Source organism: Schistocerca piceifrons, chromosome 1 (assembly GCF_021461385.2).
Source record: "Schistocerca piceifrons isolate TAMUIC-IGC-003096 chromosome 1, iqSchPice1.1, whole genome shotgun sequence".
In the NCBI taxonomy this organism is placed as follows: Eukaryota; Metazoa; Arthropoda; class Insecta; order Orthoptera; family Acrididae; genus Schistocerca; species Schistocerca piceifrons.
This window is the reverse complement of record NC_060138.1, coordinates 381,237,146-381,813,861: the sequence shown is the minus strand read 5'-3', so window position 1 is coordinate 381,813,861 and position 576,716 is coordinate 381,237,146. Positions and strand designations below refer to the sequence as shown.

Here is a 576,716-nt window from a genome sequence, read left to right as displayed (position 1 = left end):
ACTATTCTAGCCACAGTAAAAAAATACTACGTTTCATTGTACGAGAGAGGCATTTGAGAAACAACGGGAATCCTTATTTATCTCAGATAGTACTACATCTAAATCTACCTTCGATGGACTGACCGACGGCGTTGCCAAATACTTTTTCAAGAAAGGACATTCGTCTTGTTTCCTGAAATAAAGATATAACGAAGCTTAAGTCCTAAAGTGTCCTAGTACTTCATTCAATGTAACTTCATGTCGAGGGAAATTTTATTATTCCTTTGGATCGTTGCAGTATTTTGTGTTATTCATTTTCCTGTCTCATATTTCGTACTCTCCCGTTCTCTAGTTTCTTTCTTTTTGCGCGGTTGTAGAAATATACATATATTATACGTGGATGCGATAACTCTAATCACCTAACGACATGCAAGTAAATGATTTCTTTTATTTCACTTCCGTGTCTGGAATTCATTGCCTGATTTTAAATTTTATTGTACCTTGCGTTTTCTTCATGCTATACACTGAGTAATAGCTTAAAAGAAGTAACTGTAGACAGCGGTTCGTCAATAGATCTTCGCACTGCCAGGAAACAGGCTCTCCAGTGGTACTAATGGTAGATCCGTGGATACTTACCTGACCGCGTAAACGACTTATAAGACCATCGAAAATGACAAGCGGAAATACTTTGTTTTTTCTCAGATTGCACATGATCCCGTGGCGATAAGCGACGTATAACACGGAGGTTATGTACTTCAATTGAAAAACGAATCAGAGGAAACGAAAAATAATAAAAACGAGAAGACGTGTGTCTCCTTTTTTTCGCTTTTACTGCTCGAACTTGAAGGGACATTCAAAGTACAAACAACGTAAAATACAGTTCAAGAGAAAGCTGTCTCCAAATTTCAAAATAAAATTTAGAAGCAGAGACAATGAAACTTCAGTTTGTGTCACAGTTCTATACAAAACTCGCTACTTCAGTTCGTGTTCTCCTTCACTATGCAGGCAGTTGCCTGTAAGCTGATATTCAGTGGAGATTAAGTAAAACCGAACAAAGATAATTTACCATCCAAAGCCAAAACAACCTCTTCAGATATTTCGTGCGCAAAGACAATACTCTGAAATACATTAAAGTACGCGAATTTTAAAAATTAAGATAGTGATATGTGCTTCTGAACAGCTGACAGTATAATTATCAGGAAGGTGGACTGACGATAGACTAGGAGTATCCGAGTTTGCAGTCCTCTCATACTCCTCTCTTCAGTCATTGCAAACGGTTATAAAAAATTCTCTTCTTGCGCCACAGAAAAATGTGACGAAGCGCCGTAAAATTTTGTTAGACTGTGCTACAACTGGAAGAGAAAAGAGCACTATCAGCCATAATTAATATAAAAAATCCAAGAAAAGGGTTGTCGTTTCTGTAGTTTAAATAGTCTGTCACAGGATATTATGTGACTCGTAACTTGTCAATGGTATCCTTACAATTAGTGCGGCCATTTCCTCAATAGAGTTTTTCCTATCTGCAGATCGTCTTCATACTAATAAAAATGAAGATTATTCCAGAGAAACACCAAAAACCTGAATCTAGGTGCCTTAATATAACATGCAAATAATGATTAATCAATAACAACAAGAAATGTATGAAGTCATTTTTACGTCACTTCTAGTCAGGTTCTTCCATTTGAATTTTAATATCGATTTCTTTGTAGCAAGTACAGATTTCCGCACTTTGATAGATCGCGATATCATTTGATTAGTAAGATAATACGTAAAATAACTTAGAAATTTTTATTTGAATTTTAAAAAGACTGAATTTTACTAGCATTTGTATGGATTTAAAGCCGAAGAATGCATGGGAAATGAAATTTTTTTGGTTAACTTTTAACAAAGTAGTCAGAAGGAAAATGTCGTTGCTTGGATTCGTCTCGGTACACATGCCTACTTCAGGCGGATACTTCTGCACCATTTTTTGAATTCAGATTAAAGTACGGTATTTAGAAACTATCTCCTGAATCATATTTCTTTTGCGGTATCATCACAATTTGAAATTCATGTTTTGAAAAGTAACGTGGACTGCTTGATGGAAAGGAAACGGAAACACCTTATCGGCTACAGGAGGAGACAAAGGAGCATATCTCTTTTGTTTCTGATGAACACAGCGATTGCACACTTGCGCTTCATCCACACAGAAAGCTCTGTTTTAAAAACTCTGAGTTGACCAAAAGCATTCCAAGCAAATTTTACACTTATTTTCTGACGATGTCATTAACTGACTTAATCAAGCGAAGGAACAAGATGACTTCAGCAGTGGAAAAGCACCGTGGACAGTTTGCATGCCAAGAACGAAATTATAGAACTGAGCATTTTGCTGAAGATGTGTAATTTTTGAGAAAGCTTTCAGGCTAATTTCAGTAAAAACAATGGTCGGAAAAAAAGGCTTTGAAATGAAGTATATCAGTATACAAAACGGAAACACACATAACTGAGACAGATTTTGTTATACTACATCGGGATCGACGAAAATTCAGAATCGCCAGAAGTTAGGGAAGAAGATTCGATATACCAAAAGGACACTAAGAATGAAAACAAGGCTGCAAATCAGTTCTAAAGTGAATACTGAAATATTGTAAGATCCACACATAGAAAAGAAAATAGCAAGACACTGACAATGAAGTCACAGAACCAATTCGCGAGATTTTTATTTTTTAAAATACAGTTTCTCTAATAAGTGTTTGATAATGAATTGCGAGGAGGAGAATGATAGGTTAGTAATTTTCTGTCTTGTCCGTCTCCAGTTTTGCGAAGTAGAACAGTTACCACATTACTCCAGTTATCAGGAAATGTCTTTCTGTATTCTACGAAGAGATTTGAAAATATCCTTCTTGCGTTCATTTCGCTGTAACTTTAATGATTTCAGTTGAATCACTACCACCTCTTGGTTTCTTCAGTTTCATAATCTCTTGAATGGATTTATAGATTCCATCTACTTCCTGAGTGTTATTCTTTTCATCAATTAATCTCTAGAACTACAAAAATATTTAAAGAATTCTTAGAATGGTGCACAAATGTCCCTCTGTCGCTAGTTACTTTTACATTATCCATCTTAACTGAAAAAGTAACTTCAAATACTCTCATAGATTTTTTAGTACAGGATTGTTTTGTTCGGCAAAAACTATAAAGTCCAATAATTGTCTGCTTGGAACTTTCTGTTATTCCAGTTTAAATGTCCTTTGTTTTCGTTTTCTTATCTGTCTTTTTCTGTTTCAATAAACGGGCCGACCTCCGTTAAACAAGTGCTTCTTTCGTATATACTTCTATAATTTTTATTTCCTAAAATGCTAATTACTTGTTTAATTTGCTATGGTGTAACTCTATATTCTGTAATGAATTCTCGTCCTCCATATACTTGATTTTCTATCTGATGTTTTATTTTTAGATTTGTGTGTCTTTCATTTGTCCCACTGTTCACAGTTACTTGAAATTCTGAACTTTAAAACCTAAATAACGCTCTCATTGTTTCACAATATCGTCAGTTTCATTCGTCGTTTTGTGTGTCCACGCTAAGACCATTTTCTATTTTTTCCCGTTCGAGGAATGTGTTGACAAAAAACATACGCGTCTAAGACGTGACTTCCATAATTTCTAGTGACATACACGAAGTTCCTCACTGAATAATCGTTCTACAGTTTTGCCCAACTTTTACATTAAAATCTCTTGTTATCTGTCTGTCACTCCTCTTTTTAACCTTCGACCTCAACATCAGGGTGTGAGGGTACTTTTGCATAGATTTAAAAGAAAATCAATAGTAGATATTTTGTTCGTTTTTTAATCCATGTCTTGTTTTTTGGTTCTGATTTCCTCAGTGTCTGTAACACACTTTTCGATTTTCTTATTTGCTATGAAGCATCTTGATTTACCCTCTCTTCAAATACAAGAAAACGTATCTTGCTTTTAATTCCATTTTACGGTTGTATTTTCACTGTATTTCAGCCCCACAGTATCCAGTCTCATTCCCTCTCCAGTTCCACCAACCTATCTTATGATATTATGCTTCTTTAATTTATTTCCCCTGAATGTGAAAATAGTAGAAACAAGGTCTGTATTATTGTTTACTTAGTCAAACTTCATGTAGCAAAGTGCACCTCTTGAAAAAGGTTTAAATTTCTTTATTGCAATGAACGCCATATTTCAGTCTCCGATTCTACAGAACGACACGATTTCAACAGAGAGCCACTGTGACGTCTCATATTTTTCTGAAACTGATCGTAACTTTTTTTTTTACTGTCGTTGTTCCATATCTTTTCGGAGAAATTATGTGCTCCTTGTACAGTATTGTTCACGGATTTGTAGATATTGTGGTGGTATTTAATTGGTCAAAAACTCGATGACAGTCTGACGTTAAAGTACTAATTATTGTGCTAGAGTATGAACACGTCAAGGAAAAGGAGAATATTTGCATCCTCATTAACCACGAGTCGCAGATACAAGCTACCGGAAATCAGGAATATTATTCATAGTTACGAACGGCTCACTATTGCGAGATAGTATAGAAAGACGAACAACTGCGTTACGTGTTACCTATTGTGTCTCTAAGCTACGAAGCAGTAGCCATACAAGTCGGTTAGGCAAAGTCCGAACACTACTCGTCGTAATTATAGAAACGGGTATGCTAATGGCTAACAACTGAAGCACAAACGATCATCTGACCGGTAGGGGTTTCACTTTTGCGCTAGTTATTACGGTGACGTCACAGAAAGTGGACACTGTTGTTACATGAAAGATGTGTTCATTGTGGGTGATGAGAGATTTTACTCGTCTGATAATCTGTTAGTAAATGTCAGAGCATAGCGGTGAAAGCTCATTCCACCACAGAATTTTCCTATCACAACGCAGTTGGAAAGGACCAAGCGGTTCTCTTATCAATGTTCTCGTTAAGATTGACATGTTGCAAAATTTCCGTGTCATTCAAAACATCTGATAAGGATTCTTCGTAATGAGTTTTACTGTGTCCGAAAAACCGTACTCTTCTACAATGTTACAGAGCGTTTTAAGTAATTTATTCTGACTGTGTGAACGTCAAACACAATCAGTCACTGAATTTAGTTTTTCTTTTTCTTTTCTGACTGATGTAACACTTTTTACAGCGTCACCCAGACGCGAACACTTTCATATTTGTAGACGAGTTGACATATCACTGAAATTAGTTGTCCTTTTGCAAAATGGTTCAAGTGGCTCTGAGCACTATGGGACTTAACATCTATGGTCATCAGTTCCCTAGAACTTAGAACTACTTACACCTAACTAAGCTAAGGACATCACACAACACCCAGTCATCACGAGGCAGAGAAAATCCCTGACCCCGCCAGGAATCAAACCCGGGAACCCGGGCGCGGGAAGCGAGAACACTACCGCACGACCACGACGGACTGCCATTTGCAGACGCACAGACACAATTTTCTTGTGTGACTATTACTTGAGTTATCCATCATAAAATTAAATAATCGTTCAGATTCAAACCGCTCCTCCTTTTGTAGTTGAGGTGATTGTCTGACCTCTAGGATTATTATCAGCTATAACTGCAGTAACTGACACTTCAGCAAAAGGTCCCGGTTCGCAGCACACCGACCGTGTCGTTTTTCCTCGTGTTACATAGGCGTGTGGTGAAAAAGAGCAGTTAGCTGTATTCTTACTAGACATTAAACAGACAGGCCTTCAGTATCACACTAAAAGAATGTGAGTAAGATATCACTACAATAGTTTCGGAGAATGTTTAATGTTTTATACGCTTACTGTCACAATTTTGATTTCTTGTTTTTTTTTTGCCATTGATCATAATTTCAAATTTTTCCTAATTGCCGAAAATTGAGAAAGTGTACTCTGCGTAAGGTTTCCACTATCTGCAATTCTTATGGAGTGAATGGCAGTCTTGTCCACTTTTGTTCCAGTTTTTTTCGTTCGAAGATTCTCGTAGACTTTCCGACGAAAAAGTTAAGTTCGCCGATTTTCAAGTTGTGTTTTTACATTATTTTCATTAATATCTATCATCAACTTTAGTTTTCGTTCTATGTTTAATTTTGTTTTCATATCTTTACAGTCTAAGTGTTTATCTTTCAAGTCTTGAAGCATTCCTTTCCTGTAAGACTGTCAAATGCGTTTTCTGGATGAATAAACGCCATTTAAGTATCCCCCAATTCTAACGGTCTCGCTAGCACGTTTATTGTTTATCTAAAACCAAAGTGGTCGTCTTCGTTTCTACGTCTCCTTTTGGTCCCAAGGAAATCATGCATGTCGTTCTGTAACTGCAGCAATCTGTGGTATGCCCTTTCTTATGAATCTTATGAATCAGTGCTGTATTAATCTCTGTAACATTGTCTGGAGGAGATCCGTAATAATAACAACAGTTTACAAATTTGTAAAGCTCCTGTGTAATTCTTTCTCCACAGATTGACAGAGCTCATCTGGACGTGGTGTTTTCTTTACTTTTAGTTTTTTCAGTGCCACTTAAAATTCTGTTTTCATAATTGAAGGACTCACTTCATCTATTAGCACGTCTTCGTTCCTTCCATATATTCCTTTTCCTTGGTCGTGTCTATTTCTTTGTAAAGATCTTCACAGTATTCCTTCCATCTGCTCGCTATTCCGTCTGCTTTCAGTAGCAGGTTTCCTTGTGAATTTCTTACCACAAATGATCTAGTGTTTGTCCTGAATTGTAATTTCTTCATCTGTATACTCGCATTTCTCACTCATTCCATTTTTCACATCTGTTTCTGTATCCCTACGTACACTCATACATTGTTCCTCACCCTCTCTGCCGTAGTGCGTGATGGTGTTCTTAACACTCCGCGTCTTTTCCGAATTTATTGGTTTCCAGAATGAAGTTTACTGTCTTCTCTGCCAAACATGGTTTAATATGTTCCATTTCGTTTTTTTCTTAGTATTAAGTGTGCCGTATTTCCTACAATTGCTTTCCTTTTAATAGATTATGCTAAGTTATTACTTATACGAGTACTGTTAATGATGGTTTTTCTTGTAGCATACGGCGTTTTTATTGGAGGTTCTCACATATTGATAATATTCTATCTTTCTTCATTAGTTTTGTGGTCTCCTTTATTTCATAAGTTTCTGTTTGGTAAGATCGCTGATCACTGGATACATCTAATCTTGGATAATTAAGGCTAGTAAGCGGCAGAACAAAATCAAACGCAATAACTTTCTAAGTTTCAAGTAAGTAACTAATTCCACAGTGAGACTAGCACTGATGATGGCGAGAAGATTAAATATTTATTTACCAGTAAAGTTTTGTGTGTAAGTTGAGAATTTAGTTTTTGTTCGCAGTGTAGTTGATATAAAAATAATGTAGATATCAGTAGAGTAAATATACTGCACTAAAGGAACATTCGAAAGAAAAATGCTATATTTCTTTAACATACCTGCGACCATTCTGGAATCACATATAACACATATAATGTGCACCAATAGTCTTGGTTACCGGCTAGGCATTTTTAAATTAAATTGCACCGGTGATGATTCACGTATCTAAGACTCTTTTGAATAAAAGAATGAGAACTGTCTCGAATATTGGGGTCGGCGATGTTGGGAGGAACGATTTTCAGCGCAGTGTCTTGCTATCTAGACACCTTATCCTATATCGGTTGTGGCAAATGAATATGTCCCTATGTATGACTGCAGACTGAATATCACAATTTCATGATTTGGTAGAAAGTAAAAATTTTTGTTCTTTTCCTTTGGTGCTACTTATGTGTTATGTATGATCAGTTGATACAGTACGTATTACAGAACAGCTGCAGGTATTTAGCACATTTTAAATTTTTTAAAGTTATCTTAATTTTTATGTAGCTTTCCGTGTAAGAGCGTTGCATACCCGGTGAAAGAATACTGCGCGATTAACGCCGTAGGTCTGAAAAATGTTAATTTTTTCTTGCAGTGGTAAAAATAATGGGAAATATTAACAGATGACATTATCTGACATAGTGAAATAATATCATTATATTTATGTAATTAACCTCGAAACTAAAAAAAAATAGTACTATACACGACAAGAAATGATAACAAAGAAAACCGCCCGGTCTTAGGCGCTTTGTTACGGTCCGCGCGGCTCCCCCCCCCCCCCCCCCCCCCCGGCGGAGGTTCGAGTCCTCCCTCGGGCGTGGATGTGTATGTTGCCCGTAGTGTAAGTTAGTTTAAGTTATATTAAGTAGTTCGTAAGATTCGGGACCGATAACCTCAGCAGTTTGGTCCCATAAGACCGTACAACAAATTTTGAAATTTGCAATAACAAAGAAAATGTTAAATAGAGCAAAAATAGATTGAACTGTTCACACAGAAGGCAAATTAGCATAAAATTCCTTGTATTGTACATCAAGGTATTTGCAGAAATCCAACAGCTCCCTTATTTTCTCTTCCGACAGAGGAACGCCGGAGGACACCAAAAAAGTTAAAAGAAAAGCAGTTTGTTTTGTATTATTGTGAAATAGGGGGAGAGTGTAACGAATATGACACACGAGTTGGGGTGACAATTATTAAAGCAAAGGCACTTTCCATTGCGGAGAAATCTTTTCGCAATATCTCCAACGTTCTCCCCAGAGTGCGGAAATGTTTTGCTGGCACTCATCTGCATGGGAAGAAATGATAACTGTAACAAAATAAGAGAAATCAGAGCTTGTATGGAAAAATTTAACTGTTCGTTTTTCTCGAGCACTGTTAAAGCGAGGAGCGTCAGAGAAACAGTGTGAAAGTGGTTCGATGAACCATCTGGCAGGCACTTAAGTGTGAATTACACTGAAATCATGCACACGTAGTTGTAGGAAACCTCATAACGGGTATAATGATGTTAACTTGCGGTTGATTCTCTCTTTTGTTTTGAGCAGAGAATTATAGCTAAGACACAGACCAATGAATTTGGATCATCCACATACATATTCAACCACGTGACTAGTAATTTTCAAATTTGGGTCATACTGCCTAATTCCTTCAAGAATTTCGACAGCAATAAAGTTATTCTAGCCCATTTCCTTTATGCTGATAGAAGTACTTAAGTAAGCTTTAGATATTACATACTTACATTTACAGGTAATCATGATAGTAATTATTCTTCTTTTCATCTGATTAATAGAAACGTACGGTCCCTGGCAGGAAGCTATCTCCCAAAGCAATCAACTTTAGCTATACCGTTGTACAACAACGAGGTATTTGTACAAAAGTGTCATTGGCCTGTTGCTCTTTCTCCTTAACCAATGAGCAGTCAAAACAAATTATTCTAGTGTACAGTAGTTACGTTATAATGATATACAATGCTCATGCTCATACCATATTTGACGTAGGTTTTTCACGCTGTATTTACCAGTTGTAGAAATGTAAGAATTTGCACTGTTCCTCGTGTTTTTCTTGACATTCTGGTTCGAGTTTGTTTAATCAGTTTTCCTTTCTATACTTTTATTTAGCGATACAATATCCATTGGAGTGAAACTTGAATTCTTCCACATTCGCCGTTTCACTGATATACAGCGTTCCTCCAGGATGATCAACTTTACAGCTACGAATATCTCAACTAGTGAAGATTATTATAAAATATCTGATTCTAAGGTAGCATGTGTCATGTGATGTACTTGTTTACTACAGTAAAAACTCAGTATTGCCAAAAATGTTATATACAACACATTCTTTGAGGGAGATCTTAAAATATTCCAGTTGCTCTGGCAAACGAAGGAAAGTTCCTTCCTCAAAATATGTCCAGTTATGGCAGTTTTGAAGCTGAAGTGGTTTGGAGTTGTCCACCAGTGGCAAGTAACTCCCTTCACGCTATTCAAGATGAGTGGATTACTTTCGGCAATAAATTGTCTCTTTTGTCCTTCTTTCACTCTGGTGTTCTTTTTAGTGTAGACTTTATGCCGAACAATGGTTTCTAAGTAGCACTCCACTATAGCGTATCCTGTGTAAATCTCTTAATCTCTGCGTAACTGCTACAATCTGTATCCTCTTGAAATTGCTGACTGTTGACTGCACTTACCTTTGTTTCGAAACGTAATGTTCCTTGTGTCCGTGGATATATTCTACTTCATTTCACTTCTTTTACTCAAACTGCTGTAATATCCTTTACTCGTTTATCCAAAGCAAACAAATGGTATTTAGCATTTTTATATAACACTAGACTTCAAAAGCTTGTAGTACTTCCTTACCCCTGCTTTTAACCGTCAATGTTTCACTTTCAAACAACGTTACTCTCAAGAAATATACTGCCACAAAAGACCTCCTAAAATTTAAATTTATGTTGCATTTACAACATTTATCCATCCTTGCCGCTGACAGTCTGCATTTTATGCCCTCTTGACTTTCATTGCGGGTAGTGAGGCGGCTGAAAGGAGGCCACTCCACATATGTACAAAATAAATAAATGTATCTAGTGTGGTTTTTGTTAAGTTGTAGCAGACAGTGTAGGAAAATTTTCTGACTTAAGGAAGTAATATTACATTCTTATAACTGCCGAATTATGACATCGAACACCTTTTTTTAGTGTCTTAACGTACTTTGTACTGCAGCATTGGAAAGTGACTTTGAAAAGCACTTCAGTGACATAAAAAGTTTGAAAATTTGGTCAAATAGTACGAAGACACTAGCGTCGCGAATACTATCGAGTTATAAGGAGAAGGGATAGTTCTAGCGTCAGCTCCACTGTACCAGATGTCATCAACCACCTAACTCAGTTGCAGTTAGTGTGTTTACCTGTGTACCCGAAGTCTCTGCTTCTGCGCTCTGCCGACTTGGCGATCAGACAACTTGTTTTTAAATCTGTTAAGATTTCCAAATTTCATATGACGATCGAAAAAGTGGATATGGATTATGAGACTGTCGCTAAACAAGAGCACTTGAGCCGCGGCGCGGTTGTACGCAGAAGGGTGCTATGAGCATTACAAGCCTTACGATCTAATTTTGCAAACACCACAAGAATTTTTAAGTAATGTAGCTAACGAAGAGAAACTGACATATTAGCAGCGGTAAAACAAAATTCATATGTCACTACGAAGCAGCTTGAATGTGCGAGTGGGATGAGTCAGAGCAGTGTTCAGCGAATAACATATTCCAACGCGTTTCATCTTTTTCATATTTTGCCCCTTCAACAGCCCCATGGCAATGAATTTCAGAATCCGTTAAAATTCTTAGAATGACCTCTACGAAAACTCCCAAGTAATTCGGCGTTTCTATATAAGATTTTGTTCGCGGATGAAGCGTCGCTTATGAACCGTACTTGAGTTGCGTGTTTGTTTACATTTCATATTTACAAGTCAGACATTTGTGGAACCTCTTCTCCTGAAGGCGAGACTATAGTTTGCGGCGCTATTATCTTGATACTATTTGATCAAACCCCATACTTGTTATGTTGTTGTAGTTCTCTTGTAAGATTGTTTCAAATACCACATAAAAAGGTGCATAGTTCCATGAGAAAAAAGCAAAGTCAGTGTCGTAATTCGACGACTGTAAACGATAAAAATTACTTGTGAGCGTCAGTAAATTCGTCACATTCTCCGCTATAACTATACGAAAGAACCTCCTCTATACATTTCCTTGTTACGATTATTTTTGGAATGCCCTGTCTTAGCTGCCTCATCCTGTAAGCACTCAAAATTTAATGTTCTATAACAACAGAAGTAACCACAGCTGTCAAAACGTTACTGTATACACCTTGGACGCAACCAAAAACATGAAGGAGTATAGTAAAGTTAAACTGCCTCCACCAAGATCTTGTCATAAGCAAGACTCAGTTTCGTTTTCGTTCCATAGTTTATTTATGTGAATGAATAATAGAGAAAGGTCGTGTAGTACTGGACAGCGGATTGTATCGAAAAAGAGCTGTTTCTGAACTTTGCCACCACGGCAGTGTCAACTATGGAGGAAAACGACCACTCACACGATTCGGTGTCAAACCAAGTGCCAACAAGTTATCTGCTTCTAATTAGTTTTCCGAAGCACGAAATTAGTTTTAAAGTGTTGATTTTTGTTTCTAAGTGAATTATCTTACATTTTTATTCTATTCTTTTAACACCACTGTATTGCACTCTGTGACAATGTCTTCCCGAGTAATAAAATTGCGAAAGTTAAACTATCACAATGGTACGTCATATCGGACAAAACAGCTTCGGACTGTGCCGGAGAAACACGCAGCAAAAATTTTTGAATTTTTAATGTATTACTTCGTGAAGTATAGGTGGAGCAGCCAGACACTAATTGGCCGTGAACAACATAGGAAAAAAACGATTATTTCTTTTTTCTTCTTCTTTCGTTTCACCCTCTTTGGGGTACCCTGCATCCATCAATTCTTTGCGCGTTGTTCTTTTCTTAGGGCCCAGTATTTCTTCATTCTTTCTGATCTCCTTTTCCTCTCTTCTTCCGAGATGCAGGGTTTGGACTTTTGTGTAGATTTGTCTTCGAACGTTATGTTTTCAACTTCAGTAATTAATTTAGCTGTTCGACCAATAAGTGAATTTTCTGAAATCCTAATTCTACTAGGTCTTTCTTAGTTTCTTTAAACCACTTGGGTTTCGTTTTGCGGTTATGGAAAAAGTCAAAGATTTGTTTAGTTAATCTGTTGGAATTCATTCTGAGAAGATGACCACAAAAATTTATCCTCCTTTCTCGCATAGTATCTGAAGGTTTTTCAATTTTCTTGTAGAGAGTTTCATTTTTGATGTATATAATCTTACTGTCTTGAAATTTTCGTCCTACGATTTTTCTTAAAATTTTTCTTTCCTTTAGCTCAAGTTTCTCCATTTGGCCTTTGAAACTCATGTTAAGTGTTTCTGCTGCACACAGTGCTTCTGACTTAATCACTGTCTTGTAATGTGTAATTTTGGACCCCCATGAAAGAGATTTTTTGTTGTATGTATTTTTTTTTAATTGGAGGGCCAATTTTGGAGTCCATTGCTTTGCTTTCCCCAGCGTTCCAACTAATCCATTCTCCGAGATATTTGAATTCTTTTACTGTTTCAATCTTTTGTTCCTGAGCTTTGAGGTAATTACGTGAATGCTTGATGTTTGTCAATATCTTAGTTTTTTCGAAGGAGATGTGAAGACGCATTTTAACTGCTTGTTTCTTTAGTTCAAGAATTTGCTCCCATTCTTCTTCCATTGTTTCAGCAAACAGGGCAATATCATCTGCAAAAGCAATGCAATTTACTTTAAGGTTCTTCTTTTGCAACCCAGTCTTATACCACTCTCAATATTTGTGTTCCATTCTCTGACTACCTCCTCGGGAGCACAATTGAACAGCAACGGTGAGAGCCCATCCCCTTGTCGCACACCCGTTTTATTTCAAAGGGTTCCGATAATTCGTTCATAAATTTGACTTTCGAAAATGTATTTTTAAGGGTCGCTTTTATAATACTAGTTGTTTTTTTTATCCAAATCCATTTCCTCCAGGACTGATAATAGAGATTCTCTAGCAATCGAATCATATTCTTTTTTGAAGTGAATAAAGGAGATTACGTATGTCTTTGTCCTTGACTTTTGGAATGCCGTGATGTTTTTGAGGTTTAGTATTTGTTCCGAACATGATCTACCCTTTGTAAAACCTTCGTGGTATTGCCCGATTTGTGGTTCCAATTGCGGCTCTGCCCTGCTCAAAAGGACTTTAGAAAGAATCTTGTACGTTATATCCGGCAGTGATATTCCCCTGTAATTATTGGGGTCTGTCTTCAAACCTTTTATGTGGATAGGGTGGATGAGAGCCGTTCACCATTCTGTGGGGATCTCTTCTTTTTTCCAGATTCTATCACAAACACAGTGAAGGGATGTAACTGCATTTTTGTCAGTCTTTGTCCACAGTTCGGCCTCTATTTGGTTTTCTCCGGACGCTTTGTTGTTTTTAAGTTCTGAAATGACCTCCTGTAGTTCTTCGGTCGTAGGTGGTTCTGAATCCGATTTCTCACTGTTATCTGGGATAGATTCAATTTTTTCAAGGATGGGTTCAAAATCCAAGAGTTTCTCAAAGTAGCCTGCAAGTACTTTGCAGATTTTCGTGTTATTGTGAGCGATGGTCCCATTTACAGCTCGTAATTGGAGGGTGGGTGCTTTGAATCTTGAAAACCTTTGTTTGAAAGTTCTGTAAAAGCTTCTTGTGTTGTTTTTAGCAAATTATTCATTAGTTTGGAGGAGAGTTTTGTTCTCATGTGTCTTCTTAATCCTTTTTATATTTTTATCTACCAGTTTTCTGATTGTAATGAAATTCAATCTGCTTTCTTCTGTTTTCTTTGATTGCCAGTTTTTCCATACCTGTTTTCTTGTTTCAATGAGGGCATCACATTAGAGCGACCTCCAGGCATGTTCTGTTTGTTCTCTTGTGTGCAGAAAAGTCTCCAACTTTTTTCTTATATCTTTTTTTCTTTACCAATCTGTGCATTAAAGTCTCCAAGGAGATTGATGATGTTTTTATATGGAAATTTCTGAATAATGTCATCCAGATGATTCCCAAAGGCATCCACTCTTTCTTTGTTTTTCCTGTTATCCTCATTTATAGGGGCATGTGCCTTGATAATTGTGTACATTTTGTTTGTGCTTCTGAACGTAAGACTTTAGATTCTTTCTGATTGGGACTCAAAGTCAACTACTGAGTTCAAGATTCGTTTGTTGATTATAAAGGCTGTTCCAAAATGTGGTACATTTTTCATTTCATTACTCTCGGTCCCACTTTCCCTTTGTATATCCTAAAACCTTCGGAATCGAAGGTATCTGTATCCATGTATCGTGTTTCTTGAATAGCTGTTATGAGTATGTTGTGGTCCTTTAGCGTATCTGTTAGATGTTTTAGTTTTCCGGTTTTCAACAATGAGTTTGAATTGAAAGTTGCTTGGTACGTTGATTGCCTTTGTTGAAATTTGGATGGATTCCAAGACACTCCGACGTGTCTTTATGCAATGTTGTAGACTCCCCAGAATCCGAATGTCTGCTGGCGTTTATTACATTATATTTTACGGCTTTTTTTTACGGACAAACAAAGCAGGGCTCACGAAATAACAAGTTTTTTTTCTGATAACTTTCTTTGACCAACGGGAAACAGGGCTACACAATCACGTTAAACTTCTAAACAGCGAGCTTACTGCCTTTCAATAAGGATGAGTTCTTAATCTTTAATACAAACATGGAGAGCAACCCAAAATATATCATGGGTTCAGTAAGATTTTGATTTACGTATTATGAGAGGTGGTAGAACGGACAGCAATGAGAAATAAACATCGAGTAAACATGGGCTTTAAAATGCATACCTTAGGAGTTCTGAATACTTTTTCATCTTCGCTACTACGAAGCACTTCTGTTCTGCTCAAAAGGTGCTCATAGCTCTTACTGCAGAAATACTGCAACTCTCGCAGATTTCACATTCCGGAGCTGATTAGGCATGTTCCTAGCTGTGTGTGTGTATGTATGTATGTATGTATGTGTGTGTGTGTGTGTGTGTGTGTGTGTGTGTGTGTGGGCGCCGTCGAACTTTTTTTTAAATAAATGTGCGGTAAGAATGATGACGACTGAAAAACGTAGATGTCGCACTGCTGGTCGTAGGAATGGATAAGATATTCTTTACCTCCGAAGTGCTTTCCAAACAAACGAGTGACGTGGCACAGACACTTAACGACGTTCGCAAGTTATCAGTATGCGACAGGGAATACATCGATAGACATGTATGTTCGTTACTTGCACGAGAGTGGAAGCTTCGGCAACGAGTCCAATATTTTTGCTCTGTCGAGGCAATATTTCACGTCGCGGCGCAAAAAAGCACGGTATCGGCCGGCCGGGTGACAATTATATCAAAGAGAGCGGAGTGGCGCTGCTGCGGGACCTGAGGGAAGCGCGTGGGAAGCCCCGGCCGGCCTGTTGCCCGGCGGCTGCCGGCGCTGTCTGCGCGGAAACACGACGGCCCGCCTCGCCCGCCGACTCCGTGATGGATGGCTCCGCCGGCGGCGCGTGTCCGCAGACGCTGGTCAGTCTATGTTAAAAAGCTGGCGCAGGTGGAACAAACTGTGCGCAAAACCCTGTGTGTCACCTTTCGCCAGCCACACTAGCGAAAATCAAACCACCGAGACTCGTGCAACATGTATGAAGGGAAGAACCGTGCTAGTCGGCACCGTACCGAAGGCTGAAGAGAACTTGTTTCTCTAGTCTCCTTGCCATCGATGAATTACGAGTCGTCGACTGCCACGGTGATAGAAGTCTCTTCATGTGAACCACATAGTCAGATTAACGTGACCATCTGTCAAAAGTCCGAATTTTCTGCACCGTTCAAAAATGGCTCTGAGCACTATGGGACTCAACTGCTGAGGTCATTGGTCCCCTAGAACTTAGAACTAGTTAAACCTAACTAACCTAAGGACATCACAAACATCCATGCCCGAGGCAGGATTCGAACCTGCGACCGTAGCGGTCTTGCGGTTCCAGACTGCAACGCCTTTAGCCGCACGGCCACTTCGGCCGGCTTTCTGCACCGTGGACAGGTGCGAGCCAGTGAGTTTCTTGGAGGTACCGACAGAGATGTGGCGCCATGTCGTCTCCAGTGACGTGGCTAGCCGCGTTAAGTTTCTCAGTTGAGGACTAGTGCACGAGCCGCTCGATCGAATTGGTGCCAATATTCTCGATTCGGTTTAAATCTGGGGAATCTGTTGGCCGGAGGAGTACGGTAAACTCATTGTGTTGCTCTTAAGACCACACATGTACTCTGCGAGCTCTGGGACACGTCGCATTAGACTGCTGGCAGATTTCATTTTGCCGAGGAAGAAAAAACTGCGTATAAATGTTCAAATGTGTGTGAAATCTTATGGGACTTAACTGCTAAGGTCATCAGTCCCTAAGCTTACACACTACTTAACCTAAATTATCCTAAGGACAAACACACACACACTCATGCCCGAGGGAGGACTCGAACCTCCGCCGGAATTAGCCGCACAATCCATGACTGCAGCGCCATAGACCGCACGGCTAATCACGCACGGCAAACTGCGTATAACGGAGGGCACATTCCACAAGGATAGATGCATGGTTTTGCTGAGCCATGATGCCTTCCAGAACGAAGAGGCCACGCAGGGAATGCCATGAAACAGTCCTCACGCCATAACGCACCCTCCTGGCAAATAAATTTAAATGTCGTGTGACTAGGGCCTCCCGTAGGGTAGACCGGTCGCCGGCTGCAAGTCCTTCGATTTGACCCCACTTTGACGACTTGCAAGTCCATGGGCATGAAATGGTTATAATTAGGGCAACAGAACGCCCAGTCCCTGAGCAGAGAAAATTTCTGTCGCAGCCGGGAATCGAACTTGGGCCCTTAGCAGTGACATTCTGTAGCGCTCACCACTCTGCTTCCGAGGTCAGAAACCCTCCTGGAATCTTCCGACGTTTGTAGCAGGGTTTTTGCTTTCAGTCCGATGGAATATAAATCATGATTCATCTGAAAAGGCCATCTGTCGCCACTCAGTAGACGTCCAGATGTAGTAATGGCATGTGAATTCCATCCTTCGTCGCCAATGTACAAATATCAGCACGGGTGCATGAACCGGCACCTGCTGCGGAGGTCCGTACGTAGCGATGTTCGTTGAATGGTTACTGAAACACGCTGTTGGTAGCTTCTTGGTTCATCTGGGCAGCAATTGCTTAACAGTTGCACTTGTATTCGCTCGTACACATCTCTGCAGCCGTCGTTCATCCTTGCCATCTATGGCAGGTCGAGCCCCATAGCTACCTCGGCATCGGTTTTGGGTAGCGCTGTTTTGCCACGCACTTTAACCACTGCGGCACACATCAGTACACATCAGTTCACAAACGTAGCCGTTTCGGAAATACTTTGACCACTGATCTCAAATGCAATGATAACGCCGTTTCGAACATCACGGAAATCGCTCCGTTTCCGGATTACGACAACGGATTGTACTGTTTTATGCACCGCGACCCTCATGTTTTATATACCATCCGCTGCTACCGCTGTCCCAGTCTGTGAAAGGTTATATCACTTTGACAACGAACATAAGCGCTGGTCACATTAATGTGAGCGGACCAAATATCGTTCAGTTATTTCTTCCTCGCTCTGTGGATTGAAGAGATAAAGTCCACGTGAAATCCATTGTACTTCCAGTCTACCGGTTCCCATTAAGATTTCCACGAGGTTTCTCTTGGATACCAGGCGAGTGCTGGATCTGGAAATCTCTACCAAAATATTCCCACTTCTGCTGTATTCCTAGCATGCATGGAAGTTGTAATTGTTGTTGCGTTTACCAGTCTAAACACTACTCGTATGCACCAATCCACACTAGCGCAAGCTTTGCAAGTCTCTCATCTCCGAATAATTACTACAAACTACATACATTTCAAATGGCTTATAGCATATACAGTGAGGTGACAAAAATCATGGGATACCTCCTAATATCGTGTCAGACCTGCTTCGTAGTGCAGCAGCTCGACGTAGCGTGGACTCAACAAGTCGTTGGAAGTCCCCTGCAGAAATATTGAGACATGCTGCTTCTACAGCATAATTGCGAAAGTATTGCCGGTGCAGGATGTTCTGCACGAAATGACCTCGCTATTATGTTCCATAGACGATCACTGGGATTCATGTCGGGCGATCTAAATGACCAGATCCTTCACTCGAATTATCTAGAATGTTGTTCAAAGCAATCGCGAGCAATTGTGACCTGGCGAGATGGCGCATTGTCAAAATAAAAATTCCATTTTTATTTTTGTACATGAAGCCCATTAATGGCTGTAAATGGTTTCCAGGCAGGCGAACTTAATCGTATCCAGTCAATGTTCGGTTCAGTTGGACCAGACAATCCCGTCCACTCCATGTGAAGACTGCCCACACCATTATGGAGACATCATCAGCCTGCACAGTGACTTTGATGATTGGGGTCCTTGGCTTCGTGAGGTCTGGGCTATGCGAACTCTACCATCAGCAGTTACCAGCTGAAATCCGGACTCTTGTAACCTCCCACGAATTTCCACTTGTCTAGGATCCAACCGACATGGTTACTAGCCCAGGAGAGGCACTGCAGGCGATTTCGTGCTGTTACCAAAGGAACTCGCGTCGGTCGTCCCCAGTCATAGCCCATCAACGCCACATTTCGCCGCACTGTCCAAACAGATACGCTCTTCGTATGTCTCCAACTGATTTCTGCTGTTATTCGTCGCACTATTGCTTGTCCGTTAGCACTGACAACGACACACAAACGCCACTTTTCTCGGTCGTTAAGTCAAGGTTGTCACCGGCCTGTGTGGCCGAGGGATTTTAGGGACTTTAGTCTGGAACCGCGCGACCGCTACGGTCGCAGGTTCGAATCCTACCTCGGCATGGATGAGTGTGATGTCCTTAGGTTACTTAGATTTAAGTAGTTCTAAGTTCTAGGGGAATGATTACCTCAGATGCTAAGTCCCATAGTGCATAGAGCCATTTGATCCAATCAAGGTCGTTTACCATTGTGTTGTCAGTGGTGAGAGGTAAAGCCTTAAATTTGGTATTCTCAGCTCACTCTTGACACTATGGATCTCGGAATATAGAATTCCTTAATGATTTCCACAACTGAATATCCCATACGCCTAACTCCAACAATCATTCTGCGTTCAAGGCCTGTTAAGTCCCGTCGTGCAGCCATAATCACGTCGGCTACGTTTTCACATGGATCAATTGTGTACAAATGGTAGCTTTGCCAATATGCTGCCCTTTTATACATTCTATACACGATACTACCGCCATCTTTATCTGTGCATATCGTTATCCCATGATTTTTTGTCACCTGAGTGTATGTCTAGGTCTCTCTTTACAATTTTTACCTCCTACACTTCCCTCTAATACCAAACTGACAATTTCTTGATGTCTGAAGATCCCTTCATGTAGTAAAATTGTGCCATAATTTTTTTTATCTCCATGCAGTACCTCCTTATTATCTTTTTGGTCTACCCATCCGATCTTCAGCATTAACGTATAGAAGCACATTTCAGAAGTTTCTATCTCTTGTTTTCTTAACTATGTGTCGTCCGTGTTTCTCTTCTGCAGTAGCCTCGGCAACCAGTCAAGGGACTTGGAGGCCAGCCACAGACGTAATTCTCCGGCTGGGCGGTGCAATAATACCTGGTATTCCATTCAGGAATGCGGTATTCTACCGTCAGTAGTGGGCAGGATTACTACATGCTCTTAGACCAAGCAGCGTCTACAAAGCCGAGTACGAGCCGCTCTCATATCATTCCCGCCCAATAACAGCAGCATTCCATCGGCGCCGTGTATTCGACTGACACAGTCGCCTTGCCAGCCATCAACCGAATACGTGGCCTAGCAGCTGCGCTGTCGCCGAGTAGCTTCGTCAGCAAGGTGAACCTGCTAGTCTACAAGCAGTCGGTCAACACTGATGGTTCCCGACTTTGAACGGGGATCTGCCGAAGTGAGGCAGGCCAAGGAGAGCCAGCGTCTGACAGTCCAACCAGTCTCCGAGAGTTCTGGGTTCAACACGGTGTATCTACACATTCCAGACAGCAGCATTGTGTTGTGCGCAGTGCAGCTGACTCCATTGTCTAACAACGCTTGCTGCGGAACTCACACCCATCTTGCGTCATCCGCTGATACGCTACCCCTGCGTTCCCCTGCCTGAGCGTACTCACTCGCTGTCTGCTAGATACTGCTGGTCACTTAGCTGCAGTCATCGACCTACGCGTACGCTGTGGTATTGGAGATCCTATCACACAGCTCCCCGTATACGGTACTCAGGAGTCTGGAGTGGACATCCTCTATCATTGGCGTCAGCATACCGGTCTTAGTACAACACGACCACTGCATGTCCAAGGCTACACACCAGGCAAATAACTTGAGAGCCATCTCCCTAACACATAAATTTATATTCAAATGCAGCAAATTTATCTTTTTCAAGAAAACGTTTCTTGCCATTGTCAGTCTGCATTTTACATCCTCTCTGCTTCTAACAGCGGCAGTTATTTGCTGCCAATCTATCAAATGTCATCGACTACTTTTAGTATTTCATTTCTTAATTCTGTTCTATGACGATTATCCGACTTACTTCGACCACATTCCACTACCTTCGTTTTTCTGTCATTGCTGTTCATCTTGTAACTTCTTTTTTAAACACTATCCGTTCTTCTCATCTGCATTTCCAAATAATTTTCGGTTTATAACTCAATTACAATGACCTTTCTTCTCCCTGACCTTTTATTCCCTTTCCAAACTTTTCCTTGGTTTTCTTTACTCCTAGCTCAATGTACAGAGTGAATAATATCAGCGATAGACTAGAATCTCGTTTCTCTCCCTCGTCAACCACTGCTCCACTTTTATGTCTTTAGAGTCTTGTAACTGCAATCTGCTTTCTGGACAAATTGTGAATATCCTTTCGCTCCGTGTCTTTTACCCTTGCTACCTTCAGAACTGCAAAGCATGTATCACCGTGAGAATTTTAAAAAGAATTTTCTAAATCTACAGATGACATATATTTACATTTGCCTTTCTTTAAGGTCACTTGCTAGTGAACCTGCTTCAAAAATTCGAATTTTTTCCGTCTTAAATCAATATTTAAAGGTTTTTTGAACAATATCGTAGTTAAATTAATCGATTCGGACATCGGGAATATCTTTAAAACAAATTTAAATATATGTCGGTATGTGAAGTACCTTGAGACGGAGGTTCCAAAGGGTTTGCAAATGCGTTGGAAAATATGCATTATGGAAGAACTGTAAAAACTGAAAAGTTAGAGTGTGTTGGTCATGTCCAAAAGAGGATGGGCACATGTTTACGTAAGCTAATAAAAGATGTGAAAGGGAGAGAGCTCAGTGACGGCAAACCAATTGGTGGTCGGGGTCATCTTACTAAGGAAGAGGTGGACAAACTCCAGCTCTATTATAGTTTAGCCATAATGAGGAATCGAGACAATATTGAGGCCATGAGGAATGCAGTATGGGATACCTTTCTACATAAAGCTTCTAAGGATGACCATCCACAGCATTCTCTCTGTGTCAGTGGTATAGACACATGGTGTGGATATATAAAAGAAACAGCAAATGGTGAGACTTATGCACACCATCACTCCCTGCCATTTGAGGTATTGGAAGCAGTTAAGCTTATATACAGGGACCTAAGTGACTCTAAACTATATTGTCACGGTGCTTACACGGAAAGACACAAAATGTTAATGAATGTTTCAACCAAGTGATATGAGAACGCCTTCGTAAAACTGTGTTTGCTGGTTTCAATACCATGAGATTAGATGTATTAGATGCAGTTGTTTGCTTTAATGATGGGGCAGTTAGCAGATGTTATGTTTTAGAGTTGTTGTGACTAACTCCTGGTTTCAATATGAGACAAGCACTGATGGCAACTGATTTCTTGAGGGTGGCTTAAGGCGAAAAATGGGTTCTTGAGGCGAATAAAGAGGCCAGAATAGCAAAGAGGAGCAAGAAAAGGAAGAGAGAAGATGAGAAACACACAAACGAAGAATATTTTGCAACTGGAGTGTTTTAAGAACAACAGAGGTGAGTTACAGATGAAATGTACCGTTAAACTGAACTTCCCAAGAAGCAAATTTTCTGACATGTTTACTTAACGTAAAAAAAAAACCCTGTTTGAGCTAGAGGTATGAAACTTTTTGTGATATTTCAGGCTACCATTTGGAGAAAAGTAGACTACAGACACCAACATACTATCACCAGAAGGAAAAATATACCCTTATTAATTATAAAAAATTACCTTAATTTTGATTGTCTGATTTATGTATTTATAGTATGAAAACTATTGATTGAAATCATTTGATTGTAGTCTACCTTTTAGATCACGATGTCATAAATGTGTACACAAAGTTTTAAGCATCTAAGAAAAGGTAGTTAATAAGTCTATAGGCTTCAAAAGGACTGGCAGGAAAAAAATTAATTTACTGATCGACATAAATGTTTATGTAATAAAGCTTATATCAAAGCTATTCTGATTATTCTTATACCAAAATCTTCATCCATAACACACTTTCATTGTCCTAAAGTTTCTTTGTATTCAGAGTTCACATTTTGTGGGTAGATCCTGATAAACTATAAAAATTCTTACTGCTTTTCCAGCCGTTCGCTGGTAAATTACATTAACCAAACGTCTATCATAAATTGTAGGGTGATTACTGCATATAGAGCTCCTACATTTCTTCAGAAACAAAACTGATCTTCCCAGCAGTCAGCATACACCACTTTTTCCATTCTTCTGTAAATAATTTGTATCAGTATTTTACACCCACAACTTATTAAACAGGCAGTTTGGTAGTATTCATACCTTCTTTTGGAATTGAAATTATTATATTGTAATTCGCCAGCTCTAATTAGTTTTAATTAGCAGGGAACAAAAATGTAAAAGAAATAACCCAGTAATAAGACCCGATTTCGTCATGCAGCAAACAATACTTGCCAGTCGTTCACTCTCTCCATTCTGCTAGCGCCCCATTAGTCATTGTCATACGGTGATACGGTTTCTCTGCACAGATGCAATGATATCTGTTTCCTTTTGCTAACAACCAACGAAATGGCTACGATGGCCACCTTGTCAGTTTACACAAACGAGCACTAGATAGGGGCAATGAGATGTGGCATTCGTACTGTTTTAAAATCTGTCGTTGGTTATTATTAAAACAACGGCATCTCAGACACTGGCCTAATAGTTTGTTTACAGTGAGAATTTAACGAAACATTTCTGTGAAAAAACGGCTATTTTACGTGAAGGATTTCGTTAGATGAGAAACAATATAATATACCGAATGACTTTTTTTCCGATTGACTTTGTAAAACCAACATAGGTGACGGTGCTGATCTTTATCTTTCTGGATCCATGACTCGACCTTCTGCAATCTTGTTACGAACAGACCACTCTTTTGATAACAAAAAATAAAACTAATATTCAGTTGCATAGCATATTCCGTTAAGCCTGTAGATCGTTACATTTGTCCTTTAGGCACATCTTACCGAGTGGAAAACCTGTATCTTTTTTCCAGCAGCAGTCTGTCCTTCCCGCGTACTACAATATTGCTTTATGAAGACCGATTAAGCTGCTTATTATCCAAAAAATCTGATGGAATTTTCCTCTAAGGAATGTCTTCAGTTGTCTTTCAAATTTGTGTTTCTATCTCATTTACGCATACATGCTATGAACCGATTATCACTTTTATTCTAACATTATTCTGTGAAACAGACGCCGAAGACAGTCTTTAATACTGTAGTACGTATTGTATAATCTTCCATTATGGTGATATTGTCATCAGTTACAATCTATGGAGACAACTTTTATTCAGTAGGTGTTCTTTTGAGCATGATCAGTCTTTATCAAGGTTGTGTGGCAAGTTGTCAAGTTAAGAGTGACCTTTGTAGTTAATTGAATTCAGGGCAAAAATCTACGCTAAGTGGCTGTTTATTCTCATACGAAGGTTTCACAATCACTTGCTGGTCTTCTTCTGCACTCATTAGACGCTAAGTTAATGCTTGTTGTTAAATTATCTTCCCCCGTTTTTTGGGTTGTCCTACATGTCTCCAATAGCTAGCACTTTATAAATTAATGTTAACTTGTAAATTCGGTTGTTATCCAGACTGTGTACATGTCAGTAACAGGGGTAGCCGCACTTAAATATTCGGTGTTCAGTTCTTCTGCTTCCACAGCCTGTTACACCGTTCCATTTATTATGTGCTTTATCTTTCAGTAACCTGTGATACTTCCCAGAAACTTCATTTCCGCCGTTTGTATTAGTTATGCGGCTATTTTTGTAGTATTTCAGTATTTGCTACGATAACGAACCGTTAGAAGGGCCAAAGAGTGCAGCCCTTGAGTCTTTTTGCCAACTTTTGTGTGTATTACGAAAGATATTTTAATGTGAAGACCTGCGTCATTCCAAAATAATACGGAGCATTTCTTGCACTCAGACAGTCTTACTCTTAGTCTCAGTTTTATAGGTTGACATACGTATTGTTTACATCGATGATTCAAGTAGTAAAATTTTCTTAGCAACCTATTTTTTACGTCTGAAGGTCAGAGGCATCATCTAGGTCAAGTAAAATGAGGTAATGGAACTAAAACGTAGGTCTCATAGCATAAAACTATTGACTCGAGATAGGAAAGATTAGTGTGCATCGGTCAAAATTAAGTTGAGACAGAAGTTGTGTAGAATTACAAGACACATAATTGCCATCTTCACTGATTTCATTTGAGAAATTTTGGAACAATGTAATATACGAGGGGCAGTAGTGACATCAGGTCAGAAAGTATGAGCAAATGGTGACGGACTGTTCCTCTTAATCAGTCACTATAGTATCTTAGACACCATGTCGACAATTATTTCTTCTGCTATAAGATATACTGACTCAAAAGACCATCTCTTGATAAGCTACAGAGCTGGCTTATGGCTTTTCCAAATATTCCTAGCAAGGATCGACCTGTTCTAAAAGCAATTCAACAATACTCACAACTTTCAAGATTGAGATTGGAGCGAATGGTGGACCTAATAATCTCTACACGAGTGACTTCTTAAAGGTGACCGTCATTAATGATAGCATGGTGTATTTGTGACTTGGAGACAATGAACTTAAGCTTGGCTTCTGTCGTTGAGGTTTTCACGACTGTATGTTGAAATTTTGCCTGTTGGCTTCTCTCTCGAGATATTCCACCGATATTATTTAACGAATTTGCTGGCGTTTCATCAGAACGAGTGGCTGTCATTGTCAAAGGTTCACTGGCCTTTGTTGGTGACAGGCTGAAGTCGAGCAGAGACCCTGCATACCTGTCGCGCTAACGTCTCACAGCTCTTCTCTGATCAGTACCACCCTCCTAATACCCATGCAACCTGCAACGGTCGTTCGCAGTAGAAAGGGAATCCATGCTCTATTTACCGTGACTCTTTCTTCTGTCGTGTTGATATTTGCCATATTTGTGAACTTCTATAGCTTTATAGAGTAAACGCAAATAAGAGCTCTTCTTAAAAAGAGAACCTCCCTATGGTCCAGTTTTCTGTATGTTCGTCCTCAAAAATCACTGCACATTTTCAGTCGAACCACAGGCAGCATGCATCAAGAGGACTAGGGTAAGATCGACAGCACCTTTCAAAGGAGCGTGCAGGAGGAACTCGATCGCTTCACAGAGCGACAGAAGTCAGAGTTTAAAGATGCGGAAAGCAGATCGACAAGTCAATTACGGACATGTCACGCACATTGGTCAGCCTAAGTGAAAGACAACTTACCTCGAATGAACTATCCGTCTTTCAAAATGTCAGAAATTTCGCTATCATACGCCAGGATCTCATTGGTAATACTGAAGCGACCATCTGGACCATTCCACGTGAAAAGGATGAGGAACTAGGCATGGAAACAGGCAGGATATTGCCTTAACAAAAACTGCCAGTTTGCAATCTGATAAGGCAAGAGATACAGGCGATAAAGAACCTTAGCGTTCACAAGGATGTATTGGAAATGCGACCATTAAAATAAAGACTGAAGATTATACGTAGAAGATACGTGACCTGCTAGATGCGTCAACGTACCGAAAGCGAAAGGTAGATCCGTCGCGGCGGATCACACGGAATACGAGTAGATTATTAAAGACGTCTTCTCTCTCGGCGGAAATACAGGGGAAGCTGCGCAATACAGAAGCCCTTGTACCTCGGCGGTATAGGTTACCAAACAACCACAGAGATGATGTACTATCAACCGCGATGCGAAGTGCTCCTGGCTCATCAGAGAATAAACCGGTGAAACACTTGGCCTCTCTGGCACACGCGTGAAAGATCGACACATACATAAATAACTCTGGAAACTTCACTGTGAAGTCGAAAAAACTAAAACTTGGACCAAACGGCATCCTGATCGACTGTGATGTTATTTCTTTGTTTACTGAAATGCCACTCAGTGACTCTCTGGAGCATAATGATTCCATGTTCCGCAGTACATAACTATTTCACACAGATCTTACCACGAGCTAGTTTGTGTTTGGAAGGGCAATTTCTGCAAATAGCTGGAAGGTGTCGCCATGAATTGCCCGTTTAGTCCATTGGCTGTTACTTCGAGAGACAGCCACTTGACTTGGCAGCTTCCAAATGTAGGGTGTAGAACAGGTACTTCGACAATACCTCCATTGTTTGGAGCCATCGTGAGGAACAGCTCAGCTCGGTGACTTCCTAACACATCTGAACAATTTCCTTACCAATACAAAACCTACTATGGAGGTAGAAATGGACCATAGCTACCCGTTCTAGATGTGCTGCTTTCAAGGAATGGTGAGAACCTGGACCACATATGCGCCACCTACACACACTGACCGATAGCTGCATGAACTGTCAATTCATCAACCAAGCTAGAAAATAAGAATGATCAATATTTTCTAAATACGCGCAAGACGAATATGTGAGCTGCAGCACCATGGGAACGAAGTGCCCTGGAGTGCGCCCTGGGGAGTAATATATTTATATTTTTATTTATTAACATTACAGAGTAACCTCCGCCGTGGAAACTATGGTGGAAGGTTTGCTACTAAAAACTGGTAACAAAACTGGAGAGGTCGTTTCTTCGTCTTTTTTTACAGCTTCTCTCAGTACTGTTAATTACCCTCTCTATATTTAAATCTGTATCTACATACATACTTCAGAGCCACCTTACGGTGCATGGAGGAGGGTGCCACGTATCACTACTAGTCATTGCCTTTCCTCTTCCACTCGAGAATAGAGCGAAGAAAATACGACAATCTATGTGCCTCCGCAAGAGACCTAATTTCTCTCACCTAATTTCCGTGATCCTTAGGTTTAGGTGAAATATACGTTGTCGGTAGTAGTATCGATCTGCAGTAGGCCTCAAATGCTGGTTCTCTAAATTTTTGGAACTGCACCTCCCGAAAAGAGAATCGTCTTTCCTCAAGGGATTCCGTTTTGAGTTCACGAACCATCTCTGTAATAACTTCGAGCCTGCCGAAACTACCGTCAACAAGCCTAGCTGCAGCCCTCTGAATTGCTTCGATGTCTTTCTTTAATCCGACTTGATGGGGATCCCAAACACTAGAGCAGTATTCAAGAAGAATCGACGGAGCCTCTGGCTGAGACGCTCCACTCGACTCCAAACCATAGGACCCTGATCGGTTCTTGGTATGAAGTTACAAATTGTGACTTCTATATGCATCACGCTGTCGAGATCAGCAGTCTTCGCCAATTTCGCCAGCCGCCCATAAAAATGTGTATTCGCAACCAAAGCGACAGGCGTCAATGGTGCCGACATTAGCAACATCTTGCAAACTACTACACCTTGCAGCCTCGGATGAGGCCCTCCGGCAGACACACTGAGTGCACATTGGAATCCCTCCCAGCCCAGGCCCCTAAGGCACGCCATAACGCTCTTAACTTCGGAGCTCCCGGTAACTAGTAAACCTCTCCCTTCCCCCTTACCCCTGCCCCCACCCCTGTGCCTGCTCGGTCCCTGCTACAGGAGCGACCACCTGTCTGCTCACAGAGTGAATGGGCGGAGCAAAACGGCCAGACGGCCAGTCTCAACTCTCCAACTCGAGTGATGAGAAACTGACGCAACGCATGAGACATCTCAGGGTCAATTGTTTCGCCCACAGACTATGCTGTCATGGCACCTTCCAGCGTACCCGATACGGGGTATTCGCATGACGAGCGGCGGCTGTTACGCCGTCGCGCCGCTCAAGTATTATTTATAACAGCGATTACTTCCTCCATTTGCTCGCGCCATGAGCGTAAGAGGAGCCTTGATGACGTAAGGCGCTGATAACGCACTTAGACTCTGCAGGCCCCAGCCCCGTTCCCCGAAGGGCACTTATTACCTACGTTGTGAGTTAGCGTAGTTGTAGTTAAATATTACCCGCATTATTTCTAATGCCATATATGTATGACTTGCAACGTTGTTGCAGTTGTGTGATACTATGCCGCATAAATCTCTGTACCTTTGTGTGTGTGTGTGTGTGTGTGTGTGTGTGTGTGTGTGTGTGTGTGTATGTGTGTGTGATTGTGATACTGTGTGCGATCGTTCCTGCTTGTGAGTCTTGTATAGTGACTTGATATTTCATGAGTGATGCGGTTAAGTGTGCTCCTTTTACCTGAATCTCTTTAAGCCTTGCCCTGCGTCTTCGATATTTGTCACCAGTCTAACTTGAGTGAGCGTGTGACGTCATAGTGTTATGTGTTAGGAAGAGACAAACTCCACACACTTACATGTTTCAAATTAATTAAGTCCTAAGTGGTGCAAGTGTGTAGGGTAAGGGCCATTGCCCGTCAGCAAGTGTACCACAACGTGACCTGGAACAAACTGTCTCAGTCTCAAAAATGTTCAAATGTGTGTGAAATCTTATGGGACAACTGCTAAGGTCATCAGTCCCTAAGCTTACACACTACTTAACCTTAATTATCCTAAGGACTAATACACACACACCCATGCCCGAGGGAGGTTCAAATGGTTCAAATAGCTCTGAGCACTATGGGACTTAACTTCTGAGGTCATTAGTCCCCTAGAACTTGTAACTACTTAAACCTGACTAACCTAAGGACATCACACACATCCATCCCCGAGGCAGGATTCGAACCTGCCACCGTAGCAGTCATGCGGCTCCAGACTGAAGCGCCTAGAACCGCTCGGCCACACTGGCCGGCCCGAGGGAGGACTCGAACCTCCGCCACGACCAGCCGCACAGTCCATGACTCCAGCACCTAAGACCGCTCGGCTAAGCTCGCGCGACTGTCTCAGTCTCAACAATTTCCGGATGTTCGGGAAGATGGAGAAGACCAGACTGACATTATCAGATACTTCCCATTCTTTTTGCACAGCTGTCGACCTTCCAAAGATTTAACCAGCACTTTTCTGAAATAAGTGTAACGCCGGACGAGAAATCGCGCGAAACATACGCGTCGGCACTGTAGAGGGTCCTAACAAGTCTAGAATTACTTCTGGAGGGGGTCGTGCAGAAACTACGACACACACACAATATGAGATCACTTTACTTACATCTGAACAAGATAAAATGTATGTCTACAGAAATGACAACTTATTTCTTACTGTCGCTGAACACAATGACTTATCACTTAACACAATGCAGAATGAAAGTCATATCTGAGTGCACAATTGACTATAAACTTCGATGTACAGTTCTGACTTGTCATAACAGCTCGCGCTGCTGTGTCTGAAGTAAGACAATGCTGTCATCGTAAGCGATGGTTGCAGAGTGGATGTAAACGGCTCTGCGCTATGACCTAAGTAAACCTTCTGGCAGCAGCGGCCTGTGGAAACAATTGAGAGTGGTCTTCGCCGATGTCTCTCATTCATTACTGCGTCAGGCAGCGACTTATTACTTGGGAAGAAAGGAAGGATGATTGGGTTTAACGTCACGTCGACATCGAGGGCATTAGTGACGGAACACAAACTCGGATTGTCTGAAGTATGGGGAAGGAAATAGGCCGCGCCCTTTTCAAAGGAGCCATCCCGTCATTTGCCTGGAGCGATTAAGGAAACTCACGAAAAACCTCAATCTGGATGCCAGGACGCGGGTTTGAACCATCGTCCTCCCGAATTCGAGTCCATCGTGCTAACCACTGAGCCACCTCGCTCGGTGTTCTTGCTTCGGTTCCAGCATGAGATATCAACTTTATCATTAGACATCGTTCTTCGGATGACACCACAGTATGCTCTCTTGTTATCTCACGTACCTTGTTAAGTTTTCCTCTTTTCAGCCAATATGCCGCTACTCTGTGTCTGATAGTTAGGCTGTATCAGTAGGATATGTTTCAGGAACAATGCATAGGGCTTCCACTGATGTGGTGTCAAATATCCCTGACAACTTGAGCAATACATTTCTTTGTCAACGACTCAAAATAGTTTTGTGCACTGCAGCAGACAGTCGATGCGCCAAAAGCATACTGAAAAGCAGGTAAGAGACTTAAAAAGTGAGTTGAATTTAAGGTAGCAAGTTTGTGCATTAGTCAGTCGCTTTTTCAATTGTAAATCTTACGTGCTTGCTGAATGTCAATCGTTCGTCGATATGTCTCCCTAGATACATATCTTGTTACTTTCCTCTGAATAATAGGGTTGATCAGTTTAATGATAAGGTTTCTCTGCAGCTCCACTTTTATCAATAAATATGCTGTCTTTTTTACCGCAATCGTGAATTTTTTATGTTTGCACCAGTTACTTATTTTTAGAAGGAGTTATGCGGTATTGCTTTCCAGTTGCCTGAACTTTCGCAAAGTATAAAATGAGCCTCTTCTTTGGGAGACATAACTTCTTAATATTTTGTGGTAAAATTCACTTTAGGCAAGCCCATAACGATGGATCCAGTGGTAAATCTGTCATATTACCTCCAAAAATTTGAGATCCGTGAGAAATTAAATTACATCCAGATGCTGCAGTAAGAAAATTAGCAAAGAGATCTCAGAATCGAAAATTTGTTGTCTAGAAGGTTTCGCGAACTCGGTGCTGTCATAACATATTCTAGCTCTAGCCAGCTGACCAGCATTAAACCTTTTAGACAAATGTTTTGTGGAGTAATGAAAATCTTTTATGCTCTCATGCTCGTAGGTGACTTTTTAATTACTTTAGGCGCAGGATATGTACAAATATATGTATTTGCTTTAAAAATCTACTTAGTATACATGGCTGTTTTTATAGACTATAATAATTTTGAAATATTCATTGTTGCAAAATATAAAGTGATTATTCAATTATTACAGTACAAATTTACAATAATAACATTCAGTTATAGAACTGAATATAACTAAGCAACAACATCCATGTCTTCCGAAGGTCACAAGCTGCTGCACACTGGTACAATCACTCGTGGATACCTTTACAGTAGTGCGCTTTGGGCCGCAGCACTTGCGCTTGGTGAAAGATGCAATATTCACAAACGTGTACATGAGATTTCCAATAAGAAAAAGTATATCTTTCGCAGCTAAGAATTTGGAAATTTGTGGTAAGGTCTTATGGGACCAAACTGCTGAGGTCATCGGTCCCTAAGCCTACGCACTACTTAATCTAACTTAAACTAACTTACTCTAAGGACAACACTCACACACATGCCCGAGAGAGGACTCGAACCTCCGACGTGGGTAGCCGCTCGGACCGTGACAAGGTGACTAATCCCCTTATTAGCTGTAGAGGCTGGGTGTGATTTGACTCCATGGTGAGTTGTTTAACTGTGTTGTCAGAGGTTTGAACGCCAGTAGTTCACCATCCTGGACGAGGTAATGTTGGAGCGGCGAGTTGATGCTTGGTTGTCACGTGACGTTTTATCACGAAAATAGCGTTATAAAACATTTACTTATTGCTCAGAAAATTCTAACAGTCGTGACAGTGTCTAGAGGAGTCAACGGCCACCTCCCCCATGTTTAAGCTGTACACAGTCAGCAAGAAGGTGCTGCGGTCAGCGAGCGACTTATTTTCTCTGGCTGCCTTCTGTGTGGCTCGGCTAGTGAAGCTATGATGACAGTGACTTTGTGAGGACGCTGAATCCAACAATAGGCGGCATCCCCTTTGTTAGCTGCTCAGGTTAAAGCACTGGCTAGAAGCAGCCATGCGACTTGGGGCAGGACGTGCTGAGGTTCGCAGATTCACGCCGTGGACCCAATGTGGAAGAGGCAGCTCTCAGCAGCAGTGACTGCCAATACAAGCAAACCTGGACACTAAGGAATTTTGTTGGCATGGGCGATGGCAGCTGAGTGGCTACACAGCTCTGGTTCAAACTGCAGACCACTGGGGTAGGATGCCGGAACCAGCTGTTGTAGGCACGGAGTTGGCCCACTGTTTCGAGAACTAGGTCAGACCCATTGGACTAAATGCGAGTAGTAGCGCCACAACTACCAGTAGCTGTATCCGGCGGGAGTGCGTGGGGGGGAGCGGGGTGGGGTCACCTAGTTGATCCACAAAGACTCATAAACTGGTGTAAGTTCTCCTTTGGAGCTGGTGGCAGTCAGACGGTATATTTACTCCTAGAGACGAATAGCATTTATACAGACTTGACCCGTATTTTTTGTGCCAAGTCATCGATTTCCATCATACAAGCCACAACAATGAAACGGCTTAGAAGTGAAGAAACGGACGTTCATGTAAATAGCTCTGTCTTCATGTTCATAGGTGATGACATCTTATTGACTTGGTAAGGTCCTTAATATTGTGTAAGAAATGTTTATCTGCTGCCATTTTGTGAGTAGTGTTTTTCTACCATGACCAACTAACGAATATGGTATTCAGTCAGCTTAACAGTACATGGTCTCATTTATTCTTGGCTGTCAGGTACTTTTGTGTTTGCCTTCTTCACCCACTTCTATAAATCCTTTAACGTCTTTTGGCTACTTCATTGAGTCCCCACTTTTCTCAACATTAGGCTTACTCCTTTAAAAAAAAATGATGGCATCTTTCTACCGTATACCAACTAGTACAACAAGAGCCTAGCACATTGTCGTGCACTTTAGAACTGTATCCAGCCGTGCCACAGGTTAGGTTCCACTCAATGTGATGACTATTCACATAATAGCTTAAAATCTTGACGCTAGTGCTACCAATGGGTTCCATTCATCTGTTTAATTGAGGGTGAAATGATCTATTTATTGGTCTCCAGAGTCACAAAAAATGGCATAGCTGACTAATCACTCCGAGCTGAATTTAGTATCCTGATCTGTAATTATTGTTTCAGGAATGGCAGACTTCAATAACCAGTTGTTTATCGTAGCTTGAGCCTTTGGGCCCACTTGTTGATTTGGTATTGCAACCATCGTAAAGAAACATGAAAGTGGTCCATGGTGGTTAACACATCGTGGTTCCGACCATAGGTTAAAAAGAACAAAATGTTCACACCCATCTTTTCAAACTGCTTGGATGCCTCCAGCAATCCTTGAAGCTGTGATCTGCATGTCGTACAAATGAAGTGGAATTCCTTATACACTGGTCAGCATCCTGTCTGCTTGCATCAGTATTGTTCAGCTATTATGTAATCAGTCATTCTTTGCCCTCCACGATCCGCTAATACATCACTGTACACTACCTTCAACACTTTGTCTCTCTGAGCGACAGATACCACAATGCACGGATGCACTTCGCCATCCTACATTACAGCCGACATCATAATGAACTGTGCTTGTGTCCTTAATAACTTTCAGTCTGTGTCATTGGTCTGCACTTTTTGCCACTTTGCAAGGCTTCTGCCAAGTATGCATACAACTCCAATTTTTCTACTTAAACTGCCAGCATTTGACATTTCCAGATGGGTTTGTGTACCACCTCATAATCAAATTTGCTTAATTTTAATGCTCGTCGAGTTAATTTGCTCAAGGGGTCTTTTTAGCCCTAATAAGTACTTTAATTTCATATGATACATGTAACAATGGAATTTGCTAGCACTTTATAAAACAGTCAGTACTTATTCTCCATGGTTGAGTAATTTTGCTCAGCTTTATTTAGCTGCCTTGATATATATGCAACTGAAATTCCTTGTCATTCATATTCTGACTTCAAATGCATCTTATCACCTGGCTGCTTGAGTCACAAGACAAGTTCAACACTTGAAACTTCCTGGCAGATTAAAACTGTGTGCCGGTCGGAGACTCCAACTCGGGATCTTTGCCTTTCGCGGGCAAGTGCTCTACCTTCTGAGCTACCCAAGCACGACTCACGCCTCGTCCTCAAAACTTTACTTCTGCCAGTACCTCGTCTCCTACCTTCCACAGTGAGTGATAAATATTTAGGCCTAAAAATGATTAGAGTTGTTTTACAGTCCATGGCAGTAAGAAAGCATGGACAGCAAATATCAATATTGGGTCAGTTCCAATGCTGTCTTGGCTAATTACATGGCCTAAATAGTTCTTCTGACAGTGCACAGTGACGTTCTTCATTACCGTTACGTAAAAACTCTTGTAGCTTTTTAAATAATACAAACATTATTAACACCCTAACTCTTTATTCTTCATGTTTTCGTATTTATTTCCCAAATAAGCACCCTGGCAATGAATGCATTTCCAGTTTGTTGACAGCGTCATTGTAGAATGGTGATGGAGCGACGAAGTCATCTCTGCTTGGATCGCTTCATTTTTATCGAAGTGAAGTGCTCGAAAGTGTTCCTCAAGTCGTGGGAACAGATGAAAATTTGATGGGGTCAAATCAATAGATGATGATCAAAGACAGTGAACCCAAGGCGTTAGACTGTTGCATATGTTACAGCACTCATGTGTGTTCTGGGCCTGTCAAGCTGAAGGAGAGTGAGCTTCATGTGCAGACGAATTCCTTGAATTCATAACTCGCGTACAGCACACTGTTTCCCACACACAAACATACACTGGTGTCCAAAATTAAAGCAACAAACGATAATTTTGCACTGTTGCATTTGTTTTGGCACAAAACCATATAAACAGGCGATAATAGTTTAAAAACGGTGTAAAGAATAAATAACGTAATCATCTGCAACATGCATAACGGTAGATAAAAATGTTAATCTTTTCTTTTTTTCAAATTAACGAATTTCACACACATTCTGACAACTGGATAATGTGCTCAGTGTGGGGTGTGACCACCTCTGGCACCAATACAGGCCTGGCAACAACAGGGCACGCTGTGAATGATGCTATCAATCTCATGTTGAGGCAATGCGATCGTTCTTCCTGCAGAGCTGCTCGCAAGTCTTGTAGAGTGGTTGGTGGATGCTGATGTTATGCAATCCATCTGCTTAGTGCATCCCTGACAAGCTCTATGGGATCCTAATCGGGAGAGCTAGCTAGCAGGTCACTCCATGTGCGCAGTGTCTTCCAATTTAAAGAAAAAAAAAAAAGCCATCAACCACCACTGCTCCTTGAGGTCAGACATTATCGTCCATCAGTACGGAGTCTGGGCCCTCAGCACCTCGAAACAACCGCGCGTGAGATCCCAAGATCTCCTCACGGTACCTGACAGCAGTCAAATCTTTCTGATTCACCACACAATTTCATGAAGAGGTGTTCGAGTGGTCAAAACAATCCATGTCCACACTTTTAGGTATGCTCCTCGATATTAATCTCTTTCCACAATGTTTCGGTCCCGAAATAGTGTTCCAGATGCTCTCCAAATGTGCACCGGTCGAGAATCACTCTCCAGGTTCATCTGTGAAAAGAGCAATGGCCCACCATTCGAATGTCCAGGTGGCATGTTGACAGCTCCACTCTAGACGTTCCCTTCTGTGAAGACACGCCAGAGGCAAACAGACACCAGGTCTCCAGCAATAAAGGCCACACTGATAAAGTCTACTGTACACCGTTTGCCTCGATTCATCACATCTAGGGAATGCTGTGAGGTCAGATGCCAATTGCAGTGCAGTACTAAGGCGGTACTATCGTGCCCTTACAGCCAAATAACGGTACACTCTTTCTGAGGTCACACCTGATTGGACGTGCCCTGGTCTCTGGGATACAGTTCCGGTCTCTATAAACTGTCGCCTCATCTGAGAAACAACGGAACGAATCACATTATGCCATCAGGCCACATCAGTCCGCAGCTCGTGGTCTGAAAGAGTCCACTCATGAGTTGTTAGAAGGTATATGCTGTATTCGACTCCTCACAATACATGATGCATGTTTCTGCCGCACCATGTGCAAACATACTTCACCTGACCAGCCACACCGCCTGGCAGCAGCTTCAGGATTGTCGATAAGTCCTGAAACATCCTCAGTCTCTTCTCCTCAAAACAGGGATTACTAGGTCATTTTTCCTCAAAACAGGGATTACTAGACTTTATAAATTGATCCTACAGAAGGAGTGGATATTCAGAATGGAGCTTTTGTCTTTTCTGCCGTAGCTAGTTCACCCTGTCTGTGGACATCGTCTTCCAATAAAGTATTAACTGACCATTTCAAAGCGGTGTTACGTTCCATCAGCTCTGCTACTTTTTTACGAAGGATTCAATTATTTTCTGAGTCATCATCGTTCATGTTTGTGATCCTGGTATTTGTGCAAGTTCTGTCTACCAATACGTAACATACTTAAAGTGCACTACCAGTTAATAAAAGGAGGACAGTTACTACTAACAGTCAGGAATAATATCAAAAAGTCATGTTATTTATTACGACAGAATATTGCCCATATTGATTCTGAACAATGATGCGCCACATGCTCATAATTCTGGCAAGAACCACACTTGTTGAGTATTGATTGCCTACAGGGTAGTTTGTGTCCCGCCAAATTAGTGTTCATAAATAATACTCTCCACAGTTTCTCTAAAACAGCGAGAAATCCTAAGATCCCCCAGGTTTCACAAATTGTGCCTCCCTGTTTCTACGCATATCATATCTATCCACCATGTCCACATACAAAAGAAAAGAGAGGGGGGGCACGTAAACAAAAAATTCACCCACCACACTCATACCACTGAATCTGCACATTGTGGCTGGAGGTGTGGTCCTGGATCCAACTGCAGACGTCAGTAGTCACTTCTGACCAAATTTATTGGACAGTTGTGGTTCACCTCTACAGTGGATGGTGGAACTGGATTGTCAGAAGTCAGGAAGCCAGTAGTCCACCACCGAAGGTGAGGTAGAGGTGGAGCGACGGGTGGATATCGTATTGTCATCTGACATTTTGTCATGGAAACAACTCTGTTAAAACATTCATTTATTGCTCAGCAAACTAAGGTAGTTGTGATGATGCTCGGAGAATCCAACGTCCCCAGAGTGTAAATTGTACTACATTATCAGTGTGCTGCAGTCAGTCAGCAACATGTTGTCTCTTGCCGCCTATGGCGTTGCTCGTTCAGCGAAGTGATAGCAGCAAGGACTCGGCAAGGACACTGTCTCCAGCTGCCGGTGCCAGCCTCCCACAGAAGCCACACAGGCTAGAGGCAGCCGCGCGAGGCATGCTGGGGCACGCAGAATTATGCCGTGGACCCAGAGGAGGTGGCTCTCATTAATAGTGCCTCCCCACATAAGCGAAGGCAAACAGTTAGGGGTTTGTCCACACAGACTAATCGGCTGTACTGCCCGGGCTCAAACCGGGGTACGAAGCCAGAAGTAACTGAAGATGGTCTGCAGGTAGCTCACCTGTTCGAAGCCGATAAGTCAACAGCACTGGATTCAGCACGGAAAGGAGGACCGTACCGTGCAGCGGCAGAGTCCAGGGGTGGCGGCTAGTTGATCCATGCAGGCCTAGGTCCCCTTCAGAGCTGGTCGCTGTCAGACTACAGACTTCTGTCTTCCTTTTTCCACAAGACATCGATTCCCTTCATATAAGCCACAACAGAGCCATAATTCAAACGAGAAGCAATCAGGTCACATATGCCACAGTGTTTGGATGGGGCTATTTGGTAACTGCTCGACGCTATGGAGAGAGTACTCTATGGAGAGAATACTTGTTATATCAGCAGGTCGCTCCTGATGTCAGCGCCTGGTCAGCTCCAGTCTGACACGCTTCCATGAGCTCTTGTATTACCCATACTGGCGTCTTTATTTTACTCAGCCATGCCGATTAAATTAATATTGCCACAACGTAGCTGGGCTTAAAAATACTGTCTTAATGTTTTGGATGCAAAAACGTTTTTTCTGCTCTTTCACTTGACACTTTTGTTGAAGGTTCTACAATTCAATAACATAATTTTAAAACTACAAATTATCTTTTTGTTTACATACATGTACTATGAATACTTGCCTTGTAGTGGTAAGAATGGTATAAACAACAATGACTGTTGAGACTTCTAAACGGAAGGCCTTTTTAAAACAGTGGCTTAGGTGGGGAAATCATTATAGCCTTAGCTGTGCTCATTAAATTTCAAACAACACAATATGAGTCTGAATCACATAAAGTCTTCGTCAGGTCAATGCTGCTACCGTCACACAAATTATTTTCAAACAGGTAGGCAGTCGATAGAATGCTGAATGTCCGAGTGCCCGTCGACATGGACACCATTAAATACAATGCTGCAGCTTCAGCTATGGAAGGAAATTGGATGAAACAGGTGATAGTCTTGTCCGAGAAACCATTCGGGCATTTTCCGGAGGACAATTTACGAAACACCATTTAATACCTAAGTGAGAATAGCGAAATTAAAATCTCTACCAAAATTCTTCCCTAAGAGTCCAGTGCCTCAACCACGAACACATCATCTACTAAACTTTTCCGAAGTAGCATGTTTCGACTCAGCAAGAGTAATGCTACTTAATAGCTTTTCGTGTTGTTGTCAGTACGGTGTCATCATCTAGCAGAAAGAAATAAGACAGAAAATCGGTTAAAATATTTGTCATGCTCTTTTAATCTTCTCATACCTATCAATAACACAATAAATAATCTGGAATACGTTTAAAAAAGCTGAAAGCAGTCTACACACCATCAGGACTACAAAATACCAAATTGCTATAGTACCTCTAAACAAATATAGTCCTTAGAATAAACACAAAACAAGGCCAAAATGTGATGGAACAAAACCAAAAATGTGAAGTCATAATAGTAACGAGATAAAGTGGCAAAGAAGTTCGGAGCGCACTCACCTGATACAAGAAGAGCTTTTACATGCCCTGCTCGTTATTGTATTTTAGTTTTACCTGGTATCCCTAGTTCACTTCATGCAAATCAGAGGAAGGGGGTGAGAGGGATGTTCTTCAAAAATGTCATGTCTGGCTTCTTTAGTAGGTTATCTCTAAGAGTTCTCGATATCTAAAGGACGACGTACTGTAGCACTTGTATCACTCTCTCTAATAGGAAGACAGTCAAGTGTCGAAGTCTCAGGGTGAAATAAAATTCATTACATTCGCAGCTATCCAAAACGTTGACAAATGGGTAAGATATGCCTAGAATTCTTTAGCATAAGAGATTATTTGAGTGCTTCATTCACCTCCGTTCAACATCATGAAGGGAAATTAGAAGAGTTAACAAATAAGATTGATTACATGAGTCACTCAAAGAAGATCCTGCGTAAGACAGCACCGTGAACTGTGACTTAAGAGAAAACTTTCAGCTACTTATGTTTGTTTACATACAACGTAAGTCAAGACATTAAATTTTTTCATACTTGTAATCTACGAAATTAATCGGTGCTTGTATACCACCTTTGGTATGTTATCTACTTAATTATTCTGTAATGTCTAACCAAGGAAATCACATGTGCGATAATATGAAATTGAAAAAATAGTAAAAAAAATACTGCAGGAATTTATTCTTTCCCTCATTTCACAAACATTCTTCTATTTTCTAAAGATTCCATGATTTTGAGTAATGTCTGAGTTAACTGGTTACCGCAGTAGCCGTGTGTTTGTATCAGCTTGAGCAATGTCTTTTTCGTCCCAAGAATGCATGAATGGCAAAAACGTCTGGTGAGTCAGGGAAACAGAAAGGCAGTTCGAATATTCCACTAACTGTACTAGAAACCTCTATGGTTGTCTACCTTCAAAGATTTTATAGTACATTACGTATTTCCTGGATAACTGTTCTTCTTATCTCAGTAATAATGTTTGGTCTCCAAACCTACTGTTTTTATGTGGGCATTGTCAACGAATTTTTTCATCGATACCGGAACTCTATAACCTACCTCTTTGACCCAACAGTTTTTGTTACTTACTGGAAGGCACGCTTTTTCTATTCGGAGGCACCGGTTGACGCAACAGGGTCCTATTCCTGCAGGCAGTTCTTCTAACTTGCAAATGTCAGCAAAATTTCTCACTGTAATAAAAGCTGCAACTACTGGGAAAAGGAACAAGTGCAAGAAACACTAGGAAAACTTGTATAACAAATGAATCACAAATGAATAAAAGCCAATGATAGAATCTAACGAACTTGTTAGACATTTGGTGATGAGTTACGAGTGTAGAGCTCTGTTCTTGAAAAAAGTCAGGTATAAATCAAAAAGAAATATTTAGAAAGGAGACTTACAAAACAATCAACGACAGCTGTGTTGCAAAAAGCTATAGTGTAGTGTTACCTTTATCACGAATATCGGGAACATCCCATCACATTTTCAGCGTTAGCCGGAAGGCAAACTGTAATGAAAAATAAGTTACCTATATAAAGCCGGAAAATGGGTAAACAAGTAACACTTATCAATAAGTAATAGAAAGATAGCTTAAAGTAAGACGGCTGCTGAAGAAGAAGAAAGAGATATAATAACGCCAGAGCTTTTCTCGATACATAATCCCTAGAAAATGTATTCACTTAATAGTAATTGTTGTCGAGTCTTTAGTTGCCTCCGGAAGAGAACAACTACAATTCAGTAATTTTATACAAGGTGGTTATAAATGGTCTGAAAAGCTTGAAGGGATCTTGCAGGGGAGGTTATGCTGTGAGTTAGGTGTTGAAAAAGAAATTCGATGGGTTGTGCTGTTTCCGAATTATGTAGCACTGAAGTTAGCCAATCAAGCCACTCAAATTCAAAAAGCCTGCCAGAGACAGTGTTGCCGAACTTTTTCCTCGATTGGTTTCCTCAAACCGAACAGACGTAGCTTTTGCTCACCTAGTTTTAATTTATCACTTTCGAGAAAAAAGATACAGTTTAACTGGTAATGAGTATTTGATCAAGTCCTAAGTCACGGACCCACAGATATCTGTGCACTAATGCATTTTAGCGCATGCAAGTGTGTGTATCTGCTTGCTCAACGACTTAAGAGGCTAACTTTAATGCTAAATAATTCTGAGACGGCGCAGCATATAGAATTTTTTTTTAACAATTGCTTTCAAGCACAACTTCCCCTGGAGTACCCTTGCAAGCTTTTCCACTTCTTCTGTCCACCGTGCACAGAAACTTGATCTTATTAGTAGGCAGATTCCGTAAATTCCACAGAGATTGAATGAGTGCCTCGTAAATATTGTATGTTCAACCAACTGTGGGTTGAATCTTGCGTTAGACGGTGATTGCGAGCTTACAGGGTGATTCAAAAATTCATTTATAATCGTTGGGGACAGGTTCCTTACATAAAAACAAAAAACAAGTTGATATAGTCTTTGTCCGAAACTCTTTCGTTTTCGAATATATAATGAAAGTTTACGTTCAGCACCTTTCCACGTATAGCCCAACAACTTCACTGATTCATCAGAAGAAGCATTTAAACCATTGTATCATAAAGTAAAGTGTGGGTTCCAATTGCAGGTGACTGTCTATATGTTCTCACAGCATATTTCACAACCGCTGTGTTCAGGGACTTCAATCGGAAAACTCTCCAAGACTTACCAGAAAACGTACTTCCCGCAAAAAGGAAGAAAAATGTGATTTGTGTGCGATTGGGCTCTACTCAATTTAGCGTCATTTTTCTAAAGGCGATGGCAGGTATCCGCCTCGACAAATAAATAGGTATATGAGGGCCAGTTCATGGTTGTAGTACATCGGTTTTTTATCTCTGGAGGTGTCCTAGACTACTGGTTTACACAACAGTCTAACCGGATGCAGTAACTGTTAATCGACGTTTCAGGTAAGCCTGCGAAGGCTTTCAACACTCTCTTTGACTATTAGAAATTGTGTGCAACAGTCCGTGATTCCACGAGTTCAAACGTCTACGGAAGCAAAGATGCACATTTGGAACATTTATTACCAGTTGATTGTGCTTTCAGTCTGACGATATGCAACTGATGTATCGAACAAAAAGTTTCATTAACCCAGTGACAGCGTATTTAAATACCCTACTGGTTGATGTAAAATCAGATTTAATACATATCAGCTAGTATGACTTTTATGACTTTGGGAATGGGAGACAATAAAACAGTCTTCTAATAGCAGAGCAACACAACACTGTTATGTACTTTCCTTTCATGTTCCTTCTGGGCAGTACAAGGCTCATCTTATTTGCTACTTGTTTTCTTCCCAGGTGAGGCTATACGCATCGGGAAATGAAACCACGTTTTTGCCTAATGTCTCATAATGATGGTACTCGCTCAAAAAAGAAGCGAGATTATAGTTTAACGTCCCACGAGGTCTTTAGAGACGGAGTACAATATCGGGTTACGGAAGGATGAGGAAGAAAACAGGTTGCGCCATTTTGAAAGGAACCATCCTGCCGTTTCACTTAAGAGTTTTGGGACGTCACAGAAAAACTAAATCTGGGTGTCCGGAAGGGAATTTGAGTCGCCGTCCTCCCGTGCCCAGCGTTGGTATTGAAATAGGTGTAGCAGGTTTTTTTCCTGCTAAAGATCTTGTGATGTATGTTTTATAAAACATTTAAGAGTCATCTGTCAACTAGAAATTCAACTACATGTATTCACGTAATGAAGAGCGCTTTTGCTAAATTAGCTCTTCATACGACTTCACATGTCACATCGGTTTAACTCGGCTACAGCTCGTCATTTAATGCCATATAGTTACGCTACATAATCTTGTTTTCTTGTTTCCATGTAAGAAACGTGTACGTAGAATAAGTGAAAGTATTTTTGAATCACCTCCAAATGATTTATCAACAAAGGAAATGTTTGAAAGTGTAACACTTCCTGAAGGTTCAGTAAGCAGTACAGCCTCCTTCTTGAAAAAATGAAACAGAAAGAAAGTAGTGTTATAAATGGAGGATGCCGCAGAAACTGTCTTGATCAGTACTTTCGTAAGATCGACAGATTGTTGACACAGTATAAAAACACTATGTGCGCCTTTCGTCGAAGCCATTTCGACAAATCGGCAATAACAAACCACACGCAGGTCCTGTATCACTGTATAACACAGATGATGACCTCAAATTACATTCAAGTGCAACAGATCCGAATTACGATTAACTGGAGGAACTTATTTATACTTCCCAAATTCACTGAACGAAATGCTTACTACAAAAACTTATTTTAATCGTCACAATTGCTTTCGAATAATTTTATAGACGATTCTTTAGATACAACTAAACAAAACAAACAAAAGCATCATGAAATCTCTTGGTAATAGCTTCGTGAGAACATTGCGTATTGTTTCAGAAATCAAGAACACAAGGAACTTTGAGCACTAAGTTGTAGCATTGTACGATTTCGTCATGTTTACTTCAACTTAGTGGTAAATGAATACACTGTGCGTCCGGAGGTATAATGAATTAAAAGTTTGTACACAACGAAACGGGGTTGCAGACAGAAGCATGTTTTGGCGCAGATTCATATACCTTTTAAGTATCTTCAAAAGTCTTGTAACAAATAAAACTATTTTAGAATATTTTCGTAACAGGAATGGAGCTGATATAGATGCGACATAAAACTGCATGGCGCTTCTCAGCAACACCAGAAAATGTCCTCTCGCGACGGTAAATACATTAATCAATAATGAATAAAGACAGTAATTTGTGAGAGCAAGGTAAAAAAATTAATCACGGGCTTACACTAAAGAAGTCTGATGATGCAATACTGTATATTTACAAGTTCCAGTGGATTTACCGTATATGCTGTTCTCTTCATTCATATACACTGGCCATCCGTTCATCTTAATTCTTTCTTGGAAAAACAGTGCCAACTCATATGGTGAAATATATGAGCTCCACGAAGACTGTGCCCAAGTTTTGAAGTCAACTGAAACTAAATACTCAGTACATCAATTTTGATAACGTAATGCAACATTGTGTTGATTAAAGAGAGTAGCCGCGCAGGATTAGCCGAGCGGTCTACGGCGCTGCAGTCATGGACTGTGCAGCTGGTCCCGGCGGAGGTTCGAGCCCTTCCTCGGGCATGGGTGTGTGTGTTCGTCCTTAGGATAATTTAGGTTAAGTAGTGTCTAAGCTTAGGGACTGATGACCTTAGCAGTTAAGTCCCATAATATTTCACACACATTTGTACATTTTTTTAAAAGTGCGTACTGCCCAGTTTCCGTGTTAAACGGATGACTGTATGCATCTCTGTTTCAAATACGGCTTATTTCGTTTCTATCTCTCTCTCTCTCTCTCCATCAATTGTTTACAACGGTTGAGAACCACAGGCCTTAATTTTTCTTTTCTCCTTGGCAAACTTGGATTTTCACGGCGTGTTCAAACATCCACCACAGAGTTTGCAGCTTTGATGGAATAAACTCATAAGCTAAGCGCCGCCGCTAGCGTCAGTATTAGAGACGTAAATAGATCTTGCCCTTCCAGAATTTTTGAAGCATTTCCTTATATCATAAAACTTATGCAAGTCCTTCTTCACTGCTTTCTCTGCTGAAGAGAATAGTACTGACAAATAATTTTCATTCAATTGTGTTCTTGAAGAATGATGAGAATCACAGGTGGAGATAAATATGGTTCCTAACGTCTTCACCGAGATTTGTGATATGTCCTAAAGACTATATTTGGATGCAAGGGATCCCCATCGGGAATCCAGATACCTGAAATCATTTCAGTGGTAATTTCAGCAAAAATAAGCCACGCAGAATAATTATAGATTTTCTATTTGTATCTCAAGTGATCTGTAATAGTTTATGGAATTATATTAACGTAATTCTCTTAATTCGCGATATCGCGGTATATAGTCAATAAAAGATCCGCTTCCTCAAAAAGGTTCTCAGGCAATCGTTAATATCTTACGTATCGTATTATAATTCCAAGCTATTGACTTTGTATTTTGGTACTAGTATAGCAAAATTCAGAAATGATAAAGGCATCACTTCCGAAAAACGAGCGTAATTTGCTAACATACATGGCTTGTCAACTCCATTGTTCTTGTGACCAAAGATTTTTAGTTACTCCTAAATTGTGTTGACTATTATTTTTTCTGGAATGTAAATTCCTCGAAAATAACTATTTCCAGGAAAATTCTTAAACAAAAAATTAAATAATATCGCAGTGAAGCCAGTACTATGGTACATTATTAATCTGCTAGAGAAAGAAGACCTTTTGAAGCATTTTGATTATACGTAACATTAAAAAACTTTATTCTGTTGAGATTCAGACAGAAAGAGAAATGGCGATGTATTCTCAGAGTCAGCAAGCAGTAAATAAAAGAAAAATTAAACTGGTCATATTTCTTTAGTGATACTTGTTGCATAATCGTGTATGTACATAAGGTCTTTACCAAACGTGTATTCATTAATAATATTAAGGGTGTTAGACTGCATTGCTATTATTTGACCAATCTTTCATCTACACTAATAGCGAAACTCGTATCTTACTCATTCAGAGCTCAGTGCACAGAATAAGAAAGTAAGAATAAGGAATGAAATGAGTGACGCCATCACATCTTGTCATTATAGCCCTAATACTTTCGTAACGCTACTATCAAATGTGCGTAATAATTCATCTGGACCGTCAGAAAGTGATTCGACGTCAGCTATAGTAATTATACAAATTCTGAAGTTTTTTTATCGTTTTTAAGAACTGTTCTTGTATACTGCCACGTTATATATCATGCTTTAGAGCGGAAAGCTTTTAAGACTCTCTTTCTTTTTGGAGAAAGAGCTTTGCTTAATTTATTTGAGATCTTCGTCTGAAGATCGAGGCGTCGGTTTCCTTCGAATCGTTTGATCAGAGCTTGCTTAGTGACGGAAAATGAAAAATAAAACCGTGTAAAGGTATAAAGACTTGTCATTTTAATGTATATATACCGTCTCAACAAATGTGTCCAGACATCCCTATGAAATGCGGAATTGACCTGTGGATGTCACGAGATACGTCCTGCCAGCACGAAAGGAGCTGAGGTGTATTGTGTTGTCAGCAATAAAGCAGTAAGAGAAGAATGGGTCGCTCAGAAGAGCTTAGTGATTTCAAACCTGGACCTCTTATTGACTGCCATCTGAGTAAGAAATTCATCACGGGTATTTCAACCCTTCTAAATCTGCCCAAATCGACTATGGATGATGTGGTTCGGAAGTGAAAAATGAAGGAAAAACCATAGCTAAAATAAGAACAGGCAGATCTCTTGTACTGATGGATAGGGACGTTCGAGGACTGCCGAGGGAGGCTCCAGAAAATCTCATCAAATAAGCCAAAGGAACCACTTGTGAGTTCCAAAGTGTTACCGAGCCGTCCAGATGGTACAATTACTGTACTTCGTATTGAGCTACAGTGATTGAGGAGCTCCTCAAAAGCCACACATTTCTGTGGACATTACTAAGTGACGCTAGAAGTGATGTAAAAAGCGACGCCAGTGGACAATGGATGTTTGTAAAACGATTGGTTATTTGCTGTGAAACACGCTATACACTCTGGTAATGCAATGGAAGAATTTTGGTTTGGCGAATATCTGGAGAACATTACCTGTGGTGATGTAAAGGGTGAACCAGAGCTCCACCGACGAACTTTCAGAAGTGGTAGAAGGGACCAAAATAAGAAAAAAAGAGACGTGTTTCACAGTAGCGACGACAAACAAGTGCTCAGAGCTCTTGAAGTATGCACTTTAAAGGCCGTATTTATTGGACATCTTTTTCTCGTTTTGATTCATATTACCATCTCTCAGTGCACTGATTAAGGAGCCTTCAGTTGAAGAGATCTATTTCACTGCATTGAAGACGAACAAGTATTCATAGCACTTTAGGAATCCATTTTAGAGATCATGTTTACATTTTGTTTTGGTCAGTACTACTACATCTGGAAGTTTGTTGGTGGGGTTGCAATTCAACCTGTATAGAGCCGAAAGTGATGTTTAAGAAGTGCTGACAACTGGACCTGTATTATAATGCATAATTTTTTTTCAGTCATGAGGAAAAGCTATAGAAATATACAAGTAGGAATATATCCACTGGAGCGATACCTTTAGAAATTTCGAAATTTCAACATTGTCCAATACCAATTCCGCGAACCTACGCCGTATTTTGCACCCTTAGTCCTGTTCTGTAAAATACATTTCCTTTGTAAACTTGCACAGTTACCTCAGAATATTTTAACATTCAGTGTACTCTAGGCCTATATAAAAATGAATAAATAACAGTGAGCGTAGCAAATTCTGTGCCAGCTGATAGTAATTCAACTGTAAAGCCAATAGCACTTAGTTTCTGCAAAACGTCATGAACGTTAAACATTAAGGAAGTCTCTTATACAGCATCTATTCAAGAAATTCAAAGTATTAGATTGCTCTGATTAATCTCTCATTTACTGAATGTCTCACGTCCGAAACGGTATGCACTCCGGTTCGTTGGAATTGTGTAAAAAAAGTTTTTTCTAGGCTATGACATTGTCCTACATCATGTAACCTATACCATATTCCAGATTTTTACACTGATTTCTATGCCATGCAGAATTTGTTTGCACTAGCAATTAGAAGATTGCCACTGAAATTCAAGTAGTTCTCGAAATCTACAATGGAGACTGCTCATCAGCGACTATGTAACTTTTATATTTTATTATTATATTATTTTATATTATTGTTCATAATCTTTTTATCAGTTGTCAAAAAAAGACCTTCCTGAACAAACCACAAACGTTCTATGATCACGTATCGAAAGATACTTATAGAAAGAAGCTTGCAGTTTCTAGGATTAATAAGGATTTCTGACAGGAACATATAAGTTATGGTATTATTTAGGGTAATTTCGATTAATAAGTCATTATAGATTTATCATTCTGTACAAATTCATTATTAATCTTGTAACAAAGATAAATGGAAATAATAAAATTATATAATGTCGCACTCTGAAATTCCTTTATAAGCACTAATTTAACGCCGATACAATACCAAAAACATACAGAAACGAAAATACAGGTCTTTCTTGGACCTATATTATCAACGGTTTATGATGAAAATGTATCGTCACCATGCGAATTGGAGACTTGTAAGATAAAACCGTCTAATAACTTCTTAACAAAACAATCCGTCTTATTTTTGTGGCTGACAGTGATCTGTAATACAGCAGGTGTTCTTACGAAGACTTGTGTTTCAGCTGTTTATTCTTAGCTGCCTGCCATCGATGGGCAATTGGAAAGAGTACCGTCGAGAATGACTTACGACTTGTTCCACAGAAACCGTTTCGTTCTTACCCATTACCGTTCACTACTTTTACAGTGGCGTTATTACACACACACGTCAACGCAGAGTAACCAGTATTGCGTAATGCGTCAAATGAGTGAGTTTGTATCGACTAATACAGTGACTGTTAATATAACGAAACTGTCTACAGTGACCATTAAGCTAATCTAATAGTTGTATGCAGGACGTTTTCAGCAAATTGCGAATTTCTACACACGCTGTTTTTCACATTTTGACACTATTAAAAGTAACGTAGCCATTCTTCCTTTCACCGAAGAAAATAAATCAGTCACTGAAAGATAATGCAGATAATAACAGTTTCCAGCAGGCTGCTCGCACCGGCAAAGAATTGGCAAAACTAATGAATTATCGGTGTGAAACATGGCAATTACATGATAATGTCATGTAGCTGTACGTTATTCACAATATAGGTAAACTTTTTTTGCTTCAGAGAGTGTAATGGTGACAGAAATACAATTATGAATAACTCTTACTATTCGAAGTAAGAATAAGGAACGATTGCTATACTGAGGTGGGTGTTTGTAAACTGAGAGAGTGACTTTGTAAGTGGAAGGTGGAATAAGACGTTAGAAACCTTCATTAACATCTACAGCGACATATGTATTACTCAAGATATCTTAAGATGCATGACGGACGGTACCATGTACCACTATTAATTTTGTAATGCAGAAAGTGGCAAACGACCGTCTATATTCCTTCGTACGAGCCCAAATTCTCTTAACTTGTCTTCGCCATCCTTACACGAAATCTACATTGGCGGCAGTAGAATCGTTTTGCAGTGAGGAGCAAACGTCAGTTCACTAAGAGGTGTCCGTGTCTTTTTCTTATCAGATAGTGTGGATGAGTTACACATCACCAAAAATTCTCCAATATAACTTATGTCGATTTACCTTCCATGCTATCGATCGAGCGTGCTCGTTCCATTTTATATCCCTTTGCAACGTTACGGCTGAATAAATAATTTAAGTGACTTTGTTAAGCAGCAGACCGCTAATACTGTGCTCGAAAATTACAGGATTGTCTTTCCTACTCATCCGCATTAACATCAATTTTCTACATTTAACCCAAGCTGCCATCCACCACATTAATTAGAAATTCTGTCCCAGTCATCCTGTATCCTCCCCCATTGAGTCAAAGACGACACTTGCCCATATACCGCGTCATCAGCAAAATAGTCAAAGACGGTTCTTTGAGGTCTCGGACCTCTCCAGCAAGATTCCAGTGAACTGGGTCGGGGGAGCATCACTTGTGGCGCTGGTCTTACAACCATGGAAATCTCCCGAAAACCTTGTTTCTATCCGAGGAGTGAAGTTATTTTTAACTGGTATCTGGAACTGTGCGTCCCTCTCAAAAATAAGAACGTCTTTAGTGTCGTTGTTTTTGCTAGCCTACGGAACAGTGTAAGGACGACGAATTTCTCAACTTTTATAACAATGCACCTCTTTGTTCTAGTCTAGAAATGAAATGAAGAAAATCCATTTGGAAGTTAAGAATATTGATATCTTTTAGGAGTATGTTCTGAAAAGTAATGCTTCCGATTTTTTATGTGAAAACTCTTAAGGCTTTTTAAGTGTAAGTATTTATTTATCAAAAAGGTCACACTTGCAACGAGCACATTTCGGAGAAACCAGTTTGCTAATACCGTCACTGTAGAATGTTTTACCGCAACCTCACTTCAGCTTGCACAGTATCACTGTCAAAGTGAAGTCCTCGAAGGTGTTCTTTAAAACTGATGGGGAAAAGTTGGTATTGTATGAAGGATGATCGATGACAGCGAATCATGCTGAAGGACATGGTGTTCCATGTGTGAACGAACCCTTCGAATTCAAAACTCGATTACAGCACGCTGTTTGTCACGCACTGACATACACTCCTGGAAATGGAAAAAAGAACACATTGACACCGGTGTGTCAGACCCACCATACTTGCTCCGGACACTGCGAGAGGGCTGTACAAGCAATGATCACACGCACGGCACAGCGGACACACCAGGAACCGCGGTGTTGGCCGTCGAATGGCGCTAGCTGCGCAGCATTTGTGCACCGCCGACGTCAGTGTCAGCCAGTTTGCCGTGGCATACGGAGCTCCATCGCAGTCTTTAACACTGGTAGCATGCCGCGACAGCGTGGACGTGAACCGTATGTGCAGTTGACGGACTTTGAGCGAGGGCGTATAGTGGGCATGCGGGAGGCCGGGTGGACGTACCGCCGAATTGCTCAACACGTGGGGCGTGAGGTCTCCACAGTACATCGATGTTGTCGCCAGTGGTCGGCGGAAGGTGCACGTGCCCGTCGTGCTGGGACCGGACCGCAGCGACGCACGGATGCACGCCAAGACCGTAGGATCCTACGCAGTGCCGTAGGGGACCGCACCGCCACTTCCCAGCAAATTTGGGACACTGTTGCTCCTGGGGTATCGGCGAGGACCATTCGCAACCGTCTCCATGAAGCTGAGCTACGGTCCCGCACACCGTTAGGCCGTCTTCCGCTTACGCCCCAACATCGTGCAGCCCGCCTCCAGTGGTGTCGCGACAGGCGTGAATGGAGGGACAAATGGAGACGTGTCGTCTTCAGCGATGAGAGTCGCTTCTGCCTTGGTGCCAATGATGGTCGTATGCGTGTTTGGCGCCGTGCAGGTGAGCGCCACAGTCAGGACTGCATACGACCGAGGCACACAGGGCCAACACCCGGCATCATGGTGTGGGGAGCGATCTCCTACACTGGCCGTACACCACTGGTGATCGTCGAGGGGACACTGAATAGTGCACGGTACATCCAAACCGTCATCGAACCCATCGTTCTACCATTCCTAGACCGGCAAGGGAACTTGCTGTTCCAACAGGACAATGCACGTCCGCATGTATCCCGTGCCACCCAACGTGCTCTAGAAGGTGTAAGTCAACTACCCTGGCCAGCAAGATCTCCGGATCTGTCCCCCATTGAGCATGTTTGGGACTGGATGAAGCGTCGTCTCACGCGGTCTGCACGTCCAGCACGAACGCTGGTCCAACTGAGGCGCCAGGTGGAAATGGCATGGCAAGCCGTTCCACAGGACTACATCCAGCATCTCTACGAGCGTCTCCATGGGAGAATAGCAGCCTGCATTGCTGCGAAAGGTGGATATACACTGTACTAGTGCCGACATTGTGCATGCTCTGTTACCTGTGTCTATGTGCCTGTGGTTCTGTCAGTGTGATCATGTGATGTATCTGACCCCAGGAATGTGTCAATAAAGTTTCCCCTTCCTGGGACAATGAATTCACGGTGTTCTTATTTCAATTTCCAGGAGTGTAGATTCAATATGATTTCCAGGTGCCCATTTATTTAAATGTGCGAGTAGGCTGAAGATAAAGTGTAAAATGTGGTGAACTACAATCTATTTCTCTTTGTTAAAGGTGCTTTTGAGAAGGTACATAGACCTGATGATTATTTTTATTTTGGATTACAGACACATTCTCAAGGTTTTCATGAGTTTGCTGTCATGAGATTTCGTCTGTGGCACAAGAAAAATCCCTTTCATTTCCCAAAAAAACCACTGTTACAGTTTTCTCAGTAGACCTCTTCTAAATTTTTGGTGGAGTGTTACCCATTTAAACCGACGTTCTGCTTCTGGAGTACAGTGGTGCATCTACATTATTTACAGACACAAATTGCTAAATTAATCCAGTTACTATATTTTTAAAGGGAGAGGAGGTGGTTGGAAAATTACTTACAGCATTTTTGGTACCATCCAAAAACTGTGGTTCTTATCTTGCACTGAGCTTCCTTAGAATTACTTGATCTACGATAAATGTACTGTAATCTCTATTTTCATATGCATAGTATCAGATACTTCAGAAAACCTTAAGTACCTGAGGTCTAACGCCATATCGTGATCTTTATTTGTGTGTTTACCTTTGATTCCAGTTCTGGGATGTTGTCCGCGCGTATAATCTTCCGGAAAGGTCAGCACTTTCGGTCAGCCGTGTCTTAACTATTGTATTTATAGCAGCTGATCTCTTGTAGAGTTCCAATAACGTTAGAGTGAGTTCCGTTTTCCGACGAGGCGTCCAAATGAAAGTATTTAACAACCTCATAAACGAAACGCTAACATGATGGTCACTTTTGAGTACCACATAGTTGAATCTAATCTACAGACACACGACTTAGTTACTACACCTCATGTGTTACGAAAAGAAAAACAGTTATCGTTAATATGAAATTCATCTCTGTACCAAACCGACGAATCTTCCCTTCTCCCGATATTTAAATATGAAATTCCTTCAAGATGCTGTAATTTGTGATAATACAGTACACTGCAACAAAAGTATCTCTGACTCCGATATTTAAAAAACGTCTTTCACGATGCCTAATTTAGAAATGCTGTTGGATGTCGTCATACAATGAATTCATTATAAGTCATTTTTTCTAGCAGTGAGTCGTAACATAACCTTGTCTAGTGCAATTAATAACCTAGCATTCATCCTTTGCAAAATGTTATTAACCTAACTGGCGAAGTTTATTTTCAAAATAATATTTCTGACAGATGTCGGACGTCGGGAGAATTTCGGTAACAGAACATATGATTGTGCGAACACTGTTGTTAAACATATTGTTTACAGCTTAAGGTAAGTAGTGTAACATTAGAGTACTTGAAGTGAAGCAGATGTCATAAATAACTTGGGAAAGATGGATAGTATGAGACATACTGAGAGAAGAAAAATATTCAAATCTCTGCTGTCCTATATTAGACCTTTTCTAATAAATACATGAAAAGGGCAACAGGGATTTAGAATATGTGGTCCAAAAAAAGCAACATCACAGGATATTGTGTGAAGCAATAGTAAGTCTTGTGCTGCACGGATGATGTAGATACCATAGAAATTAGATTACTCACGAACTACTTGAAGAGCAAGAACAAATAGTAGTGATTGCAGCAGTATACAGAGTACGCACTGCATCGTCCCCGCGATTAATTACTGACAGACAATTTGGTAGAATCTTAATGCAGATGATGCTAACTTCATTCTGACTTGTGTATTCTGTTTAACGCTATCTACAGTCTTCCTAGTGCCATGTGGTGTCGCCCATCGTCTATCAAGGCTATAAAGTGACACTTCTCAATCTCAGTTATGGAATTTATTACTGTGGTTTGACACTCCGTTCATTTATATTCATTCTTTTAGAATTTCTCATTTCCAAAAATCATGTGTTTGTTACAATAAAATCAAAACAGATATTTTATCACTCAGGTCTTAATGACTTCCCTTCTATGAAGTCTTATGAAGTTTTGCTGGAAACGAAAGCGCTGAACATTGTCTAGGCAGTACGTTATACTGATTTACGGTTGCTCCGCGTGCAGCGCCATCTAAAGGCGTATTCGGAGAACCCAGAGATACACGCGCTATCCAGCGCTACGGAAAACAAGAACCAGACTGGTGAATCAACGGCTCGCTCCGAACACAGGCCGTTCAGACTCGACAGCGAAACAATGGCAGCGAAATGGCGCACTTTGCAGCGCGCACGGATTCGGAAAAGGCATTGGTCAGAGCGAGGAGACACCTGCATGAAAGGCTTGTCTCTCTGGCTGACGTTATCGGGCCGACACGCAGAGACGTGGGCCCATTGTGGCGAAAGACGAGCAAAGGCAGCGCGCGGCTCGCGAAACCTGCTCGCCGGGCCCGCCATCCAGTGACGTGGACCGCCGAAGTCGGAGGGGGATTTACCGGGCGTCGGCGTGAAAGAAATACTTTCTGCCGTCGCTGATATTCGGCCAAGCATCCGCAGTGACAGCTCGGAGTACTAATATGAGGAAGTTCTCCGTTATGAACGCTACACAGGAAATCGTATTTGACGCTTTGATTGAAAACGATTCTCGTGTTTACGGACTCGCGCACATTTTCTGTAGCATATTACCGCTTTATATTCATATTGTCATTTATCAATAAAGCAGAAGTTCCGATTACAACAGCGCAATCTTGCTGAAGTAAGGAAAGTTAGTTACAAAGATTTATTTGAAATTATTTAGCACCTGCTATACAATCTATGAAACAAAATAATGCTTCATTTGTATTAATGATAGTGTTATTAAATATTTTGCGTAGTGATAAGCTGTTACATGAGGAGGCATAATAATCTAGGTAGTAATTCCAAGTAATGACAACGAAATGGGCAAATAGACCACCTTCTCGCACAGTGTCTAACAGGATAAAAGTAAAAATGTTTACATCAAAAATATATTCGTGACTGGCAATAATCCTTAGCAAAGGCACTTTCATCTCCGGGCAGGAGAGAGTATAACTGACGACGAGGACTAATCTGGTGGTAACAAACCTTTCACTGCAAACAATCTCTGTTATTCCTCAATAGGTTATCTCTAAAATGTCTGAATCATCTACCAAATAGAAATAAAGTACACCGTTTGTGCACAAAATCCTCCATCGGGTGCAAAAATAATCATTAGTCGGTAGTTCCTAGTTCTTCAGGGATTTGCCGCCACCGTCTTCTCACACTGTGGCTTGTATTATTTCTCAGCTTCACATCTGAAAGACGTAAATTTTCTCTCTTTGTACGAGTACTTCTTAGTATTAGGTATTTTCGTATTTTTGTGATGAATCAGGCTAGACAAAAATTTGGTATATAAGTAATTTCGATAAATAACTCAACTAATAATGTTTATTTCACATCTTCATATAGTTCCGTTTTATTTTAAAAGAGTTAATCACTAGCCCAAAACTTTATCTTCAATGTTCTTCACAAACAAGTTGCTGAACATTGTACTTCGTTAATATACAAGATACTTCTTTTCTCAGAGGCCAGATTTCACCTCCCATTTTTGTCCTTATATTTTTACTTCGGTGATAGCTTTATACAAACTACTTTGCTTTCCTTACAACTCGTCCAACCGTATCTGATATCGTCCTCCTGCGACTTCAGAGAACCCCTAGTTTTCTTCATTCTTTCAAATATTCTTTAACATGTCTGTTTATTTAATTTTTCTGAAATTTCTAATCCTCTCAATTTTTTCCCTTTTTGCCGGAGATTGTTACCCATATGCAACTACAACCAACGTAAGGGTTTCCCATTGCTCTTATTCTCAGCAACTCTAGTACTTTTCTTAAGTCCTTCTGTCTGTACGTTATCTATTCATATTTCTGTGGTACAATTTCTGTTTGAAGTAAGCGTTCTTTCTAACTAAGCGAATGAGTTCCCTTGTTGAAGGTGTTTGTTTTTCGTCTTGTGCTGGTGTTTTTATCTTGAAAACTTGGTACACATTGCATATTTTTCTTCAAGCTTCGTATTATCTCCATCACTTACTGACAATCTTTCTTTGTTTCTGCTGGACACACTTGATCGTCTGCTCATCTTATAGTTTCAATCACTGTGCTCCAGCTTTGTCTCCACATAGATTATTAAAGGTGTTGTCCATAAATTTGTCAGCAAAGGTATTTAACAGGCCTGAAGACATACAACTACCTTATCTCACATCTTGCTTGATGACTATCTCATCCGTTTCTTCTTTCTGCTCTCTCACCACTGATTTTTGTCTTTCTCTGTGATTCTCAATATTTCAACTTCAGATTCCAGCTTACTCTATCGAAAGCGTTTCCGCAATTTATTAAAGATTCGTACATTTCTGTATTGACTTCAGACATTCTTCCCATCAACACCATCAACATTCACCCATATTCACAAGCATCTTACGCTCTCCTTAATGCCAAGAGACTCTCTATTTTGATACATTTCTTATTTTCCGAGGATTACCGAGTGCTGGTTTTGGAAGTATGATATACCAAACTAATACCTCCGAAATCAGTGCACTCCTGGCCATTTTCTTTCTTTGGTGTGAAACACATACCTGCCGTTAAAAGACCTTCAGGACATTTTCTTGTTGTGAATGAAGACTTAGAGGTACACAACTTTAGATTACTTTTCATTGCGCTTCAGTCAACCGTTTCTGATTCTCTATGGAAGGAGTTGTACCTCTTTATTTGTAGACGCGTTTATTCAACACAGTTTGCAAATAGTGGTAGCTATTTTACTGATTCCACATAAACTTATGGCGTTCTTTGTTAACGAAATTATTTGCTAATAATTGTAAACAGAAAAAAAATATTATCTGCGGTACGTGAACAAGGGCAATGGCACGTCCACTTATCCACAATTTTATATATTGTAGAAGAAAATCAGTTCTCGGAGTTTTAAGAAGTCCTTGTAAATTTTCTGTGTCTCTTTATTCAGTGACACAACTTGAATTTAATATTTTCACTCGCCATCAATTTTACAACGTTGTTTATTTCTCAATGGACTAAAAATGTAGAGGAATACTGTAATTTTGTTGACTTCTTCTTTGTTTTTCGTAATTTCGCTAGTTATTTAAGTAATGATTTGTATATAGCTACATCTAACGAATCTATTTCCAAATATCATGTAGAACATAATTGCTTGCTGCGTATCTTGTTCTATTCTAAATGAAGTAAAAAACTGAATTTTAGTATATTCACATAACTGAGTTTCTTAGATTTGCAAATACGACAGTTAAATGATACGATTCTCTTACATAAAATAATGTCTGTTGTCTTGTAAATTAGTCCAAAAGTACACAATTGTAAAAACACCTTATTTTACACACAGGCTTTCATCCTCTCAGTACAAAATAAGTAGCTCTTTTCGCGACGTTGGAAACTATACAACGACGATTCGAAGCCAGTGAAAATGAAATCGCTGTGAGAATGTCATTTCAAGAATAAGAAGTTTATTACATTTATCTGAATTTCTGATGAAATCAAATTAACAGCGAAAAAAATATGTTACCTGTAGGTTATTTGCTGACGTTGTAGAATACGGGTAAGTATCATCGTTAAGTGACTGCAGAACGAACTTAGAATTTATATTTGTTGTGATGAATAGTAGCTTACTGCAAATGTAGAAAAATGCAAGTTAATACTGATGTGTAGCAAAAATAATCCTATAATGTCCGAATACAGTAAGATTGGTGTGGTGCTTGACAAAGTAACGTTGCAAAACAACATGAAATGGAACGAGCTTGTGAGAACTGTGTTAGGGAAGGTGAATTGTCGACTTTGGTCTATGGTAGAATTTCAGGAAATTGTAGCTCATCCACAAAGGAGACCTTATATAAAAAATTTGGGCGACCCATTCATGAGTGCTGGACGAGTATTTGGGATACGAACCACGTCGGATAAAGGAAGACGTCGAAGCGTGAGGTTAGATTTGTTACCGACAGATTCAATCAACACTCAAGTGTTAAGGGAATACTTCGTTATCTCAAAAGGAGCAACATTATTTTCGCGAGAAACTATTGAGAAAATATGGAGAACGAGCATTTGCAGCTGACAGCGTAGGAAACGAACTAATTCTGAGTACTAATGTTATCAGGACAAAGAAAAAATAGTGATCGAAGTGCTAAGGCACAAGGTAGTATTTCCCTTAGTAACTTTGAGAGATTCCCGGAAGAGCGTTATGGAGGAAACATTGGGATAAATGTGAGAAAATCTCACGTGATTAGTATGGCACCAACAATAAAAAAACAGAAGGAAAGCGCTGAAGATATAAGTGATCAATAGACGTTTGGTTTCAAGAAGGGGAAAGGTACCATCGAAGCAATTCTGAAAATGCTATTAGAAATAGAAGGCAGACTGAAGAAAAATGGCGATACCTTCGTATCATTTGTGTGCCTGAATGAAGCCTCCGGGAACGTAAAGTGGTGTAGAATATATAATACAGAAGACAGACTAACGAATATTCTAAAACACCTACAAAATGGACATGGCACTATCTCATATAATAAAACAAGATAAATACGTTTTTACTAAGGAAGGTATAAAACAGTGTTCTTACTTATCATCATCGTTGCTTAACTTGTACATTGCAGTAGCAATGAAGTGGTAGTAGAATAATTCGGTCAGGGAAATAAAAATATAAGGTGACAGAGGCGAGGCCGGCCGGTTTGGCCGTGCGGTTCTAGGCGTTACAGTCTGGTACCGCGCGACCGCTACGGTCGCAGGTTCGAATCCTGCCTCGGGCATGGATGTGTGTGATGTCCTTAAGTTAGTTAGGTTTAAGTAGTTCTAAGTTCTAGGGGACTGATGACCTCAGCAGTTAAGTCCCATAGTGCTCAGAGCCATTTTGACAGAGTCGAGCGATGCAGATGACTTACCGTAATCCTTTCACAAGGTGTAAGGAAGGCTTAGAGCATCTGTACTTACTACATAATATAGTATATGGAAAACGATGAAAAGGTCGAAGTAATGAAAGCAGTAGAAAAAGGAGTACCTAATTGCTTAAAAAAAATTGGACGACATAGCAGTGGAACAAAATGAAAACAAGCCCTATCTAGGAAGCAAGGTAGGTGAGAAAATAATCCAAGTCTAAAGAGCTTATTTCAAAGAAATGTATCAGACACTGCTTTCAACTATGGATGACGTTTCTGAAAGCATAAGTCTGGAACACGTATTGAGCTGAAACTCGGAACAATGGGAATTCTTAGAGCAAGAAACTCAGAGGTCTGAAACATGGTGCCTGTAAAAGAATCTTAAAAATTTTGTGGGCAGATCTATAGCTGCATCTTCATAAATAATTCACAAGCAATCGATCGGTGTATGGTTGAGGGTAACTTGTACTCCTACTGTTTATTTCCTTTCCCTTTCCATTCGTAAATGGAGCGAGGGAAAGACGACATATATACGCTTACGTACCAGCCCTCCTGTCTCTTGTCTCCGCGGTTCCTACGCGAAATGTACGTTGGCGGCAGTAGAATCTTTCTGCAGTCAGCCGCAAATGCCGACCGTTTCTCTAAATTTCTCAGTAGTGTTTCACGTAAAGAACGACATCTTCCCTCCAGGGATTTCTATTTGAGTTCAAAGAGCATTTTCGTAATTTTCGTGTGCTGATCTAACGTACCGCTAACAAATCTAGCACTGAGCCTCTGAGTTGCTTCTGGTCTCCCTTCTGTCTTACCTCATGGGAATCCCAAACACTCGAGAAGAACTCAGGAATGGGTCGTAATAATGTTCTATATGCGGTCTACTTTACAGATAAAGTAGACTTTCCCAGAATGCTCCCAATAAAGTGAAGTCGATAAATTGCGTTCTCTATCGACGTCCTACTTCCATTACAAATCGCTTTGCAATTTACACCTTGGTATTTAATTTACCTGACGACTTCAATTTAGAAGATTGTTTCTCCTACTCATCGGCATTAACACGAATATTTGCACCTTAGAACAATCTGCCATTCATGACACCAAATGGTAACTCTGTCCAGGCCATCATGTTGTCCTGCTACAGACAACACGACACTTCCTCATACACCACAGTGTCATCAGTAAACTGTCGTAGATTGCTGTTCATCCTATCCGTCAGATAGTTTGTGTACATGGAAACCAATAGCGGTCCTATGAAACTTATCTGGGACTTTTCTGAGGACGCCCTCGTCTCCGAAGTGGTAAGAATACATGAGGAATGAAGTCTATGGAAGACAGTTAACGTAAGTGATAGTAGGAGTGATATCTTCTACGGCATGAGTAGATAAGAAAAACAGAAACGGTGCGTGGAACGAACTACAGAGGATGCCGAATGTACTTACTGCTTACAGGTTAGCACAAGAAATAAATAATCGTATAAGTAGCACAAAACACATTAGTCAAAATGGTGACCGTTCCAAGTAACGGTCAGTAAAGAATCAAAACCGTGTGGAAAAAGAGAAACAACAGGAGTATAACGACAAACATGAGGAAATATTATTATTTTATCAACACAGAAGGAATACACTCTAATGCAAAATATCTGGAAAGAAGTTACAATATTTTTCATGGTCGAGGTCTATAGTCCTGTGAAGGTCTTTGTTCAGAGACCGAAGGCACGATAATCGCATGGCGAGACATCAGGACTATAAGGCCGATGATCGAGTTCCTTCAACACGAGTTGGCGTAATGTCTGCGTTACACTTGCAATACTGGGACATACGTTACCATGAAGCAGTTTCCCGGGACATTAACCTTAACTGTACGCCGTAATGTCTCTATTCTTCAATCTTCTATGAATGCCCTCGGCAACCAAGGAAAGAATAACAGCAGGCTGGTCGTGTTTGGACCTGATTGGTAATGACGTTACCATAGTCCACGTATCCGCGTTTACCGCACGATCGTCGGGATGACACGAATGCCACGTTGATTCCTTGCTTACATGTCAGTGTTTATATACACGCGTAGGTGTAAATACACGTTGGGTATATGTGGCAGCAACGCCCTCAAACGGGAACTATTTGATCGCCCCTTACGCAAATACTCTTCAGTTTTTCTGTCCTCAACTCAAGTCACTTGCCAAAAGCTCTCTCTCTCCCTCTCTCTTTCGCTATCTGACTTCCTCTTTGTCCACAAATACCAACTGTTTTTATTACTCACTCGGCCCGATAGAGTATGATTGTGTTCTATTTTCAAGTCATTACTATAAGACACTCCGAAATGCGAGTAATTATTTCGTGAGATTAAGTTTATTTATTATAGTTCTCATAAAATTAATTTCGCTGGCAATGAGATCATTTTGATATTTGGAGGAGACCAACACTCTTAATATTTAAATAACGTGTCAAATTGAGGCTCTTTTGCTCACATTGTATTATATTTCGGCTTTACAGGCGTTACTAGATGTTTAGAAAGACAGTGGCACAGTACTATGTTGTCGTAAACTCTCAGTTTATTTATCCTCTTTGTCGCAGATTTTTTAAGATCTGGTGATGGTTGTAAGGACTAATCTGGTTACCTATTCAGAAACATTCAGTGTGGCCATGATTACAAATGTAACAGTTTAATTCCTCCTCTTATCGTCTGTTTAACTAACATTTCCCTTTACTAATACGCTCTAACACTATAATGATAGTTTTGATTTCTCCAATATGTGTTCATAAGATTTTTCCTAAGGCACATATCCACTGTCTCAAACAGGAATCACTCTAGCCGCCCTGCTGCCCAGAATTTGCAATTGAGTCACTCCATGAAAAGTGAAGGTTTTGTCTGTAACACTTCTTTCTCCTTTATTTAGTGGAAAATCAACACAGCTCGCATCATAAAACCTTCGCTGTATAGCCTATAGTGCCATATGCAGTTCTGGCTGTTCGTTTTTATTTAATTTTAATACTCAATGTACATTGGAAATCTTATCGGCGTAATCATGGAATGGTCCTATTATGTCATAATATTGGCCAGAAAGGAATTAACATTGTGTTTGTACTGTCACAGCATTGGTTCTAAATGTATTTATTTTTTTTCTTTTCCATGCTCTTCTCCAAACTTACAATTCTAGAAAATTCCACGTTTGTTCGGGTATCAGTTACTGAAGATATTTTATTACGTTTATGCCAACCTCTTTCTGACTTCTCCCTTCGTCAGTCGTCTTCAGCAGCAGCGTACCCTTTCTCGTAATTCACTGTGAATCCCCGAATTGTACTATTTATCAACTCAGTTTTTCTCTTTTGTATATTCTGTATAAACTATAGCATTTTTGATTAATCCTGCTGCACATCTATTTCCTTTAGTTTACTTCAGTATTTCCCCAAGAGCCGGGTAACACAACAGCAACGATAAACTGGAACCTTGCTAGCATTCTCCGCTGTACAAAAATGCATCCCAGAAAGACCATATTTTTTTTGTTTCTTCGCATCAGATTTGTTGGAAATAATATCTCTGTTCTTAAATTTTGTCGCTATTGACTTCTGCAATGTTTTTAGCAGGACGAGTCCAAAGGTGTTTAACATGTACATAATGAATATAAGAAACATAACAGAGGAAGACTCAAAGCAGGAATGATTCTGTGTGCAGATGACGTAGTCTTATCATCAGCAGTAAGAGAGGACATAGCGAAGCAACTACAACGACCTGAGACTTGAGCAAAAACAAATGACCCAAAAGTAAACCAAGAGTAAATAGTTCAAATGACTTTTAGGAAGGGAGGAAAATGATGACCCAAGGTTGATATAACTCTAGACGATGTACCACTGCAAATGGTATGAAAGTAATGTTAATATTTACATTACTGACATCTGAAACATCTTGCGGTACGTATATTCAGGAAAGAGCAGAAGCAGCTCCCAAAGCCTAATATCATACCCCAAACAAGCACAGCGATAACACTATTAAAAACGGCACTGGCTCCACGAAATGTATGGAATAGTGATCACGCCGGAGAAAACTTAAGATAAGCAACATGAAAAGAATAAAAAAAAAGGTAAGACGAGATTCACGTATCGGACACTACGAGTTGGGAAACCAGAGTCATCCAGACGCATGAATTCATGAAACAGACTTGCTGCATAGAGAACATCAGATTACAACAGTTGCTGCCTTCCAAGGACCAAACCAGGAAGTGGTTAACATTATGGACCGGAAGAAGAAGGAGGCAGACTTAGAGTTACACAATAAACCAGGCATTATAGATGACAGAGGGACCAAAGAATGTAGGAACCAGAGGCAAATGACAACAAGTCACGCAATACGCGGATTTCATCATTAAACATCTGTGAAAAGCAAGTTTCACTAACCGACAGAAGTACGTAAATGTGAGCTATGCAGACAAGATGTAACGCCACTAATCTGACAGTAGCCTCTCGTTCTTGGTAACACAAGTTTGTCGCCTCAGAACTGGAAGCTTTTTGGCTACTGAAATATGTTAAGTAATATAGGATGAAATCCCACTGTTTTCAGTTTCGTTTGTACATACATTTATAAAATTTAAATTACCTTTCTGAACAGTGACCAGCTTTTTAACTCTTTTATTAATGTAACGCAAAAACCAGGATAGCCCACATAATCAATGCCGGTTTAACAGCAACACATGCTTACATGCTTCCACTAATCACATTCCATTAAAATAGTGTATATACACAGCTGTCTAATAAAGTCATTATGATCATTCAGAGTGACACAGGTCAATAACGCATCCATTAAGCGCAAACTATTGTACACACTTCTTGTTCGTATTAACCGAAGGTGTTCACCGAGATACTGAATGACACAGGATGTTAATTTGACAGTTCTGACGGCAGACTGATTTTCATGCGTTCCACTACATAACGAAAACCGAGTGGCCGCGAACTCTCGCAGATAGTTAATCGTAAACTATGATACGCTGACCGTAACTTGAGCCGCTATCTTTCACTGATATGTTACCCGGGTGGTTACTTTCACGGATTCACGCGAGGTCCTGTAGCACGCTGCAAATAAGATTTCCAATCCCGGAATGAAGATTTTTGGAGAGGGGTCCTGGGGCGTTATTCACAGACATGCGAAAAGATATTTTACGACACCAGCAGATACATATTAATCTATTAAACTGTTACGTAGGAATTTGCCATTGCAGATGAGCTACGTGTTCCAGCAATAACGCTTTACATAATACATGGTTAGTTAATGAAATTAAAAAGATTGCAGAACTATTTAGTATGCTTCCGCTGTGAATCGTCTATTTACAAGTACAGCTGGCATAATTAAAATTGTGATAATTTACACAGATTCTTAAATATTGACTTAATGGAATACTGGTGGATGTCATTTGGTTCAGTAAAATTAAGACAATTAAGATATATTGTGAACTTCGAGAAATTAATAAGTATATTGGGTCGATCATAAAAAATTAATTAGGGTATGTGTGAACTTTAATTACAATTATCAGTGAAATTAATTAGTTTTGTGACATTGAAAAACATCGAGTGAATATTTTCTTTTAGGTGGTGCCAACCTTCTTAAAACTAATGATTATCTCATTCGAATATCACCATTTGATGCCATTATAGTAGTTTCAGCTACACATTACTTTTAATGAACATGGTTTTCAACAGCACTGGCAATATTGGTATTATCAGCAAGGTGAAAATTACCATTTGAATAATAAATTAATGAAAGATATTGCATGTTCAGTGTCATGGCCATTGTGAGTATATATTATATACACACAGCATACTTAGTCACGCAGAGTTGAAATATAAAAGGAAAATAAGAGTTGTTAATGGGAGTACACCAATAGGAGGGGAAGAGTTCCCAGTTTCCTTTGTCTCAAAGGGTGTAAAAAACACCACATTATAACGTGTAGTAAGGAAATAACACTCATAACATGCTATAGCAAAGAGTAAACAATGAACAAAATTAAAAACGCTTTTTAAAAGTTTGTATTGATGTGCTTGTTAATGAGCAGTGTGAGCGCACTATCCTCACTGATAAAAGAGGACGTAACTGTAACGATTTTTACGTTAGCAGCGAAACATTCTGCAGACAGATGCTGAAAATGTTTGGTAAATTATTACATACCAACGACGTTGAATCGACGACCTTGTGTTTAGCCTCTGAAGGATCACAGTTGATATATTCCACACTTTTGCATCTACATCTACATCCATATTCCGCAAGCCACCTGACGGTGTGTGGCGGAGGGTACCTGGAGAACCTCTATCGGTTCTCCCTTCTATTCCAGTCTCGTATTGTTCGTGGAAAGAAGGATTGTTGGTATGCCTCTGTGTGGGTTCTAACCTCTCTGATTATATCCTCATGGTCTCTTCGCGAGATATGTGTAGGAGGGAGCAATATACTGCTTGACTCTTCGGTGAAGGTATGTTCTCGAAACTTCAATAAAAGACCGTACCGAGCTACTTAACGCCTCCCCTGCAGAGTCTTCCAATGGAGTTTATCTAGCATCTCCGTAACGCTTTCGCGATTGCGAAATGATCCTGTAACAAAGCGCGCTGTTCTCCGTTGGATCTTCTCTATCTCTTCTATCAACCCTATCTGGTACGGATATTTACTGGTAACGCGAGCTCTCTGTTCCTACAAGACGGTATCTCTTATAATTAGTATATAAGACACTAAAAACACAACTACGTGAACAAGTACAGATAAAATTTATGACTTTTGTGTCTAGGCTGGACTCAGGCACCGCAGCTCAACAATATTTTCAGTTTTCAGTACTGTTGGAAATACTGGGATACAAAGCGGTTTACGAGCGTTCGTGCAGCCGCTTCTAATGTCAACAATTTGTATAAATAAGGTACGTGACAGTTCGCGGAGAGCGCTGTCGGCACGAAGAACGCGCTGTGTCCCTGGCGCCTGGAGGCTTCCAGAGGCTCGCTGGAGCGCCTCTCCTCTCCAGCGGCCCGGTCGCCATTGCAGGCGAGCCCGCTTCATCGGTAAACAGCCGGCGGAGTAGCGCAGCAAGATCGTCGCTCCAATTTAAACGAAAAAACACAGAAGGCTCGGGCGGGCGTTTGTGCGGTGCGCCCTGCGTGCGGAATGTCAGCCACTGCCGCCGCCACTGTTCGCTCACTCGTGCAACTCATTTAAACGGCGCGCCTCCGCAAGTTTTGACGTCATTATCTCGGAAATTCGTCGCTATACACGCGAAAAGCGCCGTCCTCCATTGGGGCCTCCTACAGGATTCCCATACGACGACCTAACTGACACACAGCGGTGCTGTGAGCGCCTACTAACAATTCATCCACACAACAAAATATTTGAAGCTGGTGCACTGTGCTACATTAATAACAGCTAAAGGAACTATACCACAAATAGACGTTAATGAAACCAACAGCGATCCTGTGTTTTCGATAAACTCGCTTCTTTGTGAGTATTTTAATTTTGCACACTTTTTTACTTCGTTCAACGAGTTACTGTTGCCCTGTTTTCCTTCTAACAACAAGAGTATGGTCTCGTAAGAAAACGTCAAATACCAGCATACACCTTATATCAGATATGACTTGGTATCTCGTCCTCCAGTGCATGTAAAATCCTTCGCATCGACGTACAATTCATAATATTAAAGAGAAGTTCAGAAAATTCTTAAGATCGTTATTGCCTCATTTTCCAAATGCGTTTATTGCCATTAGCTGCATGAACAAGCATTGTCTTGGGTTCTAGGTTAACCTCTTTTATCTACGGCTGTATGTTCACATCCTCGTCAGGAATGACTATTAGTAATATTCCGTGTCTCCATCTCATCCATTCTTTATTTTGGTATTCTTTTACTTTTTGTCTTAGGGAACGATGTATAATAACTTTTCGATTTGATCATTGTTCGTAGGCAGCAAACCTTCACTCGACATACGAATCTCGTGTTTCTAGGTTCGATCTGACAATCACCTTTGTGTTTCTCTGAGTTTACTTTCTATGTACAAGGTCAGTTGCATTTCCTTCATACGGTTACTTCAAATTTTCATACGCATTGGTCCAGAGTTTCTAGAAAAAAAATACTTTGCTTTAGTCTCAATCTCTCATCCTACTAGGAAGTGCAGTTATTTCATAGTCAAAATATTAAAGATCAACATGTTCGATCACTACACCGGTGAAACGTAAACGACTCGAAGACGTCTGTCTGTACGTTAGAATGCCACGGTGTTAATTACTTCTGTCAAGATTTGAGAATTATAGCTTACAGAAATTTCGTGTGGTAGTTGAACGTATTTCTGGAACTACGAGAGGACGGCCCCTGTGGTCGAGCGGTTCTAGGCGCTACAGTCTGTAACCGCGCGACCGCTACGGTCGCAGGTTCTAATCCTGCCTCGGGCTTGGATGTGTGTGATGACCTTAGGTTACTTAGGTTTAAGTAGTTTTAAGTTCTAGGGGGACAGATGACCTCAGATGTTAAGTCGCATAGTGCTCAGAGCCATTTGAATCATTTGGAACTACGAGAGGCCTTCATCAAACAATGCAAAACTTTTTTCTCTGCCAGTTTCGATCGGAAAAGAGCGGAATTTGTTGCGGTACATCTTTGAATATTTCAGCTGCAGCCCCGTTGTTTTATGGTGTCCCGATAGGTGATGGCGCTATACCAATCCTTCAAAATGCCGTCTGTTGTGGAGGTGCGTTCCAAGCAGAGAGCTGTCACTGCGTTCCCGTTGGCATCGTAGATATTCATAGGCGCCTGCAGAAAGTCAACGGCGACCTGCCAGTGAACAAATACACGGTGAGTCGTTGGGCGAGGCCCCTTAATGGTTATATCACATTACCTTGCTGCATTGTGTCATTGCATCACGAACATGTGTTTCCAAAGTGATTATTTATTAATCAGCATTTAATTTACAGGAAAATGATTTTTGCCAATGTCTCCCAAACGAATGTCAGTACCGTAGTCTGGAACATTACAAGTATAATAGGCTACGAACGGAAATATTACAGGATGATCCTATGTGAGATCAAGATATTCAAGGGAGGTTGTCTCCATCTCGAAGACCTATAGAATAATAATTCGTATGGTCGTGCGCGAAAAACCAACTCCAGGCACAAGAGATCCATTGAAAAATGTTCTCCTGTTGCTGGTACAAAGGATTTCATGTGATATGGAACTATAGAACATTTTAGATTTTTTTATAGAAGAAGATAATTTTAACGGTAACTGAGTGTTTACCTCACTTATAAACATCCTGCAACATCAAACAAATGTGAGACGTGGAAAGACAAAGTACTTTATGAATATGAAAGGGCACTGACAAGTCTTTTGAAGTAAGAAACCATTTCTGTTCTCCTGAGTAGATATCGGTGGACAAAAGCAATTCTTAACCTCAGTCACTGGTTACGGTCTGACCTGAACTTCTTACGACTGAGTCCGTGCTCCGAGGAAGGCTGATGTAGCACGGCCCAGAACGTCGTGCACTACAATATTTGAGCATTTAAACTATTTTATAAGATGATGATGCAGTATATCCAGAAGTATTGTAATGCTGTGGAATCCAGCGTATTTATAAAGAGAAAATGCAACATAGTTACAATATGAAAAAAGTAAAAAAATAACAGATATTACAAGACCAAATAACTTTCATCAAGACATAAGCTTTACGAAAAAATGTAACTTCTATATTGTGTGTATTAAAAGTACTCCATCTTTTTTAATCAATGGGTTTCCCTTTCATAGGACAAGCTTTTGCCTTCTAATCCTCTCAAATTCTTGTTTGTTTCGGATTGTTGCTTTTTTCGTTCACCTGCCTATTCCCAACACGTCTTCCTCTTAAATGCTTAATGAGTGTTGTTCCAGACTCTTCAGGTGATGTTAATTTCCTGTAAATCATATCAAATTTATATTGCTGCCCCACTTATTACTTTATCTTAATCGATACCTTTTATAAAACATTTCTCGAAATATTTCCTTTCATGAAGCCGCTTATTTGATTCCTTAATAGACTGCTGATGTCGTGACGGGAAGACCATTTCTTATTTTTACTATCATGGTAAGGGGGTTTAGATTTTTTGTTCCTTGAAGTTAACGAATTTTCCTTAGCTACAATCTCTGTTATACCAAAAGAATTTTTGTTGTTATTCGAAGTCTAGTTTGGTGCACCTCTGTTTACTTTGCAAACTTCTAAATCTCTGTGTTACTTCCATTAATTTACACGTGGTAAAGGCTTTAACAAGTCCACAACTCTCTTCCATTTCTTTGTGTCAGGTGCACTGTTTTGTCCATTCGCAGATGGTTTTCATTCTAATTGTGCACTCCTGGATGTTATCTTGCGAAATAATTCTGGGTCTTCCACTCCTCCTATCTAATGTCCTGCCGAATGCTATTGTAGGTTTTCTCTTGCCACTTAACTTTCTGCTCTTTAGCGCTTCGACGGTGTTTATATAGTTCTCTTAATTCTTCGTTAATCATATCGTCCATTTCTCGTTATTTTCATCATACACAGGTCTAAATATTAATGCTGCACAACCATAAAATGTTACTGGCTTTGTAGCCGATAAATAAAGGCAGATTTTGAAGTTAGTACTAAGTGTTTTTTTATAAGAGTTTGATAAGACTAAAATTGTTTTATTCACTGTTTCCAGACGGGCGTCTATTTATATATCCTTCATATTGTTGTTACTGAAAGAGCTTCCAAAGTAACTGAAGTGGTCAACTGTCTTGACAGTGAACTCACCTACAGCCGAAGGGGCATCATTTTGGATTTTCTTAAATTTCTTCGTTAACACCTAATTACGTTTTTTCATCGATTTTGTATTAATTTTGCATCACTCTGATCAATTTCTTTTTGGAATTATTGATTACTGATACATTATCTGCAAAGGGATATGTGGTAATATTCACCTTCTGCATTTGAATCCCTTGTTGAATAGTTTTACTAAATTCTCTATCGATCTTATCTACTACGAGGTAAAATGAAATACGTGAAATGGCGTCCCTCGTGTTAATGTAGCGTACATCTTAAAAATTTTTCAGTTTTTCCTGTGGGTGTCTTTATAATATATAAAACTTCGTCTATACATATTTAACTAACCTGAATAGCTTTGGGAATATTTCAGAATGCCTCACTATATTAACGAGTGAATGTCGGTGTATGATACCACAGGCCTTTTTGAAACCTACAAGTAGAAATAAAATATGGAAATGTACTCTGAACTCCCACACATTTCAGTTCTTTGTCTTAGGGTGAATAAATGGTCTAATATGGATCCATTTCTTCGAAAACCATTTTAGTAGTCCCCAACTAGCCCTTCATTTATGGTGATCAGGCTGCTTAACAGGCAAAGATCGGATTTCGTAAGTGGAAGCCGGTGAAGCAGTTCGTCTATGGTTGTCGCTCACAAGGGGATCGTTTTTCTTACACTTTGGGAGTATAATTTCGGTTTTCAGGCTTACACCGGATGACTGGAGTTAAACCGTAGTCTTCCACTGTCGTCTAAGCCCCCCACCACACACACACACACACACACACACACACACACACACACACACACACACACACACTGCGCACTGTTATCAAACTGACGAATCTCTGATGTCACAGGAATTCTGTCGTAGCTAAATATTTTCTCTCCACATAGCAAAACTCGTCCAGTACTTTCAGTACATTCTTTCCTAATCTGATTCCTTCAGCCTCGTCTGATTAATCAGACTACATTTTACCGCCCTCGTTTTACTTTTGTGGGAATTCATATCACTGTCGGTTGTCAAGACACTATCCCTTCAGTTCAATTATCTTCGACGCCATTTGTCGGCTCTTACAGAATTACTGTTTCATCGACGAACCTAATATTTTTTGTTTATTCTCCCTGAACTTTATTTACGCTTTGCATGTTTCTTTAACTGCTTGCTCTGTGTGCAGACTGAGTAGTAACGGGAACAAGCTACAGTCCTGTCTCAGTCCCTTCTCCAAGACTGCTTTCCTTTCATGTTCTTTGACATAAAACTGTGATTTCTGTACAAACGTACAATTGGCAGATATACTTTCCCTCCCTTCTTTCTATCCCTACTTCAGTCATAATTTTAAAGAATAAATTCCAGAACATTTACAAAGGCTCTCTTTAACTCTATAATTGCTGTAAACGAAGATTTACTTTTCTTAAGTCGTTCTCAGATAAGTCGTAGGGTCACTAGTGCCTAGTGGTTCCTACATTTCTCCGGAACACAAGCTGATCTTCCAAAAGGTCGGCTTCTACCATCTTTTCCAGTCTTCTGCACATAATATATGTTAGTATTTACTGATTATGATTTATTTAACTGATGATTCTGTGATTTTCGCCCCTGTCAGCACGTAACATCTTTGGAACTGGAGTGATTACATTCTTCGTGATTTATAAGGACATTTCGCCTGTCTTCCGTGTCTTCCGTGTATAGCTGAATAACTCTGTCAGGGTACGGTCCCAAGGATATAAGTAATACCCGAGGGAGCGTCTTCTAGTCCAGGTGTCGACTTAAGTATTTTACTGCTTCGTCGAATTCTTCTGTCAGTATCGTAACTGTCCATCTCATTTGAACTACATCCTCTTCGATTTTCATAAAAGTGTCTTCATATTTGCTTCGTTTGTATCGTTCTTCTGTAAATTCCTTCCACTTATCAGCCTTCCCTTTTATGTCTGGGACTGCTTTGGCATAACAGCTCTTAATATACTTCTATTTCCTCACGACTGTTGTGTATTTTTAAAATTGTGATTCGGTACTGGCTTATCGACGAATAAAAACGACTGCTCAAAACCGTACAGTAATATGGATATATGAGGAACATTCTAAGAATAGTGATGTCCTACTGTACTCTGAGTAAATACAAGAGCCTCAGAAGAATTGCATGCATACCTGATCTCGAGCATGGCAACGTGAAATTCAAGGTACACATTTCGGAATGCCTGGCTGATTTAGCCTGATGTACGCTATTTAAATGTTGCACTCCTTTAAATAGTATAGCGATACAGAAGCAAATATTTTGTTAAAACACATTGTTTCTTTCCCTACTCAATTGGCTCTAAATGGCGATACAATGAATGATGACAAAAAGACAAGTTTTATATTGTCAGATTGTAATTAAATATGAAGACAAATGTTGAAAAGCTGGCGCCAACGTATGATGTTTCTGTTCCAAAATACGTGGTTTTCTAACTTTGTATGAAGGAACGCACGTATTTACTACAATTTTTTTATTATTTTAGAACTGTTACCCGTATAGTGATAACCAATACTTATTTAGAAAATGTTTAAGAAATATACTAAAGGGAATGCTGCTGAAAAAAGCAGGGAAATGACAATAAAAGATGAGTTTTAGTGTCTAAGGTAGTTGAAAGACTTTATCGGATGGCTGGAAGTCAAAATATATAGTGTCCAAAATGAGTAATTTACATTCAGTGTGTATTAGCAGTTTTGACTTTATGACAGTGAGATACAGACTTTCAGTCAGAGAACTACTAAGAACGTGAGGATGAATTAGCGGTCAATACAATGATGTGTTCTCGGAACTGGCAGCAGAATATGATATGTGAGTGCTTAAGACACTGTCGAAGTTCATTTCAGCTTTCGGTAGCAACTTTAAACACGAGACACAAAATTCTATTCAGGTTACATGCAAAACATGGCACAAGAGAATTTCCCAAATCAGTTATTAAAAAAAGATTGCATTTGAAGGAAGAAGTAAAACATTTCAGTATTGTAAAACAGAGAAGACAGAAGTTTGACAGGAACTTTCCTCATGAAGCAACGGATTCTATTGTAGTTGCTGTGCGATGAACGGCTGAAGGAATCAAGCTAGAAATAATAGTTTAAATTCGGTCCTGATCTTCTCTGTAGAATGGATAAATCCTAGACATTCTGGACAGATGATCCAGAACGTCGAACATGGTTAGTACGAAGACTCATCCAGAATCTGACACATTGTACCTTCAGAAGCTTACATGAAGAAGAGAGGTACAGAGGGAAGAACGCAGTCAGCTAAGGAAATACTGTGGATAATCTGGACAGGAAAGAATGTGTCCAAAATTGTAAAAAAATTACACTTTTAGATTAACGTGACCTGTAATATAACAACAGAAAAGAAATTATTAATACGCGCAGAATAAGAGAAGTAAATAAGTTTAGTTTTGAAAGAACTTATCGAATATATGTCTTAATAACAACTGATCATTTTTACATGTATACGCTCAAACAACATCAAAAATAAGAAACGATACTATGGAAAGATCATGAGGTACTACAGGAAAGCGGAAGGCTTTTGTATTATTGTACTGAAACAATATGAAATCTCGATTATGAGCAGAAGATATCGAGACCTAACTAAACGAAAAAGTCCTTTACGAAACTTGCTTCCGGATTATAATTGCCTGCCGGCTGCTACTCGATCCTGGATACCGGTCTCGCGCGTAATGTGTACTCAGAGGCGGAATGAAAATTCCACACTGGAAAGTTATTTGTGTTGCATTAACTTTCAAGACGCCCGAAGTTATCTGTAATCATTTGATCAGAAGACGCTAAAACAATTGATTTATAAGCAGAGTGACCTGTACGTATCATCAGAAGTAGATTAAAGCCAAAGTGGGAGCATTTTATTTTAGCTGCAGGAAATTGGAAATTTGCCGTCACTTTGGGCAGTGTAATAACCAACGGCGAGGGATTGTGCGCTCTGCTGCCTTTTTAGATGACAGTCGCAAAAGCTGACAAGCTTTGTCTTTCAAACAAAGCGTTGCACTAAAACTCAATCTTTCTGCGGGAAATGCGCAACGAAACATTTTTGCGGGCATGGCATACGAAGCCGTAATACAAAGAAATCATTCGCATTTAACAAGTTGTTGCAAACTGTGACTTTTTGTAACCACGTGGAATGTTGTATCTGCGGCTGCACGAACATGTTTACTTCCTTACGAACAATCAGGAAATCACCGTACGTAGAACGCGCCCTAGACTACAACAGAGCTAGTTTCATACCAGTCTTTGTCCTTTATGGAAGTTATTGTTTCACAGATTAAAGCCATATGATAAAAGAGGAAACAGTTCTTATTGGATATTTTGTGGAGCAGGAAAAAGTTTTCGTCTCATTCTGTCTGTGGCGGAATGGAATCTACATGTAACTCGGGAGTTGACGAGCTACTTCCTTCGTTGTATAGGCCAACTGTACGTAATAGGAGTGTAAAATCCTCAAACATGGGCTACTATGACGTAACGCGTGACGTACCCATACTGATATTGGTTTAGTTGCATGTCAGAAAAGCGATGAAGTGGATGAAACAAAATTCGTTAAGAACATTTAAAATGTCAAGGGGAGTTTTTAAAAATGATTTGAGACTTTGAGCGAAACTAAGGAAAACGTAAAATATCTGCTGATGGGCAGTGGCAGTGGCAGTGGCAGTGGAGCAGTTTATATACACAATACACGTCTTAGATATCATCATCGTCATAATCATAATCAGAATCATCTTCATCGTTAGTCGGGTTACTCACTGCAGAGTGTCGTGACGTCATTTTTGCATTCATTTCTTAAGTAACTGAATCACCGACTACAGTCTGCATCCATAGCGACCTTCAACTCTTCTTAATACAGAGTTTCTCAAAAGGTACGCTACAACTTCTATGTATTGTAGCACCCAAACTGATTAAGGTAGTCACACCGTGTTTGGCTTAGGCGACAGATAAAGTCACAAAGATTTGTTTGTGTGAGTTCCAGGTTGCCGCGAGTGAAACGTAATGACAAACATTCAAGGGAAAGATCTATATATGGAATATTTTATACAGACCAAATCGGATAAGCAGGTTCAAAGGAGCTTCGAAACGCGCTGTAGGGAGCAACCATCCTGGCGGACAGAGTGTACTAAAAGTCTGACAATCGCATTCATGAGTTTAAAAAAAAACCGTTGCTGCCATTTCCACAGCTGACGAGGACATGTCGCACCGAGTGTAGATAGAGCCTGAGTAGATGCTGGGTGTTGGGCGTGCCATCACAGGCGTACATGTTGAAATTTATTGAGCTACATAAAAACTCCGTGAGTTTGTCTATCACGTAAGTCAAAGCTGGTGGGAATATCTTAATTATTTAGGGTGCTAGAAAACACTGAAATTGAAGCCTACATTTTGAGACATCACGTGGAAATACGTGGTGCGGTACTCTTCACTTGATCAGCCATCTACTGGCTGCTCTTCCTCATGGTCTACAGACTTCAGTTTTGGCCTCCCAGGATAGTCTTTTCCAAATTATTCCCTTATCTTCTCAAAGTGTTTCCAAGGAATTGGTAGTATTTTTAGCTAGCACGGGAAGACAAATTTCTTCTGTTACTAAGTTCTTCTTTAAGAGAAGCATGGTTATTCTTTCAGTCCATGATGCGCGTCACATTTTCCGCCAAACTTCAGCTCAAAGGTACCAATGAAGCTCTTGGCACTAGCGTCCACTGACCAGGACTCCAAACCGAATAAGAACACAGTGAACACCAGCGATTTCACCAAGTACATCTTCGCTGTTTTGGATACTACAAGCTCCGGCATATCGCATTGAGTTTAGCCACTGCTGGTCGACCAAAGACGATTCGTTGTTTTATTTCTTTATCAAACATTCCTCATCATTGGTCAGAGCCCCGGGTATACGCAGTTACCGACTACCTGCAGAACTTTTGGGCAACCTGTAATTTCGGTTTTACCTGAATTTTGACGATTATCGCCCATTAGTTTGGTCTTTTCCATATTTATCTCTAGGCCGAAATTTAAAGTAATAACCTTCACTCTGGAGAACACATTACTAAATTCTTCCCCACTTTTTGCAGTGAGTGTAGTGTCGGCAACAAAGCCTAGATTTTTGATGTTCCAGCCTTCATCATGCCAGCCACCCTGCGCTCCCCTGATGACGTACTCTGCGTAGTCGTTATAGGCACTGTTGTTAGACACGCCGAGGCTGACTCAAAGACGGTAAAGAATAGTAGATGGGAGAACAGCGACATACGAAACCGCAAAACTGCTGAGAGACAATAGTCTAAAAACTGAAAGATTTTCGTTCTGAATAACCAAATGGAAGAACTGTGCCTTTTCAACTCCATATTCTGCAAAACACAAAAAGTTTCCGTTTACAGTCTAGTCAATCACGTATCAGTGTCACGTATGTGTCATAATAAGTGGTGCTCGCCATTCTTCTTCAGTTTCGCACGTTGCTCTATATGTTAATACAATGACAGCATATTCTTTGCCGTATTCAATGTATGTTGTTCGATTGCACGTAAGATCCCTAAATGATGGCACATCGGCACTGAACCATTGCTGTGTAGAAAAGAGAAAACATTTAGTGTTTTGCAGAAAGTGAAATTCCAAACCCAAAGGATATGCAAACACTAATAAACTAAAGAGGAGTTTAGAAAAATGTTTGAGATGAAAGAATAAAATAAATTATATGTAGGAGATCGCTGCCGACGGAGAATCCTTTTTTAGACAAATCAAGAATAAGTTTCTAAAGATGTACGTGGAGCGCACCATAGAATATCACTAAAATGTACGAAATGAGAAAACTAAAAATGAGAAGTGACAAGCGCTTAAAAATGTTGAGCTGGAGTAGAAAGATAACGAAATGAAGAAGTTCTGGAAAGAACAGTACGGAAAACTTTCCTCGAGAAACCTCACCAGAAGGAAGAGTTTGAGAACGCGTTAAGGCGGTTAGAGAGAAAATCGTATTAAACAGATTAACGTAGATGTTTGATAGGAAACTGAGTAAAGTATTTAAAAATTTTGCAAGCCATAAGAAGGAATGCTAAATGATATTAAATCAGCTGAAAGAATGATTTTGGTTTGTGTACCTGTAATTATTACCAGATCTTCAGTCAGCGCTTAAGATTATTAAGACGTCACCTGATTCAAGGATATTTGTTTTTCGATTTTCCATGATGTAGTTCAGTTTTGTGAACACTTCCGCACATCGTCGTTTTACGTGTTGACACTATAGGCCTACATGCAGGCTAGCTGTAGTCCAGAATTCATAAACCGATGCCCAATGATCTCGGAATCACAGCGTGTGCAAACCAACAGCTCAAAAGTCAGTGACACAAAACTAAGAAATTTCGACAGGAGCATGAGGTAACTGAGTGTGACAGATGAATGCAACCTTGAAGCCAAAAATCAATACGATTGGCGATTCTGTTCGTTTTAAATGAGTACATTCGCAGACGTAATAAATTAAAAATATTACAACGTTCACAAAATCGAAGAAAAGGTTTTTGGTGATTTTACTGGTCTCGGTACTAAAATCTCAATTCACGACTTCGATGTTATTATACAGAGAATTTCAAGGAAGGTAAAGAGAATGGTTAACTTCCTATAGGTGTACCACATCCAAAAGAATCTTATTTAAGTAATCCAAATAGCACCTAGCTACTAGGAATACATTTTTCATTCATCTCGAATGAAAATATACGAAAAATGCATTAAAAATTAAGAATTCGGATTTATACGAAGTCTGTAACATTCTCATTGAAAGAAAAGGTGGCTTCATGGTAAAATGCAAAAATTTTGTTTTAGTTACTTATAATAAGCTGTCGCGCCTGCAGAAGAAATTCACTGTTGCCAGAAAGGCGTTTCTCTCTTTACACTCCTGCGAAACGTATTCATACCGTACATAATGAATTAAAATTGGTCTTTTCGATCTGTATTCCTTAGCAAATCTTGTAACAAATGTTCAGAATTATTACAGATACCCTTAAACTGTCACGTACATAAGCGTTTCAGACACGGAGTAAATGTTATTATTGCTTAGTTTTTTAACAGGAGTCCAATGTGTTACTATTTTTAGTACTAGCTCCTGATATTTCACACCAGTGTTACTTATTTAACGTTTGAGAAGCAGCCAGTACTCTCGCTCAAGCTAATAATATTTCTATATTTATATTTATTTCTCCATTTACACTTTCTATCTATGTTAAACCACTTGCAAGTTTCTTGTTTTACTTCCAGGCATAAAGACAAAGCCTTCGAGATACGCTACTAAAACTACGAGGAAGGGAATGATAACTAAGAATCTCTAAACGAATCTCAAATAATGCTGGTGACAGAAGTAAGAGTGAGGATGAAGAAATAACAATGGGGGAGAGTCTAGGGGTGGAATTTTCATACATCTTTCAGGGGTGACAACAATAAAACGCGTATAACAGTTGCCTCTTACCTGGTTTACCAATAGTTAATGTTTTACGAAACAAGGTGATTAAGTTTTCTCAGGACGATAAATCTTTGTGCGAAGTAAATGGATCGTTGAAAAACAATAATTGTATTAAGCTAAGAGTAAATTTTTGTAGAGAAAATCGTGGAGAAAGCAATAATTAAAGGATTTAAATAATTCCTCGAATTGGTTGCCAGCCTCGGAAATACGTTTTGAGGGCTGTGGCTCACTATTCAATGAAGCAAGGCTGTGGCGAGCGCTGCACGTATACGTAATCTAAGGGATAGTCGGGCGAATCCATCGTGCCAGAGGATGAGTTCCTAAATGATTACCGAGGAATTATGGGATGCTACAGCGATCCTAACTAGATCAGAGGAAGTACTCCCTCGAAATAACTGTATCGCTGTCGACGGGCCGCTAAACCGAAGTGGAAGAACGGAAATGCTAATGGAATAGTTCAATTTCCCTTTGAAAAAGGTTCCCTGGATAAAAACACTAGTATATCAAAACTTAGCGTATTATAGTTTTCCAAATAAGAGACAGTTAGCTTTATTACATTATGATCAACAATATAATGGTATAAACATAAGACAGGTACGGTAATATGAAGCAGATTAATACACACGTAAACTGCATTAATATTAGCATGACTTACATATAGCAGTAAATGTGAGACTGATAGCGTTGAATGTCAATATAATGATACCGTTAATTCCTTTGATGGAATTATAAAATATTTTTATGCGCTACCTCAAGGAAGTGTGTGTATATTCTCGACAGCTCATTTACATTTCAGTGCAACACATATTTATCATTTCGCAAATATACGCTGCATCTTTCAAGAGATAACGTGAGGCGATGAAAGATGACACACCGATAGCAAAAATGGAGCTGCGTATTACAAGTGTTAGAAGATAAAAGCTTAAAAGTAATTACGGCAATAATAATTTTGAAAGTTCGGCGGTCGTTATATACAGGTAGGGGAATGGATGGTAAACGAATAGAAGAAGTTATTTACTAAATTCCCAGAAAAGATCATTACGACGACCTAATGGGCGGTGGGTTTATGGCATTTACATGAAAGGAGGCGTATCATGCATGCAAGTAATAGAAAATAGTAATACGCTGATAAATGTAGAGAAGGATTTTATCCGACAGTGGATACCAAACAGGTAATGACGAAAAGGTAGGTGAAGGTCACTAAAAGACGACTTTCGGTCATTGAGAATGCCACACCGAAGCTCAAGGGCAGGTGAGTGTTAAATGACACGTAAGTGTTCTTTGCGAGAAAATTAATACTCTCGCTGTGCAAAAATATGTACAAAACCATTTTCTGATTCTCAAGAGGGCGATTAGTCGTCATAAAACGAGGAAAACCTCCACGTTCTTGGTTACGTATGAGTGAATTTGGTATTCTGTATATTTCACACTCATAAATAGGGCAAAAATGTCTTAGAATTATTCAGAAACGGGAAGGTGATTATACGAAAGCAAACGAAATATCTATACACTATTAGAGTTGAAAAAACTAAATCTGTGCCAAAATTCAGCACTAATTGTGACCGGAAACGGACAAAAATAAAAATAGCACGTTGAAATACACTTGTCAACATAATTTTTCTTCTCTGCTGTAATCTAAAGGGGCTAGATATCGTAAGCAGAGTAGTCATACATTTAGTTCCAGATGTCTGTTTTCCTACAGTTCCACTATCTTTTCGTTTAGCTATTCTGTATGTTTAACATAGGCCTTTTGCATTCGATAATATTCTCGTCAGAAATGAGTTCTGTCTTTCATCGTATCTTTTAAATAGTAGAAGCTGACCGATGATACGTTTCCAGCGAGGGAGGTAGTGGGGAGGGATCAGTCATAAATGGCGTCGCACTAGCGAAATAAATAAGTAAATAAATAAAGCAAGCATCACGACTGCAAGGAGCGAGCATAGACACAGTCCGGAGATCTGTTTTCGTAATCTTAGTGCTAAGTGACGTGCAGATAATAATGAGTGGACGCTTTGATTTCATACTGTATAAACTACTCTTTTTTAAAGTTATGATATATTAAACATTCATGTAAATAATTTATTATTATTATTATTAATATGAACCATTTTATATATTTCGTTGATATTATTATTATATCCTAGACAATTGCGGCACGTTACAAGTCGGCGTGACTGCAGACTGTATTAGGGGAGGGGGGGGGGGGGGGGGGGAGGTTGATGGAGGAGGATAAAGTAGGAAGGAAACTGACCTGCCTGCCCTTTCCAGATGCCAACCCTTGATCCGTGCCTGCATGAAAAACGTTTTAGTGTATCCGGGTACGAACAGCATTTCGCACCGACAAACCATATTTATGTGTTGTTATAGTATCAAAAAATCTTTTGTTGAGTGCTGCGAAGGCATCCTCTGTTACTAAATCGTAGTTCTCGTTACGCGCACCCAAAGTCCGTCTTTGCGTGTGCTTCCGTTACGGTTCTCTGTTGTCAGTGACGTTATTTCGAAACGTTACGCGGCGCCTACGCGGATCAGCTATACGTCAACTTCGATGGACGCTGTCACGGCTAATGGCGTGCTGACGAAGCCCAGAAGGGCTCTGAGCGATGAGGTAAACAAAGGACGGTGCAAACCAAAGGGACGAGGCGTGGAAGAGCTGGTTTTGCAAGTGACACGCCCACAAAGAACTCATGCGCTGAATCTTCCTCAGTAGTCGGCAGCGGTACGGCATTGCACTGTTATCCAAAAGAAACAAGCTAATAGGAGACACGGGAGTGAAGTACGTTGAGTGCGTGGCGCGTGGTAGAAATGCCTCAAAGCGTAGATAAGTGAGAAGTGACTTAGCTTTCACCTGTCACTGCTATCAGTGTCGAAACATCGCTGAGGAGTGTGCCGCGAGAGCAATTATGAACTCAAAATTTAGATGAAATGGACGAGGAACGATAGGTAAAATCTGAGATTACAGTTAGCAGACGAAGTACATAGAAAGGAATTAATACCTAAGTAAGCACATTCATTATCGATACATTATCTACATCAAAGAACCCTGAAAAATGGTTCACAGACAGGTAAGATACGGAAAGATTTAAGTACGAATTACTAACTGATGTATCGACATACGAATGACAACTGAGGAGCTACCTATATTTTACAAACCAACAACTGTCTCGTGGACCGTTTGCAGCCAAGTTTCGGATTCGGTAGGGGTCAAACCAGCCAAACAGAACTAAAGTATCTTACCTAGATTTAGCCAGTTTGTGAAGACGTTTAGAATCGGTATTTCTTGAGTAAGTTTAATAAATAGATCACTATGTTGCAAGTTTTTACTATCTGGAACGTAAACCCTTCATATTTTGAGAGAAAAAAAAACCAGGAGCTTGAAGCAATGTATGTGATGTCGATTGCTTACAAATGCTTATGCAATTCGTTTGTCGACATAGTTTCTGAGAGATAACTGTTGATACTTAGAATGGGTTATGTAATGTTCTGAGTCTGTGTATTCCTTGGATACCTGTTCATGCAATTTCTTTTCCTACCGAGTTCTTCGTTAAGTATGTGGCTTTTATGTTTCCAAGCTATGTGATGACCTGTGCTCCTGTGGAAGTATAGCTTAGTGCTATATAGATAAATCCTTACCTACTCTGACATCTCGTTACAAAAATAACGCTACGTTTTCGTTCCTGCATTTTCCACTCTTGATATGACGATGATGATATCTGATTCTGTGTTATAAATTACATGCATTACGGTACTGCCTTGCACTAGCGGCGTAACTATTTTAATCTGTGTACCACAGAATCAGAAGGATAATACTGCCATCATGTGTTTAGTATTATGATATTTGGAACATGCGAGTTTGTTTGAAGGCTGTCACTATGCCTTGGATCAAAAGTTCAAATGTTTTCTTAAAAAGTGTGATTTGTTGCCACGTATTGGTTAATGAAATATCTGATGTCAGATATTCCAGCGGATTTTAACATACTTGTTTCTCTTCATCTCTTTTACATCTCCGTGTTTTCTATTTTATGTTTCTGCTGTTTGAACTAAGAGTAATGTGGAATTTTAGAGCTTGCATTACAGTGGAACAGTATGGGATCCGAGGAAACAGTGAAAGACTGACATACTGAGTATATCGAAAGCAGTGGCTATTACTTGAGACTGATGACCGCGCTGTCTGGTCTCCTCCCCCAAACAACACAACCATTACTTAAGTTTCGGATATCTCATGTCGTAAGTAAATACATCTTGAGAGATGCGGTAATGTTGAGTTTGTAAGTAATGAGACAGTCAGATACGACCTGATTAAGAGGATATTCACTGTGCAAAATATTGCTTGATTATCTGGATAGCATTCCGGATGCTATTCGTCAGAATACTGCTTCACGGAAGATGCCTGTACTGTTCATTTCTTTGTGTGTGGTCGTGAGCATCTTCACACAGATTGCTCTGGTCAATGAACAGGTTATATTGACCAGTTCTTTAGCCAGCACGTAGACATGAATTAAATACGCTGAGTATCTTCTTGTGTGTTATGTCTAGTCTATTCACCGTATAAAATGCCTCAGTGAAAAGTCGATCCCTAGCCTACCATTTAGTTCCAAGAAGTCCGTGCCCAATCGGTTGGAGACGACGGGCGCTATGAGGGCCAGCGTGATGCGCGAGACAGTCTCAACTCAAGGCGACATGCTACGCAGCTATACGCTTACTGGCTTCAAGTACTACTGCTCTTGTAGACGTCAACACTAATTTAATAGTTGTCCCTTTTTTTGGGGTACATCAATCGGTAGGACTACTTTGTCGTCTGTCGGTCTGTCTGTGTGTATGTCTGCTTCTCAGGTACGGGTAGAAGTATCACTCAAAAGGTCTACTGTCCCTTGGCGGAGTAAAAAATTTAACCTTCCATGTCCATGCAATCAAACAATACGGCCATTTATGTCACATATTTTGATACTGACAAACTGACAGATCAGAACTTATAGGTTTCTTCCATTTAATCTAGAATCACGAAATTTGGCAAGAAGCGAAATTTCACAGCACAAGTAACGTAAAAAGACCCAATAATTGTTCATTTGCAATTACATCACTAAAAACATCTTTTTTGCAATTTTTATCCGAACGTCTGACTGTCCATTTGCTAAGATCCCTTTTTTTCTCTGCAATGGATAGGCGAATATCTTGCCTCTATTGTTACCGATAACATTGAAAAATCCTCGAGATTCTTGATTATCGCGATGGATATAACTGCATATATCTACACTAAGTGATCAATAGCATCCGGATACCTGGCTGATAATGACTTACAAGTTCTTGGCGCCCTCCTTCGGGAATGTTGGAATTCAATATGGTGTTGGCTCACCCTTAGCCTTGATGACTCCGAATGTTACTGTTGGCACTACACACGCTGGCAGATGACATTCACTGGGCATTCGCCATACCCACACCCTGCCGTCGGGCCGTCACACTGTGTACCCTGATTCGTCACTCCACACTACGTTTTCCCACTGTTCAATCGTCCATTGTTTACGCTCCTTACACGAAGTGAAGTGTCATTTGGCATTTACCGTCGTGAAGTGTGGCTTATGAGCAGTTTATCACCTCACGCCTGTCGTAATACATGCTGTGGATCCTGAGGCAGTCAGGAATTCCTGTGTGATTGTCTGGACAGATGTCTAAAGGTCATCAGTCCCTAAGCTTACACACTACTTAACCTAAATTATCCTAAGGACAAACACACACACACATATGCCCGAGGGAGGACTCGAACCTCCACCGGGACCAGCCGCACAGGCCATGACTGCAGCACCTCTGACCGCTCGGCTAATCCCGCGCGCCCGACACCCAATCAACTGACCACGTTGGAAGCCCGTGAGTTCCGCGGAGCTCCCCATTAGTCTTTCTCACGATGTCTAATGACTACTGCGGTCGCTGATATGGAGGACCTGGCAGCAGGTGGCAGCATAATGCACCTAATAAGAAAAACGTATGTCTTTGGGGGTGTCCGGATACTTTAGGTCACGTAATGTATCTATACACACAATTAAATTCGCACGTCACCCTAGGTGTGCGAGTCCTGCTAGCACTTATCCCAATTTTGTTTATTTATATGAACCATGGACCTTGCCGTTGGTGGGGAGGCTTGCGTGCCTCAGCGATACAGATGGCCGTACCGTAGGTGCAACGACAACGGAGGGGTATCTGTTGAGAGGCCAGACAAACATGTGGTTCCTGAAGAGGGGCAGCAGCCTTTTCAGTAGTTGCAGGGGAAACGGTCTGGATGATTGACTGATCTGGCCTTGTAACATTAACCAAAACGGTCTTGCTGTGCTGGTACTGCGAACGGCTGAAAGCAAGGGGAAACTATAGCCGTAATTTTTCCCGAGGACATGCAGCTTTACTGTATGATTAAATGATGATAGCGTCCTCTCGGGTAAAATATTCCGGAGGTAAAATAGTCCCCCATTCGGATCTCCGGACGGGGACTACTCAAGAGGACGTCGTTATCAGAAGAAAGAAAACTGGCGTTCTACGGATCGGAGCGTGGAATGTCAGATCCCTTAATCGGGCAGGTAGGTTAGAAAATTTAAAAATGGAAATGGATAGGTTAAAGTTAGACATAGTGGGAATTAGTGAAGTTCGGTGGCAGGAGGAACAAGACTTTTGGTCAGGTGATTACAGGGTTATAAATACAAAATCAAATAGAGGTAATGCAGGGGTAGGTTTAATAATGAATAAAAAAATAGGAGTGCGGGTTAGCTACTACAAACAGCATAGTGAACGCATTATTGTGGCCAAGATCGACACAAAGCCCATGCCTACTACAGTAGTACAAGTTTATATGCCAACTAGCTCTGCAGATGATGAGGAAATTGATGAAATGTATGAGGAGATAAAAGAAATTATTCAGGTAGTGAATGGAGACGAAAATTTAATAGTCATGGGTGACTGGAATTCGTCAATAGGAAAAGGGAGAGAAGGAAACATAGTAGGTGAATATGGATTGGGGGGAAGAAATGAAAGAGGAAGCCGCCTTATAGAATTTTGCACAGAGCATAACTTAATCATAGCTAACACTTGGTTCAAGAATCATAAAAGAAGGTTGTATACCTGGAAGAATCCTGGAGATACTAAAAGGTATCAGGTAGATTATATAATGGTAAGACAGAGATTTAGGAACCAGGTTTTAAATTGTAAGACATTTCCAGGGGCAGATGTGGATTCTGACCACAATCTATTGGTTATGACCTGCAGATTGAAACTGAAGAAACCGAAAAAAGGTAGGAATTTAATGAGATGGGACCTGGATAAACTGAAAGAACCAGAGGTTGTAGAGTGTTTCAGGGAGAGCGTAAGGGAACAATTGACAGGAATGGGGGAAAGAAATGCAGTAGAAGAAGAATGGGTAGCTCTGAGGGATGAAGTAGTGAAGGCAGCAGACGATCAAGTAGGTAAAAAGACGAGGGCTAATAGAAATCCTTGGGTAACAGAAGAAATATTGACCTTAACTGACGAAAGGAGAAAATATAAAAATGCAGGGAATGAAGCAGGCAAAAAGGAATACAAACGTCTCAAAAATGAGATCGACAGGAAGTGCAAAATGGCTAAGCAGGGATGGCTAGAGGACGAGAGGACAAATGTAAGGATGTAGAGACTTGTCTCACTAGGGGTAAGATAGATACTGCCTACAGGAAAATTAATGAGACCTTTGGAGAGAAGAGAACCACTTGTATGAATATCAAGAGCTCAGATGGCAACCCAGTTCTAAGCAAAGAAGGGAAGGCAGAAAGGTGGAAGGAGTATATAGAGGGTTTATACAAGGGCGATGTACTTGAGGACAATATTTTGGAAATGGAAGAGGATGTAGATGAAGATGAAATGGGAGATATGATACTGCGTGAAGAGTTTGACAGAGCAGTGAAAGACCTGAGTCGAAACAAGGCCCCGGGAGTTGACAACATTCCATTAGAACTACTGGTGGCCTTGGGAGAGCCAGTCATGACAAAACTCTACCATGTGGTGAGCAAGATGTATGAGACAGGCGAAATACCCTCAGACTTCAAGAAGAATATAGTAATTCCAATCCCAAAGAAAGCAGGTGTTGACAGATGTGAAAATTACCGAACTATCAGTTTAATAAGTCACAGCTGCAAAATACTAACGCGAATTCTGTACAGACGAATGGAAAAACTGGTAGAAGCGGACCTCGGGGAAGATCAGTTTGGATTCCGTAGAAATGTTGGAACACGTGAGGCAATACTAACCTTACGACTTATCTTAGAAGAAAGATTAAGAAAAGGCAAACCTACGTTTCTAGCATTTGTAGACTTAGAGAAAGCTTTTGACAATGTTAACTGGAATACTCTCTTTCAAATTCTGAAGGTGGCAGGGGTAAAATACAGGGAGCGAAAGGCTATTTACAATTTGCACAGAAACCAGATGGCAGTTATAAGAGTCGAGTGGCATGAAAGGGAATCAGTGGTTGGGAAAGGAGTGAGACAGGGTTGTAGCCTCTCCCCGGTGTTATTCAATCTGTATATTGAGCAAGCAGTAAAGGAAACAAAAGAAAAGTTCGGAGTAGGTATTAAAATTCATGGAGAAGAAATAAAAACTTTGAGGTTCGCCGATGACATTGTAATTCTGTCAGCAAAGGACTTGGAAGAACAGTTGAACGGAATGGACTGTGTCTTGAAAGGAGGATATAAGATGAACATCAACAAAAGCAAAACGAGGTTTATGGAATGTAGTCAAATTAAATCGGGTGATGCTGAGGGAATTAGATTAGGAAATGAGACACTTAAAGTAGTAAAGGAGTTTTGCTATTTAGGGAGTAAAATAACTGATGATGGTCGAAGTAGAGAGGATATAAAATGTAGACTGGCAATGGCAAGGAAATCGTTTCTGAAGAAGAGAAATTTGTTAACATCGAGTATAGATTTAAGTGTCAGGAAGTCGTTTCTGAAAGTATTTGTATGGAGTGTAGCCATGTATGGAAGTGAAACATGGACGATAACTAGTTTGGACAAGAAGAGAATAGAAGCTTTCGAAATGTGGTGCTACAGAAGAATGCTGAAGATAAGGTGGGTAGATCACCTAACTAATGAGGAGGTATTGAATAGGATTGGGGAGAAGAGATGGGATCGATTGTTAGGACATGTTTTGAGGCATCAAGAGATCACCAATTTAGTATTGGAGGGCAGCGTGGAGGGTAAAAATCGTAGAGGGAGACCAAGAGATGAATACACTAAGCAGATTCAGAAGGATGTAGGTTGCAGTAGGTACTGGGATATGAAGAAGCTTGCACAGGATAGAGTAGCATGGAGAGCTGCATCAAAGCAGTCTCAGGACTGAAGACCACAACAACAACAACAACAACAACAACAACAACATGTATTTAACACAATATTTCAAACAGTACTTCAAAACGTAATTAAAATTTTTTATACGTAAACAGTACTGTAATAGAAATTATAGTCTTCTTCGGTATTTTCAGGCTTGACTTGTTTAGGAGGAATGTAATAACATGAAGTCTAAATGTAGATATTATCAAGAAGAAATGCTCCCCTTGAACGAAATTCTAGTACCAAAATACCTAGAACACAAATAAATTAATAGTCATGCACGGCATGGTAGTTTCGAAAGTATTACCGTGGATGTAACTCCACTTTACGCTCTGTGTATTTCCGTGTCGTTTCGCACCCTATTTTGTGTTTTATGAAAACTTTGCATTAAAAAAAAAAGAAAGAAACAGATCGGATGCATATGCTTTGGGAAATGGGCCAAACATAGCGCTTAGAGTGGAACAGATGTTTCACCTAGTGAAGGTTTTCCACACTTTACGTACAGGACATTTTTTAAACTTACATCTACTATATTTATACGGCAGTCAACATAAACTTCCTGTCTTTGGACGTGTATTATATACTGAAGAGAGCCATATCCGACATACAAATTATGTTTTCCTGTTCTTTGACAATTCTTCTCATAATTGAGAAATAGGCCAACACCTGATCCTGATTATCAATTCCGCCCATTTCCTTATTGTGTTCGAGGATGTGCTTGGGTTTCATCATTTTTCTAAACTCTTAGTCTATGTGTTCAGCCAGTTCTACACTCTTGTGTCTCGTTAATAGGTATCACGCAAACCTCACGTTTGTCTGTCCAGCTCAGGGCCAACAAATCATTACACCTACTCCATAAACGGTCTCCTTTCTTCAAAATTTGTTTTTGATTATTTTTTGGCATATTTTGCCAATTGCTGAATGCTGTCCCGATAAAATTTGTGTTTTCTTTGTGTAATCTGAAAAAGAGGTTGCAGGAGAAATACCACTGATTAAGAAACAAAGTACATCCCTCAATCTTTGGATTTTTAAAAGCCCATGAGAACATTCTCTGATGCACCAATTTCGATCAGTTTTACACTGGTCACTATACATTTTGAATCGTAGCAAAAACTGATAATTACTTCACATAAGTTTTAAATGTTTAACGCGAATCTCGCCCTTTTCGATAGTTTAAATTGTCTATACACTAAAAGTCTTTTATATTTGATTAAGGATTCGTCTACATTTTCAACCGATGTGTAACTTTCTTTAGATTTGTCATTCCAAAGGCTGATGATAGCTATCTTTCAAAGCCGGTCAGTACTGTCAGCAATTTCTTTATTACAAAAAATTAACGAAATTGAAATTTGTTTCTATCCTTTAAAAGGCATTACTTTTTTAAAAATATTGGCGTTTCTACTACTGGTCTTTCAGACCAATACAATTATATATTTAGTTTTCTGATTTGAGCCACCAAATTGCACAATGCATAGTAGAACTTCATTTCGTCCAAGTAACGTTGTACCAAGTCGTCCACTTTCCGTTTTTACCACTCGTCGTCTAGTAATTGATATGCAAGGAAATTGGTTCCCGTAACAAAAGTTGCCCTAAATGTGTTATCAAACATAGTAGAAAATAGTACAAAAATCCTGGATATTACCTTAAATGATTTGAGCCAGAAGGTATTATACCACAGGTCTCAGAATCTTTCCAAACGATTTGTGTGTTTTTCGTTTCCTGCCATATCGATGATATACATGATTTCGCTATTTAATTGCATTTTACTCTTCGCTATCGTCATCTGTAATTAAACTTTTTCAATCTTTCGTTTTGTATAGTCTGTTCGCTATCACTGGATTCCTCATGACCACGTCTACGGTAATGTCCCTCTCTTAACATTACATAACTGTTTATTAAACTTTTTTTCACGAACGGAAATACAACCCACTCCACTCTTGCTTTGTTACATATATTCGGTGAAGTGTGGCCAATTCTCACAAGTAATAGTAGGTATTGAACTACAACTGCAACGGACAAGTGTTTGTTTCCTGAGTTAGACTCATATTGTTTACGTTTGGTCTGACGTTTCTACCCGCGAATGAGATTGGTGATGCTTAAGTTTGGCTCGCATTTGTTTCCGCGAGTCTGACTCGAGATATTTATGTTTGGACCGAAATTGTTGTCACGACTCAGACTCGTCAAATTACGGAAAGGGGTCGAAAATGCCTCCTGAAGTCTCTGCGGAAGCATTCGAGACGATGTCCCCTGCGTCAGATTTACTGAATTAAACGCGTATGCGAGTTAGGTCGCAAAACGAATATTATCGCTTAGAGGTGTGAAATAACGCTAAAATACTGTAACGGTTAACTGTAGTTAACAGTTATTTCATCTAGCGAGCTATCCAGAAGTGCCTCATATTTCACAAGCTAAGAATATCCCGATAAAGCCAAAATTGGTATAAACTTTTTTTATTGTCTAGAAACGAGGTATAAGTGCGTAAAACCTTTACTTGAACATTTGTATCGCTGTGAATGGTGGAAAAAAGACGTCTGACCAAAACAACATACAGAACAAAAGATTTTCTGAGGAAATTAGACATGTTGAGAAAGGTGTCGGTCAGTATGGGCCACAGAATGTGTTTAAATAAAAAAAAGGTGTTTTCTGGGTTCATAAGCAAAAATTAATCCATTTACATAAAAAAATGCACTAGATAATAAAAAATATTTGGTTTAAAATCATTTTAACTTGTGGTCGATAGAACCTGGCATAGCGTTTTACACTTGTGGATAGAGATTTTTCTGCAAGACGATTCTAGACGCTTCTTCACAAAGTTTTGACAGAAATCATTACGTACCAGTTTCTTCTCTCCGTTATCTGTGAGGCAGTTTTAAACTTTTTACCAAATCGTAAGCCAACTTTTGCAACTCGTTTGGAACGGCACTAACGTGTAATCTAAATCTGTCATGTGTGCTACAAGGATTCCTTCGTAATTTTCTTCAGCTGTTGGTTTGAAACACCCCTTCTGAAGTGTCATGGATGTCTACTGATTCGCTACAGCTGCTTTTAGTCTCCATTGTAGTTAAGTTATAGTAACATTAAAACTATCGGAAGCAGCCGTTTCGGGCATTTCGCCTTCCAAAACACATGAAACTGCTTACTTCACTGCAGTCTCGGACCAATTCCCACGACCCATAGCGGCGCCCTTGTTCTTGTTCCTGGCACCGAGCCTAAAAACAAACCAGATATCTTCTATGGCCTTTACCACACGGCTTTGGTACGGCCCATACTACCATTTGCACCTACTACACTGAACATTGAAAAATGACAGGGACAAAAAGCGGTTTGAGTTAGTGAAGTTTCGTTACTGCGATACAATCTGCATTAGTAGTTGAATATTACTGCTAGTATGTCAGTATTACTTCTTACTTTCAACTGCGTAAATCGATGCTGGAAATTACATCGTTCACCACCTTCGTCAAACAAAAACAAGTAAAATTTACTTATGACCCAACACCTATACCCACATCACTCAAGTTATCTTAAATAGTGGAATGATTTCTGAGCTTTATTCTAAGTACTGCGCGTGCCTGCTGTCTAGCTTCAAACCCTAGCAACACTAAACGGCCCATACTACCCTCCGGCCAACAGTAACGGCCGTGCCCCTAACAAAAATTTCTCATAATTACATGAGAAGTTTGAATATTACGTATTGCCTATTATTATTCACATACGCACACAGCACATATTACAAATGAGATCCCCTTCACATCTTGCCACGGGAATTTAATATCACATCTTACAATCATTCATTTTACATAAACCGAACAAAACCAAATTATTAGGGTGGAAGTTTTATATGCTGTCCGTGATTCGAATTATTAGGCCAAGGAAATATTTACCATTCCCACAATTTATTTCTCGCGATTCTTACAAAACTACCGTTGTAACATTAAATACGTTTTACTTTGTACAAGTGAACATTTCATTTGACAGATAAAATTTCAGATGGCTCTTAGCCTGAATATTTTAACAGATTTATTTATTCCCTTGTTTACCACGGCCACATTACTGCCTTCGTTCTCCCTCTTACATCGGAACAGGCACCTCACAGACACACTTATTTTAAGATGACTTATACACCACGAATGATAGTACATAAACAGCTTATATTACACCATCCTACTAATGTTATAATAAGTTGTTTTGAAAAACATTAAATTCTCAATTTACATTTTTTGTTGATAAATGTTTCCCAATGAAATGTGGTAATTATCCTATTGTAGCTCACAACTGTTTATACAGCGTCTGAGTTATGTTTCAATTTCTTTGCTGTTTACGCTAGTAAGCAGCTATCCCGTAAGTTCTTGGTCATAATTTAGTAAAATCTTTTTCATTGAATATCTGCTGACTCTAATTCCACTGCTGAGGAAAGGAGTCGCTGATGGTGACAATACTTTTTCTTATTCTCTAGATGATGCAGTGCCAGCTATGAGTCCGAAGGGAGAATGTTACAAGTGGAATGAGTTGCCATTACGTCATGCTATAAGTAAGTTCAATTTATTCAATTTGAAAATATATCTGAGTTATACATTTTAACCTATTAAAAAAAATTTTCTGGGGAATCTGAACGAACTACTGAAGGTGTATTTAAAGCCAGACTTGTAAGCTTATTCCTTAGTCCAATCTGCAAGAGGCAACTTGAGATGGCAGTTGCTACTTTCATACCTGAAGATACCTCCTATAGATTGAGACAAAACGTTAGTAAATAGTTTTATACCCTCACATTGGCTCTTAGCCTGAATATTTTAACAGATGTATTTATTCGCTCTCTTACCCTAGCTACATTATGGTCTTCGGAACAGATACGTCACAGATACACCTACTTTAAGATGACTTATACAATGAGAATGGTGGTACTGTATATAAAGAGTTTTTATTATGCCATCTTACTAATGGTACAATAAGTTAAATAAATCCAGGATTACAGAGGGAGGAAGAAAAGAGAACTGAAAAAAGGAACAAGAAAAGAAGTGAAAGTAAGTAAAACGAGTCTAAGCATTGGGCAGGAATACAGAGATTACAGATTAATGTGTACTTGCAGTCAGCGATAGCTGGAAAGTGCGACTGTTTCTTTAAGGTACTAGGTTAGTTTATATCATGGAACCTGGAAATCTCTTAAAAGGTATGGGGAAGTTTATTCTATAACAGAACGCTCGCAACAAAAAATGACTTGAGATAATCACTTATTGCAAAAATGGACATTGAAAGAATTTCAGAAATTGAAGTTTTGTGTCTCCTTAATGTTATGGAAAGAGGAGTGGCTTATTTGAGGAGAGCTCGTTAGGGTTTTACTATAAACAGATGAAGGAAACAAAGGATGTGTTTAAGAAGTCGCGACATCATCGTGAATATGAACAGTGACCCTACAAGCATAGAATTTGTTTCCTTTATTTCAGTCTATGATAAAAAAATGACGTAAGAGTATGGATATCAGGCTGTGATAGCCCTCTTCAGATCTATTTAAAACATATCCTAAAATAAAAAAGCCAGAGTGGTACAATCAAGAGAAATGATCAAAATCAGATAGTCGTCATCGAACAGAACTATGAACGATGTCTTGAAACGTCAGTCTGCCTTTATTATATTCGGATATGTTTTAAACACATGCCTCCAGAAGAAGACATTGATGTTCTATGTGAACTTTTGCAATTTCGTTGGGTCTTAATTTGCTGGAACGAAGAATTTCATTAATGGAGTTCATAGATGATGCTGAATATTCTAGGCTAGCGCTCAGGTACGTCTCAAGATCTTACAAATTTAGATCGTAGAACGGAAATTACATCACTAATACTTACGGACAATAACAGTGACTCTAATACTGATGTTAATGAAAGACTTACTATCTGACCTCTAAAGATATGACTCAAACCGTTCCAGAGCCGTGAAACGCTATCATCCGTTTTTTATTTATACAACTGGCTCATTCAACGTCAAGTGGACCAATGGTATCCGCTCGACCGTTTCAGAATCTAATGTAATTTTATGAGGAGGTTTCACTACCGTCGACTGATTTAAGACATGGTTGCACCGTGTTAAACATATCCAAAACTTTTGTATTTTTTGGAGGAGTATATATTTTCTTTGATCTGTAATTCATCTCTGGTGTTGATCTTCTGATTGCTTGCTCTTAGACAGTTTTATAACTGAACAAATTTATGTTTCAAGAATTTTGTGAAATGAAGTGCCTGATGGTAGTTTTTTTTTTCTTGAGATAAAGATGGCACACTGATTGTCATAACCCATCGACATTTTATTTCGGTAAAAGTCAGCTTAAGAGAGTGAAAGAAATTTCACTGCTGACTTTACATAAGATGCCCAAATATCTTCATACCGTAACACCTAACCGATGACAAAATTTCAGTTCCTGCAAAATTCCTGCCATTATCCATTTGTGAAAAGTTAAGAAGGGCTAACATCTATTTGACATTTCTCATACTGTCAGGCTGAAACTGTCGACTAATAAAGTTATCATGTTTGGTCAGAAACTTTGCACATAACTAATCACAGTCTCAGGATGAGCTAGAATTTATATTCACTAAACACATGGATGTAGTTGACGCTTGCTAGACGGTGAATATTCCACTGAGATTTGCGTTTAAAGCATCAACAAATTGACAAAACGGAGTCAATGATTACATAGCATTAAGAATGAATGGAACTTGGGAGAAATTTTAATGGCCTATTGTAAGCAATATATTAGTGACCTGGGCTTCTCAAAATTTTGCGAACACAGGCCAAACTGATGCATTGCAGTTCTACTGTTGGTAGACAATGAGTTCGTGTAGGCGTAGTAATCAAAACTGATGTATCAATGATGATGTCTATAGGAAACTGACTCGGAAACTATGTGCTGCTTGTAAGACTGCGTGCTGCAACCCTGTGGACAGTGTACTGTAAAACTTGAGCTTGAAGCTTATTTCGTAGATATTTTCAAAGAAAATGATCCAGAAGAAATGATAGGTTATAAATAGCTGGTTCACGTTGGCAAGGTTAGAGTAGAGACGTGACATCCAACTGTAGAACAGTTTATAGACGAACAGCGTCTAATAATTCATGGTCTGACAAGCCATCATTTCCTTTCAAAACGCCAAAGTTTATGTCTGAGAAATCTGACAAAAATCCTCTGTCGTTCAAGATTCCTTTCAAGGGTTTCTTTGGGAGACAAGTGTAGCCTCATTACATCAGTTTGTGGTTTATTTTGATGGTGAAAAACTACGCAATATGAGTATTTGTATTATTGGTCACTGCCTTCGTCATGATACCATCAGAGTTCATACGTTCATAATGAGGCGGATTAAATATTTGAGGGTAACGATATGTCAAATCAAGCACATTCACTACTTTAGTGATGGATCTGCTGCCCAGTAGAAGAATTTCATCAGTTTATGCCTGCATGGAAAGAACTGTATAATTTCTTTGGAACCAGCCTTGGAAAATCTACTCATGGTGGAACTGAAGGAAAAGATAACAAACAGGCAGCTCATGCTAGTATGCAGACGCCTTTAGATGAACAGGTATTGACGCCCCTTCATCTGTTTAAGTTCTGCAGTGACACTATTTCAAGGTATCATCTTCTTTTGTTACACAATAAGAAATAGAACAAATTCAGTTTGATGTGGAAAGAAGGTTTGTCAAAGGCAATATAAATGCTTGCACAAGAGAAAACTGTCAGTTCATGCCCATTGGTTGAAACAAGATCGGAGTAAGGAGAGTTTCCAATTAGCTGCCACATTCAAAGTTAACGCACTTCAAGTAGATGAGGAAATACCAGTTGTTTCAGTTACAACACTACAACTTGGCAGGAAGTTGCTTGTATTCATGAGAATGCTTCTGTGGTTGGGAAGTGCATATGAAGATTCGTTAGAACGAAATGATGCGTTGGTGAGCTTTGTGCATCCCATGGTCCTGCTCATTCCTTCCACTGACCATCTGCTAAAGGTACTCGCTGGGTCCCAGAACAACACATATTTAAAATCATAAAAGCACCATCAACGACATCGTTAATTATTTAGTGCCTATACTCAGAATGTTAACAACACAGTATTGGCAATTCGTTCAGTCTGCCGTGGAAAAGAATGTGTTGGAAGTTCTAATTTTCAGGATTTTCGTTAGTGATATTGCTGTTTATTGTTTGATGTTGATTGTGCACACCTGCTCGTTTATTTTTATTGACGTGAAGGCAGTTGATACTTATTTTATTTTATGCTGAACTGTTAATGACGCATCCCAGCATATGCAATGTGTGTGAGAAGCAATAACTTTGGGCCAACTTTCTCATCCACAAGCAGGCGTGGATTTGATATTGAACTATAACTTTCTGAAGCTTAAAGAATGCTCTTTCTCGATACTACCATACACAAATGATTAATGAACTTACTGTTGAGATATGATCCTCTAAAATCTGGCACCCGACGCGTTTTCATCTATTTTGCAAGTGGATATATAATTTGGTAGAGTATGCCAGCTGCTATTGCTCAAAAAACACGAGAAGATGGTATGCTTGTGTGTCATACAACCAATTCTTGGCCAAATGTTCTGATGAAATTATCTTTAATGGCTGGTAGAAAATGGAATCTCCAAAACACACCAGAATTTCCGCCATTATTAAAGAAGTATAGCTATCATCAGATGAATTAAACATTTAACTAGTAATCTATTCTCATTCGGCACAAAAAGTTGTTTAAGTATATAAAAGCAGAAAAGCAGGAGCTTGTAAGTTAAGAATATCTTTCATGAACCTTATCCAAAAGTAGCACTTTAGTACGCGTGTAGGTGGTGCAAATTTTGGACCCCCATGTCCGAGAGGCTGCAAAAATGGAACCAATGGAGATATCGAACCGAAACTTTGCACATATCCATCAAAGACATTGTTGAACCGACTAAAGAATTTCGTTGGATTCGGAAATGGAACTCCTCTACAACAGATCCACTTCATGTGGAATGATCCAATTAGCGTATCTTGTCTATGTACAGCATGTTTCACGTGAGCTGTCATTCTGACAAGAGTAGTTTTGGTTGTATTACGTTTGTTAAAACGCAGCTCATGTCTGCTAAATAATTAATTCATCTTTAAGTGGTGAGCTAAGTTCATGACTTTTTTTCCGGCAGTGGATATGTTAGAACACACTTACAAGTAGATGGGGACGTGTACTTCTTAAGGTTGCCATGCGGATGGCAATATCTTTGTGACCAGTCAATGACTGTGTTACGAATACTCTAAAATATATTACCATGGAAGTTATTGGACGCCATTACCGATTATGAAGCTTCACTGCTTTCCATGAGTCGGTGTGGTGCGAACATCGGATTCCCACTTCGTTAACTATTGGTGCTAATATAAACACAGACAGAGTGACATGGACCGGTCGCGTGGACCAGTGATTATCATATCTGAATCGTATTTAGGAAGAGAGAGGTTGAAATCTCACTCTGGGTACCGTAATACATGTTTACTCCGATTTCCTCAAGTCATTTTAGGCAAATGCTATAGTCGTTTATTCAAAAAGAGCTGAGACGCTTCCTTTCTCCTTACTTTTTCAATGGAACCAGTGACCGGTGGTAGTGCTTCGGTGTCGACGTGACTTCTGCCAACTTTTCTTTCAGTACTTCACAGTGAGACGCTGTTATAGAGGGTGTAACTAAACTCTCTTTGCAGATGTTGAGGACTTGCAGTGGGGATCAATGTATTCAAGTTTAGCATAGGAACTCATATCTGCTACTCCCATAATATCACAACACACATTGAAATCTGCCGCGATTTCGGTACCACTGACTAAGATGTTAAGTACGTCATTTACCGATCACGCGATGTCCCTTGCCCACCACATGTTTGTTTACATGCAACTCAGTTGAGTCAGTGATCCGCCCAGAGAGGTCTGTAAGTTTATAATCTGGACGAACGGTTCGGGCAACGGCGGACAGGTCTCGATGGCCCGACTGGGTCTGCACGTTCTCCTGACTATAACCCGTTCGATTGCTACTTGTGCAGTCACGTGAAGTTCTTGATTTGCTAGAACCTTGTGATATCCTAGGAGGACCTAATGGCGCGGTTTATAGCTGCAGTGGACGCTGGAAGACCATGGATTTGTGATCGCGTGTATTCGAACATGGTATGGAGGTACCATATCTGTGTTGACGTCGGTGGCCGTCTCTTAAAGCTTTCCTTGTATGTGGGCCCAGGCTACAAGAAGCAGGAGCCAGAGAGTCATGTTCGTTGTGATATTATGTGTGTAGCGGGAAAAACGGTTAGGTTTCCGGACACGAGTTGGCTGGCTCTGAGCACTATGCGACGTAACTTCTGAGGTCATCAGTCGCCTAGAACTTAGAACTAATTAAACCTAACTAACCTAAGGACATCACACACATCCATGACCGAGGCAGGATTCGAACCTGCGACCGTAGCGGTCGCTCAGTTCCAGACTGTAGCGCCCGGAACCGCACGGCCACTCCGGCCGGCGGACACGAGTTCCTACGCTAAACTTAACCGTATTGGTCCCGATATTGTAATAGTGGTCTTCAGTGCAAAGACTAGTTTGATGCAGCTCTCCATGCTACTCTATCCTCTGCAAACCTCTTCATCTCCAAATAACTACTGCAACTTACATCCTTGTGAATCTGCTTGCTATATTTATATCTTGGTCTCCTTCTATAACGTTTACCCATACACTTCCCTCCGATATTAATTTGTGATCACTTGATGCCTTACAATGTGTCCTGTCACCCGACTCCCTATTCCAGCCAGGTTGTGCCACAAATTTCTCTTCTCTCCAGTGCTATTCAGTATCTTCCCACTGATTACGTGATCTACCCATGTAATCTTCAGCATTCTTCTGTAACGCCACATTTCAAAAGTTTGTACTCTCTTCTTGTGTAAACTGTTTATTGTCTATGTTCCACTTCCATACGGGGCTACACTCCATACAAATACTTCCAGAGCAGGCTTCCTAACATTTAAACCTATATGCGATGTTAATAAATTTCTGAAATTTCTCTTCTTCAGAAACGCTTTCCTTGCCATTAACAGTCTAAATTCTATATCCTCTCAACTTTGGGCACCATTAATTATTTTATTACGCAAATAGCAAAACTCATCTAGCACTCTGAGAGTCGTTATCTAATCTAATTTTCTCAGCATCATCTGATTTAACTGTACTACATTACATTATTCTTCTCATTACAAATCCTCAAAACCTGTAAAGGGAGTTTAGCTACAGCCTGTATAGAGGGAAAAAGAAATTTATGGACCGTACAGAGACAGAAAAAGAGTATATCAAGCAAACATATTAAAAGTAAGTTGTAGGGACAGAATTGAAAATAAAGGTTTAAAGTACCAAGCCAAGGTAAGACGTGCTATGAGAAGAAAAAGTAGCGGAAGGGTGAAACTGATGAAAGGTACTTTGACAGAAGATGGAGAAAGGTACTGGGAACGTATATAAGACCGTCTGGATCAGTAAAGCCTAGAACAGGGACGAGTGAAAATAATGAAACAGGTCCTGGCCCAAATTTTACTAACGGATAAAGGAATAACGACAGAGAGAGAAAGACATGGCAATAGTATTTGTGAACAATAAAACCATTTTCCTATCTTTCGCCTTAGGTGTGTGGTCTGGAATGAATATGATTCTGTAGATATCGATATTTTATCGAAACTCTGTGGGACACGAGTAAGATCACAGCTTCAACAAAGTGAGAACCTCACAGAGAAATAGACCCGCAAGCCTTTTACCTTAGACGTTTACGGTGTGCGCAGTGCCTCCCTGCTGGGGTGTAGTTAAATGCGAATCCAAACGAGGACGCCGTGTTTGAGGACATCGAGAGACCGTCAGCGCCGAGTAGGCGACTAACGGGCTCAGTAGGCGCACTGCGTTAGGTTATGGATGTCCGGCAGCCGCGGCTGGCAGGTTGGTGTGGTCCAAAAGCGGTAGGACCGGTTGGGGACGGCTCGGAGGCCGTGGCGTCCCTCATTCTGGTTGGGAGTTCCAGCCACACCTTACGTGCACATGCCCCGCCCATACCACCCTGTGGCCACTCTCCGGCGTTCCAGTTTCACCTCGCAGTTTTATTTCCCGAGAACAATACGTACTCCTGTTGCTCGTAATCTTTACTTCTAAACGAAAACATCTGTATTTAGGGAATTTCGTTAAGAGTCGTAAGCCTTAGGTGAGCTGCTGTATTTTTGTTGCTGTATTCAGTTCGAGGAATGTTCTGATGCAGCTCTCCAAATATGGGCTAGGATAACGCGTCCATTGCGACGTTCGCAGTAATTTACTCGCCTCCTCATTTGCTCATTCATTATTAGATGTACTCCTACAGTATTTCTATCTTATTTTGTGCTGGCAATCCTGTATTCACCTGAGCAAAAGTATCGTGCCGGCGAACTTCTCTAATTCCCACCTGTGGAGGGGGGCCCAAAAATAACCGGAATTTTTGTTATTATGGATTGTTATTGAACTCTATATTCACAATAGTTTAGTCCTCTCCAAAGTATTGTCCATGTGTTCTTGTCCGAACTGTTTTTCCACTCTGAAAAAAGTACTGGAAATCTTGAGGCAGAATACTGTTCAAAGCCATTTGCGTGTTTTCTTTGAAGTTGTCCATATCGCTGAATCGCTTGCCTTTCAGACTTTACTTCATCCGTGGACACAAAAAATAGTCAGACAGAGCCATTTCGGGCGAGTAGGGTAGATGAGGCGGAAGCACCATGTTGTTTTTCGCCATGAACTGCCGGACTGTCGGAGGTGTGTGGGCTGGAGGACTGTTGTGGTGGAACAAGCAGTTCCCATTTCTCCACATTTCTGGCCGTTGTTGTCACATACACTCTCTTAATTTTCGTAACACATCCAGACAAAAAATGTTAGTTTACTATTTATCATGTAGGAACGAACTCCTAGTTGGTAATTCCACTGACATCAAAAAACATGTCAGCCAGGTGGTTCTTTCTTCCCGTTTTATTTCCAGCAGGATATAGGATTTTCACACCCTTTCTATTCAGAAGAAATATTCCTCAAGTCTTCCGAGAGGTCTTCAACCTTAACTGTGTTCTTGACATACTTGCCAAGTTTTCCTTTCTTCAGAGCTCAAACTTTGCCTCCAATCCATATAAGTCTCCTATCTTTAGTTTTCGACGTGATTAATGCACTACTTTTGTTAATTTTCTTCGTTTTGTTGTGGTTTCATCTTGGATTCCTCCAAGTACCTCGTTTAAATTTTTCTTTCAATGATTTTTAGTTAATGTGAAACTCTGACAATCATACTTTAGAACAACTATCAAGCGTTTTGTACGTGTGTATCTTTGAATTTCTTGAGATAACTTTGCTTTTGATTGCTTCCAGCGGTGGAAAATAACACCTGTTTCTCATTTTTTTATTCCACAATTTATTTCCTTCTTTAACATTATTGTATATATATATTATGGTTTCAAAGTTAAGTGAACTGATTCACTTTTTAAGTTTTTTCTGTTCCGATTTTTAAGACAGGCATTGTATCTGTACGCCTTGAAACAACGAATTATTGGGTTGTAGCAGCATAAATTTCCAGTGCTTTTTGAAGTAAGATATTATATAATATGGTGTTTTGACATATAAGATTGCTAAATGGTATAGAAATAAGTTAGCTCTTCTTCAATATATTCGTTACCACTGTGGATCGATGGAGCTCAGTTGAAAAGTTCCTCAGACTTGGTTTCTACCGCATGGCAAAACCCCGGTCACCCAACTCATTCCCATTAAATAAAATCCTAAAATCACTACGTTCAACTTTATTTTAAGATCGAAATTCAAGGGAATGGAGATAGCTGACGAATTAATGTTCCATCGAGATCACTGGAGGCGTATCATTATCTGATGTGGGCGAAGTGAGATAGATAACCGGTTGCTCACAGAACCATTCCGGCACTCGATTGAAAGAGCTTACGAAAGCTTCAGTGAACTAGATTATGGACTTAAGGAGGGGAATTTCAACCGAGTTCCTCCCAAAAAAGCGCATATTTCTTGAATCACTGCATCGCCGTTATACGACGGGAAGAAGCAAACCACCTAGTCAACTGAATCACTCTTTCTGCATTGACAAACACCTACATAAAGAAACTTTTAACCTTCTGACACGAACTTAATGTTGAGTGTTCGTCCGATACTAGAGATAAATACAGCAGTGTAAATCTGTATAAAGGCAGGGTAACCACGAAACTAATTCACAATGTCTGAAGCATATATGTTTCGAATTTACTCTGAAAGTAGTATTTATGCATATAAAATATAAATTATCATGACGGAGTTGCATAGTTTCTCTCGTAACATGATAAGGTATCTGCATTTCCTGGAAGGAAATTGGAGTTTTGTAGTTCTTTAAATGAATTTGTGGCCCACTCTTTTCGTGTCGCTCTTTTTGGCTCACAGGCCGTCATCTTCCCTTCTCTTACAATAAACACGCCTTGCAATAATTCCCCAAGGGTTTTCCCCTAGGTTAAAACCCTGGCTAGTGCAGGCCAGGGAAGACATTGATATCTTTATCTTCAAACCACTTTTATTTCGTGCAGAAAGCTGTTCAGATGCAATAAGTTATTGAAACATTAGAATTTCATTTCCTAGGAGTCTAATCCATTCTGTCTCTAGCGCCTCAGTGTAAATAGTTCAATCTAGTGTTCACTCAAGCAATGCGTGATTTACCTTTACTGCAGAATCCTGCCCAAATCATAACACTTCCACCATCAAAATTTCTGCTCATTCTTACCTGCTGCTCTATTCTCCGATCACCTAGGTCACATTGAAATTAATCCGGACTATCTAAACTAAATTCATTCTCGTCACTGAATATCAATTTAACCCGTTCTTAAGTCCACAACATACGTATTTCAGCAAACTGCCATCTAGCCTGTTTATGTTTAGGTGTTAGAGCAGGTTTCTGCAGTCGTTTCTTGAATACACGATGTTTTCGTTTGACAAATTACTCGTACACGTCTGGCAGTTACTGTCAACTGTAAATCAGCTATAATTAGGGAGGAACAACTGTTTGTGGCCCTTGCTTTGCGCAAAAGTAACCGTTTCGATACGTCAGATAATTTTCTACATTTCCCATATTTTTTGTCGCGTCCATATCGTGCTCCGAATGCAACGAAATTATAAACCCCTGTACTTCAACGGTTCAAGTACTTTGGCGATTTGACGATTACAAACATGATAGGTGAATTGGAGTGGCAATTATTAAAACAAAGGCGATTTTTGTTGCGACGGGATCTTCTCATGAAATTTCAATCAGCCGTTTTCTCCTCCGATTGCGAAAACATTCTGCTGGCACCCACCTAGAGAAATGATGATCACGATAAAATAAGAGAAATCAAGGCTCGCACGGAAAACTTTAAGTGCTCGTTTTTCCCGCGTGCCGTTCGAGAGTGGAACGGTAGAGAGACGGCATAAAGGTGGTTCATTGAACCCTCTGTCAGGCACTTTATTGTGAATAGCAGAGTAATCACGTAGATGTAGATGTAGAGAGTTCCATTTTTTATAGGTATCGATTTTTGCTTTTGCATCATATGATAAATGTTTTCCGTGTGACTGACTCGTAATCGTGGTCTACGTACACAATACGCACTGTTACTAATGGTGTCTGTTTACTATCAGCAGGAGAGCCACCGACACACACATTGACATCGCACAGAGCTAACTGCCTTTCCACTATGTACTCATTAACATCGCCCAGAAAATGGTTCAAATGGCTCGGAGCACTATGGGACGTAACTTCTGAGGTCATCAGTCGCCTAGAACTTAGAACTAATTAAACCTAACTAACCTAAGGACATCACACACATCCATGACCGAGGCAGGATTCGAACCTGCGACCGTAGCGGTCGCTCAGTTCCAGACTGTAGCGCCCGGAACCGCACGGCCACTCCGGCCGGCGGACACGAGTTCCTACGCTAAACTTAACCGTATTGGTCCCGATATTGTAATAGTGGTCTTCAGTGCAAAGACTAGTTTGATGCAGCTCTCCATGCTACTCTATCCTCTGCAAACCTCTTCATCTCCAAATAACTACTGCAACTTACATCCTTGTGAATCTGCTTGCTATATTTATATCTTGGTCTCCTTCTATAACGTTTACCCATACACTTCCCTCCGATATTAATTTGTGATCACTTGATGCCTTACAATGTGTCCTGTCACCCGACTCCCTATTCCAGCCAGGTTGTGCCACAAATTTCTCTTCTCTCCAGTGCTATTCAGTATCTTCCCACTGATTACGTGATCTACCCATGTAATCTTCAGCATTCTTCTGTAACGCCACATTTCAAAAGTTTGTACTCTCTTCTTGTGTAAACTGTTTATTGTCTATGTTCCACTTCCATACGGGGCTACACTCCATACAAATACTTCCAGAGCAGGCTTCCTAACATTTAAACCTATATGCGATGTTAATAAATTTCTGAAATTTCTCTTCTTCAGAAACGCTTTCCTTGCCATTAACAGTCAAAATTCTATATCCTCTCAACTTTGGGCACCATTAATTATTTTATTACGCAAATAGCAAAACTCATCTAGCACTCTGAGAGTCGTTATCTAATCTAATTTTCTCAGCATCATCTGATTTAACTGTACTACATTACATTATTCTTCTCATTACAAATCCTCAAAACCTGTAAAGGGAGTTTAGCTACAGCCTGTATAGAGGGAAAAAGAAATTTATGGACCGTACAGAGACAGAAAAAGAGTATATCAAGCAAACATATTAAAAGTAAGTTGTAGGGACAGAATTGAAAATAAAGGTTTAAAGTACCAAGCCAAGGTAAGACGTGCTATGAGAAGAAAAAGTAGCGGAAGGGTGAAACTGATGAAAGGTACTTTGACAGAAGATGGAGAAAGGTACTGGGAACGTATATAAGACCGTCTGGATCAGTAAAGCCTAGAACAGGGACGAGTGAAAATAATGAAACAGGTCCTGGCCCAAATTTTACTAACGGATAAAGGAATAACGACAGAGAGAGAAAGACATGGCAATAGTATTTGTGAACAATAAAACCATTTTCCTATCTTTCGCCTTAGGTGTGTGGTCTGGAATGAATATGATTCTGTAGATATCGATATCTTATCGAAACTCTGTGGGACACGAGTAAGATCACAGCTTCAACAAAGTGAGAACCTCACAGAGAAATAGACCCGCAAGCCTTTTACCTTAGACGTTTACGGTGTGCGCAGTGCCTCCCTGCTGGGGTGTAGTTAAATGCGAATCCAAACGAGGACGCCGTGTTTGAGGACATCGAGAGACCGTCAGCGCCGAGTAGGCGACTAACGGGCTCAGTAGGCGCACTGCGTTAGGTTATGGATGTCCGGCAGCCGCGGCTGGCAGGTTGGTGTGGTCCAAAAGCGGTAGGACCGGTTGGGGACGGCTCGGAGGCCGTGGCGTCCCTCATTCTGGTTGGGAGTTCCAGCCACACCTTACGTGCACATGCCCCGCCCATACCACCCTGTGGCCACTCTCCGGCGTTCCAGTTTCACCTCGCAGTTTTATTTCCCGAGAACAATACGTACTCCTGTTGCTCGTAATCTTTACTTCTAAACGAAAACATCTGTATTTAGGGAATTTCGTTAAGAGTCGTAAGCCTTAGGTGAGCTGCTGTATTTTTGTTGCTGTATTCAGTTCGAGGAATGTTCTGATGCAGCTCTCCAAATATGGGCTAGGATAACGCGTCCATTGCGACGTTCGCAGTAATTTACTCGCCTCCTCATTTGCTCATTCATTATTAGATGTACTCCTACAGTATTTCTATCTTATTTTGTGCTGGCAATCCTGTATTCACCTGAGCAAAAGTATCGTGCCGGCGAACTTCTCTAATTCCCACCTGTGGAGGGGGGCCCAAAAATAACCGGAATTTTTGTTATTATGGATTGTTATTGAACTCTATATTCACAATAGTTTAGTCCTCTCCAAAGTATTGTCCATGTGTTCTTGTCCGAACTGTTTTTCCACTCTGAAAAAAGTACTGGAAATCTTGAGGCAGAATACTGTTCAAAGCCATTTGCGTGTTTTCTTTGAAGTTGTCCATATCGCTGAATCGCTTGCCTTTCAGACTTTACTTCATCCGTGGACACAAAAAATAGTCAGACAGAGCCATTTCGGGCGAGTAGGGTAGATGAGGCGGAAGCACCATGTTGTTTTTCGCCATGAACTGCCGGACTGTCGGAGGTGTGTGGGCTGGAGGACTGTTGTGGTGGAACAAGCAGTTCCCATTTCTCCACATTTCTGGCCGTTGTTGTCACATACACTCTCTTAATTTTCGTAACACATCCAGACAAAAAATGTTAGTTTACTATTTATCATGTAGGAACGAACTCCTAGTTGGTAATTCCACTGACATCAAAAAACATGTCAGCCAGGTGGTTCTTTCTTCCCGTTTTATTTCCAGCAGGATATAGGATTTTCACACCCTTTCTATTCAGAAGAAATATTCCTCAAGTCTTCCGAGAGGTCTTCAACCTTAACTGTGTTCTTGACATACTTGCCAAGTTTTCCTTTCTTCAGAGCTCAAACTTTGCCTCCAATCCATATAAGTCTCCTATCTTTAGTTTTCGACGTGATTAATGCACTACTTTTGTTAATTTTCTTCGTTTTGTTGTGGTTTCATCTTGGATTCCTCCAAGTACCTCGTTTAAATTTTTCTTTCAATGATTTTTAGTTAATGTGAAACTCTGACAATCATACTTTAGAACAACTATCAAGCGTTTTGTACGTGTGTATCTTTGAATTTCTTGAGATAACTTTGCTTTTGATTGCTTCCAGCGGTGGAAAATAACACCTGTTTCTCATTTTTTTATTCCACAATTTATTTCCTTCTTTAACATTATTGTATATATATATTATGGTTTCAAAGTTAAGTGAACTGATTCACTTTTTAAGTTTTTTCTGTTCCGATTTTTAAGACAGGCATTGTATCTGTACGCCTTGAAACAACGAATTATTGGGTTGTAGCAGCATAAATTTCCAGTGCTTTTTGAAGTAAGATATTATATAATATGGTGTTTTGACATATAAGATTGCTAAATGGTATAGAAATAAGTTAGCTCTTCTTCAATATATTCGTTACCACTGTGGATCGATGGAGCTCAGTTGAAAAGTTCCTCAGACTTGGTTTCTACCGCATGGCAAAACCCCGGTCACCCAACTCATTCCCATTAAATAAAATCCTAAAATCACTACGTTCAACTTTATTTTAAGATCGAAATTCAAGGGAATGGAGATAGCTGACGAATTAATGTTCCATCGAGATCACTGGAGGCGTATCATTATCTGATGTGGGCGAAGTGAGATAGATAACCGGTTGCTCACAGAACCATTCCGGCACTCGATTGAAAGAGCTTACGAAAGCTTCAGTGAACTAGATTATGGACTTAAGGAGGGGAATTTCAACCGAGTTCCTCCCAAAAAAGCGCATATTTCTTGAATCACTGCATCGCCGTTATACGACGGGAAGAAGCAAACCACCTAGTCAACTGAATCACTCTTTCTGCATTGACAAACACCTACATAAAGAAACTTTTAACCTTCTGACACGAACTTAATGTTGAGTGTTCGTCCGATACTAGAGATAAATACAGCAGTGTAAATCTGTATAAAGGCAGGGTAACCACGAAACTAATTCACAATGTCTGAAGCATATATGTTTCGAATTTACTCTGAAAGTAGTATTTATGCATATAAAATATAAATTATCATGACGGAGTTGCATAGTTTCTCTCGTAACATGATAAGGTATCTGCATTTCCTGGAAGGAAATTGGAGTTTTGTAGTTCTTTAAATGAATTTGTGGCCCACTCTTTTCGTGTCGCTCTTTTTGGCTCACAGGCCGTCATCTTCCCTTCTCTTACAATAAACACGCCTTGCAATAATTCCCCAAGGGTTTTCCCCTAGGTTAAAACCCTGGCTAGTGCAGGCCAGGGAAGACATTGATATCTTTATCTTCAAACCACTTTTATTTCGTGCAGAAAGCTGTTCAGATGCAATAAGTTATTGAAACATTAGAATTTCATTTCCTAGGAGTCTAATCCATTCTGTCTCTAGCGCCTCAGTGTAAATAGTTCAATCTAGTGTTCACTCAAGCAATGCGTGATTTACCTTTACTGCAGAATCCTGCCCAAATCATAACACTTCCACCATCAAAATTTCTGCTCATTCTTACCTGCTGCTCTATTCTCCGATCACCTAGGTCACATTGAAATTAATCCGGACTATCTAAACTAAATTCATTCTCGTCACTGAATATCAATTTAACCCGTTCTTAAGTCCACAACATACGTATTTCAGCAAACTGCCATCTAGCCTGTTTATGTTTAGGTGTTAGAGCAGGTTTCTGCAGTCGTTTCTTGAATACACGATGTTTTCGTTTGACAAATTACTCGTACACGTCTGGCAGTTACTGTCAACTGTAAATCAGCTATAATTAGGGAGGAACAACTGTTTGTGGCCCTTGCTTTGCGCAAAAGTAACCGTTTCGATACGTCAGATAATTTTCTACATTTCCCATATTTTTTGTCGCGTCCATATCGTGCTCCGAATGCAACGAAATTATAAACCCCTGTACTTCAACGGTTCAAGTACTTTGGCGATTTGACGATTACAAACATGATAGGTGAATTGGAGTGGCAATTATTAAAACAAAGGCGATTTTTGTTGCGACGGGATCTTCTCATGAAATTTCAATCAGCCGTTTTCTCCTCCGATTGCGAAAACATTCTGCTGGCACCCACCTAGAGAAATGATGATCACGATAAAATAAGAGAAATCAAGGCTCGCACGGAAAACTTTAAGTGCTCGTTTTTCCCGCGTGCCGTTCGAGAGTGGAACGGTAGAGAGACGGCATAAAGGTGGTTCATTGAACCCTCTGTCAGGCACTTTATTGTGAATAGCAGAGTAATCACGTAGATGTAGATGTAGAGAGTTCCATTTTTTATAGGTATCGATTTTTGCTTTTGCATCATATGATAAATGTTTTCCGTGTGACTGACTCGTAATCGTGGTCTACGTACACAATACGCACTGTTACTAATGGTGTCTGTTTACTATCAGCAGGAGAGCCACCGACACACACATTGACATCGCACAGAGCTAACTGCCTTTCCACTATGTACTCATTAACATCGCCCAGAAAATGGTTCAAATGGCTCGGAGCACTATGGGACGTAACTTCTGAGGTCATCAGTCGCCTAGAACTTAGAACTAATTAAACCTAACTAACCTAAGGACATCACACACATCCATGACCGAGGCAGGATTCGAACCTGCGACCGTAGCGGTCGCTCAGTTCCAGACTGTAGCGCCCGGAACCGCACGGCCACTCCGGCCGGCGGACACGAGTTCCTACGCTAAACTTAACCGTATTGGTCCCGATATTGTAATAGTGGTCTTCAGTGCAAAGACTAGTTTGATGCAGCTCTCCATGCTACTCTATCCTCTGCAAACCTCTTCATCTCCAAATAACTACTGCAACTTACATCCTTGTGAATCTGCTTGCTATATTTATATCTTGGTCTCCTTCTATAACGTTTACCCATACACTTCCCTCCGATATTAATTTGTGATCACTTGATGCCTTACAATGTGTCCTGTCACCCGACTCCCTATTCCAGCCAGGTTGTGCCACAAATTTCTCTTCTCTCCAGTGCTATTCAGTATCTTCCCACTGATTACGTGATCTACCCATGTAATCTTCAGCATTCTTCTGTAACGCCACATTTCAAAAGTTTGTACTCTCTTCTTGTGTAAACTGTTTATTGTCTATGTTCCACTTCCATACGGGGCTACACTCCATACAAATACTTCCAGAGCAGGCTTCCTAACATTTAAACCTATATGCGATGTTAATAAATTTCTGAAATTTCTCTTCTTCAGAAACGCTTTCCTTGCCATTAACAGTCTAAATTCTATATCCTCTCAACTTTGGGCACCATTAATTATTTTATTACGCAAATAGCAAAACTCATCTAGCACTCTGAGAGTCGTTATCTAATCTAATTTTCTCAGCATCATCTGATTTAACTGTACTACATTACATTATTCTTCTCATTACAAATCCTCAAAACCTGTAAAGGGAATTTAGCTACAGCCTGTATAGAGGGAAAAAGAAATTTATGGACCGTACAGAGACAGAAAAAGAGTATATCAAGCAAACATATTAAAAGTAAGTTGTAGGGACAGAATTGAAAATAAAGGTTTAAAGTACCAAGCCAAGGTAAGACGTGCTATGAGAAGAAAAAGTAGCGGAAGGGTGAAACTGATGAAAGGTACTTTGACAGAAGATGGAGAAAGGTACTGGGAACGTAGATAAGACCGTCTGGATCAGTAAAGCCTAGAACAGGGACGAGTGAAAATAATGAAACAGGTCCTGGCCCAAATTTTACTAACGGATAAAGGAATAACGACAGAGAGAGAAAGACATGGCAATAGTATTTGTGAACAATAAAACCATTTTCCTATCTTTCGCCTTAGGTGTGTGGTCTGGAATGAATATGATTCTGTAGATATCGATATTTTATCGAAACTCTGTGGGACACGAGTAAGATCACAGCTTCAACAAAGTGAGAACCTCACAGAGAAATAGACCCGCAAGCCTTGTACCTTAGACGTTTACGGTGTGCGCAGTGCCTCCCTGCTGGGGTGTAGTTAAATACGAATCCAAACGAGGACGCCGTGTTTGAGGACATCGAGAGACCGTCAGCGCCGAGTAGGCGACTAACGGGCTCAGTAGGCGCACTGCGTTAGGTTATGGATGTCCGGCAGCCGCGGCTGGCAGGTTGGTGTGGTCCAAAAGCGGTAGGACCGGTTGGGGACGGCTCGGAGGCCGTGGCGTCCCTCATTCTGGTTGGGAGTTCCAGCCACACCTTACGTGCACATGCCCCGCCCATACCACCCTGTGGCCACTCTCCGGCGTTCCAGTTTCACCTCGCAGTTTTATTTCCCGAGAACAATACGTACTCCTGTTGCTCGTAATCTTTACTTCTAAACGAAAACATCTGTATTTAGGGAATTTCGTCAAGAGTCGTAAGCCTTAGGTGAGCTGCTGTATTTTTGTTGCTGTATTCAGTTCGAGGAATGTTCTGATGCAGCTCTCCAAATATGGGCTAGGATAACGCGTCCATTGCGACGTTCGCAGTAATTTACTCGCCTCCTCATTTGCTCATTCATTATTAGATGTACTCCTACAGTATTTCTATCTTATTTTGTGCTGGCAATCCTGTATTCACCTGAGCAAAAGTATCGTGCCGGCGAACTTCTCTAATTCCCACCTGTGGAGGGGGGCCCAAAAATAACCGGAATTTTTGTTATTATGGATTGTTATTGAACTCTATATTCACAATAGTTTAGTCCTCTCCAAAGTATTGTCCATGTGTTCTTGTCCGAACTGTTTTTCCACTCTGAAAAAAGTACTGGAAATCTTGAGGCAGAATACTGTTCAAAGCCATTTGCGTGTTTTCTTTGAAGTTGTCCATATCGCTGAATCGCTTGCCTTTCAGACTTTACTTCATCCGTGGACACAAAAAATAGTCAGACAGAGCCATTTCGGGCGAGTAGGGTAGATGAGGCGGAAGCACCATGTTGTTTTTCGCCATGAACTGCCGGACTGTCGGAGGTGTGTGGGCTGGAGGACTGTTGTGGTGGAACAAGCAGTTCCCATTTCTCCACATTTCTGGCCGTTGTTGTCACATACACTCTCTTAATTTTCGTAACACATCCAGACAAAAAATGTTAGTTTACTATTTATCATGTAGGAACGAACTCCTAGTTGGTAATTCCACTGACATCAAAAAACATGTCAGCCAGGTGGTTCTTTCTTCCCGTTTTATTTCCAGCAGGATATAGGATTTTCACACCCTTTCTATTCAGAAGAAATATTCCTCAAGTCTTCCGAGAGGTCTTCAACCTTAACTGTGTTCTTGACATACTTGCCAAGTTTTCCTTTCTTCAGAGCTCAAACTTTGCCTCCAATCCATATAAGTCTCCTATCTTTAGTTTTCGACGTGATTAATGCACTACTTTTGTTAATTTTCTTCGTTTTGTTGTGGTTTCATCTTGGATTCCTCCAAGTACCTCGTTTAAATTTTTCTTTCAATGATTTTTAGTTAATGTGAAACTCTGACAATCATACTTTAGAACAACTATCAAGCGTTTTGTACGTGTGTATCTTTGAATTTCTTGAGATAACTTTGCTTTTGATTGCTTCCAGCGGTGGAAAATAACACCTGTTTCTCATTTTTTTATTCCACAATTTATTTCCTTCTTTAACATTATTGTATATATATATTATGGTTTCAAAGTTAAGTGAACTGATTCACTTTTTAAGTTTTTTCTGTTCCGATTTTTAAGACAGGCATTGTATCTGTACGCCTTGAAACAACGAATTATTGGGTTGTAGCAGCATAAATTTCCAGTGCTTTTTGAAGTAAGATATTATATAATATGGTGTTTTGACATATAAGATTGCTAAATGGTATAGAAATAAGTTAGCTCTTCTTCAATATATTCGTTACCACTGTGGATCGATGGAGCTCAGTTGAAAAGTTCCTCAGACTTGGTTTCTACCGCATGGCAAAACCCCGGTCACCCAACTCATTCCCATTAAATAAAATCCTAAAATCACTACGTTCAACTTTATTTTAAGATCGAAATTCAAGGGAATGGAGATAGCTGAAGAATTAATGTTCAATCGAGATCACTGGAGGCGTATCATTATCTGATGTGGGCGAAGTGAGATAGATAACCGGTTGCTCACAGAACCATTCCGGCACTCGATTGAAAGAGCTTACGAAAGCTTCAGTGAACTAGATTATGGACTTAAGGAGGGGAATTTCAACCGAGTTCCTCCCAAAAAAGCGCATATTTCTTGAATCACTGCATCGCCGTTATACGACGGGAAGAAGCAAACCACCTAGTCAACTGAATCACTCTTTCTGCATTGACAAACACCTACATAAAGAAACTTTTATCCTTCTGACACGAACTTAATGTTGAGTGTTCGTCCGATACTAGAGATAAATACAGCAGTGTAAATCTGTATAAAGGCAGGGTAACCACGAAACTAATTCACAATGTCTGAAGCATATATGTTTCGAATTTACTCTGAAAGTAGTATTTATGCATATAAAATATAAATTATCATGACGGAGTTGCATAGTTTCTCTCGTAACATGATAAGGTATCTGCATTTCCTGGAAGGAAATTGGAGTTTTGTAGTTCTTTAAATGAATTTGTGGCCCACTCTTTTCGTGTCGCTCTTTTTGGCTCACAGGCCGTCATCTTCCCTTCTCTTACAATAAACACGCCTTGCAATAATTCCCCAAGGGTTTTCCCCTAGGTTAAAACCCTGGCTAGTGCAGGCCAGGGAAGACATTGATATCTTTATCTTCAAACCACTTTTATTTCGTGCAGAAAGCTGTTCAGATGCAATAAGTTATTGAAACATTAGAATTTCATTTCCTAGGAGTCTAATCCATTCTGTCTCTAGCGCCTCAGTGTAAATAGTTCAATCTAGTGTTCACTCAAGCAATGCGTGATTTACCTTTACTGCAGAATCCTGCCCAAATCATAACACTTCCACCATCAAAATTTCTGCTCATTCTTACCTGCTGCTCTATTCTCCGATCACCTAGGTCACATTGAAATTAATCCGGACTATCTAAACTAAATTCATTCTCGTCACTGAATATCAATTTAACCCGTTCTTAAGTCCACAACATACGTATTTCAGCAAACTGCCATCTAGCCTGTTTATGTTTAGGTGTTAGAGCAGGTTTCTGCAGTCGTTTCTTGAATACACGATGTTTTCGTTTGACAAATTACTCGTACACGTCTGGCAGTTACTGTCAACTGTAAATCAGCTATAATTAGGGAGGAACAACTGTTTGTGGCCCTTGCTTTGCGCAAAAGTAACCGTTTCGATACGTCAGATAATTTTCTACATTTCCCATATTTTTTGTCGCGTCCATATCGTGCTCCGAATGCAACGAAATTATAAACCCCTGTACTTCAACGGTTCAAGTACTTTGGCGATTTGACGATTACAAACATGATAGGTGAATTGGAGTGGCAATTATTAAAACAAAGGCGATTTTTGTTGCGACGGGATCTTCTCATGAAATTTCAATCAGCCGTTTTCTCCTCCGATTGCGAAAACATTCTGCTGGCACCCACCTAGAGAAATGATGATCACGATAAAATAAGAGAAATCAAGGCTCGCACGGAAAACTTTAAGTGCTCGTTTTTCCCGCGTGCCGTTCGAGAGTGGAACGGTAGAGAGACGGCATAAAGGTGGTTCATTGAACCCTCTGTCAGGCACTTTATTGTGAATAGCAGAGTAATCACGTAGATGTAGATGTAGAGAGTTCCATTTTTTATAGGTATCGATTTTTGCTTTTGCATCATATGATAAATGTTTTCCGTGTGACTGACTCGTAATCGTGGTCTACGTACACAATACGCACTGTTACTAATGGTGTCTGTTTACTATCAGCAGGAGAGCCACCGACACACACATTGACATCGCACAGAGCTAACTGCCTTTCCACTATGTACTCATTAACATCGCCCAGAAAATGGTTCAAATGGCTCGGAGCACTATGGGACTTAACTTCAGAGGTCATCAGTCCCCTAGAACTCAGAACTAATTAAAACTAACTAACCTAAGGACAGCACACACATCCATGACCGAGGCAGGATTCGAACCTGCGACCGTAGCAGTCCCATGATTCCAGACTGTAGCGCCTAGAACCGCTCGGCCACTGCGGCCGGCCATCGCACAGACCTGACTGACCTCCTACTGTGTTACACCCTCAAGCACCCGAATCGCTTATGCCGTGTTATACACTCCTGGAAATTGAAATAAGAACACCGTGAATTCATTGTCCCAGGAAGGGGAAACTTTATTGACACATTCCTGGGGTCAGATACATCACATGATCACACTGACAGAACCACAGGCACATAGACACAGGCAACAGAGCATGCACAATGTCGGCACTAGTACAGTGTATATCCACCTTTCGCAGAAATGCAGGCTGCTATTCTCCCATGGAGACGATCGTAGAGATGTTGAATGTAGTCCTGTGGAACGGCTTGCCATGCCATTTCCACCTGGCGCCTCAGTTGGACCAGCGTTCGTGCTGGACGTGCAGACCGCGTGAGACGACGCTTCATCCAGTCCCAAACATGCTCAATGGGGGACAGATCCGGAGATCTTGCTGGCCAGGGTAGTTGACTTACACCTTCTAGAGCACGTTGGGTGGCACGGGATACATGCGGACGTGCATTGTCCTGTTGGAACAGCAAGTTCCCTTGCCGGTCTAGGAATGGTAGAACGATGGGTTCGATGACGGTTTGGATGTACCGTGCACTATTCAGTGTCCCCTCGACGATCACCAGTGGTGTACGGCCAGTGTAGGAGATCGCTCCCCACACCATGATACCGGGTTTTGGCCCTGTGTGCCTCGGTCGTATGCAGTCCTGATTGTGGCGCTCACCTGCACGGCGCCAAACACGCATACGACCATCATTGGCACCAAGGCAGAAGCGACTCTCATCGCTGAAGACGACACGTCTCCTTTCGTCCCTCCATTCACGCCTGTCGCGACACCACTGGAGGCGGGCTGCACGATGTTGGGGCGTGAGCGGAAGACGGCCTAACGGTGTGCGGGACCGTAGCCCAGCTTCATGGAGACGGTTGCGAATGGTCCTCGCCGATACCCCAGGAGCAACAGTGTCCCTAATTTGCTGGGAAGTGGCGGTGCGGTCCCCTACGGCGCTGCGTAGGATCCTACGGTCTTGGCGTGCATCTGTGCGTCGCTGCCGTCCGGTCCCAGGTCGACGGGCACGTGCACCTTCCGCCGACCACTGGCGACAACATCGATGTACTGTGGAGACCTCACGCCCCACGTGTTGAGCAATTCGGCGGTATGTCCACCCGGCCTCCCGCATGCCCACTATACGCCCTCGCTCAAAGTCCGTCAACTGCACATACGGTTCACGTCCACGCTGTCGCGGCATGCTACCAGTGTTAAAGACTGCGATGGAGCTCCGTATGCCACGGCAAACTGGCTGACACTGACGTCGGCGGTGCACAAATGCTGCGCAGCTAGCGCCATTCGACGGCCAACACTGCGGTTCCTGGTGTGTCCGCTGTGCCGTGCGTGTGATCATTGCTTGTACAGCCCTCTCGCAGTGTCCGGAGCAAGTATGGTGGGTCTGACACACCGGTGTCAATGTGTTCTTTTTTCCATTTCCAGGAGTGTATAAGGTACTACTCATATCAAATTCGATACAATTTGACTTCATTTGTCAGGATACTGGGTCTCATATTACTGCATATACAACGTGAATTTTCCAACAAATATCCATGCCTTTATCCTGATTTCCACTAGTGTATTGCCCAAGACAGCGAGGCAATCTAAAAATGAACGCATGCATTCTCCGTGCATGACCACACTTTTTGAGATTGAATCGTTACTCCAAACTTTTACACATGCGGCCGGCGAAGTAGAGTAGAGTACTGAAGTGAAAACCACTCAAATCCATACCATTATCCACAACGGCGATGGAAGCCGCTTATAAAGGGCATATACGATGAGTCGTCAATCATTAATTTCGGCCGCGCCAGAAAGAGAGCGCAGAGGCACGGACTGCCGGAAAGGACGGCGAAAGGGCATTAGCGGGCGCCGCCGCCGCCGCCGGTGCCGCCTCTGCCCCCGCGAACCGAGCTAGCCGGAGGACGGGACGCGCGAGGCCAGATATTGACAACGCGTCTAGCCGGGACTTGTACAAGAGCGAAGGGGCGGGCCGCGCCTCGCCGGCGCAGCACTCGGGATAATATTTTAACCGTATCCTGCGCGCGTCGGCCGCTTCCTGGCCGCTACCGCTCTAATCGGATGTTACGTTTTAATCTGGCGCCCAGCTCGTGCGCTGCCGACGCCGACGTCGAGACGCCGCGCGTCCGAGTCCCCGCTGAATTATGCAGCGGCGCGCGAAGCCGGTGGGTTATGCATGCGCGATGCGCCGTGTTCCATGTGCGCGATGTGCGCCCCGCGCTGCTTCCGGTCCCACCAGATTACCGCTAATGGCCTGGCGCGCCCGTCTTAACAACTCCCGCCCGCCTCTCTGCCTTTTATGAGGAAAACAAAAACGTATCTAAACAAAAACACGTCGGGCGCGCACCGTACTGGCCATCTGTCAATCTCGCCTGACGTTTTCAAAATAGGAAACTTCATCCGCCGGAATTACCACGTTGATGATGGAAACTCTCACACTTAATTTCCAGATATCTCCCATTTTTACGTTTCTCTCCATCTTATTTATTTATTTATTTATTTTGTAGAGAGCGATGTAGCATCCTATGACTACAGTGTCAACGGTTAACAATTGCAATCGGTCGACTGATACAGCACATTTACTATGGTTTAACAGAATGAGATTTTCACTCTGCAGCGGAGTGTGCGCTGATATGAAACTTCCTGACAGATTAAAACTGTTTGCCGGACCGAGATTCGAACTCGGGACCTTTGCCTTTCGCGGGCAAGTGCTCTAGCAACTGAGCTCCGCTGCAGAGTGAAAATCTCATTCTGGAAACATCCCCCGGGCTGTGGCTAGCCATGTCTCCGCAGTATCCTTTCTTTCAGGAGTGCTAGTTCTGCAAGGTTCGCAGGAGAGCTTCTGAAAAGTTTGGAAGGTAGGAGACGAGGTACTGGCGGAATTAAAGCTGTGAGGACGGGGCGTGAGTCATGCTTGGGTAGCTCAGTCGGTAGAGCACTTGCCCGCGAAAGGCAGAGGTCCCGAGTTCGAGTCTCGGTCCGGCACACAGTTTTAATCTGTCAGGAAGTTTCATATCAGCGCACACTCCGCTGCAGAGTGAAAATTTCATTCTGGAAACATCCCCTAGACTGTGGCTAAGCCATGTCTCCGCAATATCCTTTCTTCCAGGAGTGCTAGTTCTGCTAAGTTCGCAGAACAGCTTCTGTGAAGTTTGGAAGGTAGGAGACGAGGTACTGGCAGAAGTAAAGTTGTGAGGACGCGGTGTGAGTCGTGCTTGGGTAGCTCAGTTGGTAGAGCACTTGCCCGCGAAAGCCAAAGGTCCCGAGTTCGAGTCTCGGTCCGGCACACAGTCTTAATCTGCCAGGAAGTTTGGTTTAACAGTTTGACAAAGCAGGTAGCAGACTCCGCTTCATTCGAACAACATTAGAGAAACCCAAACAATATACACAGGAAATTTACATAAAACAGTCGTGCGCCCAATCTCACAACATTACTGAAGTGTGTGGCACACGTACCAATAGTACTAACAGGGGATATTGAACCGATACATAAGAGAAGAGCACGAATGGCCATAGATTTGTTTGACCCGTGAGTGGCTGTCACGGAGATGCTCAAAGAATCGAACTGCCGGACTCTTGAAGATAGGTACAGACTTTCCTGTGAATGCCTATTTAGAAAGTTTCTAGGACCATCTTTAAGTGATATATCTAGGAATAAACTACAGCTCCAAAAAATGACTTTAAGCACTATGGGACTTAACATCTGAGGTCATCAGTCCCCTAGAACTTAGAACTACTCAAACCTAACTAACCTAAGGACACCACACACATCCATGCCCGAGGCAGGATTCGAACACCAATGACAAGCTACAAACTTGCTTACACACTGTGTGTAACCTTGTTACGTTATCTTCTTTAATTACAAGCCAGTTAAGCACTACATTTAAGCCACTAAGGTTGGTTTGTGTTTCCTATAATAATTTAGGACTTCTAATTGTACCTCGTTGTCGGTGGGATGTTAAGACACTAATCTCCTCCTCCATGACTTCTAATTTTCTTCTCGTATTTGTTTCAGCCTATTTTTTTTTGTTTCGAAAGAATATTGTGTTAACATCGATAGTTCGTGTTTCATACACTATGAAGAATGCATTCCTGTTGTTTGTGACTACTAAATAAAAATTGTGTACATTTCTATAGTGAAAGAAAACTATGACTCCATAGGCTAACTGTTTCATTTATTCAGAAAACTACAATAATTTGGAATGAATAAGAAAATAAAAGAACTTTTACAAGAATCACTGGCGAATACATGTTATATGGCGATACTGGAAAATATGAGATCAGTGTGATGTTAATACAGGAGCTGGACGAGGAAATGGATTATCTACCACCTCATATGTACCTGAAAAACTAATCAGAGAACGGCACAAGAAAGTAACTGAATCGAGACTCAAGAGCTGAAGAGAAATTAACTGAGAAGGTATTTTTGTGGTAAAGTCTTATGGGAGCAAACTGCTGAGGTCATTGGTCCCTAAGTTTGCATACTACTTAACCTCACTTAAACTGCCTTACGCTAAGGACAGCACATACACCCATGCTCGAGGGAGGACTCGAACCTCCGACGGGGGGAGCCGCACGGACCGTGAAATGGTGCCCGAGACCACGCGGCTAACCCGCGCTGCGAACTGAGAAAGGATAGACTCAGAATTTACTGCGAAATATTTTCCGAAGAATTACCAATTCTGGCAACCAGAAAGGAGATAGCACAGCTCTTGGTAGACGTATCTTCTTAACATCTGATTCTTCTTCGTAAAGACCTGTAAGATAGAGTTTCCTGCACAGTTTTTAAGTATTAGGTTGGTGCATAAGGTCGAAGTGATTTTAACTGTATGTTGGTATTTCCATTGCTCTGGGTTTATTTATCGATTGTCATTTTTATTTGTAGGTAACTGTTGCTGTTTGAGTTTTCATATTGTTATTTTTTTTTTTATTTGGAAGTAGTGAGTGGAGCTATGGATGCTAGAAAATGGAGTGTCAAGTGGAGAAATCGGAACATACCCGACATGTTGTTCTGTTTCAGTTCAGTAGAAGAGTAACAGCAGCGCAGGTAGCCAGAAGAATTTGGTCCACACAAGAGCGTAATGCCACTGGATGGATTACGGCAGGAAAATGGTTTCCTCGATTAAGGATGTTCGTTTTCCCATCAGTGTCTCTCTACGTTCAGGAAGACGTTCGGGTTCTGATGACGATGGTTTAAGCACATTTATCCACTATAATTAAAGCCAGCGTACCCGAGAAGTGACGATTGTGATGAACTGTAATGGTTCCACCATCGTGCGACGTTTGCATGCAAGGGGGAAGGTTCGAAATTCGGTTGTATGGGTACCGCATGCTGTAAGCTGAAATCACAAAAATCAGTGGGTATCGAGTATGCATCTCTACCTGCTCGTCATCATTTTGCTCATGAACAACACCGACTATTCCTATCCTGTATAGTTACTGGTGACTAGAAACGGTGTCTTTATATTGACGTAAGAAAAGAAACGAATGGACGAGCCCGAACATAGCAGCAACACCCCGTACAATGGCATGCACGCATCCACAAAATATAATTTTATGTATCTGGTGGAACAGCGACGATGTGGTGTACTGCGAAATGTCTCCCCGAATTGTAACCATCACTGATCACCTTTACTGTCAACAACTGTGACGTCTTGGAGACTCATTCCAAGAACAACGACCTGGAAGACCGCGGAAAGTGATGCTGCTCCACGATAACGACCGCCCGCATTCTGCAAGAATGACGAGAAATACTATACAGGAGATGGGTTCGGAAGTCATTCTGCACACACCTTAATAAACTGATCTTGTGTCCTCAGATTTTATCTTTTCCGCTCTCTGTCGAAAATATGCTCCAATCATGGCTCGACGAGCTCTTCGCCCCCAAACCGCGTTATTTTACACTACTAGACATTAAATATGCTACACCAAGAAGAAATGCAGATGATAAACGAGTATTCATTGGACAAATATATTATACTAGAACTGACATGTGAATACATTTTCACGCAGTTTGGGTGCATAGATCCTGAGAAATCAGTACCCAGAACAACCACCTCTGGCTGTAATGACCGCCTTGATACGCATGGGCATTGAGTCAATCAGAGCTTGGATGGCGTGTGCAGGTACAGCTGCCCATGCAGCTTCAGCACGATACCACAGATCATCAAGAGTAGTGACTGGTGTATTGTGACGAGCCAGTTGCTCGGCCACCATTGACCAGAAGTTTTCAGTTGGTGAGAGATCTGGAGAATGTGCTGGCCAGGGCAGCAGTCGATCATATTCTGTATCCAGAAAGGCCCGTACAGGGACTGCAACATGCGGTCGTGCATTATCCTGCTGAAATGTAGGGTTTCGCAGGGATCGAATGAAGGGTAGAGCCACGGGTCGTAACACATCTGAAATGTAACGTCCACTTTTCAAAGGGCCGTCAATGCGAAGGTGACCGAGACGTGTAACCAATGGCACCCCATACCATCACGCCGGGTGATACGCCAGTATGGCGATGACGAATACACGCTTCCAATGTGCGTTCACAGCGATGTCGCCAAACACGGATGCGTCCATCATGATGCTGCAAACAGAACCTGGATTCATCCAAAAATAACGTTTTGCCATTCGTGCATCCAGGTTCGCCGTTGAGTACACCATCGCGGGGGCTCCTGTCTGTGCACTGTTCGTGCAGATGGTTGTTGTCTTGCAAATGTCCCCATCTGTTGACTCAGGGATCAAGACGTGGCTGCACGATCCGTTACAGTCATGTGGATAAGATGCCTGTCATCTCGACTGCTAGTGATACGAGGCCATTGGGATCCAGCACGGTGTTCCGTATTACCCTTCTGAACCCAACAATTCAGTATTCTGCTACTATTCATAGGATCTCGAGAAACGCAAGCATAAATGTCGCGATACGATAAACCGCAATTGCGATAGGCTACAATCCGACATTTATCAAAGTCGAAAACGTGATGGTGCGCATTTCTCCTCCTTACACGAGGCATCACAACAACGTTTCACCAGGCAACGGCGGTCAACTGCTGTTTGTGTATGAGAAATCGGTTGGATACTTTCTTCATGTCAGCACGTTGCAGGTGTCGCCACTGGTGAATGCTCTGAAAAGCTAATCATTTGCATATCACAGCATCTTCTTGCTGTTAGTTAAATCTCGCGTCTGTAGCACGTCATCTTCGTGGTGTAGCAATTTTAATGGCCAGTAGTGTACCTACAGTCGCGGAATCGAAAAGTTACCCCAACGTTGGCAGACTGTTGTAAATAGTGAATGTGAATATATAGTCGTTGACTTAAGTCTCTATTGGGTGTATCCGTCGTGTTTATCAAAACGATTCATATGGCTCGGAGCACTATGGGAGTTAACATCTGAGGTCATCAGTCCCCTAGAACTTAGAACTACTTAAACCTAACTTACCTAAGGGCATCACACACAACCATACCCGAGGCAGGATTCGAACATACGACCGTAGCAGTCTCGCGGTTCTGGACTGAAGGGCCTAGAAGAACTCGGCCACAGCGACCGGCTCGTGTTTGTCAAACTTACGGAAAAACGCTACGAACTAGGCATCAACGTAATGTATAAATAAGTTTTGTGCTTCCTCGACGATGCGTACAAAAATTTCTAATTAAAAGAAAAAAGTTCAAATGTGTGTGAAATCTTATGGGACTTAACTGCTAAGGTCATCAGTCCCTAAGCATATACACTACTTAACCTAAATTAACCTAAGGACAAACACACGTACCCATGCCCGAGTGAGGACTCAAACCTCCGCCGGGGCCAGCCGCACAGTCCATGACTGCAACGCCTAAGACCGCTCGGCTAATCCCGGGCGGCGAAAATTTCTAATTCATCTACAAACAATCAACAGTGAAATCTAAGCCTAACCCTGCGATAATTTGTCTTCAACTTTTTATTCTTAGTTCTGTTACGTCATTCCTCCACACTCTGATTTCCTTTTTAGGTATACAGTGAAACAGATTGAATATTGTCCATTTCCTAGTTGACTTCCTTTCTTATTCTGAAATTCGTCTGACTTTTTCCCATATCGCCTTATTATATGTACTCGTTAGGGATTCTTGTAAAAGATACTGTACTTTCTTATCAATTCTAAATTATTGCAGTGTTTTAAATTTATGCAACCTACATACGGAGCCTAGATCTAGAAATGCACAGCAGTTTTCTTGAGCTTTCTTGGTCGTTTCTAGTACTATTAGCTTCAAATTATTCATTTGTTCTGCAGAAGACCTATCTGACCTAACCCTGTTCGACACAGACCCTAATTTCCATTTGGTTTTTGAATATGCTGAAGAAACCACTTTTCTCTGAATTGCTTATTACTTTAGACGCGTTCATGAACTTTCTGGCTGTTAACACACTCCGTTGGAATTTTGAAAAATATTTTTGGCGGTTCCCATCGTTTACCAAATTGTTGGTCTGTTCGAGAAGAGTGGCCGTCAGTACAGTCCTCCGAAATCCCTATTACTGTCATGAAACCTTCAATATTTAAGTAACTCATTCCCTTTCGTTGGGAGTAAAATCATTGCCGGTGCTCAAGCTTACGCAGAGCAGCAGCCGTAGTGTGATTTCTGAAGAAGACGATGAAGTAATTCTAGAAACGTTGACGCGCTGTTTCCCTCATCTTTCTTCAACTGTGACAACGCTCCTTCTTCCACGACGCTGCTCATCTTGCCATCGATTGTGCGACTTTTTAGAGAAAGCAAATAAAGAGCTATAAATTGTATATAATGTGATCTTCATGTGAGACATCGTCCTGCAAAAGGCAACACTTGTGATTCTGGAACAGTATTTTGGAAGAGAAGAGATCAATTCACTTTGGCCTTTATTAATTCATGAGTTCCGTGGTTTCCCAAAATATCCTCGGTCTATTCGTAGGATGGCGTCTTCAACGCGGCCGCTGCTATTGCTCCTCCATTTTCGGCATCCTCATTTGTTTATTTATATGCTCCATGCTTCATACATGAATCATTGATGAATCGTTTCTCTTAATAGTTTGTTCATTCTTCCAGGTCTTCTGCAGCTCTGTGTAGCTGAATCAGTGTTTGATTTCAATTCCTTTTTTATGTTCCATCCATCATCTCGGTGGTTTTCCTCGCAACCTCTTCACTTCAAACTTGCCTTAGATAATCATGTTTTCCAGGTTATCCTCCTGTCGTCAAAATATGTGACCAAAGAACTGCAGGATTCACTGGAAACAAATACTGGACGACTTCTCCTGACTGAGTTCTAGAAGGATTGGTTTTCTGATTCGTTTGTCCATCCCTGATAATCTCAGCAACTTTCTGTAAGTCGATTTCACAAAAGTATCAGTTTATTTGCGGTGCTCTTCACTTGTCCAAATTTCATCTCCATAAAGGAATACTGGAAATACCACTGAGTTCAGCACTATATACACAGTGTGTTTCTTATGTCTTGGAACAACTAAGTATCTCGAAAAATACGCATCGCTGTGAAAAAATATTACAGATGAAAAGTTCATAATTTCAAAGGGGAGATCCATCTGTACCAAAACTGGCCAATCCCTAACCCTTCCTAACTCTCGTGAAGAGACGTGTCAGCCTTTTATTATCAAACGGGAATTCCCCTTTTTTAATTGCAGATTCGGATACTATGCAAAAAAAGACCTAGGGCCTATCTGAAACAATTTTTTCTATTTTTGGTAGATGGCACTGTAATCGGCGCGAGCTTAGCGCTGTTTGGACAGAAGAACACATCGAAATCAGTCACGCTGATGGTGAGTTTCGAGAGGACTCTCCTAAATTTTCCTTAAATGGAGCCTATTTGATAGATTTGTAAATGTATAAATGTAAAAGTTTTAATGTAGAGTCACATTTGCTAAGCTTAATCACGAATGTAACAATAATGTCAAATGTTTACAAGAAAAAGTTTAAATTAATATAAAAAATGTAAAATAGAATCAAATTAGTCGATTTTTAATTGCAAAAATTTAAAAAAAGAGTTATGTTGATTACGGTATCATCTACCAAGGATGAAAAAAAAATGTTTCTGGTTAACCTTAGCTACATTCTGTAGTCGAATCCTAATCTGCAGTTTAAAAATAAAAAGTCGACCCTTAAATTGAGGAGGGGAGTTACGGAGCAGACAGTTTTAGCACAGACAGGTGTCGCCCTTGAAAATGGTAACTTTTCACCTCGAATAATTCTCTCGAGCGATGAGTACTTTTCAAGACATTTGGTTATCCTAAGTAAAATCTTACACCAATATGTAATGTGTCCACCTTAATAGACACCACGTGCAGTTTCTCTGGTGTTTTGGAAGATATTAGCAATTCCATTTTTGCAATGTGTAGCTAGTGTCGGCCCAAACAAATACTGTTCGCGACGTCTTTCATGCGTCACCCAGCGTCAACGGAGAGGTTGTTTCGGTTTCCGTTATAAAAAAAAAATAAAGTTTAAGGCGGAATTTTACATGACTCTTCGATAAAGCGGTCCTAAATTGGTCTAGTGGGATACTGATTTTTACCGATATATAGTAACAAAGACAGTAAAACACGAAGAATAATCAGTACTCCAACAACGACTGAGCAGTCTGTTGCAAGTCGGCAGCAGTTGGCGCGGGCCAAGGCGGTGCTGTCGCTCATGGACTTCTCGTTGTTATTCCAGTTTTACTTTACCTGTTACTACATATCGGGAAAACGAATAACCTAATAGACTAATTTATGCCGCTCTGTCGAATGGCCACGTAAAATCCTACTTAAAAAATCATTTTGTTTGTAACGGAAAACAAACAAATGGTGTCCGTCAACACTGGGCGTCACATGATAGACATCATGAACAGTTTTTGTTTGCGTCGGCTCTAGCTACATATTAAAAAATGGAATTGAAAATACCTGCGAAAACACCAGAGAAAATGCGCTTGACGGTTGTTAGGAGGGACAACTGTACACTGAAACACACTATATATGCTGGCTGTTTCAAATTCGTTGCACTAAACCTCTTAAGGTGATAGATCACATCGTGAGGAACAATTTTTTTAGCAGACAAAACGTTCGCTGACGCCTGTTGGTGAAGCTAAGTGACCTTCTGTGATGGTTATGCCCCTGACATGCGACGGGGCGTAGGCCCTCTGCACCTTGGGTATGCCTTATGTGTTACCTATAATCCAGTGATCAGCTCCGTACGAAAAGGGTAGTCCAGGTAGAACTAATGTTTCTAGTTAGCTTCTAAAATATGTTTCTGCACCTAGAGACTCTCATTTTTATTCTTATGGTTTTCTTGTTATCAGTCACCTTACCAATTTACTGGGATAGGCAGCATGCAGCACACCTCGTTAGCAGAACCTACTAGTTCGATGAAATCTCTTCGTCCAGTGGTCGGCGAATACCAAATGACGCCCAGCGTTACAGAAACGGGTCGGCAAACACTTCATCTCTAGCAAAAGTAGTTCCCCATGAAGTAACACGTATATTGTACTGGAAAAATAGCTATCAGTGCCTGTTCAAGAGACCAAGATTTGAAATAATATAATTGTAAAGCAGTGGGAGGTCAACAGTTTTCACACACTATCAGCAATCACGTATCTGCTAATAAGTTTTAATTTTTCTCTTCCATTTCTCTTTGTGGGTTTTTATTAAAATGGCTCATTGTCTGACGAAACTGCTTGTTCTTGAAGGAGCTTGTGCGCAAATACTGGCCACTCGTTTTTTTTTTTTTCAAAATAGCATAAGATTTACATTAAAGTGCCAGAGAAAATCTGACGAGGGCTTAAGACAGGATGAGAGGACGAGAATTTCCGAATTTCCGACCGGCTGCTTGCTTCTTAAGCAATATCATTATATCTCTGTAGCATTATGGAAATTTCCGTAGCTTTATATGTAATTAAATTAATATTGAAGTAAATTTGTGTGGCTCCTGTTAATTTTGTTCCAGTTGTTGGCATTCTTTTAGGTATCTTCTGTCTGTGGGACCAGCATTATAATCCTTAATATGGAAACGAAATGTAACAGTACGTGTCATATGCGTTTTCGTGAACATAAGCGGACAACTTCCACACAAGGAAGAAATGATATTTGGTAGAATATTACAGAGTAATGTGACAACGTTGGTAGGACGTTCTTCGGGAATCTTGATAATATGAATACTTAATACTGCAATATCACTAGCTCCGATACAATACCAGAAAATGATCACCACAAAATTATGTGTTAAGAGGAATTTACTGTATTGTTCGACTCATAATGCATCTGTGAACAATGTACACTGAAATTATATTGTTTGACATGCACATGGTAGATTCAGTTATTCCGTGTAGATAAACTCGTCGTTATCAGATGTGGCTCAGATCACAGTAGCAGAAGAAACATAAAAATTCTACCTATTAGGACTGTTCACATTTACCGACAGGCATGGCTTACCAGTGGAATACGCCAAGGACGCTACCGTGGCACGTGAATGATATTGAGCCTAAAACGCTAATTATAAGAGACTTTAGTTCAAGAATGTAAATTAGTCCTTGTAATAGTTACAAAACAGTCAGTCATTTGGAAAATAACGGGACTTGGATTTAGTTAGTGATGATTATAAAGACATTACAGCCTTTTAAGTCGTGATGCCTACTCAAAAACGTTTAACAACCTCTGAACAGTTACCGACAGAAATAGTTCCATACTTTTCACATTTGGTAGTAACTATGCAACATGGCAATCTGAGATGACTACTCTTCCTCCTTTTTATCCAAAGTTCACAATGGCTTTCTTACTTGTAAGAGAAAGGGATAAACGGAGATTACGAAAGCAAGTTTTCCGTATGTCGTTACGCTTTAACGTGTACAAGGAAAGGGATGAAGAGTGGCATCATCGAAAGAATCATCCGAGCTGTCACCTGAGCCATGAATAACATGTATAGGGATGACCAGACAGGCATCTGAAACTTTTTCCCATCACCACAACCACTGCGCCAGGCCGATTGACTACAACACTAACTTGCTGAGTATTTAACTATTTCAATAATCTTGCTTTTTAAGTGGTTAAACACGATGGAACAAGTGCCATCGTTGTAATACGGTACTTTCCCTTAAATGGGTTCTCAGTCTGCGAAGTTCCTTGTAACTTTTTTCAGGTATTTTGTACTTATTGTTCACGACATCTAGTCTGTTAACTTTAAATGCTGGCATTGCATTAAACCTCTGACTCTTTCAAAATTGCAACCATCCTCTCCTGGTGCAAATTTCCTGTAGTGGAACTCAGTCATGCACTCTACGAAGGACAGGCAATAGTGTCTTTCTATACTGAAAATTAAGAATATATCTGTCTAGAAATGATATAACCCGTCTTCTTCCAAAATTTCCGCCACATTTTACTCTTTACCGCCCCACTGCACGTATTTTACTATTTTAATTTCTCCTTTTCTCCTGTTACCTATAATTTTGTTCCACTTGTACCGTTCCATTCGATTCCATTTACCTTTCACTGTCTGTCTCTGTCTTCAGCCACATTTTCTTCATTAATATCTCCACTTTCACAGTTCAATTTTTCGACTTTTTTGATTATTGTAATGACTTAGAGAATAAACCTGTTATGACACATGATGTAAAATGGTGATAACTGCCTTTAGCCAAATGTTTCATTCAAGCTTTCCCGTTATCAGTATATCCTCACACATTTTTCAGGTATTAGGTCTCTTAGTTTTCCAGAAGAAAGAATAACTGATTGGTATACCGAGGAATATCTCCACAAAGTATCTTAGAAGGACAGGTAACAGTGTTTCACACCTGACTCAACACAAAGACTTAAACAGGCCTCTGCAGATGCGGCGTACTGAACACAGAAAGAAGAAGTATTCATACAGATGACACGTGAGGATGAAACGAATTATTTTTAGAGGTATTACCGAAACCTGTTATTAACAATTCTGTTGTTCTTGTCGTCACTTTTCTTGTACTTTCATAATTTAACTAGTATACTGACAGTCAACTACGTCTTATAACATAGCTATGAAAACATTACTAGATGTGAATGAGGAACCAAAGGTCCTAATGTTGTAAAGCTGAAGTAAATGAAGCGAAATACAGGGGACAAGACACGCATCGACGGAATTGACGCTTTAGTTTTCCGGTGTGCGTATTCCATACAGAGAAGTGTGTTTAATACAGTTCTTGTTTCACGTCTCCGATCTCCACCAAAGATCTGTAGCATTTTCATTGTTGGCAATATCTTGATACCCTAAATATATAATTCAACCCGAAAGACATTTGTCAACTAGGGTCATCAGTATAATAGCAGCACTGACCTACAACCAAAGACATACGACTTTTATGTTACTGAATTTTATTTCTGCAAAACACAATTTTTTTGGCGCGATGATGGACTTTTCTATTGCTATTCCAACGTATCAAACAAAAATGTCTCAGGGAGTTTGAGATGTTTGCTATCATCTTCAGTATAATTAGACCCGGTGTTCTATCCTTCCGTAAAACGATGAGACCGAGACCGATGACCTAGCAGTTTGGTCTCCTCCCCCAAATCAATCCTTTGCTCATTTGTGTGGCTCTAGTTTTGTAAGTTCGATACTTTTTTCGTGCTAGCCTCTAGTTTGGTTCCATTATACAAAGCACTAAGTTTTGTAAAATTTAGGGTCGGTAGGAACAGGAAAAGCTATGCCCCTAGGCACTTTCATTTGTGAAAAACTTAAAATTACACGAAAATCTACCTTTTGTCTAAAAAATGTAACTCTGAAGTAACTGATTAATCAGTTACTGTCAACATAATTATTAAATTTGTTGTATTACTTTCGATAATTGGTAACGCTGCTTTGTACACATTTTGCAAAGGAAACGGAAAATAAGAAATCAAATTTTATTTTATAAATTCTAATTCGTTGGTAATGTCACCTTTTTATGCCTGGAAACTTACGGCGATATTCTCATAAATCTCTAAATCCCATTTTTGTTTTTATAAATAGTGTATTGCAGTTCTCCACCACCCTGAAGCTTCTTTCCGCGGGATTATTTTCAATTTTCGCTTCATTCACACTGATAAAATATTCATTTTCATGCCACTGCAAACGATCTGTTTCAAGGAATTCGTCAATCAAGACCAATATCGTAAAAAATAGCTTCATTTTATTCGAAAGAAATTATTCGATGCCATTACAGATGAGATCCGTGCTTTTATCGATATCTGCTTCAACCGTCTTACGTTTTCGTCTGATTGTTCCGCCTCATGAATCAGTGAACTGACAACTTCATTTTTGGATAACAGAAAACCAAGTAGGTTAAACAAATACGAAGGCGTGCGCTTCAGGAGAAAGGAACGACAATTATGTTTCAGCTTGTGTAAATCCAGACGAGACATATCAGAATCGATAAGCTGATAGTTACTAAGTTAATCTGAACTAATGACGCACTATGTTTTGGCTACAAGTAGTGTTGAGACCACGCTTTCTCATGCATATTGGCAAGAGAAATACACAAATTACGAATTGCATTCACTTCTGGTGGTGATAATTGAAAATCATCGCACAACACATACATTTTCAGCGATAAGCAGCTTTCGCTACCCGTCTTCTCTGATGGAAACCCAATGGAACACGAAAAAATACAAGGGGGGTTATTGCTGAATTGTTGAATTTTATACTTGCCTCGCTCTCAACTCGTCCCAGTTGACTTTATGCGGTCAGATGGTCTTCTCTGTTTCTCAAGTAGCTGGTAGCCTACACCATGAGTGAACCCTGGCCGTCCCTTCAATCAATCGTGTTAATCTAAACTGTTTTCCTCTTCCAGTAGCAATGAAATCGAAAGCATTGTCAAAAATGTCATCCTTCCACTTATCAAGTTCCGTCACCATTGCAGCATGTTTTGTAGCTGTCTTCATTGCCGATGCGGAACATCTGATGTTGGTACCCATTTTCTCAGCTCCTGATTGTAATTCGTGGTTTTCGCCAGTAAATCATCACTTCCTGCACGTCTAGTATAGCACTTTGGCACATACACAATTTACATTTCCGTAAATCTTTAATGTTTCTTTGCTCCCACTTATTTCACGAGAGTGATACCCAAGTAAACAAATTTTCTTCTGTAAACGAACTGACAACTAAGAAATTGTACTTGCTACGACTGTTACTTCCTCTCGGAAGCGAGATTACTAAGGCAATCCGGGTTGTATCGTAAAAGGAACAGCTCGGCTCGCAATGCCCTTCTTATACCTTTCTTGTCGTCACCTTTCAGTCACGATACCCAGCCAATGCGACCTATGATACATTTGCTTTTCGATAAGGAGAAACGTAAACAAACAGCTTACATCTTGAAATGAATGGATCCATCATGTAGAATATTTAGAAGATATATTGTTGACATGGCTGAGTCTGATCAGCCAGTCTAAAGAAACGTTGAGGTAAATTGTCATTTTATACATTGCACAGTAGTTGAGTAACTGAGGCAAGTCTTTTGTCTTTAAAAATTGCCTGCACTGTTTCCCCTGGGAGAAGAATTTATTATGTACCATCAGTTGATGAAGGTATAGAAACCCTGTGCAGAGAGGACTGGCGGTTTCGTTCTAGTGCACTACAGTATAGTGATCGTGTTTACAATTTTTTATAATACTAAGCTCATCTAATGGAGCGTAATTAGATGAACACTGCACGTTGTATAGTTATACTTTATAATCCTGAACGTTTCTTGTGAATATAAATTTAGTTATCTTATTAGATAACTGTATGGTTTCTGATACATTATACGTCAGGTTTTAAACAAGCCTGGTTTCTTTCTGTCGAAAGAATTGTTCAACAACAGGGAATAACTCTGGTATTCAGGAAAGTATCTACCTTTCTTGATGTCTAGTGAAGATAGAGAACGATTGAAAGCAGAAAATCAAGTTTTTATAAAAACATTTATTTCCTGTGTGAGAAATTTAGAAGTTTTCAAGTTACTAACAAGGGAACCTCCCCATCGCACCCCCCTCAGATTTAGTTATAAGTTGGCACAGTGGATAGGCCTTGAAAAACTGAACACAGATCAATCGAGAAAACAGGAAGAAGTTGTGTGGAACTACGAAAAAAATTAGTAAAATATACAAACTGAGTAGTCCATGCGAAGAAAGGCAACATCAAGGAGAATGGGAGTCTAGGAGCGCCGTGGTCCTGTGGTTAGCGAGAGCAGCTACGGAACGAGAGGTCCTAGGTTCAAGTCTTCCCTCGAGTGAAAAGTTTAATTTTTTATTTTCAGTTTATGTGACAAACTCTTATGTTTTCATCACTTTTTTGCGAGTGATTATCACATCCACAAGAATACCTAAATGGGGCAAGGCAGAAGAATCTTTTTACCCATGTACAAGTTAGGTGGGTCGACAACATATTCCTGTCATGTGACGCACATGCCGTCACCAGTGTCGTATAGAATATATCAGACGTGTTTTCCTGTGGAGGAATCGGTTGACCTATGACCTTGCGATAAAATGTTTTCGGTTCCCATTGGAGAGGCACGTCCTTTCGTCTACTAATCGCACGGTTTTGCGGTGCTGTCGCAAAACACAGACACTAAACTTATTGCAGTAAACAGAGACGTCAATGAACGAACGGACAGATCATAACTTTGCGAAAATAAAGAAAGTAAAATTTTTGGTCGAGGCAAGACTTGAACCAAGGACCTCTCGTTCCGCAGCTACTCATCTTGCGCATGGACTACTCAATTTGTATATTTTACTAATTTTTTTCATAGTTCCACACAACTTCTTCCTGTTTTCTCGATTGATCTGTGTTCAGTTTTTCAAGGCCTATCCACTGTGCCAACTTATAACTAAATCTGAGGGGGGTGCGATGGGGAGGTTCCCTTGTAAGGAAAGAACAAACTGATGTGCAGTCACCGTCTGCTTGCGAGATGATGTGAATGAATTAGCTACTGACTTATTTCAGTCACATTTCAACTTTTGAAGCATATCTATTCGGGATCTTAATGCAGGGAAATGAACTTCCCTCTAAGTTAATTTTTCCTTTCTATCAGTCGAAGAACTGACACAGCGGAATACTGCAATTCTGCATGACGTTGACACATGCATCACAACATTCACGGTATTTACTAAATTTTCTATAGACATCACAATGAGTTAAAAGAAGCACAAAAGCATATTATTTGACTCTGTTTCGAGTCTAACACTCGAGAGGAATGCCAGTGGGAAATTTCGATGTGTGATTGGCTAGTATGTGTTTGGGCTAAGTTCACATCTTCTGCCTGGTACAATTTAAGACAGCTTTTCCGTCGGTCTATGACGCACACTTGAACTTATGACAGCGCGGTTCACAAATGTCGAACAAATGACAGTTAATCCATAAACACAACCCAAAACAAGTAGACAGAGAAGGATTTTGAGCATTGGGACATGAATTAGTGATGTGACTTTTTTCTTTTAATAGGGTATCGTTATTATTAGCATATTTCCTGATATAATACCACATTAAAAAATTAGCCGAATAAGAGTACAGTACGACTCGTTCCTGCAAAAGACTAGATGGCACTTATCTCCCGTAATAAGAATCATCCATGCCGTTCTGCCTTCTATTCTCAATGTGTAGCATTGTTTTAACATAAGAAGCAGTCAGTAGACTAACTAATGAGAAATGAGTTTCTTATGTAAGTCGTATTAAGGACAGGGGAAATAATACTGCCTTAGAAATCATTTAATGCCTCTTAACATAGGCAGCCCAGTTTACACCATCCATGCCAGTAGCAGATGATGTAAGTTGGGTTGTCTGCCTTAAGGTGAATTAAGTATTTTCTGAGCCAGTTTTATTTTGTCCGCCTTGTATTACATACAAATATTTGAAATCAAAATTAATACATAGTTTGAAACCCTTAATCACCTAGAAACCAGACGGTATGAGGAAAGGAGAAATTCCATCTTCACTTTGAAATAATCAAAGACAGAAGAGAATTATGAACAACCCTGAACATCAACTCAAACTCAACTCTCCCCGAACAGACTATTAATGCCCAACGGGTACCGACCGGCCACCGTGTCATCCTCAATCACAGGTGTCAATGGATGCGGATATGGAGAGGCATGTGGTCAACACACCGCTCTCAGTTTTCGAGACGGGAGCCGCTACTTCTCAGTGAAGTAGCTCCTTAGTTTGCCTCACAAGGGTTGAGTGCACCTCGCTTGCCAACAGTGGTCGGCAGATAGGATGGTTACCCATACGAGTTCTAGCCCAGTACGACGGTGCTTAACTTCGGTGATCTGACGGGAAGGCCGTTGGTAACACTGAACTTAGCTATCGAAATATGCCTTTGATAATGTCAATGGAGTCTTTGACAGGACCAAAAATGAATAGGATATCCACGTTACCGGTAGTAACGGTAAGATCTTCCTCCTGCAATCAAAACTGCGGATGCAGAAGTAAAATTAATCAAACTGTATCCTCCAAATAAGACTTTCAGTCAAGGATGATGCCTTTTTCAAATATTCTGGAGTATCTGTATTGAAAACATGGATTATGGAAATCGAAAGGGTTACCGACAAATGTTTGTAGAGAAACATATATGAATTAAGGCTCATGTTTTAGGCTTGTTCAGAATTAATTATGCGAGATAGTGAAGATGAAATACTGATTTTATACAATAGACAACATATCAATAGCATATCATTTTTAACAAGAGCAGTGACATAAAACGAAGTTTAGAGCAAATCAAATATTTTAAAATTTAAGCTTCTCTGTTGTATATGAGTATATACGTTTCGGTCTGCACTTGAATAAATTTAGAAGAACTGCTTCTACTCCTTCGTTTTGTTTTGTAGTCTTACTGCTTGTTCCATCTCCATTCAAGCCATCTGTTGCTAGATCGATGTATATCTGTTGTTACTGTCGGCTATTAATTAATTTCTTGTGTAACTATTCTGCCTTTCAGGTTTCTGTTGACATACGTTTTTCTGTTTTGTACGGGGCTTTGTTCTATTTTTGAATTCATACTGTATACAAAATGTTTTTCCTTGTAATTATTTCATCTTATAATAATGTGTTTGATATTTGAGGGTACGTTCTTTTACTTTCTGCAAAAATTTCATTTTAGACTATAGAATTCTCATTTCCAATCTTTAAGCAATGTATAAAACTAATTTCCGTTTGTCATAAGAGAGGTATAAATTATAAAGTTTTACCTTTGGTCCGTCCTTCTTCGCTTTCGTGACATATATTTAGTCACGTGTTGTTTGAAATTTAATTTTTTGATTACTTCCTTCGTATATGTATAGCTCATATAGCAGCTTAAAATTCGTAAAAGAGACACTAGTTCCAACGATTTTCCGTCTGTTACATGCAGAAAGTTCTTGAAATTTTTCCTTAAAGGCCATTACTTTAGTTGTTTTATTCAAACAGCTATATGATAGTTCTTACACGTATGATTAACGTGATGTATTGCAAACTGAAGCGTGCCTATTGTCTTTTGGTTAACTATTTGTTTTTCAGCCAAGATAACAATATTCGTATATGTGTCTTCTGGTATTACTCTGATATCGCTGTCAACTTCAGATTTCCAAGTTGTAATCATGTCGTCTTTGTGTATACTGAACAAATCACTTAATCTTTGTTGGTTCTTCTTTGTCTCTGTCTGGGTTTATAATTACTGTGTGACATTATAAAACAAGTATCTCGTCCAATAAATGTATGGGGTACCTTTAATTTCCATGATGTTTTAGTGCTTGCTTCTAGTCACTCAATCGGAAGCCTTTACAAAACTCTGTGAATGTGATTTGCGTTTCCAGGTCACATTCTCGTCGTTCCTTATCCAACTGCCGTATTACAGTGAAATAATTAGTAAGGGGTAGTCATGTTATAAAACGGTATTGTTCCTTCATTACGATGACGGCAGTTTTTTCATTATATTGTTATTAATCATTACAGAAAGTTTGTAGGAAGAACTGAGACGACTTATTCCTCTACTGTGTTCACAGGCTTTTCTTGCATTGCGTATTCATTTCGTCGCTGCAAAAGCTTCAGTTATAATAGTAATCCATATTTAAGAAACTCTGTTCTGGGATAAGGATGAAACAGTATACAATCACTTGCGACTATATTTTAAGTAAATTAGAGAAGATTGTCCAAACAGCTGTGAACGATGCCGAGATACAGATTACTAGAAGTAATCATTTGTTGTTATGCAAAGGGAAAAGCGCACTTACGGTGGCTGGTGAAGAAAACGACGATGGAACAGATGTTATTATGTCAAAATCTCTGAAGACGAAATAGGGAAGCAATGAAGAAAAGTCGTTCCTTCAATAAATTTTCATCTAGAGAGAGATATATTATTTAAGGTTCTGTCGAGAACCTTACAGTTTGCAGGTCATTCTTCATAACATTTGCGATGACTCTTGTAAAAATCAGAAATTTCTGTTTGGGATGAACACTCTATATAGCCAGGCTGCGACTAGAAAAGTGTCTTTACATCTATTTTTAACAAAGATATCAGACAATGCGAACAACAAAGTAAGCCTGAAAACTGCGCAGAATATTGTTAATGACAGTGTGATGCATTTTGTTTAATACTACAGCCACTGTCTGTGAAGAACGTGTTGCTTTTTTTGGAACAGTTTCTGAAGAGAAACGCAAGACTGTCTGCCAACAGCAGAAGTTTATCTCGAGTACAAAGTAATAATAAGATAAAAGAAGGCCTCTTCATGCTCTACCGCCAAACAGTGCTTCTCATTTGGGCTCAGTGCGTTCGGAAAACGTCTCTCGTTCTCATTCTTCTGCAAATCGTAAATTTGAAGCCCTAACCGATGACGGCCACGTCTCTGGTCAACGATTGGTAAACGTAGGAGATTAGGCAAATTTTTGTTTCTTGAACAAATGTCTGGCTTGAACCTGCAACCCCACATGAAACCTTACACTGATACTGCGTGAACGCGCAGAAGAGCAAACTAATTTTATCCGCCTCCCAACTCCCGTAAATACGTGCTGCATTTTTATGCCTTTCATCGATCGTGCATTACTGGTTTCTCCTTACAAGACACCGCCGTGTTTTTTCACGCCGATAACCAAGATGTAGAGGATAGAAGAAGTTGCATATGAAGAGAGCCGCAAGGTCTTCCAATACGCGTCGTCCTAGGTAAAATAACCGAATGAGATGGCACAGTAGTGAAGATAATTTTCTCGTGTATTTGTTTTAATTTTTATGGTTCCGTGCCTCAGTCCTTAAAAACCGAACCGTCGTAGCGTTGCTTTGTTGTCTGCCTGTCTGCCCGACTGTTCAGAACACACTTTCGCAAGAACTAGAAGACGAATCAGGTTCAAATTTGTGACAAACATTAAGGTCTATGATCGCTCGGCGATGTAGAAGTTGTAAGCTCCTAATTCGATTCATTCAAAAGATACGACTGTTTGTGTCACATATTTTGATGCTCGAAAACTCACCCATGAAAACCTATAGGGTGCTTCCCGTCGACATAAAATCATGAAATTTGTCAAGAAGCAAGGTTTCACAGTACAAACAAAAGCAAAAATTAAAAACTGTTGAACTGTCATTACATCACAATAGAGGAGTATTTCTTTTGTCATTTTTATCCGACTTAGAATTAGAAATTAAACATTCTCGTAGGCCTTGGAATACGTGGAATAGGTATCTCGCCAGTATCAATGTCGATAAAAGGAAAAAACCGTCAATATCCTCGATTCCTCGGAATGGATAAACTCTCAGTGCGTGAATCTTACACGCATCTCTCCAACTTTTTTTTTTTAATTTTCAGCATAAAATTATTTTAGATTCTTCTGAATAAAGTGGAGGCTAAAATAAATGCATCGCATGATGGAAGCTTGAAACCTGATTTAAAGTGTGTTTCACCATGGACGATCGTAACAGTGTCCCTCCTTTCAACCGTTGTGCGAACGTCGAAATGACAGATATTGAGATAACCGATCGCGGAATTGAAAAGCAGCTACAATCGCTTAGTAGTGTAAAAGGCTGCAGGACCAGATAAGATATCTATAAGATTGTATACAGATTATGCGAAAGAACTTGCTTCGCTTTTGGCAGAAATTTATCGTACATCGCTTGAGCAACGAAAGGTACCTAACGACTGGAAAAAAGCGCAGGTCATTCCTGTTTTTAAGAAAGGCCGTAAGACAGGTCAACACAATAACAGACCTATATCGTTGACGTCAGTCTCTTGTAGAATTATAGAACATGTTTTATGTTCAAGAATTATGACATTCTTGGAAAATGAACATCTCCTCTCTAAAATCAACCTGGTTTCCGCAAACAGATATCCTGCGAAACTCAGATCGGTCTGTTTCTCCATGAGATCCACAGCGCAGTGGACAATGGCGCTCAAGTTGATGCCGTGTTCCTTGATTTCCATAAGGCATTTGACACAGTCCCGCACTGCCGCTTAATGAAAAATATACGAGCTTACGGAGTATCGGAGCAGACCAGCGATTGGATACAAGACTTTCTTACAGTTAGAGCTCAACATGTCACTCTTAACAGAACTAAATCGACAGATGTAAAGGTAATATCCGGAATACCACAGGGAAGTATGACAGGACCGTTGCTGTTTACGATATGTATAAATGATATAGTAGAAAGCGACGGATGCTCTTTACGGCTATTTGCAGAGGACGCAGTTGTCTGTATCAAAGTAGCAACGCTAGAAGAAAGTAAGAATTCCAGAACGACCTGCAGAGAATTGATGAATGGTGCCGACTCTGGTAGTGGACGCTGAACGTAAATAAATGTAACATATTGCGCATACATAGAAAAAGAAGGCCACTACTGTACAGCTACACTACTGATGACAAACAGCTGGAGACAGCGTCTGTCGTAAAATATCTAGGAGTAAATATCCAGACCGACCTTAATTTGTATGACCATATAAAACAGATAGTGGGAAAAGCAGGCACCACACTCAGATTGAGGGGAAGAATCCTAAGGAAAAGTAACTCATCTACGAAAGTAGTGGCTTATAAGCCGCTTGTTCGCCTGATTCCTGAGTACTGTTCATCTGTCTGAGGTTGGACTGATAGAGTAGATAGAGAAGGTCCAACATAAAGCGGCGCGTTTCGTCACGGGATCGTTTAGCTGTAGGGAGAGCGTTACGGAGATGATAAAAAACCTCCAGTGGCAGACATTACAGGAGAGGCGTTGTGCATCACGGAGAAATTTACTATTGAGATTTCGGGACAGCACTTTTCAGGAGGAGTCGGACAACATATTACTTCGCCCCACATACATCTCGCGTATTGACCACTAGGAGAAAATTCGGGAAATTAGAGCCAATACAGAAGCTTGCCGACAATCATTCTTCCCACGCACTATTCGCTAGTGGAACAAGGTTGGAGGGATCAGATTGTGGTACCGAAAGTACCCTCCGCCACACTCTATTAGGTGACTTGCGTTGTATGATGTAGATGAAAGATATCTCATCGTACGGTTCCCTCATTTTCATCATCTTTTACAAGTTCCTAGTAGACTCAAAAGAGTCTGTGAATGAGTTACAAGGCGTGTATTATGAAAAGACTGTAAAAGGTGGCAAGCTAGAGTGTGTCTGATACGTTCACAAGACGCTGGTAGCATGTTTCTGTAAGGTGTCAAAACATTTGGTGTCAAAACATTTGGTGTCAAAACATTTGGTGCTCTCACTAAGGAAGAAGGGAACAACCAGCAGCTCTGTCATGTTTCAGCCTTAAGGAAGAACAACAACGGTGATACAGAGTGTTTGTGAAAAACCGTGTGGCCACCGTCCTTCCATGCAGCCTGTGCAGATGATAATCGACAGTTTGAGGTTGGTGATAAAGGATTAGACTCAGCGAGTATATGCAAAACAGCGCTAGCGAAGTGTTAGATTGTAGTACACCATACTGTTTCCCTTCCTAGAATAAATATACAGGGACGTAAGTAAGAACAAACTGTGATCACAGTGCATTCATGGGAAAGCACAAACTGAGAATAAATGTCTCTATACACACTTATTCCTGTGATATCGGCTGACATTTGCTTCAATGATGATTCTGTAAAAAGACGTGAAGTAGTATAGTTGCCAAGATGTTTTTATTCTATTTTCCAAGGAGTAGAGCGGCCTGTTTCAGATCCGTTCCATTATATATTTTCAGCCAATAACCAGATTTAACTGTTAATAGTGCAGAGGGGTTCCATATTGGGAATTGTTAGGAATATATATGAGGTAAAATATTGAAAAGTGTTGATGGAAATGATTGCAAGAGTATGACTAAAGCTCTAAAATGTTCCCTTGAAGTAACTGAAAAGGCCCATACAAGATGTGAAATGAGAATAGGAATAGAGAAGATGAGAAACATACAACACAAGAAAAGTAAGCATCTGAAGTGTATCAGTAGGTGAATCGAAACTCCCGACCTTTACATTTCCCAATATATTACGTTTATGCGCAAGAGAATTATTTGAGATAAGTAGACGCAGCTCAGTAATCCGCTTGCAACAGAGGGAAACATATCCAATGATGATTGACAAAAACTAATAAATAAAATCAGCATTTATTTTGTTTCTGAGACATAAATGGTTCTTGTGTAGAAACTTGTGGCTGAAGTGATAGATCTTTAAGGTGTATTTAAAGTTTCAAACATTTCAGTAAGATGGTGAATAAATAAATTACTCGGGGCATCAGCTTGCAGTATGGAACAGAGAACTATTTCATTTACTAACTACCACAAATAAATATTGTTAAAGAGGCAAAATAGTTATTAATGTAATTAGTTATATCTAAATATGTTTAAAATAATTTCTTCCACTGTCCTGTAATTTGCATCCTACGTGGAGTTCCTATTTTTGATTTACAAATGTATAAAGATTGAGAAAGTTGCTAGCTTTTTTCCAGACATGCACAGGCAAACAATAAGACATGCAAATGTTTTTTATTCCATTCGTTGATCACAATATGAATTCTTTAGACGATGACCGGTTTCAGTCGATAGTGACCATCCTCAGATCTTTTTTACACCATGTCCAAAAGTGATAAGGCCATAGTGTAAAAAAGATCTGAGGATGATCATTACGGACTGAAACCGGTCATCGTCTAAAGAACTGATATTGTGATCAAAGACTGGAATAAAAATCATTTGACAGTATTGGATCACTGTTTGTATACGCGACTATGTCGCAGTAGAAGAAAATAAGACATGCATTATGGAACACCTGAGCACAATTCCCGGCACAGCTACCCTGATTTCATTTTTCCGCTTTGCCGATTATTTCCCAGTTCTGATGGCACCTGAACTTCAGTTCGATTTGTGATGACTTCGCCGTCGACGCAACGTTAGACATACATCCTTCTTCGCGCAATAAGAGATTCCTTCCGTAATTATGCGTAAGTGCTACATACTTGTATAGTCAACACACACAGTTTGCTTTTTCTTAGCTGTATTCCTCTTTCAGAACTCATGATAAATTGTTGATTATCGTGAGTCGGTTTTAAAAGCTTCATAAAAATAGTATAAAACGACTAATTTGCACCAAATTAAAACTTCTCCAGAGGTCATGAACGTTAGCCAAATTTTAATGTTGCCTGGATCCTGAGCTGTTTCCATTCTTCCCATCGCATTCCGGAAATGTTGCCTGAATATGTTTACGGAACTTCCACTCTCTAGAGAAATAGACAAGCCAGCTAAAAAAACTTTTCTAATATTGGGAACATTTGCTTTGAGTCAGCTCTACAACTTCAGCTGAGCATTAGGACCTCTGAACGAATTCGTCTTTCCTTACCTTACCGTATATCAAAATCTGAAGTACTTACTTTCTTATTTCGTGAGAATCTGTGCTTCACTTTTTTATAAATATATATTGTCTATTCACCAGGGAGCGGAAGGTGGCACAACAAGGACAGCCTTTCGGCGGGGATTGTGCTCAGTGTACCACTGAAAATTTTCATGTGCTGTGCATCGAGAGTTTGTATGTGTGCATTATTAACTCATACTGGAGTATCATATTCCGCTTCAAACTGGAACAGTCAAAGTGATGAAGTGCGGAGAGTTTCAGCAACGGAACTCCATGTTGTTCCGCACAGCTTACGTAGGGCGTTGTTCCTAATCGTCTCTTCGCAGCGGTGTTTTCCTGATGCTTCTTGTAGAACAGTGTCCGGTCCAATTTAAACTCCAGATGTTTTGGATGCTCACTGTGTTGAAATAGTCTTCCGCCCAAATACTCGTGGAGCTGTCTATTTGGCGCGCTGTTGCATAAATGGAAGCATATCTTCTGGCTTGGTGACGTTAGGTTTCAGTCTCTATCTCCGAAAGTATGTTCCAATTATCGCCGCACCGGATTTTGAGATGGTTGGAGTTTCTTCAAAATTTCAATGCCCCACTGCAAGCACCCAGTTGAAACTTATGCATCATAATCATAACGAACTTATCGTCTACGATTTCACTTTATAACAAAACATTCACAAACCTTAATTTTATTGTATACATCATATGAATTCGCATCTATTTCGGTGGCGACGTCTGGTACATTATAAATATTCTACTAAGCCAGATAATCACTGACAGCAGAACTTAAACCTTGAACACAGACGCCTAACACACGACTGCCATGCTGATCCCCTACCACACATATTTTAATATCGTATATATTTATTTGCCTTGAAAATTTTATCACTTGTCATATATGGCCTGAACGCCTTGTAGTCAAAATTTTAAAGCTTTTTGCATACGCTCACTCTCTGTTTCGTTTTGGAAGACCCCATTTGGTCGTTTCAGACACTGTTTCCCTACTATAAACTTCATAAGCTGGAAGCATTCCTTTCGTTCGCCTGCATTCAAAGAACCTATTATATTTTGTTGCAAATTACTATTTATTCATTCTCTTTAACTCGCTGCTTTTTGCTACTTTTTTGCGATAAGTGTTGTCGAATTCTGCTTGTCAGATTTCCAAGGATCACTATATGTTTCTTTTGCAGGTACATTCGCTAAAATGTGTCATCATTACATGCGGAAGGTACCACTACTCTGGTCAAACATATGCCCATAATCTACCGTTCTCCACTTGCTTTTCCTGTATCGCAATAATTACCTGTGGACTGACACGCTATTTAAATAATAGATCAGAGTATATGGCGAGAGAAACTTGCCTAAGAAATATTTGAACGTTCTTCCTCAGCACCTTTCAGTAGATGCTGTTCTAGAATTTCCTCATGAATACAATACAAACTTCATTTTTAAATAGCAAGGCCACTGAGAGTTGCAGCTGCAGCGAAAAACAGCCATCTATTTTTAAGGTAATTCTGAAACAGCTCTGTATCAATAACGGGACTCTCTGACGCGTATAACACAGTGCAATGCAGTTAACGATGTCAGTCATTCCACTGAAAAAAAGGGCCATGCATTCAACGCTTCGCATTTTTACCGTAATTCCATCTCTAGGTAATAAGGACTGATATGGCGAGAGGTAATGTGGAAGTGTGCTACAATGGCGTCCGGTCGGCTGACATCTTTAGAGTCCCCATCTGTTACGTCAGTGCGTCAGGTGCGTCCTCAGTAGCGGCTGCGCAATCCTACAATCCACTCGTTCTTGTACAGAACTACTGTGCTCATTTTTGTGAAGAAAACTGTCAGCATCAGAAGACTTGACCGTGAAATAGAAACATAGAAGAAGATCATTTTTGTCTTTAACGGAAGAGAAAACATTTCCCTCATTCCCTTCGTTTTTCCTAACGTTATCAGAAGTGTCTCTTTTTTAAATGCCAACGTATATTTGCGACACAGTTAACTCGACTTCCATTCTACTGTACAGGCCAGTCAGTTACATCACATTGAGGGTGGTTATTGGAATCTACGAGAAATAAACCTACATGAGCTTCTGGATTTAATACCTGAAATTGAGTAACCGATTTATTCATGACAATTACGAAACAAAAGGTTAACTTGAAAACTAAATGCTCTGAACAGGCATTTCTTCTGTTTAATTTCTTTCGATAAGTTCAGCACGTGAAATAGGAAATTGATAATATTCGTATATATATGACTGTGATGCCTAGCATTTAGGTACTCTTGTTGCATTACTGTTCCCAAATAACTATAAACTTCGGGCCATCTAATTTTGGTTCTGTACTCCATTAAAAGACTGAAAATAAGATTTTCTAGAAGTGTATTGTAATATGAGAGTTTTTCAAGACGACTGACCTGATCGTTAAGTACTAAGACTCCCAAACAAATATACAGATCCGTGCGTGGGTCAGATCACTATTGGCACAGATAACAGATACAAGCACTAGCACTCCGTCTTCAGGCCACAAGTGGCCCATCGGGACCGTCTGACCGCCGTGTCATCCTCAGCGGAGGATGCTGATAGGAGGGGCGTGTGGTCAGCACACTGCTCTCCCGGTCGTTATGATGGTTTTCTTTGACCGGAGCCGCTATTATTCGGTCGAGTAGCTCCTCAATTGGCATCACGAGGCTGAGTGCACCACGAAAAATGGCAACAACGCATGGCAGCAGGATGGTCACCCATCCAAGTGCCGGCCACGCCCGACAGTGCTTAACTTCGGTGATCTCACGGGAACCGGTGCATCTACTGCGGCAAGGCCGTTGCCATGACAGATACAAGGCTTGGACAGAAATACGGAAATACCAAAAACACAGCACATTGCCATGCCGAATACGGTACAGGAAACCAGATGGCTTTCAAAACAGCTTCCAGTCGTCTCGGAAAGGATAAAAAAGGATAAATACAGGTCCTGTACGGTTTTCGATGGAATCTTACTGCAAAATAGTGCCAAGTTCAGATAACAAAGATTGAGGTGGGTGTACGATCAAGCACTCTTCTCTCCAAAGTAGATCAAAAGGCTTTCTAATATTCAGATCTGGTGATCGTGGTGACAAGGGACTGCGATAACTCATCCACGTACTCACAAAACCACTCCAAGGCGATGCGAGCTGTGTGAACAGTGCCACTGTCATCACGGAACACAGTGTGACCATTGGCGAACGAACATTGTACAATGGGAGGAACTGGTCAGCCAAAATGATCACATAAGCCATGGCAGTAATGCGACCTTGCAGAATAAACATTAGGTCCTTGGAATACCACGATGTGGTGCCCAAATCATCATCTAACCTCCGCTGTGTTTCAGTCTTAACTCGGCCACAAGTTGGAAACTTCTCCACAGTAAAGGTTTCATGACATGAGTACCGCGTTTTCACGTTATGGGGCCTTTGCATCAGTGATGTGTGGTTTAGAAATCACAGCCCACCCTGCAATTACAAGCCAATGGAATCGCTTCAATATCTTTTGTTACTGACATGGCTCGTGAGTGAGATGTTCACTTCTACAGCGACTTTCGCAGCTATCGGTCTCTTATTCGTTACAATCCTCCTCAATGACAGTTCGTAACAATCACTCAGTGCACACTTTCATTGGCTTTGTGACTTAGCGGGTGATAGAATGATGTTTTCCGCTTTCCTTTTTTCCTTTCATGCAGTATAAATCTTCGATACGGCGCCTCTTAACACACCAAACACTTCCGGATCCCATGGTTGCGGAGGGACCCTCTACATGAGCACCAACACTTTGCCTACGTTAGAATGCACTATTTTACGAAGTAGTCCATTCAGAACTATACAGAACATTGTTCTGACCACGACCGACACTAGCAACACGTTGACGACATTGCACTGACGTCGTTCGTGGGTAACAGTGCAACCTGCAGGCTTGGCTAACATCTGTATTTAACTACTGGCCATTAAAATTTCTACACCAAAAAGAAATGCAGTGATAAACAGGTATTCATTGGACAAATATATTATACTACAACTAACATGTAATTACGTTTTCAATCGAATTTGGGTGCATAGATCCTGAGAAATCAGTACCCAGAACAACCACCTTCGGCTGTAATAACAGCCTTAATACGCCTGGGCATTGAGTCAAAAAGAGCTTGGATGGCGTGTACAGGTACACGATACCACAGTTCATTAAGGGTAGTGACTGGCGTATTGTGACGAGCCAGTTGCTCGGCCACCATTGACCAGACGTTTTTAATTGGTGAGAGATCTGGAGAATGTGCTGGCCAGGGCAGCAGTCGCACATTTTCTGTATTCAGAAAGACCCGTACAGGACCTACAACATGCGGTCGTGCATTATCCTGCTGAAATGTAGGGTTTCTCAGGGATCGAATGAAGGGTAGAGTCACGGTCGTAACACATCCGAAATGTAACGTCCACTGTTCAAAGTGCCGTCAATGCGAACAAGAGGTGACCGAGACGTGTAACCAATGGCACCCCATACCATTACGCCGGGTGATACGCCAGTATGGCGATGATGAATATACGCTTCAATGTGCGTTCACCGGGATGTCGCCAAACACGGATGCGACCATCATGATGCTGTAAACAGAACCTGTATTCATCCGAAAAAATAACATTTTGCCATTCGTGCACCGAGGTTCGTCGTTGAGTCCACCATCGCAGGCGCTCCTGTCTGTGATACAGCGTCAAGGGTAACTGCAGCCATGGTCTCCGAGCTGATAGTCCATGCTTCTGCAAACGTCGTCGAACTGTTCGTGCAGATGGTTGTTGTCTTGCAAACGACCCCATCTGTTGACTCAGGAATCGAGGCGTGGCTGCACGATCCGTTACAGCCATGCGGATAAGATGCCTGGCAACTCGGCTGCTAGTGATACGAGGCCATTGGGATCCAGCACGGCGTTCCGTATTACCCTCCTGAATCCATCGATTCCATATTCTGCTAACAGTCATTGGATCTCGACCAACGCGAGCAGCAATGTCGCGATGCGATAAACCGCAGTCGCGATAGGTTACAATCCGACCTTTATCTAAGTCGGAAACGTGATGGTACGCATTTCTCCTCCTTACACGGGCCATCACAACAACGTTTCACCAGGCAACGCCGGTCAACTGCTGTTTGTGTATGAGAAATCGGTTGGAAACTTTCCTCAGGTCAGCGCATTGTAGGTGTCGCCACCAGCGCCAATCTTGTGTGAATGCTCTGAAAAGCTAATCATTTGCATATCACAGCATCTTCTTCCTGTCGGTTAAATTTCGCATCTGTAGCACGTCATCTTCGTGGTGTAGCCATTTTAATGGCCAGTAGTGTATATTCAGACATAAATTTCTCGCGGAGTTCTCATATATTTGTCCAATCCCTGTATATTGGGTATTATTCAATGAGACGCAGCCTCCACTGTGCTTATCGAAACGAACAATAATATCCACATAGAATTAGTGTTCCGGTGATGACGGTCCAAGGTGATCTTCTTCGAATATGAAACCCCATATCAGCGTAGTCATTTAAACCCTCCGAATATTCAAGAACTGGGGAAGTACACTTTTAGTATAGACTGTACGCACTAGAAAGCTTTACAGTGTTGAACACTTCAAATGGTTTTCTTCAGCAGATCCGAATTAACACATACAGAAAATTGTAGTAATGAGATCCTAGATCCTTCGTTTGCAGGTATTGCTGACAGATTTACTTTTGTATCGGCATTAACAACCACATGGAAAATGTTTGTCAGATCAGACAAACAGTCGTAATTCTGCGTGGAGAAGGAATGGCGGTGGAGTAGGTGATTTTGTCTCCAGTGGGATGGATATTGTATCTGTCCTTAGTTGATAAATACTGACCATCATCTTGTGCATAATACGGGAGGTAACTAATAAATGTGCGGACCAAACACTAATCTGAGGAAAAATAAGAAACGAGGAATTTGGGACAACATGTTTTCCTACAGTTCATTAACTATTGTCTAGTACACTTAGTGAATATAGATGTTCTCTCCATTGTCACCGACAACTTCTGAAAGAGTAAGAAGACCGCAACGTAGGATTAAGAAAGATCACTAGATATTTATAAACTGAAGCTTCTTGCTCCCATCCATCTGTATATACAGACTAATCTCAGGAACTGATGTAGAGATTTTGATCTGATTTTGACTGATAGATACGTTGATTCACGAGGAAGGCCTTTATATATAATTTACTAATACTTCATAGATTCTTTTTAAATTATGATGAATTAAAATCACATTGTGAAAACGATGCCACTGCTATCTAGCGATCAGCCGGTATAGCTCGAGAGAGCGACATTGGCTAGAGAACGCAGCAATCGTGATCTAATTTGCATCTAGTGTGGTGGTCTCGAGCGGTTCTAGGCGCTACAGTCTGGAACCGCGCGACCACTTCGGTCGCAGGTTCGAATCCTGCCTCGGGCATGGATATGTGTGATGTCCTTAGGTTAGTTAGGTTTAAGTAGTTCTAAGTTCTAGGGGACTGATGACCTCAGAAGTTAAGTCCCATAGTGCTCAGAGCCTTTTTTTTTGTGGTGGTCTAGCAGCAGTGCGTGTGGCTGGAAAGGCTGTCGGTCGAATCTGGGAAACTTTTGTTCACTCTTCATTTTAACCTAGATTTCACCTCTCAATGATGTGCAGATATGCATTTCAAAATATGATGACACTTTCAGCCTGCCAATTTCTGCTTCCTTCAGATTATCAATTACGTTTCACACATTAAATTCACTGCAGATTCCTTGAACAACGAACAGTGGGTTACTCAACTGTGAGGTCTCGCCGTAATTAGGACCAATAACGAAACATAATCACATCATCACAATGCTCTGATGTGAGACTTAAAATTTTAAATAATCAAATATTTTTAATGGATAATTTCCCAGCAAATGTTTTAAAACAGTTTCACCGTGAAAAAACATGCGAAGCCTAAACATTTTTTTTTTTATGCAGCAAGTAAAACTTTTTGCGAAAATTTACGTCAGCAACTTTAGTTCGTCTACTTTCAGCAGCGCAGCAGATGACTTAACCTCTTGTTTTCTCCATTCCTTGAATGAAAACTAGACGCGGTCACGACTCTTCTCGTGGCATGGCGAAGAATTCTGCCATATTCGGCCCATGATAAAGAACTGTAACAACGGGTCCCAACAATGCATAACAGCATACCTGCCACCTATAGGGACATTTTCCTATCTGCAGGGACTTCTGGCTCTTTCTTCCAAAATTTAGGGACGTAGGGAATGATTTCCGGGCTCTCTGTAAAATGTAGGAACTTTTTCTCCAATAAAGAAAAATTAGGAATTAAAAATTTGAAAAAGAAAAAATTGCCAAACTGTATAAATTTTTAAACGCTGTACACGTCTGTCACCATTCCGTACGAAAAGTTGGTCTGTATGGGCCTACCTCAGGGACGAAACGAAATGCAGAAGGAAGGTATTTTAGCCACTTTCTGTAGAGGATAGGCGACAGGCGAAATTCTAATGTCTTCGCTGCTTAGTACTCCTCGTGCCGATGAGTTGCTGCCTCCTAAGGTACAAATTTCACACGGAAGCAACATACGGAGTAGATTCGGGATTGTGCATTACGAGATAATCATTTTCAAATGCGGTACTTATTTCTGTCAAAGAACGTAAATTAAACTAAAGTTGTCTCAATACAACACAATGATTGGAAGGACAATGGCCACCGTTGAGGGAACTCTGACGCTAGCAGCAATCGTGAATAGAAAAAATCAACGTAAAGTACTCGAAATTGGCCAACATGCGACGACCGTAAAGAGCGGCCCATCAGGCAAATTTTTGCGTGTCTGCTCTAATGTCTGCGCCACTGTGCGTCATTTCAACCACAGCAAGTGTTCGGTAAGAGCAACGAGCAACGTGTGTTGTAAGAATTGTGGAACATCTCTAGAACCTTGGCAGTGGTACTGGATTCAGCTCTTATTCTGCACCATTATAAAAAATAGTCAGCTTTAACATGAAAACTTTCATCTCTTCTAATATGCGTTTTAGGGTTTCACAATATGATAATATGATGATTGGGACTTTGTGGTTCCCCAAAATTAGTCCTTTGAAGAAATAAAAATTTGCATCTCGGGGTTAACTTTCTTTCATTGCATAATGCAGACCATTGATTCCTCGGCGCACCCCCATCCGCGTCGTTACTCATTCCAAGTACCCCGTTGTTGACAGTCTTAGATAATGGGAGCAGACAATAAAATTTAAAAAATATATAAAAAATTAAAAATAAACTAAGAATGAATATTTTACTTTCTGACATATGCAGTGGACAATAACTGGAAATAGTGCGTTATTTCCAACAGAAAGACTCCACTTCGCCGCAACTGTTGGCAGCCTTAGTGAAAGAACAAAATGATGCACTGCGGTGCATGGCGTAGATACTAACAGCAGAAATCTTCTCAAATAATATTGTGAATACTTTGTTTGGAAACAGTGACCATGCAATGTGCAGAACTGTTAATAAAGAGGAAAGTTACTACAGAATAAATGATCAGCTTTTTCTTCCATTTTATTACGTCAGGCTAGAAGTCCTTGTGCCTGTAGCGACTTTCAAGATGGAAGCACGGACTTTTCACATGTAGTTGCCAAAAATGATTTGGCAACACTGCGTCACAGTACGTAATGCTGTAACACGATATCATGTGTGACTATTTTTATTTTTCTTTTATTTGTGCCACATCAGCCTGTCTCCAGTATATACTGGATCACTCACATACACCCATGATTCGCACACCATATTTTCATCGATTGTAAATATATTTGGTTACATGACGATATGCTCCCATTATTGTTATGAAATAGTAGGCCCTAATATTCATGCTTCCAGACAACTTTAATGTCGCACACTGCATCATCGCGTAATTTATATGACAGTGGTGATATTCAGTTACTTAACGGTGTACTCTGAAATTTGTTTATAACTCTATGAAGAGGCCCGCGAACAAAATACCTGCGCCACAAAAGTCATCTGGCCGTAGATCCTAAATGCTTGCCACCCGGGCCGGGTGGCAAGTTTCGGAATAAATATGATCATTAATTGCGTTTTAGAGGTGGAACAAGTGACACGTAGCCATAATGGAGCTATAAAATGGGAATTTCATTGTTCCAAAGTGTCACCGATCATTCATTAAAGTGATCAGCTAACTTCGCGGCAGTTCATACAGAAAACAGAAGATAGCACAAAAACATCTCAATTCGCTGACAAGTACCTACTGCAGACTTGCACACAATACCCAAATCCTTACGAAAGTAGTTTTACTAGGGAAAGTTGTTTAGTGAAGCATATGAGACGAACACACTTCTGTTTCGATTCGTGGAATTATTTAAGTATAGAAACGCTGACAAACGATTTAGACACGGTCGTAAGACGACAATCAGTGACAGTGGAAAACTTCTCTAAAACATTTAATACAATAAAGGAATTGCTTATTATCTTGACTATCGTCGTGGCGACATAGGAACAATTAACACTGCCAGAGGTGTCACAGAGGGTCGTCATACCGCTTTCAGTGTGGCTGGTCTGTGTAGAAAAGAGCATTTTTGAAGTATGCTAGATAATGATGTATATGAAAAACAAACGTTGCTGGAAAAATGTCAAGAAAAGCAAATTGACTGACAATAGTTTTCTTAAAGGTGGATGAACGGAAGTCAGTGCGCAATTCGGAAAACGCCACACTGAACACGCTCTGATCGACGGAATGGCTGTGCCTCCCCATGCAGACCCACATAAAACGAAATGAAAATATGCTTTATGGTTCACATCACAAAAAAATATCCCTGAGCGTAGCCTGTGGGCACAGGAGACAGCGTGAAAAATTATCTCGATTACTCGTATCACTGCTCAGTATTTGAAATTCGTATCAAATTTGGCTTGAAGGTGGAATGGAAATAGCCACGGGATGCTGTAGTAACTGCTTTCGTTGTCATTTTAAGAGGACCATGCATTTACTTCTATACTTTTAGTGACAAATACTTAAGAAATTTATCCCACGGTTACTCCTAGCTATCCTTCGTCTGTCAGGATTTTAAACAGGTTATCCCACTTATCAGCTTCCAAGATATAGAGGCGTAGGACTGTATTCAGACAGTTTGCTTGCTTCATTCAAGGATGGAAGGGACACTGGATAAGTACAAGCAGTAGTCATGGGGAGGTGGAGATGAATGCCATGGCGCTAATGTATGAAAAATAGAATCAAGTTAATAATCGCTTCCTCCAAACTGTCCCGAAAACTAAAACTAACCCAAATCTTCACCGAATTTTTATTTTTTGTTTTGTTTTGGAACATAACCACATATTTGCTATAAAATCCAAAGGCAAAACGCTTTGGAAACAATGTCGCAATATTTGCAACAACTACCAGGGTCTGAGTGCTCGATAGTCATCTTATCAAAAACATTTGAGACGTCAAAATCATAGATATAAAGTACTCATTCTCTTGTGCCTAGAACGATTACGTTTTATGGCTGTTTTTGTCTGAGTTCATGGATAGAGTTAAACATGTCCTGGATGGATATGTAAAAATGAAGCTTATTAAACACCGTACGTATCTACTAGTAGCAAATAAGAGCGTTATTTTGAATAGTTTATTTCACTCATAGAACAAGACAAACCAAGCCCGTAAATGATTTATAAATGATTCTCTAACATACGTAAGATACGTAGAATCACATGGAAAGTCAAGAGTTTCTTCCTAGCAGCTCATCGTTTGCTACTCATTCACATCGGAAGACTGTGATATTTTAGTAACTATAAAAATTCTTTTATGCACGAAGATCGCATTGTTATTGTGGCTTAAGCCTCCGTACAATGCGCATAAATAATACCGCTGGCTCTTGATGGGAGACAATACCTAATATAAATACGTCCATAAATGTCTCACGATCATAGCACAATAACAAAGAAAAGTTAAATATACTCCAGAAGTTTTAAAATAGAAGGATATATGCTGAGAAACAGTTGTGAAACATTTAAAACACTACAGAATAATCTAGAAATACTCGGAAGCAATTATGAATGACTAATTGAAAACACAGACACACCTCTATGGCTCATAAAAATAATAAAAAAATTACGGAGATTAATGAGAAAATATGTATCATTTCAGTGAATGACTGCCATATTAAAACTGGTAAAATGTGAAAGGTAACCCCAATAGCATTTCTCTAAGGAACTTGAGCAGCAAATGATGTAAAAGAGAGAAGCACATATTGAATTACAAGTAATTTAGAAAACAAATGTTGTAACTAAGAGATGATGCGGTGCGGAAGAAGACTAGATTTCAGATGGTGGGAAAAAAGGTAATATTCCGTCCGCAACATAGAGAATCACTCTAGCATGCGAACGAAAAAAGTATGTTAAGTAAAAAGATATTTGAGGAAAACTCAATACCTAACAGAAGCTTAAAAAACTAGGTCCTGCAGACCGAGTTTGTTGGATTTGTGAAGGAAGAAACATCCATTACTCCATATGGTATGCACTGACAAGTTTTATTGAAAGTTATTAAAAATCGGTGGAGGATGCTGAAACTGGAATTTTTCTCGGCATGATTATCAAGCTCAATGAAACATTTTTATAGAAAAGCATTGGCGGTGAGAGAAGGGCATATAATTAAAAGAAACAACATGAATTCAACGTAAGACTGTAAAGTCTGACTAGAACATGGTTCTGCTCTGGAGAAACTGGTGTTAAGCAATACTGTCAACTCACTTCCGAATGTGAGAAAAACGGCTTTCCACATTACAAAACAAAATGTATTTTCACAATCTTGATGACAATAATAATGCTATTCGTAGGAAAAGGGATGACATTGCGAAGTAGAATTTTAAAAACTGTAACATCGTTCTATGTTTTATCAGTAAAACGTCTACCAACTGTTAGTTCTAGTGACAGTTTTGCAGATATATTTGTTTAGTTTCAAAATATCTAGCTTACAGTTACTCTCTTCATCAAGTAAAACTAATATGGATTGCTTAAAAATTACGCACAGATTTAGGTTACAACTAGGAAAAGTGTGAAAGTCGAATTCAACAGATTCAGCATGTTGCTTGACAAAAATTGAGGATTGAAAAGAAATAAGAACAATTATTGAGGAAATGCAAAAACGATTTTAGCAATCACTTACGTAAAACAATGTACACATAAATAATCGCTCTGTTACAGAAGGAATAACGCTCACTCATCCAGAGATATTTTCCAGTAGCTTACCGAGTGGAATGAACATTGGGAAGGTCGAGGGAGAAAATACTGGAGGCAGTTGGAACATATCTCATGAGATTATCATTAACAACGATGGAAGCAGATGGATGTGCACAGGTGTAAGGTTGAGTTGGAGAAGAAAGAATCTGAATATGTGAAAAATACACCAAGATAACGAGAACTGGTTAACCTCTCGGTGAAAGGTACTGTAGATGGAAAGTTCTCAGGCAGGCAGAGATTAAATAATGTATCCCAAATTACTGAGAAAGTTTTGTATAACTAGTCTAGAGATGTAGTGATAGGCAAACGAGATAAAGAAGTGTAGCATGGCAGCTTCAATCCCGAAAAAGGAAGAAAATAAAAGGACGAAAACAGATACGCTGTGGATTGAATATGAAGTGAAACCATATTTTGCTCAAATTTTTCATAGCAGCTCCCTTGTTCGGTAATCCTCCCGTATGAATTATATCAATACAAAGTAGACTCGTTTCCGTTGACACGAAATGCAGAAGAATATCTGTGCGATACTATGGATCCATTTCACAATTTTCTGCGACAGAGCCACGTGATATATTCTTTTCATTATCTTCATGGCTTACAGAGAACAATAAACTTTTAGCCAAAAGTGGGATTAAAAGTTACAGAGCTAAGTACGCAAGATGTTGCTTTTAACGCAGAAGCTGAAGATCTATAGACAACAAGGTATGTAGTGTTTCCTGGCAACAGCACATACGCCGGAAAATCCTCCGATCAAATAACATTATACGTAATAAATCAAAAGATTGTAGACCATGATAAATGAAAATGTTATGCAATAGTACTTCTCATGAAGAACCTAAGTACTGCGTAATTCATAACGAAAGGACATAGTGAAACATAATCCAGAGAAGTGCCACTCCAAGATAAATACTAAAAATTTGTATTTAACTTTGACGAAAGAAAGATAACTTGCTTAAGGACCGTAAAGAAACCCAAAAGAACTGGAAAACTGTTTACAGAAAAATTCACTTTGTCGAAAAAGAGATGCATTGTTTACAGTGATTATCGCTAAGAGAATAAATCGTAATAATTTACAATCACAAGACAAAACGTACCTAGCCAAATGAAAACTTATCAGTTAAATACCTAGATCTTAGTACTGCACGGTATCCGCAGATTCGACGTCTTTTTGGGGTGAATTGTGGAAAAATTGGAACTGAAAAAAATTTTGGGGGTGTTTAACTAAAATTAGCATGGATGAGACATCGGATTTTAATGAAACAAAGAAACTAGATGGCATTATAAGCGAAAATAATTCAATGAATCGTAGTCACGTCATGAAAAACAAAATACAACGTAGCATTACGTTTCAGTTTGTCTCAGACTCATTGATTTTGCGTAAGATTTTCACTCAGTTTCAACAAAGCTTTACTAAAAGTCCTTGAGAAACATATCAATGATTTAAAGTATGTTACTATAATGAAAAATAAATACATTAGTACTAAATATGAAAGTGAATCTACACAAGAATGTTTCATTATCACCAAAGTTATTCTAAGCATCCCACAAGCCAATGTTTGAGAACCATAAACTGGGAGAAAGAGGAATGAACATTTTCTAATCGAACATATTTGAACCAGTTTCCTTTTATTGGCTCTTAGCTGTTTACTTCCGGTCTAGATAAACGTCAACCATTAACAGAATAACTGAATAGTACTTGAGAACAAGCAGCAACAACACTGAAGCAATATATCACACAACAGATAGAAAAGACAATACTACAAATCAACTGTGATACCATAGAATCAGACTATAGCTTTTATTTGTATAGACCGCTTGAAGACAAGAAACTGACTGACAGCGAAAGAAATAAGCAGAATAATAAAAATGGCCTGACATTCTGTGTTAAACTAAATATTGTTCTGAAAACTTACCTTTAAATATGCCTATAATGCAAAGTACACAATAGTTGTATCTTATCAGATCGGACTTCCGGGTAACGATATATGGACTTTTAAAGTTAAAAACATTCGCTATCTATGTGTTGCTCAACTTGCAATGTAAATATACTGCCTGGGAATTTCTAGAATAAACAGTGAAACAAATAAATGTGTGAGGGGAGAGACTGTTGTGGGAGAGTTAATTATGACTGTAATAAAAATGATATTCACATGAATGGGGCTAGTATCTATGCGAATGGATGGTAAAATGGCGAAGGAAAATTTTTTTTGGGGTTTCAAAACATGAGAAAGAACGGAGACGATGCTAAAATAGAACGTTGACAAAGGTCAACAGAAAACGTATTAGAATTTTATGGTAGAGTGTCGCTGAAAATTCAACGTTAAGTCCGTAGGAGGCATTAACCCGGCAATTGAGGCCAAGTGGCTGATGATGATGAAAGAGTTAATTATAAAAATTCTCGTTCAGACTTATACAGTCGTTTAGCTTGTGAAGGTACGAGGACTTGGATGTGAAAAACATCGAAGGAATTTTTTAATGTATCCCTAATATATTTTTAACTCTTATTTCTTCAATGCAAGGGTGTAACATAGACGCTCTGTGCTTTTTCCCAATTCCATAGAACATGATGCATTATAACTCTGAATCCTTGATACAAAACAATTCTGCTTACATCTCACAAAAAACGCAATATATATTGTCATTTGTAAAATCAAGGGAAAAGAAATTCAGTAACATTTTTACCAAATCAGCAAGAGCGAGAAATATATTAAGGTAAGTATCAAAGCACGTACGCATATGAAAAAAGAACGAAAGAATTTGCGTTCTACGAAGTCAGAGAGCAGAAAATATCCGGAGAGGGCCAGAAATGAAGCACAGAGTGAATTTTGAGAAAAAAAGCCATTATTCAATAAACGAAATCTTTTTATGTCAAATACTGCGGTGGAAAGTCAAGAAAGATATGAAAGGATTTCATATCGTGAAACGTAGATTTTGTGACACAAAACCAGATACTGGGAAGTGTTAGTAAAAATTATGAACGAAATTCAGGCAAAACTGTCATTCAGAAACGAAAATGGTTGCCTAAACATTTATTAGTTCTGAAAGACTCTAAAAGCCTGTAGGAAAGGAGTAGCAGGGTTCGATGTAGTAGGAAACGATAAAATGGCGTAATAAATGGAAGCATACAAAGGTTTACAAACATATTTTAAAACTTTTTTGTTATTAAGACCAATCAATTCCTCTGGCCGATCGTATGAGTAATGTCACCAAGGAGTTCACGCAGTTACCAAAATAATTTATAACACAGAGAGGACAGACCACCACAATAAATGCTCTGCAGCAGCCTATAGGCACAGAAATGTAGGTGATAGCAACTGTCAAGAAATCTGAAGTAAAAATAAATAAGTAAAAAGATGAGTGATCACTGACAAGAAAAATTTTCGTTATTTGTATTTTTATACCGCTCTGGAGCGATGAGACGTTACAACTACATTGGTCGGCTGATGCGTCGGTTCTTGGTAGAATATTTTAAATATTGTGCATGAAACTCACACGACACCGGTGTAATATTGTACAATATTTATTACTTTCGTTTACGAACTAGTTTTCAGCTGTTACTCCATCATTAGGTACAAAGATGAATTGGTGTAGTTGTGAAATTTTTAAAAGATGAAGATATTAACTAGTGCACTTACATAGTAACTCAGTTCGGTTCGAAAGATGGCAACTGTTAATCTTTGATTCATAATTAAAACAAGAAAAATTATTTCAATGAAAATGCGATGAAAAACTACTGAACTTAGATACAATATGTGAATCATTAAAGAATGAACTATATAGCAAATTGCAACGATTGTTCTGAGAAGAAAATAAATTGAACAATAGACTTTGATGATATGTTTAAGTGAGGGGTTGAACAAAATAATCTTCTCTTTAACACAGAATTCCCTGAAAAAATTATTTACGTTTCATAGATACACAAACAGCTGGTTGGTGAATCTATGGGATCTCCGTCAGTGTAGAACTTATTAAAATCTTCATCGACAAACTTTGAAACGCAGTTCTTGGAAAATAGCCCACTCTCTTCCAGGGTGGGATACAGCCTTAGGTATGTTGATAATGTTTTGCGATTATGGGCAGGTGCTACCAGACAACTTCATACATTCCTCAAGCAGCTAAATTCCAAAACCCAGCAATATCACTTTCGCAATAGAAAACGGAAATTTTATGTTAAAGCCTGTGGGTCCAAATTGCTGAGGTAATCGGTCCCTAGTCTTACGGACTACTTTATCTAACTTAAAATTACTTACGCTAAAGACAACACACACACACCCATGCCCGAGGGAGGACTCGAACTTAGCACGGGGGGAGCCGCTCGAACCGTGACACGGCAGCCGAGAACGTGCGGCATCACAATAGACCGCGCGGCTTCAAAATAGTGTTTTGGGGTAACTCCATAAATATTTAGATCTAACCATAGATAACAGTCATGACATTCATACTTTTAAGATCTGTAGGAAACCTACCACCACAGACACTGTAGTATTGGCAAATTCTTGTCAACCAGTATCTCAAGAATATGCTGCCTTTCATTCAATGATGCATCACCTAATATCCATCCACATGAGTGATGAAAACTTCCAAATTGAATTAAATCCAATCAAACAAATAGCATCGAAGTGTTGCTACAGTTCTGCCTTGGTGGACTCTGGACTGCATAAGGAACAAAAAACAACAGGTCTCGTCTCTTCTTTGTTCTGTTCACGACCCATCACCACAAGACTTCAATAAATGATGCACGATAAAGTTTTTAAGACATGTTTTTCTGAATGTGTCCAGAAAGCTTCAATCCAGGAACTTTAACACACCATTTTATGTACAGAACACGACTGGTCATTTATAGCACAGTGGTGAAACTAGCATTCAGCTGTAGAAAAGAGTGGAACATACAAAGTCACTTGTAACTGGGAAAAATTACAAAGATCAGCCAGTCAGGGCATGTGCATCCACTTGAAGAAATATCGTGGGAGAAATCTTACAAAAGGAGACTGTACTTTCGCATGACATCCGCTTATGCAAGGGAATAACCACACCTTAAGCTCTACATCGCGTCCATAAAGAGAAGAAGATGAATGATCTTGAAATAATGGATGTTAGACGTATATTTGCCCAAGCTTAGTACTAAATGATCAGAGACAGTTCCCTTACTTACTTTTATAACTGACTACTCATAATCCCACGTTGTAAATAACCCCTCTTACGCATAAGCCAACATCCTGTATTTCAGCTAATATGGTTTCACTTGCCCTGATAAGATTCTTGCTTTATATAAAGACAGCTGCTTCACTCAACGTCGGGCGCTGATAACCTCGCTGTTGTGCGCCCTAAAACACTAATCATCATCATCATCATTCACTCAACGTCACTAGTTTATCATGACTATATCTAATACTGGGCCTATTAAAGACTTTACTTTGTTCAGTCACTCATCTGAAACACGTCTCCAAAGTTTATTGTTCATTTTATTTTGTTCCCAGAGCAATTTTTGCACTTTGTTATGTTGTTCATTACTTAATGTGTCATACATTATGTCTATGTTCGATAGATCAAGAATAAGTATCTAAATGTCTAAAATAGCCTCGCCGTCGACTGATCGCTAAACACTACTATTCCTGGTTTATAACTGAAACAGCAATCAGCCACAAGTGTCGTTTAACAAGATTTGTTTGTATCAAACCTTAACTGGTTTCGGATTTTCTACAAATTCATCATCAAAGTACTGTGAACAGATTTTGTTATGTTTTCTTGCTCGGGTTTTGTTTTGTATCCTTCACTGGTTTGCTGCACTAGGATATAAAGTTTTCTGTTCACCATTTGTTACTGTTTACGATAGATTTATTTTTTATGACCTCTGTCAAAACATTTACGAAAGGGATTCAAAGTTATTAAAACGAAAAGTGTTGTGAAAAGTTACATGGCATATGCTTCTGGGTGAGGTAATCGCTCAGTTTTTTGTCGTTAATTTTCAAATTAACACGATCGTGGATGTGCGCTATCTGAGTGCTGCTCAATTCCTCGAAAATCGTCTTACACTACACCATTCTCCGTTTAACGGCAGAACACAGGGTAAACATTGACAAAGGTTGTCCAATTCCACAGGAGTAATATAAGTAATGTTTTAGATGAATTTAGAGTGGCAAAGATATTAGGTTACCTATGCTGTGAGAGTGTATGGGCTTAGTAAAATGTATATTTGTTAGTGCAATGGGATTAATTTAAAGCACAAGAAAGAAGTAAAATTATCTTTAATTCTTTCTAATATACTGAAAGGTTATGATAGTGCATAAAAAGGTTATATATAGACAGTATCAACCAATATGTACAATATATGAACCCAATAAGATACGTTTTGTTTTATAGTGATTAACATAAGTTTGAAACTGAAACTCTGGTTTCATTTTACATTATAAATAGTAGGCTATCGATATCATTTTATGAATTCAACAGTAAAGGTATAACTTTTAAAGTACTATGGCTATCTTGAACTATGGTAATATTACATTGGTTTCAACGATAAAAACTCTTAGAAATTATTTAGGAAGGAGGTGTTGGATGACTCTTTTTGTTTATTCAAAATGAGATTAGGAACAGTGTTGTTATGTATATGATTCTCTTCTTGCAGATTCGTTGTGCCACACTTATCTGCCTTCCTCAAAATGTGATCGGTATTCATGTGGCCATCACCATATGTCCTCTGTTGCCTTTTCGGATGATATCACCATTGCATACATTTACCCACTGCCATTAATAGAATAAAGTGTACTAAAGTGAGCAGAGTGACGTGTAAAGCGATTAACTGCCTTTTTACTTGTAGAAAGTGGTATTTCTCAGGTCCAAAAGCCTGCTTCTAAACAATACATTCTACATCAAATTAATTTAGGAAATTCCCTAAAATTTTCAGAAATTTCGAGGCGTTCCATCAACAGATTCCATCACAAAAATGATAAGTGATTGCTATGCAAACATTGTGCATATACGCACGTATAGTATAGCACTTAAAGGTCATACAATATGACGATCATTTTTTTTATTAATCACTAGGCCTCAATCCGAGAATGTACATTGCCTAGCAATGATGTCATATGCTTTTTGCACGGAGAGCATACTCCAATGATATGGCCAAAAACACACATTGTAGATAGTATATAGAATAATTGGTTACATAGCTGAAACATGTAAACAAAAGACACAAACGAGAAGTCACAATTCTGCAATGAATGAAGGATATACCACATATTCAATTGAGTTCAAGGAGGCTTCTACGAGTAATAGTATTTGTATCAACATGTACATCTACATCATACTCCACAAGCCACCTAATGGTGTTTGGCGGAGGGTACTTTTAGGACCACTAACTGAGTCTTCCAACCCTGTTCCATTCGTGAACATGGCGTGGGTATAATGATTGTCGGTAAGCGTCTGTGTTGGCTCTAATTTCTCGAATTTTCTCCAAACGGCCATCATGCGATACTACGTAGGGACAAGTAATTTGTTGTTCGACTCTTATCGGTAAGTGCTCTCGAAATTTCAACAGTAAATCTCTCTGTGATGTACAATGCCTCTCTTGTAACGTCTGCCAATGGAGCTTGTTGAGCATCTCCGTAACGCTCTCGTGCCGACTAAACAATCCCGTGACGAAACATGCCGGTCATTGTTGGGTCTCCTCTATGTCTTCTAAGTCGTATTTGGTAGGGATCCCAGATAGATGAACAATACTCAAGAATCGGGCGAACAAACTCCTTATATGCCACTTACTTCGTGGTTCAGCTAAATTTCCTTAAGATACTTCCTATGAATCTGAGTAGGGCATCTGCTTTTCCCACTATTTGTTTTATGTGGTCATTCTACTCAAGCTCGCTCCAGTAAGGTTAGACTTCTTTTTCCAGGTATGGAAGTACGAAACCGGAATTTCCCTGTAGATGGTGCTAGACGTCCATGTAGAGCCCGCGCCTGCAGCGCCATCTGCTTCCTGTAACGTCTGACGACGAATGTCAACACACAGTAACTGATGTTCCATACATCGATATCCCTTTGAAACCCTTAAAGATGTCGAGTTTTGTGCCTATGAACTACGATTTGCGGACATCATTGGTTTTCTGTTATCATTTGAAGAAAACTGCAGCAGAATCGCATCAAATGCTTGTCGAAGCTTTAGGCGAACATGCTCCTGGAAGACACAGTGTTTCGAGTGTCTGAAAAATTCAAAAGTGGTGATCTTGACGTGGCAACCGACGAGCGCGGGAGACCGCCGAAAAAATTCGAAGACAACTAATTGCAGGCCTTATTGGTTGAAGATATACCTAAACTCAACAGAAACTCGCGGAACAACTGAATGTGGCGCAGAAAGCCGTTCCTCCTCGGTAGGAGGCTACGGGAAAGGTGCAGAAAGTGGGAAAATGGGTTCCTCGTGAACTGAATGAAAGGCAGCAAGCAAATAGTAAGACCACTTGTGAAATGCTGCTCGCCAGATAAAAAATAAAGTCGTTTCTCCATCTTTTAGTGACAGGTGATGAAAAATGGATATCTTTTGGTGAAATGGATATGTTTTAGGTGACCCAGGTGAAACATCGACATCCACTGCAAGACCAAATCTCGTTGGAAAGAAGACAATGCTCTATGTTTGGTGGTATCAGAAGGATGTCATTTATTATGAGCTGCTAAAGCCTGCCGAAAACGTTAACACTGATCGCTACCAACAGCAAATGATCGATTTAAATCGATATTAGGTAAAAAACGACCGGAATGTATAAAAAGGCAACACAAAGTCTTAGTGCTCCATGATAACGCCAAGCACACACAGCAAAACGGGTCAGGGGACGATCTAGGCGTTCAGTTGGGAAATACTTGGGCATGTGGCTTATTCTCCAGACTTGGCTCCGTCCGATTATCATCTATTCGTATAAAATGTACGAAAATGGCTTGCTGACTAGTTAGCTTCAAAAGAAGAACTGTTTCCTGCGAGTGGCATTCATAGCCTGCCGGAGAGGTGGGAGAAATGTATAAATAGCGAGGGGAATTATTTTGAATAAAATATTGTTTATCAGTTCCAAACAACAGACGCGTCATTATTAGAACCAAAATCCGGTTTCATACTTCCACACCTGGTAAAAAGGAGATTAAGCTGTTTCCAGCATTTGTCTCTGTTAGAAATGGTACACATTCTTAAATGCAAAGACTTAAGACCAGTATTAGAACTCAGTCACAGATAGCTACGCAAGATTCCCAGTTTCTGCTGTGTAAAATTATTATGCATCGAAATGATCTAACTGAATCAAATGAACATTATGTAGTATACTCTTTTTGTACGTTCTGGGACAGAGCATCCTCCAGTGATGAGTGAATGTTTTTATGTATTCATAAAAAAGTTATATAGAAATACTTGTGTCCAATGAGCTATAATTAATATTCATCTTAGAACTATAACAATAACGATGTAGAAGTTGGTGGCCACACAAACATTTCACGTTTACGCTAATATTTAGTTAGAACCGATTAGAAAATGGAAGTTAATTTTGAATGAGACGTCTTTAATCTCAGATCAGAGGTTTTCACTGAAAACCATGCATTCTGGACACAACTTCCTATTCTGAGGGAGTTCTAAAGAGAGATACAGAACGTGTTCACGCCACCAGCGCTATCGGCTGAGCGATAGTGGGGGTCATTCGACATTGCGTGGTAAATACTAGCTGTTTCTAGTAGTCTTTTTCCCAGTTTCACATATTTCTTCGTTAATTTGAATCAAAGGCGGAAACTGAAAACTTTGAATGAACTGACCGAAAGAATATTTAAAATGCAGGATATGAACCACTGCTCTTCCACTATCTTACGACCAGGCGTGGTATAACAAGGAAAGAAGCTGGTGCAGTGTGATACTATATTTGTCCACTGAATAGTTTAGTTTCGGAATATAAACGATTCATCAACCGCAGTTCACAGTAAACTCAAGTGAAAATATCTAGCTCATTGTTACTCACTGTCATCATAGTATAAGTACAAGGAAAACAAAAGAAAAAAATCCTAAGCATTATGTACTGGATGTTGTAACAGGAAAAAAAGTTGTTGTTGTTGCATACCGCTGGCATCGAAAAGCAGTGTGGCAGATCATTGATGGGACAAAATTAAAATTCCAAATGTAATTATACTGACATTATTGTTGACGCGTGTTTACACAGCCTGAACTATACGACTTATGCATGAGTAGTAGGCATCTGGAGAAGAAATAAGCAGTGTAACATTAACTGTTTGATCGTGAGAGTGCGTCTTTGAGTAGATCATTGAACGGTTCATTACGTTTTGCATATCACCGCTGGTCTATCTTAGAACGAAAATCGCCATTATAGTCACGGTGATGTCAGAGTTAGCGGTCAATTTATGGTCGTGTAGGCCGACGGCTGAACGCAGGACTCGGCAGCTGCGCAATTGAAGGGTCGGCCAGGTGCCCGCATCCCGCGACTGTCACATATCGCTCTATGACGTGCATTGTGTTGGCGCAGCGCTGGAATGCAGTTAGAGGTGACAGCGTGTTTGCGTGTCACGCTCTGTGGCGGCTGCCATTGACCCTCGACCACCGACAACACAGACAGCAGTGGTGCCGGCGGCAGTAGAGAAGCTCATGTGCTGATCGGTAACACCTTGGTGAGTCATGAGCGTCTCATATGTGAGCAACACCTTCGTGGAGGATGAAGTTGGAAATCTCCTCTATCTTGATTCTGTTCACTACTTCGTAAGTTATCCGATCTGCCACTTAATTTTCTCTTCTCTGGCACAACCTTTCGAAAGTCTCTTCCTCTTTGTGTCTGCACTGCTTATCCTGCTTATCACAAAACATTGTATCTGTCTACATATATATTAAGGGTTATTTGCCAGTCAATGTGTTCGTTGCCTGAAGTTATGGTCCTGCGAGTCGCTCGCCGCATAATTCAGTCGATCATTAGGAAAATAAAGATGTAAGGTTGTAACATCCTGTACTGGAAGACAGTTACGGAAAATTCAGTACCGCTTTGGAGTGGTCAACAGTCTTTTAGATGCATTTGTATAGACTTTGACTCTGTGGAACCATATAACATTAGACTAACGATTATGCAGTGAGTATACAAAACACCTGCACCTCTAACACCGATTTTATAGCTGGGAATGGCCTATACACAGGTTAACAGGTTTTGAAAAGGCACTTAATTATTTTTAAGTAATTCGCATACTAACGGTGCATTAATGATTCTAACTGAATAATATAAGTGATTTTACAAGACATATCTTATTTATATCTACTTTCTAGTGGTTTGCAATGGACGCCAGAGTCTCCAGCAGCTAATGTACAAAATAAGAGTGATCATGTCACATAAAAGACGTGTAGCAGTAGTATACATATTTAATAAATTTTTAATGTTTGAGTCTGATAAGTGAATGGAGACACCCGTCAAAAGCTTTCTCAAAATGTTTAAGTTAGTAGTGTTTACGCTACCTTCATTCATCAATGCAGGCAATTCCGGTCTTGGTATGAGTTTCCTAGCACATAAAATACGAACATACGGAATATTTGAACATATATGTCAGCAGAGTGAATAGTTCTCAGCAAAATAAAGTCATCGTGCTCATTTTTAATGTATTGACATCGTCAGAAGCGAAGGGGTTAGCATTCGGCGTACATGATGTTCGTCTCGTATGGCCCCTACTGTTCACGACACATATACGTGAACTGACACGTAACACACCATTTTCGGTATTCGGCCTCGTTATTATGAAACACTAAAACAGCTAAAATGCCAGTGTTTCGACCGGCTTTCCAGCGGTTGTCTTCAGTGCAACGAACTGCGGGATTCTGCTGATGGGCCTTGGCTACCGACGTCGCATTCTAGGTTTCAATTAGACAATTCGAGGTAAAGCCTGGTACTGAGGGGTGACTGTAGGATACACTACTGCCTGTGCTACCTTGGGAGGAGATTGGCAGGAAGATCTTAAAATTAAGCAAATTTTGTTTTTAAATATTTTTGTAACTGTCTTGATCGCCTACTCATACAAAATTAAAATGTGATGTCTAGTTTCATTTGAATAAGCAACCATTTCAGATCACTCACTGTAAAATACATGCCAGCGTATAGATTATTTAAAACCATGCATCGTCTGTATAGATGGGAGCATGTCCATTTGTGGTGACACTTTCGGCAAAAAACTGAACACACATAGATTTCTCAGCTTTGACAAGTTACTCGATGTAATAGTGTCGTATATACATTTTACAGCAGCCTAAAACCTCATTCAGTATAGTTTCGAACGAGTCGATTCCACCTTGGCAATTTATTCAGTTTTTTATTGAAAGTGGTTTCATACATCTAGCCCCCAGCTACTGACATATGTTGTATCATGAGTGATCTGAAGATGATTGCTTAATGAAGTGAAAGTAGTCATCATACTTTAACCTTTTTAGAGTTTAAGTGATATAGTAAATAATATAAACACTTTTTTCAATAAAGTATTTTTTTAAATTTTAAGAAATTTATGTTTGATTGCCTTCTGCTTTTCTGCTAATGTCATATGTAACCAGAAGCGAGTCGGCAACCACATCACAATACACACCAATCTATACTCCGGAATGTCTAATAGAATTCCAGAATGTAAAGTCAGTAGTCATCTGACATCTGAAACAGGGCAGTATATAGTGGAAGATCATCACTAGAATCCAACAGTTAGTTGCTAAGAAGAGAACCGCTGGAAATTTGTTCGAAATGTTGGCATGATACTGGCTTTAGTGTTTCACAATGCGTGGACTAATACCCAGATGATATGATTCAAACTGACACTGGCCGTCGAAGCCTATGAACTTCTATCTGTGAGAATGCTCACAGACAATGTAGTTTTTTGCACTGAGGTAGCAACAAAAAAAACTTTTTATTAAAGGTAGTAATATTTGTATTCGTCTAGAGTGAGGTGAGGTGGTTTTCAGTTGGCTCTAAGCATAAATATATGATATTTAAAGTTGACTGTATGTGAGAACTCAAAGGTATGAATTGGGATTAGGGGTGAATTTGCTTCTGACTGCATAAATGATCTTCAGTTTCTTTTTATTGTGCATCTGAAGATGGGGTTGCAACCCCATGACACAACAACAAGTACGTGAAGATTATTTTTTCATTCAGAGGCAAATTTATTACTAATATTAGTGAAAGGAATGTAATGAAGGCATATAGTCTAAAAGTTCCGATAATGATTGAGTGCGCGACCAATGATCAATCGTTAGAATCTGTATTATCCTTAAGTGTCTGGGATATCTGTTCATAGTGATTCAAGGGAGAATGATCAAGTACATTTTGTCATGTTGTAGTATTATGACACGCTTAGATTTATGGAAAAAGTGGTAAAAAATTGTGATTCACTCATAATAGTCATCGGACATGAAACCCTTCGACCGTTTCAAATACTGTTCGTCGATCTAGGACCGTTACCAGGTAGGGTTAATAAAACAAACAGAAATGAATAAGATAATCTGAACTAATCTTGGCGGGTTTGTTCAATCGGCGTGAAAGAGTCACACAGATATTCCACAAAATGAATTAGGAGACGATACAACAAAGGCATTGTGGACCAGAAGGAACCTTACTCACAAAATTCAGAGAACTCATATGTCAAAAGAAGTTTGGAGACATACAAATTCGTCCAAAACATGTAACAGGACAATGAAAAATTCGGGCCCATGCAGTCTTATTCCTGAACACATCCACGAGCAAAATACAGTACAATCTTCGTCGTAGTACAGAAGACGAAATTGAGTTTCTGAACCAGTTGTTGGAACTCATAATGTACCATGAACTTCTGATTAACCATCAGATCTGAACCAAAGAACAAAAACAACAATTTTAGACATGGCTGTGAGACAACATCCGTACAAGAATATGATAGTACAAAACAGCCTACCAGTTGCAGCAAAGTATGATATATATGAAACGGGCAACCAGTTGGAACAAAATTTTACACCGGCTGCGGGTGTCTTCATCAGCACGTTCAAGACTACATGTTTCAAGTGACAAACAAACCGGCTGTTTGTTTTATACCAGCCACGAACAAAGTTAAACTTCAATAAGACACAGGAAAGTGCCAAGATTAGAAAAGCTGTTAGACAAGGATGTCCCCTCTCACAACACTTATGTACTTTATTCGTGGAGAAAGCTATGCAAATGGTGAAGGAGACGAAAAAATGAATAAAAACCAATAGCGAAAGGACAGATTTGACGGTGAGACCACACAATTTGCAGACTTATACAAAGAAACGAATAAAATGTGGCAAGTAACATCAGACATACTTAAAATATGGACATTAAAAGTGAACAAACGGAAAACGAAAATAATGATCGTACGGAACAATGTGGGAGAAGTTAAAAACGTTATACAAATGATGACGTCAGAGAACTTTGTTATCTGGGTAGTATGCTACCAAAGGAAAATGCATAGTTAAGCGAACTGAAGGACTGCACTGGTAAAACAGGTACACTACTCTATGGAAGAGAAAATTGGGCCCTGGGTAAATTGGAAAGCAATCGACTTGAAGCTGCTGAAATGTCAATATGGCGGAAATTGAAAAGAACGAGATGGACGGAAAGAAAAACCAACATGGAAGTCTCAAGGGAAGGCAATTAAGAGGAAAATTATTAAAGGCAACGAAAAGAGAAAAATAAAATTTATTGAACATGGCATCAGACACAATACTTTCACCATTAACATTCTTGAAGGGAAAATGCTGGGACAGAAAAGAAGCGGATGACAGCCAGTAACACGAGACAGTGGTTTCGTTGACAAGGCATTAACATTTAGGATATTTAAGTATGCGCCAGATTTCCACTGAATGTTATCTTTCGAGTGTACTAATTACTGTAAGGCAGTCCTTATCGTAGCAATTTTGCATCGAGAATGTCACTTTTTCCTGTTACACTTCCGAACGGTAATGTCTCTTTTTGTTTGAGTTACCTTTATTTTATTTGAATGCGGCTGCGTCCAGAGATTTTTAGCACATTAGTGGAATCCGCACATTACAGCGGAACGCAGGAAAATTTAGCACATCAACGACACGCCTGACTCGTGATTTAGGAATCTGTTGCTAACAACACAGATCGCAGATAAACAGAAAGCAGGAATATGGTATGCAGAGAATACGATTGATGCTTTTAGATGAATTCCATTAACTGCTTAGATCTAATAAAATGCAGTTACGATATAAAGGCAGTAAACAGGAAGATTAAACAAACAGTAGGTTTCTTAAATTCTCATCCATACTGAAGGGGCTCCCGGATTTCCTATACCTGAATATGTTGGATGTAAATCTGGTCAATGGCAGTTTGATTTTAAATACGTGAACCAGTAACGTTATGTGCAAACAACTGACCTTCCACATTTTCAACAAGTAAAAGATGTGAAGCGAAAAGCGCTGCTTCGAAATATGACATGGTAGGTATCGATCACAGGTTAGCTGCCTGTCCAAATTATTTACTCAGACAATTAAGTGAAGTTAAGGAAAGAGACAAGAACAGTTAGATGTATCTCTTTGAAAGCATTAATATTAATTAAGATCTCGATAAATATTAGAGAAAAGAGGAAATAACTTGACGTCGATTGATTTGGTACGTAATATAATAACTGGCTTAAGCTTTGAATAACATTCCAGTTTGTAAAATGTAACACTGTTTAGGATTCAATATCAACAGCAGCAGTGCATTGTATATTCAGTGATCGCAGAAAAGTCAGTAAAGGTTATAAAAATAAAAAGTCAGTAAAGGTTATAAAAATTTTGATAATGCTTTGTAATGAAATATCACAAGCGAAAACAATTCAGATACAAGAGACATGTATGCAGGAAATAAAAGGAAAGAACGTTACCGTAACACGTACAGCAGGACACAGGAGATACACATCTTTGAAGAAATAGAAACATCTAAAAAACAGTGTCATAACCAATACTTCTCCATAAACCATGAGAGTAGATAAACAGCTCACAAAATTGAAACAAAGATTCTGTGTTAATAGGAAAATGGTACGTTAATGCCAGAGGATGAAATCGGCCAGTTAGCAACAGAGACATCAAGACGCCACCTTGGAAGAGTATTCATCAACAGCGTACAATAAGGAAAATCCAAGACAAAAACAGAAGGTACAATAGTTTTATATTAAAAAGGTTATGGAGCAAAAACATCTTAGAACGAATATTTGAGTTTCCTTAAAGACACAACAGTTAGATAAATTTAACGGAAAGTACGGAAAAGAAAATAGTCACTGTTTAAACTGGCATGTATATCATTGGAGGGGAAGCTCTTGTATTATCAGTGCCCCAGATTACACATAAAATAAAGCCCTCTCACCATCAAACCACTATTAATGTACCAGTAATATAAACAGCTCTAATAAAAGTAACAATGCAGTCGGGTTACAACAAATAAATTTAGAGACAATAAGTTACTCAGTTGTGAAAGACAAGTGTGAGTGTATCTGCCTAAAAATGAGTGACATAAAGAAACGTGGAGCGCTGTGGTAAAACAATGTTTAATGCTTAAAGAGTTTCTCCTGTACAATAATTTTTGCGATTATTTGTTACGTAGTCAACTGCAGCCTTCACTTACAATAATGTGAGCGCAGGTATGTTTACATTGTAATAGACTCTGCATCATGTAATACACAGCTATACTTACTACTGAATTTTTTACTGTAGATTTCCGTCCAATACAGATAATCGTGGGATCATCTCTCCCAAAGGAGAACAACTCTACATAAAGGGCACGTAATAACTGTACATAATGCCCCTTAAAGCATTTTTCATCGAGTGACACTTAATTATACACAGGATGCGCTTTCGAAAAACTTATTCAACTGTGTGTCCCATAACTGGAATACAAACCATCCTTAGAATGTTCTGTTTAAGTACTAGATGTGCTGTAAGAAAAATGCACTGTCTTGCAACGTAAATAATAAATGCCTGGAACAATCTTACAACCTAATCTACAGTTGCAGCTGTCCTAAGATCATATGTCACAGGTTCCAAGTATTTGAAACAGTTTAAAACTTTAAAAATCATTTACTATCCAGTAAAGCTTCACTATAAATTAAAGAGAAGGAGCAATCACTTCTCTGTGTATTCGTAATAGGTGTATCTTAATTCACAGCTGAAACACATGTTCAAACACCTGATTCCTCAGTGCGGTTCTTTGCTACAGGCGTTCCACCGATGGTCAAAATTTGACCGAAATCAGGGCCAAGAAATAAAATAATAAGTACAGCTGTATACTACGTGAACAGTGCAAATGTGAAACTTTTTAAGTGCCAATTTTTCACAAAAGCCTTCTAATATATCTGAGTTTTCGATTCTCTGTTGCACTTAGACATGTCCCAAGTACCAAATCTTTGAAAAAATGTTTAAAACATTCATTACGGATGGCGCACAGCCTTTTAGGCAGTAAATGCTTCACAGTGGACTTCCAGGTGCCATGTGTCATGGCCTTCTCCATTTAGTTGATGCACAGTTTGTACGGTAAGCAGAGTGAATGTAAGCCTTTGTTTGTAACAGAGTTAGTCCATTCTCTGGAAGGGCACTTAGAAAGTTCTTAATAATTTATCTATTTTCTAACCTGTGTCATTACTTTTGGCAGTGACGCGTTGATCAGCAAAATTCTGTGTTATCAAAATACTTTCTCAGTTTTTTTGGATAAATATAATTTATATCAAAGAGACGCGTTTTTCTTTCTTCTGCTGACAAATGTGAGTTTTGGCACTTTAATATTTCCACTCGTAAGAAAGCTGTCTGACACGGCCTACACAAATTTTTCTAACGTATTCAAGTGTTTGTGTAGCAGTATGCTTCACTTTGTAATTTAGTTTCCATTTATGTTATAATCCATTAGTTTCTTTCTTCTTAAAGCGGTAATCTGAAGAAGGCCTGCTAAGTAGTTTAAACCGGTTATGATACTATTTGCATGATTATCTGATACTGCATTTCCCAGTAAAGGCATTATTCTAAGAAGGACAAAAATGTTTGCAGTAGAAGCTCTTTTCTATATTCTTATTGACCACATCAAATTAGCTAAAAAGTTTACGAGGCTACTGTGTATAACTAAAGTGTTCGTCTGCGTCAGTTTTGTAATTAATATGAAAAACGCATACTCTGTCGTCGGCGATATGGTCGATGAATCCTATCTCATACATATCTTACAAAAAAGGAAAATACAGTAATATTGTCTTTTCGAAACAAGTATTTTCCTCCTAACCTCCACCTCTCTGACTTCAAATACTGAATAACAACCTTCTTCAAATGGTTCAAATGGCTCTGAGCACTATGGGACTTAACTACTGTGGTCATCAGTCCCCTAGAACTTAGAACTACTTAAACCTAACTAACCTAAGGACATTACACACATCCATGCGAGAGGCAGGGTTCGAACCTGCGACCGTAGCAGTCGCGCGGTTCCGGACTGCGCGCCTAGAACCGCTAGACCACCGCAGCCGGCAACCTTCTTCAGACAGGATCGAAGAAGCTCCAGGCATTCGGTTTTATTTTATTAAAATTTAAGTAGCAAACAGTTGTTATTATTTAGTCTAATCATCATTTAAGAAAAAAGAGAGGTATAGTTGTTTTCTTATTTAATCTGTGAGGTTGACTTTCAGATGGCAGTATGTGTTTAATATGTTTTTCTATTCGTCATTGGCACTACAACGCTGTTTATTTTTGACAGTTTTATAGTTCCGCAGTCAAATATTTTCAAAGCAGTGGTGCCCTTCGTCGAGAAAACACACAGAAAATATTTTATATTTAACATAATAAAGGACTCTCGCAGCTTATTTCTGTAGTCAGAAGTTGCAACGAATTTCTGAAATATCGATAAGAATTCGCGGTTTGTCCTAAAGAAGGTGGAAAAGTTTCATCTGAATATACCAAACTGGTAGGACACACTCAAACAGAAACAAGCTTTACTCTAAGGGAATATTTCCTTTCCCTGAATTATTGTCATTTTTGCACAGTGCATGAAGCAACGCTATCATGCAGTTCTTCTGTGGCAAAATAGTTTAGTGGGAAAATAGTGAAGAAGTTGATGTTTCTCAATTTGCCACTATAGCTCCAAATGTGACACACATTACAAAAGTCGATTGGTAAAATAAACACACAACACTTGTAAGGTGAAAAAAAACAGCGAGTTCATAAATTTATGTATTTTCATAAACGCAGGAAGCAGCAGGACATAACCATAGTTTTACAGTAACTGTGCAACAATGGGTTATACGTCAAGTACGTTATGCTCTGGCGAAAATGTGGGAATAAAAGGTAGGAGTTGATGAGGAGGTGTCTCATGAAGAACGGCTTTCAATCATAATATCAAAAGACTCCAGAATATTATGACAATGCCAATAATAACTTGGAGAACAATAAAGACAAGTTAAGATATTTTCTTAGATTTTTTGATGCTCAAGATATGGATAGGCCAGGTTGGACAACAAGTTCTAAAATACACTCCTGGAAATGGAAAAAAGAACACATTGACACCGGTGTGTCAGACCCACCATACTTGCTCCGGACACTGCGAGAGGGCTGTACAAGCAATGATCACACGCACGGCACAGCGGACACACCAGGAACCGCGGTGTTGGCCGTCGAATGGCGATAGCTGCGCAGCATTTGTGCACCGCCGCCGTCAGTGTCAGCCAGTTTGCCGTGGCATACGGAGCTCCATCGCAGTCTTTAACACTGGTAGCATGCCGCGACAGCGTGGACGTGAACCGTATGTGCAGTTGACGGACTTTGAGCGAGGGCGTATAGTGGGCATGCGGGAGGCCGGGTGGACGTACCGCCGAATTGCTCAGCACGTGGGGCGTGAGGTCTCCACAGTACATCGATGTTGTCGCCAGTGGTCGGCGGAAGGTGCACGTGCCCGTCGACCTGGGACCGGACCGCAGCGACGCACGGATGCACGCCAAGACCGTAGGATCCTACGCAGTGCCGTAGGGGACCGCACCGCCACTTCCCAGCAAATTAGGGACACTGTTGCTCCTGGGGTATCGGCGAGGACCATTCGCAACCGTCTCCATGAAGCTGGGCTATGGTCCCGCACACCGTTAGGCCGTCTTCCGCTCACGCCCCAACATCGTGCAGCCCGCCTCCAGTGGTGTCGCGACAGGCGTGAATGGAGGGACGAATGGAGACGTGTCGTCTTCAGCGATGAGAGTCGCTTCTGCCTTGGTGCCAATGATGGTCGTATGCGTGTTTGGCGCCGTGCAGGTGAGCGCCACAATCAGGACTGCATACGACCGAGGCACACAGGGCCAACACCCGGCATCATGGTGTGGGGAGCGATCTCCTACACTGGCCGTACACCACTGGTGATCGTCGAGGGGACACTGAATAGTGCACGGTACATCCAAACCGTCATCGAACCCATCGTTCTACCATTCCTAGACCGGCAAGGGAACTTGCTGTTCCAACAGGACAATGCACGTCCGCATGTATCCCGTGCCACCCAACGTGCTCTAGAAGGTGTAAGTCAACTACCCTGGCCAGCAAGATCTCCGGATCTGTCCCCCATTGAGCATGTTTGGGACTGGATGAAGTGTCGTCTCACGCGGTCTGCACGTCCAGCACGAACGCTGGTCCAACTGAGGCGCCAGGTGGAAATGGCATGGCAAGCCGTTCCACAGGACTACATCCAGCATCTCTACGATCGTCTCCATGGGAGAATAGCAGCCTGCATTGCTGCGAAAGTTGGATATACACTGTACTAGTGCCGACATTGTGCATGCTCTGTTGCCTGTGTCTATGTGCCTGTGGTTCTGTCAGTGTGATCATGTGATGTATCTGACCCCAGGAATGTGTCAATAAAGTTTCCCCTTCCTGGGACAATGAATTCACGGTGTTCTTATTTCAATTTCCAGGAGTGTATTAGGAAACTGAGCATATGTAGGGAACAGTCATGAAACTGTACTAGCACAGTGGAAGTAATTGACGTGTAAAGGAATAGAGTTGGTTTAAGAACGTTGTGAGGGAAGAAAGCTTATAGTCGTCGTTGTTTAGTTCGTCTGACGAAGAAGCGATGAAGGGCGTGAAAGAAAATTTCGTGGAAGACTATGATTGAATGGAATAAGATGCTGACATCATGATTCGCAAATGACCTAACACTTCTTGTCGATAGTAAGGAATCGTCAAAGTATCTACTTAATGGAATGGACAGTACACTTAGCACAGTATTTCGTTTACATACAAGCAAACAGAAGACAAAAATCTTGGGAAGTAGTAGATATGAGAGATGTAATTTCACCAAACACCACAGTTGCCAACAGTTGCACTGTAAGAAAAAAAAAATTGAAGAAAGGAGATCTTGAAACTGTGTATAAGGAAATGGATGTAGATGTTAGTAAAAGGCTACAAGTTAAATCAGCCGGAATTTATAATATTATACTACAAAATATATTAACACTTCAATAGACAGTTAAAACACGAAATGAATATGAAAGAAATTTCAACAATAATGGACCAGTACCAAAATATCGACACTGATGCACACAGGAGGAATTAGGTGGGGCATAAAGTAACAGTAGGGAGGATGCACTGTGAGAGCAGGCAAAACACAGCTCAGATTGACTAACTGGACGATAGATATTATAGCTATACTTACGTAGAAGATTTATACAGGACAGGCATTGGAAGCATACTGCATCAAACCTGTGAAATAAGCAAAGATAATGACAGTAAGATCTTGGAAACAGTCAAAGTGAGTAAGCTTATGAAAAACTGTGAACTGTTCATTCATACTAGTAACAGCGTGGTTGTGACTAAGAAATAAGAAAACTCCATGAATATGATAAGCTTGAAAGATCCAATATGCTATTTACATTATCCGGGGTACAAATGTTTATGGGGCCTGCATTTTCAATGTTTTACTGAAAAATTAGTATATGCAGTCTCTTTTGCCTCCACTATAAGATTATATTCATACGATGGCCTCTAAAAATATTACTTACATGTACAAGATTATAAAACATTTCACTAGTGTGCTGAATGAAGAAATCATAAACGTACGCCATTGATATTTATTTATTTCACACTGGTTCCACTTGGAAGATGCTTCATTCCTGTCGACGCAGATACTTCATTTACTTTACGTAGATCGAAACGTTGTTATTGTAGCAATATTAGCAGTAAGAATATTATTTCGTAGAAGTTGTCAAAGATTACAACCTTTCCTCTTTTACACACAATGCCTCAGTACTAGCTACACTGCGTTTTATACTCAAGACCGAGGAAAAAGACTGTAACACAATGAAAAGTGATGGACGATGGATTTTGTCCCTATGCGTGCCAGTTCACATGAAGAGGTAAAGTTCAGTTAACGTTACTAATCATACTCTTTTGAGAGTAAGAGCTTCTCGGAAACGTGCCGCTTCAGCACGTAATTTGACGAAATACTTGTTCAGAATCGATACCGTTATCCACTTCAAGTTCACTAAAACCTTTACTACCAAAGTCTGAATTATTAACTACCAAAATCCACTCAAAAGATATGCATATCGTGCTACACCCGGAACATTGGCAATCAGGATGACATCGCCTAGTTATCTAAGACTTCGTTGGCCTTCTGCATATTAATCTGATATGCGTAGGAATGGACAATTTAAATAGTAGTGTACGTCGGTATTGTCTGTTTACTTTCCCGAGTTTATGTTATGCTGACGTCGATAATTTTCAAAGACATATCTTTGGCGAAGACGAAAAACACAACCAGGGGGCACTGGTTGGTTGAACAACTAAATAAGATATTCTCCAGAAGTTACACAGGAAAACATCTCACGTTGGTAGGCTGCCCAACACAGTCACAAATTTATTACACGTTTTAAGATACTGGCATACTGATTTTAACCACAACATGAGGCATGATGCATATCAGAGGCACATTTTGAACACAATTATGTCCCGGTACTATACTTAATTATTTTCCCTGCAGATATGGGCGTCCAGGCATTCTATATGATAGAAATTAGTGTTCTTGGAAATTATGTTTGCGTAAGTTGTGATGTCATATAATGGGTGTTACAATTCATGTAAATGACAAAAAAATTATTGGCAATAATGTCAAAAAACAAGAAATCTTAAGACTGCGTTGCATGGTGTTGCCATCTGGCTACAAACCGTAAATATAAGTATAAAGTTAAGGAAGCCACTCGTCTACGCATGATGCTGCCAACTGGCAACCTATTCAGTCTTGCTGCATCTATCTAGATTGTGCTTAGTGTCATTGTCTTGAGAGAAACATTGAAAATCGATAATTTTTGCTGAAAGTAGAGTGCATGTAAGCCAGCGCGATAGCAACTGAAAGATTGAATTATTTCTGCCACTTAGATCACCTCTAATTAGATTTCTAAATTATGTAAAATGACGATAATGATAGGACAGATTATGCTTCTATGTCTCTGTAAGTGGACGATTAATAACTAATCAGTATTTTCGGCTTTTTTATGTATGGTAACAAAATTGTGTTTTTTTTTGTATCAGATGCTACCCCAGATATTTTTCCACTGAAATTGGTTTCCTTATAAATGTCTTGCAATAGAGGGTCAATAATAAAATTGACAATTATACAAAAAATCTGTTCAAGTTATGTATGTGAAACAATATGATCCAGGCAACAGTACAGTAATAATGTGAATTGAATTTTAATGCAGAAGAAAATGTTGAAATTATGGGGAAAGTACTCGTATCACTGAAAACGAAAACTCCTTGAAAAAGAGATGTAACTTTGAAATACTTCAAGATGTAAAAAAAACTTAAGAAAATCAAGAAGATAGTGATATTTACAGTTCATTTGCATTTAATAGATTACAGCAGGTTAACCAGTCATTTATCAGATATCTTAGGAAAAAGAAGTCAAGAACAACATGGACTCCAAAGGGCATGGTTTATAAGTAATAATGTGCCTAAACACCAACAAAGAGACAGAAACAGTTTTAGAACGAAATCGTCATGCGTTATGCAGATGACACCTGCTCTCTAGATGTGTTTCACAAAGAAAGAATTCAGAAGACGACACAAAACGATAAGATATGACACATTAGAAATTGTATTGAATTGGGCATATAAACTGCGTGACAACGAGATGAAAATGTCCTTTATGTTACCTTTGGATAGATAAAACAAGAGATCCGTTTCCCGTTACGTCAAATTACTCCATTGCAACATAGTAATAACACCACATTTTAGTAATAATATCACAGTAGTTGTGAATACCCGAAGAAAAGCAACGAAAACGCGTAATAGACAGTTAAACACGAAACATACTCTTGAGGAAGCATTCGCTTCTCTAATCAACATTTCAAATACTTAAATTAAGAAAACAGTAGCCGGTCGAAGTGGCCGTGCGGTTAAAGGCGCTGCAGTCTGGAACCGCAAGACCGCTACGGTCGCAGGTTCGAATCCTGCCTCGGGCATGGATGTTTGTGATGTCCTTTGGTTACTTAGGTTTAACTTGTCCTTAGGATACTTAGGTTTAACTAGTTCTAAGTTCTAGGGGACTAATGACCTCAGCAATTGAGTCCCATAGTGCTCAGAGCTATTTGAAAAGTGTAGAAAAATGTTTGTAAAAGGGAATAAGAACAAAAGAAGTTGTGATAGAAATGCATAAATTACAAATTATTAGAAATGATCTTCAAGGTATTATGAAAAAGGACCAAAAACAAAAATATTTTTTAAAAGAAACATGTCAAATCTTTTCACAAAGCGAAACAAAAAAAACTCTATTGAAACAAACCTGAGCACATGACATAGTTAATGCTCAAAGTCTCATTAAGCCAGAATCGTGAGGAGAATAATAATAATAATATTGGGTCATGTCGTGTGTATCCGGAATCTATACTGTGACTGAAAGGAAAGTGAGGAATGCAACTAACGATGACAAACATCTTATTAATATTATCTCTCGAAGTGGCTTATTGCTTTCGTTGACATTTCTTACTTCCATCATTGCATGTATTCCAATATTCCTCTGAATACTGGCATATAAGTAACTACGGAAAAAGAAATATCGTTAAATACTGTAAAGAATTCTGAGGCAGGGCTATAAGGGTAAAACGATGAGAGAGAGAGACAGAGACAGATGGAAGAAAATAATACAATAATGAGAGAAGAAAAGACGTGCTTCAATGTTGGAGAATTAAAAAAAGTAAATTCCTATTATAGTTTCGACGTTACTGAGACGACAGCAAGTACAGTAAAATGTGGAGCAACTGTCGCTGTAAGAGAAAACCATACTGCAAAGAAATTCGTAAACGGTTTTGTTTTAAGGACATTTGAACTTATTTTACCAGAATGATCCGAACTTACATAACAATTGTGAACAGATGACTGGTGTTTGCTTTAGGGTGTGACAGACGGTAATCTGTTGCCAGAGGAGCTGGTGAAGGACACGGAGTGCGTCGTTCTCACGTTGCTGGCCCGGTAGCATTCTACACCACGTAGCAGCACACTTCTGGAACAGAACGTTATCACATGAGGAGCAACCAGTCATACATCTGGAGGAAAAGAAGAGAGGTTTGAATAATGAAAGATATCTTTTAAGCCACATGTATTGGAAATTAAAATGGTGGGTTTTATATTTGAAACAATGAGAGAAACTTGTCAATTATGTCGAAAGGAGTCTCTTTACTACACTGTTAAGTCCTGGAACATATAAACATGTTAAACCAATTATAGTATATTGGTAGTTTCTGAAAATATATTGCACAAACATTGAAAGCTGTATTGAAAATATTTTCCTATCATTATAAGAAACAGGGTCACGATCCACCACACATTATTACGAACAAACATTAAACTTATTAGACATGTTGTCGCAAATCAAGATAAGACATCACTTTTCATATTTTATTTTACTTCAAAATACTAAATGTTAACGGGAATCTACCAAAATTGCTAAATATTTCTTCTATAGTATGGTACCACAAATTGCCGGATTTTCCTGGTAGTTAAAAAAAAAAATACCCTCGCTATTATAATTAAAGCAAGCAGATCCGCGGTCTCATAGCGAATCTCAGATTCCACTGCATATTGTCAATGAAAGTAAACGAATACTAAGTTATCTGGAAAATGTACTGTAACAGTTTCTTGAAATAACAAACGCAACAACAGGTGAGTTTTATCTAATTTCAATACAGAAAACACTATTGCATTATCAGGACTTCTAGGTAGATAAAGCCTGAAGTAAACATTCCACTGCGGATTAAGGTTCGTGACTATATAGAAGTCACTAGAGTCAAGTAAGGTAGGAGAACAGTCTCAAAAAGCTGTCGCAATTATTGTGATTTGTGGTGCAAAAATTCCCTAATTTTGTGGCGATAAGTAAACGAGTATGTGTGAACTGGGCAATGATTATCCTTAAATAGTAATGAGAAAGAAAGTTATGAATACCAATAACCTTCACCAATGACTGCCATAACTTGAATTAGAACATGCTTTCGTTTCATTTTTTTTATTTTTTAAGTGGCCCCACAAATGTCTGAATTTGTAAGCTTTATTTTTGTTACCGCAGTTTTCGCTGTTAGGTCGTTGTCAAATATCAGGAATTACGCTCTAGAACAACACCACAGTTAAAATACTTACAAGGTTAGCTAACAATGGTATTAACAAATAGACGTGTTTAAATTTAAGTAAGTTCCGTCAACACACCGGTTCTGCAAATTACTCAGCGTCAAAAATAAGTAAATAAAACCTTAAACGAAGAAATTAATTTCAAGAAACACCATGAATTACGTTATTTTTTAAAAAAAAAGTCGGGGCACCTAACCGAATTTCCACATTGTAAGACCACAGTAATTTTTTATTTTAACATAAATATGGCCGTTTGATGGGATTTTACTGTTTACCTGCATACGGCTATACAGTCGAAGCTACGTTATGTTGAAGAGGACAATGTAAAACGATATTCTGAGCCAAGTTACAATAGCCAGAGCGAGAGGTTGTAACAAAAAAAGGAAAGCTTCTTAGCACTATTGACAGCATCACCATCTTTCACTGCGCGAAATATGAAGTTGATGCATGTAAACTTGAACCGGTTCTTGATACAAGTCTGAACTATAACGTTTATATGAAAAGTGAATGGCCTCAGAAAATAAAGGAAACCAGAGACACAAAGTACCTTTACTGGCCTTCAAAACGATCACCTTTGGCTTTAACAAATCGCTTGTAAAGGGGAAGTCGGCTTATAAAATTCAGTATTAAGACGATATTTATGGTGTTTTTCGACGGCAAGGACTTGATCCAGCATGAATTTCTTCCCAAGGGAGGTGCGGAAGGTGACGAACACTATGTCATTGTTGTTGGTCTCCAGATCGCACTGGTAGAACCAGGACCCATTTCCTGTAATGATGCGAATATCCAACAATGTGTGATCGTTGTGCTTCGAGTGTGTCAACAAGAAGCGTATGCTGACAGTTTCCAACAGCTTTACAACCAGTGACAGTATTGTACTGTAGCTAATGGTGATCTCCCGTAATGGCTGTCGAAACTTGTATTAGAATATCCTCTTACTTTGCATTCTTCAGTAGTGAATTTTTTCGACTGTGTAGCCATATCCAAGTGAAATGGAAAGAAGATAAGAATATCTAGGCAGACGAATATAGCTGTATATTTCAGTAGTGGATTGTTTCAGTTGTGTAGCCATATCCAAGTGAAATGGAAAGAAGATAAGGGTTTCTAGACAGAAGAATATAGCGTAATGTCAATAGCAGCAGAAAATGGTGTCACGGGAGTAGGATTCGTTATGAGGTGTAAGGTAGGATAGAGAATGAGCTACTGTTAACACTTCAGTGATAGTGTTGTTCTCAGCACATTCGACGCAAACCAACCCCGACAACGATAGTTCAGGTATACATTCCGACGTCTCAATCAGAAGACGAGGAGACAAATTATAGGATGACACTGAACAGGTATTAAAGTATGTGAAGGGAGACGATAATCAAATAATCATGGAGGATTGGACCGCGGAGAGAGAGAGAGAGAGAGAAAGAAAGAGTTACTATGGAATATTGGTCTGGCGGCAGGAAGGAGAAAAGAGAAAGGCTAATTGAGTTCTGCACTAAATTTCGGGAAGTGGATATTGTATTCAAGAATCACAAGAGGAGGTTTACTCGGAACGGACCCAGAGACACAGGAAGATTACATCATGGTCAGACAGACATACCGAAACCAGGGAGGATTGTTGTAAGGCGTATCCAGGAGCAGATATGGATTCAGATCACAATGTAATAATGATGAAGAATACACTGAAGTTTAAGACAATGATCCGGAAGAATCAGCATGAAAGGAAGTAGGATACAGATGTAATGAGAAATGAAGAGTTGCGTTTGAAGTTCTATAAGCATCTGGATACTGCAGTATAGAATCCCTTAGTAGACAGCTCAACTAAAGAGGACTGCACATGTCTTAAAAGGGAAGCTAGGAAGAAATATTGGGTAACCGATGAAATATTTCGATTTATCGACGAAAGAAGAAAGTACAGAAATGTTCAGGGAAAGACAAGGATACAGCAGTATAAATCACTTAGGGATGAAATAAACAGAATGTGCAGGACAGCCAAGACCAAATGGCTGCAGGAACAAATTGCTGCAGGAAAGATGTGAAGAAATCTCAAAAGAAATTATCGTCGGAAGGACTGCCTCATCGTACATAAAAGTGAAAACCACTTTCACTGAGATTAAAAGCAAGTGAGGTATCATAAAGAGTGCGATGTGTATTTCACTGTTAAACGCAGAAGAGAGAGTGAATATGTGGAAATAGTACACTGAAGGCCTCTATGAGGGGAAGACTTGTGTGATGAAGTGATATAAGAAGAAACAGGAGCCGACAGGGGAGATATAGGAGATCTAATTTATAATCAGAATTTAAAAGCGTTTTGTCAGTCTTAAGATCAGACAGCTCAGAAGGAATAGACAACATACCATCGTAATCTCTACTATAATTAAGGGATGCGTCACCAAAACGACTACCCACGTTGGTGTGTAGAAGGTATGAGTTTGGCGATATACCATCTGATTTTCGGAAGAACATCCTCTACACTATTTCTAAGAGTGCAAGAGTCAACAAGTTGCTGACAAGAATGATGTACGGAAAAGAAAATTTAGAATGTGTTCGTTGAGGATCAGTTTGGCTTTACCAGAAGGACAACTCTGACGTTGCTGTTAATAATGGAAAAGAGACTGACGAAAAATCAAGACACGTACATAGAATTTTTCGACCTGGAAAAACCGTTCTACAATATCAAATGGTGCAATGTGTTCTGAATTCTGAGAAAAATAGGAGAAAAGTGTTTGGAAAGACAGGTAATATACATTACGTACAAGAACCAAGGGGGAGCAAAAATACTGGAAGACTAAGAACCAAGTACTCTGATTAAAAATGGTGTAGGACAGGGATGTAGTCTTTCGCGCCGACTGTATTCGCTGAAGAATTGGTATCAAACTATTCCTCTCTGAGGCAACGGTTAACAGCATAAATACATTTGGAGTAACACATCAAAGAATCCTGTCTTCGTTTCTTACTTATTGCGGCTGGTTCGGATTCTGACCAACCTTGATGTAAGAAAGAACGCAGTCACACGTCACTCATGCCTTCACATGCGAAGAACAACTTAAACGCAGTCAGTCGACATACCTCTCATCCTGGTTCGTAGACACCGCGAAGTTACATTATTACTATTAATATAATGTTGCAGTCATTATTGTCATGCTGTATCCCTGTGTATAACAGGAAAAGGACCTAACATACAGCGCAACATAAATTACTCTGTGTTCTGCCTTTTCGCTGAAGTACTTAGCATAGAAAATGAGTAGCATTTTGGGAAAAAATCATAGCAGCTCTTGAATAATATGTGTACTTGCCGATCGGAACAATGATTAACAACTGTTCTTTTGGAATTCGGGAAAAATGTATTATCGTACTAAAATAGTGAGTTTCAAATATATGTGAATAAATAGTTGAGGAGTTGTTATTACATTTTATTAGACGTCGACTTGAGTACTAATCTCTTTGAGATGCCGCAAGATTAGTGCGAAATAAAATGTATACCTACTCCCGCTTCATAGATAATATAGTCGAGCTTAGCTATGAAATTGTTTCTAGAATGCTTTGGAACTGGTACCACGCAGCTTTCTTCTCTTGTATTTTGTAACTTGTAATTTTGGCATGATGCGAAGAAGTTTTCCTCGAATGAAAAATTTGTTTTCATTGTAAAATAATATGTTACCGTATTGGAAACTAATTGGTTTTAATGAATTCAACTATTCTGACTCTCGATAGACCGTGTAGGTACATTGCTTTCAATGAAGATTGTCTAGAGAATAATACATTTCCTACACACTACTGAGAAAAGGAAATATCTCTAGGTCAAACATATTGAAGGGAAAAATGTACTACCATACGACAATAGTGAGTTTCAAATACATTTGCTTAACACAAGGATATCTAATGCAGCGCGCACACAAGGCAATAATAAGTTACGTATGTGTCCTCGTTGTTAAAGAAATAAATGAAGAATTTGTAAAATAAAATGTGAAATAATCTGAGTGATAGAAAGATAAGGCTTTTGACAGAAATACCTGAAGATACGAGCGACTAATCAATGTAAGAATTCTGTATAGTAAGAAACGGTCTCTTTTCAGAAATTCAGCTTTGAATCAGTTGTGTTTTAGCAGCTTGAAAGATGAACTCTTTGGTGAACTTCTTTTTTACATTATTAGATTTTTACGTTATTTTACTTTCAATTGAGAAGCAAACATATATTTCATATATATAGATTACTGTCTGATACAAGTGCCCATTAATATGTAGATTACAGTAGTTTCAGATACTGCTGTAACTGTAGGAGAGCCACAAGCTATTCGTCATTACTTAGCCTATAAGAGTTATACGCTCTTTCTGTCTGAAAACAGTTTCGTTCCTCTAACTCGTTATTATTACTTTCTATTTGTCTAACAGTATTCAGCGGTGTGCCTACGTAGAATCCACTAAGAAATCAGAGCGAATGAAAAATGGGACAGTCCATGCAGACAAATGATTTCTTAGAAGCGAATCGGTGCTACACTAAAATAAACAGTACACTAATCAAAGTGCTAGGATACGTTTTGACTGGGTGAGAACCAGATTTCATACTTTTAAGTCTAGTTAGCACGCTGTTTCATTGCATCGTCAGTAGAAGCTATATTCTTGAGTGATCATTTTACAACGTTAAGGAAGGAGCTTCCGTTAGGGATGCTACACGCCTTATCAAAAGAGAAACGTACATATTTTACTCTAGACTCTTTTGTTGCTTCATCAGAGTCAACGTATCTCAGCATTACAGTCCACTCTGACTTTCTGCACCACCTTCTCTAGTTAGCTTCAGTTGTGTGCTGGAAGTTACTACACATATTCATCCACTCTTTCGTGGCTATTCTTATAAAGTGGATTCAAACATTGTAATCATTCCTGTATGTATTATTTAACATTTCTTCAGAATCGAAAATTGTATTGTCTACACGTCTACAAGATTCCTAGAGTTGAAAGAAATATAATTCCGCTAATTTCAATAAGATACCAATATAAAAGCGAGAGACATTTCTCAGCTTTAAAAAGTTTACTTCACGATAATGCTGTAAATAGTTTTCGATCTGGGAAATGATCAGGTGTTTAGTAATAGGTAAAAGTGAAGGTAAATACCGAATCATATGAACAATAATGCGAATAAATGTTGTGACTGCAAGAAAGAAAAGAGAGTGTAATTAGTACCATATGTATTTCAGCCACACAATCTCCTTACGCCCGGTAACACATTTTCTTTTGTAACCTGACACATTATTTCTAATCCGTGCTAAGAAAGTTATGACTCCTGTGTGAGGAGAGAGCATACGATTTGCCGCAGCTTTATTTGCCACTGTCAGACATCCAGATATAAAACTGCAATGGCATGTGTCTGACAATGTTTTCAACCATTACATTCATTGTCTTTCGCCAAGGGGAAATAAGCCGGAGTGCGAATATGACATTTCTTTCCTTGAGATTTCTTATTGGTGTGAGCGGGGAATTTTTAATTATTAAACAATGTCATAACATTCCAGAACCAGTTACTTCTGTTGTTAGAATCTTCGGAAGAAACTTCGTTCAAATGAAAAGTATTGGAAATAGCACAGAAAATTTGAATAGGCCTGTACTCAGCGTGACAAAAGCAAAGAAAAAAAATACATAATACAGTAACTTAAATGCAAGGTGTTAATAAGGAAATGTAGATACTTCAAGATGTTGTTCAGTGGAGAAAGTTTTCTACATACAGCACAAATTGTCGGGGATGTTTGTCACTGCACATGTATAAAAAGAGAAAATGAACAAAATGTTGAAACAGATGAAGGTGGTTTCAAAATAGATGAAAACGTACAACATCACCTAGGAAGAAAGTTTACAGACACACAGAAAGAAAGGAATAATGGTTTGAAAAGACGCGCTTCTGTGAACGTCTAATCTTCCTTGCAGAATGTTTAATGGAAGCACAATAATTTTCTAATGCATATCAAGCACTACCTCCATCAAAGTACTCTAGAGACCGTTCATCGTCTCAGAATAACCCCATTTGCAGGTCCCTTCTTAGTGACGACAGTCTTTTTTGCAGCTCTTGCGGCTAGCGCTTTAATTTCTTGTAATTTTTTTTTCCTTTAGCATTTACGCTGGGAACAGAAAGTAGTCGTGCTGGACCCAGAGGAAGGTCACGTACGCGTCTCACATGTGGTCATTTTGCAAACACATTTTGTGACACATTTTTCTATAATTATAATTTCCAAACTTTACCCATAATATCTTGAAGTGTTCCAACACGTTGTCTTGAAATGTTCCAACAAGTTACATTACTTCTTAGCGTAACGGTTACAAATTTAGTCAAAGTGATGGAATAGGACAGCCTTACTCTCTTTTGGTATCATTTCGTGGTAAGAACATGAATAGTGCTATCACCTTTCTCAGTAGACTCTTGATGGTATCTTCGTGTCTGATGTCTGCCATTTGTCAATCAAAAATTAATTCAGATACGTAATTCGGAAAATACTCGGTATCTTTGTTATGAATCATCACTTGCGTGCCATGAAGAGCTTCTTTCGGTTATAAAGGAAAGCAAAAGCTCCTTGTTCACCCCCCCCCCCCTCCCCCTCCGCCTCCTCCCACATTTGTGGGGTGTAGCGAATTTCAAATTCTTATATACGAGCGAGGAAGAAAGCTATTTCTTCCCCAGTGGTTGTCATTACATTAAAAACTTACGTCTTGGACGCTGCAAATATGACTTAATATTTTGCTCAATGCAAGTCGTAATTTTGGTATAATATCCTAGTTCTTCTTCTTTCGTATGCGCCGCTATGGACTATGGGTAAGAGTATTTCATCTGTTTATCCTTTATTTTCTTCCACACTTCGCTCATCATTTTTCGATGTTTCTCTCTTCGTTTTTCTCTTAGTGTCTCAAGTCTACCTCTTGAATTTTTCATGCAAATCTCAAGATTCCTGTAATTTCTTTCTGAGCCCTAGTCGTTCCTCAATACCATGTGGTAGGATATTATTATTATTATTATTATTATTATTATTTCTTTACTTTCTCAGACGTTAAGTCTGGCTAAAAATGGAAAGTGAAGCGGACCTTGATCAAGCGTCACTTCCTATTAACTGTACGGTATGTGTTATATTGCATTTAGGAACTTTCGGGTAATTGAACATGTCTCAATAATTACGGATTTCTGTAGTTGTATATATATGTTTGGATGTAGCTGTATTGCATTGATGTACTGGTGGATATTGTGTGGTATGACTCCTGTAGTTGATAGTATAATTGGTATGATGTCAACTTTACCCTGATGCCACATGTCTTTGACTTCCTCAGCCAGTTGGATGTATTTTTCAATTTTTTCTCCTTTTTTTTGTATATTTGTTGTATTGGGTATGGATATTTCGATTAGTTGTGTTAATTTCTTCTTTTTATTGGTGAGTATGATGTCAGGTTTGTTATGTGGCGTTGTTTTATCTGTTATAATGATTCTGTTCCAGTAAAATTTGTATTCATCATTCTCCAATACATTTTGTGGTGCATACTTGTATGCAGGAACGTGTTGTTTTAAAAGTTTATGTTGATGTATTATTTTTGCGACATTGTCATGTCTTCTGTGGTATTCTGTATTTGCTAGTATTGTACATCCGCTTGTGATGTGATCTACAGTTTCTATTTGTTGTTTACAAAGTCTGCATTTATCTGTTGTGGTATTGGGATCTTTAATAATATGCTTGCTGTAATACCTGGTGTTTATTGTTTGATCCTGTATTGCAATCATGAATCCTTCTGTCTCACTGTATATATTGCCTTTTCTTAGCCATGTGTTGGATGCGTCTTGATCGATGTGTGGCTGTGTTAGATGATACGAGTGCTTGCCATGAAGTGTTTTCTTTTTCCAATTTACTTTCTTCGTATCTGTTGATGTTGTGTGATCTAAAGGGTTGTAGAAGTGGTTATGAAATTGCAGTGGTGTAGCCGATGTATTTATATGAGTGATTGCCTTGTGTATTTTGCTAGTTTCTGCTCGTTCTAGAAAGAATTTTCTTAAATTGTCTACCTGTCCATAATGTAGGTTTTTTATGTCGATAAATCCCCTTCCTCCTTCCTTTCTGCTTAATGTGAATCTTTCTGTTGCTGAATGTATGTGATGTATTCTATATTTGTGGCATTGTGATCGTGTAAGTGTATTGAGTGCTTCTAGGTCTGTGTTACTCCATTTCACTACTCCAAATGAGTAGGTCAATATTGGTATGGCATAAGTATTTATAGCTTTTGTCTTGTTTCTTGCTGTCAGTTCTGTTTTCAGTATTTTTGTTAGTCTTTGTCTATATTTTTCTTTTAGTTCTTCTTTAATATTTGTATTATCTATTCCTATTTTTTGTCTGTATCCTAGATATTTATAGGCATCCGTTTTTTCCATCGCTTGTATGCAGTCGCTTTGGTTATCCAATATGTAATCTTCTTGTTTAGTGTGTTTTCCCTTGACTATGCTATTTTTCTTACATTTGTCTGTTCCAAAAGCCATACTTATATCATTGCTGAATCCTTCTGTTATCTTTAGTAATTGGTTGAGTTGTTGATTTGTTGCCGCCAGTAGTTTTAGATCATCCATGTATAGCAAATGTGTGATTCTGTGTGGGTATGTTCCAGTAATATTGTATCCATAATTTGTATTATTTAGCATGTTGGATAGTGGGTTCAGAGCAAGGCAGAACCAGAAAGGACTTAATGAGTCTCCTTGGTATATTCCACGCTTAATCTGTATTGGCTGTGATGTGATATTATTTAAATTTGTTTGGATATTAAGTGTGGTTTTCCCATTTTTCATTATTATGTTTAGGAACTGTATCAATTTAGGATCTACTTTGTATATTTCCAATATTTGTAGTAACCATGAGTGGGGTACACTATCAAAAGCTTTTTGGTAATCAATGTATGCGTAGTGTAGCGACCTTTGTTTAGTTTTAGCTTGATATGTCACCTCTGCATCTATTATCAGTTGCTCTTTACATCCTCGTGCTCCTTTGCAACAGCCTTTTTGTTCTTCATTTATAATTTTGTTCTATGTTGTATGTGTCATTAATTTCTGTTTAATGACTGAAGTTAATATTTTGTATATTGTTGGTAGGCATGTTATGGGGCGATATTTATCTGGGTTCGCTGTGTCTACTTGATCTTTATGTTTCAGATAAGTTATTCCATGTGTACGTGTATCAGGGAACGTGTATGGGTCTGCAACGTAACTGTTAAATAATTTAGTTAGATGTGAATGTGTTGAGGTGAAATTCTTTAACCAGAAATTTGCTATTTTATCATTTCCAGGGGCTTTCCAATTGTGAGTAGAATTAATTGCTTGGGTGACTTCATGTTACAAAATTATCACTTCAGGCATTTGTGGTATCATCTTGTATGTGTCTGTTTCTGCTTGTATCCACCGTGCATGCCTGTTATGTTGTACCGGGTTTGACCATATGTTGCTCCAGAAGTGTTCCATGTCTGTTATGTTTGGTGGATTGTTTATTTTAATGTGTGTGTTATCTATTGTCTGGTAAAATTTCTTTTGGTTTGTGTTGAATGTTTGGTTTTGTTTCCTTCTATTTTCACTTTTTTTGTATCTTCTGAGTCGTTTGGCTAATGCTTGTAATTTCTGCTTCTTTTCGTCTCTGTATTTGTGTCTTTGTATTCTATATATGTTAGCAGAAATTTTTCTTCTATATCTAACATCTGTGTCACTTCGTGTTCAATTTGTTATTATTATTATTATGTTCTTATTATTATTATTATTTTACGTCTTGTTCTTCTAAACGTCTTACGATCATTTTGTACAGATCATAGAGCAAATAATTGTAGAGTTTCGGTGATAAAATCGAAGACGAATGTTATTAATACTTGGAATTTTGGTCATTCTCAACAATTTGAACTCCATTACAACACTTAAGTTTTTTTATTTCTTATTTGTGACTATGTGACGATCAAATCGTGACAACAATTTTGAATTTGTGCACTTCGTCAGACTGATGGCTGATGGGATTGAGACTACTGATCCAATTTGTCATGCAAGAATTAATTAAGTACCTTCAAAGTTCTTTTGCACACACCTCATTCTGAGTTTATTTTAGGGGTAGCACATGGATCTTCCAATTAATATACATACAGTAAACAGTTTCTCGTCAACGATTTATGAAATTGTCATATGTTTTTGGACTCGCTTGTCGCCTTACATATGAAGTTTTTGTTGGGAGAGTGGTGAACTTAAACTCTGATTTCGATACCTCTACGTCAGTGGATTGCAAGCTAAACGCTCATATTCGTTTTTAATTAGGGACTGCTTACTTGCACCAGCTCGTAGAATGAAATTTTTGAGGTCAGTTAACAGAACCGCTTTCATTTAGCATTCATAAGAATTAAGAATTCGGCCAGTTACTCTTGTCGTCTCATAACACTAGGATTTAACGAGTTGCAACAAAAATAAAATTACCGATAAACATAATATGAAAATTGGGGACCGCAGTGTAGATAAAATGATGGAATTGTGATACCTTCGAAGCAAAATAACACACGACGGACGAACAAAGGATAACATAAAAAGGAGATTATGAAAGGTAAGGAGGACATTCCTGGCCAAAAGAAGCCTACAAATACCAAACATCCGTCTTAATTTGAGAAAGAAATTTCTGAGAGTGTACGTTTGGAGCAGCGTATGGGACTGAATTATGGTCTGTAAGAAAACCAGAAAGAAAGAATAGAAGCGTTGAAGATGTGGTGATGTAAAAGGATATTGAAAATTGGTCAAACTTATTGCGACAAGAAGTGAAGAGTAATCTGCAGAATCGGAGAGGGGAGGAACATGTAGAAAACACTGATAAGAGGAAAGGAAGGGTGACAGGAAGTGTGTCAAAACATCAGGGAACATCATACGTGGGGTAATTACCACATTCCTTCAGACAACAATAAAAAAAATCTGTTAGTAGAGCCAAGATGGCCAGTAAAATTAAAGCACAAGTTTGAACTTCTGTGCCAGTTGTTTGGGAGAGACAGTTTCCGGAAAATGTATTCAACAACACTTCAGATGTTACGCCATTGGAAAATGGATTGTTGTCGTTGTCCATACTCCGTAACAGAAAATCAGGACCTGCAACAATCACGTGATAGTGGTCTCCAACTGTTACTCTTAGCCTTGTTAGGATGTTTACCTGTCTAAAGAAATATGGCACATATTAAAATATGAAACAACATTTTTAGCGTTTCAACTTACGGTAAATAAGAATTTTTGAATGAAGTTTTTCTTTTGGGAACTGTAGGAATTAGTTTAGATGCACGTACCATGTTTCTTTAATGACTTAGTAGGTCAGTTCACGGACTCCTTCCCGTTAGCGTATATTGAATCAGTCACACAAATGGCTAGTAACAAACGGAAGAAACAACTTACTTTTAAGAGGATATCATTAATTATGAAGGAGTCTGTAAACAACAAACTAGAATAAATTGTTAGAATCAGCGAAGATTGAAATCAGTTCTTATAATTCTTCGATTTTAGCAACATCAGATCCTTGTTCACTCATTTCGTAAGTAAAATAGGTACACTAAATTTCAGTGTCATTTTATATCTGGAAGAGCGAGAGTAAGTTCAAATTCTCATATAGCGAGCGTGCGCTGTAGATTCGGTGGCTTTTGTAGGTGAATACGAGGTTATTTCCCTGCCTGATAGGCCACATCTGTCTTGTATCAAATCGTTCGTTTTTATTCCCACTACACCGCCGTGGTACGCTGAAAGCAGTTATCTTTGACTCCCTGTTTTTTATACTGAAAACACTAACAGTGGCCATTCTGCTAATGATCCGCATTTACTGTATTAAAAACAGAAGCATAGTTAGTCTTACTTTCTGCGTGAACACTTAAGCAGTTACAGATGTTTCTTCAAAAATAGTGACTTGTATGTTTAACTCATGAGGTACGCTTAGTTCCAAATATTTTTGATATATCCTTGACTACTAACTATATTTTTCATGTGATGTGACTTACTTTGCTTCTATCCCTCTTCCAGTGTAGATACATCGCCACGTATTACCTTCTTGGTTTAAGAGATAATGTTTCCACCAGTTCGCTTTTGCTTCTAATTACAGGTAGGCTGTGTGATGTTAAGTGGAAAATTTTGGTTGCAGGAGTGATTATGAATATTATTTTTTCTTCTACAAAATACTACTTTAGACTTACGCTAGACACATAATTGGTTTAGACCTAAAATTTGACGCCTCTCTGTGGTCACTTATAAAAGTAATTGTGCTAAAAGATCTTTCATTTCATAATACTAATTATTGTTTTTCACGAACTGATATTTTGGACTAACCTTACAAAAATTCTTTACTCTTTTAGGTTACTGCATTAGTGACTGTTAAATTAGGTATTAAAATATTTGTACGCTAGAAGGTATGTCAAATGATGGTTCCAGGTTTCCTTTTACTAACGTGTGTTTCAGTAAGGTATGAATAAATAAAAATTGTAGAAGATACTTCTGCCACATTCGGACGATTATGAAAAATAAACTGTACCTCCAACTATTTATTAAGATAATGTTTATTTGAAGTTAGACATTTTTATATTTTATACGACTCTAAGAAACGTGACTCCACGTGTCTATGATAGGATTAGTTACGATTAATGTTTCTTGTAACAATTGTTCTAATCAGACCTAGCCCAAGCTATTTGATCATTAGGAACCGCGTGTCGTATGAGACACAGAATGGAATTGTAAATGTCATATAAATTATAGATATAGAATATGTCAAGCGTTCTAAATTCTGTACTTCACACCAAAAAAAATGCAATGAGGGATGTAGTACTGATTCTTATCACGGAAACTACACAACATAAGAACTAGTGTAGAATAATGTCCTCTTTTGATCCTGCCATCCTGCTTGGATTTTCTATCAATTTCGCTGGCAGTTCCAGAAGATCACCGAGGCGATACGGATAAAATATAATAACGGATACCATCTCTTTCTCTATTCACTACAGAGAATTGTGTTTGAGAGAGAAGGATCCAAATAGTAAGAAATTAATTTGTTATAAAAATTTTGTTTATTATTTTTATCACTGGTTCTTTTGTTATTTGCAGTGGCATTTCTCTACTGTATGCCTTAGAGAAATTTATTTTGAACAATGTCATGTTTCTTGCTCCTGACACATAATGTCCAATGGACAAAAGACATTTTATGAGGAACTATTAATTCGTGTGAAAAAGTCTCAAACGACATTTTTCTATGTTACAGATGTTATCACATTTCAACGATTCCTCATTAGAAAATAAGAAACGCATACTGTGGTAACTACGAAAAATAATCCGAAAATCTGGAAGACCACTTGGCCACAAATCAATGATTTCAAGGTACGTTGTTTCTATCAGACAAAAATTTCTACATAGTAGCAGAATTTGTATTGAATCTATGCTTTCTTTCACCTTAGTCACATAGCGTGTTAATAGAACCCACTACAGTACTCCTTCCTCTTCGATTGCTGTTTTCAACGTAATGATGACAATGTTAAACCGGTAGTAAATATCAAATTTAAGCTGCTGTCTTAGAGTTACTTATTACAATAAAAGAAAGAATTTCGAGTATCATATATTGAGCTGTAATGTTAATATTTCGTAATATTTTCATTGTAATTCATGATGAGCGTAAGCATAAAAACTTAGATATTACATTAATCTGGAATCTATTCTTATCTCAATAGACACAAATGACTTCTGAAAAGCAAGTAAATAAATATAAAAGAGAATTATATACGAGGCAGTTTGAGGGTTCCAAATCAAGGAATTAACGATCTGAAACCGTTGATAGCCACATTTTAAGAGAACAGGACCATGTGGCATATTATATGTAATACATAATCGAATAAAAGAACAGTATTGTGAAAAAAGATAGTAATAATTCAGCTGAAACTATCCTGAGGAAGGCCGATACTGTCGTCGGAAAATGAAAAGTGAACACAAACATTGGAGCATAATACTACAACAGCAGAAAGTGAAATCAAAATCCATGCCTAAGGAAGAACATAGAATTATATTGATGTATCAGTGTAAGAGGCATCACTCTGAAAGACAAAAGTTTGCTTGAGTATGTTGTCTATGAGCTACATATTGCTATTTCATTCAATATACACAATAATGACTGTATCATCAGAAACCTGTGATAGTACACAAGCAGAAATAAACAATTGATATTACTCCAGTCTGTATTACATTTGTCCAACGTGACACAGCTCATGTTGTAAGTGTCTTGGATTTTACAGATAATGATTTACAAATCATTTCATCTATGTAGACATAAATACTGACTGTCGATTCTCTCTTCGTGTCTAAATGAGGTAACTTCCACATTAAGTTTCGAGTATAATGAACAGTTCAAAATGCACAGACCTTGATAATCTATTAATGTTATACCTAATGAATACGTCTATTAAATAATCTTGTCTTCATAATTTTTTGTAACATTATTCTCTTCTGTGACTTCTCGGTGTCTCAACTTTCTGTAAATGTTAACCGAAAAAGTTGTGATGCTGACAGTCTTCCTGATATAATTACCAAAGAAATGGAAATATATCCTTCAAGAACAAGCGACTTGAATTTAGTAACACTTGATCCCTAAGAATGTTTTCGTAATTTATGCTACTGAAGCAAATGTTTCCTACATAGTATTTTGAAGAACGTGTAATTATTATTACTTGGTGATAATATTTAGATGTAAACACGGGTCTTAAATAGTGTCTACAAAATTTCTGCTTGAAAAGAATTTCACAAATGTACGTTCGTGCAGTATAAACGTGAGTTGTGAAGACCAAAATAAAATCGAGAATAACGAGGAAACAATAATAAATACGAAGCATACCTTTTGTCCATGCGTAGACGATGCAGGCAGGACATGCAATGTTAATGCTTCCAAATGCAATATCTTAGAATGCAGTCAGATTGAAACTCAAGGAAAGTCTATTGTGCTCATATGTAGAAAGAAACATCGATAGTACACAAACGAACTGTCCATTTGTGTTTATTACTGCTTCTTACGTGCAGAAAAAAAGTGCTGAACTTTTATTGATGAAAGCGATACTCGTTTTTTTCATTATGCTAATTAATAATGAAATTAATGAGTATTTAGTATAGGTAACGGTTAAAAGACGTAACGCAAGAACGAATACAATTGAAACTGAGCGTTACCATATAATCTGTTCCGCTGACGGGCACTATAGTCATTATTACTACCCACTGTGCATATTGGCCTGCGCAGACAGTGTTTATTAATGTGAAGGGAAACATCATGGTGTGTAAGATCAGAGTGAATCTTAACTGTACATCGCCTTTTAAATGAGGTGCCCTTAACTTACAGAATTTAATGAATAAGTACTGTGTTACTTTACTGCAGGATGTAAAACAGCGAATTCCAGTTACGTTCAAGCCGCTTCCAGCGTAAAGTCTGATGCAAATCCACTGTGCACTTGATTTTTACCCTACAGTTAATTATTTAAACGTAAACATAAAGTGAAAATATAAGGAAATAAAATTACGTTAAATAATATCTTATATGATATTTCGATACATTGTTCTGTTAGTTGCATTTCATATCCAGATTCTAATTGGTTCATATTTGTTGGTGTTTCAGAATTAATGGAAGGCGAGGGACTACTTTCCTCTCACCGCGCACTGCATAGATCCGTCAAACAACGGTAGCAAATCAGCTGGTGCAAATTAGTTTTTGCTGCAAAGTATATCTCATTCTTTATAGATTTCACCTGCATTATATGATTATTTTGCCTGAGTTTACATGTCTCAAACCACACTGTGCACAGTAAATAAAGACTGGAAACCTGTATCAGGATCCAATAATCTTAATGTTCTGTGCACCAAATGCAATTGCCCCGCTGCTTTATTTCAACATTACGAATAGTTTCTTTTTGTAAACAATCAAGAAATAAACATTTTGCTTATACGCTTCATGTACCGTGTTTTACTCAAGTATTCTAGAGAACACGAATGCTTTAGTTGTTAAAAGTGTTGGGATAGAGATAATTTGCCAGTCTCTATTTTACACGCAGCATTATTTTACAAAAGTATTGTCTTCAGTGAATAAGAAAAATCCAGTAGCAATATTTCACACGTATTGCTTTTATTTCGCATGATAATTTCGAACTTTGATTTGAATGTGTAATATATTTCAGTCTACTTTATTTCACGGCAGTATTTAAATGACTCATGCTACCAGCAAACAAAATAGTAAAGTACAGAGGAGGACCCTATATCCAGTGAAGGAATAACCATGTTAATTGCCACGGTAATTCTTAAACATTCCAGCTAGAAATTAAGAGTAACCAGAGTTAAGTTTTCTCAGGAAATACGTTGTACAGCATCAAAATTCAAGAACAAAAATTTTACGAGGGACAGACATTGCTACTCAACTATTACATTCGTCAGTGATTCGTTCGATGACAAATGAAACTACCATTCAGAAATAGCAAGGAACCCATAAACAAAATTGAGGTTTCCAATACAGCTTTCGGAAATTTTCATCATTTGCCAGTAATATTGTCAGCAATGCAACATACACAAAGCGAAATTCGTTCTTTACAGTACGCTGATTTGCCATTAAGACGAAAGCAGCCGTTCTGTCTTTGTGTCCTCTCCGTGACAACACATCGACATTTTTTCTGCCAGTTCGGCTAGATGACCAGACTTTCCATTATATTAAAAGTTTTACTACACATCTATAGTGCTATATTAAAATTAACTTCCTAAATCGCGGACAGGAAAAAGAATTTAACAGCCGGGAAAATTACTTTCAAGAATATGAAGTGGACTAATATTTAACGTTAAAAATATGGTGTGAACATACAGGTGTGAAACTCAACACACGATTAACGTCACAAACATTACTAACAATAAACTGCAGTGTAATGGGTTCGCATTGCTAAAGTCCCACGCGGCGAACAATTAACAAATTTCGTCCTGTCTCCCTTATGCGTAGATAATGCGTAGGAACAGGCGGCATCCTTTTGGAAGGCAGTCTTTTGTTTTCCAGACTGACACCTATCTGCAAGTATAATTCCTCCGCTAATTGAGGAAGAATCACAAACGCCGCGCGCAGTTGTATTTACCGTGGCTGCGCGGGCACATTTGGGACCATTAGAGCGCGCTGTGAAGGCCGGAATTAATACGAAGCGGGCGTGACGGGCCGCATGTGTGCCCGTAGACTCTGCCGGCGAACCATGCCTCACGGGCCCGGGAAAATATAAAGCGCCACAATATTACAGCCAGAGTCAGCGTGATTTCTACGTGTGTAATTCTAATGAGCGGGCGTATGAATACTGTGCGTTAGTTCGTAGAATTCTGTAGGTCACAGCGGTCCTCCTCGTCTATGGACAGAGCTACTGCACTGAAGATCAAAGGTTTTGAGAAAAAAAAAGGTTTACAGTCCTACAATCTCTATTATCCATCAAGCGACCGGGAAATAGAAACTGGCGAAAAAATTACCAGTATGTTAAAGAAAAACGGAGGGCAAACACCGTAAATTTTACTTTGGCTAATGGAAACTGTAAAGAGAGTTAACTGCACAGAATCTTTAGAAGAGCAGTAACATGATTTACCCCAATTACTTACATTTGAGTACCAGATAAAAATTCCACAAAACTACAAATGTGTGCTGATGAAATCTTCTCAGGCTTCCATCCGGGTAGCTGCGTCGAGTATACGCAGCTACCCGGATGGAAGCCCGAGAAGATTTCATCAACAGTATACACCGGGAAGGCCTACATTCACATAAAAATGTCTGCTCTTCCATTGTTTAATTCTTTTTAACGAGTTACCGCATGGTGCCACTTACGTCACTGTTACAGGCTTTTGGTATTTTCGAGCGACCATAGCATCATGTCATATAACGATAGTAGTTGGAGGAAACAATAAAAAAAATACGGTAGGATCTCAATAAACTTAATGCACTGTTCTGTGCTACCATGCTTGGCGACAGTTTCGGAAATAATTGGAAATGATAAGATAGCGAACCGACCAAGCAAAGTATGTATTCAGAGTCGAGATCTAATAGTGAAAATTGGTTTAAAGTGGCAAAAGAAATCGTACATCAGTGTATTCGTGAGGAGAAGATTAAGTCGTGGTGTACTGTACTCCTCCTCACATCATTGTGGGAGAGTCTCTGTAGAATTTGGAAGGCTTGGAGAGGAAACTTAGCTAGCTGCAGCTTGAATTTGCTGTATTGAAGTAGCGTACTTGGAAATGCGAAAGCCAAGTATAGTAGTCGAACTTCTGGTACGATAAACAGTTTGAAATTGTCACAAATTTTAAACGCGTCACATACTTGCCAAAGACCAATAACATCTCATTTCAGTAGGATAAAAGTTTTCATTTATCTCTTGATTACAGTTTTGGAGTTCATGGTCAGTCTTAGTGTGCAGGGATGCTTCGCTCATCACATACTAGAGAAACTAGTTCGACAACTGCGGAAAATTTGAGACAGAATGTTAACCTCCGTCATGAAACAGTAATAAACATTTACAATCTAAGCTGATGATAAAAATCTAATAGAATGTACAAAGAATTATTTGTATCAAAGTACTATAGGCCAATTCATTCCTTCCACCCCTGATAATAGTCAACAGATACAGTATCAACATTGGACAAGGCACTGCCATACCAGTGAAGCACCTTCAACATTACATCTAATTTCCGTCATTTCATTTCACTTTAATTTTGAGTGAAACCACAGTGTATAAAATCAGTTAAACAGCACTAGCTTTATCAGCTGGAAAGGAAAACACTGTCGCGGCATGAAATCTAGCGCATTTCCATCGGAGCACATATCTGAGCAACGTACAATAGTTCTGTGTCATAACTAGCTCATTTCATATTGGCTCCCAATAATCCAGAATTCCGTGAAATATCAAATCGAGTCCCGAACTGAAATATGAGAACTTATTCTAAAAAGGATAAAAAATATTTAAACAATGAAACAGGTGAAGAGATGTTAGGCATGCAATGTCAGTCATCATTTGCAGCAGAAGGCAATAATTGTTAATAGTTACATTCTTGTGCTGGTTTCAGAGCAGTGATGAAGCACTTATCAACGGAACAGGGAGAAAATTTGGGGGTTCGTTTTCAGATGTAGCAAGTTGTAATGCTTTTGGTACCCCTACAATAGAGCGAATTTATTCATGCAGTAAAAGTGGTCTTGGAAGGTAGTACTTATTGAGGAAGGATTGGTTCCTCAGCGGTGCCGTTAGGAACAGTTTCTCTTGAATCTTTTATAGATTGGACGGTTTACAACGTCGCTAACGCACATACAGTGGAAACAGAGCAAACTATTTTGAATATACGATTTTAACCTTTTTTTTAAATTTCTGTCTGGTAGAACAGACGCAACTTTTTTTTCATTTCTAAACCTAGTCTACAGTGAATGGCGTTGTATTTACATTGCTTGCCTGTATTACATGTATACTCTGAGCAGTCGGACAAGTGCATAGTTTTCTGTCCATCATTGATACAAAATTTAGAAATTTGTAGAGGTGAAAAATATTAACGTCACAGTACTAATAATATACTGCTATCCAGAGAAAAAATTAAAGTGGGTATGACACGAATATGCATTCATACATACAAAGTTTGATGATTTCTTAAGGTGAAACGTTATAGACTGCTGCTGAAGACGCAAGGAAATCAAAATTAAGCATAGTTGATATGTGCTGGTGCTCATAAATTCCGTTCAAATTTATGAATTTTAGATGTATTACCCACATTTCAGTTGATTACAAGCAAATAATTTTTAAACTTAATTCTAACTTACGAATTGTCGGTATGAGTACAATTTTTTCCCTTGTTTCATGAATCCTGCAATAATATTGGATCAAAATTCACGTCATGCCCACTATGATTTCTGGTCTGGATAGCAGTATATTAGTAGTACTGTGACGTTAATATTTTTCACCTTTACAAGTTTCTAAATGATCTGTCAGCTATGGATATAAATTATGCACTAGTCCGAGTGCTCAGAGTATACATGCAATAGAGGCAAGCAATATAAATACAATGCCATTCACAGTACATTCAGCTGAGATAGAAAAAAAACTGCGACTGTTCTAACAGACAAAAATTCTAAAAAGTTTTGAAATCGTAAATTTTAAATCATTTGCCTGGTTGCCACTGTACGTGCGTTAGCGATGTTTTAAACTGTATAATGTACAAGAGATTCATGAGTTTTGGGAGAAACTATTCCCAACGGCCCCGCGGAGGAACCAACCAGTCACAACCACTTTTACGGCATGAATAAACTCGCTGTATTCTAGGGGGTACCAAAAGAATTACAGTTTACTGCATATCGGAAAACGAACCCTCAAATTTTCTCCCTATTTCGTTAATAAGTGCTTAATCACTACTCTGAAACCAGCACAGGAATGTAAGTATTAACAATTATTGCCTTCTGTTGCAAACGATGAATAACATGCTACACCTAACATGTGTTCGTATATAGCTGCCTGTTATATAACTTAGCTCGCCCATGAAATGCCCAACGAAATACGTTCATTGGTTCCACTGTGACTGAGGGTCACCTAGACGTATGCAGTATTCAGTTCAAGAAATCACGTGTTTTTTCAGGCCAATTTTCTTTCAACATTTCAAATATACAACGAGATAGTATAAAGATAACGCTGTGTTAAAATTTTTGCGGTGTCTACAAAAAGTCTACAAAAAATGAAGAAGTGTTTGCAAAGTGTCGCGAGGTATTTTGTTATTTTACTGGAATGACGTTATCATCCAAAACATCACATTTAGCCTGTAAAAGGACTAATTTTTTTATATTAAATTTTGCAAATAGTTGTCTGAAGTTGCCTGCTAAGTAGAGTGTATGTTAATACACAGACTCTGTTTGGTATTTGTTCTTGTATAGAACGTTTCATTCATGAAGCTAATACAAAAATCTTTATACTAAGATTATAGAAAGCTCAAACTACTGTGAACGTGTGACAAATGAATGACACGAATATTCACAAAACGCAGGGTAGATAGCAGGACCTGATTTATGAGTGTATTTAGTCATTACTTTCCGACTACTTCCTTCAGGTTGAGCGCACCCCTACAGTTCCAAATATTTGGCCACTAAACAACAACTACAGAAGGCATAATTTTTTTTTTTTTTTTTGCTTTACACGCTGCTTCGGAAGTATATACTCCCGGCAACGCCGCAGTTCTGTTTTCAAATTTCATGCTCCTAACACTCTGGGGCTGTTACAAATCTTGTTCATGCACGGCAAGAAATAACTGCGCTATTTCTAATTTTTATAATTTACTGGCATCTCAGTAGCAACATGCTGAGGAATTTCTAATTACAAGCCGAATGCAGATACACCTAAGTTTTCGTCACACGTAAGCCATCGTCTTCCTGAACACGAAAACATCACTCCGGTTGTGTTAAGAGCAATGGGGTATAATTCAGAAAGTGGTTCCTCTGCATATGGGAAGGTGACCACGTGTGACCTAAAGAAGGAAACAAAAAAAAAAAAAAGAAAACATTCACACACGATGAGATAGGTCTAAGGTACACACAGAAAGAAAAGCGCAGCTTTCGCTATGTACTCGGATTGCAACATAAGGTTAACGGAGTGTATAATATTGCGCAGGTCCCGTTTGACAAGACGAACAAAACAGGGTTATGTGGCAGGAACCGCGTCCATTACTTGATTGTTTGAAGAAGTACATGTAACGATTTTCGGCTGTGCAGCCCATGCCATAACAGTTATGAAACGGGCGTAATTTTAGTCGATGGCAAACTCGCGAGCCGATCGTATCTTGGTGCTATCGGTACGACAGCAATTTGCCGAGAGTCTCTGCGGGCCGCCGCTTCCCCGGTAAACACTCAATTTTTAGTGCATGCGCTCCGCGAGTTTTATGAGCGCGTCAAATGTAACGTACTTCCCGGCTAATGCGCCACCAAGACGCGCCGTCACGCTTAAAAATATAAAATCAATCTGCAGGATGGAGCGATACCATTACTGTAAGTGCCCCAGCGCGGTGGACTCCAGCTTTATCGCGGGAGCTGCGCTCAGCCAGCCTTCAATAGCGGGAAAAATGGGGAAAAGGGGACAAAAAATTTTGTATTATGGGGAAAGTCTCAAATATTTCAATCCATTTGCAGTCAGTAGTTCAACTTGATGGTCTTACGAATCTATACTCGCTTCTGTCGAGCGAGAGATATCTCCGTAGAAAATCTTTTCCTTATCGAAGTGGCTGAGGAAAGACATTTTAATTCTGAGAATCGCAGGTATGTGAGACTGAATACTACCTCTGCGCATTCGAGTCATGAGTCGTGCTGAAAACAGTGCCGAAGGAAATGGTCATATCCTTAATTCCTAAGTGCTTTTTGTGTCAGTGTATTTTTAATCTAAAATATTGGATTCCTCCGAAATCTGTGTTTTATGCGACGTGCAGATAGTTAATATAAGGGAAATCCCTATGTTCTCCATTATTTCCTACAATATTTGTACGATCGTTGTAACTACGAGGGGCCTGCATCTCGTGGTCGTGCGGTAGAGTTCTCGCTTCCCACGCCCTGGTTCTCGGGTTCGATTGCCGGCGGGGTCAGGGATTTTCTCTGCCTCGTGATGGCTGGGTGTTGTGTGATGTGCTTAGGTTAGTTAGGTTTAAGTAGTTCTAAGTTGTAGGGGACTGATGACCATAGATGTTAAGTCCCACAGTGCTCAGAGCCATTTGAAGCATTTTTTTAACTATTAGGAATCGTCTACGAAATAAATACTTGCAGAAAGAGCTTCCGTGTCGAATAAAACCCGTCGTTTCAACGGGAATATTATCTCATAAAACCATATCGTAACTGTATCTTTAATTTATACTAGTTAACACAAACATATTAAATACTCATTTGGTATTAGGTACTAAAGGAAGTATGTATTACATCTGCTTTTTATTCAAGTATTTTATGTTTTATATTATTGTTTCCAGACTTTATTACGGCGCAGAACCTGGGTACAGACCACCTCGAAAAATCTTCGTTCATAGCACTGAATACACAGTTATTAAAACACGTCGTTTCTTAAACGTATTTTAATGTGAACAAAATTTGCTGGTAGCTGCCGAATTATTTACTCAATAACATGTATCTCCAAGGGCTCTGCTTTCTCCTTACCGTTTCTTGGAACAAATACATGGGCACCCACTGAATATCTAATGTGAAGATAAAGAACCATTACTGAGAGTACAGGGCTGTTCGACATAGAATATTCTCGAAGATGGTGGTTAAGTTTTGAAAATGTGTAATTATTCGCATATTTACTGTATGAACAACAAAATGGTTCATATGGCTCCGAGCACTATGGGACTTAACATCTGTGGTCATCAGTCCCATAGAACTTAGACCTACTTAAGCCTAACTAACCTAAGGACATCACACACATCCATGCCCGAGGCAGGTTTCGAACCTGTGACTGAAGCGCCTAGAACCGCACGGCCACTGCGGCCGGCTATGAACAACATCAGAATAATTTGCATTGTTTCTTTACAGTCATCCTCATGACTGTAGGTGCCGCGACTTATGAAGATAGTGAAAAGTTATAGAAGAACATGAACCAACTCAGCCTGAATCTGGTTTGGTCAGAATAGTTAAGCAGAGACCACATATACAATTTTTTTTCAAGAACTTAACTATTAAATGATTCAATTACGTAGGAGCAAGGTAAAGTTTTTTTGTGGAAGTGGTGCAGTTAGGGATGTAAACTCTGTAATCCTCTGAGTAAGTTCCGTGTATTGTTCCTCACGCATGAGTCTACGTTCTTGATAGAAAATTTACTCTTACTTAAATATTTATGTTAACGTCCTACCTACGATATAAGCCGGCAGTATTTTTTCATGCACTACCATATCAATAATGGATGCAAAATGTTGGTGTCCTCGAAGGGTGACTTCGATAGTACACTCGGATTGTAGAAATCAGAGAAGCAAACTTGATGCACGTTATAGGGAAATTCTTGGTAATTCGCTAAGAATAATTAATCTCTTTCGTTTATACAACTGCGTTCCTGGCAAAAAGTACAGAACAAAAGAGAAAAGGAAGAACAAGCCCTGTCGTTACTATCGGAAGCAGCCGAAGATAGCGAGTAATTTTCCCACGCAAACAAAACTGAAACAGGGATGTGAACGTCAAAAGCACTATCACGGCCTCTCTCTTGATGAAACATTCCGAAATTACGTATTAAAAATTTTAATACCGCTATAGGGGCTCCGACGAGTCTCTTGTTGCGGACAGGGGGGGGACGGCCCGCGTGAACCCTCCCGTAAAAATGGTTGAGTAATGTCATTAAAAAATAACACAGCAAAGCACTGCGTCTGAAATTCATAAATTAGGAGCATTATTAAATTTCCGGAGCGTATTCCTTTGCGTTCTTAACTGGCCCTGCCGGTGGCGCGCGAATCGGCAGGGACGGGCAGAGGCGCGGAGCGCGCCAGGTCCTCGGATAGGCCCGGACAAAAACAATGCCGAGGCTTTACGTGCGATTGAAAAGATAAAAGTTTAATATGCGCTCCGACGTACGGAATATCAAACGCGGAGGCTGGAGCATGCAGGCCCGCACTCGCTTCGCTCTCTCTCTGTTTTTTTCTGTGCACGTCCTCCTCCACATCCTCCTCCTCGTTCTCATCACCCACCCACCCTTTTGTTTTGTTCGGGGGTAAAAAATTCCTCCCCGGTCGAGTGTGTCTCTCTACCTCCCCCTGATTTTTTCTTCCCCCCTTTTTTTTGATTTATGCTACTCAATTATCGCAGAATCTGACAGAGCCGGCAAGGAATTAAGCTCTGGGAGCGTCGGTTGCCAGGCGGCGTTATTTATTGGGACAGCGGGCGCAAGACGCGCCCGCTACGCTCTGGCTGCGCGCCGCTGCCCGCTACGTCACATTTTTCGGGGGCCCCGGTGGTGGGGGAAGGCACCATTTTTGTCTCCCACCTTTTTCTCCCCTCCTCCGCCGCGCCGGGCGCGCTCACTCACACACACGGGACTCGAGGGGGCGCTTACCTGAACAAGTGCGAGACACGGACGGACACGGACGCGCTCACACACACGCGCGCCGTCACCGAGGCCCGGGCAGCGGCGGAGCCGTCCGCCTGCGCGCGCAACGGCCTAGGCGCCCCGGCCAGGGCTAGCGGCCTCCGCCGTCGCCGCCGCCGCCGCCGCGTCAATTTTCTGCGCGCGCCACCCCCTCTCTTTCTCTTTCCGCACACTCACATACGCGGCGGCGTTGCCCGGGCTCCGGTTACTACGCAGCCATGATGGCTCCGCCAGAACGAGAGCGCAAAAAAGGAGCGGAAAAACCTCCCCCGGGGGGTGGTAGGGACGCGAGGCGCGGAGAGAGAGGAAGTGACGTGCGCGCGGGCACACACACACACACTCACACACACACACACTGGAGAGAAGCCGAGGCCTCTCTGCGAGCGCCGCCACCGAAAGAGACGGGGTAAAAGAGGAGGAAGAGGAGGAGGCAGCGGCGAACCCAAAAAAGAGTGGCGCTGGTGCCTCCGAGAGCTGAGCTGGGGGAGAACCTCCACCACCACCACTGATCTAATGGTCCACTGCGCCCTGCGGGCTGCCAGAATACCGCAAGCACGGAGCTGGGGCGCGGCATATCCTCCGGAGGCGGCGGCGGCGGCTGCGGCGACGACGTCCTGGTCTCCTCTGCTGCGGGACGCGGCGTCGGGCACGGGGCAGGCTCCTTGCACAGCGGCGCTGACTGAGCGCTGACGCCGCTGACGCGCGCCGGTCAGCCGGGCTCCCACTACTGGCGCGGCCACCCCTCGGTTACTAGCCTATCGCATAGCGCGCGCCGCGCCCGCTCTGCCACTGCCAAACATCACACGAGCACTATACAACCCAATAGGCTACCTGTTGTTAATATCATGTTGCTATGTATCGCATGGGTTAATTCACACGCTCAGATCAATGTCAATTCGAGGCTAATAAACAGGCGCGGCCGTTGGTGGTAGCGGTGGTGGTGGTGGTGGTGGCTGGCCGCGGCTGTCCTCCTCTCGCAGCCTGCTGTGCGCATAGCGCCGTCTCTGTCGGCTCGTGCCCGCTCTCTCCGTCCCGCTCTCCCCCTGCTCGTAGCCGCAGCGCTCTCTCTCCGCGTACCTAGCGCCCTCTCGCTCCCGCCGCGGTGCCTCTCGGTCGCTCCCGCTGGTCGCATTGGGCGTGGACCGGTTGGAGGGGATGGGAGGAGCCGCCGCCCGTACACAGTACTGGCGGTCCTGCGCTCCGACTCGCAATACCAAACTACCCGCAAAACAAGGTTAAAACATTAACCGCCGCGAAAACACAAACACGCAAAAATCACAACTTTCCCGTATACCTTTCGTACTACAGATTCAGAAGCGAGAGAAAGACAAAAATAATACACCTATATATATAAACCAGGAAATACAATAGGGGGGGAAAATTCTTTTCCACCGGAAGCGCTCGTATCAATCAAATATCGTAAATAATTTGGCAGCGCTGATGTAAGAACTGTACCATTAAACGAAAGGCCTTGGACGTCTGTCCTTTTTTTCGCTTTCATTGTTGAGGAAGGCAATGGACATATTCAGCTTCTTGTTTGCAAAACTAGTATAATGAAATATACCACAAATAACAAAAGTTACTGGCCATCCAAAGACACAAAACGTAAATATATAAAGCGGCTTCTCTCGTTCTTATACAGTCATTCACCTTCTGCTATTTCAAGATTTGTTCCTGAGATGTTTTTCACCCTGCGATTGGGTGTTGTCTTGTCCTTACGTTCGTCTACTCATAAATAACATTCCACTGTTGAGATGGTCCTACAGACTCGTCTCAAAAGCCAAGAAAGTAAAAAAAAAAAAAAAAAAAGAACAAAGGACGTTCTTTCCAACCTTTTCCATTCCACTACGTTCTGTGTCAGTTGGGACCAGTTTGTTTCAGTACTCTTTTCGATGACATGAAGAGACCTTTTCGAATGTCTTGCAGTTGTCTTCTGGTGTTCCAGTGTCCTGAACGAACCGTCCTATGCCCCTTCTTCTGTACAGTTCTTGCGTCAGCATATGATCAGCAGTCGGACTATACAATCAAACTGCAAGCAGTTCTACTACCTCTCCAGCACGTTCCGTTTCTCAGCAGTAATTGTGAGACGGAAAGAGAAAGGGGCCTCTTGTCGGAGAATTAAAATTTTCAGCTCAAGCAAAAGTGTTCCGTAATGTTTAAAATACATATTTTTCTGAGGTATATTATTTTTCATCGAGAATATCAGCCTACCTATGACGCAGAATATGGTGACCGTTTTATGGCATGCAGATGGTTCATAGAGCTACGCAGAAATTATGTACACAAAATGAAAATGCTACAGCCAACACGACTTAGAAAATTTGGTTTTGTAACCCTTAAAGACATGTGTATTACCTTTTAGTTTGGTATTTAATTTTTTATTTTATCGTAATGCTATCCTGCTTGTCTTACCTCCCATAGATGTCAACAAAATAATATAATCATTTTACATTTTTGATCGGTAAGAGCAACTACTTACATGTAGCCTGGTACCCCAATGTGATCATTGATCCTATCGGGACAGACTGCTGCATCTTATCTACAATTCGAATTCGTCTTTGTGTGAGTTTGGTGGTTACTAGGCACTTAACACGGCTGAAATGAAAGACTGAGTCAATGAGCCCTGGCCTTACTGAAAGAACCATCCCTGCATTCACCTAAAACAAAAGGAAAAAAAGCATCCCTGTTGTTTCTTGTTATTTCACGAATTAGGCCACTGATATTCTAGGGTTTCTGGTATAAGGTATGGTACCTCAATGAGCCACTGAAAACACATTCAACGAACTCTTTTGCATCATTCCGGCAAAGTCTTGTACACATTACACTCTACATAAATTAGAAAATCAGCAGTTCAGCTGTCTTAGAACAACACTGCTTCCAAAATGAAGTCGTTCCTCTTTTTTGAAAGTAAACATCTCTGCAGTAGCTAACTTGGAGAAGGTACGAGAACACTCGAAGTCTCTCCGATCTCTCCTTCTCGAAAAGCAGAAGTGACATACGGGAAAATCTGGTGTTATTTTTGTTATAAGGAATGAATAATATTGGATTTACTGAACGTACCAAACAACCGTGACAATATGGAACCAACAACGACTTGCTATATTAAGCATATTTCAATACAGCTCAAGAGTCTGGAGAAAATAAAAACTGGAACGTGTAAAAAAAATTTTCAGGTACTACCGATGACAAACAAACAGTATTTAATTTTATTGTCGCTGAACGAAGGAGAGTCAAAAGGAAGAGACAGATATATGAGTTTCCAAGATTTTCGAAAAAGGTACAACACAGTAGGGTCTGCTAACAGAGAATCTATATCGATATCTTGACGAGAGCACTATAAATAAGATATATGTTACTATTAAAAAAAAGCTTACGACGCTTTAAAGACATGAATTGAATAGGGAAAAGATATTTCCCGAAAGGAAATTTTCGGACAGGCCCTAGACAAGGGTTCTGTGTAGCGTATTGCGCCTATTCTGTTTAACTCTTATCTGAACGTAGGTCTTAAGGAATGGATTAAAATATGTGGAGGAATGGGCTTCTAAACAGATGGGGATTGCCCATAGACCTTACTACATGCTAACGATCAAATAATACTGGCTGCAGATGACTGTGATATAGAAGACATGACGAAGAAGCTCTTAGAAGCATACAGTAATGCCGGACAAACAATAAATTTTATAAACACTATATAGCTCTCTATTCGAAGCAAACAATATTACGCTATCACAGAACAATACACTCCTGAGATGTGTTAAAATATAAATATCTGGGAATCATAATCTCAGATTAGATTTGCAGTGAACAAGAAACAGGGTGGAGTACAATACAAACCAAACAAGTAATCGTAAGCTGAATTACATGTTTTGGACAGATAAAATTTAGGAAAACACATAAAATTGTTTCTAGAATCAGTAATACAAAACTTCTATTTATATGAAGCCAAATTATGGGAAATGAGAAAACAAGAAAGAAGAGGACTTGGAACAATGCAGATGGGTTTTTGAGAAGAAGTTGTTGAAGTTCAAGGTAAGAGACGACCCCAAGTAAAGCAACCAGGAAGGGAATGATCACTCCCGGGTTCATCATTAAAGATGTGTGAGGACGGTGTTTAAAGTAAATGGGCATATGATGAGATTAGGGGATGAACGATGGCCGAAAAAAGTGCTATGTTTGCAACCTCAATACAAGAGGAAGAAATGAAGACGCCGTGCACAACGGAAAAATCAAGTGGAGGAGGATTTGCAATGAATAAATTTGGAAGATCATTTATATAGAAGAATAGAGAGGCTTGGATAAGAGGTTGGGAGGAACGCCCCTTAATACAATAGCCTAAAGGCCCCTCAAAATGAAACGTTGCTCGAGGTGTGTCTACGTTTCGTACAAAAGTGGTATATGTTATTCCTTTACCAAAACAGAGACTATTTCTTGTGAAAATAAAATTGTATCCCGCCCTACAAAGCACTCATTTACAGCAAAAGATAATATCTATTCTTTGATATTTTCATTACAACACAACGAAATCACCATTTTACAATTCTACAAGTGGAATACATCCATTCGGCCTCCAGTTAATAAAACTGCCTCTCCTACATATACTGAACAAGTAACAAAAGAAAGACACCCTTTGTGTGCGATACCTCCCACAGTATTAGAAATAGTGTTAACATTGCACACGAAGTGGACACCGAAAACATTCACACAACGAATATTGAACGATCTATCTAATTATTACAGAAAATTTATTAACCAAAAAAACTTATGCGTTGCCAAGATCATTGATATCTTACGGTATGTTCCATCTTACCTCTTACGAAAAATAAATACTGTAGGCACAAAGTAAACAGGACAACGAGATGTTCAAATGAGTGTCTGATAATATATATATGAAAATGAAAAACACACTCAGTCTCCATGGACACTATGTAATTTTTTTCAAAGGCATTGTTTTTAATAAGATAGTGATTGCGAAGCACTGTGATGTTAACCTCTTACACTTTTGCAATCCCTATAGCTGCCGTGAGGCCAGGTGAGCAGTTTCAGCGCAACATTAATCTCCAGACCGTTTCTCCTTGTTACTTCAGCTGAAATTTTCCATTTGATAAGTCATCATAATTACACTCCAATTTTTTCGAACTTTTTTTTTGAATTATCCTTCTAATTATTATTTTATAGACAAATAGCGAGTCATCATTTACACATGTAGGATCTACTCTTTCAGATTATCAATATCAATGAAACTGACGACAACCAGTTCGGGTATTCCACTATGCCACCTTCAGAACCCTGCATAATGAAGGAGTATACACGTAGTGTATATCTGGGTGTGCAGAGGAAGCTTACAGAAAGTGGCGGGTGATCATAAAAGCGCTTAGAGCTACAAAATTAAAGTAGTGGCGTTAAACCAAATCTCTGTGTACATCAAGAACAATAGACTATAACATATGTACATATATGTTAGTCAGACAACTATTTAACAGCACCGAGTTACAAGAGAACATGTAAAAACATCAAAAAGATCAGAACTAGATAGCATATAGCCAGGCGCTCCGCCGAAACAAAACTTGATGTAGAGGAAGAAACCCCTTGTATATATGAGGACTTATCTGCATTTAAAGTAAAATTTCGTTCAGTAATCTATGAAGTACAATCATATAAATATTTACGGCCTAGATACTATCACACTTGGTGATATAATTAGTTGTCACAGCATCAAAACAAAACTTGACACAAAATCCAATGGCAGACGACATATTAAGAGAAAAACAGCATGAAAAGAGCACGCTAAGAATATTCACGAATACCTTGTGGGCTTGGGTTGTACAACAAATCGAAACAAAAAGGAGTTATATGGTATCCTTTATACCACTCAACAGATCGTCATTACCACATTGAAACAAAATGACAAGGATCTCAAATCCTATTTGACTAAGAGGAGTCCTCCAAGTTCTCAGACGACGATATCGAACTATTTCCTTGGGAGTGTAAGATATTATCCTAATGACCTATCTATAGATGACGAACTCGTCTAAATAAGAAGTCGTAGTAAGTTGCGTCGCGATAGGGAACGTGGGTATGGAAAAAGGTAAAAGGTAAGTGAGTGTGTTAAGACCTCCACATCATCAGAATTGAAACCCACTAAATGAGAAATGTGTATGCGTACCAAACAAGCACCGATTGTGCGCGAAAAAGAGTTTGTTAACTGGAACCATATTATAAAGTGCTCGTGGAGTGAACAATACTATTTAAAGCATAGCCAGTAACGCAGTAGCAAAAATCAATAAAAGAAAGTCTTAGTGATAGTCCAAACTAGCACAGAATCTCCAGCCGATTATGTCCTACATTTTTAACTAACATCTGGTCAACATCAAATCCCATGAACACCAAAACGCATACCTGTTAAGAGCATTATATCATTTCCCGTAAGCTGTATGGAGAAGTAACGACAACGCTGAAACGCTGATAAACTATCCGAATCCTAGTCATACTCATAAGATGCAGTCAAGAAGTACCGAAGCCCCACAAGTGAACGCATGAACGTGTCAATTTGGGCCTAGAAATGCAACTGGATAAAAGGTGACAGGTGACAAAAGATAACACCAAATCATACGAAGAGGAAGCAATAAAATACTTCATTGTCCTAAGTACAAAAATAGCTTACAAGGTAACAAAAAACCGAAAACAAGGTCAATATTGAAAACGTGCTGCCTAACAACAGAGTAGCCTGCTCTAAAACAGGGTCAGTCCTAAAATGTTAAGTTTCAAAAAGATATAAGTCACTCAATATATCATGTATTTTAGCGATCATTTACAGAGACTGTCTCTTAGTTTCCAGTCCTGATATGATAATATTTGACTTAATTTATCTTTTCATAAACTGTGTAAAGTGCCACGAGCGTCTTGCTACTTAGTATCTGTGCAGCATAACTTTTATGTACGCAGCCGACTAGCTATTTAAATAGTTATTCTGTTTGGGACTTCTGATAAAACCCTTGCAAAGACGACGCTTACTAATCGTCATCCCACGAAGAATATTTGTCTGTTAACTGACAGAAATTTACAGACTTATCAATGATCCATAGCACATTTCACGTAGACTTACATATTTATTATTCCTCGCTAAAAGTATCTCTATTAAGTCTTGCCATTTCCATACAGAGAGCTTGAATACAGTTTGATTTCTTACTGCCACTGTGAAGTAAAAAGATTTCTCGAGACAGGCAATCGGATAAACTGTGCCGGTATAAACAACGCTGAATTTAAAGAGGTTGAACAACGATAAGCGGAACGGAAAGCTGTTACGTTAAGCTACGATAACTGACGAAACACAAAAATCCTGCATATGAATTTGTAGAGTGGGTATTGAACTGCTCGTTGGGAGAAAATGCAAGTCTTGCACGTTCATCTGGTCAGCAATATTTGGAATCCTCAACAGATGTGTTCTTCGATTCTTACACTGACAGAGATTTTATTTGATACTGTATAACTATTAGGTTCCATATCCTTTAAGTTCTGCATCCTGTAACTATGACGTATAGGTCCACAATATCTATATAAATACGCTATTCTTCTCGTCTACTCACAGACCAAGCGGTGGCAATTTTGTGTCGTCATGTCATCCCTCATATTTAAGAACTACAGTATCCAAACGAAACTGTATCCAGATGTTAAACGATATACGTGAACTAGATTTAGTATAAAATAGCAGAGTTAAAAGCAACGCATTATATTAATTGGGCGTTCTGAAGTGTAAATACACTCCTGGAAATGGAAAAAAGAACACATTGACACCGGTGTGTCAGACCCACCATACTTGCTCCGGACACTGCGAGAGGGCTGTACAAGCAACGATCACACGCACGGCACAGCGGACACACCAGGAACCGCGGTGTTGGCCGTCGAATGGCGCTAGCTGCGCAGCATTTGTGCACCGCCGCCGTCAGTGTCAGCCAGTTTGCCGTGGCATACGGAGCTCCATCGCAGTCTTTAACACTGGTAGCATGCCGCGACAGCGTGGACGTGAACCGTATGTGCAGTTGACGGACTTTGAGCGAGGGCGTATAGTGGGCATGCGGGAGGCCGGGTGGACGTACCGCCGAATTGCTCAACACGTGGGGCGTGAGGTCTCCACAGTACATCGATGTTGTCGCCAGTGGTCGGCGGAAGGTGCACGTGCCCGTCGAACTGGGACCGGACCGCAGCGACGCACGGATGCACGCCAAGACCGTAGGATCCTACGCAGTGCCGTAGGGGACCGCACCGCCACTTCCCAGCAAATTAGGGACACTGTTGCTCCTGGGGTATCGGCGAGGACCATTCGCAACCGTCTCCATGAAGCTGGGCTACGGTCCCGCACACCGTTAGGCCGTCTTCCGCTCACGCCCCAACATCGTGCAGCCCGCCTCCAGTGGTGTCGCGACAGGCGTGAATGGAGGGACGAATGGAGACGTGTCGTCTTCAGCGATGAGAGTCGCTTCTGCCTTGGTGCCAATGATGGTCGTATGCGTGTTTGGCGCCGTGCAGGTGAGCGCCACAATCAGGACTGCATACGACCGAGGCACACAGGGCCAACACCCGGCATCATGGTGTGGGGAGCGATCTCCTACACTGGCCGTACACCACTGGTGATCGTCGAGGGGACACTGAATAGTGCACGGTACATCCAAACCGTCATCAAACCCATCGTTCTACCATTCCTAGACCGGCAAGGGAACTTGCTGTTCCAACAGGACAATGCACGTCCGCATGTATCCCGTGCCACCCAACGTGCTCTAGAAGGTGTAAGTCAAGTACCCTGGCCAGCAAGATCTCCGGATCTGTCCCCCATTGAGCATGTTTGGGACTGGATGAAGCGTCGTCTCACGCGGTATGCACGTCCAGCACGAATGCTGGTCCAACTGAGGCGCCAGGTGGAAATGGCATGGCAAGCCGTTCCACAGGACTACATCCAGCATCTCTACGATCGTCTCCATGGGAGAATAGCAGCCTGCATTGCTGCGAAAGGTGGATATACACTGTACTAGTGCCGACATTGTGCATGCTCTGTTGCCTGTGTCTATGTGCCTGTGGTTCTGTCAGTGTGATCATGTGATGTATCTGACCCCAGGAATGTGTCAATAAAGTTTCCCCTTCCTGGTACAACGAATTCACGGTGTTCTTATTTCAATTTCCAGGAGTGTATAATATACGATTTCAGAAAGGCTCCATATAAACTAAACCACAAAGAAAGGGATAACGCTTACAAAAAATTCTACTCAGGCAGGAACTGGCCAAGTAATTTTACTTACAATTTTACTTACAGAAGATACATTAAAAGAGAGATATAACAAATGGAAATTACAGAAAGGAAAGTTCGGATTCAGCAATGGCAAACTATGAGCGGATATTATATCTCGGTGGCTTTAAATATTTTAAATATTAATGACAGAAAAATGCTTTGTTTAAGTCAAGGACAAAGGTTTTTGCGCTTATACTTGGCGTACATAATTCCATAGTTACCATTATAGACTATATACATTCTATAATAACGTTTGGTTAGTTTATTTTCCAAAGAGCAATTTTGCTTCATGCTGCAAAGACACATAATTTAGTCATAATGTACGTATCAAACGTCATTTACTATACTATGAAATAAGTATTCTTTTTTCTTGGTGACTCTTACCTAAACACCTTAAAACAAATAACTACAGCCAAATCAGAAAAATGTAAACATAAGGAAGAAATAAATAATAAGTGAGTCAGAAATACGATTTTCGAAAGTTAAATTTCAAATATCTGGCTCCACTCACGGGACTTGTGCTTAAAAATAGCGTTCAGTATCTGAAAACGCGTCCGTTTCGCAGAGGTACGTGCTACATTAATTCAGACGCTATTTGGATTTCTTCGATTGATTTCCTGCATAATACATTTGTCAAGCTGGTCCCTAACTGGCGCCAGTAAACCAATCACAGGACGTTTTACGCTCTCTGTATTCGGAAGTGAGGTAACTAGCTTATCGTTTGCCCGGAAGAACGTCATTATGGGGACGCTGGGTCGCCATTAGATTTCCTGAGATACGATTTTAAAAGTGCAGCAAAAGGAAATTGCATTTTCTAGGATTTAAATGTATCAGTGTTAGTACGCAATTAGTCGGACGGTATAATACTGCAAAGGGAGAATCACAAACCAAATAACGTTCTCCGAGCGTTAACAGAAGTATAATGAAACAAAGCTCTGCAAGCGATTTTTCAGCGGAACGCTAGAGTCTGTCGTCATATGAGAGGCAGAACCAGCACGCATTCGAAAACTGCAGTGGTTCGTATAGTGAGGAACGTATGACTATATAAAATCCATCTAATAAAAAGGATTTAAAACAACTAAAATTAAATGTATAAATGGCAGCTATTGTACGTAGATCATTTGTTCACCTTTCCTAACATTACCTTCGACGAATACTGAGACAAAATCCACATACAACGGTCAACCAAGGCTATTTCGGTACGTATTTTCTCGTCTTTCCCCTACCGCTCGAGTAAAGCACGGTGTTTCCAAGTTTCCACAGGCACCTAAACAAAATTTATTTCAGGTCATGATCACAACTTTTTATATACTCTCCATATGTCTTCACTCATTATCCACTTTCCTCTACAACATCCTGTCTCTAATACAGAACATCTCATTACAGCAGCACACAGGTTTCGCTTTTGTATCTTTTGGCACAATTACTCGTTCGTTGGTAATAATTACAGCTGAAGGTTACACAGAAAACAATAAATATATACGTTTTACTATAAATTAAACAACTGTATGCAAGCTAAATAGGTAGTGAGACATTACAGATTAAAATAGTGAATAGTTATGTTTATCGCTTAAACTTAATTTGAGTATATTGAGAACAAATGTCGTGAGAAATGTAGCAGTCAATCATTTTATTTTTGAATAATTATTGTAAGAAACTACCTAAAATAACTTACAGTTACAACAGCTTAAATGACTAATTTCATGTAATATATTTAGTATTTGATATTACTATTCAAGGTCTTGTAATTTGCGTACTTAAATGGAGAAAACAGAGGAGTAACATTTAACACGCACAAAACCAATGGAAAGAAACGAAGGACGAAAATGATACGACAAAAGTAGAAACGGTGTTTGCTTTCCCAGTTGTCCATACGTTTCTATAACATTTCTACTGAGAAACCAGTCAAAATCTTCAAATAAAAAATATTAAGAATTATGGGAAATTATGTTTCAAATTCCAACGTAAGATCTACATATGGCTCTTCTCTAGGAACTGAGAATGAAAATTATCCACAGCACCTACTGAAGAAAGTTACAGCTATTGTTATAAACATCGAGCAAAACAAAATTCATGCGGGAAATTAACGTGAGAAGGTAAAAGTAAAAAATGGAAAATATTAAGTGCTACGTTACTTAGACACTGCATTTAAAGGAGATAATAGATACCGCACGCAAGAAACGTTTGCAGAGAAAGGACACAGTTAGTTAACATGTCACTTGATACAGAAAGGTTGCTATTTGTGTGTAATGTCCACAACCGACAGGAAACACTATGATGTAACGGAAACGTGTCTATGTAGGTGAATATCCACTGAAGAGTTAAGAATTTTTGGGAAAAGTAAGGAGAAAATAAGTGTTACCTCTTTTGTCCAAAGGAAAGAAGAGACACCTTTCAGATCAATAACTTAAACGCACCAGGCTCTTCACATAGTAAAAAATTAGTGGAGAAAACAGTAATTTAATAAAATAAAACAAAAGGCCTACTTGAAGTACTAGAAGCTAAGATGATCAAGATGTGAATGCAATAGCCTACACAATATAACAACAGTTCAGCAGTTTTATTGACCAGGCATAAAATTTTGGAGCCGATGATGATATAAAATTTCGCAAGACAAAACAATCAGCATAATGCAGCCTTGCATTTATTTATACAGAAGCTATACATTTTTTGTCCTTAAAGGTAGAAGCGTGTGAAAAGCAATATTTACAGTTATAAATTCCTTACTTCATGTTCTATTTTCTTTCTCAGTATTACAATGGATACCATACCGATTTCCTTCTAGGCAAAATGCCTGAAACTCTATGGGTTTCTTCTCCCGGTATGAAGTACCTTTATTCCAAAAAATGGATGAACAATAATTTACTTCATTTCATTTGTCATTGTGATTAGAAAGATTTGTTTTATGTCGAACATTGCCTCGCTCATAGAAAATTGAAGTTTCTGAAACCGGGAACTGAATTAAAGTACAAAAGGGGGAAAATTCTGTACGTAGCTCATTGTAGACTGCTTCAGCCTCCGCGTACACCTTGCTAAGTTCTTTGTGTTTCATCTTCGTACGACGCATTCCACTGAGCATTATCCGTTAACGTAACAAACTAGATATTTCCAAGACATGATACATGTACTTGCATGAAAGATTCGACTATATCCCCATTTGCTTCGACGATTATCATCAATTATATTAGAAAATATTTGTTTCCTAAGGTTCAGATGGTAAGTGGATGCAAGAAAAGCAATAATTTTGTGTATTAGTGGATGATTAAAGCTTTCATTTTCAGCCATGTTGTTTCCTTTTCATGTCCCTATGCGATTGATAAAATTTTAAAATGTTTACATAATACGAGCATGTTCTGCAAATATATATAAAACTGAATTTCATTTCAGCAAACGAAAATGTCAGACTCTTTGTTGTAGATTTAATTTCATATATCAGAACTAGGAGGAATTTAGTTTTTAGGAAATTGTGTTAGCTGATGGTGGATAATTTTTCTGGCACGTATTACGCAACACGGTAAGCATAAAAGTTAAATGTCGTGAAATATAAATTTTTCGATAGTTATAAGAAAACACCTGGTCGAAGCTCCTCCGGAGTATTTGTGTAGTAATATTGAACAGGGAAGCAGATATGGCAATAAACATATGATTTTAATGTATGTTTTAATAGACCTAACTAAAAGCTATATACGAAACACATTTCTTTGACTATGGATTGTTTATTTAGAGATGTCATAAAAGTTATCCCCTTACTTAAATCCACCGGAAATAAAATTCTAGGCTTCTCCAGAAGCACTAAAACCAACAAATGCATTAATATTCACAAAAAAATTACGTGCAGTACGGTTCTTATACAAAATTATACGAATTATAGAAAGTATATGTAGCTGATACCACCACTATCTCATCCAATGGCACATATACTATACTATGTCAGTATAGCAACTGCAATTTTTGAATTCGTCAGTCTTGCATACAATTGAGACTAACGTCGAACAGAGAGCACTGAAAACCGAGAAAGACTGCAGAACCGCTCACAGAATTTATTCTGCGTAATGTAAACACGATATATTCAACAGGTGTCCAGAATTTTTTTCTCATTCATTACATAATTTCCTCGGATAAACGCGACATATTCAACAGGTGTCGATCAGATTTTCATATCCGCTGCGTTAATTATTTATGTCGCACACTCTATTTAACGATGTTATGGTATACGAGGGAATACTATTGCAGTTTCCAAAAAGGAGGAATGTGATAATTTTCTAATCAGGCTGTTCGTTTTACGCCTTTACGTGGACATGAAAGTTGTCTTCAACCAAAAGGGAATACCATTAGCAAATGGAATCGAAATGAAGTTCTGCATTTCTTAAATTTAGAATTTATGATGTTCCTCTTTCAAACTGTTTGTTTAATCTCGGACGATTTCCTCTGCATTAGCTGACGGTATGTAGTAGGCGCGGTTTCTTTTGCATAGTAAGATGTTGGAAGAGTATTAAAATACTACTAATCTTATCAACGCAGTTATCTTTGTTTTAGTAAGACTGGAGCCGTTAAATTCCAGGAATAGATCGCTCATAGCTATTTCTTTGTTATCGTCGGTATCACTGGACAGAATGCCCTCTTCCCCAGTCATCAGATATAATGTATGGACAAGGTAGTTTCTGTCAGACCAACCACTTATTTTTAAATCTGTACGACATAATCCACTAATCATTAAAAACTTTTCAAAAAGTTACAGAAGAATAACTAATACACAATAAAATAACAATATAAAGCAGGGAACTAACAATTTTTATTCGAGGTCTTGAACTTTTTCTTCGTTGCGCATATCTCGCTGATAAGTTGAGAATATTTCTAAGATATTCATACATATTTGACAGGTAAAAGCGTTACAGACCAATTTAATGCATTCGCGTGAAATAAGACTTCTTCAACGTGGATACATATACCAATACATTTACAGAAATATGAAGTCAGCTGCGGGACGTCAGCGATATAATTAACGCTATACCTCCTTCTGGATGCGCCTCACGGAGTCAGAGATTATTTTTTAAGCTCTAACTTAGGAATAAAATTTCAGGTGTCGAATAACTTTCATTTTTTACAATTCTGATTGGTCTCCAGAAAAAGAAATAGTATTTTTTGTGACACTCAGAGATAGTGCATTTCTATCACAAACCGTCGTAAATAAGAACAAATTGATATCTTACATCGTTACTTTTCTTTGTTCGGAAATAAGTGTACATGTGGTCTTCTTAGTTTTTCGACCTCTTTTTTCCACAGTTGTCGACATACAGGTTACATACGTTTAATACCCTCTTATGCAACTTTTGTGAAAGTCATATTAAGAACGCGTTTCGCTTTATTGTAAAGCATCTTCAGTGGTCAGGTTGCTTGTTGTTTACGTCATTCTTCCTGTGGATGAGCGGAAGGAACGACATAAACTACAAAAAACCTGACCACTGCAGAAGCTTTAGAATCCACTGTATGACAAGAACTACTAGGTAAATGAATTACCAAAAAATATCTTGCCGAATTCTACAAAAAATTTTAATTTTTGTATCTTACGTCATCAAACCTTTGACTTTTTTGACAGATTTGTTCTGCTTTAAACTTATTCCCCAGATGAAAAGACAAGTGGTAACGAATACAATTTGTCTACTAAGCAATCTAAGTGGCTGCAGTTACACTTATTTACAAGTTGTATCGGTGAAATACCATCTTTTGTAACTGTAATAGCAGTCTTATTAAGACTAAATGTGTTTCGCCTTATTCTAAAGCTCCTTCAGTGTTCAAGCTTTTCGTTATTTACGTCAATCTCCCTGTGGAAGAGTAGCAAGATGTCCGCAGTCGGTATCGTTTTGCAATCTACTGACCGAGTAGTTCTTGTGGTTCAGAGAATAGCTAAACCAAAGCGTAATTACTGACTTTCATAGTCCCTGTTGCCCCTTGGCAATATCGGAACATTTTTATGTGGTGTATGCGTTGTTTTTTCAACTACTCCCTCACTTCTTCTGCGTCCATTCCTTTTGGGTATTTCGTTACTTGTAACGATTGCACATTGTATTACATGTGCAATACGATCTGGTTAGTGAATCTGAATTTAGAATCTGATATAAAGTATTAAGCAGACCCAGAAGGGAGCAGACAGTAGCAACAACAAGCGTTGGGAGGAAATCGACTGAATACTTCTCAGAGAAACGATTCATCTACTCCTACGTCCACATCCATACACTGCAAACCACTGTGAAGTGCATGGCAAAGGTTACTTGTCATTGTGTCAGTTATTAAGGTTTCTTCTCGTTCCTTTCTTGCAAGGATCCCGAGGAGAATGATTGCTTAAATAGTTTTGTGCACGATGTCATTAGCCTAACGTTGTTCTTGCGATTCATACGGGAGCGAAACGAAGGAAGTTGCAATTTATTCTTAGATTCACCACTTATAAATCCGGTTTTTGATACTTTGAAATTAGATTTTCTCTGGATACCTTGCGTCTGTTTTCAAGTGCGTGTTTTGTGGGTCAAAGAAACCTGTGACCATCAGAGCTGCCATTTTTATGCTTTTATCGCGAATTCAGTCACAAGATAAGACCATTATGTCACATATTTTGCTACCCGAAAATTCGCTCGTCAAATCCTATAGGTTACTGGCCGTTAACCTAAAATTTTGAAATTTGGCAAGAAGCAAGATTTTACAGCACAAGTAAAGGGAAAAAAAATCCGGAAATTAGTAGCACGTAATTGTGTAACACGAAACATATTTGTTGTCTCTTTCTATTCGTTTGTCTGTCTGTCTGTCCGTCTGTTAAGACCCTTTTCTTTCAGGAACTGTATGGCACGTCAAGCTCAAACTTTTGTCACACACTGATGTCTGTTTTCTCTTGGCGGCTGAAAAATTTTAAGCTTGTGAGTCAAAACAATCAAAAGATGCGGTCTTTTATGTCGCATGATTTGATACTCAAAAACTCACTCATCAAAACCTAATTATATGGTATACCTCGTTGACCTAGAATCATGAAATTTGGCATGAAGCAACGTCACACAGTACAAGTAAAAGATAAAAAACGTATAATTATTAATTTGTTACTACATCAAACGAAAAACATATTTCTTCTGTCATTTGTTATCCGACTTCAGACTTGAAATTAAGATATCTTCCACAGTGTTGGAATCCCTGGGATCGATATCTCGCGAGTAACAATGTCGATAACAGGCAAAATTCATCAATTTTCTCGATTCCTGGAATGAACGAACTGCCTACATACCGGGTGATCAAAAAGTCAGTATAAATTTGAAAACTAAATAAATCACGGAATAATGTAGATAGAGAAGTACAAATTGACACACATGCTTGGAATGACACGGGGTTTTATTAGAACAAAAAATGTCCGACAGATGGCGATTCATCTGAACAGAATAACAAAATTTAGCATAACCAGGTAAGACAAAGCAACGATGATGTTCTTTACAGGAAATGCTCAATATGTCCACCATCATTCCCCAACAATAGCTGTAGTCGAGGAATAATGTTGTGAACAGCACTGTAAAGCATGTCGGGAGTTATGGTGAGGCATTGGCATCGGATGTTGTCTTTCAGCATCCCTAGAGATGTCGGTCGATCAGGATACACTTGCGACTTCAGGTAACCCCAAAGCCAATAATCGCACGGGCTGAGGTCTGGGGACCAGGGAGGCCAAGCATGGCGAAAGTGGCGGCTGAGCACACGATCATCACCAAACGATGCGCGCAAGAGATCTTTCACGCGTGTAGCAATATGTTTTTTTTTGTTCTAATAAAACCCCATGTCATTCCAAGCATGTATGGCAATTTTTACCTCTCTATCTACAGTATTACGTGGTTTATTAAGTTTTCAGGTTTATACTGACTTTTTGATCAGCCTGTAGTCAATTAAGTTTCTGCGAAATTCTCAGTGCGCCAGTCCTACTTACACCAGGCCCATATTTTATATGTGTCCCATATTTACTGTTTGTCCAATTTGGTACAGGTCCCACACGCTTGAGTAGTATTCTAGGATGGGTCACTCGAATGTGGTGTAAGCAGTCTCCTTTACAGATTGATTGCGTTTCGACGCTGTTCTACCAATAAATCGGCGTGACATCCGCTTTGCCTACAAGTATGCCTATATGATGGTTACATTTCACATAACTGCAAATTGTTGCACGCAGGTTTTGAAAAACTAAAGTGTCAAAGGCCGGGACGATGATTTGAATCCCAACCTCCCGAATGTCGGCCACTGTCTGCGTGCCCAATCACTCACTTTATTCAAGCAGAGCTTCTTCAGTTAAACCCATTGACATGCTTATGCTTTCTTTTAGAGCGAGTAACGGCCACATACGCTTCGAAGAAGAACATGAGAGCCACGGAGCGCATCATCATTTGCATTTGGCCAGCACGTGTGTTGCCCGCTCAAAGGGATGAGGTGAAGCGCGGCGAATGTCAGCAGATAATTTTGCAAGGTGGTCCTCGCGAATCTGCAGCGAACCTGTTGGTGCAGTTGGGGTCACGCAAGGCGGCCTGAGCCCGGCTGCAGGCGGACCGGTGAGACGGGTGGCGGGCGTCGGCTGCAGGACCGGGCCTGTCCCGCGAATCTCCGCCAATTTGGCCTCCCCAACAGCCGGCTGCGCAAACCTGTCTGCGACCCTCGACTTCGCCGGTCGCGACGGGGGCGCAAGGGACTGAGGATTCTCGGGAGACAACCTCACTCACAGGACAAACTTAATGTCATCAACAGAAATAAGTATGCGAAGCGCATAGACCTGCTGCCATAGAGTAGCTTGCAGTCCAGTACCTTGCGAGACAGAGAGATGAACCAGATCCGCATCGAATCCGCGAGTATCGCTTTTAGGCGGCTTACTACGCTCGTTTAGCAAAATTATGAGCTGCTCTCCACATTCTGCCTCAAAGAGTACGATTCAAAAGCAGTTGAAACACCATCACACACAGAACAGAAATTATTAACTCAATCTCCCTCTTGCCAGTATCATGGGGGAGCATTTCAGGTAACAGTCTCGGAACACTTTTTTCTACGAGCGCTATATGATTCTCTGACAGATTCGCAGACAGATCCGAAACAGGACATCCCTCCCTTCTGTTAACTTGACGATTGTGACATCAAGAAAGATATCTGGCCACAAAGTTAAATACACTACTGGCCATTAAAATTGCTACACCAAGAAGAAATGCAGATGATAAACGGGTATTCATTGGACAAATACATTATACTAGAAGTGACATGTGATACATTTTCACGCAATTTGTGTCCATAGATCCTGAGAAATCGATACCCAGAACAACCGCCTCTGGGCGTAATAACGGCGTTGATACGTCTGGGCATTGAGTCAAACAGAGCTTGGATGCCCTGTACAGGTACAGCTGCCCATGCAGCTTCAACACGATACCACAGTTCAACAAGAGTAGTCCATGATGCAGCGTCAAGGGTAAACGCAGCCATTGTCTCCAAGCTATAGTCCATGCTGCTGCAAACGTCATAGAACTGTTCGTGCAGATGGTTGTTGTCTTGTAAACGTCCCCATCTGTTGACTCAGGGATCGAGATGTGGCTGCACGATCCGTTACAGCCATGCAGAGAAAGATGCCTGTCATCTCGACTGCTAGTGATACGAGGCTGTTGGGATCCAGCACGGCGTTGTGTATCACCCTCCTGAACCCACCGATTCCATACTCTACTAACAGTCATTGGATCTCGAGAAACGCAAGCATAAATGTCGCGATACGATAAACCGCAATCGCGATAGGCTACAATCCGACATTTATCAAAGTCGAAAACGTGATGGTAAGCATTTCTCCTCCTTACATGAGGCATCACAACAACGTTTCACCAGGCAACGCCGGTCAACTGCTGTTTGTGTTTGAGAAATTGGTTGGAAACTATCCTCATGTCAGCACGTCGTAGGTGTCGCCACCGGCGCCAACCTTGTGTGAATGCTCTGAAAAGCTAATCATTTGCATGTCACAGCATCTTCTTCCTGTCCGTTAAATTTCGCGTCTGTAGCACGTCATCTTGATGGTGTAGCAATTTTAATGGCCAGTAGTGTAATATAATATAATTTGTCAAATGCTGCACAAGCGGACCTCTTACAAAGCTGGATGAACGAAGAGAAATGAAGATAAAAACTGGGACACACTTGTAATTACCGTATTACTTAAGAGTGTCGACTATAAGATGAATGCAACACATTGCCGTATGAGGAACGACACACAGAGCACATCATGTTATAGGAGGAGGCGCTCACACCTAGCATTTTGCAAAGCTGTTGATAAATTAGTAGTGACAACATCAAACAATGTGACTTCCCAAGTTGTTTCGCATTGTCCGTCTGTGTTTGCGGGATGAGTCCTGAGTTTTATGGTTACTAAAATGATGTGGCTCAACATGGTAATGTGTGGATTACGGCAGCTGTAGTACGCTGTGATGGTTTTAAAGATAAGTTGGACCTGTAGAGTTTTAATAGCAGATATTTGATTGCTTATCGTACATATCAAATTAATGAGGTGTTTGGTATGGACATTGGCACTCCTTATTTTACGTTGACAATGTCTTTGGTACTTAGGACCCAGAATCATCTTAAAATAAATGAGACAGAGTCTGTTGGAATATGGTTTAAAAGTAATATTGTACGTAAAAATATCAAATATTTTGAGTTCTTAACACGATACAGAAACTAGAAATGTTCAGGAGTATAATATAGTAGGAAGCCGGAAGTATTTCTCTCCCCACACAATCGGTGAATAGAACACGAAAGCGGAAAATTATTCCCATGTGGTGTGTATCCCCAAATAACACACACCACGGTGATTGTAGAGTGCGGGTATAGGCTAAATCCTGAAGATTCATTTGATAACTCACTACAATCTTCCAGACGAAAATTAAACTTTTAAAAACTCAACAAAATTATCTGATCGGTGTGTTTGTTTACTTTGTAGGTTAAACAGGAAACACTCGAGTAGAATTGCAGTGAGGACCTTAGGACTAGGACAAATATACGTAAACCATAAGTTGAATTTCACGAAGAAGGCCGGTGTCCTAGGATGCGTACTCTGCTCCGGTAGAAGTGACAGACTATAGTAGAAAACATCACAACAATTTTCCGATGTAGCAGGTACCATATTTTAAGTTTTACGTGCTGGTCCTTGGAGGATGATAAGACAATACTTTAGACAAAGGATTTTTTATTCCGATTCCCGATACTGTCTTGCATGACTTACAAAAATTACGACGACCACAAAAACTGTTTAATAGTATAAGAGCTTTATGAGACAGATACAGTGACATAACTATTTTGTAGTAGTGACATGAAATTACAAAATAGAAATAAAAATTTCGAGAGCATACGAAAAGGCATTTAGGGTGACATTCGTGTCCTTCCAACGCTGGTGATAAATGCGGAAACATGAACTATGGCGACGTCATCACGAAATGCGTCCGAAAAGGAACAAGTGCTGTTGTTCTTTTCTTGGCTGCCGAAGGACAAACAGCAGTAGACATCCCTTGGAGAATGAGGGATATGTAGGGGGCAGAATGTCTGTCGTAAGCCAACGTTGTGGAATGATGCGTCAAGGGATGCTACTGCTGCATGATAACACACGTCCATGGAACGCAGAAGTAGCTCCAATTCAAATGGGGGACACTCGAGCACGGGCCCATGCAATAATCACTCCCTCGATCCTTTAGAAAAGGCCTTGAAGTTTAGAAGATTCCTGCCTGACAAGAATTTACAGCTGACAGTTACGGACTTCTTCACGCACCACGACACGGCCTTTCACCATAATCAAATATCTTTAACAAAGTGCGTCGGTGGGATGGCTATTTTACCTGACTGGCCTACCGATTGTGGGCTGTGCAGCCCCCGAAAGAAAACTTTCTCCTCGCCCCTTATACACTTCAATTATCGGTAAGATTTACAAATGAGTTCTATTACTGAATTCTGCTGTTCTGGTGCAGAAAAATACCACAGTTCCATTTTTCAAAATGCGGCTGCCCGTGTATTTTTTATAATCTGCCCTTCAAGTGATTTTCGGTTGTATACTCCCATGCAGATGGAATTTTTGTAATGAAACAACTTCAGTCTGAACCACTTTCTTGTCAAACCAAAATTAATGTAGTTCTTGCAGAGGCCACAGTAAAGTAAGACACCCGGTTTAACTCTATATAACACAGTGCTAATTATACCGGAACCGTCAATTTTTTATCAGCGACACAAGCTAACAAAATACATCTGCAGCTACTTACATTACTCAAAGTGTTCTTCTACCGAGGTATTCTTATGAATATGTTATTTTTGTAATCGGATTTAGTGCCATACTAAAAAGTGTTTTATCGATATTATGGTTCTCGATTTTAGTGAAAAAATTTTGGAATGAAAGATCGTAAACGATAGATAAAAATCAAGTCCTTGACACAGTTTGGATACCAATCTGTCTCTGAGTGGGTACTTCGAAAATACTGGTGAAACTGTGTTCCTCTTTTTGAAATGTTTCACTGAATAAATAAGTACGATGAGAAGGGTGGTCTGAACAGTGAGAAAGATGATTAGTTCAAAAAAAAATGGTTCAGATGGCTCTGAGCACTATGGGACTTAACTGCTGTGGTCATCAGTCCCCTAGAGCTTAGAACGTCTTAAACCTAACCAAACTAAGGACATAACACACATCCATGACAGAGGCAGAATTCGAACCTGCGACCGTAGCTGTAGCGCGGTTCCAGACTGTAGCGCCTAGAACCACTTGGCCACTCCGGCCAGCCTGATTAGTTCACAAAATGAAGATACTGTAAATTACAGCGAAGGAAAAATTGCAACCATCCACACTTTTCCAATAGTCTGGTCCATCGCCAGACAGCAGCGATAATTTCTCTTACGATGTCCACATTTTTTTTTCTCGTGGAAAATTTTTCGTTTACACATTACAGCATACACGTCTATTTCGTTAATGCGTGACACCCTGAACAATGAGTTAACGAAAGTATCTTGTCTAGCGTAACTCATGGTTCAGCAATCACGCATCATGAAGCAGCCATGTATAAAGTAAATTCTCTTCCTCAAGTCAAGTAGTTGAATCACGTAACAGAAATTTTCGCTACCGTCAGGCGATAGGCCGAATTAGTTGCAGTGAAATACATGAGTCATTGAAAAAGTGTACATGTTTGCTGTTTTCTTCTTCAGTAATATTTTCGGATATAGGAGTGGCGTTCTCAAACCATCACTGACAAAATAAAGACACTGTAATTCTAAACCTAGTGAGGTTATACGGTTAACAACTATAATAGAAAATATATCTGCAAATACATCGACACCTGCAAAAGACACATAGGTTTTAGGAAAGTATAATGCCAATCTGAGGAGCAGTGTAAAAAGTAGGGTGCACAGCATGTAAGGTCACATATCATCATTACGCATACTTGTAGATCACTCCTGGGTGATGTAGACATATTTATCTGTCTCTGCTTCGCCAACTAAAACATCAGACAGTAAGTACTGCAGTTTATCCCTCTGATAACATTTATGTGCGAATTCCATGAAACTATCGTTCGATTTTCAACGCACCATCTTTACTTCGAAGGTGCTTCTTAAGGCCTCGTTACGTTAATTTAGGCAGAATAGAAAATTTGAGCTAACATTACACCTATTTCGACATAACAAATTGACACATTAGTCCCAAATAACTAAAGTAATTATCATTCATCTTACTGGAAGTGAACAATTTATGACAAAAATCCTCGATGAGTTTTTTGCTTAACGATGAGCATTAATTCTTCTAAATTTCGCCACTAACTTCACAAAAAGATCGATAACCAACATAAAAAAACGCACTTGAAAATGTAAATAATTTCCCGGAACGGTTCGGGTGAAAAGTTAATAAAGAAAATCGTGACTGGTAGCAGAAGAATTATTTATAAACAAACCTACTGATTAGCCTTAAGTCCTCATCCACAGACGTTAGATGAACAAACAAAGAAATGAGAAAAGGAAATAAAATAATGAAATATATATTTTGTAACTATTAAGAACGTTTCATAATTAATTTGTGATTTACACTGTATGTTGTGGTAAAGGGGAGCAAGAAAATAAGAAAAGAATAACCACAAAGCAACCAATGGATCCAACGAAATTCGGTATAGTTCAGAAGAAGTATAATTCTTGATATCAGAGTTCTTCTTTCGCACCTTTATTATAGTTGGCTATCATATTACGTTCTTTAGATTATATGAGGCAATTTTTATTTTAAGATAATATTCACTTTACTGACATCAATAAGACAGATGACGTGTACGTATTCAGTAAATAATCACACGTGTCTGTATACTTAACGCTGCACCTATCGTCATCACCTGCTTCTAAACGCCTTTCCGTAGAAGAAGGCGGTAACGCAGGTTAGTACGATGGTTGATGACTAATACAGCTCTTAAAACACGTACGGTAGGAGCATTGCTCAGGTCATTTCCGGTACCGTGTTTTTCCTAAATCTTTTGGGGAAAAATACCAGAAGATGCCTTTGTTTGAAATGGATACGCCTTTTCCTTCCTTGTCATTGTTCCATCACTAATGACGCTATCGTCGACGGGATGCTAAACCCTGATATTTCTTGGTGTTGGGAAAAACAGTTCTCAAGCATTCAGCAGGTCGAGGAATAACCGTGGTGGCATGCGGTCCGAGCCCAGTAGATGGTGCGTCATTGTCCTGGGTTAAATCCCAGGCATCTTCACAATGCATCATAGGGAAAGCGCAGGTGGCGACGGTAACTCGTCCGTCGCAAAGGGCTGTCCACCTAGGGAAGAGTAGGAGAGACGTTGGCTCCCAGTCTCGCCCTTCCACTTCTTCTAATTTCCATAATCTTCCACAACAACACAAATACCGTAGTACAAAAGTACTCGTCCTAGGCGTAGGTTAACACATACAAGACTACTGGGTGTGATGGACGACGACCGCACGTCGATGTTTTATGGTGTCGTACAATTTCCTAAAAGTGTGCCGAGTGATTATGTCTAAAACTGGTGGCTAAGCATTTCATGGAAGGATGAATATAAGATACAAGTACTTAGACTATTGTTACTATATTTCAAGGTACATTTCGCTCTCGAGCAGACTCATAATACTGAAAAGCATCTTGCTTATATCATTGATTGGCATGCGTCCCCGGTGGCAATGTTGTTCATGCTATTTTGTCAAAAAGTGACGTATTGAGCCCGTGGCTATGTACAAAATGTAGGTTGACACAGAAGATTACAGGAACCAGCCACTTCTCACAATGCTATTTAAATATTTTAAACAGCGGTTACCGGTTTCGAACTATGCAATGCGTCTGAACAACATTTCAGATTCCACATTTGCCATGCACACAAATACCATCAGTCATGGAATAAAGAGTATTGAAGACCATGTACAAGTATTGCACCATGCTGAGAATCGTAGCCTTATGAATTTGCTTGAGGAGATTGAAATACATGTACATAAAAGCAAATCACCATAAAATCTCCTCAATGAACAAACCGAATTAGCCAATGCAGCCTTTTTTCAAAATTTCATTCACCTGCTTTCCAATTTAAAGTAAAAAATAAAAAAGAAAGTAAAAAAGTCCACTTCTGTGATATTTTTAATATTTATATATGCACATCCATCCCATTTCATTTACTGTACTTTCAACGTATACCTTAATATGTCCATAGTTTTAACATTTGATTGTGTATATCAGGCCCTTATCAATTTACTTTTGTTCCAATGTATACCACAATATTTACGTAATATCACTGCAGTAACACTTTATAACTTACAGCTTTATTTGTTTATCTTAATTTGAAATACTTCTATCCCAATAGAAATAGTAAGTAACGTGACATTAGGAATTCCTAAATTTCTATTGTCACATACATGTACATAATGAAATCTCTCTGAGAGTGGAAGTCTTTGGCATTGTTATCGTTGTAATATCGCCATCTTTGTATGCATACCCCCATGCGATGAAACTTCTAAGTTTTTGAGTGGTGCCTTACATTATGTGCATTATATAGTTATCGATGTTGCAAGATGATAAGCAACGTGCGGTTAAACGTAATGGAGTGGATTCCTCTTTGTAAGAAACAGAAACATCTTACATTTAATAATAATAATTTATTTACATCACTTGAAATCGTCGTGAGGCACAGTTACAATTAAAAAGAGATCACACATTTTGTTTTGGTTGTAGCGCGTCACCACCCAAAGGAAGTTTCGTCAGGTAGGGAAACAAAACACGAAATGTAATGTAAAATGTGAACTAGCCGTCTGAAGATGAACTTATCGGTTCTAAACTGGTAACGGCGCTCTTTAAAATAAATAAACTGCATTGTTAAAAGTGGCTGGTTGCTGTAATATTCTCTGTTAGAGTCAAACTATAAATTCTGATCACGATTTTACAAGAAGATTTATCTAGCGATACATACGACAAGTTATTGTTTGAACCACCCTTTGCCAAACTTTATCAGGTAATATTGTTCCCAGCATTAGAGGGCACCCTTGGAGAATCGTTCCCATGAAATGTTAGCGGGACACCACCGAGTGAGGTGTTGAGTTAGTGCCGTAGTGTTAAATAATCAGTGCGACAGTTTTGGAGACTTCATTTGCTGCAGGTAAAAGACAATGCAATCTTTTGTCAGATAAATTCAGTGTCTCATACGAGCCTCGATATACCACAGTTGCTACCTAAAATTTAATACCAATGGAGTCACTGATTGCAATTCGTTTTCGTTTCTGCAATATGAATAAACACAAATAGTTGGTAAAATGCATGTGAATTAACAGCTAACCCTTTGCTTACCTTTTCTTGCAGAAAGCGTGTATTAAAGCCTAATGAGAACAAAATAATTATAATCTTCCATTTCCCTGTTTTTGTTATGGCTACAGAGTCACATATACACTGGCTTCTAGATGTTCGCAATGATGCAGATGTTCATTATCACAGTTCACGAATTGATATATAAAAACGTTCACTAAGTCACTTGGAATTTACCTGCTATTCAGCCTAGATTTCTATGTCTGGTTTACTTAGGACGACACACTAAGGAAGCTAAGGTGGCTGTATTGGGTTGTGGAATGCGTTTATAGTGATTCCTTTTCGCATAAAATTTCATCATCTTCATCCCATGGCTGAACGATATCTGAGTATTTACATATAATGTGATACAAGGCAACGTCAGGTATCTGTGACTACACACATGATCTTAGATGCACTACTAAAGCAGGGGATATGATATGTCACCGAGAAATAAGAAAGATCCTCCCCATCCGTAAATGCATAAATGAGGTTGAAAGAACGAATACGAAATTGATAGCGGTCATTCGTTTAACCAACAGTCACTGCTACGACCCTTTACCAGAGTGATTAAACGCCAAAAAGGACCCAGCTGTACTCAGCTGAGTATTAAATTATTTACCATTGCCTTAACTCTTGGACTCTGGCGACAGAAAATGCTTTTCTCTTACAGGAGTGAAACGCATTACTGTAAGAACAGAGCATCACTGTATCGTTAAGGTGGCAACCAAGGATTTCTGATCATGTATCATAAATGTGCCGTTCACGTGTAAACAACATACCGATTTTGCCAGAGCATGTTAGTCTAAAACTCTGATACGAAAAACTAATTGTTAAGATTCTGTTACTGCCGGGTACAGAGATGTGGCTTTTATACCGTAAACAAACTGAAGTAAATAAATTACATTTACTCCTATGAAGAAGTACAATAGCTGCTGCGAAGGACCTATGGGAAAACGCTGATGCTACATTATCCCAACGCGTCCTATTTCTTGACACGCTGCATTTAACTTCCGTCTGCCAATTAAATGGTGTACTTATCTATGCTTGAAAAAATAAATAAAATATTGAAAGGGAAAAAGTAGACTACTCAAGCGTCCGGTAATTTTGGCAGGTGACAACATACTTCTTATTGTGTGTGAACTCCGGCGCTGTACCTTCAAAATTCTATCGCTTGTCTATCCGATAGCTCCTACCTAACAACTAAGGTACTCAAAAGGTCGAACATCCACTCTTTATGAATATCCATCCTTTTGGCTGGAGGTCTCTAGGACGACGGCAGTTTACTACTGTGACAAAATAAAACACCTACAGGAGTCCCTATGATTTTATTTTATTTTTTGCCACCAGTTTCAACGCTTCAGTGCGTCATCTTCAGGCTGTTGTTGATGCGGTTCGGCTTGATATTATCTCTATGTCTATCACATCAGTTGCCAGCATTACTGGATACGCAGATATTATGACAGCACTCCAACCATCAACCATGGTATATAGGGATAATATCAACCCAAACCGCATCAACAACAGCCTGAAGATGACGCAATGAAGCGTTGAAACTGGTTGCAACAAAATGAAATCAAATCGTAAGGACGGCTGTAGGTGTTTTATTTTGTCCACTCTTTACAGTCACACTGTTACAAACCAAGTTACTGAACAGGCCTAAAAGCCAAAGTAGAGAGAAATTTACGTTACTCAGAAATAAAGAAGTGAACATTATACGTAGAATGCAGCCTGAGATGGAATTAACTCTACTGCGATTCGTTGACAAGTTCAGTCGATTTGCAAGTCTGATCACAGAAGTTGAGTGTGTGTCAGTTTGTGCGCTACAATCGCCATAAATTACATAGCATTCCACACTTACGGTTGTGCCGGATAGATAGTTTGTTTCCCTTACTGGACACTGTTGTAATCTGCGAGGAGGGTTCTTTATACGCTTGCATACACACAGTGTTCAGTTTGATACTTACGTACCACTTGTAACCGGTTCATCGGAGAGTGCTAAGTGCTTTCAAAGATTTCACAGTACTCCGCTTCATCGAACTCTATCTGGAAGTGTTGTCAATATACCAGGTCATTACAGTCGATTAGTTTTGTATTGCTTTCGTACTAAGTAAATAAATTTGATCAATGTTGTTCGTCTGTGTAAATTTTCATCACAGAAATTCGCTTCATCGAGCTATCATAATTTGAAAGTGTTCTCATTGTCCGAGGTAATTACTGCTCCTTAGTTTCGCATCGTTTTCGTACGAACTGAATAAATCTGCTCAATGTTGGACTTCTGTGCGAAAATGTATTATGAGTCGCCGCTGATGTATCGACGTAAATGTGTTCCTAATTCTCAATCAATATTGTGTCAAAAGTATCTGTAGCTACGTGTGAACGCCAAATACACTGAATGCATTCGATAAACTGCCACGTTATCTCACACTTTTACCATGAGATGCCTGCATGGATAGTTGGAGTCCACTAGTTTTCGATCACAAGAGTAATTGAGATACATTTATTTATGTTTTGTGCTAAATGGCACAATTGGGTAAGCTCTTTGACTGTCACATAATGGAAAAAGCAGATGTCCGCAAATTATACGAATTTTTGACATCTACTACCTGCTATTAATATCCGTCCAGGCCGCCACCATTGTACAAACTCAAGGATTAGACATCTAAGGCATCTCTCTTCTAGGGATTATTTGTGAAAGTATGTAAGTGTAGACTCGTAGGGAACACCGAAAACATTTTTCCAGTGGAAAAAATAGCACAAGTTTCTGAGATACTAGGCATAAATATGCCAGAACCATATTGTTTACTCAGTCTATATTTACGAAGCAGACTCAAAAAAATTGCAATAAGAAGATTTTTGCAAAATTGTGTACACGTTGCATGAATTGGAAGAAAAATTTAAAACAGTTATTTTATTTGAAGTGAAAATAATAGTCAGAGATTATACTTACCAATGATTTCAAACTGAGAGTGTTTATACAGCGTACTATGTGTTGAATAAAAGTGTGCAAAGCCGTGCGCCGGCTGTCTCATCATAACATCTTCGTTTGCTGCTTCAGATTGCTGTTGAGTCGCACATATAGCTGTCCGAACATTAGTACGTTCCTCCACAATAACTACTGCATAACGTAAAAAAAATTCAAACAGAAGTTCCCTCTTATCCAACGTCTACCCTTGACTTTCTTTACCGATAACCTTAATAAAGCTGCCACCTTGTTTCCCTTACGCAGGTAATCGAAGAAAGGGAAACCAAATATTCGTGTTTTGTTTAAGGTATCGGATGAAGAAAAAAAATTGGAAATTTGGGGTGAGGTCTTATGGGACCAAACCGCTGAGGTCATCGGTCCCTATGCTTACGTGCTACTTAATCTAACTTAAACTAACTTACGCTAAGGAAAACACACACACCCATGCCGTGGGAGGACTCGAATCCTCGCCGGGGGGAGCCGCGCGGACCGTGGCACCACGTTTTGGTGATGCAGTAGTTGCTACAGTGAACATAGATACTGGAGGAACTGTGTCCAACCAAACAGACCTTTCCTTTTGTTTCACTCATTAGCGAAGTTAATTCTGGGGGTGTTGTGTTGGATGTACAAGACGATATATTATAACCATTCCTTTTTTCAGATGAGTGAATCACCTATGATGAAATAGCAGACTGACAGACATAGGTGGCGAAATTTTTTGGTAACCAACCGATTCATAACCAGAGAGGCACTTACTAAAGAAAATAAGCCTTTATATGATATCTAGCCATGTATTAGCTTGCAAAGAAAACTTTTGACAGAAAGAATGAAGAACTTTATCGTTGGTATACAGTCAGCCACGGGCACAGATGTAATTTTGAATTTACTTACTCTAGTCTGTAATTACTTCTTTTATGTTAATGTTACACGTTAAGTACTTAGCAGATTACGTTAGATGCAGTTTCACACTTTTTGTTAATGATTCAGTTATTCGATAAAAATGGTTATAACACCTGGTCAGATCTTTTTGTCTAGAGATAAGTAATGTACATTTCACCTTCTCCTATTAAATAATAAGCCATCAGTAAAGTTAATCGTATCATACAGATATCACGTGCAGATATGAATAGATCATTGGGAAGATATTGAAGAAACATATTCTGCCGAGAAAAAAGAATCCCTGGAAAATTATTGTATCTTGCGAACTGTAGTATACTGTTGTAGTGTGAGACTTTTGTGAGGTTGGTTAGAAAAGTTACATCCTAACCTACTCGAAAACAGTAGTAGTGAATCGAAGGTATCTAGAGGAGCAAAGCGTTCCGGTTTGTTTGAAAAAGTGCGGCTCATCCATGTTTTCAAGGATGTCGTCGAACTGAAGCACTAGAACGTCGATCTGTTGTACACTTTTGGGCCGTGTTCTGTGCTTCAGGAGACAGAAAGTCTTCCCTGTAGGAATCAACATGAGTTCCGAAAAACACAGCCGTGTGAAACCCAGCTCGCTCTACTCGTAAACGAGACGCAGAGATATAGGTGCGCAGGTACGTAGATGTCGTGTTTCTTGACTTACGGAAGATGACCGATGTGATTTCCGTTCTGCCACCATTTGAACAAATTACCAGCGTACGTAATATCACACCAAGTACGTGACTGTACTGAAGAATTTCTAGCAAACAGAACAACACATATCATGTTGAACGGAGAGATATGTTCTGACGTAAGAGTAGCTTCGGGCGTGTCCCAAGGGAATGTTACAGGACTACTGTGTTTTACGGTATATTCAAATGACCTATAACACCGGGAGTCCTTGAGGCTTTTTGCGTATGATGCTGTTTGTGGCGTACAGTGAAGTAGCAACGCTAGAAAATTGTAGCGAGAGGACATAAGACCTGCAGTGGATCGACGCTTGGTGCAGGGAGTGGCAACTGACCCTCAACACAAACAAAAGTAACCTACTAAGAATGCATAAACAGAAATGCCTTTAGTGTATGACTGGACGATTGCAGAACAATCGCAGGGGGATTTTCCTTCCATAAAATCTCTAGGAGTATGCGTATGGAGTGATTTTAAGTGGAACGACTACATAAAATTAATCGCGGATAACGCAGATGTCGGTCTGAGGTTCATTGGAAGAATGATCAGGAAATGTAGTTCATCAGCAAAAGAAGTAGGTTACAAGTCAATCGATCGACCTATACTTGAATACATGTAGTCAGTCTAGGATCCTCACCAGATAGAAATGATAAAGGAAATGGAAAAGATCCAAAGATAAGGAGTACGTTTTTTCACAGGTTCATCAAGTAGGCGCCAAAAAAATCACACACTTACTCAACCAACTCCAATGGCAGACGTTGCAGAGAGGCGTTCTGCATAACGGTATGGTCTACTGTTTAAATTCCGAGAGTGTGCGTTCCTTGAAGAGTTAACCAGTGTACTGCTTCCTTCTACGTATATCTTGCGAAAACATCATGAAGAAAAAGTTAGAGAGATTCGAGCACACACCAGAAATCGGTCTTCCCACGAATGATAACGGTTGGAATAGGAAGAGGGGAAGTGATATGGTACACAAAGTACCCTCCACCACAAATCGTGAGACAGGTTGCGGGGTGAAGATGTAGATCGAAACGAAACGGGGGATTCGTAAGGCTTGGAGAAACGTGCGTGTCTGGAAATTCATTACTTTATCCACGGGAACAATACTCATCAGAAAGACAGCAAGCAGTGTAAGCGCACTGCATGTTAGTGAAGCAGTTTAAGCGATCGCACTTAGGTAAATTTTCTGCCACAACTGTCATAATAAATGGAGTATTAGGTGGAAGTGAGCGACGATGAGACAAGCTACCAGCCATGATTTTGCCATCCCGGCATCATCTTCAGTGATTGCGGAAAGCACGAATATGCATGCAGGGATGGAGCTTCGAAACCCGATACACTGAAATACCAATCCGATGTCCTAAGTTCAATAAATGGTGAGTTATGAGGTAGTGATGGGAATACGGTGGAGATAAGACTATCCTGTACACTAGCTGCTTTTATTGTCAAAATTATTTAAGGCTTTTGAACTGACATAGACACTTTTAGTCGCTATAAGTCACAGTCCTAATTTGTTCTGAGTACCCGGTAATAAGTTTCGAAGGTGAGTCGGAAAATTCTGTGATCGATTTGCTGCTTCTGATTTTTATAGCGAACGAGAGAAAATTGCAAGTAAAGTAGGCAACTTCTGTATTCCACAAAACAGTCAGGCAGTACGTGATTGAAAAAGAGTTCATTCGATGTGGTAAAAGTGGTCTGCTCTTTATGTTCCTCCCGCCGTTTGTAACACTAAAACGTACATACATGTAGCTTGTGGAACAGTGTATTATTTAGCCGAGAAACAACAAGAAGCCATTGTCTTGTTGTATGCCAAACACTTGCTCTTTCCGTACCGCTAATTTCTATGGATGACGTGTATTACGTTATACGAAAGAGAAACGAAATCCGTGGAATTGCAGCGATATTGGAACCAACCCACAAAAGAAATTTATATCTGCCGAAATAAAAGTGTTCCGGGCGGCTGTGTTTGAAGGTACGTCTCCCTCCTCTTGTCCAAGATGACTGGCAGCAGATAATTAAGCTTCCGCGCTGGACAGCCGATGGACTTATGACAGATAAATACCGCAATTAAGATTTATAACGCTGTCAACTTTAGAATCAATTCCTGATCTCATCACAGCACACTGTGAAAAAGAAAGACGAAAGAAGATGAGAAATTCCTGCGAGTCGAAAGGTATTTCGTTGGTATTTGCAGAGGAAACACCTGTAGATTTGTGGGAGGTATGTAAAACTGTGTTACGTGGCTGTGAAATCTCATATATCTAAAACCGACTACTACAACGTCACTTTATGATGCCCTGTTAAGGGGCCCGGGTTCGATTCTCGGCTGGCTTAGAGATTTTCTTCGCTCTGGGACTGGGTGTTGTGTTGTCTTCATCATCATCATCTCATCCTCATTGACGCCCGAGTCACCGAAGTAGCGTCAACTAAAAAGACTTGCACCAGGCGACCGGTCTACCCAACTGGTGGCCCTACCCACACGGCGTTTCATTTCCTTTTATGATTAGCATAACTTGTTTCTCTCTACTTTGTGAGATGTTGAGTCAACATAGATGAACGTCTCCAGCACAGAGAATGCTCTGTAGCTGCTTACCGTAAACAAATCACAGTAACCGAACAAAATATAAGTCAGTGAAGACTTGAGGTGATACAGGGAACTGAATTCAGTTTTGGGTTAAGACAGTTGCTTTACGTACGCCTGAATGGTCTCGTATCCAAACAAGACTAAACAGCATTGACGTCTTTCTGCCACAATCATTGGAAGGAACTGACTGATTTCGAAAAATCTGTAATTGATTTTACTGATACATAGCGGTGTTCCTTAAGAGACATTTCACAGGATCCACATGTGGCCAGGTCTAGAAAAGAAAATGTGAAACAGATACGGGACAGCAGTAAACCTAGTCAACGGTTTGGTACACCTAAGAAAGTCACTGAATACAACTGACGGCCTGCACAACATTCTGTACGATCAACACACGCTTTTTAGCTCACATGGTGACATAATTATGAATTACAAGATTATATCTACAGGTATTTATAAAGAACGAAAAAACTGCTGCGGTGAAGTCCCAGTAATTGTTACTGAAGTACGGATTTGGTTACTCATTAATATGTGGTCTGGATTTTGTTGTTTCATAGACGTGAGCTACCTCATCTGAGACATCTCGCCTCCGTGTCCACTTTCGAGGTTTTATGTTATGATTCCATTATTCAACACAGGTAGGATTTGTAGCCTAAGTGGGAGTGATGCAAGAATTAAATATGGAATGTGGAGATGATCGTAATACCAGGTCAGAATTCGTAATAGTTGAGAGAGAGGAGGTATTGTTGGCTTTATGTTGTTATTAACCTACACTGGATGTTCAGAAATTCTCGTTACAAACTCCTTGGACTTGTAGAGGGAATTCGTACACAATATTTTGAACAGGAACCTAATCAGGAAACGTACTGTTTCCGTTGTGCAACGGTTCCATTTCAGATGAATAACGCGTCTCGGTCTGCTGTGGGAAAGAGAAAAGTCTTAAAGTTGCTTGTCCTGATATCAATAGGGTAGACAGTATAACGTGTATTACGTCTGCCTTGCAGTGAGACCTGTTAAATGTCTGTGCGTCGGCGATACAAAACGTTTCAGCACACGATTTCGGAATACACAGACATGCTCCTTGTGGACGGCAAAACTTGAAGTGAAGGAAGAGCGGCTAATTAGCTGTATCACTGTTTTCTAAAACGTAGCGCCCCATCGCACAAATCTTTTGCCCAAGTTGCGCAGCGGCTCCGAGAAACATTTGCCTTCGCCATGAGAAGGCAGGATAGAGGTACTCTGTGCCAGTGCCACACGCCCGAGTTGAAGAGCGTGTACTACATCGGATTAAGAGAATCCATCAATGAGTACTCGAACAACTGCATGTGGAACGGGTGTTAATCACAGTATCGTCTCAGACATTCCGCGTGAGCAACTATTACACCTCTACCACTTAAAAGGGAACATACTATGAGTCCAGCCGATTTTCCACAACGCGTTGCCTACTGCACGTGGTTCCTGTGCCACTGCATCCAAACACACTGTTTTCACATCGTGTTTCGTTCAAAGATGAATGTAAGTTCAATAGGGACTGTGTTATGAATTTGCAAAAGAGTCATGTCTGGGTAGACGAAAACTCTTGTGCCACGTAAATTCAGGGATCTGGTTTTAACGTGTGGGCAGGTGTTGTGGACGGTCATGTGGTTGGGTCATACCTCCTTCCACTCAACCTAACTGGTCCCGCATACTTGATCTTCCTACAAAAGGTATTGGACCTATTCTTGGAAGCTGTGTCACTGAATATCCGTCAGAAAATACTGTTTCAGCGTGATGGTGCACCATCCCATTTCTTACTTGCGGTTCGAAGACATTTCAGCAAACGATATGGCGAAAGATCTATAGGGCGAGGTGGTCGAATCATGTGATTGCCGTGACTGCCAGATTTAGCTTCTATGAACTACTTCATCCGGGGTCGTATACAAAGCTAAATATACGAGGCTCTTTAGAGACAGAGGAAGATCTGCTGGCTCGAGTTCAGGCCGCTGCAGTAGAAACTGAAGAGACACCAGCTGGGCTGGAGAGTGTGTATCAGTACATGCTTCGTAGATACAATGTCTATAATAACGTTGGTGGTCACCACATCGAGCCTCTTTTGTAACGCATGAGTACTGTTCTGTACGTACAGTATGCTGGGTTCTTTTTTTTTTTAGGGGGGGGGGTGGAGGGAGAATAATGTAGACACATAATGTTTAACTGTTAATACAAACTAATGTGCTTAACTAATAAACAGGTATTCCGTTACGTTTCCTTTCGAATGTTGCCTAATAACTGCGTCACTTCTAATTCAGTCCCACAAGTAGATGTGGATGACTTAAATATCTGAATAAAAATCCTTCGGGGAACGAAAACGGTACTTTTCTGGACGTGAGTCCCTGTTCAAGATATTATGTGCTCATTCCCCTCTACAAATCATTGAAGATTGTAACGGAAATTTACAAACACCCGTATAAATAATTTAGCGAAAGTCTGAACAATTATCTATGATTGTTTGCAGACGATGCTCTAGTTTACCGTCCATTAAAGTTATTAGAAGATGTAAACGAATCACAAAAAAATTTAGACAAGGCACCTGTATGGTAAGAATAGCGGCAATTGACCATGAATAATAAGAAGGGTGAGACTCTCCTCATGGGTGTTAAATATTCTGTTAAACTTCGGTTATACGATAAATCACACAGATTTAAAGATTTTAATTTAGATGAATATCTGAGGATTACAAATTCGAACAACTTAAAATCTAAAACATCACTTAGAAAATATTGTGATAAGGTGAAACTAAGAAATCATTTTAGTAGTAGAACATTTACAAGGTGCAAAAAATATGGAAACAGATGGCCTATACTAACCTCTTCTGGAGTACAGCTGCTGTGTATGAGATTCTTAGCGGATAGAACTGATAGAGGGCATTGAAACGTTCAAAAAAGGGCAGTTCCTTTTGCATTATCGCGAAATAGTGCAGAGAGTGTACTGAAGTGTCATTAAGACAAAGGCATTTTTCATTGCGGCGAGTTCTTTTCACGAAATTACGACCATAAATTTTCTCTCCAGAAGCTTAAAATATTTAGTTGATTTCGACCTACATTGACGGAAATGACCACCATGATAAAATAAAAGAAATCAGAGGTGGCACGAAAGATTTAGGTGTTCATTTTTCCCACGTGCTATTCCAGAGTGGCACGGGAGACAAATTAAAAGTACTTCGATGAACCTGTTGCCTAACAGTTGTGAATTACAGAGTAATTATATATATATTCCTGAACTCTTTGATGCTTCATCTTTTCTTTGTTCTTGAGAGAGCTTAACCTGTGGATTCTCGATAGGTCAGGTAATCCTAACCAGACTTCTGAAAATGCAATCTTATGATTCAGAAATACACTCCTGGAAATGGAAAAAAGAACACATTGACACCGGTGTGTCAGACCCACCATACTTGCTCCCGACACTGCGAGAGGGCTGTACAAGCAATGATCACAGGCACGGCACAGCGGACACACCAGGAACCGCGGTGTTGGCCGTCGAATGGCGCTAGCTGCGCAGCATTTGTGCACCGCCGCCGTCAGTGTCAGCCAGTTTGCCGTGGCATACGGTGCTCCATCGCAGTCTTTAACACTGGTAGCATGCCGCGACAGCGTGGACGTGAACCGTATGTGCAGTTGACGGACTTTGAGCGAGGGCGTATAGTGGGCATGCGGGAGGCCGGGTGGACGTACCGCCGAATTGCTCAACACGTGGGGCGTGAGGTCTCCACAGTACATCGATGTTGTCGCCAGTGGTCGGCGGAAGGTGCACGTGCCCGTCGACCTGGGACCGGACCGCAGCGACGCACGGATGCACGCCAAGACCGTAGGATCCTACGCAGTGCCGTAGGGGACCGCACCGCCACTTCCCAGCAAATTAGGGACACTGTTGCTCCTGGGGTATCGGCGAGGACCATTCGCAACCGTCTCCATGAAGCTGGGCTACGGTCCCGCACACCGTTAGGCCGTCTTCCGCTCACGCCCCAACATCGTGCAGCCCGCCTCCAGTGGTGTCGCGACAGGCGTGAATGGAGGGACGAATGGAGACGTGTCGTCTTCAGCGATGAGAGTCGCTTCTGCCTTGGTGCCAATGATGGTCGTATGCGTGTTTGGCGCCGTGCAGGTGAGCGCCACAATCAGGACTGCATACGACCGAGGCACACAGGGCCAACACCCGGCATCATGGTGTGGGGAGCGATCTCCTACACTGGCCGTACACCACTGGTGATCGTCGAGGGGACACTGAATAGTGCACGGTACATCCAAACCGTCATCGAACCCATCGTTCTACCATTCCTAGACCGGCAAGGGAACTTGCTGTTCCAACAGGACAATGCACGTCCGTATGTATCCCGTGCCACCCAACGTGCTCTAGAAGGTGTAAGTCAACTACCCTGGCCATCAAGATCTCCAGATCTGTCCCCCATTGAGCATGTTTGGGACTGGATGAATCGTCGTCTCACGCGGTCTGCACGTCCAGCACGAACGCTGGTCCAACTGAGGCGCCAGGTGGAAATGGCATGGCAAGCCGTTCCACAGGACTACATCCAGCATCTCTACGATCGTCTCCATGGAGAATAGCAGCCTGCATTGCTGCGAAAGGTGGATATACACTGTACTAGTGCCGACATTGTGCATGCTCTGTTGCCTGTGTCTATGTGCCTGTGGTTCTGTCAGTGTGATCATGTGATGTATCTGACCCCAGGAATGTGTCAATAAAGTTTCCCCTTCCTAGGACAATGAATTCACGGTGTTCTTATTTCAATTTCCAGGAGTGTAGATCACAGTAATACTGGATCAATATAATAAGTAACGCAGTAGAGTGGACTTAGAAGTACATTAGGAGTTGACAACGGCCGTTATTATTCCACCATCGATGGGACAAAACATGGTCAATTGCTCCTTGCAGCTCAAGCACTGACATTGCTCACAGAAACAATGTCTAAAGGTCTTGTTGCAATCCCGATGTTTAGAGTGGTGTAAGCTACGTCCGTAGGGCTACTGAGCCGTGGCAGAAAGTTCACTGTGTGACGAGTCATGGTACATGATGTGTTACTGAACTGGATGGCTGTAGAAATGGCTAAGAGTATGTAATTGACGGTATCTACCTGTGGATTAATTGAAGTGACGTCTAGTGATGACCAGGAGCTGTTTTTCTCGCTGTTTGTTCAGACTGTGAATTGTAGTCGATGACGAAAGGAAAGTATCCGCCTGGGAAACTATTTTATCCCACAGCATGACACTGTTACCGTAGCAAAAGTCTGAAATCAAACTGTTTCTGCGTTTGCATAAAACTGCATCTGCCGTATAAGCAAGGGCGTTTGAACCACGAATGAAGAAAACCACACGGATCTGTTGTACTGGCCTGCTCAACGTACCGAACAATACTCCACAGAACGTCTTCGAAAAGAAATAGGTGAAAAGCCGGCAGCAGATGGTTACTGTGACTAGGGCGAATGGAATTAGATGCAGCTTTCATTTCTTCTAATGTTCAAATGTGTGTGAATTTCTAAGGGACCAAACTGCTGAGGTCATCGGGCCCTAGACTTACACACTACGCAAACCAACTTAAACTAACTTATGCTAAAAACAACACACACACCCATGTTCCAGAGAGGACTCGATCTTCCGACGGGAGAGGTTGAGCATTCATTTCATCAGAAAATAGTAGAATGCTCTGTCTGACTCTTATATTCCGGAATAATGTCAAATAATATTATTCTTTATACTGCTAGCTTTTTAGAACGGTTGACAATGCGTTTGTTGAGACAAATGTCCAGTAGAAGACGAGTGGATACCTTTGAGGAATGAGTTGGTAAAGGGAGCAGAAGGTCAAGTAGGTAAAAAGAGAAGGCCTAGTAGAGATCCTTGGATGTCACAGGGTGTATTGAATCTAATTGATAAAAGGAAAAAATATTAAAATGTAGGAATTGAAGCAAATGAAAGATCAAACAAATGTCTAAGAATGAGACTGATAGAAAATGGAAAATGGCTAATCAGGAATGGCTAGAGGACGAGTAATGCACATCTACAGAAAAATGTATAACTCGTGGAAAATAGATAATGCCTATAGGAAAATTAAAGAGGCATTTAAAGGAAAGAAAAGCGTCTGTACGAATATTAGGGTCTCAGCAGTACCAAGCAAAGAAGGGAAGGCTGGAATGTGGAAGTAAAATATTGACGTCTATGCAACGGAAGTGAACTTGAAGGCAATGTTATAGAAAGGGAAGATGAAGATGAGATGGGAGATGTGGTACTACGAGCAGAATGTGACAGAGCACTAAGACACCATTGTCGATACAAGACCCCCTCAGAAATACTGATATCCTTGGAAGTGCCAGCCATGACAAAATGATTGCATCTGGTGTGCAAACGTATGAGACAGTCGAAATACCTTCAGACTTCAAAAAGAATTCCAATTCCAAGGAAATCAACTGCTGATGGGTGTGAGTACTACCTACCTCTAAGTTTACTAAGTAATAGTAGCAAAATATTAACATAAATAATTTACTGGAGAATCGAAAAAATAGTAGAAGTCGACCTCGGGTAAGAACAGTTTCGGCTCCGGAGAGGTACAGAAAGGAAAAGCTACGTTTATAGCACCTGTAGATGTAATGAAAAGTTTTGGCAATACTGTCTGGAATACACTGTTTGAAGTTCACAATATGACAGGAGTATAATACAGGGAAGAAAAGTTTATATATATGAGTCGTGCAGAAACCAGACGGCAGTTATGAGACGAAGGGCACGAGAGCAAAGCACTGGTTGAAAAGGGAGTGAGAGCGTTGTCACCTGTCGCCCATGTTATTAAATCTGTACGTTGAGCAAGTAGCAAAGGAAACCAAAGAAAAATTTATGGAAGGAATTAGTGCTCAGCGAGAAGAAATCCAAACTTTCAGGTTTGCCGATGACATAGCAGTTTCATCAGAGAAGGAAGAACAGTTGAGCGGAATTTGCAGTGTCTTATGAGGAAAGAAGATTAGAGTTTAACGTCCCGTCGACAGAGCGCTCATTAGAGATGGAACATAAGCTCGAATTAAGAAAGGATTGGGAAGAAAATCGCCCATGTCCTTTTCAGGGAAACCATCCAGCCATTTGTCTGGAGCGATTAACGGAAATCACAGAAAATCTAAATTTGGATTTCCTCAGCAAAATCTGTCGTAACCCGATATGCTTTCAGAAGGATTTTATAGTTGAAGAATGTATATAGCACTATTAATCATTATGGTTTCGAGCAACGACGGTGAATACTGTGGATTCGAGGGTGCTCTAAACAACAATTACAATTCCTAGAAATCTAAAAATACATTGTTGGTGAAATACTTGTGATGTATGTGTTCAAAAGACACTCATTTATCGTATCATATTTTCTAAGAGTTTCAATCTGATCAAGCCACCTTTATTGTGCTGTTGTACAGGTGTGAAGCTGAACATTAACGGTGACAGACAGAGAGAGTCTTCGGAATATTTTCGCTCGATACAAGTTGTTTGTTATGTAAGAGTTATTGAAACTAAGCACACAGCTACAACAAACACCTTTTCAACAAATACCTACCTAATTAATTCCGTTGGCCGGCCAGGGTGGCTGGGTGGTTCTAGGCGCTACAGTCTGGAACCGCAAGACCGCTACGGTCGCAGGTTGCAATCCTGCCTCGGGTATGGATGTGTGTGATGTCCTTAGGTTAGTTAGGTTTAAGTAGTTCTAAGTTATAGGGGACTGATGACCTCAGAAGTTAAGTCCCATAGTGCTCAGAGTCATTTGAACCATTTTAATTCCGTTGCCATCTGCATCATCCACTGAACCCTTTTTTTCAAAAGGCACGCATGAGCCATAAGAAAACTAAACTTACTATGGAGGAAAATGAAATTAGGAAAAACACGGTTCTGAAAGGAATTTTACGCAGGTATCATCAAACATAAGTGTCTATTATTGTAACAGAATTTGTTAACTGTCACAGGGAAACGATGCAGTTGTGAAGTGACTGGACTCGCCACCAAATCACCATATAAGCTGCTAGATCACACACACATCTCACCAGTTTCTTAAACGAAGTATTTTAAGTTTTGCTATGTTCCAGGATAGCGCAGTGCGCTGTACACAAAATTTTTCGTTAATATATGCTCATGAGTGACGACGTTATACTGTGGTTCGTTTTAAAACTGAAGAAGTAACGTAGGACTATCCTAAATGCCGTGTTAACGAAATATGCTAAGAAATTCTTTGACTTGTATAATAAGATGTAAATATCGACCAACAGAAGCAGACAAAGTGATAAGGCTGTGGGACAACCTTTCCACAAATACTAAACAGATAAGTAATACATCTAACAAGATATAGTATTAACATGCTTCTTTTTTTAATATGTCGATCGCTTTATATTAAAAATGAAATGAACTTCGAATAAAGTAACAAACATGCTTAGTTTTATGTTGGTGCTATACTGTATCACATTGACTGCCAAACCATTTAGCTATATAACAAAAAGTAATACCTGAGAAGGAGATTTATATCTAGAAACCTATGAACAGTATAAAAAGTTCTGATAGTGACTGTAGAATGATCATCTGGAGCCTTCTCTGAAATATATTTTTCTTTCAATTGCTCTCTTCTTTGTGAGTGTTTCTTGTGTGTGTGTGTGTGTGTGTGTGTGTGTGTGTGTGTGTGTCATGACATTCTAAAGTAGTCCGAGAGTACGATACTTAGTACTACACCTACACTCTCACATTTTCACTCATATTTATAAGTCCAAAATCATGAATAAAATAAAACTGCCATGTTTGTCAATTTTAAAACGTTCTATTAAAATTCTCACAGTTTAAGAAATAATTGAGGGAAGTGGGTCTGGCTGATTACATGCAATAAAATTGGATAAATAATCGTTTATTGCACCTCAGTACTATTTCCGTGTACATACCTCAAATTAAAATTTGGAATTGTACAAAGTGAACCTGCAAAATTACCACTGGAACGTTCTAGAGACTTTCTTCTAAAAGCTGTGAAATCATCCACAGGGATGTGTCGCTTAAGGTAAATGCCGGAAAGGTTCCGTTAAAAAGATTACTGCCAGTAGCATACGTTGGTTCCGTAATGACGAAGTTGTAGACGATACATTAAATGTAAATCTTCATTTTCTTTTCTGGAAGTCACAATTTTCTTGTTTCTTTGGTATATTTTCAGAATTACGATTCTCACATGTGGTGCACTGAACGTTATAGATTAATTTCTGTCATTTTTATAGAGTTGTCCAGAACAAACGAAACAAATTGTTTCTGTTGTTATTAATGTACGGCTTATTTCTGTCTGTATCAACGACAACATTAGAATGTAGATTTTCTTTTTGTTTGAGTTTATCCGGTACATCAGTTTAGGAAAGAGCTCGCTGAACCTGATGTTCGGGGAATATCCTTCCACTTGCAGTTATCGCGCATCGCGTCTCAAACGGATCGGATGCCAACATCGGCTGCCCCTTCGGACGACAGGTCCAACGCCTGCGAGACGAGAACTCGCTCCCCATGACCCTCCCCACACTAAACGCAGCCTCTGCTATTGTGCGCCGTGCGTTGACCACGGAACACTCGAGGTACGTTGTCTTTCTATTTATAAGGCTGCTAAGAGTCTTCGCTGGAATTTCTCTTCATACTTCGTTCAGATCAGTTCTCAGTTCCTGATGTAAGTTCAGTAGCAAAAATCGCTGCGCTTCGGTGAATTTAAACACATGAGCAACAACAGTAAACTGCTGTGCGAACTTGGAGCCGAATTTTCTGTTTATTCGTCACTAGTCCTCGTTTGTCACAAATCGCAAAATCGCACTGATGAAGAACAAAGATGACGAAAAAAGTCTCCTGCGGAGAGCAGAAAATTTGCAAAGCGAATCTGACAGTGACGTGATCATAAGGGACAAAGACATAAATCTTCTTTTCTTTAAGTTTCACGTGGTGCTAATACAGTCTTTGTCGGTTTAAATGTAAAATACATAAATTTTTTCGCATATGTGACGAAATCATATGAAATGTTTCGGGAATTACATGCATTAAGGGAGGCACTAGGTCAAAGTTAGTCCATCACCCTGTCTAGGAATATAGCAGACGATCACTCTGCGTTCACTAATAAAACATTTTTATACTCATCATGAGTTTCTAGATTTTAGTTCTCACTCTCAAATATTTGGTTTTGTCATATGTCCAAAATTTAACATTCAAAGTAACACAACACCGCATCACTTTGCAGGTGAAACTGATTTTTTTAATTACTCAACGATTTTTTTAAAATTTTTATTTGAACTGATTCCCTTTCACCGATGCAATATTAATCTGCTCTTTTTTTTTCTGGCGAGGGTGCTACACAAACTTATCCCATCGCCTGTTCCTTTTAGCACATCTTCATTATTTACAACTTCGCAAATACTCTTTAGTACTACCAAAGGCGTATTCTGATTTGCAATCTGATTTCCCATAACTGTGCGCAAATCTTTTATTTTGAGAGTGTCGTTTACAGCAATCCAATGGTTTCGTTTAGACCATTATACTTGGACTTTTGATACTCTTAGAAACGTAGCGTAATGTCGCTAGCAAAAAGATTACCAACACAGCATTTGGTTTTCTTTTTTATTTCTTACCATATTTTCCATTTCTGGTATACTGTAAGTCCCGTTATGTTGCAGAAAAATGTTAACAAATTCTCTTACTTGTAAAGTAGGAAATAAAGATTTACTAACTTTGGTGCTGTCAAGTTTGACAACATTAAAGCGATGAATCTCAAGAAAAGCTGCAGCAGATACGGCCGAAGAATATGCGTGTAGTGCCGATCGGTGAAGAGAAAGAATGAGAACACTGAAGAAAGCAGTGACGACTGTTACACTGAAGACTTCAAGACACCAATCGCTCGCAGCAAAACGAACACATATTTAAAACGAATTAGAATACAATCATTGAAACTGATGGTATACATAGACACAAGAAACTCTGACTAGGAGCGGCCAGATGAAGAGGAATAGGAAGAAGAAAGAGACGAAGAATATGATGAATATGAATATAAAGATGCACACGCTCATTATTTTAATATTTTTGGACAGGTCTCACCTCATTCGTTGTAAGCTACACTCTAATATCAACAGAGGGAGATTAACAAATTTTTTTCCTTGTTAGAAATACCATATTCATTTAGGAATTGTGTTCTGCTGCAAATTTATCAGTATTATTCACTAGCTCAGTGCCCGCTGCTTCACTTGTGTAAACTGTGTGGTCTACACAGAATTTTTTCTGTTTCTCTAACGATTTTTTTTTTGCGTTGCTCACAAATCGCAACACCCTCTAAACCATTCACGCTAATTTAAACCATAGAAGCATTGTCTTTTCTGAATCTGCTTTGCACGAAAAAGTGTATCTGATAGCTGGAGATTTTCGTTAATTCTACGTTTTGAGTTCTTGTTGTGATATTTCGATAGGAACTTTCATCCCCTAACACATTTTGTTACCAATCAAGAAGTGAAATGACAATTTTCATTAATTTAGCCGTAAAATCTTTTAATATAACGAAATATTTTATTAAAAATTTTCCTCCCATTTTTTTTTTCCAAAAACACTGAAACAGGAATTCTTTTATCTCTAACCGAGATACCATATAGCAGCCTTCATAGCAGTAACTTTAAAATGCTATTGTAATTCTTTAATAACGTTTCAGTGAAAAAAGTAATTCTCCTATAATCGATCAAGTTTCAAAAACGCCCAAAGGTTTTTTTTTAATTATCTTTCTGACGGAAAGACTAAATATGAATCTTCCTAGTTCTACCTTCAAAATTGCCTTCATGGCAAAATATTTCCAAATTGACTATCAACCCCTATTTAGCCCCCATAGGAGTGGAACTTCTAAAATCACTAACACACTTTTTTTGTAACCGAGAAGACACATAAAAATTTTCATAGATCTACCTTCCAAAATCTTTTCATGATGAAGGAATTCCATGAAAAATTTTATCCTCTGTTTCAACTCCCTCCGCCCCCCACCCCGAGGCATTCAATTTCCAAATACACTGAAACACGTATCTTTCTCTTTCTAACCGAGAAGCAAAAAGTACAAATTTTCTTAAGCTCAGCTTAAAATTCTGTGCATATTGACATTTTCATAAAAATTTTTACTTCCCATTTGACCTCCTTAGTGGGTGAAATTTCAGAAATACTGAAACACTTATATATTTTTTTCTAATTTCTGATCCAGAAACAAATACCAATGTTCGTTTTCTAGCTTCAAAATTACCCTTACAGAGACACATTACCAAAAAGCTACCATCCTCTATTTCATCTCCTATGGGTGGAATTTCCTGAAGCCCCTTCTACAACGACTACAGTACAAGATCAAATTTCAAGTTTCTATCCTTAGAGGTTTGAGCTGGGTGATGGCGAGTCAGACAGTCAGGACATTTCCTGTTGTATTGCTCTGAACTATTATTTATCAATGAGGACGAAGCAAATTTGATTTTTTAAGCAGTATAAATTTGTCGAGTGTGGATAATTTGGAGAAATAATAATATACAAGTTGGAAACAAAATGACAAACTTAAATCATTTGCTTCTCTCCAGCACTTATAAATGATATAGTTACCTACTCATACAGAATACACTACTAGCAAAGTTCAACTTGATGTTATATTCTTATACTTCTCTCTTATTTTAAGATGCCTGACAGATGTGGATTAGCGAACTGTTTGTTCAGTATAAGTTTTAACTTTCCTAATTGCAAATATTGATTCTCTATGAAACTACATGAAAAATTTATTTAGAAATTTGGCATGAACAAATGACGGAATAAATATTCCGTTCGCCTGACGTATAAGCAAATACTGCTTCAACATATGTGTCAAGCACGTACTACCTAATGCTGTGCACACACAATATTGGTTTTGAGAGTTACATCCTTTTGCAATATTCAGGGAATATTCTTCGAAGAAACCATATGAGACTGAATCGGAAAAATTAATTACATTTGGTGTTAAATCAAGAAAGAAAAAATTATGTTATATTGTAAAGCTGCTTACATATTTCAGTTTATTTTCTTCGTCATACCGGTACTCTTCAGAAGAAAGTAAAACTTGATTGCATTCTTCAGTAAGACATAATTTACACCGTCGTAAGGAAGTTCCAAACAAAATCACTACAATGCAGTGCCAGATTGTTTGTAAAATTAAACCTCCCTTTATTAGGCATTTAACATATATTTATAATTTACTTGCATGCCTTTAGTAAGTTATTAGCAGAACACAGTCGTTGTATATGTTCACGTCAGATGGAACCCAAATCTGCCAGTTATAAATAAAAAATTTTCCATCCATGTAATTCTGTAAATTATTTCGGAACAGAATATAAATTTCTGCAATTACAGTTTCGTTAACAAACTACCATATTTAATGATAAGTGTCAACCTTCGATTAGTAACCCTGTTACAGGAGATTTTTTTCTTCAAATACATATATCTCCGTCTTAAATCAAAGAATTTTCTTTAGAACATAGCACGTTAGTTACGACATACGCCTATATATTCTGTCGTTTTTTCTTCGTCTCCTAAATTTCGGCACTGTACCTTACTGGGCTTAAATTACATTTTACGTTTCTTATTTGAATTCCTAATACATTTCGTTTGGTCTCTTATGTTATGGATGCAATGCTGGGAAGCAGTTTAGGTTCAAATGGTTCAAATGGCTCTGAGCACTACGGGACTTAACGTCTATGGTAATCAGTCCCCTAGAACTTAGAACTACTTAAACCTAACTAACCTAAGGACAGCGCACAACACCCAGTCATCACGAGGCAGAGAAAATCCCTAACCCCGCCGGGAATCGAACCCGGGAACTCGGGCGTGGCAGTTTAGGTTTCAATTTTTCCATAAGATATAAATCTTCATCAGTACATACAAAAACAGGTTGTCTGTGTGTAGGGGAAGGGACTTTCTATCAATGATAGTTACTGGCCTTGCTGTTGGATTCTGGTATGGTGCGAGTAAAAATTTACGCTCTCTGTGCCTCAGTAATGTTTTGAAATTCATACCTCGTCCTTATGGCCCGTAGGCAAACCGCTCCATGGAAAACACTGAATTGTCTTACATTAACCTAATTATATAAATTAGCTCACCATCATTTGTTTCAGCATTCCTATCTATGTTTCTTAAATATGGTTAGAAGAATTTCGGAATGCGTTTTCTGAATCCACATACAAAGCTTTAGTTGCAGGTGACCGAGACATTTTTTTTCTTTTCGTGTTATATTTGTGGATATTACCTGATGATTTCCTTTTAATTATGACGTATTATTTGAGACACGTTTCATTGGTGGAAACAATTGCAGTGTAAGAACTTCATTATATTTTCTTCGGTACTATGTTCTGTCCATTAAGAATTCTTGACGCAAATCACTCTTAAAAATGACTCTCCTGTCAGTCGAATAGCGTAATACAATTATAAACAACAGTGACACAAAAGCAAGTCATTTTTTCATCCATTAGCAAGACATCGATAAGAAAGCAGGGAACTGTTTTTTGATTAGAGTTATGCATGGTAAAAACATGACGATTTTTTAGAAAACTTTTTTTTTATTTTTCAAGGAACAGAACAATGTTCATCGAAAATACGAATACGAACATCCTAAACAAACAGATGCCAGAGCCTGATATATCATGTGACATCAATGAGAACAGATAAGGAAATATGAGGGTTCGTACACAATATTCATTCTTTTCCTGTGTTTTGCTGCTGAGTGTGCGGGAAAGAGAACGAAATCATGATACGAGTTAGCATAAACCATGCAATCTAGCGTTCCTTTCCGAGCCTTGTGTGAGCTCCGGTTAATTAGAGCTGCTCACTATCATATAAGAAAGCAAAGGAAAATTAAAATTGCCTTACATACTTGATTTATAATCAAATATTTGTTGGTTTTGGTAACGTACCACATATGCGTTAATGTCTTCTCTCCCACTGATTACTGGTGCATGCACAAAATTTAGTGATTTGTATTATCTATATTATATTTTACTTATTTGTTATCTGATTAGTTATTTCACGGCGGCAGTTTTAAGCATTAGTATGTCCGTAGAAACAAAGCAATATCCCATACAAGAAATTTTATTTAAAAGCAATAAATTTAACTATTTCTTATACATCATAATAAAATTAGTACGTCTAATATTAGTCAAAACCATGTCAGAAAAATAAAAAAGCGATGACAGCCCTCTGTAATCAAGAAACTATTTTTAAAATGTATCTTACATTACTATCTTGAACGTCCCCTTTCGAGCTCCAGGTTTAACGTTAGGTTTAATATATTAACTTTTGCTTTAGATTTCTGCGTACAACGTAGCTCAGACAGAATTTCCTACAGTAAATATATCCTTAATTAATGATGTTGATATCTGCTTCTTGCATATTCAGTATTTCTTGTAAGCGTAGGCTTCCGCGGCCGTTGTCTTCTTCAATAAAATTCTTCAGGGTATCAGACCGCATCGTCATAATTTAAAATGCGCCAACGTTTCGGCCAGCGTTGCAGCTAGCCTTCATCAGAGCCTTAACGTAAGGCCCTGATGAAGGCTAGCTGCAACGCTGGCCGAAACGTTGGCGCATTTTAAATTATGACGACGCTGTCTGATACCCTGAAGAATTTTATTGAAGTCAGTATTTCTTGCTCAAACTGTCAAAATTTTTCTTCATACCGCAGCGATGATTCTGCAGTAAGACAGTGAATGTAACACTGATGGACAATATTTCTCTTTCGGATCTCTCTTCACCTACATATGTGACTGTGCTAGACATTTTATTTCTGCGTCAAAATTGTGGGAATGATGTATACAAGTCTAAAAGGCTGATCAGAAAACTACATTTGCAAGGCTCCCCGCTGACACAGTTTCAAACACTAACAGCTTTGCAAGTAGATATTAATAGTACCAGTATCCGATCCTGTACTATTTAGTATTATCACAACCGCGTTAAAACCTCGTACTTTTCATGTGTCATCTATAACATTTTAAATATTTGATTTGGATTATTACCCTGGTCGTTTCCTTACTCTTAGGATACGTAGTGTAATGCGGAAAACAAAAAGGTTATCAACCCTGCGTTTGATATCCTTTTCTATCCTTCCACATTTTCCATTCCCGGAATATTATGACCTCCGAAATTTATCTGCTGTCTTCTTATCAGTATTTTAAACTGTTCCTTCCAAATGGCTGTTGTAGAAAATAGTTTTATTTTTAATGTTTTGAACATGGCTGTGATCAGCAACCGTAGTTAGCTAATTACAATGTCGCAAAGAGCAACCGGTTGGCTGGATTTTCATTCTTATTTATAATTTCCTATTGTTAAAACCTACTGTAAGACTTTTCTGTAGTTGTACGTTCGGTTAAAGTAGTTTTCTGGCATCTTTTAAATATTTTTCAGGAAACTCGCAACCATTCACATGACGTTTCGATTTCGTTAACATACTGTTATATATCATAAATGTTATATATCATAAAGCATATCGCTTTTTCACACTGTTGTACAGTCCGAGTACAAGAAGATTTAAGGCACTGTACGCACTGGTCTTTCTGTAAAATATTAAGAAATCAAAAATTAAATAAACATCGATTAATCTATCTTAACGTCCGTGATGCTTTCAGCGATACTGCACTTTCCCTAGAAGCTTTTTATATAATAGAGATCTGCTTTAATTTCCATCATTTGAAATAAATATCATTTTATCTGAGAAAGTTGCACGAATAAATTATGTGATATATAACAACCATATAATGTTTGAGTGACAGAAATTTTAGTGGAAGCGGAATTACAAAAGCTTAATTTTATGTTTGTATATTTCCGTAATCTTTGTAACTAACCGCAAATGTTAAGTCCATCTGTAAACAACAGGCAATCTCTCTTTTACCTTGGTGAGAGGATTTACAGTGAATAATCAGAGGACTTAAAATGCAGCACCACAAGCATTCTTTAGCTACTAATATCTAGGTGGCAGAAGCTTTTATCATACTATCACGATAAATTGACAATGTTGCTGATTATTAAAAACTTCCTTCCTAAACCACCAACCCACAAATAGTGTACAAATCCCTCCGCCGATTTCATATTCCACTTTCGCAGAAAAAGTTTCAAACTTAATCTCATAATTGTCTCTGAAATTTAGCAAGGATGAAACATGTTCCTAAAATTCAATTAACAAAATTTTTGTTAGGCCTGAACTTTCTCAAAATCTTACATTAAAGATTAACAATAAAAAATTAGAATAAAACGTGATTATATTGCATGATTATGCGGCACGTTACAGTATAGAAAATCTTCCTTTCTAGCACGTCACCTGAAACCCCTCATTGTGCACGACTGTCAAAAAATGTGGGTTTTTCCCAAAAAGATAAATGCAGTTATATTTAAATAAGAAATTGTATTGTGTGGCCCCTTATTCGAAACATGTTAACAAAACTTTCGGTTGAAGATTGTAACAAATGTCACACAGGGCATTTCCAACTGAAGAATGGCTAACACCACCCAAATACCGAGCCGAATTATAAACTTCATTGGGTACAATTTGTGGAAACTTTTTAAAAAATTCTCACTTACATCAGATGATAGTTTAACTAAACTTACACTTTCTGGAAGAGCTATTGAAGAGTTGTGAGCAATATATTGGAATGATAAGTGGCCGAAATATTCCCTTACTGTGCATACGCATTCAGAAAACGCATACTTTTCATTCAAATACTATAAATACATATAGATAGAAGGAAGTAATACTAGAGGTAAGAGAACTTACAATTCTCTCCCGGTTAATTCTTAAACTGTCTTTTAAAGCTTGTTTTTTCGATTTTTTTGTCTGTTTTCACCCCCTGTACTTGAGCCAAGGATAGGAACGAAGTCAAGGGTTACCTCGCCACGCCTTCGGTACAGTCCTGGTCTAAGAGTGACGCAAAATTTCTCTCACTTTTTAAGAAAGAACCAAAAGAACCACCATTTTACACATTCATATATAGTCCTACCTCTCATTTTCTTCTAATAAACGGAGGCTGTGGAGTGGTTTTTCTCTAAAATCTCAAGAATCTGCTCCGTTAACAAAATTTACTAGTGCTCCGTATATTACGATGTCGCAGCATATACACGCTGCACCGGCATATAATTTATAAAGTGTAAGCCCTTTTTTAGGCTTTAACGAAAGTTAACTGCACAACAGGACAAGCTGACGGTTAGGGTTTGGCGATCTACGCGTCGCGTCTGTGGCAGGTGCAGCGACGCGAGCCCCATCAAGTGGAGGTATCGCCCACACGCGGCGCGGGCAACGCGGCAGAAGTGGCGCGCTCGGCGGAACACGTTTAAATTTCCCTCCGCGAGCGATAAAAGTGATGGTGGACGGCGCGCTCGCCGCCATTGGCCGGCGTGCGCGCGGGGCGTGGCCCGACGGCTGCCATGTTTTATTCGCGTTATTGCGGGGCGCCCGGCCTCGTGCAGGCTACCCCGCGGCGGTGGCAGCCGTTCTGCGACTACTCATTGGTCGCGGGTTTGATCCCTGCTCGGGAGCCATAGTTTTTTTCCCAACCAATCACGAGCTCTTCCTCCGAGCTAATCGCCTCCCAGTGTAAGGAGAACTTCAGGTAAACAATGGGCGCGCGTTATAAATATTCAATTGCTTGTGCTGCGGCACCGACTCTTTCTAGGTTCGGTGCCCGTAAATAATTTCTCTACCGCCTTGAAACAAAGCTGTGCAGTGTAAATATAAATTCGAAGTCATGAGCGTGTTTTTGTTTCGGAATGAAAATATTCAGTCAATGCAACGGCGCCCGGATTTTTTGCGATATAAAATAAACTTCCAAGTTACTGTTCCGTCCGCGCGAAGCATAACAAACGAAAAACAAACTTTTGTCCTCCTGACATTTGTAAATTCGTCGCTCGGATTCAATGTTTTGAATCTTCGTTTTAGCTATATGGAATTCTTCCTTACGGCAAAATGCGAAGTTTTTTCAGTATGATATCCTAGGGTTAAAAAGTTATTGATGCATAACGTAGGTATTAAATTCTGTTTCTCCTCCTTCCTATCTTCGAACAGTTATGTAAAATTTCCTATCGAATTTCATTCTGTGAATTGAATATTTTTGGGTTACTGTCACAGTAGTGAGAAGGGGGTGTGACAGGTTTCTAGCCTACTCCTGGCGTTATTCGAGCTTTGCAAATGGAATTAAGGTTTATGAAGAAAAAATTAAAATTTCGTGGTTGCCCGATAGCACTGTAATTCTGTCAGAAATAGCAAACTATTTGCATTAGCAGTTGAACGTAATGTATAGTGTCTTGAAAATATATTATAAGTTAAGCACAAAAAAGTTAAAGTTAAAAAAGTTAAATCAGATGATTCCTAGAGAATTACATGCAGTACGTTTTTTGTTATTCGTATAACAAAGGAGCCTAAATGACCGAAGTCGAAGTAGAAAGTATATAAAATGCAGACTGGAAAGAAGCAAGAATAGTATTTCTGAATAGGAAAGATTTGTTAACATCGAATCTAACTCAGTCAGATAGTATTTTCTGTATTTATTTGTCTGCAGTGTAGCTTGGGATTCAGCTGAAACGTGGTCGATAAAGAGTTCAGACATAATAATGGGAGCTTTTGAAATGTAGAGCTGTAGGGGAGTTTTGAGGGTTATACCGTTAGATCGGGTGACTAATGAGAAGATTCTTAACAGAATTCGGGAAGAAAGAAAAACTGTGGTAAACTTGACTAGAAGGGGACATCTTGATCGCTCTGTTAATAGCAAAAAGTGTTGGTGGGGTGGTGACGGGGGTGAAGCGGGCAGAGAGGTAGCAAAATCTGTAGAGAGAGACCAAAGCTTGCAGATCTAAAATGGATGGACGTAGCAGGAGTCATGCAGAGATAAAAAGTCACGCACAAGATAGAGTAGCTTGTAGAACAACGTAACACCAATCGTCAGACTGAAGACCACAATAACAGCGTTGTTGCATCCTAGCATTGAATTCTTGGAATTATTTCTGAAAATTTTGGGTATTCCCCTACCCTCCACGTTTTAGCTTAACCCGTAAATTAATTTACCTCTTTTGCTTCATCAATTACTGCAAAATATTTTACAAAGGCTGCTGTAGTCATATTTGGGGCTGTACCACGTTACAGAAAATCTGTTGTAGCGATATTCTGAGACTGTTCCCACACTTCGAATGCACACTAGTGGAACAGTTGTGAAAACGTAAGTGAAGATTTTTAATTGCGTGTGATGGTTACAGTGAAGGGGGGGGAGGAGGGGGGGGGGGCGAAGCCGCCTTTCAGCTTGCATAATAAAAGAGCAGGTAAAGCACAACAGAACATTTTGTTTCGTTTTTCGTTTGCCAGCATTGAACATTGAAGGCACTGTTATCTCTACTGTAATATCTCTACTGTAATAAATATTAAAAGTAAATTAGAAACGTTTTAAAGTGAGTCATAGTTCACTAACGTGCTACCGAAGAAGATATCTCCTGTTAACATAACAGGCCTACTTTTCAGCCTGCATTCTCCAAAATTTTCACAAAAGCAGTGCTTTTGAAAGCCTTTTAAAGTATTTGAAACCTTATAATTATCTCTTAAATATAATGCTACTTCCACCAAAGCAAACATGAAAGTATTATTCTGAAAAAAAAATAGGCCTGCCATGGTGGCCAAGAAGTATCGTTGACGGTTAACTTCTTGAGATTATTACTGCGAAGAAAAGCTGCTCTCTACATAGGAGTGCAATATTACAGTAGCTCAAGGGGCATTGGTATTTTTTGTGATTCACACAAGGTCAACAGATGACAGCAAGCATCTCTTCAAATATGTTATTCGCATATTGTGCTCCACAAATTTTTGTTCAGTTAATAAATGACTTCTGGAAACCTAATAAAGGTGCTTTCAGTTACGACACAAGTTTCGGTAATTATAACAACCTGGCAGACAAACACGTAAAATAACAATATTTGGTTAATATTTTAAGGAGTGATGGCTGTATACAATACGATGACAATCAGTACACAATCCTGTTTGACAGATCTTAAGAAATTGGATAGTTCCATCATACTGCATGCTAACATACCCGTAGAAGGCATGTCACAGCAACAGTAAAAAAAAATTATTGAACTACATGCCCTTATTTTCATTTTTATTTGTCAGTGCTCAGAACTAACAGTAACACAAGATTATTGTCTAAAATACCAGCATTTCGACATTTTCAAGATGTACTTTTTTTTAACGTCTTTCCGGTTTTACAAGAGGTTAACACCGTACTGGTAGTAACAAAATCCTTAACATTCAAGCTCTTTCTATGCAATTTCTTATCATCAATACCTTTACTACCTTCCGAAAGAATACAGACACCACAGAAAAAAAGTACAAGAAATGAAAGACATTTAAAACGAACTTGATCTTGGTGCATCATCACAGTATCACTACAGATGGAGAGAAACATCGCTTCATTGTCCTAGATAGGACAAATACGTGACTGATAAGTGAGCAATACAAGGGCATTAGAGTTCGAAGAGTCGTCTTTATTCGATGTTCACTTCAGGGCAGCTGCAACGAATGAGGAGTGTGGGTTTCCAGAATCAGTGATACTGATGGCCCAGTAGATGGTCAGTCGCAGAGAACAACTGATGTCGAAATAGCCGATAGTGCCTTGTCTTACAGCTGCCATATAGATACCATGGAGCCAAGGCCCACGTCATGTGGAGTACAAATGAAGATACAGAATGTCAAAAAGGGCTGTTGAATGCAAGTGCAAAACAGCACAGCCAACAGCAGAATGAAGCAGAGTATCATCCCAAACTGTCCGCAGTCTTCTTGGGGAAGGTGACCTGTATGCATGTGGAGGCGCAGTATATCTCATTATTAAGGGTTCAATACCGAATAGCACGAGGATACAGGATGGAGGAACAACAGAAATAAAAGCACACTGATTGCTTTAAGGAGTCGACTTTTAGATCCATGCCAGAGAGACAATCTGTTTGCAAGTAGACTATGCAGCAAAATGTGTTATCGCGTACACAGATAGCACCGGAGGTTCTTTTATTTTTATATGCCAACACCATTTTTCAATAATCCTCAGACGGTCGATTACAAGGTCGGTTAACTAGAAGGTCGCTTCTCTGTCTTTAATCTCATTCCGTAAGTCTAGGTCTAGCTCGTAAAATAAATTGCAGGTAGAGCAGCCCAATCTACCTCTCTTAAAACAACTCAATCTTCCTCTCTTCCAGAGCTGGTGGTGTCTTACTCTGTCGCTCTTGAATATGCCATTCAATCAATGTGAATCGTAAGTGGTCACTCAAGATCACTAATTAATTTGTTTTGGACAGTGTATGATGTTAGTTGCCATGTTCCTAGGCCATCTATTTAGTGAAAATATTGATTCTAATGTCTCAATTGTTTCAGACAGGAATTACATAGCACTTGCAGCAGTTTGTGGAAGTTTATAGTGCTGTAATTGACAAGTGAAAAGTTTCCATTGCTGAAGGAAGTTCTTACATTGCAAGAATGCAACCAACTTTACTGGTGTTTCAAATTTTCCTGGGTGGTACCTGTAATCGCCCAGCGTCTGCCAGGACGTAATCAACAAAAGATCAAAAGTCTAACGTCCATGAGCAAACAACTGAAAATTTTGCAGTCTATCGATATCACGCGAAAAAATGCGTGATCGTGTTTGAATATAATGCACCTCTTCTGCTATGTGGCCATAGCGCCAGCTGCAGTTTATTGTAAACTTGCAAAAACTGAGAAGAAAGCCGGAGGAACTGGAAGCAAAAGGAGATAAAGAGTTGAAGGCTAAGCCATGTAGGCTTACAGTTAGCGTGTGTTAGATACTGTGCGGCTTTACTTTTAGCGAGAGCTTTATCTTAGCTGCTTACACACGTTTAAAATGGATGTTCAGTAATGTAAAACTTTCGGTAAAATATTCAAGTTATAACAAATGTATATGTCTTGAAAATAAATTTTCGTATGTTCCTAACAAACTGAACTTTCTCATTTGAACATTTCGTAACGAAAGATATCTTCCTAGCAGGCTATATCACTATTTATAGATCGTACATTCACATCCATATTTCTGAATGAAGCATGACTTTAAATTTTTGGAAACAATAAGTTTCAGCAACCATTAGCATAATTACTAAAGACTGTTACTGCAATATTCATTCGGCTTATACCATTCAGTGGATACAAATGAAGCAAATAAAATCGTCTAAATAGTTCATGAAAACAAGTAAATCAGTGGATTACGCAGAAAGTCCAGTATACCATAAATGTCTGGAAATGGTATAGCTGTTGACTAAAAATACCAATAAATAATAAAAACAATCAAAGAATCTTTATACGAAATAATTTATGTGCTGAATGAGATCAAAAGTAACAAAAGAAAATTTCAGACGAAGTGCTGACGTCCGTCAGAATGAAGCAAACAAAAATCTGTCGTTAACAATAAGTAAAAAATGGGTCCTTTAGCCGACTTATAATATGATAACAATTAACTTTCAAGATATTTATTTTGTTGAGGTTATCGGAATTAAGATGTTAGTCAGTGAATCAGAGGAATAAAGAAAGGCATAACGTAAATTGTTATCACGAGAAATGATAAAATAATAAAACAATGTTTCCGAATTTGATGCAAACCTTCAAAGACTTTTAAGTCAAGGAAAGGCATAAAAGCTCTCAATAATGGATGTTACAGGTAAAGGAATGGACGGCTATTGAAAATCGAGAACAATGAAGAACAGATAAAACTCCAGTGGTTGTGTTACTTTTTGTGTCTCTAGATGAAAAAAAAATATAATTTAGGAAAGCTTAAGAATCGAAAGGGTAAGAACAATTATGAAGACAGTAGTAAAGCGTACTGCCACCTGCTCTGAAGGTTAAGCGTTGGTACCATTCCTTTGGATCAGGATTTAGTAGGATCGAAAACTGTACACACTTTTCTCTCATTCTAAGTTGTCCATTTGGAATTTAGTTAGCTAGTAGTCGTCCACATTCTCTCTTGGTCTGAAGAACAAACTTTGAACTATAATTCAGGTACCATTACAAAGTGAAAGCTGCTTTGAAGAATAACCGAGGTGTCTGCTGAAACTTCTCGGGTACAGACGAATGACAGATTCATTATTGCAGAGTAAGTTTATCATTAGACAATGGACATAATCAGTACTGTTTTTTGGTGATACTTTTCTTTGTATATTTCAGTTAGCTTTAAGAAACGTATCTTATGTGATATGTGGTATCACCGATAATTTCTCAAGTTTCTAACTGATAGTAAAGTAAACTTGAAGGTTATGAGATCGGCTATATACGTCCAGTCGCGTAGATGATTAAATGCGAAAGTGATTAATAAAATATTTACAGACAAACATTCCAGCATTCTGCACGTAATCAAGCAGTAGGTTGCGACACCGACTATGGTGGTGGAAATCTGCATGAGATTAATTGATCCTAAATAGTCCACACATATTACATTCTGTCGTTTTTTCGTTTGGGCCGGTGTGCTATTTAACTGCCACCGCCTATTTACGTCGGTCTAACCTGTTGTTAATTTCGGGGCTTCACTCTTCCGAGGTTCAATGTGAGAAGATCGCTTGGAATCTTATCATGGATACAACTTGTTTGATTAAGATGCAGTACAGTTTTGTGCCCTGTTCTCCGGAGTTCTTCAGTGTTTTTATCTTCACCACATATACCATATATCACATATCGCCTTGTATACGTTCCTGCGAAGAGCGAGTTAATAATGTGCTCTAATCTGAACTGAGTGGTTTCTCCATATTTTTCTGGAAATATGTGTGGATTACTGCATGGATGCGTCGGTAATAAATCAACTAATATATTTCAGATCTACATTAGTCAGTGCCATAGTGACCTAACGGTTCAATACGAGAACGAGCAACATTATCACTTCCTAAAGATACGTGGCCAAGGAACACCGGTACTGGTATTGTGTAATAAATCATATGTTCATTACAATAAAATGCTTCGAGAGTACTCCGATGTTTCCTATCGAAAATACAGAGCCTAATGGTAACCTATAGCGTACAGACCTAAGGTAACATCCGTGACTTATCTTGAAGAACAATAAATAGCTATATGGCTGGAAACCGATGCTTAGGAGTGCATGTTCAATAATAAAGCAATAGTTTAATTGTTCTCTCATATCTTAGTGAAACAACTACTTTAGTTAAGAGTGATAAAGCATATAATACCAGCTTCTTAAATATCTCACTCCAAGACAAAGGAATGATAACCAATGAATAGCTTTATATGTTCGATGTGTTTCCGTAATAACTGTCTCGAAAAGGTAAAGGTATCAGAAAGTCGGCTGTCACGTTGCGCTTGATAGTGGAAGCAATGTTGAATAAAAATCAAAGACACACCCATAGTATTCATCCTCCTAGAAAAAATGTCCGACAGTGTAAAATGGTGCAAGACATTTTAAATTCTGAGACAAACTGGAATAAGCCATAGGGAAAAACGGGTAATAGGCAATATGTACAAGAACCTAGAGGGAACAATGAGATTAGAAGAGAAAGAACGAAGTGCTGGGATTAAAAAGGTTGTAAGACAATGATGCAGTCTTTCGCCTGTACTGTTCAATCTGTACATGGAAGAAGCAATGACGGAAATAAGAAAGTTTCATGGGTGGCATTAAAATTCGGGGTAAAAGGATACCAATGATAAGATTCGCTGAAGGCATTGCCATTCACAGTGAATGTGAAGAAGAATTACAGGATCTGTTGGGTGGTATGAGCACAGAATATGGACTGAGAGTAAATCGGGACAAACAAAGACAATGAGAAGTAGCAGAAATGAGAATAACTAGTAACTTAACATCGGAATTCAACTACCATGGAAGAAAATTACTCATGATGGGCTAGGCAAGGAGGACATAAAATGCAGAATCGAACAGGCTGTGTGGGCATCCTTGACCAAGACAAGTCTACTTGCCTTAATTTGAGCAAGAAATTTCCGAGAAAGTACGTTTAGAGCACGGCATTGTATGGTATCAATCATGGGCAGTGGAAAAACTGGAACAGAAAAGAATAGAAATATCGGAGACGTGTTACTACATAAGAATATTGAAAATCACTTGGTCTGATGAGATCAGGGATGAGGAAGTTTTCCGCAGAATGTGCGAACGAAGGAACATGTGGGAGACACTGACAAGAAGAAGGGAGAGAATGATGGGACAAGTTTAAAGCACTAGGAAGCAACCTCCCTGGTACCAGAGGGAACTGTAGACGGTAAAAACGGTAGGGGAAGACAGAGATTGGAATACATCCAGAAAATAACTAAGGACATAGGGTTTCAGTGCCACTCTCAAATGCGTAGGTTTATGTAGGAGAGGAATTCGTGGTGGGCAGCATCAGTTAGAAAACTGATGACTGGAAAAATTGGCCTCCTTTTTCAGATACCTGTCTTTCGAATCGTTTGATACTATCCTACACCTCTTCCTATCTTATCCTGATTGAAATTATTGTGGACAAATTGAAAGAGCTGACAGAAGTATCAAAATAAAACAATTCTGGAATAGGGACTTACCAACTAGGAAGTAATCATCAGCCACTGAATTCTCTTCAATTCCAATAAACGCAAAAGTTTTCAAAATTTATACATTTTCTATACTTCGACATGTAAGTCAAATAACGGGACGATAAGTTCGTGTTCACACTTTCCCTCATATTTTTCCTTACGTCACAAAATCTTTGTAAATTATTTACATATTTAAGTGAATAATGATCATGTCTTTCATGTCTGTCAGTATATCGTTCACCATAGATTTTTTTTTTACAGTGTCGAAGGGTCGAAGAGTTTCTCTAGGTATACAATCACGACGAAACTATTCTTATAACTTCTGTCACTACACTCGAATTGAGAAACGTTCCCCTACTAACTTCAATCGCCTGAAAACGAACCTCCATGCATCAGCACGCCAATACTTAACGGTTCTTCTTATGTCTATGATTATGCTTTTCAACACCGAAGAACTAGATAACGTTGTTACTATCAGATGAACGTTACGTTCGGAAGATCGTTCACCTATATTCGCCTTCATAACAATACTTGTAAAACTAAAATAACTGTTTTACATCTCAATTTTCTCGGTATAATTTGGACATATGTACACCTGCAGTAATGCTGACTGAAAAAGTAAAGATAGAAATAACTGTATTTCTCTTTCTCCCTGAAATAGAACTCATTGATTGCTTTTGTAGACGAGTGCAGAGGAAATCACGTAATTCTATACAGACTTTCTTTCTCATTCACTGCGCTGCAGCGACTGGTGCTATCTTCTTACTAATGGACGCATGGTAGACCTGATGATTTTGTGCAGTGTCTACGATCAATAAGATTCAATTAACCGTCCGCCCTCAGTATTAGCTAAAAGTATTACTATAGATTCTGCACGTTGAAAGACGACCGTAATAACTTGGGCAAAATCAGAGCCAGTACTGTTGTTGAGACTGAAATATCAAAAAAACGTATAATAATATGCATCGTGAGAAAGTAGAATCACTTTAAATGTTGCTTTCTTTGGACTCAAACTAAAAATAATAAGTACAAGAAAAACGTTATTGCTGGATACTGATACTTTGTTTTTACGCAAACATTGAGACAATACTAAAACCTGAACTAATTCACAAGACACATATATTGTTGAACCGTCCTTGAGCATTCAAGTCTTTCTATCTTCTTCCTTTTAACGTCTACAGTGATAAAACCACAAATTTATGTGTCGATTTCTGCATTTAGATCTCTGTTCCTTGATCAGCTACAGCATCTCAACAATTTTTCATTATTTATCTTCCTGAACTGTGAATTGAGTGCTGTCTTCCGAGTTCATACGTTTACTAATTCCCAAGAATAACGACACATTAGGAAGTTTCATGATCAACGAGTGCTGCTATCCATGTTTGTGATACATCCTGCTGTCAGCATTCTAATTGGTTTTACATTAAATGAGTTGCATGTCATTAGTAACGCCATCGCTAATGTTGAAGCACTGCATCTTTTATTTGAGCATTACGCTAAAAGTCTAATGTAGTTTCATTGAGTCATAGTTACTTTCCTCTTGCATCAATCTCTTTGTTTCCTAAAATCTTCGGGTACATTTTCTGTAGCCACACCTGAAGCTGATAATACTTTCGTTTCATTTGGGAAAGGTATGAAGTGGTCAGACGGCGAAGGAAGCCGTGATGAGATTCGCAGGAAATATTAGTTACGCCTGCGTAAGTGCCGTAGGCAACTTGTTTTTGGCCGTGTAGCGACTGCTCACTCCTAGTGGGATCTGATTTATTTTATTAAACCTGTAGGCCTGTATAAACACTGTGCTAATTTTAGTGCTGAAACGAGCTGAAAATATTTTCTTCTTGATACTGACAGCAGCTGAAGTAGGAACACCTCGAAATGAAATGGCCACCGTTCCAGTAATAATTAAGGATTTGCTAATGTATGTACGCTTTACAGAAGTGTGTGAGATGCATTCTCTATGCTACTAGCACAGCAGTTCCAAAATCATCTTAAAGCCTGGACCAGGTTATGTAGTTAAATTGTCTATGTTCTACTAATACATTAAATGCAACGATGATAATGGAATTTTGACAGTTACGTACTTATACATACAATCGCCTGTATTTCGTGAATTCACATTATGTTTCAACATTGATTCCGCGACAGATTTTAATGGACAAAAATTCTAAACGACAATTTTTAACGCAAGTTAATTATTACTTTAGTCCACAGAATTAACTGTTAATAAGTAATTACTGTCGAAACGTAAATCCAAATTCTTTACGTTTCCTCCTCGGGATGCGATTTATCGAATCACTGAACAAGATGGTAAAATAACCATTTTTGATACAAATCAACCGGTCAGTTTCGAGATTTATCATGCCATAAGAACTATATTTTAATCGACACAAATAAGTGATTATATTCTAGAGAACTGATGGTTATCGCACTCACTAACAGAAGTGTATGAATGAAAACTCTGCGCTCCAGATGCTGGGAGGGAGTGGGTGAGGCTAGTGCATCCTCTTACCAACCCCCCCTTCTCGCCCGCATTTTGCCCCTCCCTCCTCACGCCTTCGCACCCTGCAGACGCTAATTTTTCCAAGGCGATGTATAAACGAAGAGAAGTTCTCAGAAGAAGATGTGATCCAAGAAACTACGTAAATGGAAACAACAATGGAATTTGTCACACGTCTTAGAACCTTCCACTGTTTGGATTCTGTTTTGAAGCACTCGTCGTATCGTGAGGAAAATTCTGTGTACTTCACACAGAAGAAAAAGATGATAGTCGTATTCACTGCCTGTGCGCCACTCATACTGTGACGTATTGCTGGCCACACGCCGCAGTTTGTACCCGAGTTGGATTCCCGGTGCCGGCTTCACTCCTTCCTTTATACGCAGGTCTGCTTCCACCTCTACTCTCCTGGTGACTTCTTAATGAGTCGGAGCCCATGTCTTGCGAAGATGGAAAACTCTGTCCCCCTTTGTACGATTTTATAGTACTTTGATTTTGACAAGAATTCGTAATATTGTGAAAGTGTGAGAAAACATTTGTTCTACACTACATACTGCATTAAGGTACAAAATATATTATGAAAGATTGCTGGAAATGGGCCCTCACATTTACATTACAGATTCCTCACTTGCTGACTAGCTTCCTCACATAACAAGTCTGACACAGGATAAGAACTTATATCCAGAAGTAGATGGATTCTTTCTCTTCCTTCAGTTATAAATCGTTTTCAAGTGGGGAAAGTGTTGCTTTTATTTTCATTACCACTCATCACCATCAGCACAACGTGTAATGTAAATTAACATATACTATATCTTCCTGAGGTATTTCCTTACCTCCACCAAATTTAGCTCTTAGATTCTGCGAAGCCATTACCCTTAAAACTTTCATGCCATCCAAGTTTTTCCCAATGTCATCACAATTTCAGTGCCAACGCACTTTCAAGAGTCAGAGACGATCGCCACTTTCTTCCAGAATTCTGGGTATCTGCCAAATTCCTTATAGCCACAAAACACAGAAAGACAGGCACACGGAATGTGAGGTAGGCAGAACAGCATCTAAGTATAGAGAATACAGAGATTGTAAAAGGACAGTTTCTATCCATGATAGGCTTTTTTAAAATTTAACCTCCACTGTGAGTTCATTATTTAAACATCAACACTTACAGTACTGAAAGCTCAACAATCACGCTATTTAGTCGTCACAAAACACAAAAAAATGATTGCGTTATCTAAGTATAGGGACGAACACATTAGTTTAAAGTAACTTTACTATACCTCTTTGCTAATACGACAAATGGAAACCATCTAAATTTCTAAACACATAATTAATAATTTTTTCTATACGAAAAATATTTAGAAACAGGTTTGTAAAGTCACTAGCCTTCGAGGTACAAATCATTTACAATTAACCACTAAAAATCGGTCTTGCGTTTGGTTTACGGTCATATTTCGAGATTGCTAATTGCAGCAAATCTTATTAGACATCTAAAAACGCCTTATGCATCTTTACTGCAAAACCAGTAGTGCTTGTACTGAGCTAAAGCCTAAGCAATTGTTCACTACGCTGCTAGAACTAGGAACAAGAGACAATTAAATGATTAATATCTCCAAAGTAGAATTATAGTTATCACAAGTGTCTGAATATTTTACTTTCGAGTGATGTAAACGGGCTGTAAGGCTGACGTGGCTGATTCTCTTCCGGGAAATTGCAGAGATTGCTCTGCGATTTAGAGATGTGATGAAAACAAGATAAGGGAGTCGAATCCATTTATAATACTTCCCTTTACGTACGTTTGATGATTGCCATTGCTCTCCCCACTGAGACTGGCTTCCATTTTTAACTGATCTAGGATGTCGGTTATTGGTAACTGGAAAGCTCCGAATACAGCAGCTGCCCGAGCAAACTGCTCTACTGTTTCCTCGTACAAAATGCCTGGATGAATTCTTGTCGAAGCCATTTTAATACATCTATTTGTTGGGGAGCAGTCTATTACTTCGTGGGTTATTTCGACGACAAATTTTCTACTGTACTTTCCTGAGTTTCTTTTCTCTGTAATACAGAGGATGAATTTTGACTCAGAAACAGTTAAAACTCTTTGTCGTTCCGAGTGAAAGTATAATCCATGTTCTTCATGACTGACTCTGTTCCTGCTCGACAAGAAAAGTTCATGAATATTTATACTGTTCGTAGTAACCTGTTTTCGGATTCAAGAAAGAACACCCAGTGATACCTCATAACGGGATTCTTAAGCCATCACACCATTTACGGAGAGATCGTTCCATTTTTTACGTACGGACTATTAAGCAGACGTTTACAGTGTACCGCAAGAAGACGGTAGAAGCACAGTGGCGGTGAGGTCTCTCTTACATAGGTCGTCTTCTCGACGTTATGATACTATAGGATCGATTTCTGAACATCTGAAAACTTATCAAAAATCTTAGGAGTCATATGATATTTTGTTATTCAGAAGTGAGTGTACCATTTAACAATTCTTAATGACTGGAGGTGCACTTAACGCTTACCTCTCGAATACCCTATTGGTTTAGAATTTGCTTTACATAGAGTTATATACTTTCTTCTCTGGAGCCGGTAAAAGAATTCCAAGATTAATTTAACACCGGAGCGTATAGGGCGTCTCAAAATATCTGGGGACCGGTTTCTTACACCAAAACAAGAAAGAAATGTCCAGTATAAATGGACTCCAAAATGCATACTTGAAAAGCTTTGAACATTTTTTCATCCTCCATACTGTGATCCATATCTCTTCCGCTGCAAGCACTTTGCATTACACATATTGGGAAGAAGTAGTATGGACCAAAACAAGAAAAATTGTCTCGTAAACACGGGCTGCACAAGGCATACCTTAAGACCTAAGAGCACTTGTTCAGTAGAAGAGATGTGTTTCACTGTCGCAAAGATGAACAAGTGCTTGTAACGTTTAACGTATGCATTTTAGACCCCATGTTTACTGAATATTTTTCTTAGTTTAGTCCATACTGACTCCTACAAAAATATGGAAAGCAGAAAGCTTTGTAGTAGAAGGGTTGCGGTTCACAGTACACCGGATGAACAACTGCTCATGGTTCCCAAAGTATGCATTTTAGTGCCCTGTTTACTGGACATTTTTTCTTGTTTTCATATAAGAAATCTGTGAATAAATTTTGAGAATGTCAACGTGGAACAACCTGTGTGGTTTTCTTAGTGAGTAAGAAGATAACAGCAGGAGATGATGTTATACAAACGTCTGCCCTGCTCTCAAATGGTTCAAATGGCTCTGAGCACTATGCGACTTAACTGCTGAGGTCATCAGTCGCCTAGAACTTAGAAATAATTAAACCTAACTAACCTAAGTACATCACACACATCCATGACCGAGGCAGGATTCGAACCTGCGACCGTAGCGGTCTCTCGGCTCCAGACTGTAGCGCCTAGAACCGCACGGCCACTCCGGCCAGCGCATCCTTTGAAATCAGGGGACAAATGAATCCTCCAGAATATGCTCTAATGGTCAACTGAAAATCTACGCTGACACAGAGAAATGTATAAACAACTATCTCGAACTGTCAATGTTTGGTGTGGACTTTTCAAGACCCGCATCACTGGTTTCCGTTTTACTGACAGGATTCTGAACAGCTACAATTCTCTACAGCTTCTAATAGAAACACTACAGCTATCACTGGAAGACATCCCACTGGAAATGAGAAAAACCATGTTTTATCAATGTAACGGATATAATGCCTATTCCTCATAGATCACTGACAACTTTCTTAAGACAATATTTCGAGACCGCTGGATGAGTAGTTCGGCAAACAGAAAATGAGCTCCACGCTCACAGGATTTAAAGCCTCAGAACTCTCATCTACGTGGAAAATTAAAATTATTGGCCCTACAGGGAAACACAGGACGACTCCCGAAGAAAACGGGCCTGTGCTGTGAAAAGCTAGATGAAATGCAACTTGTATGAAATCATTTTATATCAGGTATATATACTCACTGTCAAAACTTCGAGAACTTGAACTTGATAAACTTGATACCAATGTCATAATAGTAATGAAACGCAGCGTACCGAAATATTGTTCTTCTTTACATGTACTAAAATAGGGCAGGCGACCGAGGCAGCTACCTGTGGTTTGCGACGTGGTTATATACTTACTCTTTGATCAACTTTTACACATGTCATGTCGCTGAAGTCCTTTTCGAAGTCTCTGTCCAGGCTCTATACGGCCGATAAAGAAGTCGGTGTTATAATTCGAAAGCGCTAAAAGTAAAAAGTTGCTTGCATCCCAGAGAAAATTCGCCACAATGCACACTGTAACTAGCGACAGCCCCTCTTTTGTATTTACTCGTTCTGGGTATATTGATGGTGGCCGGTCTCAGATCCCTTTGGCTCTACGCCATTAACATATGTAAAACTACACTGCCGTACAAAACTTAAGGACGAAGCTCAATTTCGACAAGTAACATAGTTCGACGAAATTTGGGCCATAGAAACGCAGGAGTTCTAAGTGACAATAACGTTGACATGTGTTCAGATATCATGCAACATTGTGCCTCACCACACCATATCATCTGGACCTCCCAAATGATCATGCTCGTCAAATGCGCGACCACCTCTAACAGAGCAGGTGGAAGAGCTTTTGGAACGAGACGATATTTGGCGAAAAGACTGGTCTATCCGTTCCTCTGATTTAAATACCATTGCGCACGTGTTGGATGCGTAGGGAAGACATAGTGAAGCATGAACCAACGACGATCCAGTAGTCGTCAACGGTTCTGATCTAGAAATGGAACGCCCTATCACAAGAACTTCTTACTAACCTTGCGGCCAACACGAGAGCACAGTACAGACCATGTACTGCCTTCTGTGGTAAACATGAAAGTTATTTGTATTCGTCTCATTGCGTATTTCTTTGAGTTACCTTTTGTACTGTACTGTAGCAGTTCTTTCTCTGTACAGTCCAACTTTCATCTAACTAGTTTGGCTATGATACATCACGCGAAATTTACTTTCATTCTCAAGTTTCCCACACCAGCGTATTTTTTCCATTGTAATACATAAGAATACATGACTTCATACAGTAGGTATTTCTGCGTTCCATACGCAACAACTAAACACTATGAAAACCGAACGATCAGAATCCAAAAGAGCCTAATGTAGGAAAGGGAATGGAAAGGAACGCGCAAGTTCCTGTCAAACTCTGTAATAGCGTGAGTGCTGCCAAATTCCTTCTAATGGTGGGAGTTAGCAGAGACTCGCAAATCTCTTGCCGCACTGTAAGATGAAAGATGAATGGCTCTTCGTAAGGGGTCATTATGGTAATGTGAAAGGAAGAGACATTAGCATTAGACGCTGCCTCTCGTACAACGAAATTCAGAGAGAAACGGACACGGAAATGGCGAGCACGTATTCTTCGTCATTGGATAAAAAATGGTTCAAATGGCTCTGAGCACTATGGGACTTAACTTCTGTGGTCATCAGTCCCATAGAACTTAGAACTACTTAAACCTAACTAACCTACGGACATCAGACAAATCCATGCCCGAGGCAGGATTCGAACCGGCGACCGTAGCGGTCTCGCGGTTCCAGACTGTAGCACCTAGAACCGCTCGGCCACTCTGGCCGGCGTCATTGGATAATTACTTCTTGACAATGAGTAACAACTACCGCCTGGATCACTACTGACATACTGCTCCTTGCAGCCCTAAATCTGAAAGTGATGTTGTAGTCGGATCGAAACCGAAAGCATTAACAAAAAAAGTAAACAAAATGTTTCATTCATTAGATCACGGTTTCCTGATATATGCCACTAATTATGGGATTTCTTAATATGTATTGACTGTGTTCAGAGGAAAGGAAACGGTGTGACGACGAGACATTTGAGAGCTTTTATTAAGGAAAATGAGATTAGTAATTTTCAGTACTAAAACGGCGAATAGACCACCATCCTAACTACATCCTTCGATAGAGGCCAGTGCTAAGGTGATTTTTGCGCATCCTGAGTCGCGCAAGATTGCGAAACCAGGGACAGGGAACCTGTATGCAACCACCGCCGGTCTGCTTCCCTTCCTCTGCGACCTGATGTACTGCGTCCACTTCTGGTTTCTTTTGACGGGTCCTCTGTCTGCAGCATAATACAGCACGGGCCACAAGCTGCCCAACTTCTGCTCTTAACTGCGCCCATCTGAATTCACGGTCGGGGTTCCAAGATCAACCGTTTGGCCAACATCTTTTCAAGTACTGACGCGTCACAGAATTACAGAACATAGAATTACAGAATTGTTTACGCTGCACTTCTTCATATAATAGTCCACGTACTAAATAATTTTGGATCATTAACAATAATCAACAAGAGCTATTTACTTAAAGGAATACATGAACGAGCAACTTTTTACATAGCTTTCTTTATGCCAAGACGCGTTTCGGCCTTTCAGCCATCTGCAGTTGCATTAATCACTTTGTATGGTTGAAATCCCGAAAGGTTCACATAAATAAAGCTATACAAAAAGTAACCAGTAGCCGTATTTCTTCAAATAATTTAATTCCCCGCCACTGAGCTCAGCCGCCATTGTCGTGGGTCAATTACACCGGTTCTGCTAAGAATGCATTTCGGGCCTTTCTCGTGACAGTACAATAGTAATGTACAGCTATACAACTCTTCGTGTGCTGGATGAACGTTATAATGAAAGATTTTGATACCGTGTTTCGCGATTCTACCATGTTTTTAAGCAATTCTGCCACGTGAGATTTTATACTAGGTATCACTTTCCGGCGATACTTATTTTTAATTTTAATTTGTTTTTCGCTCGAAACCAGGTTGCACTAAAGACAAAGACAGACAACAGACAATGTGTTATTCTTCACATACGTAGCCACGTTTCACTTTTTCTGCCAACACCGTCTGCATAGAAAGGCTCATCACTTTCGCATTTTTGACAAACCTAGTCAATAAAACACAATGAAGCCTTCGTATTATAATGCGGTATTGAAGAACTGTGGAAATAACAGATTCGACAGGACCCCTCTCAAATAAAGAGTGAACCTTCTGTATGTGGAGAATTAAAACTTACATATTTTACTACCAGTTGTATAAGAAGTTCCCTAAGGTCGTATATCTCTCCTGAAGCTCTTGAAAAGCTGTGATTTTCTTCGCTATTAGATCTGAGGTAAATGCTTACGTTGCTGAATAAGTTCTGAGGATGTTGATATCACATACAGTTCGATTTTGTTACAAAGTGAGACAACTTGTAAATGATACCAAAGAAGGAAAGAAGAGAAATGGAAATAGAGCTTAAATTCCCCCGAAGAGAAAAGTATTTGCTGCTTTGAGTTACAATGTATCTGAATTACAACGCAAAACGAAGGCTACAGATTAGCTGCCTTATTAAGAAAATTAACATAGACATGTTCCAACTATACAGCCTCAGTCTTTTCCTTTTATAATATTTGTGACAAATAGATGCTGCATATAACTGCGACATTGACAAAAAACGAAACAAACTCCCTCACTTCAACTTTAGAACGTCTGTACTCATCTCAGAGTACTTTCGAGTTAGTCATTTCGAATGTATGCTAAACCTGACTTATACACACACCTTCACACTTTAGTAGCTCACATATATTTTTTTCTGTAGTTTTATGACAAGCTTAATTTACTTAATACATTGTCAGAACCTAAGTTGTAAATACGATTGCATTTACTGTAGTTATATACACTGCAGTTTTCTTTCCTTTTTTTGTTGCATTCATAACCTGGTTTCTATGTATTTGTTTATTGATGACGTCATGTGATAGTTCAAAGAAATTAATTATATACTCAATATGGATTAGGCTTGTAATGAACCATGCTAGGTATAACTGTTTGCAGGGAAAGTTAGCAATAATACTAGTGAGAGAGATGAAACAATATTCAGATTACAACGTTGCATCATGTCTAAGTCTCGCTTTTAGTGTACTGCTTCTGAGACACTCAGGCTGTGTGTGAACATATGAACAGCGTGAATAATTTGTCATCAGAAAACTCAATGACTGACTTTCGAGTAACTTTTCATTTTCCTCTACTCACGCGACGCGGAGTATTTCAAATGTAAAAATGACCAACGATCTATTCTTCCGCGAAAGGAAGACCATTGTATAGTTTCTCTAATTTTGGAACTAGCAATACATTTTTTTTAAATGTTAGAAAACATTACATACTCACAGATAACGTGCATTATTTATTGCCTATATACCATCTGCTCTCACATGTAAGTTTAGTACCGAAAGTGAATTTCTGCATTTTGAATGAAACACCTTTAGTAGTTCTATTAATGTTATACATTTAGATGTGTGATATAATGATTAGATTTCTAATATTATATGATTTGCTAAGCAATTTTATGTGATTTGGAAAGCAATTACAATTTTAAAATCATTAAAATTGAAGGTCGTATTGTTTATGGGCAACTTCTCTCTAGGGCAATATCTGCAGGTATCTACATTAAGTCGTATAGAACGACTATCTTATGCAGTAAATAACACATTACCTACGACGTAACGATGTATATTGTTCTCACGGAGAGTAATAACGACTATTAGTAAAATTTTTTGTATTGAGTCCGCCTTAAGAAGAATATATTTCCGTTCACAGAAAAATGTTTCTCGTTTGCTACAGCATTGTTAATTTAATTGTATTTTCACTTCATTACTAGGTCGTACATCTGTACATATATGTAATCTCTTCCTCATTGTTACATTAGTGTACAGTATGAGTTTTCTACGTTAGTAGTTGCAGCTTACTTTTTACACAAATATCTGTACCTAAGGTAAAGTAAACAGTAATGTCGTTACAACATGTATACTTAAAGTCAACACAAGCTATTTTGATAGCAACTGTCTTTGTGCAAAATTCTGAAGTTCCTTCCTGAGACTAATATACTGTTTCCAGATGTAACATGATAAATGAATAATTGTGCGTGCCAACATTACATATGTGAAAAATGCTCATTACAACATTCGTCAGTGTTACAGCTAAGACAAGCAAAAGGTAAAACAAATGACATTAAAACATAATAATGTGATAACTCTAAATCAATTTATTAAATCGGAATTAGTGATAAAATCTCAACAATAATGCTACAACAATGCCCAAATATGTTTCTACGAGCAGAAAATAAAATAAAAGAAATTGGTCTAAAGCAGAGTAATACCCAAAATAACGTTATAAGCTAACGTTGGAAACAAAAGCTTGTTGGCACAGTGCAGCAACTTAAGATGACTGAACGACGACATGATGCAGTTTACGTTCACATAACAAGGAGATCACAAAGAAAAAAAGAAACAAAGTAAAACAGGTATATGACGCAAAATCTGCAAAGTAGAAACGAGAATTAGGCTACGACAAACTCCGGTAGAGCTAAAAAAGTATATTTTTCTCCGGAAGAATATCATTTTAATACTACTTGTACCTACATTCGATTCCTATACATAACTACCGTGTAATCGGTGTTATCGTTTATATCTGTTTAAGGAGTTGGGGACGTTAACTGCACATGCGCCTCAATAATTTATTCGTTCTTAACTTTCTTCGCTAAGGAGAACCCTTAGGGTTGTGGGACGATTCAAATAACAAGAGACAAGCAAATTGTAGAAAATATTAGCAATAAACAATCATGAGGAGTATACTCCTTAATGTTATTCTCGCTTATGCCAATTAAATTTAATCTCGTAATTTGAAAAGAAAGCTGTTACTTGGGAAAAAGGTTTCACAGTTATGCTAAATCCCTGCTTTTATATCATTTAGGTGGTTTAAGTAGTTTCATTTTGACATGATTACATTGATATTTACCGTTAGTAGTACTTGTCAGGAAGCTTAACAACCAACAACACTGCTTGCATCTTGTCAAACTAACCTTTTAAATCCTTAACAATATAACTTGTAGAAAGATTAGCTTATCAGTTATGTTTTTTTTACTGTCATTGTAATTGGTTGGGCTTCCCAATTCTCTTTTGAATGGAAACTTGAATACCTTTGTACAAATATGGAGCTTTCAAAAGAGGCTGTATAATGAAAAACGCTGAAAGGGCTGTAACGTCATTGCCTACGTAAGAAGGTGTGGTCCCTATAAGAGAACTGAGGCACCAAACTCGCCCTTGAGGGACGGGGACGCACATCCACGTGACGAAAGACCGAACACGTGCATACGTCAGCCATACACTGCACACAGTAGTCCTGAGAAAATGGAAATGAACGCCTCAAAAGAATAGCAAAGGTGTGTAGTAGTTTTCCATATAGCGGGATTGCTGGGAACGGAAATTTATCAAATAATAGAACAAGGCGTGACACAAGAGATTCAACGGAGGATGGATTCTTTGGCCGATGATTGCTGGGAACGGAAATTTATCAAATAATAGAACAAGGCGTGACACAAGAGATTCAACGGAGGATGGATTCTTTGGCCGATGACGCACGATCTGAAATGCCACCCCTCAGTACCGATATCATTGTCCGGCAGATGGATGTTCTCATTACGTATAGAAAACTGGTGCATTATTTTTGTAACCATGGCCCCAAAGGTCGGCTTGAGCGACGAAATTGCAAAGGAAACGCAGTACGTCGGTTCACCGCACTCCTTCCGCTGCAAGGAAATGCACTACACTCCATTTCTCTTTCTTTGAGACCTCTATTTTTCTGTTCTCAGCGCCACTGAGTCTAGCGGACGGTAGACGTAAGCACGTGCTCTCTCTTTCGTCACGTGGGTGTGCTCTAATGTCTGTAGCGGAGATTTTGTGGCCTCAGTGCTCTTACAGAGACCACACCTTCTTCCGTAAGCAGTGACGATCCCGTCCGCGGTTTTCATTTTGCGGCCTCCAGCGTGTTCCTTTTTAAAAGCAGTTCATATTTCCACTCCGAGCTTTAAACAAAACGTACTCTACATGAGCATTCGCCTTATTGTCAGCAAAACCATTATGGAATAAATGTGTTAGGATGTGAGTGCAAGATTTCCAAGATGCCTAAGTAGACTTCTGCAAGACATACTGTTATCTACTTCGCACTTAAAAAAACCTTCTGCAAGATCTATGTCTATCTACCTTTAGAGATCAACCCATCACGCACATTATACAGAACATCAGTAACTGAGAAAATAAGCCACACTTACAGTCCTCAAGTAGTAGGAGAAAAACTGAAGGTAGTACTTTTTACTCAGGAATCAAACTTAACAATGTACTACCCGGATAAAGACACAACAAAATTCGTCATACACGCAAGTGACATTATAATACCTTTCCTAAATAATTCGTGCTATAGACACATCAAGAATTATTTAAAAAACTCTGTGTAGGAGGTGGTATACCTATATCCAGCTACGTGAGTGATAACGGAAAATCTTCATCGTTCATTCTATGTCTACCTTTATGGTGTAATGTACATTAAAGGAAACTCTTACGTCCAACATGAGTGAGGCATAGCGCTACTCTGACCTTAATAACACTTTCAGAATTCAGAGACGCCACTCAAATTTCGAGACAGAATAAAGACAAAACACGCAAGTACTAATGAAAGGTATGAATATTACTATACTATTGGTATCAAGAGAAAATGTATGTCGGTGATAACGTGACCTGCGAGATAGTTTATGCTGGGTGTACCAGGAGGAATGATAAGGAAGCAGGCATATGACAGAAACGATTATTCGAAGCAAGCAGTCTCGTGAACACGGCTTCCAAAATGCATAAGTAACTTATAAACAGTATCTTTGATACAGTCAAAGAAATCTCTTCCCTTGCAAACTCTTTGGTTTCTATATCTCGAAGATTGGTGTTATGGACCAAAATAAGAAAAAAATTTCCAATAAACACGTGCTCTAAAGCGTATACCCTAACAGCTATGAGCACTTGTTCAGCTTCCCTGCTATTAAATACATCTTTTCTACTGAGTAACTACTCACAGCCCTTAAGATGCGTATGCTCTTTTGAGCTCATGTTTCCTAGATCTTTAGCCTCCTCCTGTGCCCTGAATATTGACCATTCCGTTATGTAACTGGGTCTGTAAGCAATTTACTTCTACATGTAAATTTCTTACGTTTTATCTTGTTTCACTTTATTTTAAGGTAGTGCATGAAATTGAGAATGGTATAATAATGAATAACCAGCCAACTATCCAACTGACTGATAAACATGGGCAAATGTTGATGCCTGTCGGACTTGCAGTGGAAACAGTGAGATAAGACAGTAACACAGTCATGACGCTGAGGTTTCTGTCGCTCACAGTCGATGTGTTTGGGTTGTCCAGTTTTCACACCCTTACGTCTATAGATGTCTCCCGTATCTCACTTTCTGTTAGTTCTTCCCCAAATACAAACTACTACGCACGTACGTAGATATTTTAGAGTGGTTATTATTTATTTTCTTATTGTACTTGTTATTCTATTAATGCGTCTTAATTCTTGCTCGCTATTCAGTTCTAAATAATGAATTGTATTCGCTCATGACGCTTCAGCTAAATTAAATCTTCCAAGAACTTACCTCGCGGTCTTAGGATCTTCTGTGGGGACACGTTCTCATAACTAAAAATAGCAATATTTTGGTGGTTTGGATGGGGAGGGTGGGGGTGGAAATACTTAATATCATTGTAACGCCCTCTTAGCGACCAAGATCTTTCCGTTAACTATTTCATGTACCCAAATATGAGTCTATAGCACGACTATTAGGCAATTTCGTTACGAAGCTCTTGTATCCTTAAAAAAGAAAAAAAAAGAAAAGGTGGTCATCTCGTGTAGCTATATATTATTTCTTTTTAAGTTCTGTAGTGCCATTCATTTTGCAGTGCAAGCAGCTGTAGGTATCAGAACTGAAAATAGTCTCCATTAACAAATATCACGGTTTATTAATCTTTTTTGTACATTTAGGCCCCATTTCCCTGAAACATTTCTTACGCAATACTTCAAATTTATTAGTCCTCGACTTCTACTCCGACGTGTTTCTCTACGTATTTCAATTTATTACAATCATCTGAATACTATTGTCTGATTATTGAAAATGTGTGCCTTTCTTATTATTAATCTCACCAGTGAATTTATAGTGTACAACACAACATAAAACTACAAATTTAGTGGGTGAGAATATGTTGAACTATGGTTATAACTCACAGTCACGACGTTCATTCTTAGCTAAAGTATGCGAGGATCTGACGAAAATTTCTTTAATTTTTCTATTACTTGAAATTCAAGATATTTATTTGTGCAGAAAAGTAGATTAAGCTGTAATCTTAATAGTAAGAAGGTCCATCACTTCTGCTTGGGACGTAAAATAATTCTTTTCAAGGCCGTGATATTCTTGAACGTGTACTGATAATTTTCTTATGAGCTGCAACTGTCCCTCCTAATCAAATTTCATGTTATGGTAGTAATGCAACGTTTTAACTATTCCTGTGTATATGTATAAATTAAGATGCAGGGTTTCCATATCACAATCTGTACGCAAGCTTCATAACCATTTCTGAAAGCTTCATTTGTAAAAGATATATTAAAAAAGTAATAGTGCTACTCTCCAATGTAATCAACAACGCACAGTCCATTAAAAAAGACTCGTAACCTGTATAATCCGCTACAGTTTGCCTCTCTGCGATATGGACAGCACATGGACAGAATTTTTACAATTCCAGCCTCCGTCCTAATAACTGCATTTACCCGATGATTTGTTCAGATACTTCCTTTCTTTCATATGTTACACGAGTTACGTGGGATGAAATGGATGGTTTGGAAAAACATTCAGCGCTTTGCCTAAAGTGAAATAGTAGTTTCTTTAATGTCCTACAAATTATTCATCAAATAACCGTCAGTTATTGTAATTATATTTTTAAGCTAGTGATTATGTGTTTCAGTATCTGAAGTGAGAGAAAAATAAATGTATATTCTACCTATTACATGACGATAGTCGTTACACCATGCTAAACTCTATTTATGTGATCATATTTTCATTACTTATAAAAAGGACTATCTACACAGTCCTAAGTGAAAAACAGGTCCCTAGAGTAGACGATATACCCTCAGAAATATTGAAGAACTTGGGATCGCCAGTCACAACCAAACAGCTCCACTCATGATGCGAGATACACGATACCCTCAGATCTCAAAGAGAATCTAATAATTCGAAGAAAAGAAGAGCTGACAAGTGTGAAAACCATCCCACCAGCAGTTTAAGAAGCCATGGCTACAAAATATTAAACACATTATTTATAGAAGACTAAAAAACTGTTAGAAGGCGATCGTGGAAGATCAATTTGAACTCTGGGGAAGTGTAGTGACACTAGAGGCAATACTGATTTTACGATTTGTCTTAGAAAATAGGTTGAAGCAGTTTTTGATTTAAGTAAAGTTTTTGAGAATGTTGATAGGAAGACACTTTTTGAAACTGTGTCCAGGGAGAAGTTGAAGAAAAAAAAAAAAAAAAACTAGAATCGCAGACGACATTGTAATTTTGTCAGAGACGGCAAAGGACTTGGAAGATGAGTTGAACGGAATGTATAGTGACTTGAAATAAGTCGCCAGATGCATATCAACAAAAGTAAAACATGAGTAATGGAAGGTAGTCCAATTAAACGAGGCTAAGCAGAAGGCATTACTTTAGGAAAGAGACGTTGAAGGTAGTAGATGAGTTTTGTTCTTTGGGCAGAAAAATAATTGATGATGCCCGAAGCAGAGAGAATTTAAAATGTAGACTGGCAATAGCAATATAATGATTTCTGAGAAAGAGGAATTGGTCCACAGCCAACATAAAGTAAAGTGTTGGAAGTCTTTTCTAAAGATATTCGTCTAGAGAGTAGCCTTGTACTGAAAGAAAACTTTCTCGATAAGGAGAGAAATCTTGTCCTAGAAAAGGATGCTTAAGATCAAGTAATGCACAATTTGACTGAAAGAAGTGATCAGATTGCAGAACGCATCCGGTGGCATCAAGGAATTGTCAATTTCGTACCGCCGCGGGAAGGCAGTAATTATTCGGAGACGAAGACACTTTCACAGGATAGACTAGTGCGGAGTGGTGCATCAAACGGGTGTCTTTGGATTGAACACCACAACATCAACAAGATGTAAACACAGCAGCAACTTGGTTTCATTTAGTCGCACTCCTAAAGGCATCTTTCACTTAAATCTGCACCCATTGTCTAGCTACTATCTTGCATTAAGTAGAAATAGTAATGAGTCATTTTTGCTTCCGGATGGAAATGGAGAACAACGTTGTATGGTAGGCTTTTCTACATGCAATTATTATATATTTTTACATTATTTGTCTTGGTAATCAGACAACCTCTCATGTGTTTGAGGCACCTATAGAGAACAGGAAGTTATGGCTAGAAGAAATTCCAAAGGTCGTTTATAAGTATTTTTGCCTTCTTATGTTTTACTTCACAATATGATCTCGTATTGGTAAGATTGTGAGGACACCTTACAAAATGTCTTTCGGGTGCTGAAGCACAAGCAAATTTTCAACGACTGTAATACAGTAACTAATTTCAGACGGTGTGTCATTACAGACAGACAATGGGAGATTTATGCAGTTGCAGGGAGATGAGATATTAAAATGGAACTGAAAATGTTATCATACTGAGGTTTCGAGCTTACCTCCCGTATTCGAAGAAAATAATGATGAATTAAGGATGGGTTCGCCTTTTTGCAAGTACACAAATTATTGTTTCGTTTTGAACACCCAAACATGTTTCACCATTGTTTTGCCATCTCTGTTGTGTTTTTCTGTTAATTTACTTTTATTTTTATGTAGTGTGTGTCCTGTGGATGCCAAACGAATTCAACCACACTTCTAAATCAGTACAGCATGTCATCATTGTAATATTTGTCTAGCCCTGAGCTGTGACCGTTCTTTTGTTTTTCTTCTTTTTTGTGCCAAATGTGTTTTTGTGCAGTTGGATGGACGTTTTCTCCTGCTCATTTGTGAATACTATGTCTTACTATGTTTCTATGGCCTGGACACTCCTTTCATACACAAATTTAGGTAAATCTGTCAAAATTATCGATCAAATACCATGGATCATGTTGCAGGGCGCTTAACATTGTCAGGTTTCACTTCAGTCACGTGTTGTCAGGTGCTCTGGAAGCGGCGTTTCTAAAATGGGAACGTTCAGGAACTACAGTCTCCGTACGATAGATCTAGAAAATTAACTGAAAAATGATCGTAGGAAGGTGAAACGCACTGTACTATCCAGTCGTAATATTATATATTTTCAGTTGTCGTAGAGCTCTTCCAAAGCTGTTAAAGTCCAACTGGTGCAGAAAAAACTGTTCGTCGAAAGGCCACAGCACTCGGTTTCGCTGATTATGTTGACGTAAAGAACCCGCTGATCACGGCAAGGACTTTGGACACTGGAGCAGTGGAAGACGATATTGTGAAGTTATAAGCCTGACTACATCGTGTAGAAATGGTGGGTAACGGGGAAATGATCTCAAGTGTTCAGCAAGGAGAGTAAAATTCACAGGAGCTTCTGTAATGGTCTTCGAATGGTTATTTTCTTGTTGGTTCGAACCGGAAACTTCTCTCACTGGTAAAATGAACGCAGAGATCTATCAAAACATTTTACAGAATAGCAATCTTCCCAAACATTCAGGGGTTCTTAATTGTATAAAGGGGAAACTGCTACTGGCCACAGGTGAAAGGTAACTACAGACGGGTTTGTTGATTAGTTACACTAGCTTAGTACACCGTTGTAAACGCGTACAACCATCTCAAAATGGACTAGAACGTATTCATGCGATATGCGTTGTAGATAAGTAACCCAAAAACTCGGCAGCAATTATTTACATTACTTTGTGAAAAATATAAACTTTTTCTGGCTTCACTAAGCGAGAACTTAGTGGAAAAGGACTTACTTGTAGACCAAAAATTGTAACTGAATATATAGTAGCAGAATCTGACGTCTCGCCTTACGTTGTCGAGTGCTGTAAACAAATAACGTAAGAAACTTAGACCACGCTGAGTGGTGTAAGTTCCCATTACTGTCTGATCCTCCGTTCCTCACGGTTCCACATCTCACAGTCAATGTATTCGGTCGGAAATGAACCTTGTCATCAGGTTAGACGATGGCCACAGTCGGCCAAGGTTACCTCCGACTGAGATCACAATGTTAACTAATACATTTATCTTTTTATTAGTTATTTATTGGCAAAAAATTCCCATACATTTAAAACAAAAAATAAATCACGAATTTAGCATAACCGACATGTGTGTAACGAAAGGACATAGGCGCATAATGGTGTTACTGAACTGGAAACAAGCTAGAGCCCCTGTTCTCTGCGCAGTCTACACACGCTGCAGGCATTACAGCGCTGCTCGTTGTTACGCAACAGAGTTCACAGTCGTCACCACGTATATCCGTCGCATCCTACAGTCTTTGAATCAGTCATACATTCGGGCCAGTTCGAGAACATCTTTCCACACAAGAGACATATCGTTTGGCATCCCGTTTTGTACATTATATAAGATATACATGGACAACAGCGACCTTACCAGAAGGCCGGACCTCAGCCGTGTTGTGTTCCCTTCACAAGAACGGTAATAAGACTGATCTCTACAACTACAGAGGTACATCTCTGATTTCTGTCACCTACAAGAGTTTCTCTTGTACCCTGATAACTAGGGTCACCTATCAATAAAGTAGATGAATATCAGGTAGGTTTTTGTGCTAGTAGGTTACTTTTTCTTGGGCTTTTACTCCCTTTACTCACTTTACGCGATACATTTTGGTCATGTCGTAAATATTAAAAACCAAAGCAGAGTAGTAGCGTCTACGCCTTTACGCGGTCTTCTTGCGTTCGACAACTGGAGACATCACCAACTGAAACTAACTTCCGTCCCTGGAACGGTGACAGGATAAAATATTTGCTGAAAGCTGTGAGATAAACAATATTTGTTATTTATTTATTTAAAAACATTATGATAAAATGTTGTTGTCATATATACTGCGCGGATCAAGTGGAATCAGCATAAGGATGAACCGAAGTATCAGACGTTTTTAACTCAAAGGAAAATATCTGCTAACACTATCCGCAATAGCAAGAGATACAACACCAGATCCCTGATACAGCAGACGGAGGGCGACTTCGAAAAGCACAACTGAACAGATTTCTATAGCGAATCAACAAAGCAGACTACGCTGTACACAAACTCCACTCTTCAGTTTCGTGAAGCTGATAGGAAGTTTCACATAAATTATAAAGAAGTTAAACAGTAAAGCCTGCATCTGCAGGGTACTTCCAAAAGCTCCTGAGCTCAGAGGAACCTAAAGGGAGACTTATTATCCATGAGCCCACTTCTAAGAATACAGACCCCATACCATCCACCGGGGAAGAAAGGGATGAGATCCTCAAGAACCTCAAGAGCAACAACGCCCCAGGTGATGATGGCATAGTAGCGGGGATGTGGAAATATGCAGATGAACAGTCTGTACAGAACAGTCATCGAACGATTGTAACACTGACCTCGATAACTGCAGGCGTTTTTCTCTGACATCCTGCCCTACGAGTGTGTCTCTTGAGCCCTGCTGCCGCTCGGAATAGCAGCGCGGTTTGAGACCCCATGTCACGGATTGCGCGGTTCCTCCCGCTGGAGCTTCGAGTCCTCCGTCTGGCATGGGTGTGTGTGTCGTCCTTAGCATAAGTTAGTTTAAGTGGTATGTAAGTCTAGGGAGATACGACCTCAGCAGTTTGGTCACTTGGGAATTCACACACATTTGAACATTTGAGCCCTGCTAACTACAGTCGTCAACCAATTAGACTTACAAGTAGGTGACTATCAGGTTGTTTTTCGAGCTAGTAGCTTACATTTTCTTGGTATTTTACAGCTTTTACTTTTTTTTTTTTTTGGAGCTAGCTGATCTTGCACAAAACAAATACAAAACCTCAAGACCATCCTACCTGGGTTGTGGCAGACTTTCCTGGATAACCATCCTGTTGGACTTCCAGAAAGGCATATCAGATTAGATAGACGTGCAGAGCCTAATATCCACCCTACGAGAGCTGCTCCCTATAAGAGGATCACCAGATTAGTACAGGCCACTCTGAAGAAACCCACCTATGGGAGTTAGACAAGGTGACAGCCACTATTGTGCGCTCTTGAATTGTAGACTGGAGGAGACCATCAGGGAATGGACTTACGCACTCCATCGAGAACTGGAATGAAAACTGGATACAAGAAAAATAACCTCAATCTACCCTCCTCACAGCTTTCAAATGACCTTGTCTTGTTAGCCATAGAAACAGAGGATGCTACTCATCAATTACAGAACCTCTACAGCACAGCATATAAAACCAGTTTGAAGGTCACTGCAAAAAAATGTGACAATTTATTCATCACGATGAGTTGATTACTAACACAAATGGGGTTCTATTTCTAATTCTGCTAGCAGGCACCACCATTCCTAAAATTCCTACACTTAAATATTTAGGAGAATGAATTTCAGCAAATGAAAGTGAGAACTTAGCAATAGATGGCAAGGGTGTCTAGCACTCTTGCAACGATATTTACATTCCCAAGTAATATTAAAAAAAACTTAAAATCAAACATTATAACACAGCTGTAAGGCCCTCCGTACTGTGCGCCTTAAATGCGTATTGATGAACACGAAGGACCCACTCAGAAATCTTGAGCTCAGGGAAAAGAAAATCCTAACGAAGAAGACTAGAGTCAATACGAAAAGAGGGTAACACCTACAATATGAGATACAAGAGTGGGCTGTACAATCTCCAAGCAGACATAAATCACATTTATGAGAAAAATGAGACTGGCCTTCTATAGAGATCTAACCTGCATGAACCTCTGCAGACTCACGAACAGCCGGCCGCTGTGGCCAAGCGTTTAAATGCGCTACAGTCTGGAACCGCGTGACCGCTACGGTCGCAGGTTCGAATCCTGCCTCGGGCATGGATGTGTGTGATGTCCTTAGGTTAGTTAGGTTTAACTAGTTCTAAGTTCTAGGGGACTGATGACCTCAGAAGTTAAGTCCCATAGTGCTCAGAGCCATTTGAACCATTAACTCACGAACAGATTCTGCTCAACGACACGTAGAGGAAAATCCTCCAAGAACAAATAGATCACCATAGTGAAACCAGACATGGTGAACATGAAATTTCATTAGAAACCGTACCGAATCAGTATAAATTCCGGCAGATCACTCTACAAGGAGTATAACAAGTGTCCTTTACCAGTACAAAGAGCACCGGAACCAGTGTACCAAGGTGGAGAGAGGAGAGAAAGCTTGTTCACAGCGAGAAAATGAAAGTTTTCTGGCCGAAGAAGAAACAGAAGACCCTTGCAAAGGCCAAAACAAGTCCCGTGCTCCTGAGTAGGCCCAAACGAAAAGAAGATCGGGTGGATCCCAATTAATAGCGAAAACTGGCACTGGTGAAAGTATACAGAAGTAAAAATGTTCCAGAAATCATGGATCTGCAGACGAACAGTTTGCGAGATAAAGTGTGATTGTTTAGGAGCCGACACTGACTTCATTGCGAAATATATATGTAAGTGCATGAGTGTCTCTGTGTGTGTGTGTGTGTGTGTGTGTGTGTGTGTGTGTGTGTGTGTGTGAAACGTAGACTTTTCGATTAAGTTGGATGAGGAACTGGAGCATCGAATCACACAGTTTTGCCAAGATTTACGATATGATCTGGAAGTGTCTGAAGAACTTGTGACTTACTACAGAGACGAGTGGCAGTGTTCGAATGTTAATACGTTTGCGCGTACAGTAAACTGTAACATGCCTAATCCTGTTTGTTGTTAACGAATTTCTTGGCCGAAATTTGAGCCAAACGAGATGTAGACTGAATCGAAATGTTTACATTTATAGTAACTTGGAGTACATCTAATACTGGCATCAGTATCTTTTGCGGACTATATTTACTACAACGTTTCCGCCACTATTTATATGTTGTATCCAAATTTTCCAGTCGGACACTTCGGTCGACCCTCTCAGCTTGCCCCCCCCCCCCCCCCCACCCCCACCCCCCCCCCCCACCACCAAGCGACCACTTGTGTCACCTAGGCTTTAAACCGGCCGTGCACACATTTCTTATGTTTAATATGAGGCCATAGTATATATTTGGTTGTTCACGAATGGCTTGCGAAAAAATTCAGTCCCAGATGGATTACAGAAAGAGACCGAATGCTTTATGTAAATGTACCACACCAGGAAAACTGAAAATCCCGTTACTTAAGCATTTTCCATAACATTCTTGTAGATTTTAGAACCCGTCGTGATAATGATTAATGATTCAGCACTATTGCAAATTGCTTTCACCAAGGGGTGCGATTACTCTGACGAAGGCCACCTGCAATCCGGGCAAAATGGTGATTCATCATTTTCAATATGACGCCGTCAGCAATCCAGAAAAATTCTATAGGAAATGATTCCGATCGGTGATGCCTACGATCACTCATTATTTGAAAAGACAGAAACACTGAAACAGTGTTCCAGCTCATTGTTCAACATAATTCCAAAAGTTTAGCGAAATCTCCTGCATACGAAATTAAATGCTGTGAATACTTGCAGATTGTCGTGAGATTTGAAATCGACACTAATATGAATCTTCAAACTGAATTTATTTCTAAGTCTATGAAATTTTCAAAATTACAGAGATAAAGAGTAGCTTTCTCTTGACTATTATCATATCTATAAATGATTTTACTGTAATTCTCCTTCTTCATTACGGTATAGTTATGTCACTTCTTCTTCTAATGAGGTAGTATAGCATTTGCGCAACTTTTGAATGTATTTCGCTATACTCGAAGAGAACTCTTCTCAAAATTAAATTACGAAGATATTTCAAAGTTTAAGTTAGCAATATTTATTAAGTTAGTCGTCTCATATGCAGGAGGCAAATGAGAAAAAATAGGACTTAATTCCCGAAAATTGAAATAATTTGCTGTGGACGAACTAAAATATTGTGTGTTACTAAGAGCGAGGAAACTAAGCATTGCATTCAACAATCTCTTCTGCTTTTATTTTCCCCATCTGCGCAGATCATTAAAAGGTGACTAACCTCCTTTCCGAGGGTGTGCAGCTGATTTACACAGAGTCATTCCGAGTTACGTATTACTACACTCAGTACACATCGATCAAATGCAGAAAATGCCAATAGATAAAAGCTAGCGAGTAGGTGCTCTAGCAGTCTACTCCTAGAGTCCTTCTGAGCGACAGTCCTCTTTCATCTCAGCTTAATAGAACGAAATTTGCAGTTAACTGGAGTGATTGTCTCAAAGAGATTTGGCGTAAACTGAAAGCATCATTTCCTTTGAGCACTCCCTTGTTTTTACCACCAGTTACAGCAAAGCTTTTTTAATAGAGTTTTCATTGAATTGGACACATCAATACGTTATCTTTTCTTTTCGGCTCTTTGCAGGATTAACTTTCGGAAAAGAAATTTTCTATCTTATATCTCACCTTCTATACAAGTCCTTACTCAAAAACTGTTGAGCTTTTTCGAAGGTGAGTGCAATCATAACATTCGCTCTGATCTCAGTCAGGAAAATTAAGGAAAGAGAGAAGTTGCTACTTGAGTATTGCTATAGATTGTCAAATAAATAACGAGCATAATTTGTGATGTCCATAATGTAAAGTTGGCGATCATCCACTTCTGATTTTAGATTGAAGAATTTGACAAGATATAAGCAGTTTAGATCAAAATGTACTAAACATTATAATTGTTGCAGATATTTTGGCCAGAAACTGTGGCACATTATTAACACAGACGCGACCAACAGTTGTCAGAAAACACACACTGGTTTAGAACAAATAGTAACGATAGCCAAACGGTAAGCATTGTTGAAAGAGACCATTGTCACTAAAAAGGGGTTATTAATGAGCATGCTAAAAAACGGTAAAGAAAATATTGTAATGTCACTTTTATGAAAGACAGAATAATAAAAAAAGTTGAAATAAAGACAACAAGAATGACAAAGCACCATAATGAGGAGTTTTTTCGAGGATGTTCATATGTGATTTTATCAAATGTTGAAGGGCATGGTAGGTTCTGTTGCAACGAAACGTGCAGGTGAACCATCTGGCAATAAAAGGTATCTAATTTTGGGTAAGTTTTTTGGGATATCAATGTAAATATCACAAGAGTAAAGTGGGAATTTAAACAAAGTCGTAGCGCACTTTAGTGTAAGACTTCGTCCATCATAAAAATAAACTCATTTCTTCTTAAACATTATACTCTGATATTACTTATATTAAGTAGGAAATGTAGACTAACCATTCCGCTTGGCAGTTATTTGCTACGTACCAAATACACTGTCAAATTAGTGTCTATGTCACACATAATATTTTAAACATTGACGTGGATGGTGGTTAGAACGTGGAACTACAGGTGAAACGGGATCAGAAAGTCAGAAAGAGTAATTGGGTACAGGAAAGCGCTGGCTGCGTTGGATATCTGATCTTCAGTGGGCTCGATGGGAGTGGCATTTTTACGTCTTCTGTGATAACGGTACTCGTTTCACTGCGTTTGGTCATTGCACTTCCTGTAACATGAATAAATAAACACCCTTCTGATCGGCTTATGTCTATGTTTCGCCGAGTTTTTGTTAAAAGCGCCGCGTTCCCTTTTGCGTTATTACTCCGTTTAAAAGCGCACAGTGAACTGTACGTTGAATCCAAAATCTAGCAATTGTGTTTTAATAGAATTGTGACAGTATGTGCATAAGAAAAATACATCAGTTTTTTATTTCTTGCTTTTAGTTTTTCTTAAAATGCTTAGGACTTTGTATTCAGACTACCAACAGAAAATCCGGTATGCGGAAAGTGTCGTCTATTCTTTATATAACTGTTAGGACTAAAAAGAAACAAAAACAAAAAACATGAGGTACGTGATGAATTAGCTTTGCATTTAGGAAATATAAAATTCTCTGTTGCTCACAGAACTGTAGAAAATGTGCAGTGTTCTTCAGACCATTGACCAGGTAATAGGTGCCAAGTCCCATTGTGTCTGTTCTTAATGTGAACGTGGCTATACCGTGACAGAACTGCTGACTGTTAATTGTAAGAAAAGAGTTTCGATGGAAATTCGAGTAATTCTTACATGAAAGCACCGTCCGTTCCACGAGTAAAACTTTATTTATTTTATTTTTTTACTTTTTTGTGCGTCATGTTGCGAAGTTATCTCACATTCGTGATACCTGAACTTAACGCTCTACGGCAAGACGAAGTCTCTCCGTCGTTTCTACGTCTCCGTTCGATACACAATACACAACGCTCTGTTCACAATATACCCTCGTGTACCACGTGAATACAGGAAAATCTCCATAACTATGACATTGTTTATCTAGCTGCTACGACTGTCTTTCACTCCATCGAAAGAGTGATTCTAACGTACAAAAGTATTACAGATGCGATAAAGCACACGATAATAGATTTTATTGCACTCGTTATCCAATAAATATAGAAAACTTCCTTTCGTATTTCTGACATTAGTATGCTTTTACATTACATCAGGCACTTTGTACATCTTAGCTACTTGCACAACAACCTGCGAATCGTGATCTATAAATATACAAAGTAGCGACGTAGATTATATTTCCACTCTGTGAACTTGCAGCACTGTAGGAGACAGAACATCATTTACATTGCATAGAGGTGTACATAAAATATTAAAAACCCTTTTCCCGTAAATGAGGACAAATCATTAGTAACCTACTTTTTGAATACGGGTCTCACTAACAAATACAGTAAACTGGAGTATCAGCAGTCATCAGATAACTTGCATCACCTAAGAGTATGGTCTCAAATGAAACGTGGGACAAGTTTCTTCCCTGTTGTGTGCTAGGAATAAAACAGCTTATCTGCAAGCGGAGAATTAAACTCTTCAGACAAGTTCCAAGAACTAAAGAACAATAGAGATGAGTTCATATCACGAAGATTCTGTGTATCTAAGATCAATAAATCTCACTGGATGGGTTTCAATTAACACAAATACCTTTTGGAAATAAGTTAGATATCATTCGACAGATGCGCCGAACTAGAAAAAAAAATATCATTTGACCGATCTCAGATAACAGTCAATGAACACTTGACAATACTAGTATAATCTATTCTTCTCTGTACCAGATAAAAACAGGAATAAGAGCACGAAAACATGGTAAAATATCGTGAGGTGTTTAAATGGGAAAGATTATTTCATGGTAAAATATTATGGCATTACGTAAAATTCTGCTCTTTAGAACTCCACCTCGACAATAGCCTATCAAAATTATTCGCTTACAATGTTACAAATTTTTTGTAACCACAGTTGATAAATTATAGAAGAATTTCGGCGCTGTGACGAAAAGTAAATGGAGTTCCGTTATCTTTTCCCTTCAGTCATTTACTGTAAGTGTGATAAACAGATGTGAACCTATTTTTTGTGGCTATGATACACGCGACTTTAAAGATTATTTAGTCATGTGAAGCTAAATGAAACGTACAAAATTTTCACAACTATTCTTTTCTATCCTCATGGTGTTCACATATCAAAACCACACAAAGCTAAAGAAAACTATGAACTAAAAGCATTCTACATCTCAACCAAGACCGATGCAGATCTGCTAAGCATAATGCACTCAAACGTTACTGAGCTCAACAACAGCTACACTACATCAATAATTCTTTTGCTACTATCTCTTACCTCGTAGATTTCGTCGGCTAGAGACATCCGTGCCATTGGATTGTTAATTCCCTGACGCAAATTTCTCGCTGCCGTAGACTATTAGTTCACGCTTTCTGCGGGATACAAATGTTTCTTTCAGAGATTATGTATGTTGCTAGATCATGTTTAATAACTCTGTAGTTGGAATTAGGAATATCTATGGATTAAACATTCAGAATTTCACGTTCGTGGAACCGGATTTTCGTTGTCAACGTACATTACGTCCAAGATCACGGGACTTAATGGAACTTGTCAAGAAAAAGGAATTTTTTGTCCGATTCGATTTTAATCCATTGCAGCAACAGTTATTGAGCACTTCTTTTATTAATTAATGAATGTGTAAGAATTATACAAATATTTGTAATATTAATGTTTTGCTTTTAGTGCAAAATTTAAACAAACAGCATTGTACTGACTTCGTGAGCCAATTCTGGTTCGATCTTGGCGAGCTGTGCACTATGATGTGCTTTTCCATAGGTATTCATACTCTGTACGAATATGGTCCGGCAACAAAAGGAAATGGGAGACAGATTGAATCACATGTGTCATTACTATGACAACATGAATTGTGTTTACCATTAGGAAAAACAGTGTGATGACCAATACATAATTACATTGTTACTGCGACTGTCATCACGTCCGATTCAAATGTTATTATACTGTTTTTTATACTTATTCTTACTGTTCACAAACTTCTCTCGTTACGTGTAAGAAAAGTTAATCTGTTAACACCAGGAATCGTTCTTTGAATCTCGTAAGATAGCGCCATAAAATGCATTTTCGTAATCTTATTTCACCAACATACATAGCCATGATTGTTTTAGTGTGTAGCACCCAATATTCTCCGTCACTCGGAAGTGTCTCTACTGATGGTAAAATACTGAGTTTTCATGATAATGTTGCATATATTGGGAGTACCATAAGCCTATTGGAGATCAGATTGTCTTCGAAATCATATTTTTTGTACTTTTTGCATGGTGCCTTTCAGTATATTTTAAGGGGTTAATTTAATGCAATCAATGACACATGCACAAACTAAAGTCGTATTAGTCTTGAAGAATACAGAGGCAACATAAAACGAACTCTATGTTCAGCATGTTTCAAATCCTCGTATGGCCAATGAGGATCGCGTCTTCCGTGGTTTCCATAATCTACTAAAGCGATGACGGCGATTGTTCCTTAAACTCTCTTCTGATTCCTTCCTCATCGTTGCCCTATTCAAACAGTTGACCCGTCCCTAGTAACTGTAGAACTTAAAACCTAAATTATCTTCCTTCGTTATTACATTCATGTAGGAAATTATGTGTGTTTTTTAACTGAAACAGCTTCAGCAGAAACAAATGTTGCAGCACAAACCTGAAGTGTATACTATATCTACTAAAAGTGAATCGGAAAGTGGATATTTGCTGCGGGAATAAAATAAAAGTGTGTTTTCAACAGATTTTAATTTTTGTTCCCTTTACGCTTGCCAGTGGTCTGATGCGGCTCGCTTCGATTTCCTCTTCCTTTGTGTCGGAGTACCACTTTGTCCCAGTGTCCTCTATTATTTCTTGTCGTTAACTTCCTCCCAATATCCTCAATAATTTGTTGTATGTATTTCAACTTCAGTCTACCGCTACTCTGTTTTGCGGTCAGTGACTCCATCTAGCACCGTGGCGGTTACGCTTCAACGCATGTCGTGTCCTTTCGTAAGTGTCTCCCAGATTTCCCTTTCTTCATCGATTCTCCCCTGAATGTAGAAATTTCTCATTAGTCGTATCATTTTCAGTATTCTTCTGTAACACTTTATTTGAAAGTAATCGATCATCCCTTTTTTCAGAATTTCTAAAACATGAATATAAGATTATAGAAAAAAATCTCTGAAATAAAAGCATGATGCGATATCCCTCAGAGCCATGCATTCTGAACTTAATTTGGCAGCATATGAGGCACCTCAAGAACTTTAAAAGTTAGAGAAACGCTGTAACAATAACTTCAGATAGAGAAAGATATGAACAAACCCCAAGCTGCGCAAGTTCGGTTCATTCCCGCCGATCTTTTACTTAGCTTACTAGATACCACGCAGGAAACATATACCAAACGAAGTAGATGAACAATTAGAACAATCAGGGTTGTACCCTCGAAAAGAAGTATACGACAATGGAGAGATATGCCTGATACAGTAATTCAGATGGGTCACCTGAAGATCACTGGCAGGCTTCCAGCTGAAAAATCGTGGAGTGAAGTTTACGACGACCAGCTACAATCCCGAAATCTCTTCGAAAATCCAGTATTTATTCACCTTGGGCCGAGTGTACACAGTGAAGATGTTTTAAAAAATATCATTTTTGTCTGTAAATACAGAAGGAAGTATACGTATGGAAGGCTACCAACATAACACAAAATATTTTCAAGGTATTTATACCTCGTATTTAGTTCATAAGTAAATTCTTATCTAAGAAATCAAAACTGTTACTCACACATTCATTCAAGGGATCCCTAATGTAAAGGGTGCGTTGTTATCTGCCGATCGCCGATAATTAACTGAGCATGTTTCAGCAAAAGTTTCGCTAACGAAAAAAAATAGACTAACTGATATCAGTTATATTTCGGTTGTAATCAATATCTGCATGATAGATATTATCATCAATATCTTAACACAGAAATCGACAACCGCTTTTAAGGATCACTCATGAGATACGCTTTCATTTACAGTTTCTTCTTCGACAGAATATTTGAAAAGCACCTAACAGAACATTGTTACTGTAGTACACTAGGTAATCAGTTAATGTAATTATACCGCTTGTGTCGTAAAAGGAGCAGGCATACATGTGAAATGGACAGTCACATTAGCCATATTTTTTATTAATTGAGAGGGATCTGACACATCTCTTTCAGATCCCTATCAATATCTGTTTCAAAATACTTTCAGATATTCTCTTTTCATGCTTACTCATTAGAACTACAGCTGTTTTGGATGTCTTAGTACTTGCTTTAGAGACATTTCATACCTTCGCTACAAATTTATACTCGCTGAAGAGTGTTTCCTTTGTTTCTCCGATGTTGTGATACTTTATTGTTTAGTAGCATATTTAATCATCTACTTATCGTCAAATTTTAGAGGTCCTTTTCCTACTTACTTGTATTCAACATATCTCTTCCATGTAGTATAGCCATGGAAATGTGCACGAGGTTGGTTCTTCCTTTTATACCAGTTTTTTAAACCAATCACTTTACGTATTTATGGGTTGAAATGACTTGTATAGTTTGACATTCTACGACACATATTTCCAAGCTGTCAGTAACATACGACACTCCATATTTTATCATTGAATATGTCTTTAGCAATCGGACCATTGCGACGATTGCTACTAAATTAGTTAATCGCATTTAACATTTTTTAATTTAATTATAATAAACAACGTCAGTGTTAAAATCATTATTCCTACTTTTAGGATTCTATCTTCAGTTTATGCCACGAATTTCTGCATACTTGTTTCTAATTTTGTCTTGCGCCATGTTAAAAAACGTTTGGAATTTTCAAATTGATATCAGCAGTTGTGCCACTTTGTATTTACCAATATTGCAGATTAATTCTGGTTTCTCCCATTTTCATCAGCAGTGCCATTGCCTCAACAAATCCCAGACCGCTTATATCTTCTCTTACTCCATTCTTCCAATTCGTATTTTCATTGTTAATGCAATTTATAGTTGATTGTCATTTTTATGTCTGAAGCCAAATTCACCCTTTTACTTACTTCTTCCGTTGATAATCGTATTACTCTAATCGGAATATTATATGCCTAAATGTTAAATGTATCTTACGATGGTTCTATTTGCTCGTGTCTTTATCTGTTCGGTAGAGTTTTAGATATTATTCTTCCCTTACTGAAAATGCCGCATGCAAAAATCTTATTACCGTAGACTGGTTTCAGTATGCCGAAAAGCATCTTCCAAGGATACCTTGTTTTAGTAACAGGTTCTTCCACCACAGTAATACACAAGACTTTTCGTTTTTTTTTAACAATTTTATTTTGTATATATTTTTTCTAGCCTCCACTTAACTGTTGTTTCACATTATGAGCCGTTGAAGTGAAAGTCATTACTTATGCATCCTCTAACTTTTTGTGACACCTTGATGTGCGCTACATTAAATCTAAAGGCAATGTTTTCTGTGCTCTCGTTTCCAGTTTTACTTACTTTCTTTACAAAACACGAAAGAGATGTTTTTTGACAGTCCTGAATATATCGTAACTTTTATTTTCAATCCACAATACATCTTGCGAGGCAAATGCAAGAAATAATAAATTAATTAAAAGGAACTGAAAATATATTGTCGCAGGAGAAAACTACGTCGTAGGCCTATATATGAAGAAAAATGGAGAATAAAGGAAAAGAGAAAGGACTGAGAGAATAAATATTACAAGCACTTGGTAACTCTCTGTCCCGGAAGATGACCATCCAGTCGAATGACAGAATATGTTGAGCACATTATTGGTATAGAAACAGGTGTTCTAGAAATTCTATGCAAACAAGACAGAGTTCTGAACCGTTTCGACTCATTTATTTAGTTAGGTTTTATTCATGCTAGCAAGATTGTGGAAATCAACTCTCAGGTTCTCAAAATATAAAAATCAATCTGAATCCAATAACGAACATGTAAGTGAACTGAACTTGGGCGAGCTACACTCGCCAGATATCACCACATTTCAAATAACATACAGAAAAAAGGCACCCTTGTAAAAAAGTACATCACGTAAGTAACTTCTTATTTTTTGATGTGTAATGAAATGTATTCCAGTGAACTTCGTTTTAAAATTAAACTGAATAGCATAATTTCATCAATGAAATGAAAAGTTTTCTTTGTTAATGTTAACTATTAGTCTCTAATAATGCGAATCCCTTCGAATTTTTCTAGTTAGTTCGAGAGTACCTAATGTAAACTCACTGGACACTGATGCCATACAGCAACTAAAGCACGTGGTAATCACGCTTTCACAATGTTAACTATGAGAGTGTCTGTAGACCATTTACATGATCACACAGTGGTATGTCGGTTAATTTACCTCACACGGAAATTAGGAACGAAATCAAGGTACTCTAAGCTGACACAGGTTTAACACTGTTTCAATGTGTCACAAGATGATGGGATTAGTCCCTGATCATTTTCTTTCTCATGTCACTGGAGAAATATCCTTGTAAAATATTTAGGGGTGCATATACATTCCAGTAACAGAAACAATATCTTCACTCGAATTTTACTGCTCGTCCTGTATGACACCAAGTTTCCTATCGATGTGCTGAAGCGATCCTTGGCACTGTGAGCAGGCAAAGGTTAACACGCTGTGGGGATGGATTGCTATTTGATATGTTGCAACTTACGAATAATTTTGTTGACTCTTCCATAAGTAGTTTGCAGATCTTCAATAAGTTTGCAGCTGCAGCTCAGTTTTCTGATCTGACGTTGAGGCTAAATTGAAGATCGTCCCTAATGAGACAGTAGTTACAATGTGTGAGTATAGTTAGTAGGTCATTAATAGATCATAAAATCAAAATAATAGTGGCTCAAAAACGATCCGTGAGGGATTTGAAGTTGTAGCTCTCTGTTGCGGCTTTTTCATTTTTTTTTTTTTTTTTACAATTCACTGTTGCTACATTGTTAAATATGATTCAAAATACTTCTTTGACTTAACAGATCTTAATTTTACAACAATGTAGAAATCTACACTACAGTGGCCCGTTGTCTGTCCATACTGTGAAATGGATTGCTTCTGAAATATTTTTCAATCTCCAGCGCAGCGAGCTATGTTTTTTCACAATCCATTTTCATTACCAAAAAGAAAAAAAAACAGAAAATGCACTAATGTTACCCCATTAAATGGGATCCAATTTAGAACAAGCGTATATCCCACTGAAATAACACAGATGAAACTTTTCTTCTGTTCTGTCCCCAAGGTAAACGTTTCCTCAGATCTTCAAGAATTAGCAACAGAAGTTTCCGATAAGAAATAAATATATTTTCAACACTTTTAAGATTTTCAAGAAGATTTTGTCAATGTCAGACTTTGCCATTATCTCTGTGAAAGGTCGCAAAAAAGTGAAACAACACAAAAACGAAGAGCAATTTTTATCATACACCATACAGTAACTACAAAACTTTTGAAAAAACATCTCGTCTCTTTCCTTTAGCAATGTCAGTCTTTGACCACAGGTGCATTAAGTCCATTGCAACTCACTTTCAGTTGAGTACGACAACGAAACAAGAAATGTAATTAGAAGTGTTAGGTAGGTAAGCAGGCATTACATTGCAGTCTAAGAACATTTTCACTTCTTCATGGAAGCCAAACGATTTCCGTGCTAGAAATTTGTTTAGAGGTCCAAAATCGCGAATTATCTGTTACAGTCTACACCAAATTAAGTCACCTGGAATGGGACGCTTCCAGATTTTACCTCTTTTTATCGTACATGAAATCCTGATGTTTCCTCCGTCAATCAGTATGGCACCCCATGGATAATGCGATCCATCGTATTCAATGAGAACGTAATCTATTTCTGTGCCGAGGTATGGAACGACTTAAGAAGAGAGATTCGCAGCAGGAGCATTCTGACCCGATTTACTTTCTGTGTCCTCTTGACTGTCAGTCATTCCACACATCTCTTCCATGGTAAACAAATCGTCTTCACTTCCTGCATCGCTCGCCGAAGAACCGCAACTTCCTGAGTCAAAATTTGGGTGTTGTCACTTATTAACTACTGACTGAGTAGTTCAGATATTTTTAGCGTATCATTATCCTTAGAAAAAAACGATGTTTTGGGACTCGCTATAGATATTCGAGGGACGTAGGTGAAATAGTTACTACGTGTAAGTGATCATCGACGGCTTCCAAATGCTTTTATTCTTGTGTTCGGAAGGTAACATATAATTTCCAATGATAGAAATACTACCTAAAAGTTTAAAATCTGAGATTCTGTTCCCAACAAATTTCCAACAAATACTGGATGATGTGTAGAATATTTGTGAGTATAAAAATACAGTGAAAATTTCGTATCCAGTTACATAAAAGGTTACCACAAGAAATATTTATTTGTCTCAGATTTTAGAAAGTGAGAAAAATTGATTCAGGTGCACATCCACAGACTTGGTATCGCACGTAGATTACGGTCAGAAAATTCATTGTAGCTTATTCTCAACGTTTCATTTACATTTCGTTCATTCATATAGAAAACAGAAACTTAAATGTGTTTAACAATCATCTGCATACTTCCCCACGTTTACTATTCTTTATAAGCGTATAGGAGATACCGTACCTGATGAAATCATATACTAGACCTGATGCGAATAATGCATTCCTTTCCTCCGTACGTTTTATCCTGAGTATCATCTACCTGTTATTAAACCAACTCTGGGTCTTTGGGTCTTTCTCATTACCGAAATAACCAGCTACTATCTTCTTTTCTTATTTTCGTCACGCTCATTAAATAACCTGTTACAAGAAAGTAATTAATATTCTCGTCATAATACTGCCTTATTACGCAAACTACATTTCATTCAAAACAAGGCGAAAAAAGATGAGTTTCCCTCTCTCAAGAGGCAGATATCATACCGCTTCGCCGGCCGAAGTGGCCGTGCGGTTAAAGGCGCTGCAGTCTGGAACCGCAAGACCGCTACGGTCGCAGGTTCGAATCCTGCCTCGGGCATGGATGTTTGTGATGTCCTTAGGTTAGTTAGGTTTAACTAGTTCTAAGCTATAGGGGACTAATGACATCAGCAGTTGAGTCCCATAGTGCTCAGAGCCATTTGAACCATTTTGCCATACCGCTTCTCATGGGGACAGGCACACTCCTAATTTAATGAAAAAAATTATCACACATAATAGGAGTGAGTCTAGGCATGTGAAGAAGTTATGCACTGCTATTTATTAATAATGGTAGACGAGAAAATCGGATATCAGCACAGGTAGTGCAAGTTATTCACTCTATTTGCGTTATGTTTATTATGCGATTCCGTCCCACTGTTGTGGCCTAAGGACTGAATTAAAAGCTTTTGACATAGACTCATGCAAGCAAGAATCGAATATCGTTTAGTAAACACCGAGAACTGAAACTCCAACATAAGTATCTGTTAATCGGTCAACAGGTCATTTTACCAAGTAAAAGTCTTGTGTGACTGATGCTCATTATCTTTTAACTGTTTTCCTAAAAGACATATTTTTGTGCCATGAGCTGCATGTAAATTATTTCACTACCAGTTCGGTATTCGACCATAGATCTTCAGTGGAATCTGATACAGAACGTAGCATATAACAATGGTTTCGACACAGCATTATTTATGAGGTCACACATCAAGAGACAGAAGGAACAAACTAGGAATAAAGATCGGACCACATTAGAAAGGAGTGAACAAAAGAAAAAAGATTGGTCTCTAGTTTTACAATACTGGAATCACATCTGAGATAAAATAAATCGTTTGTTTCGAAGAAATAGGCTGCAAATTGACTTCAGGACGGAGAACACTGTAGGATCAAGCATTCCGCATAACGTAGATGAGATTCAGATTTATATCATGTCCAGAGTATATAAAATAAAATGTAGTGACTGTGATAAGTCTTTTGTTGCACAAACCAGAAGAAACTGTAGAAAGAGGTTTATGGAACGTACTGACGTTATTGAATCCCATCTCTCACCATTTAGTGCTCATTTAAGAGGGTCCAAGTATTCTGTTAATGGAATAACTAACAATGTCACCATTCTTCACAAATTAGGGAAAGGTAGATTACTGAACATCGTAAAAGACACTGAGATTGCACTCCCACGACGAAACACCCTGACAGCGTCATTAATGAACAAGTTACGTAATAAGATGTATATACAGAACTGTATGGGTGTTCTCTCGTGTGTAAATTTGACTACATTTTATACGATTAGATGTTTCACCCTTAGATTATATAAAACTTCCTGGCAGATTAAAGGCAAAGGTCTCGAGTTCGAGTCTCGGTCCAGCACACAGTTTTAATCTGCAGAAGTTTCACATCAGCGCACAGTCCGCTGCAGGGTGAAAATCTTATTGTGGACCTCATCATATAGTTCGTCACAGAATTTGTTGTCTTGTGTCCACCTTGCTTAGTGTGTTGTTCGCCACAGCACACATTAGTTTTATCCTTTATATATTCCAACCTACATATTAGCTGTCAAAACACGGTATTTTTTCAAAATATATGTGAGAGCATATCACAGACTATGAAAAAGATGTACGCATGGTGGCATGTGCACTATGACGTGGGACAGATGTTCGATCCTATCGTGATTACCTGGATATAGACAAATTAGATTTCAAATGTCCACAGGAGTCTAGATTCACACCACTTCTGACATCATAGATATGTCGTAAATGACAGACATCATGTGACATGGACGTCATCAATACGTAAGTAACCTTATACGTATAGTGTTACGTATAGTGAATGTTATTATGATGTAGATATCAATATGAACAAATTTGTTTGTTCGTCACCTGTGCAAGATGTCACCGACGATGGGCTCAATACCCCAATACTGGTTTGTCAGTTTATTTTACATTCAGCGCACTGAGTAAAGTAACAATTTCTTCGCTATCTCAACTTTTCCCTACAAAGCAAAAGTTAACTTGTTACACTGATGGTATATAACATTTACACACCAAGGGGATAACAGTTTTCTACTTGATGTATGATAACACACATTTCCGGTTCAACGATGGGTATCAAATTCACCCACTACATTTGTTTGGCGACCAATTATTTTCCGAGTTACTTCGTGTTCAGCATTATTTTTTTAACTTCAACACAGAGAATTAATACAACATTCTTTCGTAATGATTGCACAATATTCCGCTGAGATTCGGTGAAGGTAGAAACTGTTATATTAAATATACCATTACTTCCGTTCATGCATTTCAGGCTCATATCCTATTGCCACCTTCAATAGGAAATAAACCATTCAGAAGTCTGTAACGAATGATCTGAAGTTATGATTTTATTTTCCGAAAATAAATACTGAAGAAACAAGCAATACCTTGCTTTCATCACAATTAGGAAACCTAAATTCGAGAAACTAAGTACGTAGTTTTCGGAAAAGAATAAGAATTTGGTCTCTTGCTAGATTTACTTCATAGTATTGTCTATTCTTTTGTGTTCTCGTATACAAGGCTGAGCAGCATGGGAGAGCAGTACAATCAAGGATTCCACAAACAATAACACCTGTATTGAAGCCACGATTGGTATGCTTGTGGGCTACGACAGCTAAGAATTTGGACAGTATGATATAGCTTCTGTGAATTCTATACTAGTATAAGCTTTATTCTCAACACAATCGGAAGTGGAAGTACAGTATTACCACAAAACTGACACTGCTGACAGATCATTTGATAGTAATGAACGATATACCTGGACCGTTCTGATTTCCGTAGTCTTCCCATCCTCCAGTACAGACAACTGCTATTCTTAATTAGTTCGACAACTTCTCTACCTACAAACTCGGTCCTCGTTTTTAATAATAGCTATAAATTTACCCAGATTGTATGTTTCTTTCATGAAAACTGAGCTTCAAGTCCTGAAGATACAAAGGAAATGTTATAAGAGAATAAAAAATGAAGCTCAGTCTATAAAACAGCTTATATGATACCGATGTACGCAGTGATTGTCAGCAGAAACTGATCGAATAATAGAAAATCGCAATTTTATCCGCTAAACGAATTATGCTTATGTAAAAATAAGTGATATGCTACGTTAGAGTCTGAACTTTTCTTGAGAAAAAGTTGGCAAGTCCATCGATTGGTTTGATTTTTAATTCCACGTTTTCCTTTCTTCCGCTAATAGCCGAATTTCTTTTACAGTAAATTTGCTAATTCTATCTTCTCGTCTACACCTTCTAACAGCTTTAAGCAAACTTAAAATAATTGTACACATGATCCTTCGACCCGTTCCTCATTCTCTTAAGAGCTCTCCCTATATTTACTAACTCACCCATTCATTCTACGCCTATACAATCTCTCAGCTTAATTTTCATCATTCTTCTGCAGTTCCACATTTGAAATTCTTCCAGTGTCTTCTTCTTCTGTTTCCCCCCAGTCTTTGCTGCAAAAAATGGTTCAAATGGCTCTGAGCACTATGGGACTCAACTGCTGTGATCATAAGTCCCCTAGAACTGAGAACCACTTAAACCTAACTAGCCTAAGGACTTCACACACAGCCATGCCCGAGGCAGGATTCGAACCTGCGATCGTAGTGGTCGTGCGGTTCCAGACTGTAGCGCCTTTAACCGCTCGGTCACTCCGGCCGGCTCTTTGCTGCACTTCTGTGCAATATTGTTCTACCGATAGACCACAAATGTCCTTCTCATTTTGTGTCATATTTTACACCAGAGAATCAGCTTCATTTAAGCTTATTATCTTCGCAAGTATTTATCTTCTTTTGGGTTACTCTTTGCTTGAGTTTTCTTATTTACTGTTGCTTTTAAACAAGAGAATTCTTTCACGCCTTTACTTCAGGCCTCCATCAATTCCGGATATTTAGGAATTCACTGTTTTTCTTTCTACTGTGTATGTTTCAAGGCTCACAGCCTCTGTTTACTATGTGTGCACTTGAAGTGAATTTCGTGGTAAATAGATTATGGATTCCACCTAATATAGTCATTACGTCAGACCATTTTAACTACATTGTCTGCAGATCGTATCAATGAGTTCACCTCAAATGTACTTTTGTTTCAGATCTGAATGTTTGTTTTATCCGCTTTGTTCTCCTTCAACTAACAGAAACTATTACGACGGTAAGTTAAAACCATGTATGTATTTCCTCTTAACAGATACATGTCTTTTTAGGTTTTTCTCATTTCTTTTACTACCCTTTTGATGTTTGCTGTCTCCACCTTAGTCCCATTCTTCTTAGAATTTATATCATCTTATTACACTGTTAGTCCACGGTTGCTTGAATGTTCACTGGTCTTTCATTACTAGGCATGAAATGATTACAAATTCTCTGATGTCTTCACTTTTCTTCAAACCGAAGTAATCGTGCAGGAACACTTAGTAATCCTTCTCTGTATCTTATTTTGGTTATCAGTTTACAAGGGATGGGACAGATATCGTCTGATATTTTCTTTTTGAATAATGACGACATTTTTCTTAGACAAACAAGTATATGTTGTTTCCACTGCTTCGTTGTTGTCGTTCATGTTTTCGTATTTATTTATAATACTTTCATCGGTGCGTAACTACTGACTCACCACACATAGTCAAAGGTATCTAAGTGATGGTATGCATGTAATGAAAAGAAACGTAGCTACCTCTGAAACCCAAACTTCGTATAATCATTAACGCATCCCCGTAAGTAAAGCTGTATGAAATTGCAAGCTAAGATACTTTCATTCTAACATTTTTAAAGATACTTCCTAAGAGTTTTCTTGAAACAATGCCGTCTGCAGAAATAAGCGTTTCTCCTCATCATCCTGTATAGAAGACCCATGAGCAAACAGCCGCCAGATTTGTGCCGTAAGTGGAAATTAAGACGGTACTGAGAGGTTCATTCTTAGACATGACACTGCTCATTCACTTAAAACTCTGCCAATTCATGATTAAGTCTGCAGGGGAAGAGAACTATGGCTCTAACATTCGCATGATTACAGATATCATCGATTATTATAACTCATAGTTTCAGTCCCTAAGGACAAGGACATTTACTTTCATTCCTTAAGACGTATTCATAGGGCCATAAAGTTTCTATTAAGTTTCAGTTATGACCTCGAGAAAATAAAGTTAAGAAGTTATTTTTATTTGTTTACAGGTACATGTCTGCAGCGTCTGTAAACAACGAAATCCCATTCGTATAGCACAATACCACGACGCTACGCCCATATAAACAAAACAGAGAAGCCCGTCTCCCACTTACCAATGTACTGCACCACCGTCTGTAGTTTTCGCTCCTCTAGCGGAGCGCTATGGTACTGCAGAGCAAAATTTTAAACGTTTACCGAGATTCCAGAATGTAGCTGCAAGGAGACAAAAATTACTTCACATAATTTTCTTTTCAGATGACAATTAAGTGTGTTGTGGTAACAAGACGTACCGAAGAAAGACACACCACAGTGCCCCGTAGATAGTAAACCAATATCACTTCTTTAAATTTCTCGAAAGCACGTAGGCCTTATACATACTGTACGACGAAGGCAGTAAACAGATTACTTGAGTACTTAAAATGAGATTACCAGTTTCCGTTTCGTTTAGGCGATCTTCAGACGTACCACCATGAAGGTAGACGGTGACAGTGAACGAAGCAAGCACTACGACTCCACGAACGACAACTGCTCCGTGGAGTCGTAGCGCCTGTTCCGTTCATTGCCACCGAAATTTATTGTGGTTGAGACTATCCATATTCATTTTAAGTAATAAAAAACTGCTGTTCTCCAAGTAAAATGTCCTCAAAATTACTGCTTGAGGAGAAATGAAGGGTTTGCTACTAATCAGTTACATTTACGGACATAGAGATCACACAACTATCATTATAGAGTGGCGACATCATCAATAAGGTTACAGAAAAGAGGGATTATACTAGCACATAAGAATGAAATTATTACTACCCGGTTTTTTTAGATTTAGCATTCGATAAATTGTCGTGGTTGAAAAATTTGACAAGGTATGACAGTTTCATACTTTAGACTCAGTTTTTTGGGTGGGTTATATCGGTCAACAATCGATTCTTTCAATTCTGAAGGCAACTTGAGATATTGTACAAGTTAGTTTTAGGAGTGAATTGTCAACTTCTACAAATCTATTGATGCCAGCACGATTGTGATAGCCCGGAGGCAATAAAAAATAATTGAAGAACGAGTTTCACTTCAGAAGAGGAAGAAAAATTAATGGCGTATGTTGTGGCAATCACACATATGGATTTTCCTATCAAATTGGTGGATCTGAGAAGCATTTTGGCTTCATACATACTTCGTTTAGGGAATAAAACACAAGTTAAAAATTGAGTGTAACAGGAAAAGGCAAGGTTTATTCAATTTTGAAGCCACCTGGGTAGAAACTAAGTCCCAGGCTGGTCAAAAACAACGAAACGAGAAGCCTTAGAAGTAGGGGATATAAAAAAAATTATTTCGAAAATCTGAAGCACACGTTGTGAAATTACAACAGTAAAAATCTGACTGATGACCCTGGTGTCAAGGATGTTTTAGTAAAACAGGGAACACATCCGATGTAAATGAAATGCAACGAAGGCAGGCAGAGCTCTCATGTGTTGTGGGATTGCTGAATGGACACTATTACCCCTTTGTTTATTTTACAAACCAGAAAGGCTTTACGGACAATTTCAAAGAGGTGATCCATATAAAATTACAACCGAAAAAAATCTTGTTGCATGGATATAAGAACATTTGAAGATTGGGTTGAAGGCACAATGTTTCTGTTGCTTAAAAATCTCCCTGGGAAAGAAGTGTTGATAGGGGACAGTTTAACTGCCCACTTGATCTACTATTTCGTTACCAAATGTACGGACAGTAACACCAAATTTTTACTTCTGCCTCGTTACACAAGTCACTTAACTCAACCCTTAGATATGGCTGTTTCTCGGTCAATGAAAGGTTCATGTAAAGAGGTACTGACTAAGTGGAAGCAGAAAGAAATTGGAAAAAGATCTCCACCAGTGCCGATAGTTATATTCCCGAAACTAATTGAAAAAGTCAGCAGCACTATTGCAGGAAGTTTAAATTCTGGTTTCAAATCTTGCGAAATAGATCCATATGCTCCAAACAACGTAATAAATAAATTAAGCAATAGTCTGTTAGAAGCTAAAAGAGACAATATCAAGGAGCATACGTGTGTTTCATTCAAAGAAAATCTGGAACGAACAGGGAAGGACTCAGCCGGGTTACCAGAAAAGGTGGGCAAAAAAATAAATGTTCCTCCAGGCAATGGCATTATCCCCTGTAATTCTCCTCGTGAAGTACTTACTTCTGCCGTTAGACCATCAAAACAAAATCAGAAAAACGGACGGGGAAGGAACGAAAAGGATAATTTATTTTGCATTTTTGTGGTGGTGAACACACTGAAGTCACTTCTAATGAGAGTGTCTGCACGTTCCAACACTGCCGGAGGACACACGGGAGATCGGGCAAGTTTGCGCTGCCTTGTTGCGATAATGACAGACGCCTGATCCAACGACTGACCGTACTTTTGTTCACTGCCAGATGTCCGGAGACGTTCTGCAAGCGGCAATGAGTATCTGCGATACCCTAGTTTTCCGCCAAAGGAAACTCAATGACAGCTCTCTGCTTGCAACGCGTCTCTGTCAGAGTCGCAATTTTGAAGGCTGCTTATCGTGCCGCCACCAATCGGAACTTGGGGAAACTATGTGGGCTGAAGCGGCAATAATTCACGATTTCCGACCAGAAATTTTGCATTTTTTCAGCCCAAACTGGCCGAGAAATAATAAGTGTTGCGTTACTTAGTGAACGCCGCTCGTAGTGCATAAAGTCTCAGGAGCAAGGATGGAAATTTTCTTGGATATCATGTTGATATATTTTATTTTATAAAGGAAAGTCTCATTCATGTTCCGTAATAAGAATACTTTCACCCATTGTTTAATCGTCGCTTCTGAACTCATGAGATAATACCTCGGACCCAATAGCTACGCTAGAGCAAGTTGTAACTTGTAGAGGATCATAGCGCTTGTGCCGTCAGACCGGTTCGCCTAGCCAGACTATGATGCATCATGTCTAAAGAGCAGGCGACGCGTGGCTCAACCTCTGGGCTGCTGCGCTGGTTCGGAGTCCGCGGCACAGGGTTCGACCCCAGTACCCGGCGCAGGGAATGTCGTCCTACAACTGAATAGCCAGGTGCCACACAGCCTGCTAACCGGTTCTAGGGCAGTCTCACCATAGAGACAGGTGAATTACTCATGTCTATACCATAAATAAAATTGCTGTCGGTGTATTCGAAACGAATTTTAAATCGCAGGATGGCGTTAAAGAGCCAGACTTTCGCGTGTTTTTCTTCCCACGTTTTACCCAAATACAGTCGAGGAAAGCTTCCAATATAAGTGTAACCAATGAAATATCGTCACAGACTTCATTTCTGTGTATATAATATACAAAATTATGAATCTGTAGAGTCAACTTACGGGTTAAGTGGTTCAATGAGCATACAATAAATGGTACAAATATCGATATAATAAAATCTACGGAATTGTAAAGTATAGGTGAGAAACGTGAAGTTCGTGCGCAAAGCTAGTATCTGTATTTTCGATTGAATGGTGATGAGATGCCATTATTCAATATTCGTTATTTCGTCTGTTCTGCATTCAAAATGAGTAGGAATTTAACAGATCTGACGGAAGATAAGATATTGAAGGGTTGCTAAAAATAGAAATACACCAAAAAATCCTGAAACAAACCCTAGTCTTTTCTAAAATTGGAAATACGGGCCAGTTTTAAGTGGACAGTCAACATGTTCACGAAGTCGAGTGAACTGCAATGATTTTCGACACTTTCAGCCAAGATAGCAGAATTCAGATAATTTTAAATTCAATGAATGAGAATAGCTTGATCACTCTATACTTCGTGTGATTTCACATTGCACGTTCTGGGATAATAAATCCAATGTGTTGGCATTGAAACATGCAACTGAAAAGTATATAACTCGACGGACCACTACTTCTTCATCTCCACTGGCTCGCAGTGCTGTATTTCATGAACAAGAACTTAGTCTCTTGTTGAAGAATCTATCTAGTGACGAAAGGTAGCAACGTGTAAGAGCCATAGCAGTAATGTAACTCCAGGTACAAACGTCCACAGCCCTCCACAGAAGAAGACAGCAAGGCTTTGGTAGGTTAATGAAAGATGTCATGAATTAGAAGTAGCCGTAATGCACTCGAATTATCAACGACTAAATGAAGCAAAAACTGTTCGTTATTTCTTAAGAGGGAATTGAGAGTCTGGTGCCTGAAAAAGAACCGTTCAGAATTTGCACGTCTTTCTCGGTCAACATCAGATTTGAACAGGTATCACCACAGCCGGGTGTCTGTGAGACGACTGCTGCTTTTAAGCGTTTCAAAAAAATATTTCTGTTTATCTTCATCAAACGTTAAAACTTGCACAATGAATAGGTTTCGCTCCTCTCCACTGCTCCCCGCAGCAGAAACATGCATGAATACTGCTAACACTGAGAGGTTACGCATCGTATTTCTGCAATATCGGTTTCCTTGACAGTATCAGCGTTTCCCACGATCAGTCTGCTTACAAATGAAGAGAGAAGCGGCTTTCACATGCAGAATCTCTTCATCCAGCTACTCTCCCGAAGAGTTTATGAATGTACTGTTACAAATCTAATTTCTCTCCCTACCCATTACGGGTGTAGAAAATCTATAGTTATAATAACATACAATACGATGACATCTCACATTCTTCCTTTACTGTGGACCGCCGATTGTTGGATACCTGATTCAGCATTTAATGTAATAACCAGTAGGATACTACATTTAAGAATGTCAAATTTTGTTTTATAATCACAGCAATTCTTTCATCGATGACTGTGCATGTGGTTTTTCTGACTGTTCGGTAGCGTCTCTCAGAGCTACATTCTTCATCTATCTCCTTAGATTTCAGAATATCCTGAGTGACTTTTATCTCTGCCTGTAACTGTTCATGTGACATTACATACTTCACCCCCGACCAATAATGGTTGTCTAAGCATCAATCGGCTGCCGGATGTATTGCGACCCTCCTTCAACCTGCGTCACTTCTCTTTCTCATTGCACACAACGTCCTCAATAATTTAACTTCACATTGATTGCGTGTTTAGTCCATTAGCACTTCTATGGTAATAATGCTTTCTTCTGTAGATGTCTTACTAGTATTGCATTCTTCTCACGCAAATTATCACCTTCCCAGTACTATTTCATTTGCTTCTTAATTCATTCCAAATCAACATATCTATTTTTGATTGTTGAGAGGAACCCCTCATTTTCTCAGTGCTATAAGGTGTGAATTGATTATTTCTGAAATTTAAAAATGCATATGATGTATTTGTGAGAAATGTCTGTTATGTATTTTGTGAGTGAGCCTCATGCCCGTGATCTTGCTGTAGCTCGTTAGCTGGTTGTGTTACACCGGAAATCATGTGAAAAAGGAAATAATAAGTATATTTGAGATGATAACAATCGAAATAGAAGAAAAGAACCAAACATTTCTGTACTTCTGAATGAACTTTGATATGGAACTTCCTGGCAGATTGAAACTGTGTGCCCGACCGAGACTCGAACTCGGGACCTTTGCCTTTCGCGCGCAAGTGTTTTACCATCTGAGATACCGAAGCACGACTCACGCCCGGTCCTCACAGCTTTACTTCTGCCAGTATCTCGTCTCCTACCTTCCAAACTTTACAGAAGCTCTCCTGCGAACCTTGCAGAACTAGCACTCCTGAAAGAAAGGAGTCGTGCTTCGGTAGCTCAGATGGTAGAGCAATTGCCCGCGAAAGGCAAAGGTCCCGAGTTTGAGTCTCGGTCGGGCACACAGTTTTAATCTGCCAGGAAGTTTCATATCAGCGCACACTCCGCTGCAGAGTGGAAATCTCATTTTGGAAACATCCCCCACGCTGTGGCTAAGCCATGTCTCCGCAGTATCCTTTCTTTCAGGAGTGCTAGTTCTGCAAGGATCGCAGGAGAGCTTCTGTAAAGTTCGGAAGGTAGGAGACGAGATACTGGCAGAAGTAAAGTAGTGAGGACTGGCCGTGAGTCGTGCTTCGGTAGCTGAGATCGTAGAGCACTTGCCCGCGAAAGGCAAAGGTTCCGAGTTCGAGTGTCGGTTGGGCACACAGTTTTAATCTGCCAGGAAGTTTCACATCAGCGCACCCTCCGCTGCAGAGTGAAAATCTCATTCTGGAACTTTGATATGATGGGTGGTCTTCCCTTTGTGTATCTTCGTTTGTTAAAAGTAACAGGACTTTGTTTGCTGTATCTATTGATTATCCTGCAAAAATATATGATATTTAGAAGTCGCGGAGTACAGCTACGTGCCATCTAAATTGTGTTGGAGTGAAATACTCACTGCAACTGTCACATCACACTAGCTGCTTCCCTTCGTCACTTTACCAATGAGACTATTGAAGGTGCCTGATTTACGTTACTTCAAAAAAAGTTGGAGAAATTTTTCCTGTCAGTAAACCCGAGAGTGATAACTGACGGGCTGAGTTTGTTTTATTTGTGGCAACATAATGATACTTTTGGCAGCGTGCGAATTTGTTCAAACCATTGTGTATCGGTGCAAGAAAGCAACAATGTAATTCGAATATCGTTTGAGAGAGGTCGTGGTACAGAAAACTATTAAGAAACGATCCTCCGGAAAAAAAAGATGAGTATCTAGAAATGACAGATCTCGGAAGAAGTGTGTCAGCTGTTCACAAGAGGAACAGACCATATAATGAGCATCTAATGGCATATAATGTAAGCTGTTGTTGAAATTGTGATCTTCTGATGAAAGTGATGCAGTATTGACGCAGGCAGAAAGAGCCCTGCGACAGATAAGAGACGTAATATTTCATTTCAACTGATCTAGGTTTAGTCTACTTCCTTCTACAGTGGAACGTGACTAGTGAATCAAGACTATGAAGAAGGCCAAGGAGCGATTCTCATAGAGCAGACTGCACAGAGTGCTGTCTAACTCTCAGTTTATACAAATACTAATTTTTCCACTCCACGAAGTATGAAAATCGAGCAGACTTCAGGTAACTAACGTGTCGCTTGTTTCGTACAACAGTCCAGAAGTAAGAAGACTTAGATTTTTGAAATGAAATTGTTAAATAAGTTCATTCACTGACGAAACACTTGACAGCATCATTTTTATCGTAAGATACCGCAAAAATCCAGATTGCCAAGGAAACTGATTACTTGCTTGTCTTACAGTGTAGTACACTGGAATACTTCTTAATTGTATGGAATCAATACAATATTGAACTAATAGACCACGTACAGTGTTTAAAGAGCTCACAGAAAATGATCACTGCATTAACCCACGATGGAATAAAACAGAGAAAAGTTTCAAAATGTTACCTTCAGAATACGGATGAAAGACGCCAAGTACCTTCACAGTGGTTACTTTGAAGATTATGGAAGCGACTACATATCACTCCAGTAATATGTGTGTGACTGTGTGTGTGTGTGTGTGTGTGTGTGTGGGTGTGTGAGAGAGAGTGTGTGTGTGTGTGTGTGTGTGTGTGTGTGTGTGTGTTTGTGTGTGTGTGTGTGTGTGTGTATGTGTGTGTGAGAGAGAGAGAGAGAGAGAGTGTGTGTGTGTGTGTGTGTGTGTGTGTGTGTGTGTGTGTGTGTATGTGTGTGTGTGTGTGTGTGTTGGTGTGTGTAAACGTAGGCCAATAACAGCTCTAAGTGAGACAAGTAAGCATCCTTAAATAGAAATGGACACAACTTCAATATAGAAACGTGACAAAACAACAAGAACACTGTGGTACAAACATCTTTCTGGAGGTAGTTTCATCTTATCAGTAAGTGGGTTATTTCGTATTTTAATGTTTTGTCATACCATAATCTATTTTTATGTGTCGCTAGTCACCAATACGTCTGTTATGCTGTGCCATTCTGACGTGACGTCAGACCTTCCAATCCCAAAACAAGAAACAAAAGAGTCACTGTCCAATTACTTGATGCATCCATGACAATAATCACGAATCCATTAGGGGTATCAATTATTATCTGTCTGTTTTCACGACAGCCCAAAAGGATCGTGGCAGAAATAACTCCGCCAAACGAAAGGTAAGTTGAACAACTTACACAGGAATTCAGAAACATGGTGGCCCCTACTAAGAAAGAAGTTCTTCACGAAAATGACTACAGTAGCTAGTGTTCCTGGATACAGTACGTCCCCAATAATGACCTTTCGACGCAATTTGTATGCAATGAACTTTTTTCGTGGGGCCGCAATTGAAAATGTTTCCCACATCAAAATACTTTTTACCCACGGTTCATACAAGGGGCAGTGTCCAAATGGGACTTTCTTCTTAAAATTGTAGAACATAGTGCAGGTAATACCCCTGTGAACCCTAAAAACCGGTTTCAGTGATCATTTTCGTTTGTTTCCATAGCCTTATTCCTAAGAGAATATTTGCACATTTAGAGATGATTGCGTCCCATGCCAAATGTCTGAATACTTCCAGTCCTTATATACACAGGAATTGGAGACCAACGTGACCTCTACGAAACAAATAACTGCCACAATGACTGCTGTGGCTAGTACTCCTTAGTGGAACACAACACTTACAGAGGCAGTACTACGGGAGGTGCTCTAATTAAATTTTCCTGGTGGAACTCCAACTGAGAAATGTATTATTTCCCACAACAACTTTGGCAATTATGCCAGGGATACTGTATCATCTACGGCTCTAGGTGAAACTGGAGGACTGGAGGATTTTTTTAATTTAATTCTGGGACTCTGTGTCTCAGACAAAAAATATGTAAGCCTAGTGTATCTGAAAGTATGTTTCCTGATGTGAATACAGAGAAATGTCTTCGATTGTTCGATACGTGCAGTGTATCGATGCAGTTACGTTACGGTTTTATTAACAGTATATTTGTTATTTATTATTGATTTCCTGGAACACTGCAGAGCGCGGGTTAGCCGTGCGATCTGAGGCGCCTTGCCATCGTTCGCGCGGCGCCCCCCGCCCCCCCCCCCCCCCCCGACCACAGTCGGTGGTTCGAGTCCTCCCTCGGGCAAGGGTATATGTGTTGTCCTTAGTGTAAGATAGTTTAAGATAGATTAAGTAGTGTGTAAGCCTAGGGACCGATGACCTCAGCAGTTTGGTCCCGCTGGAACTTATCACAAATTTTCACATTTTCCTGGCACACTCAGTGTGTTTGTGTTTTCTGTGACACAGATGAAATTTCATCATGTCAGATAATGTTATTCTGTCCTGTCTATGTGCACCATCTTCTTTTTCTTCTTCATCTACTTCTTCCCTTTATGTACTATGCTAGCAGTCCGTTCCGCTTCACACTCTTTCTTATTGGCTTATAACTTATTACATGGTAAAATATTATCGTCCCCCGTTCTTTTGACGTGTCGTTTCGATTTTATTTATTCTTGGCCAATCATTTATACGTTTTCTAGCGATATCTACTGGTTTAAAGAAGAAAAAGCAGATGTAAACGGGTTTATTCCCCTACTAAAAACTGGTGTTAAGAGGCAAAGGCTGTCATCTCCATGATCATATGTTAAAGTCTGAAAGGCAAAACTTGCAGTAGCCACACTGACCAATAAGAGACAGCACTTTGACCGTGTGATTGCCAGTCATCGTTTTTCGTATATTAAACCACGCAAGTTTTACATTGTCATACATTGAGTTAATGGTACTTTTAGCGAGATATTTTCAGTGTTATTAGATTATAAGATTACTGTCAAATAAATAGCACAAAGAGAGTAACAACAGTTTCGCATTCCAGAGAAAGGAGTGTAAGATAATAGCATAAGAAATGGAAGAGATTGAAAGCTGAACAGCTGTGGTGCGTTCAACATTTTCTTCTCCTTCCATTAGTTTTCGTTTGCTTTTGTTACTTAAAATTCACCATTGCATGTTAAGCAATGGTACGAAAGTCTCTTTCTTTATTTAATTGTTTAATTATTTTAATAACTCAGTACTGACAACTATGTCAGTTATGCTTATCCTTGGTAATGCTTAAGCAATTCTCCGTTGTTTTACAGGTATTGGCCACCGACGCCACTAGATGTTCCTGCATGTGGGCATGCTACAAAAATCTTTCGACGCGCTGCCTAACCTATGAAGCATGGCTAAGAATTCCATAAGCTGTTCTAAGTGAAAAACAATCGATCCATTCAAAATGTCATTTTATTACAGTACTGAAAAGTTTCATCTATGGGCCGAAAGAAGTCTACAGCTGTTACACACGGAGAAAAGTCTTTCACGACAAAATACTTTGTCAGGAAGAATGATAATAGTGATGTAGTACCTGCGTACCAGAAGGCTTGTCTGGAGATTCCAGGGTTAAGCGAATAGGGATCAAATTTGTAACAAAAACAATTTTTCTCTCAGGGAAATGTCCCAGCTGAAAAACAGAGAGGACATCACTGCTCTCAGAATTTTCAGGCTAAAAAGAAAGCTCTGATGAAGATGAGAAAATATATACCAAATGAACTGAATGCACGATTGCAATGAACAGGCTGATTGTGAGTTACAAGGAAAATAAGATTATTTTTCATATTCATTTAATACTCAATTTAATAAATTTAATATTATGTTTGAAAGTCAGAGAGCTGATATATGCTCTGCAAGCACCGAGTTCAAGGTAAAGATAAGGCTCAAGAAATATCCAGAACTGAAACTTCAGGGTGAATCGCAGAGACAGAGTCATAAACCGGAAGCACAGGCTTTTTATTCTTTTCTTACAAGACAAACCTGAACAAACTGTTATCCTTACGTTTGACTGACAGAATATGCTACCTCTTCCCGTAATATCTGACAGAAACACACTATCAACGGCAGATCTATCTATACAACTTCCCAGTTGTTGTTGGTCACTTTGATGACGAACCCAGGTCTCGCAACTATAGAAGTTATGAATGGACAGAGAACGTACACAAAAAGGGCTCTAATGAAATTGCTTCGTGTCTGTTCCACTAATCGAAGAAACCAAACTCGGGGAGAAGTAAGAAGAATCTTTCATTTACTGATATGTGCAGCAGGCAAAATAAAAACTAATATCTGCTCGCCATATTTGCATACAGTCTATTTCAAACGCCCTCAAGTACACAGAAGATTAAGATGTATTTCCCATTTCCAGGCCAGTTTTTACTCTCACCTGCCAGACTCTTTGGATTGTGTTCAAAAGGTATCTTACAAAGGCAGTTAATACAAAAGCTTGAGGAATACTTCGAAATAATCTCAAAACACTCAAAAACAGTGAAGGTTGGAACAGAAATTTTTGATCGGAAATCTGAAGCAGAAAAGTTCTTTGAATCCTTTGAATGCTTGGCATACCCGGTTTTCTCCAATCAAGAGACACATACTCAAGAAGACTACCGACAAAAATCGCGATATACTAGCAAGAGGTGTGCTTCACATAGTTTCCTTTAAATTTGTAACAAGGAAAGACACCAACGTTGCTCAGATGCTTCCAAAAAGCATTCAATCACTGCGACAAAACATTGTCAGTCCTTAGGAATTGGTTGATGTCAAACGCTTCCTCGAAATTAATTTTTAGTAATAACTTGCGTCATAATCTAAAATTGGATTTTTGCAAGCCTGCAACTGACAATCTCTGTCCAACCGATATCCCTAACTAGGTAACCAATAATGACAAGTGAATGTGAAATAATGGAAGAGTCTTCACGATTCTGCAACTTATGTTGTGATCCCTTGTAATTTCAGCTAAGAGACAAAAAAAATAGAAAATTTAAGAATGTGCTTCTTCTTTTTATTTTAATTCCTATTTACTTTCAGGCGTTCAGGTATACATTCAGAGATATGCCACAAATCGGGCTGAGGTGCAAAATCAGCAAAATTCACATCAAAAGCAAAATAAGGAGTCCCCAAATTAAAAGCATTGTTATCTGTTACCGCAGTTACTTCAAATAATAATGTTATGTAAAATTCTATTCCTTATGTCAAGCCCTTTAATCACATAATTACTGGTAGAACTTTCATTCCATGAACGCCTATACAGTCTTTTGCTTCTACTGCAAAATTATCCAAAGTGGAGATTACTGACTTTGCTGCTAGGCACGCATACATTAAGTTCGTCTCTTTATCTCCGATGATATATACTTTAACCATAGTTAAGCATTTTGCTTTATCCGTCTGTACTCAGTTTGTTTTCCTTAGTTAATATCTAAGATTCGATGTATTAAAATATGAGCAACCATTACTTTGTAAAATTTTTGCTTTGGATCCTTCCTTGTCTTGTCCTCCAGTGTCCTGTGTACTCTGCCACATACCATTTGGAAATGATTTAATTTATTATTGATGTTGTTTTCACATTCTAAGCTAATACCGCAGCCTAGTATTGGGAAATGTGACATTGTTATCTTGATTGGCCACCTAGTTCTATTTTGGAGCGCACTGTAAATTTCCATTTGAAGTCCATTACTTCACTTTTTTCAGAAATTTTTACCTTTAGCCATTATGTATTTGATTTACTCGTTGTGTCACAAACTGTAGGTCCTTTTCTGCGTTTTGAGTTATTAATTGGTCGTAGATAAAGAGAAGAGTTTTTATGTGTGTGCGTCCTTTTATTTAACTAACATCATGTTTTAAGTCCTGTTTCCACTGTCTAGCAATATCATCTAAGGGTTTTGTGTTACGGATATTGCGTATTAGTCCTGTCATAGACGGCTAAGGACTTGTAAGAGCGGTTGAACGTATTGGGCAATGCCTTCGAAAAGAGATTGTGAGATGAACATCAATGAAAGTAAAACAAGAATAAAAGAATGTATTAGAGTTCAATCAAGCAATGCAGAGGGAACTAGATTAGGAAATGAGACACTAGTAGATGAGTTTTGCTATTTGGGATATAAAGTAACTTACGCTGACCGAAGTAGTAAATATATGAAATGTAGACTGGCCACAACGAGAAAACTAGCTTCTGAAAAACAGTTATCTGCCAGCATAAAAATTGAATTTAATTATAAGGAGGTCTTTTCAGGAAGTATTTGCGTGTAGTCTACTACTGAAGTGAAACGTGGACGACGGGCACTTCAGATGAAAAAAAACTTTTCCAACGTGACGTCATTGAAGAATGCTGGAGTTCAGATAGATAGAATGGATAATTACTGAGGTGCTGCAGAATCAAGCTGGGGAGAAAAGAAATTTGTGGCACAATTTGGCTGAAAGAAGGCCTTCATTGTCGGATTCGTCTTTAGGCACCATGAAATTGTGGCAAAAGCAGTAAAGGCAGCCCAAGACTCAAATGGATGTAGGCTACGGCAGTTATGCAGAGATGAAGAGGCTTGTACAGCATAGACTAGCATGGAGGCATTAAGACACTCTTTCGATTGAAGACCACAACAACAAAGATAAACGAGAGACTACACATTTATCGTCTTGAGGTCCTCCATGGTTTCCTGTACCCAAGTGGTTCTCACTATGTTAAAAGCCCTCTTGTTTAGCCTATCTTCGTTCATCCTATGTATATGTCTGTAGAAATTTGCCTTTCTTTTCCTGAAATTATTTGTAATCACCTATCTGTGGAGTTCTTTTGCTGATTTGTTTATCCAGATCCCCTCTTCCCGAACCGACCCTTATATCTTTTTGGGTATTTTCCTCTGCTGTTTTTCCTTACCATTGATTTTCGTTCTTCTCTATATTTCTGTTGTTTAAGGGGGGTAGGTCGTCAAACGGGCCGGCTTCGAGAAGGAGGGGCACCACAGGCATTTAAATTTGTACTCTCCATACTTTTACAAATAAATTCCTAAAAGTTTGTCAGCATGACCAGGAAGGATTCAGAATTCACACTCATAGCAGTGCAAGTTCAAAAACACGAAAAAACAATATTTTTTAAATGTGAAATTTCATGATTTTCTTCACTTACTGTTGGCTGCATTTGTTGATACAGGCACACTTTTCTTCATAAGTAAGAGAGATTCTTCGATGAATTTTGCACAGCTTACAAACAATACTTACATGTTTACGAAACTCTAGACTTTATGTAATCTATCGAAAAATGAATGGGCTGTTATGTTTTAAACTTCTTGTTTAGAGAAAACTCGAATTTTATATGAATTTCTAAATTTTTACCACTGTTTTTAACAGATTTGGGAAATTCTAGACTTTCATACATCTGTAAGTATGGTTTGTATGCCGTGCAATGTTCATCGAAGAATCTCTCTTACTTATGAAGAAAAGTGTACCTACAGCAACAAATGCAGCTAATACCAAGTGAAAAAATGATGAAATTTAACATGTAAAAAAATTTTTTTGTTATGTTTTTGAACTTCCTTTGCTATGAGTGTGAATCCTGAATCCTTCCTGGTCATGCTAACAAAGTTTTATGAATTTATTTGTAAAAGTATAGAGAGTGGAAATTAAAATGTCCTGTGGTGCCTCTCCTGCTCCAAGTCGGTCCGTTTCACGTCCTACCCCCCTTAAGCGTACAGGGTCTCTGCTAAGAATACTGTGCTATAGTCTCTTGATTTGGCGCTGATCTACACCTATGTCTACATCTACATGACTACTCTGCAATTCATAATTAAGTGCCTGGCAGGGGGTTCATCGGACCAACTTCAAGCTACTTCTCTACAGTTCCACTCTCAAACAGCGCGGGAAGAATGAACGCTTAAATCTTTCTGTGAGAGCTCTAATTGATCTTATTTTGTTATTAGGATCATTTCTCACTTTATAAGTGAGAGCAAACAATTTTTTTTCACACTATGAGGAGAAAGATGATTGAAATTTCACGACAACGTGCTGCCGCAGTGGAAAACATTTTTGATTTACTGACTGCTATCCCAATTCGCGTGCCATATCCGTTGCACTCTCTCCTCTATTTCGCGATAGCACAAAACGAGCTGCCCTTCTTTGCACCTTTACGACATTGTCTATCAACCCCCTCTCAGAAAAATTCTGGTTCTATGCAACTGATGTCTTTTCATACATCTGGTTTGAATCATACTTAACAAACAGAATGCAGAAGATTGTGCTGAATAGTTCAGTGTCGGAAAGGTAGAAAACATTAGTCTCATGGGTAAAATTACGAACTTAGTCCCACAGGCTTCAATTTTGATTCTACTCTTATACCTTATGTTTGTGAATGACCTTCCACTCAATATTTAACACGCAAAATTGGTACTTTGCAGACGATACTATTGTTCCAATAAATACCATTAAAGAAAGAGCAACTCAAGCGTATCAACCTCTTGACGTAATTAGAATATTTCCACACGATAATACAATAGGGGATAATTTTTCTTGGGTAACGCGTAACTTAGAAAGAAACTACTGATTGCACAAAAGAGCTCAATAACAGCAATATCTGGTGTTCACCCACGGACGTCATGGAGATCCCTCTTCAAGGAGGTATGATTTTAACTGCGCCGCCACAATACATACTTTCACTAATGAAATTATTCATTAATAATCCATCACGGTTTGAGAAGAACAGGGATGTACATACCTACACTAGAGGGAAAAATGACATTTATTATCCAGAGTTGAAGTTGTCAGTGGCTCAGAGAGGAGTTCAGTAAGCAGCTATAAATTTTTTTTATTATTTTCCCAATAACGTAAAATTCCTGACGGGTAGCGTGCAAGTTTTAAATCTAATTTAAAATCATTTGTCCTGGACACCTCCTTCTTTTTAATTAATGAATTTCTTGTTTACGCCTACTTCTTTTGTTCAGTGGTTCCTCGTAACCTATATGCTTTTCGTACTCTTGTGGTACTTTCTTCATTGAATATTGAGCTCAGACTTGTTTTTTGTACAATTTTTCCGAAGTACCTGAAACTGTTTACTTGTGTTATCTTTCCGTACTTACTCACCAGTGTCTGTCTACCTGTCGATTTTGTCTTTCTTCGTACGAGACTTGTGTTCCTGTTGTGACTGAGATTTCTTGTAGAATTTCCAGAGCTGCATCAACTTCTTTTCTATAATTGTTTATGATAGCTATATCATCAGCAAAGGCCAGACATTTTTTCTCTGTATTTATTATAATTTATGTGTGCTGACACTCTTTATTACTGGAATTAAATTCCTCGGATACTCTAGTTTTGGCATTGTCTTCCAAAGCTTGCTTCTGTTCACTCTATCGAAAGGGTTTTCATAGCCTATGGATGAAAAGTTAGTCTCCACGTTCTATTAGCGTCGTTTTTCAGTATGGTGGCATTGTCACTACAACGTCGAAGAAATTGGGAAGCGGGCTGGTGGATTGGTTACCAGTAACTTCAGTTAACAATCAAGTACTACGGAGATGCTTCGGGAATTCAAACTGGAGTCACTAGAGGGAAAGTGAGGAACAGTATTGAGAGACTTTGGAGAACCGGCGTTTGAGGCTGACTGCAGAACAGTTCTACTGCCACCAACGTATATTTCACGTAAGAATTATAAAGATTAGAGAGATTAGGGTTCATGCGGAGGCGTATAGATAGTAGTTTTTCACTCGCTCTATTTGGAAATTGAATAGGAACGGGGATACTCTCCGCAATGCTGCCTACAGTTGCTTGCGGAGTATGTATGTAGCTGTGGAAGTAAGGGTAGAAGATCTTCCGTTTCTATAGTGTTCCACAGTAAAAAATGTTTTCTGTCTAACAGTGATTTGTAGAGTACGTATGTAATGTATAACGATGCCTGTGAACGGTAAAGGAAATGTTCGCTAGTAACTTTCATGAAAGAGCGGCAATAAATCTCTAGGTAAAGCAAGGACTTTTGCTCTTCAAGGCACATTTGCCGCGTGTAAGCACTTCCGGGAATATCTGCTCATTACCTTTGTGCCGTTCAATAATTTGCTTCATTTGGTAAAAACAAATCGGACAGCCGCGCAGTATTTACAGAAATAAAAGCGGCGCAGGCCGCTGAGCGCATTTTGCAGAGCGCGCCGCCACAGGCTCCGTCCATAATTCAACGCACCTGAAGGAGGCGCGAGCCCACGTGGCGACCACGTGGCCGGCACCGCCCGGCCGCGTCCGGCCAATGGCGGAAAAAAGGCCCGCCCCCGCTCGGCGCTCATTGCTGGCTGAGGCTGGAGGGGGCCGGGCCAAGGCCGCCGCCCCCTGGAAGGGGCCGCGCCGCCGCTGCCGCCGCCGTGCGCCGCCGAAAAAATGCAGCGGACCAACGAGCGCAACAAAAATGCGTAGCGGCGCATATGAAATCATTTTCATCATCCGCCATGGCCGCTCGGGGCATTGTTGTTATTATTAGGGCCGTGTCCGTGTGCGGCCGAGGGCGCCTGTGGAAGTGTTCCCCGCCCCGACTCTCTCTGCGTATGTGTGCGTTGTCTGATTTTTTCCTAGCTCCAGATTTGGAACTGATTCGAAAAGTTTTGTTTTTGTTATTTCGTTTCTCAAATGACTTTATACTAAAGTGCTCCATTTCCCGTGGAATTGTACTTTTGGCCCCTTGCTGATGTTTCGCTAATGAGATAGGAGGAGCGCGGAATTGCGATGCGTAAACTGAGCGGTATGTGACGTTTTTTGCACCATTTATGCATTCCGTTTTAACGCACCAGAGGCAGCTCTTAAGTAATATAGTCGGCACTGACAGAAGAACTCAGCACGTTTTTTTTCCGATCAGGGGTCGTTCTTAAAACTGTTCTAACGTTATCGGCTTGGAAGTTAAAAGAAAACGCTAAAGATAGCTAACCACCGAACTAAAATAACGAGAAATAACGGGAATGGCTTATGACTGGATACTATTTCAAAACCATCAAAGCATTTTGTTGTCAGTTTTTAAGCAATCACAGACATACTTTCCAGCTCCTTGCTACTGTCTATCACGTATTTGTAATTTGTGAGATGTGCAAGGAATCGAAACTACGTTACGTGTTAAGTAGGAAGAGTACCTAATTCCCTGTTGGAGGGTTCCGATTAAATTATTCAAACGTTGCTACACATTCACCTCAGACTTACTTTATCCTCCTTCACATGAGCTGCTGGTACGAATTTATAGGACTTCTCGTGATGCAACACGATCTCCAGTCCCTTCCATAAATATCGTCCTTGCATTTAAGCGTTGCAGTAATTTACGGTAAGGATATATGACTGACTGGCAGATAACATCTACGTAACAGACACGACTCTTCTGCTAAAGAACGAAGAAGTTACACAATGAAACAGACAAAAATTTTCGTTAGCCGAGTATTTCATGCCAACCAGATGCGTACAGCTTGCGTTTCAGCACAGTTTTCTCCACTCCTGAAAATCAGGTAAGTTACCCAACATGACAAAATACCTTTTTACATTAAAAGCCAGTTGTATAAATGTCTAAAGGAACTGGCTTAAAGTGTATAGCTAGAGACACGGTGGCAGCACTGTTTACACTTCGACGTAAATCAAATAACTTGCATAAATTAATAACGGAACAGGGCGGAAGGAATTTCCACAGCAGTGCATAAAAATATAATTTTTGGATCTGAACTGATATTGTTGCTGTGGTAGACGTTGAAATACCATGATCCATTAAGATGAGTTTCATTATATAATCGATCTAAGATGAATCACGAGTATTTTCAGTTAATACCTGATAATCAGGTATGAGTAGTATCATAAAGCATAAATAAGCTATGTAAGTCCTCAACAAGGGTGGAAATGACAATGATAGTGTTCAGGCACTAATAAACATCCATAATAAATACAAAGCTAAGTAACTAACAGAAAATATTAAAGAGGAAATCCTAGTACAAGTGGTAACTATCTTTCTAGCATTTGTTATTGGTGATTGGAGTAACACGTAATTTTATGAAAGGTAAAATTTTGCTGCCCTCAACGCTTAATCCTGTCCCAGTCAACAAATACAGAAATAAAAATCTGCGAAACTGCTAGGCAACCCAAAAATCTTTCGTAAGTACATACATCGATTAATGCCGCTCGAAAATGATACATTCTTCCTCGTCTGCACCGTTTCCTTTTTATTCTAAAAGGAATTCACGGGGAAACGTCAAGGTCCCCGACACATTCGTTATGAAACCTTCTGAAGCGGATGTCAAAAAATAATGTTTTACAAAATTTCCTAACACACATGGTTTACTGCAAACAAACGTACAGTCAATATTTTTTAAGAATGTGTATGGTAACAGTACGATATTTTTTATGCTCTTCAAGAACGATTTGTATAATCAAAATTGTTTCTCAGATTCCACATACATCAAAATGTTATTGTGAACTTGGGAAGTCTGATAAACCTTAGTATGCATAATAAGTTTCTTCTCATTTTTTCTGTTCCCATTTTGTACCATATATCTTCCTCTCAAGTTAAAGATATTTGTCGGAGAAGTTAATACTAGTAGTAAACCTCAGAAAAGTTCTTATGCCACTAGCAACAACAGACGAGACCTCGATGTGTGCAAAAGAAGAAATAACACTTCGAGGTCCATTGTTCCTTTCCGGTTGATTTTATTTCCTCTTTCTATTCTCACCGTCTTCTGCTTGCAGCAAAACTTCTTTCACATTTGCCTTGGGTGTAGTTGGATCAAAAAATAAGGACAGAGCAACAGTTTCAGAAAGTAGGCAAAAATAGTGATAGAAAAAATTTTTCGCAGCAGCTTTACTAATTTTGGAAATAAGATAATTTACCAATTGACCCATGAATAGGAAATAATGACTACTCCAGACATTCTTGGCTATCATCACACTGTTGTTTATGAGTGAAAAGGGGGCGTTCAAAAAAATCCAAAAATCGTGGAGTGAATACGATTAGCTATTTCACTCTTACCATTCACTCAAAGCTATTTGTCTAGTTTCATCCAGCTCTCTGTAAATCTTACGAAAAGCTACGTGACTATCAGTGAGTCAGAATGGCTTTCAAAATAGTGAGAATGGAGGGGAATTACAGTAGACCGCAATTCATTAGTTTTTAATGTTTCTACAGCCACTATTTAGTTGATCCGTTTGCTTACTTCCGCAACACAACAAATAGTCCACATTTTGTCAGTTGTTCCCTACTTTTCCATAGTTTAGTAAACAGCTATGCTCGCTGTTCTCCTGAAGATTTTGTAACTTCTTTGGCTACCAACAATTAATTCTTGTCCTGAAGTATTATTATTGGTGACACTGTATCAGCGTTTTCAACATCTGTGCTGGGCTTTCGATTCCAGCCAGTCATCAATTGCGGCCAGTCGCAGAGTCTAACATGTGTCTCATCTGGATGTCTTGATTCTATAAATTGTTCCTGAAGTCTGAGAAGAATTAATTTATTAGCAGGTTGCCAGTATCACCACCGAAAGCTCCTGCAGCAGCCGTTAACACGTAAACACAGTTTCTCTTGCAAGATAACAATAGTAAAAAAAAAGTGCCAAACATTTCGAATTGCTGTAACTATTGGTTTTGCTGTAGATATTACTGTTGCTGACATTTTACTGTCAGCACCCGTACCACTGCTGTCTCTGGCTGATGATGAATAACTTCTTTTTGAAGTTCCAAGCTCATGCGGAAAAAAGGGCTGTCTTATTCTAATATAACCGAACAACAATACTGGTTGATCGTTTTGGCGTTGGATCGGTTTTATGTGTAGCAGTTTTTCAATAGGCCGTGTCAAAGAGATCATCCATCATTTCAGAGAGAATATATGTTTTTCCTTTTTCGATCAAACAGTTCTTATAAAACGTTGCTATAAGCCTTTCCAATAAGTATAGGGTTTGAATAGCTTTTCAGGAACTTGGCCAATTCGTGCATTTTAACCAAAATCTTGATACATTGTTTTCTTTGACGATTCTTAGACTGTACAGGTTAGTTTGGCTTCAATTAAATTTCTTAACTTGTTTAATGAAGTACTGGTGCATGGCATTTTCCATGTCTACGAAGAACATGTCACAGACGTCCATTAGCATGTGTAGCACAAATTGTTTGAAATAATTCAACACTCAATCACGAAAGACAACTTCATCTTTGTTATGTTAAACCAGCCTCATAACATTACAAAGACACAGATCTTAACTTCGTAGTATCAATCACAGGCTACTACAAACAGATATAGTGTTAATCAAATGAAAGGAAACTGACGTTAACTTCTATTAACACGGTCTACATTTGATTGTAACTGATATAACTCATAGGAACAGTGACCTTATAAAATGAGCTTCTGTCATTTCAAAACTTCATGGTCGTGGGGAGTACCTTTGCAGTTACTTGCTTCAGCTGAAATGTTGCACGGGGAGTTCATTTGTAACTTGGAGTCAAGTAAACGGGACAGGAGCTGAAGTTGTAACAAGACGAAAAATAAATGTCCCTCTGTTGGTGATCTGTCGTGGAAACGGTGTTTTTATAGAATAAAAATTCCAATCTTTATTTGCCACCAAAACAGAACACGAAAGAAGAAATTCAACAGAGATATTTGTAGCTAATTTTCAGATTAGGTTAGAAAGGAAGGTAAGTACACTGATTGAAAGAAAAGGTATTTAAGACCAATAGTGGAACACCATTACTACAAAAGAAGATTATGGTATACAAAAGGAAATGGAAATAAAGAATGTAAATAGATGATTTTAAGACTGCAAATAAAATATACCTTAATATGAAGAAAGATGAGATGCAGATTCTGAAAGACTGAGCACAGCGATGAATCAAATCTGTGAATAGATTTAGGATAAGTGAAGAAATAAGAGCTGGAAAATGAGACCAGCTATTTCTTTTTCTTTTTTTCCTTTTCGAGTCATCAGTCCTCGGACTGCTCTGACGAGACCCGCCACGAATTCCTCTCCTGTGCCAACCTCTTCATCTCAGAGAAGCACTATGCACTATGTCATCAATTATTTACTGAATGTATTTTTATCTCTTTCTTCCTCTACAGTTTTAACCCTGTACAGCTCCCTCAAGTACCATGGAATTTATTCCTTGTTGTCTTAACGGTTGTTCAGTCATCCTGCCCCTTCGTCTTGTCAGTGTTTTCCAGACATTCATTTCCTCGCCGATTCTACGGGGAAACTCTTCATATCTTACTTTCTCAGTCCACCTAATTTTCAACATACTTTTGTGGCACCACATCTCCAATTCATCGAATTTCTTCTGTTCCGGTTTTCCCACAGTCCATGTTTCACTAACAAATTGTGCTGTGCTCCAGATGCACTTTGTCATCAATTTATGCCTCAAATTAAGGCTTCTGTTTGATACTAGTAGACTTCTCTAGGCCAGGAATATCCATTTTGCCAGTGCTAGTCAGCTTTTTATATCCTTGCTCCTGCCATCATGAGTTACTTTGCTGCCAAGGTAGCACAATTCCTGAACTTCGTCTAATTCGTGATCTCCAATTCTGATGTTAATTTTCTCATCATCATTCCATTGAACAGGTCGCGTCGTTCTTCTTCACTTCAAATTATGATAGCAACCTCTTCAGTGAATGTTATCACTGACGTCGTTTCACCCTAAATTTTAGTTCCATTCTCCAACCTTTGTTTTTATTTCCTCATTGGTTCTTCCATATATAGACTGAACAGTAGGAGCGTAACATCCTTTTTTACACCCATTTTTTCCAAGCACTTCTTTCGGGTCTTCCTATCTTATTGTTATCACTTGGTACTTGTACGTAATGTGCATTAGCCTTCTTACTCTATAGTATATCCCAATTTTTCTCAGAATTTCGAGTACCTTGCACCATTTTACTTTGTCGAGCGCTTACTTCAGGGCGACAAATCCTATGAATGTGTCTTGATTTTCTGTAAATTTTGCTTTCATTATTAACTGCAAAATCAGAACTATCTGACGTCTTTACCTTTTATAAAGCCAAACTGATCGTCATCTATCACATACTCAGTTTGATTTTCCGTTCTTGTATATGTTATCCTTGTCAGCAACTTGGATTCATGAGCTGCTAAGCTGTTTGTTAGACAAAATTCTCGCACGTATCAGTTCTTCGTAACCTTTGGCGATGTTTTTACGAAAGCATAGTGGTATATTGTCAGTCTCATACATTCTAGACACCAATGTCAACGGTCGTTTTCCAACAAATGAGATACGCTGATGTGTGTAAGTGCGACTCTGAGATGAAATTGTTTGTCCAGGCGAAGAGATAGTGGCGTTACACTAGTCACAAGGCAAACGAACCACAGAAATAGAAGTTTAGGGGAAAGAGGTCGGCGCATCACCCTGCCAGACGTTGTAACCTTTCCAGACATATGAATTCCTCCTTCTCACTCAAGGCTAAAACAATGGCTAACCGAAATGCGTTATTGGTCATATTTAGGTGACATCAGATTATCAAAACTACTTTTATACAAAAATGACTATATTCTGCTCGTCGAAAGTATTAATTCTGCGGCGAGTACTAACTGATTCTGGTAAAAACGAAAGAAAAATATTTGTTTCCTAAATCCTTACTTGAAAGTGGAAAGAAAGCTAGAAAAACTTAAAACAGAAATAGTAAGGTTCAATCTAGATATAGTGGGTGTCAGTGAAGTGAAATGGAAGGAAAAAATGGATTTATGGTCAAATGAGTATGGGGTAATATCAACAGTAGCAAAAATGGTACAAAGGTAGTAGGATTCGCTATGAATAGAAGGTGGGACAGAGACTTAATTACTGTGAACAGTTCAGTGATAAGGTTGTTCTTATCAGAATCGACAGCAAGCCAACACCGGCAACTATAGTTCAGTTAGACATGTCGACGTCGCAAGCAGAGGCGAAGAGACAGGGACAGTACATGAGTATATTAAACTGGTAATTCAGTGCGTAAAGAGAAGTGAAAGTCTGGTAGTCATGTGGGATTAGAAGGCGATTTTAGGGGAGGGAGTTGAAGAAATGTTAACGGGAGCTTGGCAATAGAAACGAGAGCGGAGAAAGCCTAGTTGAGTTCTGCAACAAATATAACTTAGTAAGTCAGCAACCACAAGAGGAGAAGATATACTTGGGAATGGCCCTGAGACATGGGAAGATTTTAGTTAGATTACATCATGGTCAGAAAGATATTGCGAAATCAGATACTTGATTTAAGGCGTACCAAGGAACAGATATACTCAAGACTGAGAGCACAATTTAGTAATGATGCAGAGTTTCTTAAGAGACTTCTCAGGAAGAACTAGTGTGCAAAGAAGTGGTGTACGGAAGCACTAAGAAATGAAGAGATACGCTTGAAGGTCTCTGAGGCTGTAAAAACTGTGAGAATGAGCAGCTCCGTACGCAGTACCGTTGAAGAAAGCTATCACAGAAGTTGGAAAAAATTCATAGGTACAAGGAAGGCAACAGCGAAGAAACCATGGATAACAGACGAATTTCTTCAGCTGATCGATGAAGGAAGGAAATGCAAAAATGTTCAGGGAAATTCAGGAATGCAGAAACACACGTCAGTTAGGAACGAAATAAACAGGAAGTGCTGGGACGCTAAGGCAAAATGGCTACGTGAAATATGGGAAGAAGTAAAAAACAAGAAAGATTCTCGGGAGGACGGATCCAGCATATGTTGTTGTGGTCTTCAGTCGTGAGACTGGTTTGATGTAGCTCTCCATGCTACTCTATCCTGTGCAAGCTTCTTCATCTCCCAGTACTTACGGCAACCTACATCCTTCCGAATCTGCTTAGTGTATTCATCTCTTGATCTCCCTCTACGATTTTTACCCTCCACGCTGCCCTCTAATGCTATATTGGAGATCCCTTGATGTCTCAGAACATGTCCTACCAACCGGTCCCTTCTTCTTGTCAAGTTGTGCCACAAACTTCTCTTCTCCCCATTTCTAATCAATACCTCCTCATTAGTTATGTGATCGACCCATCTAATCTTCAGCATTCTTCTGTAGCACCACATTTCAAAAGCTTCTGTTCTATTCTTGTCCAAACTATTTATCTTCCACGTTTCACTTCCATACATGGCTACACTCCATAAAAATACTTTCAGAAACGATTTCCTGACACTTAAATCTATACTCGTTTCTTCAGAAACGCTTTCCTTGCCATTGCCAGTCTACATTTCATATCTTCTCTACTTCGACCATTATCGGTTATTTTACTCCCCTCATTTCCTAATCTGATTCCCTCAGCATCACCCGACTTTATTCGACTACATTCCATTATCCTCGTTTTGCCTTTGTTGATGTTCATCTTATATGCTCCTATCAAGACACTGTCCATTCCGTTCAACTGCTCTTCCAAGTCCTTTGCTGTCTCTTACAGAATTATGTCACCGGAGAACCTCAAAGTTTTTATTTCGTCTCCATGGATTTTAATACCTACTTCAAATTTTTGTTTTGTTTCCTTTACTACTTGCTCAATATACAGATTGAATAACATCTGGGAGAGTCTACAACCCTATCTCACTCCCTTCCCAACCACTGCTTCCCTTTCATGCCCCTCGACTCTTATAACTGTCAACTGGTTTCTGTAAAAATTATAAATAGCCTTTCGCTCCCTGTATTTTACCCCTGTCACCTTTAGAATTTGAAAGACAGTATTCCAGCCAGTATAATAAAGTCAAAACAATCTCCGGTGAAATTAAAAGCAAGGGCGGTAACATTAAGGGTGCAATCGGAATTCCACTGTTAGATGAGACGAGAGAACTGATCGTTGGAAAGACCACACTGAAGGCCTTTACGAAGTGGAAGACATGATTGACGACGTGATAGAAGGAGAAACAGTAGTCGACAGGGAAGAGGAAGGGGATCTTGTATTAGAACCAGAATTTAGAAAAGGTTTCAAAGACGCAATATCAAATGGGGCAGTAGGGATAGATAACATCCCATCGGAATTTCTAAAACCACTGGGCGAAGTGACAACAAAACGACCATGCACGTTATTACGTAAAATTTATGAGACTGGCTTTTATGAAATAGATCAGACTTTCTGAAAACTGTTATCCATACGGTTCTGAAGACTGCAAGAGCTGAAAAGTGCTAGAATTATCGCAAAGTAAGCCTGAGATTTCATGCATCAAAGTTGCTGACAAAAATAAGATACGAAGAATGGGAAGAAAAACTGAGAATCTCTTAGATGACGATCAGTTTGCCTTTAGGAAAGGTAAAAGCAGAAGAGAAGCATTTCTAACGTGGTTGACAATGGAGGCAAGACTTAACACAAATCGAGACACGTTAATAGGACTTGTCGACATGGAGAAAGCGTTCGACAATGTGAAATGGTGCAATATGTTCGAAATTCTGAGAAAAATAGGAGTAAGCTGTAGGGAAAGGCAGGTACTATTTAATACTTACAGGGACCAAGAGGGAAAATTAAGACTGGACGACAAAGAACGAAGTGTTCGGACTAAAAAGGTTGTATGACAAGGATGCATTCTTTCGCCCCTACCGTTCAGTCTGTACACCGAAGAATTGATGGAAATAAAAGAAAGCTTCAAGAGTGGGATTAAAATTCAGGCTGAAAGGATATCAGTGATAAGATTCGCTGACGACATTGCTATACTCAGTGAATGTGAAGAGAAACTGCAGGATGTGTCAAATGGAATAAACTGTCTAGTGAGTGCAGAATATGGATTGAGAGTAAATGAAAGTAATGAGAAATAGTAAAAATTAAAACAGCGAGGAACTTAACATTAGCATTGGTGATCATGAAGTGGACGAAGTTGTGAATTTCTGTCACCGAGGCAACTGAATAACCTGTGGCGGGTTTATGCAGACTAACACTAGCGAAAAAGGCTTTCCTGGTCAAGAGAACTCCGCTAGTATCAAACATAGATCTTAACTTGAGGAAGGAATTTCTGAGAATGTACGTTTGGAGCACATCATTGTGGGTGAATGAGATATGGACTGTGGAAAAAGCGAAATAGAAGGAAATCGAAGTCTTTGAGTTGTGGTTCTACGGAAGAATGTTGAAAATCTGGTGTACGTATAAAATAAGGAATGCGTAGGTTCTCTCTAGAATCGGCGAGGAAAAGAGCATATGGAAACCATTGACAACAAGAAGGGATAGAGTGATAGGACATCTGTTAAGGGATCACTGGATAACGTACATAGTACCAGAGGGTGCTGTAGAGTGAAAAAACTGTACAGGAAGACAGAGCATGGAAAACATCCAACAAATAATTGAGGACGTAGTGGACAGTGCTACTCTGAGATGAAAAGATTGACATAGGAGAGGTATTTGTGGCGGGCCGCATCAGACCAGTCAGAGGACTAATGATTCATAAGAAGAAGGTCTATACTGATGGTGCAGAGACCACGTGAGTTTCTTCAAATTTGACACATTAACTAATTCAGACGACTGTCAACAATAACTTGTACGCTACAAATTGTTGAAATTCTTCATGCGATGCTTGGAATAATCAAGCTTAACAACCATGAAGGAGCAAAAAAATCTTCCACACTTTCGTGGTAATTTACCAGACTTATCAAACCACTCTCCTCGTTAAATGAAGATATAGAAAATTTTGTTTCGGGGTGAACAAATACTGTCTGATGCATGACTGATAATTGAGTATCCGATGATTTCATTGATAGCTGTTCATAGCAGCCGCTCCCACTCGATTTTTAGAAACAAAGAAACTGCAGGTACTGATTGTGCTCTACTTGCTAACTGGATCGCGAAAATAAACAAGGAAATATATAAAATTTTGGGCAACCGATATTAGAGTTGTTGAGACGTTCACAGTGATAACTATTGCCCGGATTTTGTATCATATCAGATTAAGAAATATGTAACTAAATTTCTTGAAATACTAAAATAAATATGTAACGAAGCAATGGAACGTAAATACAAAATTCAACTTTTTTGCTGGATAATATAAATATTTTGTGTAGGTTAGTTAAAAATTTATGTTAATTCTTAATCAGTTCACTTCCGCTACAAAGTACTGAGGTACAAGTGTCTCCTATTCAAGCATGTAAGTCACATTGGAACGACATGCACAATTATTAATTTTAACATACTTTTCCCAATGTTCTGTTGCCATGCACAGTTTTCTGTCTGATCATATGTATTTATATAGATAAAGATCGCTCAGTTTCGCAAGAAGTCAACGGTGTATGTTTATACAGAGGGATTGCGCTAGGAATAACATTGTAAGGTGGTTCTACAATTTCGCCATTAAATAAGCGAGACAAAACAACAAGATCTGAATGTCTAGGGTTCTCATTCAGCACAGATTGCTGTTCACGAGAAACTACACCACCCGCTTCACCTTCTGCAGCGCTGATCTTCCCAACTGTACCTTCTGATATTCTCACAGTCTCTTGGAGAGGCATGCTTGAAGTCTACAGCTTCTTGATACTGTCGAGCAGCGACCTGAAGTGACCTGTGATATATACAACTAAACTGAGCACTTTAAAACCGTTGAATGCTGGCAAAGATTCACCCACAGACATTGCAGGATTGGGCGAAAGATTCTCCATGACTTCACAGCTTCAAAATGCTTAAAAGTGCTTACAGCAGTAAAACACAATGTTGGTTGCAGATGAATTTAGAGTTGCTCGGCTTGTTAAAGTGTACTTTCCAAGTCCACTTGGGCATGTAAATGATCTACTCACCGAATTACACAGAACTATAACGTTATTTATTGGTGAAGGGAACAATTGCATCTGACTCATTTACAACAGTGAAAAGGCGTCTTAAATTAACATAGCGTCCCTTAGCGCACTGAAACAGCTAACAACGAATAATTAGACAAGCTAGTACGTAGCTACATGCAGCCTCTACGAGAGTCATCAAAAGCAGAGAGTGAAAGCACTATCGCTGTAGCATCATCTGTGGCGGCACACACAGTTTCACTTCACAATCGCGCGGACAACACGCAGTAGATGCAGGTTCATAACTATGATGTGTCGCTGCAACTGCTTCAGTTCACGTTGCGTACCTCGTTATCACCGGCTTTCGAGGCAAAAGTACCTCAGGTATCGGTTGCTTGAGGTGTTGTACAATGTAAGGCGTTTTAAGAAAACCTTCGATGCTGATGTCAGCGTCTTTACTTCTGGGAATACATGATTTACTGTCCCTGCCGTTCGTTGCAATGCATGAACCGTACATGTAACATGCATGGTGAATTATTTGCTGCATCCAAATACTTAAAATAAATTAAGTAGGGTTTAGATGCTGCCTCAGAGTCCATTTTCCCCACAGTTAGATTAGCATGTCGTCTCAATAGCGGAAATCCTTGTAGGTGATTTATCAACGTCAGCTCCGATTTTTTCTGATATGTCAACATAGCAAGAATCGAGGTAATTCTCCTTGAGACTGGACTTCTTGGAGCGCAGGCTAAGCTGTCTATTTGTAGCATCGTACCCAGGGTTGGTCGCGGTCCTCTGGTTTGGAACAGAGTGGAAGGTCTAAACCAGAGGCTCAGACGACTTAGCGACGGTATCGGATGCGAATTACAGAACCAAGTGAGAGTGACGTCTTAGATCTGGCAACAAACAGACCTGAACCTACCGAATCAGTCGACGTAGAGGAAGGTATCAGTGATCATGAGGCTGTGACAGCATCTATGCTGACGGGTCCTACAAGGAAGATTAAGAAAAGTAGGAAAATATATTATTTGCTCAGCAAAGGTGACACGATACAAATTTCAGATTATCTGAGCAGTCAGCATCAAATATTCGGTGATGAGAACTAAGATATGGTGAACAAATGGAAAAAATTCAAATCCATTTTTCAGTATGCCATAGACATGTGTGTTCCGACTAAAGTTTTAAGGGATGGGACAGATCCACCATTGTTTAATAACCGTGTTAGAAAAGCACTATGCAAACAAAAAGCACTTTATCTCAGATTCAAGAGAAGTAAAAACCTAGCTGACAAACAAAAGCTGTACGAAGCGAAAATGAGCGTAAGGAGAGCAATGAGAGCAACGTTCAATGATTTTGAAAGTAAGACGTTGTCAACCGACCTGAGTAAAAACCGTAGGAGATTTTGGTCGTACATAAAATCAGTAAGTGGGTCAAAATCATCTATTCGTTCTCTCAGCTACCACGCCGGCACCGAAACGGAAGATAACAGAGAGAAGGCCGAAATACTAATTTCGGTGTTCGGAAATTATTTTACCGCGGAAGATCGTAACACTGTCACTCCTTTCAACCGTCGCACGAACGAACATCGAAATGGCAGATACTGAGATAACCAACTGCTGAATTGAAAAGCAGCTACAATCGCTTAGTGGTGGAAAGGCTTCAGGACCAGATGAGATACCTATAATAGTCTATAAAGATTATGCGAAATAATTGCTCCCCTTATAGCAATAATTTATCGAAGATCGCTTGAGAAACCGATGGTACCTAACGACTGGAAAAAGCGCAAGCCATTCCCGTTTTTAAGAAAGGCCATAAGTCAGATCCACAGAATTATTGAGCTATCTGATGTAGAATTACGGAACATGTTTCATGCTCAAGAATTACGACGTTTTTGGAAAATAAACATATCCTCTATAAAAATCAACATGAATTCGGCAAACAAGGATCCTGCGAAACTCAGATGACTCTGTTCTTCCGTGAGATCAACAGCGCAGTGGACAACGGCGCTCAGTTTGGTGCCGTGTTCCTTGATCTCAGTAAGGCATCTGACATCGTCCTGTGTTACCGTTTAATGCAAAAAATTCGAGCTTACGGAGAATCGTAGCAAACCTGCGATTGGAGTCAAGACTTTCTTGCAGACAGTACTCAACACGTCGTTCTTAACGGAACTAAATCGACAAATGTAAAGATAATATCCGCAGTAGCACAGGGAAGTGTGATTGGATCTTTTCTGTTTACAATATACATAAATGACCTAGTAGAAAGCGTCGGATGCTGTTTAAGGATATTCGCAGATGATGCAGTTGTCTATACCAAAGTAGCAAAGCCAGAAGATAATAAGAATTACCAGTACTACCTGCAGAGAATTGATGAATGGTGCAGGCTCTGGCAGTTGACCCTGAACGCAAATAAATTTAACATATTGCGCATACATACGAAAAGAAATCCACTACTGTACAGCTACACTATTGATGACAAACAGCTGGAGACAGTGTCTGCCGTAAAATATCTAGACGCAGCTATTCAGAGCGACCTTAAGTGGAATCACGATATTAAACAGGTAGTGGGTAAAGCAGCCAGTAGACGCAGATTTATCGAAAGAATCTTAAGGAAATGTAACTCATCCACGAAAGAAGTGGCTTACAAGGCGCTTGTTCGCTCGATTCTTGAGTATTGTTCATCTGTCTAGGGTCCGTATTAGGTAGGACTGATAGAGGAGATACAACGAAGAGTGGCGCGTTTCGTCACGGGATCGTTTAGCTGGCGAGAGAGCGTTACGGGCATGCTAAACAAACTCCACTGGCAGACTTTACAAGAGATTCGTTATGCATCACGGAGAGATTTATTACTGAAATTTTGGGGCAGCACTTTTCAGGAGGAGTCGGACATTACTTCCCCCCACATAGGCCTACATCTCGCGTGTTGACGAGGAGAAAATTCGAGCCAATACAGAGGCTTACCGACAATCATTCTTCCCACGCACTATTCGCGAGTGGAACAGGGTTAGAGGGATCAGATAGTGGTACCGAAAGCACCCTCCGCCACGCACGATAAGGGGGCTTGCTGAGTATGATGTAGATATAGATGATGTTGGAATCGCAGTATCTCTCTAAGAAGTGTATAAATTTACGTACCTGAAGATTTTTACAGGGTGTGTTTGCTGAAACCAATTAAAAGCACAGTTCTTTGTAAAATTCACTCTTAGATCATGTAAGCTATCCCTCAAGCTGTGTAAGTGCAACCTGTTTCTTTGGAGAAATCCGTTGTTTATTCCTAACGTGTAGATCGCTTCGTAAATTTCGCCATACGTCCCGTACGTTTACCGCAAGTTGGGTAGAGGACAGTTTTACTATCAGTGTCTAATGCACTGTCAATAGAAATAGATGTTTTCAGCTTTCATGACAACGAAGACTCAACCATTGCTATGGTTAACTTAAATGCAAGGGACTGTTAGACTTTCTGAACAAGAAAGGAAAGCGTTAAAAATGAGTCATTGTTGTCCGCATCAAACTAGTACAATTTTACTGTGAGTGTAACGGGGCTGTCGACAACATGAGAAACACAACGGTAAACATAATTATATTCCCTTTATTATTACGTAACGGAAGGACATGGGACTATAATTTCGTAATAGTATTAAAAATGTAAATTTACGTAGTACAGTGCTAAACACGTATTACACCTCTAAATATTTAAAAATAAGCAATTGAAAACTTTGAAATAATAATCCTCTCTGTGTAATTGGTCGACATTTTAGTTTGTCTTATTATTACATATAAAGTAACAGAGTATGTAATTATACAAAATCCAGGATCTAGCGATAACTGTTAAGAAACACAAAGCATTTCGTTAAATTTGTTGTTGTTTATTTCTGTACTGGTTTTTAGCATTTATTTAACTTACGTATTTCATTCATGCGTTCATGAAGAATATGTGAATTAGAATCAATTATAAACTAAGCTCTGGTAACTTAATAAAGAATGTTAAATTTCGTAATCCTGTTTAAGATGTCCAATACTGTATAGGGATCCTTGTTTCGGCTGGTCTATCATCGCAATCCAGTCCACAACATCGTCTATCTTTAGTAGTTTTAATTATACATTGCAATTATTTCTCCAGAGTAACATTTCTGTTTTAATATCCTCTGCACTGTCACCATGAATACTGGTTACTTCCACACACAGCCCACCCAGAAGTTCCTCTCTTGTTTTACAAGGGAAGGATTCGTCGTCTTGACAAATAAATTTTCTTCCACACATTCTTTAGTAATCATTACCAACTTCTACCATAGAGGCTTCAGTCCCATTAGCTTCATTACAGTAAGGCTGCAACTTGTAGTGGAGAATGACACTAGTGCTGTGAGACCGGTTCGCCAAGGCAGGCTATGATGCTTCACGCTGAAAGAGCAGATGACGTACGGATCAACATCCCGTCTGCTGCGCTGGTCCGGAAGCTGCGGCACCGGGTTCGACCCCCTTACACGGCGTAGGGAATGTCGCCCTGCAGCTTCATCGACAGGTGCCACACAGCCTGCTAACCGGCTCTATGGGAATTTCACAGTATAATGTTAACGTCGCTTGTACTACACTAGATGCGTGTCGGAGAAAGTAGTAAGTCTATGTCGCTGACTTGCCGTGACATTTGGACTGGTGACAACGTTCACAGCGCACTCTACCTCTATTACCGTGTCTTCCATTGCAGCGTGGAGAGCAATTCTGTAACATTCTCACTGTGACTTAATAATCCTTTGATGAATTATGAAGCTCTTCGAGCATTTGTTGTCTCTTTCCTTAATCCAATTTGATAAGGGGCGCAAACGGGCGAACATCACTCAGAGTTGTTAGAATGGAGATTTTGTAAGCGACCTCTGTCACGTGAGAATACATAGGATTTTTCCAATAAATCTATTCTCACATTCACCTCACCCACGGCTAGATTTGCTTCTGACCTTATAACACTAAGGATTTATTGTCAAGATACTTGAAGATCCACTGATTCCGATGACTCAGCGAGCATCGCGTAATCCCATGATATTGAATCGTTTCGCCACTACATGCACATTGCTTAACTTTTATTTATAATTTGAGTCAGCATTTCGTATCAAGAATCTAACGAAATCACGTTCCTACACCGACGTTGTCTCCAAATAGGCGCACGGCTTACAGTTTTTATCCCTCAGGTCTTTTATATCAGGTGCAGCAGCTACGACAGCTTACCCTCAATGTACCAAGTTGATTAAATATATCAAGCTCGTAAATTTTATGAGGTACGCAAATAATGATTAAATTTTAGCTGCATTTCTCTTATCGGTTGATCTTGTTCTTCGTTGGCTTAATGCGTTCTTAAAATGTAAGTTCCTTAAATATATGTATAATGTTTGCAAATTCGGACGTTGAGGGTTAGGAAACTTTCAACATACACTCCTACTGCTGCGACATTCGCCGTGAACCAGTACCACATCCATTCCATTGTATACTTCTACACCTAGTACATGTACTTATGTGTTCCACGAGCTACCATATGGTGCGTGGCGGAGATTATCATATACTAGCCATTGCCTTTTCTGTCCCGCTCATACACGGAGCGAGCGAGAAACGTCTGTCTATATGCCTTTGCACGATCCCTGATTTCTCCTGTCTTCACGGGTGTTACGTGAAATGTAAGCTGGCGGCCATAGAATCGTTCTCTACATTGTCTAAATCGTGCGTCGAGAAAAGAACGACATCTTCCCTCCATGGACTCCAACTGCAGTTAATGAAGTATCTCCGTAATGCTCAAATGTTGATCGAATCTGTCGGTTGCAAATCTAGCAGCTTGACTTTGAATTCCTTGGATATGTGCGTTTAATCCGATAAAGTAGGTATTCTTGCTCTTTCTATTTCATATCGCTTTGCAACGTTACATCTAGGTATTTCATCCACGCGACTGTGTGAAGCGGAGCACCATTTATACTTCGATAGTGCACTCGAATATTAGAGCATTAATTTCCCGTTCATCTAGGGCCAAATTACGTTTTTCCACACTTAGAGCAAGTTGCCATTCATCGTCTCAAATAGAAGCTCTGTCTAAGTCGTTCTCTGACCTCCTACAGTCACTCAACGACAATGCTTTCCTATACACTTCTCACCATCAAACATTCGTAGGTTGTTGCTCATATTGCTGGTTGGATTTTTTATATATACAGAGAACAAGAGCAGTCGTATCACTGTTCCCTGGTGCTCTCCTGACCATATCCTTGTCTCTGATGAACTCTCGCCGTCGAAGAGAACGTACTGGGTTCAATTACGTAAGAAGTCTTCGAACAACTCACATTTATAGGAACCTATTCGGTACACTCGGTCATTTCGTTAACAGTCTGCAGTTGCGCACAGTTTCAAACCGTTTCTGGAAATCTCGGAATATGGAATCTGCCTGTTGAACTCCTTGCATGGGTCGCAGAACAGCTATAGTGCTGTACCGTAGGCGGAAACTTTACTTTCTCAAGGAAATTTATTTTATTTCAACTTAGATCATGCTCAAGAAATCTGCAGCAAACTAATGCTACGGACATTGGTCTGTAACTTTTCGGGACCGTCCTTTTACCTTTTCTGTATAGTTGAGCCACCCGCTCATTTTCCCAGTCGCCTGGGAATTTGCGCTGGGCCAGAGATTTGATGCAAATGCAAGCTAAGTATGGGGCCATTGACGAATAGTGCTTCCTGTAAAACCGAACTAGCATTACATCCAGACATACCTATTTATTTGTTTCTCACACTTCCCGTGATTTCCCAGTGCCAAAGATACCTAGTTCTGTGTTCTCCATACGGGAATCTGTGCGGCGATCAAACGATAATCTGTTTGTAAGATCATCCATCGCGAATAATTTTTTAATCGTGAAATCTTAAGACTTCAGCTTTCGTTTTACTGTCTTCTATTTACCGCACCAGACTGGTTGACGCGTGACTGGGTAGTCTCTTTCTCAATCCCTGAATAGTTTCACGAGAAAGTTGTCTAAAGGCTGTAACAGCAGAGCACACAGTGATGTGTTTCAACTGCGCTGGCAAACACAAAAACCGTTCCTAAGTCTTGTTTGTTTGCTTATATTTGGTACAGTATGGAACACGCTTGCGGAAACTCTTGCCCCGACGTCTAGATAGTGGTCTGGGCTACTATTAATCATAATACTGTCTGATGAAGTGCTGTTAAAGAATTAGATGAAATCGTAGTGTGGCATTTATAAATCGTAAAATGTTACTTGTGTTCGGCGGAAAATTCACCACGTTGCTCTCACTTCTACATATTTTCTTGTCCAGGGTGTATTTGGTTGTCACTTGCATTACCTGACTCATAATGTATACTCCGTGAATATCAATGGTCTCATCACGTTACCCTGACGCTGTTTACATTTTTGATGCATCTCCTATCACAAAGACACGCCTAGTCCTCTTTGCTAAGACATACTTAGTACAGTCAAATATTTGGTTGAATTTTTGGTATAAATGAATATTATTTATCAGGAGAGAATGCTGGATTGTCACAAATGCTCTCACAAATTTAAGAAATTACCCAGGTAGTCGAGAAAATATGCCAAAAATGAGCAACTAAGTATACGAAACAAGTAAATGAGTGGACAAATGTAACAGTAAATAAATGATGCTCATTCTTGCAAGTGTCTAGGATTTGTGAACATTTTATAGGCGATTTACCGATAGCTATATTGTTCCTTCTGAAACATATTTAGTCAGGAGCCCGTCTGAAAGTGTTTTTCTTTTATTTTTATATCCAGAAGGACTGAGATACTGAGCGATCTGGAATCCTAGGTCTTTAATAGTATAATCCCCCATTTTTCAATGCAGCACAGATTCAGAATGTCTTATTACTAAAAGATACTATCCTTTCATTATATGCAAACACTTCATTTTATTTTCAAAATATTCAAGCAATACATCTTTTACTTCTCTTACTTTTTCTTTTCTCAATCACTGTAAATGTGATAGTTTCATTTCATTGTATGTCTGAGACCCATGCTTACGATTTGAGAAACTTCTGCCTCAGTGTCCTATAATTTCATATAACGTCGATGAATAATGCGATCATTACCTAGGGAAAAGTGACACCCTCCATACTTTGGACGAATCGAGATGTTTTGTCTGACTATGAAATTTCTTACCTCTAGGTCAATTTTTCTCCAATTATTTTTCGACTGTTTCTCTTTCTTGTTTCTACGGCTCTTTTCTTCTATGTAGGTACTCCAGAAAGTAAGTTAGACATATAGTCCCACGCTAAGAGCATTGTGCAACATGGGTGGCAGATTGTCGCTTGCACTACGTGTTCAGTGTTCCCTGCAAAGTTCCACTACGGTAAGGTCAACAGGTGCATCAAAGTGTCCGATTGAAACAGCATCGCAACAGGAAACGTACTTCGTAATAGAAGTGCGCGGGACAGTACGACTTTTTGGCAAAACGTCCAAGTTGCACACAGAGACACATTGAAATTCTGTCGGTAATTGGGCCAAGTGCAGTGTTGCGTCCAGCCGCAAAAGTCTCCAACAACATGGCAGAGGTCGCACAGACGTAGGCGTGAGGCGTGCATCCTAAGTCCACCTCTCGCACCATGCGATTTCCATCCTTTCGGCAAACTGAAAGAACGTCTGGGGCGAAACATATTTTTCATTGGGGGTCATTTACACAGCGGTCCTTGAATGGCTCAGTGACCAGGAACGGATTTCACTCGTCGAGAAAGTGAACTGTTGGCAGAACGTTCTGACCATTGTTTACACAGGCTTGGTGAGTGTGTTGTAAAATAGTACCATGTATCTGTGTAATTTAGGATCAGTGAAAGTTGCGTAGCCTGCCATAATAATGTGCAACAAAGTTTTTGATGTGCCCACGTTTAATTATAGTTCACCACGGAATCACGACATAAATTTAACACTTACCGTATGTTTCTGTCCTCTCTTATCAACCCTGATCTCAACTCTCATTTTATATGTTAGGATTTCAATGAGCAATTCCTCACATTCTTTGTTAGGTCTGTATTTAATTGTCTCAGCTGCATAAAGAATACGGACGAACTTGAACATTCTCTTCATAGTCTTAGGAGCCTTGTCTTCGTGTAAGATTTTCAGATGTTGCAGAGTCACAAACACATTCCATACTGAAAATCTTCACATTTTCTAAAGGCTCAAGAGACCATCTTCGAGGTGTCTAGAAATTTTCACGCTATTCTTCTGCGAAATATTTGTCGAAGCCACGAAATCCCCTTCGCATATTTTCGTTAGACGTGTACCTGGGGATGGCGGTTATTGCTGACACAACCGGTTTTTAGTTATATCATTTTTGTTTCCAACACCAATTTGTCCTGACTGTCAAACCGCTCAAAATAACCGGTTTCGGAAATAACCAACTTTCAGTTTCTTACTCCTACTGTTTTCTGGAATAAACGGAGAAATCGAAGAAAGAGTGAAAAACTTTGACTCAGTTTCAAGCTCCGTAGAACTAAAATGTAAATTAAATACACTAGTAAAATAAAAGTTATTCCTCCCACCGTTTCCTGCTTTTCTGTAAAAGCGATAAGTGGTTGCGTACTACAAAAAATGACCAGTACCCTCTTATTAAATCTAATGTTTTGAAGCTATACTAAAAACCCTGTTGTAATGGAGGATCATAGCACTTTTGGCCATTACGAATATTGATTGCCAAACGGTGAAATCTGAGATTGAAGTACTATATTTTTCGTTTTAATATGTGCGTTTTCAAGGGCTACAAGCAGATAAAGGCATATTATGTAGACACCGGCAGCAGATAAGGTACTTTCATTTTTTCGTACTCATACGATGTCGCTTGTTCGTTGCGGCTCCTCCTCTTTTCAATCTTCTAAGCAAATAGAGCATTGTACTTCACTGACACCACACTTCGTAAAATATTTCCAAACTAGGGATGGTGTCATTCTGCGATGAAACTGTTGTTCGGCGTCGACAGTGAGAAACTACCATTAGAAGAGATGGGGAAAGTCTTGCAGGCTGCATCTAAACGCGTAACTACTCCTCTAACAGGCCAGGCCACATGATAAGAGGTACATTATTAAAATTATAAACAGCCGACCAGTGGCAATGGATAAAGAATTCTTTACCTAGGTTTCAACAAATTTAAATTTGTCTTCTTCAGAAGGTGGCCTAACGACAATGAACATCATAGCTTACATTACAAAGGTATGAAACTTAAGTCAGGAATAGATATTAACGCAAATTAGAGAGCTCTTGCATTACAAAAATATGAGAACGACGACTGGTACTTACAATTTTACATTAGTATGGACTGATATATCATCGCCGTTTTTACAAATGTCTGCATAGATCCATTTGTCAAAATTAAAATATAGCCCTAGAAATAGGGTTTATCACGTAAATATAAATTAGTACATGGACGTTGCAGAGCTCACAACCGACTGAGTGTAATAGGCCAGCGCAGTTACTCTGCGGCCACGGCAGGTGGCGCTCATGGCGCGAACCATGTGCCGATTGGCGTATTGTTTCAGCAACGCTGTATCATTTCTTAGGCTATATGAGTTTGTTACTCGTTTCAGTCGGCATTGTTATTAATATAGCACTGATCGCCTTCCTATTTTCTATTATAACGCAATATTTCAAAGTAATGGAAATTTTGCGAACGAAAGTCGCTCGATTTTAAAAAAGATTTATTTAAGAACTAAATATTCTTAAACCTAAATACCGATATTGGTTTTAACCGGACGGTTTTTCCCATTCCTGATTGTATTGCTAGAGCACGTTCTTCAGTTCTGTAGATCTCGATTCTTACATAACTATCTTAAAACTTTTTGTATAATTCTATTTCGTGCGACATTAACCGCTGTATTTTTCTTATAAAGTAGCGACGTTTGTACTGATTGCAAAACTTCTTATGGGATCACCAAGGTCCTATAAGAAATAACGTATTGCGGAAACGTTCTTAGCCAAGCATCAACATGTATTCTAAATCCTGATAAATCTTCGTGTAACGATGTTCATCCACATTAACTATTTTCCACCCTCTGTCCTGCTGCATGATATACTCTACCAAATTTCCCAGTGTGTATCTCATTATGACACAACGCAGTCGTTTGGCCAATATTGGGGACCTTATCTCCTTATCTTGCAGCCACCAGACACAAAATGCTGATAGACGTCCTGGTACTTAGCTGAAGACCAATTCAAACTACGCAACAGGCGACTGGAAGACTAAGATTTCCTGGAATGATTCGAAAACAGTGCAATACATTTGTTAACTTGTGTGACACAATCGAGGACACTGGCTAGTGAATCTCACAACAGATGTCGCAAGTATTGTTGCTAGAACTGGAATACGTCGGTAGAAAAGCAAAGAATGTGACGTTGTTCTTTTAAAATCCCTTTGGATAAATTTAGAGAACGGTTATTTTAGCTTAGCTGTGCAATATTTCTCCTGGCTCTATTACATATATATTGTATAGTTACAAGGAGAATACGTTAAGAGCAAGTGGGTACGTACTGAGGCATATGGTCGTTTTCAGCTATTCCATATGTGAATGAAATAAGCCAGGAAAAGATTCGTATAGCCATAAAGTACCCACTGTCACGCACCTGCGGCTTGTGGGCAACATACGTATACGTAGATTAACATAATCCCACTAAACGCTGTTTCATCGTCCAATGCCAAGAAAAATGGTAAAAGCTACATTTATATTGTAAGAACTAATGCTCCAGTCAATAAGATATCGTTTCCTAATAAACAAAACATGTCCTTCAGTTACGACACACGTGGAAAAATGGTTGATAAGCATTGATTCTGGTATGTGGATAAACCATCCAAGCTACCCATGCTCTCAAGAAGAGATCATGGACATTCTAGGATGTCGTGCAACTATGTTATCTAAAATGTGTTAATAATCGTAATATACACATGAAACTGGAACGGTATAATTCGCCGTCATGTCCAGCTGCAATCGGATTCAGGACGTAGTACACTATGACCTTACGGAGAGATGGGTTAATGCTTAAAGAAAGCAACAAAGAACCGCGTTTGTGGCCGCACAACCTGCCTTTATTATGTGATGTCTTAAAATATTTTTAATCCACGTTGTTTTCCTGATCGTCTCTAGCTGTCGCTTAGTTTTAACCAAATCATCCACCGACCACTTCCAGGACCTGCTATATCGCCAGGTCCTCCTGAGTCTCCACATAAGCGTAGCTTTGTTTCACGGAATTCCCAGCGTGCCACAGTTTGACCATATAAGACTTCCATCAATTAATACAACTCATGGTTCTTACCAATTCACCATCCATCGCATACGTTGTTGTCCTTCACTTTTGAGGAAACGCTCCTCTAAGAAATGTTGGCGCACGGAAGAGGAGGTACTTGAAAATTGGTATTACACTGTTTAACAACACACAATATCCACAGCACAGCGTTTATAACTCGTTTATATAACTTCGTACGTCATACATACGTAAAACTGACATGTACTGTCGTTCTACATCTATATTAGTCCATCTGTCTAGATTATTAGTAATTTCCAGACTGAAGATTTGCTAACGACAAATCTTCCATGTATTCGGTATAACACAATGACCGTTACAAAAGGAAAATTACTGCTGATTCTCCAATTCAGTCTCTTATATTATGGAGATTACGTTGTAATCGATACTTTGAAGTTTTTTCTTTCCTGCAGCCGTAATTATTTGATTATTGGTGATGTTACGTCCAAATTCAACAATATTTGTTTACAAATTTCGCCAGATGGTCCTCATCTTATTTCCATCTTGTCGCCATGGTATTAAGAGTGTCGATAGCACGTGACGTGGCATATAAAACATATATCTCAACTGACGTCTGATATCAGCCAATTTGTAAGAGATATATGAAGGGCGCTGTGTGGGCTGCTTCTCCGCTGTGTTTCGTCATTGACTCGTCAAAAAATACCAGTTTAAGATAGGAATCATAGATAATATAAAGAAAAGGAAAGAAAATCTAAAGGAGAAGCGGTGATAACGTTCACGCATACGACTCCCTCATAGCATACTGAAGGTTATCAGCAGTATTGCATACATCGAAAACTGTTTCGTGTGACTCAGGAATAAATAACCTAGGGTTTACAACGACGTACAGTACTTGTAAATTAATTTGGTCGGCTCTCTGTTCTAAGAGCGAATACAACGAAAGTAATATAACCTCTTATCGTATTGCCTTAAATTTTCCGTGTCAACGAGACTTAAGGAGGGCTACATGCAACTGAAAACCACTTAAAAGAATAAAAAGTAAGTCGAAAAATAATTCATACCATAACATGCGTTAGATATTTTGCTTATCTGAGAAAATGAGTAGAAAAAGATTTCAATTAATTGCAGCGGGTATATAGGGAATCAGTCAAATTGTAAGTAGCCTCATAAATCTGAGAAAATAAAAACGAAAAATTCTGTATAAATGCAAATCTGGTAAATCTTACAATGTTTCTAGTATTTATAAATCTACAGAGGAGGTTTATGGTGAGACTATTATAAATAACAATAGAGGAAATATGCAACGAAAAACAATCAAATTGCAAGGAATAAGACGAACCGAATAAAGTATACATATTTCAGATTTAGTGAATACGAGGAAGTGTTGTTTGAAATATCCTGCAAGTTGGCAAAGAGCTTCCCAATAAGGACTCTGTATTCTCACTACCCGATTGTCAGTGATATTTGTTTCATTACTATCCAAATATTCGTCTGAAGAAAAAGACATTTCTCACACACTTCATGACCAGAAAGCAGGGATGCAGAATCACTGTCTGCAACTGGAAGGTGTTGTCTTCGCAACTCCCAGTAGGCAATGACGTCTTACAGGAAATTCGTCACACATTTCCGTCTTTCAAGCTAGACTGGTGAATACCGCTGTGAGTTACTTTCGTAACGTTCAAAATACTACACAGTTACCCTCAAAGACTGAAATTTCTGTTACGTCTGTATGTTTCTACAATTTGTAATTGGCTCCTAATCAGTTTTCTTCAAAATAACTTTAGATAAAAGGACGTACGCTCACTTTTATGTTTCACTAATCAGCTTGTGAAAATTAGGAGTATAAAACGTGGACTGTTAAGTGGAAGATGCAGGATAACGCAAGAATCTAAATGTGATTCCAATTACACTATGAACAAGTGTGTAAGATACAACTATACTTCTCACTATGCTTGCAAAAACTAAAGCATATTTCCCAGTGGTTTTTTATAACTTTCAGAATCAACTTATTCTTTACACCGCCTGAAACTGCAATGAGTCGCATAAGTAAAGTTATATACATTACTCCAACTTTTAACTGAAGGACAGCTATGTTTAGATTGTTTTCTCTGGAATGTGTTCAATAGTTTTGTTTTCAAAGAGGAATCGAAGGTAAATGTGGTAGCATACATAGAGACTAGAAATATCGATTTGTAAATTTATATACCAAGTCCGGACATAGGCCTGAAATGTTTCTTTCGATACAGTCCAAACGTAGGTTCTATTGTTGAAGAAGCCTTTATGGATTGAAACGTTCGTAAATATTGATAGACAATAGAAAACTTATGATGTATGTACATCAGCGAAAAAATATGGAGCGAGTAACTGTATTTTGCTCTGAAAGATATCACTACATCTGATAGTAATTCAGTTGGATAATGTTATAGAGAGACTTGATTTTGCTGTAATTATTATATTTTTGATGTTCGTAACTCTTCAGTAAATGTTCTCACATGGGGTAGTTAAAATTTCCAATGTACTGAACAGGTGTTTACAAAGAGTTCAATTACTATTTTTGGATATCAATCTTAAGTTCCCTTTCTGTAATTTGAGGACTGTATTCAATTTTTGTGTGATAATTTCCAAGAAATTATTTGCATAACTAAGGACAGAGTGTACGTGAATAACATGTAATTACGAGACACTGGCTGTTACACAATATTAAAAGGATTCTAAGGGTATAACAGCCTAATTAAATTATTAGATTTTGTTCTTGTAACATAGTCCTTAGAGATACAACCCATATTTAGTTTAAGAGCGTCACATTCTCATTTCAGACTGAAATTTGTGGCATTTGTTTGTTTCATGTTCAATGTCACCTTGTTGCATGACGAGCAATTGTAAACTTCCGTGAGGGCACCCTCTGTTTTCTCTGCGAGGACTCTGTAGTGATAAAATACTGTCATCATCATTAAAGATAATTTTTCTCTATGACTAACAGAATTAGGGAAGCCATTGATGTTCATTAGGAATAATATTATACTAATGTAAGAGCTTGTGGAGCTCCTACATCGATATATTTTGGTTCTAACAAGCGTGTCACTAAACGTTTAGCCTTACTTGAGGTTTATGTAATTTTTAACCCTTTTATCCTCCCTGGTAGGAATGTTGGGAGCCAATATATTCAGCATCTTGGACAATGACAACAGCAAAATGTACCGAAAGTACAGTATGGAAAATGTTCGAAATTCTGAGAAAGATAGGAGTAAGCTATGGATAAAGACGAGTAACATACGTTATTGATAAGAAACAAGAGTAAACAAGAAGAAAGGACAACAAACAATCAAGTTCTCGGAATAAACACGGAGTAAGAAGCGGATGCAGCCTTGGGTCATTACGGTTAAATCCATACATCGAAGATGCAATGAATAAAATAAAAGTATGGTTCATGACAGGGAGTAAAATTCAGGGAGAAAGGATATCACTGATAAGATGTTCTGATGAAATTGTGAAGGTAAAGAAGAATTACTAGATCTGTTGTACGTAATGAACAATGTAATGAGTACAGAACATTATTTACAGAACATGGGTTGAGAGTAAACCAACGAGAGACGAAAGAATGAGACGTAGCGGAAATGAGAACAGCGAGAAACTTAAAATAAAACTTGATAAACACAGTGCAGTCAAAGTTAAGAAATTCTGCTACTTTGGAAGCAAAATAACACTCGACAAATGGAGCAAGGAGGATGTAAAAAGTACACTAGCATTGGTAAAGAGGGTATTCCTGGCCAAAATAATTCTACTAGGATCAATCATGGGAATTTCTGAGAATGTACACTTGAAGCACAGCATTGTATGATATTGAATCATTGACTGTAGGGAAACAGTAAGGAAAGAGAATTAAAGGATATGATAAGTGGTGTTAGAGACGAATGCTGAATATATGGTAGACTGATAAGACAAGGAATGAGGAAGTTGTCAGCAGAATCGATGAAGAAAAGAACATATGGAAAATACTGACAAGACGCAGGCGCAAGATGATAGAACGTTTGTTAAGACATCAGGGAATAACTTCCATTTTAATGAGGTAGCTGAAGAGGGTCAAAACTGTAAGGAAAGACAGAGACTGTAATACATCCAGCAAATAATAGGGAACATAGGTTCCAATTTCTACTCTGTGAAGAAACGATTGTCATGGGAGAAGAATTTGGGGCATGCTGCATCAAACCAGTTAGAAGCCTGATGATGATAAGTTCAAAGAAATTATGAAATTGAACAACGCAGTTTGTTTAAAGTTAATGCTATGTTGAGATAGAAATGGACATGTGACATTTTCAAGTAATAGCACCTGATGATTGTAAAACTGAGTTCCTCCAACACAGTTTTCAACAACAACCATGATTTTCTTACAATATGGTTTCATAAATCTCGTGCATAACGGAAAGGGTATATTCACAGAATTACGGCACCTTCCCTTGCGTTATGTCTATAATGTACATTCCACTGAAAAATGAATAAAATGAAAAAGTCTGGACTTTATCTTCTAGTCTGAACAAGAGAAAATCAGTTTTCATTTTATTGAAATATTCCACGTAGTATGACACTGTCCTTGACACAGAACCCCATACCATTAAAGTTAAATGAAGAAGTAAAGACAGTGTCGTGTGAGTCATGCAAAAAATACAATCTGATCGGTAACGAAACGCATTTTCTTCAGTTTATGCACAATGTGATCCATCTCCTGCTATTGGTTGTGGAAAACTTTCAGAGACACGTCAGTCATATGCGGAATACGTTACTAAAATCTTTTACTGTCAAAAATTGAAATCTTGCCCCGATTTTAACTGATGTTTGTTAGTATCACATAAAAATGGAAGCAAAAAGGTACATGTATTAAAAATTATGCCTCTTGCAGATACTGTTTGCAGAGTGTAGATTCACTTACCAATATTTTTGTTTGTACAGTTTTCTGTCATTTGCCCCAGCTACATATGTCTGAATTGCACGGCTATGATGGAAATTTTTTTCACATTTGTTCTAAATTAGCCATGTGGTATGTCTTTTTAAAACGCCATGCAGTATCGTAACGTTATTTTTCATTTCTTCTAGTTCCAGATCTCAAATCATATACGATCTCAGGGTCTTTAATACAATATTTTGTTGTAGATTCAAATAGTATATTTACATACAGTACACAAATTTGATTAATAATGGCGATAGAGATTATTTGTCATTAACATTCTGTAACTACAGTAGAAAAAACATACCCATTGCCGTAATTGTAGACGGAAAACCAGTATTCTCTAAATTTCAACTGTATAATATAATTTGAGAACTGATTTAACCCATTTATACCCAAATACCACCATTTCATTTATATACACTTAGTTATTATGTCTGAAAAACACTATGCTAAAGTACACAAAGAAGACAGATGGTATAAACTGTCTGTAAAGTATTTCAAAATAAGTTTTGATGTAACCAACTACTTTAAGACACAGGCACATTCTAAACACTAAAAACAGGCTCTAACGCATTCAACGCCATTGTCAAATGAACTAAAATTAGTTGGATACCCTGTGGTTTGTAGTTACTAAAATACGTTTAGATCATGTGCACATAAGATATTTAAAATCAACTGTAGCTTTCTCACCATCTCTCACTTCACTTATGGGGAGCTGGATTTGTCGACAGATGACATGACTAGGAACTGGAGGAGATCTTTCAACAGCCACACGAAGATAGTAATAGCTTTAAAACGCTAGCTTCTCTAGGTTAAAGGTTAGCTACGGGAAATGCGATCGTTAAACACCTGTTACAGAATTTGAATCGGCTAATCTGCTATGTTTGTATTAATTTTTGATGGACAAACTATCATTATTTTATTGATATTCAGTTTAAAATGAAATTGGACGCTCCGAAACTGTGTACAATAAACTAGGAAGTATACTGAATGTGGTGAAATTTTTCTTCCATACGATTGTGATCTACAAAATTGTGAGTAGAAGAGCCATCATCATTTACACTCTACTGGGCTTTTTCTCTTCTGTATTCTTGGTCAACATCTGGTTTCCTAGTCTTAAATATATATAACGCAAAACAAATTTGAATGAATGTTATATTTCGTCAGTACAAGAGCAACAAGATTCTTCATTGCATCTGCTACCCTAATTTGGAATATTTGCATGTACATATAAATAATAGTATGGAGGATACCGATATATTGGTACATAAGTAGATACCATTTCCTTTGCACATGCTCTAAATTTCAGTCGTGCCTTGTTCATGATTTAGTGCGTATTGTTGCGTCCCTACACAAAAAGTAAGTAACAAACTCCATAGCAATTGAAATTGTGGGCCTGTTCTTCCTGAATTGTCTTGTAAGTGTCTGCTCACTTTGACATTTTTCTAAGAATAGAGCTACACGCTGGTTTCCATATGTGCTGCTGAAGTTCCAAAAATTTTTTTCTCAGTCCTGCTACAATTGACTAAAAGATTTTCCATTTATCGGTTCACATAAGTTCATTCCCCGAAGTATACCTCTTTCCTTAATTCAGTTTATGATGAGCTCATCTACTGAAGTACGCTGTTCTCTTCAAATAACCATGTTGCGATCCCAGTATGTGACTAGAAAATGGCAGATCTGATGGCACGAACATCGACGATGAACGGATGCCTGTAATTAAAAAAATTATGATGCATTTTACAGATTATCGTGGAGACTATTAGACTTGCTTTTGAAATCCACAGCAGCTTCGAATGATCTGTAACATGTCGATTTTTATAAAGGAGAGACATTCAGTAAGTAATGCTACAATTTCTTTTGTTCTGAAAGCACGTTGGTTTTATTCATAATTCCGATACACCATATTACTCCCCATCTTTTGGCTGGAAAGCCCTGTTTATCAAAATAATCCCCGTTCAATGCGACAGCCTGATGCCACGTTACTGGAAGGGAATGCGTATGTGCATGTTACGACTCTACCGGTAGACGTCGGACATAACGTCTTTCTGCATCAATGACCTCCCCATCATCCATGTACTGCTTCCTCAGGAGTGCATCCTTCATTGGACCAAACAGATAGAAGTCGGAAGGTGTGAGTCTGGGCAATAGGGTGGATGAGGAAGAACAGTCCAATGACGTTTTGAGAGCACTTCTCCGGTGCAGAGATTTTTGTGAGGACTTGTGTTGTCAGAGAGAAGTACGGTTGAATTTGTGGCGACAAACGTGCTGAAACCGTTTCTTCAATTTCCTGACGGTAGCACAGTATACTTCTGGGATCATCGTTGAAACATGATGAACGGCATCAAACAGAATAACTCCTTCAGAGTGTCAGTCGTCCTTCGCCATGACTTGTCCGACTGAGGGTGAGGCTTTGAACTATTCACAGCTGTGTGTGGCTGGTCGGCACGCGGGAGATGGGACAGGTTTGCACGAACTCCCTGTGATGACGACAGACGCCTCGCTCAACAATTCACCGTGCTTTTTTTTCACTGCCAAGTCTCCGTAGACACTCTACATGGGCCTACGAATATCTGCGACCTTCTATTTTTTCACCAAAGGAAACTCGATCACTGCTCTCTTTCTGTAACGCACCTCGGTTACAAATGTCATTTTGAAAGCTACGTATGGCGTCACCAAATATAGGAACGTCATGAAACTAAAGGGGCTGAAGCATGAATATTTCACAAAGTCCCGCAACAAATTACGCATATCGAAGGATATTGACCGAGATGAGAAATGTGTAGCATTACTCGTTGAACGCCCATCGTACTCATAACGAATGTAGGTGAATAATTAACGGGACCACAATGTTTCTATACGTCTTCCCAATCAATAGTTTACTATAACCATAAATCGTTCTTCAGAAAAGCTTCTATGCAAAACCAGGTTTCAGCATTATTTTCACCCATAGTCGTTAATATGATTTCCCTCCATTCCACACTTAAGACCCCCTCCCAAGCAAGTAGTTTTGATGAAAGTCACTTTATTCTGACTGGTCAGTGTACATCTCAAAGTCGTAATGAAGTTTTCTTTACTTCTGTGTTTCCTTTTGCCATTGCTCAGCCAGTCGTTGTGGTCAGCTTCTCTAGAAAGAAGATCCGGCTCCATCACTTATTGTTCAGTGTGTAATATTTTCTTTTACATGTTTTGGTTACCTCCTCCTCTGACTCCACTTTACGTTCTGTACGTCTCATTACATTGCTGAAGTCGAATGCTGAGTGTATATGCCTCTTTGTACTAACATTACTAAAACTATGCTTGATATAACTGGTCATATATTTTCGAACAATTAGGTTTGTCTTGAAAATGTTATGTTTTACTATGTTTTGCTATTCCTCTCACGTTTTTTTTTTATGTAGAGTCTTTCATTGAAATCCTTAACGCGTAAGGACAGAGAACTAGTTACTCCTAGTCTGATGGAATGATATCACTTCGCATCCCATGTAGCGTATTCTGCTTATCTGCGGTTAAAATTTAAGAGACTCTATTTTCTAAGAGTGCATTGCATTTGCCGCACACAAAACGCCAAGTACGTTTACCGTGTATCTTCCTGCTCCATCTCGTTTTACGTGTGGTGTAGAAAAAAATATGTTTTTCAACCATCCAAATTCACAAATTTTTTTGAAAGCATCATGAGCCGTTAATTTTACGATTAGTGAGCTTAATGACAGAGCGATATTTGTTTATGTAAATTATGTTACACATTTCAGTTATTAGACCAAAATAAAATGTGAGCGTTGAAATAATCGTTCACACATTTATTGTGGATTTTGAGTGGCATGACTCTCTTCGCGTGAGGTTCCAAACTTAATTTCCAGCGGTTTAGTAAATAATTCGTTCCAGTGGTTAATGAAAATCGTGCAGGAAGTAAATAAATGTACAAGTATCGTATAATTACCATTGACATCATATTAGTGGAACTGCGAACTAAAATATAACTATAAAGCGGAGAGCACCTTGGGTCTTAACTAGGTTCGTTGCTCTTCTTAATTTCCACTAAACATGGCAGGTCATCCGCATTTTTTTGTGGGTAATACAACTAGGGAAAGGATATAAATGATAGTATTTCTATTTTACTTTGACATATAGTATAAATATCAAATATAACTTTATTGAATACAATGTGTGCGGTATCTATAAAACGTCTTCAGCAATGTAAGGTACAACAGGACTTTGGAATTTCTAAAAAGGATAACAACAAAGAATTGATATAGAAGACGAATTTATTTACTATAGGCAATGTGAGGTATTAAAACTCAATAAAATGACACTGAACACGAGGAAAATAAATATAATGAATTCCGTTCCGAAGTGGGGATATGACACTGTTAAATTAAATGTAGGTAGTGCCACTGTAGGATGTGTACCAAAGAAGAAATTTTTAGGAAATTGGAATATCAACGACTTCATGTTCGCGTAAACAAGTGTGTGAGAGAGAGTTGTCAATTCTCGCTGTCGAGTATATTTTACAAGTTACGAACTGAGTGCTGGACAAGGAATGGAACACAGATCATTTATAGTCACAGACAGACAGTGCATTTTAGATATCCTCACTCTCAATGACCAACTCTCAGATTGAAAAGTGTCACTTGTTTCTCATCCATCACGTTTCGGAGGTAAGCGATTTGAATGTCGGTGAAGGAAGAAACTTCCATTGCCAAGTAAGGGCAGCAATATGGGTTGTCGTTTGTGCAAGGTTCATCACACTACATGAAAATTTCGTGGACTATATGTCACATCTCGCCGGAGTGTCTCGTATATGAGAGCGTGTGATATATTTCACTGTTTATGGCGCTCCCACACCTGCATGGAAACACTAGATACGATGGCTCACCTGGTGCTATTCAAGAGAAGTAGGCCGTGTGGCAGTACCTGGTTTCATATTGTCCCTACTCCTACACCTATAGAAGACCTTTATGTCCAAGAGGCAATGGAGAAAGATCCAGAACGTTCTCAAATAAAAATAAAACTGTTTGGCGATACATATTGTTAGATGACCAAACGATATGCATCTCCTTATCGATGGTAACGGAGACTTACAAGACTTGTTGAATTGAATCCAAGTACTACCTACCAAAGACTGTGAACGGAAAGTGATGGACAGTAATGTGGAGGTTGGTTACAAACCAGAAAGATCTAGTAAAAGAGATGAAAGAATTTTACTTTCCAGGAAGTTTGACATAGTTATGCATGGAAGGAAGTTTCTAAGTGCATATAGTCGTCGTTGAAGGATGCGTGTTTCGTAAGGGAACACTGCTGTTAAAATCGTTGACATGGAACTGAAGCGCAGGGAAACGTGGGGCTTGAAGACAAAAACTTTAATAAGGAATAGCGTCTATTACAAATGCAATTTCTAAAACGAGGATGTTCAAAATTAAATTTGCTTATAGTGGAAACAAACGGGAAAGATTCTTGTACAAAGTTATCAGAAATCATCTATGAAATAATTACGTACGGTATCGCACTAAGTTGTATCTTAGGGGCCTTAGTTTTTCTTGTGTATATCAATGATCTCCTATCAGTGTTATTACGAGATGCCAAGTTTTCGTGTCCAGGTGATACAAACGTTGTAACAAATCGAAAATCAAGTACAGTATTAGAAAGATCAGTAAATGAAATTTTCATGAACATTAACAAACGATCGCTAGCCAATTCTTTGTCTCTAGTCTTAAAAACCTCACTGCATCAAATTCAAAACTTATAGTAGATTTACTCCTAATTATATTGACGACAAGCAGATAGAAGAATTTTACAGTGTCAGATTCCTGAGGTTACATCTTAATAATGATTTCAACTGGAAGGAACACACCTTGGAAATGCTGAAGCGTTTAAACAAGTCTTTCTATGCCATGCGGACTTTTTCGGACTAAGGTGGCATAAAAATTAAAGATGCTAGCGTACTTCGCGAACTTCCATTCTACAATGTTGTACTGGATATTTTTTTGGAGTACCTCATTAAGGCAATCTAAGGTTTTTCGAGTCTAAAAAAGTACAACACCAGTTATATGTGCTGTGAATTGAAGAACGCCCTGCAGAGGCCTCTTCAATGAATCGGATTGACTAAGTCCTACTTCGCAGTATCTTTATTTCTTAATAAGTTCTGTTATATATAATACGCCTGTGTTTGGAACCAGTAGTTCATGTCAGGAATCAATTGAAATAATAAGAAGACTCTTCACAAAGCTTATTCTCTTATTTCACTACAGAGAGGTGTATGTTATTGAGAAACACTGATTTTCAGTGACTTACTAGCCACAAAAAATTTAGCTGCTAATAAAGTTCAGTTTAAAAGGATCATAAAGGATTTATTGGTGTCAAATACCTACTCAAGTGACATATTTATTTGTAGAACTGACTGTTGTTTGTATGCAATTATTAACATGAAATAATGCGGGTATTACGTAAAACATGACAAGTTTCAACAGGTGAATTGTAAAAAGTTATTGATAATGAAAATATTATAATTTCAGAAGTAATGCAATATGCTGTGTTTCAAGCTATTCATTGTATGAAGAAAAAGCCATATGGAAACGACGATGTTACAATAGAGATTAAGAGGAAAGCAAGACAAAAGAACTTCTAACATTCTTTGCAGAATTTCATCAGAGGAACATAGTCTGTAAACACTGGAACAATGCCTTGTTTATTCTGTTTGCTAAAGAAACTAAATGACAAAACCGAAATGTCTGTATATCTATCAGCTACCTCTCTGTAATGCACAAGCCGTTTACTAACATAGTTACAAGTAAACGTGAATTCTCGCTCTGCCAGTGGTTCATAGGTTTTGAGATTTTTTTTACCCCATGAAACCCATGAGAAACTTGGCACTAATTAAACCTATGTTACCGTTCTGAAGAGTATACTTGGACACAGCGACACTGATGGTTCCATTATACACTCAAAATACCAGCACACCTAGTAGAGTAGCCACCTAGGGCCATACTGCACCTCCAGAATATTCATAGAACACTAGAGGAAATTCTGAATTTCTTACAATGAGAAATTGCAGAAAAAAACAAGCTATGGAAAATATCTGAAACAACATTGTTTTGCTGGTGTCATAATGCTAGCTGCATTTACTATAGATAACTTTCCAAAAATAATGTAAGAACTTGGTGGAGCCAGCTTGAAACTGCATATGTAAATACAATCAGCACATTAAGAGGTAGATAGTACAAATTAATGATGAGTGTATGTATTTAGGATAGCTTAAAATAAAAACAGAATTAAATAGGAAAGAATTAAAGACAGTACGAAGCTGGCCTGGCAGTTGCTCATTGAGCTTCAGAAAGTTTTGCTTTAGGATTTACCAGAGGAGACCAGAAAACTAAAAAATGCAGCAGGAAAACTATTACGAATATTAATCAGAATATTACAGAATACGAAACCAGGTGCATGAAGGGGATGTGGAACAAGGAAGATCTTGGCCAGATTCCAAAAGACAGAAAATAACCCAGAGAAGATGACATAGTAGAATAGGAATAGAACAATATTATAAAACGTATATGAACTAAAAATATAGGTGTATCTGAAGATGTTGATGCATGGAAAAGTAAACAGGACGCCTTTGTACAGCTGTGGATGTCAAAGGACTGATGAGGATAGTGATGAGAAGTCATGTAAAGTAATCACTAAATAAATTCAAGAAAAAATTGAGTCTAGTAGTAATTATTTCAAGACAAATGGATTAATGAGTTTTCTAACAAAGATGACATAAAAATGGATCGTCTCTAGTAGGAAACAGTATTTCATATTGCAAACAGTTTTCTTTTAAAGGTTGTTGAGGTCATTGTAAAGAATAAATACAAGATGTGTAAGGAAACTGAACAAATGCATCATTTGAAAGAGTGTTTGTCAGATGGAAACTACATGTGTGTTGTGGCACATAAGAGGAAAAGAAAATGTATAGCTTATTCATTTTAAATGGGAGACTATGCCCACATTATTTACAGAACGAAATTTATTTGTAGTTTATTATCTACTGGCCAATGAATAATTATTCTTGTAGTATGTAGACCATGTTCTTCACTACCTGAAAGTCACCTCATTTTTCAGAATACTGTGATACGCTTTTGTTAGCATATGGGCATATAGGAAACAGAACATCATGACAATTTCAACATTGCCAAACAAGCTGTGAATACTTAGAGGGTATTAGGGGTATGTGTGGTGAAAAACATTTCACTGCCTCTAAAACTATCAATAGATGTAACGTTTGCTGTTTCACTTTGTTTCTAGGAAACTCATTTAAATGCATATGAATTTCTGGCAACTGTGTGCAATACGTTGAAACCAGTAAATTACGAATGTAACTATACAGCAGTTGGGAAAATAGCATTGGTTTATTTTTCCAACGATTTTAGATCAACTGACATTGGGCCATGTGATAAAGTATTGTATATTTATGTGTACCATGGAAATAAAACAATAATGGATAAAAGTTATTGTCTTGAAAATTTACATAAATAATTCAGTAATGAATAAGAGTTATTATTTTGAGTTATTTCTCATTGTACCTGCAGTCATAGATGTTTTTATTATTTCACGTTTATAAAAAGATCTCCCAACCTGTACTACCTGACAAAAACCTAAGAAATGTTTTATGGAAACAGACTCAAATTTTTTCTCAAGCGAAATTAGCTGTTTCACATAAAGACAAAAATTAATGTCATTGTTTAGCTGCCAAGTTTGTTAGCTGAGTGGTGAGGTTTTTAACTTACTACAGTAAATATCAGAGGTGCTAGTCTAGTGCATTACACACAAATGTGGAAAAGTGCAATATCAGTTAATTATGCACAGCCTCATCGAATGTTTTACAGCCAGCTGGAAATGTTTGGCTTCTTACAACTGAGTAAAACAGAAAGATGTTTTTTCAAGACAGTGTTTCAGTAGAAGTATTTCAGAACTACTAATATATTATTAAAAAGTATGTAAAGCAATAAGTAACACATCAGATGTTGCTGTTGAATTTTTCTCTTATTGTGATATATTAATACAAATTTTATAGTGTCCGTAATTTATTTAGTAAAATTGATTTTTCTAGTTCATACATTTCTCCTGGTTACAAAAACCATTTAAGAAGAGGATTTGCACACAGTATTAATGTAGGTGTGTAGGCAGTAAATTATGTACTGCTCTGGAATTACGTCAAGGTGAGAAGGGTGTGGCTTTTGGTATTAATCACCAATAGACCTGTCCTCAAATACCAATATAAAACACGTTATTTAGTCATAATCATCGCCATTTCTCATCAAACGACAGAAGACAAATTACCGATTTCTGTAAATAAACTGTGCACAATTATAAAACATCAGTAACCAGTTACAGAAAGTTGGAGATTGTTATCAAGAACATATGTGCTGTAACTACACCGTAATGAAATGAGAATACTAGTTGCTTTTCGCAAATGAAGGAGTGACACATTCTGCTCAGAGTCTGCTAGAACTCCATGAAGTTTAATGCCACAATATTATCAGGTATTATAGGAACAGTGACTGCAGTATATGGTTACATCAATTCGAAGTCACAATTTAAACAACTGGTTCTTCGAACACAAATAATGTGGAATGGTCTCTGTGATATTCAGAGTAACAAACCACCTAAGAAGAAGTAGATTTAATATTTTCCTTCTGAATGGTTCAATAAGTGGGACTGAAAGACAGTTTGTACTGAAATCACGAAATTACTTTGCTCAAAATTGATTAAATACCTTAAATAAGCCCGAAATAATATATTTAACATAAATGCGAGGTAATAATGTATATAAAAGAATAAGGTGAATTTAGCATGTAATATAACCAACACTCTTGTATACACTTATCTCGTGTCAAGCAAACAGTGCTGATGTTATAATTTACAGGTTTGCTCTGCATATCTTTCAAGTCAGCTTTCGAACTTAGTCGTCTGAGTATTTTAGTATGACGATTGATCTGCATATTACATTATAAACAGGCAGCTGTGTGCTTGTGCTGTTCCATGAGGCATATATTCTCACTCAGTATTTCTAAATAAAGCAGGTGACACATGTAGTTAAAACTCCTAGCACCTGTAAAGTAACCAATTCCAAGGAATTATGCATGAACGTTTTCTGTGATGGCTTGTTGCTGATTTGTGACATTTTACAAATTACAATTGTTCAGTAGGAGCCTTAAACAGCCGCTAAGTGATAGAAATTAATAACAAAATCTTTAATTATAATCATACATGAGACTAATCAAACTTCAGTGATTTATATGTCTCAAATTAGTGCAAAATTAGTTCCTTAATGCTGAAATTACCGTGCTTTACTGTTTATTTCTCAGCCCTGGCATTATAACATTTAAATTACTAAATCTTCATAAATATCCTAATGAGAACGTAGAGGAGGCGTGCTTTAAGTAACTGCTCCTCTGAACGTAAGCATGCAGTGAGTAAATGTCCATATTTCATAAGTAAAAGTGCATGGCTCGTGAAAGGAAATATTAATAATGCCACATTAACTTCATTTCCGTCTTTGGGAGAAGAGACAGTAGGACAGTAAATTATCCTACATGGAAACTGCTACAAATAAGACCACAATCCAACAGGCATATGGTGCCCAGGAAGTAGTATGATTTTGTTAACAGAAAATGCCAAAAACACTGAACTGAAGGAAATCTCATTCACAGATGCTGGTGTTGTTGTAGAAGTAATGAACTTTCGTGTGTACCGACTTAGTCTGGTATGTCTTAAAATGAATCAGTGTACCCTCAATAAAAGTAGGGCAAAACTAGAAATACTAGATATACGTTCCCTTTTCAGGGAATAATCCCAAAATTATCAGCGAAGCGAAAGACATCTGCAGGATTCCTTAGATATCATGAAAAGTGTAATCAAACATAGTTTCATCTAAATGATTTACCGAACGTAAATTAAGTTTGTAAAACATAAAGACGAGTATGTACATGCAGCTAAGTCAAAGTAATATTCCAACCAATCTTATTCCAACTAGATCGCGAGCATGGATGTTAAGTGCAGGGAAGAGGAAACTGTGAATCATCTAAAATTCCATATTGAATATAAAATAAAAAGCTTTATCTCAGCGTTCGTTAACGATATTTGTAAATGCCCCAGTTGATAACGTTGGGAGTTCCCTGAGGCTGTAAGCAGATGATGCTGTAGTAATAGGAAATTGGTAATGCAGGGAAAATCTAGCGACGTCCATGAACGAAACTTGTATGTCCAGTCTTGGTGCAGATCACCTTAAACATAAATAAAAATAGTGCACTGTGCATAACAAGTCTTAACGTCTCATTATTGTGCTGGTAGATTATTGCTTATGCATAATAGACAAGAGTAACAACCGTAATATGCCTGTAGGTATGCGTCCAGTGCGTCCACAAGGAACTAATTGCAACAGATATTACACTGAAATTCATTGGAAGAATCCTAGGGAAGTACGATTCAAAATTGCTTACAAAACCGTGGTTTGAACAGTTCTTGGGCATTCGCTGTGACTCTAGAATCTTGTCCAAATTGTACTTATAGAATAAATAGAAAGAATCGTCAGACGCTCGATTAGGATTTGCCAGAGCTCCCCATACCAGTAACAAGAACTACAAAACAGTGTGTCAAACAATAAGAGTTTTTGAGTTAATATTTCAAAAACGTGAATCATGAAAGAAGATTATGTACGTCGAACAGTCCTGGAGACTCCAAAAGGTTTCATATACATGAACAAGCGGATTTTAACCTGTAAAATATTTCTGAGGGTAGATATTAATACTAATATATTGTTTATAAACATAAGATTAAAATTGAGACTTATCAAGAAAGTAAGAATTCAAGTAGGTTGGGCCTGGATAAATTGAAAGAACCAGAGCTTGTTAAATGTTACAAAGCGAGCATTAGGGATTGATAGATTGAAACGGAGGAACCGCATGCAACAGAAAATCAGTGGGTAAACCTGTGAGATGAAATGATGTAGGAAGCAGGGTACCAAATACTCATAAGGTTTGCAGAACTCGTTGCATAGCAGACGAGGTATTTAACTGACGAAAGAAGAAAATATAAAAACGTAGCAGCAAATGAAGTGGACAGAAACGAAGACAGACGTCTAAAAAGTGAGGGGATAGTAAAATGCAAGACGGCAAAACAGGGATCACTAGAGAAGAAATAAAGAGTTTGTAGAAGGATGCACGACTATGTGAAAGATGGTTGCCACCTGTAGCAAAGTTAATGAGACCTTTGGGAAAATAATAAGCAGCTGTGTGAACATGAAAAAGTCAGTTGATAAGGCCGTTCTAAATAAAAAAATAAAACTGAAAGCTTTAAGGAGTACATAGAACGCACACAAAGGAAGTGATATTCAAGACAGTATTACGGAAAGGGAAAAAAAGTAGGTGAATATGAGATGGGAAATATGAGAGTAACTGAAGAATTTGACACAGCACTGAAACACGTAAGCTGCAAAATGACCCAGGAGGAGACGACATTCCCTCAGAATTATTGACATGTTTCAGAGAATATGATTTTGTTGATGTGGTCTTCAGTCTGATGACTGGTTTCATGCTTCTCATGCTGTTCTATCTGGGGCAATTCTCTAAAGCTTCGAATAATTATTGCAACCGACATCCTTCTGAGTCTTTTTGCTTTATTCAGGTCTTGTTCTAACTCAATGACTTTTGCCCCTTGTCCCACTTACCTCCAAAATGAATTGGTGTTCCCCTAGTCAAGTTGCGCCACAACCTTCTTGTCTTCCCATTTCTGTTCAGTACCTCATCATTAGTTATATGTTCTAGGCATCTAATCCATAGCATTCTTCTGTAGCACCATACACCAAAAGCTTCTACTTTCTTCTTGTCTACATTTTTCATTGCCCATGTTTCACTTTCATACATGGTGGCACCCCGTGCAAATATATCCCGAAAAGACTTCCTGACTTCTCCTTCTTCGGTTATCAACCCACAGGTTGGTTGGCAGCAGCACGCCATTCCGTTCTTTTGTCGACTTTCTTCTTCATATCTGCATAGGTCTGGCACCCGATGTCATTTATTACTTGTTGAATGTAGCTTAATCTAGGTCGTCCTCGGCGAGTTCTTCCTTCAATGATTCCTTCTAATATTCTCTTAATGAAATTGTTATGCCGTAAAATGTGACCTATGAAGGTTATTCTTCTTTTCTGTATATTTCGCCAAAGAGATCTGTTTTCTTTCACTCTTCTGAGGACATCTTCGTTTGTAGCCTTGTCTCGCCAGCTGATTTTTTCCATTCTCCGGTAGCACCACATTTCGAATGCCTCTAATCTTCTCTTTTCTTCTTTTCCACTAGTCCAAGTTTCACATCCGTAAAGGGCTGTACTCCACACATAGGTTTTCATGACTCTCTTTCTTACGTCTAAACTAACATTTCTACTCGTCAGTAAGTGTCTTTTTCCATTGAATGCTATTTTGGCAAGTTGTATTCTGTTTTTAATGTCACTTTTGCTCCTTCCATCTGCTGTTATTTTGCTACCTAAGTAGTTAAATTCTGTAACCTGCCCTAGTTTCTCTCCCTTTATTGTTATTCGTATGGGTTCATTGTAGTTCAGGGCGCCACTCACCATCACTTTAGTCTTTTTCTTATTTATTTTCATTCCATACTGTTCTTTTAAGGTGTTTTCCATTTCATTGAGTGCGGCTTCTAAATCTTCTTTCCTTTCTGTAATTATGGCGATATCATCTGCATATCGCAACATATCTATTTTCATTCCGTTAAGTTTTATTCCTACTTCAATATTCTCTCTGATTTTGTCTATTGCTTCTTGGATATATGCGTTGAAAATTACTGGAGATAGTGGGCATCCCTGTCTCACTCCTTTCCTTATTCTTGCTGTTTCTTCTTTGTTTTCCTTCTTAACTAAGGCTGTTTCATTTTGGTATATTTTAAAGATTATCCTTCTATCATTGTATTTCAGACCAGCCTTCTTCAGAATTCTAAACATTTCTGGCCATACAACATTGTCAAATGCCTTTTCGAGGTCTACGAAGGCTATAAATACTTGTTTGTTTTTGGAAATTTGTTTCTCAATTATTAGTCTTAAAGATAAGATTGCTTCCCTCGTCCCTACACCGCTTCTAAAACCGAATTGGTCTTCACTTAGAGTGCTATTCAATTGGTTTTCAACTCTTTTCAAAATTATTCTTATTAGAATTTTTGATGCGTGTGAAAGAAGACTGAGTGTTCGATGGTTTTCACAGTCCATAGTAGATGCTTTCTTAGGTATGGGGAATATGATGCATTTCTGATAGTCTTCAGGAACTTCACCTGTTTTGTATATTTTCTGTATGAGTTGCAGTAATGTAGCTTTCATTTTGTCTCCTGATTTCTTAATTAGTTCAGAAGGTATATCATCAACACCTGCCGCTTTCTTATCTGGTAGTTCTTTTAGTGCTTTTTCAAATTCATCTTTCAGAATTGTGTCCCCTAGTTCTTCTTTCTCTACTTCTTCGCTTAATTCTATCATATTATCTGTTAGAGGGTCTCCTTGATATAGCTCTTCAATGTATTCTTGCCATCTCTTCAGCGTGTCATATCCAAATAGTACCTTGCCCTCTTTGTTCTTTATAGTTCCTGAAGATTTTACTTTCCGTTTAGCAAAGTTTTGTTTTATTGTTCTGTAGGCCAAGTCAGTTTTTCCTTTAACCATGTTTTCCTCCACCTCTTTACAAATGCTGTTGAGGTAATTTTCTTTTGCTTTCCTAGATTCTCTGTTTATTTGGTTTCTAAGCTTTCTATATTTGTTTTCGCTTTGCTCGTCAGAGGCATTTTTGTATAGTCTTCTTTCTTCCATTAGACAAATTATTTCAGGTGTTATCCACTCTTTCCTGTTTACAGGTTTGGCTTTCCCAATAAATTCTTCTGCTGCTTTATGTATGCCTTCTTTGATTTGTTTCCACTCCTCGTTAGTACTCCCGGGAATAATGTTTGATGCCATCTCATCAGTTTTCCGTGCATAAGGGATCACTAGTTCTTCAGACTTTAGGTTATCTCTGTTCCATACTTTGTTCGTTTTTCTCTCTAATCGCTTGAGTTTGAGTAAGCATTTCATCATTACAAGGTTGTGATCACTATTAATATCCGCAGACGGGTAGCTTCTGCAATCCTTGATTTGGTTTTTAAAACGCGATTTTACTAATATATAGTCGATTTGGTGTCTTCTAGTATCTCCTGGGGCTTTCCACGTGTACCTTCTTCTTTTATGGTGGTTGAAAAGGGAGTTCGCTATGACCAACTTGTTTTTGGCACAAAATTCAATTAGCCGGCTTCCTCTTTCGTTTCTATCTCCTAGACCATATTTCCCTACAATTCCGTCAACTTTCTCTTCTCCAACACTAGCATTCCAATCTCCCATTATAATTAAGTTCTCTTCACCTTTAACATAATTTATAACTTTGTTGATGTCTTCATACACTGTTTCTATTACATCGTCTTCTTCTGCCGATGTCGGCATATAGACTTGTACTATTACCGTGTTCTTTGGTTTGGTTCCAATTTTGACTAGTATTATCCTAGAGTTAAATTGCACATATCCTGTGACTAGATTCCCGAGTTTTCCTTTTAGAATTATTCCAACTCCACCGATTCCAGTTGTTCCTTGGTTAGTACCTGTATGAATGATACGATAATTTCCTGATCTGAAGTCTCCTGGTTCAGGCCATCGCATCTCAGATATTCCTATTATGTCTGTTCCCATTCTGTCCATCTCTAGTTTGAGGTTCTCTAATTTCCCGCATTGGAGGAGTGTTCTTACATTCCATGTTGCTATTTTTAGTGTATTCTTCAACTTTGCCTGACCTTCCATTGTCCCCGCCCGGAGATCCGATTGGGGGACTATTACTCCGGATTTATGTTTAACAGAAGATTCTGGCATGGTGCGCTACTGATTCTTGGGATATCTTGAGTGATCTTTAATGGAGTGGTTTCCCGTTGCCTTCTCCATCCTATGCCGTTGACTGTGAAGTTCTTCCGCCTTTAGGAGCAATTTCTCACTCCAAGGACAAGAGAGTGCCCTGCCTCTATCCGCTCATCCGCTCTCTTTGAGACCGTTGGCACTTGATAGGGGGCGTTTCCTTATCCCGGGAAACACTCGGTCGTCAGAGCCTCGTTAGCAATAACAGGGTGTACCGTGCAGCAATCCTTAGCTGCAACTCGGGTAGGTGAGGTTGACATTTGTACAGGAGAGGCTGTTAGAGTCGCTTCACTGTACCTTACACCTGACACGTAATATATATTCGAAGTTAAGAAATCTCTCTTCTTCAGACATACTTTTCTTGCTATTGCCAAGCTTCATTTTATAATCTCTCTACTTCGCCCATCAACATTTTAAACTGCGACTCAAACAGTAAAACTCATCAACTGTTTTAAGAGCCTCGTTTCCTAATGTAGGTCCCTCAGCATCACCTGATTTAATTCGAGTATCCTTACCTCGCTTTTGTTGATATTCATCTTCCTTCCTCATCAAGGTATTGTACATTCAGTTCAACTGTTCTTCCGAGTCCTTTTATGTCTCTAACAGAATTACAAAGTCACTGCCAAACCTCAAAGTTTTTATTTCTTTAGGAAGGAACAGTAGAGGGACAAACTCTGTCGTGAATCAATTATGCTGTGATAGATTTTACTACATTTTCAATCTCAACACTAGTCGAAATGCTTTCGTGAAGGCTGATGAGTGGAAAGAAATTGCCGTTTTCAGTCAGTCCCTCGGCGAAACAGTGACCCCGCTGTGTGTGGCACTTGTGTCTTCGGGACAGGTAGTAAAATGTGTTTGGTGGGCCAAGTGTGAGAGGCAGGGGTCCGTGCCACCTGCAGTGGTTCCTGCCGAAAAAGGGCGCGTGCCGGCTGGCGCGTGCGGGGTTGCGCCCCCTTTGTGTAGCCGGACAGGGCCAGGCCACGTTTTCGGCAGCGGGCCACCCTCCCGAAACCCAGCTACCTGTCTTAACCCCACCTGTACCCCACCAGAGGCGCGTGTCCTCGCGTGACGTAGAAGCAATTAATTTTGCTATCCTTGGCTCCTTTTGCTACTTTGACAGAGAGTCTGACAACAGTTCTCAGTAGAGCTGCAGTAAGCCAGATTCTGTGTCTCGAATGTCACATCTAATTTCGTTTCAACCTTTGGGAGAAGTGACAGCAGAAGAACAGATTCTGTAGTAATAAAGGCGCCTATGAAACTCGTATGTTATCAGGCTGTATCTTCTAAGATATTGAATACGAAAAAGTAAAGTCTTATGTGGTACTCAGAAATATCATACTTCAAATTTTAATTCAGTTTTTAAAACTTTCATTCGGATTTAGAAGTTATTACAGTATTATCAAGGTTAATACAATCGTACGTATTAATGTACCTTTTCCGCATTAACTATTAAACCAGTCACTGCCAGATTTGAACTGCGTACTGTCTACATCCATACAAACAATTCTGCTTAATCAATAGCTTCTATAAAAAGATTTTACATCATTTTAGTAGGAATACGTATATGAAGTCAGTTCCTTTGAATACATATCTCAGCTTAAACAAAAATATTTGAAAATATAGCTCTGTGTGTATGTTGCACTGTGAGGAATGTATGGGCCAAATAAATATGAGAGCATTATATCACTGACATAAGTATCACAAATAGTAGTTTCCAGGAAAATGAATTTAAAGATAAATCCTATATTTTCTTCTGGCATAACTTCTCAGAATGCTAAAGGACTGTGCTCAGGATCTTCATTGTCATCAACACTGTCTTGTAACTTCTTTTCTTTTGTCCTATTTTCTTTGCTTGATCCTGAATAGAAATTTCTGGTCTAGACACAGGAGTAATGAAAATTTTACTAAACAATTAAAACAATGGTTAGAGTGACTATAGCAGTCCTGAAGTCGAAACATTGTCACACTTTCACTCGTCCTATGTTTCCATAATTAAAAACAATTACTGCATCATATACTGCAAGTCTTATTATTATAGGAGATGAACATGTTGTGTCAGAGCGACGTTCCCAGATTCAGGCCCTCATTTGGATTATGAGTTTTGTCATGAACCCACTCCCATAGTAGGTCACGACTTGCCGGGAACGTATATGTGGGCTTGACAGCGTTTATTAAGCATTCAGGAATGTCTTTATTGTGGGTATACGAATTGTAATCCCACAGACCTTTAGACTAGTGCGCATAGCCACAAAACATCAGACAACATAAATTTCTTTTTGCATCACTTCCAGTACAATTTCGGTTGGTAGGTTGGTTGGTTTGGGGAAGGAGACCAGACAGCGAGGTCATCGGTCTCATCGGATTAGGGAAGGACGGGAAAGGAAGTCGGCCGCGCCCTTTGAAAGGAACTATCCCGGCATTGGCCTGGAGCGATTTAGGGAATTCACGGAAAACCTAAATCAGGATGGCCGGACGCGGGATGGAACCGTCGTCCTCCCGAATGCGAGTCCAGTGTCTAACCACTGCGCCACCTCGCTCGGTTACAATTTCGGAAATGAAACTTTGGGAAATATTTGTCAAGAAATTTCACTGCTCGATGCAAAAACCTAAAACGTAATTTTTGGTAACTGCTCCACACTTACCAACGTAAGACCACTTTAATTTAGCTTATGTGAGAGTTTACTCACTTCTCGCTGTTTCCAGAGTTCTGTTTGTGGTACTCATCATTTATATATTCTGTTCTTATTGCAGTTTCTGAAAATTACACCTTAGTTCGAACTTTAATGCACTGTAAGAAACCGTTCACTTCTAGTAGCACTGTTTGTTTTCGCGTGGAACTCTTTGACTGAAACCCAAGCATTTTCACTACCACGTGCTCTTTTTGATATTACTAATGCCAGTGGACCCAAAAAAATTTCTCAGCACGATTGTAGTTACCTGAATAAGGACACTTTGAGTTTAACGTGCTTATTATTTTCTTCACTTAACTCCATTGTCGGATCAATCGTTCTGCCCTCTCATTGCCTACATATTATTTACTCACTACCGCTCCTTGGAACTGGGCCAGAGTTTCTAATGTAACTCAATGTAACAAATATTCCATATTTACTGCTAGTGTTTCTACAGCACTTTTCTAGCTTCACAACGGAATGAAATGGGCTTACAGGTAGCCGGTATTCTTTTGAAATTTCTACGTGAATATGATCAATTTAATAATTAGGTAAAACATTTGGTATTCCAATAAACCGATGACATATTAACAACATATATCGTTTTAGGTACAGATCAACATTCAGTTTCCTAGCGCTACCGTCACGACTCAAATTTTTTAAGTCGTCTTTAGCCGTTTCGTTTATCATTGGTGATTTCGATTACGTAAAGTTCCCATAGACCAATTTTCCGCCGTTCGTTGAAAGTCTGTAACTGGCTTGAAACATCTGTCGAAATGCTACTCAAATAAATATGAATGTTTTAATCTCACTGCAAAAATCATAAAATGGAGCAGTCAAGTGGACGACGGGTGCTTTGTACATTTGTGGCATGCAATACAATACATTTGTGGATGTAGAAATCGGTACGGACTACTGGAATTCTGAAAATTATCTTGTACTTTATGAGACTTCTTCATAAAACTCCTCTCTCCATATCGGGAAACACACACGACTACAAATTATTTATCTTTTTGAATGTATTGAAGCATTTAGGTGTTTGCTGAACTATTACGAACGATTTTCAGTCATGTAAACTCATGCAACTTTAGTTTGATGTGTGTCCTTGTATTACAAACTGTTTCATTCTTGTAGGTGTCACCTCTGTTTAAGGAACTATCGAACCTACGCCACTGATTCCAGAGGCGAACTCATTGTTAGCTATAGAAAGAACAGTCACCACAGAAAACAAATTAAAAGAGACTTTGCTGCAATTGTGTTAAAGTATACTTCTGTTTCAGAAAACTGGAATATGGAGTGCAGTAAATTGAATTACTTGCATTAGTTGCCACCCTTTTAAACATTGTGACTCTTCCATCCCTGATACCGTTGACTACGTGCACAATAACGAAAAAAATATACCTATCACATGCGGTGATATATATTAACGCCTGTGGAAAGTGTTCTACTGGAGAAGCATGTGAGTAATAAGCTTCCCGCACCGTAATCACTACAACGAAATACTAGGGTATTACTTCATTCTTATTTAAGGCGCTGCAAGTGGTGTGCACAAAACTGTCTAATGACATGCATACTATTTGACAGCCTTTGTAGCTCTGGTTATCCATCAAAGGCTTGCTGCGAACTATATTCTCTATTGCGTATATTTTCTTGTCTTATACCCTCCTCCAGTATAACGACATTCATTGGTTATGTAAAATGCTGTTCATTGGACTGAGCAACAACATAAAGACCAGACGAAGCCAGACCTAAAAGAAATGTAAGTGGCTACGCCTGTAGATGTCTATAAATAAATTGTCAGACACTTTTTAAAGTTTATACCCTCACGAATGTTGCTCACAAATCGTAATTAATGACTTAGATTTCCCAAGACCATCGCAGAAATACAGTTCAGGAGTTCACGACTCGTAAGCCCTTTTCTCCTGCCATAAAAGCTTTTAATATGTCAGTTAAAGTTATGTGTAGTAAAAATCTGAATACTTAAGAAATATTACGGTATAACGAGATACTGTTTCTATAGGATGGAGTATAATATTTGGTTCATGTTAAATTTTACCTTAGCGTAAATAACAAACATTTCCGGACTTTTCTTTCTTTCGTTGTATGTTGGCTTTTAAGACATAATATTTGCAGATTCATTTCCCAGCCTCTCAGTATTCTGCTTTACCCCTGGATTAGCTCCATCAAGGTTACATGCAAGTTTAACATCAAAATAATTAATATGTTAATTAGAGGTTCATAAAATTTCGAACAAATCATTAGCAATGAAGCAGTTTCCAGTGTTTGCACCCCATTATATCTGCTAATAGATGTAGTCTCGAGTTCGAAGATATGCTCCAAAAACACACGAAACCAAACTGTAAGAAACGTTTCAGGAAACATGCCAGGAAAGGCATTACAATCTTAATGCATACTAGAACTAATCTGAATCATAACGGTTTGAGTCCTGAAACAAAAATCTGCTAGCGGTGCACATTCGTTACTAGAATGAACAACTCTGCGTCTTATGCAACATTGCATTAATCATTTGGCCACTGTACATCACGGAAACACGATCACATTGAAACAACACTAGTGTATTCCCAATTACACTCTTTAAATAAGGGTCGCTTAGTAATGGGTGAAGTCTGAGTTGTTGACAGTTCACTGAAGTAAACACTCCAAAAACGAATTCACGGAATTCAGATAATGACGACTCCATTGTAAAAGTATCGATGTATCTGATTATTTATACATGGAGTATATAGGGGCCTGAAGATAATGCTTAAGAGATGCCTAAACTGGTCGTCTAAATAAAATGACTTCTGAGAACATACGGTTGTTTGGCAATTATTATTCGATAAAGATATGAGCGGCCGCAGTCCTGTGTCCACAGTGGATCAACAGGGATTAAAATACTCTTGAGATGTAACTGAATTTCTCACGTCTCATTGGAACGGAAAGGCAAGCTTCTGAATAGAAACCTGCTAAATGTTCAGCAACCACCGGTGGTTGAGGCAACATTGCAGCTGCGCACCACGATGTTACTCTCGGAAAGTACAAATTCATAAAACGTCAAGCCGGGTCTGGGTACCAGTCCAGAGTAATACTCAGTTTGAGGCAAGTTTTGTCTATCACATTCGACAGTAAACAGGACGTCAGGAATCCGTTTCCTTGTGTGAAAACCTTTCAGTCAACTCCCAAAAAATTGTAGTGCTCTCTTTATATATGAAAAGAAATCATCCCTAGACCTGCACTTTTAATGACAATGAAATGTTTGTAAGTCATCGTGGTAAGACTAGAATAGGAAATTAGGATGTAACATATCTACAATATTCTGTGGGAACAGCTAAAATTGGAAAGGATGACATTCGAGTTGAACGAGAAATTAATAACATGCTGGAGGAAATGCAGAGTAACCAAAACCCAATGCTTTCACTTCTGGGAACGATGAACAAGAGCCGGCCACCGTCGCACGCATAACCTTATCAATCAAAAGGAAGTTGATAGCTGGACGACCACAGTCAAGACAGAACTAACTGCTCTACTTATTTGCGACGAGCAGTTTTACACAGTGTTGTGTGGATGAGGAGGAACTCCATGTTTCCACGAATTCTTTCTTTTCAATATAATAAAACACTGTCCAATATTCTTCAATGGGACCTTCATGTTAACAAGTAGGTTTGCCTAACTTCATCTTTTCTACTGTTTTCAGCCCCTATGTTCCACAGTTTACTACTCAGGTAATGTGTTGGCTATGCACAGTATGGTTTCCCTGTTTCCTTGATCTGCTGTTCATAGCAGTCCTACAGAAATTTCGCCAACATATGCTATACACTTAAAGCCTTGGGAGTAATTATAACGTGTCCTGTTTTCCTCTGATAAGCACAAGTGTATACCATTTTCATTTCTAAGCAGTTACGTGTCTGCGTCATCTGCTATAACTTGTGAATTATTTAAGGAGGCCGCAGCAAAACAATAGTGGTGATTTGATGTTGTGATTAGAGCTGCAGTGAACCTAAGGCTTATTTTTTGCTTCATTCCAAAAATACAAATGTTGTTAACGACACACTAGGTACGATTTTGGATAAAATCGAGAAACGAGCTACAGTGAACTGTTGTTCAAATTAACTGTAATATTCACGCAGATGTATATGTAAACAGGAGGGAACGCTACAGACATTTGATCAGCCTTTATTTTAGGTATTTATCTCTCAGTGTTAGAGAAATGAGCATGTTTCTCATCGCAGCCTCGATTGGGTACTTCGATTTCTCAGCAAACAGCAGTGAATTATACTTTAGTTTTCCAAGTACACACGTCTCTGAAAAGTATCTTCGAACACACAGTGCAATATTAAAACGCAGCTAAGGAATTACTGAGTATCGGTATTGTACTAAAAACCTTATTTTCAGTTTAAACTTCTAGAATCTCCACAATCACAGTACGCTGTAAAAAATACTACGATTATAGTAAAAAGTAATATCACGACTATTTGTCTTAAATGAGAAAAATGGGTATATTTCGGCTCAAATTTTTGTATTGTGTTAAATGTAGTGATTTGTCTCCCTATTTTACGAATATCTGATGCCGACTCTAAGAATTCGGTCTGTGTAGCCTAAATTCCATAAAATCTACGTTTCGGCAGTTTTCTTGCTATCGTTTATTGGGAATTTTCCTAAGTTTTAAGCTATATGTACATAATCCACCTGTCTTTATATACTGAAAAATTTGCGTTTATCTATGCTGCGTATGAAGAATTCATTATTGAGGTTTTAACAGTTTGTGCTCTTAAATGTATTCTTTCAGGAAAGACTTAGTATTCATTTACCTTTCCTAGGTAATTATTGAACTTAACATACACTGATTGCTTTTGTACATGCTACCACATACTGAACTCTTTAGACACGTTATGGGTCTGACACTTCGATTATAACATCCACGTGTTATCAGCATGAACAAAGGAAGTGCGTTTTATGCACCTAAGTTGTTACTTTATTGACAACTTCTTTTGTTGTCATCAAAGATATAAAGGAAAAAACGCTTAAAGTTTACGAATCTATTGTCTCCGAATAGACATGTTGGTAGTATCACCTTTCAATGAATGTAAAAGTATATTACAGTTAAATCGATAAGCCAAGTCTAACACAGGTCAGTTTGGATACATGACACAAAAAAGTCAGTTGTGAAATGGGAATATACTTTTACACGTGAGGCTGTTTTTAAGTTTTACACTGTTTGTGTCACATAGTTTTCAATTTGACGATGATTAAATGTTTTATATTCAAAACACTTTGTCATTATTTGTGCCTCCGACAGGTTCTTGGTTTTAAAACACACCTGAAAAAAAATCCAGAATGAAGAAGAATGTGAACCATGACATTTGGAATGAATTAAGCAACCTTCTAGTTCAAAGTTATCGTTCAGTGGTTTCCTTTCGGACAGCTTGTTATGTCCCTGTAAGCCTCTTGTCTTCATTCACATTTTTATTCCCTGTTGACTGATTCTGTTGATATTTAACCGATCCTTTTTCGGTATTATTTTAGCTACAAAAAATCGTTTTCACTTATCTCACAACCACCACCCTCGTAATATGTTACTGAATCACTAGCACTAAGGAATTTCCCACATGCCATGTTACCCAAGTATCTATTTCAAACTGCTCATTGATAATCTTATATTACAGTCTTCCTAGGAAGAAACGTTTGGGTCAATTAACCACTGTCTACTGTCCGTGCTGACACTGACCGTGCGATGCAAGAGGATTTATTCACAAAATTAATTTGTGCTCGAAAAATATTACATATCATCGGTCCTTCTAAAGCCATGGTACAAAGAATATTAGTTTATCAACTTTAATCGAACTAATCAACTCAAGAACAATAAAGGCCACGGAGGTACTTAAAATCACAATGGAAGCTATCTGGTATAATGACAAACCAGTTCTCAGGAAGTAGTTTACAATTGGATCCATAATGAGTAAAAATTAGCGGCATAAAAGTGATAGTTGAAGTCCCATCAAAAATCTTCTCTATGAATAGTGGCCTTAGCACTACAGAATGTATATGGTGATAGAAACTTGTCGGTGTGCAATTATTTTATTTGCGTTTTGAGTAATTCAGTATAGCAAACTGTAGGTTATCCGGCTAAACACGAAGCCGAGACTGCGTGGATAATCAGAAAACACTGACAGATCAAAAGTAGAATTCATTTCAGTCCGAGAGACTACAGTTCATATGGATGAGCCTTCCGAAACAATACACTTCCATCGGTGTTCTAAATGTTTTTCCGGAGAAAGCTGTTCTACGTTTCTCGCTCTGAAAAGCAGTTTCTACGATCCCACAGTGATGCTGAAATCGAGTCAACTGTCCTGATGAGGCCTTAAATTTTACATTAGTATTCAGAGTTTCATGGGACTCACCTGATTTCTCTATTAACGTCTGGCTACAAACGAGACCTCCTTCTGTTGTCTTCCCCTGGAAAGAAAACTCCAGTGTTTCGTTTGGTTTCACTGACGTTGAAGGTCTCGGGCACTGAGGCGCTGACTATGTGCCCTGGCTGTCTTTAAAGAAAAATAAAGAAAACCTGTTAACGCTAGCAATGACAGCCAGGTCACATAGTCAGCGCCTCAGTGCCCGAGAACTTCAACTTCAGTGAAACCAAACGAAACACTGGAGTTTTCTTTCCAGGGGAAGACAACAGAAGGAGGTCTCGTTTGTAGGCAGACGTTAATAGAGAAATCAGGTGAGTCCCATGAAACTCTGTGTCTGTATGCTAATCTCATATTCTGAAGAAGGTACTACTGCTGATGTGCCCTTTTCTAACCTCTACATCTACATGGATACTCGGCGAATCACACTTGCCTGTAACTTTCCTTTCTATAGTCAGAATAATGCGGTTGTGGTTATTTGCCATCCTCCCTATACATGTAACCCATCAGTAACGACAAGAAATACTATACAGGTAAATGCTGATTCTCAGTTACACTTTTCAGAAGCTGCTTTGTGATTGAGATCTGTCAGCGGTCAAAAAGCACGATCAACAAAGCATTCCCTTTGGCTATGTTTAACAGCATGGTTTCATTTCGTATTAATAGAAAGCAAGATATCTTAGGTGAACCTCCCCGAAAGACAATCTTAATTATTTTCTTTTATCAAATTGCACGCTAAACAATGTGGTTTTCCTCGTCAAACCGAGGCATTTACTATGTCTTTCATTTTCCTTTACTGTATACAGTAGACTGGATGGAAATAATTGACCTCCAGCTTCGAAGCGAAGGGCTAGGGAAACACGTAGATAGGAAATCGGCCACAGACGCATTACATGGATAGTCCCCTATTGATGAAATGGAGAAACTCTCAGAATATTTCAGAGATGTCCGACGGTGAGACTGAGGTCCGCACCGTCTACCGGCGACAAAACGCGAATCACATGGGCAACAGAGAGCTATAAAAGAAAATATTTGTTCTAATTATAACGCAATACTCAGGAACCGTTCTTTATTTTTTCAAAAATCACCGAAGTTTGTACGGGTAATCGTAGACGAGATAGAGCGTTTGTTTTTCTTTTTTTTTGTGTAAAAGTTTGAGAGATTTGAATCTGTCAGTCACGCCCTTGTTTAGAAGATGAGTGAAAGTTTCCATAACAACCAGGTCTAAAATCACGGTGGCATTGATTCTAGGGTGTCAGACCGCTGCAAGCTGCAGAGACGTCCGCACACTGGGTCGCGTAGGCAGCCGGCTAGCCGCCTGCAGTGGCTTCGCAGGCCGGTTCTTGCTACGCTGGTTGCCGTCTAGCCCCTGAAAACTTGCTCCGACACACGCCACCCCACGAAACCGTGCTCTTCCTTTCTGAACAAGATAAACGTTGGGGATCGTCATCTGGGTGAAGAAGCTCCACGCATTAAGCTTCTGCTGTGCTGCCTCTGCTATTTCGAGCGTAAGAAAAAGAGAACGAAAGGAAGGCCGAGAAACTGAAATTCGATCTAAAATGTTTTGTTTGCATGCCATAATAAATTCCTCAGCACATTTACACTTACTGAGCCAATTTCAAGCGTTATAGACTCAACAAGCTCACTTGGCTCACTTGGTATCGAGTGCAGAAAGGTTACAGTTTGAGGTTTTCTGGGATCTCTGTAGTTTTAAGGTGAATGCTAAGATGATTCGAATGAAAACGACGCAGTCGATTTCCTTCATTAACCTTGTCTAACACGTCGTTGACGTGGTATTAAACCCTAATCTTTCTCTCTTGTACTCAACAGATCAAAACATAACTGTGTTGCAGAGAATCCTTAAGCGTTCTGCAATACCATTTTATGTTTCTGATTCGAGCGTAAAATATACTAAAGGATGTTCAGTTTGTGTCATCTCAGAACTTTTCCATATTGAAAATCACTTCAGAATTTCGTAAAACGAACCGTTTTAGTATAATTCAATCACAACTACATTGGCGGTATTAACTGCGTGTGAAAGATACCAGTTGTCTCCAAAAAAGAATTTCGATGTCCCCCTCCTCTCTAATGTTACATGCTGTGGAAATCCTTCCTAAGTACAACTAGTTTAAAATCAAATTTAGTTCTTCTGAAACCCAGCACATCCTTGGTACAGGAACTAAACCATTCCTTTGACGAACTGGAACAATGTATGATTATCATATTATAGACTACAAACAGATAACAGACTGAATAACGTGAGTTAGGCTACAAACCTATATTGCTCTCATCTCAACAACTACACCTTTTCTTCTCCTGCATTCTGATTTCTGTATTCAGATTTTCGTTCCCAATGATTCAAAAAAATGGTTCAAATGGCTCTGAGCACTATGGGACTCAACTGCTGAGGTCATTAGTCCCCTAGAACTTAGAACTAGTTAAACCTAACTAACCTAAGGACATCACAAACATCCATGCCCGAGGCAGGATTCGAACCTGCGACCGTAGCGGTCTTGCGGTTCCAGACTGCAGCGCGTTTAACCGCATGGCCACTTCGGCCGGCCCCAATGATTCATTCCTGTTGCATTCAGTATACTATAGAATGTATTCCAGTCAACACCATCGAAAACTTTCTCTAAATCTGTGGATGCTTGGAAGGTATGCCTTCCTTCCTTCATTCTATCTTCTAAGATACCGGTAATTCGTAGGCCTGAAGTGCCTTTCGTATTCCTAAATTTCTCTGAGACCAAAACTTCAACAAAGTCAGGGAAAGTATTTTCCCGACCGACGGATCTTATATACGATAAGGAACAGTTTTCCTATTGTGCATTCCCTCAGTGATCCTGAAAATCTTGGTGTCGACAACTGAAGGTGCCTTGTTTAGATTAGGCTTTTCAGCTCTCTGTGAAATACGTCTCCCAGTGTCACAGCTCCTCAATTAGGTTTACCTCATGTAGCAACTGTAGCGTTTTAGCCGAGAAATCATCGTGAGTGCGCCTTACTATAAAAATGTACAGGTAACTAATATTGTGAGTGTGACAGGAGTCTCGGAGATCAGTCCTTTTCGCAATGTTTTACCCTCATTAAAGCTTCATATGTGACAATTTTTGAGTTCATGGTCTGAGCTATAAGGGAAGGATTGTGTACTTTTCACCATTGCCTCCAGCAGACATGAGAAATGTTGATATGTACCTTGAGTTTACGATAAATATTGTCGTGTATTCGAGGAAATCATGAATGCTTTTGACGTAGGGACATAGTTTCCTCCAATGCAATATAAGGTCAGGAGTAACATATGCCACTGTTCTTAATAGCTACATCAATGCAACATTTCACTTTGGTTAAGCTAGCAGAACACTACTCGACGTATTAAAGAAAACAGCGATACTAAAAGTGTAAATTAAGTGTATTACAAGTAAAAATTAAGTTCTAAAATAGCGTTTAGTTATTTCCGACCTTTCCATTTGCATATATGTAAAGTTTGTTCACGAGTTCGTTCATCAAAACATACTTATTAGCAAATAATTATGGATTCAAATGTTATACATGAGATCGTATTTACAGATCGACAGTGAAAATGGTATTACAGTGCTTAAGCCTACTGTGTTTGTATAGTCTCTTCTGTTAATGGATCTTTTCTTAAATTAATGTCACCAGCATCAACCAATATTTTGCAGGTTGTTTTATGGTGTTAAATATTTGTCCATATTCCTCCAAAGTATTTCATTTTGATCTAATGTGTTTGTGTTGGTTGTGAAAAACATAATCCGTGTACTTTGTCTATTACTGTGCATGTTTCATGCTTGTCTTTTTAGAGTGGAATTAATTAAAAAATCTGAACGTTCAATCTATTATTCAACCTTCATATGCAGCAAAAAAATATTTCTCAATTGATAAATACACACGTATCTTATAGTTTACTACAGCAAATAAAAGCAATCAGTAGCTTTCTTTCTATTAATTTAATTCTCTGCAAAATGATCCATCAACAGCAATTTTTGAAATTGTTATAAATATGATTATGTTGTTCATTTAGACATAAAGTAATCACTTACCTCTATAATTACAACTGCTTTTCAAAATTTAGAACCTACCTCAGGTAAACAACACAGAATTAAATCTTACCTCCATTTTCCACCAAATTCACAGTAAATGTTGATTTCCCTAAAATTACCAGCAAATGTTGCTGAAAGTGCATTTTATTTTCCAAATTTCTGGTTACTGTTTTGTACAAATAGTTTTCATTAATACATTATATATGAAAACTTTTTTAACTTTCTTCTTCTAACTTTTCTGTTTGTTGATTTATGTAACTGCTGCAAGTATTATTCAATTCTCGAGTCCTTCATTCTTCATACCTCCAAGTTATTATTACTCCTTTCATAATGTAAGCTGTTTTGCATATGCAGCGACGACATTTGCATTTTTCCCTATACATAGTAAGTTAATTGTGAATTTTGATTTCTTATGGATATTCTTTGCGTTGTTTGATGTCCCTAATATAACAGTATATTTGAAGCTCTACATTATAAATATGTATCCTTCGCTTACAAGATTTTCTTCTAAAGTGAAGTAATTCTTGTGTTAAATTAATAATACGCAGCCAGATTGTGATATTCCTGTTTTTCCCTGCTTTTCAATAATATTCTTTTTAAGAGGGACGTCCTGAAATAAACCTGTAGTGCAGAATTAAATTATTCTCCACTTTTCCTCAAACTACCGCTAAATACTTAAGAAAGCTCAAAACTTCCTCTCAAAAATGTCCTTATAATTTTGTGTTTCATACACGTATCAATAAGGAAGAAGATACTTTTTTCGAGTTGCAGTTGCGTCCCACGATGACTCTGTTTGCATGCAGAGAGTGATAGATATGTACAGTATGCGAGGAATCGGTGTATCGAAGATTGTGTGCGATGAGATACACGGGAAAAAATGAAAATATGTCCGTGCCTTTGTAGCTGAAATGAAATTCGAAAGCGATGAAGTGTACCACAAATGGATTTAAAAATGGGCTATGTTTCCAAATCTGAAGAGGCTGAATACAAAAAGTAAGAAAAATTAACATGTGGTCGGGTCAGCCGAAGTGCACTCACGTTAGGAGCGTATATCTAAGAACATGAAGCTAGTACCTTCACCTAAAGATAAATTTATTTATGAAACATTGACATCAGGACGTATGATTTTGGCGAAAGCCTGCTGAGGTATCTACAGGCACAGGCAAACACTGTTATCTCAACTGTTTACTCATTATTTCTCGTTCCTTGCAATACAAGGTCGTACTTTATAATGTAGTTATTGCTGTGTAAGCATTTAAGAGAAATCTGTCCTATGAAACATGTACAACAGTACGCACTTTAAAAAAGAGCTGAACTGTTATCATATTAGCCTTCTGCACAATTTCAGAAATAAAAGAGCTGTGTCTTTGCACTTTACCGCGTATTTGTGGACAGACGTGGTATGTGCGTAAGTTTCAGTTTTTTACTTAATACGTCGCTACTAATAACGTTATTTTTTGTTTCTTAACAGTAAGCGATAGTCGTCGAATAGTAAAGACTTTGTGGCAGCTCTCTGTAGTCGCCAAATGGGTTACTGTGTAAATTGTTTGAAATAAGAAATTCAGAAAGTGACCTGGAAGTAAGAAAACTAAATTATCCTTCTACATTACATATTACCACCCTATATTCGGCAGTACTAAATTTGTATTTCTATTGAATGAACTGTCATTGACTTAAATCTTAACCAAATACATACGTAACATCTGCCTTTCCTGTTGTGGTATACATTTCGAACTTTGGTCTAATGCTGCTCACTATGCTAAGCCATTCTGTGTGAAGCTCTTCATATCTGCAGAGCTGCTGCAACATACATCCACGTGGACCTGAATACTGTTGTCAAGAGGAGAACATCCTTTGAGATTATTACCTCCCAGTCGTCCCTGTTACTAGACTGACTATTTCTTAATGCCTCAGAAATGTCAACAGATCCCTTTTTTTAGTCAAGTAATAACGTAAATCTTTTTATCCATAGATCGATTCAGGATCTCTTCATTACTTAACATATCTAATGCTCAGCATTCTTCTGTAGCACCACATTCCAAAAGACGCTATGCTCTTTCTGTCTTCACCGCTTATCGTCAATGTTTCACTGCCACACAAGACTACACTGTACACTAGCAGCTTCAGAATATATTCCCTAGCACTTTAATTTATATGACGTGATAAATTTCTTTCAGAAAATCTTTTATTTCTGTTGCAGGTCTGAATATTATATCCTTTCTACTTGTGCCATCGTCAGTTAGTTGGGTTCCTAAATAGCAAAACCCATATACTGTTTTCAGTGTCTCAATTCCTGAACTATTTTCCTCGTGATAACTTTATTTAATTCACCTACATTCCGTTGCGTATGTGTTACTTTCGTTAATTTTATAAACAATTTTCAAAACTCTGTAAGTTCTGTTCAACTGATCTTCTAGGTCCTCTTTCGTCTCTGATGGAATTGCAATGTACATGAAAAAACATAGATTTTATCTCTTCTCGCTGAACTTTAATTCCTTTCCATATTTCTCCTTGCTCTCTGTTACTACTTCCTCAATTTGCAGACTGAATAACGTGGAGTTAGGATACAAACATATCTTGTTCTCATCTCAACAACTGCCCCCTTTGTTGTCCTTTGACTCGTATAACTGCATCCTGATTTCTGTATTTAAATATTCTAGGTTCTGAGATATATCGTAAGTCAGAACTTCTTCTGTGTTCCTAAATTTCTCTGAGTCCAAAACTTCATCGAGTTCAGGGAACATATTTCTCCCTTCCTCTGCGTCTTATATACCAGGAGGAACAGTTTTCGCATAGTGTGTTCTCCCAGTGATAGGAGACTCCTGGTGTCGAAACCTCAAGATGCCTTCTTTCAATTAGGTCTTTCATCGGTCTGTGAAATTCATCTCCCAATGTCATATCTCCCGTCTTATATTTGTCTAGTTCCTGTCCCCTTCCTATAATATTGTGATCAACATATCACGACCAAATAAGTTCCCAAATTCCTAAAAAAGAATGCCGAAACACCATGAAAAGTAGTGGCTGAAAAGGGCTCTGCCCTACTGTAGCCATCCATCTGTTTCAGAGATGGAGTGAAAAACAAATTTAATATCATTTATCCCAAATATTCCTTCTAGATTGTCCTGACATGTTTTAGTTTCCCTTTCTTGCGTAGTATTGACTTGCCACCTGCTCTTTATCTTCACAGTGTTGCTTCTCTTTTCTCCGGTGTTTTCTTACATTTTTCTTTGGTCAATATCTATCTTTCTACAACCATGACTTCTTCTACAAATTACTGTACTTCCTCTAGCCTTTCAGCCTTGCCTGTTTCCACTTTCCGTTAATGTCTTTTTCTGTATTACTTTGTTCCCTTTTATGTCCTTCATATCTGCGTTTTCAGTTTTATTCTTTCGTCAAATAATTAAACATCTCGAGCGTTTACCAAGGATTTCTACTCATTTTTGTCTTTTGATCTAGTTGCCTTCACTGTTTCATCTATTAAAGCTCCCCATTCGTCTCCGATTGTATTCCTGTCTCCTCTTTCAGCACATCGTTTCCTAACAGTCTATTTGAACCACACAGTCTTTGGTTCTTTCAACTTATCCAGAACCAGTATTTTTAATTTAACACCTTTCTGTCGTTTCTTCAGTTTTATTCTGCAGTTCATAATCAATAAACTACGATCAGCGTCTACATCCAGCCCAAAGAAGTGTTTTACGGCTAGAGGTTTCTGTCTCCGTTTTAAATCTCTTTCTTACCATTATATAATCTGTCATAAATCTTGCAGTGTCTCCCCATCGGATACAGTAAACAAGCTGCATTCACGATTCTTATATCAGATGTGTGCAATATTTAAATTACTCCTAATTTTAAAATCTACCAAATGGCTCGTTTTTAATCCTTTCTCTCATTCCATTCTCTCCTACAATTTTTTCCTTCTCTTCCTTTTCCTGTTACCAAATGACGGTTCTCCATAACAGTCACATTTTCGATTTCTTTAACATACTAAATAAATTATTTTATCTCATCACACATTGTTTTAGTACCTTCACCATCTGCGGGGATAATAGTGGTATGCGTACTATCGGGGTGGGGGTGGTGGGGTTGGATCTTGATCCTGTTTCTTTCCTGGTTATGATATTGCGTTTAGTATACTGTTAATTACAGCTTTTCTGCATTTATGTCTTTTTTGCGTTATTATATATATTTCTGAAGACACATAAGGTTTTCTTGTTGGTAATTATTCACCCACCTGAACGGAAATACTGTGCTTCCTGTCACAACACTTATTTGATTCTCACAATGCTTAACTTTAATCTGTTCGTTTTTGGTTTCAGTGTATCCCCCTTACGTAACCTACCGTACTACACGAAAAGGTTTCTATAAATTCTAGTTGTGAAAATTTTGAAAAAGTTTGTTTTGCGCTGCATGAATATTAAATGAGGCAGAACGATACATTTTAGCATCATTGTAACAATACATCAGGACACCTTACACAGCTTCCATTCCTCTCACATCTGAATTTTTATACTATTGAAATATTCGCTAATAGGGAATATGTTTTTGTGAGCTTCCTCAATTTGGAGATAAGATAAATAAAAGTCTCTTTAAAAGGAAGATATTCATGTGCGTACGGTATACTACAAAGTTTACAACTAACCAAAATAAATTACACATTCCCCTAAAAAAATACGTATACCACTGGAAATAATTATAAAAAGCACAAATGTGTAGTCAAAAGGATAGTAAGACTGGGTGCGCCGAATATTGGATGTATGTAACAACTCAGGAAAATTTATGTATAGTTGTTGCTAGCGTAGTTTGCTAAAAAAAAAGGCAGTATTTTCAGTCGAATCGGCTAATTCTTGTGATTGGGGAAAGGAGATCCTAGATGCGTGCTATGCAAGATGCCCTCCCCTTGCAGGAAGGTCTTTCAAATAAGGGGAACCTTCTGGACATGCGCCAACCCAGAGCCAGTGGAAAACTGTTTAATAAACCGAACGGAATGGAATGCCTGTCAGGCATTTAACCCCACTTAAAAATATCAGCAGATTCCGCTGAGACTGACAGCCTCTCTATACGTGTAGATTACAGAGGTAACTGCTAAACAGAAAATTTTTGTCATCCGCAACAATTTTTCGGTTCAGAAACATTTCTACCCGCGCCCCCCCCCCCCTCCCTCATACAACATTACTGTGAGATACTGTGCATCGTAACAATTCCATAACAAAATAATAATTACTTAGGTTAGTTGTTGACTAGAGGATAATACATATAATGATTAATCAAATAGACGGCGGATAGCCAGTTTAGTTATGCTTCCGAAAGTATCGTAACGAGAGTATAAATTGCATTTTTACTTTCACTGGTCGGAATGGTGCTTAAATAAAACCTCCTCTGCTGTTTTAGAAACACAGAAAACCGTATCACTGCGAACTGGAAAATAGGTTCTCAATGTAAGAAGCAACGAATGCGTTGTAAATGTTGCAAGATCCAAGAAATGACACTGAAAGTGCAAGCTCAAGAAAAAATAGAAATAATGCCTAATTTGTATATTAACCAGACTATGAACGAAATGAAGAAGAGTTTAGAGGCGGAATAAAATATTTGTACACTACTGAAGATTTTATGAAAGTAATTTTCCCTTCTGAGCTAGTCATCTGAGATATGCAGCCAGATTGATTCAAATGTTGAAGCCGCTTGGTTCTTAATTCAGTTTAAAGTGATCAAATCAAAGAATAAGTACTGAATGACAGTACTTAATGACAGGATTGATGTGCTGGAGTTTGAAGTGTAGACACACATAGTAACAGTGGAAGAATCGTGTCATCTAGGTTGTGAAAGTTTAGGGATATATCAAGTAAGAAGGATATAATGATCTTACTGAGACAGTCAAGCAAAAAACAGATCTACAGGTGTCGACCATGGATTACAGTTAAGCTACTATTGTATGCTGCAGTACATTTGCAGAACAGCATTGTATTAAGATAAAAAGTCGGTTGTTTTAATAAAGGAAAACAAGAACGTGGATGCATCTGATATGTTGCAAACAAAAGTTGTTAGATTAATGGGACAAGTAATAAAGAGTTCTTAAGAAATAGAGACATTAATTACGGTACACTGAATTGTATGTTGGAATTGTAACTGTAACCGCAATTCCAAAAAGGCAAGAATTGTCATGTGACACTGTGCACTTTCTTGGAGAAGTGCAATCATATACATACTTTTTTATGCATTCACAGGTTGCTGTTAATCATATGCTAGATTAGCGTTTCAAACCTACTTACTAAAATTGGGTGACCTCCATATGGAGGAACTATATTTCAAACAAATGCATATTTCGTATTACGCCAAACTAGTTGCTAAATTAAAATTTTACCCCTTCTAGAACAAACTGATTTATTATTTTGAAAGAATCAACCGATGGCTGCACAAGAAAACTGAGACTTGCCACTGAGGTCACTTTCTTAACTGTCTATATTTTTGTAAAGGAAAATACTTTTCTGGTTTGCTATTTCATACTGAAGCTGTTTTGGAAGTAGAGATGCATTTGTTTACGTTTTTGGCAGATAAATTTATGCATATGAATTAAGTGTACTATTTTGCGAACTCTCTTCAACACCAAGAAGACATACTACACATTCTAAACTCTTTATTCCTTTCCGCTAACGACTGACTCTCTGCAAACGAATTTTATTATTGAAAACATATTGTACATGCATTATCTGAATTTAACGTTTTATATGTTTAGCGAAGCGAATCAGGGGAGGATCGAGGTTTCTATTTTGTGTATGTTTGTGGGGGGGGGGGGGGCGGAGTGGGGAGGGGGGTGGTCGTGAGACGGGTGGAGAGCCTGCCTTGTAAGAGCCTCCCACCAAGCCCACCTCTTTCACGAGGCGCAGATGCTTAAGAATTTAAAAATATTAACAGTGATCATTATTGTTACTATTGCTCTATAATATTTCACGTTATTTGATCACATCAGTGCTTAATACATCGCTTCATCACAATTAAAAAGCATGTTGCATTTCATATAAACCAGTCATTTGAAAAGTATTAGAGCAGTGCTTATGCCACGCAACTGATTTCAAGAGCATAGCAGCAACAACTTTCGCAGCTCTGAGAACCTCATAAATTTTACGTTATAAAATCAAAGTGGGCACCGGCGAGTACCATTATCTGTAGTACAATTTTACTGTTTTTTCTGTTTTTAGTAGAGCATATTGTCCATTTACCATTTATTCTCTCATACTCATTTGGTTTGCCGGTTCCACCTGTGGCAGCACGCATGTTCAGCCTGTGAATGTGCGCCTATTTCCTGCTGCAATGTTTTCTACAGGCAGTCAGGCCTCAAACCAATATACGTGGCCTACCCGTCGCAATTGAAAAGTATCTTAAACACGAAGCTTCTAATTTTTTAGCATTTCTTGCCATTATCAGGACTCTTAGGTCACATTATTCTGTACTCTCCGTAAGCCAACTGAAAAAATTAGCAGTTTATGTATGCAGAAATATAGACGCATTTTCTGAAATGTTGATAGGACGAGTGGTTGTTATAATCCCCGTGACCTCCCTCCCTCTTCCCCTTGAATTCGCACGTGGAATGAGTGATGTGCTGCCCAACTCTCCTTATTTCTTAGTAATGCTATGCAGTTATTATGTATTCACTTATAACGCTATGACATTGACAGCAGCGGGAGAGAGACTTTTCAGATTGTTGTCCAGCCATTCAAATTTACGTTTTCCGTGATTTCCTTAAATAGTACAAAGCAAATGCCGAGATGGTTCCTTTGAAAGGACATGGCTGATTTCCCTGCCCATCCTCGAATCATTCCGAGATTGTTCCCCATATCTAATGAGAAGGGACCTTAAACACTAATCTTCCTTCCATTTTTGCGACAGCAATAATTCATATGATTCAGATATTTAAATACGCAATGGTTCTTTACCATAATGTGAATAAGCTCGTCACGATATTTATAAAAAAATTATAAAATTCCTTAGAAAATATTTTCATAAAAACGGAATCTAGAATTTTATTCAGTTTTTCCTTGTCGTTTCACTAGAAACAATGCGTTAGTTGTCTGGTGAATTTCATATCTCTTTTATGTTCCTCTGTAAACCTCCGCTGCGACACACGCTGCAAATCACCGCAGGAGAAATCTGTAACGTCTGCAAAAAAATACAGTCTCTTGCGTTTGTTGTCTATGGTTGCAAATTAATTTCGGACGGTTCTAGCGGCCCGTCCTCCACTTTCGCGACAATATTGTTTCAGTACAAAACAAACCTTCATTATCAAAATACTGCGAGGAACATCCCACGCTGCTGTTTTCAAATGATTTTAAATGATTTACAAAATAGTTATCAGGATAAAACAGTAGAATGGTGGTGGGAGGTAGGGGGAAAGAGAGCTGCTGTGCAAACCGTAGTGAAATTTCAGCTGGGCGGAAATGCGAACAGCGCAACTACCTTTGTCAGCATTAGCAGATTGATGTGGTGAGAGGGAAATTACGGCCGGCGAGCTGCGTGCACGTGCCTGGAGTCGAGGCCTGGGCCCTCGAGCGCTCTCCACGCCGCACCAACCCCCTCCACAGTGCTTCTGCACGCAGATACGCACACACACACACGCACACGCACACATACGCAGCTCCGGCAGCGCCAGCCGCGCTCCCCACCCCGGCACCCTCCCCCGCTTTTTCCGCCCTGTTTGCTTTTAATTCGGTTTTTGCAGGGCGGTCCGCCGGCAGGCGTCGAAGCCGCGTCCCGTCCGTTCGATGGGCGGTGCCTTTGAGCCTGCCAGGCCAAATGTGGGTGGAGTCTGCAACGAACTCGGCCGCCCTTTTTTTTTGTTGGTCCCTTTTTGTTTTTTTGGTTCTTCCGTTTTATGGTGGGGCGAAGCCTACGCGAGCGGGGCGTCCCCACTGGCGAAGTGTCGTTGTTTTCTGCTGTCGGGCCGCGTTTTAAATCTGGTAATGAAAGTACGCCAGCCTCGAAACGAATGGCGGACGCCGCACAGAGGGGCTTCCCAGGCCGGCTCTCGCATCTACCGGCGGGGCTGACGAGCGCGCGCGCACGCGCCGCGTGCCACAGGGCTTGCATCCACTGCACGCGGCGATGCATTTTGCGCGAACCAGAGAAAAAAAAGGGTAAAGAGGTAAAATATAACAAAATCCGGTCGAGATTAAAAAATGGATGAGGAAATAAATATAGAAACAGTGCACTTTCAACTTCGGCTCAGTCCTCGTGGCTCTCACTAAATGAATTCACCGCATCTCCCTGCTTCACTAACACACACACACACACATACATACACACACACACACTCATGTGGACGTACACACGGGAAAAAATCTGCATCGCATAGCATTTTTTATTTGGTGGGTGTGCATTGCGCTTATACGCACACGACGGCGCAGCGGATCACACGGACGCGACTGGACTCGGGCAGCACAGCGCAGCACATATGTATAATATATACTGGCAGAACGGGGCGAGATTGCGGCCTATCCCTCCGGCCGCGGCCCCAGGCGGCCGCTGATGGTGATTGATTGCAGCGCCGCCGGAACAGGTGCGGCCGGCTCGTAACTCTGCAGGTGCGAGCCGCCTCGCTCCTGGGACTGAGGCGGGCACTCAGCTCCCATCAGCTCACCGGACGAACAGAACTGCAGCCACATCACTGCCATTCTAGAGTCTTCAGCGTTTGGTTACATAAGCTGTACAACAGAGTGATGCCTGCCGTGAATATCTTGAATACCCGAGGCAGGCGTTGAACCATTGCTGGTGTATAAGAACTGAACGCAAAGGGCCAATGTTCGCAGTACTGCACTTTGCATTTTGTCAGGAAGCACCTGACTCGGTGACCTCTACAGTGGAACCAACAACCATCTTTCAACGGATCCGCTGCGAAGCTGAGCTTCACTGCCCCTGAGCAAGAATAGAAAGGGTGGAACACGAGAGACTCCAGTGATTTCTGAGAGGTATCTTTTGGTACGAGGCTACCAACAAAAAAAAAAAAAGGTCAAATGTGTGTGAAATGTTATGGTACTTAATTGCTTAGGTCATCAGTCCCTAAGCTTACACACTACTTATCCTGAGGACGAACACACACACCCATGCCCTAGGGAGGACTTGAACCTCCAACGGGACCAGCCGCACAGTCCAAGACTGCAGCGCCTTAGACCGCTAGGCTAATCCCGCGCGGAGAGGCTATCAACAAAAATGTTATTCACTCGTTAAAAGCTACACTGTCCAGAAATATAAATGTGACCATATGTCAGAAGCTTGAATAACCATTTTTTGCAGAGCGAAGCACTACGAGATTTGCAGGAGTAGAGTCCATGAGTTTCTGGAGAGTACGGATAGCGATTTGGAGGCATGCCGACTCCACTGCCATGGCCAACCACGCTACGTTTTTCGATTGAGCATCCCTGGGACGAATAGTTCGATTGAGATGGACCGGCAGATTCTCGATCAGGTTTGAAGTCGGGGAATTTGGTGGGCAGGGGCGTACGGTAGACTCATTCTGGTGGTCTTAGAAACACGTACCTGCACTAAGAGTTGTGTGACAAGTTGTATTGTTCTGTTGGTAGATGCCATTCTGTCGAGGAAAGATAAACTGCATGTATGGGTTAATATGGTCTCCAAGGATACATGCATACTTGTCTCTCAGCTTCGATGGATGCACCAGGCACTGCTGCGAAGGCCTATATGCAGCAATGTTCGCTGAGCGTTCTTTGAGGTTCAAGTGGTTCAAATGGCTCTGAGCACTATGGGACTTAACATCTGAGTTCATCAGTCCCCTAGAACTTAGCTTAAACCTAACTAACCTAAGGACATCACACACATCCATGCCCGAGGCAGGATTCGAAGCTGCGACCGTAGCGGTCGCTCGGCTCCAGACTGTAGCGCCTACAACCGCACGGCCACTCCGGCCGGCATTTCAATAGTGGTACAAGTCCATTTTTGTTCATCTTGAGATATAGTGTCCTGTAGTTAAATGAGCGCTGAAAAATCTGCAGTTGAGATGCCAGAAATATTCGAGCATATGGCTTCTTGCTAGAGATGAACCTTTCTTTTTGTTTGTTTGGATCATTAATTTCAGAAGTATTATAGGCAGAAAAGTGGAGGTAATGGACTTGAACCACTATTGAAATAACCCCTTCATATAACCTCCACTGCTAGTTCTGCTACCTGCCATGCGTAACTGGTTACTACACGTTGAGGTCGAACATAGGCGGTGGTGACGTTAATGCGACCGGATCGTGTAGAATCGTTTGTGTTGAACTCAGGAGTCATCGCAAATACCTCAGCAGAATAATGAACACAGCAATGATGAAGAATTGGGAAATTTGTGGTAAGGTATTGTGGGGCCAAACTGCTGTGGTCATCGGTCCCTAAGCTTACACACTACTTAATGTAACTATAACTAACTTATGCTAAGGACGACACACACACCCATGGCCGAGGCAGGACTCAAACCTCCAACGGGGGAAGCAGCGCGGACTAATTCTTGTCCTCAGACCAGACGCCTCAGACCTCACCGTTACAATGGTGAAGAGAGAACCAGTAGATACACGGGGAGAGGTTACACAGCCTTTCTTGGGAGACGGAGAAGGAAAATGTCGTATGGGAGAGGCTACAGACTGGTAGCGAAGACTGTAGACAATATCAGATTCCTGACAGAAAATCCCAAAGAGGGTTTGGAAACTTTATAACAAGTTGTGTGGATACGACGTCGGCTCTTGTACGAATTGGTATTTATTCTAGATTGCAAACCTTTTGTCAGGTATGTGAAAATGCTTTCTTTTAAGCCGGCCGCTGTGGCCGAGGAGTTCTAGGCGCTTCAGTCTACAATCGCGCAGCTGCTACGATAGCCCGTTCGAATCCTACCTCGGGCATGAATGTATGTGATGTCCTTATGTTGGTTAGGTTTAAGAAGTTCTAAGTCTAGGGGACTTAGTGCTTAGAGCCATTTGAACCATTTTTGAGCTTTCTTTTATGACCGCATGGTTAGTTTATAGTAATTTCACTGTTGTATCCGGAAAGCAGAAACCTTGACTACGTTTGGAAACATGTTTTTCGTCACCCACGTCTTTAGGTTACATTTGATATCTCTTAGATGTGGTTGGTATAAATAAGATCCCGTGGGAATATTTCATGGGGACTCCAAATGTGGTTTCTCTGTTGGTCGTATCTCCTGTCTCCAACGTTCAGAGGAGAACCACCACACTCAAAGCGGCAAGCACCAGCCTCATCACTCGATGCAATGACCAAAACGTTGACTCAGGTGCTATCAAGAAGAGACTGTTGAGTTTTTCCGTGACTGCAGACTGACTATTGAGATTCGGTAAGCCTTCAGAAATTTCTGTCCACGAAACTATCCGAATCTTAATCAGATTCCTCCGACATTCTACTTGTTGACTGGGATAATGACCTGGATATAAAATCTGGGGATACACGAGATACAAGCGTTGCAACCTGCTCCTTTCCTGATGCAAAGTTCTTTCAAGACACTTTGGAGAAGTGTGTGTCACATGTGTGAGGTGCCAAATATGGACAGACTTAAATTGCACCGGGGCTAAAGGGAGCATATAGGTTTCCGATTAACATAGATAATCTTTGGCACATTTTCTATTTAAAATGTTTAAATAAACATTGCTCTCCGTAGACTAGTCTATTGATTTGTAAGGTTTCATCGAGCTTTATTAAAAGATTTTTAAAAATTTTGTGATTTTTTTTTAGCCAGAGCTCATATTTGCACCCGATTTTTTGTGCTATTTTACAAGACCTTTTTTTAAATCTTCGCTTTCGAATAGAGACAGTTAATATTAATCACTCTTTCACCCTGTATCATTTAATAAACTACTTCCTAGTGAAGATAAAAACTAGAAACTTTTCCTAAAACTAAGTACATTTAACTCAAAAACAGAGGAGGGTTCCTATGTTTAAGCCTATTCCGCTCGTAAATATCACCTAGAGTACTCAGTACATCGTGCTTTCAATTTCAGAGCTGGTGTGATTATTCGTGTAATACAAAGTTTGTTTGATGAGAATCCGATTAATGGTATATTTTTAAATACGATTTTCTCACTAAGGGGCGTATCCCAGAGCCGACTTTTGCTGTGAACTTAATGTGACCGAATAAATTGTTTCAGAACCCTTTTACACAGCAGTCCACCATCGCTCTCACATCAGGCACCAATTGCACCCCATCCCAAGACGTTATACGGGCCAGGAAATTGACATGAAGTGCTGTTTCTGGAAGCTAGGGTTGTAGTAATAGCATTGAGTTTCATCTGTCCAGTGAGTTACAGTCAGTAAGTTCCCCTTGCAGAGCTCTGATATGGAGTCCGAAGTTACTGCTCACAACTCTCCACATTCAATTTCTCGGCCAACTGCCATCGCCTCTTGCTGCAGTGCGTCTTAATACTGCAACCATAAGCTATTCTCTGAACGTAGAACCATCAACCTATGCTGTAACAATCACACTTACTGCTGTAGATATGTCGTCGGTCGCTTCTTTGTGCTCGTAAAGATCATCGCATCACAGATAATCAATGCTGAGGTTTAATAGCCCCTAGAACGTAGTGCGGAACTGTAATCATAATATACTCTTTAGGCACTGATCAAGGGCGTCTGCAGAATTTCATCAAGATGTGAAAGATTCTGACATTACCACTTGTGATACTACTGATTTGGTGGGTTTGAAGGCGTTTCAAGTCCTAAGCATTAAATTTTGCGGGGTAGACACATTTACATCTACATACGCATCTACATCTATATGCAGCAAGCCACCTTGCGGTGTGTGGCAGAGGGAACTTTGCGTACCACTGTGACTTCACCCATTTTCTCGTTCCCGTCGTGAATGGTTCGCGGGAAGAACGATATACAGTACTCCTCTGTGTGCCCTCGAATCTCTCTAATTTTAGCTTCACTGTGTTTTAGCGAGATATACGTAGGAGGAAGCATTATATTTGTTGACTCTTCTAGAACCGTGCGCTCTCGGAACAATAAACCACACCATGATGCAGAACGCCTTATCGTATTACAGAGGAGTGGTAGCTGTCCAGATATTTTAATCAAGGTTGATTAATTTCATATCGAAAAACTAAGGGAATGTAATTTGTATATTTCTATTTTATTAATAGGACTATAGATGCCATTTTCTTTTAAATCGATTATACTAAACTACATCTGTAGCCTACATGATTAAATCTAGCGTATCGTGTAAGTTTTAATAAGTATGCCAGTAATGTTAGACTGACAATAGAAGTTAAAAACGTAAGATTTGAGATCAGTTTCAGGTATAACCAATAGGAAATATCAAAAAATTCTATTAATCAACAGACTTCGAGGTGGAGATATAGGAAACAAACTTCAGAACACGCTTAGTTAACTTTTATACTGTCTATAACACTTTACCTTGATAAAAACATTCACAGCTGATCATGTTAATCGATTTCGTTCATTATCATTATGTCTTCGATTCTGAGGGGTGACTACTTTAATTAAAGCTTAGCCAAACGATTTTTAGCTGCTACATTTTTGAGTAGTTTATGTGAAATATATTCCAACCGAAACATTCGACTAGGTGAATGGGGAATACCTTGCGGGATTTAGGGATCCATGTCGGTCGGATATATTACAACCATGTTTATGTACTACTTTTGAAATGTGGAATGATGTGTCCTCGTAGCGGTTTGTGAGTAGGATGCGTGTGACCAGTCCATTGCTGCAGCTTGACAAGGGTTTTCCGTGAAAGCAGCACAAGAAATATTTTGACCCTGTTTTGCCTATGTTGTGCTAAATCTCACATTCTTCTTGTCTGAAAACCATGTCCTAAATTGCAACGGCGCATGATATATTTTCATGAAGATAGCATAGCTCTCAAATCAAATTCACTATCACTCCTCTGAAGGATACAAGAACTGAAGTTTAACAAACACTTTAGTGACAAAGCAGCTCTTGGAACATTGTTCCTAGGATACAGAATTCAAAAAATAAATTAAAGTTTTAAAATGAAAACCGTCTAGGATCGCAAGTAAATAGTTAAAATTTAAAATTGGTTAATCACGTGACCGGTTTCAATCGTGGTACGGTCGTCATCAGAAAATGAAAATTTCATGTTGATGGCTGGAGAGCGTGGCGAGGAGCAACTCGCAACAGAATACCTGACTAACAAATTTTAAGTTCCAACAGCTTACTTGCTATCCTATACCGTTTTCATTTAGAAACTTTTAGCTACTGTTAAATCCACAATATTTCATTTAGTGCTCGACAAAGACATATGTGCAATTTGGAAGATCCGCAGATAGTCAGTTCTAGAAATACGACAGAACTGTGAAATGAATAAAAAGTCTGTATTCTTTTCTGAGGACGCCTATGCTTTGGTTCAGCATTTTCCGTTTGAGAAATTTTTTCCTTTATGATCGTAAGTTCGTGAGGTTATCTGTCGGTACACTGAATGACGAGAAGAACGTTTTAGCAGTTGGTGCTTTGAGTCCATCTGCACACAAACCCCAAGTGGCTCAGTCGAATGTATACGAGTACAGGTGAAGTGAATCATCTACTTACAAAGACAGCGAACATATTGTTTAGAAAATGGAGTGCATTTGCAAAGGAGGCAGAATAACAACTTCCTATTCTTGACTGCTGCGGATAAACTATCTTCTACTTAAAGTCAGAGGCATCCAGATGCATCCACACTATTCGATTAACAAATAACAAGTATTACACACTTGTCATTGAAGAGTCAATGGATACCAGTGTTGGTTGGTTGCTGTTTGTACAACTGAAAAAATGCTCTGCCAGTTTCTGATGCCAGTTGATCTTGGAAACTTTGTAGCTCGGAGAATGATTATTTTTTGGGAAGATCTTGTACAATAAAATCACTGTATGACCACGTTTCCATTCTTCACTAGAACCGTTTTTGTTTAACTTTTTGTTGGGGGTATCCTCTACCGAAACTACGTTCCGCAGCTGTCTTCCATTCAAGGTATTTACAGACACCGGAAAATAGTTGGTAGAACAGTTCATGATGGGAGGGACCCTCTATGATACACAATGACTGTATAGAAACTTATGAAGAATCAGCGACTACTGCAAAATATGTGTAAAACAGAAGAGTATACGGCTATAGATGGGGAGAACGAATACAACGTGTTCCGCTGTCAAAAGGGCGATGCGTGAAGCCTTCAACAACTACGGTAACGCAATATTATATACGGATCTCTAAAAAAAACCAAAGCTAGTGTCCAGACTGTCATGGACGAGACTGCTCCGAAATTGAGGGTAGCCAAGCAGAACAAGAACATCTGAATACTGTTTTTTTTAAAGGTCCTTTACAGTGAGGTGACAAAAGTAATCAGATAGCGATATGCACATATGTAGATATCAGAAGTATCGCGTACGTAAGGTACAAAAGGGCAGTGCATTGACGGGGCGGTCATTTGCACTCACGTGATATATGTGAATTCTTTTCCGACGTGGTTACCACCAAACGACTGGGATTAACTTTGAACGTCGAATGGTAACTGGATATGGACGAATATCGTTAGGGAATTCAAAGTTTCGAAGTCCACAGTGTCAAGAGTGTGCCGAGAATATCAAGTTTCAGCCAATACCCCTCACCACTGACTACTAAGTGGCCGACTGTCATCACTTAATGAGCGAGAGCAGCGGCGTTTGCGTTTGGTCGTCAGTGAAAACAGATAAGCAACACAATTTGAAATGACAGCAGAAATAAATGTGGGACGTACGATGGACGTATCCGTTAGAACAGTGCGCCGAAATTTGGCTTTAATGCCTTAGGGGAACAGATAACTGACGAGAGCGCCTTTGCTAACAGCACGACATCACCTGCGGCGCCTCTCCTGAGTTCGTGACCACATGCCTGTTAGGATGAGTCCCGATTTCAGTTGGTGAGAGCTGGTGGTAGGGTTCGAGTGTTGGCACAGACTCCTTGAAGCCATAGACCCAGTTTGTCAACAGGGCACTGTGCAGACTGGTCATGGCTCCATAAAGGTGTGAGCTCTGTTTAAACGATACGGACTTCGCCCTCTGGTACAACTGGACCAACCACTGACTGGAGTACACCATTTGCAGTCATTCATGGATTTCCTATTCTATGGAATTTTGTGGACAAAAATGTGCTGTGTCACGGCGCCACTGTTGTTCGCGATTGGGTTGAAGAACATTTTGGACAATTCGAGCGAATGATATGGCCATCCAAGTCGCCGACATAAATCCCATTGCACGTTTATTGGACATAATCGAGAAGTCACCTCGTGCACAAAATCCCGCACCGGCAATACTTTCGCAATTATGGGCAGCTACAGAGGCAGTATGGCACAACGTTTTTGCAGGGGTCTTCCAACGAGTTGTTGTTGATGATGATGGTGATGTTTAGTTTGTGGGGTGCTCAACTGCCTCGTTATCAGTGCGCATACATATTCCGAACCTTTGCTCAGTCCAGTCTCGCCACTTTCACGAATGATGATGAAATGATGAGGGCAACACAAACACCCAGTAATCTGGAGGCAGGTGAAAATCCCTGACCCAGCCGGGAATCGAACCCGGACGACCTGCTGAGTCCATGCCATTTCGAGCTGCTGCACCACGCCGGATGAAAAGAGGTTCGGCAAAATATTAGGGGGTACCCTATGACATTTGTCACTTCAGTTTACACTACTGCAAATAGCGTCCATATCAGGTTCTACACCAACTTGCGACTGAGCTAATCTCACTGTTTTCTATAATTTACCGTAGATTACTTGAACAGTAAATAGTGCTCAGTAGTGGGAAGAGAGCAGTCCAATATCTTTGACATTCATTTCTTGCAGAATCTTTCAGCGTATCCTGAACTCAAACGTAATAAGGTAACTCGAACAAATGAGTCATCCACACCAACTAGCATGGACGCCGAAGACATCCATCTTTTGAAACCCAACTCTCACTTTCCTAACATGTCATGCTGAAAGCCATGGATCAAGACAGTCAGACAGAAGTATTATTTTCAGTTTTCGAAAAGCATTTCGATATGTACCTTACCTACGCTTATAATCAAACGTACAATGGTGTGGAATATCAAACAAAATTTGTGACTGAAATGAGGTTTACTTAGCAGAGAGGACGCAGCCAGCTGTCTCTAATAAAGAGTCATCGATTCATCGACTGATGTAGAGGTAACCTAGGGTGTGCAGCAGGGAGCTGCGTTGGGAAAGTTACTGTTCATGTTGTGTTTTAATGACCTTGCAAACAATATCAACAGTAACATCAGCCTTTTCGCAAATCATGCAGTTTTCTACAACGAAGCACTAGCTAAGAAACCTGAACAAATGCGCAGCGAGCCCTTGAGAAGATTTCAAAGTGATGAAAAGATTGAGAACTTGCTTAAAATGTCCAGAAATGTGAAAACGTATACTTCACAAAACGACGAAACGTAGTATTCTACGGCGACAATATTAACGAGTCAAAATTGTAATCTGTAAACTCTTACAAATACCTGAGTGAAAAACTTTTTGAGGATGTAGAATTGATCACAGAGCCTCTTCTACAGCTAAAAGAGGTTGCAGACTGCGCTTTATTGGCACAATGCTAGGGAAATGCAGTTAGTGTACAAAGGATACAGATTATAAATCACTCGTTTGACACATTCTAGAATACTGCCCAAATGTGTAGAACCCATACCAGATAGGACTAACAGGGGATATTGAACGTATACAGAGAAGGATAGCACTAATAGTCACAGGCTTATTGGATCAGTGGAAGAGTCTCACAAGGATGCTAAGGAAACTGAACTGACAGGCACTTGAAAACAGACGCAGACTATTCAGAGAAAATCTGCTTACAAAGTTTCAAGAACGAGCTGTAAACGATAAATGTATGATGTTACCAAAACTCCCTAATCATTGATGCTGTAGTAATCGCGAGGACAAAACTATATTAATTATAGCACACACAGACGCATTTAAACAGTCATTCTTCACGTGATCTGTACGAGAATGAAACTGGAACAAGCCTTAATAACTGGTACAACGGGAAGAAAAATGTAGAGTAAGTGATTTAATTTTGTTAATTTGCGAATATAGCACGGAACAGAATCGGCAACATCATTACAAAATGCTCTTCGGCTTACAGTGGTGCCTTGTGATTTTGTGGGGTATGTGGTAGTAGGGGTAGGAATCAAAAGACAGTTTGATACGTTCTGTTGTTATACCAGCAAGAGATCGAAATGTGAGTTAATTTCGTTGCCGTAATTACAGGCATTTCATTGCTTAGGTTGTGGGGAAATTTCATTATATGCCCCATTATGAGAAACATTTCAGGTCCGTATATACTACACAATAAACTAACGACGGGAGCTCTGTCATCAGCTTTTCGTCAGAGCTACGTATAAAAAAAGGCTGTCGCGAACTAAAACTAAGGAAATGAAGATATAATACAAGATGAGTGCAGCTTGGATTGTGAGATACTCGTACCTCACAAGGTCTTTCCTTTCGTTATCCTTTGATTATGAGTCTGAGATACTGTTGTGGAAGAACTTATCTGCCCAATATCGTGGTATTCGTGGTGTATGAAATCGTTGGAATTTGTTCCCAAAGGCAATTACTTACAAAGTGAACAAATGGTATATGGTGAATCAGAATCTCCTAGCTATAGAACGAAATCGGAAAGGCACTATCATCCATTCACTTCCTTGCGAAAAACTTGTCTCTTTTTAACTTAATTTTTGGGATGTTTTCTCCTTTAATAACTGGCTTCTGGTCTCAGTTGAGATTCAGATCTATCGTAAGAGATTTTGAAAGCCAGGATTATGTCAAAATGAACAAAGTGAGCAACACATAATGAGGAATATTCAGACACTGGATATGACGGTTACCATGACATGGCTATCACAATAAAAGCACAACGGCTACATTTGTTGCCAAATGTTGCGCCATTTCAGAAAATTTTCAATAAGATAAACATCTCCAGGACACAGAAAAATACGAAAATATACTGAAACGATGGAGTGAGGTGTCCGATGCTGGACAGAGCCCTGCAAAATGAGGACTAACAAGAGGAAAGGAAACAGACACTTGGACGAGAGGCGACGCTTCATGTAGAAAACTCTCACAAACATAGAAAGAAGAGAAGATAAAGTCTTACGGTTAACTTGGTTACTGAAATTGACTATACCGTCTAAAAAGGTGTTTTTTAGATATTTCCTATCTTATTGTGTATATTTCGGAAATTGCTCAAACTTTTCTACTTCATTTCAGAACAATAGCTAATATACATATACTTTGTATCTTTTTGTGGCTAAGGCAAACTTGAAGGGCCACTAATATATGACATTTCCTGAAGGTACTTCCTTTCGTCTGAGTAATGCTGGTTGTACTGCCTGAACTAACCAGCGAATTTTCAATCATACCGTAATTTGTTCAGTTTTAATTTACAAACAATTAGACGAGCTACATCGTCATTCACAAACTACGACTGACACCCCCATGACCACTGCTTGATAGGAGTTGACATCCATACGTGAACTGATACGAGGTGGGTGAACTCAGAGTTAGATACACCTACGTAAATGTAAATCCGTAACGCTTTTGTGAAAGTATCCATGCACTAATTATGTACTTTCAGGTGCCTACAGTTCCATTTTCCTTGGACGACCGATGCAGTTTGTTTTTAATTTTCAAAAGGACGTCTAGTCCTAAAATGATATGTACCATTTCACATGACACATTATTTAAAAACGTAAGTCACTGAAGAAACGTACATATTTAGCGGTGAAAGAGATGAGTTGTGTCCGCTGTAAAATTCCGTTTTGTTGAATGACTTCAACAATATAGTCAAGAGGAACGTGGCACTATCACAAATAGTAGGAATGTATGTGAGTTGTCCAGGTTAAACTGTGCACTGTGCAGTGCAAAAACTGATAGCTCACTGGTTAAGCTCATTGATTAAGAACGAATCTCTGATATTGTTAATGGCGCTGAGGAGATTTTTGGTCACTTTGTTTAGTTTAGAACAACTACAGAATAACATAAAAGTAACGGATGAACATAGTGCTCAATCACTATGCTTAAACGAAGACTGAAGATTAAGAAAAGCGTCATTGTTCCAGCAAGGAATTACCTAGGGAAACTTAAAATTACAGGTTGACATTATTTAAAAACACTGATACGGGATTAAATGACTTTCAGTTCATCTGAATAAATTATGTAACAAGAAGCAAATTTCGGTGTACTTGTCATTAAAATTCAGAAATCATCACGTATAGGCAGTCAAATGTATGGTAGTAGTAAAAGGAACTTATACAATATAAAGAATACTGCTGAGAAAAATTAGGAGGAACAAGACGGCGAATAAATGGATAAGAGAAAACATTGAATTTTAGGACGTCAAAATGACAGTTACGAAATTGAAATGAAAGATGATGAGTACCATTGTGCATATTACTAACTCTCTCCGACTGTAAAGAACTGTGTGATTATTGGAAGCATAAATAACACACACAATTAAAGTCTTCTGCAGTCAATAATAAGTATAACAATTAAGAAGGTGTTTCATCTCATGTTCAATGTCTACCGAAGAGAACACATACTGTCTGATTTAAGGATGATTGTTAAATCACACTAGTGAATATTTGAGAAGTGAGTGTTGTACCACCTGATATATCAGTCTGAATTCTCAGTAACTCAATATCTTTTTTATACCAACCGAATGCCTTCGAGACTGCTGCAAGAAGATATTTCCATTCCTCACAAAACTTACAGATTCAACGTGTAAACAAACCAGGTGCATGTAATATAAGCGAAAATACGAGAAATAGCCAGTGTTCAGATGATTTGTAGTTTATTTTCGGCTTTTACTAACTTCTACATCAGAAAAGCAGTCACTGATGCAAAAGAAAACTTCGTAAAAGGATAAACGTATTAAACATAAATGTTACGCGGGACAAATAGGTTACACAGAAAAGAATGGATGTTATATACAAATAGAACAATATTAAAAGCAATGTAGAGAAGTACAAATAAAGATAATACCATAATATATAGAAAATTGAGAAATACAATGACGAGTAATGGAATGATTTTCAACTTTCTGTAAAGCAAGACATCAAGGATGACTAGAGAAGGAGACCAAAATAAGTGACAGAAGATTTTTCTTCGAAAACAGAGATAATAATACTGGTGTAAACTGTTGGACTGAAATTAAAGAGGTATTCATAAATCTGTGTGTCTACCAAGCTCTTATGTACATGTGAATTGTTATCTACGGGAAGATTGCAGAAGAAGAAACAGAATGAATCTGAAATGTGCTCAAGAGAAACGTTGAAAACTAAGTGGCCAAAAAGTGTAATAGTAGAAGTACGCTAAGAATGGGACTAACTGTCGAAGACTCAATGTAGGAAAGCGTTAGGACGGAAAGACTAGCTCATAAAGGGCAGAGACGTTAGCTGGAACAAATCTGGTCAGTAGGCTGATCAGTACATAGGAAGCATGAAATTTTAACTGTGTTAACTGTGGTGTTACTACGCATTAGTGAAGTACTTTATTTATTATGCTAAAAGAATGTGTGCCATGCGTCACTTTACACCGGTAAACAAGACCTGTGCTCATCCGAAATATTTCGCTGCTGAAATTATTTATGTTGAGTGCAAAAAGGTGAAATTCTGGAACGACGGAGATATATTCATCAAACAGGTGATTTATAGCTTTTGGTATGGATTAAAATAATCAGCAATGACTTCTCCATGTTTTTCCTGCAGGCAGTCATTTCAACATTCTTTCTATCAGCGTCTTATGCCAACTGACGCTGTCAGGGAGCAGTTCTTTCCTGTAGACCGTTCTTTCGGAAAATATTGTTTTCTGTTGTTGTTTTTCCAATCAAATGGACGTTGTTAGTTCCTTTATGGCCACATTTCAACTTATTACTTCAAAGGTTCATACCAGGCTAATAGTTGCTGTCGATATTGTTAAATTCGCTCGTTATTTCATTCAGAACACGAACTAAAAAATATTAGTAGGACATTGTGTAAACTTTTGTGCAGGAGTATGCTGTAGCTTAACTGATCAATGGAGTTCTAAATGAATGTTGATAAAGAATGCCACAAAAAATACTGTTACCAATGTGCGTTTCCTGGTCTATCCAGCAAGAGGCATTAATCTGTTTTAATGATAAGACGCAGTATCGACTGCGGAGACACTTTACATGAATATACGTCATATGGGATGGGAATGATCACCATGGCTAAAAGTACTACGCAATGAAGTCACTAAGAAAGCACATAACGCTGCACCGGAGTTCGAAAAAGATCAGCCAATACTACCTTGCTTACAGATATCCACATACGACAGGTTTAATTCATAGGAAGATTTATTATCTCGTATCACTGTGAGACTTTGCATTAGTTTACGTTTACACAGGACATGAAAAATAGCTATGTTTAGGCAACTGTCAAAAGATATTTGGACTCAAAGTAAAGCTAGTCAGCAGGCAAAAATCTGTAAATCAGAGTTCTGTCAACGTGAATCAAAGTTGAAGGTAATAACACCCAAACGGCAAAAATGGTAGAAAGAAGACAATGAAAAGTTTAGGAAGAATAACATCGAAATAAGGGAGGACGAACAATTTCTTCGGTTTTGAAATTAAGATTTGAACAGATGGCAAAGTGGAGGTTAAATACTAGCACTAGATTAATATTTACGAAGGAAAGATTGTTGCAGAAATACTTAGTGAACTAGTATCGGCGGAAGACTGCGTCCATCGATTGTCTTTCTCACGGACTTTCAGTAGATAGTCTAATAAGAAAGATTACAGCGCGCACCGCGACGTGTAGACAGTCAGTTTTCCACCGCTTCCTACATTAATAAAACAGGAACGAAAATAGTTAAATCTGATACAGAGTTATATCCACCACTAAAATGCAGAGCTTTTCTAGGATCAACCATTTACGTGGAGCTGAAGACGAAGTTCACGAATGTGAACACCTGGGGCACATGATGTTAAAGGTGGCCATGGGAAATTGGTAAGAAAATTATTTGTAGTTTGATTCTATTGGGGTAAGATTGAAACTAATTTTAAGTGTAACATATGAACTGAAAAATAAATCTAAAAGAGTGAATGGATGCCCTTGGAAAATGCATTGCAGAACACAACCTTATGGGATATCTTCTATGGTAACAGCTAAAAGAATAACTTCTCAATTGATAACTGGTTCTTTAGTCAAAGGAAGAGAATTACTGCCAGGTTATAACCACCTTTGAATAAATTACAACAGAATGGCGTAGCACCTGATTAACCACATACTGGAAGTTCACAATATGTTTACACAGCGAGAAATCTGACTTTGAAAATTCTTATAAGATTTTACCTAACTGAAAAACGCAAAGACCTGAAATTTCTTTTATCTTAACGTTCACTTCTCAAGTCAACGAAACTACATTAGAAACACATTACACACATAATGAGAGTAAGTTAAATAAAATTTCGAAGTTTAATGGGGAAACCGCTTTCTATGTCACGTAAAACGCGACAGCAAACATTTGTATATTTATTACTTGAAATTTAAAACGGAAAATTTTTTCATTTTCTGCAACTGTAATGCATCAAGGAGAACATGTTTTGTACAATGGCACAATATTCACCTCCAATCACTGATAGCATTCCTTTAGCCCCTGGCCCGAGAAATTGGGTGTCCCCTATACTTTTCACTGTCACGAAGTGCATCTGTTAGACATAATGTGTCACTACGTCCTAAGATACAAATTCATAGCTTATCAGAAGCATATTACCTTTCTGGAAGTATTTAAGTGTTTTGCTTTGCAGCCATACCATACTTTTTCAGGATGCTTAGAATTTAATAAATTAGAGTTAAAAGTGACCATGGGTATTTTGTGGTCTTTCTCCATTGCGGTGCCTACTGTCCTTCGGTCTAATTTGATGACTATAGTTCTTAATAGTTCATGTTTTAGTAATTAAATGCAGCGTCTTCATAAAGGCATTGCGTTCAACGATACGAATCATTTGCGGTAGACGTGCAACTCGTCATTCATCTAGAAAATTGGCATATGGCCTAGGTCGCAAGAATGGACGCTATATTTGCATTCATGGTTAGGAATTAAATCTATATAACCATAAACACGTGAATGTATAGCTCGATGGCGAAAACATGAACGTCTTCGGCACTATAATTCATCATCACTATAATTCATCATTCCTGTCTATGTATGTGTTATGTTTATTCACTCTATGCACGCATTCCTCGCTGTTTTCTTACACAACCGGAATGAATGTGTTAACAGTCGGGTAGATTCTTTTGGATTACCTTTCCTGAAAATTTATTTGGTGTATTACTAAATATAACATTTATTTCCTGTGAATAATGGACGGTATTCAATTTAACAATTTAGTGTGATATTTTTCTGTGACTTTCGACAGTAACAACAATGAAATTTGTAGTCTGTATGTTTGCTTCCTGTCTGATACATTCTTGGTCGACCCTCAAAATAAAAATATACGACCTCTCCTTCCTAAGAATTTATTCTTAAGATTCCTAGAGGCTAAAGCAAAGGAATGATTAAAAGTACAAGTAATTTCTTAACCTTCTCCACCCCCATTCCCAGAAACGGCTTGTGCATATTAGGTACACTTACTTCGGTTATAGCATTAACTGGTGAAGTTAAACACCATCCTTAAATCTAAAGAGGTGAAGAAGAGCTAACTGTAGTAATTCACCCTCCTACTGCATACTGTTTGATCATGGATGCAGGAAGAGGTAGTCGGTATAATACTGAATTTAGGGAAGATGAAAAGGAGAAACCACATTAAGGAAGTTATACACGAACGCAGCTGACGTTTGTCGCCACGGTTGTTTAGTTTGTACTTCCAAGAAGCAGTGAAAGGAGTAAAAGGATTTCCAGTAACAGTAATAATGAGAATAGACAGTAACGTCCGTAGATGTTACTGATCTTCCGACTGAATAACACTGACAGTTTGTCTAACATAGTACTGGGGCGTTGTTGAGAAGTTCCTTACAATACGCCAGGAGCACAGGATTGTACTTAGGTGAAGCGTGCAGAAGTTTGAATGTCACCTTAATGAAATTACGGGCATGCAGCCAAAAAATTTTCATCCAATATAAAAATGGCCATTCCTTAATGCCTCAGAATATGTCTTATCAGCCCTTTCTTCTTCTAGTCAAGATCTTCCATAAACTTCTTTTCTCCTCAGTTCGCCTAAGAACCTTTTCATTAGTTATTCAATCTACCATCTGATTTCCACACCACGAAATGAGCACGACAAAAACCGAGAGATTATAACTCATACAGAGTTTTACCGCCAGATATTACTCTCACACGCCATTCGCGAGTGGAACAGGTAAAGGAGGAAAAGTAAGCTGTACCAGCTGTGGGGTGAGGACGACTCTAGAGAGTAGGGCAGCTAAAGTGGCAACTTCGTTTTAGTCTCTTGGAGACTACTGCTGCGTAGTGGCGAACATTTAAAACTATCCGATAAAACTTACTTGCTTTTTGTCAGCGATTTTTCTGGCGATACTTGTCACGCGCTCCTCTACAGGGGTATAGTGTGTGTTTTCTCTAGACCTAATGCCAGGCAAATGACAAATTCATTTCCATGTTTTAAAAAATATATATATTGTGACATTTAGTTGCTACAGTGGCAATAAAAGGCTATAATTCGTCCTTCGAAACCACTTGTTTATCAGTTGGCTACGTTATGTAGTTTCGTAGTCAATATTTATTGTAATGGCGTCCGGTCGGGAATAGCGGGGAGTCGGCTGACAAGGCAAAATGGCCAAGTAATCACCGTGTGAGAACAAATATTTTCTAATGTATTTACTTTGTTTCAAGGCAATGGAATTGATAATAAGAGTATTCTCTAAAATAATTATACTAATACGTTAGTATATTAGCAATTCTATGAAAAGCTATGTTCTCTGATTACAGGTGTATGTTACGACGCCATGAAATTATTTAATAAAATGACTACAACGACCATGGGATTCCCAGCCTATGCAGTAGGCATAGGGTGTTCTGAGAAAAGAAAAGATGTCGTTTGCTACAGCTAAACCATTCAAAGATACATCGTATTTCAAGCAAACGCAATGGACTGAGGGTACTCTAATAAAGGTATCTTTCTCCTCGGGCATTTCCGCAAGGAGTAATAGGCTGTTTAAATTTTTATTTATTCATTAGTTATTGCGAAAACCATGATTAAAAACACATGACCAAACTAATTTTTGTCTCAAACGTTCGCCATCTTACATTTTTTTTTGCAAAATTCAAAAAACTGTGCTAATACTCTTTGTCTAATCCTGTAGATTAAGAAAATTGTTTTTATTTTATTTCAGATAAGGTTTGCAGACTGCAGGACATCCGCCATGGACATACTTCATTCTGGACAGCGTATCGATATCTTACGCGATGGGGAGCTTAATGATGACTCAATTTCTTTAAAAAGCGGAAAATCGATAAATGGTTTTTCCAAAAAAAGGGAAAGTTGCTTATTTTACAGACTTACGGAGAAGAATGGACCCTTACAAACAAGAAGAGTTCTTTTTAAAAAAAAAAAAAAAAAAAAAAACCGAAAGCCACGTCAGATGTGTTCTCAGCAAAAATCAACAGGAAGAGCTCTTTAAGCATATTTTTACATGGAAAGAAGATATTAAGGCATATGAGTAACTGTTTTATGTCACTTAGCATTTCAGCTTGCCAAACAGCATAATCTGCCGTACCCATTCAACAAAGAGTAAAAACATGGCAGGCAAGGACTGTGTGACACAGTATAGGAGGAGATATCCAAACATAAGCCTCAGAAAACGAGATTCCATTCCACGTGAGTCTTATTTTTTTTCTTTCCTCTGTCTATGGCCATTTTGCCGTACCTGCTGAACAATGTGTCCATTTTGCAGACCTTTACTTAAGCTCATTTTACTATTGCTAAAGGAGGATTTGAATAATGATACAACTGTTCTGTAACAGAATGCATACAGTTTATACAGATGTATTTCATATGTTTATCTATGGTATAATGTCAGAGAAAAACAACATTTTCCTCAGGGTGGCCAATTTACACACCTTTACCCTACTCTCTGACACACTCAGTAAGGTAGCTTCCGGAGAATAGATGAGGATGTAGATGTATCCAAGTATCACGTCCTCCTACGAAGGTGTATCCAGATTTTGCATGTACTCGTTCGAGCCTTATGAATCAGTTGACTGGAGCCGGCTGCCATTCATGTGTCAAATTTAGCAGAATCTATCTGGAACAGAAGTTTTCCACACCTAAATGTGTCCGCAAAATCGAAAGAACCATGCCCACCCTCTTCAATCGTGATGCGCGCAGCACACTAAAGTTTTCTTTTTCTTTAAAATATCGCTTTTGGTAGAACTTAAGCAGTTCGTCGCTAACGGAAGCATACCAATTTTAAAGAGCTTTTCCTGAAGGTGATAGATCAACAGAAGTTGAGCCAACCGTTTTCAGGAATCACATTGAGTTGGTCTTTACCAAAATTACAAAAAAATCTTACAACGTGAACGTTCACATAAAATTTCCATTGATTCAGGACACTCTTTATTTATACACTCAGTGCAAACGAACTCATAGACCACTTTCTCATCTTCCATTGTTTTAACAATGGCAAATGACAAATTTTTACAACAACGGCTCTATCACATCCCAGAAACTCCATCTGGTGAGTGTAACGATAGAGACTAGTCTATAAGTGATTTTAGACAGCACAGTTTGGTAGTATTTTGGTTTCCTGTGGGCCACAGGAGCGACGGCAGCGTCGGTGTCGGGGTCGCGTGTCGGCCCGGCCCTCCTCGGTTCCTCTGCCGAAATTCGGGGCTCGTGTCTGGCGCGTGCCGGCGCCCCGCTGTCCCGCCTGCGTGCCGCAACACAATGAGCCGCTTTGTGGTCCCGAGAGCCCGTGCGGCCGCTAGGGCGTGCCACCAAGGAGCCTCCCTACTAGAAACCAGATACTAGCTAATAGGTAGGCCACGCGCTGCTCCCGTCCCAGCGCGCGAGGGAACGCGCGCCGGGGGCAAGCTTACCTGCTAGGTAGATTTTTTAGACTGCTAGCTCCTGACCTTCTCAACGAACAGATGTAAACGCTGGACTATCATACCCTCATCGGACTCGTTCTGGGTGGTGAGCCAGTGCCCCGCTCCTTATGCACTTAGTCTTTAAACCCTTCGCTGTTGTGTCATTCTTATCGGCACTGGCATCATTCACCAACTGCAGTTTATGGGGTTTAGTTGGCAATAGCTCACCATTATACCTTGCTGCCGTACACTGAACCGAAGTAATCGACATGTCTGATGCCTAAGTTGTCGAAAAGGTTCTGAAATATAAAACTACGCGAATGTCGTGATGGTCGACGTGGTATTCGCTTAGAATCCCAAGTTAATCACCAGGAGCGCAGGGCGCAAAAGATGCCAAATAAATAAATGACACATGGGAGGAAGTTTTCTTTAACATTTTGTGTCATAATAAAGATATAACAGAGAATATTTTTCTAACTGCTTATAAAGTTGCAAAGAAAAACTAATAATTTAACAAATTTCAAGACGAAATATATTTACAGAAACTTAATTGCGTGCATATAGAATACATTCTTCGCTGAAATGCAGGCAGGCTTAAAGTACTTTTCTCTATCTTGTCTTAGCTCTCTTTGATTGTTATTTCCTTTGTTTGATTTTTTTTTTTTACTTTTCTGCTCTGTTTCATTGTATTTACCTCTGTACAGTAATCCATTTCTTCCGTATCTTCACCCTTTCCTTCACAATTATTTCTCCTGCTTCTTTAAAACTGTCTGTAGAGAAACGACTGGAAAGAAATCTGTTTACATCCATAGCTTCCACAGAAAAAGAAAAAATTATTTGATAATGTAAAACGAGATACAATGTTTAACGTCTTGTAAAAAACCAGGAATAGACTATAAGGATCGATAAATAATATGGGAACCTTACAGAAATCAAATAGTTGGCACTGACTGAAGGACAGTTTTTGACGTGCAGACACGAAAAAGGTGTCCGACAAGTTTGTGCGGAATCAGCTATTAGTCAACCCGTTTTTAGAAGAGGAACGCAAAAAAGAAAAAGAAGACTTACTGAAATTTATACCAGTACACACCCAAAAATGCATATATTGAGATATGACAATAATACAACTGCCTCGGTGAAAGCATAAAGATCTTGAAGCCATCTTAAATAAAATGGAAAAGTGAAGAAAATCATACGAAAATAAGTAACTCTAAAGTGTCATAGCATATGACAAAAAAGAGAAAGCCAGAGTCAGAATTCACGTAAGTGGCATGCTACTTGAGGCAGCTGACTCAACTACTTATTTACGAAATAACAACAGGAAGAGTGAACGGAGCAAAGCGCAAGTCAGAAATACAACTGCTCAAGCAAAATTCCTTTTAACAAGAAGAGGAAGATCTTCAAAAAGCTGCAGCCTTGAAATCGAGAGAAGGTGTCCCAAAGGTCGTGACTGGAGAGTTGCATGTTATAGCTGTGAAATCTGGGCCCTGGAGACTGTGGCAGAGATGAAACTAAATTCTTTACAGATGGAGTTTTACTGAAGCATGCTCAAAATAAAGCGGTCTGACATGATTTCGTACAAAGATGCACTTGAAAAAGTGCATGAGGAGGAAAGATTGTGGAAATCGGTTGTCAAAACAAGAGTTCAACTTGTTGATATCTAATGAGCAACGAGGAACTCTGGAACAGAAAGAGATGTAAGAGAAACAATGACTCAAGTGTACAGACCAAATCAAAAATATCTTATGGAAGTCTCACCGAGAAATGAAGGGGGAACAGGAAAGACGCGAAGAATAGAGATATTCTTTCAACTTAATCGCTGTCAGGCAGTCCACGTATTGATCAGTTTACAAGAAAACTTTTTAATAAGACTTTGAATGCAGTTGATGTCAACGTTTTAGTATATCGACGAGGAATCTGGGACGATGAATTATTAAAAAGGCCTATACACGTAAACAATTTATCTATTTGTTTGAATAATTCCACTAATAATGTATTAACAAGAATTTTGTGACAGTAACATTACATTTAACTGTCTACATTCTCGTAAGCGAGTTTTTTGTCACTAGATGTATCATTTGGTTACTGAATATAATATTGCAACGGATCAAAAAAGGCACATCCATTCCGTTAACTCCTATTTATGAATAGTCAAAGTGAAATATTATGATGTCGAATCACTTCGGAAAACGTGAACACTTAATACGTGATATACGAGAGTTTTGTAAATTGCTAAATGTTTCGCATCGCCTTCACGTTCTCTCTTATAATACCTTTTGTTTAGTAGTTTATAGTCTACTAAGCAAAGCATGAGAGCCTAAAAATGAAAGCAGGAGACTGTATGGACAAACTGGTTACCTGATCGACAGCGGATATTTATTCGGAACCATTTGGAAGAAAAACCACATTCTGTTCATGAAATTTTCCTCTATGAGCTAATATTAGAGCTTGATAAGAAGAATATCTGCAGAATATTTTTCAAGTTTACCGTACGAACGAAGTCAGAGGGACTTCAGCATACGGATACATGGTACATGCTGAGAAGTAACGTTATGTCATTTTCCCCAGGTGTCGTTCGTAACTTGAGGGCCCGTTTCTCCAGGAGTAAATTTCGAGCCTTTAAAAGCGTTCTGTGACAATAGAGAGAAGAGTGCTGTACTTGAAGGTGCATAATCAAGACAGTCATTTCAGTCATTTACAAACGATTACAGTCGGGAGAGGTCAGATGATATAAAATCAAACTGAAACTCATAGTGTTCTCGAACTTCAGTTACGATATGATCCAGGTATATGCAATTCACATATATTGAGTGATTAAACACGTATTTGCTTGTTGAAATGAAGATATGCGAACGATGAGTTGGAGATCTTCTGAGACGATGCAATGAAACGTGAAAGGCGCGAAGTAGGCTATTACAGGGCATGGAAATAATTAAAGTTTGCATCCTTCTGTAACTTTATAACATCAGCGTAAGAAAGACTATTGGACAGATTGGCATCTGGTAAAAATCAGTTTTCGTTAAATATTCCGGTAGCCATTTTTCTGTATCATTTTGATGGAGTCTTTGTTCAAAAATGGTTCAAATGGCTCTGAGCACTATGGGACTTAACTTCTGAGGTCATCAGTCCCATAGAACTTAGAACTACTTAAACCTAACTAACCTAAGGACATCACACACATCCATGCCCGAGGCAGGATTCGAACCTGCCACCGTAGCGGTCCCGCGGTTCCAGACTGAAGCTCCTAGAACCGTTTGGCCACTCCGGCCGGCGGAGTCTTTGTTAAAGATTACAAATTTTAGTTTCATTTTATGCACGATGAACTCTATCCCCCGTTTAAATATCGACCCATGGCTGCGCGGAGTGGCCATGCGGTCTAGGGCGCCATGTCATGGATAGCGCGGCTCGTCCCGCCGGAGGTTCGAGTCCTCCCTCGGTCATGGGAGTGTGTGTTGTCCTTAGCGTTAAGTTAGTTTAAGCTAAAGTAGTGTGTAAGTCTAGAGAGTGATGACCTCAGCGGTTTAGTGCCTTATGAATTCACAAACATTTGAACATGGACCCATGCAGTTACACAATGAGCGTCTGATAAAATTAGACCGTACACTTTGTCGCTGAAGACATATTCTACAAAGTGGAAATTTTATATAGGGAAACATAAGTTTAATGAATCAATTAACATTACGTTGCAGTGAAATTTGGTGTTCCCTGAAATCGAACTATCTGTCCTTGATTGACTTCGCGTAAAACTGTATGCTGAGAGTGTTTAAATTCTGGAAACATTTCGTGGAAACAAACAGTCTGGGTTAACGTGTTACTGACAGCAAAATGACGTGTACTGGTGGCAGGAACTAAATCTGCCACAACTGACCGTGGCGGGTTATTTTGAAATGAGGTTAATAAGGAGATTTCGGACATAAATACGATCTCTTTTTTCTGATGCCTCCAGTCCCTTGCTTCATCAGCTTGTCGTCCCGTTTAGCTTCAGAATAGACACCTGCGGCTATCTGCTGGTGCAGTACGCCCGACGCAGTCTCCAGAAAGAAACCGTACGTTTCTGTGATTTCAAAATATATTGTTGCACGAGCAGGAAATATGTAATTCAGTTGCTATAACTTCAAAATATATTGTTGCACGAGCCAGAATGATGTAACTGTAATTTGTGGGCAATTTAAAATAGCTTGAAATTTAACGGCGACTTGCGAAAATTTTGCTGAGGCAAAGACACGTATACATAGAGTATTCAACAAGGTTAGTTCACTTGAAAATAAAACTGTGATTTATTTTATATTTCGACAGAATACAATATAGTAGTAAACTTAATTTATCTCAGTAAGTGGAAACGTATGAATTTGAATCAAAGAGTATTTGCCGGCTCAACATCGCCACATTCCACTATATTTTAATAAAACAATAGATGCCATTAATTTGTATAGGAATACGAATATCACACGTCATCTGAAAGTGGGTGTACGTCTTGTGTATGGCACAGGCTTTATGCAGCTTACCAGCGTGTTTCGATACAATGCTTTCTATTAAAGTAATGAAATTGGGAATTAATAGTACTTGTGTCAAAATATCATCCATTCAGGACCGCACTGTTTATCCACAGCCAATTCTTCTGTACGGATGTATCCAGTATTACATATGTAACCCTAAGATAAGTCGGAATGCTAAGTGAGTAGCGTATGGGAAGATGAAGACATCGTTACCTAATACCTAACTCAAAATTACCATATAGATTGCATTGTACACCAGGTGAAAAAAAAAATTGGATAGCGATATGCATATATATAGATGGCAGAAGTGTCATGTTAAAGGGCGGTGCATAGGCGGTGCCGACATTTGTACTCTGTTGATTCATGTAAAAGAGATTTTCACCGTGATTACGCCAGCACGACGGGAATTAAAGAACATTAAACGCTCAGTGATTGTTGGACCTCGACGCATGAGACATTCGATTTCAGAAATCGTTATGGAATTCAGTACTCCGAGATCCGTAGAGTCAAATGTCTGCCGAGTGTACAACCTTCAGCCATTCCTTCTCATCACAGACAACGCAGTCGTGAACGGCCTTCACTTAATGATCGAGAGTAGCGGCTTTTACATACTACTGTCAATGCAAATAGACAAGCAACACTGTGTGAAATTACCGCAGAAATCAATATGAGACCTACGATAAACGTACCCGTTAGGACATCGCAGCGAAATCTAGCGTTAATGGGATATGGCAGCAGACGACCCACGCGAGTGCCTTTACTAACAACACGACATCGCCTATAGTGCCTCTCCTGGACGCGTGAGCTTACTGGTGGGACCACAGACGACTAGAAGACCATGGTCTGGTCAGATGAGTCCCGATTTCAGTTGGTAAAAGTTGACGGTAGGATTCAAGTGTGGCGCAGACCCCGCGAAGCCATGAACCGAATTTGTCAACAAGGCGTTGTGCAAGCTGGTGGTGGTTCCATAATGGTGTGGGCTGTGTTTGCTTGGAATGGACCGAGGCCTCTGGTCCAATAGAATCCATCATTGACTCGAAATGGTTATGTTCGGCTATTTGGAGACCATTTCCTGCCATTAATGGTCTTCGTGTCCCAAAACAACGATGGAATTTTTATGAATGGCAATGCTCCGTGTCACTGGCCACACTTCCTCGCGATAGGTTTGAAGATCATTCTGCTCAGTTCGAGGAAATGATTCGGTCACTCATATCACCCGACATGAATCCCATCGAACATTTATGGGGCTTAATCGAGAGGTCAGTTCGTGCATAGAAAATCCTGCATCGTCAACACTTCCGTAATTGTGAACGGCTGTAAAGGCAGCATTACTCGTTATTTCTGCAGGGAACTTCCAAGACTTGTTAGGTCCATGCCACGTCGAACTGCTTCACTACCCAGAGGAAAAGAGGTCGGGTATTAGGAGGTATGCCATGGCATTGTCACGTCAGAATATACCCCTAATGTTTCTAGTTTCCTAATCGTTCAGACAACGTCCATTTTTCATTTAGTTACAGTTATATGCCCCGTACATTCTTCAATGTAAGGGAAAGGTTTGGCAGTGGCAGACATGTTTTGTTAAGAAAACATTTCTACCTCTTTGTTGGTTTGGACACCTCACTGAGTTAGTTTCGTAGGTAGACGTCTTGAATAAATTCCTAACTGTGTCTTCTCAATGTTTTTGGTTAGCAAGACGTTTTTCCCTGCTTGCTGTCACCGTCACTTTCATCTCTGTTCGTTTCTCCTCAACGTACTATCAGTCTTAATCAATGTGTTTCTGTGTACCATTTCACTTCGTTATCATTTGTAACTACTACCAGTTTTTATACAGAGTCAGTGAAAGTAAGATGAACACATGGATATAAATACGTGAACGCCGGATTTGGGTTTCTGTCTTACGTAATATGATGTCATTATTTTTTTTCCCTGCAATGAAGAACGTATTGAATTTTGTCAAGCCGCTCGGGTGATTATTGCAATGTTAAGTTTAACCACAGTCCTACCCTCTTATCCGACATATCCGTAAAAATAATCGCGGAATTGCTGAAGTTATCTGTAACAATTGGGTCCATCGAAATAACAACATATAGACTTCACACAAAACTAAATAAGCGAAACAGAATATAAAAAAAAACAAAAAAATACTGATAAAAGCAGAAGAGACATCTGATCTTACGGCTTGTGCAAAGAACACAACGCCACATATGCAACGCAGATAAAACTACGTAAATGTAATATTCACTGTAGGTCTGTAGTCGCCAAATCAGTTACAAGCTAGATAAATACAAAGAAGGAACCGTATAGCTGCGAGGAGCAGACCACTTGGTCTTGTTCAGTGATGGAACCATTTCAGCATTTTTCTATATGGAATCTTTAGCCATGCTCTCAGCCGTAGGACTGTTTACATAAGAACACACCAGTGAAATTCTACGATACTAACTTCTACACCAGTGAGATATAGACTGACATATGTGTGCCTTTAAGTGGTTTCAGGTGTCAGAGCAGAAGGCTGATAACTGGTAAGGTCTGTGAAGCCTTTTTACGTGGCCATATTAATTTTATGGCTTGGAGATTGTTCCCAGTATTGGATTATTTCTTCTAAGATGGAAACTACTGGAACTGTCCCAAGACAACAGAAATAACACCAAATATCCAGGTTTGAATGTGATACAGGCGTTGTGGTTTGAGCCGGAGAAACGGTTTACCGTCGTTACATTACATCAACATTCCTGAAGGAAGTGGATCATTTATTGGGACTAATGGAGAAAAATGTATTAGGACTCAGGATTTGTATTCATCTAGACCGGGAAGATGTCCGCTATTGTGGATGCTAAACACGGTAAGTCTGCAGAGGAAGGCACAGTGGGATTGTTCTGTTTCCTAGTCTGGAGCGTGTTGCAAACTCTTGTAGCAACATGTATATGCCTGTGAATGGGAGGATAGATGCGACTGCCATTATGACTTGGTTTGAAGTGCGACTTGTAAGTAAAATTTGTCCGTCACATTTTCATTTGTGTTCTTACAACTTTTGATGGATATAAATGCAAGATAAGCCGTTAATTCTTAATTGTATGCTCTTTAGTTACCTGTAATCTTAAATTACTTGCCGTTCGCTATACTTTAGCTACATAATACGTTTGAATACATCAGTTATTATGCTCCTTAAAAGTTGTTTACCTGAAATGTGCTCATGGTGTTGGGGTGGGGCAGAATGTGACAGTGTCCCGTTCTCCCTTCATTTTGTAATACAAGGAGATATCAAATTAAGAACGTATTTTTTCTTGTTCCTCGCTTTTCTAGTTGGTGTGAACTTGCATTAGAAAGACTGACAGACAGTTTTAGAATATTAAATCAATGTAAATTGCAGTTTCAGCCGTTTTATCTCCTGAAAAGGGACTTTGAAAAGCATGTAAGGAGTTCAATTTATCCTAATCAACATTGAAAGGATATGTTTGTAAAACTAAGAATAATTTTAACTGAAGAGGTGAGAAATCGGATGGGATATTTAAAAATGCATTCATTCCAGACTAAAAAGACCACCTGTTGCATACCTGAAGTCAGGGGAGAGCAAATCTATTATTCCTATAGGTGCAGGGAATAGTGCGAAATTATTCTAAATGCGAAAATTACACTGAGCAGTTAATTAGAGAACAAGAGAACCGACCCGAGAAGGTAACGTCTTAGATCTTCTTGTTACCACTAGGCCCAAACTGTTCAACTCAGTTAACGAAGAATAGAGATTTAGCGACAAAGACCGTTACGATATCAGCGAATACGCCTGTAAATAGCAATTTAATGACAGGTTGGAAGATATATCTGCTTAACATATGCAAAAAAAGAAAAGAAGAAGAAAATGAAAAGTCAGGTCATCTGAATGGCCAATATGAAACACCCATTTCTGAGACTGTTAATGTTAACAATTAGCGGACGAAGCTTCAAGAGTATTGTGTAATGCGCCTTAGACAATATGTAGCGAGCAAAGCTGTAGCAGATGGAAAAAACCCGCCATGGTTCGTCAGAAGTGTTAGAAAGTTGCTTCGAGGGGAAAAGAGATTCGCCGCAGATTTAAACGTAGTCATAAGCACATGACCAAACAGAAATTGCAGCCAAATAAGCTTAATGTAGAAGTAAGTTCGAAAGTAGAGTATATCTACCTATCTGACAGATAATCCTAAGAACTTTGGTTCTACATTAAATCAGTAAATATTTAAAATCCATCTGTCCAGGCACTCTGTGACGGTTACGGCATCGAAACGAGGGATGACAGAAAGTCGAAATACTAATCTCTCTTTCAATACTATTACAATGAGGAAGATCGTTCTGCGAGTTTTCAGTTAAACCTTCGAACGAACGTCAAACTGACAGAAAGGAACTAAGATACCAAGGGATAGAAATTCAGCTGGAATTGCTCAACAGAGGAAAGGTGGCTGGATCTGATGGGATACATATACGATTCGAAAACAATTGCTCCTGTTCTAGCAGCAGTGTGCTGTAGGTCGTTGGAGGAGAGAAGCGTTCCTAGTACTTGAGAGAAAGCGCAGACTAGGTCCGTTCTTAAGAAGGGCCATCGGACACTCGGACGAAACTACAGGATTACATTGCAGACGAAACTATATTGCAGAATTCTGGAATATGTTTTACGTTTGCATGTTTTGGCATTTATGGAAACCGGAAATTTCCTCGGTAAGAATTAACATGTTCATCGACTTCCAGAAGATGTTCGATACATTTTCACACTACCGGCTAAAGAACAGAATACCTGCGTACGGAATACCAGACTGGTTGTGAAATTTTACTGAAGAGTTCGTAGGAAATAGAACACTGTGTCTCATTCCTAACGGAAAGATATCATAACATGGACATTTAACAGTGGCCATATCACACGGCATTGTTACACTAACAGTAATTTTCAAAATATACAAGGTGGGCAAAATGAAATTGGCAATGGAAATATTTCATACACCTTAAGACAGGCAACCCAAATTACACCTTCCGTAAATGGGGCTGATGATGTAAATTAGGTTGTCTATCTTAAGGCGTATGAAATATTTTCCCGGCCAGTTTCATTTAGTGCCACAATGGTAACACCGGTTTCCGTCAGATCACCAAAGTTAAGCACTGTCGGGCTGGGACAGAACTTCGATGGGTGACCATCCGGTCTGGCGAGCGTTGTTGACATGCGGGGCGCACTCATCCCTTGTGAGGCAAACTGAGGATCTACTTGATTGAGAAGTAGCGGCTCCCGTCTCAGAAACTAACGTATCGGAAGTTCCATGAGGTTTGTCGCTGTTATATACAGAAATGTCGCAACGGTAGAAAACTGTAAAAAATGCAGGAAGACCTGCAAAAGCATTGGCGCATGCAGTATGGAAAGGCAGTTATGTGGTTTATTGAGTTCAAATAGGTAGTTAGAGCAATTACTGTTCAATTGTACTATTGAAGAACAAGCACTGGATGCAATCACAATCCATTAAATGTCTAGGAGAATGTGTACGGAATGGGACGACCACATGAAACTAATCACGTGTCAGGCCGAAACCAGACGGAGACTGACTGAAAGTATCTTTAGGAAGAAAAATTCCACCCACAAAGGAGGCAGCTCATTCGACCAATATTTGAATATCGCTCGTCAGTCAACGATCGGTACAATTCAGTATTAAGGCAAGAAGTAGTAAGGATTCAAATTCATTTAGTAAGCGCAAAAGAGTCAAGGATAAGCTCCGCTAACTGCTGTGGCAATTTCTACAAGATAGGCGTTCTGAATCGTGGAGTGGTTTAATATCAACATACCGAGAGCGTACGTTCCTAGGAGAATCAACGTGTCAGCCAATATATTGTTCCATCCCATGAGTGTCTCGCGAGACGGCCATTAAAGCAGTATTAGAGGGATTCAAGCTGAAACTGAAGCTTAGCAACAATTGTTCTTCATTCGGATCACTGGTGACTGCAACAGGAAAGGGGGTGAATAACAGTGGTGTACAAAGTACGCTCCGCCACAGATCACATGACAGACAGCTCAGTGTGGATGTAGATTACGACGGGTGCCAAAGTTGTTTCATCAGCATCCTTTTCATATATTCACGACATACTGTAGGTGGAACGGCGAGCAATATAAAACTGAAAAAGTATCTGTTTTAGTCTGCAGTTGCAGACCGTTTAGTTTGCCTGATGGCTTCTGGTTTCGATACACCGTACCATCCTCAGGCCATCCCTTATCACGCAGTCGTCACGATTGATTGAGATGGTGTGTCAAAGTGTCACGAAAACTCTCGGCCAACGGCGGTGCAGTTCTACAAGAATCACCTACTTGGAAACCGAGGATGATGACTACATAAGGGTCCTAATGAAGTGTCCACGATGATCAGGTGTTTGATGATTTTATAGTACGAATGCATTGGTTTACTTCGGGAATGCAATTGGGTTTTAAGACAAACACTTTTATGCTTTTTATCGTTAATATTACGACAGCTGTTTGTCGTACCACACATAATACGTCCTAGACCACACGTAAGTAACTATATATTCTGACATGGTTGCCACATTTCCTTGTATTTTAATTTATTTTATTGTTATTTATATTAGTTAATTTTTATTAAAAAAGTTCTTCCACTGTTCAAGTGGACATACGAATGTATGCAGTACATTTGATGTGTTGCATGGCCTAATACAACTGTGTGTTACGGTTTAACGAATAACAGCGCACACGTATGTTCATATAGCATGCGTTATTTGAGTAAAACAGGGAAAACTATTAACAACAGCATGACATAGGCAGAAGCATGTGTGCCCTAATGTTACATATAGTTTTAATGATATACAATATATCTCTTTGAGCCACTTACATAGTTAACATGATACCTGTCAATTGTTGACGTATGTTCTATAATTTTTATAATTTTTTTTTATAATAGTACATTTCTTCTACTCATTGTACAGGGGCCTGAAGATGCCATCAATGTAATGCCGAAACTGGCAGCACATAGAAGTTCATAAAATAAAATAAATTTCTACAATACATACGGCTGTTGGTAAATTATTGCATCAGGAAGTTCATGCAAGCCGTCGTCCCACGATCGATAATGGATCAACGAAGATTAAATTATTGCATCAAGAAGCGTGTGAGGAATGTCTTGTGGATGGTACTGTGTTCCGAAACCGACAGTCACCAGACAAAATAAGGAATTTGTGACCATACACTAAAATGTATACTTTTTCACCATCGTTTCCGTATCGGAAAATGTGCTCCGTCTGTAATAACTTTAAATCTTTGTCTTTCATGGTAGCTGTCGAGATAACAACCAATTTTTTCTTTCGTATCCTATATCATCTACATTCCTCTTTCACGGGGGGCGTTCAGTGAGCAGTGCAACACACTTTCTTCCGAAGGCGGGTTGGGTTTATTCAAGATTCCGATACACCATATTGTTCCCATATCTTTCGAGAACTGGGAGGTCGTGCATGCCCGCATGCCACCACTCTACTGGTCGAGCCACCAAATTGCTGCATCAATAACCTCCACATCATCCACGTATTGCTTCCCGCAAAAAGATGGAAGACAGAAAGTGCGAGATCGCGACTGTGGAGTGGACGAGAGATAACAGTCCAATAAAGTTTTGTGAGCTTTCTCTCAAGTGCGTAGACTAGTGTGCGCTGTCATGAAGAAGGAGGAGCTCGTTTGGATTTTTCTGACGACGACGAGGTCGATTCTTCCAGTTCCTGAGGGTAGCACAATAAACTTCAGAGTTGATCGTTGCACCATGTGGGAGAATATGAAACAAATTAACCCCTTCATAATCTCGGAAGATCGTCGCCATTACTTTACCCGCTGAAGGAGCCGCTGTGAGCTTTTTCTTCGGAGCAGAGGTGCTCTGGCGCCAATCCATTGACTGCCTTTTTGTTTCCGGTTCGAAGTGATGAACCCACGTTTCATCGTCTCCGACGATATTCGACAAAAAATTGTCAGGATCAGTGTCACAACGCCCAAGCAACTCCACACATGTGGTCCTTCGTTGCTCTTTATAGTCCTCTGTTAGGCAGTGAGGAACCGAGTCAGCACACAACTTTGAGTGCCCGAAGTGGTGGACAAGTATCTCAGCATTACCAACAGAGACATCCTGTCGTGCAGCGAGGTGTTTCACTGTGATCTGATGATTACCTCGAATGAGTGTGTCCGCACGTTCCAATATTCAGAAGTCACACGGTATGCAGCCGGCCGGCTCGTGGGATATCGGGCAGGTTATCACGACCTTGTTGCGGTAATGATAGACAACCCGCCGAATGATTCACAGTGCTTTTTTTCACCGCCAGGTCTATGTAGACATTCTGCTAGTGCTCGCAAACATAAGATATGCTCACCGGCTGGTGTGGCTGAGCGGTTCTAGGCGCTACAGTCTGGAACCGCGCGACTCCTACGGTCGCAGGTTCGAATCCTGCCTCGGGCATGGATGTGTGTGATGTCCTTAGGTTAGTTAGTTTTAAGTAGTTCTATGTTCTAGGGGACTGATGACCTCAGCTGTTAAGTCCCATAGTCCTCAGAGTCATTTGAACCATGAGCTATGTTCTGGTTTTCAGGGAAAACAGAGTCAGTGACAGCTCTCTGCTTGGGACATACCTACGTTACAGACCCCATTTTGAAGGCTACGTATAGCGTTACCATCTGTCGGAAACTCATGAGACTTCAAAAAATGTTCAAATGTGTGTGAAATCTTATGGGACTTAACTGCTAAGGTCATCGGTCTCTAAGTTTACACACTACTTAACCTAAGTTATCCTAAGGACAAACACCCACACGCATGCCGAGGGAGGACTCGAACCTCATGAGACTATAGGGGTCAAGCGGGAATATTCCGCCATGTTCCACATTAGGTTTCACATTTTTTCAACCGATATTGGAATAGAAATTATCGAACGACTTCCTTATTATTGCAATTTTGCTTTTGTAGCTTCTGTGAGTTATTGTTTTGCTCTGTAGTTCATCCACATTCCCTTCGCGGTCATCGATACATGTGTGCATTGTAACGTCGAATGAGCGTACCAGTTATTATACGACTTCCCAAACTCCGGTCATATGTGACGCGTATCCTGTTTCCACAGACTAACGATTTCCACGCTCTGAACCAAAATTTCAAACAACTCACACCCACACCTATCCCGAAATTAGGCAGACCAGTGCAACGGTGCCGCCGACACCGAAGCGGATGCGCGCTGCCGTTTCGCACCCGCGCGGCTCAGCAGATCAAAAGCGCAGCCTCTGTGACGCGACTCTGCGTGTTTTTAATTGGCATTCCTTGCAGCCACTGTCACGCCGCCCGCATGGCGCCGCCAAAAGCCATACAAAAGGATTCCGCACCTAAGCAACTTCATTTCACCCATTTTTCCCCCTCCCCGTACCTATCTATTGGCCTCCCGTATACTTCACTCCTCCTGTCACTCACACCTCTCTTTTTCAGGTTTGACGGTACGGTGGTGCGGTTACCGGATGTGCAGCGAACCGCCGTTGCACAGTTGCAGAGGAATAAAATAATTAAACCGCGGTCCTGCTGAGGATGCACTACAAGCCGTCATTACGGGCACAGAGGTACGCCGTTTGCGGCAGCCGGCGAACGCAGGACGTGAGTCTGCGACTAACGGGCCGGCCGACTCGCGCGAACTGCACTGCCCGGCCGCCCAGCTCCTCGCCGGCCGCCTCGCGTCGTATTACCGCCAGCTGCAACTTGCTCATAGGCTCCGCGTGCCGCTGGCCGGTGGAGCGACGCGGATTATGGCGTAATGAGGAAAAGGCCACCAGGATAATGAACGCGGCGTGCGCGTGCATCTGCCAGAGAGGTGGGCCCCAAATCCCTGCCTCCCTTCCTCTCTCTCTCTCTCTCTCTCTCTCTACTGCAACGGGCTTGTGCAACTCTTCAACCCGGCCACATCGTTGCCTGCTGTGACGCAAATTTTGCCCTTTGTGCGCGATACGTAGTACGTGAGGATACAGCAGTTTGCAACGTCGGTTTCCTATCCCTGAACAGACATGCTGCAGGGCTAATAAGCCCTCAGCGCACACAGAGGGGTGTTTCAAATCGATACAAGCAAAGTACACTTACAAATAATTGAAATAACTGTACGCTGTACAGAAGACTTTTCTCGCCTACCATGATAGACCTACCGGGTGTTCCAAAAAGATTTTAATTGTTTATAATAGCTATCCAATTATAAAATAAAGACACACGTTGTGCGTGTCACTGCATAGAGGAAGGTTTAACGTTTGTTTGCAGCAACATGGTGACTATAGCTGAAGATATGGTTCAAATGGCTCTGAGCAGTATGGTACTTAACATCAGAGGTCATCAGTCCCCTAGAACTTGGAACTGGTTCAAATGGCTCTGAGCACTATGGGACTTAACACCTGAGGTCATCAGTCCCCTAGACTTAGAGCTACTTAAACCTAACTAACCTAAGGACATCACACATATCCATGCCCGAGGCAGGATTCGAACCTGCGACCGTTGCGGTCACGCTGTTCCAGACTGAAGCGTCTAGAACCACACAGCCACACCGGCCAGCGAACTTGGAACTACTTAAACCTAACTAACCTAAGGAAAACACACACATCCATGCCCGAGGCAATATTCGAACCTACGACAGCCCAAGATAAAGCGTTCTCTGGAATTTGAGCGTAGTCAGTCCATTGTTCAAGTGCAAAGTGCATTCCGCCGTTGATTCAGCAAGATTAGTGACTGGCATACAAAATTCTTGAAAGTTAGTTGTTTATGAAAAGGGTAGAGCTCTGGTCGTCCAGACATGACGGATGAAAATTTCGAAGGTATCTAAGATGAGGTCACAAGGAGTCCTCGGAAGTCCACAAGGCGGACAGGCCAAGATTTTCAAAAAAATGGCTCTGAGCACTATGGGACTTAACATTTGAGGTCATCAGTTCCCTAGAACTTACAACTACTTAAACGTAACTAACCTAATGACATCACACACATCCATTCCCGAGGCAGATTCGAACGTGCGACCGTAGCGGTAGCGCGGCTCCAGACTGAAGCGCCTAGAACTGCTCGGACACACCGGCCGGTCAGGATTTTCACCTTCCCCAAATAGCGCTGTGGCGTGTTCTGAAACGACGACTACACATGAAGGCTTACAAGTTGCAGTTACTGCAATAACTGCGTCCCGGCGACCATAACACAAATTATGAATTTTGCATTTCGTTTTTCCACGATATTGCAGAGGACCCACTTTCTGAAAGACTCATCTTTACTGACGAATCGACGTTTCATCTATCAGGAAAAGTAAACTGCCAAAACATAAAAATTTTGGGTCAGAAATTCTACCGTCCTCGTCGAACATGAAGATCACTCAGCGAAACTGAATGTGGTTGTGCCATTTCTGTTCACAAAGTTGATGGTCCTTCCTTCCTCACGGAAGAAACTGAGAGAGAAACGTCGTACCTGGACAAGCCTCGAAACTGGTTGTTACCTCAACTTCATGAGGATTCCAATGATTACATTACTATGCTTGACTGCACCCTGCCTGACCTTCACCTTGAGATGCGGTGTTATCTTAACAACGCCATCCCATCAGGTTGGATTGAAATAGATGGACAACAATACACTGTTCCTTGCTTTTGGTATCCCAGGTCTCCAGATCTCACAGACTGCGATTTTTTTCTAGGGGCAAGTAAAAGACAAGGTCTTTATCCTACCTACAACAGCTACTCTCCAAGAGTTGAGAAATCGATAGATAAGGCTGTCGACTTAATAAACAGGAACCTGCTGATTCGTGTGTAGAATGAAGTGGACTACCATTTCGAAGTTCCTGAAGCAAAGCAGATTTCTCATGTTGATTGTTTGATGTAGTGTCTATGTGGACAAAACTTTGACCATTCGTCTATCCAGTGACATGCGCAATGTTTTTTTTTTTCGTAGTTCGTCTGTAATAACCCAATTTGTTCTTTCTTTTTGAATCATCCTGTTTATTGGGAGTTAACATTTATGGAAAGGGGGGAGGGAGAGGGAGGGCCGGTTGGAAATGACAGAACGTAACAGGGCAACTGATAAGTAAAGATGGTGCCATTTCATTAGAATGATGTAACTGTCATTTCCTTGTCTCCTGTGTGGAACCTCCCAATTAACGTCCTTAATGAAGATTGCAGTTATTCAGCTACACTACCGCGAAGAAAATACAACACGCTTTAGGTGTGTGTCCAGCGGCACGAGGGCATAGTATGTGCATACGGAGGGTTCCTCGTGTTGGAGGTTCATTTGTCAGGATTATAGGCGATCAGATGGCGCTGAGCAGCCTTGCCTGTGCACCCTCTGTTTTGGCTCTGCAGGCAGTAACTTCTGAATTTAAAGATCGACAGTGTTGGTAACATTTGTCTTTAACAGCTTCAGCCATTTGTTCGGGGTGGTATGGTGGGCCTTCGGGAAGCCGGATGGAAGTATCGACAGACTGCTGTACGTGTTGGGCACAATGTATCGGTAATGTGTCGCTGCTTTCAACAGTGATCCATTGAACATTCCCACATCTGTAGACGAGGTTCTGGACGGCCACGTTGTACAGGTGTAAGTTGACGCTTCGTGCGAACAGCGCTGGCCGACATGACGTCATCCAGGAACGAAATCCGGTAACATGTCGCACCTGTTGTATCATAAGGAACTGCTGGGAACCGTCTGCTTGCAGCAGGGAGTTCCACTAGCTACGGGCGAAGGTGTAGACATGGTGAACTGCCTGTTCCAGAGGGGCTTCATGTATGTGTGTGTGTGTGTGTGTGTGTGTGTGTGTGTGTGTGTGTGTGTGTGTGTGTGGGTGTGTGTGTACGCGTGTGTGTGAAGGTTCGGGGGATTGGAGGGCACCAATTACGCTTTTAGGTCTCATTCAGCATTTCTGTAGAGTAAAGCAAACTGTACCCGTTACATTCTGTAGTTTGTCTTCCCCGTGCTACGGCCATTTCTTCCACAGAAAGGTGACGTGCTTTTTCAACAGGACAATGCACGTCCACATATGGCTGCATCGGCACAACTTTCTCTTGTTTGTGTACAATAACTGCCGTGGCCAGCAAGGTCACCAGGTCTCTACCCAATTAAACACGTATGGGGCATGATGAAGTGGACTCTTGATTGTTCTTCAAGGCGCACAAGAGCCATTGCCTTATTGGCCAAGATGCTGCGGACGGTCTACTGCAGGATGCTATTCGGCACCTCTACGATCGTTTACACGCCAGAATACAAGCCTGCGTTGCCGCCATAGTGCAGTACAGTGTGCATTGATCCTTGGGTGCCTTTCGCTGTAGCGTTTGTTTCATTTGATTTGTTTTCATACACTCCCACAATGATGACCTACCTGACGTGTCGCTTGTGAATAAAATATCCTTGAGGATATTGTATTTTTTTCTGTGTATTTGTCATAAACAGGAGGTTTTACAATCTCTTTTTTCTTCCAGTGTCTCAGCTAACTGTCATCTCGCAATTTTTTGTCCCTTCCTCTGGAAAGAATTTACCACACACATTTCTTATGGTTATTTCTTATTGGCTGTGTGAATATCGGAAATGAAGAGAATAGAACCGTTTGAGAATGTTGTAAATCAGAAGCTCTGGTAAGACAAAAACTCAAGAGTTTGTCCACAGAATCGGTAAGAAGAGGAACGCGTGTAAAAAAACTGACAATAGTACAGCATGGTAGGACCGTTTTAAGACATCAAGGAACTACTTCCGCGGTTGTTGCGTAATCTGTAGGGCGTAATAAGCCCTGATACGATATCTGAAAGGCGCAAGTGCTACTCTGAACTGAAAAAGTTGCCACAGGACAGGAATTCATTACGGGGAGGGGGCCATCTAACAGTTAACAGACGGATTACAAAAGGTATGAACGTTAGTCTGCATAAAGTGAAACATTTGCAAATATGTTTTGATTACCTATAATAAGTTTAAAAATTGCGAGTACAACGTCTAATATCTTCCCGATTTCAATATTTACAGTACTAATTGATAGAAATAATGACAGCTGATAGGAAGGGTAATCACATACCTTCGGAAATCAAACTTAGACTTTTGACCTTTGTCGCCGTTACCCAACCAACACAAATGCTCAGGCAGGCCAAAAACTTTGAAACAAAGTTTTCCATCCCTGAATGTCTTTCTGCTGCTTTCAAAAGATCACAGAGGATCTAGCACGGAAGAGTAGAAAAACCAACATAAAGTCCGAACTTCAATAGTTACATACCTTCCTCGTGCTGACAGAAGTGTTTGTCAGATAATAAATATATCCAAAGATATCCTGATGGCACGTAAAAATACACAGTGGTAGAGTGTAGTGAATTACGCAAAATTCGTAAAGAGACATGCTAAATTGGTTCGGCATTACGGTATCTAGGGAAATTAAGTCATGTGATCGACGATGGCGTTGCGTGCTATACAGTAATATTAATTCCTGAATAACGGTTCCCTATTGGAGATGTAATACGTCAAGGTGAGCTAACAGCTTTATGTTGTAATACCCAACGTATGGGAGACTTTTGTGTATGAAGAGAACTTGCAGAAATTCATTAGTTTTGTACATTCACTTGCTGCGTATTATCAGAGGGTGGCGAACGCTGAGAGAAATTTACGAGATTTATTTACAGGACCTAGAATTATTGAAAGAGATTTTGTACAGCTAACAACGATCCAGTCCGTAACGGAAATATTGACCTAAAATGACATTCTGGAGGACAATGAATATTGTAATATATGATGCCAGTGGCACAGATGCCATGTGACCTACAGCTGTGGTTATTGAATTACTGTTTCTCATTATTTATTTTAATTTATTTATTTGTAGCTTTAGCGAAAGATACCCATTTGTCCACAAACAGTTTTCAAGTCGTTATCACAAACTAAAGTGAATCGTAAAAATAGACACAAGTAGTATATGTAACAGGATAACACAGTGCTGTTTAAGAAGTTACTATATAATACACTATGCGATACACAGCTATTACGTCCGTGCACTTAGCCACTACTTTAAGAGGTCTAAATTTGCACCAGAACTAGTTGAGGGAACTGCAGAGAAGACAGCATATTATGCGTAACTACAAGACCAGTATTGTAGTGCGATGACCGTATGTGACTTTGCACGGGAGAAATTATTAATCGCCGGCCGCGGTGGCCGTGCGGTTCTAGGCGCTGCAGTCCGGAACCGCGCGACCGCTACGGTCCGGTCGCAGGTTCGAATCCTGCCTCGGGCAAGGATGTGTGTGATGTCCTTCGGTTAGTTAGGTTTAAGTAGTTCTGAGTTCTAGGGGACTGATGATCTAAGATGTTAAGTCCCATAGTGCTCAGAGCCATTTGAACCAAATTATTAACCAAGGGTCAGGACTGATTAAAAGCAGCCTTCAAGAGTTGTGGGTGACGAGTGCCTCGAGAAAAAGTACTGTTAAAGTGGCACGGTCTAGTTCCGAAAACTAAAACCCAAGCATGTCTCTGATATACGATCCATGAGAATTTCTAATGACAATAATCAGATGATGTATTGGTAATGAAGCTTAACCTGTTCGATGGATTAAAAGAATGTACTCACGTTTTGAATGTAAACTCGTTTTCCATGTACGACGCTTCTGTGTTTCCTTCTCTCCCTGTTGACGTCCGACTTTCTTTGTGACCGTAGCGTGCCATCTATTCTTTGCACAACGAGGGAATTTATTGTCCGCGATTGAAATCGACTTGGTCCTGATGTCTGTCCGATTATGATATGTCGTCCACGTCAGAGGCAGAAAGAGGCAGCCTTCGGAAACACAAAAATTGTTTTTTGCTTGAGCAAAGCAAAGCGGTGACTTGTTGCACGTTTATACATCAAAAACCGACATGTCTTCATAATTCTCACCTTTTAATGCCCTGCGTTTTGATTTATAGCGGCTTAATGTTCTCAAAACATACGCAGAAAACAAATTCACACTCATTTCACAAAAAGTAAATCAGTTGTCTTTGTTTTGTTTCATACGTGGCGGCGGCGACGTTCGCACTTCAATGCTCATTTGGCCCCAAAATCTTATCTAAATCTATATTCCTCATACAGTATTGCAATATTGAAAAGTAAAGATGCACTGAAGATTATTATATGTATTAAACTGCAAGTTCCAGTCCAGCTAGTTTATAAGTCACTTCTGAAGACGCAGGAAAGAAAGCATATAACAGTTGCAATAGGATAGCGCCTGGTAAATCGGGGTGATATTTCCATATAAGTACGCTTTACTTTATTTCACTGGACCCATTTGGTACTAAATAAGAAAAATTTTTGCTTGCTGTGCCACACATTTGGAAGTCTCTCACGAAACATTGGGATTTCATATCTTTGCAATAGTTCTTAACCGCAAAGCGTTATCACTGATGAAATCCAAATTATATTCTGAAAAAGTCACTGCTCCTTATAGTTTCCCATATGGCAAAACGTTAAGGGTATAGCACAAAAAAGAACAGGAAGTAAAGTTGTGAGAGACTGTTCTCGACGTCATTTCACAGCTACATTGTAACTATGCTCTGCTGAACAATAAACTGTGGCGCTAGATGTCGTGCCCAGAACATTATTACATTTCCGGGCATAGTATCATGTCATTGTGGGTTCTCAGATCACTACGGGTTCTCAGATAAAACACAAAAGTTGATTTAGCAAAGGTCGAGGAAGGCACTACGTAGTTGAACGAACTATCCTGGTGTATCCTGCAGTATCTACAGATTCTCACTTGGCTTTGCCCGATGCTGCTTGCAGCCATCTCTCTGTATTTTCAGTAATGTTTCTAATTTTTTCAAGTGTATTGAGACTCCTGATATAGATAGTCAAGGAAGCCGATCAGTCAATCAAGCCAATTAAACTCAAGAAATAATTTGTGTATTTTCAGGGAAGTGTGCATGACCCGATTTTTGCAAGGAGACAAAACAGCACTCTGCAGAATTCACTGGCGTGTAGTTCAGTTAAACGACTGCACCGAATTTTAGTGCAGCCAGCAATGCTCTCCCTTTTCTATTTGGTGCAGTGGTGTCTGTGCAAGTGCATTGGGAAGCTTCATCCTTCGACAGAGGGGCGCCGGGGCCCTCCTTGCCAAACAGGTCCGGGACCGGCCAGCAAGGTGTTTGGGGTCCTACCACATCGGCCTCTTGTCTTCCCAGCCGGTTTTCATGCCCCTACTGCTACTGCCAACTTTCTGTTACTGCGCCACAGCTACGGAGATAATACGACACTGCTAATACCTAACATTTCGACGTGCAATGATCTTCTCCCATATTTAAGAGAATAATTAGTAATTAACAGCATAATTACCTCTCTCTCTCTCGCATTCACTCACCCCTCCCCCCCTCTCTCTGTCTCTCTGCCTCTCTCTAAAGAACTGTTCAGCAGTTCGGCGTAGAACAAAAAAGCCTACAGAATAAATGTAATACATCTGAACTAACACCAGAGGTTCCAGTCTCCAGCTGGCCTGGATATCTGTGTCCAATCCACTAAGGACCGATGTCAGTAACCACAAGTTGTGGGCTCCAGTCTCGTTGCGGATATGGATTTTAAACCAAACGTCTTCTGTGTCTGAAATGTATCTGTTTTCCCTATAACCTTAGGTCAATCACAAAGAATAGTGATTTGAAAATTGCAATCGTTTATGAGACGAATTAAAACAGTTACTTGTCTCAGTCACTTTTCTCAGTCATTTTTTTCCTAGACGTATTCCGAGGTCGTGCGCTTTTATTCTCAGGTGTATCAGCGGATTACATTAGTATTTCATTTTAAGGCTGTAGCAGTTTTTGTCTCTGAAATCATGTATTATTAAAAAGAATAGAGCTACTTATAAAAATTTCCAATCATCAGCGCACTGCAATTTGTTACATATACACATGTGGATTGCTGAATTTACACATAAATGCAAAACAAAAACAGTCAAGAAATTCTCTTACATTATTTCAACATATTCTTGAAATGTATGCGAATGCAGAATTTTCCCGGTGTAGACTGCTGATGAAATCTTCTAGAACTTCCATTCGGATGGCTCCCATCCGGATGGAAACCCTAGATGATTTCATCGATCATAATTCCGTAAATATGGTCGCGGGGACACCATCCTCTTGTGTTTTTGTACAACTACTCCCCTCTGGCCCTATCTCTTGTTTAACGCGTTTTGTTCGCACGCTGAAAAAGAGGGAACGTTTTTCCACCGGCAGTGAATATGTAGTTGGATACCACGCGACATAAAAGCTTATAAAGGCAAGTTTTGTGAGTCGAGCGTCTACGAATGTCAATGCACTTAGTGCTCAGTTCAGTAGGCGGGTTACACTGGACGACGTTTCTATACTATAGCTGAGGATCACATAAAGGTATTTAGATACAACAACCCAACTAAATCTGCTATAGCAACCTATAAATGGCACAGTAAACACTTTTGACGACAGAGGAATGGATAAATCACATATATAGACAGATTTACATGTAGCATTGAGGATACTTTGCACCATCGCTAATCATTCCCTTTCTTGTTCCAATGAGAAAAAGAACGAGAGAAAATTCCCTATGGAGCTCTGCACCACCTGTAATCTGCCTTATACGGTTGGAACATCAAGGAGTTAACGTTGGATGCCGTGTACTTGTTTCGCAATCCGTCGCAAATTGTGTGTCTATAAGCTTATACAAAGGCGTGTTCCTTCCAAGAATTTCCATATAGGCTCACAGAGAATTTCAGTACTGATCTAACGGACAGGTAACAAATCTACTAGGACACCCCTGAATTTCCTCAATGCCTTTTATTAATCTGGTCTTGTTTGGATCTCAGGCACATGAACAGAACATGAGAACATGTATCTCTAGAGTTCTGTACGTGGTTTTCTTTATGAGTAAGCTACACTTCTCCAGATCTTTTCCATTGAACCATAGTCAGTCATTCGCCATCTCCACGATTGCTCTTATATGCTTATTTCATTTCCTGTCACTTCGAAACGTTACACTTACATATTTAATCTGTCTTAGAATATAGCGGAATGTGTATAAAACGCATGCTTGATCATCAGCTGCTTTTATTTTAAATCCAAATATCAAGCGGTTTCAGTCTTGGACCATATTCACGGAAAAGGCTTAAAATGGTTTAAGCCACAACATTAAATTTGTCACTATTCAAATAATGTGTAGATCAGTACTGCTCTGTGTAATGTTGTGGCTCAAGCAATTTAACTCTCATCCGTGAAGAAGGCCCATTACTGAAACCGGTCGATATTTGGGTTTAAAATAACAGCAGCTGATGGTCAAACATGCATTTTACACACTGCTGTTAATAGTCACCTTCCAAAAATATTTATTACGGAATATGTTTCCTACTTATTCACGTTAACTTATATTTATTTTTAATTAAAGTAAGCACCTTGTCTTTGCACCAGATACAAATTCCATCCACATTAGATACACATTACGACGGAAATTCCTGGTACAGTCTTCCAGTGAACCGGTTCTACGTGCGCCACACAATGCATCCAAGAGCATATAATTGAAGAAAAAGTGTGACAGCACCGTCAACATTTTCTGTCAGACTGATACAACGGAGGAAGTTTTAGGTGTCCATTTGTTCAAACCATATGCCATAAGCATTTCACACGAGTTACTAGCGTCTAGTTACCCATTAGTGACTTTATTGCAAAGATGAAGCAACAGGTAATCTCTAAACTCGAACATTACACTTGTGCGTCTGAGAAATTAACTGGTACGGACAGTTCACCTCTGAAATTGGTCCAACGGTTATAAAACTCGATCACCTATTTTAGAAGCAACTAAGGATATTGACACAAAAAACTTGTGCTGCTACTGTCACATATTGCTATGAGTTATTAATTCAGTTTCTGTCGCTATTTCGTGGTTATTTTAGGGAGAATAGTGAGGAGTGTACTTGAAAATGTGGCCTTACGTCTTGCAGGCTGGGGTGGTGTGTCGCCAGAAAAGTCGCAATGGCCTCTTTGTCAGCAGAGGGCAGTCTGTGAATCAAATTAGGTGAAGAGCGCCTCCTTTGGGGATACAGGTTGTTTCCGCAGACGTCGGGTAAAGATCTGCTCATTGGCTGCTGTTGGCGCCTGCACACCGTGTGAACACTGCGGCCACTCAGCAGAGAACAACTGAGCATGACATTTTTCTGTTTCTGCACGAACATCAAAGAGCAGGACACGGCGGCACCATCTGACCAACGTGGGAGGGTCAGATGCATTTGCTTTAAAAATTTGGTTCAGACAGTAGAATTGCGTCGTTCAACCTAACGCTCTTGGCAAAGAAGGTAGAACAATTGTGAAGACACTGCTCTGTCCCAGTACCAGTTTTGTGTTTGAAAACGTGTGTTTTGTACGGAAAACGAGGGAAGGTACTTGTAGTTTTCCCTACTTTTGACTTTAGCAACAGTTCTCGTGCGTGACATTTGTGACAGCAGACAGTCCTCCCCCAAATGTTGAATTTTGTGGTGTGGGCAGTTGAGAAGAAGCAAGTTCGAGGGGAATTAGTGGCTGGCTATTGTCTGGTCCTGTTCGGCACATTTTGCTGTTCTTGAGAAAACTAAGTTCGCAGTTTGCAGTAGCGTGATACATATTCCGGGCAGCTCGCTTACTTGTGTGTTTCTAATACACAACTCATGCTACCGAATCGATTTATTGCACATTTATTGCACATTGGCACGTGAGATTCTTCAACTTTGAATACGTGGTCCTTGGTGCTTTATTCTCCATGCATTCTGACAGGAATATTTCGGCATCTTCCACCTGTTAGCGTCCTTGAAAGTCAATGTAACTGATTATCCAGATAACTTTGCAGTCTGTTAGTTTGTTGTTAACTTCTTGAGCAAATAAACTCATGTCACAAGCAGACTTGACTTAAATTTCAAGATCCTTCAACTTGTCCTGCAACCTTTCATGACCAGGCAACCCATTAGAAACAGATATAACCTGTTGTCTACTTTCCTATGTCAGCGTTGTCATTTCTGACTTAAGCCAAGTACAAGGAGATTTACTTACTGGTTTACGAAAGCAATTAGCATTGCATTCTCTGGCCTGTTACCAGTAACATTTAGTTTTACCACTTGTGTGATATCAACGAGCATTCCAGCAGATCGACTTGTATTACTGCGATTTCGCGTTGCTAATTAGGGAGAGTTCAGTTCCTGCCCACAAAGTATAAGCTGGTCGCGGGCTGCTATTAATTTAAAAATTAAGCAACAGACCTGAGATATTAATGTCAGCCTTCTTGCAGAGTCTAACGTTTGGTTCCTTTGAGTTTCTTGCAGTTAAGAGAACACAGTGAAACAGCTCTTTGGGATACAAAAATTTGTAACGATCATTTTGTCCCATTTGTCACTGAAGTTAGCGTGAACCAGCTGCTGCAGCTTATGATAGTGTGGCTCATGCAAACTTTTTGTGGTGTATTGATGTTTAGTATGTGTCTATAATTGGGGGATTTTATTAAGATATTTACAATTCGCGTGAAAATTTTGTATTTTTATTACGGTATACTGATAATTTTTACTTCATGGATCGTCTGACTGCAACTGAATGAAATACAGTTTTCGTGCCAAACGCGTTTCGCCTTTGTTTTCTGCAAGGCATCTTCAGCGGAATGGTTGCGTGGTCAATTTTCTACATATTACGCTCCTGCTACATTTTTGGTGTTGTTCCTCTTCTTATAAATGTAAGTTTGCTGTTTTCTTCCCACATTTCACAGCACAGGAACTGAACACTTGTTTTGATGCAACGTTTTGGTTCGTATTTTTATGCAAATATATTCTAGCAAGTAGGTTTATCATTGAATGTTAAATTTTGTAGCGTATTTTTCCGCTTCATCTCTTCCATACATGGATAGGGCTGGTCTAGAGTGACTTAAGCAAATAAAGATTTTAGCAAGTTTGATTCGTTTGAATCAGAGCTAACCGTATGCGAAATTTCTATGCGATAGGCGTCAATAGCATTTGCATTTCATGAGCCCTAGGAAATCCTAGCGGAAGATCAGGAGAGCGAAACTAGAGAGATGTATGATGATGCAGAATCTACAATAGCAATTAATATTCTGGAACCACGGAAGATACTCCGTTGTGAGCAAATCAGTTTTCTGGTGAGACACTAAATTTTCTTTAGGGGGAAGCGATTAGTTCCAGACGCTCGTCGTTAAGTTTAGGAGGATGTAGCAAATCATATGGTGTCATCAGAGCTGACTTTTGTGTGTGGTACGAGCAGGATTAATGAGTTTCGTGTTCTGTGTGATCACAGAACGCACTGCAGACGTTATTACGAGTTTTTCGCCCTACCAACAGGGGCAAAGAATGCCCTGCAGAAATTGCCGGACTGACTTTTAAAATTTGTGGGACACCAGTTTTCGCCAATGGAGCACTAAGCGACCTCGATCATGTTTTGTAGGTGTTGTGTACTCCTCTAGTTTTTTTGTTTGTTCACCAGCCTGTGCGGCTATAAAATGTTAGTTTGAATTTACAACAGCATCTCTGAACATGATGAGTAACACATATCTCATTTTGACCATCATAACCACCGAGCTGTAGTTGAGAAACAATAACAAGTTCTTAAGCTTAAGACTTTTAAGGACAATGAGGAAGATTTTACATTTTTCAGTCAGGGTTCGGAACTAACTTTTTGAGTAGGAACCACGAATTAATTTACGTTCAAATGAGGTAGAGTAACTAGAGCTACAGCCTTTCGTTAAATTCCTCATGGTTGGACATTGTCATACTTGCAAAACAACGGTGTTATCATGTGCTGGGCTAAGGTTGTGTGAAGTGGGCAAACTTTTCTCAGAGACGTTTACTATCGTTTCAGAAGCGATCGAGTTGCAAGAAACCGCAAGAGGAGGATCAACTGGCAGGTACAATGGGGAACTCCTGCCCTTCTCAGGGGACCACTGGGCCCCAAGGAGCCGGTACACGTTGCGGTGAACAGGATTCATCATAAGACGGTCTGCTAGGTGGACAGCCTGTCAAATTGCGAGTGTCGACAGGCACCAGGGTCAGGCAAATTTTGTTTTATGTAAAACACAAATTTTGTTTAAATTGTATATCTGTGAAGACGATGCTAATAGTAACAAGCGTGCACTGTAACCCAGGCCAAGAGTTATTTTTTTTCAATATTCATATTGAACAAAGATCCCTACCATTATTTAATTTTTTTTGGCAACACATATAATGTATGTATGAATTTGAGGTAGCATGCTAACCCTCATGTTAGGTTTTTGTTTATGAATTTGATGAATGTGTCACACCATATTTTTTTGTCTAATAGAAGGCTGATAGGTGACATTTTCTGTTTTCAAATGTCATGTGCGTTGACTCAGTTTTTCAATCTTGGTAGTTCCTTTTTATTCATTTTCTTAGAGCGATGTAAGAGAGATACTATATTTCTGTCACATACCTTTATGCGATATTAATTGGTTTACAGCCATCATTTCATGGTTATTTTAGTGAGAATACTGGAGCTCCGTGCTTCGAAATGTATCCCTGTACCCACCACACTGGTGTAGTGTGTCGTCTGAAACGTCTTTATAGCCTCTTTTGTCGGCGGAAAACAGTCTTATTAGGTGAAGAGCACCTCCTCGGAGTATATGGGCAGTTTTTGTGGAGGTCGGATAGTGAGGGGCTCTACTGTTTCTGAAACCTGAGATGGCGCCTGCTACCCCCAGTCACCCTTAAGTCCCCAGAGAATTACTGAGTACTACGGTTTTGTCTTTCTGCGTCAAAGAGGAAGGTCTGGCAGCACCATCTGACAAGTATAAGAAACAAACTTCCGTTTCCTCCACAAATTTGGTTCAACCTGCAGTACTGCATCACTCTAGACAGTGTTCTTGATGCATGAGGCTAATAAACCATGGAGACATAGCTTCGATAAAGTTACAAGTCTGTGTTTAAAGATGTAGGAAAAACAAACTTGTGATGGTAGAATACAGAGTCAGAAGTGTGCTGCTTCACGAAATCATGTCTATTAAATATCTAGACGCAATGTTGCAATGCGATGCGAAATGGGACGAGCATGTAAAGATTGGAGAACGGAAGGCGAATGGCCGACTTCGGTTTATTGAAAAAAATTTAAGAGAGTGTACGCCAGTCGTGCGATCTATTCTTGAGGTTTTGAGAGCCAGCATTTGAAGGTGTCTGCAGAACTGTTCTACCGCCGCCAGTGTTCACTTAGAACCATTTCTATTTCTGATCACATTTTACTAACTGTAACTGATATATGAGACAAAACAATTTTTGTTCCACATCATTTTCGTTACCAATAACAGTGTGTATTATAGTTCTAATTTACAGCACTGCAAAGCGAAATAAGTTTCTTTCTAAAGTAAGGAATGTACTTAATATTCCCTCTACTGGTGTTGTTATGCCTGTTTTATTTCATACGGTGTCAGTAATCAAACTTTGGTCAATACCAGACACATAGTTTTCTCTTCCATGTGTTACCTCTGTGGCACCCATACCAGATATGCTAATCGATTCACTTTCTTGGTACATTATGGAAACTTGACTTCGCTTATCTCATTTTTTTACGTGGAATATATATTCCCACTAAATAGCATGATTGTGATTGCGAAGTTACAGAGTATACTTCAATGTTGTTGAACACTCCCCCTCTCTGCTGTAATCCAATAAATGTACATCATTTGTCATAGATACATTTCTTTTAGAACGAATGGCTTAATGACAAATTTAAGTGTACGATGGCATCATCTATCTTCCTTGTCGTCGTTGGACAACAGTTTCTTAAAAAAAAATTTCTCTCTTTTTTCTGCATACAAATTACTTTATTTAGCTAAAGAAGGTAAGAATTAGTGAGTAACTGTAACAGGGCAAAAAAAGGGGAAGATGAGGAAGAGGGATAACACTGCCCAGACAATGTTTAAGAAACCATCTCAAGTTTTGTTTACTCTCTTAGTGACTAAGTCTCCTTGCTTAGAAAATATTTTCGAAAGCTAATGAAACACTAATTATCGAAACAATAATCGTACTTTACTTGTAACGAGCGAAATTTATCACCTGTGTATAACTAGCTGTCTGTTTCATGTATGATGGCATCTGTACTTCTTTAATGTATCTCTTCTCAATCGAACAATTTTTTTCTACAGATAAAAATATTTTTGTGCAGTACTTCTTCAGATATTCTTCCTGTTTTCTCTATACTGTTCATTTATTTATGTAAGTGCACTGCAAACCACCGGTGAATAGCAGCATGTCACGTTAAGTGGTGTTCATCCGCGCAGACTTCTGTTATTCGCTTATCGTGAGAGAATGTCTTTGTTATTTTGTTTATATTAAAGTTAAGACGTAAATAAATTCGAGAACTTTAGAAACCATGAATAGGTGTCGTGTATACACTATGGTGCATTCATTAGCCTAGAGTAGCAGTGGAATATTGTTGAAGGTACCTCTGATATGCACAACTTAAATATGTTATAGTTATTTGCTCTAACACTGATAAAAGCGTAACACTTAATCTCTGTCGTTCACCAGTGGTCAATAATGGTGTAGTACTTTATGTCTACATAAACTCAGGCCCTCATTTAACAGCACATGGCGGAGAAGCCTTCGAACCGGTATCAGGCACTGACTTACTTTTATATTTGCGTATGAAGAGAGAGAAAATGACAGCCAGTGAGTGTTTGCGAATCAGACTCGCTTATAACATTATGAAGATTTATACGTGAGAAATGTAACTGGAGTACTCTGAGTTGTGACCAAGTCTTGTACTATGACCGCTCCTTTACACCTACCAAACAGTATAAAGAAAACAGCGTCACCTTTTCTTTTAACATCAGTCAGACAGCACCTAAAATGCAAGAAACTCAGAATACCGATGTAAACATAAAATGAGAAGAAAGTAGATATTTTTCAGACATTGCCTAGAATTTGTAAAATCAATTGCAGTTGCTTACAATAGTATCACAGAGAGAGTCCAATATTTAATTTGCATATGTATGTAGTAATCGGTTTAAAGATTACTGTACATGTAACGAAATGTTATCGCAGCAAAACTTCCACGTTTAATTTTTTCCCGTCCGAATACCCATCGTCGACACTATGGTCCAAACTGCGCGCTCAGAAAAGAGCATTCACTTCAGTCTCTACCGAAACTCAAGCAGTTTCTATTCATTCTTGTAGAAATTTTTTGGGATTAACAAGAAATTATCAAAATAAATAAATAATATTAAAAATTTAATATGGACAGTCTTTCACCTCCTTCAGGAATTATCGGGCGGCGAGGAATAAGAAATCGAAAGTTGGTGCGTAATAATAAGTAACGTTTGCTGCGCATCAGGGAAGTGTTTCATTTTCGCTATTATTGTAATTTCCTTGCCAAGCACTGAAGGAATAATAAGTTAATATTGTACAGATAAATATACGGAAGACGATCTACTTTGGCAACACAGGTCAAAATTGTTGCAACGAAGTCCACAATAATGATACGGTGATTAGATGCGACAGCAATAACATAGTGCCTCCAAAGATAAATCCAGTTTGTGATATTTTATGTGTACTGAGTACCCATATTGTGCAAAGAGAAATCAGAATTTTTAGCCAATTTAATAACTGTATTGTAAAGCTTAATTTCAACTCTTTTAGCGAGTTATTTAGGTGTTAGCTATATCTGCCTCTTACGTGGCCAAGGACAGATGTTAAGGATGGATTTGGGAACGATAAGTTTGCGGTGGACATTCTGAGGAAACACTATTGTACCTCAAAAAGAGCGAACACTATTTGTTTATTCAAAACAAATTCATGGGTTGAAGTAAAGTGTGTGTCTTGGGTGTCGAAAGGTGAACGGAGTTAAGGTAGTCATCTAGAGGCTACACTAGGTAATGTGGCTTCAGGTTTTAGACAGAACGATCACGCAGACCAAAGGGACTGTTATCTGTTTTATACTGTGTCACTTTGTGCTGTCTCCTGACTAAATTCTTCATCTACATACACACTCCATAAGTTACTGTAATATGCGTGGTGGACGGTACCATGTACTACTAATAGTTCCTCTCGCAGTTAGCGCGAGGGAAAAACGTCTGTCTCTATGCCTCCGTATGAGCCCTAATTTCTGTTATCTTCGTAGTCCTTGCATTAGTTAAGAATCCGATTCCGTTAGCATTACAGCTAAAACTCTAACTTTAGGGAATGATAGGAATACTCACCGGGTGCTATAGATCTGTTCGCCCACTTCAGTCGAACTGCAGTGCCTTCAGACAAAGTTTCTGGAACACAAGAATAAACACCAAAGGATTTCAATCTCAGCCATTTAGTAGTACCATAGACATCGAGAGATGCTGGGCGTGAACCTTATATCGAGGTTGGATAGTTACAGTTAAGCCTATAACACTGAATATATTAGTAAACATTAGAGAAAAAGAGCACAGAAATTTCGTTTACGGATAAAAATGAAATTACTAGAAATCTCCTGCAAACAGAAACGGAAAACTTAAGAAAAATATGGATACCTTCCTAGCATTGCTGAGTTAGAGAAAGTCTTCAATGATTAGGGACGGAATAAGATTAGAGACCTTTGATATAAAGTGCAGGGATGAGCAATCTACCATAACAAAACACATGTGACTAATAAAATCCCAGGACCGAGAAAGAATATTAGGTTTGTGAGCGACGTTAGATTTCAGCTGAATATCTGTGGTATTCGAACTTTATCTCCAAGAAACAGTGAGAGCACAGAATGAAAATTTGGAGACAGCAGTTGAAGAGGATGGTGAGGAAGAAAATGGTAGAATTCGCTGATAACGTTTCTGGATTGTTGTAAGAAAGACTTACAACACGACGTGGTAAAAGGTTTAGGCAAGATGATTGGAAAAGAATAAGGCTTAGAGATGAACAAAGCCAAAAGGAAGATGATGAAGAGTAATAGTAAGGAGAATAACTGCTTTATATATGATCTGGGAAGGACTCAACAGCGGAAGAACTGAAAGGATTGTCATTCCTAGAAAGCAACATAGACGAAATGACTGAAGCAAGGATGACGTCAAAACTAGACTACTAGAGGCGAAATAGTTTTCTTCATTAAAAGTGTTCAATTAGAACAAGATCCAGACATTCGGAGAAGAAGAATGAGGGAGAAATTGAAATATGGTGCTCTGAAAGAATGTAATAGTTTAATTGAAAAAAAATATGGAATGGGAAAGCACTAACAAGAAGAAGCGAGGAAGAAATTCTATGGAATACCCTCAGGAGAAGAAGGGACAAGTGAGTCTGAGGCATCAAGGGGTAATTCACTTGGTGCTAGGAGTAGCAGAGGAGGAAAATTGGCCCAAACATAGATTAGAATATATAAAACATATTATATAAGATTTTGTACGTAGAGATGAAATAATGTAAGACTACAACAAACAAACCGCAAGTCTGATTAAAAAAAAGTAAACTACGAAGAATACAAAAAACACAGCGAGGTCGAACTTTCCATCTTTCATATCATTCCACCTGGGATAGCAACAAATGGTAAGACTGAACAGCAAAAACATAGTTTCTGCATGGAGACCAAATGGTCTACCCAATGACTCCACAAAACAAAGCGTACTATCATACAGATGATTCTGTCGCGGAAAATTATGCAGACGTGGGTGACAATGGCAAAGAGACAACAATATAAGATGTTTAATAGCAGAAGATGTCTTTTTGTCAGGTATATCTCTCGACCTATGGAAGACGAGAAAGTTCGTCTAGTAGTACCTGACTTTATCAGGAATGGAGAAAAAAATTTAAAATTTATTACAATTTTTTAAAATTGTCTGCATTGCAAACAAGACACAAACTTAAAATCTAATACCTACTTGTGGTTGTTCACGCAACCATCTTGAGATGAAGCACGGTAAAATGTTATGTCAGGCGTACAGAATACGGACGGATCGCATCGTCTGTACAACAGGTATATGGTCATATAAGAGGCAACTACAATACGATGCTGGCTGTGCCAAAGTGATAAAAGCCTGGTTCTAATCCAAGTTCAATAAAAGTACAGTTCAAGCTTAATAAAACTGCAGTCATGTATATGACATTTTATTGTTCTCTCTTATTTGAGCGCGTATCAGTTATACAGACGATGCGGTCCATTCGTATTCTGTATGTCTGACATAACATTTTACCATCTTTCACATAAAGATGATCGTACGAACAACTGAAAATAGTTATCAGACTTTAAGGTTGTATATTTATTTCGATTTAAGCAATTTTAGAACTTTTGTAATAAATTTTTATTTTTGAAGAATTTTGTTAATATTGTCATAGTCGGTAAATTATGTCGATGATTATAGCACTCCGTGTCCTAAAGCAGAACAGTCATTTACCATACATTCACCACCTTTCTATGCAAGTGTGTTAACGTACACACAGCACCTCTAATATCATCTGCTAAAAACTAAAGCGTGCTTTTAAAACGCCATCAACACGTATGGCAAATTCATTGTAAATTCGTTTAAAATTTCTTTTTATGGCAGTTCATCTCTGGGCTCGCAGTACACGGATTAGTAATACAATTAGATGAACTTCACGGGTCCGTTCGAGTACACATAGCAGACTACCCAAAAGTAAACGTGCTGTTTAAGCTTTTGCTGTAGCATCCAGGGTAATGGTTACCTCTGCAACTGGAGCTTCTAAATGGCTGTAGAAAGATCGGTAATGGCGATGTACATACAGGGGGTGGACCAAGAAATTGGAAAATCCAAAAACACAACGCATCACCGTGCGTAATACGGAATACCGTTTACATATTCAGAAGAGGATCTAATCATCTCGGAGTGGATAAACAGAGGTCTACTACGGTGAAGGGTGATGTAGACGTAGGAGACAACAATTTCTCAATAGCCAGTGATCACAATTCTGCTAGCGAACAAGATGATGACCTTTCTGTTTCTCCAAAAACATACTTATTTAGTTAAAATTAAATTTGTCTGAGAATTGGTAAACAAAGGTGTAGAGCTCAGTACTGAATCTTAATTTTGCAGCCTTCCTTTTTCTGGCTAGAGAGTTCAGTTTTTATATGCAAGTTTATGCGAAAATTTGCTTTTTTTCAGAACGTAAGATTCAGTTCGCTAACAGTTCGTTTTGTGTAATACTGGAAAAGGTTCACAAGAGTATGTGATTTTTGTTTCATACAAAAATAAAATACTGTTGGCTTTATTTAATGCAATAAAATCAAGAGTATTTAAACAACATTTATACAGTTGTAACCATAAATGATATATAACATAAGTAAAATTTTCAAATGATCTACAGCTTAAATCTTGGATTAAACATAGGAGTCTCAGAGACCACATCTCGTAGTCTACTTTACAGAAATGTCACCTCGTGAGAGCCGGCGGCTGTGGTCGAGTGGTTCTAGGCGCTTCAGTCTGGAACCGCGCGACTACCATGGTCGCACGTTCGAATCCTGCCTCGGGCATGGATGTTACGTTAGTTAGGTTTAAGTACTTCGAAGTTCTAGGGGACTGATGACCTCAGATGTTAAGTCCCATAGTGCTCAGAGCCATTTGAACCATTTTTTAACCTAGTGAGATAAGAGTTATGGAACAGGGGTTTTTGTCAAGCGTGGATAGGACGGATCGGTTTTTCCGATCGGTCTCCCCGATCTTTGAAACACATGATGAAAAATAATTTTTAACTGTTCTGACAGGAATCAGTATTTGCTGAAGAGTGCTAGTAACGGGAGCAAGAAATGTCCGATTTAAATTTCAAAATTCTACTCGTGAGGTTGATTGAGTGTCTATTTCGTGGAGACTGCTTGGAGCTCTCTAAATCCAAAACAACTTGGCTGACATCGGTCGAGAGGTGTAGTATGCAAGACTTGTACCCTTTTGCGGCGGATATGGAGTTTCAAAGTCTATTTCCTACGATGATAATCAGTGGTCACCCTTCTTTTCAAATACAGAAAACCTGCAAAAAAACGAAGTGCGTTCTCTTGAACTGATGCAGAATCTGATTGCGGTATTTTCGGTATTCTGGGGTGTGATGCGATTTTGGGCGCGAGCACGTGTCCGTAGTCAAGGGTCCCCTATGAAGTCGAGGAGGCAGTGACTAGCTGGACAAAGTGTGTCAATGAATGAGGCTGATTTGGCGAGGGCTCAGTGAAGTCAATATTGGGTTGGTACATAAGTTCGTAGTGGTTTTCCACAAGTTTAACGAACACAACAGCTATACATAAGAGAGAATTCAGCCATCAGTAATACAGTCTCCTTCACTATTTACAAGAATTTGCCAAAGCTGAGGTTACTTTTCGATTCAGTGACTATAAAAATCACGTGGTCTTGTGGCGAAGAGCTCGTGAAGCAAGTTCGAAGAGCAGTTTCATCCAGCAAGGAAGTTCCTTGAAGGTTGTTCGTAGAGAGCGGTAAGGTGAAAATCTGAGAGCGCAAGATTCGGTGAATAAGGTGGATGTGGAGTGACTTCCCTACCCTACTCGTGTATAGTGTTTTCTGTCCGTCTAGGAAAATGCGGGCGAGCATTATCATGGAGTAGCATCAGTTCAAGCAATCCCACTGGTCGTTGTTGTTGGATTGCGTTTGCAGGACTTCTCAGGTGTCGGCATAAATGTCAGCAGTGGTCGTTACACGTCTTGGAAGCATTTCATAGTACACAACTCCGTCGCTGTTGCACCACGTGCCTGATATTACCTTTTGTGGTTGCGCGCAGGTCTTTGTACAAGGAGTTACTACTTTATTTGGTCTCAACCACTCCTGCCGTTTCCTTACGTTAGCACGAAGACACAATTTTCGTCATTGGTAACGATACAGGATGGTAGGTGTGATTCACGAACCAATTGATGACGAGCATCCGGAGATGCACGTATGGACCCCGCTGATTTTTCTGATTTGGCTTAGAGCATGCGGCACCCATACACACGAATTTCGAACCTTGACGGTAATGTTCCGGTATTTCCACGTGATACTCCATTTTCTAGCATCCAAGCGCAATTCTCTATTTTTAAATGAGAAAATGTCAATCTATAAACTCAGATCCTAACAGTGAACTATAAATAAAAAGTAACAATCGACTAATAAACCCACAGTAACAGGAATACCAACATGGAAACAGAAGCACCACGAACGTAGGCACCAAACTGATAAATACGCTTTGTTTCCATGGAAACTTGAAGTGTGGTGTTTGTGTGTGAGTATTGAATTTCAATTGTAATTCTGTTTAGTTTTCAGAGGAGATTTTCGGCGGAAGTTGCTAGGAGCAAGCTACAGCCAACGTATGAATTGTTCGTGACGTATACTTTCCTGTCCGGTGGTAGGATCACGGAATCTTTCTGAATGTAGCGCGCTGCGGAGTATTTAATAGTGGTACAGAAGAAGTGACAAATTTAATCTTTGCTAGTCAAGCGAGATGGGAAACCAAAATGCATACTGATTTAGTAGTGTTCCAGTGCAAATCACACGGGACCTATCGCTAGGACCGTGTGAATTCATCCCGCTACCACGAGTCGACTTCACACGACGCAACAAAAGCTCCGAGAGCGGACTGAAGGAACTTTTGTCAGGCATGAATTTTCCTAGAACGTACAGTCTGTAAATCGTAATAGTAAACTTTTCTGTAGTTCACAAGCCTCTCTATATAATCAGATGAACCTTCTTCTACAACTATTTCTTGTGGTCCTTCCACCGTGGGTTACACTGTACGGTTACAGCTACATATTTTGCAACTGTTAATGTTTCCATTGATTTATCACCGATATTACAAGCCAAATAGGCCTTTCTGCCTATTTAGGTACAATACGTTTCATTATTTTATCGTTCAGTGTAAACTCACAGAGCCTGTACAAAGCCAATGTCCTCTACAGGTTTTCTATATTTCGCTATAGATAACCGAATAATCAGGTTGGTTCAAATGGCTCTGAGCACTATGGGACTTAACATCTATGGTCATCAGTCACCTAGAACTTAGAACTACTTAAACCTTGCTAACCTAAGGACATCACACAACACCCAGTCATCACGAGGCCGAGAAAATCCCTGACCCCGCCGGGAATGGAACCCGGGAACCCGGGCGCGGGAAGCGAGAACGCTACCGCACGAACACGAGCTGCGGACGAATAATCGGGGAAAGCCTCAATTAGCAGCCTATGTTACGGTACTGCAGTGCTTGTGTTGTTAAGAAGAACAATGTAGTGTTTCTTCGGACATGCATGAGCTACACTGCGCCATTGTTCTTAACACAGGTACTGCTGTATCACCTTTATCCGCCGATAACAGACGGCGACTTTCCTCCCCTGTACGGGAATTACAAAATGCGTACGAGTGCTGTTTGTGACGTGTGAACTACTAGATATGGAAGCTTGGGTCTGACCATGAGATGGTTAAGGTGACCGATCGTGTAAAGAGGGAAATCCGGGTTCGAGTACCGGTCCAACACAAATTTTCACTGTCGGCATTGCCGTGTACAGCTGATGATTGTTCATATTTGCAACTTTAAAATACATTTAATTTATTTTATAACTGCTGTAGACACCACAGTTTGCGCTCCTTTGGACATACATGCATGTCCGAGGCAACATTGCATCGTTTTTATTAACAACGCAGGCGCTGCGATATCCCACTTATCCGCCGATCAGCGACTTTCGAATAAAATTTCCTACCCTGTCCGGGGATTACGTAACGTGTTTGTGAGTACAGGTCGTGACGCAGGAATAACTGTATATACAAGTTTGCGTCTGGCCGTCTGTCGTGGACGGGTAGCCAAAGCAGGTAAAGCGACCACTCGCTTAAGGCGGGAGATCCACAGTCGGGTCGTGGCTCGGCACAAATTTTCACTGTCGGCAATCCCTTATACAGTAGATGGTTGTTCGTATATGCAACTGCGAATACATTTCATGCACACCATACGTCACATCTACATCTACATCTGTACTCCCACAACCCAGCAAGCGAGGCGGAGAGTACATTGTGGAGCATCTGCCTCAGGAATTGGTTGATCATCACCATAACGCGTTCTTCCTAACTAAATGAACATGTAACAAATCATGGTGCTTTTCTTTGAGCCTTTTGTTCTATCAATCACATCTGGTTCGGATCCCATACTGACGATCAGAAAAATGGTTAAAATGGCTCTGGGCACTATGGGCCTTAACACCTGAGGTTATCTGTCCCCTAGACTTAGAACTATTTAGCCCTAACTAACCTAAGGATATCACACACACCCATGCCCGAGGCAGGATTCGAACCTGCGACCGTAGCAGTCACGCGGCTCCAGACTGGAGCGCCTTAAACCGCTCGGCTTCATCGGCCGGCCTGACGATCAATAACCAAATATTGTTCCAACAAGGGTTTTGTAAGCTACTCCCTTTTGTTGGCGGACTGCATTTCCTAAGGAATCTTCCAATGAATCTTCCTGACTACTGCCGTTTCTGAAATAAGTTTCCTGGTTCACTTTACATCGCTCCGTACACATGCTCCTAGATATGGGAGTAACCGCTTCCAGAGATTCTGCAGTTATGATAAAGGGTCTTTCAGTCTACGTACACGTAATACGCTGCATTTGTTTATGATGAACGTCTGTTATCGAGTCCTGCATCCAGCGCCGACCCTCCTTAGGTTTTCCTGCAATTTTCTACCGTCGCGACTTGTTTGTATAAAACAGTATCATCTTTTAGAAGCCTTTTGGAACTTCTCGTGTTGTGTATCATGTCATTCACATACATTGTGAAGAGTAATTGACTTCTAAACACTCCCTTGGGGTAAACCCTAAGATATTTTTCCATCTGAATTGAGAACGAGGTGCTGTGTTCTGTTTGCCAGTAACTCTTCACTCAGTCACGCAGTTAGTCTGACATTTCGTGGACTCACGTTTTCTTTATTAGGTGGCAGTGTGGATCTGTATTAAACGCCTTTGAGAACACAAGGTGCACGGTATCTTCCCGGATTCCGGTGCTTACCACCTTTTGGGTATCGTGGACCCGTAAAGAGGGCTGGATCTCATACGATCGTTATTTTCGGAACCCATGTTGATTTCTAAAGAGGAAATTTTCGGTCTCCAGAGCATATGAACATAAAACATGTTCCAAAATTAAACAACAGACCAACGTCAGAGTTATAGACATAACATTCTACATCTACATCTACATTTGTACTCCGCAAGCCACCCAATGGTGTGTGGCGGAGGGCACTTTACGTGCCACTGTCATTACCTCCCTTTCCTGTTCCAGTCGCGTATGGTTCGCTGGAAGAACGACTGTCTGAAAGCCTCCGTGCGCGCTCTAATCTCTCTAATTTTACATTCATGATCTCCTCGGGAGGTATAAGCAGGGGGAAGCAATATATTCGATACCTCATCCAGAAACGCACCCTCTCGAAACCTGGCGAGCAAGCTACACCGCGATGCAGAGCGCCTCTCTTGCAGAGTCTGCCACTTGAGTTTGTTAAACATCTCCGTAACGCTATCACGGTTCCCAAATAACCCTGTGACGAAACGCGTCGCTCTTCTTTGGACCTTCTATATCTCCCCCGTCAACCCGATCTGGTACGGATCCCACACTGATGAGCAATACTCAAGTATAGGTCGAACGAGTGTTTTGTAAGCCACCTCCTTTGTTGATGGACTACATTTTCTAAGGACTCTCCCAATGAATCTCAACGTGGTACCCGCCTTACAAACAATTAATTTTATATGATCATTACACTTCAAATCGTTCCGCACGCATACTCCCAGATATTTTACAGAAGTAACTGCTACCAGTGTTTGTTCCGCTATCATATAATCATACAATAAAGGATCATTCTTTCTATGTATTCGCAATACATTACATTTGTCTATGTTAAGGGTCAGTTGCCACTCCCTGCACCAAGTGCCTATCCGCTGCAGATCTTCCTGCATTTCGCTACAATTTTCTAATGCTGAAACTTCTCTGTATACTACAGCATCATCCGCGAAAAGCCGCTTGGAACTTCCGACACTATCTACTAGGTCATTTATATATATTCGTGCTTCTGTGCTACGACTCTGCTTGAAAACGGAAATGCCATGTGTTTTGTTCCAATCAGCAGTAACACTTCGCTGCTACAGAGACGTACTGTACACTGCTGCCAGAAAGGCCTAGGTTCCTTCCCATACTCCATGTGGAATCGTAAACGTATCCCGTCGGCTCCAGGGTTGGTTTAACCCGGTTATGAACGCTGTGTAGAATTTTGTCTGCAATGTGTGCTGAAGCCAAACAAAGATGGTCTCACATTTTGTAACCTAGTATTCTGTCCATTAAGCGGCAACGCAGGTTTCATCGAATGTATCCAGAAGTCTATGAAAATCGCACCATTATGGGCGCTGTTACCTACTGGCCTATGGTTTCAAAGACGAACAGTGAGAGACCTCTGATGCGAAATTCAAGTTGGCTCTTACTGACGAGTTCTTCGTTCTCCCAAATGGTGACAATACTTCAACATAATTCGTGTCCCTTAATATTTCTACAACAGATCAACGTTAGTGGTACAGGTCTATAATTATGAGCGTACATCCGACGACCTGTGCCTTTTCCCAATCGCGTGGGACCCTTAGACACTATAGAGAACTGTGGTAAACTTCCGCAAGAAGGGGAGAAGTATGAATCCTAATCCTTACGGAAACGTACAGAAAATTCACCAGGTCCAAATACGAAGGCCATTATTTTTTCAATCTCCGATCGGTCACGAAATTATAATCACAATGAAAATCCATTGGAGCTTTCGTAGATATGTTGTGCAGCGCACCTAATATGTCCCTCTACCACGTCACGTCGAACGTTTCAGTTTTGAGCGTACAGTGAATAGGTAAAGACCCTTACATAACGTAAATTCCATGTTCTTCGCTCTTCAGAACAATACTCGGCCGCACACAGCAGCTCGAACGAAGATGCTCCTGCAGCGTTTCCCATGAGAAGTGATCACTCACCATGCCGCCCGGACTTGACTCCCTCAGATTTTCATTTGTTTGCCCACATGAACCTCTGGCTATGAAGACAGCATTTTGGACTTTTACAAGAGTTACAGACCAGCAAAGAGAATTGCTGGATATCACAACATGCTGCCTTCTACGAAAAGGTATTGGAAAGTTGGTGCCACGCTATGACAGATATCTGTGTGGGAGCAGCAACGTAGACAAGTAGCTGGAAGCTGAAGCTAAATGTTGCAAATAAAAGATTTTTGATTTTCACTATGGTTGCCATTTGGAGACCGATAGGTGGTTGAAATATAGCCTTCGTACATTCTGCGAGAAACAAGAAATAGTAATAAAAAATTAAGTAAAATTTTATCATTACGGTTGTTCTTTATTTTCGCAGTTCAGTTTCCAAACTGTGTCACACATCTAATTCTTACTCTTCAATCAGCAAAATAAACCAAAGATTTCGTCGTATATTTGAGATGACAAATTGTATCCTTTAGTCTAAATAAACCTCATTACAGAGCGTCAAATTCCCAAACTTCTAGCTCTTTCCATGTCTGGAACGAGCATAATCAGCTATGAAGCTTTTCCTGGACTTTCGAAACAACTTTTCTCCGCTTATTTATCTTGAGACTGATTTGAGGTGGCCATAATGTTATCCAATTTTTCATTAATTCCTACATTTCTACGCACTTCTCGTAACACTCATGATAATATGGTTAGCATACTCTTTAAATACACCTACAATATTTTCTGCATTCATTCTTCTCATTGCCAAGAAAATTATTCTCGGATTTTGCTACAGCTTTGTTGCCAACCTGTCCCATACCCAGTAAAGGTTTTCCATAGACTTTTTGTTCACCATTTTGTTTTTTAGCTGATAATTTTATGCTGTGATTATCTTTTATTTGTTGCATCCTGTATCACCATAACAAATGTATTTTCCAAAACTTGAATATATTTTTCAAAACTTGAATACACAGTGTTAATGTTCAACAACAATGTTTACTTAGCAGTTCGTTATGAAACGGTTTTCGGTTTCCTAGGCCATTGTCAGGTAGCTTAATACTAAACAAACAATCCACACAACTTCAGCGAAAGCTCATAGCTGTATAAGGTTGTTGTACAAAGACATGTGATATTTTGTGACTATACCAATTCAAAACGCAAGCATAATTGAATACACAAAGAGACTCTGAACAAATAAATCATACATTACTGTATATTAAAATGTTAAAAGTAAATGAATATAGAAGCCAAATATGTTGTACAACTGACTAATTTACATAGTCTGGTGTGATTTGTGGTATAGATAGTAGGCGGTGTACCAAGGTGTGGAACGCTACATGTTTCTGTATTACGAGATTCTGGGAACTGGCCGGTATAACTGTTTCAGGTTACTTTCTGCATATCTTAAATAAATGCCGTTGCTTATTGCTTATTGTATAAAGTTGGTAGTCTCCTCCCAACTGCCGGCCGGGGTGGCCGAGCGGTTCTAGGCGCTACAGTCTGGAACCGCGCGACCGCTACGGTCGCAGGTTCGAATCCTGCCGTGGGCATGGATGTGTGTGATGTCCTTAGGTTAGTTAGGTTTAACTAGTTCTAAGTAAGTTCTAGGGGACTGATGACCTCAGAAGTTAAGTCCCATAGTGCTCAGAGCCATTTGAACTCCTCGCAACTCCACTGTAAGCTTAATTTTATTCCGGTGGGAATCAAATATTGAAAAAAATTATTTAACTATCTCGTAGTAGTTGTCCACAAGCACATTACATCATCCACACACCTAGTCCAGTATTTTATTTTAGAGCTTAGAGGCTCTTTATCTAAATACGTTAGTTCAAAATCATGAATTTTTCAGCCAATAAGGTGCTTAGCGTGGATCCTATTGTTAACCCATCTGACTGTACAGAACGTATTGAAAATGGAAATAATTTTGCTGTAAGCATGTTTTTTTTCTTTTTTTTCTTATATAAGAGGTGGAGCCCCTCCACGCCCACACCGGCATGATATCTAACACAAAAGGCTTACTGCCATCTCTGTATAATGGTTAGTTTAACTAATGTGAGGTATCGCAGGATGTGGGTACTGCGATGTTTCCGTACGTCTGGTAAAGGTTAACCATTAATACGCGGTCATCTGGAAACAGATTGGGTCAAAAATTGAACGATGCACAGTGATTTGAAGAGCAGTGGAAGAAAGTGACAAAAAAAAAAAAACATTTGTCAGTGGTCAATCTTACAACTTCCGCCTTACTGGATGTGGTCTGTGTGATGACGCGATACGACAGGAAACGGGAATCAATACTGAAGACACAGGGGATCTAATATTAGATTTTAGCAGAACTTTGGAAAACTTGCTATCAAATAATGTAGAAGGGATTGATAATATTCTTTCGAAATTCTTAAAATAATTGGGAAAAGTGGAAACCAATTGACTGTTCAAGCTTGTCTGTGGAATCTACGAGTCTGGAAACGTACCATCAGACTTCCGGAAATATATCAACAACACCCTCTCGAACAGAGCAAGGGCAGGTAAGTGTGAGAACTACCGCACAGACAGTTTAACAGCTCACGCATCCAAATTGCTGACAAGAATGATCTATAGAACAATGGGAAAGAGAATTAAGAAGGATCTGACAGGTGACGTTAAGTTTGACTTTAGGAAAGGTAAAGGCTCTGGAGAGGCATTTTTGATTTTGTACTTCAAATGGAAGCAATATCTGTCGACCTACAAAAATTATTCGACGAAGTAACATGTTACAAGATGTTCGAAAATCTTATAATAATTGGTACAAAATACAAGGAAGGATTGACATTTAAAGTAGTATAAGAAACAAAAATAGACATTAAGAATGTGCTCGGATTAAAAAGGATGTAAAGCAAGGACGCAGTCCTTGTCACGTTATGTTCAATTTCTACACGGGGAAAGCAATCATGGAATTAAAGGAATGATTCTGGATTAGGATTAAAATCCAGGTTGAAAGGATGTCAGCGATAAGACTCAGTGATGGTATTATTGTTTTCAGTAAAAACGAGGAAGAACCTCAGGACATACTGAATTGAATGCACCGTCTGCGAGTGTACAACGTAAGTTGAGGATAAACGGAAGAAAGACGAAAGTAGTGAGAAATTTAATACAAAAGTAGGAACCATAAATAGCAAAAGTGAAAGACGTTTGATCCCTTATAAGCAAAATAACAGATGATGGATGAAGCAAAGGACATAAAAGTAGAGTAGCACAGAAAAAGAAGGCACTGCTGACCAAAAGAAACCTAATAGTAGCAAACATCGGCCTTAATTCGAGGAAGAAATCTGTGAGAATATGCGTTTTGAGCATATCAATGTGTGGTAGTGAAATTGTAGACTTTGGAAAACCGGAAAAGAAGGGAACCGAAGCGTCTGAGATTTAGAGTTATAGAAGGAACCAATCAAAAAACTACCTAAAAAGAACTGACAAATTCCAAGATGCTGTAGAATTGCTTCTGTGAAGCCATTTACACTCCCCCAGGAACAGAGACACAAGTAGAACATGGATGAGTTTTTCTCTTGCTTTGTTATAGCTGGTTTTCAGTGGAGTCAACCAGTGGAAGCTTAGCGCCGGCTCGTCAGCGCAAATGTAAACACACAGATACAGGAAGCCTAATTACGACCGCTTCCTGTGATGTAATTACTACAGTTTCCACATTTCAGTCTCTTAATCCCTAGCTTTTGTTGCGTAAATAGGTGTGTACGGGACTGTAGCAGTTTGAATCTGTTCTAAGAGCGTCGATATGCAGACAGTGTAAAAGGATTCGAAGAGTTTGGCGTGTGTTCTGGAAATGCATCAGTGTATCGTCAACAAGCTCTGTTGGGAATTTAAGGTACTTTGATGTTGTATCAGAATGAATGAGTATATTGTACTAATTACATCGAATAATGCAAAATCGTGTATATTCGTTCAATTTACCGAGAGCATGAAGTATATTACGTAACTGATTTTTCAGATTACTTTAAGTAGGAGAGTAAAACGTTTCATTCACTTTCCAAATAAAACTATGATAATCTTGTACAGTCGTCCGGTTCACAAGATGTGCTGCAACACATAACAAATCTACTGATAAACTACTAAACGGCAAAGAGTTGTTTGTTCATAGTTAGTGTACTAGTACAGATCTACATGTAGACGAACACCAAGCAAGTCAATGTGCGGTGTGTGGTAGAGGGTACTTCTGTAAAGCCACCCTCTCCCATCCTTTTCGAATCAAGAACACCGCATGGGAGGAATGATAGTCCGTATGAGCTATAATTTCTCAGATTTTCTAGTCTTGGTCATTTGGTAAGACGGATGTGGAAAGAAGTTGTAATATGCTGCCCGATTCTGCTCGGAAAGTATCAACATTAACCCTCTACGTGATGCTTAACACCGCTTCTGTAGCTTCTGGGTCCCAGGCTAATGAGCAGTACTGAAGAATCGGTTTTGCAAGCTTTTTGTAAACCTACTCTTTTGGCGTTTTTATGTTTCCGTAAGATTCAATGAATCTCAGCCTATAATCCGCATTTCCTTCTGTTTGATTTGTGCTGTCGCGTGTTTATGGTCGCTCCTCCTTTATGGTTACTCCTAGGTATTTTACCATAGTTACTGTTTACAGTGAGATGTCGACAGTCGTATAGCCGAACGTTAGTGAATCTTTTAACCTGTTTGTACAAAACATTGTACACTATTGAAGTAGCATAATAATAGGCCAAGAACGTAACCTATACATACTCGTAGAAATGTTAGTTCTGAGAGTAAATCTTAGCTAAGATTAAAATCATGATATTGTTCGTGACTGGCGCCCGAGTGTTGTCTCTCGTGGACGGTAGCAACTAAACAATCCGAATAAGTCTTATAAACAGACTCAATGTACCAATATATCTCCCACATTTTCCCAGGTTCTCATCTGACAAAAGCACGTCATTCACGTAAAATTTGTAACCACATTCTAATGGGTGTTTCCATAGGTACGTATCTTATTTCGTTATGACGTGTATACTCTCGTGCATCATTGTGAGACGTTGGAATTTAGCATGGACGTGGACACGAACACAGAATAACGTCCAACTACCAGTTTTTACCTGCCCCAAACTTTGTAAGCTATTGCAGACTGACCGATTAATTAACAACTTTTTGTAAATCATTTAATACTTATTGCACACCACAACTGAAGCTATAAATTTATTTAATACATCACTTTCCGAGGTAATGAAGGAACATCCAAGTGTCTAATGTTTCATGTCTGTTATTTTTACACTATTGGCCTGTAAAATTGCGACACCATGAAGGTGACCGTGCAAAACGGGTAAAATTGGCATGAAATATAAATCGTGCTAAATGTAAATGATAAGCATTTCAGAACAGCAATACAAAGTAGGTTCTGTGTATGAAAGGAAAGGCTACACAATAGGATTCTTACTCAGAAATCGTATTTCATTGTTGGCTGTTTGTAAGAAGAGCACGTTATGCCTCATGTAAGATGCAGAAACGACAGCAAGAAAGTGTCGGAATTTTACAGTTTCAGATCGCGGCGTTTTAGATTTGTGGTTTGTTGTTCCGTGATATTTGCTGCTCGCGTTGGTCGTGATACGACAACTACCAAGTCAGTATCATATCGAAGGGTTCAGAAGGGCCATACTCAAAGACATGCAGGATCTCAGTGGCTGCACGCGAATAGCGCCCGAGAGTATAGATGCACATAGCCACATAACGTACCTTCAGTTTGATAACTGGCTTGTTTGCAGGAACACAAGACTCCACCTGGCATTCTATTATTCGTGATTTCGCAGTATTAAATTGTACTCACACACAATATGAAGCTTATTCGATTTCATGTTATTTTAACAAAGTTTAGTACTGTTGCATCCTTAAATAGCACTAAACTTAAAACTAAGTATGAAACGAAAAATATTAAATTAACTAATGTAATGGGAAAGTAGAGGGTAGGAAAGATTTCAGATTTATAGAATTCCGCCACCAATGCTGTCAACGAGAGAGTAACTCAGAAATGTATTGAGCCTCTCTCTCCTAGGTGCCGCGCGGGGTAGCCGTGCGGTCTGTGGCGCCTTGCCAAGGTTCACGCGGCTCATCCCGTCGGAGGTTCGAGTCCTCCCTCTGGCATAGATGTGTGTGTTGTCCCTAGCATAAGTTAGTTTAAGTTAGGTTAAGTAGTGTGTAAGCCTAGGGACCGATGACCGTAGCAGTTTGTTCTCATAGAACCTTACCACAAATTTCAAATTTTTTAGCTCCTAGCCAGACACTGCCGGATATACCGCTACTTGTCATCTGAGGGCAAGGATGTAAGCAATACTTTGAGCCTCTCGTCCTGATTGCTTGATTCTACGTCTAGATGAGGTTACTCTACACGGCAACGTGCGCTATATTCTGGCTCTACATTTCCCTTGCAATCTAATGCTACTGCCGATGAAGACTTGCTTTCAAGGCACCCTGGTGATTGTACATTTAGTCCTTATTCTATGTTTGTGCCGCTGTCTTCTGATCTGCTGCCAGTATTATGGTTGTCTGTCTCACTAGTACAATCTGTGGAGTCAGTTGTCGCCTATGCTCATTGCTGCCTGCAGTCTCATCGCTGCAACTACTCTAGTAAAAGCTAACACACATAGCGTTTATGTAAAATGACGGATATATGTTCCTGTATCAGGTCCGAAACGGGGGCGTAGAGACAGTCGTTTTTGTCTCGTTCTGTCAGCGAGTGGAACGGGAAAGGAAGTTAATAGTATTACGGGATAGCCATCGCGAAGCACTCTAGGATGGATTGCAGAGTGTCGATGTAGATGTAGGTAGATGTAGATGTAGATATGCTCTGCGACCTGCCTTAGCTTTCTTCACGGACAATACGATGACCCTTGGAGCACTACTACTGTCAGCATGGCTTCCGTTGTTGCGGTCTACTCCGACCGCCCAGCATAGAGAGATGCGCCGGAAGTGAGGCGGCCAATTGTGAAACTGGACACATCGTCTTTTCTGACGAGTTCTGTGTACGTACCACGACGAATGTCCCTCTGCATGGAGGCTCTGACTAGAACGAGCGTCTACCAGATTGCATACATCAACGTCATAACGGCTCAGCACCGTGCGTGATGTTGTGGGATGGCACTGAGCACACAACACTGTCATCCGTGGTTTGAATAGCTGGCAATTGGTACAGCAGCCATTACATTTCTGAGATGACTAAGGCTAGTTGCTGTACTCTATCTTCGAGTTCTCCGTGGAGTTCTCTTTGAACAAGATAACGCAAGACTGGGTGCTGGGTGCTGTTTCGGTCTGGATGCATTGATGCCATTCACGTTCCGTATACCAGGAAAGATGATTACCCGTCCTGGTTTCTCATTCAGAGATCACATTTGTAAGTTGGATGTTTATGGGAAGAGGATGATCGACTGTTGTCCAGATCTCTCAACCATTGAAACAAACTTGCTAAGGGCTGCCGAAAGCCTGAGACTCCACCAGTTATTAGCCTCTACGATTAATGTATTATGGCTTACAGCTGAAGCAGAATGGAACGATGTACACGTGTGTCTCTCATCCAAGCTCAGATGTCGCGCAAGGTTACACCCATTGTTGTTGCTAGAGGTGGCAGCTCTGAGTATTTCGCACCCTGTATAGCTCCAAATCACCTACAAATTTAGCCAAGTGTTTTTCGTACTATATATGCACAATAAGTACAGCTTCGCCATTTGCTGCACTTGCTACTATTTCAATTTTAATGGCCAGCGTTATAATATGTCGCGTACGGTGCGGTTCACCACTCAGTTAGCCTACGTCTCTGGTGTCATAGAAGTCTGGGTGTCAAAAAGGCGGGTTTAACACTTATACTCTTTCCCTGGTATACTGTTATGTCAGCAGTTGGCTTAATAACACACCTGTATTACGTCTCTAGAGAGGGGCCAAGAATTTATTTTTGACTTTAAGTTCCCGTCATAATTAAACTGTGTAACTGTCCAGGAGTGTTGTCCTTCCTGTACCATACCAAATTAGCAGTTCATGTAAGGCTCATGACTATGCCCCAAGTTTCAACGTCACAGTACTTCTACTTCGTTCAAAATGTTAAAATGTGTGTGAAATCTTATGGGACGTAACTGCTAAGATCATCAGTCCCTAAGCTTACACACTACTTAACCTAAATTATCCTAAGGACAAACACACACACCCATGCCCGAGGGAGGACTCGACCAGCCTTCTACTCCGTGTTTCCAACTCCAGGGTGGGTCAAACGCTTCTGGTTAAAAGGAAATGACGCACATGACATTTGTAACCACAGTGTACTGCCCGTTTCTACAGTTGCTATATCAGTATTTCACTCCTCTGCAAAGTGTGCCCTCTAGTCAACCGTCGTAAGACTCTGAATGTGTGCACCAGACTTAGAAAAGAACCCGGAATCGATACGGTGTGCAGTTTTCATCTGCCAGAAACTCAGTGGGCTGTCTCGGGATAATCAAATTGTCACGGACCCTATTGTAAGCGGTCAAATACGTATTGCAGACCGTAAAAGTTGACACACACAGCTTTTATGTACAATGACGGGATAAATGTTCCTGTATCTGAAGTTACCAGTACATCCCACCAGAATAAAATGTTTTGAGACCGGGTTAATAACAAATAGAGAAAAAATTAAGATGATAGTTTTAGTGTTTTAATGCTACCCTCACACCGGCCGCTGTGGCCGAGCGGTTCTAGGCGCTTCAGTCCGGAACCGTGGTGCTGCTGCGGTCGCAGGTTCGAATCCTGCCTCGGGTATGGATGTGTGTGATGCCCTTAGCTATGTTTAAGCAGTTCTAAGTCTAGGGGACTGATGACCTCAGATGTTAAGTCCCATGGCGGTTAGAGACATTTAAGCCATTTGAGCAACCCTCACTTTAGTACAATGCGCAGAGCTTTTATGTAACCCCGTAAAGCTTTCAGAAAAGTCCTTCTTTAGGATGTTGTTGAACTCGTGCGTCAGAATGGCTTGATCATTGGTTATATTACCAAAGTGTTCACCCATCTTGTTACTTTTTGCACCCTATCGTTTTTGGTAGGCACGCGTTAACACCAAGTCTGCTCATCCGTGATGACTTTTTCCAGAAAAGAACTGGCCGCGTTTTGCATTTCAGCCAAGGCGTGGCAGACGTCCACACATTGTTGCTTCTGTTCGGCAGGTAAGATGTGTGGAACGAACATTGTACTCACTTCTCTCTTCATCAAAATATTCTGGGGAATGTCTTGAACACTTGATTTAGAGATCTTATTCCATTGCGATTTCTGGCACAACAATGTTAATACAGTAGGGCCGCAAGTCTACCACGTAACACTCCTTCTTCAAAACTGGTTGGTCAATGATAATCTATTGTTTACAGTTGATAGTTCAATCTCATACCGTAGTTACTGCGCTGACGTCGTTTGTACACCAGGAATAAAACCATTCTCGCAACTGCTCAGACGGAAGTCGGAAATGAGCTCCGCATGTTCGCTTTAAACTCGCCAACCAGTCCTGTGACGGCGCCCCCGAACTCGCCGTCTCCGTTTGCCCGTGGACTCTACTGTCGGGCACAAGTGGACTCGACTTGCTCAGAAAGGAGAGCGAGTACAAGAGTTTGGAAGGTTAACAGCGGGCTCGAGGCATTCCCGGGCTCGAGGCATTCCCGCCATATACACAAAAGTTCTGAAAGAAATTGTCGCCGTTAAACGGTAAATTACCATTCATTTATTTACACAGTCATGATTTCGGATTTATAGGCATTCTTAAGTCCAAATAGAAATGTCACAAAACTGTCCGAACCACCTAAATAACAGGAACAAATTATATGCCAATTCTCAGCAGTGAATATTGTTCTGTGTATACATACATTTATAGCACTCCGTCGTCAGGCCAGAAGTGGTCCATCGGGACCATCCGACCACCGTGTCATCCTCATTGAGGATGCGGACAGGAGGGGCGTGTGGTCAGCATACCGCTCTCCCGGACGTTATGATGGTTTTCTTTGACCGGAGCCGCTACTATTCGGTCGAGTAGCTCCTCAATTGGCATCACGAGACTGAGTCCACCCCGAAAAATGGCAACAGCGCATGGCGGCCTGGATGGTCACCCATCCAAGTGATCTCACGGGAATCGGTTTATCCACTGCAGCAAGGCCGTTGCCCCCACACATTTATAGACATAAAACTTTTTGAGACTGCTGTAAATTTATTTTAATATTTAATGTCTGTTCAGAGAAGAAATTAGAAATATAAATGATCAATTCAAGTTGCCACGAGCAAATGAATACTGAAATAGCGTTCTTTTTTGTCGCATGGATATAACTGTGATGTTGCTCTGTGCTCAGTTTCCGTTTGATGCAGCACAAACTTTTTCTCATGTTAGCATAAAAAAGAATACAACGTTCTTTCGCACTGACGAATTTTGAATAGTTTTCGACTGAAGTGTGGACTATAGCTTGAAACTTATTCCTGATACCACTGCCCCCTTTAATGGAACCCATTTGCAATTGTAGACTTTGCATCAATTAAGTTTCGTCTTATACCTCCTACAGTACCATAAAACACTGCTTCGTTAAAGGCGATCTGATCGCAGCAGTCGGTCAAGTCGACATGCCAATGCTACTTTACAGCAGCAAGACCCTGTAATCACTTTCCCGTTAGTTCCTATGGAACAGTGGTGCAGTGGTTTGTGAAGCACAGGTGCACAGGTATGCAGCCAGAACATTGGACTCGTACCCTCTCCGTTTCTGATCTCTGCTGTTTACACTGAGATGACAACTGTCATATGAAAGCCGATTGCACATATACAGATGGCGGGAGTATCGCGTACACAAGGCATAAAAGGGCAGTGCAGTGGCGTGCTGCTATTTGTAGTTAAGTGATTCATGTGAAAAGGTTTCCGACGTGGTAAGTAATAGATTTTGAACGCGGAGTGTCAACTGAAGTCAGACACATAGCATATTACACTTCGGAAATCTTTGGGATATTAGTACTCCGAAATACACAGCTTCCAGAGTATGCGGAGAGTACCAAATTACAGATACTAAATCTCACCACGACATAGCAGTGACCGTCGACGTTTGCGAAGAGTTGGGTTGGGTTGTTTGGGGGAAAGTCTGAGTCTCATCTGATTAGGGAACGACGGGGAAGGAAGCCGGCCGTGCCCTCTCAAAGGAACCATCCCGGAATTTGCCTGGAGCGATTTAGGGAAATAACGGAAAACCTAAATCAGGATGGCCGGACGCGGGATTGAACCGTCATCCTCCCGAATGCGAGTCCAGTGTGCTAACCACTGCACCACCTCGTTCGGTTTGCGAAGAGTTGACGGTGATAACAGACAGCGTGAAATAACCACAGAAATCAGTGTGGGACGTAAGACGTATGTACCCGCTAACAGAATGCAGCGAAATTTGGAGTTAAATGTCTATGGCAGCAGACGATCGACGCGATTGCCTTTGCTAGCAGCAATGAATCTCCTGGGCTCCTGACCGTATTAGTTGGACCTTAGACGACTGGACAACCGCGGCCTGGTCAGATGAGTCCAGATTTAAGTTGCAAAGAGCTGATGGTAAGTTCAAAATAGTTCAAATGGCTAGGAGCGCTATTGGACTTAATGTTGTGTCTAGACAAGACAACCTAGACACAATGAGAGGAGGCCGAAAGGCACGCGCTTAAACTCACGCAGGCTGGCGTGAGGTCTGAAACAGGATACGTAATGAATGCTATAAAGAAAAGTACGTAGCTTCTGGAATACTTAACTTTAATCCACATTTGTAGAACATCGCTCTTGATGATACATGTTATAACCACAATATATATAGCAAAGGATTATGGCGCCTTGCTAGGTCGTAGCAAATGTAGCTGAAAGCTATGCTAACTATCGTCTCGGCAAATGAGAGCGCATTTGTCAGTGAACCGTTCCTTACAAAGTCGGCTGTACATCTGGGGCGAGTGCTAGTACGACACGCGGGTCTGGCGTATACTAATGGACCGCGGCCGATTTAAAGGCTACCACCTAGCAAGTGTGGTGTCTGGCGGTGACACCACATTTAACATCTGAGGTCATCGGTCCCCTAGACTTAGAACTACGTAAACCTAAGTTACCTAAGCACACCACACACATCCGTGCGCGATGCAGGATTGTATTGTATTATCGCGAAATATGGGAGAGAGCGTCACAGAAATGATACAGGATTTGGGCTGGAAATCATTAAAAGAAAGGCGTTTTACGTTGCGACGGAAACTTCTCACGAAATTCCAGTCACCAACTTTCTCCTCCGAATGCGAAAATATTTTGTTGACACCGACCTACATAGGGAGGAACGATCACCACGATGAAATAAGGGAAATCAGAGCTCGTACGGAAAGATATAGGTGTTCATTCTGTCCGCGCGCAGTACGAGATTGGAATAATAGAGAATTGTGAAGGCGGTTTGAGGAACCAAAAATGGTTCAAATGGTTCTGAGCACTATGGGGCTTAACTTCTGAGGTCAACAGTCCCCTAGACTTAAAACTAATTAAAGCTAACTAACCTAAGGACATCACACACATCCATGCCCGAGGCAGGATTCGAACCTGCGACCGTAGCGGTCACGCGGTTCCAGACTGCAGCGCCTAGAATTGCTCGGCGTTCGATGAACCCTCTGCCAGACACTTAAATGTGATCTGCAGAGTATCCATGTAGATGTAGATGCAGGATTCGAACCTGCGACCGTAGCAGCCACGTAGTTCAGGACTGAAGCGCCTAGAACCGCTTGGCCACAGCGGCCGGCGTTAATGGGTAGGGTTCGAGTGAGGCGCAGACCCCAAAACGGCATCGACGCAAGCTGTCAACATGGCACTGGTCAATACTGGTGGTGACTCCATAACGGTGCTGCCTGTGTTTACATGGAATGGACTGGGTCCTCTGCTCCAACTGCTATTTGGAGACCATTCGCAGCCATTCACGCAGTTCAAGTTGCCAAACAACGATGGAAATTTTATGGATGACAATGTCCCGTGTCACCGGTGCACAATTTTTCGCGACTAGGTTTAAGGGGGGTAGAACGTCAAACGGGCCGCCTTGGAGCAGGAGAGGCAGCACAGGACATTATATTTTATACTGTCTATAGTTTTACATTTAAATTCATAAAACTTCGGCAGCATGACCAGAAAGGATTCAGGATTCACACTCATAGTAGTGGAAGTGCAAAAACATAACAAAATTAATTTTTTTTTGGATATGAAATTTCATCATTTTTTTACTTACTGTTGGCTGCGTTTGTTGCTATAGGTACATTTTTCTTCACAAGTAAGAGAGATTCTTTGATGAATTTTGCACAGCATACAAACCCTACTTACAGGTGTATGGAACTCTAGAATATTCCAAATCTATTAAAAACTGTGGTGAAAATTGGAATAATTATCTACAAAATTTGATTTTTTTCTAAACATAAAGTTTAAAACGTAACAGGTCATTCATTTTTTCATAAATTAAATAGATTCTAGAGTTTCAGACACCTGCAAGTATGGTTTGTATGCTGTGCAAAATTCATCGAACAGTCTCTTTTACTTATGAAGAAAAGTGTACCTATAGCAACAAATGCAGCCAATAGCAAGTGAAAAAATGATGAAATTTAACATGTAAAAAAATTATTTTGTTATGTTTTTGAACTTCCGCTGTTACGAGTGTGAATCCTGAATCCTTCCTGGTCGTGCTGACAAAGTTTTATGAATTTACTTGTAAAAGTATAGACAGTGGAAATTGGAAGGTCCTGTGGTGCCTCTCCTGCTCCAGGTCGGCTCGTTTGACGTCCTACCCCCCTTAAGAACATTCTGAACAGTCCTAGCGAAAGCTCTCGCCACGCAGATCGCCCGACATGAATCCCGTCGAACTTTTATGGGACATAATCAGGAGGACAGTTTGGGCACAATATCCTGCACCGGCAAGACTTTCCCAATTATGGACGGCTACAGAGGCAGCATGGTTCAATATTTCTGTACGGGACTTCCAACGACTTGTTGAGTCCGGGCCACGTGGACCTGCTGCACTACACTGGGCAAAAGGAAGTCAGACACGATGTTAGTAAGTATCCCATGATTTTTGTCACCACAGGGTATTTCTCGTATCTTACTGACAGAGGCGTCCAGGCCAAAAGGTGAAGAGTAAGCGTCAGAATTTTCGATTGATATTTCGTACGATCGTATGAGGCGCTAGTACTGGACACATTCGGAATCGGCTAACCTGCAGGTCGACACGCGTCAATAGCGAAAGAAAAATATGCGGTGAGCGCAGCGGCGTGTCGCTTTTATTCCGGAATCACTTCAGACACAGCAAAAACAGCCTAAGGCCGGGGGCAAACCGCTCTGCAGAGCAAACAGGCCGCGGCGCGCGTGTAATGGGCGGGCCCGCCAGGGCTCTCTCTGTTTATTCGCGCCGCGTCCAATTTTATACTATTTTCGGCGTGCGCCGTGTTGTCGGGCCGGGCGTGCACTCGGCGGGTAAACAGCCGCCGATGCATGTGCAGCGCGCCTGACGGATGTCAGCGGCCCGACCCGCGATGCGCTTCCCCGCCGCTGGCCGTGCTCTGATGTTCCTCGTTAAACTCCGCGCGTATGTCAACAAAATGCCGTGCTTATGTTATCGCCAGTAGCGCTGGCGTTACAGCCTTCCATGGAAATTAAACGGGATATTGGTCATTCGCAGTCGGGCTCGAACCCTGGCCCCCTCTTCTTTTGCTGTGGCACAGCCGTGCATAGCGCGCGGGCCTGGCCGGCGGTGACTCCAGTCTGCCTTTCTACAGGTTCGCCTTCTTTCCGTCTTGAAAGGGGCCCAGTGGCAGCGTTAGAAATCTTTCTTCTCCCCTGTTGTCTTGCAGCTTTCATGACATGACATGACCAGTCTCCATGCACTAACCGAACCGTGTGATGTGCGATAAAACTTAAATGACGTTTTGCTCCGTTTCACCTGGTGGCCGTCTTATTTAATAGGGGGCCGGCCGGTGTGGCCGTGCGGTTCTAAGCGCGTTGGTTTGGAACCGCGTGACCGCTACGGTCGCAGGTTCGAATCCTGCCTCGGGAATGGATGTGTGTGATGTCCTTAGATTAGTTAGGTTTAAGTAGTTCTAAGTTCTAGGGGACTGATGACCTCAGTAGTTAAGTCCCATAGTGCTCAGAGCCAATTGAACCATTTCAATAGGGCCAGCCGGAGTGGCCGAGCGGTTCTAGGCGCTACAGTACGGAACCGCGCGACCGCTACGGTCGACGGTTCGAATCCTGCCTCGGGCATGGATGTGTGTGATGTCCTTAGGTTAGTTAGGATTAAGTAGTTCTCAGTTCTAGGGGACTGATGACCTTAGAAGTTAAGTCCCATACCACTCAGAACCATTTTTTTTTATTCAATAGGTGATGCGACTGACGTCAGAACATCGCTGTATCTTAGTACTGCCGAGAGCTTTTCATTGGTGGTATATGTCGAGGAAGTGTACATTCACACATAAACCAAGAAAATTTTAATTTGTGGCAAATGGAGGTCCACAAGGCATACCAAACGCTTAGGTTCAATAATAATTGCACTTACACTTGGATTTCCTGGCTTAATTACGCACATGCGAATTAAAGCGCAAATTATGTAGATAGTAGACGATTCTTTACTGTCCGTTTAGGTGAAGTACCAATGGTCTTAAATGGACATATCAGGTTGTATGAGGTCTTGGATGAGGAATACATACACTATGTGACTAAAGTATCCGGACACCTGGCTTAAAATGACTTTCAAGTTCGTGGCGTCCTCCATCGCTGGAATTTAGTATAGTGTTGGCCCACCCTCAGCCTTGATTACAGCTTCCAATCTCGCAGGCATACGTTCAGTTAGGTGCTGGAAGGTTTCTTGGGGTATGGCAGCATTTTTTCACGGAGTGCTGCACTGCGGAGAGGTATCGATGTCGGTCGGTGAGGTCTGGCACGATGTCGGCGTTCCAAAACATCCCAAAGGTGTTCTATAGTGTTCAGGTCAGGAGTCTGTGGAGGATAGTCTATTACAAGGATGTTATTGTCGTGTAACCATTCCGCTACTGGCCGTACATTATGAACAGATGCTCGATCGTGTTGAAACATGCAGTCGCCATCCCCGAATTGCTCGTCAACAGTGGGAAGCAAGAAAGTCCTTACAACATCAATGTAGACCGTGCTGTGATTGTGCCACGCAAAACAACAATGGGTGCAAGCCCGCTCCATGAAAAATACGACCACACCATAACACCACCGCCTCCGAATTTTACTTTTGGCACTACACACGCTGGCAGATCACGTGCACCGGTCACTCGCCATACCCACGCCCTTCCATCAGATCGCCACATAGTGTACCGTGATTCGTCACTCCACACAACGTTTTTCCACTTTTCAGACGTCCAATGGTTACGCTCCTTACACCGAACGAGGCGTCGTTTGGCACTTACCGGCGTGCTGTGAGGCTTATGAAGAGATGCTCGGCCATGAAATTCAAGTTCTCTTACCTCCCACCTAACTGTCATAGTACTTGCAGTGTATCCTGATACAGTTTGGAATACATGTGTGATGGTCTGGATAGGTGTCTGCCTATTATACATTACGATCCTCTTAAACTGTAGGCGATCTCTGTAAGCCAACAGACGAGGTCGGCCTATGCGTGTACAGACGTATGACACAAGTGACACCCAATCACCTGAGCACGTTCGAAGTCCGTGAGGTCCGCGAAGTGCCCCATTCTGCTCTCTCATGATGTCTAGTAACTACTGACGTCGCTGATATGGAGTACCTGGCAGCAGGTGACAGCACGATGCACCTTATATGGAAAACGCATATTTTTGGGGGTGTCCGGATACTTTTGATCACTTAGTGTTTCTTGGTGAATGTCTTACGTTTCACAACAAACATATGAGTGTCGCATCGACGTCAGTGATATTGTTTTGAAGAATGTGAAATTTCCACGATGAAGTTATCATTGTCTACAGTTCATGACTTGTTGTCATAGAAGTGCATTACTCTGTCCAAGAACTTGGAAAAATGCATTTCATATTCAGCTCAGCCGAACGAATGTACAGAGAGAAGTCTCTCAACAAGCGTTATCGTAACTGGAAAGTGCTTATTGTGTTGGATAGAAGCTTACTACAAACTAGACTAATTACGCCACAAGGAGCCAGCTGACTTTATCATAAACAATCTACACGGCTATATTTATAATCCACAAGTAACCTTATAATGTGTGGCTGAAGCTATTCTGTGTACCACTGTCGCTTTCGACTTCCTTTTCCAGTGGCGAATGACCCGCTGATAAATCGATTTTTTGTAAGCCTTCATACGACCTCGTATCTCTCTGATTTAATATTCACTGTCTTTTCGTAACATAAACGTATAGGTAAACAATATATTGATTCATTTTTGTTTCCTTTATCAATCTTATCTGGCATGGATCTCAGACTGACGAGCAATATTCAACTATTGATCGAATAATGGCTTTGATTCCATGGCATTATTTGAAGAGTTAGTGTATTATGTGGAAGAAAATTCATCAGTAAGCACTTCTCAACGTTCGTGTGGAATGCACGCTCTGAATAACTCCACATAGAACGTACTGGTACAGAAGCGGCTACACGATCACTGGAAAATAAATGAATGAATGTATAAATATTATTTATTTGTAATTTATGCTACCAGTCACTTCTCTATTTTTTGCTTTATGTTTAATCTAATGTAATACAACACGTTTCGGACATGTTCTGTTCATCTTCAGTCTTTTATACGTTCATTCATAGAGAGAAATGTTACTTAAACCGTCTTTTAAGAAACATTTCTCTGTATGTATGTATTAATGCCTGAAGATGAACATAACATGTTTGAAACGCGTTGAATTATGTTAGATTGAACATAAAACAAAAAAATAATTATCCCACACAGTCATGGTTTACAAACGTAGCCGTTATGACCGAAAGTAATCATAAATATTGTGTTTTGACCCATAGTTCTGACCCGGAGGTAAAGGTATTCGAATCCTGGTGGTGGAAAAAAATTTTACTACGGTATTTGGACAGCTAGCGAAGGAGGTGTGGTGGCGAAAAATTTCTAATCACGGGACTGAGCGCCATTGACCTGGTATAAGTACCGAATATCTCCCCATTGACTCATTTAGTGAGGGCGTGTGACACTGCTGATGGTGATCATTTGGCAGCCCCCTCGCTGCTATTTGCGAGGAGTAGGCTATGTGCCGGCACTGAGTTTCATCCTCTCCCTTCTCATCATCATCATCATCATCATTGTACAGCACAAACACAAAATACATGCATGCAGTATTGCAAATACTGCAATGTAGCATGTTGTAAATAAAAAAAAAAACATAGTTTAGACTGTCAATGGATGGTCGTCATTTAGAGTAGTTACTATAAACTTATATTGTTGCTATAAAGTCTAAGTGAAAAAACTTCCAACCTTTTTTTTTCATAGCATGTATTAGAACAAACTGTGGAATATGGTGGGGAACACGAATCATCCATTTCATATGCTGGGCTTAATTAAAGATTTATATGAAGAAAAAAATCTCATTAGATAACTGTTATAAACATATCGACAAACAAAAGTGTATGCCAAAGTGAAATCTACCTAGACAAGAGCAAGCATACTATGCTAAATTCACATCCGTCTGTAAACGAAGTATTTTCTGACATCCAGACCCTATCTTCGCTCAGATATTGACACTATGACCAAAGTATGTGAAGAATACGACATGAAAATGTCTTTCAAGTAATGCAAAATAATGACATTCATAAGCTGAGAGCCATTGAGGTTCATTTTCTCCTTATCAATTACGCTACAGCTAAATGAGAAGCTTCATCTATTTGAAACGCAAAATAACTTACGGCAACACCTAAGACATTGAGCAAAAAGTTAACAGATATAGTTGGTATATCAAATATCTTACAAAAAACTAAATAACAAAACGTTCAATGTTATAAATGAATTCAGTAAAACTCATTACTAAGAAACAAACAAATGGGACACAAGGATATTAAGAAGAGCAAAAGGCTGGGAACAAACAGGACTATAAGTAAAACTACTATTGAAGAACTACAAACGTATAGCTTCAGTCTTAGAATTGGCCTGAATGATCATCTGGAGAGCCAGGACGGGGAAAGATTATCTCTAATGGATAAAAATTATAAATGTCGAGGCAATATAAGAGTGGTCATAACACAACAGGTGTATATTGTAACGAGATACACTGCCTAGTATCTAAAGCGAAGAAAATGAAAGCAGGGGCAGTATTAAATACCTCGAAGTGTCTAGCAGTAACTACTCCCTTAATTTTAAGAGCAAGCCCTTCCGTGGCGCATAATGTCTTTCTAGTTGTTGAAATGTGCGTCTTCTTAGAGCACGCTACAGAAAGGGAAAACACCTCCAGCAATGCGACAATGATAATTTCCGAATAATTTAGAAGTTTTGCGTGCGTATTTATCGTATAAAGGAAGCACACTCCAACGACTGTGGTATTACTTCTCATTCTTACAGTTCTCTGACTAATATCTGTGAGACTACTGAATTATCTGAAAACTGAAAGCATTTATTAGTCTTCTCCCAACACCTTTATTCGAAAATTGATACACGCACAGGTCAATTCGTTGTGGTTGTCTGCCGTCATTGGTCAGTAACTCCTGGCCGTGAAAGTTTAATAAAATTCTCACACTTTATAAATGTACAAATTAATACAATCAACTTCGGTAGTGACGAAGGTAGGTTCTTTCTCTGTTACGAGAATGAATAGCGAAGGAACCAACATGGAGTTCCAATTGTCTGGTCATTGATCAATTATGGATTTATAATGTAATTGATTTGTTAAAGCAATATACTCACCAAGCAGAGGCAGGAGAACACACACACGTAAAAGGAGGTTCACTTATGCAAGGTTGCAGCATCAGTGGCTCTTTCTTCCGGCAGAAGAGCTGGGTTTGAGTCATTAATAATGTTTTTAAGATTGATATAATTAATAGGTAATCATCAGTAAGCGGGCTACATATAAAAGCGTACGTCATGCTTCCTGCACAAAATGATAGTAAAGAAGGTAAGGAAGTCCACCAGAAAAGAGAAGAATGACACATTTGTTTGTTAAAAAATAAATAGTAATTCGCGATAGTAGCTTCTCAGGCGGTTTATACAAATGTCTGGTTTTTGAACTTTTTAAATATTTCGAAGATAATTGTATCACATTTATTTACTTGGAATTAAAGTATTTTTATATAGTGTAGATTATGGGGAAATCGCCAAGGTTCTAGACGACTAAAAAAGTCGTTGACGTATCGCGCAACTCATGCGTATCCCTTACGTTAACCCGACATTCGCAGGTATTCTAAACAATAAAACCTTAAAAAATGACTAAAAATAGTTTCTTCGGTTAACATCTATCTGTCGGTTGAGGACCACAATTTGATTCCGCATCGTCGAGGCAATGAAAGAGAGTAAACAAATTTCGACACATACTGCAGAATAAACACGTCTCAGTCTTTATGAAGGAACGATACCATTTAAAACACACATCATTCGGTGAAACTATGTACTAAACTAGAACTGCCGGACAAAGCTTAGAAAACCAGTCCACCCAGATACGAGAATTCCAACTGGAAGTTGACAAAAGTAAACAAAACGTAGACTATCTAATGAAATAAAATAAAAGAATATAAAATGGTGTCAGTATATCCCTAAAATACATTACACTGCAGACTGAGATGTAATATATGTATTGGATGGAAGTATTAGACACTGGTAGTCGATGTCGGATTTTCAAGCAACACTCGTCCTTTATCTTTCACGTGACTCTTTACTTCTCTGCACAATGCTGTGTTGACACAGCAGGGAAAATTCCCGAGGATAACGAGAGTCGAACCCGGATCCACTGTGGCTCTGAGACACGTTGAATTATCTAGAATGGATGTTGACAAAACTAATAAAAATGGGTTTATTATGTTCAAAGCATGTGTGAGACTAAGCCTGTGTTTCATGGAGACGTAAACTGAAACATCAAACAAAAATAGCCATGCAAGAATATGGGACTGTTTATCCTAGAAGTACCTCTCGTTATGCCGCTCTAAAGACAGGAGTTTTGGTTTATTCTACTCCTCGTTGCTTGGGTGATTATTTTCTGGTAGAGTGCACCTAAAGTAGTTAGAGGGTTCATTCAGCATATGGGACTGGTGTAAGCATTGTATAAAGCAAGTAACGTACATCTTGCAGAATCTTTATAAAGGACATTGAAATTTTCCCATTCATTTCAGAACACAACCCTCTTTAATATATTTTGTTACTGGCAATAAAAATCAGTTATAATTGGAGTGTGATACATCCAATCACATGACATGACACAAAAACAAGCTGTGACTTTGTCACCTTGCGTAGAGTTCAGAGTACGGTATTTTGCTGTGAAAGTATTCAATAAACTCAAATCTAACACAAATAATGTGATTGAGAATGTGTAACAATTAAAAAGAAAGTTAAAGCTTACCTCTTTACGTACTCTTTCTACTAAGAAGCTGATTACCTGAATAGATTGTAGGAATGAAAGTGATGTTAGCTACATGACAAGTAGGCGCGTCGTTCTTTGGAGAAGTGCGTGACAAGCGGGATATTTACAGATTAGGTAACTGGAAACAAGCCTCTTTCGGACTCACTCAGTTGTCTCCGCCGACGGTTGCAAATCAGTGAGCCTGACAGATTGTGGGTTGTACTTTCCACTAACAGTTAGCTCCAAAGCACACCGAGATCATATTCATTGATGTGTCCAAAGATTCATCATATCCAAACATGTGACTGTGGAGCTACACAAGCAAGATTGAAAATTACAACCTGTAACTTCGCTCACATGATTCAGGTATCATTTACAAATATCTTTTGCGCGTAAACTCAGGTTATCAGCAAGATTCGTAGTTGCCACGAGACAAGTGACTGACATCTACGTTACCAGCTTCATTCCATGACTCCTCAGATCTTAGCCACTTTTAATTATTTCTTCCTACTATTTTCGATGTGAACCATGTTATTGTGTCGTAATTCCTGTGCGACTTACTCGCAGTGTAATGGATAACTGTTGCAGTGGCCATTAACTGTAAGACGCGGTTTCGCAGATCGAGGATGCGAGAGTATTCGTCATTCGATTATTCACACAGTTATGAAAATAATATCACTACGTCATAAGTCTTGAGTTTCCGTGACAGCTCTTTATAATTATATAAGGAAGTAAAACTCAATAGAAATTCTAAATAAATTACGCTAAGCGCAGAAGTGTCAAAGAATTTTTGCGTTTATGGAATTTAATGTGAGACGTAAGGATATCAGTTATGGGGAAAAATTAGATCTCTGAGCATACTGATCTCCGAATAGTCTTGGAGTAACTTGACTCTAAAAAAAGTTTATTCGACACGATGGAAAACTTGAATTCGTCGTTCAGACCATGCACTGTTCTCGAAATAATGCAAACATCGTAGTTAACACCAGTGAGCAGGGCCACGCTTACAGTTCTACCTCGATCTGTAACAGACATTACTGCACTCACGAAATGTATCAGACCTGATGCTGCACCACCTACCTTGGAAACAGATACTTAATTCTAATACTAAATTCTAATACTGGACGAATAAATTAACAGCGGAATACCTGCCTTACAACTGACCACAGAATGTCGTTAATGAATACGTCTGGTGGTTCTGTGGGCCAATATAGGAACTTCATCTACATCTTCAGCTCAACATGCCAAAACAGATTTAGAAATTTAGATACTCTTCACTTGTCAACTATCGAAAGTGCTGGTGTACTTAATGTATGCCATAGGATATATCTTTTTACACGAAATTTGTACATAAACCTCGATCGCAAGTTGGTCTTGGAGAGTGATGTATTATAGATACACCTCTCTTCCTAATATTCCTAATAATGAAATGGATTGCGACATATGATTTCCTTTGCTAGTCCTACTTACTGGTAATCTAATCGGTAAAATATTCCAAATTATGTGGTCGAACAACCACGAACTATATTACTCTCTCCTCTCTTCTTTCAGACTAATTTTGAAACTTTCAGCTGGTCTCCGATACGTTGCCTATACAGATCATGTTTATCTGTGATTCAACCAATATATTCTGATCATCCAGCTTAATGTTTCGATCCAGCAACTATCTTTGGCCCTCCATTACTGTTTCACAAAAGACTTCCATGTAAAGACAGACGTTACGTTTAGAAAAATTCTGCTTTATAATAAAAGGTTAAATTGTATGTACGTCAGAACTTATTATCATAATCTACACTGTTTGGTAAGTTAAAAATTTTTGTGCGTATTAAGGTCCGTATCACACAATACGTTGTCCGTTGTCGAGGTAAGAACTAGATCTACGGAAGAACTATAATAGCATACCCTTCGTAGAAGCTGAGATGAAATTTGCTGACGAATTCACAGGACATATCTGAAATAATTCACATCATTTCCTCAGTAAGCCATTTTTTAAGAACATACGTACCAAAATCACAAAATAAATCGTCTCAAATCATTAACATCGATCTTCCTGTATGATTCTGTTTAAATCTACAGAGCGTTCTCCCGTAAACCTTTGAATAAGGATAACGAGAAGGAAACATCTTAACGGCACAGTTTCAACATTAAGGTGTTCCTCTAAAAAGTGGAGTATCCGCCGAGACGACCACTGTATTTAAGAAAGTATGCTCGAAGTTGAAATTCTGTATTTAGTACAGTTTATGGATAATTTCCACTGTCGGATTTGCGTAAATTTTATGGCAAGCAGGTTGTGTTTATTGAGACAGACCCATGCAGCCCTCACGATACGTATATCTTTTTGTGTTCGGTTCATAAGTGCATACTTGCGTCCCTTAAGAACAAACCCAACCGCCATTAATCGGTGGTCTATAGCTATTGCCGTACACAGTTCTTTCACTCATTCATTCTTAAATTTAACGTATATCGTGTAGCCCATGAACTAGAAGAACTTTGAGGGATGTGAAGCGTAGTTAAAAATTAAAGAAGACAAAAATTTCGTGGAAACTGTATTCTGTATGCTGTATTAACAATAAACTGTCAGTTGAGTGTTTCAAGGTACTGACGCTTACGTCAACGGAGTTTAATCTAGAAGGAAGGCTGCTGCTTTACAAAACCCAGCTGCCTCATCGATTATAGTAAATAACAGCTGTTTATATCCTGACGACAGTTTAAAATTTACTTGATTGCTCACTGACTTGCAACGGTCAGCGGAGACAGTTGATTGAGTCCGAAAGAGGATTGTTTCCAGATGTTCACAGAATCAGGTGTCCTGTCATATCCACTGATCAGCGAAAAGATTGTGACTACTGACCTGCTGTCGATATAAACCATTTCAGGTGATAGCAGCGTCACCTGGCGAGGAATGACTGCTAGTCAGACACACGCACGGTGCATGCAGCATCAGTGGGCGTGCTGTCCGTGTGGGAATAGGGAAGGCGCGCGTTCTATCTGCGTTTGAGCGAGAGCAGATTGTGATGATCCTGAGGCTCGGCACGAGCATTTCGGTAATTGCATGACTTGTCGAGTGTTCAAGGAATGCTGTGATGAGTGTCTTGAAACCAACGATAAACCACGTACAGTTGTCTTGGGGTTGAGCGGCAGCCCTTCATTACAGATGTTAGACTTCGGAGACTGGGCAGACTGGTAAAACGGAACAGACGACGAAGTGCGGCGGAAGTAGCATCAGACTTTAATGCTTAGCAGAGTACAAGCATTTCTGGACACACAGTGCATCGATCATTCCTAACGATGGCCTTCCGCGGCCGACGACCCATTATGTGCTACGTAAGAAATAGGCGCGTGACCATCGGCACTGGGGGCTGGCGCAGTGGCAGAGCGTTGCATCGTTTAACCAATACCGATACCTTGTTCGTCATGCACTTTGGAAGGCGCGATCCGTCGTGTTCCAGGGTAACAGCTCCTTGACACATGTACTGCCGGACGGAGACAAGCTGGCGGCGGATCCATTACGCTCTGGGGAACATCCTCGTGGGAATCCATTGGCCCTGTGGATCTCGTGCAAGGCACTACGACGGGCATGAAGTATCGTACACTGGTTGCAGACCATGTACAACCCTTCATGACGATGACGTTTCCCGACGGCAGAGGCATTTTTCAACAAGATAAAGCGCCATGTCACAAGGCCAGGAGGATGATGAGGTGGTTCGAGGAACACAGAGGCGAGTTCTAATTGATGTTATGCCACCCCCCTCCCCCCAACAGACCAGCTGTGAACCCGATAGAACACAGCTGGTATGTGACTGAACGTGGAGTCAGAGTTCATCAGCCGCCTCCCCAGAATTTACTGGAATTAGGTGAGTTGTGTGTGCAAATCTGGTGCGAACTCCATCCACCGACCCACAGAAGCCTCATTGCTTCCATGCCACGACGCGTCGCTGCTGTTATCCATGACAGAGGTGGACATTCCGGATGTTAGGTAGGTGACCATATTGTTCTGGCTGCTCAGCGTGGATTTCACGGGAGTCGAGGGTGCGCCAGTGTACGCATAAACAACTTCACTGCTATCAATATTATTTTTAAGATGACACAATTCACAAGCACTAAACCGAGTCATCGCTATAGAAAGTCTGACACATTAACTAACAGAAAACAGCCACGTTATGTAATATACAGTTCAAATAAATCGTCACATAGCCACGCTAAACATTGCCAGAGAGTTCTCATTGTAGTACAGTGTTACGTCGTAGGACAAGCAACTCGCAGGGAATGATATTAGATTTTTATGGTTGTACTATTGTCCATAAGTAACAGATTACAATGATTACTGTATATTGGAAAGAATAGTGGACAAAAAGCCGCCATTACTCCCAGGAGCTGTGGAACAAGACTTTATGGAATGATGAGTCACGGTACAGTAAGTTGTACTCAGAAAGCATTCGACAAAGGACGTGGATGCCTCATAAAAAGCACTCCCCTCGGTGTATAATGTAAAAGTAGACAAAATGTGTCAGAAGTCAGAAATTCTGGATCAATATGATGATGATCCTATTTTCACACAAGTGGTATCATTTAACACACACTGTACTATTGGCGTTTGATTTACAGAATGTATTATCAGTCCTCCAGCTTTGTAGTCTAATAGAAACAGATACCTATTTATCAAAACGGAGGATATACGTTTAACAATCGTTAAGATGAGCATAGGTCATTTGCTTACAATGTCTTCTCATTTCAAACCAAAAACCTTTTTCAGGAAACTTCACACCAAAGAATATACATGTCGCTATTTGGTCCCACCAGACAACCACACTCTGCGTAAAATGTCGCAGAGGAAAATAATTAGATAATTGTCACTTGTATGGGAAATTGGTGTTGTTTGATGAGGCACTTCGACCATGAATCCTGGTGAACTAACTCGTAGTAAGAGAAGCATATCTAACTAAGAACGTGAAAAATCACAAAAGATAGCTCACACAAATAATCCAACAGGAGGCAATGCTGCAAAGGTCAGAAAAAAATGTATTTTTTAAACCCGTACTTTATGTGTTACAAGTATGGAAGTATTTGAGTATAGTCGGATTTCGTATCCCGTCTAAAGAGGTGAAGCTGCCTTTGAATTAAAATGACACTGCTGGCGAGAACCGAGATACTTTTTGGCATTAGTATAAAGACAGATGCAGCAAAAATGGAGATACTTGGTCTGGAAACCACTATTGGAGATAAAAGTGAGACATTTTTCTTGATTCTCCATACTTCATGTGTCGAAAGTCAAAGGGCTTGCATACTATAATATACACAGGCCAAGGCCATGAGCAAACAGTATTCTACCGCAGTAAATGGAATTTAGTGAGTAATAAGTGATAATAATACAACAATTTTCGAGGAATTACCTGAGGATATGCACATCCAGCGAACATTTGTAGAACCACCTGAAACAGAAAAAACCACAGTTAATTTTGGCTGTTTCCAGTAGGAGAATAATAATCCTTAAGCCCATATATCATTACTAGACTATCATACAGTTCTAATAAATTATAAATTATGTATGATGATTCAAATGGCTCTGAGCACTATGGGACTTAATATCTAAGGTCATCAGTCCCCTAGAACTTAGAACTACTTAAACCTAACTAACCTAAGGACATCCCACACATCCATGCCCGAGGCAGGATTCAAACCGGCGACCGTAGAGGTCGCGCGGTTCATGACTGAAGCACCTAGAACCACTCGGCCACACCGGCCGGAAATTATGTATGAGTGACACCTATTTTCGGTACTTGCTGTCTATGTACACTGCTTAACAGCTACTAAGAAACACAGATACTGTTGGACAGGAATAATCATAGGCAATGAAACATGAAACAGAGAACATACGTAACTGAGATGAAATGATCTGCTTATAATGAAAAATGATAGAGGTTTCACCGGATGAGAAAACAAGGTAACTGACATTTATGATGTCCACGTTTTTAACAGTTCAGACGCCCATTACAAATGTCAATATAGACTCTCAATAAGAAATATGCCTTCGTCGGGCACTAATACACATTTGCCACTGTTATTCATGTTGGCTACCAAACTGCTGAGGGGACCATGTGGGCTGTTCTCCAACTCCTATTTATAGGCGGTTTTCAGAAATTTGACGGTTCGAGAAGGGTGTGTTCATTGATTAACACGTCTGCAACAAGCATCCCAGGCATGCACTAGGAGGTATAGTTCCACGGAGTACGGAGGCCTTTCCCCCCGTTTAACATCTTCAGTTTCCAGTGTGTCCGACACCTCAGCGATCCTTTGTGGGTGGCAACTGTCGTCCAGAAACATAAATTAGGGACCTGCCGCACCCCTACGCTGACGGACATTATCCAGAATAAACTCCTTGGAAGACTGCTGGGCCGTAACGGTACCTCACGAAATGATATTCAGCGGTTTTTGGCCATAGTGCACAATTCCTGCCCGTACCGTAAGCCTAGGCCATGTCAGTGGCTTTTATGAACGTTCTGTGGTCTGTAACATGTTCCCCTCTCTCTCCGCACTAACTGGTGGTCACCATCACTTGCCATGGTGAAGCGGTATTCGTCGGATGACATCACTGTGGACCACTGTTGCTGACCCCAACCAACATCCTCCGAACACCAACGAACTCTTTCCTGACGATGGCGTGGCTGAAGTGGGATGCATTTAACACGCTTCCGCGTTTACAAACGAACCTGTTTTATTCGCCACTTAATGGTTCTGGCTGAGACACGCGTACCGGTAGCGATTATAAGGTCTGCAGCGACCTGCCAAGTAGTGAGATGTTTGCTCGCTTTCGCCACCATGGCTAGGGATCGATCCTCTTACAGTGCGGTGGTCTGTCTACGACCATCGACATGCTTTCACAGAGGATGTTCATTGTCCAATTTCTGCCGTCTTTTTCAGTCGCGAGATGATAGTTCTTGTCACACTCATTACTGTGGCCACATTAGTGACACTTTGGCTTGGAACCGACCCCCGACTGATGGTGCACTATCGTAAGCACTTAAGTGATGTACTGCAGTCATATTTCCGTACTAGACGGAATGTCACACTAATCGGTTCCACAACAACCTTCGTGAAACACCACACTTCATGAAATTTTGAATGCGAACTGAGCGTTCGTACACAGGCTTCGCTGCACTTAACATTTACCACCCTTTACATTTCCCTTTACTATCATTTGCGGGGTGTTCCATAGCAGTCACAGGGTGCTCCGCAAAAAGTTGGCAGTTGTTTCTTAGCAAATGTCAGTTGTTCCTTAGCAGTTGTCAAGCAACACACACAAGAACAATGATTGACGCAATATCTCACATGTCTAAAGGCAAACCTATATTGTTATAGAAACAAGAACATAGGCTAGTTTTCCGCGTATTGATGAGATTTATGAACACAGTTCTGTAGTTCAGAAACGTTTATCTGCCAATACATATTTTTTTAAATCTCTTGCTGTGCGCAGGTTATCTTACATTCCGTACGGAAATTAAATTCAAATGATTACCTACACGTATTTTATTTCCTTGTAGGAAATAAGACTTTAAGAGTTTAGTTTAGAGCAGTCATTCAGAAATGAGCTCTAAGTAGCATTCCGAACTGAAGCAGTTGCTGCGAATGTTTTAATTTTAACGCTTTCTGCCAGAGAAGAAAAGACGGCATGGGATGAAAGATAGGACGGAATACTGTGAAAACTGTGGACAACTGATCGGCGAACTCGTGTGTTGTTTCCAAAGATCTCCATGTCTTTACCTTACAGATTACAACATATGAAAGGGGATGAATTCATATGTATGTCCAACGTACAAACATACTACATAACTGCATTTATAGGGCTGTGTGGAACGAACACACATGAAGCATTTAACTTGATTGTCGGGCTATGACAACAGGGTGCAGCCTATCCAGCCATCGTAGAAGTAACAGCTGTATCTTAGAAATCTATGTGAGACTGTAACTTTTAAATAAAATTATAAATTGTGGTTTTAGAGACTGGCTTCGACTTACTGTTTATAGAACATCATTCGGAATCTGTGTCTCCACAGGACGATTCTATTACTGTTACAAATCACTTGGAAATTTATTGTGAAATACTCACATACTCTTGGGATATCTGTTTTTTGTTAAATTACAACGATGTACAGTCCGTAACTGTTACTTTCAGACACGTTAATGTCCGCTAAACTTCATTTTGTGGCTATATCATCATAAGTGGCACGGGGGAGCTGCGCAAATAAGTACTCGTGTAAAACAGAGCCTTCAATCTTGACAGAAATAACATTCATTCAAGTCACCCTACATTGTGTTAACCCTTCTATCTCTACGTGAGTACTGCACCGATCAGTGTCCTAAATACGGCTTCTTTACTCTCATTTTTGAATGTCCTTACAATTTTCGCCGCATTTCTTCCTTCCGGCGTAATGTGAACCATTTGCGTTCGTCGTCGCAGATGTCGCATTATCCCGTCCCTCTTAAAAACAAGCGCTTTCCACAGACTTCCTTCTCCTCATGCTCTTCATAGTGACAGCTACATCAACAATCTGCTGTTAACTTTCAGTGGAGTTTATTTGTTCCAATTGATTCAGCTCAGTGTTTACATAATCCACTTTCCCTTTGCATATATGCTTCAGATGTACCACTGTGCCTTTCCCAAATTTAATTTTAAGCAATTCGCATTTGTTGTACATAAAACTGAAACTCGCGTTCGTTTTAGCTGTGGCTATCCCTATCCTGTGTTTTACACAAACTATGATTATTATCTGTTCGCCGAAACTGCTTTCTTATTTACTTTCCGACAAAAGTGCTGTTTACTTCACGTACCATGCCATCTATTCCCCTTACACTTTCATTTATCTTCAGAATCTTTCATTCACTTACTTTATTCGTTCTTCAATGTACTCGTTACGAACTAAACACGTGGACAGTTACGCACGCCAGTAGACGGCTTTGGGACTTGGGAAGCGAGCTTGGCCCGTTTCGAATCCGCATCGCGCATGAATGACGGGGCTGGTGAGCCAGCCAGCCTATTGGTGGTTTCTGGACGGTTTGCCACATCCCACTATGTGACCACCACGCTGCTACCCATGTTCCGTCTGACCCGCATGCTGCGAAAACATTTAGAGAAACGGTCTCACATCTACCCACAGGATTAACTGTAGACGCAGACAATTGGGGGTACACAGATTCCGTCCTTGGGGGGCGAATAAGAAACTGACGCCCTTAGATGCTTGATCTCTTCGAACCCTTAATCAGAAGCATCGGGGTTATAAGTTAATGCTCATAAGCTAACCCCCTGACTTGTATGCCCAACTTTACATGAACTTACCTTTCTCGATTTTTTTCTTTTGTTAATAACACTTTCGTTTTCTAGACGGTTCATGTCGTTCGTTTCTCTTCGTCCATTCGTCACGGGCGCCCAGAATTGGAAGATTATAATTCCCCTTTTCATTCCGGAAGGCTTTCTGTAGGCTCACAAATTCTGCATAAAATCTTCTCGGTTTTCAAATTATCTTACTCTTCCCCTATTCTTCTATTCATTACTAACTGCGAAGTCGGACACATTTTTGCGGTACTCCTTCTTTTGTCAGATTGAAAAGGCCTTTCTTTGTTCTTTCTTTTCTTCGGCGTATTATTCTGATTAGCAGGCTAAAAGCATGGCACATCAGACAAAATATTCGACAGTGTTCATAATTTTGTTGCGCCATCTTCGGTAACAAGCTGAACCTTTTCCAGAAATATGACGATAAATTACGTGTACATCAAATTTCGACATTAGTTCAAACAATCGTTTAGTTTCTATACCCGTAACAAAATCCATAAACTCTTGAAATAAATGACACCTACTAAGCTGTTTCAACTACTACCAAATTCTCATCACCTTAGTGAATCGTCTTCTGCATCTATTTCAACTTCGTCGTTCTCAAATACCACTGCTCGGGAGATTCGAACAGGACCTTCTGTCATTATTCAGCACTTTCTTTCTTGTGCTTACAACAGTTTTTCTTTGGCATGTTTAAACTAAAATTTCTACAGTTTAATTTTCCGAAATTAGTTTAAACATTCTGGAAGTTTCGTCGCCTTTTCCTACAATCGTGTCACTCAATAATTCTTATTTGACCGGTGCGCAACTCCTGTTCCTCTTCTCTCTTAAGGAACCAACTGCAACATTTGCTCTCATTAATCAGAAACCTTACTTCGGCAGTTTTAGTGCTCCAATTTGTTTGGCCTGTAACTGAATCTTAAGACTATCAAATGTTTCATCAAGGTCAGTAACTTAGAGGCAGCGGACGAACAGGTCGTTACTGGGGTATTCTTGTGTAGCAAACAATGGTTTACCGAGAATATATAACCGATGAAAGTTATGCAACCTCAACGCAAGTCTAACTTTTCATCGAGGTAGAAATAATGAAAAGAAGGCTTAAAAAGAAAAGGGGGGCGGTAGAATGTACATAGTGATATATATCTTGACTAAACCATTCGGTAATGGTTTTAGACTTGTGACTGTGCCGTTCATGTGCGCTGGGAAAAAGGAAGATAACAGTTGTGTTTCTCGAAAGCATAAAGGAACATAACATATCGTCTGCAACACTCTATTGACCAATAATTGAGGACTAGATACATTACTAAATTATACCTTTATCTTTCACAACTTAAGTACAAAACAAAACATCATTACATTTACAATCGTCTACATAAAAAGAAATGTACTATAGGACTCGACAAAAAAGTGGAAATAATCATTACCGTGGCATCCTGTGTGCTTTTCTTGGGACTTTGAGAGCTTCAATAACGCATGTCCTCAGTGAGCGCTTACGATGCCTGACACCTGCGTGACCTGCTCCCCATAAGTCTACGGAGCTCAACCTGTGGTATTCGTTCCCATTCTTCAATGAGAGCCCTTGAGAGTTCTCGGAGGGTCTCTAATGGAACAGTACGACACCAACGCGTCTGTCAAGCATGTCCCACACAAGCACGATGGGTTTATATCGAGTCGGATTAAAGGAAGACATCGAAGCAATTCAGAGGTGTACTGCTACGCTAGATTTATAGCCGGTAGGTTCGACCAACACGCGAGAACTACGCTGATACTTCGTAAACTTAAGTGGGAACCCTTGGAGGAAGGACGACATTCTTTTCGCGAAACGCTATTGGGAAAATTTAGAGAACCAGCATCTTAAACTGACAGTAGGACGTTTTAATGTCTTCAGCGTACATTATGCGCAAGGACCACGAAGGTAAGAGAAATTAGGGCTCGTGTGGAGACATATAGATAGTCATTTTCCCTCGCGTCTTTTACAAGAAGAACAGGAAAGGAAATGACTACTATGGTACAAGGTAGCCCCGCCATGCACCATGCGGTGGCTTGTGGAATATACGTGTAAGTGTAGAAGTACTGAGAGTATTTCATTTCTAATAATACAGGTTTTAGGCAAACGAATATTTCTGTTTTCCAAACCTTACTGCTTTCCTTGTATCCTATAACATCTGTAATTACAGGTATATTGCGCCTATCATACCACGTTGCGAAGGATATTTTGAGTCTTCATAATTTTCACCGTTTTCTGTTCCATTCGCGAGTGGACTGCGGGAAGAACGAGCGTTGGTAGGTTTCTGTACGAGCATGAATTTCTCTAGTTTTGCTATCATGATCAAATCGTGAAATGTGTGTTGGAGGAAGTAAGTTACTATTCGTGGAAAATACACTATCGGGTGTTTAACAACTAATTTCTTTCAGAGCCACAACGCATTTCTTGTAGTCTAAATGTGTCCAATGGTGATAAAGGATTGCATCTCAATAACGCGACTGTATTCACGACTGAGCACTTGAGGACAAGTTTATTATCCCAAAACAAGGCACAAAAAATAAGTAACTAAATAAAGAAATGAATGTAAAAATTAAAAATTAAAATGTAGCAGCATAAACAATATTTTTTTGTGTCTGCCAAAAAAGATAGATGCACACCTCCCTGAAGCTGTTTTGGAACGAGTCCATGTAGAAAGGCGTTGGTGCTCATTGCATTTCTCTGTATGTTCGATTAACTCTAACTTTAGAGAAAACTGAGGCAGAAGGGTTTTCTAGGCAGTCTACTTCGTGTGTAAATGACATGTCCGTACAACTCTAGCAGTGATTTTCAGGCCGACGATTCTCTGTTCTTGAAATAGTTTTTATGTAGTCCTTACTCTTTAAATCCCTTCGAGCGCGTAATCCAGCATATCTGACGATTGCTACTATTTCTGGCAATTAAACTCCAATTTTGTAATGACACAATAATGGATCTTTCCACCCATATACCTTACGCATGTTTTTGTTGATGGTCAACTATTAGATCTCGAACCAGAAGTCGCTCCATTGGCGGCCTTTCTATGTTTCGCAACAGTTTTCTGTGGTTGCCTTTGTATTACAGTATCATCTGCGAACAGCTTCATGAAGTTATGACGCTGTTCTCCAGATCTTTATATCTGCAAGATGATTTACTTCTATATCTACAAACGAGAGGGTCGACTAGAGGGCAATGAAAAGACGTATTACGACTGACTTCATGAACATCTTATAACGGTGTCCCCGAACATACAAACAGCATATAGGTACTTGAGATCAAACACATTACAAGTGTTCCAAATGGCCACCACTCTTGTGGAGGAAAGCTTCGTTACATCTTCTCATCAATACCGGTACATGTTCAAAAATCTCAGGAGTGTTCAGAATGCATTCACAACCGTCCACCTGCGTTCCCAGAGTTCATCGTCACTATCAACGCTGCTGGAGTGCACCTAAGATTTCGAACGTAGCCCCCCGCCCTCCCCACGCCCCTAAAAAAAAAAAAAAATCCAACGTGTTCACGTGGTAAGGTCAGGAAGTCCATGCTGTTGGGATATCGGAAAGCCTCGACCGATGCAATGGTTGTCGAAGAATCATGGTACTTCCTATGCATTCAGCCGGGACACAGCCTTGTAGGCCTATATAACACACACGAATCCTTTCACCATAAGAAACGTCGTCAAAATGGTCGGTGAGTAGCACACAATAGACCTCTAGCTGTGTCATCTGCTAACAGCCTCATGAAGTTTCTGATGCTGTTCACCGGATTTTTACGTGTACTACTCGCTTGAGTTACGACTAAATCTACTTTCACATCCGACGCTTTCGCACTCAACACAGCATAGAATGGAGAGTGAAACTTGTGCCACCAGTGGTAATTGCCTTTCTCTTATTTGCTTTTAGGATTCGACGGAAATAGTAACCTAATTTATTTGGACAATAATTCTCAACTTATTTCTAAATAAGACCTCAGAGTATAAATTGACAAATGAGATTCGACGAAGGAAGTGATGTCTCGGTCTCGAATGTTTCTCAGGGAACGCCCAGTGTGGCAACTGCGCGCGTCATATGTGTGCGGGCTAGCCCCTGCTATTGTGATACTAGACACAGAGCTAATGCATACACAGGCCAAGGTCGACGAGCCACCCTTCTATCCATGCAGCACGGGGTTCGTTCCCCACCAAGGTCGCTGATTTTTCTGCGCTCAAACTGACCCACCAGACGCTTGAAAGTTGTCGCAGCAGCTGCAGCTGCCTCACGATGCATGTGTCCTTGTAGTACCTGTAACAATCTCTTCAACATAGCGGTGGGTTTCTTCGTCTTCACAGTAAAGTTTTACCTAAAGACAAAAGTCGTAGAGATTGGTTTTATTAATACTGTTGCTTCTTACCTACTATAAAATTGTATGAAGCACATAGACTGAATTTCATTGTACATCAGATATGAACTAGTTTCATAACTTAAATGCGACTGGCTCTAATTATAGGATGTCCGAAAATTTCTGTTACAAATATGTGTGAGTAACTGCTGGTATCATCGGTATTTAGCAAAAAGACTTTTCTGAATTCCCTACAACATTATTGTTGTTCTGCTGATATTTATAGGAGCCTATATGTAGAAGCTTTTTCACTGCGATACTATGTCCCTTGTCGGCATAAAATATACCTGTGCAGACTGAATTTAGTAATGGTTTTCATATTAGTGCCCATGAGCCAGTAGCATTTGTCTTCCAGGACGTTCCACTAGGAAAATTTGATTTCACCAGGCCTCAAGAGTCCTTCCACTGTAACCCATTTACAGAGGTGTCAGGAAATTCTGAGAATCTAAAATTTTACGTAGATTATGTCTTGCTGCAAGGGGTGCCAAACATTTTGAATTAAATGAAGATATGTATTACATTCACATTGCTTTCGTCTCTGACGACCCGTTAATAAAATTTGAAAGGAAGAAGTCCCTACAAATAGTCTCACAAGAATTCAGCTTTGTAAATTCGGAATAAGAGTAAGCAAAGGTTCAGTATTTCGACAAAGAAGAAACAAATAATGAGTTTTAGAGGATGAGAATATGTTAAATGCAGAAAAAGTACATTCAGGTAGCTAAGATATATTTCATATTTCGAAGATGATGTGCATGTAGGGTATCCATCCATCCATATTAAAAAATGTATGTATGTATGTATTTATATATGTATGTATGCATGTTTCACGGCTCCTCATAAACCATTTCACCGATTTCAACCAATCGTGGTCCTCGTATCCCTTGCTATCAGGTATCAATCGTTGTGGAGATAAGAATAGTAAGAATAACAGCTGTTCGGGAGATATGACGTCATATACAATGAGATACATGGAAAACTGCTGCGTCATGCATGACGTTTAAATTTTTTACTTCGTTGCTAATGATTATATTTAGAACATATTTCGCAGACAGTACCTACATACGCCACTGAATGCACGTAAACAAATATATCACATTACGAAACTTAGTTCTAGAGATATGGCGTCATGAACAGTGAATGACGGGAAAAAAGCCGCATCATCTAGTACATGAAGTTTTGATACATTTATTTTTTACTACTAAGACACTCCAACAGACGAGTCCACTTAAGGAAATTTCTGACATTGGCCAGAGCTTTTGACAGCTTCAAATTGCGAGGCGCAAAGAGCTATAGGCGGAAACAACAGCCATCTAGAGAGCTATGAGGAGGCATTGCCACAAGACGTTTACAAAATCCCAGCGCACAGAAACTGTGCGTTTCTAATAGGAAATTAGCAGTATAAATTCCCGGGCGATGCCGTCTTTGTCAGCTAGTAAAATTACAATGTCCAGTTAAATTTGTGCCACACTTTAAAATATTTAGGAAATCAATTAAGGTAAAGAACGAAGACAAAATTTTTCTACTACATAGCTATCGTTAGTTCACTGTGTGAAATGAAACAAAGAATATGACATATATTAGAGATAAGTTCTGTTTCAGGAGTAAACAAAATAAATAGTTTTGCAGATTTTAATATCTTCATTCAAGGAGAGCAGCAAAGTGTATAACATAAAAAGAGGTTTATATTCTAGGATAGAACTGAAAACACATGATATGAGACACTGTAAAGAAGATCATGAAACAACATTCATAATTCAATACTGACTGGACATACTGAATGAAGGAAGCGTAGGACATTGGGAACACTAAAGTGAGCGCTCTCAAAACTATGGCGTTAAGGCAACTCAGTTTCTGTACACAAGCTAGTGTCAGAGTACACGTTGGGACTCAGTCACTTGTGAATATGACGTTCTATTTTGATTCTGTCTGTGATCGCTTTACGAGGCAGCGACGCTGTCCCAAGACTACTGATACAGGTGTCTCTGTAGCGTAACTTCGACTTGCAGATCCAGTCTCAGGTACTATATTGTAGTTGAAGAAAAGGTAGTGAAACTTATACAGCAAATTTGTTGGTGTAATTGACCTAAAACTACAGGAAAAGGAGCCTGTGATCACAGAAGAAAGGGCCACAGGTTACCCCAAAGTCGTGAAATCACACTTACATGCCATGTAATCCACATAGATTTACGTACGACCGAGATTTAAACATCTGACACAAGTCGTGAAAATAAATAAGTAGTGAGTAGTGACAGTAAACTTGTTGTTCCAATCGATATGAATAAGTTATGATGACGCTTCAAAAATATTCCCATTTAAAGCCAATAAATAGTTCGTTAAAATATACTATTCTCTAAGAATCAGCATAGCGTATATCATAGACGATACTTCTTATTGTATGAATTATTAGAATTTGTTGTCACTCTCTCCATCGACGCAGCACAGGAAGAATAAACGTTTACACGTCTCTACGCCTGCTAATATCAGTCTCGTTTTATCTTTATTGCAATTGTGAAGAGACTTGTTGCGGAATGAATAACAGTTGAAGATTCGGTCCTGTAAACGGGTACCTGATATTTTCTAAACAGGTTCTTGGGCATTAATGAACGTGACTCTTCGATTGTCAAACCAGCTGATAATGTTCGCCATTTTCTCTACACACTTCCACGATAAACTGATCTGACACTTACTGACGGTCTTTGTTTGATTACATTTATGTGTGTCAGATTTGATGTGGATTTCGTACACCATTAATTTTTTCACTCTGAACTGTACATAGGTTTTCACTGAATCAGTTCTGTATATAAAAATCGTTTTCTCATTATCCTACCAATGAAATAAAGACTGCCACTTGCCAGCAACATTAACTACTACGTAGTTGATGTGATCACGCCTCTTTATATTCGCGCACATTACTAATCCAAGGTATGGACGATATTAATACAGCTTATATGGATGATATTAATACATCTGACATTCATTATTCTCCTAATATTCTGGAGTGGGACTGACGGATGACATCGAAAAAGTACAAAGAAGGGCAGCTCGTTTTGTATTATTGCGAAATAGGGGAGATAGTGTCACAGACATGATACGTGAATTGGAGTGGCAATCATTAAAACAAAGGCGTTTTTCGTTGCGAAGGGATCTTCTCATGTAATTTCAATCGCCACTTTTCTACTCCGAGTGAGAATACATTCTGTTGGCACCCACCTACACGGGAGAAATGATCATCACGATAAAATAAGAGAAATCAGGGCTCACACAGAAAAATTTAAGTGCTCGTTTTTCCCGCGTGCTGTTCGAGAGTGGAACGGTAGAGAGACAGCTTGAATGTAGTTCACTGAACACTCTGCCAGGCACTTTATTGTGAATAGCAGAGTAATCGCGTAGTGTGGATGTAGATGTAGTCAAAGGCTACGTCATTTTTACGTTTCGTGAAGAGTACTATCTTATATATGAGCTAGCTGCCAGTATTTAAAGGATGTCGGTATCTTTCGGTATTTATCCCGGTGTAACAGTTCCTCACAGAACACCGACATAACTGCAGAAAAGTCTTGCGTTACAATTTACACATTTCACCAGTTATTAGCCTGTAATGTGAAAAGTAATTACCTAAATACACTTGTTTGAGGTGCAGCGACAACGACTACTTTTCCATGTCAATAGTGTATTTCTTTATAGTGTTTTTTATGTTTACAATCTGAGTCACCTTAATTTCATAACGATAATCAGTCGTAGTATAAGCCAGTGGAGTCCAAACTTTTCAATTTTTGAGACGACTGCAACACAGCAAAGTGGTGTACACAGAGTGAAATCGCCTTGTGGAAACCTTTTCCTCTAGAAGAAACGGCCACACTAAAAGTTCCATAAGCAAGACTTGCCCGCTACAAGTTTTAAACGCAACATCTCGTCCAGACCTCCATTCTTTTTACTGGAGACACTGTGCCCTACATGTACCAAACGGAGGCTTATGACTTAATTGCCTCGCGTGTGCCTCCGAGCCTCATTCGCGCCCAGATTTTAATCTTCACAAGCCTCCTCGCAGTTAGGCCAGCTGCGAGATATTTGTAGGTAACCGGATTAAAATTAAAGGCTCACGCCTCTTCAGAAGCGGTGCGAGCACTCAGTAATACGGGAATCAGGCGCTGCGCTAATTATCTTAAGTGCGACAAAGCATCCAATTTGTTGTGCGCGCAACGCTCGGAACGCCGGAAACCACGGCTTTTGTGGCGCACTTGAATTAGCCTTTTGTGAATCCTTAATTTTAGATTGCATCTGCTGCATGATTTACGCTACTTACTATCATTGAGGAACGGAATGTAATGCGCGCTTGACTGAATTATTCGTTGGAAGGAGATTAAGAATTTTTGTTTGTGTTCTCTTTCACAGAAGAAACGAGTCTCCCTTTAACGCTGTCGTTAAAGCTACCATCTTATACAGGGAAACAGTACATTGATGACTGCCAAAATGATGGCCTATGGACCTGAGTGTGAAACAGACATTTGAAAATCGGAGTCCTACAAAGCAAAAAAAAAAAAAAATCTACTTCGAAGGTAGTTATAACTAGATCTGCTGTATAACAAAGGATTAGAGTCCTCTTTTTGAGTTTATAGCTGTGTGAAACTAGCCGCACTGAAGTCCTATTTAATAGCGGTCAAGCTAGGAACAAGCTGCTTATATTGTGTTACCTTGGTTAACAGTATATGCCAGTCTCCTGTCTCACTGTATATCGGCTCACTTGTTTATATTCTGTTTCCTTTCGTTAGTCGTGCTGCGGTAATACTTCTGTTTCATCAGTCATTTTCGTAAAGTGTACACAATTAACCTACTACAGTATTCTGTGAGACATCGACATGCAGGTAATGGTTTGTCATTGCGAAGTCAGATTCACTGAAAAGTGAAATTCCTCTGTGAGTACTTCTTTTATTTCACTGGTTAGATGACAATACGGATAGATGTTCGTAGGTTTTGTTCCTAAGGCAGCTGGGCTAAATTGCTAAAAACTAACAGTATTTTTTTCAGTTTGTCCGAGGACTCAAATAGCTCAAATGGCTCTGAGCACTATGGGACTTAACATCTATGGTCATCAGTCCCCTAGAACTTAGAACTTCTTAAACCTAACTAACCTAAGGACAGCACACAACACCCAGTCATCACGAGGCAGAGAAAATCCCTGACCCCGCCGGGAATCGAACCCGGGAACCCGGGCGTGGGAAGTGTCCGAGGAACTAATGGCTTTACGTAATTATATCACAAACAGCAAGACAAGTTAGTATTTTCCTTAAACTTATGTTTACAGATACATGTGGATTTTCATTGAGAATTATTGATTTAGAGTATCACAAGAGGTGAGCATAAAACAGATTTAGAGAAATTGCCCTCACGAGCTGAATAAAATCATTTCTATTTCATCTTGACCACCTCATTGTTTGTACAATCGAAATGTGACATTTTCATTGCAGAGTCATCAAGCAAAACGAACTGCTAGAACCAATAGCGTTGACATAAGTCGAAGATATGGCTGAAGACACTGATAGCAATTGCTAGGAGCTACTATTTTCTCTTCTTGATCTACAAGGAATGGCACTATATGATAACAAAAAATCAGAGTTCAATATTCTACTTCCACCTTTCTGAGAGAACACATATATATTTCATCTGCTACAGACAAATTTTCACATTCTTTCATTAGTTTCACCTTAGTTATTTATCAGTGATATTGGTCTATGTGAACTACGCGTGAACTGTGTTGTGTCACGCAAATATTTGGTTGTGAAAACAACGAAATTTGTGGTAAAGCAATTTTTTTCCGGTAATTATTTCTTATCTGCCTTCTGAACGGAAAATATTAGTATCGGAGTGAGTTCTCTTAACAAGCTGTTGTGATCTACATTATGAAGATTGGTTTGATGCAGCTCGTCTCGTTATTGTATCCTGTACAAGGTTCGTTATCTCCGAAAAACTACAAATCTACATACATTTGTACCTACGTACTGTATTTATGCCCAGGCCTCCCTCTAAAATTTTTTTCTCCACATTTGCCTCTACTACCAAATTGACGACGCCTCCTGGCCTGAGGATGTGTCCTTTCAATCAGTCCCTTCTTTTAGTCAGGTCGTGCCATAATTTTTCCTCCCAATATCATTCAGTACCTCATCAGTTGCTCAGTCTACCCACAGAATTTTCAACATTTTTTTATAGCAATAACCTTATAGTTATCTTCATCTCTCAACAGCTCATCGTTAACTACAATGGTACACTCCAAACAAGTAACCCTCTATGAACCTCGTTTCACTTTCGCTGATATTCATCTTACAATCCCTTTTCAAGACACTATCCATTCCATTCAACTATACATCTAAAATCTGAGTTATCGACAGAGTTTTCATTTTTTCTATCTATATATGAATCCCCTCTTCCAATTTCTTCTTGTTAACTTTTATTGCTTGCTCGATGTACAGATTGAATAACATCGGGAAGAGGCTACAATCCTGTCTCCCTTCTTGACAACTGCATTCCTTCCCTATCGTTCGACTTTTATAACTGCGCTCTGGTTTCTGTACAAGTTTTAAATAACTTTCTCCCTCTCTCTATTTTATTCCTACTACCTTTACAATTTTAATTAGTCTATTCCAGTCAACATCGTCAAAACCTTTTTCTAAATCTACAAATGCTATAAGTATAATATGGGCTGGCTTTTCTTCAGTCTGTATTGTAAGATAAATCGTACGTTCATTGTTACCTGTCGTGTTCCAATGTTTTCCCAGAATGAAAACAGATCTTTCCCGAGGTCACCTTGTACCTGTTTCCGTTCTTCTATAAATAATTCAAGTCAGTATTTAGCAACTACAACTTATCAAATTGGTGGTTCGGTAATATTCCCTCCTGTCAGCTCCAGATTTCTTCAGATTTGGAATTATTACCTTCTTTTTGAAGTCAGATGGTATTTTCCCTTGTCTCATACGTATTGCATAACTGGTGGAATAGTTACCCCTTGTCTGGCCCTCCCTAGGATCTCAATAATTCCTGTTGGAATGTTTCTTCTCTGCGTTCCTTGTTTCGATTTCGGTCTTTCAGTGCTCTGTCAAATTCTTCTCGCACATTTTCCTTTCTAGTTTATGCATGTGCTATTTTTACATTGTTGCTCACTCAAGTGCCAAGTTATTAATTCCTGGGCTGAAGATCGATTGAGGCAAGTTTTCCTCATACATTTTATCCCTAGAGCACGCTTTCTAACAAATCTTCGTTTCATCATTTTTTTATTCTTCTGTTGCTTGACATTTCAAACGATTCCACTATCTTCCAAAATACCACTGTTCACTTTTGACATTAGTAAGATTCAGCACTATAGACACAAAATTTTAGGAACTTTTTCGTCGACTTGAAATTTTTATATACCTTGGGTGGAGCTTTTTCGAAGCAGAAATCTAATCCACATCTGATTTCTTGCCACCTTTGATCACTACTTATAATATCTTCTGTTCAGTATGCGCAGCGTTTCACAGGTGGACGTTTAAAACAGGATTAAAAACGATTGCTGCACTGAAAAGCGTGTGCTACAAAGTACAGCTGCCAGTTTTTATAAGAAAAGGAGTGTTCACATGACTTCCTCCGTCTTATACAAATACAGTATAGTACCCCCGGAATTCAATACAGGAAGTGGGTGAATGTATGTTCCAGTTCAGTAAATGCATCACTACAGTGCCGGTCGAGAGCCGTCTCTTTCTTGGGATCAGTATGGTACTAAGGTTGACCGTTACATTAACAGACGAGAAACAACAGCTTCTGCAATGTAGTACGATATTTTATGATGCAGCTGAAACGTGCTACAAAGAGTGTACCGCGAACTGAATCATGATAAAAAAACGTTCTGTGTTTTCCACAATTACTGTATGGTCCACTATCGCATCCTGCCATTTTCGATGCACCTGAGGATCAGATCGGAGATTGTGGTAAATTTGTACAGCGGAGGGGGAATAGTATAGAATGGACCAGAAATTTTCTTCCTAGGTGGACTATGGTCACGAAGACGCGCCAAACGACAACGCACTTTGATCGAAACTCGGAAAGCATATGTACACAAATCGTACGCTGCATTTTCTATTACGCTGCACAAATCCTAAGAAAAATATTTTTTAAGAATGCTAACTGTAATATGCCGCTGAAATGTCAGATAAGTGGCATTTTACACTATATTTGGAAGGTGATATCATTGGACGGTTCGTATCCGGGCAGCAAGTACACACGAAGATGACCGCTCTAAGAACCCAAAGAAAATGGACAAGCTAATAGTGGAAATATTTTGTTTTCGTAATCTCTGCTGGACAAACGGTAACGTTCTGTCTATCAGTCATACTACATAACACTGAAATAACAACGATACTGCCGGAGATAATTGCTTTTGGAGCTTTTAAAAAATTACGTGTCATTAAACTGCGTTTGAAGACATTACGATTATAACTTCACTTTTCACAGCTCTTACAAAGTTCTGGTGCATGTCTTCTCAAATTAACAATAACTCCATATTAATCAAACATTCTTCCTTTTTAAATTAATACTGCAAATGCCTTCAAGTCAATTTCATATTCACATAATTATACATGCAGAGTCTGATTTTGTATTACTTTTGAGGGATATGTTGAACTACATTACCTGTTCATAAGACTTCGGAAAGTTTGTCTTCTGCCACTGCAATATCGCTGTTTGCTTTCACAAAACACGTTTCGTTTTATGACCGAGCATGAACAGCTGGTATCACTTTAAGTCTTTCAAGTGTATTTTACTCATACACTGACGTCCATATTTGAATCACTCAAAGTAGTAGACATCAGTGTGTAATAGCGTCATGCCATGTGGCGTAGCCGCGCGGTCTTAGGCGTCTTATCACGGTTCACGCGGCCCGCCCTGTCGGAGCTTCGAGTCCTCCCTCTGACTCAGGTGTGTTTTTCTAAGCGTAAATTACTTTTAGGTTAAGTAAACTTTAAATCTAGGGACCTATGACCTCAGCAGTTTGTTCCCATAGGACCTTCAAATGGTTCAAATGGCTCTGAGCACTATGGGACTCAACTTCTGAGGTCATTAGTCCCCTAGAACTTAGACCTAGTTAAGCCTAACTAACCTAAAGACACCAAACACATCAATGCCCGAGGCAAGATTCGAGCCTGCGACCGTAGCGGTCTCGCGGTTCCAGACTGCAGCGCCTAGAACCGCACGGCCACTTCGGCCGGCTCATAGGACCTTCCCCAAATTTCCAATTAATAGCTCCAATTTCCTGCTCAAATCTCATAAATACGCTCAGAAACGTATATCTTCTTGATATGTTTGAACGTTTTCAGTGCCAAGCTACCTTTCAACGTGTTTTTCGTAATTTCTTTCTTTTGTTGTTATCTCCGCTACCTCTTCAATTCAAACCATACTTGCCCACGTAAGTTTAAACATCGTTTTATTGAAATAGCTTTAAAATACTCTTACTTCTTCTTCTCCCTTTTCTCTATGGTCTATGTTTCGTTTCTAGTCAATTTTTGTTTTAGAGGTTTTCAGAAACAATTTCATATTTTTTTGAAAGAAGCGTATAACATATAAGAGCTGATTTTTTTGTCTGTTTACGCATATCACTACTGACAACGACTGGTTTCCTTGCAGCACCCACAAAGTGTCGAGTAGAGACAATTTTTGTTGTAGAGTGTTAGGTAAGAGACGTAAAGTTTCTGAGTAAGATCTTTCTTTTATTGCATACGTAAATTTGATAAAAAATAGTAGCAGAACAGTTATTATTCATACAAGACTCTACTGACAGACATTCATCGTACTGCGTTCCCTCAATATAATGGCCCCACATCTCGATCACCTTCACCCACGCACAGATGGAAGGCGCCGTACATCGTCAGCGCGTCCATCTCTGCCGATGTCTCGCATGGACCGCCCTATGGCGCGGATGACGTCTTCTCTTGCATTGTAGCGCGCGCCACGAAGAGGTTCCTCCATTTTCTAGAACAGATCGTAATCGCACGGACTCATGTCAGGTGAATTTTCCAGTATCTCCCACGCTCATATACACGGTACTCTTGCACGGGGTGGCACGCACGGCCCATTGTCATGAAGCGCCGGTAGGAGCTGTCGCTTTCTTTACAGAGTGGTACGAAGGTGATGACCTAAGAAATCGCGGTAGTAGGCTGCAGTGACCACCTGCCCCTGTGGTCCATGGGCCAATCCAGCATCAAGTTATATCGCAGGGGCAATAGGTCACTACAGCCTACTACTGCAATTTCTTGCGTCATCATCTTCGTCTCACTCTGAGAAGAAAGTGATGGCATCACCTGTACTGCACCCCATCATGCTTCATGACAACGCACGATGACAGACAGCGCACTCTGTGCAGGTACTCCTGCTGCATGGGGCTGGGACATACTGGAACATAAAGCGTATTCACCCGAAAAGAGCCAATGCGATAGCGACGTGTTCTCCAAAATAAAGGAACCTCTTTGTGGCACACGCTAGAACACAGAGAAGACATCATTCGCGCCATAACCCGCTCCTTGCAAGACATCGACAGAGATGGATTCGCTGACGATGTACGGCGCCTTCCATCAGTGTGGGACAAGGTGGCTGAGATGCTGGCGATTGTATTGAGGACAATGGTGAACGTATGTCAATAAGATGTGGTAGGAGCTATGAGACAGCTGCCACTACTTTTTATCCAACTCATGTATTATTCTCGTGTGATAACAATAATATACTCAAAGTTCGTACCCTCGAATAGTTTCTGCGTATTACATGAGTCCAACGTTATTTTTACTTGTACACATCTTAATTGTTGCAACCTGTTCGGTTCGGTCGCAGTCATCCATGTCACTAAAGAAACGCAAGTCGTTGTTTAACGTTGTCACCAAAAAGCGCGGGAAGTATTAGACCGATGCACTTCAGATTAATACACGATAATCTAATGAACAAGGGGAAACGTCGATACAAAAATCTCCATATGTTCTTCACTGATTTATTGTAACGAAGATTGGGAAAGATATGTGCTATATACTTTAATGCACATATTTTATAAATACATATTAGATAAATATACATTCATTATAGGAAGGGATAGCGCTGTTAGCCAAAGTCTCGAAAAGTTCTTGACCGAGTGTCCTCAAACTGTTACAAGATACACTACCAAACATTTAGACGGACATATATATGTATATAAACTACAAGGTTTTTCCTAAAACCGATTTTGAGAAAAAAAAATGATGTTTTGTGCTCTGCTGTAATAAAATTCGATATCCTTTCCTTTCTTGCAGCCAGATTCAGTTAATGTGATAAAGCTGAAACCATTAGACAAACTGTTTCTGTCATATATACTCTTTTTCAAACACAAATTGTACACGCTACAAAATGCTCTTTTGTTTTCTTCTTTGACGTCGGTTTTACAGAATAGAGGACAGGTGTACTTATAGCTCTTGGACTTATGATAAGAATACTACGGCGGGATCTGAATCGACGGAAACTTCCTAATCCTTCTCATTCGCAGATAAAAACGATGTGTCATACCGCCATTATTAAAGCTACTATCCTCACAGGCCTTGCAGCTGGAGAGGTTTCTCTCATACCCAGCATACAAATGATTCCAATCATTTTACCCACTCATTTTTAGCGACTTCCGTTCCAAATGAAGATTTCGTTTGCATTAACAGTGAACAAGGCTCAAGATCGGTGACAGTGAGGGCCGGGGTAGGGGAGAGGAGGAAATTGACAGAGAGGGGAGGGGGGTCAGAAGATGCATAGAAACAGGAAGAGGAGGAGCAGAAGGAATCAATGGACAAAGGGAGGGGAAGGAGCAGATGAGCAGAGGAAGAGGAGGGCGAAGGATTTCAAAAAAAATAACCAGTGTCCATACATTTAGAAACTGCAAAGCAGTGCCGGATTTGCTAGCTGAATATAAATCTTTGTTGAAGGTTATAGCGTATAGCTCTTAGGTAGCTTTCGTTGAAACTACCTGAAATGTGATACTACGGATAAACTTTCCCAGTTAAGTGAACGAAATTTTCGATAGAAGGAGGTATTAAAAAATAAATAAAGAGGTCGTACTTGTATAGTTTATATGTATGTGTGAAAGAACAGACGCTTCTGACGGTCCAAACCTGTACGAAATCATTCAGAATTAATTCGCCGACTGCGAACTCCCTTATATCAACTGTGTTAGAGAAAGATCCGTTCTCGGTAAGTGGGAAATCCGTTTCGAGTCCCGATCCGGCACAAATTTTCATGTGTCACTGTCGGATGGTAGACCTGATGTGAAAGAATTGTCAGTAAACGAATTAATTTCGAATTCTATGCACCTATTTTGCTGCAACATGTTCTGTTAGCACAGGGTTCCACTGCACTGAGTATTCTTAGTGTCTTAGTGTCTGTCGCCTGTTATGAGAGATGTTTTACACTCGGAGCCATCTTGGAATGCTACGTATAGTTTGCGTAGACTGAGAAAAGTGACCATTAGTAAGCCGTCCTACATATTAATCTTGCCAATACAATCATTATCTATGCGAATTGGAAGAATTCATTTAAATCGTAAGGACCTGTAAAGGTCCACATATAGTACACACTATACCACAATGATCACGCAACCAGCTGTTGAAGTCGCAATGAATAATCAGGAGCTCTTATTTAGCAAAAATACGAGTCGTACACTAAGAACCTGGTCATAGTCTGTATGTCACAAATGTACTAGCACATTACTAGTTGTATAGAGTTTTTCAGCTTATGAAATCTTATTGGTTGTATTGTAGATTGTGTTAAATGAATGCAGAAAATAATACTTATGAAAGAAATGCGTTAAACATTTCTAAGATAGGTTTTAAATACTTTCACATAAAGTGAACGCTGTAGAAATGATCACGTAGTACATTATAAATGAAAGTTCACTGGTTCACAGGAGGATAAGGTTTACGAAGTTAACTGCAGATATCTGATGGACAATAATTAAAATGATACAAGACTGTTGCCGTGAGAGAACATAGCTGAACTTTTATAAGATTTTGCAAGTTTACTTTGGACCGTTGGAGAGGAAATCACAAAAAATGTACATTGTTGTATCGCAGGCGGAGACAGTCTTTCAGCAATTTTTGAAAACATTTCTCTTGGGGTCCAACGGGTTTTTTATTACTTAAAAATGAACGTGAACAGTCACAACAGCAAGAAACTTATTTTTTTATGAGGTTACTGGTTTCGGTCTGTTTTAGACCATCTTCAGACCTCACACCATGATGGGAGACAGGCTCTAAAACTCCACGAACGAGTTCGTGGGCTCGAACCGATAACCTAAAAAAATAAATAAAAAAGGAAGTTTCTTGCTGTTGTGACTGTTCATGTTCATTTTTAAACGATCTTTCACATTCTTGTTCATGCGAATGTTCTACATTATCTTACTTGAAATTATACCCTGTGGGCGAGTGAAGTTATAATCGGACTGTGTATTTAGCCTAATAGAACTGTTAAATGAATACCTAACGCAATGCTTCTGCAACTCCTGTTAATAGAAACTGATGTCCCTGAGATCTGGATTTGTGTAGCCAACGGAGGTATGCTTGTTTTCACAAATTATTAATAACATTAAAGCAAGACTTATGTTTCTTGCATGAAACGTACTCCACAATCGGTTCGTGTCATTCGTTTACTGAGGTCAATCACACAATACAAATGAAGCTGTATCCCACTTAATCATCACACTCCCCCCCCCCACGTTTGTGCCATCGAAAATACTGTGCTACATTGAATCAGTAAGAAAGATCTGGAATATGTAGGCTGAAACACTATAACAGGGCACCGGAATAACAAGGAACTATTGTTGACAGACACCAGTTGCCAGAGGTAAGGTCACAAACAATGGTGACAATAGTTTTTGTTAGGCTGGACGGTTGGACGTGATGCGATTCCAAAGAGAACTCTGTTGTACAGCACTTTTTGATATATCTCCCACTCTCAACGGAAATAAATGTCTCCAAGATATGAATTTCTTGAAGAATGGTGTATGGCCTTTGGAGTATTTAACTACAGTGGAGTGGATAAATGAAAAAATTATATTGTTGTACGGTGTCACTAAAATGACTATATTATCAAAGTGATGTGCCTTATGTGTATCTATAGTGCAATCAGCATTCGGATGACGTACGTCAAATACCTCTCTTTATAGTTTCTGTGAACTACCTTATTTCCTGACTTCGGGAACATATGTATCGCATCTATGTAACATGCTTGAAGTGCATTCTTACCCAGATAAAAATACTACAGTACTTTACTGTGAGCTGGTCTTCTTCAGATGGAAATACGAACTTCTGTAGTCATTCGTGAGATGATCATAAAAGTTACGTACGGAATGTGACAACACTGGTTTGTCACATGTCATTAAATGATAATATATGTGTATAGAATAATTTTTATATGTGTATATAATCATTTTATGTTACGTTCTCTGGGATTTTAGCTAGTATTTACCCAGTTCCTGCAATGTGGCAAGATATGCCACTTGCAAGATTTAGATAATGGGTAGAAAATGGCGGGAGTGTGGGAGGTTTCACACCAGGAACTCCCACGGACAGTGATTGTACGAGTACGCCATTTTGCGTGTCTCTTACAGTACTTCAAAAGCGCCTAGAGATATCAACAAAAGCCGAAAGGTTGTCATAAAAGCGGAAGCAGAGAAGAGAACCAACACTATGTTTCCATAAACAGCATGGGATGCGAGCTGCATTTACACGAGCAAGAAAATCGTAAGGCGAGAGTTAGTACACTACCAACTTTTAGGTTGTAATACAACAGGTGTTGGAGGAAAGAATTCTGCAAATTTTCCATGCAGGCAGGAAGATAGAGGGAGATTCACAGTTGTCACTCTTCTCTTTCGGCAGTTTGGTTAAGTGTGTGATTTGGAGAAGTGTGTGAGAACAGGGGTCAGTAGTCGTATTTGGGGCGACCTGACGGTGGCAACTGGAGTCTCGTCGTTAAGGAGTCGCTGTTCCCATTGGTATCCAGTATGTATCCCTTTCGAAGATGCCTTGGCTTTGGAAAGTGATTTGCTTCTCACAATCAGTTTACACTCATACTGCTTTGTACATTGTTTAATGAAAGATACTTCAAGTCAGTGCAGCTTCAACTAGAATAGTATTGACTGAAAGCAAATAAACCTGTATTTTTAAGATGACTTTTCTCCACTGTATCCTTTCCCCCAATAATGTTCTGGTGAGACGGCCCTTTCTATTAAAAATCAATACCTTCAGAGGATTCTAGCTCACTGAACTGCAGACTCAATGTATCGGTGTTTCCAATCTAACTCAGGTGCTACACTAAGAGAAACATATTCTTTTGTTTTAATCTGGAAAGTTAGCTGGGCCCTCTTTAATGGCACGAGTTCAATTAAATTTTATACTGTGGTTAATGAAACTTCAGATGCATTAGCACTTATCAGGGTGAGTAATTACCAGTTTAACATTTGTACAATTGTGTTGGTTTCTGTATAAGTGTAAAATCGCTCGTTTTGTCAATTGTGTGTTCAATTTTGCGAGTGTGGCAGGCCTGCTTTACAAACGACTGCTGAACCCCAGTCGACTGGCACATCGTGCAGCAAGGGAGACGCTAACATTTCAACAATTTACGTTACTCTGAACTATCAGTATATAGCGTGTTATAGTGTGTAGCCCTGTAGGCTATGGTTCCGCATTTCGCCTCCGATTAATGTTAAAGCTGTCACCTTATATTCCATTGCCAATAGAAACATTGGTTGCAGTGAAGTTTTCAAACTTTGTATCAACTTCATTTGCTATTTACACTTAAGTACCTTAGCGTGGTCATTATATATCAGTAACCAAGACAGGTAGTCTGACATTTTCTCATCGCAATATGTTACTGCATACTCCATATCGGAAGAAAATCGTAGGGGAATATTGTTCAAGACACTTGTAAATGTCGTGAGCATAGCTTTCTGCAAAATTATTGTGCAAAGAACTCCATGTTTCGAATTGTGAGAGACGTTTATTAGGTCGTGAATACAATGGCGTATTTATTAATTGGTGCCTCTCACCATACGATCTGTGCGAGAAGGTTCGAAAGTGTAACGTGAAAGCAGTATATTATCAATAACAAAACTATTGGAATGCATCGAAAGTGGAACTCGATGAAATCATCAGGAACTTACTCATGTCATATTAATTCCACCTAGGTCATTATTGTATTCAGTCAGGAATAAAATATATTTTTTTTGTCTAATAGAGCTTTCTAATCTGGTTACTAACGAATTAATCAGTGTCTAAATACTGTAACACAAGAGCTGAAGAACGTTCAATGCACATTTTCTATCATGTCTTGTAGCGCTGTTCTTAAAGGAAGGAAGATTGGGGACTAGTGTCCCATCACGACGTGGTCTTCAGAGACGGATATCGGCCTGTACAGCACAGATAAAGAAATCAGTTACGCTCTTTTTATGGAACTGTCCGATATTTGTTCCATATTATTTAGAAAAACCACGGTAAATCTTCTATAATTTTAAGTTTCGCCTATGCTAGTTCAGCTCCTCAACCACAGAATTGCCATAGCGGCTGCTAATGAATATGTGAGCTAAAATCCAGCGTTACTTATTAAAACCAAATTTCCTGTATCTGATGCAACCTAAAACGAAAATGAACGGTTTACTTAAAAACTGTACGTGCAGTTAATTGCCAGTGATTTTAAAATGACCGACTTTATTTGAATATGTACCGACAGTGTGTTTATATGCTGGACTTATTTTTAGAATTTTTTCCTGACACAGTCAGAATTCTGTACAACATTGGCGATAATGAGATAAAGCATTTAAAACGTGAAACAGTCACTAACAGAATGATGTGATGTTTGCTATATGATAATGTTAGAGTGCGATTCGATCCACCGCCCATTTACACAGTTACTTTCCACGTTAATATCTTAATAGTTCTGAAAGGACAGAGCAACATTTTTGCGTTGGCCTGGACTAGATTGACGCGACGAACGTCTGATTGTGACAGAAACCTGTCCTTGGTTCAGCTACGGCATGGTCGCCCCCAAGTAATAATAAATAAAATGAGATGATATGAACTGTAGTCAGCTGTAGGTGTGCCTGAATGCACAGGCTGACGGGCTGCTATGAACCTATTCGTGGTGCCTTTTATAGTGTATGAGTTTCAAGGTATTTAGGAGAATTCTTAAGAGTGATGACGACTGCCGCCGGTTTGATTACATCGGTCGGTGTCAACTTGTTGCAGTTGAAGCTGTTACAAATTTTGCTGATTAAGGAAAGGCATTCAGATGTAAGGAAATTAAAAACTTTTCTTTGGAAATCAATGAATTTGTGTGTATTACTTTAGCTGAAATACGTTTGCAACTCTTTTATAGTGTATCTACAAACTGATCCCGTAAAAGCAAAAGCACACAGGTCAGATTTAAATGGTAGCACATGACAAATAGCAAGCCCTTTAGGCAAAATCCAAGCACTGCTTTTAATTTATTATCTCTACGAAGATTATCAAACAATTTGGGTTTTCTATACGCATTCAGTGTCTACCGGAACACGTATTTGTGGAGGAAAGGCGCTGCGCTACCACATAAGGTGGAATGTCGTGATATCATAAGTAAAAAAATATTTATGTTTATCAAGAATCTGTTTTGTGCCATATGTAAATGTAGCATTTTTCCTTGGATCTAGTAATGAAATCGTATGTGATATCAAAGTTGTAATTTTTTTAATGGAGAGTACCTTAATTACCTGTACACAGTGAGTTGTACGTCACTGTGCTAGACCAAATGTGCTAAGGAACATGTAAATTTTGACTTCACGTGTAGATGGTATAGCTAATAAAGACAAGTAGCCCTACTAGATGAGAGGAGCGACTGCCATCAACGATGCGTGTACGTCGAACAATGAGAAGCACTGTAACAGATCAGCTGAGAGCCTACACACTGGGGTCGAACCCCTGACTAAGGGGGTCGAGCTCCAGCCTTCTTAACTCGTAGTGACGTTTCTCGTTCTGCGAGTTTCGAAGGCACGACCTCGGCAACAGCACTCTTTGTGCTCTTACGTCAATAGTCACCTGTTTGCTATTCTGCAGTATGGTGTATAGTGTGTCGTGATGGAAATGTGCTCATTCTAGCGCATGGTGTATAGTGCGTCGTGATAGAAAGACGCGCTTGTATGTTTGCTTCAAACAATAAACTCAATTCCAAAAGCGTAAATAGTGAAACAATTTCGGTATTCCAAAGCTTTATCAGAAGATGTCAGCGAACGTTGTGGGACAGAGGAAACAGCGTAAGGTTTCTCTTCAGTTTATGATTTAAAATTTCAGTAGGAGAAAAAAATCAACTTGAGTCTGCTTATCGAGACTGAAAATTTTTTGAAGCTATTAGATTGATTGGACTTTAGTCAATGTAAAGGATTCAAAAAGGATACAGAAGGTTACATTTATGAAATCAGCACTTAATTTGCGAAGAACTATAAATAATTTCCTTGTAAGTAAAATGAGAGATTTTTTTACGATTTGTTAAAACCTTAAAATAATATTTAATTGTTAGTCATTAAACGAGCTACAAAACATTTCCTACTACTCATTTCATTAAAATTAACAGAATATGGCATGAAATACTCAGGCTTTCCAATATTTTAACTCAAATGTTTACAACAGTACATTATCGAAACCAATGACAATTATTTATAATTATTTTAACCACAACGTGTATTTACGAAATATACAACGGGAAGATGTAGATCCGTCTTTGCATGGTGGAAGGCGGTTTTAGAAAATAAGCTAGATTAATACTGCCGTTAAACGTTTACATCTATCCTACATAATTCCGACGATAGAGTTACTTCTTCATATTTCATCATTCGGTTATGTAGCCTCATGTCCATAACAGTTCATCTCTCTTGACCATCTTCCTGTCATTTTCGTTTTATTACCAAGGGCTGTGATGATAGCAGCAGTGCGTATTGTCCGAACATCAAACTGTCGATTTCTTCTTACTGAGAAAAAGAAGTGCCGAATGAAGTCGCCTAGAAGTAATACTGCTCAGTAATGAACACGAAACAGCTTAGCCACTATCATTCTGCGGAAACTTCATCGAATCATACACAACAGTCAAGGCATTTGTGGATTATCAAATAAAAAATTTCTTCTAGGAATCTTAACAGCGAACTATTTGTCTAGAAAGTGAAAGACTAGGACCCTTTTTATTCACAACGAGATCTATCAAACAATAAAGAAGCTGAAGTTGCTCTTGTTACTCTGTATTGCTACAAAGTGTATTACACACTCTAAGCCTCCAGTTTTATTCTTATTAAATGCAAAATTCTCATCAAAATTGAGACACATACTGTTGAAGTCCGATATTTCGCCTCTGAAGGTCGACAATGATGTAATTGAAAAATATCTAGGAACTGATTAAAACTATTGCCACAGAAGTGACATAAGATGAACTCAAAATCAGAATAAGTGATTCCGTGCATAATAGTAGCACTGTACTGAAAAAAATTACAAAGGTCGAGGTAATAGTGGAAAGGTGATTTCTTTTTTTAATTTTATTTGTTTACTTACTATTTTACAATAATTTATTCTTAAGGCAACTGATTTCACATTCTAAGCAAACAAATAGCATACTGCAAAAATTGAAGGGATGTATGTAAAATAATATGTGTGTTTTTCTTTTATTTTCTGCAGACAAATTTGTCAGATCACTAGAGAGGAACTATTTTAAGAGAATAAAATAAGTTACTACGTGGGATCACACAAAATCTCCAGGTGTGTTACAATGCCAAAAATTAAAACGTTTCCCAAATAGAAATAACCAAATGTAGAATAAATTGCAGTTGTAAGACCTCATTTGTATGCATAGGAATGACACCTTATTCATTCCGTTATTGGTGTAATGAAATCCACTGACAACATCTGTTGGTAGCAGTAAACGTCTACTGGCACACGCAGTGCTAAGTACTCAATAATTGGGGGGACAACATCGGCCGTTAGTACTTTTAGTATCTCTCCTTCCGAAAATAACGTTTTGCTGAAACTTATTGGTAGATTAACACTGTGCTACACCGGAAATCGAACGTCTGACCTTTACAGTTCAAGGGCAAATAGTTAGTGACTGAGCTGTATTCGTAGAAGCACGGCACACAAACCACCAACACACAGAAAAGTAAAGGTTCCAGGCTTGAGTCCCGGTCTGGCAAAGACCTTCTATCTGCCACAGAGGTTAAAATCGGCGCACACTACTCTGAAAACTGAAAATTACGTCTGGTAACCCTTTAGTTCCGGTTAAGGCATTATAACAGTGACAGGTACGACCGTCTGTCATCTTATGAATCTCGACGTAAGTTATTAAATGCCTTCCAGCTATGAAGTGGTGATATGGACCATACAAGAGGCGAGAGAGTGATAAAATGTTTATTGCTGAATACCTTCGAACAATTCTTGACATCTCTTTAGTCATGTTTCGCCAAACACTGATGTCAGAGACTCTTGGAAAAATTTGGATCAGCTGTGCGTAAAAATTGGTGTTAAGCTCATGATCCTTCCTCGTGGTTAGTAAACCAGGAGTGAGAGAATCGATGCTTTTTCGAAGAAATGTACAGCTAAATGGGGATACACTACAATTCTTTACTTCTTAACTGAAACAGGCTAATATTGCTTATCAACGCAATTTTATGCAAATAAACATAAGACAAAAGAAATAGATAAAGCCTTTATTTGGATTCTCCAAGTTTCAGGAATAAGATTGTAAATGACTATGTCTGATCCCGGATCAATAGCAGTCTAGTACTCAGAACAACCTACACTACCAGTTTATATCACCATTAAGATGGACCGTTTGATAGAATACGTTACATACATGTTACATCAGAGGTTCTGCTTAGCCCCAAGGTGCATCTGTTGTTTAAGGCACAACTGATGTAGCTGCAGACAAATTTCAAACATCATATATGTGAATATAATAACTAATAACATCTTTATAAGAATAACGAAACTGTCAGAATCGCAAGTAACTGTTGTATAAGTTGGATCAGATGCGAGACTATTCGCTTATTGTGTAGAGGCCCAGCACGCATGCCCAAGAACTCCCATGCGTTATTTACTACTCTGAAGAACGTTGCTCGGAGGTATGAGTTCTTGATTCCATGCAAGTGAGAAATTTTAACAGCGCGTTTTTCAGTTTTCATTACAAACTGTGACAGCTTGTGTTAATTTATACATACACTTGTCATTACTCACATGTGTCACAAATTATCGTACAATGTATACCAAACAAAACGCTTGTTGTAGTTCGTACTTTCTTACTATACCATTTTTCTGTAGGGTGGTGTTTTGTAGGCCGTTGTGTGTGCTATTATTAGAGTAACCTTGTCACAAGCTCTTACAGGAGCTACGTTAGGGACTGGACCGTATCTGTGCGTTCCACCATGGGAACAGTTTGCTGTAATATTTGACTAGATATTCCCATATTTGTTGAAGTTCTGACGTTTCAGATTTTGTAGTATATGTATTACACTCCCACCAGGGAAATAACTCGGTAACAACATACATTACCTTTCTTTGTTTATATACGAATTCACCCGTTTGTCTGATCAGCTACAAATCTCACTTATTTTTAAACATTTCAGTGCTGTTCATACGAATGGTTTAAGTAACAAATTCCCAGTATAGTATGTTTGAAATTAAGTCCGTAATTGGTTTTACATACAAATGAGACCAATGTCAACGGCCACTTCTCTTGTTCGTATCCCGTATGTGTTCGTAAAATCTCTCTTATTTCATTTGTGACTTATTAATGAAGTAGACCGTGCCACTCTTTTAGTACCTGTTGGAAACAGTCTAAAGCGATTTTCAACAGCACATACAAGGGCTATCCGTAGTACGGAAGGCGAATTGCATACTTGAATTTGTTGTCACGATTCTGGGAATGTGCCTTTCATATATACAAGTGACTGGTTCTGTTCTAAAACTACTCCATTGCCTTAGGTACCTATCAAGTAGTCCTGACAGGAGTTGCCTAAGAAACCCAGAGCATTTCTGCTAAGATAACGGTATGGCCCATACCGTAGTGTAACAGAAGTGATTAACCAATTTAATACTGAATCGCTGTTCGGTCTCACACCATTCTGAGCAGTTAATTTATAGGGATGATGGTTAACGTGGACTAAGCAACATTTCCGCTGCATTCTGCATGTTCCACGGCTAAGGGTGATAATAACGTAAGAGATTATAGCATGCACAATAATAGACAGTACTTTTTCAGTCGTTCCACATACAAATGTAACAAGACATGAAGCGGCTAAAATTGGGACGAAATGCCATCAGGTATGCACTGCTCAATGACGAGCCGAAAATTAGTGCAGATGTACGAGTTTACCATATCAAATGAAAGTTCAGCATCAGTCTCTAACAAAGTAAATTATTATGAAGAGCACGAAGGAAAATAACAAACAAAGTGAGTTAACATTTAAATAGAGGGTAGGATATCAAGCTAACGATAGTAGAAACATTATTCACCATGCTAAAATAATCAAAACTATTCAGAAATATCTGTGAGAGTGTATAAGAAGATGTAATAATATTTTAATAAAGAAATGACGGAAAATAATAACTGATGAAGGCGAAAAAATTGCGCTGGGCAGACAGCACATCTCTTCAGTTAGGACGATACGCATTGAATAACAACAGATGAAAACTAACATCAGTCCACATCCAGTATGTTGTGGCTAAGAAAAGTTTCGCCGCTATTAGAGCACCTTCAAAAACAAATAGATCATGATAACTATCGGATGCAACAGCTGTTCAGAAAACCATTAGGAACCCCACTGTATTTTAATCAAGCAAAGAAACAAGGGGACTCCAGTAATGGACGCAGCACAGTGCATCACTTGCAAGTCGTGAATGATACTACACAATAGTGCAACGAGTATCAGTTGTCACGTTTCCCACAATTAGTAATTCTCAGAAACGTAACGGCCCTTGGAAACAAAGCACGGATTCAACGTGTAATCGTGTAATAGTATAGTACATTCATATAAAAGATATCCGCGAGTGTTACAGCTTCTATTATATATTGCGATGCTGCATAATTCGTAATACACCGAGTCAAGTAAAGAGATTCAACATCATTAAAATTATTCTAAGTTGTCTTACAACTACAGGAAAACGGAGAAACAATACGTGCTCGTGGAACATATACGGTCGAACTCGTTTTGCTGATGACATTGTATTATTGGTCATCAAACTGATACACTTCAATAGCTCAGTCACACGAAGTAGTGAATGGTAACTACACGGACTGTCATGTTGATTTTATGCTTCTAGTTTTCCATACAACTTTTGAAACTGTTCCTCAGAAACAGCTTCAAATAAAAGTCCGTATCTATGGTGTACCGCCTCAGTTGTGCGACTGGATACGTGATTTCCTGTCACAATTGTCTCAGTTCGTAGTAACTGACGGAATGTGATTTAGAGAAACCGAAGTAATCTCAGAGGGTTCCCCAAGTATGTGTCATCAGCCCTCTGGTGTTCTTATTCTATATAAATGGTTTAGGTGCCAATCTGAGCAGCCCTCTTAGATTGTTACCAGACGATGCTGTCGTATACCGTCTATGTATTCATCAGAAGTTCAAAACGATTTGAAAAATGATTTAGATAAGACATGTGCATGGCGAGAAAGGTGGCTGCTGACCTACACAATAAAACTATGATGTTCTCCAAATGACTACTAAAAATACATTCAGTTTTGATTAAACGACAAATAACACAAATTTATGGACTGTAGACTGAAGTAAATATCTGGGAATGCCAGTACAAACAACTGAAATTGGAACCACCAGACAGAAAATACGGAGAAAACGAAACAAACAACACATCTACTAAAGACAATGCCTACAGTACGCCTTTCCGCCCACTTCTGGAGTTTGTACTTAGTAGGTAGGATTGGTGAAGACGTAGAGGAAGTTCAGAAAAGTGCAACTCGTTTTGTGCTATCGCAAAATAGGAAGAGAGTGGAAGAGGTATGATAAGAGAGTTGGGTTGGCAGATATTAAAATAACGCGTTTTTCGTTGCGATGAGTTATCTTCACAAAATGTTAATCGCTAACGTTCTCCGAGGGATGAGAAAACTCTTTGTTGACTTCCGCCTACACAGGGAGATATTGCTATCGTAATAAAATAAGAGAAGTCAGTGCTATTTTCGAGTGGAACAGTCAAGAAATAGTCCGAAAATGGTTCGATGAGTCCTGTGGAAAACGTAGCATGAACAGCAAACTAGTTGTGTGAATGTAGACTTATAACAACTATGGATGTAAACTTATAACAATCACACATGGGCTTTATATAAATAGTCTGTTAGAGCACTGAAGGCCGCCAAACAGCCAATGGCAAATCGAATGACGATAAGTACAAGAAGAGACAGATAGAAATTACAGCGGAAGATGTAAATATGACTGTAATAAAATAGAAGGGAGATGAGCAGAACACACAGCATTGTGCATTTAAGGCAGATGGACCTGAGAAGTTCCGCCACGACATTTTTTGACTGACTTGATGGCGTAAGAGTCCGATGGCATTAGATAACTTGAATGTGTACATCCAAGAACCGAAATGCATGTCGAGGCGGATGTTAAATGGGTGATGATGATCATTAACATGCAGTACACATCTGACTCATTTCATCCTACTAAATAGACTGACCTATCTTTCTATACAGTAATACTATAGTTAATGGATAGCGCTTGCGCCGAGAGATCACCGCTGCATCTGCTAGGAGTCTGAGATGGTCATTAATACTAATCTATGTCATCAAACCGTGAGATGGGCCAATCATTATGCCCTTCTGCATACGGAGAATTACTAGAAACGTTTCGCACAACTTGACGTGAATCAGAAGTGAGTCTAATGGCGAACAATAATTCAATGTTTGTGGAATATTACGTCTGTTCTTGAAGGAACACAGGCATGTTAAAAACTTGAATACACAGTATTAACGTTCCACAGTAATAATGTGACCATGGCCTAGAAAGCCGAAAGCCAGTTCCTAAAGCACTATTGAATATGTATTACTGTGGAACATTCATAGCGTGCATTCACGTATTTAATAATGCAACGATTTGTTAAGTAGTTTTGATAGCTTAAAAGTTACTATATAACTCCAATCAGTAATTATTGTCCTTAAAAAATCCAAAGACTGAAAATGCGATGAATTTATCATAACTTCTCTGTCAATTATCTAAAGCAGTGACAGAAGACGCATACGTATCGAATGTATACTACAGCAGTACAGCAGTGAACGATTATGCACAATCGTATGAAGTCAAATGATAATACTGTGGTTGTGTCCGAGTCAAGTACATTAAATTCCACCAACTATTTTGAACAGTTGTATCAATTACAATGAGAATATCAAGCTTATATGAATACAAATTTAATAGGTTTCGACTTTCTAACGGAGGAATGTAAGTTAATTAAAAAGAAAACATAGCTTGATAAACTACATTATGATGTAACTTGTGAACTAACAATAACGAAAGAATGATTACCATATTATTTAAACAACTTTGAGGAAAAATTAACAAAAATGAATCGTGTAAGGAATGAAACTGATAGGAGAAAACAAGAAGTATAATCAGTTAACTGAAGATGATATAATGTGTTGTTGGTGTGGTCTTCATTCAGTCAGAAGACTGGTTTTATACAGCTAACCTCCATAATTTTTCAGTGTAAGCCTCCTCATCTCTGCTACTGCTCTCTACCATATGGACATGCTTACGTGTATACACGAACTGCACCCAATGAATTTTGCGCCTTACACAAATGTATGGCACTGAGCCCTGTATTCCTGGAAACTACCTTCTTACCAAGTCATTGCCTAACTACCCCAAGAATCCTAGTCCACCGCAGAGAGGTGTTGTGTCGCCCTTTCCGAGCCGTGTCGACGAAGCCATGCTAACATCTAGCAAATTAAACACCTTACTGCCGGAGGATCGCCACGAACAGTCTAAATTACACACTATTATATAGGCATACATGAATGGTTCTGGCTGTAACAACATGTAAACTCATCTTTTCCTTGTTTTATTATCAATACGCTGTCCTAACGCGAAATATCAGTAAGTATTGACTGCTCAAAATTTTTTCTGTTACTACGTAGGTCATTCTATGATGGGCGCACTGAACTTTTAAAATACATACGTACATACGTAACATACAATTTTATAACAATCATTTACGCTCGACTTGGCAGCTACAATAGTGATATTGAGACTTATACATATAAAGAAAATTGTTTTAACGTTTTGACGTCACATATAATGGACGTGCGTTTTTTGTACTGGAAGTGCTGGGAGAAGCTGTGTGCTGCTTTTGTCACCTATACAGGTATACAATCCTGAGCTTTTCATTATTATGACAGTGCATCTTATGTGCATTACATGTAACGCATGCTGATCTACGTGTATAGACGGTATTTTATTTTAAAAGGCACTTTAAGGAGAAGAGAGGGGATTTTGAAATATTTTTTTGTAATTTAATTTTTAAGCATAGCGCTGCATTTTTTAAAATTTTGTAATTGCGTTCGACAGGTACATCGGGCAAGTTGCGGAATTTGGAGACTGAAACTTTTCTCGATCGAACTTTTCTGGTAGAAAATTTCACTGGTCACAATTTACAGGCCATCCCAGCTTCCTGAATTCAGGCTTTGGTCTCCCAATAAGACTTTGCCGTCTCACTTCCTTCTCTTGCCAAATTGTCGATTCCTCGATGCATACAATTGCGTCCTATCTACCGATCCCATCTTTTAAAGAAGTTGTTCCACACACTTATCGATTCCTTACCTCTTCAGTAATTATTTAATCTACACATCCGATTTTCAATACAACTCTTCAACAGGTTTCACTCTCTTCCTGTCTGAAATGCTTATGGTCTACGTGTCACTTCCTTACAAGTCTGTGCTCCTTACTAAGACCTTCAGAAACGACTTCGTAATAACCGAATTTATGTTCGACGTTAACAAATTTTTTCTCCTTCATAAACGCTTTTCTTGCTATTGGCAATGTGAATTTTATACCTTCGCTATTTTAACCATTGCTAGTTATTTTGCTGCTCAGATAACGAAATGCTATTACTAATTTTACTGTCTCATTTGCTAACTCAATTCTGTCAGTATGAACTGACTTAATTCGAATACATTCCATTACGCTTATTTTACTTTTGTTGATATTCGTCTTAGAATCTCTTTTAAGATACTGTCATGATACCGCCTTGATTTGCTGCTAAAATACCAGCAACTAGTTTCAGTCGTCTGAGCATCATCAGGTTGAAACAAATATGCACAGCATCATGTTAGCCGAAATTGTTATCGTCGGGAGATAAAACCATTTCATATTACAATATGGTGACAGTGTACTATTCATGGTTTTCTCAACTGATGACGACGATTTTATATTTCGCCTAGCATAACGTTGTGAATATTTTTATGAACGTGACAATGGTCACTGAAACTACTTGTACAAGTATTTTACGAGCAACTCAAGGCACTAATATACACTACTGGCCTGTAATTGCTACACCAAGAAGAAAGGCACATGATAAACGGGTATTCATTGGAAAAATATATTATACTAGAACTGTCATGTGATTAGATTTTCAAGCAATTTGGGTGCATAGATCCTGAGAAATCAGTACCCAGAAGAACCACCTCTGGCCGTAATAACGGCCTTGATACGGCTGGACATTGAGTCAAACAGAGCTTGGATGGCGTGTACAGGTACAGCTGCACATGCAGCTTCAACACGATACCACAGTTCATCAAGAGTAGTGACTGGCGTATTGTGACGAGCCAGTTGCACGGCCACCATTGACCAGACGTTTTCAGTTGGTGAGAGATCTGGAGAATGTGCTCGCCACGGCAGCAATCGAACATTTTCTGTATCCAGAAAGGCCCGTACAGGACCTGCAACATGCGGTCGTGCATTAGCCTGCTAAAATGTAGGGTTTTACAGGGATTGAATGAAGGGTAGAGCCACGGGTCGTAGCACATCTGAAATATAATGTCCACTGTTCAAAGTGCCGTCAGTGCGAACAAGAGGTGTCCGAGACGTGTAACCAATGGCCGGGTATTACGCCACTATGGTGATGACGAATACACGCTTCCAATGTGCGTTCACCACGATGTCACCAAACACGGATGCGACCATCATGATGCTATAAACAGAACCTGGATTCATCCGAAAAAATGACGTTTTGCCATTCATGCACCCAGGTTCGTCGTTGAGTACACCATCGCAGGCGCCCATGTCTGTGATGCAGCGTCAAGGGTAACCGCAGCCATAGTCTCCGAGATGATAGTCCATGCTGCTGCAAACGTCGTCGAACTGTTCGTGCAGATGGTTGTCGTCTTTCAGACGTCCCCATCTGTTGACTCAGGGATCGAGACGTGGCTGCACGATCCGTCACAGCTATGGGGATAAGATGCCTGTCATATCGGCTGAAAGTGATACGAGGACGTTGGGATCCTGCACGGCGTTCCGTATTACCCTCTTGAACCCACCGATTGCATATTCTGTTAACAGTCATTCGATCTCGACCAACGCGAGCAGCAATGTCGCGATACGATAAACCGCAATCGCGATAGGCTACAATCCGACGTTTATCAAAGTCGGAAAAGTGATGGTACGCATTTCTCCTCCTTACACGAGGTATCACAAAAACGTTTCACAAGGCAACGCCGGTCAACTGCTGTTTGTGTATGAGAAATCGGTTGGAAACTTTCCTAATGTCAGCACGTTGTAGGTGTCGCCACCGGCGCCAGCCTTGCGTGAATGCTCTGAAAAACTAATCATTTGCATATCACAGCATCTTCTTCCTGCCGGTTAAATCTCGCGTCTGTAGCACGTCATCTTCGTGGTATAGCAAGCAATTTTAATGGCCAGTAGTGTAAATGAATGAAAAACAAATGACAGTAATTAAAATATAAAAGTCGAGGTGATGGATTGCTTATGAGCAGTAGTGTAACATTTTTTACTATCCATTTCTTTGAGCTGCTCTACCAATTCCTTTTCCATCTACGAGGAAATTATGAAATTATACGTAGAACAAAATGTTTATGTCCATCCATCGAGGCTGATAGGTTTCACCACGTTTTGGAGTGAGTTAGCATGAAGCTGTCGTTTTCGTATCGTCTCGTGCAGTAGATACGTGCATATGACATAATCAGAGTACGGTCGTTCATCGTGTGCGAGGACAGAGAAACTATGAGGTCCTACTAGATGCGACGTTTCTTGAACTACTGTTCCGTAGTGTTCTTGTGGTGAACTTTCGTGAAGATTATTAAACTTGAAGTTCAAAGCAGAGAAGCGTCAAAATCGCTGTTGTGGTCTGTTCCATGTCATCCCCCGACAACCGACCGTTCGGCGAGTCAGAGCCAGGGCGGATCACGTTTGGCAGCTTAGTGCCGGCGGTGGGTGGCCGCTATTGGCGAGCCGTGTTGCAGCGGCGGCGACGGCGCCCGCGCGTCCAGCTCGTAAACGGGGATGCAAAACACATGAGGCACTTTGCCGGACAAAAAAAAAAAAAAAGTGAGCGGCGCGCTGCCGCGTGTCAAGGCTCGAAATGCCGACCTAGCATTTGCGGTAACTATTCAAAAGCCCGCTGCCGTCCTTCTGCGTGAACGGACGCAAAACAAGCGACGCCAAACGACAGCCCCAACCTGACGTCCGGTTTGTTCCACAATATACTCATTCACCCATTCTCCCACCATCATTGCGATGACTTATTTGCAGCTCCCTCGCCGTAGTCTGAGCCGTGTGGAAAAATAAATGTTTGTTTATGAAACATGAGTAGGGGTATCGCTTCCTGTAGTAATTTCCCAATAACAAATTACAAACTCTGAAGAACTATTGTCTTTTAAGGCGCTTATCATCACTTGATACGTTTATAACTTACAAGGCATCCGGTGATGAAGAAATTTGGAATACTGTTGAAAGCTGTTTACAGGATAAAACAAATTGTCGTCTCACATTTTGGAAATCAGTCGTCGCAGTTTTCCGTAGCAATTTAATTCTTAGTTCGTTGCGGAATAACTCCAGTGCAAAGAGAATTCCTACGTTAAACACGTAGGAAAGAGCGGATTGGCGGAAATAATACATTAAAGGCCACTACGAGGGGGAGGATTTGTCAAATGACGTGATAGAAAAAGAAACTGGAGTCGATATGAGGGGATCCAGTATTAGAATTTAAAAGGGCTCTCAACGACTTGAGATTCAATGAGGCAGAATTTACAAAATCGTTGTGTGATGTGGCAGCCAAAGGACTATCCAAGTTGGCGTGTAGCATTTATTGGACGGGCGGCGTAGCATCGGACTTCCGAAAAATGTCTTCGACAGAGTCCGAAGACGGCAAGGTCAGGTAAGTGCGAGAACTATGGCACATTCAGCTTAACAACTATGCATCCACGCCACCCACAAGGATAATACCGGGTGATCAAAAAGTCACTATAAATTTCAAAATTGAATAAATCACGGAATAATTTAGATAGAGAGGTACAAATTGACACACATGCTTGGAATGATATGGGGTTTTATTAGAACCCAAAAAATACAAAAGTTCAAAAAATGCCCGACAGAATAGCAATAATTAGCATAACAAAGTAAGACAAAGCAAAGATGATGATCTTTAAGGGAAATCCTCAATATGACCACCATCATTCCTCAACAATAGTTCTAGTCGAAGAATAATGATGTGAACAGCACTGTAAAGCACGCCCGGAGTTATGATGAGGCATTGGCGTCGCATGTTGTCTTTCAGCATCCCTAGAGATGCCGGTCGATCAGAATAAACTTCCATGTCATTCCAAGCGTGTGTGTCAATTTTTACCTCCCCATCTACATTATTCGGTGGTTTATTAAGTTTTCAAATTTATACCGTCTTTTTGATCACCCGGTATACAGAATAACGAAAGACGAAATTGAAAATCTGTTAGATGACGATCATTTTGGCTTCATGAATGCTAAACGCACGATAGTGCCAGTTCTGACACTGGACTTGATAATGGAAGTAAGACTGAAGAAAATATCACGATACGTTCATTGGATGTGTCCACCGACTAAAAGTGTTTTACAGTGTACAATCGTGCAAGAAATAATGAAAAAACAGTAGGAAGCGACAGACAGGTAACTTACAATATGTACAACAGGTAACAGTAGCATTGGAAGACCAAGAACGAAGTGATTATTAAAAAGCGTGTAAAACATGGGTGCAGTCTTTCGCACCTACTATTCAGCCTACGTATACATCGGAGAAGCAGGGACAGACGTAAAAGAAAGCATCAAGAGTGGAATCAATATTAAGGGGGAAAGGATATCAATAAAAAGATTCTCTGATGACATTGTTGCCCGCAATTAAATGAAGCCGTGTAACAGGACCTGTTGAATGGAATGAACAGTCCAGTAACTTCAGAATATGAACTGATAATAAATCTAAAGAAGACAGAAGTTGCAGAAACGCGAAGAGCAAGAAGCTTAACATCAGAATTTGTGATCGCGAAGTAGACGAAGTTAAGGTATTCTGCTTGCCTCGAAGAAAATCGAGCCTGACGGATGAAGCAAGGAGATCGTAAAAAGCCGACGAGAGCAGGCAAAGAGAAGTTTACCGGTAACAAACACAGATCTTAACTTGAAGCAGAATTTTCTGAGAACTTACGTATGGACCACAGAACTGTGTGTAGAAAAGCCCGAAGCGAGGAGAAAAGAAGCGCTTAAGATGCGGTGCTACAGAAGAATGTTGAAAATCATGTCGGCTGATAAGATAAACGATGACGGGTTGCTCCGCAGAATCGGCAAATAAAGGAACATACGGGAACCACAGACAAGAAGAAGGAACATAATGATAGGAGGGGTGCTGAAACATCAGGGATTAATCTTCATAGTCGCATTGTCCACTTTCTGTTGGCCTTTGATCTGGCTCATGCACATTCTCTTTCACCTGAGCTGTACCGCGTACCAGGTCAAAGCATTTTCCCATCGAAGGGCACTCTAAACTGTCTCATTGTTGTAATACTCGGTAATTCAGCTAAGCTATTGACCTCAGATATTTCGTGCACCGCTTAAGATACCGTATTTTTCTTTTCGCCTAAATGAAAAATCCACATTAAACAATGTCTAGACACTCTCCAAGAATTTAAAGCAATTACGGAAAAGACGGGAAACAAAAAAAAAAAAAAAATGACAAAATTTTAGACTCTTGCCATAGTTACGTTAACTACAGCGATAGCGGCATCTATTTTGCTTTTTTAAATGGAAAAATAATCTGCTTTTTTAAATGGAAAAATAGTAATTTCTGCTACTGCTATCGTAATTTGAAAAGAAAGGTTTCAATGACATGTCACTCTTCATAATACGATTACTAGATTAAATCATAGAATTAATCTGTCTTTAACAGGAAACCGATTGCTGTCTTATGCATGAGTTTGTTTTGTTATACAGAATTGTCGATTCATACTGATAACGCGCTCCACACTGCCAAGAGATCTGCTTACGAAAGCGCAGTACTGGAGAAAAGTTTAATTTGCAAGTGATCCTTTTCACTCTTAGCTATATGTGGGTGCACCAAAACATCCCCTAGAAGACGAAGGCTGCGACATCTACGGGTGACTGACCAGTTAACTACGGTAACAGTTCTGCTCTCGTTTCTGCCAGAGCCTTGAAAGAAAGATGCGCATCGAAACCCGAGTGTACATGTAAAACAGGTAATGGAGGTAAAAATGTATTAGATAATAACTTCGCATTATGAATTTAATATGAAGATACACATACAGTGCAGAAGTACATCAGCAGGAGAAGGGAAATCACAAAAGAATGTTGTCATAAATACATCCTACTAATTCAGTTTATGTGATCAACTGTTCGAAATACCCACCGTCTGTTAAAATACCCGTTTACAGAAACTGGTGCAAGGACAAACTGAAGACACCTCTGAATGGGGGGCTCCATATGGTTCCCAAGTTGTGCAGCGACCGTAGACCATAAAATTACCAAATAAGCAGCAACCAGTAGCAAGATCATGTTTTCTTTATTTAATTTTGCATATCGATTTCGACTGTAACAGCCATCATCGGTACTACAAATACAAGAATAAAAATAAAAATAATTAATAACAGTGACCAAATGAATAAATGTACATAAAGAAAAATTAAATGTATATAGACGCATTAAACCATTTAAAATGCACACACAAATTTACCTTTCAACATGCATGTTCCCTAAGTAATAACACTGTCTTAAACAGACGTCACACATGGAGTGATACATAGAGAATTGACTATGACAACGAGAAACCAAAAGGGGGCGCTGCAAAGCAAACCCGTCCTGTATAGAAAAAATATAGTTAAAATAAAGGTGAGAAGAAGAAATGACATACAAAGTGCGGTAAAATATAATGAAAAATACTGAAAAATTTACAAAAATGGATACACTTTCAAAGATTTTGTCAATCACATAGTACAGTTTTACAAATAAGTAAAAATAGGTACAAACTGAAGACATCTCCTCTGTATCACCACATATACTGCAATAAAGCACAGCCTTCATCTACGAGAGGAAAACTCCCTTGTTGCGTTAAATCAGGCAAACGTGCAGGTCAAGCGTGCAGGTCAACTGATAACACTCTTGTCCTGTCCAGCGGCCAGTAAAGAGTAGGATGAGAGTTTTCCTAGCCACAAGCTAACAGTGAGCCGCTCCTCCATGTGGTAGCACTACGTAACTAGTACATACGGATTTCAAGTGATCCTTCACCTAGGAGAGCCGGTAACACTTCGGTAAGAAATCGTGCGTATATTTCACCGACAGTAGTTACCGCATTTCGAGGAATGTAGCTCTTTTATAACTGCTATACTAGCAGCAGGAATTGCTGCAGTTCCATTTGAAAAAGCGAAGTTGATACTGATAGCTCACTAATTAATACGACCATGAAAATATATTGTATAACGTTCACTCAGGACGTTTTCATTTTTCATCTCTGTATGAAGGCAGAATGGGGAGTTTTGAAACGGTTCTCGAAAAATTTGAAGTTAACAACTTGGCAGAATCAGCGTGTACGATGCATAGCTAAAAACTGTAAACACACAAGGCGACTCAGTAATTTTAGTTTAGCTTCAAAATATTCACCACTACTAGTTGCCTTTCTCAATTCTTACATCTAAACCATTTTAGACACAGTGATCAAAGGATGAGCAAAGTGAATAAAAACTGAAATTATTAGATGCTTTCAAAATGAAACCAACCGAAAGCTGGTAAATGAGAAACACTGCAACGGTTATGATGACATTACCTGTGGAAGAAAGTGTGGCCCCTATTAGAGCTCTGAGTCCCAGAACTCGCCGCTAGAGGAACATGAGAGAACACCCACGTGATGATAGAACGAGCACCTGCAAGTGTCTATCTTCCATTGGACCCACTGGACTCAATGCTGAAAACAAAGAAATGAAGTTTGAAAAGGAAAACAAAGGGGTGTAGTACTTCTCCTCATAGCGTGGAACGGAAATCCATCGAAGAAAGGCACAAGTGTACGGTGAGCACTGCATCTCCGTTGCAGTTCCGACGCTCTCCCCGACCTCAGTGGCAATAGCTGCCTTTTTAAGTCGCTACGCTTGAATTACGACAGCGTCCACCTGCTTGATAACGGTATTGGTAACGTGGTGTGGCGTTGCAGATCTGCGTAATCGATGTGCATCCTTCCTTTCTGAAGTCGCTTGTGCGCCATGTTGACCCTTTGTAATGGAAGTTCTCTTCGTACGGGTGCCGTTCTTCGATGAATTCCATTCCCCGCAGTTCTTGCGCTGTAAGGAAACATACTATGCCCCTTTGCTTCTCCTTTCTAGCCTACATTTGTATGTTTTCAGCATTACGGAGGGCAGTGGACGCTTGATGCGTACACGTGCTCGCTATGTCGTCACGTGGTGGGCGCCTATATGTCTCTAACGGCGGATTGGTTGCCTCAGCTCTCTTTCTGAGACCACATCTTCCTCCGCAGGCAATGGCGTTACTATCCCTTCAGCGGTTTTCATTTCATAGCCTTTGATTCGTTTATTTTTGAATGCACCTTACATGTTAGCTCCGGAGTGCTTGGTGACTTGAGTTCACCTGAAGATACTAAACACAAATGATGCTGATATCCGTAAAACTGTAAAATGTTAAATCCGTTTAATCCAAGTAAATGTGTTCCCCTTATAGGACTAGGAAGCTATTGAACGGGAGAACACAAACCCGTACTTGTGAAAGTAACCAAAGCCGGCATTCTTTCGAAAATTTCGGATTATGGTTTATAAGTCTTTATGCACACTTTCTGTACCCATATAACGATGACAACCAGTGATTCATGTAATCAAAGGAGACAGTTGGATGTTTAAATATACATTCCGGTTGTACAATGGCGAAAGAAATTGCTGTGCCTCAGAACACTTTTTCAGGCTTTCGGCTGTATCCAGCCCTGTGTTAGTAGTTCAATATTGTTTCTTATTCCAGTTTCAGTTTAATATAATTTCTTACTCCTTTTTCAAATGATAGCATTCAATTTTTGTGTGCTACAGTGTTCTCCGAAGCAAGAAAAAGAATTACTCTGTGAAAGCAAAATTTTTCCAAATGTTAAAAAAACGTTCAGATTTAACATACCTCCATGTACCTGGGAACAAATATTCCATTGAAACTTAAAATTGTTGCAGACTACAAAATCTTGTCAGTACTGCATTTAGCAGTTTGTCTACTGCATTCTTGCTCTACTTCACGCCAGGAATCATAAGTAAAATCAAATAAAGTACAAGTATCACCATAAAGTAGATACAGATGAAATACGCTTTGAAAGAGAAGCTGTTGGAAATAAAAATCAATTTCTATTTTCTAGACAGTTACCATTATTATTACTTTAAAGACAGTTGATTTGCTAATATCATATTTTCCAAGGTAAACGACCTTATATTTCAAAGTACACAGTGAAAAAAGTATGAATTAACTGTCCGCAAGTTACACAGTGTAACTAGTTTCAAAATTATATAGCACTTTACTCAGCGTACAATTCTTTAATTTAAGAATTAACAATAACTTCCAAACAGCTTTAATATATGTATTATACAACAAATTTGTAGGACGCGCAAAATTTACAAACACTGAACAAAACACAGCCTTGTGTCTCACATCAGTTAAACAGTAGAGTGAAACTGCTTACGCAGGTCAGTAGTGCATTTTCCTGCTTGTGGGTCTAAACTCTGTCTCTAGATTTAACCTCCGACCAACAAATATCACTTGCACCAAAGTACACTATTCTCCAGATAAAACACTCTCCCCTGGTCTTGAAACGTACAGCATACAACGAAGTAACTGTAGATAAGAACATGATTCAAAGTTCTCTCGGACTCACTGATCATATTTGGACTTCAGGTCACTTCAAACTGAAAACAATCTCATGAGAGAACAGCAGGCGAACATTACAATAAAATATTTACACCAGCTCCTGTGGGTATTAGTCCTAGGTGAAAAAGGAGTTTGTGTTATTTACTACACTTTGTGCCTGACAGAGTTACCGGGTTAGCACGCGGTACAGAATTCGTAAAATAGGTGTACAAATTTTATAGATGTTAACGGAGAACAGCAGTGAGCCAACAATCTCAACGATTTCTGGTAAATCTAGGGCGCGATTCTGATAATTATTCTCATTTTTGTGATGATACAGCCCATTACATAGTGAAATACGATGTAATTATTAATCAGAACGGCCACTATAATTTCTATAGCTATAGCAATATCTCCAGAAAATATAGGTGTCCGACATAAATACTCCTAAACACTGAAACTAATAAGTACACATATTAATTGGTCTTACGTGAAAATGGCGTTGTTACACAGGGATACAGAATTTGAGAATACCCTCTACTGTGAGATAGGTAGCTCCTGTTTCGAGGATGTTGTTTTCCCGTCACTTCACCTGTGATTACCACCTCTGGAGCTTTTCTGAGAATCTTACGATGTAGTGGTCTGCCGGGACAAGAGGTTCAACTCAAGCTGAGTTATATGAAGGCTCACTGACCTACGATTACAAGTATTTGTTAGGAACTACAATTTTTCTTTCCCTATGTTCTCCTGCTCCATGTTCTTTCCCTTACACGTTCCTTTTTCTTCTTTAAATAGTTTTTCCTCATCAATTCATAGGCAACGGAAAAAAATGGCTATTGACTGTTGCTTAATTTCGATAAAAATGACTAGAATCACGACGCAGAATTGTATGTGGAATCATACCGCCGTGATATAACGGAATGAGGTACATTTAATAGATTAAGATTATTCAGCAAGACTAGCCGTATTTTTTCATTAATTCAGGAAGATTATCTGCGTTGTTCTGTCGTATTCAGAGAAGTAATTTCTGCATTAACAATCCTTAACCTTCAGTCTAACTTCTTTAATCGTTAGAGAAGATTTTCTTTACTAGTTCTCCTCCAGAGGCTTTGTATTATTAATGTATGATTTCCTGAGCATAACCAAAATAAGCTGTTTTATGTAGAAACATTACTTCTACGTATGGTTAAGATAAATTACCATTCGCCAGAGTAAATCTATATGATAGCTTATACTTTGTCTTGAAGAAGATTTTTCGTAAGTACTAGCTCTTAGTTTAAGGGTAAAAATGGAGTTCTCACCGAAAATTGGAGCATTTTATGGTACAGAAGAAGACAGTTATTGCAGTTAATGGAAATTAATCTCAAAAGTGTAAATTTTCATCTACGATTTCAGAGTTTTGGTGGTGTTAATTGATTTGGCAATATGTAAAATTCTGCAGATATACAAGTGTTTCTTATACCGACGTAAATTATGATCAGTTGTCCTCGCTACAGGTGCAGCTCACGCCGTATTATGTGATCGCGTGAAAATGATAAATTTTACTTCCTCGTCTTTGACATATTTCTTGACATTGAAACATATTATGACCATTCGCTGTGCAAAAATAGATACTAAAAAATTTCTTTAGTTCTACATTGTACTAAGTATAGGGTAGCACTAAAAGCGGTGCAATTTTGTTTATTAATTTAATTTCAGTAAGTAACAGCACTATCGGCAGTTGTTTCTAAACTAGGGATGCACATGTTTGCCCGAAAATGAACATCTACAAAGAAGAGTTGCCCAAATGAATAGCCACATAAGAGAGGTTAGTAAAGCAGAGCTTACACCTGCTCTAAATGCACTTCAATTACTCCTCCGAAATCATTATCCCTCAGCTGGCTCTTTCACCATTCAAACTTTGCAACTGCTTTATATAATTGTATTTCTTTGATAGTCTCTCTACAACCTATTTATATTTCTATGGCTTTCTCTTCTGTCTATAAGTGAAGCACACTAGGAGAAACATATAAAGCTACAATACACATTTGGAATGTACCTAGTTGTAAGGAGTTGTTTGAAGTTTTACTATCACGGATAAAGCTTTACCGCAGTGGAAATTACACTGGAAAAATTAAACTTAAGAAACTGCATTGAAAAACATTCTAGCTATTCTTTAGCAGTAACATCAGACCCAGCTCTTCCTTGTCTCATCGGATCTGAGAACTCGCTTCTACTTACATGGCACATTTAATTTCATCTTAACGCAGATAACAGAAGGAACGCTTGCCTAAACCGAGGATCTAATACATTCATTGCATCAAAGAAATCAAATGTTGCGTGAAAAAGAAATTCATCTTCAAAAACGCAGTCACTAATTATCATCTAAACATGCTTATGTGGCGCCACACACTGTCGCACAAAAGAAAATTAAAATTACTAAATCGGAAGTGTTTGAAAATCTCTTTATATTAGAATTTGTGGGACCATATATGCTAATATATACCATAATCATCCAGGGTATTTCTTCTTCTTTAGAGAAACTGAGGTCATATTCCTACGATCTACAGACTACAGAGTCTGCATAACTGAAACTCTTACCTGGAAATGAAAACGAATTTTCTGGAACCAAACACCTAATCTGCTAATGAACACATGTGGATTAGAGATCTAAATGTTTGGGATGCTGAAAATTGATTTTCTGAATCCCAGGATACAATAAGGGAAAGAAATATTAATTGCTCATAGTCAAATGTGTTTCGCGTAAAGGCAACATAGGAGAATTTTATGATAATGACGTTAACTTTCCTGATAAAAATAAAGTTTATATTATGTTATCCATAGAATACGGATACTGTTTTTAAGTATATACCATCTGAACATCTGTTTAAAAGGAAGGGGAGAAGCTTACGTCCTCCCGATATAGAGAGATTGTTAAATAAAACAGTCAGCAGACTTGATTCATTTCTATAAGCGTACTACGACTTTTGTTAAAAGTTCTCCGGATTGTCAAGTGACGTATGTAGGAAGATTCACCCCTAAACATTTCGTGCCACGTATTTGTGGTTGTCGGTATCGTACAATGGTATAATAGAATCATGTACTTGCACTGCCCATAGAATTAAGCAAAGCAAACATCTGAAACGAATTTTTAATTAGAGTGTCTGTTTAGTGCCTCAATTTAGTTTCATTAACGTAAATAACAACACATGATAAAATTTGTGGGCATAAGTACATTGATTGCAACATTTCCATTATCCAGAAATAGGCACTGGTAATCTTATTATAATAGTTACCACACGGGTCGTCAATTGAAAATACTTTCACTTTTTCAAGGCAGTGAGTCTATATTTTCACTCCAGAAAAAAATTTCCTTACGAGTTCAACGTGTTGTATACAAAGTAGGCTTATTTTAGGACCTATTATTACTGGATGGCTGCAATCGTAATACGTCACCCACTTAGATTGTGTATTTGGTTCGTTTAGTAACTTAGTTTTTACCATGTTCATTTGTTCACTCAGAACTGATGGGCATTAGATCATCTGAATGGCAGAAGTCTTTTGATTCAGCTGGTGTTAATATTAAATCATGTTTTGAAAGGTAAGTATTAAATTAGTCATTACAATACAAATTGAGAGGGGTAAAAATTATTTACCCATTCTTTTTGACTACAACCAATCCATTCCTTTTTCCTACCTTTTAGACCGTAAGACAAAGACAACCGTAGATTTTAAGAGATGTAGGTTTTATGGGTCTCTTTAATATCTACAAAATTTGCTTCGTATTGTCTTTAACTTATAACAGCCAGCTCCGAAACGACCTTGAACAGGAAGGTGAACTAGCGTAAGAATTTATCTTAACGTTTGAACTCATCATTATATCACTACAGTATCACAGTATCACAGTATTTAGCAGATTATTACTTCAATAGCGAGAATAATAACACAGACTTGAGAAAAAATAACTGAGCTATGGATGCCTGGAGCGGATACGTTTAATTACATATGTATTAATTTCCTTTGTAGGGGAGCGACTTCATTCCACACAGATTGTTAAGAAATCTTTTAGTTTTCGGTCTGACTATGGAGCGTACAGGAAAAAAAAAGAGAGGAAACGAAATGGTGAAAGGTTTTTGCAGCATTATTTTAGAAGCAACTGTGTTGTGAGACTGAAACGTGAAGCAGCTAATGAAGAATAATGTTGTTAGCTGATTTCTGACTCGGTGCTCAGCAGAGCATGATAATAATGATAAAAAGGAAACACGTCTTTGACGTTCTGTAACAACGTTTCTTCAAAAACCAATTATCGGTTATGCCGTCCGCAGGTGACTGATGATGACCTACGAAGCAGAAATCCAGTTTGCTATAAAAGAGTTATAGATCACCAGGGAAGAGTTTCTTTCTTTTTTTTTTTTTTTGTTCATGAAATTGTTGTAAGGTTCATTTTGTTCAGCCTAGTATGCCCAGTCCAAGATATCAAGACCAAAATAAGGGATGTTATGCATAACCTTTGCAAATCAAGTAATTTAGGTCTGTTAATGAATTTCATATACATTCCTTTAATGAAATAGTGTCAGAAAATAAATGATTGAATGTAGTTATCTAACTTACACGCGTACAATAAAAGTATCCTAAATTCCAATTTTGTAATATATGTTCTCTCAATTTTATTTGGCCCTGGCTTTTATCCTCAGTTCTAACAGATTCCATTCATATCCTTGTGAAAGACCTTGATCAGGTCTTCCAGGTCATCTAGTAAATAATAGTAATTACTCAGTATCAAAGGACTTCCCCGTTGACAAGACGCTGAATCACAATGAAACTGGAGTAGAATCACAGAAGAGCACCGCAAGAACTATCACAAAATACTAAAATCATACTTTCGCCATACTTTCTTATAAGTAATAGTATAAATTCCAGAGATCCTGAAAATAAACGTCGAATTATTTTCATAAGCAAAACGAAATGTGGCTAGATATTTCTTGTAACCAAGTTATTCAGATAAATGAGGCAGAAAATAAATATCTTTGATTTTATTTTTAGGAGAAAAAATTTTTTGCGCTATATCGCATAACTTTCGTAAAGTTACACAGTACTCCTGAACAATGGTGCGGCATAATAACAACAGTAATATTTTCAACCAGCTTTCTACATTATGTTATAAAATGAAATCACCTTATTTTCTTCATGTTAGTGCGGTACCAGAGGAGCGGAATAGTAAGAATAAACGTAGTATTCAAAAAAAGTATAGGAATGAATTAAGTATGTGACATCTGGCGCCAGTTGAAGAACAATATAGGTCGTAAAGGAATTTGAGTAGTAAATAATTTCAGCCAAACAGGAATTTTAGAAGCGGGACGCATATCGTTTGTCAGATATATCTACGAAGGATTTACATTCGTTGAAATGTGGTATGTAAAAAAAAAAAAAATTGAGTGACGTGGTATAGACAAAGAAATATTAGGTGCACTATTCATTGGAGGTTGTGCAATTTCACTCAAAAAACTTGTTGTAGAGGAGAAAATCAATTTAATAACTGTACTGAACAAAATTTGATCATCGCTAAGAGGCTACGAAAACACATTTGAAACCTATCGTGACGAAGGTAATATCATTACGCTGAAATTGTGAGCATAATAGAAGACATTTCCAGATACAATCATGTAATTTATGAAATCCCATTAAATAAAAAAATTAATAAAATCCTTAGTTAGGACCCACAATAACTGTAAAAGTGTATCTCTCCGGTTTCGATAACACGCTGGTGAGTAGTTTCCTAACATACCCTATCGCGAGTACAATGAAATTTTTCATGAAGATGTCCCTAAATTCCGTGTGTTCTTCGAAAGCGAAACCTTTCCGTAAATAAGGCTCAGCCTATTTCTCTTGATTAAGCCTGAGGACTACTTCATTGCGACAGGATGTTTAAAATAAGAAAAACGAGAAAAGAATCTGGTACACGTCGGCTGTTTCATAATGGAAATTCGTTCTAGAGAACGTTAAGGAACTCACTGTTGCAAGCAACATTGTTTATCACTTCTAACAACCACTTTCCATTTCACCAGATATTCTCTAATTAAATACGTTAAACTGATGATGCGTTTCCTATTTGATACAACATTAAGCCGAAAAGTTCGAGAAATCTTCAAATAAGAATAAAATAACTCTTTATGACTTTTTCGTTTAGCTGTGAGTTTAGGAGCACGGAGAGATCAAATATCAGGCAGTAAGAATCGCTTAAAATACGTAGATTTTTCTAATATAACCAGAAACTGTTTCAAGAACTACTGGTAAAGACGTTCGTTCCAGTGAACGTGCTTCATACTAATGCAGATGCTTTTTTTGTCCGTGATTCACCAGTAAATAGTCTCCGTATTTTCCACCAAAAAGTACGTCATACTTCGGAGCGAAATTACTTCTGACATGTTAATTTCATACAGTTTCAGTTGAGTTCTTTGAATTACAGTTTTGAATTGCCTACGCTACGTTAATGCTGATTATCATAACCCACATAGAGTAATACTTTATTACTGTTTTTCATACCGTACTGATAGTGCGACAGATGCAGGAATCATGCAGTTACGTATCTCCTAGTAACATGGAGCCAATTACCGTTTCGGAACATTTTCATATCGCTAGGAAGGCATATGAGTCTCCAGAGCTGTGATAATTCTTGAAAACTGTGATCTTATTTCCCGCGTGCGTGTGATCTGCGGTACTAGAAAGTACCGGGGAAAACACACATATCGACACCTCTAGTACAATAGTAGACAGTCCGCGCTACTAAGTAGTTTCCGTCAGTTCTATCTCAACTTACTGGAAGTCTGAAGCTCTCTCGGATTCATCGTCGCGTAGTTTTGTGAAGTCTATTACAAATATTTAAGTCTGCCTTCCGCATCTGATATATGAGACTTTTCGCTAATGTTTCAATTTTTTTCAGCTTGCAGTTTTTCAGAAACGTAGAACATGACAGCAGAAACCAAACTCATCTCTGTTTCAACAACAGTACGTGTAGAACATTTACCTGCGTCTGAAGAACAACTTTCACTAGTAATTTCGTACACCCAATTCCACCTGCAATTGTGAATTGTTCGTGTTCTTAATTATTTTAGAGTCCAAATTGGGACGCTCTCTTAACTAAATTCACATCTGCAGGCATTTCGATATCAGTGGTAAGTTGAAACGAAATCTTCTTTTGTTTTCATATGAGAGAAGGACGCAGCATCCGGAAAGCAGAGTTGGCTCCCTATCGTATATGTGATATTGACCCTGAGAATTTTTAGGAATTTCGTATGGTACCATAAACACTCTTCCAGAATAATCATTTGTGTACAACTAAGTAAAAGCAGTTTATAAAGCATATGCCCTAAAATACCTCTTCACTTAATATTGCAAACAAACGTTTGAACTGCTTACCATTTCAATGACATCTAGGTTTGAAATCAAACAGTAACGGGAGAATCAAATATTTCCTCGTCTCACATGACGAACGGTGCTAGACTGCTGCTAACTGACCTTTGCATCTAACTATACAGCTAGTTCCTTGCATATTACGTGTAGTAATACTCTACCCCGGAAGAAACTCGTAAGCCCTTTAAAACCAGTGTACCTGATGTGCTCACGTTCGCTCTTGGAATGGAGCTTACAGTCTCCTAGAAGAATCTAGAGAGACTTCATTGACATTCAGCTCGTACCTGACCTGGATCCAGCAAGAAGGGTGCTGGCAAACAGGGGCTCGAACGGGGGACTTCCGCAGGAGTCGGCTGCCCCGGCATCTGCTGCAGAACCGGTCCCCATTACAGCAATCTCAGCTGGGAACGCGTAACCACAGTTTACTCTCGTGAAATAAGATGGGACAAAAATTTTGTCACGTCTCTACAAAAGATGAAATGAATTTTCAGAGCACAAATATAGGAATAAAATCAGAAATTGTAAATGTGGAAAATAAAGTCCCTGTGAAACATTTTATTTGTGCAAAGTTTGCTTATTTTGGCAACATTTATCTTCAGCGTCGTGTTATAACGATACTGGAAAACAAATAATTTCATAAGCAGTAAAATCTCTCGTACAATTATCTCAAAGCGAAATTTGACGGCAAGTTCTAATTACAATTATTGGGTGCCTCAAAGGCTACGACGCAGAACGAGAAATGACGAGGTGCGAGACTTTTTTAACTTGAAACGTATCGGAAGCCTTATAATGAAGATAATTCAATTCCACAAATCAAATTTACCCTTACGGGGATACTAGCTATTTTCATGTATCTAATGAAAAATTCCATCCCTCATGTTGCTGTTCTAATGTTTTTCGTAGAAAATGTTAGTTTAGTAACTAAAAGATGTAGAAAAATATTACGTATCACATCTAGCTTGCGAGTCTGAATTATATGGAAAATATCCGATAGTAGCAGCTTAATTAAAACAACGGGTGTCTAAACAGCTTCCTAATTATTATTTGAACGAAATTTGATCCTTATAAATTGGACAGCAATTTACTGCGAGTAAGATAGTTACTTTAAGAAACAATCTTCTTATAAAATAGAAAGTCATGAGTCATATCAGTAACCATTGCGCGCTTACACAGTTGAAGTTGTCTCACAATTTATTTTCATCCGTAAACTGTAAAATGTGCTTCGGCATAAACTAAGATTACTCTACGTAGCACTTTATTTATTCACATCGACTGTAAATCACACGTTTAAGCAGGCTACCATCATCAAATTCTGTCATAAAAATAAGGTAAAAAGCAGTTTACGTGATGTTTGTTGAATTCGCATTAAACAGAGAAAAAACTCTTCATATACTTTCCCTATGACAGTATTTTATGGTGGTAACCTTCCTAGACAAGTAATTAATGTGATTAAATAATGTGCGAAGTAGAGTTATTTGAGATTATAAAACAATGTCCAAAAGCTCTGCTGTTTTGCTTTAAAATTAGAACATCACAAAGAAAAAGCTGAAAAAGAACATTAAATTGAGAACTGTGACTGAAGTGACAAACTGAACTGCTTAGGTGCAACAAGTTTAATATTTTGTTGTAGCCTCAGTCTCAGTTCAGGAATATATGACATACACCAGTTAAGGTAAAAGCAACTTAAAACCTTCGAGATCGATCGATTACAAAACTGGGCAGAGAAAAGAAACGGGCAAGTTGGAGTTCGGAAAACTTGAAGATGATTCCATGCTTTCCATTACACAGAAGAAGAGGAAGACCACCGAATAATAAAGGTTTCGTGAATTTTGTCGTGGCAACAGGACAATGGCTGCAGACCATTCTTAGTTCGTGCAATTTCTAACTGTTATTTTTCTTGTTGCAAATGTATCGTGGTCATGAAAATTATTTTCGACATTGAAAACATGTATGTGTGTTATTATACTAAAATACAAATTTTTCCAATATGAAAAATAATTTTCGTGATCATGATACCATTGTAACAAGAAACTAACTATTAGAAATTGCAGTACACGATCTAAGAATAATCTGCAGCCCTTATCCTGTTACAACGACAACGTCCACAAAACCTTTATTGGTCGGTGGTCTTCCTCTTCTTCTTTGTTATGGGACAGCGACTGGATTCCTGAAAATACAACTCCATCGGCCATCCAATAATTACTACCATCACCGCACCTATGTCTGTTAACTGCGTAGATCCGTTTGATGACGGATAGAAACAGTACGCCGTTTGACTACAGTAAACAGTAGAAGTAATAACGCTTAGAAAAAGGGTGGTTTGCATCGAAAGCGGTATGAGGAACATTAAATTATAGTGTTTTGCATAGTGCTAAATTGATTAAGTTCAGAGTTGCATGTATAGCAGAAAGTGACGAAATTAATATCGGACATTGTGCGTATCTCACCAAGGATGTGGAAGACGGAGAACAGGAGGATGGTGAACACGTAGCTATCTCAAGAGGCTATTTGGATTTTGCTTTATAGTCAGAAAGTGAATAATTCATACGCAATATAAAATATCTTGTGATACGTATTTGAAAAATAAATCAATTTTACGAAATAAACCAGTGGTTTAACTTCACCCGTTCATCAGAAAACATTCAGGTAGGTAGAGACAATGATTTTGATGTGCGTACGTACCACAACAGTCACTACCCGATGAGACTGCTGCTGTACTAGAGCCGTGTTTTAATTTTTTCAAACCGTAAGTGATCTGACTTGTTTGCTGCAGGCCACCACGATTTCCGCTCTTGTATCTTCATCTGATAAGAGCAGTTATACCTGACGTCCTCACCTATTTGTCAGATATATTTAAATTTCTGTCTTCTCCAACTTCTATAGCTCTGTTGTGGTCCTCTCCAGTACTATAGAAGTTGTTCCCTGATGTCTTTAGAGATGCCTTATCATGTTATATCTTCTCGTAGTTAATGTATCACAAGTATCCCTTTCCTTGCTGAGAAACACTCATTTTTTGGTCTTGTCGGTCCACTTACTTTTCAGCACGTCGTGTAACAACACACCCCAAACGATTCGATTCTCTTCTTTGCCGATTTGCCGCGTGCCGTGAATAACTTCCGTGCACCATTTCCTCTGCGGACGTACATTCTCACATTTTTACCTTCGCATTAAGAGCAGAGTTTGATACCAGTTATCTAATTTTCACAAGCAGTTCTGTGATCGCTTTTGCTGTTCACCTTTCTTCGTCCGTCGTGTATTGTTTTCATTCTACGGTAGCAGAATTACTTCATACCGTCTTTTGCGCGTTCCTCAATTTTGGCGCCAAATTTCTCGTTCATTTCCGATACGCCTCAACACGTTAATTTTTTTATATCTATTTATTTATTTTCTCTCGAGCCATATCTATCCTTCGCTTGAAACTACGCATATAATTGAAAGTCCTAGCAATTTTTTAATGCTACGCAGCAGGAAACGTTTGGTGTAGGAATTAAAACCAAATTATGTGCTTTCGTTGCGCATAGAGATATGTACAAGAAGAATTACCTTCTCCTATTGCTGTAAGATATATAAACCATTCATACGATTACAATCTTAAAACATTTAAAGCATGAAATAACATTAGGTGAAGAGAAACATTTTAATACTAGTTAAGCAATTGCAGTCAACAAGTCGTGTATCTATTGTCTCTGCGTGGCATGGAAGCATACAAATAAGTCAGTTACGGTAGTCTAATGGAATGAAATATTTGAGCAGTTTGGTTTTTACAAATTATTTTCCCATGGTACAGGTAACAGTGTACAAAAATCATATAACGTGGCGTCCACACCCAGTACTACGTAAGAAAGTATGTTAAAATGCACAGACACAATGCACAAGAAAAATTAGGAACTCTGATCCTCCTTTTTCTCATGCAAGCTTAGTTTTATATTAAACTCAAATAGCTTGCATCCACAAATAAAAAGAACTGGTTTCTCTCACTTCACGAATACACCTTCGTGTCATACTGAGCAAGGTATGTGATCAGATGTGCGTCATATAAGGACTGCTGTCACTGAAGCAAATTGTTTTGATTTGGCGCTATGTTTATACTATTATTCAGTTTTATAATAAGGAAAAAACAATTTATCAGTTTTATATTCCCTAAGTTACCTTTAAAGTTAGGCGGAAATGTGCTCAGTGGTGCGTACTCTCCTCTACCTTTGTTGGCCAACGATAAACTTACAATCACGACGTTACAGAGCTATAAATTAAGATACATTCACTCTTGCTGTCTGTCGTAATGAACAGGACGATTTATCTAATTTTAAACCAAGAAAACCTTGTTTCAGATTCCATAGCGGTCTCATAAAAGATAATGACCGTTATCACATTTTCTAATTTGCTTAAGTTGTAGGTTGCTACTTTGATTGCTCTTAAGTTCTGCTGTTAGACGCTATTGTAGCTTTCTTGCATCTGATTTCAAAAATGCGCCATTCTACATCCCAGGATAAACAGAAATCTGGTATAAAAGTGTTGACTCCTACGCTGACATTTATTCTCCTTAAATGCCATGCTCTAGTTTCCTATTTCATTAACCCTAGGATGCATGGTGCCGAAAACACACATGAATGCATATGCAGGGCCTCCAAGGCCCTGCCGTAATTTAAAATTTTCCTCTTTTCATATAATCATTCTTTGGAGTTAAATTTATTTCTGTCAAATTTATTATATTGAAATATTCCTAAGATACAGTAACAGGTTCTGGTGGGCCTGATTAACATTTTATTAATTTTTAAAAAACCTCTAAGAGTGAATTTTGATGAGTTACATCCATTTACATGCAACATATACAAATAATTTTATTAATTCACTTATAATTTGCAGTTTACATTTTATAACATTTATTACAACCAATTTCTTCAAATAAAACATACTCATTATTCACAATATCATGTATATGGGCAATATTTTGTCATAAAGTTATTATTCATTGTTCACATAAAATTGCATTTTTCTTAGTTTTCGACATATGACAAACAAGAAGCACAAAGAACGCCATTATGTTCCTTACAAGTGTTGGTTTTATACTTAATGCATGTCATAGCACTTTTCCTGTGTTTATTATATGGACAATGATAGCGTCTTCTTCTTTCTTTCTTCTTTTTCCTGAAGCAGGTAGTTGATTCGGCAATATGACATTTTTTTGAACACCACATCTTTGCATTGCATCAACGATTTTTTTTTTTGTTTTTTGAAGATTAGGGATCTGAATACGAAGTTCCATTAGTGGTCTTACCATTTCCTCTGCTAAATCTCGTAGGACCAACGCCTTTTATCACTTCTTCCACTATGGTATGTCAGATGTTGGGCGGAAAATAAAATTTCACTGTTCATTGCTGCGACGTCCATCATATTCATCCATAATGCAAATGGCCATCTTATTGTTTGTCTCTTGCAAGTGTAATAACGACTTTTCTGGTCCATTTGATCTACTCCACCCTTCGTAGCGTTATAGAACTTTATTATATCTGGTTTCTTTTTTGCATGAGTTTCATCAATGTTTCTGTCGTGATTCATTGTGCTAATGAGAACTACAGACTTTTTCTTTTTGGGAACATAACTCACCATTCTAATGTCACCTCTAAATGCAAACAAAGAGGAATGAACCGCTCTTGAGGCAGATGGTTTCATCTCATTAGGAATTCCTGGTTTATTTTGTTTGATTGCTCCCACCACTGTAATTTACTTCTGAAGCATCTCTTCTGCCAGCTGCACACTAGTAAAGAATTTGTCAACAGTAATATTTTTTGATGAACCTTCAATGCTTTTAGCAAGATCTTTCACCACTTTCAATCCAAGATTTTTTGGAATAGGTTTATGGGGCTTCCTTCCCGTGTAAACAATTCCGTCTAAAACATATGCAGGTGTAGCATCACATAACCAAAATATTTTTATGCCATACTTGGCTAGTTTAGAGGGCATATACTGGCTGAAGCTGCATTTTCCACGGAATGGGACTGGCTGTTCGTCAACTGTGAGCGGATCATTGGGAATCATTCTATTTCTACACTTGTCAATGATTTGTTCCCATACATAGCGAACAGATGCAAGTTTGTAACCTGCAGATCGAGCTTTACGGGTACGCCTGTCATCAAATCTAATCATTCTCCTTATATCCTCGAATCTATTTACTGACATGGTGGTCTTATATGTAGGATTTGCCTTTTCATCCAAGAATAATTCTCTAATAGGGACATCCCAACTCTTCTCAACACCAGAAAGCAGTAAGAGACCAAGAAAACACTCCATTTCAGCAAGCGAAACGTTTTTCCACGTTTTACCACGTAAAACAGCCACTCTTCTGCCTTCAATATTTGTGCAGTTGATGATTTCCTCTAGTATTTCCTTGGAGATGAAATAGTCCGAGGCATCCTTAGGTTTACAGGTTTTCAAACCAAGGGCTGGACCCGGTGCCTTCTTTACGATACTATGGACAGGCGTACGAAAAGTTGCAGGAGGATCTAGTTTCAAAATCGTTCCATTCCGACTAATGTATGTGTGGTCTTCTATACCTTTTTGTGGTGGTTCTTAGACTCTGATGAAGTAATATTATTGGAAGGACTGTCATCTGCCTCAATATTCACATCTTCAGGTTCATTGACTGATTCTTCACTACTTGCCTCTTCAAAAACGTTTCCTTCATCGCAAAAATCATTTTCTTCAAACCACTGAGCCACAAAACTTTCAAAATTAGCTGTATTTGCACGTACTGACTCTCTTGCTTTGCGTGCCGAAGCCATAGCAAAAGGCGTGTCTCTCGAACAGCAGCTTGTGCAGTACTAAACGAGTCATACTCGTAACAATATGGGCCTTGCAGCAACAAACAAATTACAGTAACAATGAGGCTGACAAGAGCAGCACAGGATAACAATACTATTCAATAATAAAACATTTGATAGCAAAAAGATCAATAATACACCGACATCGCCAATATGTGAAAGTAGTGTGTATTATTGTTTAGTTGTACTATTACTACTACAGCTACTGCTCCTGTTGGCACTCCTGTTGCTGGAAATACCACTACAGTTATTGTTGAATTAATAACTTCTCCCAAACAAATGTTGAAGACAATATACGCTAAAGAACATTTATAAATGTATGGGGGCTTCTGAAGCCCTGCTTATGCATTCACGGTGTATGGGTAAACGTATTGAATTATACAAAAAATTTAAAAAGGTATCTCGTTCAGACGTGATAGGAGGAATGTCACAGTGTTAGTGAAAGAGTACTGGAAAGCAGTTTGAAATCAAACAAAAAATTACAGAATTTTTTTGAAAATGAATACGTACAAGGGCCTCGGAGGCCCTGTATATGCATCTTACGGTTAAAGAATACTTTCGAAGTTTGCTTTCGCTGTTCACTCTAAGCTTTCAAATCTGTACTATAATTAATTCCTCAGTTGGGTCGCATGCTGAACAATGACAGTAAAAATCAAGGAAATGTCGACATGCAATACAAAGATGTAACATATGATTATTTTATTTTGATATTACCTGGAAAATCTTAAACGAATACCGACAGCGTTGTCATTAAAATACTCATAGCTTTCGAAGTCAGAAAGTGTCTGTATATGAATAAACTCGTCCTTAAGGTTCCAGTTTCTGTATCAGTTATTACCAAAAAACATTGTGTCACAATTAAAAATTCCAGTAAGCAGGATAGGAGAATTTTACAGAGTTTGGTGATCACTCTTAGCAGTTACTTTCAGGATCGGTACAGATTCAAGTTCTTTGTAACGTACAGTACTGTTGTCGACGCGTACTTCAGATTTTAATTTGGTCTGATGATGGCTATAGCCAATCGTCCTATTATAAATATATTGCGATTTGCCCAGATTGTTTGCACAAATACAAAGTATTGCTACCAGCTAAAGTTTTATACGGTATGGCCAAAATAAGGAGCAAATATTGAGCGATCTCTGTCGGTATTCCCTGCTGAGATAAGAAATTCCCAGCTGGCGGACGCAGGCTTAAAATAACTTTAACAGGTTTGAGGCAGTACATCTTCGAAACACACGACAGAAAAACCTTAGAATATTATCCGGATTCATACTCCACTTGTAAGTTTAATGAAAAAAGAATTTACCCATCAGAGATGAAATTTCTAAGGTATCTCAGAAGATGTACTAGCTAAATAATATTGAAGACAATGCCACTAAAAAAAGAAATAAATGTGCTAAAAATACTGAAATGTATCCCATGTAACAGTTTATTTCAAACGCAGCATATGTAAGAAACGGAAGAAGTAAAATTGTCTAAGTTGATATCAAAGCTGCAAACCAAATGCCATCTTAAGTTAATCGAGTAAATTAGTAAGGAAGTTGCTGCTTTCAAAGATGTTGCTTTCTTCTCAATTTTCCATTTTAACTGCTATTATTAGCTTAATATTAACTTCATTACAACTGTATTTTTCAAAGAAAATATTATTTACATCCATAAAAACTAAGTCCTATTAATAATATATTATTAATAGTTATACCGTATTATAACAGAGTATTCTGCATGCCATGTTGCTAGCAGAATGTTGCTGTCCTTGAATGCAGATACTCAGATAATTTACAGAAGAGTGGCTAGCGAGCTATGTTTCTAGTCTTCTTTTAAAACTCTATGGGGTCTCAATTTCTTACTTTACATTAGAAGGAAACTTATTAAATTCCTTACCACAGGAGTACATAGCTGCATTCCCAACCCCGGGGAAGGAATAAGAGTATACATGAATATTATTTATCAAACAATGGAAAATACAAGGTGCAGTAGGGTCTACTGATGATATAATGGAAAGGATACATTGCTACTCACCACATAGCGGAGATATTCAGTCGCAGACAGGCACAAAAAAAGGCAAATCATCTTTCAGCCAAAAGCCCTTCTTCTACAGCAGACAGCACATACACATTTGCGAAAGCGCAACTCATTGGTCATGTGTGTGTGAATTGAGTTTTGCGCGAATGTGTGTATTTTCGACTTTAAAAGAAGGCCTTTTAATCGAAACCTCACACGTTTAGCAGTCTTTTCGTTGTGCCTGTCTGCGACTCACTATGAACTCTGTGTGGCCAGTTGCAATTTATACTTTTCACAATACTGTGAATATTATTTATTACATTTACGTCTTATATTGTGACTGTGTACATAACAGCTCAGTTGAAAATGATGTATAAAAATGATTCAAATGGCTCTGAGCACTATGGGACTTAACTTCTGAGGTCATCAGTCCCCAAGAACTTAAAACTACTTAAACCTAACTAACGTAAGGACGTCACAGACATCCATGCCCGAGTCAGGATTCGAACCTGCAACTGTAGCGGTCGCGCGGTTCCACACTGTAGCACCTAGAGCCGCTCAGCCACCCCCCCCCCCCCCACCCCCCGGCCGACCAAAACGATGTATAATATCAGCAAAAAAAAAATAGTAAACGTTTGGGGTATGTGTGTAAAAATTTCAAAATGTTAACGGCTTCTGCTGGATGTACGATTATTCACTGAAACAATAATCTTACTATTCGCTTCTGCTGAACAGGCACCTTATTTACTTTAGGTGTACAACACGGAGTGTTAGCCGGGCGTATCACGCTGAGCAGACAGTTAGGATCTCTTAAATCGCATTTTCTGTAGTAAGAGTGGTGTAGTTTACATCATACACTTCGTTGAAAATTTCAGGTACTAAAACAGTTTTCTTTCCTATATTTTATCATGTATGCTAAGGCAATGGATTCGGTGAAATTGCTGATTCTGTGGATCTCCGACACATCTGGTCAGACTTTTAGAAGGTATTCACACGGCAGTTTAGCCAGTGTCGGGGTCAATGACACCCTTTCCGGTGAGTTCAAGATAGGAACAAGAATGAGGGATGCCTCTTGTCTTCCCCTCCCCTTCTGCAGAACCTTCCCCGAGCGCATGCTGAGGCACGTTTTCCAAGACTGGGAGGGAACCGGAAGGGGTGGGAAACTCGATAGCAACCGAAGACGTGCGGAAAACACCCTCACTTTAAGAGCACAAACAGTGGGGTTAAAGATATCGGGGAGTACTTTATGAAAGACAGTAGAAAATATAGTTAAGAAAGCAACGACGCAGATATTGAGATTTTGATAGTGAAGCACATTAAACGATAGTCCATCACACTTGCGGCTGCTTGACGGATGTGAGGTGGTCCAGGTCTTCGTTTCACTCGCTTCCCGTTTTGTGGAAGCTAGAGGGCACTCGATAACTTCTCGAATAACAGTTACAACAACGAAAAGATAAATTCATTACAAACAACATTACATATTTCCTTTCGACGCATACATCCTGAAGCAATAACGAGAAGAAAATAGTTTTCGAGTTATGGATGTATTGAGACGTGTCACAAATGATGCGTGCCAAGGTTAGGCTACTGACGGATATCGAGCGATAACTAAAGTACTTCGGATATATTTAATCAAGAGACACCGCGTCACTAAGAGTGTGTCGCAGATCCTAGGCTGGCCACCGTATTATAGATTTACAGGAATTTCCTTGAATTACTTCACGAGAACGCCAAGATAGTTCGTAAACAATCAGTGGCCACTGTCGCTTTCCACACATTGTCCTCCAACAAGATTAGTCAGCGGTATTTACTAATTTGAAACCAACAAGACGAAACTTCAAATTTTTTCTTCCTTTTTCAGTCACATTCGTCCAACACCAGCAACAACTAAGAAAGATCAGACTCGTTGGGAAGGACAAGAACGATAGATATTAATCACTATGTGAATGAGATACATTTTATGAAGCAACCCAGTTAGCAACTGAGTTAAAGGAATAAATGGAACATGTGGCATTATAGGTGATATGTCCGAAGAATAGGAATACCGAAGGAGGAAACGTAAACAAGTTTCCCTTTAGACTATATTTCGGCGTTGTATATTGTTATTACAAATGAAAAGAAAATGCTCAAAATTTGAGGTCATTACCTCATTACTAGCACCATAAATTATGTAGAGTTACTTACATCAACTACGTCAACGTGACATATAACTGGGCGCCAATAACAACAACCAGGAGAGACACGTAGTTGCTTCTATCTGCAAAAGAAAGGAGATCAGTCCTAAATAATGAAACATGAACAACAAGCTGAAAAATTCATATACAACTACTCCCAAGCGCCATAAGGGCTATAACAATGACTATCTAATTGCAATGTAACTGTCCTCAGAGACTATTTTCTATCACATTACGCATAACGTGTACGACTTCTTTTTTATATACTACCGACTGTGATATTCACTACACTGCTGATTAAAAGAGAGACAAGGTAGCCCATTTTATACAGCCCACAGTCACTAATCATACAGTTCAGATATGCTACAAACATGTACATACATACTTACATAAACAGTTGTTCCATAGATCATGAATACGACATTTGTAATGATGTGGAACGTTTCACATTAAAATAAGTTTTCTTTACACAAAATAATTATTACTATCATTATTTTTTTATAGTTACTACACATCTAAAAATACATCTATTGAGTAGAAGGAATTGTCATTTAGAAATTTCTTTAATCTGCTTTTAAATGTTGGTCGATTATGTGTCAGACTTTTAGTGCTATTTGGCAAATAACAAAATATTTTTGGGCAGCATAATTCTCAACTTCCTGTGCCAAAGAAAGATTCAACCCATAATAGTGGAGATAATCCTTCTTCTAGTGTTATAGCTCTGTACTTCGCTGTTATTTTTGAATTGAGATGGGTTCTTAATAACAAATTTCATAAGTTAATATACGTATTGGGTAGGTGCTGAGAATATCCCGAATTTCTTAAATAAATGTCTAGAAGGCGGTCTTTGGTGGGAAGCACCTATTATTCTGAATACACGCTTTTGTGCAATGAATATTTTTTCTCTTAATGATGAATTACCTAAAATACGATTCCATATGAAAGCAATGAATGAAAATAGGCATAGTAGGCTAATTTAGTGATATGTTTATCACCAAAATTTGCTATAACCCTAATAGTGTAAGTAGCGGAACCTAACCATTCCAGCAGATCATCGATGTGTTTCTTCCAATTCAATTTCTCATCATTGCAGACACGTAGAAATTTTTAATATTCTGGGTTAGCAACAGACTTCTGTTCGTGGTCTGTATTTATCAATGGTGTTATGCCATTTACGCTACAGAACTGTATATCCTGCGTTTCCTCAAAATTTAATAACAGTCCATTTGCAGGGAACCACTGAATAATTTTCTGAATGACGTTATTTACAACTTCCTCAGCTATTCTTCTTTCTTGGGTGTGATTACTATACTTTTGTAAACAGTAAAAAGAGCTAGCTTAGCGTCTTCATGAATATAGAGTGGCAAGTCACCTTTTATACATGAAGTATAATAAGGTACCCAAGACTGAACCCTGATACTCTACTGATTTTTGCAGACTATCTGCGCTGTAAAATTTCAGCCCTACGCAATCTTCCAGTTAAATACGAATTAAACCATTTGCGCATTGTCTAACTCGTATCACAATACTGAAGCGTATCTAGAAGAATTTCATGATTCACACAATCAAAAGCCTTTGAGAGATCACAAAATATCCAAATGAGTGACGTTCGGTAATTCAATGCATTTAATATTTGATTAGAAAAGCATATATAGCATTTTCTGTTAAAAGGCTTTCTGAAAACCAAACTGACATTTTTTTGGTACTCAGTTTTTACAAATATGTTAAGCTACTCTTGAACTCATTACTTTTTCAAGAATTTTCAGTAAAGCTGTCGGAAGTGAGATTGGGCGGTTGTTGTTAGTATCAGACCTATCCCCTTTCTTACGCAATGCTGTAACGATAGCGTATTTCAGTCTATCTGGAATAATGTCCTATTTCAGTGAGCTGCTATTTATGAGGCTGAGAATCCTATTTATCTGTTCGGAACAAGGCTTCAACACTCTGTTGGAAATGCCATCAATTCCACATGAACTTTTACTTTCCAGTGAGTTTATTATTTTCCTAATTTCAGTAGGAGAATTAAGGTGAATCTCAGTTTCATGAAATTGCATAGGTATTGCCTCTTCCATATACTGTCTTGCGTTTTCTAATGAATAACTGGATCCTACTTTCTCTACAACACTTAAAAATGATCATTAAAATGATTTCTACTTCTGACTGTTAACAAATTTTTCAATGAGTCTGATAGAAATACAGTCCTCCTGTGCTCTCAGTTGCCCTGTTTCCTTTTTAACAACTTCCAAATTGTTTTAGTTTTATTATCAGCTGTGCTAAGCTCAGACAAAATGCACATACTTCTGGAATTTTAATTAATACAGTTCAGTAGTTTTTATAATCTCCTAGCTATAAGATATTGGAAAGTATAGCTTACGAACTAACTTTGACCCGTTTACAGGAATGCTCACAGTTTTATTTCTTGTTTTCTTCGGCGTGTACAGAATCTTTCTTGCTTTGATCAATAGAATCTTGTCGATTAAATTCATCGACTCCAGAAATCTCGCTTTACTGGGGGAAGTGATCACTGGTTTCCACCTCGTTTCCACGTTGACATCATTATATCAGTTATTTCATTTTTTCATAAAATAGGAACGTTGTAGACAGGCACTGACAGGAGCGGAACTTTCGGCACCTAGTGCCTTGTCTTCAGAATACACACAAGGCAAGGGATGTGTTTCTTCCAACGCGTAGCTGATTATCATACGTGAATCAGAATCACAAACATTCAGTGTGTCTTAAGAGTATACTGCTTAAATTGCCAGATAACGATCTTACAGACCCGCACACGAGCTGGAAAATGTTCCTACAGTTAACTTACAGAGCTACCGCACAAGTACTTGCACGCAAATTGTGCTACTTATTGGAGAAACGTCTGACGCAATAGTACGTGACGATGGACTCAACGTTTGCCAAAACTAATATCGGTAATAAAGATATGTTGCAGCATAGGAGGTATATTTTCAAAACGTTCCTAGGGATACGCTGGTGCTACTGCAGTTTACAGGCTAAACATGAAGGAAATAATCGATAAGGGACTTTAGATCATAATAGGAAACACAAGATTTGAATGTTAAAACATCAGAACGGAAAGCGTGCAGGAAACATAGTTCTCCGTATTACGTATTTGTATAAAATGTTATCAATTTCCTTGCCCTAAAAGATTAAAACAAAACAAAAAAATGCAATAAAAATAAAAAAACAACAATTTCCATCACGGTTATTGCTAGAGGAAAATCATTTGCTCTGACAGTAATGTTAGTGGAAATGATGGAAAACTCGTATTTTTATTCCAGTCTTATACAACGAGATAATCGACTCTATGTTAGCCACAGAAAGCTTGCATCGTCGTTTTGGACAACCTGGCAATCAGTGATACTAAAACTATTAATGTTACGCATCTGGGTAGCAGCCAACTGGTACAGTTATTAATTTTAACACCTTGGTCTATCCGAAAAAAAGTCAATTAGTAGGAGATTACAGATTTGAAGTTAACATTCCATTTAGTTCGCATATAATGCTGTGAAACTGGTCGTCGAAGATACACCGACGGGCATAGTCTATTCTTACTGACAAAGGAGAATTCTTCATATTGAAGAGTGAAACAAGGCGAACACCAAAAATGTCGTGCGGGGCCCATAGCTGATGTCCTACCTCACACACCAAATGTTTTCTAACATTTTTTAACGTGTTTTCGATTCAATCTATGGTCAATAAAGCGCTAAAGGTTTCCCAAAAAAAAAAATGCTTGGTTACAGACATCACACGTCTAATACGCCACCTACACAAGGAAAGTGTTCCCTTAAATACCTAAACATTTAGTAGAGCAAGAGAGCTGTAGGATGCGTGTCCTCGTAATTTAGATTTCCATACTGTCAATGTTAAGAACTCAGTGTACGATAATGTCTAGAGAATGGTACTTCCCGTCAAGTGATTCATGACTGTAATATCTACTTAAGTTACAAATGACATCATCTATTTTTTTAAAGGCGTTAATGCCGTAGGAATCCAGTACGTTAAGCAGCATTAAATTTCGGTGTAAGCGCGAGATCGGATAGCATATCTTGGTTCTATTACACCTGAAGATGTCACCTGAATGAACACATGTAGTTATCGAGACTATTTCCATCTTTCGTCTCTCGGAACAGCTTCTAGTATAGTCTGATTAAAGACAGGGCCTGTAACATCAATACCAGTGACGATGAGCAGCGGAGTCATGGAGTCTTGAAAACGTGATTCTAGGGATTGAAAAGTTATCATCTGAAAATAGTAATGAGAACGTAATAATCCCCATTGTCTTTCCTTGAGATGTACAGAAGACGTGATCGAAAAGAGGGCCACAAACACATCGCAGACGTAAGAGTGTGAAGAGTGGAAACGGTAGATCGACACGTTTCTGCAAATGACAGTCGGTTTCGGACATGTTGTTATGGTGGAGTGAAGTACGGTTTCAGTAAACGATCAATGCACCTTGCTTCGGCTCTACCAAATTGGTAATATCTATTTAACCGCAGAGTATAACAACTGTAATTGCTGTGTGGATGTGTCGGTAAGATATGCTTTTCCAGTCTGTTTAAACTAGATTCGGAACATTTAGTGGTTCGAATTGTAACGTTAGCAATACATTTTGGTGAAGAATTGTGTAAAAATGTAACTATCATTAATCGTCTAAATAGGATATGTTGTAGTCGCAAAGACATGTAGAAAGTAATGTAAGTAGAGGAAGATTCCAACAGAACCTAGGAACGTAAATAAATAGTTTCATTCCCACAGATATTTTGTACCCTTGTATTGATGAAATAACAAAATAATAACATAAAAATGAAATTTCTAACGATGTAAATCGACGATGGAATTAAGTGCTCTCACTGTTTACCTGATGGAACTACTAATGTACTAACATCCATGGTCACAATATAGTGAAATCGTGTGAGTGACGGCCCTAAAACTATTTGGTAATCTGTGCTACAGATTGAAAATTTGGTAAATGATCGTAACGAAGAAAGGGCTATTTTTCTACATGGTAGAACACTGGAAACTATCATGCTACACAAGACTGGACGTATCCTCATATGGCGAGAGGCGGTAACACCTAATGCACCTGGGAACATTAGTCGAACTTGATCCTTTTGACGGTCGAGGTGTTACTGTTTGGACCGGCATGATCTTGCTTGGACGTGCTGACCACATCTTTGAACACACTCTAGGCGGTGAACGTTATTGTCACACTTTACTTCTTTCTCACATGACTCTTTCAGGACTACTTCGGCCCTGACTTCAATTTTGTGAATGACTTTGTGCGACCGCATCGAACTGCGCAGATGGAGGATTTCTTGGATCGAGAGGATATTCGGTCAATGGCCTGGCCTGTCTGTTTCCCTGACATAATCCTATCGATCGCTTGTGAGATGCGTTGGGTAGATGTATTGAAGCACGTCAATACGTACCAACGAACATGCAGCAGTTGTCAACCGCACTTGTGATGTAATAGAACATTTAGCAGAAGAACTCCTTGCCAACATTCTGGCCAGTATGGGAGCACGTTGAAGAGCATGCACTGATCACGCAACATATGAAGAACCATGTCCCTCCTTTTCTAAAGTCCAGAGGACCATCATGAATCGTGGTATGCTGAGTGTAATTATTGTCTTTGAATAAAAGCGCAATTTCTGTTCGTCACATAGCCTTTTCCTTTCCATTACCCACTGTACTCTACTGCAATAATTCTTTCTATGTATGAGCCTAGTTTCACCGAGTTATGTTACTTGGCAGTGTCACAAAACGTGAAAGTTTCTTAAGTATTGCACACCTATTACTATAGGGTGTTTCTATTGTGATGTTAGAATCTTTTCTTGGCTGATGGAAAAGGGTACATGTATCAATTTGAGGTAAGTGATCTGTTCTTCTTAATATTGAAGGTTCCTGGAATATAAATAATTGGTTATTTGTCATTGGATATGATTGCAACAAGATGTAGCCCCACCCCACTTTGGACTGAGCGTTCGTAAACTACCGGAAGAGAGAGTCCCTGAAAAATGGGTAGGCAGAGGTGGTCCAGTTTCGTGACCAGCACGTTCACCTGATCTCACTCCACTCGTTTTCTTCTTGTTGGGCCGTGTGAAAAGACTTGTACGCGAGACGCTTGTCGAGGCTGAAGGGGATCTAGTGAGAAAACTGTCGCTGTCTGCGACACTGCTCAAACGACACAGGTGATATTAGATCGGGTGCAACTGAACTTTGTGCAACAACACCATGCCTGTACTGAATCCGGAGAGCGCCTATTTGAACAACTGTTGCGGATGTAGCAGCTTGTGCAACTTCTGCAGGTAAATTATAGGACTTAGTACTCTCGGTTACTCTGACACCCTGTCAATTGAACCGCTACTATTCCATCAACAAGAGAAATAATTTGAGGGGTTTGGGGAGTATTCAGCGTGTATCCTGTACGCCGTGATCAGTGCAAAGACGTTGGGGCCCTCGTTTGAGCACTGCGTCCTTTCGACTTCGTTTCCGAACTACGATTCCTTACATGAAATTGACAGATTTACTTTTCACCATCGTCACTGGAAGTCTGTAACTTCGTCACGGAAGCAGTTTCAAGATTAGGTGAACAAGGCGAGTGCGGAATGACTTACCAACCAAAATCCTGCAGGGTACTTTTTGTTAGTCTAGCAGGATGCGAATGGGCGTAATAGGGGAGTAGAATCACCCTCTAGTAATAGGTGTGCAATACTTAAGTAACTTCGTCTGCAGGACATCTCAGTTGTTGACAACAAATGTCAGCAGTGATGGTAACACCTCGAGGAAGCAATTCGCGGTATACCACACCATCGCTGTTTTACCAGACGCATACCAATATCTTTAGTGGATATGCGTCGGTCTTTGCACGGGTAGTTACTGCTTTGTTTGGGCCCAGCCCATCCTCTCTTTTTCTTATGTTAGTATAAAGACACAACTTCTCGGTACCAGTAACGATACAGGCCACTAATGGTCGGTGTTCTTTACCAGCCAGCTCTTTACGAGAAAGCAGGGATGCACATAGGGCAGCCCGACAATTTTAGTATTTTTGGCTTGGAGCATGCGGTACCGATATATCATATTTTCACCACACGCAAATGTCGCACGATGATGAAGTGATCGCAGGTCATGACATTTGCCATGTCTCGAGTATACCGACACCGATCATTGTGAGTCAATGTGTTTAAACGATCTTTATCAAAACCCGAACGTCTTCCTGAACGTAGAGAGTCACCAATGTCAAAACAATCCTCTCTACAACGAGAAAACAGTTTTCTTTCCGTGTCCTGTCGAATAGCATTATCTCAATACGCGGCGCAAATGTTTCTAGCTGCGTCCCCTGCTCTCATCCCTCTAATGAACTCAAACGGGAGAATAGATCGGAAATTTTCCGATTTCTCCACTTGACATTCCATTTTCTAGCGTCAACAGCTTCACTCATTACCTCCAAATGACGAAATGACGATATTTAAACTCAAACAGCAGCAGTGAACTACCGACAAAAAAAGACAATCGATAAATAAACCCCTAGTGACCGGAATACCAACAAGCAAAACAAAACCGCTACGGACTTATACGAGTGTATATATATATATAGAGAGAGAGAGAGAGAGAGAGAGAGAGAGAGAGAGAGAGAGAGAGTGAGAGAGAGAGAGCAGGGTAGAAGAAAATGTGACAAGGAATCGGGAATTATTTCGTCGCCTGAGTGTAAACTACGTCCACGAATCCCTTCAGAACGCCGAAATGAGAGAATTTATGCCTGGCGCTCATCCGCATGGAGACATACGCGGCACGACGCGTGTGGATGAAAAGGCATTCTGCAGGCTTGCGGGAATGGCGGCTCGGATCCGAGCCCGGCTGACGCGGCGGAGATAGCCGGGCGGCGGCACTGCGCTGCACCCACACGGCTGCAGCCGGCAGCGGCTTCCAGTTTGGCAAGTCCCCGCGCTGCGCCGCGTTACGTCACAAAGCGCAGCCGGGCAGAGGCAGCGGCAGCCGACACGGCACGGCGCCACTTGGAACGCGGTTTTATCGCGGCCGCTCTGCGATGCGAGCCGCAGCTCTTCTCCCGATAAGCGAGTTAACGCCGCGCACCGGCCAGGCGCCAGGCGCCGCGCTAGCTAGCCCACCGCGCTTCGCTCTTCGGTGCTACCCTGCAAAGTCCTGGCCACGGGGCCACTCACAGTATAGATGCGAAAAATGGACCGCTTAAAACGGATACCGATATTTTACTTCTCAGTAACCGGTATTTTTCGGAATTTTTTTGGTCTCGGCTATAACAGATGTTTATTTTTCTTTTTTCTTTTTCAGTATGTAGCCAACCGGTTGCACGTTAACGTTAGGTACATTGACTTAGGTTTCGACACCTACTAGGGTTGTCCTCATCAGAATGAACAGTTGCTAAATCATAAAACTACATTCGTAAAAAGCATTACTTGGGATTTTGAGCAACTGTGCACAAGTCGAAAGAAAAACAAGACGTTGTCGCTTTCGCCACGTGTACAACGTATTGCTTTACTTTTGATTCGAGCGTAGTTGCTCAAAATTGTGACTGTTGCTCTTTTGCAATATATTTTTACGATTCAGCAACTGTTCATTCTGATGAAGACACCCCTAGTGGGTGTCGAAACCTAGGTCAATGTACCCAACGTTTACGTGAAACCGGTTGGCTGTTTAACCTTATATTGAAATTAATACCGTTGCTGAATAACAGCCATGTTCAAAACTGTGTAACAGAAGTTCCCTACATTTTAGTAATAACCGCGTAAAAAACCGACATATCATCGAGCCATCGCTAAAATGTTTGATTTTTAAATAAACCTTTTTTAAAAAACGAGAAATCTTTATTCACAAAATTTGCATTGCTTTGTAAGAATGAAGGAAGAAGGAAGGAAGATTGGGGTCAACGTCCTGTCGACTTAATGGTCATTAGAGGCGGAGCACAAACTCGGATTGTGTCAAGGACGGGGAAGGAAATCAGCTTTGCCCCTTCAAAGGAACCATCCATGCATTTTCCTGGCGCAATTTAGCGAAATCACGGAAAACCAAAACCTAGACGGCCCGACACGGTTTTGAACCGTCGTCCCCCCGAGCATTCAGTCCAGTGTCCTAACCACTACGCCACCTCATCCGCTTGGGAACAGCGATCAGTGCAGTTTTAATAATAGTGTTGAGGGAAACGAGCAACAAACCCATGGCATAATAATTTGTACGGCATTGCTGAGATAATAATATACCTGTTACCGTATGGCGTGTCCTGTTGGATGGTACACATGTACATATAGTGTGCGAACCTGTCTGGTCTATATGGTAATTTTTCGCTGTTGTCGTCGGACGTCACTTGCGTCACTTATATTACAGAATGGCACCATCCCTAGTCTGTAAGTATTTTACGAAGTGAAGTACCTTAAAAGATTAAGAACGAGAGGAGCCACAACATGCTTGCAATATCATATAAGGAGAAAACTTAGAACTTAACAATTCATTCACAGTTTACAATATACATAGAAAGCAACTATTTCTTGCCTCTGTCTACATAATATGCCTTTATCTGGTTGTAGCCCTTGATAGCGAACAAAGTAACACGAAAAATATATTTCTCCAACCTCAGTTTTCACCGTTTAGCACTCTCTCGTCATAACGGCAAAATACTGGTATGATCCTTGATTACAACATGATTTTTGAGTAGAGCCTCAAAACGTTGGAATCGACATGAGAATCTGGAGATTTTTTGTACTATTGAGTCACAAACCACTTTTCGAGAAAAGCAGCAAACGGAAGACTAAGTTTTTTTATACTTCTCTGTTTAATTTAATATTTTGGTTCTGTGTATCTGAGAAAGCCAAAACTTTTCAGTCTTAATTCCGTTTATATGTTTATTATAGGAAATAATAGGACTAAAAACAGAAAAATTTGTTATTTCAGAAACCGATTATTTTGAGCGGTTTTAGTAGTCAGGTTAACTGGCCCTGAAAAAACTGATATATAGCCGAAAACAGCAGCACCGTTCAGTTTAGTTAGCTGAAAGTAATATTTGAATAATAGGTACAGTCGGTTGCATTTATTTGTATTTACTACATACGATAAAAAGAAATCTTTGACGTGGTCGGCGATCATTCTTGACATTTATATAGGGAACTGTCTAGCTAGCACATTTTCATTAATCCTTTTTATGATGTCCTTCAGTGTTAGCTGTCATAAGAGCTGCAAGGAGAACAAGAAACTAACGAGCAATTAACAAACGGTGATGGAGCAGGAGGTTATCAGAAAATTACGTAGTGCTGGAAACATACCAACGGAAACGGTTTCTACAATACAACTTCCAAGTGCAATTCTGATCGTGCAGTATTAAGTGCCAAACAGACGACTCCGACAACTGAGTGAAGCAGTATCGCGAAGTCGCCACACGACGTACATACAGAATTTATTAATAAAGGAAATAAATTTCCAGAAAGAGTTTGAAACTGTTGTGGATATTTCGTGAATAAAGCTGCTCACATCGCTTGATATATATATTCCAAGTTCTGTTCTGATGGTGACAGTAACTAAAACGACGAAATAAATAAAAGTATATATTAAGCAACCTAGAAGGCTACAATGAAAGAGCACTATCAAACATTAAACAACTCTATCCACTTAATAGAACAATATAATATTTATGAACTTAAAAGCTATTACTGTCACTTTCCATAGGCAAAATCTAAAACATCCAATGTAACTGCATATTGAAGCGTTACATAGTACTCTTTTTACATTTTACTACAAAACATTGTTAAAATTTGTATAAAATAAAATCCACAGCCCTGTGTCAAATACAAATGAGCAGGAAGGTAGGCGGATGGCTTTGTTTCTTTGACTGACGTCGTGTAAAACTCTTAAGTGTGTCAATTTCTCTAATTTAACTGGAAAGACACTGGAGGTAAATAAAACATAATATTTTTATGAAATAATGTATACTGCATCGCTCACTTGTTACTAACATTTTACCACCTCGACACGTTTCGGCAGCATGCTGTTATCGTCAGGTGTATCTGCAGTTACTTTTACATTGTAATTAATGTGAAGTGAGGTTAGCTTCCTTTGCTGTAAGTACAATAATTTCTGCCACGACATAAATACATAAATATGTAAATGTTTCATCTTCACTGTGAACTGTTGTTTTAGCAATAGCAGCTAGCTCGTCTTAGCTTTAAAGATTCTTTGGATCGATGTAAACAAATGACCATGACAGTGTTACGTTGTGATGTAATTGTTACTGAGTTCTGTGTGCCAGACAGCGAAATTACCAAAGAAAAAAAATGTAAGTGCACAAACAAAATGACTTATCTCGTAATGTGCACACTATAATATTTTTATTTTCCTGGACAGGAGTATTATTGGACAAACACAGCAAAGGAAAATATTCTCACGTCATATTTATTACAAGGTAAAGGTAACTATAAATGCACCTAATGGCAGCAGCATTCTGCCGAAACGGGTCGTGCTAATAAAGTATTAGCGACAAATGACTATTGTAGCAGCCCATAAAATACCTGTAACATCCATATAACATAGACAATTGTCAGTAAAATATAGTATTTCAATACAGTATGCAGATACAAACAACACTGCTATTGCAATAAGTATATGACACCGTTAGCATTAAAATACATTTGACAAAAATTTGGATTAGAAGCTACAATAAGAAAGTAGATAGGCACGGGGAACAAGAACCACGATGCAACAACTCTCAAACAGCCTCATTTTAATACTGTAGATAATTTAATAAACTATAACTGTTTCTGTTAAACTTCATCTATTCATTGAGCGAGTAACCTGGCATGTTCATTCTATATGAGTACGAATCTAAGTCCCCTAACACATAAGGAACATCACTTTTTTGAGCTCATTGTAAAATTGTAAGATTATTTTCAATAGGTCACATATCATGTCCTTCCCTAATTACAAGACGTCTCAAGACGCGTTTGTTGCTATCTCACGAGTTACCCTCAAACCGGTGATACAAATTTCTGTTCTGTACAACGATTAGTACAGTCTCGGTGCTAAATTTTGTAGATATAAATTTTGATTTCAGTATTGTGTTGCAGAAGGGCGTCCACAGTTCTGTTGGTAGCAAATCTCAAACTAGTGTTTGCACACTCGAAAAATTAAGCAATACGTTCCAATGTAAGTCATTTAAGTTGAGGAAATAAACTTATCTTTTGTCGAGGATCTTGAGCTATCTTAATCCCCCTTTTTCCAACTTTTTACATGTTTTTAATATCATGCTCCTCAAAGTCGTTGTCTTTGGCAATCTATATTAAAATGCGAAATTTCCGATCCCCAGCAATCCCATCAGGTGGCAAAGTAACAAGCCGGTGGATTGATGTTCTGAAGTTGAATGAAATTTAAATTTGTAAACGTTGTTTTATTGTATGATCAGAGCTGTTTAATCGTCTTGTAGCACGAAAATCCATGCTTGACTGTACCACCACCTTGTGGCAACTTTTCGATAGTACCTCAGTCAGCTCAGTTGGTACTTGCTACCGTACTTCCAGTACTATATTTTAAAGTTACAATGGGCCATCTTTACTTTTTTGACATGTATCAAAAATACGAAATTTCATGATAACCTTCTTGTTCATTAACTTTTGTAACTTTCTCCTCACCTACCATTGTTTCTGATTGCTCTAACGATGGCTGATGCGGAAACGTGTCATAATAAGAATGAATAAACATATGCGAGCTGAACAGTTTTGTGTGAAAATTATTTATTTTACTTTTATTTACGTTCCGATAACGGAGAGCACTCCATATTTAAGGTCTACACTTCTCATGTCACAAGCGCTGAGGCGAAATCCCTACGTGTTGTACTTAGTTACTAGTGTGTAATAGCAAACCAAAACATATGTTCACAAATGTAAAATTCACACATTGACAACATTCGTGAGAAACATTTCTGTTTTTCATTTTTCCAACAACAGTGAAATCCGACGGGGCAGTGCCAGCACTTGTTATTTTTTCTTCACAATTCTCTGAGACGTCCGGATTCTCTTTAAGACCTTTCTTTGACTCACAGTTCGTTGCCTTTTCTCCAGGCCGTATCTGTCATTTAACGATCACTAACATAAATTACATTAAACCTCTTCAAACGTCTTAACCGCCAGTCGGAGAAATATACTTTATCTTTGTCGGGCTGCATGTTCTGAAGACGTGATATACACCTCTTAAGACGCTAAGCTGGTACATTTAGAGGTAGATGCTACGGGATACAGTTGTTGCGGGAATGGGATATTTCATCCATTTGTTTTGTCTTTATCATGCCACAAACAAAGTTCGAAACTCTGCCAAACGCTCAGTTTCAGGATAAACTTCTCCATAATATCAGAGAAGTTGCAAATTTCCTGCAGTTTAAATGAAAGTAAATTGATGGGTTATCTATAGGAATAGTTTTAGGTCTACCTAAATTTATCCAAAAATTCGCACACTCAGTATTGCTTTCCATAAGCATATGGACGTCTTAAGTATGTAAACATGTGATTGATAGCTGTATAAACTTCCAGACTATGTCAAGTCTTAGAACAGAGGACAGGCGCCAAAGTACTACACACGAATGAAGCCAAGGGTATTAAAGTCACGGAATGGGCATTCGTAGTTGTGGTCCGCTAATAACTGTCTATCGAAATGCTTGTTATGAAGGCAGCTTTTGTAGCTCGTGTATATTTTAGTAGCACTGACATAGGTAGCAACCTATCCTGACAGAAAAATTATTTCCGTTACCGACTTCGGAGGATCTTAAAAAAAATGTCACTATAACATCCTTGTAGTCTACTTTATTATGTGACAAGTAAATAACCTTTAGAAACTAGGAAAAACTAATAATAATCGGGTCATATGATACAGCGGCGTTCCCTATGAAAGAAACATTCTGACCAACTGGATAATCGGAACGCAGCTACAACGAGAACATGCCCACCAAAGACATCGCACAGATTCCCTGTAGCGACTTAAAATGACGAGAGACTGGAGAAGAACTAACAGCAAAAGGAGACATATTAGCGAAATGCATATTGTGAGAGCGACACATGATTAACATACCAAGGAAGCAGTGTTAAGGAAATTTGCTTCAGCTGTAACAGTAGGCGCAGTCGTGTCCAAGAATTCCTACAACGACTGTGACTGACTGAGACCGCCACTAGTCCATACACACGAAGAAGATATGAAGCACATAAGCTTAAACCATTACACGCAAAGCGAGCCGGAACATATCAAACACTTAACCAAATGAGCTGTCTGAACACAGGGGCCCACATTGTGTTACCACTCAATTGGCAAAACAGACATCTTAGTTTATAAACTTCTGTACATAATTCTACAAGAACGTGCCACTGGCAAATTTTGATTCTGCAAGTAACTCAAGATTCGTTAGAAAGGTATTTTTAAGTGGTTCATTAACCACGGAAAACCCACGATGGACAAAATTCTCCCATCACCGGTGCGTTGCTATTGCGAGAGCGCCGTCCTGTACCGCAAGTCTGTTTTGCTTTCAGAAGGTCGTGACGTGGACTTGGAGACACCCGTTCCGGGGGTTAGGGGTTTGCTGCGCGACCTGTGGACTGGGGTTCGAGATCCGGACAGGTTAGCGTAATACTAGTTGCTCTGGAGGGACAAGAATGGTTGTTCCAAAGGAGCGGTTACTTCTTCTCTACAAGAGCAGGGGGTAACATCAATTCCCAGCCTCAGCAAACGTAAATATAAATTACGCATCGAAATGTCGGCACTCCCAATTGCAACTTACACTTCGAACTCTGTGTCCACGCGCCGAATTCACACAGCCTTCTAGGTAAGACCGAAAAAAACCGACTTCCTTTTTGGCTGCCTAACGTTGATAGTACCATTAAAAACTGTAACACTTGCAGGGCAGTCACCAGCACGCTACACGTTTAAAAGCAATACTAAATTTCAATAATTTAACATAATAGCAAGTCACACTGCTCATGCGCATGCAAAACGTGAACTCTTTCGCAACAGAAGAACACCACTATACGAAAAGTATCTCAGGCATACAACTTCACTGTTAGCCCTTATTTGGAAGTAACCTCCGCTGTAATGGCATGGCATCCAGTAAAAAAAAAAAAAAAAAAAAAAAAAAAAAAAAAAAAAAAAAAAAAAAAAAAAAAAAAAAAAGGAATGAAATTTGTTATTGGTGATTCCAGATACTGAGTGTACGTTACCAAACGCTACTTTTAAGCAATTTGACATAATAAGAATTAATTGAAGGGTATGTTACGTGTCAGCGTGTTCAGCTGGTACTAATTTCGTAAACCTTAACACTACATATACGATAATTTCTTCAGAATTAGCCAACAATCTCTTAGTATTTTCCTGCAGTTATTTGAACCATTGATGTTCCTTTATTGCTGGAAAGTAGCGAGAAAAAAACTACTTGATTGTTTGTGTTCACAATTAAGAAACTGTTACGCAGTTTCCCTAAAATGGCCATACCAATCACAGATTTTCTGTGGTTTATTGTCTTCGGCTATGTGCTGCTGCTCTCTATTAGCTTCTTTCCATCGTTTTTTTCGTCAAGGGTGACTACTGTTGATGTATTTTATTATTCGCAATTCAGAAAGTTTTAGTGAAAGAGGAGTTTCGAAATATAGTAGGAGGAAAACTGACTCTCGAGGTTTCAATATATAACAGTCTAGAAACATTACATCAAATCATTTGGGACAAACCGAAACTATGACGTTCGAGCAGGACGCATCATTTCAGCAGCAGTAGATCAAAACAATGAACACTATGTGAAAATAACTGTCTTACATGAAACTCCAAATATTACTTCTATACAAACTGATCAAAATCGTTATAATGTACCGCTGTTATTACTTCTTTTTATTTTTAAATTAAACGTAACTGAATAGTTCTATATACGCTGCTTTGTTAGCAGGTTGCAATTTATAAACTAAGTGGAGCATTCCCATTGTAATATCGTGTATAAACTTTTCTCTACTTCCATTCCTGCTCTGTTTCAGATTTTACGTGTAACAAGCTCGCTTTGGAGTTCCACGGAGAAGTTTGAGGTCCACTCCTGTTGTAAAAATGTATAGCTGATACTTGCACCTCTACAGTCAAGAACTAAAATAGCACTTTCTTTGTGAATGGAGAATATGTCTATCGAGGAATTTTTCTCCACTCAGGCTTCTTCAGAGTCATTCTGGAATTTTGTTTCCTTTATTAGTAAGTTCTGTCAGTTCGCGTTAGCGCTTTAGTCAGTTGTTTTAGTGCTCAAATTGTCACTTACTACTGTGTGGTCGGAGATATAATTGACAAGTTACGTTGACTCCATTATTCTCTTGGGCATGTATTCGGAACTGCGAACTTTTCTGATAACTTGCTCATCCAGTAGCTTTTGTTAATTGTTCCTCATCTGTCTTTTCCTTTTTATAAATGGTGTGATAGCTGCTGACGATAGCTGATACCGCAACGCGTCATAACAAGGCTTAATAAAGGTATACTATCTAAACAAGTCTCCATGCAACTTCTATCTGAATAAGTTCTAAACGTGTTCCCGGTTACTTGCAAAGACGACGCATGAATTCTAGTGAAACAGTGTTCTTTCATATTTGAAATGAATGAAAGAGAATTTTGTTAACACGAAGTAAGTAATCAGACGTCTTCTGATTCCACGAATATGCATATGTTGTAGAGATATAAGGGCTAAGCCAAATAAACTGATGTGGCTACATATAGGTGGAGCACTTGAGAAGTAAACTATGAGCTTTGGTGATGGTGTCTCTCTCTTTTAAGTATTCATAAACTAGCGCATGTAATTCTCTATGTTCCTTCAGCAGGCTTATCTAATAACTGCGGATGGGAGGAGCCTACAGTTTCCCAAACACATGAAGGTTATATCCAAATCTGGTTTTGCAATAGTGAACGAAAGCTTTTTTGTGTCCACAAAAAAGCTTACTATGTAGGATAGTTTCCACAAGTTGTCTTCGGCATTTACAGAAAGTAACAGACTCTTTCGTGAAGTTAGAAGCTGGTTTTAATGGATTCAAATCGTGAATGTCGCAGAAATTGTACTGCCAGTTTTGTGCTATAGCCAATCATTCCTAACTTGGTTTCTTAATTAATTATTGCCTCATTTTGTTATTAACGCAAATTTCACGTCACACATTGAGTTCTACTGACAACTAGTGTGCTGAATGGCAGTAACTAAAAGGTTGTATATAAGATCAGCATTTTCAGAGTCCATGTTTTGTTGACCTTCTGTGCAGAAGAAGTGAATATTTGTTCTCACCACTACTGATAAATTGTGATAAACATTTATAGCGACGTTGAAGCAAGTTAGGCCACTCGGAGTTGGTGGTCATCGCAGCAGGTGAAAATACAATATGTGGATATCCTTTTCTCATTGTGTGAAACTACTATTATTCTTCACAACTACAAATTAAACGTCGAATATCGGTTTTACGGCAACAATTTATTTCCAAAATATGGCAGCCAAGCTTAGTTCCACGGCCAGCGTTCAGAAGTGGGATGAACGAAGGCGTATATTTTTATTTATTATTTGAGCAAACGATTGTATTTTAAATCAAAGCTTTCATAACGTGTCCATTATTAATGATTTATTTAGAAACCCAATAACAAAGCATCCGTATGGCCAAGATATTTGCATCGTTACCATTATGTGTAACACGCCAAGGACACATGTTTTTCGTGATCTAGTAAGGCTTGAGCAGGCACACACAATTGTGTTCAGTAAAACCGCGCACATGGTGTTGTCCGCTGCCACAAATAACGGGTCTATTATGAGAACAGTCATGCTTGCAGGTATTCAAAATAAAACAAAACACAATCTGCAAAAGTTACAAAGAAAAAGAGTGTTCTAAGAAATATTTAGTATTATTTCAAGCGCATCACTGGTATAAAAAGACATGCATTTCAATTTAAAGAAACCTTATAATAATGCAAATGGAAAAATCTTTTCCCGTATGACATACGACAAAACATAAATAATTACTGTTTATAATTCAAGGTAGAGTTAGTCTTTATCTCCATTTGTCTTTGTAAAAATATGTGAAAACATCTGCTGCAAGTAGTAGGTCCAATAGTAAGTGAACTGTTTACAAAGTTTCTACAGCGAATGCGGTAAAAGTTCGAAATGATACATTATGAACCAAATAAGACTAGCGGTATTTACACGAAAATAATTCTCGACATAATACAACTCCAAAACCTGCTAAAATATTTTTTTACATTTTTCTGTTCTAAAACATGTCGGCTACAGAATGATTAAATACGATCTGTAAAGATTACATACGACGTCATTGTTTTACATATACGATAAACATTTCCCATGTTTTTAGCGTTTTGTGGACTTTTTCTCAGAATGTGCAGTGTACCTGTTTCGAACACTGCTTACAGGACCATAGTGCAATATATTCTAGAGAAATGATACAGCATTTGTAAGTCTCATCGCTTAGGTCAGACAAAATACGTCGAAGAAAATTTGCGACACGCTGCTAAAGACGTGCTAGGTTGATTTAGCCCATACGGAAGACCAACAGAGATTATCAGGGAGCATTTAAAACAGGAATCCTTGAATGAAAGGTAACGTTCTCACGCAACTCTGTCGGATATTATTTAGAAAATTAGAACTGAGTACCAGTTCTGCTGCCTGTGGCAGGAAGGAAACCTGAGAATAAGGTATCATAATGTATTAATGCGCCTGCAGTGATGCACAAACTATATCTCTTCCTCTCACTCCATATTTGAATGGAATAAAATTTATGGTTGCTAATATTGTTACAAAGTATTAACAGCGAAGGACTTACGATGGCCAGCGAAATATGCTGGGGATGATATCTTTGTTCGCCGACAGCGAAAGGCAGCTTGTTGCCCCGCGAAGGCAGCGGTAGTCCAGCCAGAGTTCAGCGCAACCGGTAACTTCGCTAACCCGTCTGGAGGTCGAAGCCCAGCCTGCAGTTGCAGACGGCGTGCTGGGTAACCCCTAGCATCACTCCCGGAACCAGTGTCTGTTGATAGTCCATGTCACGACCTTCTGAAAGCAAAACATGCTTAGGGTACAGGACGGCGCTCTCAAAAAATCGTAGTATACAGACCTGTTACTAATTTTTATAAACTAAGAACGACACGACCTAGTATAAATAACATACGATAGTCTGAAATTATCTAACTTACTCTGGAAGGAGTTTGGGATCTTTTATTACGAAAGGAAAACACGTAAGTGGTTCAAATACGAGGAAAATCGAATAGCAGAATATCGTCTAAAATAAACACACCTGTCCATTTTCTTTCCCACCATAGCTTTATGCGTCAGACGTATACCCGTTTCTGAATAAAACTAATCATTATACGATATTATTTCTAAGTGAAAAACACATACTCAAGTATTTCGTTTTGAAACTCAGTTCTTTCACTAAATAATCTGGTATAAACTGCCGACGTCGCAAGCTGAAGATGAACAGATAGAGAAAGTGTATCAGGATATTGAAAGGGTAATGCAGTATGTAAAGGGGGACGAAAATCTAATAGTCATGGGCGACTGGAATGTACTTATAGGGGAAGGAGTAGAAGAAAAGGTTACAGGAGAATATAGGCTTGGGACAAGGAATGAAAGAGGAGACAGACTAATTGAGTTCTGTAACAAGTTACAGCTAGTAATAGCGAATACCCCGTTCAAGAATCACAAGGGGAGGAGGTATACTTGGAAAAGACCGGGAGATACGGGAAGATTTCAATTAGATTACATCATGGTCAGACAGAGATTCCGAAATCAGATACTGGATTGTAAGGCGTACCCAGGAGCAGATATAGACTCAGATCACAATATAGTAGTGATGAAGAGTAGGCTGAAGTTCAAGACATTAGTCAAGAAGAATTAATACGAAGTGGGATACGGAAGTACTAAGGAATGACGAGATACGTTTGAAGTTCTCTAACGCTACAGATACAGCAATAAGGAATAGCGCAGTAGGCAGTACAGTTGAAGAGGAATGGACATCTCTAAAAAGGGCCATCACAGAAATTGGGAAGGAAAACATAGGTACAAAGAAGGCAGCTGCGAAGAAACCATGGGTAACAGAAGAAATACTTCAGTTGATTGATGAAAGGAGGAAGTACAAACATGTTCCGGGAAAATCAGGAATACAGAAATACAAGTAGCTGAGGAATGAAATAAATAGGAAGTGCAGGGAAGCTAAGACGACATGGCCGCAGGAAAAATGTTAAGACATCGAAAAAGATACGAATGTCGGAAGGAAAGACTCAGCATACAGGAAAGTCAAAACAACCTTTTGTGACATTAAAAGCAACGGTGGTAACATTAAGAGTGCAACGGGAATTCCACTGTTAAATGCAGAGGAGAGAGCAGATAGGTGGAAAGAATACATTGAAAGCCTCTATGAGGGTGAAGATTTGTCTGATGTGATAGATGAAGAAACAGGAGTCGATTTAGAAGAGATAGGGGATCCAGTATTAGAATCGGAATTTAAAAGAGCTTTGGAGGATTTACGGTCAAAGAAGGCAGAAGGGATAGATAACATTCCATCATAATTTCTAAAATCATTGGGAGAAGTGGCAACAAAACGACTATTCACGTTGGTGTGTAGAATATATGAGTCTGGCGATATACCATCTGACTTTCGAAAAGCATCATCCACACAATGCCGAAGACGGCAAGAGCTGACAAGTGCGAGAATTATGGCACAATCAGCTTAACAGTTCATGTATCGAAGCTGCTTAGAAGAATAATATACAGAAGAATGGAAAGGGAAATTGAGAATGCGCTAGGTGACGATCAGTTTGGCTTTAGGAAAAGTAGAGGGACGAGAGAGGCAATTCTGACGTTACGGCCAATAATGGAAGCAAGGCTAAAGAAAAATCGAGACACTTTCATAGGATTTGTCGACCTGGAAAAAGCGTTCGACAATATAAAATAGTGCAAGCTGTTCGAGATTCTGAAAAAAGTAGGGGTAAGCTATAGGGAGAGACGGGTCATATACAGTATGTACAACAACCAAGAGGGAATAACAAGAGTGGACGATCAAGAACGAAGTGCTCGTATTAAGAAGGGTGTAAGACAAGGCTGTAGCCCTTCGCCCCTGCTCTTCAATCTGTACATCGAGGAAGCAATGATGGAAATAAAAGAAAGGTTCAGGAGTGGAATTAAAATACAAGGTGAAAGGATATCAATGATACGTTTCGCTGATGACATTGCTATCCAGAGTGAAAGTGAAGAAGAAATAAATGATCTCCTGAACGGAATGAACAGTCTAATGAGTACACAGTATGGTCTGAGAGTAAATCGGAGAAAGACGAAGGTAATGAGAAGTAGTAGAAATGAGAACAGCGAGAAACTTAACATCAGGATTGATGGTCACGAAGTCAATGAAGTTAAGGAATTCTGCTACCTAGGCAGTAAAATAACCAATGACGGACGGAGCAAGGAGGACATCAAAAGCAGACTCGCTATGGCAAAAATGGCATTTCTGGCCAAGAGAAGTCTACTAATATCAAATACCAGCCTTAATTTGAGGAAGAAATTTCCGAGGATGTACGTCTGGAGTACAGCATTGTATGGTAGTGAAACATGGACTGTGGGAAAACCGGAACAGAAGAGAATCGAAGCATTTGAGACGTAGTGCTCTAGACGAATGTTGAAAATTACGTGGACTGATAAGGTAAGGAATGAGGAGGTTCTACGCAGAATCGGAGAGGAAAGGAATATGTGGAAAACGCTGATAACAAGAAGGGACAGGATGATAGGACATCTGCTAAGACATGAGGGAATGACTTCCATGGTATTAGAGGGAGCTGTAGAGGGCAAAAACTGTAGAGGAAGACAGAGATTGGAATACGTCAAGCAAATAATTGAGGACGTAGGTTGCAAGTGCTACTCTGAGATGAAGAGGTTAGCACAGGAAAGGAATTCGTGGCGGGCCGCATCAAACCAGTCAGCAGACTGATGACAAAAAAAAAAAAAAACTGTAACGCTTTGTATGGGGCTGATGGATGGCATAATTGGGCCGTCAGGTGGCAAAAGAAACCGCAAATGCACAATTTCACAAACAGACGTATGAAACTACATCCACATCTACATGGATACTCTGCAAATCACATTTAAGTGCCTGACAAAGGGTTCATCGAACCACCTTCACAATTCTATAATTTTCCAATCTCGTATAGCGTGAGGAAAGAACGAACACCTATATCTTTCCGTACGAGACCTGATTTCCCTTATTTTATTGTGGTTATCGTTTCTCCCTCTGTAGGTCGATGTCAACAAAATATTTTCGCATTTCGAGGAGAACGCTGATGATTGGAATTTCGCGAAAAGACTCCGTCGCAACGAAAATCGCCTTTCTTTTAATGATGTCCAGTCCAAATCCTGTATCATTTCTGTGACACTCTCTCCCAAATTTCGCGATTATACAAAACGTGCTGCCCTTCTTTGAACTTTTTCGATGTCCTCCGTCAGTCCTATCTGGTAAGAAGCCCACACTGTGCAGAAGTATTCTAAAAGAAGACAGACAAGCATAGTGCACGCAGTCTCCTTAGAAAATCTGTTACATTTTCTAAATGGCCTGCCAATAAAACGCAGTGTTTGGTTAGTCTTCCCCACAATATTTTCTATGTTTTCCTTCCACTTTAAGTTGATCGTAACTAAAATATCAAGGTATTTAGTTGAATTGATGGCCTTTAGATTAGATTGATTTATTGTGTAGCCTAAGTTTAACGGATTTAGCACTCATATGGATGACCTCGAGTCAACTACCAATTTTCGCACCATTGAGATATCTTTTCTAAATCGTTTTGCAATTTGTTTTGATCTTCTGATGACTTTATTAGTCGATAAACGACAGCATAATCTGCAAACAACCGAAGACGGCTGCTCAGATTGTCTCCCAAATCATTTACGTAGATACCTTGTGGTACGCCGGAAATCACTTCTGTTTTATCTCCATGACCTTCCGGCAATTACTACGAACTGTGACCTCTCTGACAGCAAATTACAAATACAGTCACAAAAGTGAGACGATATAACATAAGCACGCAATTTCACTACAAGCCGCTTCTGTGGTACAGTGTCAAAAGCCTTCCAGAAATCCAGAAACACGGAATCGATCTGAAATCCCTTATCAATAGCACTCAACACCTCATGTGAATAAAGAGCTAGTTGTGTTTTACAAGAACGATGTTTTCTAAACCTATGATGACTGTGCGTCAATAGGTAGTTTTCTTCGAGGTAGTTCATAATGTTCGAACACAATATGTGTTCCAAAACCTTGCTGCATACCGACGTTAACGATATAGCCTGTTATTAAGTGGATTACTCCTACTACTTTTCTTGAATATTGGTATGACCTGTGCAACTGTCCAGTCTTTGGATACGGATCTTTCGTCGAGCGAACGGTTCTGTATGATTGTTAAGTATGTAGCTATGCATCAGCGTACTCCGAAAAGAATCTAATTAAGTATACAGTCTGGAACAGAAGACTTCGTATTATTAGGTGATTTAAGTTGCTTCACTACTCCGAGGATATTTACTTCTACGTTATTCATGTTGGCAGCTGTTCTCGATTCGAATTGTGGAATATTTAATACGTCTTTTTTGTGAACGCATTTCGAAAGGATGTGTTTAGAAAAAAGGTAAGTATACTAATTTTCGACTTTTTTTATTTGCACATTAAGAGGCGTAAATTAATTTGATTTGTATTAATGAGACACAATTAAGTCTCTGACTGCAAAGTGGTCTTGCTTATTCGAAACGGCACCAGTATAAAAAGGAAAATTTATATGATCTGGTCGACAAAGGAAACATCCTGCCGTTCCGTCATGTATTGAGGAAGCTTTATGAGCAATTTCCTCTGAATCCAATAGTGTTCCTAAAGTTCTCTTACACGAATGAAACAGCGAATGGTCATCAGACTCTCGCTGAACTAAGTTGTTAATCACATGGTGAATAAATGAAAGAAACTCCTACAGATGTTTCTGGCAATATTGCTCCATAGATAGTTGAACGTTTAACGGAATTTTAAATCTTCAGAACATATGAATAAAAATCGGTAGCTGGTTACGTGGTTATTCAGTTCTTCTTGGAGTTAAACTGAAACAGAATTAGATGTCATTAACATTCTTAGTGAAAGTATTTGTTTGTTTTTCTCGTGTAAAAGAGAAGACACATTGACCTACCCGAACTTCAGCACTGATTGTTTGATCCTTATTTCTACGACTTTCGAGACCGAATGAGATAGCGCAGTGATTAGCACACTGGACTCGCATTCGGGAGGACGACGGTTCAAACTCGCGACGGGACATCCTGATTTAAATTTCCTGTAATTTCCCTAAATCACTGAAGGCAAATGCGCGATAGTTCCTGTGAAAGGATACGGCTGATTTCCTTGTCCATACTTCCATTACCCGATCTTGCGCTCCGTCTGTAATGATCTCGTTGTCGACGGGACGTTAAACAATAATCTCCTCCACCTCCTCTTGACTTTCGAGGTGGTTTCGTCAAATACTTAACTTTCTGCTTTCCTAATTATGTACTTCATGTGACTGTTTCTCTCTCTCACTGTACGTTGCATGGTATTTACTTTTTATTTCTTTTGCACATAGTTCTATAAAAGGGGAACGTCTCCGTCTTGGTCTTCATATTTGACATTACAGTGCTAGTCAAGTGTAGCATATGATTGCAGAATTCAACGAAGTCTTAGTGTTACATTATTCACTCATATGGAAGATGTACAATACAATCCTCAGCTATTTTTCTCAGTCTAACAACTGCAGTAATTTTTCAAAACTAGGAAGCAAAAACAGCCGTTCACTGCCAAATCGAGTTTTCGAAAATTAGGCTCCGCTAAATATGAACTATCAACGTATAAACGAATTCCCATGTTCATGAATTTTTTACAAACAATATTTTATATTTTTCTGATAAAACATCCTAAAAGTAGACACTTTAATTGTCTACATTGGTCACTATTCAACTTTTTGATAATTGTATTACTCATTCGCGTTCTTCTATGTGTCAAGAAATAAATTACTCTAAAAAAAATTTAACAGCTAACTCCGTAACACAGATCATCTAATAAATAATACACCTTAATTTTTTGAATCTTTTAAAATAGAATAGAAACTCTGTTAGCATAACACTGCTTGAGCATCTCAAAAATAAGTTAAAATAAGCGAAAAAGTCAAAATGAGCATAAAGAAACAAGGTTCCTGAATCAGAAAGTACACTACTGGCCATTAAAATTGCTACACCAAGAAGAAATGCAGATGATAAACGGGTATTCATTGGACAAATATATTATACTAGAACTGACATGTGATTACATTTTTACGCAATTTGGGTGCATAGATCCCGAGAAATCAGTACTCAGAACAACCACCTCTGGCCGTAATAACGGCCTCGATACGCCTAGGCATTGAGTCAAACACAGCTTGGATGGCGTGTACAGGTAAAGCTGGCCATGCAGCTTCAACACGATGCCACAGTTCATCAAGAGTAGTGCTCTGCCACCATTGACCAGACGTTTCCGATTGGTGAAAGATCTGGAGAATGTGCTGGCCAGGGCAGAAATCGAACATTTTCTGTATCCAGAAAGCCCGTACAGGAACTGCAACATGCGGTCGTGCATTATCCTGTTGAATTGTAAGGTTTCGCAGGGATCGAATGAAGGGTACAGCCACGGGACGTAACACATCTGAAATGTAACGTGCACTGTTCAAAGTACCGTCAATGAGAACGAGAGGTGACCGAGACGTGTAACAAATGGCACCCCGTACCATCACGCCGTGTGATACGCCAGTATGGCGATGACGAATACACGCTCACAATGTGCGTTCACCACGATGTCGCCAAACACGAATGAGACCATCATGATGATGTAAACAGAACCTGTATTCATCCGAAAAAATGACGTTTTGCCATTCGTGCACCCAGGTTCGTCGTTGAGTACACCATCGCAGGTGCTCCTGTCTGTGATGCAGCGTCAAGGGTAACAGCAGCCATGGTCTCCGAGCTGATAGTCCAAGCTGCTGCAAACGTCGTCGCACTGTTCGTGCAGATGTTTGTTGTCTTGCAAACGTCCCCAACTGTTGACTCAGGGATCGCGACGTGGCTGCACGATCCGTTACAGCCATGCGGATAAGATGCCTGTCATCTCGACTGCTAGTGATAGGAGGCCGTTGGAATCCAGCACGGCTTTCCGTATTACCCTCCTGAACCCACCGATTCCATATTCTGCTAACAGTCATTCGATCTCGAGCAACGCAAGCAGCAATGTCGCGATACGATAAACCGCAATCGCGATAGGCAACAATCCGACCTTTACCAAAGTCGGAAACGCGATGGTACGCATTTCTCCTCCTTACACGAGGCATCACAAACACGTTTCACCAGGCAACGCCGGTCAAATGCTGTTTGTGTATGAGAAATCGGTTGGAAACTTTCCTCATGTTAGCACGTTGTAGGTGTCGCCACCGGCGCCAACTTTGTGTGAATGCTCTGAAACGCTAATCATTTGCATATCACAGCATCTTCTTCCTGTCGGTTGAACTTCACGTCTGCATCACGTCATCTTCGTGGTGTAGCAATTTTAACGGCCAGTAGTGTAACGTTTTGCCAGTGGAAGAAAGTATGATTATATGAAAAATCAAGAAACAGGTGACAAGCGTCTGTTTACTCTATCATAGATCATACTGACACAGAAACAGACGATAACAGACAGAAGGCCGAAAAACTGCCAACTTCAAAAATCGTTTGAATGTCGAAACAATGATTTATTATCTCAATCATCGCTCGAAGCACCGAACTGACAGACTGAGGAAAGCAAAATCGCTTCATACAGGAAAGGTATTTGGAACCTGATGAGATACATGTACGATTCTATAGGGATTATACCGTCTTCCAGTGGCAGTTTACCGCTGATCGCTGTAGCAACGACTAATTGCTAGCGATTGTAAAAAGGCGCAAATGATGCCCGTTTCCTCGAATAATAATCGTACAGATGCATAAGGCTGTAGGCTTATATCACTAACTCCAAACTGTTATAGAGCTATGGAATGCATTTTATGTTCACATATTATGATATAGTTGGCGGCCAAAAGTGTTCTCTCAACGAATGAACGTTCGTTCCTCGGACGGAGATCATGGAAGCTCATTTCGCTCTGCTCGTTCAAAGTTCCAGAGTGCTGTGGATACTGCAACAAGCAAGATATCGTCTTCGGTGAGATTCCTGTGCGTTAGTGAACAAAATACGTGATACAGAACATAGGACCAGCTTGGTGAATGGATTCAAGGCTCTCGAGCAGATAGATCTCAACATGTCGATCTTTGTGGGACGAGATCGTTAGCTGAAACTTACGGAACTTTATATCTCCTCAAGTAATTTACTAGTGTTCCCCTCGATGTCTCTCCCTCCCTCCCTTTCTTTCTCTCTCTCTCTCTCTCTCTCTCTCTCTCTCTCTCTCTCTCCCTCTCGCGATGAGAAACCAGAAAGTGGGAAAAATGCTGGTAATACTACAAGTGACTAATGCTTGGTGCTGGGACTGGCAACTGAACCTCTGGTAGAACTTTTTTTGGGGTAATCACTCTTCGCATCTTTTTCCTTCTTTGTGCCAACCTCATCATCTCAGAGCGGCAATCGTACCCTATGTCCTCCAGTGTTTATTGGATATATTCCAGTCTCTGTCTTCCCTTACAGTTGTTATTCTCGAGGATCAAATGGTTCAAATGGCTCTGAGCACTATGAACTTAGCATCTGAGGTCATCAGTCCCCTAGAACTTAGAACTAGTTAAACCTAACTAAACTAAGAACATCGCACACATCCATGCCCGAGGCAGTATTCGAACCTGCGACCATAGCAGTCGGGCGGTTCCGGACTGAAGCGCCTAGAACCCCTCGGCCACGCCGGCCGGCACTCTAGGATTATTCTAGGACCATGGACGTAATTCACGATGTCTTAACATACATTCTGTCCTCTTTTCTTGCCCGTGTTTGCCGGAGTTTCGTTTCTTCGCCGGTACTACGGAGAACTTCCGCTCCTTATCTTGTTAGGGCACCTATTTTTCAACATCCTTCTGCAGCATCAGTTCTCAGATGCTTGTTTTCTTTTCTGATTTTCCCACTATCCAGGAAAGATTGCATCCCTGTGGTCTTCAGTCCGAAGACTGGTTTCATGCAGTTCGCCACGATACTCTAAGGTGTGCAAGCTTCTTCACCCTCCAATAACTGCAGCCCCCTGCATCCTTTCGAGTGTACTTACTCTATTCGTCTCTTTATCTCCCTCAACGATTTTTATCTCCAAAGTTAGCTCCAATACTAAATCGGTGATCCCTTGAAGATTCTGACTGTGTCTTATCAAGCGATTACTTCCTTTATAAGTTTATTTCCCATAGAGTTCCTCTATATATTCCTGTTACTATTCAATTTTCCCTTCTTTTCTTAGTAGTGGTTCTGCAGCTGAGCTCTTGATATTCATACATGTGCTTTTGTTTTCTCCAGACGTCTCTTTAATTTTCCTACAGGTGGTATGTCTTACAGTTTAAAGTCTCATTCTGAAGTCTCTCTGTTGCAGCAATATAATGAATCTGAAACCTTCCGGCGTCTCCAGCTCTCTTCCAAACGTAGAACCTTCTTTTATGGTTCTTACAACAAGTGCTAGCAATGGTTAAATTATGCTCTTTGTAAAATTCTACCAGGCGGCTTCCTCTTTCATTGCTTTCCCCCAGTCCACATTCACCTACTATCTTCTCCCCTCAACCTCTTCCTGCTACTAAATTCTAGTTACAGCTGTGAATTAAATTATCGTCTCCTTTAACTTAATAATTTCTTTTACCTCATCATACGCTTTAAATCTCTTCATATCTGGGATGCGATAAGGCGGCCACAATGCTGTTTGTAGTAGTTCACCCGCATTTCTATTTGCTTAGACCCGTATTACCCCTATTTTATTTTGCATTTGTAAAGCCATCTTACGCCTTTTTTAATCCGAGCATTTCGCTCTTAAGTCTTCCCTCTTGGTTCCGGTACAAATTGACGGTATCCAACTTTCCCTGTAACTTAAACCTATTTTTCTCAGAATTTCGAAGATCTTCTTCCATTTTACATTGTCGAACATTTTTTCCCGATCTTCAAATCCTATGAACCCGCTGTGATTTTTCTCAAATCTTTCTTCCATTAAATCGCAACGTCAGAACTGACTCTTTTGTGCCTTCTCTTAAAGAAAGAAAACTGATCGTCATATAACAGATCATCAATCTTCGTTCCTATTATTGTGTCTATTATTCTTGTCAGCAACTTGACTGCATGAGCCGGTAAGCTGATTTGTGATACTTCTCTCATGCGTCTATAATTGTTAAGGATTGTGTCAATGACACTATTCCGAAGGTCTGATGATATGTCTCCAGTCTCATACGATGCCACACACAATATGAATAGCCACTTGTTTACCAGTTCCTCCGGAAGGAATGTTATCTGTACCTCCTGCCTTATTTGGTCGAAGTTCAGTTAAATTCTGAGTGTCATACTGCATCCTGTATGTCTTCCATATCAACTCCCATTTCTTCCTCGATCATGTAATCATACAAGTCGTCGCATCGTAGCAGCTTTTTGTGTACGCTTTCCACCTAACCGCTCTCTCCTCCGCGTTTAACAATGGCATTCTTAAATCGTCTTAATCTGGCACTTTTGCTTTTAACTTTCTCATAAGTTGTTTTGACTTTTCTGTGTGCTGAATCAATCCTTCCGATGATCATTTATTTTTCGATTTCCACACATTTTTCCTGCTGCCATTTCGTGTTTGGCTCTCTACACTTGCTCTTAATTTCGTTCCCACTTATGTTTCGTTCGTACTTACGTTTCTCTGTTACTGAATTTCCCTCAACATTTTTGTGCTTATCTCTTGCGTCCATCAGCTGAAGTATTTCTCCTGTTACCCAAGGATTCATGGCAGTTGGTTTCCTCGTAGCAGTGACTGTCGCGTGACACTTTCTTCTGTTCAAAAAATGGCTCAGAGCACTATGGGACTTAACATCTGAGGTCATCAGTCCCCTAGAACTTAGAACTACTTAAACCTAACTAACCTAACGACATCACACATGTCCATACCCGAGGCAGGATCCGAACCTGTGACCGTAGCAACCTCGCGGTTCCGCACTGAAGCGCCCAGAACCGCTCGGCCACAGCGGCCGGCTCTCTTCTGTTGCACCGCTTCCAATCGCCCATGATGAATAGACTATGGTCTCCTTTTGACGGAATAGTCCGTTCATTATCCTTATTATCTTTCATCTTCCTCCGTCGTTTCATCTTGTGATGTTGGCATGTGTATCTGACCTCTTGTTGTTGACGTTGGTTTGCTGTCACTTCTCATGAGAACAATCCTTTCTGTGAACTGTTAGTAGTAACTCAATCTCTACACTCCTTTCTGTTCATAATGAATCCTACTGCCGCTATACCACATTCTGCTGCTGTTGATATTACTGTATATTCTTTATCCTCTTTCCATTTCACTTCAATGACGCGTTCTCTATAATGACTGTGCCTCTGCATTGCCCTTTCAGATTTTCTTGCTTTCCTATCACGCTCAGTCTTCAGACTTCCACGGTCCGACCCGTAGTATGTTACCGTTTCGTTTGTTGTTCAATATTTTTTCATGTTTATCTTCCTTAGATGTCTCCTGAAGATCCAAAAGGTGGCTAAGCCGGAATATTATCATGATATTTTTTTTTCAATTACAGGCTACATTTTCTGCAGCTACACATACTATATCTTTAATGCAGTGGTTTCTCTTGTTTTCTGGATCCTCATGCCGTTGGTCATTGTTGATTCTTCCTCCTTTTAGAAGTATTTGCTCATTCCAAGAGCAAGATGATGCTCTGGAACAGAGTCCGCTACTCCGCCCTAAGTAATAGTGGGGTCCAGAACGTTTTGATCATTAGTCAAAAGCACTGCCCTTAGACAAAGAGTATCTTACACTGTTAAAATCATTAGATTGTACATTGCAGTTAAAAGTATTGAGCGGGAAAAATGCTCCTTTCGGAGCACAAAATTTAGTAGGTTCCTGTTTTAAAAGACCGAAGAGTGGGGTACCAACTGTTTCATTCTACTTCTTCAGCGCATTTAAATTTGTTTTCCAAAATTTTGGCACATGATCGTTTTCGCGCTCTTCTTAATATGCAGCTCACATCTCGCTCTTACAGACTCCCCTAACTGTAACTCGCTCGCATCCGCCAGTTCATTGCTGTAAGTTGTTCGCGTCTATCCACTCCCACTTGTCCGTCCACATTGACTCGAAGTCACTATCTCTTTGTGTTACTCTAACTGCCAATGTTTTCTGTCTCACAGCCGGAGTGTCATTTGTTGTGTCCTTCAACTACTATCTCCTCTCGCTGACACAGTCTCCCTCTTCCTTCCTCTAACTATTACTATCTCATTCATTCTTTCCCACTACTGCTGTCTCATCTCAATGTCACGATCGCTCTCTTTCTCGTTGTCGTTGCCATAAACTTTGTCTCTCAATATAATTGGCTTTCATCCACCTCTACTTTGTTCTTTTCTTTGTTCCTCTCCCGCTGGCATTGTCTCCCCCACACTTTGCCTAGCGCTGTTCTGTCGCTGTGAACCATGTTCCAGAGCCACTGTCACTATTTACTGTCTTCCAGTATTTATTACTTTTCTGTCTGTTTCCTACTGCTAAAGTTTCCTCATCTCTCAGCATAAAAAAATGAATATTGAATGAGTTCACAATCCAAATTTTTTGGAAAACTTTTAAAAGTGCCGAGGAAGGTAGAAAGAGGCAATTGGTACCCCACTTTTCGGTCTTTTAAAACAGAAGCATAATAGCCCTTCTTTTGCTCCTATACGAGCATTTTCCACTGGTTCCCTTCTTTTCCCCGCTACAGCAAGGCATGTCACGCATGTGAAAAGAACTGCACGGGTAAGTAAAATTTTTATAGTTTAGTGATACGCAATTGAAGTAACTCGAAAGTAATTTTACTCCTCAAACTAGTTTTACGTGCACAGAACTTTTGCTTGTGCTTCAGTACTACAGAATGAGGTTCCTAGAATACTCGTTCCTACTGTTCAACATGGGCATCGAAGAAGTAATGTCGGAAATAAAAGAAAAGTTTAAGAATGGGTTTAAAATTCAAGATAAAAAATATCAATGATAACATTCGCTGATGACATTGCTATCCTCAATGAAAGTGAAGAAGAACGATCGGATGTGTCGAATGGAATGAACAGGCTAATGACTGCACAATATCGATAGAGGGTAAATCGCAGAAAGATGAAAATAATGAGAAGAATCCCAAATGAGAACAGCATGAAACTTAATATCAGCTTTGGGGATCACGAAGTGAAGGAATTCTCCTTCCTAGGAGGCAGAATAATTTAGGATGGACGGAGCAAAGAGGAAATAGAAACATACAGGCGTTTTTGAAAAGGACATTTGTGGGCAAGATAAATCTTCTAGTAGCTATCAAACGTAGGCCACAATCTGAGGAAGAAATTTCTGAGAATGTACCTTTGCAGCACAGCATTGCATGGTAATGAACGGGAATTGCGTGGAAACCGTAACAGAAGAGAATCGAAGCGTTAGTAGTGTTGCCTTACAGGAGTATGCTGATAATTAGGTGGACTGATAAGGTAAGGAATAAGGACGTTCTCCGCAGAATCGGTGAGGAAAGGAATTTATGGAAAATACTGACAAGAAGAACGGACAGGATGTTAAGACATCACTAAAGACATTAGGAAATAACTTCGTGCTGCTAGGGGAAGCTGTAGGGAGCAAATAATTGAGGACGTAGGTTGGAAGAGCTGCTATGAGATGGAAAGGCTGGCACGGTAATAGGCGGGCCGCACAAAACCAGTCAGAAGACTGATTACTCAAAGAACAAGACACCTCCTGGACATAATAACTATTTTCTTTTGCCGCTCATGGGTATCTAATAAGTAAGTGAATGAACTGCTATGCTACTAAATGAAAATATTGAAAAGGAAACTAAAACTTTTCCGTTACTTTCCTTGGATTTCATTTGTCTTGTTAATTTTCTATACGGACATTATTATGACTGCAGTTCCCAACTCTCATTAATTTTTAATATTACTTAAGTATGAGGACCTTATTGGAAGATGTGAGCTGATGCTGATACAAGGAAGACCAAATTAAAAACAACAGTAAATGCACTAACTGATGCTATGGCGACAGGTATCACGGAAGAACGAAGTTCAGAGACAGACCGAATGTTTATTCGTAAAAGATTACAAGTTTGTAAATTTATGTGATAGTTCAAATGGTTTAAATGGCCCTGAGCAGTATGGGACTTAACAGCTGTGGTCATCAGTCCCCTAGGACTTAGAATTACTTAAACCTAACTAACCTAAGGACACCACACACATCCAAGCCCGAGGCAGGATTCGAACCTGTGACCGTAGGAGTCGCGCGGTTCCGGACTGAGCGCCTAGAACCGCTCGGCCATCACGGCCGGCTATGTGATAGTCGCTCGTAATAAAGAGCTGAATGTAAAAGAGGCTCCAATTGAAATATCACTTCAGTACGTCTGAGATAGACGTATGTTACTTCGTATAGTACAGAAGTCGATTCCAGTTCCTCAGCGTGGCAAGATAGCTGGCGCTGCGCGAAGAAGCGGGGAACTCTCAGAGGAACCGGTATTCAGCAGACTTGTTCGGATCTCGAATCCCTGTCCGCAGGTACGGACAGACAACTGGGAGACGCTTGTACTTTGGAACCAGTTCCCTGAGGCCGATGTCACCGCCTTATGCAAGCAGCGCAGACTTGAGGTGAGTCACGGAAGTTGAGTAATCGTGAACAAAGAGGAGAATTGCACGCACAAGTAGAAAGTCTCACCGTGACACTTCAGCCTTAACGTCGTACGGAAAAGTGAAATCCCACCTTTTTCGAACTGCTGCAGGAGAGAAGAGAAAGAGTAATCATTCACGCTACACAACTGTCATAATCGTACTGATACGTAAGGACTCGTGATAAAGGTACCTACAGCATTACTGATAAAGTTTACCAAGCTCAGTAATGAAGCTGAGCAATCGCTTTTCATCTTGGAATATAACTACCATATCTATATTGCCCACAAATGTTTCACATCTCCAAGATCTATATTTAAAATAACTGACATGCATCTATAAACAAGTATTGAAATTCCTTCTTTGCATATATGGAATAACTGCAATGTTGAGAAGTCAAGATTAACAACTTTGGACGATGCGGACACAAACAAGATGGCGTTCAACATATTAGACACATTTAAATCAAGTTAAGAATGAAATTTTTGCTTGGATCTTAACTCGAACCAGAGCAGTTCTACGAAAATGACTTCATTACGGCCATGTGTGCACACCTAGAAATATGCTTTTCATGCCGAAAAGAAGTTAACATATTTAGGTATCCTTCCTTTTCAGAAGGAATCGTTGAACTTCTTCCTGTTTGTCCCAACACCTGTAATGGATAATAAAGAGAAATAATTTGTTAAATAGCTACTCTACTTTGATATCTTCTCAAATAAATCTAGTCACTTCTGTCCAAGACACAAATTTACCGCACAGTATTATTCGTAGCAGTTTCTATTACAACGGTAAAATATTTGCTACGTGTGATTTCTTTGGTTTTCCTTGTGTAAGGACTCGCATTTTCACTTGATGAATTTCATAGTTAACGGTCAATCACCAAAATAATTTACTTAAAGGTCAATGTTACATCATTCTACCATATTCAAACTAAAATTGAACAATTGCCTGAAAACATTTCCGATCAAATGTCTGGTAAACAATTGAGGTTCAAATGGCTCTGAGCACTATGGAACTTAACATCTGAGGTCATCAGTCCCCTAGACTTAGAACAACTTAAACCTAAGGACATCACACACATCCATGCCCGAGGCAGGATTCGAACCTGCGACCGTAGCAGCAGCGAACAATTTAGGTTTTTGAGAAAACGCTCTTACTTTATTTACGATAGGTCTTTACTAATTGAAGGTGATTATTTTGTTTTGCCAGCAAAACTAAAAACAGAGCAACGAATAAGACCAAACTAGTATCCAGGGATGAAAAAATTAAATAACTTCGACAGAGCAGTTATATTACGGGCTACAATCAAAAACTTTCCTACAAGGGACTAAAAATTGAATTTCTTTGTGAGAAATCGAGTTGGCTTCCCGACGGAAGTGTTAAACCACATACATCGCATTCTGTGTAAGATAATACCATTAACATTATCAATTTGCATATGAAGGTGAGATGTAAAGTTTAATTTAGAGGATAATCCAGAATAGTTTATCAAAGTCAGTCGTCAAGAAAATTTTATATAGTTTATTTGTTTTCGGATTTCCTCTGGTATCAAAACTGCCCAAAATATTAAGTATTCATAAGAATTTCATTTCAATAATTTAAAAATTAGTGAATATTGTAAACCTCCTGTAGGGAAAGCTTAAGCGGCAATTGTGAACTACATCTTATATACTTTTCATTACAAGACTTTGAGAGCTAGTAGCAACGCTGTACGCCAAATTGTGGAGGGTTCACAGAGTCTTGATCACTATTATTCTACTTAATAACAGTTCAATAGAAAATATTATTGCATGTAGGCAATATTGTTGCTGATGTATCCATCTGCATATTTATATAAACGGGATATCAATATGGCTTACGTTATCTGGCAGTTACGTAACTGATAGACTTTGTATTAAATGTGACAATGCTGATTATCTTTACGCTTCTAAGAACTTTTAACTTCTCTATATTTCTACCTTGTTGGCTTTGACTAGTAATACATTAAGGTAATACATTCCTAGAATCGTCTGGGATACACGGTTTTTCTTTTCCAGAAAGATTCCTTTAGGGCTTTTAGATTATCAGTCTTATTACGTCTTTCTTTAGTTTAGTGATTTCGTACCATTAAATAATCCCCTAATGAATTCCTCGACTTTACTCTAAACTTTTTTAAACCTGTTCCGTGACCTGATTGAGCAAAATTTCTAACACACAGAAGTGAAATTCAAAGGCTGGCTACCTAAACGTAACATTACCGAGAACTTTGTTAGATAGGCTGTAGCTCATTACCTTTCTAACAATCAGGGCCAGTGAAGATATTTCGTTTTCCTTGATACAACATTTATTTAGTTCATCATTCTACTCGTATATAG

The 576,716-nt window shown here is 39.5% G+C and overlaps 1 protein-coding gene and 1 long non-coding RNA gene across 2 annotated transcripts; both read right to left on the bottom strand.

The window, feature by feature from the left end:
* Positions 1-178,713: 178,713 nt before the first annotated feature.
* Positions 178,714-477,479, bottom strand: LOC124781028. The gene is made up of 3 exons (XR_007015950.1): positions 477,429-477,479; positions 440,839-440,898; positions 178,714-178,753 (listed from the first exon to the last, which is right to left on the bottom strand). It is a non-coding gene; the product is annotated as an uncharacterized LOC124781028 (long non-coding RNA).
* A 57,325-nt stretch (positions 477,480-534,804) lies between these two features.
* LOC124724873 lies at positions 534,805-535,188 on the bottom strand. The gene has a single exon (XM_047248453.1). The coding sequence runs from the start codon at positions 535,186-535,188 to the stop codon at positions 534,805-534,807; it is 384 nt and encodes a 127-aa protein (XP_047104409.1).
* Positions 535,189-576,716: the final 41,528 nt, after the last annotated feature.

Bases quoted from the DNA above. Each gene is read 5' to 3' on its own strand.
- LOC124724873 (XM_047248453.1), bottom strand. From the start codon at position 535,188: ATGAAACCATCTGCCTCAAGAGCGGTTCATTCCTCTTTGTTTGCATTT.